Source organism: Ahaetulla prasina, chromosome 1, assembly GCF_028640845.1.
Source record: "Ahaetulla prasina isolate Xishuangbanna chromosome 1, ASM2864084v1, whole genome shotgun sequence".
NCBI classification, from domain to species: Eukaryota; Metazoa; Chordata; class Lepidosauria; order Squamata; family Colubridae; genus Ahaetulla; species Ahaetulla prasina.
In genome coordinates, this window is record NC_080539.1 from 301,707,098 (window position 1) to 302,283,813 (window position 576,716).

Below are 576,716 nucleotides of genomic sequence, written 5' to 3' on the forward strand. Positions count from 1 at the left end.
TTCCCATGACCTCTAAGAACCAAAATAGCATTTTTCTCTCCAGAAGGCTAATTCAAGTCCTGAACAAACATTCCCCTACATACATGGAATTTCATTTGGAACTAATCTGAATGTGGGTTGTTTTTCCATTGCCCATAATCTCCTTTAATATTTTGCTTTCTTGCCAAATAGTACATCTGCTTCAAAAAAAAGAAAGAAACTTGTGTTTATTCAGTTTTTTTGCATCTGTAAATTATCAGATAAAAGAATTTGCTCATTGCAGATAATAGACAGTTAACCCTATAGATATGAACTGGTGTAACTCTAATTCCATCTCCCCAGAGGCACTTTGGAAATGGTTCCACAGAAACATGCATTTTTTTATTAGCTACAGCCATGAACTTTGGACAGAGTTTATAATGGGCAAAACTTATTTCTACATTTTTATTATATAAATAGGAATTCTAGTAGCCTATGCACATTTCTTTCCACCTTTCCCAGCACTAGAGCCTTCTCCAGAGAGTCAGGTCTATTCATTATGTGTCCAAAGTAGGATAATTTGAGCCTGGTCAGTTGTGGATCAGATGATAACTCTTAAGTTGATTTATTTGATGTTCCATTGGTTTATTTTCTTGGCATTCTCAACAATTTTCTCCAACACCAAAGTTCAAAAGAATCAACACTCTTCCTACATTGCTGAAAGTCTAACTTTCAGTTCCATAGAGTGTGAAAGGGAATACCGTTAATTACACAATTCTGATCATTTTAGGTACAGGCGGATGATGCAATGACTTAATGGTTAATATGCTTGGCTAGAAATGTGACAGCCCGAGTTTAAAACCAAATGTCGGGCAACGGGGTGAGCGCCCATCTTCATCTAGTTCTCCCCACCTAGCAGTTTGAAAGCCTGCAAATGCAAGTAAATAAATAGGTACCACTTTATAGTGGTAGGGAGGAAACAGTGCTGTGATGTCATGCTGGCCACATGACCACGGAAATATCTTCAGGTAGCAGTGGCTCACAGCCTTGAAAGGGAGATGAGCAGTGGTCCCTATAGTCTGCAATGACTAGTGGAATAACATCCACAGGGATTCCTTTCCTTTCCTTCTTTAGGTATAGTCATATCATGGCATTTGCATATCATTTCCAAGGCATTTATGGGTTGCTCCACCAAGTGCAGCATATTTCTTGACTGCTTATTCCTTTATTCTTGATGGTTGAGCCTAAATTCAGATGTTATCTACCACTTCAACACCTTCATTTGTAAATGAACTGTAAGGCTGGTCAAATTCCCTGATGTCATTCGATTACTCTTCTTTATATTTGTTAGTTCCATGTTTTTTTTCACTGTGCTCCTTGATTTTTATTACTAGAACTATTACTCGCACATACGTGCTAGTCATTGCTGACTCTAGGGGGCGGTGCTCATCTCCGTTTCAAAGCCGAAGAGCCAGCGCTGTCCGAAGACGTCTCCGTGTCAATTGAATTGGACATCAAAGATATACTTTGGAAAGTGCAAAGCCAGAGGAATAGCATCATATGCTGAAAAATATTCCAAATTCACTGAAAGATGGAAAGAGTTTCTACATGCTGGGTAAAGAATGCAGATAACCATTTCATCAGAAGCCACTTCAGGAAGCAGAAGATAGACATCATTTGTCTGGAAGGGGAAAAGCTTTTGGCTTTATTATTCAGTGGGGATATTAAATGAAGCATCTTAGCTGTTTGGAAGAATTGGACATCAAAGATATACTTTGGAAAGTGCAAAGCCAGAGGAATAGCAAAAAGAAGTAAAGTACAATATTAAATACAATAAATCATCTGATGCCTAGGATATATATATTTAGCGTCTTCCCTGTATAGACAGGTCATGTGGCCGGCATGACTCAATGCCAAAGGCGCACGGAACGCTGTTACCTTCCCACCAAAGGTGGTCCCTATTTTTTCTACTTGCATTTTTTACGTGCTTTCAAAACTGCTAGGTTGGCAGAAGCTGGGACACGTAATGGGAGCTCACCCCGTTACACGGCAGCACTAGGGATTCGAACCGCTGAGCTGCCGACCTTTCGATCGACAAGCTCAACGTCCTAGCCCCTAGCACAGGTTATTGATATTTTTCCTCCAATTTTAAAACCACACTCATCTTGCATCAGCTGTCAGCATTCCAGAAAACCCCCTCTTCAAGTAAATAGAATAGAATAGAATAGAATAGAATTTTTATTGGCCAAGTGTGATTGGAAACACAAGGAATTTGTCTTGGTGCATATGCTCTCAGTGTACATAAAAGAAAAGATACGTTCATCAAGGTACAACATTTACAACACAATTGATGGTCAATATATCAATATAAATCATAAGGATTGCCAGCAACAAAGTTACAGTCATACAGTCATAAGTGGAAAGAGATTGGTGATGGGAACTATGAGAAGATTAATAGTAGTGCAGATTTAGTAAATAGTTTGACAGTGTTGAGGGAATTATTTGTTTAGTAGAGTGATGGCCTTCGGGAAAAAACTGTTCTTGTGTCTAGTTGTTCTGTTGTGCAGTGCACTATAGTGTCGTTTTGAGGGTAGGAGTTGAAACAGTTTATGTCCTGGATGTGAGGGAATCTGTAAATATTTTCACGGCCCTCTTCTTGATTCGTGCAGTATACAGGTCCTCAATGGAAGGCAGGTTGGTAGCAATTATTTTTTCTGCAGTTCTCCGAAGACTCCGAAGACTCCGAAGCAAGCATCTTTCAAAGTTCTTTTACTAGAATAGGTAAACTGGCACAATTGGGGAATATCCGGATCTGGGTGATCCGGGTCTTCCCTCAGAGAAACACACTCCAAAACCACCACCCCCTGATCCCTCTGCTGATCACATGCTCCAATCGCCAACCATCCCATCTCAAGACATCACTCGGACCACTCCTTCTCCAGATGCAGTCCTGGCCTGACCTTGACCGGCAGGAAGAATGTTGTTATGTCTAATAGCCCCTTCTACTAACACCTCTCCCCCACTTTCCCACACAGGAGAAAGTGGCAGTGCAGAAGACTTCGGCCTAGTATGGCTTCCAAAGCTGACATCAGCAATATTTTGTGTTACTAAGCTTTTTCTAAAGCCAGATTGAACATCTCCCATCTCTTTTCCCATGTAGGGCTCTAGTCTGTATTTCGTGATCTTAAGTATATTTTGCTAGCATGTGAAATTAAGGATATGATATTTTGCCACTATGTTGTGACTCCCCCTTTTTTGGAGGGATGGGTATTGGAATGTTGAGTAACCTCTTCCAATGTGTTAGCCACTGTGTCATTCTCTAAATTTGCTGGCATAACTTGGCAAGAGCCTTTACTGCTGCTTCTTTTGTTGCTTGCCATATTTCAGTGGGTATTCCATCTGTAGCCTTCTGACTTGGTAATGGCTAGAGCAGAGGTCTCCAAACTCGGTCCCTTTAAGACTTGTGGACTTCAACTCCCAGAGTTCCTCAGCCAGCTTTTCTGGCTGAGGGACTCTGGGAGTTGAAGTCCACAAGTCTTAAAGGGACCAAGGTTGGAGACCCCTGGGCTAGAGTGTTGATCTAACTTCATCTTCTAGCACTAGAGATTCTTCTAAGTAGGGAATATTTTCTATGGTATCTTGGATGTTAACATCTCTATTGTATGCTATTTTAATATACTTCTTCCATTTTTTACTCTTTTGAATCAGGTATTATCTGTCCAGCTTAAACCCTTCCCGTCCAAGTTGCAAATCTTCTCAGTGTTCCCTTCCCCTGTGGGAAAGAGAATATTCAGAAATAAAGCACCACTTGGCTGTGGTGGCATATGGGACAAGGGCCAATGTGAGGGAGATGGGAAGTTTCAATATTTGATAAATAAATAGTTCTCTACTACTAGGCCTTATACAGTATAAGCCAGGGGTCTCCAACCTTGGTCCCTTTAAGACTTGTGGACTTCAACTCCCAGAGTCTCTCAGCCAGCTTTGCTGGCTGAGGGACTCTGGGAGTTGAAGTCCACAAGTCTTAAAGGGACCAAGGTTGGAGACCCTGGTATAAGCCATTTCTTGGTTATTATTTCAACACACAGTTGGGGTAGGATTACCAAGAAGACCCAAATTGATATTTTATTAAATTCACAAATTCAGGCATTAGTGGGATAATCAATCCCATTCAAACAAAATGGTCACATTATTAGAATTTGCCCTATTCGAAGTTATATTTCTACTGAAAATATGGCTATTGGTTCCAGCTCAATGGAAATAAGCCGTGATCTTTTTAAAGCATAAATTGTTATATTAATGAATTGTTGCAGTAAAGGATAGAAAGAATATACTTATAGTTTAAACTTATTGTTAACAAAGTCAGTTATGGAAAGCAAAATAAAAACTAAAATGCTTAATATGATTCCTAAAGCTAAGGTTACTCTGACCTTAGCTTTAGGAAACATAAAAAAAAATTTTTTATTGTCTTTCAAAATATTTCAATGACACTGATGGAATGGTTTTCTCCTTCTTTAAATCTTCATACATATGCAGGTAGATGCACAGGGTTTTATCTACATCTTGGTGAATTTGCATGCTTCAGTTGAGGCCATAATGTCTGCTTCATGACTTTTACAGCTCACAAGGTATTTTCAAATTTCTTAAGAGAGAATTCCTTGGCTTGGATATTGCTGTTTTCCTGTGAAAGATTCCCCCCCCCCATTTTGTACACATGAAGATTAGCAGCATCTAAAACCTCCGCGGCAATTGCACATGTGTTAGCCTTACATTAACTGAATTTTGGTTCATGTTAACATGATCTGTTATCAATTTACAATTAGGAATAATTCAAATAGTGCATTGTTTGAACATGTACTAATCCTGACTTAAGTGTAAATAAATACAGACATTATCGGTTAAATATAACCCTGCATTTAAATGCCCATGTTTAATTTGGCCCAAGGTTTGGTAGGGCTAATCTATATGTTTAAATCTTTTTCTATCAATGCTATGAACAGGGGGAAAAAAGTATGAACCATATGTTTGAATACAGCATATGTCACCAGAGTATAGGTAGTCCTCAATTTACAACCATTTGTTTAGTGCAAGGGTCTCCAACCTTGGCAACTTTAAGACTTGTGGACTGCAACTCCCAGAATTTCCCAGCCAGCTTTGCTGGCTGAGGAATTCTGGGAGTTGAAATCCACAAGTCTTAAAGTTGCCAAGGTTGGAGACCCCTGGTTTAGTGACTGTTTGAAGTTACAATGGCACTGAAAAATGACTTACAATCAGCCGTTGAATTTACAATTGTTGCCACATCCCCATGATCCTGTGATCAAAATTTTATCACTTGGCAAACAGCTGAATTTGCTTCACAATCCCATGATTCAATTAACTGCAATGATTTGCTTAACAACTATGGTAAAAAAGGTCCTAAAATCAAGTCATGACTCATTTAGCAACCACCTTGCTAAGAATTCTGATCCCAATTGTCGAGGGCTACCTGTATCATGAAATTTCATGCTTTGTTTTTTTAATATGTTAAAACCTAAGCCGAAAAAGAGAACAAAATGGTATAGAAAAGATTATTGGTATTTCTTGGCATGACATTTGACTGCATTGTGTAAGAACAATCTTTATTCTGCTTGTAAAGTTTTCATCGTTACTAATCAATTCATTGCCTAAGCAGAGGTATTAAATATTTACAAAATAAGCAGACCTTCTGCAAAGAGGTTGAGGCATTTGAGGCTCTAAATTTATAGCACAATAACAAGTCCTGTGTTATCTGAACTGACATTTAAATGCAATTGACAATGTTATATAAAACGCTTTTAAAAGGTTCTCTAGATAAATACAAAAGATGATATGGTAGCTGGTCATTAAATGCTGTAATGTAACGTAACTTGATGGAATTAAAAATATATATCTGTAACCTTATTTCTATCACTTTCAACAGCAACTTTTCCTTGGCCAATGAAATATAGTTTTAGTCACAGGAAACAAATATTTAGAATGTTAAATGTGAGGGATTTTTTTAAGCAAGGAAGCAAGCGAATAAGCAAGCAACTTTAAATAAACAAGTTTATATTCCCACAAGCATCCTATATTTCCAAAATTATATTTTGGATCAGCAACAAATCATCATCCAACTTGTCAAACAGTCCCAAAAATTCATGCATTTTTTTTATATGGATACTGAATACTATAAAATGGTATAAAATGATTTAATGCTAAACAAAGGCAGTAAGTATGAAAGGCTTTGAATATACAGTTAGTCCTAGAGTTATGATGGTAATTAGGATTGGAATCTCTATCACTAAGTGATATGGTTGTAAAATATGACACAAGATTACATCGTTTAGCGACTACAATATTGGCACTGTTAGTTGCTGTCATTAACCAAATCCCCCATTTGTTAGGAGAGGACCCACCCAAGTCCAAGTTATCCCTGGCTTGGGCCCGCCCAGCCCCTACCAACTGGCTGGTCCTGCTGGCTTTGATAGGACAAATTAATTCAGACCCTGTCAGAAAACGGTAGGACAAATTAATTCATGCCCTTATTTCAACAAATTTATTTCACTCTTTGCATTTTATAGCCTTTTCTCCTTTACAGTCCTTCTCTTAAATCTCCAGGATATGTGCAGAAAAGCAGAAAATAAAATTGGATGCATGACTGCAAGGCTTAGAAACAGGTTATTATAAATGTGTTTTGAGCCTGTACAGTCTGTTTTAGGAAGAAGATATTACCTCCTTTTGCAGGTAATTTACCGATTTTTCTTTTTTTAAAAAAAAAACCATGTACAGTATATGACATTAAATTTTTCAAGAAAAATAAATCAAACTGGAATATTGCCAGAACTAATATGACACATTATCTTGCTGTATGATGGAAAGGTGAGGGCTTTTTTTTTTTAAACTATTATATCTGAGCAGTAAAGCCACTGCAGCTTGAAAGAATATAACAATTCTGCTGGGTTTTAATACAGGATGGATTTATTATGTACCATTATTTTGAGACTCTCATACAACTCATTCCTCTTTCTGTGTTAGTCTAGAGTAGACTCAGGTATCTGATATTGATGTGACTTTCGCAATATAGCAAAGGGACTTAATAAATTAGGAGTCTTTTAAAAATCAGATTAAAATGTGTCTCAGCAAATGGGTTTCTAAAGCTCTTTCCTGGGAACTTAATGGTACTATAGGGGTCAGGTGGGGAATTATATGGAATAAGGCTAGCAATTAGCCACACTGTAAGAAGTAATTTTTGCCTTGGGGTAGATGCAGTCTGAAGCTGGGGACCATTAAAGTCTTTCTTTTATTATAGTCAGGGCAGTTTATTACACCTGTGGAACAGCCCTCTACTACAGCATGGGACATGGATCTATTTGATTGAACCACTGCAGGAGTGTAATAATACAGCCTTTTGATTTTCAGAGATTACCTGGTGATTTTCCCGAGATCTGAAGAAATTTGTCACTTCCTCGAATTTAGGAGTGATCGGGGCCTTAAGTAGCATTGCGCTTAAGTGATTCTTTCTTGTTCATCAATTCAGGGAGGCCTCAGGCTCTGAGTGTATGTTTCCTTTCTTTTTATTCAAACAGAATTGAAAAATAATAAAAGCAAAACAACAATACTTATTTGTTAAATTTATCTGCTGCCCATCTCCCTGAAGTGGCTACTCTGTGTAGCTTCTCATATAGGCTTCCCATATAGGTATGACATGTCAATAAATGCTGTCAGGGCTCTGACTAAGGAATCCAAGCAAATCAGAACTCTGAGACTTGGCTTCTTCTCAAAGGCCTTCTTTAATGAGTACATCACATCAGCGCAGCTTGAATGGAAAACCAAATCTAAATCTTTCCTGCAGTTTTAGTAGAATTAAAGTAGAAAATAACTCCATCTCCAAATGTCACAGGTCACATTGGCCAATTGGGTTAATTGGCGGGCTCTTCAGGCACTCCTTCCCCAATCTTATCTGTTGCCAGTAAAGATGACCTTGGTTCTCATGAGAAAGTTCTTTGTTGTTTCCAGTAATTGCATTCCAATCTCCTTCCCCCCTTCCCTTTCTTTGTGGCAACTGAGGAACAGAAAGATGACTGTGGCCAGGTTCATTCTGAAGTTGACAAACGCTTTGTACAACTTTTGGAATGACCATATCTTGTTATAGCCCATACCTAATGTATATTTGTAAGGAACATCTTCATCCTCACCAGTAACCCCAGATCTTCAAACCATTGAGTAACTGGTCCATAAATTTATTGTCACAACATTGAAGGACCATGTCTCCTAGGAGAAAGAAGTATATGGAGAATTGATGTCACCCAGAAATAAATTTCCATGTAATAGGCATGTAGGATATGAATGTTCATATACATTAAACCCTGTCTTAAAATGAAATTAATATGTTTTACCTGTAATTCATTCTTGGCTTTTAGATTGTGAAGAATTTCTTTAAGCTATCTGATAATTTTAGCATCTATCAAGAAGAACCTTAATGTCCTTCTAAAATATCTGTCTTCACTTCCCAGGCTTGAGTGTTTTTCTTCCTCAAATAGATCTGCCCTAAAAAACAGATCCATTATTCAATCACCTTGAATCTACTTCTCTAAAACAAAAATGACTGTCAATCTTCAAGTCAGCCTGTTCATGATACCAGTGAAACAAATTGCCAGCTTTGCCTGCAGGATTTCTTCAAGGAAATTTATTTCTTCTGCAAATTCTTTCAAGAAGGGGACATTAAATGGCCCTCAAGTAAGGAAAGCACCCACAGTGCTTCTACCATCAAGACTCTTAGCACAATCAAAAGCAATTCCATCTTTTCCCCTTAACAGATTTGCTTAATCATGAAAAAGCCACATTCGGCTTCATTCAGTTCAGTGGATTGATAGATCATGGCCTACAGAGCTAGTGTGGAACTAGTGGTTAAGGCAGCAGGCTAGAAACTGGGACACTGGAAGTGCTAGTCCTACCTTAGGTATGAAAGTCAGTTGGGTGACTTTGGGCCAATCACACTCTCTCTCTCTCTGTCAGCCCAACCTACCATGTTTCCCTGAAAATAAGACTGTCTTATATTTTTTTGAACCCTGAAATAAAGGCTTGGCTTTATTGTCATGCGCTCAAAAGCCCAATTGGGCTTATTATCAGGGGATGTCTTATTTTGGGGGAAACAGGGTATCTCACAGGATTGTTGTTGCGGCAAATATTGGATTAAATATTGAACTTTCCACACTGATTAGTAAGCCTGGCTTGCTCTGATGGAAGTTCAAAGGCTGCCATCTTTGCACCTTCCCCAACTTCACCCCCTCCATGCATCTTAGACCAGGGGTCTCCAACCTTGGCAACTTTAAGCCTGGAGAACTTCAACTCTCAGAATTCCCCAGGTCAGCTTTGCTCAAGCTTTGCTGCCTGGGGAATTCTGGGAGTTGAAGTCCTCCAGGTTTAAAGTTGCCAAGGTTGGAGACCCCTGTCTTAGACTACGGTTCCATAACTCCCAGCTCACAAATTGCTAGGCCTGTAGGTTAGTGCAGCCACTGGCGAGAGCTTCAGCCTCCCCCCAGGCCAGCCATTTGCAGAACGCGAGCCCATCGGCTTCCTCCACACAGGCCAGCTGCGGAAATCTAAATGAACCAAGGACGCGACTACGGCGGAATCGCTGGCTAGGCGGTTCCTTATAAGGCCAAAGCGCTCGGCCGCTGAGCCGCTCGCCCCGTCAGTTTCCAGGTGGGAGCAAACAAGCGGCCGCAATCCCCGCCCGCGGCCTGCAGAGGGAGCTGCCGCTACTGCAGTCAAGCTGCTTCGCCAGGAGAGAAAGCTCGGACTTCGCTTCGCCTTCTGTGTCCGCCTCTCAATCCGCCCGAAGCCCCGAGTGCTTCCTCGTTGCGGCTCCCCCGAAGCGACGGGAGAGTTATGTGGCCGGGGTCGGAGTGACTGGGGAGAGAGAGAGAGAGAGAGAGAGACGGCGGGCAGGGGAAAGCCGTGAGCCCCCGGAGCATGTTCTTCTGGGTTTCTCCAATCCTTCAGGGTCCACCTTGGAGCGACGGAGCCCCCCGCCGCATCCCTGACTTACCTCGTTTGTCCGCCGGTAGGCGCGTCCAAGCAGACCGAGCGCGTCTTGAAGAGGCGGCGCGGGGTGGTGGGGAGAGAGCGACAGAGAGCCCCGCAGAAGCTACGAGGAGGTTCTTTGCATTCCGCCCGCTTTCTCCACGCTGGTTCCCCCCCACGCCACGCCACCCCAGCCCTCCCGGCCATGCGCCAGGCTGGACTCTACCGCCCAGCCGAAATCTAAAAGCAGAAGGGGACCCATCGCCGAGCCTCGGTTGCTAAGGTAATCGCAGTTGCCCTGCAACGGCATGCCTCGATATTGCATGGTCTCTCTCCCTCTCCTTCCCTCCCTCTCCCTCTTGCTCTCCCTCCCTCTCTCCTTCTCTCTCCCTCTCCCTCCCTCTCTCCTTCTCTCTCCCGTCTTTTGCTCTCCCTCCCTCCCTCCCTCTCCTTCCCCCTCTCTCGTCTTTTACGCTTTCTTTCTGGAGACCCGATGAGACGGTTTGGCCTGTCTTCTGAGCCTACCGTCGTTCCCGGGGTGTGTGCAAATTCCTTTCGGAAAAGATGGAAAAGAAGACGTCGCTCTAATCAAATCAAATCAAATAAAGGGTGGTTCGCCCCTGCGCCGCCTTCCCGTTTTGCCCTATTCATAGGCATCCTAAGATGGGAAGGCAAAAGTGCCTACCTGGCTTCATGAGCTCGGCTGAGGGGGGCGGTAGCAGCCCTGCCTGCCTGCTTGCCCGCTTGCCTGCTTGCCGGGGGTGGGTAGGGGCGGGTGGCTGCAGCCGAAACGGCGGAGAGAGTTTGTTTCTGGGTCCGGTGAAGAAACGCCTTCGGGGCTTGCCGGGGAAACCGGGCGCTGCGAGGCGAGGGCGGCGGCGAGCTCCGTAGGACAATCGCTAAGCAACCGGTCGGGCGAAGGGCGAGAGCAACGTTGCCGGGTGGCGGGGTTGTGATCCGTGACAGGCGAGCGGTGGAATAATAAAAAGAGCTGGATCGGTCGAAGTTGACGATCGACGGTCGTTCGAATGGAGGACGTTACTGCGGGGTTTAGTCCACGGTTGTTAATTGTGGCTTTCGAAAGCGGGGTGGGCAGTGGAAGAACCAGGTCACTTTTGTGGAGAGCCGGAGAACTGGCTTGCTTGTAAACTAGCTCCGCAACCAGAAGGAAAACGCAACGAAAAGCGATTGGGAACTGGCTCAGGGGCACTTTGCGATCTTCTGTAGCCCAGTGTGGGAACAGGGCTGGATCAATCATCAGCATTTTAGGCAACCAATTTAGCCAGGAAACAAAAGGAAATGGATGCAAGCTAATCATCTCTCTTACTTAGACTGCACTAAGAAATACACTTCCAACCATGTCCCTCTAAATTACCAACAGAACACTTCCGCTATATTTCACAGTAATAATGTTTTCACAAGTGTCTTCTAAGAAGGTCTTGGCAACGAAGGCGTTATGTTGTTTCAACAAGCAGTCAAAAAAGGAGAAAAATGTGTCCATAAAAATAGGATCCATATTTGCTTAAATGCAAGCTACAGGGCTGTGGATTAAGTTGCCTCTTATTTAGCTGCATGATATGTGCTCACAAAGGAGCCCATGAGTTGGAAAAGAAGATGGAATGTACAGGTTTTGTTCGTGTCCTTGTGTGTATATCTACAACTAGATGCTAAGAAAGTGTTCTTTCTTGTAGTAATGTGTGATTAGCTCATGAAAGCTTCTGTCAATTCATAAAAGCAGGTTCAGAGCAATTTCGGACAGCTCACATCTCTGAACATCTCTGGAGGTGCAAGTGTTAAAACAGTAGGAACTGGGATTGGAAAGGGAAGAACAAGTTGTTTTAATTGTTGCTTTAGACAGTTAAAATTCTTGTTGGAATTTTGTTACAGCCCTTCCCAGATAATAGCTACATTGATTCTTCCTAAACGCATTTATTCAGAAGAAGCCTTTGTCACTTATCAAGGTGACACGAATCCCTGGCTGTAATTGACAGGTGGAGTTGTTTCTGCTTCTTGAATAAAATCCAAAAAGGGGAAGGTTGTTACAGGTTTATTGATGAACCACAAATACATAGTTGCTGGGTAGACCCTCTTCAGTCTGGTGAATGCCGTCTGAAATTAAACAAGGGAAATTGAAATCTCTGTTTCCACTATATTTATCACAAAAGTGTTGTTTGGATTGCAGCTTCAGTGTTTTCTTTGCATATTTTCATCTCTGCTCTAGAAGGAATAGAAATATATGAGTCAATCACCTTGCTTACCAGGTTTTGTTTGGTTTTGTTTTGATTTGTACCCTATGACTATCATTAAGTGTTGTAAGTGTTGTACCTTGATGAAGGTATCTTTTCTTTTATGTACACTGAGAGCATATGCACCAAGACAAATTCCTTGTGTATCCAATCACACTTGGTCAATAAAAAATTCTGTTCTGTTCTGTTCTATTCTATTCTATGTATTGTCTTTACGGTTGTTTTTAACTTTAAATTTCCAGCCAGAGTCACTGTAAGTTGGGCAGCTATATAGGTTGAAGGAACAAATAAAAAAGTAATCATACTTAATGTCAAGGAGTTATGACCTTCTCTCTGTTGAATTTCTCTCAGAATCCTGAGAACTGGGGAAATGATTGATCTAATTTACAGGGAATTGATGGGTGAGATGGAGCAGAATAGTTGAGGAGAATAGTCTCTGCCTTGTTGCAAAGACTGGGAAATACTGGTTTCAGTGTATAAGAGATGGGGAGAGCTGAAACAGAAAGGGCTCAGTTGGGAGGAACCCAAGAGCCTCTCTTCAGTGTTTCTATTCACCTGCTTCCCTTTACCTGTTGAATTCAGTAGGTCTGCATAATATTTGAAATGACACTGAAAAAACGCCATGCAATTTCTACAGAATTTGCAGTTAATTTTTTTAATTAAATAGTATTTTCATTCCAATCAACTTCTTTTTTTAAAAAAAAAAAATCTTTTCCCCTTGCTTTTCTTCCATGTGAAAAAATAACAAGTGTGCAGCGATAATGCCAACACAGAAAAAGAAAACCCTTTGAGAGTCCCCTTCAGGACTCTGCCCTGCAAGGGCGACCCCTGATCCACTTCTCTTTTGTCTCCTATGGAACAACCCACTAAGTGTTGGATCTCTCTGCTGATTGCATTGCAAAAACCTGATCGCCAGCAGAACTCTTTGGATGGATGAGACATTCATTCATTCATTCATTCATTCATTCCTTTCTTTCTTTCTTATTTGTTTGTTTGTTTGTTTGTTTAAGCTTTGATGTGGAAAGCTTTTTATATAAGTGCAAGCAATTTCATGCTGGGTACCTCTGTTTTGGTTTTTCTGTTTTGGTTTTTCTCTGACTGATTTTTGCCAGCCGTGCCTTTTTTCCTTTTCACAAACTGCTCTGGGAGCAGCAGGAGGCTTCATCCTTGATGGAGTAGATGATACATTATTCTAATTTGATGGGTATGTTAAAGTAACTCTTGGCCCATTATTATGCTGCGGCTGAGAATAAAATCACCAACACAAGATGCACAGGCACAGCAAGGAATATAGGTGCCCAGTACTGCTCCATAGAGGCACCTAGGCCTACAAACATTTACTGTAACTCTGATTGATTGATTGATTTAGCGTATGGCAAAAATGTTGAAAGGCACACCACAATTAGAATAGAATAGAATAGAATAGAATAGAATAGAATAGAATAGAATAGAATTCTTTATATGGCCAAGTGTGATTGGCACACAGGAATTTGTCTTGGTGCATACATCTCGGAGTACATAAAAGAAAAGATACATTCGTCAACAATCATAAGGTACAACACTTAATGATAGTCATAGGGAAACAGTCAATATGAATCTTAAGGATACCAGCAACAAGGTTACAGTCATACAGTCAGAAGTGGGAGGAAATGGGTGATAGGATCGATGAGAAGATCAATAGTAGTGCAGACTTAGTAAATAATTTGACAGTGTTGAGGGAATTATTTGTTTAGCAGACTGATGGCTTTCGGGAAAAAACTGTTCTTGTGTCTAGTTGTTCTGGTGTGCAGTGCTCTATAGTGTCGTTTTGAGGGTAGGAGTTGAAATAGTTTATGTCCAGGATGTGAAGGGTCTGTAAATATTTTCACAGCCCTCTTTTTGACTCGTGCAGTATACAGATCCTCAATGGAAGGCAGTTTGGTAGTAATTGTTTTTTCTGCAATTCTAATTATCCTCTGAAGTTTTTACATACATTGAGAATTACATTCTCAATGACCAAATATGAAAAAAATTAACCCTGATTTTAAAATAAATACTATTGTTTGTCTGTTTTATTTAGATCTAAGCTTTCTTCTAGAAGCTCAAGACAAATAAAATTTCCCCCCTCAATTTTATCTTCACAACACTCCTGTGAGACAAACATGATTAAGAAATTGTTTGAAATGTAGTATTTATTTATTAAATGTACATCCTATCAATCTTAGTCTACAAGAGACTCTATAATAGTCCAAAAGCAGTAGAGTTCCATGGTTACATGGGGAATTGAATCACTATCTTCCAGGTCTTACTTTGACATCTAAGAATTACATGCCCAGAATGGGATGGGTGGGGGGCACTGTCACTTTAGACAGAAAACCAGGAAGAATAAGTAAGAATTGGAGCATAATAGTCTTGATTAGAGAAGACCACTGTTCTCTTCATCTTCACAAGTGGTCAATGTTTGGCAGTAGTTAGTGTACAATAATACCTGGATGGTTACATCTTGCCCATTCTTGATTGAAACATTTTGTTCTTCACAAGCTTTCTAAATTTAGGCTTTCTACATTTAGGCCAAAAAAACAAAATGCACCAGTACCGTATATGTGGTACCTTGCTCAATAGTAGTACCTGTGAGAGGGATCTTGGAGTCCTAGTGGATAACCATTTAGATATGAGCCAGCAGTGTGCAGCAGCTGCTAAAAAAGCCAACACAGTTCTGGGCTGCATAAACAGAGGGATAGAATCAAGATCACGTGAAGTGTTAGTACCACTTTATAATGCCTTGGTAAGGCCACACTTGGAATATTGCATCCAGTTTTGGTCGCCACGATGTAAAAAAGATGTTGAGACTCTGGAAAGAGTGCAGAGAAGAACAACAAAGATGATTAGGGGACTGGAGGCTAAAACATATGAAGAACGGTTGCAGGAACTGGGTATGTTTAGTTTAATAAAAAGAAGGACTAGGGGAGACATGATAGCTGTGTTCCAATATCTCAGGGGTTGCCACAAAGAAGAGGGAGTCGGGCTGTTCTCCAAAGCACCTGAGGGTAGAACAAGAAGCAATGGGTGGAAACTGATCAAAGAAAGAAGCAACTTAGAACTAAGGAGAAATTTCCTGACAGTTAGAACAATTAATAAGTGGAACGACTTGCCTTCAGAAGTTGTGAATGCTCCAACACTGGAAATTTTTAAGAAAATGTTGGATAACCATCTGACTGAGATGGTGTAGGGTTTCCTGCCTGGGCAGGGGGTTGGACTAGAAGGCCTCCAAGGTCCCTTCCAACTCTGTTGTTATGTTACTGTAAATCAGGCACAGATACTTGGAAACCTGATCAATATTGAAATAAAGTTGCCAACAAATCACATTTTAAAAAACATTGCCTGTTCATAAGAAGTGCAATTTGCAACAGTACAGTCACACTTTGGTACCTGACTGCTTTGAAACTCATTGAATTTGGTACTTGATGCATTTTGACGAGAAAACTTTGTCTCGGTACTCATCTTTTGTTCGGTACTCAGTGCACAAGATAGGACTTGTTGGTGTCAGTTACCGCATGATTTGTTATCCTTTCCAGCCGAAACAAAGGATCACGTGTTAGAAACGTGGTAACTCTTGCCCTGTGCACATCCCCTTGCAGTTTTGTCTTAGCTTTTGTGGCCATTTTGTGTATTTTTGCATGTTTTTTTCCCTTATCAATACAGGCAAAGTGAAGTTTTATTTTATTTAATCTGATGATTTATTAATGTTTAGGTTTATTTCTCATGTAAAGTAATGATATCTATCTTTTTATGTATTGGTTTAAAAATGTGCATAGTCTTTGGTTTGGCAACACATTACATTTATTTACATTATTCCTGATTGGTATTCATGCCCTCTCCCCCACACCATAAGCCGATTAACGATTAGTACTGAGGTACTACTATGTGGAAAACATTGTCATATCATCCAATATCTTATTCCTGTGTTTCTTTTATAAATATTGGGGTTGGTGAACAGCTGGAATCATAGAACTATAGCCTCTCCCTCAGTCTAGTGTTTTGGTTTTATGGAAAACATGGGTGAGGTTTAGATATTTATCAGTTTGCCAGAAAGTTGCCTTTAAATAATATCATCTAAAGCAAGTCCAAAATTTCAGGTGCATATTGCTTTATTTCTGAAAATAAAATAATGTTATTTTATTTGGACTAGACTAGAGGTGTTGTGGCTCCAGCCCCCGAACCTGGCCCCATGCCCAAAAGTGACTCTGAGAGTGAGAGGGAAGGGCCGGTAAGGCTTACCTCAGAAGCACCGATTCCTTTGGCCCGGCTCCAGGAGCCAGAACCAGGCCAGTCTTAGATGTAATGAGGCCGACATCCCCTGATTCCTCCCTTCCTCAGGCTACGCCTACAGACGCAGCTGATAACCATACCAATCAATCCTGGACCGACCCGCGCTTCAGAAGATCAGAGAGGCGGCGTCATCAAAGGGAAGGAGGATATATAAGGAGCATTGGGGCTGTTCTCACTTCTACAGGAAGCAAGTTAGCTGAACCGTCAAAGTGAGCTGAAGTCTTAATCTGTTTGAACTTCTTGGCAGGCAGCTGCGTTTTCTCGGCCAGGACTGATAGGAGCCGTGTAACCACTGGCTGTAGGCCAGCTCGTTACTCCAAAGTGAGGACGGAGACAGAACAAGAGGTCTTCAAACCCGCCTTTTTCTATTCGCTATGTTGTGTTCCAAAGTATCATGCAGCACACCTAGATCATTTAAGTCTTGCATGTGAAGGCATTCAGGTTTTCAAAGTGACCCAATGTGATTGAATTTTGAAATAAGGCTGAGAAGAGAATGAGGGGGTTGGCTAGATGAATTTCTGAGAGCATGTGGATGGGTGGTCTGTTAAAAAGGCAGCCAGGAGAGTCTTGCCTCTTTAAGAAGTAGGTGCTATGAATGTTATGCCTGGTTATAAAATTCTTGTTTATTAGAAGCAAATTGATAGAAGTCTCCTTTACTCTTTAATCCTCAGGAAATTTTCATTGCTCCACTTTTTTTGAACAGGTACAAACATTAATGAGCAAAGCTCTGGGCTGCAACCTTCCATCATTTTTTTTTATGCCTTAAGAGGCTACATCAATATGTTTGAGGCTGCTTCTTTCTTTGCAGCATACAATTTCTCACAATATTTTTAGGAACAAACACACACACACACACACAAATGAGGCTGCTTACTTCTGGATTAAGAATAGAGATCCTCAAGTTTATGATATTCAATAGTGATGTTGCATTATAAGCTAAACTACCCCACAGGATTTCTCTGAGGATACAGTGACAATAAGGAGGAAGGATAGAGCCGTATATGCTGCCTTTAAACTCCTTGGGGAAAAGGCAGGAGAATGTAAACAAGTCGCTCTGCTTGGAACTGAGAAAGGGGCTTTTTCAGAGATTAGTTAGCTTCAAGCCTCCATTATTATAGAATTTTTTATTATTATTATTGGCCAAGTGTGATTGGACACACAAGGAATTTGTCTTATCTAGTGTTGGTACTAAAGAATCAGATATTGGATGACGAGCGGTAGGAGAAGGAGAAGTCTAATAGCTGGGTTGGTTATTTTGTGGAAACTGTTGGCGAAAGATCGCTGACATGCGGACAGCTACTTTCTCAGTAACATTTCAAAACAGGAAAATGCAGGTTACATTTCAGTTCAAATTCACCAGATTCATCTGGATGCTAATTTGAGGAAGGAGAAAAGGGCCTGACAATCAGGTCAACTGCTTTAAAATAATTAAATGCTGGTTCGGCGGTGTCTCAGGAAGATAAGTTCAGATTTTGATGTTTGTGTTGTATAGCTGTAGTTTTATATAGGCCCGTGATGGTGAACCTATGGCACGCGTGCTGAAAGTGGCACACAGAGCCATCTCTCAGGGCACGCCAGCCGTCGCCTGTTACTCTTCCTGGTTCTGGCGCACACATGCATGCCAGCCAGCTGGACTTCATGCGCGTGGGAGCACCGAAAACCAGAAAAGCAGTTCCCTGGGGCGCATGTGCGAACCGGGAAGCTGAGCTTCTGGTTTCTGGTACATGCATGCACGTGCCAGAAACACATGGCCAGCTGGTCTTCGTGCATGCATGCATGCATGCCAGAAACCAGAAGACTAGGTGACAGGCGCACATGTGTACACTGGAAACCGGAAGCTCAGCTTCTCAATGCACGCATGCACGCCAGGGAGCTGCTCTTCCGGTTTTCGGTACTACCCCCCGCACACACATGCGTTCCTATTTCGGCACTCGGTGATGAAAAGGTTCGCCAACACTGATCTAGGCTGTTTGCCTCTGATATTGCTACAATCTCCAGAGTTCTACCAGCAATTTTACCTCCTGTCAAAGATATTTTTGTCTCCAGATTCTACCTGGACATGCATAGCAAAATCATGCTGATGTTTCTTTCTTGTCTCTCCCGACAACTAAAAATAGCAAGTATAATAAGTATTGGGTAAATATCCGGTGCGGCTGGACTACAAAAAGAACACATTCTTTCTCTTTGATCATGCCAGTTTTACAAATAACATGAAAGGTTAAAGAGGAGATGGAGATATTTTTTCTCTTTATTAATACTAGATGTTAAAGATTAATGAAAATGATAGGAAATATTTTCAAGTGAAGGTGATTTTGTTCTTTTATAGAGCACTGGATAGCTTCAGGTTAGCCAAAGATACTTTGATGTGGTGGCAAAACATTTCACAAGAGTCTTTTGCTTTCCATGAGTAGAAAAAAAATACAAGGATCAATAAAATTGCTGATATATGTACTGCTCTGTTGAGAGTGTTGACTAAATTCTTTGCGTAGTGTCACTTTATCATGGTTAGGGCATTAAAATTATAGGTCATTGAATGGATTTATCTCTAATGAATATATTAAAAGAAAACATTGTAAGAAGAAGCACTGACTTTATATTTCAAAATATTTTGCATCTCAACTTTGAGATTCCTTTATATATATTAACTTGTCTCCAAATATTAACCTGTTCTCCATGGATTTGGATTTGATTTTAATTTTGTGGAAAGCTGTCCCATCAAATCCTAGTTTTTACATATCAGGTCAAGATTCAATTGATTTCAGATTTCAAATGGTTTGTTTGTTTATTCATGTTAGATGCATTACAATTAAAATAAGGCATACTATAACAGTCTTATTAGTATGCCTTATTTCAAATGGTGGAGAAAAGGCTATCACAATTTACCAACAGCGTATCTCTATTGATAAATCAGTTCATTTTCTGAAACAGGAATGATTCCTCAAGGGAAGATGATTTCACACAAGAAATAAGGGACTGCAATTCTATTAGGCTAGAAACTGATACTGAAAATCTGGATAGAGTACAGGAAAGTAATATTCTCAGTCCTTTTTTCTTACAAATGTCAGAATCACAACATCAGCCAATCTTCAAGTCCTATTTTGAAATGACAAGTTGTCATGTCAAATAAAATCTGTAGCCAGGCTTGGGAGTTAGGTATGTTTCTTTCCAACTGAATATTTTATTTTATTCAGTTCAAAATAAGCATTCTTGCAGTTGGTTTTGTAACTGATGATCAAGCTTAGTTTTTGGAAACAACTTTGCTTCTGACTACTATATACAGTATGTATGTATGTTAGATAATTTTGAAGCATACAGATAATAGTGAATACACAAAAGGCAGGCATTTCTCTTGTTACCCAATGCTCTGCGTAAACATCACCTTAGCAACAGTATTTGAAGTCATAAATAGAAGATTAATGAATAAGATGACAAATAAACCATAGGTTTAATGCAGAATTGACTAGAGATGAAGCAATATAGTGACACAGCAATTCTTTAGTTGTATGAAAGAGAGAAAGAGGTTTCTTTTCTGTTAGAGAACACAACTGCTTAATTTAAATCTGGTTATTTGTTAGATTTTACAAAGTACTAGCATAAAATTAAAACAATCAAAATTAAAATACATATTTGTTTGGATAAATGGAACTGAAAAGTATTGGAAATTGAATTGGCTGAAAAATTAACACACTAACAAAGAAGCCTCTCATGAAGTGGTGTTTTACTTATGTTTGGTCTCCAGTCTTAGATATGTTAATAAAATAATTCCTATTGGAGTAAATGAAAATGACCATTTGGACACAAATATTAAAGATGGACACTTGAAAATCTCACCTGTTTCCTAAAGTTTACAAATTAATGTTTATATGCTCACAAATTAGGTTATATTTGCTCTTATATAATTTTGAGGTTTTTGCTCTTTTATTTATTTTGAGGTCTCTTTATTCGTCTTTAATTTTTTTTAACATTCTATTGGAGCACAGTTGGTTTAAATAAATACTTTAATAATTCAGGTAAATACAGCAATTCAGGTAAATGCAGCAATTGAAGACCTAACGGTTTTACCTTAAGCAGGACTAAGATAGATAGATGGACCCAGTTCTCTGACTTGGAGATAAAACATGGGAAGACAGAATAGCTGCAGAAAAAACAAGTAGGTGAAATCAATCCCATAGAGTCCCATGGTACTCAATTATAAATCCTAGTTAATATCACTTGGCCAAGCCATTCTTTCTGAAATATATCCCTTATAAATAATCGTCATTTCCCTCTTGTCCTTCAGAGATGGCTTAAAATTTTATTCAGGCAAATTGGAATAATCATTCCCTAAGGATTAATTTCCCTGTTAGAATCCTTGGTAGTTAGACCTTCGTGAGATTAATCGGAAGCATTCTAATCTCTCTTACTTAGGTTCTCCAGGTGAGTTGTGTAGAACTATAAAACTAGTCATCATAAGCTGTATTGATTAATTCATTTGAGATCACTAGCAATAAAAGGGGTTTTACTTGCTGATTTTTGTTTTTAGACCTGATGATGTCTAAAAGTAGGGTGTTTCAAATGGGATATATCTTGAATTGTTCATAATATCCTTTAGGATAAAGGATATTATGTGCCCAAAGCATGGCATTCATCCAATGAATAAACTTGGAGTAAGTTTCTGACTGGAGGAAAATAGATGTAGTTTAGTGATGAGAAAAGCAAGGACCTACATTTATGGAAGGAAAAATCAGATGCACAAGGACAGGATAAGCAGTATCTAGCTCAAAGTTGTGACATGGATCTAGGAGTTCTGATGGATACTGCTTAAGTATGAGTCAGCAATGTGCTGCAGCTGCCAAAAAAGCCAACATAGTCATAGGCTGCATCAACAGAGGGATAACATCAAGATCATGGGAAGTGATAGCACTGGTTCTATGCTGTACTGATGAGGCCACATTTTGAATACTATATTCAGTTCTGGTCACCACAATACAAGAAGACCTCCAATGTCCTTTCTAATTGTATGATTCTATGATACCTACCATGGCAGGTAAAGAAGATTTCCCCATAAAATACTGCTTTTAATAGTAATCCTTTGAATGTGAAAGTGAACTTTGAAAAACGGTCCTTCCCAATCTGTTGGGCACAAATGTGTACATTTATTTAATTGTATTGCCAGTGGCTATGCAACACTGGTGATTATTATCTGGTTAATACAGCGACAAATAACCCCACAAAAAAATTAAAACATATATGCCTGGGACAGCATATATATTTAGGACTCACCTAGCCCAGGGGTCTCCAACCTTGGTCCCTTTAAGACTTGTGGACTTTAACTCTCAGAGTCCTTCAGCTGGCGGAGGGACTCTGGGAGTTGAAGTCCACAAGTCTTAAAGGGACCAAGGTTGGAGACCCCTGGGCTAGCCTATTGGCCTATACCCAAGAGGAAAACCAAGTCTTCAGTCCCTTATGAAAAACTAGCAGGGCTGCAGTCATCTGGATCTTAGGACATATGCTCTTCTACAGGATCAGCACGGTTTTCCTTATTCTCCAGGCTTGCTAGGTGAAGATGACGAAGAATTGTCATCCAAACATACAGAGATAGTAACTTGGGGAAAACAACATTTGAAGCAGCTTTTACCCATGTATTGTTTTATGATGGGTTGTGGTAATTCCACAAAACAAAATGGTAGAGAATTTGAGCTGGAATAATCATTTGTTTCTTCTGTTTCTGATCTATAACACTTCTTTTATTTGGACAGGTTTGAATAATCTTCATATTACAGAAAGGGTCCATATCGAATGTTAATAATAGAAATGGAGCTTTAGTCCCAGTTTCCAAGACCTGTTGCTCAAGCAGGAAATGTCTTTGGGAGGAAAATATTTTATCAAATTACCCCAACTCTCCTGTCAATTTATCATATGTTTTGAGCATATTCCAAGCCACTCTACTTTTTTCACCTTAGTCCACATTTCCATGGATAGAAGCATATTTTACCCAGGGGTGGGTTCTACTTACCTTTACCGCCGTTTTGCAGCGGGATCGTGTGCAGAGGCTTCCTGATGATGTTGAGGTCAGTGGGTGGAGCCTCTCCATGGTTTTATGGTTCACAAGAACCGGTCCAAATCGGGGGCAACCCACCACTGATTTTACCTGATTGAATATATCATAATAAATGCAGTCCACTTATATTCTATCAGATATGCATCTTTCTGCATAATTCCATCCAGTTCTTAATGCAATTTGTTATGAGTTGCTATAGTTAGGGCAGTTTAATTTGAAGAGAAGAGTTTATATCTTCATTTGCAAGCTCATTTTTATGTCCTGTTTTTTAATTAAAGTGCTTCAGAGGATTGTGCTGAGATCTGGATTTGAAAGACATAATGAGAATTGGAGCATGTCTGGGTGTACATATAGTATCTGTTGGTAACACCTTAAGACAAATGCATATTTTTTGCAGTATTGTTTTCCATTTGCAAAACCCTACATGAGCACAGACTTACTTTAACTTCTTTCCAACCGTACATGTATGGCCAATGTCCACTTCAAATCTCTTTTTGCCTTTTGAATCTAAATCACTGCCCAGTGATAGTTTTCTGGGTGTTAAAAATAACCGAGTATAATTCTGTGTCTACTCAAAATTAAGTCTTACCGAGTTCATTAATTAGATATACTAAGCTATGAGAAAAGTCCCATTGAACACAGTGGAACAGTCTCATAAATATTCATGTATAAGATTGCATGAAAAAGTACTCTGATTTATTTAAACATCCTTATCTTCAGGCATAAAATAATAGATCTCATTTTTTGCATCTTCTACCGGTAGCTAAATGATGCAACAATTATTGGTTATGGTCTGATTTCTTTTTCTAAGGTTTTGCTTTTTAGCAAAAAATAATAAATGTTCCCTTTTACCTCCCACCCCTTCTTCTAATTAGGCATGCATGTAGTCATGACAGAGTTTAATACATGTTGCATTCTGATATTCTGGAATAGAAGTAATTTGCTGGTTTTATATTGCATGGGAATTAACATCTATTGCTAAATATTTAATTGGGCATTTTTGTTTTGTGCTTCTTCTCTATATAATTCAAATAGGACCTATTTCTGCCTAAGCAGTAATGTAATAGAAATGGCTCACTGGGAGCACGGCTCGTATAGTCACTTTTGCAAGATTTTTCCTTGAAAAAAAAATAAACCTGCTTTCCATCTTTTTCAGCAGCGACCAATATATTCGAGCATTTTGTACTGTCACTATGATATTTGCTTAAATCCAGGGCATATGGCAGTACTTTCCAACCTTTTTCCTTGGTTACCCCAAACCATTTTTGGAGTTCAGCAAACAGTCACATTTTGTTGCGAAGGCAAGAGTGAAAAAAATCCTACTTCACACACTGTGCAGGAATTTTGAAATGGCAATAATTGCATCATGGCCTCCCCAGCTACCACAGGACATTCATTGTGAATTGTTAACAGTAAAGACGTCAAATCTTCTTTTCTTCAAATAATGTTCTGCACTGACTGCATGACCTAAGCTCTGTCATTTTCTGTGCAAAACCATTAACAGGTTCATGCGTTGTTACCCAAAGAGAAACCACTTTTACTCAATTTGGGGTAATTTATCCAGGCCTGGGAAATGCTGGCACATAGCAACCTCCACAATGCCTCCTTCTGAAATGGTTCCCCCCCCATTTTATTGCCTGACTGCATGATGCCATGAAATAATTGTGAGTTCAGTGTGCTAAGAGATGAAGTATAGATTCACTGTTAAGATATTAGAGCTCTTATTGATTGGAGCACTAGAGGCTACATTTCTTCATTATTGAGTGGCACACTGTCCTATATGCTTGATTGCAGCTGATAGTATCTTCGGCCCAATTATCCACAATGCACATTAAAGGTATCACGTTTTAATTTTCTGAATCTCTTTTAAAAGATTGGTGTCTCATTGATTATGAAGGCAGATGCAAATTGTTACTAACTTTCTTAATTTTCTATCAATATGTCTTTATTTTCTTTATTTTATTTGTCATACATGGATGTAATCACCTGGCATATTTAAATATTTTTATTATTGGACTCATCACTATTAGTGATACAGTCTAGGAGAAAAAAATCTTTTTGGTGTCTCATTGTTTCATTGTAAGTTTAATACAGTTTAGCGCTCCTACATTTATGTCTTCTTTTTCTAGAAAAACTTCTGTTTTCTGAAGGATGTCTTCATCCTTTTACTTGTCAATCTCTGGATGACCTCTTGGACTTGGTGATACCTTTTTGGAACTATGGTATAAAATTGAAAAATCAGTCATAAAACTTGAGCTGGTGACCTGGCATCCTCACCCTTAATATTGTGTCACCATCCTCCCACCTCTGTGCTTCCTGAAAGACTAAAGGGGAACTGTAGACTTCTGACCAAAATGGTTAAATATTATTTTTTTATTTATTTTATTTATTTTTTTATTGGCCAAGTGTGATTGGACACACAAGGAATTTGTCTTGGTGCATATGCTGTCAATGTACATAAAAGAAAAGATACGTTCATCAAGGTACAACATTTACAACACAATTGATGATCAATATATCAATATAAATCATAAGGATTGCCAGCAACAAGTTATAGTCATACAGTCATAAGTGGAAAGAGATTGGTGATGGGAACTATGAAACGATTAATAGTAGTGCAGATTCAGTAAATAGTCTGACAGTGTTGAGGGAATTATTTGTTTAGCAGAGTGATGGCCTTCGGGGAAAAACTGTTCTTGTGTCTAGTTGTTCTGGTGTGCAGTGCTCTATAGCGTCGTTTTGAGGGTAGGAGTTGAAACAGTTTATGTCCAGGATGCGAGGGATCTGCAAATATTTTCACTCTTGATTCGTGCAGTATACAGGTCCTCAATGGAAGGCAGGTTGGTAGCAAATATTTTTTCTGCAGTTCTAATTATCCTCTGAAGTCTGTTTCTTTCTTGTTGGGTTGCAGAACCGAACCAGACAGTTATAGAGGTGCAAATGACAGACTCAATAATTCCTCTGTAGAAATTATGGCAAGCTGCATATAAGGAAAAGAGAAGTTCTTGGTTTTTTCCCCCAAGCTGCTTTCTAGAGGGCTTCCTTTTATCATTAATCAGCTCCTTTTGCTTTGATTTTATCTTGGAGAATAAAATAAATGCTAAAAAAGAGTTCGGATTAAGTGTCTTCTCCTTCCAAAAAGTTGACAGTCATGAGTCCCCACTGAGACCACTTCTTTGCCGTTCTTGCATTTTCTGTTCTTTCTATTGCTTTGATTTGTAGTTGACCATGGGATACAAAGATGTGGTGAGGCTTTGACTACATCCACAATTTATGCTGTTGACCAAATCAGCGTGCTTTGTCTGCCATTATAGGAGCAAGAGAGTATCCGAGAATATCCGCACAAGTTGCCACTGAGTAAATTTCTTTCTTTCTTTTTCTTTTTCTTTTTCTTTTTCTTTTTCTTTTTCTTTTTCTTTTTGTGTCTTTCATCAAGTTTCCATTGATCTTCACAGAGATCTGGTAGCATCCAAAATAGCAGAATTCTTACGAAAAATCCCCGGAAACACAGTGTGGATGTGGACTTGAGTTTCTTGTCACTAAAAGATGACTAAGAGTTTTAAAAAAGCAAAAGAAAAGAACTCTGTACTGTAACAAGAGTCCACAAACCTATTATTGCTTGGGTAGCATATAACAAAATGATTACAACTGGGTTGTCAATCAGAGCAATCAAATCCTTTCAAGCATCATATAATAGAATATGTTGACAGAGCACATATATTTCAGGAAGAAGGCAGGTGAGCAGATTTTATTTTGAAGAGCTTGCTATATCTGTGTATTTGGTTTTGGGATTCATTCTATAGGCTGCTTTTCTTACATTTTACTATTGCATACTGTTCTTGTCTTTGCAGCCTGGTTGAGAAGAATTGTGTTCATCATGGCCCAAGCATCCAGTGATATGGATACTGCGGAGCAAGAGGACAGTTCTCCAAATATGATTGTTTACCGAAAGGTAAGAAATTCATGCGCCATTTGTAACTTCTTCTGAACTAGATAATTAAGGAACCATTAACTCTTTTAAAGCCTGCATGTTAATACATGTAGCTCTCAAATTGTGACAACAATTGGGTCTGAGATTGCCGTTGCAAAGTGGTGCAGTTTTAAAGTGCGATGCGATGGCAGTCAAGATAGTCCCAGTTGTTGTTGTAACCCCAAGACACATGTGTCATTAAGCAGAAAGTGGAGGAGGTCCCATATATGGAGCATGGGGTAGAGGGGTGGTGGAAGTCCTATGAGGCCTGGTACAGACTGTGCATGAATTGGGTGTGTGTGCTACAGTGAGGCAAATACGCAAGGAGACTGGGAAAGTTGGGTCCTGGTGTGTGCATGAGTGTGAGCAGGAAGGCCCAAGGAAGGATGGTGCTGCTGGGTTCCTGCTAGTATGTTAGCCCAGGGAGACTGGGGAAGGAAGACACTGGTGGTCTATGTATGTGAATGAGGAAAGGCCACGGGAAGACTTACCCAAGCATCTAGTGCTTGGGTAGGACTAATAGGACGCTAATAGGACACTATTGGTATCCCCATTGACTCTGCTTGTGGGAAGCTGATGGAGAAGGTCAGCAATCACATGACCCAGGAGTTGCTGCATTGGCCAGAAATTTAAGGACTGGTTGTAAGTCCTTTTGAGTGCCATCATAATTTTAAGCAGTCCCTGGCTGTAACTGGAGTACATCTGTATTTTGTTTTGGTTTATTGACCAATCTTTATTTAGTCAGCTAAAGGATTTGTCGGAAAGTTAAAGTAGCCACCAACATTTAATCCATTAAAAAATACTCTAGCAACAACAGTCCCTTGCTCTGTTTTCAGGTGGGTAGTGAGTAAGAAAGGAAATATGTAAACCCTTTATTACTTATAAAGTAATAAAAGCAAAATTAAAAATCTAATAAATAAATAAACAAGCAAGCCAATAGAACAAATGATGCTTTTTTAGTGGATGCCAGGGGTGGGTTCCACTTACCTTTACTACTGGTTCGCAATGGGAGCACATGCGCAGATCACCCGTGATGATGTCGTGGCGGGTGGGCAGAGCCTCCCGCCGGTTTGACTATCAGTTCTATAGAACCGGACTGAACCAAGAATAACCCACCATTGGTGCATGCTCATCCAAATCATTGCAAATGGAAATTGTACTTGAATCCAATCAGTATTCAGTCCTATTTACATTGGGGAAGCACTGCTGAGTTTCACTAGTCTTTGGTTATTGCATTCAAATGTTAAATGTCAACTTAAAATTGATTCAAATGGTATTTACTTAAAATACAGTATGATTCCATATTTAAATAATTGGTTCCACCTTACCTTGAAAAATGAATTAATCATACCCTCCATAGATTACTGTAACAAACTTTGGTTTTGGTAAAAAAAAAAATGCATCAGGAGCAGTTTGGGAATTTCTTTTTCCCCTTTCCTTCTTTATCTGCCCCACATTTGCCCTTCCTGTAGAGATGAATATCTTGGTCAACTCTTCAAGGCCTGTATGTTAAACTTTGCATTCCCAATGTGACTCCTGGAGAGTCTGTTTAGTATTTGTTAGGTCCTATCAGTGGCGGGCTGCTGCCGGTTCTAGCAAACAGGTAGTTCCGACCATCAGCTGGCCATGCTCACCTGCCCATGTCCTATCCTGTCCTATTCCTTCTTTATGGCTCAGCTGATTCGCGCAGCACAGCTGATTTCTGCACCTCCGCTGTTCTTCTGGCCAGGGCTGCCTTAGAAGGTAAGCAGCTGAGTTTCAAATTACTTTATTTTGAATGCTGCAAGCAAGTGCTCACAGAACCGGTTGTTAAACCGGTTGCAGCCCACCACTGGGTCTTATGTCCTAGCATTTAAAATCCTTGCTTATACAAGAATATCTGTTCTGTTTCCCTTCCCCCAATACTCCCAGCAAAGAGTCAGTCAGAGGCCTCTTTTCTGATTTATTTACATATATATAAATGTCCTGGCTACGTCTACCCACGGGCCTGCCAAGTTTCTGGAGATAACAAGGAAATTACAGATAAGGCCAGAATTACTCACGAATATATTCTTCCCTCCGTTGATACAGATTGCCCGCGCAAATTCATTACTTTGTCCAAGACAAAAAACCAGGAAGTCCCGCCTCCTATTTATAGTCTCTGCAGATGTCACTGCATGACAATTATGACTTGGCTTTGTCCCAACTCTTCTGCTGCTGCGCGCGATCACGTCTTCGTAATCTTGCATCACTCCAAAACTGTTCTTGGGCGTTGCCAAATCAGAAGGAGGCTCCAGGGAATCAGGCTTTGCCGGCCTCCTCCTCCCTTTGAGTGGGTGCCAGGGAGGAAAGGGCTCACGAGAAGCAGGGCTGGCCAGGTCTTCTCCTCACTTTCTGAATCATCCGAGTCCAGGAGTCCGGGTCCAGGAACCTGGGTCACAACACTATCCTCACCGCAGGGCCCTTCCCCGGGCTGACGATCGGGATGCGGTCGGGCTGGGTTCTGCTCATGGAAGGCCTGCACCAGGTCAGGGCATGAACGCCGGAGGCATCTACCCAGGAGAAATCAGTCCCGTATCCCTTCCACGCGATCAAATATTGGAAACGACCCTTCAGCCAGCGGGAGTCTCGACGCTGTGGACTTCAGATTCCTCCGATCCATCCTCGGCGACAGTGACGGGTGCTGTTGGGCACGAAGGGGACTCGTGTGGCCTCAGGAACCAGAAGGGACCGTGAAAACGGGTGGATCCGCATGGATCGTGGCAGGGTCAGTCGGTAGGCTACCGGGTTGATGACTGCCTCGACAGGAACGGGCCGATGAATCGGTGGTCCAACTTCTTTACCGGTCGGTCGGACGGGAGGTGTTTGGTGGAGAGCCACACCGGTCTCCAACTGCCAGCGGGGCGTTGCCCGTCGGGAGTGGTCGGCGGACCGTTGTAGTTCTCCTTTGCCCGATTCAGCTGCTGGCGTACCAACTGTTGGACCGCATGCAATTCCGTCAGGAAGGTCTGCGTTCGGGAACAGGAGAGTCCGTGGTGCCAGAGGAAGAGCCGCGGATGGTACCCCACATTGGCAAAGAACGGGTCATCTGAGTAGAGGTGTGCTGAGAGTTGTTAAAAGCAAACTCCGCCAGGGACAGGTAGTCGGCCCAGTTGTCCTGTTGCTGGTTGATGAAGCAACGGAGATACTGTTCCAGGATACCGATGACCTTCTCTGTACTCCCGTCGGTCTCCGGATGGTGCGATGACGACAGACACACCTGCACCTCCAACGCGCCATCAGGCTCTTCCAGAAGCGGGCTGTGAACTGAACTCCAGCGGTCCGAAACCACCCTGTCCGGTAGACCATGGAGGCGGAAGATGTGCTGCAGAAAGGCGGGCGTTTTGCGGCTGTGGGCAGTCCGCGGCATGGGATGAAGTGTGCCATCTTGGTGAGCATGTCCACCACCACCAGCACCGTGGTGAACCCAGAGGACGGCAGCAGGTCTGTCAGGAAGTCCATAGAGATCGCTCCCCAGGGTCTGTCGGGTGTCGGCAAGGGCTGGAGGAGCCCAGGAGATGCCCCCATGGCGGTCTTGGCTTGCCGGCACGGTACGCAGGATGTCACGTAGGCATGTATATCATGCCACACTCGGGGCCACCAAAAGGTCCGTGTCACCAGGTGGAGGGTCTTGAAGAACCCAAAATGTCCTGCTGCAGGGTTGTCGTGGCCCTGGGTCATGACGAGGGCTCGGAGTGGTCCTGTGGGCACATGTAATCGCCCCCGAAACTTGAGTAAGTTGTCCTCCAAGGTCCAAGGAGACGTGGGGCCCACCTCCGCTCTCCTTTGCTGCGACCAGGCGTCCTGGCGCTGTGCCTCTCGCACCTGGGCCTGCAAGTCCACTGGCTCCCGTGCTGCGGCCAAGGCTTCTGCCGGCAGCACTGTCCGTGGAGGAAGGGGGTCCTTGGTGCAGAGGTACTCTGGCTTGCGGGACAGGGCATCCGCCCTCCGGTTGTGACCACTGGGAATGTAGGTCACGCGGAAGTTGAACCGGGCAAAAAACAATGACCACCGGATCTGCCGCTGGTTCAACTTCCGAGCTGTGGTGAGGTGCTCGAGATTCCGATGGTCCGTTCGGACCTCCACCTGATGTCGGGCCCCCTCCAGATGGTTTCACCAAGCCTCGAATGCAGCCTTGATAGCCAGCAACTCTTTTTCCCAGATAGTGTAGTTGCGCTCGGAAGGATTGAGTTTCCGGGAGTAGTAAGCACAGGGAAAAAGTGTGCCGCCATTTGTCGGAGCCTGTAGCAGCACCGCTCCCAGAGCCACATTGGACGCGTCCGTTTCCACCACAAAAGGCCGGAGCAGGTCGGGATGCCTCAGGACGGGTTCCGTGACGAAGGCTTTCTTGAGGGCTGTGAATGCTTCTTGCTGCGGGGGACCCCACCGGAACGCAACCTTCTTCCTGAGGAGCTGGGTAAGTGGAGCCGTCAGTGTGGCGAAGCCCGGGATGAAGGTCCGGTAGTAGTTGGCGAAGCCCAGCAAGCGCTGAACATCCTTCGCCCGACGAGGGGCTTCCCAGCTACACAAAGCTTCTACTTTACATGGGTCCATGGCTATGCCCTCGGGCGAGATGATATGCCCGAGGAATTCTATGGAAGTCCGGAAGAAGACGCATTTCTCCAGCTTCGCATTGAGTTGTTGCTCCCGCAAGCGTTGCAGAACCAGACCGACGTGTCGAAGGTGGCTTTCCCTGGACCGGGAGTAAATCAGGATGTCGTTCAGGTAGATAACCACGAACCGATCCAACATGTCTCGGAACACGTCGTTCATGAAGTGCTGGAAAACGGCGGGAGCGTTGGTCAACCCAAATGGCATGACAGTGTATTCGTAGTGTCCATATCGGGTGCTGAATGCCGTCTTCCATTTGTCTCCTTCTCGCATCCGCACCAGGTTGTAGGCCCCCCGGAGATCGAGCTTGGTGAAGATCGTGGCCTCCCGCAACCTCTCCAGTAGCTCCGGGATGAGCGGCAGGGGGTAGCGATTCCGCACCGTAATGGCGTTTAGCCGGCGGTAATCACAGCATAGGCGCAAGTCCCCTGTCTTCTTCTTCACGAAGAGGACCGGGGCCGAGAGAGGGGACTTTGAAGGCCGGATGAACCCTCGGGCCAGGTTTTTGTCCAGGAAGTCCCTGAGGGCGGCCAACTCGGGCTCCGACATGGAATACAGGCGTCCCACAGGCAGTGGTGCGTTGGGCAGAAGGTCCACGGGGCAATCGTAGGGCCGATGCGGGGGTAGTCGGTCCGCCTCCTTCTCGCTGAACACGTCGGCGAAGTCCGTCAGCTCAGGAGGCAAGGTGATGGCAGCGGTGGGGACGTTCTGGCCGGCACAGGTGTGGCGGATGTGATCGACGCACTGCAGACTCGGGAAAGAGATGGCGTTCCGCGACCAGGCCACCTGAGGATTGTGGGTCCGAAGCCAGGCCAACCCAAGGACCAAGGGAAAATGAAGGTCCGCCGTGACATAAAACTGGATCGCCTCCTCATGGTCCCCAATAGCCAGGCGCAAAGGCTGGGTGGCGAATTTAATGGGGCCGGACACCAGTTCTCGTCCATCAATTGTCTCTACCCGCATCGGAGGGTCCACCGGAACCACGGGGACCGCAAACTGGGTCACAAAGGCCTGGTCCATAAAGTTTGTTGTGGCCCCTGAGTCCACCAGCGCATGCGCCTGGAGCCCGTCCGACTGGTTCCCCAACCATATCCGTGTGTCCAGAATCAGATGCCGAGGGGGCCCAGAGTCTACTTCCGCAACATCCAGTGGGGGCTTAGTACGTGCCCGACCTAGGGTTTCCCCGAGGTCGGGCCTGCTCCGTTTCCCGATTGGTCACACTGTGATTCGGGGACCGGCGTGCGTGCCCCACTTCGCTTTCTGGGGCAAGAAGCGGCGAAGTGGCCGGGCTCCCCACAGTACAGGCACAATCCCCCTTGGCGCCTCCGGTTCCGCTCCTGGGCTGTCAGGCGAGGTCTGGCCGCTCCCAACTCCATGGGCTCTTCCGCAGCGGTTACAAAACGTGGGGCGACCCGGGGTGCTGGTGGTGCAGGAAGTGGGGGTGCAGATGTCGACGGCGGGTCCCGGGGGGTGCGACGGGACGGTCGCCGTTGCAGACGGGCATCGAGGCAGAGACAAAGGGGCACCAAGTTGTCGAGGGTCCGCGGCGCCTCCACCCGGGCCAGCTCGTCTTGCAATTCCTCTGAGAGTCCCTCCTGGAATGCGTCCACCAGCGCTGCATCATTCCAGTCAGAGTCCTGGCACAAAAGACGAAATTCGGCGATGTACTCCTGCAGGGGGCGTTTCCCTTGACGGAGTTCCTTAAGGCGCCTGGTTGCCGTCAGCATTCGAACGGGGTCCTCATACATGGTGCGCAGGTGCTGCCAAAAACGCTGTTGGTCCGCCAGCAGGGGGCTGTCCTGGAGCAAGAGGGGCGTCGCCCATCGAGCAGCCGAGCCGGAAAGAAGGTTAATCACGAAGGCCACCTTAGCCCGGTCGTCTGGGAAATCCTCTGGCCTCGTAGCCATGTAGAGCTGGCACTGTCCCAAGAAGGTCGGGAACATCTCAGGTTGCCCAGAAAACTTATCCGGCACGGTTATCGGGCACTTGCGACGAGGAGGAGGAGTGGGAGGATGGGGGGGGGGCTGCAGGCACATTCCTGGCAGCAAGTTGGCCTGCCAAGTGAGCCACTTGCTGCTGGAGCTGTTGATTAGCCGCTTGTAGCTGCTGTAATTGCTGCTGTACCTGCTGCTGGTCCATCTTTGGTGGAAGATGTTTTAGTCAGGTCTTGGACAAAATGTTCTGTTTCCCTTCCCCCAATACTCCCAGCAAAGAGTCAGTCAGAGGCCTCTTTTCTGATTTATTTACATATATATAAATGTCCTGGCTACGTCTACCCACGGGCCTGCCAAGTTTCTGGAGATAACAAGGAAATTACAGATAAGGCCAGAATTACTCACGAATATATTCTTCCCTCCGTTGATACAGATTGCCCGTGCAAATTCATTACTTTGTCCAAGACAAAAAACCAGGAAGTCCCGCCTCCTATTTATAGTCTCTGCAGATGTCACTGCATGACAATTATGACTTGGCTTTGTCCCAACTCTTCTGCTGCTGCGCAGGCCGGTCACGTCTTCGTAATCTTGCATCACTCCAAAACTGTTCTTGGGGCGTTGCCAAATCAGAAGGAGGCTCCAGGGAATCAGGCTTTGCCGGCCCCTCCTGCTCCCTTTGAGTGGGTGCCAGGGAGGGAAAGGGCTCACGAGAAGCAGGGCTGGCCAGGTCTTCTCCCTCACTTTCTGAATCATCCGAGTCCAGGAGTCCGGGTCCAGGAACTTGGGTCACAACAATATCTATGCCTCATAGTTGTTCTTAGAAAATAAAAAATGATTAATGGCTGATATCACAGGCTCTGTTTATATGATTACCTACCTAAGAAAAGCTGTAGATAAACTGGGGTGGGTGAATATTGCCAAAGGCTGTCATAGTTGCTAGGCACAACAACATACTGTATGTTTACTTTCTGCCTACACACTCATAGTAATCATTTTGGGAACAGTAAGTAAATATTTCAGACATACTGCCATCTATGAAAGACAAATCTCTTATATATTCCAGCAACCATGAAATGCCATGCTGGATTTCATCAATGATTTGAATTGAAATCTAGTGCATCTGGAAGGGAACAAATAGAAGAAGGATGAATAGAATATTTCATCCATCTTATTTGCAAGTGAGCGTATATTTGTTAGGAAAATTGAAGGCAGAGGAGTTTTAATGCGATTTCTTAGCCTGTTTAAGATCCCAGATCGTTTACCTCTCTTCCTTCGTTTACCTCTCTTCCTTCGCTTCCGTCACTTGGTTTTTTTAGTAATCCATGGCTCCGTGGGAATTGCCTTCTCCTTTGTTCGAATCTCCTCAGTGTTTGTAAAGACAGGCGGGGGTGAGATCAAAGAAAGATGCAAGATAAAGATAAAGTTGGATACAAAATAAAGAGAGGTTTATTGTACGTACCGGTAATTAATATCAGGCAACCTCAAAAGCTGAACATTTGGGTTACGTTCATATATTTAACTTTGGGTCTACCTCTAGAATTGTGATTCCATAAAGTTGCTGAATTGTTGTCAGACAATATATTAGTAAACTTTCAGGATAATAAATTATGCATTATGCTTGGATATTTATTCTGCTCTAGTTGTGGTGCTTCTCTCTCTCTCTCTCAAGACATATGCTGTTTTGGAACAAACTTTAACTTGTTCTTAGTAGAGGGAGGATGATTAGAGTATGTTTTGAAGGCAACAATATATAATTGTTTTGTTTTATTTTCTTATTTGCTACTTTTTAAAAGCCCCTTTAAAGCTGAATCCTGTAAAGTAAGGTAATATACATAAATAGAATAGAAAGAATAGAATAGAATAGAATAGAATAGAATAGAATAGAATAGAATAGAATAGAATAGAATAGAATTTTTTATTGGCCAAGTGTGATTGGACACACAAGGAATTTGTCTTGGTGCACATGCTCTCTGTACATAAAAGAAAAGATACGTTCATCAACAATTCTAAGGTACAACACTTAATGATAGTCATAGGGTACAAATAAGCAATCAGGAAACAATATCAATATAAACCATAATGATACAAGGAACAAAGTTACAGTCTTACAGTCATAATTGGAAGGAGATCGGTGATGGGAATGATGAGAAGATTAATAGTACTGCAGAGTTAGTAAATAGTTTGACAGTATTGAGGGAATTATTTGTTTAGCAGAGTGATGGCTTTCGGGAAGAAATCACTAACCTCAATATTATTAAAATGTTACTTTCTAATAGGGGTGAAAACAGCAGCACTTACTACAGCACAACAAACACTATAGTATCACATTTGATTATGATCTTAGCTCCACTAGGTAGACTAGACTAGAAAATCAATTCCGCAAAAAGGCTAAAACTATTTTTATTGAGACTGGCTACAACAACAGACGTTTGTTGCACGTTTGGTTAAACTATACCTCCCCCTAAGGTGAATGGAATAAAAACATCCTTAATGTTTATTTACTGTCTATCAATGGAGATACCTTCCTGTTCAAGGAATTATAAAGGTGTATGCCACAATTGAAAGGACCTGCTTTCCAGTACCCACATTACTTCCACAAGTCTGTCACAAGGCTAGCCTGTGAGCCCCACACTGAAAAAAAAGGTTGACCTAGGTAAAGTAGATTGCAAAAAAAATGAGAATATAAAATGTTGGGACAACCACAATGAGCTCTTAGAAATAACAGGTTAAGGAATCAGTCAGTTACTCCGTTGGGTGCAATAACTTGGCAGTAGCACAGTCAAAATCTAGCAAGAAATTAATCCTTGGTATCAGCCGGGTCAGAATTTGTCCTTTTAAGTGTCAGAATATGGTCTTAGTTTCAGGGACACTGACTTGCCTTGGATGGGTATTGCTGTTCCTTTTCCGGGAGTTCTAAAAACAGACATGCCGAGTAAAAGCCACTGACCTGTAAAATAAGCTTAAATTGAGATGCATTAGGTTGATGAGTGTCTCCAAGGGATTTCAAGCAGGAGTGTTTTCTGAGTGGAAAACGAAGGAAGTACAGAATATGTTTTTTATCCCCATTACTTATTCCATTTTAAATCCTTCCCCCCTGCCCCGCAACATTCACTGAATACTTTATAAGGCAGGCAAGCAATTCTCCTTTAAGTATCTATGGATTTGTCCATATGATTTGAAATAAGCACCGACAAGCAAAAATAATGGAAATGGCATTATTATAAAGGCTGTAAGTGGAGATACTGGTATAACTAGATTTTGCATTTGACTTCTTGCCTGAAATATTGAAAGAGAACAGGATATTACTATGGATCCAATGTGAAGGTCCACCTATAAATAGATCTCGCTGAATTCAACAGAAAAGAGGCAATCTCTGTTAAAGAGGTATAGGAAATCAGATAGCACAGCACACCTTCCTTGAAATTCATGAGATACCTGCAATTGCATCTTTGGGTTCCTCCTGAATTCCCCTCCCCTCAAGTTTTCTCTGGATAAACTGGAGGAATGATTTTATTTCATTTTTCTTCCCTCCATCTTTCCTCCCATGTTTTAAACAAACGTAATTTATATTGTTTTAATTTTAATTTTGTTCTTTTAACTACTTTTATTGTAAATCACACCCCTGTGCAACTGAGTAGGAAACATGGATTGTATTAAGGAAATAATTATTTACAACAAAGTATGTACGTTTTGGCTTGTGCTACCCAACAATTATTGTTGGAAATAGGCAGCTGAAGGGGAATTAGAGTAAGTGCTCAGGGAGATGCAATGAAAAAAAATTCTTGACTTTTCTCCCTAAAGCTATTTTAGTTTGTTTGTTTTTAAAAAATTGGGAAAATGAAAAAGAGGGAAAGAGGATGAAAACTTTAATTAATTATTTTCTTTTAGAATAATGAATGACACAGGGTGTTCATATATTTCAATATATTTTCTTTATATGCCTTCCATACTTGGGACTATTGAGTGTAAGAATAGAAAAGCTCACCTTAATTTGAGCAAACAATTTTCACAATCCAAAGCCTATCAATTAGATGAACATGAAGTTTCAGCTGCAGAAATTCAGAATTTGTTGTAGAGGCATTAATGTTCTTTTTAAAAAATTCCTAAAAGAGTTTGTAGTTGAAGGCAAAACATACTGTATCTGTAATAAATATTGTACCTGCTCTTGTTTTCTTAATTCTTTAAAAAAAAATTACCCTGGAAGGCCAGAACACATAACTCTGTATTTATGGAAAGAAAGCAGAAGTTCTGTTACCATCTGTGGGAAGCAGTATATTAAAGTATTTTTTAAAATTGATTCATTTAGTAAGGAAAATTATCTGAATAAATTATACGTGAACATTTAATAAGGGTAACAGCCATCATAACCTATTGGTAAATCAAGTATACACATTGGAATTTGTGTTCTTAAAGTAGCAAAGTCAACTTAGATGAAAGAAGAATGCAAAAGAAATGTTATACTATTTTAATTTCTTCAATTTGTTAGAAAAAAAAAGATCTGGTCTTAAAATTTCTAGAATTTTTACAACTTTAGGGGTAAGGAGCTGCAAATTATAGCAGATGACTGCACCTGTTGAACTCTGGCTAAACTGAAAAAGCTGGCTAGGATTTGGACTCCCAGGCCTATGGCTAGACTGGAAAATTAAGGGAGAAAATTTCTGAGAACAAGGAAATAGCAAAGCATTTCTGTATTGCTAAATTAAAGGACTGACTTTCCTTTGGTGTTTTTTTTTTAATGAATTAAAAAAATCACAGTATCAGAGCTTTGGAAGCTCTGTCATCTCCCCACAAGGAGCTTTGTAATAAAAAGAAAGTTTATCACTTCATTTATAATCCTTCTGATAGATAATATAACGAAAAGGAATTTGAGTTAAATGATAATTGGATGATACTGCTTAAAGCAATCTAGCCTTCAGGATTTCCAGCCAGCATGATTGGAAATTCTCGAAGCTGTTGATTAAAGATATCTGAAGAACATCAAGGTGAAGGTCAAATTCAGCAGTACATGGAATGCATTATTTTTATGCTTCCACCAAACTCTCAATATGACATTGTTCTGAATTCCATCCTGGCCCATTTTTATTTTAAAAATATTTTTAGTCTGCTGATTAATGGAGCTATAAGAGCAGGACACAACAGTAATAAAACTTCAGTTGGAATTATAGAAAAAACAGGACAGCATAAAAAATTCAGCACGCTGCAGCAAAATAAATTATAACATCATACGGTCAATTCAGCTATTCCATAATAAACAGCACGAGTGAATGATCATGTCTTCAGCTCTTAGCAGAATGAAATCAAAGTTGACAGTCTACTCTGTGCAGGATAGGAAAAATGTCATGATGGAAGAAGACATCTGTCTGGTCATTTCCACAAAGTCTTCAAAAACACTTTGGGTATATCAAGATGGAATATGAGAAAGGAAAATGGCCCAGACTTTGAAATGATGCATAACTATGAAAATATATGGAAATCATTATTCATTAGGAAATTGTATGATCATTTTCATAAATACTCTCATCTATAAATTGTGTTCTGCACTTTATGTTAATTTATACTAAAAAGCAAATAAATCAAAAGTGCTTTGAAAATCAACCAATTTCAGATTAGTTCAGTTTTAGCCAGAAGGCAAAATATCAGAAACATGTAATTAGGATACAAGGAACATAACATCTTTTCATATTGATGTGGTCTCATTTGGAAGTTGATCATGCTGACTTGGATAAGTTCCCACTACACTGCAGACATTGAGCATGAAGAAGTTCTTCCAACTTGCATAATAGTAGGAAATCTTTCAGAGAAAGTTATCTTGTGTTCAAAAGACTGCTGATATTTTTGAAAGGGTTTAAAATTTCAAGTTTTAAGATTTCCTGGACACAAGTTTTATTGTGCTTATTATTGTGCTTATTATTGGGCTAATAATTCCTAAATAGCTGTGGGGAGAGGAGATTAATAAGTGAGCTTTGCTGTGGAAGCCAAGGATGGATGATTAGGGCCATTTGATTAAACTATGCTTTGAAACATCTTTTTCCTAGGAATAGTTCTTTTCTCTGTCATTACATATTCTAATTAATCCTGGGATGCAGTCCAAAGTAATGCTTTTTAGTTTAGCTCAGCATTCTGTATATAAATCTCAAATTACTGCTGACAAAACTGATGTTAAATAAAAATCAATGAGCATTTTGTTCTTGTGTTTTTCAAGACGAACTCTTTAAAAGAAAACTAAGATACTTGATATGAAGAGGCTCAAATTAGTGTTTTGCCTAATGGTTTAAATGAGCAAATTGCCTCCAAGGGCAACTCATGGAAGGAGGGCATTTATTGATATTTCCCTCCTTTTCAGGTCCTTCCCAGAACCTCACCTGTATTGAAAGATCCAGATTTTAACTCAAACCAATTCATTCTGTACCTGCCTCCTCATATCTCAAACAAGGAGAGAACTGTGCAATAAATGTACCATTTAAAATCCTTTATTTGGATTAGCCAAACCAGTTCTATGACAAGTCTCTACTTTTCTGAGTAACACTGCACCATCCCCTAAAACAGGGGTCTCCAACCTTGGCAACTTTGAGTCTGGTGGATTTCAACTCCCAGAATTCCCCAGCCAGCTTTGGAGACCCCTGCCCTAAAACATTTAATAAGGTAATCCAATGTTGAGAGCCCTGAATGAATTAAAATCCAATTTAAAAAATATCCTCCATTGTATATTTTTAATATAGTAATGACAGTGGTATTAGGTAGTTTTTACCAGTTATTCCAGTACAGTACATAAATATATATATATGATATTAGATTCAACTTATAGATACTTTTCTGATTTGTTGACACATCAGCAGTAGAGTATTTTGCTTGATTAGCAAGGCAGCAGTCGATCTTCCCAAAGATGCTAGCTTTCAGTCATCCTCAACTTTCTATAGAACTAAGGGTGCCACTTAATAAGAAAGGAAGAAGAGTAAAAGGAAGCAGCAGCACAGCAGCAATGAGAACCTGGCTAACAGCAACCAAGTGGTAGGCCCACATTATCTTGTTCCATTGTGTGCAAAAAATCATGAGCTGTTCAAGTAAGTAACACGTAACTAAATAAACTAGGCTGACTGACTGTACTAAGTTTATTTGCAAAATTCTGCATTGCTTTTTTTTATTTCTTGAATTTTCCTCCCTCCCCCCAAGAATTTTTTCTGTGTCTAGAGATTGGACTTTAAAAAGGGAATTTCTCATTAAAGTCTTCTCCACATGCAAGATCTCACAATTACACAGTACTCATTCTGGTCCTGGATTTCTGCTTCAGAATATAGTTTGTTAAGTTGTGGACTTTAGGCAGGGAGATGCAATAAAAAACTCAAAAAAAAACCCCACACCCTTTTTTGTTTCATAGAGCTGTAGCTTCTCTATGTTTAATAGAGCCAGGGGTGGGATGCTGGGGGTTTGCAGATGTTTGGGAGAACCTCCAGCTAAGTTTCTGTGCAGTTCAGACAACTTCCAAATTCCATTCCTGGCTGGGCCCGCCTACCCCGTCCCACCCCTCCCAGGAGTCCCCATGCAGCCTGTTTTAGATGCAGGTAAATGCAGGGCACATGTGGAGGCTCGGGGAGGGTGAAAAATGGGCCTACCAGAAGTTTGGGCCCATTTCTGGCCTCCAGAGGGTCTCTGGAGCTTGGGGAGGTCATTTTCGCCCTCCCGGAGGTTCAAGAAAAGCCTCTGGAGCCCAGGGATGGTAAAAACGCCCCCCACCTTGGTGCAGGAGGCCAACTAGGCCACACCCACCATGGCCATGCCCACCTAGCAACCGGGCAGAGAACCCCTTGCTAAAATTTTTGAAGCTCACTCCTGCATAGAGCTGGAGAACTTTAATAGAAAATCTAAAAGCATCAGTTACACAGATGCATCAGGAGGTTGAATCAAACTAGTGATAATCTATTGTAAGAAAGCCAAAAAACAACACCGCCCCCAAAAGAGTCATTATGACCTTGACTGAATTATAGAAAGGCCTTTGATTGTGTCAGTCACATCAAGATCTAGATCCCTGGAGAAGGCTTTAATGCTGGGAATAGTAGAAGGAAAGAATAGAAGAGAATGACCAGCAGCAAGGCGGAAGAGCGATAAGTCCACCGTTGTAAGACCAGGTTAGGAACGGATCGTCATGGAGAAACTTTATCTACATGTCCACTAAGAGTCAACAGCAAAGTGATGGCATATAATAATACAATATTGACTTTTACAGTGTGAGAATATAAATAAATATCCTATCTAATTACTATATTCCTTGGGCTGGTTTCTATCTGTATAACAAAAATTATTTGTTATACTATAATTTGTTCTGATTTTTTTCATCTAGATACAGTGATTCAAGGCTATTCAATATTCCAGATCGTAAAATAGGGAATATGTAGTACTTAAAACACAAGTCTGCTCTTTTAATGAACTTCCTTGATCCTTTGGAGTTTCACTACTGAGTATTAAGTATTTATCTTATTATTATTTTTAAAAGCTTGTTGAGTATTGTAACTGTTGAAAATAACTTGTTTTTATTGTTTGGGGAATTTCTAAATAATGAAAAGTATGAGGAAAAGATTTGAGTGTGTAAAGTCCCAGAGGTTTCCCCGAGCCATTGAGATGCCAAAGAGAGTGAGACTCGAGACGAGACTTGCAAAATTAACAGCTTTTTATTTATGGCCAAAGTAAAAAGTCTGGGTGAATACTATATCCAAAACATACAGACAAAATGCATGTAAAAAATATCGTGTTTCCCCTGTCTTATATTTTTTTGAACCCTGAAATAAGTGCTTGGCCTTATTGCCATACTCTCAAAAGCCCGATTGGGCTTATTATGTGGGGATGTCTTATTTTGAGGGAAACAGAATAGCCACACCCCTGCGAGAGTGGCTCAGAGTATTATATACATTTTACACTGTTAGAAACAAAGTTTATCCAATCAGAGACAAAGGCTCATTACCAACATGATCTTTAAAGCATTCTTTGTTCAGGCCCCTGTCTCTGCCCACCTTATCTATGGAGAATTCCAGCAGAATGCTTTCAGGATTCAGAATTTATGTGGCAGGAAAACTCCTTACTCTGGTTTGTTTCTCTATGGGGCCTGATATTCCTGGGTAACAGTTTCTTCTATATTTTCAAGGATGTGCCTAGCTTTTGAAGCCAAGAACAGAAGCGAGACACAGAAGTGAGATAACAAACTTTGCACTAATGCCAACCAGTATCAAGGCTACAATTTACTAAGCTAGAATTAGTTCCTAACAATTATTTTTTGACAGTATACAATAATATAAGCAGAAGTCAATAATGAAGTTTAATTCCTAATAAATGATTTCTGGTAGTACATCATATCAGAAGCAAACAGCAAATATTGGTTAGATCACTATGCTCCTTCTAAGGGTAAGGGGTTGTTTTGACCAAGTAACTGTGATTTTTATTTGCCCAATCTGTTGGGAATGATGGGAGTTGAAGTCCAGGAGATTTAGAAGAGTTCAGATTAGGAATGAATGAAATAAAGAATTCACACCTGATGAACTCATGGATTGTGCAGCCTAGGTACGGTATCCATTTAACACAAAGACTAAAGAGGATAATCTTATTAAATGCCAACTATAAAGTCTCTGAGAGAAAAAGAGGAAATGACAAAAAATGGCTGGAATTAACTTCTTATTTAAAAGAAGAAGGCTGGTTCCTTTACATTCTATGTTGTTACTTGAAACAACATTTTTTTAAAAATAAAAGTTTCACATTTCATTTCCTTTTTTAAATTTTGGGGCCAAGTCAAGGATAAAGCAGATTTTTTTTTTTTAGTATTGTAGCAAACGTTGTCAAAATAAAAACTACTTGTTGGAAAAAAATTAATTATTGAGTGTTGCATGCTTTATAAGATATTTATATTTTCGCTTGTGTTCTGTCTCTTTCTTTATCTGGAGAGCAGCTGAAGTGAGAGAACCACTGGTTAGCCTCTCCTCTGAAGTATATCAAGCACAATTCCTAAAACTGAACAAGAGATGAACCATAGCAAATGGATTCATATTAAATTAGACCGGTTAGTTTGATGAAACTAACTGGTCTAATTTAATATTGAAAGTACGATGACCTGGATTTGCATATAAGGTCTTTTTCCAGCCGTCTATCTTTTCTCAATTTGTTTGTAGGAATTTATAGTGTTTCTTGATACATATTACCCAGGCGATATATATAAAAAAATATTTAAAAAACCGAAGAGTTATTAAATCAATGCTAAAAAACTCTGAGAACTCTGAGATTTATCATCATCATCGTCTTTTAATGACTCCATAATCCCTTGCGGGGTGGAGTCTGGGCAACTGAACGGAGCTAGCAGAGTGTTTTAATGGCCGGATGCCCTTCCTGTTGCCAATGCAGAGGTTTGTTCAGCAGATATAGTCCCTGTAGTATTCATGCAGTAGCTACCATGTGCCTTGAGAATATGAGGATGGATCAATTTGGGATCAGCTGTTCAAACTGCAAGATTCTGCCATGAGACAATTATAGCTTCCATTTTCTCCCTCGTTTTGTAAGGCATGTGTCATTCAACCCTCAATGGTGTTTTCTAAAAGATTAGACAAAGAATTGTAACTATGGTAGATTAGGAGTTCTTTAGGAAAGTCAGAAGCATGCACAACAGTGTGACCCACACGTAGTATAGAAATTTGAGAAATCTTCTGTAGAGGTAGTCCTCAACTTACAATTGAGCCCAAAATTTCTGTTGTTAAGGGAGATATTTGTTAAGTGAGCTTTGCCACATTTCTCTGACTCCCCAGCTAACTTAACCTCTCCTAACATTATAACAATGCTTTCTTGCCTAACCTTTGAATGTTGCTGCAGATGCTGATTCCACTGAATTACAAACCCTCTCTCTTAGTAAATCTTAGTGACTATAAATGGTTTATGCAGGATTTTATCTCTTGCAGTGCTATCTGAGATTTAGGTTACTAGACTGGTGTCATCTTTATTTAGACGAATGACTCTGTGATCAGCTAGGAAGCATTTTTAAAAGTTGAGAACCTGAGTATGAATTCACACTTATTATTAGCTTGGAAAATGAAAATGGAATCTTGTATACCTAATAATGTTTTTTCACATCCACATGCTCTCCAGGTGCAATGAAAACTACAATTTTCATTGCTCTCACTGGCTGGGAATATTGCTTTTGTGGAACCAGGTGGTCCTACAAAATAATATAATAAAGTATTTATTACATTTATAAGACTGCCCATCCCAAGTGCATGACCCTGGGAGGCTAACAATTAAAAAAAGAAATTAAAAACAGTAAACAAAATTATAAACAAAATAAATAGCACCCAAGAAACCAACTCTCAACAACCCCGATAATCTTCTCAGCTTAACCAAGAAACTGTCTCACCGACACCATCAAGGTTTCAGACTCAGTGGAAAAACTCAGTAAAACAAAATAAAATATATAACGGTACTAGGAAAAAGATTCCATAATTTAGTCTTATTCCTCTGATAGCCAAATATTTCATTCTTAAATTGAATTGAGAGTTCAGGTGCAGATTTAAATCTTAAACAGGTTTAAGCCTAACAGTGGTTAAAATATTACTACTTATTGTAGCATTAGCAATATAAGTTTAAGATTCAAGAACATTAGTAACCAGCTACTGTTACCTCAGTTACCTCAGGATTCCTACCTATATTTGCAATGCAGGAAAAGGGCACTGTTGAAATCAGCCAAAATCAATTCTAGCGTGTAATGGGTTTTATTATAATGGTTTGTTTTGAAAGATAATTCCTACTTTTCCAGTTTTGAAAATACCCTACTAAGTTCCCCTCTTTTACTATATCTTTTGTCTTCCAACTCCCTATCATGTTTTTACTTCCCATTACTGAGGCAACTGGATTTAGTTTATGTATGGAAGTGTATTGACTTAATTGTACTGACTTAGCAAAATTTCTGTAAATTGGTTAATCAAATGGCTGGTAAAATTTAGAACTACATAAGTAGGGATAGCCACCACTGTCTATCATATGGATAGACAAATGTTTATCTTCAGTTGTTTTTTGGCTGCCACGTTAAGTCTGTGCTCAGAAAGAAGATTTCAACAGAAAAAGTGCAAATGGAAATAAGGAAAAAATAATTAACATTTGAATTCCTAAGTATTAATTTTCTTCCTTACTATCCAATAATTTCTGAAAACCTTTCAATAAAATTTTGCTATCAAATGAAGAGGAACAACTGAGGATTTGGGAGGGGGTTTAGATGTTTCAGGACCATAACTTTTCTACTCTTTCTGTGGCATTGTTATCCCCCTTTCTTTTTGCTTTCTTCTTTTTTTAAAAGACTGATTCTGTTTTAATGGTATTTTTAAAGTATATTTCTAATTTTGATCATTTTTAAGTATATAAGAAGAAGAGAAGAGTCTATTATATTTATTATACAGAAGGCGTGCATGAATTATGGAAACATAAGGAGATTGTAGGGTTTAAGTAGAAATAGTTGAGATTAATGGTGTGTATCTGGGGTATTGTTACCAGCCATTTGAGTGAGCTCAGTAATTCTTAAATCACTGTTATTTGTGTGTCATTCTACATTAGTTGTACTTTGGTTTTCATGTCTTTTTAACAGTTTCAGTGCATTCCTTTGCAGCTGGACTCTTCCAGAAGAGTCAAACTGCTTGATTGCAATTATCCAAAATCCTACTCAGAATAGACGTTGGCTCTTTTGTTGCAACTGTAATTAATATGGAGTTTGTCAAATGCCTAAAAGAGGTAACATACTCTACTGTTATTTTTATATATGGGCTCAAAACCTTGTTGAATGTTCTCTTATCATTTAGTCACCAATTCGATCCAAAAACAGTGGATAGTATATTTGGGTATCTGTGTGTATGAGACCAATTCTATTCAAAAATTATCAGGGTTCCAAGGAACACCCCCATCGAAATAAAGTTCTGAGGCTTTTGAGGTTCCTCAAAGTTCCAATTTATTAGAGATGTCATATTGGCATATCTGGGAAAACCCGGATCTGAAAGCTTCCAGGTGGTGTGGTGTGTGTATTTGGGCATTTCTCTATGTGTGTGTGTGCGGGGTGGAAGAATGGTTGGGAAATATTAGAAATTAGATACATTTACTGTTTTCAGTCCACATATTAAAAGGATCATTAATATGTGCAAATTTAAAATGAGTTAGGGAAAGACTCATAAAATTTTTAAACAAATATGAAGGCAGTTTGTCAAAATGTATCTTTTAATTTAGAATGCAACTGTACCTTGAAAATCAACGAATATATCTGATAAACAATTTGAATAACAGACTTCCATTTGATGCATTTAATGTTATCATTCTCAGCAGAGATGAAGAAAGCATCTATTATGACATTGTGCAAATGCTTCTTGAAATGTTAAATAGTTCCTCCATTCCAATCACAGCAAAGAAGAGAACTTGGCAAAAAGATATTAATGGCTACATTAGTTAATTACATAATATACATGTGTAGTTTAAGAAACGGTGTCCTGAAACTTGTACTAGCAAGATACAACATAGTTGAGTGAGAATATTGTTTCAATCTCAGAGTACTTTTGAAATGATCAGAACAGCCTATTTGAAATGGCTGATGGGTGATTTGAATGGCTGATTTCGAATCTGAAATTGAATAGTTTAAATTCAAAATATTTTACGCATCAGTATTTGATACTTAATCAAATACTTAATTTAATCCTTTATTTGTTTTTGTAGCCTGAAAGTATTGTGCTCAGAAATTTAGATCCTAGAATTGCCCATCCTTCTAATGGTAGCGCTGCCCCCCCCCCATTATGAAAGTGATATGTTGGCAAAGTGGGGAGATCCCTTCCACATCTGTGTCCAGTCTTCATGTAATCAAAGGACCTGTCCATGTTCCACAAATTTTCCCCAGAGTAAAGGTAGCATGAGAAGGGTTGTGAGTATACCCAGCATTTACCTTATTTATCTTAATTACTTGAATTTCCTGAAGGTTTATTAATGCAGATCTTTAAACTGAAGGTGAGACGGAATTATGTAACCAACAGCATGTACTTCCTTTTCCATTATGCCTTCAAATTAGTAAATTCTGGTACTGCCTCAGTAGAATCAATAAAAGTAAATGGTGTTTGTGCCAGTAAGTTTTTTGTTTGCTAAATAGTTGCAGTTTTAATTTGGAGACTTCTTTTAGATGCATATGGCATGCAGTTTTCTTGGTTTTCTACGACTCTGCTGCATGGGTATTTAATGAAAAATAATGAAAGTGATTTGGGAACTGCACCAGAACCTATTGAAAAAAACAATTTGAACTTTTCTTTCCTTTGTGGCTTTCCATATATAAAATTGGTCTCTTGTCTGCTGCTTGCAAGAGTTAACAATAGAAACGCAGACCTTTAAGCTTACTTTTAACTGTTTGGTAAATGAAAGAAGCTTGCATCAAACATGCCTTGGTATTATATAAAAGATGGTACTAGATAGCATGGCAGAGGAATAGGTGGCACAGAAACTTGGGAGAAGAGTTTTCATAATTTTCTGGGTCATCACACTCATGTTACTGATACAGTTTCTCTCCAGCAGAGTGAAGAGGCGCCACTGCTGATTTAATAGTCGATAGACAATAGTTTAGCTGTGCTGAGCTTTCTAAACTTGGCTTTCTTCTTGTAGGCATTTCGTTACCAGACTAGATATCATTGTCAGTGCTCTAATATGGGGAAACAAGAATGATTTGCTGTTTTTATATAGCGGGTTGTCCTACCAGTTTTGTGTGGGTTTGAGTAGAATGTGTTGATTTAGGATATGGTGGTTGTTTTTTTTGTTTTATTTTTTATTTTTAAATTTTATTGACATACTATTGCCTGGCCCTTAGGGTAGTGACTATGTGCCATTTTCAGCTTTTCTGTGTATAATGTGCTCAGGGCTATTTTGCTCTTTCTTAAACCTTTGTTGTTCCTATTGAATGATTGATAACAGTGGTGGGATTCAAAAATTTTTACTGCCGGTTCTGTGGGCATGGCTTGGTGGGCGTGGCATGGCATGGCTGGGTGGGTGTGGCTTGGTGGGTGTGGCAAGGGAAGGATACTGTAAAATCTGCATTCCCTCCCCACTCCAGGGGAAGGTTACTGCAAAATCTCTATTTCCTCCCGATCAGTTGGGACTCGGGAGGCAGAGAATAGATGGGGATGGGGCCAGTCAGAGGTGGTATTTACCAGTTCTCCAAACTACTCAAAATTTCTGCTACTGGGAACTGAATAGTCTTGATGATCTCAGGACTATTCCCATATAGATGGATAGGTGTGATTGCACAACCACTCTAAGAAAGGGTGTTAAAAGACTGTCTTTAGATTTATATTAAAAGTTTTAAAAGATTTATGTAAAATATAAATGATAACAATTGAATTTTTAAGGATACTTTGGGGACCAATGGAAAGATTATAGAAAATTGTTTTTGACGATTTGAAATTTTAAAAGAAATATTATTATTTAGGATTTGCAATTATATTAGACAATTATCTCTAGAGACAGAGGAAGATAACAGGAACTGAATAGTTCTTGTTTCAGGATTATTCCCATGTAGATGGATAGGTTGGTGTGATTGCACGACCGCTTTAAGAAAGGATGTTAAAAGGCTGTCTTCAGATCTATATCCAAGGTTTTAAGAGATAATTGTAATTATGCAAAATATGAATGATAACTATAGAATTTTTAAGGATACTTTGGGAAATGAGGGAAAGACTACAGAAAACTATTTTTGAGTTGGAATTTTTAAAAGAAACATTGTTACTTATGATTTAATGATATTAGACAATGATTTCTAGAGCAGGAGAAAGATAGCAGGAACTGAATAGTCTCTATTTTAGGATTATTCCCATGTAGATGGATAGGTTGATGTGATTGCATGACTGCTCTAAGAAAGGATATTACTGACTGCCTTTAGATCTATACTAAACGTTTTAAAAAGAGAATTGTGAGCACAGGAGGAGGAGAGGGGGGCAAACAAGGAATTTAATAAGTTATGAAAATGTAAATTAGATTTGATTAAACATATTCCAGGATAAAGGGATGGAATGGCTTTAAAAGAAAAGGGCTATCACAAAATTTGAAAAGGGGAAAATATCTGATAAATGATATATTGAAATATACCGATGTATTTTTCAACAAAGATTTATATGTTTTATCTTGTTTTTTGTTTTGGTTTTTTTAAAAAACTTGTTTTAAAAAAATTCTGCTACCGGTTCTCCAGAACTGGTCAGAACCTGCTGAATACCACCTCTGGTTGATAAATGGGGTTTCTTTATTTATTTTTTAAAAAATATGTTTAATATGTTCCAGTATATATTACAAAGGCCACTGAAAAATGTTCTCCTGATTTGGGACCTAGAAGGAAAATTATATACTTTTTGTTTCAGAGGATTCAGAACAGAGGAGTTCTGAAGAAAGAAAAATAATCATAAATATGTGGGAGTATCTGGGAATGCCTATTTAGCACCATGGCGGCAAGTTTTTTCCCCCCCTTCCCTGATTTTCTGAATGATCTATTATTCTGAACAAGATGTCAGGAGAAAATGAAGTAAGGTTCTTAAACAGGCTGCAGCTCAATGATTAAACATGTCTTCCCCACTTGAAAGGCTCCTAAAACACGATTTCATATTTCACTCAGGTGATTGGTTTGCTCCACTCAAAGGCCACCAAACAGGAGGAATAGAGCAGTCATTTGGAATGCGAGCAAATAAATTAGCAGCAAAATCCAAGAGTTTGGAGTAAGGATAGAATATTTTATTTCTTCATGCAATTATACTTCAATTTCAGGAAGTTATTTACCCTGCCATAACGAAGCTACAGCTGCATCTATTAAAATGCTTTATTAAGCCATCTATCATATTTGAGAAGAAAAATGGTACACTGCTCAGATTACTAAAGAAGATTTCCATAAGTTAGATGAAGACTTTTTATCTGTTTTCCTACAGTGGAAACTCATTAAAAAGTTGGATTTTGATGGATCATCTGTAATTATTAAGTTCTGTCCTGAAGCAAGATTTTTCAGGAATATTTCACTTTAAATGAAGTAAATTTTCGAGTTTATGAATGCAATACTGGTGGCAGAAGTTGTATTTGATCCTGCACAACAGTGTTTTTCAACCTTGGCAGTTTAAAGTTGTACGGACTCCCAAGTCTCAGAACTTCCTAACCAGTCTTCATGCTGGGGAATTCTGGGAGTTGAAGACCGCACATCTTCAAGTTTCTAAACTTGAGAAACATCACTGTAGAGCAGAGGTCTTCAACCTTGGCAGCTTTAAGACTTGTGGACTTCAACTCCCAGAATTCTCCAGCCAGCATAGCTGGCATGGAGAATGGAGAATTCTGGGAGTTGAAGTCCACAAGTCTTAAAACTGCCAAGGTTGAAGACCTCTGCTGTAGAGGAATAAATCTCAGGTACTGGTAGATGAGAGACTTTTTCTGGAACAATTCTTTGGTATATTATGGCTCAGACAGTGTGTAGTGTTCATGCAGGAGCTGCCATGTGCCTTGAAAATATGAGGATGGATCAATTTGGGATCAGCTGTCCAAACTGCAAGTTTCTTGCTATGAGACAATTATAGCTTCCATTTTCTCCCTAATTTTATAAAGCGAGTGCCTCCTTGTTGGAGGGAGTCTTTCCGACCGCCTTGAAAGAGGCGGTGGTGAGGCCCCTCCTCAAGAAGCCCTCCCTGGACCCGGCTGTCTTAGGTAATTATCGTCCGGTCTCCAACCTTCGCTTCGCGGCGAAGGTTGTAGAGAGTATGGTGGCATATCAGTTTCCTCTGCACCTGGATGAAACTGTCTATCTAGACCGTTCCAGTCCGGTTTCCGGCCCGGTTACAGCACGGAGACGGCTTTGGTCGCGTTGGTGGATGATCTCTGGAGGGCCAGGGATAGGGGTTGTTCCTCTGCCCTGGTCCTATTAGACCTCTCAGCGGCTTTCGATACCATCGACCATGGTATCTTGCTGCGCCGGTTGGGGGGATTGGGAGTGGGAGGCACCGTTTATCGGTGGTTCTCCTCCTATCTCTCCGACCGTCGCAGACGGTGTTGACAGGGGCAGAGGTCGGCCCGGGCGCCTCACTTGTGGGGTGCCGCGGGGTCGATTCTCGCCTTCTGTTCAACATCTATATGAAGCCGCTGGGTGAGATCATCAGTGGCTTCGTGTGAGGTACCAGCTGTACGCTGATGACACCCAGCTGTACTTTTCACACCGGGCCACCCCAATGAAGCTATCAAGTGCTGTCCCGGTGTTTGGAGGCCGTCTGGTCTGGATGGGGAGAAACAGGCTCAAGCTCAATCCTCCAAGACTGAGTGGCTGTGGATGCGGCATCCCGGTACAGTCAGCTGAGTCCTCGGCTGACTGTTGGGGCGAGTCATTGGCCCCGATGGAGAGGGTGCGCAATCTGGGCGTTCTCCTGATTTGGGACCTAGAAGGAAAATTATATACTTTTTGTTTCAGAGGATTCAGAACAGAGGAGTTCTGAAGAAAGAAAAATAATCATAAATATGTGGGAGTATCTGGGAATGCCTATTTAGCACCATGGCGGCAAGTTTTTTCCCCCCCTTCCCTGATTTTCTGAATGATCTATTATTCTGAACAAGATGTCAGGAGAAAATGAAGTAAGGTTCTTAAACAGGCTGCAGCTCAATGATTAAACATGTCTTCCCCACTTGAAAGGCTCCTAAAACACGATTTCATATTTCACTCAGGTGATTGGTTTGCTCCACTCAAAGGCCACCAAACAGGAGGAATAGAGCAGTCATTTGGAATGCGAGCAAATAAATTAGCAGCAAAATCCAAGAGTTTGGAGTAAGGATAGAATATTTTATTTCTTCATGCAATTATACTTCAATTTCAGGAAGTTATTTACCCTGCCATAACGAAGCTACAGCTGCATCTATTAAAATGCTTTATTAAGCCATCTATCATATTTGAGAAGAAAAATGGTACACTGCTCAGATTACTAAAGAAGATTTCCATAAGTTAGATGAAGACTTTTTATCTGTTTTCCTACAGTGGAAACTCATTAAAAAGTTGGATTTTGATGGATCATCTGTAATTATTAGGTTCTGTCCTGAAGCAAGATTTTTCAGGAATATTTCACTTTAAATGAAGTAAATTTTCGAGTTTATGAATGCAATACTGGTGGCAGAAGTTGTATTTGATCCTGCACAACAGTGTTTTTCAACCTTGGCAGTTTAAAGTTGTACGGACTCCCAAGTCTCAGAACTTCCTAACCAGTCTTCATGCTGGGGAATTCTGGGAGTTGAAGACCGCACATCTTCAAGTTTCTAAACTTGAGAAACATCACTGTAGAGCAGAGGTCTTCAACCTTGGCAGCTTTAAGACTTGTGGACTTCAACTCCCAGAATTCTCCAGCCAGCATAGCTGGCATGGAGAATGGAGAATTCTGGGAGTTGAAGTCCACAAGTCTTAAAACTGCCAAGGTTGAAGACCTCTGCTGTAGAGGAATAAATCTCAGGTACTGGTAGATGAGAGACTTTTTCTGGAACAATTCTTTGGTATATTATGGCTCAGACAGTGTGTAGTGTTCATGCAGGAGCTGCCATGTGCCTTGAAAATATGAGGATGGATCAATTTGGGATCAGCTGTCCAAACTGCAAGTTTCTTGCTATGAGACAATTATAGCTTCCATTTTCTCCCTAATTTTATAAAGCGAGTGCCTCCTTGTTGGAGGGAGTCTTTCCGACCGCCTTGAAAGAGGCGGTGGTGAGGCCCCTCCTCAAGAAGCCCTCCCTGGACCCGGCTGTCTTAGGTAATTATCGTCCGGTCTCCAACCTTCGCTTCGCGGCGAAGGTTGTAGAGAGTATGGTGGCATATCAGTTTCCTCTGCACCTGGATGAAACTGTCTATCTAGACCCGTTCCAGTCCGGTTTCCGGCCCGGTTACAGCACGGAGACGGCTTTGGTCGCGTTGGTGGATGATCTCTGGAGGGCCAGGGATAGGGGTTGTTCCTCTGCCCTGGTCCTATTAGACCTCTCAGCGGCTTTCGATACCATCGACCATGGTATCTTGCTGCGCCGGTTGGGGGGATTGGGAGTGGGAGGCACCGTTTATCGGTGGTTCTCCTCCTATCTCTCCGACCGGTCGCAGGCGGTGTTGACAGGGGGGCAGGGGTCGGCCCCGGGGCGCCTCACTTGTGGGGTGCCGCGGGGTCGATTCTCGCCTTCTGTTCAACATCTATATGAAGCCGCTGGGTGAGATCATCAGTGGCTTCGGTGTGAGGTACCAGCTGTACGCTGATGACACCCAGCTGTACTTTTCCACACCGGGCCACCCCAATGAAGCTATCGAAGTGCTGTCCCGGTGTTTGGAGGCCGTACGGGTCTGGATGGGGAGAAACAGGCTCAAGCTCAATCCCTCCAAGACTGAGTGGCTGTGGATGCCGGCATCCCGGTACAGTCAGCTGAGTCCTCGGCTGACTGTTGGGGGCGAGTCATTGGCCCCGATGGAGAGGGTGCGCAATCTGGGCGTTCTCCTGGATGAACGGCTGTCTTTTGAAGACCATTTGACGGCCGTCTCCAGGAGAGCTTTTCACCAGGTTCGCCTGGTGCGCCAGTTGCGCCCCTTTCTAGACCGGGATGCCTTATGCACGGTCACTCACGCCCTCGTGACGTCTCGCCTGGATTACTGCAATGCTCTCTACATGGGGCTCCCCTTGAGGGGCATCCGGAGGCTTCAGTTGGTCCAGAACGCGGCTGCGCGGGTGATAGAGGGAGCCCCTCGGGGCTCCCGTGTTACACCTATCCTGCGCAGACTGCACTGGCTACCTGTGGCCTTCCGGGTGCGCTTCAAGGTGTTGGTGAACGTCTTTAAAGCGCTCCATGGCATAGGGCCGGGCTATTTACGGGACCGCCTACTGCTTCCAAATACCTCTCACCGACCCGTGCGCTCCCACAGAGAGGGACTCCTCAGGGTGCCGTCAGCTAGGCAGTGCCGTCTGGCGACACCCAGGGGAAGGGCCTTCTCTGTGGGGGCTCCCACCCTCTGGAACGAACTCCCCCCAGGACTTCGTCAACTTCCGGACCTCCGAACCTTTCGTCGCGAGCTTAAAACGCACTTATTCATCTGCGCGGGACTGGATTAGATTTTAAAGTTATTGGTTTTAAGGGGTTTTTTATTATTTATATTGTTTTTAAATTAGGCAATAGAATAAGTTTTTTAATTGTTGTTTTTTAATTTGTATTTATATGTATTTTAACTGCCTGTGAACCGCCCTGAGTCCTTAGGGAGATAGGGCGGTATATAAATTTGAAAAATAAATAAATAAATAAAAATAAATAAAGCAACCGTCATTTAGAAATACCTTTCTAAAAGGTATTTCTGCGCCAACTCAGTAAGCTCAAACTGCTCAAGGAGCTGCTGATCCAATTCTACAGAGGAATTATTGAGTCTGTCATTTGCACCTCTATAACTGTCTGGTTCGGTTCTGCAACCCAACAAGAAAAACACAGACTTCAGAGGATAATTAGAACTGCAGAAAAAATAATTGCTACCAACTTGCCTTCCATTGAGGACCTGTATACTGCACGAATCAAGAAGAGGGCCGTGAAAATATTTGCAGATCCCTCGCATCCTGGACATAAACTGTTTCAACTCCTACCCTCAAAACGACGCTATAGAGCACTGCACACCAGAACAACTAGACACAAGAACAGTTTTTTCCCGAAGGCCATCACTCTGCTAAACAAATAATTCCCTCAACACTGTCAGACTATTTACTGAATCTGCACTACTATTAATTGTTTCATAGTTCCCATCACCAATCTCTTTCCACTTATGACTGTATGACTATAACTTGTTGCTGGCAATCCTTATGATTTATATTGATATATTGACCATCAATTGTGTTGTAAATGTTGTACCTTGATGAACGTATCTTTTCTTTTATGTACACTGAGAGCGTATGCACCAAGACAAATTCCTTGTGTGTCCAATCACACTTGGCCAATAAAATTCTATTCTATTCTATTCTAAAAGATATTTTCAGTACGGTTAGACAAAGAAGTATAACTATGGTAGATTAGGAGTTCTTTATGAAAGTCAGAAGCACGCACAATGGCGTGACACACACATAGTACAGAAATTTGAGAAACCTTCTGTAGAGGTAGTCCTCGCCTTATGACCACAATTGAGCCCAAAATTTCTGTCATTTAGTGAGACATTTGTTAAGTGAGTTTTGCCCCATTTTATGATTTTTCTTGCCACAGTTATTAAGTGAATCACTGCAGTTGATAAGATAGTCACACGGTTGTTAAGTGAATCTGGCTTCCCCATTGACTTTGCTTGTCAGGAGGTTCTAAAAGGGACCATATGACCTTGGGACACTGCAACCGACGTAAGTATGAACCAGTTGCCAAGCATCTGAATTTTGATCACATGATCATAGGGCTGCTACAAAGATCATTTCCCACACTGTGGGAAAAATGGTCATAAGTAACTTTTTTCAGTGCCATTGTATCTTTGAACAATCACTAAGTGAACTGTTGTAAGTCGAGGACTACCTGTATATCATAATGATATCCAAAATAAATATATTCAAAATATAGAAATACTGTATATGGAACGGTTCCCAAGCATTGATCTAATCCCTAAAGCAAAACACAATACAGGTGGAAACTGCTTCCCTCATTTCCAGGCCTCATTCATTATTTAGATATGTTACTTAGTTTGAATTTGGGAAAATATTGTTCCCACAGTGCTAAAAATTGCTTTAGCCATATTACTAATACCTTGCTTTGTTGAATAGGCTAAGAGCAACACGCACATATACACGTACACAAAGAAAATTGTACAACACACAATTATTTCTGATTCTGACATGTCAACAGGATTTCATTATAAACTAAGTATGTGGTTTTAATTTTCCTATTGCTAAACATTAAAGGTAAACTTTTTGTATAGTTTTGAGAATGCTTCAAATGGAAGTTTAAAACGATCCGGTTTAGCTTCCCGTTATGCTGTCCTCCACAGCCTTGAAGACAGGATGATTCCTGGTCTTTTTTTGTTCTCTTTTGATTTTCTTCTGTAGGTTTATAATTTATAGCTTTGATCTTCTAGTATGTTCTGGTCTTTTATATGTGGCTTTTTTTTTTAATTGAAAGCAACCCAGAATTATCTAGGAGCCAGGTTGCCTCAAAATGTGACAAATAAATAAACAAATAAATATTTTTATGTAGAATGTTTCCTGGGATAATTAAAATTGTGGGTCTTTTCTTTTATTCCTTTGTCAGTTGTATACTTTCCGAGTGTGCCTGTTCAATTACTTCAGAAGGAGTGCTTACAATTGAATTTACTCAAGTGCAGCATTTTTATTTCAATTTTGCCTATCGATAGTAGATTTTCTGTTCACCTGTAACGTTGAAAAGTAAAATTAAATATGTGTTAAAAAGCACCAGAATGAAAATAAAACCCATAAAAAGATGTTCCCATATGTTAGGTTCTGGAAGTAACGAGGCTGGAGACCAGGGTAGTGACAACAGCTCTTTAATATAGGGTGAACCCAGCAACAGGCTGGGGGACAAACCTCTCCTTTTATACAGTTCTGCTGGAGGCTTCGACCAATCAGCAACGTGCTGATTTCCCGCTCAAATATTTAAAGGTACAAACATGAATACATAACACTCCTCCCCTCCCAGAAAACACTTTGCCTCTATTTACATACTTATTTACATGTTATTTTTCGACGTAGTCACGCAAATAACCTGGGCGTCTCCTAGTTCTTTCTGACCTGCGCGGTTCAGTTCTGGGTGGTGTTTTGAACTGGTCGGAGGGGCTGTTTTCTCCTCCCAGCTCTTTCTCTGGGCCAACGGGCTCCGGATTATTGGCCGACTCTTTTTCTTGGCCATCCGGCCTTGGATTAATTTTTGAACTTTCCCTGCTGTTTCCCTCGGGGACCTGATGGCGTCGCTGGAACTCTGGGACCTCAGCTAAGTCTTGCGCCTCCCCCGGGTCATTGTCAGCTGTGGATTCAAATTGGTATTGGTCATGATCGGTTTCCTTTGGTTCGGTTTGGTCAGTTATTCGCTTTCTTAACTGATCTATGTGGCGCCTCCACACTCGGTTGTCTGGTAGCTCTACCACGTACGATTTTGGGCCGGTTATCTTTATTATTCGTCCTGCGAACCAACTAGGGCCGTCCCCATAGTTTCGGGCCCACACCCGGTCGCCTATGCTCATTTCCCTTGTCTTTTCTAGTTCCCCCTTGTAACCCTCGGGTGTGTAATGGGGGTTCAAGCGGTCAAGTGGGCACGGAGTTTCCGTCCCATTAGCAATTCGGCTGGGCTTTTCCGGTGGCGTGCTTGGGGTTCTGTGCTGGACGGCTAGGAAAAGTCTATTTTGTTTGCCAGTCACCTGGCTTGAGCCTGGACAATGCCTCCTTAGCGCTCCGGACGGAACGCTCTGCAAGGCCATTCGACGCAGGGTGGAAAGGTGCAGAGAGGGCATGTCGGATGCCTTCCTCTGCCAGGTATTCTTCAAACTGGGCTGCCGTGAATTGGGGCCCATTGTCGGACACCAGAGTGTCCGGCAACCCGTGAGTTGCGAATAGGTGGTGCAGAGTTGCGATTACTGCTTCGGCCGTAGTGGATTTCATGATTATGATCTCCAACCATTTAGAAAATGCATCCACCACCACTAGGAATGTTTGGCCGTGGAAAGGGCCAGCAAAGTCAATGTGGATTCTTGACCAGGGCCCTTGGGGCTTTTCCCATTCTCTGACTGGGGCCGTTGGGGGTAGAGGTCTGGACTCTTGGCAAGCTTGGCATTTCCCTACCCTCTCAGCAATCTCTGCGTCCATGAGTGGCCACCATACATAGCTTCTAGCTAACCCCTTCATCCTTACGATCCCTGGGTGACCCTCGTGGAGGAGATCCAATACCTTTCCCCTTAGCTTATCAGGAATTATTACACGATCACCCCATAACAGGCACCCCCCTTGAGCCGAGAGCTCATCTCGTTTTTTAACAAATTCTTTGAACCGTTCGCCCGGCGCAGCGGGCCACCCTCTCTGTACCCAACCGAGTACAGTCCTTAACACAATGTATGATGCCCGAGCCACTTCCTTAGATGTGACTGGGCCAGAGTCCAACGAGTCAATAAGTAGGATGGGCGTCCCCGGAGTGGGGTCTTCGGTCGCCCCTGGTAGTGGGCATCGGCTTAACGCGTCTGCATGCCCCACTTCTTTTCCTGGTCGATGCTGCAGCTTGTACGAGTAAGCGGCTAAGAATATAGTCCAACGGGTCAAGCGTGGCGAAAGTGCCACAGGCGTTGGTGATCGCCAGCCAGTATCCCCAGTAGTGGTCTGTGGTCAGTCACGATTTCAAAATTCCGCCCAAAGACATACTCGTGGAATTTTTTGACCCCTGATACAATGGCTAGTGCTTCTTTGTCTAATTGGCTGTAGTTCCTCTCTGGGGAGGACATCGTTCTAGAGTAGAACGCTATGGGGGCTTCTGTGCCGTTTGAAGTCTATGGCTGAGTACAGCCCCACCCCATAAGGAGGCATCGCAAACCAGCACTAGGGGTAATGAGTCGTGATATTGGATGAGCAGGCTATCACTTGAGAGCAGGTTCTTTACTGCTTCAAAAGCCCTATTTTCTGACTTTCCCCAAGACCAAACAGTATTTTTTCCTAAGAGCCTATGCAGCGGTTCCGCGACAGTTGCTTTGTTCTTTAAAAAGACCGCGTAAAAATTAACCAATCCCAGGAATGCCTGCAGCTCTGCTTTGTTTTTGGGCGCTGGAGCCTTCCTAATTGCCTTAACCTTGCTTTCAGTAGGGTGAATTCCTTTCTTGTCTATCCGGTAGCCCAAGAAATCGACGGATTCGACCCCGATCTGACATTTGTTTGTCTTGACTTTTAATCCGGCTGTCCGGAAAATGCTCAAGACCTTTCTTAACCGCTCCCCCAATTCCTCCATGTTTTCCCCTGAAATTAGGACATCATCGAAGTAGGGAACTACCCCTGGGAGCCCCTGCAGTAGTCGTTCCATCAGGTTTTGGAACAGCCCTGGTGCCACACTGACCCCAAATTGCAATCGGGTGCACTTGAAGGCCCCCCTGTGCGTCACAATCGTTTGGGCTTCGGCTGTGCGGGCGTCTACTGGCAGTTGTTGGTAGGCTTGGGCCAAGTCTAACTTTGCAAAGACTTGCCCTTGCCCCAAAGAGTGCAATAAGTGTTGCACCACTGGAACCGGGTAAGCGCTTTTCTGTAAGGCTTTGTTAAGCGTCGCCTTGTAGTCAGCGCAAATTCTAATTGACCCGTCCGGTTTTATGGGGGTGACGATTGGCGTCTCCCACTTTGCGTGGTCGACTGGCACCAAAATCCCCTGATTAATGAGCTTATCCAGCTCCTTATCGATTTTCTGTTTTAGGGCAAAGGGGACTCTCCTCGCCTTAAGCCTAATGGGGGCTACCTGGGGGTCTAAGTTGAAGGAAATAGGGGTCCCCTTGTACTTGCCCAGGCAATCCTTGAAGACATCTTCGAACTCGTTAAAGAGAATGTCTTTCAGGTTACAGTCACTTCTGTAGATGCCAGTCACTCCCATGCCCAGGGCACGAAACCAGTCTAGTCCCAACAGACTGGGCAGAGTTCCTTCGACGATCGTGATGGGCAGGGTCTTTTTATGTGGACCGTACTCGACTCGGACGGAGGTGGTCCCTCGAACAGGGATGCGATTCCCCTGGTAGTCGTGCACTCGTAGCCGTTGTGCTTGCAGGTGGCGCTTCGCGACGGACGGCAGCGACTTCGCCAAAGTGTCCCAGGACATGATGGTGATCGCTGATCCCGTGTCTACTTCAAGCCGGCACCGTACTCCCTCTATTTTTGGCTTGGTGAAGATCTTCTTCTCCACTTTGGTCGAGGCGCGGCCTATGACCACAGTTGTTTGGTTGGAATCCGCGCCTTTTTTGTTTGAGCCAATCGCGGGTCGCCTTGACGATTCCGCGCTCTGATTGGCCGATTTGAATTTTCGGCGGGAAGGTTGGGCCGCTCGACAAACTTGAGCTAGGTGCCCTTTCTTCCCACACCGCCGACATGTCGCGTCTTTAAACTTGCATCGTTGTCGCTGGTGTTGACCCCCGCAGCTTCCGCATTCGTCTCGGTCCCCTTTGTCGCGTTTCTCGGTGCGGCAGACCCCTTCCTCGTCTTCGCCGTCGGATTCGGTCTGAACCTCCTCCTGGTGCACCGGAGTTGCCTTCGCGCTCGCCTTTTGTGGGACCGGCTTCTGCAGTGTCTCTGCCGCTTGGGATGACATTTCATGTGCTCTGGCTTCGTCCAGAGCGTTGGCTAGTGTTAGGTTGCTCTTTGCTAGCAGCCGTCGCCGCAAACGGATGTCTTTGACCCCTCGGATGAATTGCTCGAGGAGCACCTCGTCTAGGTCACGGTATCCGCAGTCCTTGGACGCTCTTCTTAGGGCGGCCATGTAGTCACCGATGGACTCGCCCTCCATCTGCCTTCGCTCTCCGAATTCAAACCGCCGCACGTATTTGGACGGCGTTGGTGCGAAGTGGTTTTTTAATAAAGTCTGTAAAGTTGGCCACGACACCGACTGCAACGGCGTTGGCTCTGCCAGGGCTTCCGCGATGTCGATGACCTCCGGACCGCAGTGGCTTAAGAAATAAGCCCTTTTACGGTTGTCTGGAACTCCGTGCAGTTCGTTGGCTTCTAGGAAACTTTCGAAACGGGTCATATACGTCCCCCATTTCTCCTTAGCCGGGTCGAACGGTGCGGGCGGAGTGTAACTGGCCATCTCCTCTTTTCTGCCCTGGATTTGCTGGGTTCGGGTCTATCGTGCTTCAGCTCGGTTCTGGTTCTCCTCAGCCTCGAGATCCCACCTTCGTCGCCAATGTTAGGTTCTGGAAGTAACGAGGCTGGAGACCAGGGTAGTGACAACAGCTCTTTAATATAGGGTGAACCCAGCAACAGGCTGGGGGACAAACCTCTCCTTTTATACAGTTCTGCTGGAGGCTTCGACCAATCAGCAACGTGCTGATTTCCCGCTCAAATATTTAAAGGTACAAACATGAATACATAACACCATATATTTAAAAAGTAGCAAGATACTCATTTTTAAATGGAAACATAAAATAAAAGCATGGTTTTTGGCAGGGAAAAGACTCAAAATACAATGGATGCCAAGGAAATGCCCAGGAAAGTCATTTATTTATTTTATTTTATTTTATTTTATTTTATTTATTTATTTTTGTCACAACATCATATAAAAAGGATTATATAGTATATAAACATATATATGAGTAAATATTAGGAGGTATAAGGTATATTTCACAGCTGGTGTATCTTCCTCATTGGCTCATTGGCAAGGGCGGTGTGGCTCAGGCTGTAAGATAGCCTGTTATTAAACACAGCTGCCTGCAATTACTGCAGGTTCTAGTCCCACCAGGCCCAAGGTTGACTCAGCCTTCCATCCTTTATAAGGTAGGTAAAATGAGGACCCAGATTGTTGGGGGGGCAATAAGTTGACTTTGTATATAAATATACAAATAGAATGAGACTATTGCCTTACACAATATAAGCCGCCCTGAGTCTTCGGAGAAGGGCGGGATATAAATGTAAAAAAAAAATAAAAAATTGAGCCATAATAGCACAGTGGTTAGAATAGAGTATTGTAGGCTAATTTTGCCAACTCCTAGCAGTTCTGTTCTGACCGGCTCAAAGTTGATTCAGCCTTCCATCTTTCCGAGGTCGGTAAAATGAGGACCCAGACTGTTGGGGGCAATATGCTGAAACTGCTTAGAGAGGGCTGTAAAGCAATGTGAAGCAGTATATAAGTCTAAGTGGTATTGCTAAGTGCTATTTGGCCCCTACATTTGGGCTTGATTGACTAATTGATTGCAGATCTTACTTTTGATTTAAAAGAGGTGAAATCAATGTATTCTTACAATGCATTCTTCCAAGCAAAGAAGCTTAGTAAAACTAATTGGATTGCCCTAAAACCCTTGGCAATCTGATCAATAGTATAATGCATAATAGTCTTTCCATTTGCCATTTTATAAACTTGCCTTATAGATATCCAGGCTATGCAGAAAAAAGACACTCAGAATAGATTGTAATAAATCACAGAAGTCCTTTGAAATCAGACCTCGTTCTTTGAATTTCAGTTTCTCTTAATGTCCGTCCTTCTTCAGTAAAATATTGAATATTTCCATATTGGAATCTAATTTGTCCTCTTTAGCAATAAAAGGGTTGGTGAAGCATTGTGCATTGCGGTGCCCCATCCAATACATGAGAGTACTCACTAAGGACAAGAGTACAATATTCTGTTTCAGTTACAGGAGAAGAACCAGAGTTGTGTGAAAGAGCTGAGAGATGTTTTTAATTTTAAAGTGAATTTGGTGTGTGTGAACAGGGGGGGGGGGGGGGGGAAGGTAATTACATTTTCCAGAACTGAGTTGACTTTGAGATTTGGTTATCTTGATGTAATTACACATGAAAGGTTATAAGCATCCACTGTTGCTAATGTTTCAGAGATTTGATTAAGGCAAGGTAATTAAAGAACTTGTGGTAGAAGCATAGACTGAATATGAAAAATGTGAAAATTAATCTCTTGAGTTTATTGGGGTTTGGGTCTTCTGCTTTTTATTGCTTGAAAGGCATCTTGAAGATAACTCCAAAATATTAGCATCATCAATACTTGGGTTTATTCTGCTACTTGATCCTGAGCTCCCCATTTACATTGTGTCTTGAGGGACACTGAAACAGTCTACTAAAGACAAAATTAGACAAAACATAAGTGGCATGTCATCTTGCTTTAGGTTTTGATGTTTAATTTTAAAAAGCATATAATCAAGACCAGGGGTGTCAAACTCATGGCGTCATGTTGTTGTCACATGACGTATTGCAACTTTTTCCCCTTTACTAAACTGGGGGTGGGCATGGCCAGTGCGTGATGCATATGGACTGTGGGCTGCGAGTTTGATACCCCTGATCAAGACTAATCTTGATGAGGACCACATGAAATAGTGAGGGGAGCTTTGTTTCTTTTCCATAATCCCAGTATAAATCTATTTTTATAGTCCTAGGGCAGGGTTGTCAAACTGGCGGCCCATGGGTTGTATGTGTCATGCGCAGGCCATGCCCACCCCAGCTCCGCAAAGGGGAGAAACATTGCAAAACACCACATGATGGCAACATGACACCATAACTTTGACCGCCGCGTGTCCTAGGGTGTGCATGCGTGTAAAAGTGCAATCAGTAGAGTCTCTCACATACACACACCAAAATCCCATTAATACTAAAGGCAGAGGAAAAAGATAATCCCTTTTACTGTGCTGTCCTCAGTCTCAGAAACTGAACTAGAAAGGTCTCATTTAACGTAAGTTGCCTATGAATTATGTATTTTCTGCTCTTGAAGATCTACTTTTCCATATCTGTGTATTTCTGCAGAAAATAACGTTCTTTAACGGTATGTACAGTGAAGATGAAAGACAAATATACATGTGTTATGTGTCTTGACTGTTATTTTATCTGGCTGTTAACCACCCTGAGTCCTTCGGGAGAAGGGCGGTATACAAATTAAAATATTATTATTATTATTATTATTATTATTATTATTATTATTATTATTATTATTATTATTATTATTATTATTATTATTATTGATTGCCTCCTGAAGCTCAGTCATTTTGAGTACTTTCGCCCATATGAAATATAATTTATTAAGCAAGTAGATTTCTTTTTTAAAATAAGATATTTTTGTTTTGGGTACTAAACATAAGTATAGGCTTATGTTAGCTTTTTATTTAAACTAAGATTAGACCACACCACGATATTATACTATTGATTCCTTACTTGCTTGGAATATGAATGGTAGTAGTGCTTCAAACTCTCTCAAATTTGAATCAAGATATAAAGCTGATATATCATGCTTTAGGTTGGTATACTAGTGCTTTACTACTCTCACATGACTGGAGTGTCCTGAATCTAGAATTCAGATTTTTTTTTCATTTTCTTATATGATAATAAATTAATTAAACCATATGTATGAAGTATTGCATGGATGTATCCTGGAAAATAAAAACAATGTTGTTATGCCATTGTTATGTCATAAGTGCCGCTTGTAAATACTTTATTTATTGATTTGTTAAAGCCACTCAACTTCCAAAAGCCTAGGTGGCTTAAAAAATTAAAATACAGTTAAAAATCTAATATAAGCAAAGTAACTGTCCAAACAAGACAACAACTAGAAAATTTAAAAATGACAGGGGCTCTGCAAGTACCCATTACCCAGACCTGGGAGGAGGCCAGGATATTGGGGTACATCCAGAGCCCTTGGAGAGTGGGAACTGTATATATCTCCAGAGATATGTATATTATTCCAGAGAGCAGGAAGCAGGAAAAGAAAGCGTATTTCCCTAGTTCCTCAAAATAACATTTATTTGAGGAGAATAAACTTTGCTTGAAGGGCTAGGGGTGGGGAGGAACAACTGGAGGTAGGCATTACCACAGAAAACTAGGCCCTATTCCATCCATGGCTTTATAGGTGACAACTTTGAATTGTACCTGGAATGTTTCCTTCTCTTTGCTATTAAATATAATGGCAAAGATATAAGTTCTAATACAATAAATAAATACAATAAATACATAGGAGAAGGTGTTGTTTGTTTTATAAACAGACATATACTACCATAATTATGTGAGTACATTAAAAAAAAGACCCAGTGCTGCGATGGATAATCTGCTGTGTCCAATATATAATCTTATAAATGTTTTTTTTATTTTTTATTTTATTTTTTGTCACAACAGTATACACAAACAAATGTCATAGATAAAACAGCATATCTTGAAGAATATATATATATATATATATATATATAATTAAAATTATGCATCAACTATATTAATTGGATATAATGAAGGGAACAATAGGACAGGAACGGTAGGCACATTTGTGCTCTTATGCACGCCCCTTATAGTCCTCTCAGGAATGGGGTGAGGTCAATAGTAGACAGCTTTTGGTTTAAGATTTTGGGATTTTGAGTAGAGACTATGGAGTCAGGTAATGAGTTCCAAGCATTAACAACTCTGTTACATAAGTCATATTTTCTGCAATCAAGTTTGAAGCGATTGACATTTAGCTTGAATCTATTTTTTGCTTTTTTTTATTTTATTTTTTTATTTTAATTTTTTTTTATGTTGTTTCCCTTGATCACAGGGAGGGTCTTACCACATATTCTGTGCATCTATTTTGCTGGAGTCAAAAATAAAAATGAAAAACATAATACTACGTAGGGGTCATTATGTCTTGTAGAAATCAAACACTGCATTTCACAATAGGAACGGTATGCTGGCTGTCAGACATGGAGGTATGAGTGTCATGGTTGGGAGATGCTTTGGTAATTGAAATAAGCATGAATTCTGTCCTGTGTCAGAGAATTCTACAGGAGAATATCAAGTATTTCACACAAGCCTGAATAGCAGGGATATCCAGCAAGACAAACCCAAACATAAAAGCAAGTCTACAAGAAACTGGACAAAGAACAACTTATTGTTTTAAAATGGCCAACCCAAGGTTCAAATGATGTTGGGGGAGCTGTTCAGCTTGTGATAGACAAAAGTTGAAGGAATTTGCATAGACCAGGGGTCTGCAAACTTTGCTCTTTTAAGACTTGTGGACTTCAACTCCCAGAGTTCTGAGGAACTCTGGGAGTTGAAGTCCACAAGTCTTAAAAGAGCAAAGTTTGCAGATCCCTGGCATAGAGGAATGGATCAGAATTCCTACACAGTGATATGTGAGACTGATCAAAAATTACAGAAGGATGCTCTTTGCAACTAAAAGTTGTGCAACCGGTTACTGCATCTAAAGGGACAGCAGTTACTTATTCATATTAATTTGTTGGATGTTTATGGAATAAATGAAACAAGCAACATTCAGACTTCGGTGTTATTTGTTTACTCAGATTTTGTTTATGCATTAGTACAACTTACATGAAGCTGTAATAACTTTCAGTGGCAAAAGGATGCATAAAAATCCATAACATCTGAAAGGGGAAGAATCCTTTTTTCCCCCCCTACCAAGAAGTATTTATGGAAAGAACCCAGCTGGAGAAAGATATTGCAATGCCTTAGGTGACATCAACATTTCCATGCTAGCTCCCTCCATTTGCATCAAGAAGGGAACTTCTCTTTTCTCAGAAAATTAGTTTCCTCGTTAGTCTATTAACTCTTGATATGAATGAATATTTGTATTGGCTTTTAATAAATCACTGTTTAATTTTTGGTACCCAGAGTAACCATAGATAGCAATAGTAATAGCACTTAGACTTTTATACTACTTCGTAGTGCTTTTACAGCCTCTCTAAGTGGTTTAGAGAGTCAGCTTATTTTCCCCAACAATCTGGGTCTTCATTTTACCCACCTTGGAAGGATGGAAGGCTGAGTCAACCTTGAGCTGGTGAGATTTGAACTGCTGAACTGCAACTAGCAGTCAGCTGAAGTAGTCTGCAGTACTGCACTTTAACCACTGTGCAACCTGGGCTCTTAATAGCCTTAATTATGCTTTTTACAATACATTCCTAGGAGCAATGGCTTATGAATGCTTAAGATAAGAAAAATTCAATGCTTGGGATAAGAAAAATCAGTGTTTCTAAAAGAACAGCTTGTATCTTATTCAGTGAACTACAGATCGGTTATGTCCTCTTTTTCCTTTGACATTGTACTTGGGTTCATTTTCTGTGGATTCTTCTGTTGGTTAAAAATCAACTTGCATTTTATCAAAGAGAAGCCTTGCTGACAACACAGAATTAATTGACCAAAATTAGAGGATATGTGACAGTGAAAAAATGGACTGTATACATTCACAGCGAAGGTCTAACTAAAATCAAGTAGGAATAACTCCCATATATATATACAACATATCACACAACAATGCAAGTTGAAACATTGGAACGTGATTTTTGGAAGAAAAAGAGAAACTGTTTAAAAAGAATTAGAATTTTAAAACAGAGCAATTGCAAAAGGATAAAAGCAGTTAGAAGTTAGAGGGGAGGAAATGAGGATGAAAAAGAACAAAAATGGGGTCTGAATGGTTTTTTGAATTTTTTTTACATTTAATTTGATTTTTTTTACTTAAAAATATCACATTACTAAATCTCATCTTTTGAATACTCACTTCAATCTTCACTTCAGTGTTGAGGTTATGCAACAGCAATATTTTTTTTACAAAAACAATGCAGACCAGTCAGGGATTAAATTGTGAGGTATGCAATTTAAACTGCCTTCTTTTTTTAGTTGATATGGAATATTCTTCATTCCCAGTTGTGTGGGGAATAGAGCAATGGAAGATGGGGTAAAGCAAAAGCAGAGAAGGAGAGAAAAAGTCAAGCACGTGTCATAGGATGGAAGAGAAAATGCAGACTCTTTGATTTAAGAGGTCTGTGACAAGGCAGAGCAAAATTTTTACTGGACTGTTAGCACCAGCAAGCCTGCTTTACAGATGAGTATAGACAGACAATCCAGATGCTGCAGCTTCTGTTTACGTGAGCAAATCAAGCCAAGTATCCCTTTACTGTGGAATTAGTCAACAGAATAATTGGGCCAGCAGCTTCTGACATCACCTTTATAAAATCCCAGTTGTATAATTTCCCAAGTTTTGCGATTTCTTATGAAAAATAATAGCAATTTCTCATCTCCTGTTGCATCATTCAAATCTACCTTCTGATGTGAACAAGTCTGAAACAGATGTTAGGAATCGTTGCCTGGCTGCCTCAAAGAGAATGGCTTTTTTTTATTTAATTACAGAGGGTTACCTGATTTTCATTATCTGCATAACCTGGGAGAGTTTAAAAGTATAGCTTCACAGCAACAGAATAAAGCCATGGAATTGCAGCGTCCTGAAGTGCAACATAATAATAAAATAATAAAAGCATATTAAATTTGGGAACAGGAAGGCACGAGACACAGCAACATAGATTTAATTAAAAGCTTGGGTAAACAGATGTCTTTTGAGCCGCTGGCCAGCCACAGTTGCACAAAGAAGGAATTCCATAGCTGGGTTGCCTCTAAAAACATTTACATTTCGTCCTTTGTGGATTTCTTGGTTATAGTACATACAGAAATGCTTTATGTACTTGCAATTCTTCATTCTTTTTTGAACTCACTCAATTTATGGACAAAATTCTTGGAAGAATAATACCAATCCTATTTACACTTATAGCCTTATACTTATTAAGACAACAAAGGGAGATCTGATAAGGGATCATAGATCTGATAAGGGATCATCTATACATAGAATGATAAATGTTTCTCTTTATCCCATTGTAATATAACTGTTGTGGAATCTCTGCTAAAGAAAATTAAACCCACCATGTTAGGTAATTACAGTTCAATTTCCAGTTTGCCACTTTTGAGAAAGATGTTTCAGGATATAGCATGTATCTCAGCTTCAGCTGTTCTTAGACACAGCAAATAGGCCCCATTCAGTTTAGTCATAGACCATAGTTTAAGATTTGAAATAGTTTTGGTTGCCCTGGAAGATTATCTATGCTGGGAGATAAAGAGAGGAAGAATACCCAATATGTTATTCTGCACCTCTCAACAGTTTTGATTCTAATTATAGCATCTTTGAGATTATTTGGCAGAAATAGGCTTGGGAGATTCCATTTCATAATAGTTTCAGTAATTCATTGTAGTCAGTCATGGAAGATAATGCTGAGGGACTTGTGTTCAATCATGTTCCCCATTTTATTTAAAAAGTAACATTGAATTTTGAAGTAAATGTATTTAATATGTGAAATTAGTTAATTGATTAAATGCCATTGAATTCTGACTCCTAGGAACTACTCAGATATAGTTGATTTCTCCATGATGATTTATTTATTTATTTATTTATTTATTTATTTATTTATTTATTTATTTATTTATTTATTTTGTCACAACAATATATGTAAGTATCATACAGAAAGATTATATAGTATATAAACATATATATGAGTAAATATTAGGAGGTATAAGCATATATATATATATAGGAAGAAGAAAAGAAAAACAATAGGACAGGAACGGTAGGAACGTTTGTGCGCCTATGCACACCCCTTATGGTCCTCTTAGGAATGGGGTGAGGTCAATAGTAGAAAGTTTTAGGATAAAGCTTTTAGGATTATGGGAAGAGACCACAGAGTCAGGTTAAGTATTCCAAACACTGATGATTCTGTTACAGAAGTCATATTTTCTGCAATCTAGATTAAAGTGGTTGACATTAAGTTTAAATCTATTGGTTGCTCTTGTATTATTGCAATTAAAGCTGAAGTGGTCTTTAACAGGAAGGACATTACAATAGATGATTCTATGAGTTAAACTTAGGTCTTGTCGAAGGCTACGGAGTTCCAAGTTTTCTAAGCCTCAGATTTCAAGTCTAGTGGGATAAGGTATTTTGTTGTTTACAGAGGAATGGAGAACTCTTCTTGTAAAATATTTCTGGACACGTTCAATTGTATTGATGTCAGAGATATGGTGAGGGTTCCAAACAGGTGAGCTGTATTCTAGAATTGGTCTAGCAAATGTTTTATATGCTCTGTAGTGTTTTTGGAAAAGAAGCTACGCAAGATTAGGTTTACAACTCTTAGAGCCTTTTTTGCTATGTAGTTGCAGTGGGCTTTGGCACTTAGATCATTTGACATGAAAACTCCAAGGTCTTTAACGGGCTGGGGGTCATCTGTAAGGTAATGTCTATCAAGTATGTACTTAGTGTTTGATATGTCCCTAACCTGGTCTTTCAGGTGAAACTATTAGGAGAGATCATGAATTAGGTTTGGATTGTATTGTTGATGTGCAGATGACAAGCAGGTATCTGCTTGCAGCTACCTTTCAGTCATTTTTTTTCTACTCATGTGGGTTTCTTGGTATAATATAGAAGTGGTTTATCATTGCCTTTCCTGCATAGTATGAAATGATTCCTTTGCTGTTTTCATATCATTGCTGTCCAATATATGCCTTTTTAAAAAAATGGCTACTACAACATGCCTTAAGCAAGTAAGGCTACTGCAGCATGCCTTGAGTCAGGGGTCTCCAACCTTGGCAACTTTAAGCCTGGAGGACTTCAACTCCCAGAATTGGAGACCCCTGACTTAAGTGACCCTGCTGGGACTATATAACTTTGGTGTAGTCTCCAGGTGTTCCTCCCTCATCCCTACCAAGAACATCTCCTGTCACTCTTGAGGGATGGAGGCACATGTCTAATTGTACTCAGTTTTGTTGATTGGAATATATCCTATTTAGAACTACCTTTAAATAATTTTTAGAAGATAGAACTAGCAAAGGATGCAGGTATGAGAAAATTGATAGGGCTAGATTACAATGACATTGCAAAGGTTCACACTTGAAGCTGTTAGATCTAGGACATTTCAGATAACAATCCTTTTATACAATCCTCTTTCTTTGCTAAGATCTGATGGAACCTCACCTTTCTGTATCCCAGCTGAAGATGTATTTCTCTGAAAAATAAAAATGGCCTTCCCATAAAACTCTGAAAATCCTGTGTTGTTTGTTTTACCAGAAAATCTGAAATATTGAGCACACATCCCTTGAAAGGTTTAAAAATGATGGCTTTGAAATGTACTGAAGGAAAGACTAACTCATTGCCTTCAATAAATGGAGATGTAATTATAATTTTGTAATTGGACAAATATTTAAAATTAAATAAGTCCAGTCAAAGGAACTTTAAGCATTAAGAAGATTTCTAGTTAATGAAAGAGGATGTTAATTAGTTCTGATTAGTATTTTCACTTTTGAAAGTGGATTTGACAGCCTGTACATCTCTTGCCATCTTAAACTATCTGGAGAAACTTGTAAAAATTCTACTCGAGGCAGGGATGAAATTCAGCAGGTTCTGACAGATTCTGGAGAATCGGTAGCAGAAATTCTGAGTAGTTCGGGGAACCAGCAAATACCACCTCTTCTTACCACCAGTAGGATGGGAATGGAGATTTTGTAATATCCTTCCCCCAGGAGTGGGGAGGGAATGAGGATTTTGCAGTATCCTTCCCCTGGAGTGGGGTGGGAATGGAGATTCTCTTTAAGAATATAAAGAGCAAATAAATGTCTTATTTGGCAAGTAATATAGACAATATTTGTAAAACAAACCAAAAGGACTTTTGAGGATATACAGTAATGTGCATGCAAATTCTATGAAAACAGATCAAAAAGAGAAAAAAGGAAATTGGCTGCAAAGTTACTAGTCCAATTAGTCTGTCAAATGCTGATAACTGCATGAGCAAAGTTGCAGTAAATGCATTAGTGATGTAAGAATAAACTTGTACAGAGGACAAGAAAGGAATCCATCTCATCAGGGGTGGGCTTCAAAAGAAGGGGTTCTCTGCCCAGTTGCTGGGTGGGTGTGGGCATGGTGGGCATGGCCTTGTCGGCCTCCTGCACCACGGTGTGGGGGGGAAGTTTTTGCCCTCCTTGAGCTCCAGAAGGGAGAAAACGGCCTTCCCAGGCTCCGGAGGCCGGAAACAGGCCTGTTTCCGGCCTTCCCAAACTTTCAGTAGGCCCGTTTTTGCCCCCCACAAGCTTCTGCGCGTACCCTGCACTTACCTGCATCCAAAATGGGCTGAATGGGGACTCCTGGTAAGGACGGGGTGGGGCGGGGCCAGCTAGGAGTGGGATTTGGGGATTCTCTGAACTGCACAGAACCTTAGCTAGAGGTTCTCCCGAACCCCTGCGAACCCCCAGCAGCTGACACCTGCATCTCATCCTTTTCCATTTTACATGTGTTTGCTTTGGGGTTTGCCCTTTCCTAATCCATGAAGATCCGTGGGAAAGCACTTGCCCTGCTGCCTGATTGAAGAATTAATTTGGATAATATGAACTGACTGAAGAGAAACAATTTTTGTTTTAATTATGAAAGAATTGTAGTTCATTTATAGAACACATGCTTGCATTTTCTGGCTGTTCCAGTCAAGGGAAAAGCCTCTGTTTGAAACCCTGGAGAGCAGCTGGCAGAACAGACCAGAAATTTCCCAAGAGAGTTAGACTCCAACTGTGCCTTGAGGATCTGCAGAAAGATGTGGCGTTCCAGAAGGGGGCATGATCTTACATTAACTCTCCTCCTTATCTCTGAAAACCTAGGTAAACTGTAAAATATTTTTCCAAGGGATTAGAAATGCCATATTAAGAATGTGTAAGGCATCGCCATACATTGCCCTCCGAAATGAAGGGTCAAATACAGCTGCTGGTTTATTAAAATGATGTTTTTTCTGTAAGTTGGGACAAATATCCTGTATTAATTCATCTTCTTGCCCTTATAGGATTCCGGCGCATGATTGTTTTAAATAAACTGTGCTGCAACATCATACACTAACCTTATATACTTGTATCCCAAGTATAACCCCAATACACAAATCACATTGCATATTTTTTATTTGCCTCCACTCCCTAGATCTCTTTGTTACCATTATTGAATTTTGTACCCCAGTTTATGTAAACATGGCAGAAAGCCATGAATATCTTCTAACAAATTATTCACAATGTTTCATTGCTTGAGGGTACCAAAGAGTGTTAACAGCTAATCTTAGGGGAATCTCTGTAAGAAACATTCTTTTTGCTTGAGATTGATAATTGTCAATGTTCCCTTGGGCTTTAAAGAAATATCCTTCTCATTTAATAAAATCAGTCTTTTACTGTTTGGTCTCCTGAATGAGCGCTACTGTAAAGGCACTTCTAAATAATACTTTCCATTGGAAATCAAGATTTTCCTTCAAAGACTCTGAATTACTTTGGAATATAATTAAATGAACATAGAGGTCAATGAGGCTGATATGAATTGATTGGATTACTCATCTTTATATGGTTCACAAATAATCACTGAACTGCAAATATGATGTTGATATTCATTAGTCTGTTCAATCTGTTCTTTGATGTTTTATTGTCGTAACAAAATCCTAAGGTACCTGCAAAGTGAGGCTTGGAATGGAGACATTTAGATATTGCAATCACCTGTGAGAATGAAGACAAAACATATTTATGGAAAAAGATGTATCTTTCTTTCTTTTTTTTTTTATTTGCATTTATATCCCGCCCTTCTCCGAAGACTCAGGGTGGCTTACACTATGTTAAGCAACAGTCTTCATCCATTTGTATATTATATACAAAGTCAACTTATTGCCCCCAACAATCTGGGTCCTCATTTTACCTACCTTATAAAGGATGGAAGGCTGAGTCAACCTTGGGCCTGGTTGAATAGAGTGTAGCAGTTGCCTTAAGAAGGAAGGAAGGTACCAACTCTTCAAATAATTGTGGAGGTATAAATTACCTCTACTGTGGTTACTGAACACCTGCCATTACTACTTTATAAGGCTAGGATTGACTAGCTTTCTGGGTAACCTTCGTCCAAACCCTCTCAGCCCTAGGAAGAAGACAGTAGAAACTGCTTCAAAAATCTCGCCAAGAAAAGTGTAGGGGCTCATCCAAGCAATTATATTTGGTTTTTCTGTACTTTCCATAAATATTGCTTTTCATAAAGGGGAATATCCTCATGAGGATCTATAACTATCATTAGAGAATCAAATATCTTCTCCCTTTTTCTTCTTCCCTATCTTCCAGTTTACTTTTCCATTACAGGGAGCTTGGGAATTTTAAACGGATGTCTTAAGAACTCTATTTTTTTTTTCAGGAGTCTTTCAGGATAGTAGACTAATTAGCTCTGGCTATTTCAGAGAAGTTTTGCTTACTCTCAGACATTGTCTGAATCACTGATGTCAAAGACAATCAGGATGATTTTTCTGGTCTGGACATTTATTAAATTCCTGAAATGTGTAGTTAAATTACTGAGAATGACTGAGGTTGGCTGAGTGTAAACTGTCATGAAGAAATGAAATAGGTCCAACAGGTTGCCTTGATGACCAGTCAGCAGCTGAGAACCAATTTTGGAACTTGTTCTGAGAGCATGCAGTACGGTGGCACAACTTCCTTGATCTGTGGTTCACCTTCTGCCACCGGCCTCTAATTTATCAGCTGCTGCTTTTGTAGTTTGACATGCTATGAAGCAATTTGGCAAGCTGAGTTGCTGAATTCCATTCAACTACTCGATAACACCAGCATTAGCTGCAGTGTATTCCATGTTGGGCTGTTTGACAAAACATTTCCATAATTAGGGGATTATTAATAATAATTTTAAAAATGAGTGAGGCAGAGGAACAGCTTTGGTTTTGGGATTTGTGTACTGTAGCTAGAAGTACGTTTCCTTCTTCCTTTTTATTAAATCTCTGTGAGATATAAATAGGTCATAATTACACCAAAGAATATTATTGACAATACTGCCTTGGATAAGATGGTATTACAGCTTACTTCAGTTTATTGTACTGTAGTTTTTGATGTAATCAGCTTGTTCTTAGAGCGATAAACACAGTAAAGCAAAGTTTGCCCCCATGGCTATCTTCATCTCTGGTTATTGTTTTACATGGAGGCTTAAGCAGAAGGTGCATATCTGCAGTTCTGACCACTGGAAGTCAAATCTTAAAGTGAAAATTACAGCAATTCACTCTTTTAGTATAGGATGCTATCTCCCATTTGCTTTCTTGCAGTATTGGCCATTTTGAACTTTAATTTTGTGTCTGAGGGTGTTCCTTTTGTGATAAAAGCATGAAATGTGATACCCAATACAATTATTCTTGATTTACACTGGTAAAACATTTTCATAAATAAAAAATAAAAAGCAATAATGCTGGTTTAAACTCAAGTTTTAGAATAAAATCTCCTTGCTTCAATTAGTACTAGTGTGTGCGTGTGTATGTAAAACATACACTGATTGTCTGGCAGCAGGATACATCTGGGGTCCTCCCCTCAGTCGGAACTCATCAGGTGTGCATAGCCACAGATCAAGGCCTCTACTGGGAATTGGACTCATAGACCATTCCATTTTAGTTGATTACATATAGTACTTCAGCTTGATATATTAGCAAAGTCCTGGTGCTCAGCAGTGTTTCAGGAAGGGATATGCAGAGGCTATCTTTAGAATGGCAAAATGAGGGAATGACAGAACATTCACAGCTCTCTGCCCGATTGCTTAAAAAAAGGAAGGTGGACTGTATATACCATTCTAAAGATAGCAGCGTTCTTATTTCAGTCTTGTAAGAACTATCAGCTTCATCTTAGAACAGTACCTTAGCTACTATCAGGATTATCAAGTAATTGCAAATTGAGTCTAACGATATTGATTTTAATGATCTTGTGAAAGATGTTTTATCTTGCTTATTTTTTCCAAATACTTGCTCTTGAAACATATTTATTTAATAGTTAAATAAATAACTTCAATGTGTTAGAGTTACATGTCTCTTTCTTAACTGGATATTTTGAACATTTTCTTTTTCTTTACCTGACATCTAAATGATGATTAGGGGATTGGAGGCTAAAACATATGAAGAACGGTTGCAGGAACTGGGTATGTCTAGTTTAATAAAAAGAAGGACTAGAGGAGACATGATAGCAGTGTTCCAATATCTCAGGGGTTGCCACAAAGAAGAGGGAGTCAGGCTGTTCTCCAAAGCACCTGAGGGTAGAACAAGAAGCAATGGGTGGAAACTGATCAAAGAAAGAAGCAACTTAGAACTAAAGAGAAATTTCCTGACAGTTAGAACAATTAATAAGTGGAACGACTTGCCTGCAGAAGTTGTGAATGCTCCAACACTGGAAATTTTTAAGAAAATGTTGGATAACCATCTGACTGAGATGGTGTAGGGTTTCCTGCCTGGGCAGGGGGTTGGACTAGAAGGCCTCCAAGGTCCCTTCCAACTCTGTTGTTATATTATATTATATTAAATAAGTATCATGTATAATGCTGGCGTGTGGATGGGTGTTTGTGTGGACATGCTTATTTTGAGATATGAGTTGATCAATTTTGTGTAAAGCTTGACTTGGTTGTGTTATCAAGCACCTTAATTTAAATCATAATAACAAAGAAGTTATTTTTGTCCAACTCAGTTTGTTTGCTTCAGCCACACATTTTGGGTCCTTTCTAGTGTGTCTCCTTTAACCCTATTAGTTAGTGTTGTTCGCTATTGCTTAGAAGAAGTTAAAGGCAAAACTGGAAAATTTTCCTTTTTTCAGCTCCAGACAAAGTTTCTACTGGCACAATCATGTGGTAGGCCGCTAATCTGTGGTATCATGATCAGTGTTCTGGATTATGTTTTAAACAATTTAATCGAGTTAAGAATACTTAAATTAAACTTAAATATCTGGAAAGACAGAGACATGGAGTACCATGTACAAAACAAGATTTTCTATCTGTTGGAAAATACAGTTTGTCTACCCATTTTAAAAAAATAGAGAATTCCTCAAAACAAGCACCTTAGGTAAATATTTGGTGGTCACATCATGACAAAATACTGTAATTTGTTTTCAGTCATGTTCTAAGCTACTTCAGAATAATTAAATATGAGATATTTGTGATCTCTGTTTCAAAAGTGCTTTGATATTACTGTGTGGAGCTTCCCAGAGCTAATGTTACATTATATATAACATTATATTATATATAACATTATATATATCCTACCCTCTGGAACGAGCTCCCTCTGGGGCTTCGTCAAACTCCCTGATCTCAGGTCCTTCCGCCGCGAGCTGAAGACGTTGCTGTTTCGAAGAGCAGGACTAGCTTGAACGTAGTTTTAAATTGGGGTTTTTAAATCAGGGGTTTAAATGGGTTTTAAATTTGTATTTAAAAGTTTTAAGGCATCAACTGAATTTAATTGTCTATTCTTTTTGCTGTTTTATATGTATTATATGTTTTCTGTTGTTTTATTGGCTGTGAACCGCCCTGAGTCCTTCGGGAGATGGGCGGTATATAAATATAATAAATAAATAAATAAATAAATATAGAGAGGGGTTAGTAAGTGGATGAGGAGGGACTGGGAAAAAAAGGAAGTTAGTAATTGATTGCTAGACAGAGAGCTCCATACTTACTTTAAAACAGATCAGTGAATTCCATATTGCTATAAAATAATATAGAAACCCCTGTTGTCCCCAGTTCAGGTCTGAGCCTGGTGCCGAAGCCAATGCTGGATGTCAGACATGAGGTGCAAGTTTTCTGTTTGCTTTTTATTGGAGTACTCCAAGGAAAAGGCTCCTGGCCAAAATGCCAAGAACCAAGAACCAAGGATTAAGAAAGCTTTATACATTTTCACTAAGAAGAAGGCGGGACAAGGCAGGATACTAAGAAATATCATTTAATAAATATTTTAGTAATAATTCTACAGTTTGTTCTATTGGTCTCTATCTGTCCCTATTTCTAAGCCTTGGCTAATGAATGCCCCAGGAGTTATCTAATACACATTTTATTGGCTGCAGGCCACCACTATTCCTAATTGTTAGCTGAGATCTGCAAGTTGTCTAACTCTTGTTACTTTTTTCAGCTTTTTAACTACCCAGAATTATTACAAGATTTACACATGCATATTTCCTGTAGATAAACATTCTTTGTTCTTGCCAGCCACACTCCACAATTACAGGCTTCCTGATTTACTTTGAAGTGTGTGGCGTGGCCTGGCTTTATTTTAGCATACAGCCCATTACCCCCACTGTAAACCAGAAATCGTCAGGCATAAGCCCAAAGACAATAAGATCCAATTAAGTCCAGTTCTTGATTTTTGCTTACATATAATAGGCAGAAACTTTCCAGACTAGAGATATTAACTTTCTAATCTAATAGCTATAACCTGGGAGATTCCAGGGTGTGGCTACCCTGAACCTTTCCTCCCTCCATTGTCCTGTTGAACTATGCAGTCTCTTGTTTTGGGGCCCTCTCTGGAATGTGACACCTCCTCCCTTGGAAGCCACAAAGGTATTGTTGACTTTCCCTCCACTCCTTCTTTAGCTGCAGTTTCCAACATAGATATTAAATTCAACAGAACTGGCTCACCTTTTGAATCTGTTTTTCAAAGGTAGCCATGATATATGGTTTCCTAGATATTGCTTATGTTTAAAAATACTAATTCACCATTCACGATGTGCTTGAGAAGATTCAGGTCCTTCAGAGTGAGTATTGATCTGTAAGAATGATTTTAATAGCAGCACAGTAAAAGTATTTTTTATAGTTTTATTTATTCTACTGATAGGTTTGCAGTCGTTTCATTTTGTCCATGACCCATGCATAAGTATCAAGATAGAAAAGAATAGAAGAGAGAGACAAATAGTGCCATCTGTCATCTCCATGGCAAAATCCACACCTCTCTGGATTAAATGTGAGTAGACACAGTTGTCTACAAAGGAGAAAGAATCTGCTAACATGGTGATTCTTTGTTAGCTTCTGCCAGTGCCTTCTATCAGTGAGAAAAACAAACATGGATTTTACTTTGAATCTTGACTTCTTTGATGCCGTTTCTGACTTGTATAAGCTTTATTTTTTAGATACGAGCCATTTATTTCTCAGCATGCATTCACTTCAGCATGCACAGGGTAGGAGAAATTACGGGCTCCTCTTTACAGACTGAATATCAAACATAAGAAACTGCTGAATCTCAAAAAGATTCGCTTTGGACCAAATCTTACTGCATTCCCATTCTGTAATGACTGGTAAAACATTTTGGGGGGGAAATATTTGTCCATTGCATTCTTATACAAATCCAACAAAGTGGATTTTTAAACCTCAGTTGTTCTCATGATTAATAACTAGTTCATCAGTGCTGAAATTGATTTGGCTACCTTTTTTTTTTTTTTTGCTGGGCATTCTTTAGCTGTAATTTCTATAGCTTCACAATCGCAGGATATCTTTCTCCCCACTGTTAAGATGCAAACTAGATGCAGAATCCAATGCTGGGGCTCAAAGGATGATTTGGTTTTTAACCACCATTTAGAAGGCCTCTTTAGTGTAATGAATCAAACAATACTGTTAGCAGTTGCAAACGTAATCGCTTATCTGTTTGTCAGTGGAAATGCGTCAGTTGGATGTTCCTGGAGACATAAAGATATAGTAACTGCACTGGCTAATCAAACAGAGCTCTGGAACTGATTATCCTTACCTTTCAGAAACGTAAGCATTGCCTAGCACTTTGTAGGATATAAACTTTACCAGCCCAAAATATTATATTCAGAAGTGTTTAAATTCTAACTGCTAAATGCAAAAGTGAGAGTGACTCACATATTACGAATGAAGCCTGTCTCACATGGTGTTCGGTACAAGTTGGTCTGCATAAATGAATTGTTCTTGCCTGTGATGGAGTTATTTCATCACTGGATATCCTTTGAGAAGCTAAATATCCAGTAAGATGACTTTGCTTTAGTGGGAATTCAATAACAGTTTCCTTCACATTCAGCAAAGTTCTCTTTGCAATATGTAATTTAATATATTAGCAATAGCAATAGTACTTAGACTTACATACTGCTTCATGGTGCTTTTACAGCCCTCTGTAAGCAGTTTACAGAGTCAGCATATTGCCCCCAACAATCTGGGTCCTCATTTTACCAACCTCAGAAGGATGGAAGGCTGAGTCAATCTTGACCCGGTCAGAATCGAACTCCTGGCAACGAGCAGTGTGTTAGCCTGCAATACTGCATTCTAACCACGACGCCATCATATTGATATAGTATTCGGATGTATTCCTTGTGTGTCCAATCACACTTGGCCAATAAAAAATTCTATTCTATTCTATTCTAATTTTTTTACAGATTTTTATCTCTTTTCTTCTTTTGTTTTTAGACAATAGATTTACTCTATAAAAATTGCATACTTCCAGAGCGGCTTTCTCTAACCTGATTCCTTCTAGAGGGGCTGAACGCAATGTATGGGTTGGGGATGCTATAAATTGCAATTCCAAGTTCTCTAGAAGGGAGCAGGCATGATTGCTCTGTGGTACATTTTATCAAAAAAGATTGGCTCTGGTTAAGATCGGCATTTTATATCATCCTAAAAAAAATTCAAGGCATACTTTTTATATGGGCCTTGTGTCTCTGTAGCTGCTTCCCTATTGAGCTTTATGCACATGTAATGTTTATGGTTTTTCATTTGAAATCACAATAGCAATAGCACTTATTATATTATAGCACTATAATAGCACTATATCATGGCACTATAATAGCGCTATAATAGCACTTTACAGTGCTTTACAGCCCTCTCTAAGTGGTTTACAGAGACCCCAAACAATTTGGGTCCTCATTTTACCCACTTCAGAAGGATGGAAGCGGGGATGGGCTTCAAAAATTTTAGCGAGGGGTTCTCTGCCTGGTTGCTGGGTGGGTGTGAGCATGGTGGGTGTGGCCGAGTTGGTCTCCTGAACCATGGTGAGGGGGGATTTTTGTCATCCCCAGGCTCTGGAGGCTTTCCTCGAGCTCCGAGAGGCTGAAAACAGGCCTTCTCAAACTTCCAGTAGGACCATTTTTCACCTTCCCCAAGCCTCTGCGTGCACCTTGCACTTACCTGCATCCAAAATGGGCTGCATGGGGATTCCTGGGAGGAATGGGGTGGGTGGGGCCAGGCAGGTGTGGGGTTTGGTGGTTCTCCAAACTGCACAGAATCTTAGCTAGAGGTTCTCCCAAACTACTGCGAACCCCCAGCAGCCCACCCCTGGATGGAAGGCTGAGTCAACCTTGAGCCTAGAGAGATTCGAACTGCCAAATTGCAGGCAGCCCTGCAGTCAGGAGAAGTAGCCTGCAGTACTGCACTCTAACCACTGCACCACCGAGGCTCAATGATGCATTATCTAAATATCCTTTGGAAGAAGCAGGTGGCAGACATGTTTGCAGAGGCTTAGCTTAAGTTGGGAGCAAAGGTAGATGCAAGCAGCAGTCATACTTCCAGAAGTAATGTTTCTTCATTCCAAATTGGAGAGGACATTATCATCCAGCAGCTATTTTTCTTCTACCATGGGAAAGAAGTATTTCTCAGGTTTTCATGTCAAACTGTTCCATGAAGATAAGACTCTACTACTGGCTCAAAAAGCAACCAAATTATTCCACAATTTTAAGATGCTTTTTAAAAAGCTGCTTAGAATACCATTAGCAACTCTATAGTGAGTTAAAGTTTATGTGTGATCTCAATCAGCCATATATCAGTCCTGAAACACAGGTAAACACAGGGCAGAAGTCTGCTTTGAATTGAGCTTGACTCTTGGATGACTTTATGGACACATCCCTGTAATTTACTTGGCTACAGTACAGAAGTGGTTTCCTGATGCCTTTCATAAGATGTTTTTCAACATTAGGATTTCCTGTTTAGATACTAACCCAGCCTGACTCTGCTTGTTTGCAAGGCGAGAGCAGGTAGACAACATGCTGCTTACAGTATGATTTATTCTTTATTTGGTAGTACTTGTGTACTACTCCAGTCTGAACAACTCAGGAGGGGGGTGCAATCCAAGCAGTGAATGTCTATCCACATTAAAGCAATATAATACCCGATGATAGGAGAAAAAGAATAACAAATGGTTTAAAAAGACATTTATTTTCATATTAGAGAGCTGGGATCCAGAGAATAGTTTAGTGATAATGTGTGAGGTAGCAGGCATTTCTGCATAATATATGGTTTATGTTATACCCTTGCATTGAAGGATGCATATCCCACCTGTATATAGTTGTTGTGGGAAGTGATGTCACCAATGGGAATATCTGCAGAAGCCATGGGCATCTGCACTATAAATTGGAAATCTTGTACAAATTAGATATCCTTCAATAAAGATTTTTTTTATGGGGGGATTTGACTGAGAGGATGTCAAGTAGGGGTGAAATGCTCCCGGTTCAGACCGGCTCGCCTGATCCGGTAGCAATGGTGGCGGGTGGTTCAGAGAACCAGTAGCAAAAGTACCTGGCCCCGCCCCCTGCCTCTGCTGAGCTGCACCATCATCAGAGGGTTTTTTTTACTTTTAAAAGTTTTTCTTCAGCTGAAAACATGCCTTTAGAAGTAAAAAAAAAAAAGCTTTGCGGATCCCGCGGCTCAGCTGAGATCTTCAGAACCCTTTAAACTCTTTTTTTTAAAACAACCTCTTTGACCGAAGAGTTTGTAAAAAAAAAAAAGTTTTAAAAGGCTCCTCTGGCGATCCCAGCTGAGTTCCTCATCACCAGAACCTTAAAAAACATGTTTTCTACAAGCTCTTCAGCCGAAGAGCTTGTAGAAAACCTCCTTTTAAGAGATTCTGGGCTGCAATGAAGCACTTACCTTATACTGCTCCTTTCCATGCTTTACATCAGTTGCATCAGTTAGCAATTAAAGCTGCCTGCCTGAAATCCATCTCAGTCAGCAATTCAATTTGCCTGCTTTGCTGGCTGAGGAACTCTGGGAATTGAAGTCCACAAACCTTAAAGTTACTAAGGTTTGATCTAACCTGATCTAAAAAATATAAATAAAATAAAATAATAAAATAAAATATTTGTGCAGCTTTCTGAGATTTGGTGTGTTTCTGTAGTGTTTCACTCTAACTACACAAGCACACAAAATCTCACAAAGCTATATGTGGCATTTTGTGTGTGTGTGTGTGTGTGTGTGAGTCGTGTTGTGTTGTGTTGTGTGTGTGTAAAGTTTTTGAGCTTTTTGTGGCTGTGTGAGGTTCCTGTTTGTTGCAGGGGCCATTCTGGGTGAAATACAGTTGCTTTTACATTGTGTGTGAATCAGTTGTGTTGTGTTGTGTTGTGTTTGTGTAAAGTGTGAAAGTTGGTTTTTGAGCTTTTTGTGGCTGTGGGAGGTTCCTGCTTCTTGCAGGGGCCATTTTGGGTGAAGTGCAGCTGCTTTTACATTGTGTGTGAGTCAGTTGTGTTGTGTGTGTGTAAAGTGTGAAAGTTGGTTTTTGGTACCTCTTATTGTTTTGTATACTTTGTTTATTATTTTTATTATTTATTATTATTGGCCACACCCACCCAGTCATCTGACCACCAAGCCATGCCGACCAATTAAGCCACGCCCACAGAACCGGTAGGGAAAATTTTTAGATTTCACTCCTGATGTCAAGTCTGGAAGCATGACAGCCTTTTTTTTCTGCAGTTCTCGTTGCACGCTTTTAAATAACTAACAGATTGAATAGCCCTAAAATATTTGATATTCTTCAACCTAGATAACCTAGTTAAGAATTCTTTTTTGTGCAACCACTAATTTTACTTACTCTGAGTTTTGTCTTTTGTTTTGTTTTCAAAACAGTTGAAGAATCAAGGTATCTATATATTTTCTCAAAAGCCAAAAAAAGTATCCGCATTTTCAAGTTAAGACACCTGCTCTATTTTGTTACAGAACTGGTCTGTTAAATCATTTCTTCTTTTACTCTCTGCCAAAGTTGTTGATTTCACCTCCTTTCCTGTCCGCAGTGGTCTTTCCAATTAAGCTGAGATTTGAATTGTTCTTTATAGTTGGGGCTGGATAAAGAGATCGGAATCCAAAGTAAACTGTGGCAGGAAGGTTGCTTGAGAAGCTGTGGAAAAAGAAACAAAACAATTGATTACCATTTGGCAGTTATTAGTAATTAACCCAAATCATATCCTGCACTGTACTTTCTCCTACCTGAAGCTTTGAGAAATTGAATAGGCTTTATTCTGTTGGATGCAGAGAATCAGATATTGCTGTCAGAAAGTAGCTCAGCAAGTTGATAATCTAGCTTTTAGATCTGAAAGCATGTTAAATTACAGAAAATGGTTATTATTGACTGTTCTGTAATTTAAGGTTTAATGTAACATCTGTCACGATAGCTGGCAGAGGTGCCCTAATTACTGATTATGCTAGTAGTCAGTTTACCACACAGATCAAATGAAAAAATAAACTTCTCTGTGTAGTAACATTACTTTCTGTGCCTGTGTTTTTATCATCATTCTTAAATTAGAGTGCGGTTGCCTTTGTATCGGAGTGAAATCCAGCAGATTCTGACAGATTCTGGAGAACCGGTAGCAGAAATTTTCAACAGTTCGGAGAACTGGCCGCAGAAATTTTGAGTAGTTCCGTGAAACAGCAAATACCACCTCTGGCTGGTTCCAGAGTGGGGTGGAAATGGAGATTTTGCAATATCCTTCCCCCAGAAGTGGGGAGGGAATGGGATTTTGCAGTATCCTTATCCTGCCACGTCCACCAAGCCACACCTACCAAGCCACACGTCCACCAAGCCACGCCCACAGAACCGGTAGTAAAAAAAATTAGATTTCACCACTGTGAATGTATGCGTGTGTATGGGCACAAGGGGAATGTTTGTTAGCTTCCTCAGATTATGATTCAAAGAGCCCTAGATTTTTTCATTCCTATGCCTCATTAACTACATGTGCTCAAAATCATTAAAGCAGGCAGTTAACTTGAAATACACTGAAATTAATCCCCGCAGAGCAAGAGGAAATTTTTACCCTGAAGGGTAATTATATTACTTTCATTATGGAAGGAAACTTATTTTCTTTTCGGTGCAGTGGCTGAGCTTTCTCCAGCTGATGCCTCTCAGATATGCAAAGGCTCTATTTTTAAAAAAATTACCACTATTTGCCCATCCTGATAGAGAATTTAGATGTTTTAATACTGTACATCTGGAAGACTAAAATAGCCGTTATGCTACAATCCCACACAGGTTCCCTAAAAATATAAAAAACAGTATGTTTAGTATGCCTTTTTCCCACTTATAAATTTGCTGCCTTTTGGGGGGGAAATCCATTATAGGGACCTTTATATTTTGGGTAACTTGTTCTTAGTTGCCACCAATATGGGAGAAGAATCCGTATTTTCCAATGTTGTTTATGAAACTGAAATTTGCTGACAGGTTTCTTGGAAAACCAAATGGCCTTGGTCTTTATTTCAAGGGTATACAGAGATTGTCTAAATAGGACTGTGGCCCAATCTGATTTGAGTCTATCCAACTTTGAAATACTAGGTATAATTGAGTTTTGACTCATGGATGTCCTTTCAGTATGTAAGTTTCAGGCTGAAACTATTTGAAGACTTTAAATCACATGGGAGCAGATTCAAATTTTGCTTATAGTTAAATAATAATTTGATTTTGAATAATCCTATTTTGTTTTGAGATCCAACCTTTGGCTTCATCAGATCTATATTTCTGAATTATTATTTTTTATCTTTTCTTTTTCTTTTAGTGACTTTACTTTTTAAAGATGATGACCTGCAGCCTATACACAGGCTGCACAGTCACACACACAGACACATGAATTGAGATAGACACGAGGGAAGCATGCAGTGGGGCTCCCCAAGGTTCTGTCTTAGACCCAATACTCTTCAATATCTTCATAAATGATTTAAATCAGGCAATAGAGGGGGAATTCATCTAATTTGCAGATGACACTTAAGCTGAGTGGAATTTATTTTATTTATTTATTTATTTATTTATAATTTAATTTCTATACCGCCCTTCTCCCAAAGGACTCAGGGCGGTTTACAGCCATATTAAAAACCAACACAAAGTACAAACAACAAATTTAAAAGCAAAATTAAAACCAAATATTTACAATAGGCCAAATCAAACTAAAACGGTCATAGACCAACATAAAACCCATTTAAAATTTTCATTTAAAATTTCACTTAGGCCAGTCCCGCATGATGAAATAATAAGATCTTAAGTTCGCGTTTGAAGGTCTGGAGGTCGGGGAGTTGGCGCAACCCTGGAGGCAGCTCATTCCAAAGGGCCGGTGCCGCCACAGAGAAGGCTCTCCCCCTGGGGGCCGCCAACTGACATTGTTTGGTCGACGGCACCCTGAGCAGGTCCACCCTGTGGGAGCGCACAGGTCGAATAGCCAACTTTTTAGAAGATAGGCTCAAGATCCATAAGGATCTTGAAACATGTGAACACTGGGCCCTATCCAACAAAATGCAATTCAGGTATGAGAAAAGCAAGGTTTTATACTTGTAAAATCTAAATGCACAGATATAGAATGGGTGGTACTTGGCTCAATAGCAGTAACTGTGAGAGGAATCCAGGAGTCCTAGTGGACAATCCATTAAATATGAGCCAGGAGTGTGCTGCAGTTACAAAAAAAAAGCCAATGCAGTCCTGGTCTGCATCAACCGAGGGATAATATCAAGATCATGTGAGGTGTTAGTGCTGCTTCATACTGCACTGGTGAGACCACACTTGGATAGTCCATCCAGTTTTAGTCACCATGATACAAAAAAAGATGTTGAGAGTCTAGAGCAACAAAAATGATATGGGCTAAAACATATGAAGAATGGTTGCAGGAATTGGGTATCTCTACTCTAATGAAGAAAATGACTTGGGATGATATGATAGCTGTCTTCCAAGGGGTTGTCACAAAGAAGAGCAATTCAATCTATTTTCCAAAACATTGAAAGCAGAACAAGAAGCAACAGATAGAAACTTATTAAAAAGAGATCCAACCTAAGGAGAATTTTCCTGACAGTGAGAAGAATTAACAAGTGGAAAGGCTTGTCTCCAGAAGTTGTGGGGGCTCCATCGCTAGAAGTTTTTAAGAAGAGATTAGGCAACCATTTGTCTGAAGTGATATAGGGTTTCCTGCTTGAGCAGGGAATTGGAGTAGAAGACCTCCAAGGAAGGTCCCTTCCAAATCTGTATTCTGTTAATGCTAGCTCAGATGCTGCTTGAATTTGGAAGACCTATGCCAGATGCTGGTGAACCAGGAAAATTTAGGCTACTGGAACAAACATACAATGGATGAGACAAGAGAACTTGGAAATTGATGGAATGCTACTATAGTAATAAACCTAATAAGTGGTGATATATGAAATGTTCATACATTTCATATATCACCACTTATTAGGTCTACTATGGATGGACAGAAAAAAACACAGAAGACTCAAAAAAAAAAACAACAACAACAACCCCAGAAGAACAACTGATGTGTCCCATTAGAAATTCTTAAAAGTAGCTCTTGCTTGTCAGCCAGGAAATAGATTAGTTTATGACTTGGCTTTGCAAACTTTGGTTCCATAGAATACAGAAGTTAAAGAGCTCAGATACTTTCCCCTGAGATGATGATTTTTGATCCAGGATAGTTTGGTTGTTGAAGTTGGAAAATGGTCAATTGCAACCAACCATGTCAAACTGCATATTGCTAATTGAAGAGTTATGTATTGCGAACCCATCCTGCCAGTGGAATTGCTGTTTATTTAAGCAAAGTTGGAAAATGAAGGGCTAGTATTTCTTCTCTGTTCGTTAAAATGCCAGGAACACTCAGGTTTTGTAATGGAAAGTTAATAAGTACAATGAATCTCATGAATACTTGAGTAAAACATTCACAATATGATGGTATATCCTCCGTAGACTGAATCTGATACAGAGAGCATCAAATAATATATTGTTTTACTACTGTTTTCCCTAGAACAATCAGACTTAATCTGGAATTGGTTATCCTAAATTGGCACGTATATTTTACAAGGCTTACTGCAGTTCTCTTATAAAAGGTTACACAATGTACGTGCCAACATTCCAAATGCATTAATCAGAGCCAGATGAATACTATTTCTGTAGTATTTTAATTCTCTCTTTTGAATCATTATTGAAAAGATACATTTTACCTAAGGCTGTTAAACTTCCTTTGATTTGAACATCGTTGTTTTGGAAACAAAGCAAAAAAATAGGAATGCGTATTTGCATCTGTATCTTTATGGAAATTTTGCAGTGAAACAAAGAGATTTATTATGGGTTTTGTAAAATAGAGGACGTGGGGTAAGCATATTTCATTTTAAGTCTCTTAAATCACCTGATGAATTATAGAGTTATCAGAAACAGGATTAGTCTCTGATGAATAATAAAGCAGAGGAATAATTCCAGCTTACTCTAAGCTTCAAGATTACATTCCTGAATTTTTGGCAGAAATGCATTTTAGTTTAATACCCATCGTGGGTGTGTGAACATGCATTTTGCTTTGTTGTGTATTTGCTCTTTCTGTTTGTTGATTTATTGCCACCTTCAAAAGCTGTGTAGAAGCAATCTTGTCAAAGAGATTTTTCAGAATTGGACCTAATATATAAATGCACCTGTCTACTTTCTGCTTTATTCATTTCGGAAGAGATGTGTCTCTGTGGCATTTTTAAGGCATCACAAAAAGAGGGTTTAGCCCAATCCTCAGGAGAATGAAATGCAGCAGAGTAAATTTAATGAAGAAAATTTGAGATGGTCTATGGCAGAAGACAGCAACTGTTGGGCCCAGGATATATGCAGCACTGGAGCCCCCTCATTGTTGTCTCTGGGCTTTCCTCTGGTCATGATTATAGAAACTGATGGCAACATTTTTGTCTTTTTTTTTTTAGTTGGCAAGGCAATTGAAAACTGTTATGTCATCTCTAAAATTTAAAAAGAACGTCCACCAGATTCGTCCTAAAACCCTACTGTGTAAAATGGACATACTGTTCACACATGCACACAAACACACCCCTTCAAAAAGGAAGTATAGCCTTCAGCCACCCAAGGTTGCCCACCTACAGTTTCTGATGAAGCAGAAACAATATCAGCAGGTGCCTTCAGGGAAATGAACTCCAGGACCTTGCCCGGATTGGCTGTTGCTTTCTGTTAAATTTACACGTTTATTTAAATTTATTTAAATTTCCCTGAGTTCCTTGGCAATTTAGTTTTAGAACTCTTAAGTATGGGAAGAAACAATGGATGGAATTTTCTTTGGCAAACACAGAAAAGGAAAATATGCTAGACCTCTAAGGCCTGCTCATTTTGTAATATATCTCTGAATAAATGTGCCCAAACCTACACAAAGTTCTCTCTTTTGAATAGACCATTGTAGGAATTAGCTTGTGGACTATTGGATCCACTGGAATGTTTTTCTGTAATATACCCAGCCTACACACAGATAGACAGACACACACACATGGATGCTTGGGAAAGCTTCATCTTCAAGAGTTTGGCAAAGAATACACACTAAGAGCCCCTGTAAGCTGCTTCTCAAGAGCAAATGCACCTCCATGAATATTCAGGCTAGCACGGAATAATTATTGGCAATTGAGGTATCCTTAGAAGGGTTTTCCTATAATATTTAGCATCCAGGCATACTTATCATGAGTCAAGAATTTTCTTTGGTATCCTGGCACTGTGACTGCATTTAGGGCGCTGAAGCCAAAAGCCAGTACCTTGAATTGCACTGGCAACCAATGAAGGCTTCCATGTACATGAAGCATGTGGCTTGCAGCAGAAAAATAATGGACAGGGTATATTAAGATGTCCCCAAATATTTTTTTTAATCAACAATCTTCCATTCATACTGGACTAATCACTTTCTGACCAATCTATCTCAGAAGATTGAAGTGAGATAAAATAAAGACAGGTAACCTCATGTAAGATGCATGGAGATCCTGGAGAAAAGATGGTATATAAATCTAAGAACGTCAGCCTCAAAATGTTTTATCCCAAGATTTTAGAATGCAGTTGTCATTTGAAAGGAGAATAATATGTTGCCATTTGAAATCTATTAAACTAGGAAACAAATTGTAGGAACGTTTTCTGTCCTCCTCCTTCTCCCTTCCTCTCATTAAAGTTATAAATCATCTTAAAAGACCATCCATGAATCCTTTAGAGGTTCTTTATGAACTATCTTTAAGGAGATGGTTTCTTAGGAAGCAGTCACCTTTCTCTCAAAAATGCCCACCACAATTTCCACTATGACAGTTCTTGATAGCATCTTTCTTCTTTGTACCATCTCCAGATCCATTTTCTGAAAATGGAATGTTTGGTGCCTAACAAATGAAATTTCACACAGTTCAGAAATAAGAGGTGCTTCGCTTCATGAAAATGAAAGATAAAAGAATAAGATTGACATTTGCAGTATATAGGAGAGATCAAAAGAAAGGGTTTCTGAAATCACAGTAGTTTTTCCCCAAAAATGTTCTCTGAAAAAGATCAGAAGGGTTACTTGCAAAAATTGTTTTGAAAATAGTACAGATGGAACTTGTCTTGTTAAACCATTAGCATTTCCTGCACCACATAATAAGTTTGACCCTTCCAGATCCGGTTCATCCCACTTCATTCAGCTCCAGGTAAAATTTCCAATAGTTAGGGATGATAGCAGTTTTCATCTGTATATATATTTATATATGTGTGTGTTTAGGTATAGGTACGTGTGAATCCCCCTATGGATTTTACTCCACTAGTCACTGCCGACTATAAGGGGCAGTGTCCATCTCTGTTTCAAGGCCAAAGTGGTACCTATTTATCTACTCGCATTTGCATGCTTTTGAACTGCTAGGTAGTCAGGAACTGGGGCGAGGGTGGGAGCTCACCCCATCACATGCCACTCAGGTCTCGAACCTGGACTGCCAGCTTTCCAGACCAAGAGCTCCATGTCTTAACCACTGATCTACATCAGAAAGAAGTTTAACTATCCAGTGATAGCAACTGTTAGAGTGATTTTTTTTAATGGCCAAATTTATAGGCTAGAGTTTTATCAACAAAAAGACTAATATGGAAAATTTCCCCATTTGGTTCTGTTTTCAAGAGAATAGACTTATTAACAATTGATCCTTCTATTACTGATGTGGTTCCTCTTTCTTTTCAAACAGTATTTAAAATGGTTTATGAAAAACAGTGTGGTGTCATGAATAAGGACTTGGACAAGGATTAGGTTCAAGTCCATTCCCAGTCCTTGCCAGTCATTATTTTTGAGCCCAATCTCTTACACAGCAGTGGTGATATTCCGCCGGTTCTATCCGGTTTGAGCAAACTGGTACTGGTGGCTGTGGGAGGCTCCACCCACCAACCCGGATGTAATCACCTCCCATTTATCCACGTTTTTGATGTTCTGTGCATGTGCGGAGGTGGTGTGCATGAGCAAAGTGCATGTGCATGCCAGTAGTTACCTTTGCTATCAGTTTGGAACCGGGAGCGCATGCATGTGCACTTTTCTTGCTCACAGTGCTTCTGCGCATGCATAGAAACTTCTGCACATGCACAGAGCATCCGTGATGATATCCGGGAGGATGGGCAGAGCCTCCTGCCGCTGCCGCTACTGGTTCACCTGAACCGGGGCAAACTGGTAGAAACCCACCACGGGCACGCACACTCACATTTGCGAACCAGTAGCGAAGGTAAGTAAATACCACCCCTGCTTCATAGGGTGTTGTAGGAGAGAGTTCTGTCCATCCATGACCTTGAATCACAAGAGGAAAAAAAGGAAGATATAATTGGTAACAATGAAATAAAAATGCACACCACATTTACAGTTAAAAAACCCATTAAAACTACAATGAGTTTTTTAAAACCCATTTTGCAACTTGCTTGAAACTTGAATATCTCCTTACCAAAATACAACACAAGAACTCTTCAACAATGCAACTCCAACAAGCTCATTTTGCATAGATCTTGCACGGCGTATTTTGAGAAGTACGACAATCAGCAATCTGAACTGCGCCCATCTGTTCTTGATTGAAAGATCCTTCTGGCAATGCCAAGACGTTTCCTGGCTTTTCCTTCTGTTTTCTTCTCATCTTTGCTAAGGCTTAACAAGATCTCTCTTCCACTTTTGCTTCTGTGGGCTTTTCCCCACCCCCTGTGGTTTGTTGCTGTTTCAGCTCACTGACATGCAGTCCCAGCTTGTTATTCTCCTTCTCTAAGGGTCAGGTCCCAAGTTACATTTTCCGAGAAACAGAACTGGGCTTGCCTGCAAATGAGTTTACCCAAATGTGGTGGAATAAAAGGGATATTCAGATCTACTGAGTTTCCTTTGATGGGAAAGCAGTTCTGGTATAGAAAACAATTGTATAATTGTCAATTGCCATCTAGTTGTCGGAAAATCACAATAGATCTCTGTGTTAATAATAAATAGAAGGTAGAAGGTGTAATATTCCTGAATTCTTGTATCTATAATAAAGATACCCAAATAGATGTAATATGGCACCAATAAAAGAGAAAGATGGTTTAAATTTAACCTTGGGCAAGTATTTTGGATGTCTGATTTTTCTCAATAAGAACACTCCATTTTTCCCCCGAGAAGAAATATCAGAGATGTGTTCAAGAACACAGCCATCAGTTTGCAATATGGGAAAATGCTGTTAGATTCACAAGGGAATGTTCAGTTTAATTGGTTGTCTATATCAGGGGTCTCCAACCTTGATCCCTTTAAGACTTGTGGACTTCAGCTCCCAGAGTTCCTCAGCCAGCTTCGCTGGCTGAGGGACTCTGGGAGTTGAAGTCCACAAGTCTTAAAGGGACCAAGGTTGAAGACTCCTGGTCTATATAATGTATACTTTTCAGGTATTTGTTACCCTGATGTGAAATACTTGTGACTTTGAATAAGGAACTGGATGAAAGGTTAAGCCAAATTGAAGACAATAAAATGTGTGTGATTTGCAGTAAGGATCTCTATGCCCATCCATATATTATCTGATTTAGTAGAGAGGAAGTCTACAAAAGTTAACAGAAAGTGACAATTTTCATGCATTTCACCTAATTACATTTATTAGAATAGAATAGAATAGAATAGAATAGAATAGAATAGAATAGAATAGAATAGAATAGAATAGAATAGAATAGAATGGCCAAGTGTGATTGGACACACAAGGAATTTGTCTTGGTGCATATGCTCTCAGTGTACATAAACGAAAAGATACGTTCATCAAGGTACAACATTTACAACACAATTGATGATCAATATATCAATATAAATCATAAGGATTGCCAGCAACAAGTTATAGTCATACAGTCATAAGTGGAAAGAGATGGGTGATGGGAACGATGAGACGATTAATAGTAGTGCAGATTCAGTAAATAGTTTGACAGTGTTGAGGGAATTATTTGTTTAGCAGAGCGATGGCCTTTGGGAAAAAACTGTTCTTGTGTCTAGTTGTTCTGGTGTGCAGTGCTCTATAGCGTCGTTTTGAGGGTAGGAGTTGAAACAGTTTATGTCCAGGATGTGAGGGATCTGTAAATATTTTCACGGCCCTCTTCTTGATTTGTGCAATATACAGGTCCTCAATGGAAGGCATTATTAATCTATGCTGTCAATACATGAACATTCTCTTCTCTCAAGACAGAATAGCTGAATATTCTTACTAGTTTGCTAGAAAGAAAAGCTCTTGGTAATGTAAATGTGCCAGTTGGAGGAATTCGTAGAACTTTCAAGCAAAAAGTTTTGCATTCCAGTTCACCATTAACTTTTGCCACTTCTCTAGCATATAAAGTATGACAGCGCCAAGTGGCCATCTGCTCTGAATAGCTAATAAGGAAATTGTCCACAAAAGTCTCACTGAGGCTATTAATGAGAAGGAAATAGAGTAATTTATTTAATTAACACTACATTAGCTAGACCTGGCTAATAAGCAGAATTGCACCTCATAGATGGCTGGGTGTTCTGTACTCCCTAATTGCTTATATCAACTATGAAAATACAGTGATAGGATCTTAACTTTAGAGTGGGGAGTGCAAAATAATAGGTAAAATAATTAGTCCTCTCTGTTTTCAGACCATCATTGAATACAGAACTTGGTTGTAATAGTTGATGAGATATTAGCATATCCTAAGATTTTTCCAACTTGTCACAGAACTGTGCTATGTGTTTGGTTTCTCAAAGTAAAAACTGGGGTTAAGATAGTGAACCTGAGATGAGAGGATCCTATAGTCTAGTAGACTTCCAAAACATAGCCTAAAGCAGACGTTCATAAGACTAATTTCTGTATTGCTGAAGAGTCTTATTCCTTTAAAAAAAGGTACAATATAACAGAATAGAATAGAATTTTTATTGGCCAAGTGTGATTGGACACACAAGGAATTTGTCTTGGTGCATATGCTCTCAGTGTACATAAAAGAAAAGATACGTTCATCAAGATAAAACATTTACAACACAATTGATGGTCAATATATCAATATAAATCATAAGGATTGCCAGCAACAAAGTTACAGTTAACTACATAATTAACTATATAGACCCAACAGTTAACTACATAGACCCAACCTATTAGATTAGGGAGGCAGGTATGTTACGGTTTCAAGACAGTCCACCTACTGAGACCAAGAAGAAGGTTGTTAGGAACATAATCCCTGTGGGATAAGATTGGCCTCCACCTTGATACTCTTCCAAAAGGCCCTGAAGACATGGTTTTAACATGGGGATTCCAGGTTGATATGGAACCCATCAAGTGATTTGTTTGAATGTTGTCACCAGGTGGAAGGCAGGGGTGAAATTCAACAGGTTCTGACAGGTTCTGGAGAACCGGTAGCGGAAATTTTAAGTAGTTCAGAGAACTGGCAAATACCACCTCTGGCTGGCCCCACAGTAGGTTGGGAATGGAGATTTTGCAATATCCTTCCCCCAGGAATGGGGAGGGAATGGGGATTTTGCTGTATCCTTCCTCTGGAGTAGGGTGGGAATGTAGATTTTGCGGTATCCCTGCCACACCCACAAAGCCACGCCCACAAAGTTATGCTCACAGAACTGGTAGTAAACAAATTTGAATTCCACCACTGGTGGAGGGGTAGTATTGAATTTTATATTTGGGGTTTTATTCCTGAAAGATGCCCAAAGTCACAGTGAGTGAGTTGGGTAGCCATATACAATAACTAACTAACTAACTAACTAAATAAATAAATAAATAAAAGCAAAAGTCATGTAACATGTCATCTAGTAAAATTTTGGTTCGTATTTTGCTTCAAAAAAATTTAGCAGATAGCTTTTAAAGAATAAAATATAGCTTAAGACAGGGGTCTCCAACCTTGGTCCCTTTAAGATGTGTGGACTTCAACTCCCAGAGTTCCTCAGCAAGCTTTGCTGGCTGAGGGACTCTGAGAGTTGAAGTCCACACGTCTTAAAGGGACCAAGGTTGGAGACCCTTGGCTTAAGACATTTCTGAAGCAAGATTTTGTCAAAATGATCTAATTGGTTGTATTCCATCGGCAATTTCTTCTCTGAGTTTTTTTTAGAAACTCTTAAAATATGCCAGGAAAATGAAGTGATTTGTTTGTTTCACTCTAGCAGTTAGGTCAAAAAGTTCATATTTTATAATTGCTCATAACGCTATCTTAAAATAGTACAATTCAGGTAGATGTCCTAGGTCCTCCTTAGATAGGAAAATATAAATAATTCATTTTGTTTCTTTGCAATTTCATTAAGTTTCTTTAACTCCTTTGGCACCCAATGGTTTACCTGCGTCATTTGCTGGTTTCTTCATTGCATTTGCAATTGTTGACCCTCAGGTTAAAAATGTTTCAAAATACTTTTGTGTGCCTCTTATTGTTTCCTTTCATATATTTTTTTGGTGCAAGTCTGTGCTTCTTTGTAGCCTCATTAAAAAGACCTAAATTCTGAGGGAAGATTTCTTTTCCCTAATAGCTTCTTTGACATTGCATATCAAATATATTTGACTTTGAGGTTTTTCCTGGGCTATGCTATAAATCTCACCTTATTTTTTTTAAATAATTTCCAGGTGTACTGTGGGAATTTTAGTCTTTTAATTTTTAATTTCAATTTTCCCCTTACTCATTTGCTCAGTCTGCTCATTTTTGACAGCGAAGTTTCTGTTTGATAGGTTTCCATTTATATATAAATTAAACCTGATAGTACTATTTATGACTGGCACAACAGCACATATATCTCACATATATATGTGCTTCTGATTTCTACTGACGTTATTACTTCTAAATTTCATTTAGAAATATTACAGGTCCATGCTTCATGACCATTTGAAGTTATGACAGATGTCCCCAGAACTAATGACTGCCCAGTTCCAAAATTCTGGCAGCTATAGCACCTCCCCTCCCTATTGGTATCTGCAATTTTCAGTGGTTTTTGCCATTTTTCAGTGTGTACTTCCATTTCTCTGGCAAATTGAAGAAAACTGGTTTACTTAACAACTGTGGCACTCACTTAACAACCACTGCTGAAAAAGTCATCAGATTGGGGAAGGTCACATGGTGACTCACCTAACAACTGTCACAACTTATGACCATCATTCCAGGCTCAATTACGTTCATAAGTTAAGGACTACTTGTATACATATAAATGAGAACATTCATTTATAGCAATAGCAATAGCAGTTAGACTTATATACCACTTCCCAGTGCCCTACAGCTTTTTACAGTGGCAACGTATTTTTTCCAACAACAATCTGGGTCCTCATTTTACTGAAGGATGGAAGGCTGAGTTACTGCCAAACTGCTGGCAGACAGCAGTCAGCAGAATTAGCTGCAGTACTGCATTCTAACCACTGTGCCAGTGCGGCTTCTAAATTATGTACCCTAAATTAATTTAAACTATAACACTCTGTCTCAAGATGATCCTGGTCATTTTGACTGAGGAAAGATATCAGGTCCTCAATAATAAGTTAATTTAGGGGTGTTAATAATATAACTTACTTTGATATTGCACTTTTGAAAGCCTTTGCTTCTATTTTTAGTTAAGCATACTCTGGCATTACACATACATTTTAAACCATGCTTAACTTTAACAATGATTTCTTGAAACAAATTAGTCAGTCAATGTTTGGAATTCATGTGTTTTAAATATTTTAGCTAAAAGTTAATCAGGGTTGATAGGAGTTTGAAGTAACAGTTTCCAAACTTCCCTTCAACCTTCTGCTGGAGGAAAGGGGCTGAATAGAAAAGGGAGAGCATGAACTTTGGTAGCTTCATCCACATAGCAGTATAAATTATAGCTTATTGTTAAAATGGAACCCAGCTTCTCCATTGTTGGTTTGCATTTCCAGAAAACACTTTAAAAAGTTCATATGATACAGTAGTAACAACAGTCATTCTAGTTAAATAGTCCTGTTCCCTCCCTTTATTCTCTCCCTCTCATCAGACCCAAGGATATAAGTTCAGTTGCTGGGATTGTATTATTTTAATGTCATATTCTAGTTTTGAAGCTGCCAAATTCCATAACAACTCGTGACAGCTAACAATGAAATATACAATAATAACTTAAATCAAAGAAAATAAGGTACAGCTGACTGGAAGAGCAACTCAAAACATTAACACACACACACACACCCCAAACCAAACAAAACCATACCAAACAAAACCAAATAAAACCAAACCAAACCAAACGAGCTCAACCACCATCCTAGCCCAAGGAGAGTAACCATATTTCATTGGTTTGTGAAGGTGGGAGCAGATCTCCAGAGAATTCCATTCGAAATTCTATCATTCAAATGGGTATCCTCCATCACTGAGAAGGCATGCTTCCTTTCTCTTATAAAATGGCTTAATGTCATATTGTAGTTTTGCAGCTGTCCAACTCCATAACAATTCTTAACAGTTTACAATGAAGTAAAGTTACAGGATGTGAACAGGATCTGAAGCATGCCCAATCCAGTTCCTCTCACCGGATAGATCAAAACATATGGAGACAGGTTTGCCAATATTGTGATTTGCTAGGGTTTGCATCTGCCTTTGGAAACTAAGGACGATCATTTGTTTTCCATCCCTCAGCGCTTTTGCTCAAAAGAATAAGAATAAGAATAATTTAATTTCTATACCCCCCTTCTCCCGAAGGACTCAGGGCAGTTTCCAGCCAGATAAAAACACAATAAAACATACAATATACAGTTAAAAACCCATTAAAAAACCTATTCAATTTGGCCCATTAGTTAAAATACACACTAAAAGCATAAAAAACCCAATTAAAATTACTAATAGTTTTATGCCAGTCCTGCACGGAAGAATAAGTACGTCTTCAGCTCGCGGCGAAAGGTCCGGAGGTCAGGAAGCTGTCGAAGTCCTGGGGGAAGCTCATTCCAGAGGGTAGGTGCCCCCACAGAGAAGGCTCTCCCCCTGGGGGTCACCAGCCAACATTGTTTAGCTGATGGCACCCTGAGGAGGCCCTCCCTATGGGAGCGCACAGGTCGATGGGAGGCAAATGGTAGCAGCAGGCGGTCCCGTAAATAACCCGGTCCTAAGCCGTGGAGTGCCATTGGGTTGGAAATTATCTCTATTTTTTAAAAAGTTCAGTCAAAGGATTCCATTTTAAGGGATCTTTAAAGTCTGTGTTGGGAATCGGTCTCAAACACTGTGTGTGTGTGTGTGTGTGTGTATGCAGCAGCTCCTACTGATAAATAATGTCTCTTTTTTCATTGCTCTGTTGTAGTTTGCTTAAGTGATACTGATTATATTCAGGGACCTTCATGACTCTTTGCCTTCTATCTTACATTCAGTGTCCATTCCAGGACAATTCACTGAGCTTTCAGGTCACCGGCTGTCTTCTCAGTCTTTATATGACATCTCTAGATGGCTTTGGGGGCTCTATGGACTACACTTTAAAACAACCAGAGCACGACTGAAAGCCTCTCAACTCAATTTAATTTTTGGTCCTCTTGTGTGCCTGAAAATATATGCTAGGAAATCAGTGATGCAAATGATCATACTTGTAGACTGCTTATTTAGCAAATGACATGTTTTGCTAAAGCATTAGCCTTTTCTTTAACCTGATTCTGCAAACAGAAAGCTGTAAGAGAAGAGAAGCCTATTTGTTGGCAAATACTATCAGCATGGCATCTTGTACATTTCTGTTTGACACTGCCAGCCTCCCTAAAAGGCAGCTCCTTCAAAGCAAGTTTTGGAGTCACTCCCTTGTATTAAAGAATACGTTAGACATTTTGTGATTTACAAATTCCATGCATATTCTATGATTTAAAAGCTGAATAAATAACCATTATTAATAAAGAATGGTAGAATCCATGCCACCTGCTATACAAAGATACATCTTCCTGAAAACACCTGGAGCTTTGTAATTGTAGATTAGGAAAGAAAGTGCAGTGCAAGGGAGTCCACTTGAAACTGAATAGGGAGATGTTCTTTTGATGCATTGGCTCAGCAAAAAAAAGGAGAGGAGAGGAGAGGAGAGGAGAGGAGAGGAGAGGAGAGGAGAGGAGAGGAGAGAAGAGAAGAGAAGAGAAGAGAAGAGAAGAGAAGAGAAGAGAAGAGAGGAGAGGGATGGGGAGAGGAGAGGAGAGGACAGGAGAGGAAATTGATATTAGAAATTCTTTTAAGTTGCGCTCTGATTAAAGCATCTGTAACTGCATATTTCTCGATGTCAGCCTTATATTTCAACACTATGCTGTTTAATGGAGGAGCAAGTTTTTTTTTTCCTGAACAGAGTCACATCTCTGCATTCAGTATCGGAACCTGCATGATGAATGGGGTTGAAGGAAGGAATAATAAGGACAGCCATTTTCTCTGATGCCTTTTTCTCTACCCATGAAGCAGAAGTCTGCAGGAAAGGAACAGATAGTCCCTGTCTTGATGTCTTCCAGAGAACATTTGAAATTAAGTCATGGAACCACAATTTATTATTTCTGGTATTTCTGTTGCTGTAGTTTCAATAGTGCCCAATTTATTGTTCCTGTTATTTTAATATAAACTTTCTGGTGCCTAGTGCCTATAAGGTTTGAGACAATGAATAAATTGCGTAACTGCAATTGCAAATTGCATAAAATTAATTTGAGCTGTGTGTAGCTCAAGGAAGGCAGATTTTCCGTCCCGTATGCTTATGAAACACACAAGCACACTAGTCTCTTATATTGCATATGTGTGTGAAGCATATCCATTGGTTTCTTTGTTAAGATGAGGCTGTAATTATTACTGCCTAAGGAGACCAAAACAGCAGGGTTGTTGAAACAAATTTAAAATAGTTAATGATTTATCTTTACATTTGGCAAACGTTATAGCTGTGAATGGTTCTCAAGTGATTTAGAAGAAATATTTTAGACCTCTCCATTATTCACTGAGAGAGGCTGACTTTTTTCAGGATTTTGTATGAGGCTGAAAAAAAAAAGATTCATTTAAATGCACACACACATATTTAAATTTATATTTAAACGTGCGCACACACGCACACGCACACACAGCAAACAAACAAACATTTTGCATAATAACTGCTTACCCTGAAATCCTAACAGACGTGTACAGAATTTTCCCCCCCCAAAGTACCCTCTTTCTATAAGAATAATACCAGCTCCTTTGGGTCTGTGGATGGTCGTCTTCCTTTTGAAATTCTGGAGCACGGAACATTTATGGAAACATACTTGACACCTTTCTTTTAAACGAAAAGCCAAAAAATTGAGTCCTCCTTTTATAGATGCTTATGAAATTCTAGTTCAAAGCCTCAACAGAGATTCAGGATGATGGCAGAGGTTCTATCAAAACAGAGAAAAGAAAGGCAAAAGTGAATTGCTTCCATTGTAATATCTCAAGGAGGCTGTACTGTAGCAGCCTGCAGAATGAGGTGAGTGGACCCTCCATCTTGCAATACTTCAAAAGCTATTTTTTCTTCTCTCTCTCTCTCTAGATGAGTTATGTTCATTTAATTTATTCTCAAGTTGCTTGAGAATTTTCCCCTCAATTATCTTGAGTGTTTCAGACTTTTTTTTGTTGTTATGATAGTGTGCATGTCGGGGGGGGGGGGGCTACTGTTGCTTTATTATTACATATCTTCCCCATCATGCTAGAGCCAGGGGGGCTCAACCTTCCAGAAAAAACCCAACTCCAAGTAAAAACTCTGAAGCAAGCATTTTGCAAAGTTCTATTTACTAGAATAGGTAAACAGGCACATCTAGGAAAACGTGAATCTGAGAGGTCCAGGTTTTCCCTCAGTAAAATCAAAACCCCCAAAACCATCCCCTCACTCCTCAGTTGATCACATGCTCCAATCACCATCCGTCCCATCTCGAGACAGCACTCTGACCACCCCTTCTCTAGATGCAGGATCAGCCTGACCTTAACCAACAGGAAGAATGCTATTATATCTAAAGACAACCCCTCTACTAAATCCCCCCTCCTACTTTCCCACACATGAAAAGGCAGCACAGAAGCTTCTGGCCTAATATGGCTTCCAAAGCTGACAGGCGTCCCTCCCACTTCCCTGCAGAAAAAAAACATACCCTGAAAAATAAAACAGATAAAACACAAAAGATGGGGTTAACATCTTGTACATAGCCTCTTAACCCCTGCTCCCACCTCCAGGAGGAGGATAGGAGAGGAAACCCCTTATAATATGTTTCTCTGGGACTTAATGAAAATGTAGTGGAAACTTCAAAGGTGCAAAAGGCTGGGGAATTTTTATGCATTAACAGCAGGCTACTAAAGCCACTGTCATAAAAGATATGGAGCCAGGTTTAGAAAGGCTCCTCGGTATCTCTAAAGCCTTTCTCCCTTTTGTAAGAAAAGAGAAGAATGTGTTGATCCAGTAAACTTCATGAAGTAGCTAGTCCTTAGAAAAGTGCATATTTACCTCATCCAGGTATTACAATAGGTAATTCCTCTGCTGAGTTTCTGAATTATAGCTAGTATTTAGTACTTTCCAAAAGTCCTGGTTTAGCTCTATTCTTCTTGATGTAGGAATCTGAATTTACTTGCTATTTTCATTTTATCATATTTATATCCTATCCTGGGAATGAATGCTCCTCTCCCCAGTAAAAATAAATATAATACTTTTAAAAAATCTCAGTACAGAAAAGGTGTCATTCACTTAATCCTTAAAATAGGGCTATTTGGGCCTGATTTAAATACCTGTAGAGTAGGGATATCCATATTTCTAAGAGCAGAAAGTTCCCTAAAATAGGGGCCACCACTAAGAAGGCCTTATGTCTGGCCCATGCTCCTGAACTTTTCAAAGAGGGAAATAAAAAAAAAAAACAACCAAAAATTTATAAGTCAGGTATATTTGATTTAACCCAAATTCTCCAGAGGGTGACATCTACATCTTTGCCAGTGTCAGAGTTGTCTAGGTCTAGGTGATCTTATGAGTGAAAAGATTCAAGGGTGTGAACATGCCTACTATTCCTGTCTCCTACTTTCTCCGCAACAACAACAACTCTGTGAGGTGACCTGGACTGGCAGCTGTCTGTTGCTCTGATATTGTCAGAGGTGAAAATAGTGTCGATACTAGGAATGGAGAGAGGATGGATTTCAGAAAGGAGTCTCCACAGTTCAGAAACAATCACAATTACAGTATAACTATTACAAATCAAGACTCTGTATCAGAACACACCTCAGTGTGTATTAACAAATACTTCGTGAATTCATGCTGCACGAATAACATATGCACAAAATTGGAAACAGGAAAAAACTCCAACAGATGAAGAAGTGATAGGGAAAATTTTAGAATGTGCCAAAATGGACAAGTGAACAAAAGAAATGAAGGAGAAAGAAGAGACAGATTATTATATAATCTGGAACAAGTGGTATGAATGGCTTGAGGCTAGAAATAAAGGGAAAAAATAAAGGGGAGAAATTAGAAATATACAATATGTAAATAATAAATATGTAAGAATGTAAAAAAGTAAAGCTATTAGTATTAGATAATTTAATGTAAATAAAGAAAATGGGATAAGAAAGAAAATAAAATAATAAATGAGATATGGCGGGAAAGGTACAAAAACGAAAGAAGACCACTAAGAAAAATTGTTTAAAAATAGGAGATATTTATATGTTGTATGTTTTTCAGACTGTGTATCACAATAAAACAATAAAAAAGTTTAAAAAAAACAAAAAACAAATCCTTCAGGTGTGCCCCAGTTATCCTTCACACATGTTTGAATCATTCTGTGCAACATCTAAACTTGTGTGGAAGGTAACATATGTAGCTGTTTGGTGCCTTCAAGGACCATGCAGAGACCTGCTATGACACAGAATCCCAGTTACATTATCAGGGTTTATGCCCAACTGGTATCATTTATGTGTGGAGTTAATTCTCTTCCCTTAACTTCTCCATAATAACTTTCATACTAACACCAGCAGAGTAACAACACAGTAGATTTCAGCAATTTCTTTCTAACTGGGTGCAGACTTTCACTCTGTAAAAGGCCTCCAAGGAATCAGTAAGCAATATCATCATATCAAGGGAACATGCTGTGCAAAATGGTTGACAAAATGATTGGCTGATGATGGAATGTGTGGGTAGAATATGGGATGGCTTGGATTTTGAGACATTGCTATGGGGACCATATCAATTGCTGAGGGGTGCATAAGGCTCAGCGATGATCAATTCCTGCCCTATAGAATTGGCTTGTGAATTCATAAATATTCTGGATCATTAGCTAGTGACTCCAGTTTTTAGTGCGGGCTTTTAGCTAATTGCTTGTATTACCTTCTTATGCATTCCATTAAATTATCAAAAACAATGCAATTCCCACTTTCTTCCACTATCATTTTTCATCAGAGAAGATACTTCCTCACAGAAGCCAAGGAAAGACATCAAACAGATTAGATGAAATGAATGTAATATGAATGAACTAGAGAAATGGCCCAGTTGAGCTTTTCTCTGCAGTTGAGCGAGCTAATTGCAAGCTGGTTGAATACAAATCAAGAGATGAAGAATTGCAAGAGGCAGCAGACTGGTTATTCTTGGCTGCCAGCAAATCATTTAAGGGGCAATTGGAGAAAATCCAATTCTTGTTCTGTGTTTCACCTCTTTAAAAAAAAAGATTGCCAATGTACTGGGAGTAGAGATGGGAAAAAGACCTAGAAAAGGAGGCTTGCGATTCTGAATTAAGCTAAATTCCTTTGAAGAATGTCTTAAGTGGTGGGAAAGTAGCACCCTTGTTAAGGATGAATTAAAAAATAGCCTTTCACATATCTTGTAGATATTAAAAGCTGAAAAGGGAATTAAGAACAAATTACATCGAATACATATGGCATTTGTCAAAACCTTTAAAACTATACCATTAAGAGATTTTTAAAATATGACCTATGCTTAAAGAGCATCTTTCACTGGGATAATTGAACCTCACTGTTGTATTTAGTCTGAAGATCTTAAAATTTGTCTACAATATCTAATATTGTCCGGCTTCACTCTGTGATAGAATTACACTAGAACCATCTTGAACTACACCAGTACCAGAAACTCGGTACTATCCAACCAGTACCAGAAACTCGGTACTATAGCCACTAAAGAAGTTGTACCAATCCTCTAATTTTACTTTCTTTACATGAACGTTTTCTGAAACATTTTAAAAAGTAAGTGCTGAAGAACCCACAACCCAATGGCTACTAGCTTTTTGTCACTCATTCTACTTATTTTGAGGCATATTTCACTCATACGCCACTCTTATTGCTTTCAGTAACTGACCTTTCACTCCATTCTATCACATTTCTGTAATTCAAGCCTATTTCTTTTAATATGGACTTTCTCAGAGTCAGCCCAGATGAAAGATACTACAAGTAGTTCTTTCAAATAATGACCATTCAGTTAAAAACCATTCCAAGTAACAATGGCACTGAAAAACATGACTTACAACCGATGCTCACTCTTATGGCCATTGCAGGGTCCCTATGGTCATGTGATCAACATGACCATGTGGGCCACCGACATGTATTTCCAAAAATTGCAGAGTTTGTGTGTGTGTGTGTGTGTGTGTGTGTGTGTGTGTGTGTCACATGATTGCCATTTACAACCTTCCCAAAGGGCTTCCAACAACCAAAGTCAATAGGGGAGACTAGATTTGCTTAACAACCATGGTGATTCACTCAATGACTGTGGCTTCCTAAACTTTGTTCACAGTTGCCTCTCTTACTCTTCAGTTAGAATCCTGGCAAATACTTTCCAAGGCAGAGGTAACAAACTCCTTCCCTGTAGTTTTTTGCATTCGTTTTTTTTAAGCATTTTCCTTTTTACAGGAACTGAATAACAGAATTACAGAAAATAGAATAACAGACTTGGAAGGGACACTGAAGTTTTTTTGTTTGTTTTTTGTCACAACAGTATACACAAACAAATGTCATAGATAAAACAGCATATCTTGAAGAATATATATATATATATATATATATATATATATATATATATATATATATATATATATATATATATAATTAAAATTATGCATCAACTATAGTAATTGGATATGATGAAGGGAACAATAAGACAGGAACGGCAGGCACATCTGTGCTCTTATGCACGCCCCTTATAGTCCTCTCAGGAATGGGGTGAGGTCAATAGTAGACAGTTTTTGGTTGAAGATTTTGGGATTATGAGTAGAGACTATGGAGTCAGGTAATGAGTTCCAAGCATTAACAACTCTGTTACAGAAGTCATATTTTCTGCAATCAAGTTTGAAGCGATTGACATTTAGCTTGAATCTATTTTTTGCTCTTGTAATATTGCGATTGAAGCTGAAGTAGTCTTTTATAGGAAGGATATTGCAATAGATGATTTTGTGTGTTAAACACAGGTCATGTCGAAGTCGACGGAGTTGTAAGTTTTCTAATCCCAGGATTTCAAGTCTGTCGGTATAAGGTATTTTGTTGTTTTCGGAGGAGTGAAGAACTCTTCTAGTAAAATATTTCTGGACTCGTTCTATTGTGTTTATGTCAGAGATGTGGTATGGGTTCCAGACGGATGAGCTGTATTCAAGAATAGGTCTGGCAAATGTTTTGTAAGCTCTAGTTAGTAGTGTAGAGTTTTTTGAAAAAAAGCTGCGTAAAATTAGGTTTACAACTCTTAGGGCCTTTTTTGCTATGAAGTTGCAGTGGGCTTTGGCATTAAGGTCATTAGATATGGGAACTCCAAGGTCTTTGACAGGGTGGGGGTCGTCAGTTAGGTAATGTCCATCCAGTTTGTACTTGATGTTGGGGTTCTTTTTTCCAATATGTAAGACTGAGCATTTGCTGGTTGAGATTTGGAGTTGCCAAGTTTTAGACCAAGTTCTTCTAGTCCAAACCCTTGCTCAAGTAAGAAGCACTATACCACGGGTCTCCAACCTTGGTCCCTTTAAAACAAAACTGGCTGAGGAACTCTGGGAGTTGAAGTCCACAAATCTTAAAGGGACCAAGGTTGGAGACCCCTGCACTATACCATTTCAGACAAATGGTTGTCCAATCTCTTAAAAACCTCCAGTGTTGGAACACCTACAACTTCTGGAGCAAGTCGTTCCACTGATTAATTGTCAGAAAATTTCTCCTTAGTTCTAGGTTGGTTCTCTTCTTGATTAGTTTCCATCCATTGCTTCTGGTTCTGTTTTTGGAGAATAGGTTGACTATTCTTTTCTTTCTGGCAGCCCCTTAAATATTGGAATGCTGCTATCATGTCATCCCTAATCAATCCTTTTCATTAAACCAAACATACCCAATTTCTGCATTTGTTCTTCATACGTTTTAGCTTTCAGTTTCCTAATCATCTTTGTTGCTCTTCTGTGCATCTTTCTAGAGTCTCAATATCTTTTTTATATTGTGGCAGCCAAAACCGGATGCAATATAATAGCAGTATTCCTCTAGTCACAAAGCACATACATCGAACAAGTTGCACGGATACTCCATAAATGAATCTGTTTCCATCTTTCTTCACTTACACCACTATACATGTTATTTTTCTGTTCACCATTTCTACAAAACTATATTATTCCCTTTTCATTCTTATTTCTTGCACACTTACATTTGTAACACCACTTTTCATTTCACTCTTTGACATATGACTGTCATTTTCACATAGGACTCTAAAATGTTTAAGCATTCCTTCACTTTGGTTTCATGCCAAATCGTTTGATAATTTTTATTCTTAATTCGAGACGCTCTGCTGATGGATCTCCATTTAGAACTTTACACACAGTTCCAAAATAATGTTTTTATTTCTATAACAATCATTCTGCATTTTCTTTGCCTTTTTAAAACACAACTGTTCTTTAGCCTTTGACAACTTCCTTTGCATTTATCCTTTTTTCATATATATATATATTTGTTTTCTGAGGTTTTCACGGGTGTTTGTATGTAGGTCTTTGGTTGTTCGGGTTTTCTCCCGTGTAAAATTGGAAGTGTCTTGGCGACGTTTTGACGAAGTCTCATTCGTAATCTTCAGGCTTCGTCTGGATGGGGTTTTTTTTGTGCTCCGATTGGCTGGGAGTGTGTCCTGTTTGGGTGGGGCTTGGTTGTGCTCAGTTTAGTCTGTGTTGCAGGGGGATTTGACCCCCAGCCAATCAGAGCACAAAAAAAACCCCATCCAATCAGAGCACAGCCAAGCTCCCACCCAATCAGTTCAAACCCCCACTAGCAGTTAAAAGGAAAAAACAGCTGCGATCACACATTGCTCCCAGAAGCACGAAGCTGAAGCCTGAAGATGACGAATGAGACTTCGTCGAAACATCGCCAAGACACTTCCAATTTTACACGGGAGAAAACCCGAACAACCAAAGACCTACATATATATAACACGAGGAATGACACCAGACCCACACTCACAAGGTCCACACAGGATGTCACCACCGCACATCCACCCAGAAAGCAGACCCAAACCCACACTGATCATGACGCACGACCAAGGACCAGAAGCCAGACCGCAGCTGCAACATTAGCCATTTCAAACCCCTCCAATCCATTCATGCAGCAGACTGACACCCACTATGAAGATGTAGCACGACCACAAAGCCAAACAACAGCTATGCAGCTCACCAGCTCAAATCCCCCTGCAGCACAGACTAGACTGAGCACAACCAAGCCCCCACCAACACATGACACACCCCCAGCCAATCAGAGCACAGAAAACCCCCATTCAATCAGAGCACAGCCAAGCTCCCACCCAATCAGTTCAACCCCCCACTAGCAGTTAAAAGGAAGAAACAGCTGTGATCACACATTGCTCTCAGAAGCACGAAGCTGAAGCCTGAAGATGACGAATGAGACTTCGTCGAAACGTCGCCAAGACACTTCCAATTTTACACAGGAGAAAACCCGAACAACCAAAGACCTACATACAAACACCCGTGAAAACCTCAGAAAACAAATACATATATATATATACATATATATATATATATATATATATATATATATATATATATATATATATATATATATATATATATATATATATATATATATATATATATATATATATATATATATATATAGAGAGAGAGAGAGAGAGAGAGAGAGAGAGAGTACAGTATCATTCTTGCAGCAATCATTCTCCTATATACAGGTTTTTTTCTTTCCCTTCATAATTGTACCAGGCAATTTTTTCATACTTATTTGCATAACTCTCTATAATTAAGTGGCACTTGATATTTTCACAATGTTCAGTGTAACACCTTCTTTCTTACGTATATACTCTTTTCATTATTTGGAGAGAAAAAGCTAATAATAATTTTTCATACATAACAAGGGCCTTATTTTCCGTAACATTTATTCTTGTTTCTCTTCCTTTTTTCGTTTCTTTTCCTTTCCTCTTTCTTTCTTAATTTTTTTCAAAATGCACTTTTGATACTAGGAGAAAATAGTCTGCCCTACATTCAGAACTGCTCCTCACTCTTATACCCTTCAGGTATACTCTTAATCTTTCATGGAAAAAAGTAAATCAATCATGCTTTGCAATTAAATCTCTTTTCCGTATATATGTTCAAGTAGATTTGTCCTAACTCCAATATTTGAAACATATATTTTTAAGCAGACTCTTTTTTAAAAAAGAAAAATTGTATTTATTTCAGAAAAGGATAAAATACAAAAAAGGGAAAAAACGGAGTTGTTAGGGAAAAGAAAGCTTATAGAAAAAGCAAAATCAAGAGAAAGAAAAAGAAAAAGAAGAAAAAAAGGAAAACACCAAAAAAAGAATAACTACTCTTTTCTTTAGTATAAATACAAATATAAAATAGATTGGCCTCTTACTGTAAAATCAGTAATGATATACATTACAGTCTGATCAAAAATATTCATGGCAATTATATTATGCTGCCCTCCCGATAGCTGGATTAATGCTTGGTAACACAAGCATCGGAAATAGAAAGAAGGAAGTGGGAACGTTTCCCTTTCTTTCCTTCTGCTACTGACATATCCTGGTGATTGAATGAACCACAAGCTATTTTTATCATAGTATTTTTTTTTTTTTAGTGAGCCATTAGGAATATCTAGCATTTTAGCAATGATATCCATCACTTGCTTAACACAAGTCCTCTAATGCAAGTGGTTTGCTTTAACCGTTTATCCATTTGCTCTTTGCTTTGCTATTTGGTTTAAAGCCAGTATCAAAAAATGTAATCTCTGGTTGCTGAGTAAATAGAAGATACATCTTTCTCCTAATCCTGTTTGCTGTGTGGTTAGGTGTAAATACAAGAAAGCTTTTATTTCCGTCTATTGGGAAGCCCGTGATGTTTTCCGGCACATTTGTATATGACAATAAATTAAGTCATCAAGCATGTACTTGAGGAAGTATAGCAGACACTTATTTTATAGCAGATACCTATTTAACTAGGAATTTATAAATTGTGTCCGAGCTTTGTAATCAGAAATTGCTTCTATTAATCCAGCAAAAATATAGCCTCTTTCCCTTTATTGCACATCTATAGGGTTAAGAAGTTCGTTCGCTCTGGAACGAACTTCCCCCTGGTTTACGTCAAGTGTCTGATCTTCGGACTTTTCGCCGTGAGCTGAAAACGCACCTATTTATTCAAGCGGGACTGGCTTAAAAGTTTTATTAAATTTTAATTGAGGTATTTATATTTTAAGGTTTGTTAATTGTTTTAAATTTTCGGCCACCCTATAATATGTCTTGTTTTAATCTTGTTTTTAATGTGTATATTGTGTATTTTAAATGGCTGTACACCGCCCTGAGTCCTTCGGGAGAAGGGCGGTATAAAAATCAAATTAAATAAATAAATAAATAAAATAAATAAGAGGAAAGCTAACCCTGCTGCATGATTCCAAAAGCCTCTGCATCTAAAACCAGGGATTAAAAATTAGAGAACAAACTTCTATCTTTTACAAATAAATTAATATTATTATTTTTTCTTTAATTACAATAGCTCCAATTTGAAGGCTGGTGCAACCAACTCTTTCTGGAAATATATTGTTCAAGTAAACAATCTGAACCGGGATTGTTTTGTACAGTGAGATCTGCAAATAGTGAAAAGAAAACCCTCAGTGTCAGCTGTGACAATGTTAATAATGGCGGCCATCTTGCCTTTTTTTGCCTACCTCCACAGATAGATACCCTTAGTTTTGCTTCATATTTTAATCTTGCTGCAGAGAACAGAGCAGATGATCATTAAAAATGAAATGACAGCAGCTCTTTTGCAATTGGAGGGACCGAGAAGAATTGAGAGAATTAAATGGAACTTACTTTTTGTCATCCATTTTCACTTATTCTATTTTAAAAAGCATATATTCTTCATTCTTTGTAGTAGATCTATCTGCAGCTGATACTTAGTATCCCAGAGACATGTTGATTTGGAAATATTTTGAAGGAATAGGGTTGCAGGATGATGAATTTCATGATACACACTTTGTAATGCAAGCTTTAAATTGTTTGCTTGAACAATATAGTCCCAAAAAGAGTTGATTGCATCATTTACAAACCACCACAGGTTAGACTTTGAGAGCCTGACTTCTTTGGGGGATGTGATTTTGAATATTTTTTTGGCACTGAGTTTTACAATCCAGTATTTTGTTTTCTGACGTGAAAAAATCCAGCCACTGAATGTGGAGATCGTCAGATTTATCTGTGGGCCAGACTTTGTTCTTTTCTCTTGGTCTATGTGGAAAAAAACCAAGGCCACTGATAAATTACCCCTCTCTGTCTCCGAGCAGTGCTCTTTGAACAACCTGTAAAGTTTCATTACTTATGTGAACCCAAGAGTGTTCTTAAAAGTTAATCAACTTGAGAGTCCCTGAGAATATACATTATTCATAGGCGAATATTTATTTTGATTATATTGATTTTTCCTCCACTAAAAGTTAAAAGTTAAGTATTTTTATCTGCAGGCCTTAGGATATGCTGATGTATGACCCCTTCTATACTGGTTTTTATTAGACTGGGGAAATCAATACATCCTGAGCTTAATGGTTTTAGAATGGAGCCGAAATCAGCAAATAGCTTCTTCGACTACAGTTGTAATATATGAAAGTTTGAACGTAGATAGCGTCATTCTGCAATTTGAGATTTGATTAGTATTTTCAGATGCTTAGAATTTTAAAAACTAGATGTTTTCAAAGTATGCAGATACACCTTCCTTTTTTATATATGCTCTCATACTAGATGTCAGGCCTGACACTAGAAAGTTTTGTAATTGTTGTTGGCCTGAACTTTATATTAGAGGCTAGACTAGGCCCCTAGATTGCATTCCCTTGAGGGAGGGTATTATATCAAGTAAGATGTTATAATAGCTATTGATCAATAGGAGGTAGTACACTACAGTAGTATGGAGCCCCAATAAGGATAAGTGCCCTCCTCCTGCTCAGTAGTTAAAGTAACATATTTTCAACAGGAATATCAAATAACAATACAGGTACTCCTCGACTTACAACAGTTTATTGTTATTCAAAGTTACAACAGCACCGAAAAAATGACTTATGACTGTTTTTCAGTTATGAACTTTCCAGCATCCTCATGAACATGTGATCAAAATTCAGACGCTTGACAACTGGTTCATACTTATGACCATTGCTGTGTCCCAAGATCATGTGATCCCCTTTTGCGACCTTCTGACAAGCAAAGTCAATGAGGAAGGCAAGATTCACTTAACAACCTAGTTACTAACTTATCAATTGCAGTAATTCACTTAACAACTGAGGCAAGAAAGGTTGTAAAATGGGACAAAGTTAACTTAATAAATGTCTCATTTGATAACAGCAATTTTGGGCTCAATTTTGGTCGTAAGTCAAGGACTACCTGTATATGTCACTCTTATGCAATTTAATGATCTTTAGGAATTTCTCCACAAATTTTGGGACTTGTGCTCCCCACATTTCTTGAAGCCCCAATTTGGGCACAGTTTATGTATCGTATTTTTCAGAGTATAAGGCGCACCGGAGTATAAGATGCGCCTTAGTTTTTGGGGAGGAAAATAGGGAAAAACAATTCTGCCTACCAGGTATTCATCTGGCTAGTGTCCTTAGTCTGGTCAGCTTCAGCACATTAGTTCACTGGTTTTGAGCACGCGCACACCCGTGCGCCAGGTTAAAGATGAAAAAACAGCTGATCATCGAAGAGAGAAGCAATGAGAAAAGCAGGCGAAGCGCAGAAGATCACTTCACTCGCTAGCGCCTTGTTAGGGCTGAAAATCAGCTTCTAAAGCACAGATGATCATGGGAGAGAGAAGCACTGAGAAAACCAGGTGAAGGATGGCAGATTGCTTCACTCGCTAGTGTCTCATTAGGGCTGAAAAAAAGCTTTGAAAAAGCTACAGTTGGAGTACAAGATGCACCCAAATTTTCAGCCTTTTTTAGGTGGGGGGAAGTGTGTCTTATACTCCGAAAAATACAGTAATTTATGTAATGAATGAATGAATGAATAATTTAATTTCTATACCGCCCTTCTCCCGAAGGACTCAGGGCGGTTTACAGCCAGGTAAAAGCACAATAAAAACATATAATATACAGCTAAAACCGATTTTTAAAAACCTATTCAATTTGGCCCATTAATTAAAATACACATTAAAACCATAAAAAACCCCATTAAAATTACTAATAGTTTTTAGTTTTATGCCAGTCCTGCATGGAAGAATAAGTACGTCTTCAGCTCGCGGTGAAAGGTCCGGAGGTCAGGGAGCTGTCGAAGTCCTGGGGGAAGCTCATTCCAGAGGGTAGGTGCCCCCACAGAGAAGGCTCTCCCCCTGGGGGTCACCAGCCGACATTGTTTGGCTGACGGCACCCTGAGGAGGCCCTCCCTATGGGAGCTCACGGGTCGATGGGAGGCAAATGGTGGCAGCAGGCGGTCCCGTAAATACCCCGGTCCTAAGCCATGGAGCGCTTTAAAGGTGGTGACCAACACCTTGAATTGCACCCGGAAGACCACAGGCAGCCAATGCAGCTTGTGCAGGAGAAGTGTTATATGGGAGCCACGAGTAGCTCCCTCTATCACCTGCGCAGCCGCATTCTGGACCAGCTGGAGCCTCCGGGTGCTCTTCAAGGGGAGCCCCATATAGAGAGCGTTACAGTAGTCCAGGCGAGAAATGACGAGGGCATGAGTGACCGTGCATAAGGAATCCTGGTCTAGAAAGGGGCGCAACTGGCGGATCAGGCGAACCTGATAAAAAGCTCTCCTGGAGACGGTCGTCAGATGTTCTTCAAAGGACAAACCGTCCATCCAGGAGAATGCCTAAGTTGCGGACCCTCTCCATTGGGGCCAATGACTCGGCCCCAACAGTCAGCAGCGGCTGCAGCTGACTGTACCGGGATGCCGGCATCCACAGCCACTCAGTCTTGGAGGGGTTGAGTTTAAGCCTGTTCTTCCCCATCCAGATCCGCACGGCCTCCAGACACCGGGACAACACTTCGACAGCTTCATTGGGGTGGTTAGGGGTGGAAATGTACAGCTCAGTATCATCAGCGTATAGCTGGTACCTCACCCCAGAACCACGGATGATCTCACCCAGCGGCTTCATATAGATGTTGAACAGGAGAGGCAAGAGAACCGACCCATGTGGCACCCCACACATGAGGCGCCTTACGGTTGATCTCTGCCCCCCTGCCAACACCGTCTGTGACCGGCCAGAGAGATAGGAGGAGAACCACCGAAAAACTCCCCAACCATCGCAGCAGGATACCATGGTCAATGGTATCAAAAGCCGCTGAGAGATCCAAAAGGACCAGGGCAGAGGAATAACCCCTGTCCCGAGCCCTCCAGAGATCATCAACCAACGCGACGAAAGCCGTCTCCGTGCTGTACCCAGGCCGGAATGTAATAATGTTGTCACTGATAACAATCCAGAGCACTTCACATGTTGTTCAAGCAGTTTTATTTGGTACTAATAGACAGACTGGTAATAAAATATGCATAGGAAAGCAAGCAAACATCAGTGAACATTGAGAACCCAATGAAAATAGAAATAAAATGAAAGAACAAGTGTAAAGGAAAAGTGCAAGTGCTTTATTAAAATGCATCAGAATATAAATTAATATTGACAGAATGAAATGGAAAGTTGATATAAGGTTGATATAAGGTTCTTGGAACAGAGTGAAAAGAAATATGTTACAAAGCGCCACCGTGCTAAAAGAAATTATGAGAAAGTTGGAATAATGTAATGATGAAATGAAGAGTGTTGTGGATGGAAATAAAGTATGCAAGATCATGACTGCGGCAAAAAAGCACTAAAGAAAGCTATAGTATAATGTGTATCTCCAAAAATATAGTTGCAGAAGATATTATCAAAAAAGGGGAGGAACAGTTAATCTTAAAAAATTGTGATTAATTGATGGAAATTTAAAAAAAAAAGTTTTGCAAGAGTGGTGTCCTTGGTGGTTTCTGAGATTAGTGGTTTTCTTGCAGATGTTTCATTCCCAAATTAGGAAGTATCATCAGTGCTGTTACCTAGTTTGAGAATGAAACATTTGCAAGAAAACCACCAAGCTCAGAGAACATCAAGAACCTCAGTTCATCCCTGAGCTACACATATTCTCTGCTATTACTTTTGTATGTGGCTAAAGACATAAGATAGATTAGTGGCCAGAAAATAAAAGGTTAAAAAGTTCTGCTGAAGAGGAGTCTTGAAATACAAACACACACACACACACACACACACACACACACACACACACACACACACACATATCAGTGGTGGGTTTCAATTTTTTTTACTACCGGTTCTGTGGGCGTAGCTTTGTGGGTGTGGCATGGCTTTGTGGGCGTGGCTTTGTGGGCATGGCAGGGGAAGGATATTGTAAAATATCCATTCCCACCCCACTCCGGGGGAAGCTTCCTGCAAAATCCCATTTCCTCTCGATCAGCTGGGACTTGGGAGGCAGAGAATAGATGGGGGTGGGAGAATTTTTACTACCGGTTCTCCGAACTACTCAAAATTTCCACTACTGATTCTCCAGAACTGGTCAGAACCTGCTGAAACCCACCTCTGATTGTATGTATGTATATATGTGTGTGTGTGTGTGTATGTATATATGTATGTATGTGTGTGTGTGTGTATGTATGTATGTATATATATATTTATTTATTTATTTATATTTGTTTTCTGAGGTTTTCGCGGGTGAATAACCCGAATAACCAAAGACATATATATATATATATATATATATATATATATATATTATATATATATATTTGTTTTCTGAGGTTTTCACGGGTGTTTGTATATAGGTCTTTGGTTGTTCGGGTTTTCTCCCGTGTAAGATTGGAAGTGTCTTGGCGACGTTTCGACGAAGTCTCATTCGTCATCTTCAGGCTTCAACCGTGCTTCTGGGAGCAATGTGTGATCGCAGCTGTTTCTTCCTTTTAACTGCTAGTGGGGTTTGAACTGATTGGGTGGGAGCTTGGCTGTGCTCTGATTGGATGGGGTTTTCTGTGCTCTGATTGGCTGGGGTGTGTCCTGTGTTGGTGGGGGCTTGGTTGTGCTCAGTCTAGTCTGTGCTGCAGGGGGATTTGAGCTGGTGAGCTGCATAGCTGTTGTTTGGCTTTGTGGTCGTGCTACATCTTCATAGTGGGTGTCAGTCTGCTGCATGAATGGATTGGAGGGGTTTGAAATGGCTAATGTTGCAGCTGCGGTCTGGCTTCTGGTCCTTGGTCGTGCTTCATGATCAGTGTGGGTTTGGGTCTGCTTTCTGGGTGGATGTGCGGTGGTGACATCCTGTGTGGACCTTGTGAGTGTGGGTCTGGTGTCATTCCTCGTGTTAGGGACTCGTTTGTCAATAAGGGCGGGTTTCCAAATGTATATATATATATAGGTCTTTGGTTGTTCGGGTTTTCTCCCGTGTAAGATTGGAAGTGTCTTGGCGACGTTTCGACGAAGTCTCATTCGTCATCTTCAGGCTTCAACCGTGCTTCTGGGAGCAATGTGTGATCGCAGCTGTTTCTTCCTTTTAACTGCTAGTGGGGTTTGAACTGATTGGGTGGGAGCTTGGCTGTGCTCTGATTGGATGGGGTTTTCTGTGCTCTGATTGGCTGGGGGTGTGTCCTGTGTTGGTGGGGGCTTGGTTGTGCTCAGTCTAGTCTGTGCTGCAGGGGGATTTGAGCTGGTGAGCTGCATAGCTGTTGTTTGGCTTTGTGGTCGTGCTACATCTTCATAGTGGGTGTCAGTCTGCTGCATGAATGGATTGGAGGGGTTTGAAATGGCTAATGTTGCAGCTGCGGTCTGGCTTCTGGTCCTTGGTCGTGCTTCGTGATCAGTGTGGGTTTGGGTCTGCTTTCTGGGTGGATGTGCGGTGGTGACATCCTGTGTGGACCTTGTGAGTGTGGGTCTGGTGTCATTCCTCGTGTTAGGGACATATATATATATATGTAGGTCTTTGGTTATTCGGGTTTTCTCCCGCGTAAAATTGGAAGTGTCTTGGCGACGTTTCAACGAAGTCTCATTCCTCATCTTCAGGCTTCAGCTTCGTGCTTCTGGGAGCAATGTGTGATCGCAGCTGTTTCTTCCTTTTAACTGCTAGTGGGGGTTGAACTGATTGGGTGGGAGCTTGGCTGTGCTCTGATTGGATGGGGTTTTTTTGTGCTCTGATTGGATGGGGGTGTGTCCTGTGTTGGTGGGGGCTTGGTTGTGCTCAGTCTAGTCTGTGCTGCAGGGGGATTTGAGCTGGTGAGCTGCATAGCTGTTGTTTGGCTTTGTGGTCGTGCTACATCTTCATAGTGGGTGTCAGTCTGCTGCATGAATGGATTGGAGGGGTTTGAAATGGCTAATGTTGCAGCTGCGGTCTGGCTTCTGGTCCTTGGTCGTGCTTCATGATCAGTGTGGGTTTGGGTCTGCTTTCTGGGTGGATGTGCGGTGGTGACATCCTGTGTGGACCTTGTGAGTGTGGGTCTGGTGTCATTCCTCGTGTTAGGGACTCGTTTGTCAATAAGGGCGGGTTTCCAAATGTATATATATATATAGGTCTTTGGTTGTTCGGGTTTTCTCCCGTGTAAGATTGGAAGTGTCTTGGCGACGTTTCGACGAAGTCTCATTCGTCATCTTCAGGCTTCAGCTTCGTGCTTCTGGGAGCAATGTGTGATCGCAGCTGTTTCTTCCTTTTAACTGCTAGTGGGGGTTTGAACTGATTGGGTGGGAGCTTGGCTGTGCTCTGATTGGATGGGGGTTTTTCTGTGCTCTGATTGGATGGGGGTGTGTCCTGTGTTGGTGGGGGCTTGGTTGTGCTCAGTCTAGTCTGTGCTGCAGGGGGATTTGAGCTACATCTTCATAGTGGGTGTCAGTCTGCTGCATGAATGGATTGGAGGGGTTTGAAATGGCTAATGTTGCAGCTGCGGTCTGGCTTCTGGTCCTTGGTCGTGCTTCATGATCCTGTGTGGACCTTGTGAGTGTGGGTCTGGTGTCATTCCTCGTGTTAGGGACTCGTTTGTCAATAAGGGCGGGTTTCCAAATGGCTGGTAGGCGGGAGGTGTCATCTCGTTTGTTCATGCTGTGTGGGCGTTTTTCTATCTCAATGGCTTCTCTGATTATTCTGTTGTTAAAGTGTTCAGTTTTGGCGATAGTTCTGGTCTTTTTAAAGTCAATATCATGTCATGTGACTTTAAAGTGTTGGACCAGGGAAGAAGTTGGTTCCTCTTTTTTGAATGAGTTCTTGTGTTCTTCAATGCGTGCACTTATTCTTCTGTTGGTTTGTCCAATGTATGTGGTGGGGCAGGCGGTGCATGGGATTTCATATACTCCTTGATTTTCTAACTCAATTTTGTCTTTGGGGTTTCTTAGGATGGTGGATATTTTTCTGTTTGTGCAGAATGCTGTCTTGATGTTGTGTTTGTGGAGGATCTTGCTGATTCTGTCTGTGGTGCCTTTTATATATGGGAGGAGGGCTGTGCCGTTTTCTTGTTCTCTGTCTTGGATTTTAGTGGGGGGTTCTTTTTGGATTAGCTTGGTAATCTTATTTGTTTGGAATCCTGGATGTCTTAGTCTACAGAAAACCCAATGGCTCCCTAGGACACACCATCTACCAGAAGAAAACACACACAAACCGCTATCTGCACGCACTCTCACACCACCACCCAGCACAGATCAACTCCGTAGCCAAGACACTCATCTCCAGAACAAAATGCTTAGCTGATGAACAACACCTAAAACCCGAACTGGACACTCTCACTAACGTACTAACATCCAATGGATTCCAAACAAATAAGACCCATCAATGAGTAAAACGAGCTTCATTTAATTTACATCTATCAGCTTGTGATTCTCCCGTCCCTCAATCGCTTTTGCCTATTTTGTTAAATGCAAGCAAGAGTTATAAAACTGATTTAGAAGATACTGTGCATGTGACTTGTGGAAGAAAACATGTAACATTTCAGTGGAAAAGTATTTATTTCTCATCTCCTTTCCTGAGAGGAGATAATTTATGTGAAATTGCGTACATCAAAGAAGTGCCTCTTACAGGGTCAATTTCCTGAAGGCCAGGCCTAATATTGAAGGAGTTATAAGAGTGAAAAACAGAGGCCTTGGTTCTGTTTTGTACTAACTTAAAACCCAAGGAAGAAAAAAGTACTTCTGCTCTATCCCCCTAGAAATAAAAAGAAAAATCCAGGCAACTGTTCTCTGATGAAGACTCAATAGTGAATATTTATGTGTTAGTGAGTGGTATGGTAGCCAATAAATTGGATGGGCAGCCAATAAATTTTACAAATAAACAAATTGGAATGAATATTTGTCAAAAGAAGCAAAAATAGCTGTATATAAAAAGCCATCATTCTTTACCACAAGAAGAGATAGGATCAGAGCAGAGAGATTGGAAAGAAAGGGATTACAAAACAGTAACCGGCTACACCAGTGGTAATCAACCTGGTCCCTACCACCCACTAGTGGGTGTTCCAGCTTTCAAGGTGGGCGGTAGAGGTTTTGTCCGATACTGAAACACTTTCCTTTTTTTTAATTTAATTGACTTTTTAAAAAATTTTCATAGCATTATTTAAAAACATTTTCATTAGGTTTTCATAAAATTTCCCGTGACAATTTAAATTTCTGAAAATATACTATTTGTATCGCCCGCATATAAGCTTAGTTTATCTTACGTAAGTAAAACAAAATGGCGCTATAGTGTGACTGCAAACAAAAGAGCCTTGTCCCAGAATAGCTTGTGCATTTCCCCCCACACCACCCAGCTGTAACAGAGAAGCAGAGCTGGTAGCCGGCGCCCCCCCCAAACCCAATCCACGATGCTCGAGAGGCATGCGCAGACGACGATACACGGCGCATTACTGTGGAACCGGTGGGCTGTTAGAAAATTTTACTACTAACAGAGATACAAAAGTGGGCAATAGGTATAAAAAGGTTGACTACCCCTGGGCTACACAGCTGGTGCCAGTGCATTGCTTTCAATGTGCATTGTGAGCCAGCTTGCTCTCCTGAAATCCCTTCCTCTCAAACATTAATCCCCTTCTTGTTAATTATCCTAGTCCTGGAATGGCCATTCCAAAGGGTGGGGGAAATGGGGAAAAGGAAAGAACAGTTATGATTGCATGATTTCTCACTTAGTGACTGCTTCACTTAGCAACAGAGTTTCTGGTCTCAATTGTTTCAGCTAAACAAGGACTATCTATATCTAGGAGTAGTACGTATGAGTAAGAGAAGTACCCTTTCCCTAAATTGTTTTGGATGAAGATAGGTGGGATGATTGTACTAATGCATTGCATGTGGTTTTTTTATTCCTTCACCCTTAAAAGCAGTTTGAGGCTAACTTTTTATAAGCTTCTTATTAAGAATTGCAGGTTTTTTAAAAGCAAAACTACTTTAGCTCATTTGGAATTGGGAGAAATAAGTTCGTAAATCTATTCAACACTGACAAAAAATGTTCTCCAAAATTATCATTTCCTCTTGATATGCAAACTTCTCATGGTGCACAAAAAGCCCTCATCTCTGCTATTGCAGTCAACATTCTCTAAAAATTCCCGAGTTCACTTAATTTAAGCATGCTAAAAACAGTAACTTGGTCACAGGAAGAAATGTGTTCTAATACATCAACATGATCTCCCATTAGTTAAAAAAATGCATGCATGGTTTTTAGGATTTTGATTCAGTGCTGTCTTATTTTGTTTTTTAGTAGGAAAAAAACCTGCACAGTGAAGACCATCTTTGAATGTATAAATTGATTACTGAAGATTTTGCAGCACAGATGTTAAGCATAAAAAGGTTTTAACAATTTAACCGTGAGAATGGAATCTTTTAAAACAGACTACTAATTAAAGCACAATGGAATTCCGAAATGGTGCTTGTTTTCTCAGCTTATTTGTTTCATGTTTACTAAAACATGCTAAATTCAAAAACAAGAAATACAGATATAAATAGTAACCCCCTACCCAAATGCCCAAAAGCATGCCTTCATGCGTAATCATAAGAAATCATAATTGAGCTCTTCGTTGAGCTTGTCGATCGAAAGGTCGGCAGCTCAGTGGTTCGAATCCCTAGTGCTGCCGTGTAATGCGGTGAGCTCCCGTTACTTGTCCCAGCTTCTGCCAACCTAGCAGTTTCGAAAGCAAGTAAAAATGCAAGTAGAAAAATAGGGACCACCTTTGGTGGGAAGGGAATAGTGTTCCGTGCACCTTTGGCGTTGAGTCATGTGGCCACATGACCACAGAGATGTCTTCGGACAGCGCTGGCTCTTCGGCTTTGAAACGGAGATGAGCACCGCCCCGTAGAGTTGGCAATGACTAGCACGTATGTGCGAGGGGAACCTTTACCTTTATAAATAATAACCAGAGGTCCCTAGCCAGCATTTGGCTGGTACTTCTAAAGTGGAAAGCCTTCCTCTAGCAATGAACTGTTGGAAAACCTCTCTTCTGTGTCTCTTCCTTTCCTGAAAATTGTGCATCTCCCTGTCTCCATACTTCTCTCTGGAATTGGATTGTCCCCTGATTGTATACCACTCTCCAGCCTTGTATTTTCTTTATGTGTTTTATTTTTGTCTCATGCTCCTTTGACACTGATTTCAGGGACATCCATAGATCTAATGCAAACACATGTCCGAAGGCATAAGAGCCAACAGTTAATACTTAAAAGAGCCATCAGAAGCACTTTCAAAGCCTGAGTAAATAAAAACAGATTTTGTCCAAGGTCTCAAAGCTGATATCAGGCAAATCGCCAGGCCTGGTATTTGTTTATTTGTGTCAGAAAGATCACAATTAACATAACATAACATAATAACAGATGGAAGGGACCTTGGAGGTCTTCTAGTCCAACCCCCTACCCAGGCAGGAAACCCTACACCATTTCAGACAAATGGCTATCCAACATTTTCTTAAAAATGTCCAGTGTTGGAGCATTTACAGCTTAAAATAAGGCACACAATACATTTAAAATATAAAATACAAGATTAAAATATGTACAAGTTAAGCAGAACTTGCCAGAAACTAGCAACATTAATTGTGCTCTGTCGAGCTGCCATGAAGTCCCTGATCAGGACTGAAAAGACAGATATACATATATATGTTGTGACCCAGGCCCAAGTAGGTAGTAGGAAACTCAGTCAGTGTAAAAACAAACAAACTTTATTCGAACAGCTGAGAATTACTTCATTCTCAGCGTAGTTCAACTAAATTAAAGCAAATTCCTCCCAACACAATTTCTCAGTCCTATCCCCAACCTTGGTCCAATTAGGCAAACTGCCAAAGGCCTTTCTTGGCAAAAGTTCAGGAGACACCGATAAAATTAAATGCAACAAGACCAAGCTATCAACATTGTTTTCTGGCAAAGAGCCCAAATGCCATTGCTTATCTGTTTTAAGCCTTATGGGAGGGGCCAATCATCTCTTGGCCCTACTCCCAAGTTGTCCTCTTTGCGTGAGCTGCTCTTGCCTTCTGGCAGCTCTTCTCATGCATGCATTAGGAACAAGCTCCTCCTGTTCCTCTGTCTCATTACTGTCAGTCTCTGGAGGTTCTGGAGTCTGCATGTCACTCCCCGATGGCCCTGGCCTCACCTCAGCCTCATCGCTGTCCGACTCCGTTGCCAGCTCGGCAGGCTGCTGGCGGACCACAACAAAGGGATCCTTCCAAACCTTTGTTTGTCCATTTGTTCATTCAAACAATTGATTAGCTACCTCAATCATATGAGCAACACACAACATATTAAAACAATAGAAGAAATGGAAAAACTGTGACAGCCAAATAGATAAACTGGAGAAGGGAAACAGCATGAACACCCAAGAATAATATCTTAGCATCACTGCAGGATTGCAACATGCTCCCAGACCTGCTGAAAAAACCAGTTTTGGGGCTTTCCTAAACCACAGAAAGTCAGAGCTCTGAAGGAAGGACACTGTTCCATAAAGTAGGAGCAGTTGCAGAAAAGGCAAATTTCTGAGGTTGCCCAATAGAATATACAGTGGGGTAAAAAAGTATTTAGTCAGCCACCAGTTGTGCAAGTTCTCCCACTGAAAAAGATGAGAGAGGCCTGTAATTGTCATCATAGGTATACCTCAACTAGGAGAGACAACATGAGAAAACACATCCAGAAAATCACATTGTCTGATTTGTAACGAATTTATTTGCAAATTATGGTGGAAAATAAGTATTTGGTCACCAACAAACAAGCAAGATTTCTGGCTCTCACAGACCTGTAACTTCTACTTTAAGAGGCTCCTCTGTTCTCCACTCATTACCTGTATTAATGGTACCTGTTTGAACTTGTTATCAGTATAAAAGACACCTGTCCACAACCTCAAACAGTCAACTCCAAACTCCACTATGGTGAAGACCAAAGAGCTGTCAAAGGACACCAGAAACAAAACTGTAGACCTGCACCAAGCTGGGAAGACTGAATCTGCAACAGGCAAGCAGCTTGGTGTGAAGAAATCAACTGTGGGAGGAATAATTGGAAAATGGAAGACATACAAGACCACTCATAATCTCCCTCGATCTGGGGCTCCATGCAAGATCTCACCCTGTGGGGTCAAAATGATCACAAGAACGGTGAGCAAATATCCCAGAACCACACAGGGGGACCTAGTGAATGACCTGCAGAGAGCTGGGACCAACGTAACAAAGGCTACCATCAGTAACACACTACACCGCCAGGGACTCAGATCCTGCAGTGCCAGACATGTCCCCCTGCTTAAGCCAGTATATGTCCGGGCCCGTCTGAAGTTTGCTAGAGAGCATTTGGATGATGCAGAAGAGGATTGGGAGAATGTCATATGGTCAGATGAAACCAAAGTAGAACTGTTTGGTAGAAACTCAACTCGTCATGTTTGGATGAGAGAGAATGCTGAGTTGCATCCAAAGAACACCATACCTACTGTGAAGCATGGGGGTGGCAACATCATGCTGTGGGGCTGTTTCTCTGCAAAGGGACCAGGACGACTGATCCGTGTAAAGGAAAGAATGAATGGGGCCATGTATCGTGAGATTTTGAGTGCAAACCTCCTTCCATCAGCAAGGGCATTGAAGATGAAACCTGGCTGGGTCTTTCAGCATGACAATGATCCCAAACACACCGCCCGGGCAACAAAGGAGTGGCTCCGTAAGAAGCATTTCAAGGTCCTGGAGTGGCCTAGCCAGTCACCAGATCTCAACCCCATAGAAAACCTTTGGAGGGAGTTGAAAGTCTGTGTTGCCCAGCGACAGCCCCAAAACATCACTGCTCTAGAGGAGATCTGCATGGAGGAATGGGCCAACATACCAGCAACAGTGTGTGAAAACCTTGTAAAGACGTACAGAAAACGTTTGACCTCTGTAATTGCCAACAAAGGATATATAACAAAGTATTGAGATGAACTTTTGATATTGACCAAATACTTATTTTCCACCATAATTTGCAAATAAATTCGTTACAAATCAGACAATGTGATTTTCTGGATGTGTTTTCTCATGTTGTCTCTCCTAGTTGAGGTATACCTATGATAACAATTACAGGCCCCTCTCATCTTTTTCAGTGGGAGAACTTGCACAACTGGTGGCTGACTAAATACTTTTTTACCCCACTGTAATTTTGACAATGGGACCTTGAACATGCTCGTTATGCTTGATCAAATAGGATTTTTTTGCTGAACTGTCCTTTTTAATGTAATAAATGGGCATGGGTACTAAATATATCTGGAGTTGTTTTTATTTAACTGGAAAGTAAATGAAATCTAGGGGCTTTATTTTTCCTGGTGTACTTCCTGATACCAGCTCCATCCTCTTTTGGAAGCACAGCATCAAATTCAGAATGGGGAAAAAAGAGTGAACTCTTGTGCTTAAATAGCAATAAATGGCCAGTTGCATCTTTGCCTTTCTCTTGTTATCCTTTCTCTCTGGTTCCCCTCCTTCCCAGCTTCCTTTGTTTCTCTCAAACTTTTTTTGCTTATTGTTAGTGCTATGACTGTAGATTTCCAATTCCATCTCAGAGAAGTTGTTGTCATAAGCTTAGAAGGTTTGCCTCATTTGACTGCTATTCTTAAGAAACTTGCAATAATTTCCAAATATGACATTTCTCAAATCCCTAAATCTAAATATGAATGTAAAAAATAATTTTAGAGAGAAAATCTTTCCATGGCTTCTATGAAAACTAAAGCTTTTTTTTAATTAATAGAGAATAGCTTTTTACAAAGCTTGCTTTTGAGAAAGCTGAGTCCACGAAGTACTCAGGCTGGGAAATGAATGTTAGATACTGAAGTACCAAAGGACAATTGGCTACAGTGATGGTTTTTTAAAATATAAAACAAGGAGAGGTCCTTTATTATTTTCCTACCTGTTTTTTTTTTTAGAAACTATAATTGAAGTATTTGTCAATTACTGAGCTATTTATGCTGCTATTCAGTGTTTTATCATTGCCTCATGCATTTCAAAGTGTGTGTGTGTGTGTGTGTGTGTGTGTGTGTGTATAAATATTAATATTAAATTATGTATATGAGTTAAATTGTGTGTGTGTATGTATATATATAATTTAACTCAATTCCTTGGATACGGAATTTCATTATTATTTGCATTTGTTTAGCATTAAAATTCAGCAATGCATCATTGAAACTATCTAACTTTTCTGCTGTTTCTTTTCATCAAAATAAAATTACATTTTAAGCAAATAATTTTGCATTAGGAAATTCTATTGAGGAGATAAAATCCGCGTTAAAATTGAATTTGAGAATTAACAGAGTTGTATTAAATCAGATACGTACCTTGGTCAGCAAAGATTGTCTAAATACCATAGATGTTCATACTCCTGTTTTTTAGTATCTTATATTAGCAATCTAATATAAAGCAATTTAATATAATTAGCAAAAGGACAGATTTAGAAGGATTCCTTGTCATATAGGGCCTCTGGTGGCTCAACAGACTAATGCAGTCTGTTATTGAACTTGCAATTACTGCAAGTTCAAGTCCCACCAGGCCCAAGGTTGACTCAGCCTTCCATCCTTTATAAGGTAGGTAAAATGAGGACCCAGATTGTTGGGGGCAATAAAAGTTGACTTTGTATATAATATACAAATGGATGAGACTATTACTTAACACAATGTAAGCCGCCCTGAGTCTTCGGAGAAGGGCGGGATATAAATTCAAATTAAAAAAAAAATTAGAATCTGACTTGTTGAACTGAAACAATTGAATTTTTGGGTCATATAAAAAATAACAGAATTGGAAGGGACCTTGGAGGTCTTCTAGTCCAACCCCCAACTCAGGCAGGAAATCCTATACCATTTCAGACAAACGGTTGTCCAGTCTCTTCTTAAAAACCTCCAGTGATTCAAGCAAGGCCTTGGGAGGAATGACTGCTAAGTAAGCAATGATCTTTTTACTGTTGTTTTTAACCCTACAGGCTGTTATACCGATCCACTTCATTTTATTTGATTGTTGCATTGTTCAGCAACTGTAACAGAGAACCGTACTGAGAAGCCTCTTAAGGCTTAGTGCACCTATTTTTAGTAAAAAAATAATTTCCAATCCCCAAAGAGCTAAAACAAAGTTATCCTGCTTTCAGAAGCCACCATGTTATTGTCCTGTCCCCTGCAGCAATCAGAAGAAAAGAACTGGCCTGAGAAAATGTCAGCTGAAGAAAGTTCATTTTTGTCCTCTGTTCTCATTTATATACTGTAATATACTGTATATTCTAACTGTCAACTCTTGAAACGACTCTAGCCAAAGCCATACTTTACTTTGCTTCGTTTCTAAGTTGCCATGCATTGGAGGTGGGGGTGGGGAGACCAAAGGGGATTTGAAGAATGTAGAATGTTTTCCTCTACCGTATCAGACCTAACAGCTCATGAGAACCAAGGTCAGCTCAACGTGCTCTAGCAATAGCAGGAGGGAGTGATGAGCAGCTCATCACCTGCTTGGTTGGTTAATGTGACCTGTGACACAAGGGTATGTGTGTGATCAATATCTATTTTTTAATTGTACCAAAGTGCGGGAATTATTCAGAGCTGGTTTCACATTTGAATGTGCCAATATGATGTACCGAAGAAAATGGATCTTTGAGGAAAAACCACAGCCTCAGTGTCTTGAATTGATTGGGCCCATTACTTGGAACCATGACCCTAACATTGAATCGTTGGATGTTTCCCTTCTAAAATTTCCTAAGCTTAACTCACCTCTTTAGCAAAAGAACTGTAGGATGTATTAACCAGCCTTCCCTAATTTGGCCTTTTCTAGTTATGCCAGGACTACAATTCCCAGAATTTCTTGACTACATAGCTTTTAGAGAGATTAATTATCATTCTTAGGGGAAATAATGCAATTTACTGCAGTATGATTATGATTTTTAAAATATCATTTTCAACATGTAGATAATGAGACAACTATCTGGTACCTTCTGATTTTAATACCTGCTCCTTCAACTTCTGGAATATTGGAATAGAGCCACCAGCCACCAGTTTGGTTTTGTCATCGTGATATTTTCTGATTTGCTGCCTATCAAAAGAAAGTCCTGGTCTTCTTCACACAAGGCCAGCCTTGGAAACCTGCCTGGGAGATCAGTCCTACTCTTGGATACTGTAGACAGATAGAATTGTTGCTTTAGTGATGAGGAGAGCTAAAATACTTGGACCACATTAGCACATTGGCCTCATTCCAGAATCTGTCTGAGAGTCCATATACGGTAGTGCCAGCAATACTTATTCCACATAACTTAGAAGCACAGTTCTAAGGGAGGAAAGGTTCAGAAGAATATCAAGAGCACCTCTGCTAGACTCCACTTAAGCAAAGAACAAGATCAACTAAGGTACCTGTAGTCTAAGCTAGTTTGAATGATTAACAACTTTTAAAATAACTCATTTTGTTTTAGTCTAGATTTATGAAAAGCTTGAGTAACTTTTTCTACTAAAAAGTGATGTACATGCACATTAAAGTATTAAATTAAAAATACAAACAGGCTCAATAAAGGAGCAAGCAATAAAATCTGTATAAGAAGGATAGAAATCAGATAAAAAGCTCCAGAGAATAAAAGGATCCCAGAGAGTGTCTAGGTGTTAATAATATCAGCATTGCAGAATGGCATGATAGCATTTTGTGCTTTGCCTCATGTAACATTATGTCTTGGAATTTATATATAGAGGAAAAATCTGGGAAGAGATTTTCCATCGTTTTCCAGATGAAAACAAAACAACCTCATTTTCATGCCAAAAATTACATTTGGAGTAATTTATAAAGGAGGTTTTTTTGCTCTTGGAAAAGAGGCAATTATTTTGCAGAAGCTTCCTTGCTTCTGGCTTGTAAAATTAAAATCTTAGCCAACCAAACTCATCTCCACTAGTCATAGATTTAGGAGCATGAGCAACTTTCCTTGGATTAGAAGGCCACAATTTATTATTGTAGCCAAGCAAAGATTTGAACATGCTGTTCCACTCAGAGGACTTCTATTCCTACTCCTATTGTGGAAAAGAAAGAGAAAGAAATCGTATTACCATAAATGAGTGACTTTTGGTGGCATGCTTTCAGGTTGCTGTGGGTAACTGTGAGACACAGGCTGCCTACCCCTGATTTTCTGAAAGCTGAATCTCAGAGCTTAATTTTTATCTAGAAGCTGTTTTCGTCAGCTAAATTCATTGAGATTATTTTATTTTATTTTGCTCATGATGGTGAGGCAGTGCAGCTAAATTCTTAGAGATTGGAAAGAGAGAGAGGCTAGAGACATTAAATCTCATTATTGACCCCACAATGTTGCCTTTGTGTAATGGACATCTATGAATAAGATATTCTTAAGTATCATTAAACTTAATTTTTCTTAAGGGTCGTTAAACTTTATTGATACAAAAATGTTATCCTCCCCTTATTCCAATACTATCCAACTGTACCTTCATAATATGTAAAATCTGATTATCCTTTCAAAGAAATTGCTGCAAATTGGTGACATGTGACAGATGACTCTGAGAGTCTGAGAGTCATAGTATGCTTCCTGCCCTCTGCTCATTAACCAACCTCCACCAAAGCCAGTCCTCTTCTAGCATTTGTTCTCTCCATTTTTAGTTCTTTGTTTCTTGAGTTAGGAAAGACAGTATGTTCCTCCATGTTTTACACTAACTTCTCTCCAAACTTCCAAAAATGTAGAAAAAAAGAAAGTATATACCTTCATTAATTAATTTGGTGGTGAATATGATACATTGCTAATGTACTTAACTAGATTTAGAAATGTATCTTTAATTTAAGATGCAGCAGTCATTTTTCCCTATTGCCTGCCTAAGAAAATGTTGCGTATTTGCCCAGTTCACTGCGTATCTCACAGTTTTAAGCAAGTGCATTGCATACATGTGCATGTGCACACACACAAGCCTGTGTGTGTGTCTGTGTGTCAGTGGTGGGATTCAAAATTTTTTACTACTGGTTCTGTGGGCGTGGTTTAATGGGTGTGGTGTGGCTTGGTGGGCATGGCAGGGGAAGGATACTGTAAAATCTCCATTCCCACCACACTCCAGGGAAAGGTTACTGAAAAATCCCCATTTCCTCCCGATCAGCTGGGACTTGGGAGGCAGAGAATAGATGGGGGCGGGGCCAATCAGAGATGGTATTTACCAGTTCTCCGAACTACTCAAAATTTCTTCTACCGGTTCTCCAGAACTGGTCAGAACCTACTGAATACCACCTCTGGTGTGTGTGCACATGCGCGCACGTGCGCACCCCCCCCATCCACCTACACACACACACACACACACACACACACACACACACACACACACACAGCAACATAAATTTTGGACTTAATTGTGGTCATAAGGACTACCTGTACTTGGAAACCACTTTTGGATGTTTTGCTTAAAAAAAAGAATTGAAAGGAATGAAATTTTAATTTGGATATTTGATGATTAGAACTGTTTATGTTTAAAAGATACTATGTACTATTGTTAATCTTAAAGTAGGAAGTTACTATATTTTATATTTGTATCTGTACTGAAGAAAGTCAGGAGTTATTTTTTCCCTTATCTATATTCTTAATCCTGCTTTTCCCCCAATTATTTAATCCCCCCCATTTTCTTATATTTAATACTTTGCTGAAATTTAATAAAGTTTATATAAAAAGATGAAATCTCAAGCTTCTACATGGAGATAACATATACAAGTATGCTGTTACCATATTTTACTATGTGTAATTTTGGTTAATGATTGTTCTATTAGTATTATCTGATCATATTTAATTTTTATATTGGATAATTATATTATAGTGGATGTTTCACACTAAGTAATGATCAGGAATTAAATTACCAGGAATCTCTAAAAGATTTATTGGTTTGTCAAATTGTCAGGACTTTGCGGTGGGCTTTGTCCAGACATAGGCACAACAGGAATTCTAGTAGTAGGAAGATAGAATAAGAATGGTAAATGCTTGTTCAAATTTCTTTGTGCCCCATCATAATAGTAAACAAAATCAAAGCACTGTTATCCTGTTTCTTTCTCACACTTGCCCTTTTTCTCAGGACTGTGTAATCTTTGAGTCCCCCTTAATGGTTCAGCCTCTCTTTCCCTAATGTGCTTTTTACATTGCTTTACAGGAACAAACATGCAAATAATTAAATGTGAAACCATTTTATACACTATGTTGTGGTAGAGGGATGCTCTCACAACTGGTTAGCAATACTGAAAGGGAATGCCAACGAAAGTCAGAGGAGCAAACCTCTCATCTTACTAATAGCAAATGGCACACTCACAGTTCCACCACAATTTGTGGTGCTTCACAACAGATGCAACAGAAACAGGATGGGATTGGCATTGGAGATAACTAGTGCTATGCCTGCATTGTTTTATGGCAGCTCAAGGATGGATAAATAGCACCTTGAGTCAGTTATGAAAAAAAACCCTCAGAATGAGGTGCCCAGTCTCTGTCCAGGGTACTGAAAAATCTGTTTTTCTCCTGTTTAGTATTAAAACTGCTTTTCAGTTTCTTTTCTTTTCTTTTTTAACATTCTCTCCACTGCCCTCAGATCACTGACTTCATTTCTTTCTTCCTGTCTTGTCTGTGAAACCCATTTCAGAAGAATCTGACAAATTTACAATTGATTTGATTGCTTTCGTTATGAATAACTACAACTTGAAATTTAGCAAGTTTACAACATTGATAAAACATCATGCTAGCTTTTATGCTTGTGTAGCTTTTTAGCAGGCATTTGTAAGATTGATTTTTTCAAAGATTACTCATCAGATGGTTTTATTTGTTCCATTAAAAAGTCCTGAATGATTCCTGTCCTTCATTATACCCTTTTTTAAAAAAATTGACCTTGAAACTGTGGAATGCAATTATATTCGGAGAATAGATTGAATAACAAAATATTGGCTCATATTCAGGTAAAAATGGAAGTAAGAAATATTTGCTGAAAAAGAATTGCAGAATGAATTAATGAATCATACTCTTTAACCTAACCTATAATGTACACTAGAGGAATGAAGCCCTAAAGTTTGGGGGTTTTTTGCTTGCTTGTTTTTTTGTTTTTTTGCAATTCCCAGAGCTGAATAATTAGTGTTGCTGAACTTAAGCGAAAGCAAGTCAAAGAGCAGCACCACTTAAAAAAAAAAGATGTGAAAGTGCTCTTTTAAGAGTTATCAAAAAAAAAACACTTTAAAAAGGGTGGGAGCGATTGTAACTCTTCAGTGACATTGCCTTAACTATGGCACACACTACAAATCTTCATATACCTTTTTTTCACCAAATTGAGAATCTACCATTTTTGGAGGGACAAAACTAATTTCCCCTCTAATTTCCAAGTATTCAAACCATTCTTATATGGCTGTTTAACCTGATTTCTTCCCCGTGGTGTATTTAGTTGAGACTTTTATTGGATTCCCCGCCCCCTCATTCAATCATATCCAATTCTCAGCAACTGCTTGGACAGGGTCCTGAAGTTTTCTTGGCAAGGTTTTTCAGATGTTGGTTTTCCAATGCTTTCTTCTTAGGACAGAGAAACATGACTAGGCCAAGGTCCGATAGGTACCCTTTGTGTCTAAGGCAGGACTATAACTCAGTCTCCTGATTTCTAACCTGATACCTTAACCACTGCGACAAATTTGGTTTGTCTGTGATTGTATAGTTTTGCCACCTAGAGTCGCTTTGGCAAGATGGGCAAGTTTGGTAAATAAGTATTTTAATAAACCAAACCAAACAATATCTAGTGAAATCATTAGTTTATCCAAAATGTATTTTTTTCTCCAGTTATAGAGAATGAAACAGGGCTTAAAACTGTCTTCTCTAAGAAAGAGCTTAGAGAAGAACAAATTTATTCAAACGATCATATGCATAATTAGCCAACTAGAATAATATTATCCTATGGTAGTTTTAGTCTGATACTCCTAAATTCTTAGGTGTATTGGAAATAGCTTTTACCTTTAACAGCATGATTTATGTGACATCCTGGCTTGAAAATTTCACACCCATCCCTACCCATTCTTCTTCCCACACATAAAGCAAACTAGGTTAATGAAGATGAATATCTGGCAAAGAATCGCTAAGAAGAATCAGAAGGTCAGGGAAACATGAAACTATTTTTATATTATAGATTTCAGGAGAGATATCTGTAAGCATGTGATATGCCCATGCTCTTTTCTTAGTGTATATATACAAGTATTGTAACAATAAAGGCTATTGTAGGTCCCAGTGGCTTCAGTGGTAAACAGTAAATGGAGGCATCTCAGCCTTCCTTCCAGTTGCATAAGCTTCAGTGCTCTTCTGGGTATCCAGTTGGCTCCAACTTGTTAGCTTCCTGCAAAGCCATTAAGACTTGGCCACTTCAATGAGCCTTGTAGGCTGAGGGAGGCATTTTTATGAAGAGTGTTTTGATAAAGGAGTGTTTTAGCGGTTCCTTGGCATGTAAGATATTTTTGACTGCACTTTTATTACATTCTTGTTTTATGATGTTATGTTTTTAATCTTAAGATTTAATGTTGCTACTCTTTGGGAATGTCTGTCAGTCACTCAATATGTTGGGTATGATTGGAGCTATGTATATGTCCAGTTAAATAAGCAAGTAAACAAACAATAAATTTCTCTGCTGCTTTGCCAGCATATAAAGGTACAATAGACTGGAGTAAATTGGATAAATGTTGATTTTTCCTATACTTCATGGAGAAACTTGATATGAAGATTAAAATCAGTATGTACGGTTAGCAAAATCTAGCTGTTCTTGCCCTTCTGTTATTACTGAGGATCCCCTACAGCTTTTTTAAATATATTTTTCAATTAAGCTTTCACTCAATGGAACTCTTAATTTTTTACAGTCATGCCTAATTTGAACTTTTCTTGGCAGCTTTATCTTTAATCAAGTATAGGATTATTAAAATGCATGTCAAGGAAAGGCCTGGTGATCATACCTCCTAGGCAACTCTTGTATTACAAGTGGCACTGTAGCTCATTTTGGGCCTGAATTGCATATTTATAGTCTGTGTAAATCTCTTTCTGTCCAATTAAGTAGGTAATTCGATATTCTCCAAAGCCTTTCCGTCAGTGTTCCAAATACATTACAATCTCATGTTTCAAGTATAATGAACTCAGAATTGTATTCCTTTCCCATCCCTTGACTTTTTAAGTCCCATAAATGGAAACATCTTATGCACAGCTTAATTCCTGTTCAAGGACTCTATTAGATTCATGGACTTTAGATTTCCAGGAAGGTTGTCACAACAGTGACCTATGTCCCAATGAGGAAGAGCCTGTTACCTAATTGATATGTACATATTAATCCTGGTTTCACCTTCAGTCCGTCAGAGAGACAACAACAAAAGAAGAATGCCTTTTTAGAAGATTTTTAAAATTGGGAATGTTGATAGTTCTAAATTCTGTCCCATTCTAAAGAAGGATGTTTCCCCCTTAATAAATGGGTTTGAAAAGAAATATTGGCTATTGTTCTCTCTCTTGTGACTGGATTTTGTTTTTTAATCTGATCGCACTGATTAATAAGCTTCCCAGATAATATGTGTTTCATTTTTAATTTTCCTCTGGTCTCATTATCTACAGTGCCCCTCATATATTGTACATTTCACTATGGTATATTAATTAATGAAATTCTGTGTTGAGTTGTTATAATACTACAAGACTTGGTTTTCCCAAAGACATCATTTTCACAGTATCGGCCTTGGCATTTGATGGTGAGAAAACAGGACTCTGTTCCATAGTCATAAGAAGGATTTCTTATTCAGTGCAAGAACCTGTAGACCAACCCAGGTGGAAGGCTGTTTGGTCTCTGTTTCAACATACTGAAAAAGTTCACTGCCTCCTTCAATAATTGGCTCCATTGGCAAATGCTTTTCTTATTATAAAACTCTTTCTAACATTCAGCTGGAACCTACTTTCCTGTAATTTAAGAAAGATCGTTATTCTGTGGGATGACAGGGAACAAGTCTTGGACTTCAGTGTAACATCCCTTCAAATGCCTGAAAAATACGATCATAGCCTCCTCTGACATCCTTTCGTCAGACTGGATCTACCCACTTCTAGACATATCAAAAGATTTTGAATTATAACCACCTCAAATATATAACCACCCTTCTCTAAATGAAAAATAGCTATTTTGTATGGAACAGAACTGCTTTGACCATTTGGAAATGTATTTGAAATGGTTTCATTCAAGATGTTTTTTACACCACTGTCCAGAACCCTGAATTTCTTCTCCATCCCTATCATTTTCATTGCTCTCCATCTCTCCTTTAGTTGATTTTTTTCTTAAAATTTGATTCCCAGAATTGGCCACGGTGAAGCTGTGGTTATTGGTCTTTGATCATTCTGACCAAGGCAGAATGAAGTGGAACTATAATTTCACATTATTTGGCAATTATGCTCATGTTGATGCTGCCTAAAGTTGCATTTGCCTTTTTAGCAATCACATTTATATTCAGTTGTGATTAACTATAACTCCAAAATCCTTTTCTCTTATGTTGTTGCTGTTATACATCCCGCATTTTATAGGAACACACTTGATTATTTTTCCCAAGTAAATAGTGCATTGTTTATATTAAGCAAGATGATGCCGCAAGTTTGACACCAGTGCTCAAAACCGTGCCTTCTATATCACTTGATATCTTGCTCCAAAAAATGATGAGGATCCATTGATAAGAACTATTTGAATGTGGGGTTTTCAAGCCAATTGTAGATTTATTTAACAGACATACTCTCAAGCCCCTGCTAATCAGAGTTTCAGACCCATTTCGTGGAATGTTCTGGTTAAATCAACACTGTATTTTCTGAGTTTCCACAACCTTCAGGTATTATTTAATAATAGTAGAATTAAAATAGAATTAATAATAATCACTGCATTGTTTACAAGTTGTTAGCAGATTGATGGACATTTTCCTAGTATATATCTATATCTATATCTATCTATCTATCTATCTATCTATCTATCTATCTATCTATCTATCTATCTATCTATCTATCTATCTATCTATCTATATTTATTAGGAAAAAGTCCTTCAAAAGTCTGTAGTTCCTTAGCCCCCTTTTCTTCTCTTTGAGGGAGGGGAAAAAAAGGGTTCTCAGATAAAATATCCTACAAGTCATTTCTTAGCTTTAAGAATCAGAAGTAGAAAAGTTATTTTAAACTTCTAGGATGCCGTCGATTGCAGAAAATATGACTTCAGCAACAGATTGGTCAATACCTGGAATTCATTACCTGACTCTGTGGTTTCATCCCAAAACCCCCAAAATTTTAACCTAAGACTGTCTACTGTTGACCTCACCCCATTCCTAAGAGGTCTGTAAGAGGGATGCATAAGAGCACCAGCGTGCCTACCGTCCCTGTCCCAATGTTTCCTCTATTTGTATCTATTTTATGTATTCAATTCATGCTTATACTTATATATATTACCTAATACATTCTTGTCAAATAAATAAATAAAATAAAATAAATGTATGGCTGTCTCCCTTCTGGCTGTCTTGTGTGAACCTATTTGGACTATTGTCCTTTTTGGATGGGTCGGTGGGGGATAATTGATACAGAATTTAGGATTTTAGAAGTAAAAACTTAGCAACACATTATGTTGAAAAAATGCCCATTGGAAAATCCTGAATATCATTACCACCCCACCATCAGCATATCTTGATATCAAAATGAAATAAAAATAATATTAAAACCTTTGTTAAAATCAAGAAGTTTAAATTGTAGGTCAGATTGTTAGATTTTATTCAACAGTGTTCTACAAAAAATGTTAAACTACCTTAAATGACAGACTTAAAAAAACACAGGTTTTTATTGTTATTTATAAAACTTCCTCATACAAAACTTTTGAACTGGGGCAAAAGCTAGTTTTAAAGTCTTGCCTTTAAGCAAGCCAGCTTAATGTTTTCAGGGAGTTATTTTTAACATGCAGTCTGGAAATGGAGTGATCTAGTAGAAACCACAATTCGCAATAGCTCTGCTTGCCTGCTTGTTTGCTTTTGCTCTTGGTTTTATTGGTTTGTTGTAAATAATTCATGAACTGTTATGTCTTTTTCCTCCCATTCCATTCAAAGTTAATTCAAGCAGTCCCTGTGGTCACAATTAATTCAATGAGTTCCCCCCACACCACACCAGCATACCTCATGGGATGTGTCTCATGGGCAAAATAGGTAGAAGGAGCACCCTTGAGGAACATACTCAAGCTATGTTGAGCCTCTGAGGATAAGTGGGACATAAAAACCAACCAATAAATCTTGTGTTGAGGGACTAAAGGATGATTGCGTGATCTTTGTAGTCTCCTCTAACTCTTGGAGAAATGGAATATTACCAGGTAATTGTAATATTAATTTACTTTAGTTACTGTCAACTTATAAATATTATCATAATTTAATAATATAAGGCAGAATTTTGTGTGAAGAAAAGAGCCACCGTGTTAAACTAATAGGCTGAGCTGTTTTCTGTAAGCCTCAGAAAGTCACACCTCTTATTCCTTGACATTTGATAGAAAAATAGAGTTTCTGTTCTTACTGCAACCTGAAGGAAATCAGTTCTCAGGTGAAATCCAGTAATGCTTTTTTGAATATAAACTTAAAGTTAGAAGAGGTTTCTGTGTTTCTCTGTTCCTTTGCATTATTGTTTTTTATTTTTCTCTCTCTCTCTTTCTTACTTTTTAAATTATGTATTAGTTTTTTATGTTTTTTAAACATTTTTAAATTTGTCTCTCTTGCCCCCTCATCCATCTATCTATCTATCTATCTATCTATCTATCTATCTATCTATCTATCTATCTATCTATCTATCTATCATCCACCCATCCATCCATCCATCTGTCATCTATCATCTATCCATCTATCCATCCATCCATTTTTATCTATCTATCTATCTATCTATCTATCTATCTATCTATCTATCTATCTATCTATCTATCTATCTATCTATCTATCTATCTATCTATCTATCTATCTATCATCCACCCATCCATCCATCCATCTGTCATCTATCATCTATCCATCTATCCATCCATCCATTTTTATCTATCTATCTATCTATCTATCTATCTATCTATCTATCTATCTATCTATCATCTATCATCTATCATCCACCCATCCATCCATCCATCTGTCATCTATCATCTATCCATCTATCCATCCATCCATTTTTATCTATCTATCTATCTATCTATCTATCTATCTATCTATCTATCTATCTATCTATCTATCTATCTATCTATCATGTCAATGATACATGAAATCTGAAATATAAAATAACCCCATTTGCCTCCTTGCTTGCTTACCAGTTTATGTGCCATTAAATCAATGTCAATTCTGTGGGAGACGACCAGATTGAGCTTGAGGGAGGGGTCAAGCACATCATCAATTTGGAGTCCTTTTGCGCCCATAAGAGATCCAAGTCCAGCCCTCCTTTGAATTCCATTGGTTCTTATCCACTGCCAATTTGCCTTAACTGTTAGTAGTTCAGATTCTTGTTTAAAGATAGCATGGAATAAATTTGTATTCAATTGAACAACTCTGCTTCCTGATTTCTTGCACCTGACAAATTCTTAGCAATCACATAGATAGAATTTCTCCTAGAGTTCCCTGCCTGGTCTTTTAGAAGTTTCCATGGTACACCCAAGTCCATCTACCTTGCTATGATTGCTGTTTTCAGCAAGCCACGTATGAGGTAGAGAATCTCTTTTTATCATCACAAAGAACGTTGTTTTTCCTTCACTGCTAGTTGACTTTTGCATAAGCAAGAGCAGTTTCAATATTTGAGGAAAAAATATTAGTGGTGGACTTCTGGGGGGAAACATGGTGGCCTTGCACCATGGATTCCATGCATGGAGACAATGAAGAGCCAAAGACCTGCAACTGAGGGATGCACCTCATAGAGCTAATAGAGCTTTTCTGAACAAGAAAAAAATGTAGAATTGCCTACTTGAGCTCTTTTTTCCCCTTCACTAAACTGGGGGTGGGTGTGGCCAGCACATGATGCATCTGGGCCGCAGGCCACAAGTTTGATACCCCTGATGTAGAGTATAAACTTTTGTTGAGATTTGAAACGGAAGAGGCAAGGTAAAAATTGCATGATACAATAGACTAGGATTTTTGGCTCAATACACAGATGGATCAATGGGGGAGAATGTTGATAAAAGGACTGAATGCACATTATATAAGAATTTAATTTTTTTTTTACATAAAATGGTGTATTGTTAGTTAATGATACCACAGAAATTATCTAGGATATATAATGGTAATTCTAATCAAAGTTGGAAATGTAAAAAAAAAAAAACATGAGTGGACAATTTATCATGTATAGTGGGCTTGTCTCTTTTCTTTATATATTTCTGCATTTGTCTTTTATCTAAATGAAAATTCTCAATTACTGTTTAAAAAGAAAAAAAGGATTAGTACTGATGCTAAAGTGGTTTCCTTGAGACGTGGCTATACCTCACTCTTGATCTAATATTGTTCTTGATTGTCATCTCATAAATTTAGCAAGAAATTATTGTACCACTTTGATTTGAAATTAAGTTGGAAAGTGTAGCCAGTTCTTCAAGATGAATAACTTTCTGTGACCTGGAAATAATGCAATTGTGTGGTAGCAAGACTCAGAGTTGCAGCATTACAGTTGCTCATTACACCAAGGCATGTAATGGATAAAATGATATTGAGAAATCCAGCTTTGAGAGTTTTCCTGGCTCATTTTCAGCTCACAGAGAAACTGAGACTGAATTGGATTAATCTTGGCCACTGCTACACTGAAAAAATTTCTGAAGAGAAATGTGCTAGGCATTATGGGTACAATATACCGCCAATTGCTCTAGCAACACAGGAACTCTTTCCTTAGCTTGAAAACACCAGCTGACAGATTAGCCTGGCCCTTCATTATTAGAAGCTGAGTATTTGTTCTGAAGTGATTTTCATTGGGATTATGTAGAGCTTATATTTACTTCAAGTAACTTCAGGCATATGAAAGGAAATGTGTAAACAGATGTCATGGGTTTTGGATGACTATACATGTGGTAAAGTCCTTTTTATTTTAATTACGGTTTTTGGAGTACAATCTCCTACTCAGCTTAAACTGGGTCAGCAGCAGCTTGAGAATGGTTACTAATGAATTCCAATAATACTTAGAGAAAGAAGATAAATGTGCTGCCATTACTGCCAGGGCAGTGAATTTGTTGTAAGGTCCCCATTAGCAAAAATACTTGAGAGATTATGTGGCTGTCAAACAATAATAGTATCAAGATGTCTAGGCAATATTGGGTATGGTTGATTATTTCTTATTCCTCTGGGATGATTCTTTAGAAGGCTTACTTCACATTTTTGTGAAATACAGACTTCTTAATGTATAAAGAAACACAATTTCACAGATCTACAATACAGTGATGTTAGCTCCCTCTCTGGTTCTCTTCCTTGCTTGATCAAGGAGGGAAGATTAAACAGCCAAGATTCATGCTCAGATCAGCTCACCGAGAATCAGATCGGAGGATCTACCAAAAGGAGAGAAAATGTGTAGCTCAGAGTTGAAACACAGAGTCCTTGGTGCTCTCTGAGCTTGGTTGTTTTCAAACTCAGAGAGCCTATATTTGAAATCAACCAAGTGTAGAGAGCACCAAGGACTCCACAGGATCAAATGCAAATACTTTATTTGTACTATAATTGGGGAGGTTTTTTCGAATCCAATTCATGAGAGTTACCTATCTTGCTAGTCCCAACACTGCTTGGGAAGACAATAAAGATAAGTGTACCCAAGTAAGTAACTCTCCCCTGGGTATGCTTATCATGGCAGGAGATTCAGGATGTGATGTAGTTTGGATTGAGTCTGAAAGAATGAAGGGGCCAAAGTTATTCAGTGAGCTTTCAATGGATGAAAATAGACTTCAGTATGCATCTCTGCAATCCTAATATAACCACTAATAAATGGAAAAGAGAGAACAGGAATGTCAGGCCAATTGATGTAATCTTCTCCTTCTCTCAAACCCTGTTAATCATGTAAGAATAAATATATATTTACTTATTTATTTTACTTATATTGTATGCTCCCACATTCTACTGCCATCTGGCCCTCTTCAAGATCTCACCCAAACATGGCGGTTCCTAACTTCTAATCTTGGTGCTACACCTGACATTCCTATGCTTGTCTATCCTGTGAAGGGCTTGTCCATCTGAAAAAATAATCATAATCTGATTTTGAATTCTTGATTCACTTTCCACAGGAAGTGAAGATTTCCCAGTTCTCAATTCCCAGTATTCTGCAAAATTGCTTTATGATCTGTTATTATTTACTGAAAATGATAAATGTGAGATTATCAAGCATTCATTTTAATATATGTCGTCTTCTGAGCTGGATTTTATGTCTTAAAAGCTGTTAACAATTTTTCAGTCTGCTTTTGATACATGTGCAGAAGTCAGAAATGTTCTACGTTGCGAGAAGGGCATCATGTACAGTATAACATTAGAAATTGCGAGCATGTATAATATATGTAGTATTTACTTTTCTTTGATTGAAAATGAGAAGTCTACTTTTCCCAAAGGTATTACATAGAAGTAATAGAAATTGTTTCGTAGTATTCTATATCCCTTAAAATACTCCACTGTATTTTATGTAGTCTAGATTTCCCCATGTATAGGAATGATTGTGACCTCTCATTTCACTATCATGTAGAACCCCAGGTCTCTTGCATCTAGCCATAATTGGATCTATCTGATTTTAGTTCCCATGGTGCTATGCATCTATCAGCTTTTCTGGGTTTCCAGACATGTTAAAGAAGTAATTGTAGGGATTAGGTGTCTGCTCAAGTAAAGCCACAGAATTTTTTAAAACCACATCTTCCATTATATATCTTGCAATTTACCCACCATTTCATATCTCACCTCCAAGTCCAATTACCAGAGAAATAGAAGCTCTGCAAAATTGCAGTGGAATTGCACAGTGATTGTCCTACCATTGGATTTTTCCTTAAGTAAATAAGATTTAAAAAACAAAGGAGAGAATTAAGCTGAAGTGCCTGATTTCCGATGTTAAAAAGAGATTCCAGGATTAAATGGTATGTATTTTTATGCATACATTTGCGTTCTGTATTCTGAATATTCTTCATTACAGGACAGATGGTTTCTCTTTTTAGGTACTTGAATCAGTGATCCATGGTATCTGGTGTGATAGTAACACTCATGTGCAATACCTAAAAAGGTACTTTGAAAGGAAGTTCCAGAAATGACATAGAAACAATAGAAATAAACTAAGAATATAAGAGGCTTACTATTTTTATTCATATTCCAAAAACTCTAGAAAATGCAACTAAAGTTAAGAAGCGTAAATTTTATCTAAGTTACAAAACTATAAGGACTGCATTGAGATCCACATATGATGGCTTATAAGTCAATTTCTGTGTGCCCAGATTTGCCTTGGTGTTCCCATCAGGCATCTGGCAGGTGAAGAATGCTTCCAGACTGACACTTAGCAAGGGCAGCTTACTCCATCGATTCACAGAATTAGCCTGCATTGAGGTATATGCTGCTCTTCCTGCTGTTCTTGTCTTATGACAAAACTCTACTGGAGTCCCATTGCTCTAGTGATAAGAAATTCCAATTTGCTCTTCCTTCTCATCATTCGCGCCCTCTCTCCACTTCTTTTCTCTGATGACTTTATTCTCCAGCAATAATTTATAAAGAGGAGATTATTTTAATCAAAAAATTTAAGCCTTGTGAGATAATAATTCTGCAATATCGTCGGTCTCCTGTTAAATTTGAACAGTGACGGGGTCTGAAAACAAAAGTGGCACATGTTGAGATAGCTGAAATGTAATTTTCCACCACCCTGGACTAAAATTTTTCCATCCAAGTTCATACTTTATTAATTTTTAGAAGTATCCTGTAGACTTCAATAAAAGAAAATACTGGCATCCTGATTTGAAGCTGTAATCCAAGAAAGAAGAGCAGTACACTGGGCTGGTATACTGAGTACAGATGTGACATGCAGAATTGTCAGTAAGGTAGGGTTGCACATAGCAACTGCTTGGTTACCAAGGGACAAACACTAAATTTCTACCTGACATTATAAAAATGCCATGATGTTAGAAATGCCAAGGGTCACACATTTAATTAACAGTTAAAACTAGTTCTCCACAATGAAATTAATCTGTACATTTTATAGAAATTGTAGTCATCCAGTCTTGCTGAGCTGCAGCTGTGAACCTTAAGTTACAGCATAGAGATCATGTCTCTCATGGTCAACATCTTCCAGTAATTGTTATCCTTTGTTCCATAAATCCTGCATATTATAAGTGCGTTAAGCAACCTGATAATTTTACTTGCTCTTGAATTGCTATATATTGGGAGCTCGTTGAATCCTACCCATGTTAAAAATTCCTGTTCCAGTCTACTTCAAGTCCAGCTAGGCCAATGTAGCATTATTGAACCAAATTTTCAAAACATGCACCTGCTATTTACTACACTCAATGAATAGAGAAGAGTAAGATCATGGCAGGAGACCACATTTCCTAATTTGCATTTTTAGTCATCACGCTGACCATTATGCATTTGATGGAATTTTGAAAATAGACTGCTTACATAAGGACAACCACAAACAGATGCATTCGTACATGTCCGGAGGCTGTTTTCACATTCTGTGTAACACTTCAATGCTTGAATCTTGCAATCTTACTTTGCATGGAAAGAACACAGCCAACATTTCCCAGGGGGAATCTTTACACATTCGTATATGCCTGAAATGAGGAAAGTGACAAATAATAGAGCCTGAAATAGAAAGGATAGTAAGGTATATTGCTGGTAGTGGGTTGAAAAGGAGAACAATGGAGCTGTGTTTCCGTTCTGCTAGTTAAGCTGAATGGATCACTCTGCTGCTTACTCCACTCCAGTTTTCTCTATTTCTGGGCTCCCTGGATTAAGATCCTCCTGACCACTTGGACAGCATGGAAAAGCAGAGTTTTAAAGAACAGCGCTTTCCCATAGAACTGACACTCTGCAGTAAAAACGGCTGCAGCATTGTGCATTCTTTATTATTATCCTGCTCATTGTTACTGATTCAAGGTTGAGCTGGCTACTCTTGGTTCTTAAAGCATCTCCATTAATTTGCATATTTGGTTTCCCCCATCAGGTTCCTCATCATTTGCATTAGACAGAAAAACATTAGTGATGTAGCATCAGGATCTCAGCAGAAATTTTCAGATATTCAGCAGTAGACACACCTCAGCTCAGGCGCTATGCTTGAATTCTGCTAGGACAGGGATTTCCAACCTTGGCAATTTTAAGACTTGTGGACTTCAACTCCCAGAATTCCTCAGCCAGCTTTGCTGGCTGAGGGATTCTGGGAGTTGAAGTCCACAAGTCTTAAAGTTGCCAAGGTTGGAGACCCCCCGTGCTAGGGGCTTTAGCATGGCTAGAGAAGAATCTATCTTGAATACTACAGTGAAGCCATGTGAATAGTTGATTGCCATATTATATCATCTTACACCCTTGGCTGATGCCTTTCTTCCTGCTGTGCCTTCAGATTCTGTGCTCCATTGCCTTGAAGCTGAGTGTTGTTGTTTTAAACTGGCATTCCTGCCTTGGGAACTGGTGGCTGTTAGCTTAACACTCACATTTACCAACCTTATTTGGAAGTTGCATCTTGCACTGAGCAACATATGAGACTGTTGGTGGTAGTGTTACTTATCAAAGTAACAATGAATGATATGTTCACCTTTGGTAGTTCGGTAATGCAGCACTGCTTTCTCCAATGAAGTATTTCACAGTGACAAGCAAAATTCTGTAAATATTTTTTTCTTTATTTTACCCTGTATTTAAGGTATGTAATTGTCATGCTAAAATGCAGTTATTTTTTAAAAAAAATAATTTAGTATTTATATCTCATCTTTTTGCTTCAAAGGCAGCTAACTATTTTTTTTTTTTGTTTACATTTATATCCCGCCCTTCTCCGAAGCCTTAGGGCGGCTATTAAAGAAATGAACACAAAATCAGTATTCCATTCCTAAAAACAATGATTAATTTATTTGATTTCTAACCCACCTTTCTTTTCTGCAGTTCATGGTAGTGTACAAAAATGCTTAATGCACAAACCATAAAGTGTGGTTGTGAAAAAAAATAAAGAGATGTAATTAAAGTACGTACATTAAGCTTGGCTAATAAAATAATCAAAGAATAACTGTAATGCCTAAAGAGCCCCATTTCTTTTTTTTAGAATTGGCCTATTCAGTGTACTTTCCTTGTTATATAATGAAGTAATTTATCTTTGGAGAAAAAATATTTTAATTTCTATATTTAACTCTTTATATCTTATGTAACTGAAATATCCTTACGTGGACAGTGCAGCCATGTGAATCTGCCTTTCTAGTTTCTGAGTACTTGGACCATTATATCATATCCAAAAGAGTATTATTTATCCCATTAGTTTTTCTTTCCCAATTCTTCCATAATTATCATCCGCAACTGGATTTCTTTTTTCTTGGACACAATTATCTAGGTAAATTGCTTATAATATCTATACATAATACTAAAGTACATAATAACTAATAAGTGTGTGTGTATGTATGTATGTGTGTGTGTGTATGCATGTGTGTACATACAGTATTGTTGAACCATGCGGAAATGTTATTTGGCCAAAGCTTTCAACTCCATTACTGGATTGTTGTCCTGGGTTCACAACTAAAGCTTAGATATGTAGGTGGCAGCTGTGAGAACAGTTTGTGAAGTTTTGATCACATAAAGGTGTTTATATATGTGTGTGTGTGTGTGTGTGTGTGTGTGTATTATAATATAATATATTTATTTATTTATTTATTTATTTATTTATTTATTTATTTATTTATTTATTATATTTGTATACCACCCTTCTCCCGAAGGACTCAGGGCGGCTCACAGCCAATAAAAACGGTACATACAATACAAATTTAAAAACTATATAAAAAACTGATTCAATAACGGCCTAAAAATTTAAATACAATTTAAAACCCCGTTTAAAACCCTAATTAAAACCCTAAAATTAAAACTATGTTCAAGCTAGTCCTGTACATCGAAACAACAGCGTCTTCAACTCATGGCGAAAAGTCCGGAGGTCGGGGAGTTGACGAAGCCCCGGAGGCAGCTCATTCCAGAGGGCGGGAGCCCCCACAGAGAAGGCTCTCCCCCTGGAGGTCACCAGCCGACATTGTTTGGCTGACGGTATCCGGAGGAGGCCCTCTCTTGAGAGCGCACTATATAATATAATGTAATGTAATGTAATGTAATGTAATGTTATCATATAATATAATATAATATAATATAATATAATATAATATAATATAATATAATATAATATAATATAATATAATATAATATAATATAATATAATATAATATAATATAATATAATATAATATAATATAATATATTATAATATAATATAATATAATATAATATAATATAATATAATATAATATAATATAATATCAGAGTTGGAAGGGACCTTGGAGGTTTCTAGTCCAACCCCCTGCCCAGGCAGGAAGCCCTACACCATTTCAGACAAATGGCTACCCAACATTTTCTTAAAAATTTCCAGTGTTGGAGCATTTACAACTTCTGCAAGCAAGTTGTTCCACTGATTAATTGCTCTAACTGTCAGGAAATTTCTCCGTAGTTCTAGGTTGCTTCTCTCCTTGATTAGTTTCCACCCATTGCTTCTTGTTCTACCCTCAGGTGCTTTGGAGAATAGTTTGACTCCCTCTTCTTTGTGGCAATCCCTGAGATATTGGAACATTAATATCATGTCTCCCCTAGTCCTTCTTTTCATTAAACTAGACATATCCAGTTCCTGCAACCGTTCTTCATATGTTTTAGCCTCCAGTCCCCTAATCATCTTTGTTGCTCTTCTCTGTACTCTTTCTAGAGTCTCAACATCCTTTTTACATTGTGGCGACCAAAACTGAATGCAATATTCCAAGTGTGGCTTTACCAAGGCATTATAAAGTAGTATTAACACTTCACGTGATCTTGATTCTATCCCTCTGTTTATGCAGCCCAGAACTGTGTTGGCTTTTTTGGCAGCTGCTGATTGGGGAATCGGTGTGGCCTTCTTTGGAGCAAAAGGCCCAGGCCAGTGTCTCATGCCTTTATTGCCTTTGTGTTTCACATGGATCTGGCTTTGAAAACTGCTCAAAATTGTGATTAGGACCAGCTACACAGCCTACCAGCTGATAACTATTTACAGCCATCTCAAAGGTGCTTTTTTCAAGAGGCAACTCAACTTTCTGGTTTTTCTTTGAAAACATTTCACTTCTCATCCAAGAAGCTTCTTCAGCTCTGAACGGATGGTGGGGAATGGAAGGATTTATATTGACAGCTGGTCATTTGCATTATTTTAGAGAGTCATTGAGGCCACCTGGAGGTTTATCTGTTTCTGGATCACCCAAGTAGTACAAATGGGTGTGGAGCCTTCTTGGAACTGTTGAAAGGACTGTGTTGTAGATGGGAGATAGATAGATAGATTTCATATCCCTCCCCTCCATTGAGAGAAGTCTGTTCAATTTTGACATTGATGGCCTCATAGATGATCTATTAGAATAGAATAGAATAGAATAGAATAGAATAGAATAGAATTTTTTATTGTCCAAGTGTGATTGGACACACAAGGAATTTGTCTTGGTGCATATGCTCTCAGTGTACATAAAAGAAAAGATATGTTCATCAAGGTACAACATTTACAACACAAATGATAGTCAATAAATCAATATAAATCATAAGGATTGCCAGCAACAAGTTATAGTCATACAGTTATAAGTGGAAAGAGATTGGTGATGGGAACTATGAGAAGATTAATAGTAGTGCAGATTCAGTAAATAGTTTGACAGTGTTGATGGAATTATTTGTTTAGCAGAGTGATGGCCTTCGGGAAAAAACTGTTCTTGTGTCTAGTTGTTCTGGTGTGCAGTGCTCTATAGCGTCGTTTTGAGGGTAGGAGTTGAAACAGTTTATGTCCAGGATGTGAGGGGTCTGTAAATATTTTCACGGCCCTCTTCTTGATTCGTGCAGTATACAGGTCCTCAATGGAAGGCAGGTTGGTAGCAATTATTTTTTCTGCAGTTCTAATTATCTTCTGAAGTCTGTGTTTTTCTTGTTGGGTTGCAGAACCGAACCAGACAGTTATAGAGGTGCAAATGACAGACTCAATAATTCCTCTGTAGAACTGAATCAGCAGCTCTTTGGGTAGTTTGAGCTTACTGAGTTGGCGCAGAAAGAACATTCTTTGTTGTCCTTTTTTACAGCCATATAGTATCATTTCCACAGCATTGCAGTAGCTTCCAATAGGTTTAGGACAGAGGTGGGCTTCAGCAGGTTCTGACCAGTCCTGGAGAACCGGTAGCAGAAATTTTGAGTAGTCTGGAGAACCGGTAAATACCACCTCTGGCTGGCCCCGCCCACATCTATTCTCTGCCTCCCAAAATGAGGATTTTACAGTAACCTTCCCCTGGAGTGGGGTGGGAATGGAGATTTTACAGTATCCTTCCCCTGCCACGCCCATCAAGCCATGCCCACAGAAACGGTAGTAAAAAAAATTAGGAGAACAGTTCATAAACCTAATTTTAACACACAAAGTTCTATTAGTTTTGGACCTCAAATATCTTATGGCAATCAACTTCATATTGAACTTGATCATTGGGGGTGGGGTTAATTATGGTTCCCTCCATGATTGAGGATGGTTGGCAGAGCCAAGTTATATTTTTTGTTGCTTTCTTTTTATTCCTCCCTGAAGGCTTCAGATGGTATCCTTCCTGCTAGCATTTAAGAAAACTGTCAAAATGGAAAATTTGAACCAAGACTTAGTTCTGGAAGAGCCAGTTGCCACTTATTATGGTCGTTGGGTTGATACTTTTATATGCTGTATATTAATTTTATGTTATCATATTCCAAACTGCCAGGCATAACTTTGTACAGTGAAAGTTGTGCATAACATGGAATACATTCCTAGGTTTCCTCCATTACCTAAAATGATAAGGGAAATAATTCATTTTCAAAAGAGTTATTTTGTTATAAAAATATTTGAAACCATATGGGGACCAAACTTTCTTTTTACTTTTTTTTTAATCATGTGAGCCTTTCTGGATTTCACAAAATTAATTGATTCCAATATTATCTGCAATAGTGGTTTGGTGGCCTAGTGGTAAAGACACAATCGCCTCCCACTCGGAAAGTTGACCGTTCAATCCTAGGCAGATATGCAAAGAAAAAATATCTGCTGTGAACTCCACGTGGCATCAGGAAGGGCATCCGGCCAATAATACTTGGCTCCATTCAGTAATCCGGACTCTATCCCAAATTAAGGGATTACAGGGTTGTAAAAAAGGGGTATTATCTGCAATATTAAAGATCTAGTTACAGATGAGCTTCAGAAATCTGTTGAATGTTTAGTCTATTTAGAGGGGAAAGTCTGCTCATCTAGTGTCTCCCACCTTAAAACTATAAAGACAAATACAGATCTCCAAAACTGAAAATTAATTCTTCCTGAATCATTACATATCATGTAGTCTCTAACTGTATTATACTATTTCGATTGTTGAAATCAAAGACATTGGGTTTTTTTTACTTTCTGTTTCAAAGGAGTCTGTTTAATATGGTTTTTATGGGCATTCCACTTCAGAGGCACATAATATAACAATCTCCAGTTTTACTGACATATAAACACTTTTAAGTATGTTTACTCACATACAAATGTGAAGTTTACTTAAAATATTTTCCAGGCTTCTGCAATATTTTCCCCCGTTTCCAAGAAATAAAGGTTTCAAAGCATCTCATATAGATCTCAATTTTGTTCAGTGTGCATGGAGGAGGGGAACCCTCTATTCAGGGGTGAAATGCTACCGGTTCCCACCGGTTTCGGTGAAGCAGTAGTAAAAAAAAGCTACTGGTTTGTCTGAACTGGTATTTCCAACGATCAGCTGTGCTGCGTAATTTATATTCACTAGAGAGCACGCGATTTAGCGAATCTAAATCGTGTGGCACAGCTGTTCTCCCCTCGCTGTTCTACTTACCTTGTTAAGCCTCCTTTTTTCGCACGAAGCGCGTGTTTCGTGCGCAATGTGCATGCGCGCACATGCAGTCTGCTTTTGGTATGCAGTGCACTATGCGCACGCAGCATGCTTTTGGTGTGCATTGTGCATGCTCATGCAGCGTGATTTTGGCATGCACTACACATGCTCGTGTAGAGTCCTTTTGGCGCACACTGTGCATGGTCGCACAGCACGCTTTTGGTGTGCAGTGCGCATGCATGTGCACAGGATGCGTTTGGCATGCACTGTGCATGCACAGGCAGCAAACCGGTGGCAATCTGCGGAGGATTTCATCACTGCCTCTATTGCTTATTTATTACTTTAGCTTATATGCTGCTGCATTTCCAGAGACTGAACAGCTTACAATTAGTAATATAACTTTAAAACAGGGGGAAAAAATCAATTATGTAACCATAACAACAAAAAGGTCATAATGTGTCACCATTCGGGCAGCAAAATCTTTGAGCCTCTCGATGTTTTCATGGCTCTTCAAAAGCATAACAGGGAGAGATCTGAGAGTAAGTTCTTTTAGAGGCATGGGGTCATCACTGAGTAGAGTTAAGCATGGATCCTTATGAAAAGCATTGTCTCAGATGTGAGGTCCTCAGCAAGCCAGCTTTATTAGATCTCATCGGATGACAGATTCAACTCATGTTAGAAATATTCAGGCCCTACAGTGGTGTTTCAACATTTGTCAACCCTTTTTAAATGTTCGATATTTCTGCATAAACCTGATCTAAAACCTGATCTGTTCTCATACAAGTCCTAAAACTAGATGAAGAGAACCCAATTAAATGTGGGTCAAAAACATCATACCCATTCGATTATTTATTGAGGAAAAATGATCCAAAGCTACATATCTGTCTATTGGTAGTACATATCAGGTCTGCACTTTTGTCCATTACCAACCTTTTAACAAACATAGGCTTATTCTGTGCAGATATAGAACTAGGTCCAGCGGTGGGTTTCACATATACTTTTTTTTTATTTATTTATTTGCATTTATATCCCGCCCTTCTCCGAAGACTCATGGCGGCTTACACTATGTCAAGCAATAGTCTTCATCCATTTGTATATTATATACAAAGTCAACTTATTGCCCCCAACAATCTGGGTCCTCATTTTACCTACCTTATAAAGGATGGAAGGCTGAGTCAACCTTGGGCCTGGTAGGACTTGAACCTGCAGTAATTGCAAGCAGGTGCTGTTAATAACAGACTGTCTTACCAGTCTGAGCCACCAGAGGCCCTAATTAATTAATTAATTAATACTTACCACCGGTTCACCGTCTGCACGCTTGCTTTGCATGCATGCGTGCCTTCCATGCATGCACCCGGCCTCGAAAATGTGGCTAAATAGGATGACATTACATCCATTACATTCGCCGCTACCGGTTTGCCCGAACCAGTCTGAACTGGCTGAATACCATCTCTGACTAGGGCCATGGCTGAAACTTGCCATGTCACGTTGCTGTCACATGATGTATCACAACATTTTTTCCCTTCGCGGAGCTGGGGTGGGCGTGGCCTGTGTATGACGCATCTGGCCCAGAGGCCACCAGTTTGACACCCCTTCTCGAGGCCAAGGACACTAACAACCCAGCTGAGGTATTGGGCATTGGACTGAGGTAATTGCATTGGAAGAGAAGATGAGTGCCACTTGCTCATATCTTTTTCTCTGGGAGAGGTTGATCTATCCTTTTCACCATACGTTACATATTCTGTCACTGTGTTGATCCATTCACTTTCAAATGCTCCTTGTCCTTTCCTTGTCCTCTCTTCCAGATCAGCAACCTTTGCTCGCCACCACAGAATTTACATTCATCTCTCTTCCTCTTTGCCATTCTCTACAGCAGGGGTCTCCAACCTTGGCCCCTTTAAGACTTGTGGACTTCAATTCCCAGAGTCCCTCAGCCAGCAAAACTGGCTGAGGAACTCTGGGAATTGAAGTCCACAAGTCTTAAAGGGACCAAGGTTGGAGACCCCTGCTCTACAGTACAGATCTGTACCCTTGCTTGAGGAACAGGGTCTTTCTTTTATTTAAATCTCAGCTCTTCTGTTATGAGAATAGCCTGAATAAAAATTCTTAAAACAGAGAAATTGCATTGTGCAGAGATGGACAAAATGACACTTGAATTGAAAGGACTGATGGATTCAGATTTTTGCATAATATGGGAGAAATGGTATAACTGGCTCAAAATTAGAAAAAAAGGAGAAATGACAGATAGCAGATTTAGTAAAATTGTATAGAGCATAGGAGAACACTAGTGTGATAATGCGTAAATGGTCCCTGTTATGTCTGTAGGGCTCCGACAAAGTCCTCAGGGTTATGACATGATTAAGCCTTAACAACAGCCAGGCGGTCTCTGATTAGACGCGCCTGGTAGAAAAACGGGAGTTTTAGAGTCCTGTCATTGGTGAAGCTTCTGAGGCAGCCAGTATTTAAGATCTGTCAACGGAATCTTCGTTGTTACTGTTCCTCACGTTTCTTGTTATTAGCCTCGGCAGAGTTGAATAAAGGTTGTGTTTGTTACAACCTCTGTGTGGACTCATTTTGTACCCACTAACGTCAGATCTAATAGTCCCGGTCATGCATAAGAGTTGAATAAGAATTGTTTAATTGTTAAAACGCAATAAAACTCAATTTTAAAAAACATTCTTAAACAGAATGTGGTGGGACAGTATTTTATTAATCTCCCAACCAACCTACAGCACAGCACACCTTGATTGTTTTTTGCTTGCTGCCACATAATTCTTCATAGGACCATTTTTCCTTTTTTTTCTCACCTTTTCCTATGGCATGCCAAATACAGACGAGACGTCCTTCAAGAAAAATGGAAAGTGTCCACTGCACCACACTGATTATTCAGCCTGACTTTGTATTGGGAAATAGACTGTTTACTCAGTTCTTTTTACATCTGCATTTCTCCAATTTTCAGATATAATTTTGGCAAGGGGTGTGTATGTGTGAAAATGCACAGCGTTAAATGATGCGTGAAATGACCTGTCACTGTGCATTATGTGGTGTCGAAAAATATACAAAAGAAAAATAACAGGAAGATAGACATTAACAATGCTACACCTGCAATTCATTGGGGGAAAATATATTCATACAATATGGCTTTGTATAAATTTAACCACAGCAACGTGAGAGGAAAGAATGATGCCTCTTCCATTTTCTCCCGTTTTCCTTATAATATTGCTAGGGAAGATGCTATTTTCAAAGGATCATTTGTTACAGACACGGTTCTGCCATACCTACGCTTCATGCTGGGGAAGTGGTGTGAGTTAGTGGAATAAACTTAATTAGAGTTTTCTCAGAATGAAAGTAACTCTGTAACTTATTAGATTTTGGAACTGCACTTACCCAAAGATTTGGAATGAATAACATCATAAAACTAAAACCCTTACATTACAAAACCACAATACTAGCTTGGCAGGTAGGACTGAAAGGATCAAAATGGGATTCAAAGAACCTGAGATCAGACAGATCCATTATGGTAACAATGCCCGGAAGTCAATTACCCCTCCCAGAAAGACGTGCCTAGCTCTTAGTCCATTCGAATGCACAGATGGATAAGGGGTGTCAGATCTGAACCTGAAAATGGATGAATGTAGAGACAGAGATGCTCTGCTTGAAGCACATAATTGGCACTTGCTGGACTTGGCTCTAATTAGTTTCCCTAGTTAGTATCTGTGAGAAAACTGTCTTAGCAAAGAGCTGTGTCCTTGAATCTCTGTCTTTAAGGTCATGAGCAGCCTGACATGGAGTTTTTGCCCATGAAGACATACCGGTAGATCCTATATGACCTCTAGTGCTTCCAGAAAAGACACATTGAATTGATCCAGATTTCTAAAACTGAAATAATGTAAAAATTCAACACCCTTTTAACTTAAATAAATGTTTCATAATATATTATTTTAGTGTAAGACAAAGTAAAGGACAGAAATATAGTACTGAAAATCCTGGCTGGTGTCCCTCATTATGTGATTTCTTTGTCTCAGAGTGTTATGTGAACTGAGCTAATGTGGCTTGCAGGTCTTGGTTTATAACTTGGCATGTTGTGTGATCCCAGTTCATTGTAGCTTGTGATTATACAGAGGTTTGGCTAGTGTGCAAATTAGAACCTTGTGTGATTGGGCAACCAAAAGCATAGTTTACATATCCAATTAAGAAGATGAAACTCTGGGCTAAAACTGAAATGCATGCTTTATTTTAAAGCCATTGCATAAATGTCATGGCAGACTTCAACATTAGATGCAAAACATTGGCTATTTCAGTTTTGTGTATCTTGCCTTTCTTACAGGTATCATTTTTGGTCCTGATAATTCCTCCCCTCCTTTCCATGTTTTTGGATCTTTTCTTTTGAGCACCTTTGGTCATTTCTTCTTACACATGTTCTTTGGTCCACATTTCCTCCAACACCTCTGCTTACTTTCAGATGCCCTTGCTTCTTCCATCCTTGGTTCCATATACCTTCAACCTGACTGGATCACAATAGCTCAATCTAGGGCTAGCACCATCTTCCCTGTGCTTTATTTTTCCTATGAAATAATGGCAACCCAGATGCTCAGTGCCAGAGACTTGTTCATTAGAACCGTCCTTTAATATCCTTTAGTATATGGAATAGATGAAAAAAAAAGGATGTCAACAGTTAATTACTTACCCTCATTGTTTCTTGAGGCAAAGCTAGTAGGATTAAACATTCTTGAACAGAGATTTGGAATCCTGCACAGTGGAAATCTTTCTAGGATGCTGTATGGCTCTTTGATGCCTTGTCAGCTTCATTTAAAATTAAAATCTGTGAAGGCAGAACTAGTAAAATATCAATCACTCAGCAGCTTGACAGTTAAACAATAAGTGGATTCTATTCTCTGTCATGGTTCCAATACAGAGTGAAAGAAGGCTAGAGGGAAGCTTTGTTGTGAAGTAGTATTAGATAGTTATGTCCATTTTTAATGCATTTCTTCTAAAATTCTTCCTCCAGAAGATAGAAGTCTGGTAGGTTGAGTACCAGACTTGGCTGGTACCTGGGCATCTCACCTTTATACTGTCACTGCCTGCACAAGTATGTTGTGTCTGCGTCCCCCGAGCAAGGGCCCCTGCCAGAAAGTGACTTGGAAAGTGAGGGGGAAGGGCCATCAGGACTTACCTCTGGAGCACCGGCTTTCCTGGCTCAGCTCCAGGAGCCAGAAGCAGGCCAGGTGGAGGAGATAACGAGGCCTCCGTCCCCTGACTCTTCCCCCCCCAGGCCACACCTCCAGACCCTGCTGATGGCAGTCAGGCCTGGCTGGACCCTAGGTTTCGTAGGCAGGAGAGGCGGGAACAACAGAAGCAGGGGTGGGGCAGACCTAGGAAGTGCTGAGTCATGGAGCCACACTCCACAGGATATGAAACCAGCGAGGGCTGCTATGCCTCTTCGTAGCAGGCAAATCAACTGCTTAACTAGAGCTGAAGTACTGTTTGTTCCTGGGTGACTCATCGGCATCAAAGGAGATAACAGAGTCACTTGGCAGACGCTCACTAGTTTGCTGCCAGAGCTGATAGTGCGGCTAATTAAGCCATCGCTCAGACGGAGGCGAGGGGGGACAGAACAAAGTATGTGTGCACGCACATGCACACACACTCAGATACAACATGCACATGCACTTGCCTGCAAACAAAAAAAAATTCTTCTCTTTTTCTCATAGTTCCCGTTATAAAACAGGAGTGAATTTCTCTTAATCCTTCTCCTGTCTCTACATCTCTCTCATCCACATTTTTACAGGTATATTTTTGCATTTCCTTTTGGGTGTGTAGCTCTGTAATAGTTTATTGATTGCCTTTTTCATTAGTTATCTATATTTCAGTGAGAAAATGTTTTTAGGAATTTGATAAATATGAATTAATAGAGCTATTGGTCAAAAAGACTACTCGGAAGCTACAACTGATCCAAAATGTGATTGTGTGTGCATTTATAGGTGCCCCTGGGTTTATCCATATACTCCTCTATTGTATGAGCTGCATTGGTTCCCTGTTCCTTTCTTATTGCAATTCAAATGGTTATTACCATTTAAAACCATTAAAAAAGGGCCAGATTATCTCCCAGACTGCCTCTCTTTAAGGATATCTATTTATCCGTCTTACCAAATCAGATAGGGTGGAGGTGCCACCAGTTGTCTGATGGTGAACCTGTGTGCCGGAAGTGGCACGCAGAACCATCTCTTTGGGCACGTGAGCCATCACTCATTGTTCTTCTGAGTTCCAGCGTGTCAGCCAGCTGGTCTTCACATGTGCAGGAGTGCTGGAAATTGGAAGAGCAGCCAGTGTGCATGTGCGTGCTGGGAAGATTATCTTCCTGTTTCTGGCGTGTGCATGAGCACTGGCCATCTGGTCTTCCGGTTTTGGCACACGCGCGCTCTGGTTTCGACACTCGATGCCGAAAAGGTTCGCCAACGCTGCCCTAGTCCCTTCCTTTAAACTTTGCCATCTGTTGAGAGAGAGTGTGTCTCTTCTGTGGCAGCTCCTGCTGTGTGGAAAACCCTTCAGCTGGTCTCTCCCCACCTAGCCTTCCAAAAACCACTTAAGACCTGGTTCCCCCTACCCTGGGATAGGGTGAGATGGATAAGAGGATTTAACAAGGGTATTGGAAGTTTAACTTTGGTGCCAACCTTTTAAGGTTTGTGGTTTTAATAGATATTATGCTATTTTTAAATTGATAAATTTATTTTAACTGTTTAAAATTGGGAGCCACCCAGATGGTGGCTATATAAGATGGATATAGGATATAAGTGTTTTAAATAAATTGATGAATAAAATTACTTAACAGAATAGCCAGTGTGGTGCCCATCAGATTTCCTTTCGCACTTGTTTTTATATGTTATAAAGCGAAGCAGAGTTCGCCTCTAGCAATATTTTAATTTTCAAGAATGCCTCCGGTCCCCATATAGACCTAGAGGCATTTTGAGAAAATTGAATGGGATGAGTATCTGTACTCCATTATTTGCTTGAGAAAGTGTCATTTGGGTCCTGATAAATGGATATTTTGTAACTGGGCATACTCACTAATGCACGCATTAGGGCAGGCTAGAATTTCCGATGCCTGTCAAATTGTGACAGCATCTACAACATGCAGTTAAAATTCCAAATATTCCCAATGGTTCAACCCCTTTTTTATGAATTACTGAGACAGCATGCTAGCCAGTGAAATAAAAGGAAGAATCTGTAGTATCGTAAAAAATATCAAATTTGGCATAAAGTTCTGGGAACTAGAGTATACTTTAAAACAAACATAAAATATTATCCTCCATTGATAGGTTGCAAAAGTACAACCTGTGATAGTGCAATTACTGCTTAAACCTAAGCAAAATAAAGACAGTGATCAACACACCAGTAACTGTTAATAATTTAGTAAATTTGCCTTTACTAAACAAATTAATACCTCTAGCAGGATAGATAGCCATTTCTCTTTTCAAAACAAACAGAATGAAACTTACTAATTCTTATTCCTTGATTTTAAACGATGACATTCCTATGTTGAAGAACAGAGGAGTAAATAAATGTAAAAGGATTTCTTTCATTGGCGCAGTTCTTTTTCTCTTTGGTTGAGATGCTCCTGATGAATAAGATTCATCTACTTAAAGTATGCACTCTAAATCTGCAGCAACGTGTTCAAGAATACATCAATCTGCAACAAGTTGAGCTGTCGGCTTATCTTTGGAAGCTCTGTTTGACTGCTTCCAGACCAAGGATTGTTAAGCAATCAGGAATGCCCCCTCCCAGGTTGCTGCTGCTGGTCCTCAGGCTCAGCTGTTTTGGTTTGCTTTGCATTTGCATATGAGATCAGCATTAAAATTTCATGTTGTTAGTTGCATAAGAGAAATGTAAATGTTCTTGAAAAAGAAACTCTCCTCTTCCTTTGAACTCGAGGTCAGCTTTCTTCTTTCGCTAAAAGTTATGCTTAGTTGAAGATGAGACACACATCTCTGTCTTCTTTAGATTAAGTGTTAGAAACTCAAGGTTATGTACAGGGGTGGGATTCAGAAATTTTAGCAATCGGTTCTCTGCCCGCTTGCTGGGTTTGAGTGGCCATGGTGAGCATGGCCTACTTGGCCTCCTGCACCATGGGGGGGGGCATGTTTTCACCCTGCACCCTGCACCATGGGGGGGCATGTTTTCACCCTCCCCATACTTTGGAGGCTTTCCTCGAGCCTCCGGGAGGGCAAAAATGGGGTCCCCCAGGCTCCAGAAATGAGCCCAATTCTGGACTTCCGTTACTTCTGGTAGGCCCATTTTTTGCCCTCCCAGAGCCTCTGCGTGGGCCCTGCACTTACCTGGCATCCAAAACAGGCTGCATGGAGACTCCTGGAAGGGGAGGGGTGGGTGGGATCAGCAAGTCCTTGCAACAACTGATTCGGCAAACCAGATTAAAATTAACATCTGGTTTGCCCGAACCGGTCCGAACCAGCTGAATCCTACCCCTGGTTGTGTACAAGATATCATGAGATTAGGAGTATGGGATTTCTTTTTGAGGTCTATAGTAATCAAGAAAAAGCAGATGGCAAAGGCCTTTTATAGTTCTTTACCTGAAAGCATTTTTATTTCATAGTGGCAAGTAGTAGAATTTCTAAATCCACATTTGCTTGTTCCTCTGGTTTCCCTTCCTTCAGAACTTACACAGACAAAGAGACAGACCGAAGGAACTTGGGTAGCATTAGCCACCTTCAATCTAAACATTCAACTTTTCCATTGATCCAATGATCACTATTAGGGATCAAATGATGTGTAATTTTATTAAATTTTTAAATTCTTATTAACTAATTTTAAATGGGGTTTTTAGTTCATTGTATACTTTTCAGGCCAATTTTAAAATAAGTTTTTTAATTGCATTTTAAATTGTATATTGTACTATCTGTTTTATTTTTGCCTGTACACCGCCCTGAGTCCTTCAGGAGAAGGGCGGTATAAAAATCAAATAAATAAATAAATAAATAATAAATAAATAAATAAATAAATAGATGAAAATATTTCATCTGAGGAGGGATAGAGTGTTAGGCATAAGAAGTGTTCTTGTTATAAGGGATTAGTGGGAGTGTCTAAAGCAGGGATGTCAAAGTCAATTACATTGAGGGCTGCAACAAGGTTGTATTTGACCTCGGGGGAGGACGGGGAGGGCGTGGCCTGGATGGGCATGGCCAGATCAACATCATTCAAGTCAGGGGCGCCTGTGGCAGTTCGAGCACTCTACCAGCGAAAACGGGCTCCCGAGCTCCATTTTTGGGTGCGATGGCCTCCTGCAACCTTCTGCCAATGAAAACAGAGCTTCAGAGGCCCTTGTGAGCTTTGTTTTCAGTCGTGACAGCCTCCTGAAACCCTCTGCCTCTAGTTTTCTTGAGCTCTGTTTTTCTGGCTGAGGGTTGCAGGAGGCCGTCGCAGCCAAAAACGGAGCTCGGGAGCCCATTTTTGCTGCCAGAGGCACTGTGGGCCAGTCCTTTGCTGTTTCCAGGGTAGCCCTGTGGGCCAGATCTAAGCACCCTGCAGGCCGAATCTGGCCTGCAGGCCTTGAGTTTGACACCCCTAATCTAAAGGAACTGGATGGCACTGGGTTCTTAAAATTCTGTGCATATTAAAACACATTACAAGAATCCATAATCTGGTCTCTGGCATCAGCCACCCAACCAGCAGCCAATAAGAGGCTGTGTTCCCTGCCTCCAAGGAATAAATTTGTGGAAATAAAAAACCAATTGGTCACTATCTAATAGCTAGAGACGTTTCTGTGCTTTATTCAAATATTTCCCTCTTCCTCCCCATTCCTTCATATTGGGTGTATTGGTTGTGAGACTGGAAATAGATTTTCTGCCGATAATAATATCCAATAATTATATTTGACATGATTATGTGTTATCATACATATCTACAGTATGATTATATGTAAAAAGACACAATCATGGTTATGCCACAGTTACTGAAAGTAATAAGGCTTGCACATGTTGTACTGTGGAGCAGTGAAATAATGAGTCATCTTCTCCCACATATCTCAAGAGAAAACATTTGGAGCAGAGCAATGACACTGTTTCAGTTATACGCTTACTAGAAGGCAGTGGTAAAATGTGATTACTGTGCGCTGAAATCATTACATAGAGACTGAGAAGTAATTGTGGAAACTCCTAGCAAAGTGCCAAATTAGGTTTTGTAGATAGAATATTTAGTGCTTTAGAGCAGTTTTCTTTGAGTACCCTGTACTTCTCCATATGCATTATTCTGCATTATTTAAAAACATTTTCATTAGGTTTTCATAAAATTCCCTGTGACAATTTAAATTTATGAAAATATACTATTTGTATCACCCACGCATAAATTTAGTTCACATTACGTAAGTGAAACTAAATGGTGCCATAGTGTGACCGCAAACAAAAGAGTCTCGTCCCAGAATAGCTCGCACATCTCCCCCTACATCACCCAGCTGTAACAGACAAGCAGAGCTGGTAGCCGGCGCCCCCTCCAACCCCAATCCATGATCTGCGAGCGGCATGTGCAGACAACGATACACAGTGCACTACTGTGGAACCAGTGGGCAGTTAGAAAATTTTACTACTAACAGAGATACAAAAGTGGGCAGTAGGTATAAAAAGATTGACTACCCCTGCTCTACATACTGCTGTGTTTGTGCATTTTCCTGATTTACTTATCTAGTATCTCTGCCAAAGGAGATGATGTGCTTTAGTTAGTTGAACTTTAATCACCACTCAACAGGACTATCGTAACATGCTATGTGTAGGTCTTTCCTTAGATACTCAGAAACTTCCATTAAGCCATCATTAAGTGTTGTACCTTATGATTCTTGATGAACATATCTTCTTTTATGTACACTGAGAGCATATGCAGCAAGACAAATTCCTTGTGTGTCCAATCACAGTTGGCCAATAAAAATTTCTATTCTATTCTATTCTATTCTATTCTATTCTATTCTATTCTTTCACAAAGCACAGTGGTTAAAAAGTTGGTAGGTCAATCTCACCAGTGCAGAATAACATCTAACAATAATAGGATACAGTGGTACCTTGTACTCAACTGCTTTGAAACTCATCAAATTGGTATTCAATGTATTTTTGACATAAAAAAATTGTCCTGGTACGCATCATTTAATATTCAACGCACAAGCTAGAACTTCTTAGTGTCAGGGTCTTGTGATTCACTATATTATTTTTTATGGGAAAATGTATTTGGTACACATTGTTTTTGGTACTTATCACACCTCCTGAAGCCAATTATCAATGTACCATGTATTTCTAGGCCTGAATCAAACTGCTGTTCATTACCTATAAAAACTTACACAGCATAATACATTTAATCAAGACAGTTTGTCCGTTTGTGTTGGTACGTATAAGAAGGCCAGCACACTGACCTTTTAAGGCACATGGGATGTAGATAAGGTGAGTAGCTGTTTCCCTTTTATGGAGATCAAAAAAGTCTCACTCTCTCATGCCCTTGGCTCAAACTAATTATGGTTTAATAAAAATGTGTTGTATTAGTTGGGGAATTGCTTTATTTGGATTTTTCTATAATTTTCAGCCTTTGTTTTGCTGTCCTTCAGGATTAAGGTAAACTAGACATGCTATAAGATGGGAAATAAATAAGATAAGATGGTGGACACAGAGAGCGATTGATAAGAAATGAAACTGAGTGAATTTAATGTTATTGCAACTTTTAAATATTTGACTACTAAGGTTTTATCTTCATAAAAGTCAACCGCTTGATTTGGAAGACTAACATACTATTTGTGTTTTATTTGCTAGATAGAAGATATCATTACAAGAATGCAGGATGACAAAACAGGTGGCGTGCCCATTCGTACTGTCAAGAGCTTTCTGTCAAAAATCCCCAGTGTTGTCACAGGTATGAACATAATTGAAAGTTAACACGTTGTTTATTTGCATCCCTTATTAACGTTGCAGCTTGTGCTCACACTGTGAAGGAAATTCAAAATCTTTATCAATGGTTCTCTCCAACATTTGCCTAATCGTTCTATCTCCTCTACGCTCCCATGTAATTCTAGCTTTAATGCTGATGCTTCAAGGCCAGAAGTAAATGACTTCACTCATCAGAATGAGCAGGAGGGTTAGGAAGCACAGGAGCCTAGTTTGAGTCATTTTGAAAGAAGTATTTTATGCATCACTATCTAAAAAACTGTGACCCTATAGAAAGGTCAGTGAATATGACTAAAATACCCAACTTCGCTAATAAGCACATATTCTTTCAATTGCTGGGCTCTGAGCAAAACTTCAAGGAAAGTGGCACAGGTAATTTTGGAGCTTCCAGGTAACTTTGAAGTAATGGACAAAATGTTTCAAATCAAAAATATTTTCAGCATAAAACAGCTTTTTCCCACCTTCCCAGAAGTGTTAGAATGCTGTTCCAAAAAGATGTTGTTTTGATCTCAAAAAGCTTCTGAAATAGTCAGAACAGCACTGAAGTGCTTCTAGTGAAGTCAAGACAGCTATTTCCTACTCAAAATAGTATGTTTCAAAGTCAAAACCTTTGTACCCCATTGACAAGGAGGGTTGGGAACCAGCGAGGCTGAGATAGTTTCCAAGGAGAATAATTTTTGCTTCAGCAGTTGTCGGCCTCCTGGCTGCTTCTTTGGACTTGATTTTGAAGAGCAGAGTGCTATGTACATCAATCTTCTACATAGTATGACCATTGGCACAGTTTCCTCTAGCTTCACCAACAATCACAGCCACTTGTTTTGTTTTTTCCCCCTCCTGCAATGAAAAATTGAGCTAATTATGCTGTCGACATAGTTTTAGAAGTGACATGGAGAAAAAAATGTTGAAGGTAGTGTGGGGAAATGGTGAGTGAGGAAAGAGTTAAGTATTTTATTTTATTTTATTTTATTTATTTTATTTATTTATTTGTCAAGCATATATAAGATAGCAGGTAAAACAGGGGTGAAATCTAATTTTTTTTGCTACCGGTTCTGTGGGCATGGCTTGGTGGAGGTGTCATGTGACTGGGTGGGCGTGGCTATGTAACCATGTGACTGGGGGCGTCAAAAGACAGAAACTAACAATGTCCTGCTGGAGCAGGGTTGGACTAGATGACCTCCAGGTCACTTCCAGCCCTGGATTATCCTCTGAAGCTGCATCTATTGCCAGGTTTGTAGTCTTTCCTTCCTCTCCTTTTTCCTCCCTCCCTCTTTCTTTCTTTCTTTCTTTCTTTCTTTCTTTCTTTCTTTCTTTCTTTCTTTTTCTCCTTCCTTCCTTCCTTCCTTCCTTCTCTCTCTTTTTTGCCTAGCAGGCTTCAGCTTTTTTACCTTTTAAAAAATGCTTTTAAAAGTAAAAAAAAAAGCCTCTGATGATCAGGCACATCAGCTGGGATCATCAGAGCCTTGTTTTAACCCTTTAAAAGCATTTTTAATAACCTCTTTAGCTGAACAGGTTGTTAAAAAAATGCTTTTAAAAGTAAAAAAAAAGGCTGTGACGATCGCATGGCTCAGCTGGGCATGGTGGGATCAGGGACCACCTGCCGCCATTGCTACCGGATTGGCCAATCCGGTCCAAACCGGGAGCATTTCACCCTTGCGGGAAAAGTATAAACATAATTTGAATATATGAAAAGAATAAGTAAAAAGGAATATTAGGACAAGGGCGGTAGGCACACTGGTGCACTTATGCATGCCCTCTTACAGACCTCTTAGGAATGGGGTGAGGTCATCAGTAGACAGTTTAAGATTAAAGTTTTGGGGGTTTCGGAAAGAAACTACAGAGTCAGGTAGTGCATTCCAGGCATTGACCACTCTGTTACTGAAGTCATATTTTCTGCAATCGAGTTTGTATTGCATGTTCGATGTCGTAATCCTGGGCTCTGTAACAAAGTAAGAATTGAAATGTGGTATTTAAGGACAGGTCTCAGGAAGAGCAAGTTCTCATGTAACTTCAATATTCTTTAGAGGTATGGACTTTTTGTAGAAGATAGCAACACCACCACTGAATCTAATTCATTGAATCCAATGGGAGAATCCAATTCTCCCATTGGATTCATTGGCAACCTTGCCTTTGCATTTCAGTTTTGCAAAGTAAAATCAGTGAAAGATTGGAAGACATGAAGATAATAGAAATGGAAACTGTAGCTTTGTCCCAAATAGCTAAGAATGGCTATCAAGTTTCAGAAAATCAAAGGGCTGCCCCATCCTCTTCCAGTACTCTGTTTGAGCACCTGTCTTGGAAATTGTTTTCTCTGATTTTATTGGGTGGCTTCCAGACACATCCTTTCCATTAGGCAAGAGCTGATGAGAGAATGAAAATCTCAAGGCATTGCCAAAAGTGCAGAACCATGTTGCTGTAGTATCATAGAACGTGATCTCCGTCAGATCCATTTCATTGAAAGAGGGAGCGCAGGGCAAGAACACAGGTTCCAGTATGGAAAGGAAAGGAAGGCAAAATGCAGTCACCCATGAATCAAGACAGAGGAAAGAAGGTAGGAGAAGTTTTTGTATTTTACAAAAATTCGTATTCCATGCGGAACACAGGATAGCTCTTTATCTACAGATACAGAAAAAGAAGATCCAGTCTAAAAGCTCGGAAAAGATCAAACTAAATTGAGCCTGAACTCAGTTGGGTGCCTAGTTCTATCTTTGCTTTAATGGCTGTCAGAGGGTTGGAATGGATAAGAACATGTCCGTTGGCATTTGTAGAGAGTTCCGTTTATTTCTGTACAAGCTTAGTACAAAGTACCGTATTTTTCGGATTATAAGATGCACCTGAGTACAAGACACACCTTAGTTTTTGGGTTGGAAAATAAGAAAAAAGCTGATTGGCAGGTGGATTACTCCCTGGAGTATTGCTCCAGAATACTCCCAATCAGCTGTTCCCAGAGGTGAATTTTAGTAACAGGTTCCTTGGTTGTGAGCTCTGTTCCTAGCTTTTTTTTTTTTCTGCCTCTGAAAGCCTCCGAAACAGCTTCAGAAAAAAAGCCTCTGAAGCTCTGTTTGAGGGCTTCTTTCCTGAAGCTTCATTTCTGATGCTTTTTTCAGCCTCTGAAACCTCCGTTTGAGAAACTGGGCGGGGCTACATTTGGAGTATAAGATTTTCACCCCCTTTTTTTGGGGGGGGGAAGGTGTGTCTTATACTCCGAAAAATACGATATATTTAGAACAGTTTTAGTGAATGTGTGTTTGTGCATGTATATGTATGTATATAGTGTATGCATGTGCGCAAACAAAAATTTCTTTCTCATCCCTATGGGTGGTATATGTCTTCCTCAATCTTTGGGAGTTTGAGGTTCTGCACAGTATCATAGCTGTTCCTACTACTGCACTCTTCTAGACAGAGAACTTTGATGTTGCCTGGGATCTGTTGGAACCATTTTCCCAGCTTAAGAGTCACAAATCCTCCTATCACCACTGAAACTACTTTGGCCTTTGTTTTCCCCATCTTCTCTAGTTCCTTCTTCAGACTCTGATCCTTCTCCAGTTTCTCATACTCCTTTTCCTGATATTGCTGTCACTTGGCACCACTACATCAATCATCACCATTGTCCTCTACTACCACAATGTCTGGTTGATTGGCCAGTACTTGCCTGCCTAGCCCATGTGCCGATATATACAATACAAGCTATGTGGTTGTGCCAGTCAGTGTATACTGTTCCTGTCTCTATCTTGCACCCTACCGCTATGTGTTGGGCTTGTTGTGACCTAGACCCAAGTAGTTATTACCAGACACAATCTGTCCTAAACAAACATATTTCATTAGAACAGCTGAGAATTACTTCATTCTCAGATTAGCCCAAATTAATTCCAAAACAAAATCCTTTAGAAAAAGTCCTTCGGCCTTATCACAAATCTTTGTCTTTTTTGGCACCCCGCCAAAGACTTTTCTTGGCAAGAACCCCATGAAGTTCAGAAACAGAAGGTGCCGACAAGAAACAATTGTAGCAATGTTGCTTTCCTACAAAGAACCCAAGAGCCATTGCTGCTCTTTTAAGCCTTATGGGAAGGGCCAATCATCTCCTGGCCTTATTCCCGAATCATCTTTTTTGCTTTAGCTGCTCTTGCCTTCTCGCAGCTCTTCGCATGCGTGCACTAAGAACAGGCTTCTCCTGTTCCTCTGCCTCTGCTGTCCGCCTCTGGAGGCTCTGGAATCCGCGCATCACTCCCAGATGGCCCTGGCCTCATATCTGCCTCCGACGCAGAGCCCTCGTCCGGGCCTTCCCTTGACTCCAGGACTGACCATTGTCCTCCCCATCCTCCTCACTGTCTGACTCCACTGCCAGCTCTGCAGGCTGCTGGCAGACCACAACAGGACTGTCTCTGAGGCCTCTCTGTACAATCTGCCCCTCTGGTCCTTTGTCATGTGGTAGATCCTTGTTCCTATGGATCTGGTGTTAATGCCTATTCTTGTGCTGTTATGATCCTCAGTGCTATCTTTTAGTCCAGCCCAGGGATGTCAAACTCAATTTGTCACGTCATCATCACGAGACGCATTGTAACTTTTTTCCCCTTTGCTAAACTGGAGGTGGGCATGGCCAGCGCATGATGCATCTGTCCTGCAGTCTGCAAGTTTGACACCCCTGGTCCAGCCCTTTACAGCCACTGATAGGAATGCTGTCAATATAATTTACTTGGACTTCAGTAAAGCATTTGATAAAGTAGACCATAACCTACTACTAGATAAAGTAGAAAAATGTGGGTTGGACAGCACCACCACCAGATGGATTTGTAACTGGCTGATCAACCATACTCAACTGTAGTCCTCAATGGAACTACATCCACATGGCGGGAAATATGCAGTGGAATACCCCAAGGCTCTGTTTTAGGCCCAGTACTCTTCAACATTTTCATGAATGACTTGGACAAGGGGATAGATGGGAAACTCATCAAATTTGCAGATGACACCAAGCTGGCAGGAATAGCCAACACTCCAGAAGATAGGCTCAAGTTACAGAAGAATCTTGACAGACTTGAACATTGGGTGCTATCTAACAAAATGAAATTCAACAGTGAAAAAAGTAAGGTTCTACATTTAGGCCAAAAAAACCAAAATGCACAGGTACCGTATATGTGATACCTTGCTCAATAGTAGGAACTGTGAGAGGGATCTTGGAGTCCTAGTGGACAACCATTTAGATATGAGCCAGCAGTGTGCAGCAGCTGCTAAAAAAGCCAACACAGTTCTGGGCTGCATAAACAGAGGGATAGAATCAAAATCACGTGAAGTGTTAGTGCCACTTTATAATGCCTTGGTAAGGCCACACTTGGAATACTGCATTCAGTTTTGGTCACCGCAATGTAAAAAAGATGCTGAGACTCTAGAAAGAGTGCAGAGAAGAGCAACAAAGATGATTAGGAGACTGGAGTCTAGAACATATGAAGAACGGTTGTAGGAATTGGGTATTTCTAGTTTAATAAAAAAAGAAGAACTAGGGGAGACATGATAGCAGTGTTCCAATATTTCAGGGGTTGCCACAAAGAAGAGGGAATCGGGCTGTTCTCCAAAGCACCTGAGGGTAGAACAAGAAGCAATGGTGGAAACTGATCAAGGAAAGAAGCAACTTAGAACTAAGGAGAAATTTCCTGACAGTTAGAAACAATTAATAAGTGGAACGACTTGCCTGCAGAAATTGTGAATGCTCCAACACTGGAAATTTTTAAAGAAAATGTTGGATAACCATCTGTCTGAGATGGTGTAGGGTTTCCTGCCTGGGCAGGGAAGGCCTCCAAGGTCCCTTCCAACTGTGTTGTTATATTATATTATATTATATTATATTATATTATATTATATTATATTATATTATATTATATTATATTATATTATATTATATTATATTATATTATATTATATTATATTATATTAATTATATTATATTATATTATATATATTATATTATATTATATTATATTATTATATTATATTATATTATATTATATTATATTATATTATATTATATTATATTATATTATATTATATTATATTATTATATTATATTATATTATATTATATTATATTATATTATATTATATTATATTATAGGCTGTTCAGACAAATGTTTAAAGGACTCATTAAATGCTTCCCAACAGCTAAAACAACAGCGATACAATCTTTTTTTTTTGCATTCACTGAAGATGCAGAACTCATAATCTTGGTTGTTTTGTGACCCAACCATTCAAGCAAACACTTTAAGAAAAACATGGAAGCTTAGTTTTTGTACTTATCAGTATCACTGTAACAATAAAGATTCCTAATTCTGTTATTACTATAGTCCTTAAAAGTGAACAAAAATGTTGGTTGGCCTGTTCTAGTTTAGTGTTCCTCGGATATGATACTAACATCACTCCTTGCTGTATGATCTAACCTGGAATGTTTATGCTGGTGGTTGGGAATGATTGGAATTGTAATCCAACTCCTTTGAAAGTCAAATTGTTTGAAAAGTCACAAAAAGAACGATGAGGTCAGGGCTCTCAAGAAGTGATATCTGAAAATGCGCAGGTCAAAATGAAACATTCTTATGTACATTTAGCCCCCCCCCCAAAAAAAGGGAGGGGGCTGATATTCTTTCTTAACAGCTTAGTCATCACAGTTTCTTGGGAGAAAATAAAAAAGACAATAAGGTGATGGTAAGTCCTTAACTGATTGTCTTGTCTTGATAGAGAATTTAGTTGTCTGAAAACTGAGCTGTTGCAATCATCAAAATGGTAGTTGGAATAAGACTTGCTCCCCTGTTTATAAGAAGAGTTTACAAATTACTGAATTAATCAATGTTGGCAGCCAACTCAACAAAATTTGATTAGTAACACATTTTCAAGGAGTAGCTATGTAGTCATCTGCTGCAAATGTCCTACTCTTGGATTTATTGCATTGAGCTTAAATAACCTCTGCTTCTTTCAACTGTAAATAGTTTTCTAATCACCCCTTGGATAGTCACCTGGAGGGTAGAATTTCCAATAGACTTGTTGATACAACAAAACACTTCACTCATGCAAATGTCCCATTGGGTTCAAAGAGCTCCTTCCATTGGATTCCTGCCTTGATACAGATTGTGTCTCCTTGAGATAACTTGAGTGCAAAGAAAGTGTTGTGCCTCTGAGTCTAAACTTATCAGTGAATAGCTATATATAGCAACAGAAAGGAAATGAGAAAGCAGGCAGCAATACCTCATTCAAGATTAGATCAGCTGCAATAGTGAAGGAGTTTCATGAAATCCTGGAAGTAGAATTTGTAATCTTTATAAAAAGGTAATAACCTGTATATGTGTGCACAAATAGTATGTGTATGAATATATGTTTATGTGATATATGTGTCCACATAGATTGTATTTATATTTGTGGGTATGAAAATGAGTGTATGAATTCATACAAACAGTTTTGCATATCCTGGCTCAGTGTGGAGACAAGGAGCCACAGTTTATGCAAAATTGTTGTTATCTTAGCTTATGAAGCCAGAAATGCATGAAAACTATAAGACAAAACAAACTGATAAACCATGGGTTGTTACTTTGGGACCATTCTCTCAGAAATGGGCTGGTGGGGGCTTACAAATGAGGAGCTATGGCGAGGTATCCTTCTGAGGGTTTCTATGAATCGGGACAGCAGCACAATGAAGATTGATGGACATGGAACATGGTTTGGTGAACAAATTCTCTCCTGTGCTCTGGATAGCTACTCCTTGTGAGAAGACTTAGGGAAATGGATTTCTTGTAGTCAATCATGGGTTGAATAGCTTGGAAGCCGAAGGATTACCAACATATTCAAAAACCACTGTGCAGCCTTTATAAACACTTCCCTAAACAAAAGCCTCACTTCCCTAAACTATTTTATTTATTTATTTATTTGTCAAGTATGTATTAGATAATATATATAAGTATAAGCATGAATTGAATCCATAAAATGAATACAATTAACGGGAACATTAGGACAGGCACGCTAGTGCTCTGATCCATGCCCCTTACAGACCTCTTAGGAATGGGGTGAGGTCAGCAGTAGCTAGTCTAAAGTTAAAATTTTGGGGGGTTTTGGAATAAAACCACAATCAGGTAGTGCATTCCAGGCATTGACCACTCTGTTGCTGAAGTCATATTTTCTGCAATGGAGTTTGGTGCTGTTTCAGAAATAATTACTTTACAACTTAACAGAGATCTTCTGATCAGCAGGAAACAATAAAGCCACTCGGTGAGTCATCTTTTTGGAATTAAAAAGAGGGAAAAATATGCTATTTTAAAAGTTTTTGTAATGGAATGGGGGGGTGACATGGGGGGGATGAGGGGAAGAGATTCTATCTACAAAATGACCAGACAAGAGGGAGAAGAGCCCCCAATGGATTAGTGGTCAGAGGAAAAAACTTTGTAAGGACCAATGTGTACTTATAGACTTGCAAAAGGGATGTCAGCCCTTATAGGTAAAACAGACATGAAACACGATTAGATGAACTAATTCCAGTTGATTGTAATGCCACATTAACAAAATCTAGCAAGTTTGAAAGTACAAGTCTTCCCACAATTACTATTAAGTGCTTCATCCATTAGGGCATCCTGGGTTATTTTCTCTTGACCACTAAGCCACTGTAGAGTCCTGACTCTCTTGCCTAATTGTTTCCTAGGCAGCATCATTTCCCCTCATTCTCCACAGTCATCCATCTCAGATTTTGACTTAAATGCAAAAAGTTTAACAAGATTGTGATTTTAAAAAGTTTAAATGGGTAAGGAGGCAGTAATTTTAGAAAACAGAAGAAAGTTTTCTTTTTCTTTGATGAAAGTGCCTTTGAAAATATAAAATTAGCTAAACAAACAGATTGGATATTCATGGGAATGTTAATTGTTTATTATTTTAAAATGTAGATAATTGGTAGATTTTACAAAACAATAAGATAAAAGGTAATATGAGCCAAGCTTCATGACAAAAGGGTTAGGGGGTGGGGTGGGTGAGGGGGCACACCCACAGGGGATTAGGCTAGTCCCTTCTATAGTTCACGATCTGGAGGTTCATAAAATGGAGGTCTTAGAGGAGGTTAAGGCTCAACCACATGTGGGCATTTCCATCTGCACGGTAAGTGGGAGGGGCAGGTATGGCGGAAGCAGGGGCTTGTATCATGTCCGGGGAGTGCATTCTCGCTGTCTGAAAGCGATACCGCACTCCGGGCCCCTTGGCTTTACTCAGGCCCCGAGTGGCTATATCCCTCGGAACCTGGACCTTCGGTTGATGTTATGTAATGCTAGGTCCGTCATGAATAAGGCCCCTCTCATATTCGATCTTATTCAAGAGGGGGGAGCGGACCTAATGGGCATCACGGAGACCTGGTTGGGCACGGAGGGGGGGTTCCCCTCACTGAGATGTGCCCACCGGGTTTCCGTGCGTTTCATCAGCCGAGGGCCCAGGGTAGGGGTGGGGGGGTAGCGGTTGTCATTAACGAGAGTCTCGATCCGAGGGAGGTTGCTGTCCCGCAGATAGCTGGTTGTGAAACCCTCTTCGTGAGGTGGGGCCGGGGGGTGCAGGTGGGCTTGCTGATCACGTACTTGGCTCCTTGCTATGTGACGGCAGCCCTGCCCGAGCTGCTGGAGATGATAGCCGGGACGGCAGTTGAGACCCCCAGACTTATGGTCATGGGGGATTTCAACCTGCCGTCAGCGGGCGATTCGTCAATGGTGGCTCGGGAGTTCATGGCTTCCATGATGGCCTTGGACCTGACCCAGGTAGTTGCGGTCCCCACCCACGTCGGGGGTAACACACTGGACCTGATTTTCGTCTTTGTTGGAGGGTGTCTTCCCCGCTGCTTTGAAAGAGGCGGTGGTGAGGCCCTCCTTAAGAAGCCCTCCCTGGACCCGGCTGTTTTAGCTAACTATCGTCCAGTCTCCAACCTTCGCTTTTTAGCGAAGGTTGTTGAGAGTGTGGTGGCAAATCAGCTTCCTCAACACCTGGAGGAAACTGTCTATCTGGACCCATTCCAGTCCGGCTTCAGACCCGGTTACAGCACGGAGACGGCTTTGGTCACGTTGGTGGATGACCTCTGGAGAGCCCGGGACAGGGGTTGTTCCTCTGTCCTGGTTCTATTAGATCTCTCGGCGCCTTTTGATACCATCGACCATGGTATCCTGCTGCGACGGTTGGGGGGATTGGGAGTGGGAGGCACCGTGTATCGGTGGTTCTCCTCCTATCTCTCTGACCATTCGCAGACGGTGTTGGCAGGGGGGCAGAGGTCGACCCCAAGGCGCCTCACTTGTGGGGTGCCTCAGGGGTCTGTCCTCTCGCCGCTCCTGTTCAACATCTATATGAAGCCGCTGGGTGAGGTTATCCGTGGTTTCGGGGTGGATTACCACCTGTACGCTGATGACACCCAGCTGTACATTTCCACCCCGAACCACCCCAATGAAGCCGTTGAGGTGATGGGCCGGTGTCTTGAAGCCATACGGGTCTGGATGGGGAGGAACAGGCTTCGACTCAACCCATCCAAGACAGAGTGGCTGTGGGTGCCGGCTTCCCGGTACAGTCAGCTTACACCATCGCTGACTGTGGGGGAGGAAGTACTGACCCCCAGGAAGGGAGTGAGCAACTTAGGCGTTCTCCTGGACGACCGGCTGTCCTTAGAGGATCATTTGACAGCCGTCGCCAGGGGAGCTTTTTATCAGGTCCATCTGATTCGCCAGTTGTGCCCTTTCCTTGACCGGGACGCCTTACGCACGGTCACTCATGCCCTCGTCACTTCCCGCCTGGACTATTGCAATGCTCTCTACATGGGGCTCCCCTTGAAGAGCACCCGGAGGCTCCAGTTAGTCCAGAAAGCGGCCGCGTGGGTGATAGAGGGAGCACCGCGTTGCTCCCATATAACACCTATCCTGCGCGGCCTGCACTGGCTACCGGTAGTCTTCCGGGTGCAATTCAAGGTTTTGGTTACCATCTTTAAAGCGCTCCATGGCTTAGGATCGGGATACCTTCGAGACCGCCTTCTGCCACCGATTGCCTCCCAACGACCCGTGCGCTCCCACAGAGTGGCACTCCTCAGGGTGCCGTCGACCAAACAATGCAGATTGGCGACCCCCAGGGGGAGGGCCTTCTCTGTGGCGGCACCAGCCTGTGGAATGAGCTTCCTCCTGGACTACGACAACTCCCTGACCTCCGGACCTTCAGACGTGAACTGAAGACTCTATTATTTCAGCGTGCGGGACTAGCCTAAGAACAAAAATGTTTTAAACAAATTTTAATGGGGGTTTTATTGGTTCTTATTGTTTTAGTGATCAGGCCTTGATAATGTTTAGTTTTAATCTGGGTTTTAAATGTCTATTTATTATATTGTTTTATATTGTTTTAATATGCCTGTAAACCGCCCTGAGTCCTATGGGAGATGGTGCGGTATATAAGTTTAATAAATAATAATAATAATAATAATACTGTATCTATAAAGCGTTCATTGGGACAAAGGTATTAAAGCAAAACATGAAAATAAAGGAAAAACTTGTCATATTTTATCACCCTGGTAATAGACATACTTTTACTTTGAGGCCATAAATATTAGAACACAAAAAGCAGAAATAAAAGAAGAACAATGTACAGAAAAGATCATCCGGTCAGATTTACTGCAGGAAATGTTTAAGGATTTTTGCAAGAAGATAACTGAAATATTTGCCAAAAGCTTGGATGCTTTTTAAAAAGGAAATGGAGGAAGGATTTGCAGGGCTAAAAAATATATGAAAGATGTATTGAGAATCTGTGGGACCATTGGCTATATATGTAAAACAAATTAGTGACAAAGTGAGTTTTTGGAAAGTCAGAAGTTATAAATAGACTGAGGGAAAAAAATAGATAACATGGCATTACAGGAACTGAGAGGAAAAGAATTTTGTTTAATAGTAAAAGCAATTACAGAAGACCATGGGGAACATAAAAAAAGGAAAGATTGTTAAGTCCCTATCTAACTTTTTGGATTAGAGTGAAGATGACATAAAGGCAGAGATTGATAAAGTTATAGGATTAATATATGATTTGCAAAACTAAGAAATGTTCTGAGAGATTTTCTTGTGCACACTGTAGGAAGAATACTAGAAATTAAGTTTGGCAGCAGCATTTTAATACTAAATTGAGGATTGATAGTACAGATGTAATTGTACTTAAAGAATTTCCAATTACAGGTAGTCCTTAATTTATGACCATTTGACCAGTGACTGTTTGAAATTATGACAGCACTGAATGGATTTATGACTCATAAAGATGTTGTAGACCCCCCCTGCAGTCACATGATCAAAATTTGGCAGCCTGCCCACAATTGCCAACTATTCCTTTTTCATCCCATCTTGACCTTGCTGGGCAGCACACAAAACCAAAGCTTTAGTCACATGTTATAAACAGTGGCAGGAGAAGCTGGGTCATAAAAGGAGTCAGACAAGCAGCAAAGGAACAAAAGGGAGAAAGTGGTTTATTGGAGCGGGGAGCAGGCTTACTTTTCAGCTCCTTGCAACTAGAACAGGAAAAGACACCAGTGCTGATGGAAAGCAGACAAAATGAAATGAAGCAAGCCAGAAAAAAAAAAAAAACAGCCCAGCGCAGGGGAAGAGCCCAGCTAGATTAGGAACCAGTGCAGTGTTTCAACGCTGAAGAGGCTTCCAAACAAGACTATGTACTTAGTGATGAGAAGCCCTGATGCTTTGAAACACCAGAGAGGAAGCTTGATGAGCCATCCATCTGTGACGTTTTTGCAAAAGAATGAATGAATGAGGGATAGGCCTCTGCCCCAATTAGCTGGGAGATTGCAGGCTTCGCTTAGTTCTTGCTAGGCTTTATTTTATTTATTTATTTAATTGTTTGTCAATCATAGATAAGATAACAGGTAAAAGTATAATCATAATTTGGATACATGAAAAGAGTAACTAAAAAAGGAATATTAGGACAGGGACGGTAGGCCCGCTGGTACACTTATGCACTCCCCTTACAGACCTCTTAGGAATGGGGTGAGGTCAACAGTAGACAGTTTAAACTTAAAGTTTTGGGGGTTTGGGGAAGAAACTACAGAGTCAGGTAGTGCATTCCAGGCATTGACTCTGTTGCTGAAGTCATGTTTTCTGCAATCGAGTTTGGAGAGGTTTACCTTGAGTTTGTATCTATTATTTGCTCGTGTATTGTTGTGATTGAAGCTGAAGTAGTCATTGACAGGTGGTAGATAATTATGATAGATAATTTTATGTACTATGCTTAGGTCAGATTGAAGTATGTGTAGTTCTAAGTTGTCTAAGCCCAAAATTTGGAGTCTGGTGGCATAAGGTATTTTATTGTGAGCAGAGGAATGGAGGATTCTTCTTGTGAAATATCTCTGGACTCTTTCGATTGTATTTCTGTCCAATATGCAGTGCGGGTTCCAGATAGATGAGCTGTATTCAAGGTCTGGTCCAGCAAATGTTTTGTATGCTCTAGCTAGTAGTACAATATTACCAGAGAAGAAGCTACGCAAGATTAGACTAACAACTCTTCGTGCCTTTTTGGCAATGTTGTTACAGTGGGCTCTGGCACTTAGATCAAAGGTGTCAAATCCAGGATGAGGTTTCCAAACAATTTCCTTTGATTAGCCCCCTCCCCCTCCCCCAAACAGACCTTTTTTAAATAAAGGAAAGAAAAAAAAGTTGGGGAGCACAGACTTATTAATTTTTCTCTCACCCAATATTAGGTGTTGAAACTAATCTCTCCATCTTTGCCCTGCAATCTTGATCCTCTGTAACAATTTAATTTGGTAAATTTACTGCACTGTGCAAATGACAAAATCTGTAAATTACTTACCTTGATGAGTGACTGGCAGGCTGAAGAATAGAGGGAAAAGGGTTTAATTTAAAAGAAGGGGGATGAAGAAAGTAAGTAAATCCATCTTTGGGGATTATTATGTGTGGATAGCTGAAGAAAATCTTTGCAAAGGGAGCTAGGCCCATGCAGAAAATTGAGAATGTGGAATAGATATAAACCCAAGCTGTGCCTGAAAACACCTCTCAGCCCAAAAAGCATTTTTATGGAAGAGAAACAACAGGCAAAGACAAATAGTTAATGTAGCAGGAATTATTGGAGGATCGTCAAGGGCAGGGGTGTTAAACTCAATTTCATTGAGGGCCGCATCAGGGTTGTGTTTGACTTTGGGGGCCCGTGATGGGCAGGGTGGGCATAGCCAGCTCGACGTCACTCATGTTGGAAGCACCTGTGGTGGGCCAAGTGCTCTGCCAGTGAAAATAGCTCTGTTTTCGGCTGCGATGGCTTCCTGCAAACCTCTGCCAGTGAAAACGGAGCTCGTGGGGAGTACGCATTGCCCTCACGAGCTCTGTTTCCAGCTGTGATGGACTCCTTAAACACTCTGGTGGCAAAAATGGAGTGGGGGGGCTGCATGTGACCCTCCTGTGTTCCATTTTCTCTGGCAGAAGCACCACAGGCCAGTCCTTGGCTGTTTCCGGGGCAACAGCAAAGTTCCCTGTGGGCCAGATCCAAGCACCCCATGGGCCAGATCTGGCCCCCGGGTCTTGAGTTTGACATCCCTGATCGAGGGGAATATAAAGTTAAATCAAGAAAACAAATAATGGCAGAAGGATATAGTCGTCAATGGTTTTTCCATTTACAATTATCAGTAAAAGAATTTAAAATGGATAAAAGGACTTAAACTATGAAGCAAAAATAATATAGAATTTGAAGTGCAATTGTGTAATGATCACATTGTAATTGCTAAAATATAAAAACTTCATTGAACTTCGAAATGGAAGGTAAAAGAATGCATGATAAAGTGGGCTAAGCATTTTGGTTGTAATATACAGATGGATTAATGGAAAATTAGGCTGTCAAAGGTTGAACTTTACTTTATGTTATGATCTTAAAGAGATTTTTTAATAAAATTACATACTATTGGTATATGGTACAGAGAAATTATCTTGAATGTATATTGGCATTCCAAATGTATTTTGGAAATCTAATCAACACGAAGAGCCATTCTACCATTTTAGTAGACATGTATTTTTTTTTTAAAAAAATGGATTCAAATATGAACATTGAATACAGAAGATTTTAAAGATTAATATTCAATTGAAGCCAGAACTTTTCCTTTTTGGACTAATGGATACATAATTAGAAAAAGCCAGAAAAATGTCATGGAAGATTATTTCAAAAGATGATTACTGCAGCAAGGCATGCAAAGATAGAAAGATTCAGCACCATCTACCATGAAATTGACAGAACTATCTGAGATGGCCAAACAGATGCTTTTAATTAGAGGAAGGTTGTTATTGGCATTCATCAATAACTAGAAGCCTCTTGTGGACTTTTTGGAGAGAAAGAGAGAGAGAGAGAGAGAGAGAGAGAGAGAGAGAGAAAGAAAGAAAGAAAGAAAGAAAGAAAAAGAAAGAAAGAAAGAAAGAAAGAAAGAAAGAAAGAAAGAAAGAAAGAAAGAAAGAAAGAAAAAGGATTTTGTGACTTATGGTTTTGATAATTAGAAAAAATAGTTTATAAAAAGAAGGGAATTATTGATGTAATCTTAAATAGAGAGGTTTCATTAGAACTGCGTATATGTATATATATGTGTGTATGTGTGTATATATGTGTGTGCATATTGTATATGTGTGCTGAAAGGAGGATCAGAAGCCATTTTTTAATATTTCAATTTTTTTCCTGATTCATATTTACTATATCTTTTTCTTTGAATGTATTTCTTATTATATAACTGAAATCTTTTAATAATTTTTTTTCAAAAAAAAATAGAAATGAGTTGGTGGGTTCATGACCTGAAATTTGAGTTAGGACTTCTTGCTTAGTACTCTTTACTAAAGTACTTGATCTGAAATAAAAGCAAGCTTCAATGTTTAGTTGCCTACCACAGCTTATTAAATTTAGAGAATAAGTTCTTTAGGCAGGAAGTTTCTATCAGCGAAGTAAATTGGTTTTTAATTAAAAGCTTGATATTCCCTTTTCTCATTCTTAATTGAGTAATTTTGGTAGTTATTGCAATATTCATTGATATTGGTCCCTAACATTTACCCAATGAATGACTGTCCACTTGTCCCCTCTTTTTGCCTTTTTTATATGTTTTTCTTTAAAGGTAATGGTTCCCCTTGCACATATGTGCTAGTCGTTCCCAACTCTAGGGGGTGGTGCTCATCTCTGTTTCAAAGCCGAAGAGCCAGTGCTGTCCAAAAGCATCTCCATGGCCATGTGGCTGGCATGACTAAACTCCAAAGGTGCATGGAATGTTGTTACCTTCCTAGGTTGACAGAAGCTGGGACAAGTAATGGGAGCTCACCCCGTTACGCGGCACTAAGGATTCGAACCACTGATCTGCCGACCTTTCGATCGACAAGCTCAGTGTCTTAGCCACTGAGCCACCACGTCCCCATGTTTTTCTTTATATGCGTGTAAAATTTAATGTGACACCTAAAGGCGATCTACAGCTGAGTGTAGCATATTAAACATACTGTATTTTTACAGTCCTTAGACAGCGATGGTTTTACAGAACGTACATATTTATTTAGATAAACAGCAGGCAGATTCATTAGGAATAGCTGTATAATCTAATAACAAAACACAGAGCTTGCAAAGCAGTTCATAATCCTTTGAAGAGTTCACTTCCCCCTGACATGCATCACAATTTACACAACGCTTCACCCACATTATTTTGGAAGACTTTCTTTCATTACCAGTAATAGCTGTGGATCAGAAGCAGGGAAATACAGCACGATGACATCAAACAATTGGGTCAATTTTGCAATGTTTTTGCTTTGCTCGGAAGTCAAATTCAATAAGAGGCTGCCATTTTCAAGGGCAATTCTGTTTTGTGTTTATTTTTTTAACACACAGCAAGTTTTTCCAAATTTCTTTTTCAAAAAAATATGTCAGTTTTCAGTTCTTACTGGGATCAGAGTTTTTTTTTTCTTCCCTGCACAGTAATTGATATATCTGGGAATATTCACTGACTCCTGAATGATGAATAGCCTAGCATACTGAGTTTAACAGACTATTTTATTTGAAATACATATAATTTCCCTGTAGGAAATTATAAAGTATGATGAGTTTATTCCTATTTAGAATTCTACCTGAAAACAGATTGTAGCTGAGACAAATAAAATGCTTTTGCTGCCCTTGAAGCAAATTATTTCCATATTTCTGAAAATAAGGTTTATGAAATATGTGATGGGATCATGCAGTCACAGTAGATTGCTAGCACCTGGCAAAATACTGAGTAAGGTCAGATCTGGTGCATCTTTTCTTTTCCTATGGCCATGCAAATATCTGTTTTGAAGAAATGTGTTTCTTCTTTCGTAATAGATGTATTTAATAGCCATGTATGTGGAGTGGCAAGCTCCTCCAGTTCCAACTATGTATCCTGTGTTAATTCCTCAAGCACAAGGGTATGTAGCAGCAGGAGCAATTGAATGAATCTAATACTGGTTATTAAAACAATAGCCCTTTAACTTGCATCAGAAATAAAATATGCCAAAAATGTCTTAAATGAATATGTCTGCATAAGAAAAATATTTTAAAATCTCTGAAAAATATTCTAGCATGGATTTTTCTTTATTTCAAAACAACTTCCAAAATGTTGGCATCTTAGCTGAAATGAAACTCTGAATTTATTGGAAGCTTTGCCACCATTTCACTGATATGGAGCTTCTAGAACGGGGGTCACCAACCTTTCAGGCCTCAGGGATCACTAAATTCATAATTTTAAAACTCGTGGACCACTAATATGATCTGTCTAATGACCAGCTGGGTGGGCGTGGCTAGGTGGTCATGTGACTGGGTGGGCGTGGCCAACTTGATGTCACATCGAGGGGCGCTTCACCAGTCTCTACTTGCCTCTCCCCTCCCAGCCACTCCTCACCTCCTGACCAAGCTCCTTAGGGCCCCAACAAGAAGCAGTTGTTTGAGCTAACCAGCCACCATGAGAAAGCATTGGCAAAACAGTTCAGTTCAAATTGGATCTGACTGAGAAAGAGGCTCAGTAGAAGCACCTCACTGAGGACTACAAGCATAGCCTTTCCAAACAGAGGAAAGACCTGTGGGAGTGCAAGGCCAGGTACTGGCACCTAGAGGCTCAGCGGGCGGAGATGGTCAGGCAGCTCCAGGCCATGATGCAATCCCACTGGAACAAGGCCCTCCGGCTCTTCACCACCAGCTGCACTTCCCTCTAGTCTTTGCCCAAAGCCCTGCACCAGGAGGCCGAAGTAGACCCCAAGCTGGAATTTCTGCCCCCCTCTGACCCACACAAAAAGACCCCGAAAGGGGAACACAACCGTTCATTGCACGTATCTGTCGGAGTGGCCGTAGTTTGAGGACCCCTGATTTAATGCAATAGAAAAAATGCAAATAATTTTTCTGTGGACCACCATAATTTTCTTGTGGACCACCAGTTGGTGACCGCTGATCTAGAATACAGGATTTTGGATTAGGCTCTTCAGTGCAGTGTATGTACACAAACTGATTTTCTTACATAATATGAAGCAGTGCCTGGATCAGTGAATTGTAACTCCAACCCACAATCTTTGAGAATCTTGGAGAGTTTGAAAATAAATAATTGAAATATTTCATCCTATTTGAAGAGCAACATGGTGGCTTTGTTGTGAAGAACTTGCCTTTCACTCAGAAGGTTGGGAGTTCGATCCTATGTAGTGACAGTTGTTTCTCTCTTAGGGTGCAAAGAAAAATTATTTGCTGTGAACTCTGAGTAGATGTCAGGAAGGGCATCTAGCTAGTAAATGCTCAACTTCATCCAGTCATCCTAACTCTACCCTGGATAGGGACTACAGAGACATAAAAAGGGAGGTTAACCTTCCTATTTCAAAGCCATCAACATCCTTTATAATTTTTGTCCTTGTGTATGACAGCCAATCTCATGTCAATTCTTTTTTCAGAAGTCCCACCTTCAGAAGTGGATGGTAGCCAATTTCACTACAGTCTTATTTTCAGCTCCATCTATCCCAGTTCAAATTACAGTGTAGTAAAAAGAAGATATAAAGCAGAAGTATGCAATCTGTGGGACTCCAGATGTTTCTATTCATTGTTCATGATACTGATAACATTCTATTTATATCTCAGCTTTTTCTCAAATTCCCATGGATTCTTAAATTATTTTTGTAACATATACATATATTCAGCCGAGTGAAGATTAATATACAACTGCTAAATCTACAAAATAATAAAGTAATGGAAAACCAGAAATGTGTTAAATAAACACATCTTTAAACAGAAAACGAGTTAATGCAGAGGGAGTTCTCATTTTGTAAGAGAAGTTGGCCAGCCAGGAGCTTAACAAAATTAATTTCTTTTCATATTTTGTAATAAATTTGTTAAATGTTTAAACAAGATAAGATAAAATCGATTAGATACTAATATTTAAGATAAGAAAAAGAAAGAAAGAACAAAGTGAGAAGTGTAGAAGAAAGAGGAAGGAAGGAAGGAAAAGGAATGACTTCCAATTTTCTTTTGCAATAGTTATAGGTATTAATTTAAATTAAGCTCTTGTTCTAGCTTTCCATTGCTTTACAGACCTGCAAATGTCATAAACACAAGGATTGGTTATAAAATTACTTTTTCATCACTGTCACAACTTCAAATGATTGCTAAACAAAGAAGTTGTTAAATGAAGATTATTTGTGCATGAGAGGAAGTTTCAGTGAGAGGTATATAGAAGAATAGTTGGAATTTGGGGATCTTTAAGGAAAAAAATATAAAATAAAAGTTTTTTTCTATAAACATGCACTTATTCACCTGCTGAGAAGTACTGCTTTTTTAAGAGAAATGAATAGGTATGGGGAAAGCTGTTTGAGAGGGATAAGCCAAACAACATCCAAATATATAACATCATAATATACTTCTTAATTTGGCCAGGATATTTAGGATTTTTTTTTGTAGCAAAACATTATAAAAAATGCTACTCTGCTCATTAGCCCACCCTGAAAATGCTGGAAAAGAAACAAAGTTTCATGTCTAATCTATACTTTTTATGCTTTTTATATTTATTTGGATAAAAGCTGCATTTCTTCAGTCTTTATGTATCTGCTTGAGTAGAATCTAGTTAAGCTCACCAGGGGGAGGGGGAGGGAAATGCATCCAGAATGCAAGTAGTACCTTTAAGCTTCTGTTTAAGCACCAGAACATTTAAAATGCATCTTACAGATAAAGATAAAGACTAGTACTGAAAGATTACTGTAGTGTATTTGAATTTCAGGAGGGAAATTTGGGCGGGAAAATGCACGTTGCTGATTGGCAATAAACTAAAGAGCTGTTGTCACTTGTATCGTCTCCTGCCTCTTCATTGCCCGAACTTAACATTGGCGATGAAGGTGGGATATTGAAGGCAGTGAGACTAGGAAAAGAGCTGAAGGAGCAACTTAGTTTCAAACCCAGCCAGTCATCCAGAGCGGATACATAGCGATGTCTAGCTATACACTGCCAGCGCCATTCGACCCAGCCAAGGAGAAATGGGGGTCGTACATGGCTCATTTCGAGTGTTTCCTCGAAGCTAACGAACTGCAAGGAGTATCGGATAATCAGAAGCGCGCTTACTTCCTGAGCCACTGTGGGCCAGAAGTCTTCGATACCGCTGAATCGCTGTCGGAACCAACGCCTGTACAGTCGGTGCCATGGCCAGTGCTACAGACGACGCTACGAGCACACTACGTGCTGGTGCCGTCGAAGTTTGTGCAACGGTTCGAGTTAAGGCAAAGAGTTCAGCGAGAGGGCGAATCGATAAGCGTGTACATGGCCGCATTAAGGAAAGCCACAACCCACTGTGAGTATAGAGACTTGGAGGACACTTTATTAGAACAACTCATTTGTGGGGTCAGGGACATCTGACTACAGAGGCAGCTGCTGTCAAAAAGCAACCTAACCCTAGCGATAGCCCTGGATGAGGCCAGGGCACACGAGATGTCCACCAAAGCGGCGGAAACCTTACAGAAGCTGAACGCACAAAGTCCCTCAGCGAAAGCAACGCCGGTCCACAGCGAAGAGATCCAGGCAGAATGGGAAGAGGAAGAAGAGGAAGAGGTTTTCCACACTGGGAGGCCGGAAAGAGGCGACCGTGACGAGTGCGTAAGTTGCGGAGGCCAACACCAATGACAGAATTGCAGGTTCAAGGACGCAATTTGTCGGCAGTGTGAAAAGAAAGGACATATAGTTCAGGCCTGCCGAGCCTCCCAACCTTCCCGCCAAAAATTCAAACCAAACCGGCCAATCAACAGGGCGCCAGTTCCGTGAAGCGGCCAGGGATTGGCCAGTTCAAAAAAGGCGCGAAGTTGAATCACACCACTGTGCGAGTGGGCCACACATTGACATGACTAGAAAAGAAAATATTCACTAAGACCTACATCGAAGGAGTGCAGTGTAAAATGGAGGTGGATACCAGCTCATCAATCACGATTATGTCCTGGGACACGATCGCACAAGACCTGCCAGAAGTCGCGAAACGACAGCTGCAACCCCAAAAGCTGAGAGTGCAAGACTACCAGGGAAACCGGATCCCTGTTAAAGGAGCCACAACGGTCAGAGTAAGATATGGACAATTCAAGAAAACCCTGCCGATCACCATCGTTGACGGAAGCCTGCCCAGCTTACTGGGACTGGACTGGTTTCGAGCCCTAGGAATGGGCATAACTGGGATCCACAGCAATGGAGTCAACCTGAAGGATGAATTGTTGAAGGAATTCGAGGATGTTTTTCAAGACAGCCTGGGCAAGTACACGGGGACCCCCATCTCATTCAATTTAGACCCCCAGGTAGCTCCCATTAGATTCAAAGCTAGGAGAGTTCCGTTTGCTCTCAAACCCAAGATAGACAGGGAATTAGACAAACTAGTAAATACTAGTATACGGGGAATACTAGTCCCCGTCGACCATGCAAAATGGGAGACACCAATAGTGACCCCAGTCAAACCGGACGGATCGGTCCGGATTTGTGCTGACTATAAGGCAACGCTTAACAAGACATTGCAGAAGAGTGCTTACCCCGTCCCCATAGTCCAACATTTGTTGCACTCGTTAGGACAGGGACAGGTTTTTGCCAAACTAGACCTGGCTCAAGCCTACCAACAACTACCAGTTGACAAAGAAACGGCCAAAGCACAGACGATTGACACACACCGGGGCACTTTTAAATGCACTCGACTTCAGTTCGGAGTTAGTGTAGCCCCCGGGTTATTCCAAAACCTAATGGAACGGCTCCTACAAGGTCTACTGGGAGTAGTTCCATATTTCAATGATGTACTGGTATCAGCAGAAAACTTGGAAGAATTAGGGGTCAAATTGCGGAAGGTTTTGGGCATTTTCAGGTCTGCGGGGCTTAAGGTTAAACTCAACAAATGTCAGATAGGAGTTGAATCTGTAGAATTCTTGGGTTACCAGATAGATAAGGAAGGCATCCACCCAACTGAGAGCAAAGTGCGAGCCATTAGAAAGGCCCCACCCCCAAAAAACAAAACAGAATTACAAGCATTTTTGGGGCTTGTAAACTTCTTTTTAAAAAATAAGGCAACGTTAGACGAACCGCTACATAAACTGCTAGCGAAAAAAGCTGTTTGGACGTGGGGCAGGGTTGAGGCTAAGGCATTTGAAGGCGTTAAGAATTTTCTGTCCAGCGATAGCCTTTTAATTCAGTACAATGGGACGTTGCCACTAGTACTAGTTTGTGATGCATCACCCTATGGGGTAGGGGCTGTCCTCAGCCACAGGTTACCAAACGGTTCAGAAGCCCCTATCGCATATTTTTCCCGCACGATGTCCACAGCGGAAAGGAACTATAGCCAACTAGACGGGGAAGCCCTTGCTATAGTTTCTGGGGTTAAAAAATTCCACGAGTACCTGTTTGGGCGGCAATTTGAAATAGTCACAGACCACAGACCGTTATTGGGACTATTGGCGGGGGACCGTCCAACACCGGTTGCATTATCACCCAGGCTGACCCGTTGGACTATTTTCCTGGCAGCATATTCGTACCAACTGTCTCACCGACCGGGCAAGGATTTGGGACATGCGGACGCTTTAAGTAGATGCCCATTGCCAGAGACTATTGAAGACCCGACCCCAGGGACGTCTGTCTTGTTAATTGACTCTTTGGACTCTGGCCCAGTCACATCCACGGAAGTCACATCCACGGAAGTGACTAGGGCATCTTACAAAGATATTATTGTGATCAGTTGGGTGCAGAACTGTGATCAGTTGGGTGCAGAGGGGATGGCCTGCTGCACCGGGGGATCGTTTCAAAGAGTTTACAAAGAAGCGTTCGGAACTGTCAGTACAAGGGGGTTGTCTGTTATGGGGGGATAGAGTGGTTATTCCGGAGAAATTACGAGGGCATGTGTTGGAGCTATTGTATGTGGGCCACCCAGGGATTGTGAGGATGAAAAGCCTAGCGAGAAGTTATGTGTGATGGCCACAAATGGATAAAGACATTAGCGACCGGGTAGGGAAATGCCAAGCTTGTCAGGAATCAAGGCCACTACCCCCAACAGCCCCCATCAGGAAATGGGAGAAATCAGAACAATGACAACAGGTGACCCGGTATGGGCACATAACTATAGTGAGGGGCCAGCGTGGCTAAGGGGAAAAATTGTAGGAGTGACGGGCCCAAAGTCATACTTAGTGGACATGGGGGATGGCAGAGTGTGGAGACGCCACATAGATCAATTACGAAAAAGAATACAAAACGATCCAGAAACCAAACAGCCAGACCCTGAACCAACAGCTAGCTCAACCCCGAGGCGATCGGAGGACTTAGCTGAGCCTGAAGAAGTCCAGCGACGCCAACTGGTTCCTCCAGAGGACAGCAGGGACGACTCTGCAAATAATCCAGGGCCGGAGGGCCCAGAGGAGGAGCTGGGACGAACAAACAGTCCCTCCAACCAGCTCGACTCACTCCCAGGGAATGAATTGCGCAGGTCAGAAAGAGTTAGGAGATGCCCTGTCTACCTGCGTGACTACGTGGAGAAATAACATGCAAATTTTATGCAAAAATTATGTAAATATGGTAAAATGTGTTCTGGGAGGGGAGGAGTGTAATGTATTTGAATTTCAGGAGGGAAATTTGGGCGGGAAAATGCACGTTGCTGATTGGCTGATGCCTCAGCCAAATTACTATTTAAAGAGGGGCTTTTGCCTGTTGGCTTTTGCTGGGATCACAATAAACTAAAGAGCTGTTGTCACTTGTATCGTCTCCTGCCTCTTCATTGCCTGAACTTAACAATTACCATTGGAAATAACAAGACAGTGACATTGTGCAAACGCTGTGGTTTTTAGGTGGAATGGGCAAAGAGAGTTCTTGCCAGCAAGAGACAACATTACTTCTCCTTTGTGCCCTAGCTGTACCAATAATTGATGTTCATCAGGACTCTAATATATCACTGTAAGAAGGTTAAGTCCATAAATAAGCCATAGAGAGGGGGAAACAAAGTATGCTTTGATTAAGAATCTCCAGTGTGTGATATGGTGAAGGGACAGTATCTTGAGTTTGATCAGACATCTCTCTGAGTGAAATTCTTTAAAAAAAAAAAAAAAAGGAATGAGGAAGATTTTTTTTTTTTTTTTGGTCTTTGATCTTTCTCCAATTGTGAAGCTTTAGGGTTACTTTTTCTCAAGTAAGATAAAAAAAGAAATGGGCCAGTTCATCTCTTGTCCAAAAATGCATGGAAGACAACGTGATCACTTAACGATATCTGCAGGAAATCTCAAAACATTTTGCATAGTTGCCAAACAAGGATGTCTCTCACATTTCCCCTTCCAGGACATTTTCCAAGTACTTATATATAGCATATTCTGCAGCTCTGAGGAACTTAAAGGAGGGTTTCCCACAAACATTTGGTAAATAGCAGAAATCTTTCAAAGTAGTTGAGTGCTTGAGAATATATATATATATATATTACAAAAATAGAGATAGAAGGCCCAGGCTTATATAAATGTAATTGTAAAAGGTTTTGTCAACACAGTTTGATGTGTTGATTGATGTGTTGCTAAACTGTCAGATTTGTGTATCAACACAAAGGCATATTGCCAAAATCATCTTACTGTGCTGTCTTGTCTTCCAATAACATACATGGAGAGCATAAATCAGTAGAGTGTTTTGAGATTCTGTGGTGAAGCATGTCTGTATTCCAGGGGAAAAGATTCAAGCACTTGATCTATAGCTGCCCAACATAAACATGGATCTTATTCCCATTAATCCAAGAGGTGTAGAACTCAAGTTGGATCCTATCAGAAAAAAAGAAGTGCTTTTTGCAAGTGGTTTGAAAAAAATGAGTGCATATCACAGACTGAAATAAGTTATAAGGAAGGCTGATTTCAGTGGTTCTGTCCCAAGCATTCCAATACCAGATTTGATTTGATTTGATTTGATTTGATTTGAGATATTTTATGGCTTAGAGTTTAGACAGTACTCATAAGTAAGGGAAAAGGGAATGAAAACATCATTTTTTTAAAACAATGGGTGCATAGGCAAATAATAGGTAGGTATTTAGGTGATCACCTATCAACATTTCTTAATGCCATCTCTTTATTAATAATAAATGCTGCAATCTTTTCTGCAGAGAGATGCACCTAATCCATTTTCCTGGCCTTCTACAAGTGACAGCAAAACAACCTCTATCTAGACCAGGTTTTAGTATCCTTATGGATCATTGCCTTGTTATGGCGAAGGGGCTTGCACAGTGCAATGAAGTTATGAGCTATGCCATGCAGGGCCACCCAAGATGGAAAAGTCATAGCAGAGAGCTCTGACAAAACGTGAGCCACTGGAGAAGTAAATGGCAACCCACACCAGTATCTTTGCCATGAAAACCACATGGACAATACAAAAAGATGTGAGGCTGAAAGATGAGCCCCTTAGATCAGAAAGTGTCCAATATGCTACTGGGGAAGAGCAGAGGGCTAGTACTAGCAGCACCAGAAAGAGTGAAGCGACTGGCCAAAGCTGAAAGGACGCTCAGCTGTGGATGTATCTGGTGGTGAAAGGAAAGTCCGATGCTGTAAAGATTTTTTCTCCATAGGAACCTGGAATGTAAGATCCATGAATCAAGGCAAGCTGTACATGATCAAACAAGAGATGACAAGACTGAACATCGATATCTTAGGAATCAGCGAACTAAAATGAACAGGAATGGGTAGATTTAATTCAGATGAACATCAGATATACTACTGCGGGCAAGAATCCTTCAGAAGAAATGGAGTAGCCTTTATAGTCAATAAAAGAATAGGAAAAGCAGTACTGGGATACAATCCCCAAAATGACAGAATGATCTCAGTTTGAATCCAAGGCAAACCATTCAATATCACAGTAGTCCAAGTCTATGCCCCAACCACTGGTGCTCAAGAGGCTGAAGTTGATCAGTTCAATGAAGACCTACAACACCTTCTAGAATTAACATCAAAAAATGATGTCCTTATAATCATAGGGGATTGGAATGCTAAAGCAGGAAGTCAAAAGATAACAGGAATAACAGGCAAGTTTGGTCTTGGAGTACAAAATGAGGCAGGGCACAGGCTGGTAGAATTCTGTCAAGATAATACAATGGTCATAGGAAACATTCTTTTCCAACAACCCAAAAGACATCACCATAATAGCTCAGGCCGTAATAGCTCAGGCTGTTAAGAAGCCTGTTATTAGAACACAGTAGCCTGCAATTACTGCAGGTTCAAGCCCGGCCTGAGGTTGACTCAGCCTTCCATCCTTTATAAGGTAGGTAAAATGAGGACCCAGATTGTTGGGGGGGCAATAAATTGACTTTGTAAATATACAGATAGAATGAGACTATTGCCTTATACATTGTAAGCCGCCCTGAGTCTTCGGAGAAGGGCGGGATATAAATGTAAATAAATTAAAAAAAAAAGATGGTCAACACAGTAATCAGATTGACTATGTATTCTGCAGCCAAAGATGAGCAGCTCTACACAGTCAGTAAAAACAAGACCAGGAGCAGACTGTGGCTCAGATCATGAGCTTCGTATGGCAAAATATAGGCTTAAATTGAAGAAAGTAGGGAAAAGCACCAGGCCATTCAGGTATGAACTAAATCATATCCCTATGAATATACAGTAGAGGTGACAAATAGATTTAAGGAATTAGATCTGATAGACAGAGTGCCTGAAGACCTATAGACGGAGGTTCGCAACATTGTATAAGAGGTAGCAACTAAAACCATCCCAAAGAAAAAGAAATGCAAGAAAGCAAAGGAAGCCTTACAAATGGCTGAGAAAAGAAGGGAAACGAAAGGCAAGGGAGAAAGAGAAAGATACACCCAACTGAATTCAGAATTCCAGATAATAGCTAGAAGCGATAAGAATGGCTTCTTAAATGAACAGTGCAAAGAAATAGAAGAAAGCAATAGAATATGGAGGACCAGAGATCTCTTCAAGAAAATTGGAGATATGAAGGGAACGTTTCATGCAAAGATGGGCATCATAAAGGACCAGAATGGCAGGGACCTAACAGAGGCAGAAGAGGTTAAAAAGAGATGGCAAAATTACACAGAAGAACTATACAAGAAGGAGCTTAACGTCCCTGATAACCACGATGGAGTGGCCACTGACCTCGAGCCAAACATCCTGGAATGTGAAGTCAAATGGGCCTTAGGAAGTCTGAGCAACAACAAAGCTAGTGGAGGTGACAGTATTCCAGCTGAGCTATTCGAAATCTTAAAAGATAACGCAGTAAAAGTGCTACACTCAATTTGCCAGCAAATTTGGAAAGCTCAACATTGGCCACAGGATTGGAAAAGGTCAGTTTACATTCCAATTCCAAAGAAGGGCAATGCCAAAGAATACTCAAACTACCATACCATTGCATTCATTTCACATGCTATCAAAGTTACGCTCAAAAATCCTACAAGCTGGCTCCAGCAGTATGTGAACCGAGAACTACCAGAAGTGCAGGCAGGATTTTGAAGAGGCAGAGGAACTAGAGATCAACTTGCCAACATATGCTGGATCATGGAGAAAGCTAGGGAGTTCCAGAAAAACATCTACTTCTGCTTCATTGACTATGCTAAAGCCTTTGATTGTGTGGATCACAATGAATTGTGGCAAGTTCTCAGAGAGATTGGAGTACCAGACCATTTTATTGGTCTTTTGAGAAACCTATATGCGGGTCAAGAAGCAACAGTGAGAACTGGATACGGAACTATTGATTGGTTCAAAATTGAGAAAGGAGTTCGGCAAGGCTGTATACTGTCACCCTGCCTATTTGACTTCTATGTAGAGCACATCATGAGAAAGGTGGGGCTAGGTGAATCAAAAGTTGGAATTAAGATTGCTGGGAGAAATATCAACAACCTCAGAAATGAAGATGATACCACTCTAATGGCAGAAAGTGAAGAGGAACTAAAGAGCCTTCTGATGTGGGTGAAGGAGTAGAGGGCAAAAGTTGGCTTGAAACTCAACCTTAAGAAAACTAAGATCATGGCTCCTGGGCCTCTCAATTCCTGGCAAATAGATGGAGAAGAAATAGAAGTAGTGACAGATTTTATTTTCCTGGGCTCACTAAGATCACTAAAGATGGGGGCTGCAGCCAAGAAATTAAAAGACACTTGCTCCTGGGGAGGAAAGCTATGGCAAAGTTAGACAGCATACTAAAAAGCAAAGACATCACCCTGCCAACAAAAGTGCATATAGTCAAGGCTATGGTTTTCCCAGTTGCAATGTATGGTTGTGAAAGTTGGACCATAAGGAAGGCTGAGCATCAAAGAATTGAGGCCTTTGAACTATGGTGCTGGAGAAGATTCCTGTGAGTCCCTTAGACTGCAAGGCGATCAAACCAGTCAATCCTAGAGATCAACGCTGACTGCTCTTTAGAAGGTCAGAACCTGAAGATGAAACTGAAATACTTTGGCCACTTAATGAGAAGGAAGGACTCACTGGAGAAGAGTTTAATGTTGGGAACGATTGAGGGTGAAAGAAGAAAGGGATGACAGAGAATGAGGTGGCTGGATGGAGTCACTGAAGCAGTTGGCATGAGCTTAAATGGTCTCCAGGGTATGGTAGAGGACAGGAAGGCCTGGAAGAAAGTTGTCCATGGGGTCGCAATGGGCCGGACACAACTTCGCAACTAACAACAACATGTCTTAGTAGTGATCTATCATCTATGGTACATATTCTAATTTCAAAATAGTTGTACTTATGCTCTGAATCCAAAATCTTCTGTTTCATTTCCTTGTTAAATAATATTAACAAGCAAAAATGTTATTTAAGGACTATTGCTCCAAAAAGCGCTGCACAAATGTTAATTACATCTATTATTTAAAATATTGGGGAACAGGAAAGAAAAGAGAAAAAAAACATTGAGTGTCCATTTGCCCCATATTTATTATTGTATTACATGTGATTCATTGTATTTATGCATTAATTTATTTATTCACTAGATGAACATAATTAATTAATCAACTGTGTAGAAATATAAAGAAGACAGACATAAAAATATTTAAAATATTAGGTTCAACTTGCCACATGTTTTTTTTTACATTCTCATACTTTCAATTAGATTACCGTATATACTCGAGTATAAGCCGAGTTTTTCAGCACGTTTTTTGTGCTGAAAAACGTCCCCTCGGCTTATACTCGAGTTCACGCCTCGGAACCCCGCACAGGAGGGGGTACCGAACGGACTCCCATGGGAGGGACGGGGAGCGGGCCCGCCGAGGTCTCGCGGGATTTGTCGCCCCCAGGCCGGCCCCCATTCCCGTGTCTGGTGGGCGGACGGCGCAAACTTGGCGGACTGTGCATTGGCGCTGGGAAGCCCTGGTGGTGCAGTGAGAGGGCTGGGCAGGAGCCGCCAGCCTTCTCGGCTGAGGAGGAGGTTTCCCGACGCGCGAAGCCGCCGCCGAGAGCCACCCCAAAGGCCAGAAGAAAAGGTCATTCCATCGGAGTAATGGAGCGAAGGCTCCTTCCTCTCCGCCACCCATGCTGTGCGAGCCCGGCTGGGCTGCAACCCCGCCGCCGCCCTTCCTCAGCCTCCCGGGCTCGCGCTCTAGCAGCCGCCAAGCTCAGGCCGGACTCGGCAGCTCCCCATCAGCACTCGCACGGCGCGATTCGGGCAGGAGGAGTCGGGCTCGCTCTGTGGCGGTGGCGCCCGCCGCCGCCGCCGCCGCCGCCGCCGCCGCCGCCACGGCCACGGAGCGAGCCCGACCTCCTGCCCGAATCGCGCCGCGAGTGCTGATGGGGAGCTGCCGAGTCCGCCTGAGCTTGGCGGCTGCTAGAGCGTGAGCCCCGGGAGGCTGAGGAAGGAGCGGCGGCGGGTTGCAGCCCAGCCGGGCTCGCATAGCATGGGTAAGGCAGCTCCCCATCAGCACTCGCACGGCGCGATTCGGGCAGGAGGAGTCGGGCTCGCTCTGTGGCGGTGGCGCCCGCCGCCGCCGCCGCCGCCGCCGCCGCCGCCGCCGCCACGGCCACGGAGCGAGCCCGACCTCCTGCCCGAATCGCGCCGCGAGTGCTGATGGGGAGCTGCCGAGTCCGCCTGAGCTTGGCGGCTGCTAGAGCGTGAGCCCCGGGAGGCTGAGGAAGGAGCGGCGGCGGCGGGTTGCAGCCCAGCCGGGCTCGCATAGCATGGGTAAGGCGGAGAGGAAGGAGCCTTCGCCCATTACTCCGATGGAATGACCTTTCTTCTGGCCTTTGGGTGGCTCTCGCGACGGCGAAGTTCGCGTCGGGAAACCCTCCTCCTCAGCCGAGAAGGACTGCACTGCCAGGGCTTCCCCGCCAATGCATAGCCTGGCGGGAGTTACTGCAGCTCACCTGCCCCGCCCCAACTGGTGGTGTTAGCAGCCGCCCGCTTAGCAAAAGGTCGCTCGCCCAAAACTCCTCGCCTTCTCCTGGGAAGGGCTGGATGGCTAGCCGGGAAGGGTTGAATAAGCAAGCCAACCTCCTCCCTCCCTCCCTCCTCTCCCCGCAAGCGAAAGAGCGTTTTCCGTTGGAAGAGAGAGAGAGAGAGAAAGGAGGGCCGTTCCTCCTTCTTTCATTCTTTCTTCTCCTCCGTGCTTCAGAAGCTGGGCGTGTGTGTGCGCCTGTGTGCTCTAGTCCTGTGTGCTCTAGTCTCTTCCGCGCTGGAAGAGAGAGAGAGAAAGGAGGGCCGTTCCTCCCTTCTTTCATTCTTTCTTCTCCTCCGTGCTTCAGAAGCTGGGCGTGTGTGTGCGCCTGTGTGCTCTAGTCCTGTGTGCTCTAGTCTCTTCCGCGCTGGAAGAGAGAGAGAGAGAAAGGAGGGCCGTTCCTCCCTTCTTTCATTCTTTCTTCTCCTCCGTGCTTCACCGTGCTGGGCGACCTGGAGCAGCTGCTCTTCAGCCAGATGCTCGTGAGTCAGCCCGTCCCCTTCCTTCCGTGGGGTCTGCCTTGCTGGTGAAGGTTATTGGGGCTTTTGAGCAAGGGAGGAGGAACGCGAGCACCGCCTTCGCTGGCATTCCGGGATTTCCCTTTGTTTAGAGCTGGGAATCCTCCTTCCCCTTTGCACTCCCTCCCTCCTCTCTCTCTCTCTCTCTCTCACACACACACACACAGACTTCTAAAGTCGATTGGCACAATGCTAAGCAAACACAGCAGTGGGTCAAGGGTGAAGGGCTAGGAACCTGGCAGGTGAAAGGTTGAGCGACATGAAGGCAAAGACCACAATTGTTTTAAGAAAGAAGCTTTAGCAGGGAGGGGGATGGGAGGGTGTTTTAAGTTTTGGCAAACAGCCAGGCCAACTGTATTGGAGAAGGTCACACAACTGGCCTTAACATTTTAGCTGCTGTCTTTTCCTCACACTTGGGTTTAATGATATTAGAGATCCTTATTGCCCTGCCAAAAAAAAAAAAAGAGCCACCCCAACGTCTATGAAAATTAACCTTCTCTGCCAAGAGACACTGTGCAGGGTATTTTCACTATTGGTGTGCATACAGGCTTAGATTTGTGCTGGGTTCTTAGTGCTTAGAGCACTGACCTTGAGCCAAACATCCTGGAATGTGAAGTCAAATGGGCCTTAGGAAGTCTGAGCAACAACAAAGCTAGTGGAGGTGACAGTATTCCAGCTGAGCTATTCGAAATCTTAAAAGATAACGCAGTAAAAGTGCTACACTCAATTTGCCAGCAAATTTGGAAGACTCAACATTGGCCACAGGATTGGAAAAGGTCAGTTTACATTCCAATTCCAAAGAAGGGCAATGCCAAAGAATGCTCAAACTACCAAACCATTGCACTCATTTCACATGCTAGTAAAGTTATGCTTAAAATCCTACAAGCTAGGCTCCAGCAGTATGTGGATCGAGAACTACCAGAAGTGCAGGCAGGATTTTGAAGAGGCAGAGGAACTAGAGACCAAATTGCCAACATATGCTAGATCATAGAGAAAGCTAGGGAATTCCAGAAAAACATCTACTTCTGGTTCATTGACCAGACTAAAGCCTTTGATTGTGTGGATCACAACAAATTGTGGCAAATTCTCAAAGAGATGGGAGTACCAGACCATCTTATTTGTCTTATTTGTCTCTTGAGAAATCTATATGCAGGTCAAGAAGCAACAGTGAGAACTGGACACGGAACCATTGATTGGTTCAAAATCTGGGAAAGGAATTCAGCAAGGCTGTATACTGTCACCTTGCCTATTTAACTTATATGCAGAGCACATTATGAGAAAGGCGGGGCTAGATGACTCACAAATTGGAATTAAGATTGCGGGGAGAAATATTAACAGCCTCAGATATGCTGATGATACCACTCTAATGGCAGAAAGTGAAGAGGAACTAAAGTGCTTTCTGATGTGGGTGAAGGAGTAGAGGGCAAAAGTTGGCTTGAAACTCAACTTTAAGAAAACTAAGATCATGGCTCCTGGGCCTCTCAATTCCTAGCAAATAGATGGAGAAGAAATAGAAGTAGTGACAGATTTTATTTTCCTGGGCTCCAAGATCACTAAAGATGGGAACTGCAGCCATGAAATTAAAAGATGCTTGCTCCTGGGGAGGAAAGCTATGGCAAAGTGAGAGAGCATATTAAAAAGCAGAGATATCACCCTGCCAACAAAAGTGCATATAGTCAAGGCTATGGTTTCCCCAGTTGCAATGTATGGTTATGGAAGTTGGACCATAAGGAAGGCTGAGCATCAAAGAATTGTGGTCTTTGAACTATGGTGCTGGAGAAGACTCCTGTGAGTCCCTTAGACTGCAAGGCGATCAAACCAGTCAATCCTAGAGATCAACGCTGACTGCTCTTTAGAAGGTCAGAACCTGAAGATGAAACTGAAATACTTTGGCCACTTAATGAGAAGGAAGGACTCACTGGAAAAGAGTTTAATGTTGGGAACGATTGAGGGTGAAAGAAGAAAGGGATGACAGAGAATGAGGTGGCTGGATGGAGTCACTGAAGCAGTTGGCGTGAGCTTAAATGGTCTCCAGGGTATGGAGAGGACAGGAAGGCCTGGAAGAAAGTTGTCCATGGGGTCACAATGGGCCGGACACAACTTCGCAACTAACAACAACATGGCTTAGTAGTGATCTATCATCTATGGTACATATTCTAATTTCAAAATAGTTGTACTTATGCTCTGAATCCAAAATCTTCTGTTTCATTTCCTTGTTAAATAATATTAACGGGCAAAAATGTTATTTAAGGACTATTGCTCCAAAAAGTGCTGCACAAATGTTAATTACATCTATTATTTAAAATATTGGGGAACAAGAAAGAAAAGAGAAAAAAACATACAATATTTATTATTGTATTACATGTGATTCATTGTATTTATGCATTAATTTATTTATTCACTAGATGAACATAATTAATTAATCAACTGTGTAGAAATATAAAGAAGACAGACATAAAAATATTTAAAATATTAGATTCAACTTGCCACATTTTTTTTAACATTCTCATACTTTCAATTAGATTATATTTAATTATGTATATTATATTCTCAGGCTAAGGATTAAAATAATCAGAACATTTGGTTACTGCCACAAATATCCACTTGATCTTGCCCATTGCAGACAGACTTCTCATAGCAGACTTCTGGGAATAAACATCATATCAATTTCAGATCAACTGTTTTCAGTCTAAAAGGTTAAGCAGCATTCTCAAGTGTTTAATGACTGCTAATCAACAAATCAATGGACCCATGAAAGCTGGCAGCCTGCTTTGCCAAAATATAATATACTTTTTAAAAATGTTATAACTGAAGCTTTAAGAACAAATAGCTATTTGGTTTTGGGATTTCTGTACAAGAGTACCATCTGCTGGTCAAGAGCCTGGATGTTCAGAAAATACCTTTTTTTCCCCAATACATAACATGCTAACTTTGCATAATAATAATTGAAGCCCACTGGAATGGATTATTGCAACTACTCAAACCTCGCTGGTAGTATCACACAATGTGTTTGTCCAAATTTCAAGAGGCTCATGAGTTGAAGAAGCTTCCTGGATGAGAAGCGAAACCTCTTCAAAGAAAAACCAGAAAATCCAGTTGCCCCTTGAAAAGGCACCTTTGGACAACCATGACCTAGATGTCTGAAAATCTCCATAGGTATTTGTCCAGATTGGTTTAAAGTATTGTGAACTCACTCAGTGGGCATGTAATCCTGGTTTCCCCCCAAATCTTCCCTTTATCTTCTTTCCATGCACTTCCTAACTAGTCACCACTTTCTTTCCAATTATGTGAAAACTGGTTCTCCCCTCCCACACACAATCTGAAGAAGTCCAGAGGTTCTTGTGCACAATCTACATCCAAATGTAGACAAGTAATAATGAACATCTGAGATATAAAAAGATATGAAATCTGTCTTGTGAGACAGATTTTTTGCTCAAAGTGGGGAAAAAAATCTTGTCTGGATCTCAGATGGTCCCAAAGCCTAACCTAATCCAAAGCATAGGTTTTGGCAAAAAAAAAATAAGTTACTAATACATGGCAAGTCATATTTAATTCACATTTAACTGAATTTAATTAATTGAACTGAATTTTAACCTGTGTTCATTTAATCACACTAAATTAGGTTTTCCCTTTCATCTCAACCCAGCCTTTCTTGTGGCCCCGAGTGCTTTTTTTGTGCAGTGATCCTGACATTCCACTCTCAGGCCAAACAGAGCCTTGGGCTAGAAAAGAACTTTCAATCAAAATAGTCAAATTTGCCATTTCAGCCATCAATTTCTGCAACCATTCATCTATGGTAGGAATTGAAGTGTACCTTCCATAGCCCATCAGACAAACTATTGATCCAATCTACTTGAGTCAGTGTTAGGTTTAGGGTTAGACAACCAGATGTTGGAAATGGACCAAACATTGAAAGGTGACGACTAGAAATAACAACAACAACAACAACAACAACAACAACAACAACAGAGTTGGAAGGGACCTTGGAGGCCTTCTAGTCCAACCCCCTGCCCAGGCAGGAAACCCTACACCATTTCAGACAGATGGTTATCCAACATTTTCTTAAAAATTTCCAGTGTTGGAGCATTCACAACTTCTGCAGACAAGTTGTTCCACTGGTTAATTGTTCTAACTGTCAGGAAATTTCTCCTTAGTTCTAAGTTGCTTCTCTCCTTGATCAGTTTCCACCCATTGCTTCTTGTTCTACCCTCAGGTGCTTTGGAGAATAGTTTGACTCCCTCTTCCTTGTGGCAACCCCTGAGATATTGGAACACTGCTGTCATGTCTCCCCTAGTCCTTTTTATTAAACTAGGCATACCGAGTTCCTGCAACCGTTCTTCATATGTTTTAGCCTCCAGTCCCCTAATCATCTTTGTTGCTCTTCTCTGCACTCTTTCTAGAGTCTCAGCATCTTTTTTACATCGCGGCGACCAAAACTGAATGCAGTATTCCAAGAGTGGCCTTACCAAGGCATTATAAAGTGGTATTAACACTTCACGTGATCTTGATTCTATCCCTCTGTTTATGCAGCCCAGAACTGTGTTGGCTTTTTTAGCAGCTGCTGCACACTGCTGGCTCATATCTAAATGGTTGTCCACTAGGACTCCAAGATCCCTCTCACAGTTACTACTATTGAGCAAGGTATCACATATACGGTACCTGTGCATTTTGTTTTTTTGGCCTAAATGTAGAACCTTACTTTTTTCACTGTTGAATTTCATTTTGTTAGATAGCACCCAATGTTCAAGTCTGTCAAGATTCTTCTGTAACTTGAGCCTATCTTCTGGAGTGTTGGCTATTCCTGCCAGCTTGGTGTCATCTGCAAATTTGATGAGTTTCCCATCTATCCCCTCGTCCAAGTCATTGATGAAGATGTTGAAGAGTACTAGGCCTAAAACAGAGCCTTGGGGTACTCCCCTGCATACTTATTTATTTATTTATTTATTTATTATTTAAATAATAAACTCCATTATTATTAATAAACTCTTTATTAATAATAAACCCCAGTTAAAATTTTAAAATATTAGAAATATTAAAAATATTATAAATATTAATATTATGCCAGTCCCGCTTGAATAAATAAATGCGTTTTCAGCTCAGCGATAAGATTAGTCTGGCATGATCTGTTTTTGACAAACCCATGTTGGCTTTTGGTTATTACTGTGTTTGCTTCTAGGTGTTCGGTGATTCGTTGCTTGGTTATCTTTTCCAGAATTTTCCCTGGTATTGAGGTTAGGCTGATAGGTCTGTAGTTTCCTGGATCTGTTTTTTTCCCCTTGTTGAAGATGGGAACTACATCAGCTCTTTTCCAGTCCTCTGACAGTTCCCCCGTGCTCTGGGATCTTTGAAAGATATAGTTCAGTGGTTCTGAGATCTCGTCTGCCAGTTCCTTCAGAACCCTGGGGTGTAATCCATCCGGTCCTGGTGATTTGAACTCATCTAGGGTAGACAGGTATTCACTTACCATTTTTTCCCCTATTTTTTGTTTTTTATGGTGCTGTTTTTGATAGATTGGATTGTTTTTTCCTTTTGTGTAAACTTCAGAGTTTACACTTCAGAGTTTAAAAGAAGATTGCTGCTACAGAAATTCATTGTCAATCAGAGACAAGCAGCAAGAAAAATATTCTTGTAAATTAAAATCCCCCAAAGCACAAAATATCTCTTTTCATTTCTTTTCTTTTTTCTTGAGTAGTTGATTGCTTCCACCAGAATGCTCTATACAGCAGGTGTGCAACATAATAAGGACTCCTAGCTAACTTCAAAGGTGTCTCAGCAGAGAGGAAACAAAGCAGGGAGCAAGAGTGTAAGAGAAAAACAAGGGAAAGGAAGTTCATGGGGCGGGCAGAAAAGGCTGGATGAATAAAACAAAGGGTAGTGCAGCTTATGTTTTGTGTCCTGTAAGTGTGGTTTCCTAAGGTTCAGATTTCTGCCAGAGCAACTTATGGAATGGCAGATTTGGAGCAAGGAATTAGGGTGGTAGATGCATCTAGAATGCATAGATATGCACAATACTGAAATAGGAATTTCTGAACACTTGCATCTGTCCACCAAAGTTCATGGTGGGATGCACAGATTAAGTTGGCTAGTTCAGTACAACACATCTCTTTAACTGAGATTAATACACAATGTGGTTGTACTCAATAGTCCATGTTCATACCCCATTTGACGAAAACAATTTAAGGATGGCAGAGTGGTGGCAGGATAGCATTCAATTCATATTTGGATCAAGGCATTTTGCTAATTCAAATCAGTGGTGGGTTGCCCTGGTTTGGACTGGTTCTATAGAACCAGTAGTAAAACCGGCGGGAGGCTCCGCCCACTGACCCAAACGCCATCAAAAGCTATCTGCGCGGGCACGATGTGAACCGGTAGTAAAGGTAAGTAGAACCTACCCCTGATTCAAATGTTACATATTGAATCAGGGGTGATTCAATATATAATATATATAATTTATATTTGCTGATAAAGAAATAAAGGGAAACTAGTAAAGATCTATTTTGAGCTATTTAGTTCTCATTGGCCAGCCATACCCTTACTTGGATTCAAACTTGGGCTGCCTGCATATTAGACAGTTACATTAACCTCTGAGCCACAAGTTCTCCTCCTTTTATCAGCTTGAGCCAGGGGAGAGATTAAGTGTTTTTCTATCAAAGCACCTGTGTCTACCCCAATATGGGAGGGAGCAGTATGCTTATGCATCTTGACTCACACCAGAGGTTCTTCCAAGCTTGACACTTTCATATATATTTCCACTCTAGGGCAGGACACAAAAAGAGTCTGATGCAACTGATTTCATTTATTTATTTATTATTTATTAATCAAACTTTTATACCGCACCATCTCCCGCAGGACTCAGGGCAGTTCACAACCATATTAAAATACAACAATATAATAAATAACAATATAAAACCAAATTAAAACTAAATATTTTAATGGCCAAATCACTAAAAACGGTAGAAACCGATTAAAAACCCCTTTAAAATTTAACTAAAATATTTCTTAGGCTATTCCAGCTCGCTGAAATAATAAAGTCTTCAGTTCACGTCTGAAGGCCCAGAGGTCGGGGAGTTGTCGTAACCCCGGAGGAAGCTCGTTCCACAGGGCCAGTGCTGCCACAGAGAAGGCCCTCCCCCTGGGGGTCGCCAACCTGCATTATTTGGTCGACGACACCCTGAGGAGGCCCACTCTGTGGGAGCGCACAGGTCGTTGGGAGACAATCGGCAGCAGAAGGCGGTCCCGTAGATATCCTGGTCCTAAGCCATGGAGCGCTTTAAAGGTGGTGACCAAAACCTTGAATTGCACCCGGAAGACCACCGGCAGCCAGTGTAGGCCACGCAGGATGGGTGTTATGTGGGAGCAACGCGGTGTTCCCTCTATCACCCGTGGGGCTGCATTCTGGACTAGCTGGAGCCTCCTGGTGCTCTTCAAGGAGAGCCCCATGTAGAGAGCATTGCAATAGTCCAGGCGGGAAGTGACGAGGGCATGAGTGACTGCGCGTAAGGCGTCCCGATCAAGGAAGGGGCGCAACTGACGAATCAGGTGGACCTGATAAAATGCTCCTCTGGCGACGGCTGTCAAATGTTCCTCTAAGGACAGCCGATCGTCCAGGAGAACGCCTAAGTTGAGCACTCTTCCTCCTTTACAGCCCACACAGTCCTGGGATAACAACCACTACCAGGTCTGTGGAATTGCTAAGCTATACAGAGAGCTGACTTCATACAGCATTATTTAGCAAAAGAAATGCTTACCATTGTAACTCAAGAACTATCTGTAGTATTTCCACTAATAAAAACCATCCTTTAAATGATTTTTAAAAACATTTGCAGTGTTTCTGCCATACATTAAAAAAAAAACCCTCTGAAAACCACCAGGGAATGTGTATATATACCTTGCAAAGGCCTTGTGTCTACCAATCATCCAAAACTTAAGATGATGCTGTGAGTGGGCATATCTTGGCATATTTGTATAGTTTCACACTTAAATAATCCAATACCAAATTGTTGATGATTTTGATTTGTTTAGTAACAAGAATCTGTCATTCAATATAGTATCATATCACTAGAATTAGCTGTCTCTGCTAAATCTAACAGTGTTATTGACATTTTGAGGTTGACAGAAGCGGCTTTTCTTCTTCAAATAAAAGACACTGGAGAGTGGGAGTAGATTTTTCTGTCGCATAAACTGTCTAAAAAACCAACTCCAATGAGATTGCATGGATTGCAATGCATCATGCAACACTGCTAGATCATAAGCATGCTTAATATGTCAATAATAAAAATAATCAAGTACACACAACAAAGCATAATGATCTAACTGGAAAGAAAATTGTTCAATGCAAATTTTAAAAGAGCTATACTTATTTTGAATCTTGCCCATTTGTACCAGAGGTGGGTTTCAGCAGGTTCTGACCAGGTCTGGAGAACCGGTAGCGGAAATTTTAAGTAGTTCTGAGAACCGGGTCTCCGAACTACTCAAAATTTCCGCTACCGGTTCTCCAGAACTGGTCAGAACCTGCTGAATCCCACTTCTGATCCTTCCCCTGGAGTGAGGTGGGAATGGAGATTTTACAGTATCCTTCCCCTTCCACACCCACCAAGCCATGCCACTAAGCCACACCCACAGAACCGGTAGTAAAAAAATTTGAAACCCACCACTGATCTCTGGGCTTATTTTTTTTAACTGGCTGATCTGATTCATTCTGCCAGGGGGGACTGACAGATTAGACTCTTTGTTTCTTGTCCTATAAGAAGTGTTAAGAAACAAAGGCTCAAGGTGGGTAGTTTTACATTCTGCTGTTTGTTTGGGCTGCTTTGGAGATTAATAATCAGCCTGCAATGCTTTCACTACAATAAGTAGCTAAAATGCTTCCACTTACATATACAATTCTGTATAGCTTGAGGCCCAGATCTTTGATGGATCCCCTCACTCTCATGTATCTGTCCAACAATTATGACAGAAGTGAGTTGCCCATCTGTAATGGCTACATTGCCCAAAATTTGCTATGTACAGCTCAAGAGAGAGAGCATTCTCAATATAGAGCTTTGGTTATAAAATTCTCTCTTTGCTCAGGGATGGAGGTTTATTTGATTTCAGCCGCTACCTGTTGTTTTGTCTGAATCCCTACAATGATTTTGCTCAATGTATCGCTGCAGCTGCTATTATGTTCTATTGTATAGATTTACCTATTCTTATTTTGCATGCTATCCTTGGTTAGGTTTCCCAATATTGGGAAATATCTCAATATGGGGTTAGTACAACCCAGTATCAGATTACTTTTGAGGAAAAAAAAGGAGCAGTTTTTTTTCTCTTTTTTCTAATACATAAACAGGTTGATCAACAATTGAGATGATGGTAAGTTTAGTCATTTTATTAATCTGAAAATGTGTATATCTTTTGATATTTATATCCCCTGTGTCTGGGCAATATGGGAGAAGCAAATGGATGGATTTTGTGTGAAAGAGAATAGAGGCAATAGACATGATTGTTACAAGAAAAGCTACTTTTCATCTGCATTATCATCTGTATAAAATAATTAGGGAATTATTTTTGTGCCAGAAACACTCATACATCCACAATTCTGGTTTGCCAAAAAGCTTTCCATTGTTTCTGTAGTAGATATTATTTTACTCATGATTGAAGAAGTGTCATACAATGAATGGCAACAGAGAAGTGATGCAGGCTCAATGCTTGGCCATTCGCATTTTGACAAGAATTGCCAACAGTGAAATTTCACAAGCGTAGGAGATTTCCAATTGCCCAAGGGTTGCATCCCATGGCAATCTACTCTTCAGTATCCAGATTCATGAATTCAGGGGAATTTTTAAAAACTGCAGAGCAGAGCTGGTTTAGTGTCATACAATACAAATGAAAGACTTGTAATTCCAGCCCTGGCATTTGATTGCATCATGAGCATTTAGATTACCAAAATCAAATACAGCTAGCCCTTATTTGATTGACCGTTCATTCAAGGACTGTTTTGAGTTATGGTTGCCTCTGAGCAAGAAAAACTTGTTCAACAAGTCTTTGTTGTGGCAGCCATTGTAGCATTCTGGTGGTCAAACAATGGTAATACAAGTGCTCGGAAGTCAGTTCACAAGTTTGACATTGCAGCATCCCATGATCATGTGATTGCCATTTGTGACTTTCACTGTCAACTTCCAACAAGCAAAGTCAATGGGGAAGTTGGCAGGAGGCTGCAAATGGCACTCATAGACTGCAGAATGCCACAACCCTGTGGGATTCACCTAACAACTGCAACAACTGGTGCATTTGTTTTTTATTTGCATTTATATTCCGCCCTTCTCCAAAGACTCAGGGCGGCTTACACTATGTCAAGCAATAGTCTTCATCCATTTGTATATTATATGCAAAGTCAACTTATTGCCCCCAACAATCTGGGTCCTCATTTTACCTACCTTATAAAGGATGGAAGGCTGAGTCAACCTTGGGCCTGGTGGGGCTTGAACCTGCAGTTAATAACAGGCTGCATTAGTCTGTTGAGCCACCAGAGGCCCTTAGCCACCAGAGGCCCTTAGGTAAGTATGATCACATGGTATCACACTTCACATCTCTTCATTTGGTGATGAAGCTGCCAATCCCAATTACCGTTGTTAAGCAAGGACTACTTCCACTTACATAACAAATCAGTGGGAGGGGTCATTCAGAAATATCACGCACATACCAGCTAGTCAAGGGAGTCTAGCACAAACAATGTTTTTTTAAAAAAATATTTTTAAACAAAGTTTTAGGTGTTTTATTTTATATTTATAGAGCAGCATGAAAGGTGGGGGATAAACAATTTTTAAAATATTAAAACAAAAATTACACAATTTTTTTAAAAAAAACATAAAAGGTATGTTTGATACTTATATAAAGGTTGTGAAAATTAGATAAACGCAAAAAAGCATGAATGTTAATAAATCTATCACAATCCAAAACATTCTTAACTAACAGTTTAAATACTCATTATGGTTAGTTTGAGACATTGTACAGAGTTTAAGTACTGCTGTGTAGAATCTGACAACATTGTATGTTGCGGCAGGATTGGTGTCTGCAAACAGCAGAGAAATATAAAATTGTCCTATGCATCCTATTTCTATAACAATGGTGAATGGAGACTGGCGCCAATGTAACACAGATACTGGAAAAAACACGTGTTCTGTTGTGTTTATGTGTCCAGTCATATGGGGATTGTCTCTCTGGGTAGTTTTTTTTTTTAAATTTTCTAGAAATAACGCTTGGGAGTTAGGAAACTGAGGTTGTAATACCGGACATATGACTTGCAAGTTGATGCCTAGATTCAATTCCTGTTCAGCCCTAGAACGTGAGCATATTTCTTAGTATTTCTTCCTCAAATGTCTGTTTTAATTAATTAATTTTATTTATTTGTCAATCATATATAAGATAAGTAAAAGTATAAACATGATTTGGATACGTGAAAAGAGTAAGTAAAAAGGAATATTATGACAGGGACGGTAGGCACTTATGCACGCCCCTTACAGACCTCTTAGGAATAGGGTGAGGTCAACAGTAGCCAATTTAAGGTTAAAGCAGCTGTTCTCAACCTGTGGGTCGAATTCGTTGGGGGTCGAATGATGATTTGCCAGGGGTCGCTTAAGATCATCAGAAATATGGGAAGTATACTTGCGAGTCGAAGAATCGCGCTCCAATGGTTGATTCCACAAGCCAGCTGCAGGCTTTTCAAATCGCTAGCCGAATTCGGCTTCAGGCGCGATGAATTAAAAAAGAGAGAAATCTTTGCTCTGATGTCTCCCTCTCAAGCCAGCTGCAATCACTCCCAATCGCTAGCCTAATCTGGCTTCAGGCGTGATAAACTTAATAGGGGAGGAGTCTCCACTTTAATGCCTCCGTCCTCAAGGCAATCGCAAGCAGTTCAGATCGCTAGCCAATACGGCTTCAGGTGCGATAAATTCAAAACAAAAATAATTTTATGGTTGGTGTCGCCACATCGTGGGGAATTGTATTAAAGGGGTCGCAGCACTATAAAGGTTGAGAACCACTGGGTTAAAGTTTTGGGGGGTTGGGGAAGAAAATACAGAGTCAAGTAGTGCATTCCAGGCATTGATCTCTCTGTTACTGAAGTCATATTTTCTGCAATCGAGTTTGGAGCGGTTTACCTTGAGTTTGTATCTATTATTTGCTCATGTGTTGCTGTGGTTGAAGCTGAAGTAGTCATTGACAGGTAGGAGATTGTGGTAGATAATTTTATGTACTATGCTTAGGTCAGATTGAAGTCGGCATAGTTCTAAGTTGTTCAGCTAATGTTCGGCTGCATACAGCAGTTCAAGATTTTTAAGACTGATGTTAACAAATATTGTATCCAGCAACAGATCAAGCAAGAGTCCTTTCTTCTTGGGAGAATGTGCTACAATTTCATTTCACTGTGACAGAAGCAGTTACAACTATTAATAAATAGAACGATGCTTGTGTTCAAACTGAAAGGTCATTTTATTAAAAGGAGATTAAAAGGAATTGGCTTTTAATCTTAGATTGTGATTTAAAACATAGAAGAGTGTTGCTTATTTTATTTTATTTTATTGTTGATATGTAATGGAAAGCATCTCTTCAGAATTGCATCCGCTCCTGCTGTATCTAGAAGGAAAATACATTGTATGTATGCACTGTATATTGCATGTATGTATTTGATTTGACACTCTCATTTTATGGAAGGAATTGATGATTTCCCCCTAGTATTCCTGCTTTAATCCATATATTTTTGCTGTTGTAATTATGAAGGGAAGGAAGAAGGGGATATCCCGAATCATAAAGGAGTCACAGAAATGTAATAAGCACAACATCAGCAACCAAACAAACAAAAAGTGCAAATAAACATGGTACAAAACATGTTTCATGGCACAAATATCTGATAAATCTGTTTGGAGGTAGGTCCTATTGAACTTAGCTTACTCAAAGATTAGTGGGTACTTTTCACAAGAGAAGGAAAACCATGTTAGCTGTAGATATATTGAATGAATTTGTTAGATGCTGACAGTTCCCTGTTAGATTTAGAAAAGAAATTCAAAAGTTCAGAGGAGTTGATAATTCATACATATATACAATTTTTACAGTATCAAACAACAAACCAGTTCTCCAAATTAGCAATATACCCACCTCCATTGAATGGCTTTATTTAGTTAGTTAACTGGCTGTTAATCAGTTAATATGCCATCTGACTCACATTAACTCTAGTCATCTCAAAAAAATATTAAAAACAAGAGGGGAAAGACAAAATTAGAAGAATAAAAGAATAAAAGACAGCAAGAATGACAAAAACCAGATGGGAAGTAAAAGAACCAAAGCCGCAGAGTCCAAAGGGGGTTTCGCCCTCCCTTTTCAAAAGCCTGGGCAAAGAGCCAGGCATTCAAGTCCTTCAAAATACCACCAGAGTGGGGGGTGGGTTATGATGACCCCATTCCAGAGGGCATACTAATGGTAGCATTAGAAAGCTACAATGCCTCCTTTGTCAGGGTTTCCATTTTATCTTCACACGTCTGTTGAACTTGCAGGCATGAATGGCAGTTGCAAGTGTTCTCTTTTCCAGTTCCTTCCTTAACAAGCTTTCTTTGTTGTCTCTCTGAAATAGACCCTTAAGGGTTTTATATCTTAATTACTCATGTAAAATATATTCCAACAATATCAAACTGGCTTTCCTTGTACTGTGAATTTGGACTCTTGGGTGTAAAGGAAGCCTTTACTGGACTTAAGAAAATTGTTCATCCACTGGCATTTAATAAGATTTTGGATACTGCATTTAATAAGATTTTCCCACTGGATACAGGTACCTTTTGAAGACATGGCAACAAGACCATATTTAAACAAAGGGATAAGCTCCCTTTGATCATTTTTTAAAAATTCAGATTATTTAAATTTTTTTGGATAAAACAGATCTTGGAGGACTTCTGGAAAGACAAGTCCAAGAGAACTAATTCCCAATCCCAATTTTTGCAGTCACCAAACTAATGCTAGCAATCAGTAGAGTTGCTAAAGAATTAAGTTCCTCAACAATCTTGAGCACACTGAGAACAAAGTAGAATCTGTGACTTAAATTTTTATAGTTTGATATCTATAGGAGAAAGGAGCATTAAGTTGTGTCTGTTGTCTTTAATTATGTAATACAGGTGGGATAAAAAACTAATAAACAAAATAAAACTATTAAGAATTGTAATTACAACAATAAACCTAATACAAACTGAAAAAAACTAAAATCATAGAAAGCAAAAAAGCAGAACGTGCAGAAAAGGGGGAAAAAAAGAAATAGAAAAAGAAAAATATAATAAATAGAAAGAAAAATATAAAAGTAATGACTTTGCACCTTCATCACAAGTATAAACAATTAATCCATACCAATAATGTTGTAGAATTTGATATCTTTTCATTTTTCCTTTATCCCTTTCTCACAAAATACTTCAAACTTTTAACAAGCCTCTTTTGTAAAATCAATATAGAAAAATTATTCAGATCATTTTCTTGGTTATATCCTTTTATAATTATTAAAACATCAGCCAATTTCTTTTGTGCGCCCAGTGAAATATCTTTTTCTATGTCAGCCTGATATTTTAAAATCTAGCTTCCATTCAGTCTCAATCAGATAGAGGTAGAACTTTTTTAAAAAATTAATTTTATTTATATGCACACATACACAATTTAAGGTGCCAAACATACCAATACTTCTTTCTCCCATTTTTTCTACCTCAACCCTGTCAGGTGAAAGAGGCTGAGTGCTCTGGTCAGCTTTCAGGCTATGATGGGACTAGAACACATAGTCTTCTGGTTTCTAGCCCAACACCTTAATCACTACACCAAAACTTGTTCCTCTTATTTATTTTATTTATCATTTATTTAAAATATTTAAATAGCTGCCCATCTTATCTTCTTCTTCTTGTTGTGCCATATCCATTATCAGACGTTGGCAATCATGCCTGGGCAGGGGGTTGGACTAGAAGGCCTCCAAGGTCCCTTCCAACTCTGATGTTATGTTATGTTATGTTGGTGATCATATTTTTATCAACAGCCGCACGAAACTGCTGTTGAGTTTTGCCCAAACCAGGCCCTTAGATTTTGAAGTATTGATGTTCTTCTTCTGCCTGGCCTCGTTTGCCTTCAGTCTTTCCTTGGAAGATTAAGTGAAGGATGCTGTATTTTTCTGGGTGTCGCATCACGTGACCAAAATATTCCACCTTTTGCTTTTTTATGGTTTTGATGATTTCCCTTGGCATTTTCCAGGTGGCTTATCACCTCCTCATTTCTGATTTTGTCAACCCAACTTATACATAACAGTCGCCTGTAAATCCACATTTCAAATGCTTCTAGTCTTTTCAAGTGGCTTTCTGTCAGAGACCAACTCTCCACTCCGTAGAGCAGAAAAGATGTAGCATCTGACAAGCCTGATCTTAGGCTTATGTCGTGACTGCAGAAGACCTTTTTCATTTTGAAGAATGCTGTTCCAGCTTTCTCTATCCTTGTTTTTACTTCAGTGCTTATGTTCCAGCTTTCATGTAAATTAGAATCAAGGTACATGATCCTTTCAACTTTTTCTGGTGCTATTCCTTCTGAAGTTATTGGTGATAAATTAACGGGTTGTTTGCTGACAGCCATGATCTTGGTTTTTGAGATGTTAAACTTCAAGCTGAATTTTTCAGATATTTCTGTGACCCTGTTGATGAGGAACTGAAGGTCTTCATGGTTACTGGCAAGCAGAACTGTATCATCAGCATATCTTAAATTATTGATCCGAACACCATTTACTTTGAAGCCAGCATTGATGTTTTCTAGTGCTTCATTGAAAATTGATTCAGAGTAGATATTAAACAACAGCAGAGACAGGATACAGCCCTGTCTCACCTCTCTTCGTATTTCTGCATCATCTGAGTATTTTCAGCCTAGTCTCACATTTGCTATCTGATGCCAATATAAATTCTTTATGATTCTGATGTCTTTGTCATCTACTCTCATTTGTTTCAGGATTTGTAGTAGTTTGATGTGCCTTATTTTATCAAATGCTTTTTCAAAATCAACGACGCATATGTAAACACTGTGATTGACATCTCTACAACGCTGTGTAAGAACTTAAATGCTGAATAGGACATCTTGGGTACCAAGATTGTTTCTGAAACCAAATTGTGTGTAACTTAGACGCTCCTCATTTTTTTGTATATTCTTCTGTGAATTATTATCAGGAATATTTTCAGGACATGACTCATTAAGGTTATTGTTCTGTATTCAGTAAACTTCTTTGCATTTATTTTGGCGGGGATTGTCACAAAATTTGACTTTATAACCAATCATTTGGTATCTTTCCTGTTTTATACATTAGATTGAAGAGCTGCAGTAAAAATTTCTTCCAATTGTCTTCCAGCAATTTTAAAATTTCTACTGGAATATCATTAGGACCTGTGGCTTTTCTTGTTTTCACTGTTTTTATTGTGTGCTCCATAATGATGTTTGGTCCAGTTGTTATGCTTCCTATATCAATATCATCCCTAGTATCCTCAAAAAGTTCTTCAATATATTCTTTCCATCTTATTAGATTTTCATCCTCATCCAAGATAATTTTCCCCTCCTTTTCAGCTAAGTTGTTGGTTTTCTTTTTGTAGAGGCCTGCTGCTTCTTTCACTTTTTTGTATAAATTGAAATTATAATGAATACGTTCTGTCTCTTCTATTTCTTTGCATCTCTTTGTAAACCACTTTTCTTTTGCCAGTCAATTTTTTCTTCTAATAGTTTTCTGCAATTCATTGTATTTTTATTTGTTTTTATTTTTATAATTTATATTTTGTTATAATTATATCAATTTATAGTTAAAATATTTAAATAGCTGCCCATCTTATAAGAGACTTAAACAGTTCCCAATAATCTCTTTTAGACACAGTGTATCTATAGATACAGACACTTAAAATTAATTTCTGGGTCTATTGTTCAAAAATATTCTTCAGTATGTCTGATGTTTAAATATTTTGCTTTATCCTCTAATTGGAAATTGAGCTTGGGGGAGGGTTCTTCTTCTTTAATTATAACCTTTGGTATAATCACCTCTAGTGTCCAATTTTTAAAGTCTTATCTTTTTTTTTTTTTACTTTTTAATTCCGAACAAAAGCATTTTTCCACAGGAAGAATTCTTTACAATTCCAAATCTTACTTCAAACACATAATCCAATTGTAACTTTCTAAAATCAAAGTTTTAATCACTCTTTTGCCATTTATTCCCCCAAAAAACCTTTTTTAAAATTCTTAAGCTAGTAATTAAAACCTATTTTACCTTGGAGTCTAGTAGATGATTACTTGAATATAAGTCAGCAGTGTGCAGCAGCAGCCAAAAAAGCTAATACAATCCTGGGTTGTAAAACAGAGGCATAGAATTGAGATTGCATGAAATATTAGTGCAGCTTTGTAAAAGTCTAGTAAGACCACACCTGGAATACTGCAACCGATTTTGGTCACCATACTACAAAAAAGATGTTAAGACTTTGGAAAAAGTTCATAGAAGAGCAACTACTTCAAAGGCTTGGAGGCTAAACCATATGAAGAACAGCTGCAGGTTTTGGGTTTGGCTAGTCTAAAGAAAAGAAGAATTAGGGATGACATAATAGCAGTATTCCAGTATTTGAGGGGCTGCCATAAAGAAGAGGGAGGTCAAATTATTCTCCAAAGCACCAGAGGGCAGGACAAGAAACAATGGTTGGAGGGCCTCTTGTGGCTCAGCAGACTAAGTCTGTCTGTTATTAACACAGCTGCTTGCAATTACTGCAAGTTCAAGTCCCACCAGGCCCAAGGTTGACTCAGCCTTCCATCCTTTATAAGGTAGGTAAAATGAGTACCCAGATTGTTGGGGGCAATAAAGTTGACTTTGTATACAATATACAAATGGATGAAGACTATTGCTTAACACAGTGTAAGCCGCCCTGAGTCTTTGGAGAAGGGCGGGATATAAATTCAAATTAAAAAAAAACTAACTAAAGAGAGAAGCAACCTGGAATTAAGGAGAAACTTCCTAACAGTGAGGACAATTAACCAGTGGAACAGCTTGCCTTCAGAAATTGTTTGCACTCCATCACTGGAGGTTTTTAACAAGAGATTAGACAGCCACTTATCTGAAATAGTATAGGTTGTCCTGCTTGTGCAGGGGGATGGCCTAGAAGACCTCCAAGGTCCGTTCCAGCTCTATTCTATTCTAAGAATTGAAAAAACTTACCTAGTTCTATAAAATCTGTCATTCCAAAGTTTCCTAATAAAAACACTAATAATAAAAAACACTAATAACTAAAAGCTTAACAAGAATTTCCAAAAGTGATTAGAAAGGAGTATATAAACTCGGTATTCTTTCAAAGCTACTGGCCACAGTTTTTTTTTTATTTATTTATTTACATTTATATCCCGCCCTTCTCCGAAGACTCAGGGTGGCTTACAGTGTATAAGGCAATAGTCTCATTCTATTTGTATATTTACAAAGTCAACTTATTGCCCCCTCAACAATCTGGGTCCTCATTTTACCTACCTTATAAAGGATAAAAGGCTGAGTCAACCTTGGGCCGGGCTCGAACCTGCAGTAATTGCAGGCTGCTGTGTTCTAATAACAGGCTTCTTACCAGCCTGAGCTATCACGGCCCATTTTAAGTTTTAGCAGGATGACTATTTCCTTGTCTCCCACAGCTCTAAACCAGTGGTGGGATTCAAATAATTTAACAACCGGTTCTCTGCCCTAATGATTTTTTCCAATAACCAGTTCACCAAATTGTTCAGAAAGTTAACAACTGGTTCTCCCGAAGTGGTGCAAACTGGCTGAATCCCACCACTGCTCTAAACTAATCAGAGACCACTGTTTCATGGACTCCCCACAAGGAGCAACTGTTTGGAGCACTTGTGGCCAATCTCAAATTCTATCTTCATCTGAAGAAGAATTACAAAGCTTTGGTCTGCTTCCCAGCTCTTCATTCCATCATGTCATTAGCTCTGCTTTTTGCAGAGATGTCTTCTGTCTACCATTTCTTTCTTGGAAATCAGAATCTCTAATCAGTTCTCTATTGTTAAATTCTTTATAGAACTTACAGTATCTTAAAATTCTAAATGCTAATGCTGTGACAACTAAAAATGTACCAAATTCCTGTTGGTATTATACAGACAGAGCTGGTACCATCTGCCCAAGAGGCATCTACGTAACATAAAAATTGTACTCTCATTGCTCACAAGTAATATTTACATCTTGATGCATCTTGTTGGAGCAATTACCGCATGCTGGTAACATTTACTGTACTTTCAAATGGAGGAGTTAGAATTTTTGATGCTGACATGAAAAACTTATTTACATATGAATTATAAGGAAAGTGTATAAAATTGATTTTGGGTGCCGTGGTTCAGCATGGTGTTACATGAAATTTCCTTCCTGCTGGAACTCTTAAATAACCATTAGCTGGGTCCTTACCTTTTGACATGCTGTTGCATATCAAATGTGGATTTTATATTTCATTTTTATGTTTTCTATGTTGTTTTATATTGCTTAAGAGTAGAGATGTTGAATTTCGATTCTTAGCTATGGCTTCTCAGCATGAAATACCTCTACAAGTAGGCCTTTGCCACTACTGATATTTTGAAGGGCAACAAACAAAGACATATTTACTCAAATTTGCAAGTTTATTGATTGTGGTTTGTTTCGCGTTTCTTCATTTGCTAGCGGAATTTCCATATTTGATAATGTTTGCAGCTGAATTGTCATAAAATTTATGGTTTCATGTTTAATTTGTTTGCATTAATTGCATTCTACCTGAAATTTGTTGGCATCAGGCAATGTAGATATATTTAAATAAGAAAATAAATAATGGGCAAATAAATGGTAGGTAGCCAACTTAAGGGAGAGACTGACAATGATAATTTAATTTGCCTGCTCTCTCAACAATATTTTATTCAGGGGAAAGTATGTTTTTAAAATGAACCATGAGGTGTTCATTTAAGCAAAACACTCATCATTTTAAAACAGTGGGAGTTAATGATGTCCTAGAAAAGACACAACTTATCTTTTCCCCAATATTTCTTCTGTGCATTTCTAATCTGATATATAATACATATATCTTTATGTATAGCTATATCTATATGCCAGGAGTCAGCCAGGTAGCTGACTCCTGGTGCTGCCTGGACTAGTTCTCTTACATATGTAAGAATAAATACCGCTGCTTATATTCTGATTAAAAGAATGGGTTGCATGGATGGAGTGCCATCTAATGGCCACTTGCTGATGGTTGCCTAAATGAAAAAGGATTTTTGTGAGGAAACTAGATGAGAGGCACATTAGTTTCTTTGCATGTCTTAAAAGATGCTTAATTGCCACAAGCATTTTAAAATAAATTTTATTTCTCATCTATTTTTACATGACAACTGTTTAGCCATCTGGACAAACAGTACACTGAATAATGTAGTAGTATTTTTTTGGCTTTTGTTATTTTCAAACTGTTTTTTTTTTTTGGTCACAACAATATATGTAGGTATCATACAAAAAGATTATATAGTAAATAAACACATATATGGGTAAATATAAGGAGGTATAAGCATATATATATATAGGAAGAAGAAAAGAAAAACAATAGGACAGGAACGGTAGGCACGTTTGTGCGCTTATGCACGCCCCTTATGGTCCTCTTAGGAATGGGGTGAGGTCAATAGTAGAAAGTTTTTGGATAAAACTTTTAGGATTATGGGAAGAGACCACAGAGTCAGGTAAAGTATTCCAAGCACTGATGATTCTGTTACAGAAGTCATATTTTCTGCAATCTAGATTAAAGCGGTTGACATTAAGTTTAAATCTATTAGTTGCTCTAGTATTATTGCAATTAAAGCTGAAGTAGTCTTTAACAGGAAGGACATTACAATAGATGATTCTGTGAGTTAAGCTTAGGTCTTGTCGAAGGCGACGGAGTTCCAAGTTTTCTAAGCCTAGGATTTCAAGTCTGGTGGGATAGGGTATTTTATTGTTTTCAGAGGAATGGAGAACTCTTCTTGTAAAATATTTCTGGACACGTTCAATTGTATTGATGTCAGAGATGTGGTGAGGGTTCCAAACAGGTGAGCTGTATTCTAGAATTGGTCTAGCAAATGTTTTATATGCTCTGGTTAGTAGTGTGGTGTTTTTGGAAAAGAAGCTATGCAAAATTAGGTTTACAACTCTTAGAGCTTTTTTTGCTATGTAGTTGCAGTGGGCTTTGGCACTTAGATCATTTGACATGAAAACTCCAAGGTCTTTAACGGGATGGGGGTCGTCTGTAAGGTAATGTCCATCTAGTATGTATTTAGTTTTTGGGTTCTTTTTTCCTATATGTAAGACTGAGCATTTGCTGGTTGAAATTTGGAGCTGCCAATTTTTAGACCAAGCGGATAGATGATCAAGGTTGTTTTGAATGATAGAAGTATTGTCTGTGGTGTTAAATAGTTTGACATCATCAGCAAAGAGAACACAATTACTTGAGATATGGTCACAAAGATCATTAATGTATAGTATAAAGAGTGTTGGTCCAAGGACGCTGCCTTGAGGAACGCCACTCTTGACAGGAACAGGATTTGATAAAGCATTGCCAATTTTGACCACTTGTTGTCTGTTAGACAGAAAAGCAGATATCCATTTGTGGAGGGGTCCTGAGATGCCATAGGATGTTAGTTTTAGGAGAAGTTTATCGTGTACTACTGAGTCAAAAGCTTTGCAGAAGTCTATGTAGATTGCATCTATTGATTTGCCTTGATCGAGATTTGAAGTCCATATGTTTTTGCAGTGGAGAAGTTGTAAGTTACATGATAATTTTTTCCTGAAACCAAATTGTTTGTTGGAGAGTAGGTTGTTAGTTTCTAAGTGTGAGGTAATGGATTGGTTGATGATAGATTCCATGACTTTGCAGGTGACGCAGCAAAGGGAGATCGGTCTACAGTTTGTTTTATTAGACTTCCTCAAATAATAATAGTTAAAACATAAGTTAAACATCGATGCTAAGTGCCACAGAATTTTGAAAGCTTCATTAAAATTGCTTTTGTAAAGATTGAGCTTCTATTGGCTGCCACAATGAAATTCTTTGGACAAAAGTGTCTCTAACCAGGGTTCTTTCACCACCATAGTTTCTCTAAAATTAATTATCATTGAGGTCTTACATTAGCTCCTTTAATGACAACACCATTGTTGTCATAGTTATGCATAGAGATGCAGATAGTCCTCGACTTACAACAGTTCATTGACAATTTGAACTTACAACAGCACAGAAAAAAAGTGACTTATGACTGCTTTCACACTTACAACCGTTGCAGCATCCCTATAGTCACATGATCAAAAGTCAGCCGCTTGGCAACTGACTCATATTTAGGACTGTTGCAGAGTCCCAGGGTCACGTGATCAGCTTTTGCGATCTTCTGATAAGCAAAGTCAATGGGGAAGCCAGATTCACTTAACAACCATGCTATTAATTTAACAACTGTGGTGATTCACTTAACAACTGTGGCAAGAAAGGTCATAAAATGGGGCAAAATTCACTTAATCGTTCACTTAATGACCAATTGTGGTCATAAGTCAATGACTACCTGCATGCAATCCTTTACATAAGCTAGTGCTAAGCAAGAAAGCCTGACTAGGTGGCTCAGTGGCTAAGACAGGGAGCTTGTCGATCAGAAAAGGTCGGCAGTTTGGCAGTTTGAATCCCTAGCACAGGTCTCCTGCATGAGCAGAGGGTTGGACAAGATGACCTCCAAGTTCCCTTCCAACTCTGTTACTGTTAGGTACTGTTAAGGGCCGCGGTGTGGCTCAGGCTGTAAGAAGCCTGTTATTAAAACACAGCTGCCTGCAATTACTGCAGGTTCTAGTCCCACCAGGTCCAAGGTTGACTCAACCTTCCATCCTTTATAAGGTAGGTAAAATGAGGACCCAGATTGTTGGGGGGGCAATAAGTTGACTTTGTAAAATATACAAATAGAATGAGACTATTGCCTTACACACTGTAAGCCGCCCTGAGTCTTCGGAGAAGGGCGGGATATAAATGTAAATAAATTTTTTTTAAAAAGGTTAATACTTGTATTTTTAAACCAGACTCAGAATGACTATTTGGCACAGCAGAGCTGTACCACTCTTATGTTGAATAACAATCTCAGATTATACAGTTGAAATAGGGTTGACAAGAAAGAGCCTGGGGAAAAAATATATTATAAAACCAGTTAGTAGGAGGAGAGATTCAAAAGAACTAACCTGCTGATTGGCTGAAACCAAAGGATGTCAAGGGGCAGCAAACTCATACTATTCCAGTGCCAGCTCCACCCTTTTGGAATGTGCGTTATGATGTTGCACACTTCTATAAAAACATGTTGCTTCCATCATGTTGCTGGTTTCATCATTTAAACAAAATTATCAGATTTCTTGTGGGAAACCCTAACTCTTACAAGATCTGATATGTTTCTTTCTTTTCTTTTCTTTTTACAAACTCACCCAAAAGCAACAGCCTGCATGTCCCTCCACTAAAAGCACGGGAGAAAGAAAGCTTAGATATTAATTGCTTTCAATCACACACACACATATGCAAACATGCATCAATGTCAAAGAACGTATATGTATTTGTCAATCCACTCTTAATCAGTATGGTGGGTTGTGGTCCATTATTTTCAGTTAGGAGGTCTACATCCTGCAGTGGATTGATACATATATAACATACTTAGAGACAGGGAAGGAGTGGGGGCAGGAGGAAGGGAGGGAGGGAGGGAGGGAGGGAGAGAGAGCTCGCTCGCACTGATTTGTCTGTTTGAAAACAAAAGAGTGACTCCACGGTGTTTTCTAAATAAATTTCATCAATTAGAATTCAGTAGGCTTGTTTTCTTGAACTTTCATTTCCGCTTTTGGTTTGTTGCAACAGACAAAGATAACGAGAAGAGGGAAAAGGAAAGAAAGGAGCAGAAAGGGGATGGGGAGATAAAGGCTGAAACTCAAAGCTCTTCATAGTTGTATCTGCTGGAAGATTTCATAAAGGCAAGATGGCAAAAAGGAAGCTGCTTAGGTTGTAACAACCATCTTGATATTTTTTTTTATCCTCTCTGTATACATCCCAGACTTTTCACATGGCATTTGTTGCAAGTTCCATTTGAATGAACCTAATTATTCATTTAAAAACTCTATTCTGTAATAGCTATAGTTTTCAAAACAACTTCAGAACTTACTCTAAACTTCTAGTTACTATAGCACATTCCTGAAATCTACCAATGCATAGCTAAATGAAGATAACAGAGCCCGGGTGATTAATAAAAGACACTTTGTGACAAAGGACTTATTGGCTTTGAGCCCCATGCTCAACTTTATCCTAAAGTATGCCTCAACCTTTGGGAACATCACGAAAGAAACTGCTGAGGGAGTCAGAGAAAATTGTCCCTGCTTCTAGCATGTTCATTTCTACTACCTGCAGGTTTCAATCTATAATTCATTTGATTTCTCAGATTTGAACACAAAATTGTATTGCCTGTTTCCTTGACTGCCTTGCTATTTGTCACTATGACAACTTCTGAAAATGCTTGGTATTATTTACATGGGTTTGTGATCCAATATATAAGAGGAAATAGTTGGAAATGAATAGTAATTTTTCTGCCTCTAGAGTATTTTGCTGGATGAATGGGCAGCGGTACCGTTTATGATCAGATTCATAGTTTTGTCAATGACGTATAACAGTGTAACTTCACTAGGTCCTACTGGAATGAACAAACAGTTGACAAACTGAGTCAACAAAAAGGAATAAAAAGGTCTTTATTGCTGTTTCCTTATGTGGTAACCCACAGAAATGGATCTGTACAATAAATAAGAATTGCTTAGATCAATTTACAGTATATAGAGCAGCATACTATACAAACAATATAGGGATTGCATGGGTGAAGCATTCTACTGTGATGGAATCGTTTTCAAGATAAAATGAAGTCTTACATTTGTTTTTGTGTTATATTGAGAATGCATGCTACTTCACTTTCCTTTCTTTCCTTGAATACTACTATTATGAAAAAAGAAAGCACATGTCTTTAGTCAGATTAAATACAAAACAAAGACATTTGTGTATATGATAATTTGGAATCCGCTTTATTGCAATATTGTTCCCACTATTCTACATTTTTCCATTCACTTTCCTAACTGGTGTTATATTTTCACCCTCCATATTTTAATCACGCAGCATCCTCATTCAGCTGTTCAGTATACAGGGAGTCCTTGACTTACAACCATTCATTTACTGACCGCTCAAAATTACAAGACACTGGAAAAGGTGACCATTTCTCACATGACGGTTGAAGAATCCCCAAGGTTATGTGATCAAAATTCGGGCACTTGGCAACTGGCATGTATTTGTGACAGTTGTGTTGTCCCAGGGTCATGTGATCACCATTTATAACCTTTGCTTCCAACAAGCGAAGTCGATGAGGTCTGCATAATTCACTTAACAGCTGTAATGATCCACTTAACAACTTTGTCAAAAGTGGAGCAAAACTCACTTAACAACTGCCATTAACATACATTTTGGGTTCAATTGTGGTCACAAGTTGAGGATTACCTGTACAGTACAGCAAAGGGTGGAAAACTCCTTAGTTCTACAGATGTGAGGAAGAGAGCGGGGTATCATAACATCTAAGCCACTAGATACCTCTTTCTTATGTACAGATAGTCCAATTTGAACTACAGCTGATATTCTGTACTTTACAGCATATATTATTGATGTTTTTGCTCTTCTGCACTTCTTTTGATATCCTTTTCTAGCTTGTCAGCAAATCCTTTAAGAAAGCAATAAGAAGAAGGCCCATAAAGGGAATTCCATCTAGTATGGTTCAGTATTTGAAGTCATTGGATGATTCTACTCAAGGCAATAAGACTAATCATTAAAATATAATCTCCCTGTGCATCAGATCTCTGATTCTTCTAAAAGATTGAAAAATAGGAGAGGGGAGGAGAGGAAGAGTCAGGAATTTGATGCAGGACATTGAAAGAAAAAATCCAGGATGGATGGCCAATATACATGGGAACAGAATGTTTAAAAAGCTCTATTTTGAAACCTAATGATTACTTATTTCCGTTGTGTTTATCCCTTATTTATTTCTCTGTGTCTTATCTCATTATTCCTGAAGTATATTGTAATTCTATAGTTCATTTTTCCTGACTTTTATTGGGAAATGTGTAAAATAAAATCTACTGTATTGTCTCATATTTTTCTGCTTGGTAAATAACTACATCTAAATTAATATATTGAAGATCATGTTTAGGAGAAAAAAGTAAACACCGATTCTGAGTTGTGGTAGTTCAGTAGTTAGAATGCAGTATTGCAAGATAATTCTGCTGACAGACTGTAGTTCAATTCTGACCAGCTCAAGTAAAGTAAAATCTAAATAATAAATAAATAAGTTTGACTCAGCTTTCCATCCTTCCAAAGTCAGTAAAATGAGGACCCAGATTATTGGGGGCAATAGGCTGACTCTTTAAATTGCTTAGAGAGGGCTCCTAAGCACTATGAAGTGGTATATAAGTCTAAGTGTTATTGCTATTTCTGGAAGGAATAATCATGAATAGATAAGGGTGTAGGTGTATATCCTATTTCTCTTTATAAAATACAATTAGAAGCAGAATTTCTGAAGGACTTTCTTTTAAAAAAACACATTGAAATTCTTTTTCTTTGTAAAATTCTTGTTTGAATTACTGACTGACTGAGGTAAGAAAGACAAGCAGGGAATGAGAGGATATGTCTGTCTGTCATCTTGATGAATGCTGATCAGACTGTTAGCAAGAACAGTAATTAACAGGGGAGGAAAAGCTTGTCATTATCCTAAGGGTGAGTAATTATTTTTGACAGGTGATAATTAATGGTCTGGCAAAATCAGCAAAAAATAATCCTTCAGTCTTGAGAAAACTGGGATGCCACTGGAAACATTTTCTATGTTCTTTTCTTAAGCATCCTTTAGGCTTTTAAGGTGCATGAAGAAATGATATTTGTGTATATGTATATTTTGGAGGTTATTTCTATCAAAACTTTGTGCATCTTTAATTTGCCAACTTCTTTGGGAAAAGAAAGAAGGCACTTCTTTTTCATGCTTAACAACCTCTATCGTTTGGTTGCTGCCAGTGACGGATGGAAAAAAATTGTAAACTACATTCCTTCCATTTTACTCAGAAAACTCCTGACTGCTAAGAAATAATATGGAAAAACAGAACGGATGGGAAGAGTTCACCTCTATAAGATGGGTAGCATGAGGTTTAATAAATAAATAAATAAGATAAGAAACACAGACCTATCACCATGGCAAGCCTTTGGAGCAGGGAACCAAGTCACCATTTAGCATAATGAATGGAATGGCCCACTGACAGCAACTCAGGCAGAGGGAGAATAGAAGTGCCTTCAAATTTGGAAATCTTATTTAAGTAGATCACAAAAACAGCCTTGTGGAATTAGACCAGCCTCACACACCATTATGTCTGTGCAGGTTCACTGGTATGGCATGTATATGGCAGCTCTTTTCCTATTGTCTCCAGACACTCTTGTCCTCAGTAGGATGTTGCCCGGCTGACCATGAATTTTTCCTTTTGCAAACTCTCAATAAATAATTCTTGATACATCTATTTAATGTTTTTTTTTTAATTCTTGCTGTGAATTGTTACCAAATCTTGCATCAGGACGTTATCATTAGGTACTCTGTGAACAAGTGTGGGAGCTTCATTGTTGGAATAATATTAAGTTTTGTTTTTGTCTTCCCTAAGCAATGATACATGGATTTTGTGTTTAAAGATCAGATTCCATCTGAGTTCCTATAACATGAAAAAAATAAATTAACAAACACAATTGCTATATAATTCATCACATTCACCCATCTCACTAAGTGACTCTCTTCACAGAGCATATGGAGATAGATCATTAATGTTTAAAAGAATGTGGAGATATATGATTGAGATATAAATGCATGTGTGTGTATGACTTGGACTCAATTTGGTGTAGAGATTAAGATGCTAAATTATAAACTGAGAGACTATTGAGTTCTAGTCCTTTGTACATGAAAGTTGGATGGGTGACTTTGAGCCAGTCACTCAGCCCAACTCACCCACAGGGAATACAGAAAGTAGAAAGCAAGATACATTCCCCCTCAAGTTTTACTAAATAAAGATGGGGGTCTAACAACCTTTACCACTAAAACAATAATAATGCTAAACCCAAATAAATTCAGTGGCCAGAGTCATATAATATCTTAAAACAAGCTCCACAAATCGAATAGTATAATCACTCTACTGTGTTATATGAACCTTTCTTCTGAGTCAAATGGCTTTGAGGAGTCCCTTGTTGGACGTGGCTACATATATTCACTGGAATTGAAACAGGGATATTATTTAAGAATCATTTAATTCCAATGATGAAACTGAGATGGACCTAGCAGAAGGCATTTTATGGATATTGACTACAGAAAATATGACAGCAACAACTTAGCTACAAGATGAGTTTTTTCCTGAAAATTACTTATCACTTACCTATGGTTTATGTTACGCTTTTTAACTCTCTCTCTCTCTCTCTCTCTCTCTCTCTCTCTCTCTCTCTCTCTCTCTCTCTCTCTCTCTCTCTCTCTCTCTCTCTTCAGGAGCTGACATAGTACAGTGGCTTATGAAGAATCTCAGTATTGAAGATCTAGGTAATATATTCATTAAACTCTTAAGGAACTCTTGACGCTTGTCATTATTAAATCCAATGGTAAATGTTGTGATCTAAAGCTGAAAAATCATTTTTTTTATTTAGAAGTTTTGATTGGAAAAGTGATTTCAAGCCAAAATTGATCTTGAAATGCTAAGTTAGATCCCAGAATACACTCTTCTGGATTGTTCTTCTTTTCCTAGACAGCAAAGCTAAGTGAAGAAAGAAAATACCAATCACATACTGCAGTACATTCTTAGTAACTTTGGAACGTTATTATTTCAAAATGTGAACTTTCTTTTAAAGATTAGGGGCAGAAGTTTCATTGTTTTCCAAGGTGCTGTTTGTTTTTCTTTTTACTTTATTCCTGTTTTGAAACAAAATAGAAACTTTATGGGAGAAGACTGGAGTTTTTAAATTACTTCTATAAAGCTGCACTTTAATAATGCATGTAGATGCATTATGAAATGATGTAGATGTAAAAATTTAGACTATATTTGCAAATGCAATAAAGCAGAAAATAGACTACATATAAAACATACAGAAAAAACTTTTCTCAATATTGAAAAAAACTTCAGTTTTCAGAATCCTTTAACAACAAAAATTTAAAAAGGATCTTAAAAAACAGAAATTACTGGTGATAATGTCTCAGATTCAGAAAACGATAGTCTATAGGCAACATGGCAAAACTTGTTGATCCTTGGTGTTTCCTAATTTTTCCTAGCTGTTTTCTCCCCTGAAAGGTATGGCTTTCTGTATATGTGTGACATATTATATACTGAAGTATTGCGGAGCCAATTGGCAAACAACAGCTCAAGACCATATTGGCTGGAAAGATGCAGAGGAGGCCTTCATCCTGCAGTGGATAAACAATGGCTAGAATGATGATATGTTTCATATAGCAGAGGCCAAAATTCAGACTACATCACTATCATTGTTTTATTAAAAGTGTTATGGCTTATTTTGCTATGAGCAGGTAATTATGGTAGCCTATTCCACTCAGTCAGGCAGGGAAGGTATGTTGCAGACCTGTCAGTAAACCCTGTCAGTTAAAGAATTCTGACTAGTAGTCTTGGAGGAGGAGGAGGAGGAGGAGAAGGAGAACTTCTCTGCCATCATCCCGCCCTGTTGAATTCCCCCCAGTGATGCAGGTCCACACCCTCCTGGCCTTCCATAAAGAAATGACTGCAGATAGGATGGAGTGACGGTTAATGTACAGGGATTATTGAAGATGTATAAATATAATTAATGTAGGGTCGGGTCTGCCCAGTTACCATTTTAGAACGGTGGGGAGGGAGAAAAGAGGAGAGAGTAGGAGGTAGGAAAGAGGAGAAAAGGAAGGAAGAGGGGTAGAAGAGGGAGAAGGAAGGTGGAGGGTGGAGGGAGGAGAGGATGTGAGAGGAAGGTCTGGAAAGTAGAAGAAGGTAGAAGAGGGAAGAGTGTTAAAAAGGGGGGTGGTGACTGGGCAAGCCCGACTAATTGTATATAACTGTACATTGGATGAGCTGTTTGATATGATTGTAAAAATAAAACTTTTTTATGAAAAAAAAAAGAAATGACTGCAGACTTGCATAGGAAGCCCATAAGAGCATGCCAGCCATGGGGCTGGTTAGCACCCTGAAAGCCCTCCCTTCACCTTTTAATCTTTATTAAAATTATTAAAATATTAATATTTATCCATTCATTCAACTTATATGTTGCCCATCTCACCTGGGGGCAATTCTAATAGTGTTTTAATCCTCCTTGTATCTTTTTAAATTTGTATCGTTTATATACTGTTTTTATCTTTTAATATATTTTATTGCATGCCACCATACATTCTGAATATATGCATTAATACCACTGCCATGAGAAGAGAAGTCTCTCACCTTGTAATCCAGAATGATAAACGTGCAGGTGAGATCTCAGTTGGATTGCAGAATTAAGGGCCTGAGTGACTTGGACTCTATTAAGTTTCCAGATGGTCCAGATTTTGCTCCATCTCATTCACCTGCAACAAATGGAGTCATTTGGCTTCCTAAGTAGTCTCTTGTGCATCCAGCCATGTGAACATTATAACATCCATTGGACAGAAATTGTTATTTGCCTTTGCAAAGATATCAAATGTGTCCTTTTTAACTGCATCATTGCTCCTCTTTCTTATTTCTGGTATAAAGGTCTTTCTATTAGAAATGTATCATCCAGATTCCCTTTTTGTTTGACAGCCTGTTAAGGGTGGCACGTATGTTATTCAAGTAAATAAATAATTAATATATTGTACTTGTAATGATTAACTGTTAATCCACCCCCAACACTAGGCTCAAAGCTGCATAAAGAGATTGCACTTCATTTCCTTGAGTTTACCACTGATATCATCATAGCTGGTCAAAAAAATTCTGCCACCCAACTTTTGCAAGTTGACTACTGAAAAGCATAATTGTCTAACAGAGCTTGTGTGTATGTGTGTGTGTGTTTCTGTGTTTGTTTGTGTGTTTGTTTGTTTGTTTTACAGCGGAATCAATCCATCTGGGAAGTCTTGTTGCAGCACAAGGATATATTTTTCCAATCTCTGATCATGTACTGACTTTAAAGGATGATGGGACTTTTTATCGGTTTCAGGTAAGAAATCTGTTTTCTCTACTTGAATTACAGACTGGAGAGGTATGTCTTTCCTTGCTGAAGTCCTCCAGTTTCCCTCTTTTGTGAAGGAACAAATCTAGAATAAAGTACACTGTTGTGTACCTACCTTACCCTGACTCTTGGCTGAATTCTTCCAGTTGTTCAACATCACCATAGAATTGTTTGCCTTTTAATGTAACTGATCTACCTTGCTCCAGATAGTAAGAGTTTTGTATATGTTGTTAACATTTGGGATATTATCATGAAAGTCCTGTTAGAGTAGAGTAGAATAGAGTAGTAGAATAGAATAGAACAGAACAGAACAGAACAGAACAGAACAGAATAGAACTTTTTATTGGCCAAGTGTGATTGGACACACAAGGAATTTGTCTTGGTGCATACGCTCTCAGTGTACATAAAAGAAAAGATATGTTCATCAACAATTCTAATGTATTCTTTTATTCTAAGATATATATATATTTAAATTAGAAATGCTGAGAATTGCACCTCAGACTTTCTCAAAGAAAAAGTATGTTTTATTTATTTATTTAAATCATTTTATTTTATTTATTCACTGATAATTACTATTTTTCTTCTTATATTCTAAATCAGGCTTCATTCCTTTTCCTACACTGTCCATCTAACATCTGACAACCCCAAACTATAGCAAGAGACTGCTTGTCAGTTTTGTTTTTGATCAGTATTAATGTTGTTATTAAGTTAATCAGTCATTTCCAATTCTTCATAACACAATGGACATGATTTCTTCAGGATTGCCTGTCAGTAGCTGCATCTTTGAATTTTGGCAAATGTATGCTTTTTATCTTTAGTAACAGAAGGTAACCATCTACTTTTCTAGGGATGTCAACCACTAGATAACAGCAAGAGACACACAATATACAGTATTCCCCAACTCTTGGCTGCCATCTAATATTCAGTGAAATTTCTGGTTGTCTTGTTCTCTTCTTAACCTAGATAATTTTTTTCATTTAAGACTGCATATCTTTTCCTCTCTTCCTAACATGGCTAAATATGGGAGTAGTAAGGGTGATACAGTACCAAGTGGGTTCTACATACCTTTACTACCGGTTCGCAATGGGGCTGCACACACACTTATGCTTCTCAACAGAAGCTTCCTGATGACGTCCACGTCAGTGGATAGAGCCTCCTGCCAGGTTTACTACTGGTTCTTGCAAACTGGTCCAAACTGGGGGCAACTCACCACTGAAGGAATATTAATATTCTAGCATTCTAATATATCCAGAATATTTTTTTCAGAAGAACCATGGCAGCTTTTTTAAAAAAACAAATACTGTACATGGAAAGCAATATTACGATCTTATATCCATTTTCTCTAGATCAGGTATTCACATAGCAGGTACAATGGATGAAAAGGTCATTTTGATGATTATTAATGAAATGATTATTTTCATTAGTACTTCACTTTATTAGTATAAAGGAAGGAAAAGACTGGGAAATTCAATTCTAGGATCTTTTTCAGAGAAACCATGGTGATTTGATTTGATTTATTTTATTTTATTTTTTATTTGATTAGATGTATGTGCTGTCCATCTCATCCAGAGGCGACACTGGTTGACTTACAAACATTAAAATCAGTAGACATTAAAATGATAAAACAATAAATAACAACAATAAGATAAGAACAGTTAAAAGGTGGGGAGGAAGGGAGCATGAAGTAAATGGGGAGAGGTAGAAGCTTTTCTTAATTGAATAGCCAGAATGGTGCAGCCCAACTGGCAGATCCAGGTCTTCAGGTTCTAATGGAAGGTCAGTAGGGTACAGATATCAGTTGGCGGGAGGTGCAGTGTTCCATGGCAGGAGTTATGGCAGAGAAGGCTCTTCTCCTGGACGTCAGCAGCCAAAATTCCTTGACTGATGGGATCTGCAGCATGTCCCTTCTGCTACCATGGGTGGGCAGGTCAATCCCACCCATGATAGCAGATCTTCAGATAATCCAAGCCATGAAGGGCTTTAAAGGTGAATTGCACCTGGAAACAAATCAGCAACTAATGCAATTCGTGGACCAGTGGTGTAACGTGAGCTACCCTAGGAGTCCCAAGAATGGAATTTATTTGCCCTTCTTGCTCTACGAAATGAATGAAGCGATAATCCTTTTTAAAAATGTTGTTGTTGCTGCTTGTGAAAACACTATCACATAGGAAATCAGGAGATAGAAACATAGTCAAACAAAGGCTTACTATGTCTTTCCATGATGGGCTTCTTAATTCATCAGAGAAGCTCAAATGGTAGCACTTCTTTTCAATTGCCTTTTTCTAATTTGCATTTCAGTTGGTAGAAAATCTGTTAAAATGTGTTAGGATTTATAATTGGAATTATATGCATAGGGCTGCAATCATACTGATCCTAACAAGTAGGATGTTTTGGTATAATCCCGTTCTCTGCTATTGCATGTATATGGGCAATCACACCCATACAAAATTATTTTGAGTTTTTTTATATGCATATAACATATGCATTAAACTAATTAAGAAGAGTTTGTTTATTTCATTGAAACTTAAGCTGCCTAAATACCTGAAGGAGAATATCTACATCTTTATGATAAATGTTTTATTTTCTGTTTTTCAGGCTCCGTATTTCTGGCCTTCAAATTGTTGGGAACCAGAAAACACAGACTATGGTGAGACTCTTTAGTCCATCTTTTGAAATGCCACTTGTATAAACCCCTTGTCTCCAATAATCATTTTCCTCTAAAAGAAATTATAGAACAATATAATTGTAGAATATTATGCTGACTGATAATCCAAGGAGTTGTAATGCCAACTACATATTGGAGAATGCTACTACATTTGGTTTCAGGATGTGAAAGACAATAATTTACATTTACACAGATGGTGAGCAGGAATAATGCAAGCAGAATACCCTAGCACTGTGATGGCAAACCTATAGCATGTGTACCACAGGTGGTACATGTAGCCATATCGGTGGGCATGTGAGCTCAGCTCCGGAAATGGCCAGAAACTGCCCGTTTGCCAACTTCCAGTGGAACCGGAAAGCCCATTTTTTTGCCCATTTCCGGCCTCCGGAGACGCTCCAGGGGGGCCATTTTTGCCCTCCCCAGGCTCTTAGAAAGGCTCTGGAGCCTGGGGAAGAGCAAAAAATGAGCATTCCGGTCCCACCAGAAATTTGCAAATGAGCTGTTTCCAGCCTCCGGAGGGCCTCTGGGGAGTGTTTTGGCCCTCCCCAAGTTCCTAGAAAGGCTTTGAAGGCTGGGGAGAGAAAAAAAACGGGCCTACCAGGCCCACCAGGCCATCGCGTGCCAGGAGCAAGGGGGGATCGCGCGTGCATGCGCAGGGGTGGGGCGCATAGAATTATGGGTGTGGGCACGGATGCATGCAACCCCTCTCCCCACCCCCGCTCCTAGCACATGATGGCAAAAAGGTTAGCCATCACTGCCCTAGCAGAACATATAAAAGGATTTCCTTTGAGGCTGCAATCTATTCTCTGTCATTCAATTTTTAAACAACAGCTGCTTGACTTGAAGAAGAGAAGGCCTTGTTATATGCTGGACTTGAGCTGTCTGATAGCTGTGCCCTGGGAGTATTTGCCATCCACCTGATGATGGCTGAGAGGGCTGCACTTAAGGGTTTTTTGCTCCTTTGGGGAATTATAAAGACCAGGGATTTGGCTTCTAGAACAATGGGTGAAGACTGAGAATCATCAAGTGTGACTATGAGCTTAAGTTGGCCTTGACTGGTGAGAGCTGAATTAAAGAACAGTGGCCTTCTGTCTTTAAATATTGAAACATTTTCCATCATTTTGGTGTATAGACTGGATTAGTGATTTTTGCAGCTCCCTGTGGAATTTTAATTATATTCCACTGCCCCTTGCAGTTTTAAAATATCTGTAGAAAGTGAGGGATGTCCCAAATTTGGAGATGCAGAGGAGACAGAGAGATAAAATCTAGATGGCTGCAAGTAATCACCCTCTCAGTTTTCATTCCCCATTTCAAATGCCTGGTTGCTTTGAGGCAAGCATCCAACCTGTGGATCTTAATGCAAATGCTAGCTCAATTCACCCTAAGACTTCATGGATAAAGTGACCAGATTTCAGCGATGGCAAAGCAGAACACCATTGACGGGGGGGGGGGGCTGCGCATGCGTGCTGAGTCTTGCCATCTGCCTGAAGGAGGAGGAGCGGCTGCTGCTTCTCCGCTCTTCCAGGCAGGCTCGGCTCTCCTCTCGGCTCTTCCAGGCAGGCTCGGCTCTCCTCTCGGCTCTTCTCTTCCTCTCGGGTGAAGTCAAGCGGCGTCTCTCCTCCCTCTCGCGCTCCCTTCTCTGCCACTCCCCCTTCTCCGCCTCCTCCTCTTGCATTGCCGCCTCCCATTTTCAGAATGGGAGTGAAACAAAAAAAAATTGGGACTTTTTGGAATTGCTGCGGGACGCGGGACAAATTATTAAAAAGCGGGACTGTCCTGCCAAAACCAGGACGTCTGGTCACTATATTCATGGATGGAAAAGTAACCTGCAGATTTGCAAAGTCCTTCAAGGGGAAAAAAATGACAACTTGATGCTGATATGAATGCTGCTTTTGATAAAATATTTATCAATCAAATTCATATAACCACACGTCTCACCAAAGGTGATTCTGGGAAGTGAATGAGAATCAGTACATAAAAACAATAAAATCAAAAGAAAAAAATGTACAATATAAAAACTTTATTAATAAATGAAAATATAATCCACAGGAGGGGGAGGATAAAAATAGCCACCTCAACAATGGCACCATCTGAGTAATTCCCCATCACCTAGGAACCCAAGGCTGTCAACAAAGCTAAGACGTGAGAGGTATATCAAGACTTGAAGGCTGATACATACTGTACCATAACCTAATTGTATAAGAGGACTTTCAATTTATGAGACCTAAGAAAAAGAACAAGACATTTACGGCTGTTTAGTCTATTACAGGGGTCTCCAACCTTGGCAACTTTAAGACTTGTGGACTTCAACTCCCAGAGTTGAACTCCACAAGTCTTAAAGTTGCCAAGGTTGGAGACCCCTGGTCTATTATATGCTCTCTGGACTTTTATTATTATAATATTTATATAATTATATAATATAATTATATAATTATATATATAATTATAATATATTTATTATATACTCTCTGGACCTTGGCTTACTCAAGCAAACAAAGGGGGAATGGTTTGGAGATTTCCAAAGATCAGTAAACATATTTTTCCCTTGATGAAATAGTATCTTTGGATTTTAAGGAAGTGGTCTGTCCATCTCTGAAGAAACCCTCCCTGCATTCAGATATTTTCTTTACTACCATCCTATCCAAAGCAACTTTTTTGCAGCCAAGGTGCATCTTATATTATTGTGGAAACAACAGTATTGATTGCCAATTAGCTACTGAACCTGTTCATTTGACTGTTGATATAATGCCCTAAACAAATGGAGCCCAGAATACCTGACAGACGGTCATTAGCTAAACCAGGCTAATTATTGCCTCAGGGTGTTTAGTTTTATAAATTGTATTCTGGGGTTGAGGTGGAGGTTAAACTCTCTGCGCCCTACCTAGAATCATGTTGGCAAAATTGCCTGAGGAATTTTTTCTATGTGCAAATTTTAAAAAACCCAGAATACCATTTTGTCAATATTTGTTAAGAGGCCTTCTCAATGGTGGCACCTTCATTCTGAAATGCTGCCCTTTCTGAAAATCATGAACACCTTTCAAAATAGCTCTCATGGAAGACCCACCATTTAACCCAGATCTTCACAAATATATTAAATAAGATTTGATATCATACCTTATATTTTCAGCTAGTAGTGTATTATTTCATTTAAAGTATGCATTGTTTTTTTATACAATGTTTCTTCATATAATGATAGCATGGAGAAAAGTTTCATAAGTATTGTCCCTTATTTCTGTCTCCATGCATTCATCAGAGCTCAGGACAGGACCTTATAAGCATATCACTTATATATAATGCTGTTGTGGAACCTGAAGTATCTTTATTCACGTAGATCACATGGATAATTCTTGTTTAGTCTGCCTTGTTTAGTGACTTGTTTGCAGTTGCAGTGGTGATGAAATGTAACTCTGTGATCAATCTTCACATCTGCAACCTTTGCAGGTCTGTAAAGCAAAAGAAAACTGAAGTAAGACCCTAAGAATAGTCATAGTTTCGCTCAGTGACTACTTCACTTAACAACTTAGTTGCCGGTCCCAAATGTGGTCACTAAACAAGTGGGCATATGAAACAGAGTGAGTGGAGACAACTTTACGCTGCAGGATTGCATGTTGTTATTTGTGTTCCTTGGGGTCCTTTTTGTATTGTCGTCATTTTATTGGGGTGCATATCTCCTAAAAAAAACCTTAACTGCCACTCCTGGCCAACAACAGTTTGCTCATACCTGGTCTAAGGGGCAAGTTTTTCACCCCTGATTTTATTTTATTCTGAACTGCGTGGAAAGAACTTAAGTAAAAAGTTTAATAATTTGTTGCTGGTCTATTACAATTATTTAAATAGTGCAGCACTGCCTACATATATATGTAGTTGATCAATAAACTATTATCTGACCCAAACCAGCAATCTTGATAATAGTAGTAAATGAAAATGGCGCTTCCCTGAAGGAGGGAGAAGAAGAACAGGTAGAATAGTGGATAGGATTTATTTTTTTTAGTAGAGGCTGAGGTCTGACACTGAGAAAGAAATAACCATGGTTTATGAGCTAATAAACCACAGGTTTTGTATTAAATGGCTGAACGACTTAGTAGTAAAGTATAAAGGTTATCTTTAGCTGTCTTTGTGTGTTATTAGTGTCTCTTCTACAGCTCTCCCCTCATACAGAAATGAGAAAATCATTTCTTTTTCAGTCAACTTGGTCCTTGGCAAAGGAAATAAAATGTACCAGTATTCATAATGTGAAAGATTTGGAAAGTGTTTCTTTTACAGGCATTCCTCGATTTACAACTAATTACGTGGTGACCATTCAAAATTATGATAGACCTACCTGGGGGCGGGAGGGGGGGACATATGGCCAAGATTTGAACACATTTTGCATTTGGTGTGTTTTATTTGTCATAGAATAAATAACCAGGCTTAAAATTATTGTTTATGGGACGCATTACACAAAAACCTAGCTAAGAAAAGAGAAGAGGACGACTAGCAGCAAGGTGGATGGACCTGATTACTGCAGTGAGGGCTATATATTTTATCACTGTTGGACGGTTCAAAGCTGAAGAGAAATTATCCTGCAGAAAATCTGTCTATATCTATGCCCCGCCATGTTGGCTGAGGAATTCTGGGAGATGATCCCCGCATCTTAAAGTTGCCAAGATTGAGAAACACTGCTCTATTTACTTCTGAATAGCCATGGGGGGAAAAAAGGCTTTTGCACAACTTCATAGTGTATGCTACTGTATTTTTTGGAGTATAAGATGTACTGGACTATAAGACGCACCTACCTTTTTTGGTGAGGAAAACAAGAAAAAGAAATCCGCCTCTGCCTCCCAGCAATTTTCCTCATTGCAGCAAACAGCCAACAGCCTGCTTTACTTTCATTTTCGTTTTCAGCATAGTTTGATTAGCACAAGAAAAAAAAATCTGCTCCCAGCAATTTACCTCCTTGCAGCAAGCAGCAGAGGCCCGCGCAGCAACAGGCAATGGCAATCCCTGCAGCCTGAAACAGCTGAGAGCCAGGGACAATCAGCTTGTGCTAATTAGGCTGTGCTGAAGCTGAAATGGGCTGTTTCTTTTTGCTGCTTGCTGCAAGGAGATAAATTGCTGGGAGGCAGAAGCCAAAGGGTGGGGGCCAGTGGGTAGGAGGGTCTACATTCAGTGTATAAGATGCACCCAAATTTTCACCCCCTTTTAGGTGGGAAAAAGGTGCATTTTATAATCTGAAAAATACAGTAATTCTGTACCCTTTCATGCTCTGGAAGGAAATTCAAATGGTCATTTATGAAATCACCATTGGCTGCACATCTGGGATTTTGCTTGTTGGAAGTCAGCAGGAAGCTGTGAGCTTAGTAACCAGTCGTTCTCACTTAATGACAGCAATAGGGACTGCTGGGATTGCTGTCGCTAAGCAATGCGGTTATCTCATATTGCACTTTACAGTCACATAATTTTGGTAATTGCAACTAGAATGTCCATTCCTTAATTAACTGTTAGTTAATTCTATCAAATTGATAGAAACCAAAGGTAGTCCCTTCAGTTAGAGAAACGTGCAGTTTTTTCAATGTTGCATCTATATGTATGAGAATGCCGTTGTCTTAATAGAAATAGTTCTTTCATAAGGAGTTGTTTGATTCTTTCTTTCTCTTCCTCTTTCCTTTCCTTCTCTCTCTCCTCCTCCTCTTCCTTCTTCACATATCTTTAATGGTCGTTTATTTGTTTATTTTGTTGTCGTTTGTTTTTCTCTATAGCCATCTATCTTTGCAAGAGGACCATGCAGAACAAAGCTAGACTGGAACTGGCAGATTATGAAGCAGTGGGTATATTGATTTTATAGTTCCAAAGTGTGATATCCTCAAAACTGAATGTCATCTGATGTTACATTGTCTTAAAGGACTGCTATTAGATTATATTTATCCAGAAATTATACAGATGTAGAGGCGATATCAGAAAGAAATCTGTTTTCCTTTTGACTTAGATTCGAAGGGGGCCAGGTATATGTTTTATTTATAATATGCCCGGGAGCTTAAGGAAGTTTACATGAAAGTCTACCCCTAATTTTATTCATGCACAACAATCCCTATGGAAATGGGGACAGGATGGGAAGAGTAAAAAAAAATACCAGTCAATTCTGTGCTTGAATATGGACTTGAACTTGGGTAATTTTCTATAAGCAAGTGCCAGGGCTTTTTACAATCCCGTATAATTTTTTAAGAGTCAGTTTTTTGTAGAATTTGACCTCCCTTAATTTCCACTCATTCTACTTCATTCCCCTTTAAAAATGGGGCCATTCAAGAAAAAAATAACTGTTATTTCCCTATAAACTAGGCTCAATTAACAGTTTTTAAGATACTCAGGATGTTCCACATACATAACTCTGGTTTTTTCACCGATTTCCATAAGTTCTGGGGAAAATAATGTGCACTAAATTATTTTAAGTTTTTTTTATTGGAGTGAGTAGTTCTATAATACTGCTTCGAAGGACTAAAGCAAGGGTCTCCAACCTTGGCAACTTTACGACTTGAGGACTTTAACTCCTAGAATTCCTCAGCCAGAGCATGCCAAGGTTGGAGACCCCTGAACTAAAGCATTATCATAGTATAATTTTTAATGCTACTTAAAATTTAAAAAAAACTGTTCAGTTGCTGCTTGCTAAAATGCTAGGAACTCTAAGAGTCCATTCTGCCCATTTTGCATTACATGAAAATGTATATATATAATGTAATATAGTTTTCATGGAGTATAATTATACTATTCAGTGTTGATTCAAGTGTATATGATGACTATAGATCACATTGACTGTTGGCATCACCACCTACCAATACAAAAATTTGGAAATAGTTGAAAAGAGGAGGAGCCTTAATGGTCCCTATGTTTTGATGCACTAGACCAGTGCCTCCTTGGCCTTGGCCAAAGCCAGTCATGATTATATTAATTATAGTGTATATAAATCTATACACCATTGTAATGTATAAGCCTACTCAGCACATAGAGATTATTAGGTAGATTCAAAATATGGTTATTAATTGCACGACACTTCTTTTAAGGTAGTCATTCATACTTCAAATATTTCTATATATCTGCAGCATAGGATGTATTATTTCTGCAGTGCATTGACTGTAAAGGTTGGAGACAGCACCATTCTTGGTGACTGCAACTAACATGTGGTTTGTCATGGCAAAAGGTTATGGTCCAAGTTGGTGCTTTCCAGATGAGTTAGATCATAAATCTCTCTAGATGAGAAGGATGGATGTTGTAGAACACCAGTTTGGGGAAGGCTCAGATAATCTTGCTCTATTCCCAAATAGTGACTGCTGAATCAGATTCAGTGTCTCCAAGCCAGAGTGATGAGTCCTGAGTCCTTCGGGAGAAGGGCGGTATACAAATTAAAATATTATTATTATTATTATGTTTTGAGACAACACCATCACCCCTCCAATCCAATCTCTCTCCTCAATACTTGTTTGCTTCCAAGTAACCTGTACTTAAACCATATCTGGACATCCTTTTAAATGTAAAATAATTAAAATGGAGAACAATCAATAACAAAGATGGCAATATCCATTAATCCTCAAACACCCTACAGAAAAACTCTATTTTAACTAATTTCCAGAAGAGTGTCTCAAAGGGAGCTAATCTAGGTTCCAAAGGGAGCTTTTTCCAAAGTGCAAAAGTCATTATCAAGAAATTCTCTTGGCTCAACTCCATCACTTCAAGAAAATCGGCCACCACTCACAGTTTCTACTGGGATAACCATATTGGATGAGTTTGCTATACTCTGATTGGCGAAGGCAGTTGTGCATCTACCTCTGTTTGCCAGCAATAACCTTTATAGGTTGAAACCTGCACTTCAAATTGCACCCAGAATCCTACTAGTAGTTAAACCTTGTAAAAATGCTTATACCAATGAGCACCAACCAGTAAGTGAGCTCCAGGTCCTAGTCCTCACAGCCATTCTAGAAGAATACTGTGGTTGAATGTATGACAGCCAGGCAAAAGGATCAAGAGAGGTATCCTATGCCATCCATGTCCTAACAGAAGTAATCAACCAATGCTACCTTAGATTCCATGACTAGCCCTAAACCCTGGCTGAAAGAGACACAGTAATCTGTTTCTTCTAGGGGACTCCAGAGCTAAATTCCTACCAAATTTGAAAATTTTCAGATGACTTTAAAAAAAGGGGGAGGTTGGATACTGAGTTAATTGTTGTCAAAAACAATTACATCCATGGAGGGGCTTTTAAGGAGGGGCTATATTACAGCTCCTTCAAAACTACAGATATCAACTTCTTCTGAAGCAAGGCTTCATGAATTCAGCTGACATGCACCCTCCAGTACCAGTCAGAAGAGGTGTGGGTCTAATCCATAGATGGCAGGGGTCATGCCAGAGCGTGCCCTATCCATTTCATCAGGGTCAATGGACCAAATAGAGCCCCAGATAACATGGCCAGACATTGGAGTCACTACATCAGATACCAGTGTGGAATTTTCAAGTGAATCTGAGCAATTTTGATAACAAAATTATTATAGTGACCAGGCAGTCCTCATGCTATGTGTATTAATCATAGGCTTTCCAACAACTGGCCCAAAGATCTCAGTGCGGTCTCCCGTCATCATTTCCAAATTATCTGGGGCCTTCTAAGCAGTATTTCAACCTTTAGAATCGAAATTACCCAAATTCTTTTGTTTTCCTATGCCTACAATTTAAGAGCCTAAAAATAAAGGAAGACCACACTGAGTATTAATATTCTTCACCTGCTTTCTCCTCTTGGGATTGTGACAACATTTCTTCTTCTGGACATTTCTTCTTCTTCTTGGAAATTTATAGCAGCAGAAAATAACTCCTTGGATACTGAAAAATTTGTAGCTTTTTTACTCACCTAGTGCCTGTTAAATGCAGTGGTGACTGATGCTTGCACGGCTTGACATGCATAGAGGTTTAAATTTACATTCCTTCCCACAACCTGGACAGAATTGCCAGTTGTTTTGAAATCAGCCATCCATTCTATATGGACAGTTTTGCACACCACATTGTAATTTCCTGAGTGTTTTTATTCTTCCACCCGTCTACCATCATTATTTCCACATCATCAGCTAGTGAATTATGCAACTATAATCATGAACGTTCTCGACAAATCAACAAAAGCCTTATTCAGCATCCACAGTCACATTATGGCATATCCACAAAGGAGGCATAGCACCAAATTCAGTTCTCTTGCAAGTGTTAAAGAGTCGGACTCATTAATTAACATTAGCTAATTAGATCTTTTCCCCAGCTCCACCCCAAACTGATTGCTGACATAACGAAGAACCATATCTGTACTGGGCTGTGTAAGTGCAGAGAAGAATGCCGTATCCGTTTTGCTATGGTTTGTTTTCAGAACACAAAAAAACTACTTTTAAAAGCATTGATTCTTATGGCTGGAATGGGACTGTTTTTGCTTCTTTCTGTGCCACACCCTTCCTCTCAGAGGAACTTTTACTTCCTCTCACACATGTTAACATTTTTGTGTAAATTTATTGCATCTCCATGTGAGTCAATTCAAAAGTGTTATGCAGTAGACCATGGATTTCACATTTTAATATTTAAGGTCTCGCTTCAGGTTGTTGAGCACCTGGATTCTTGTGGGAAATTGTACTAGCCTAAAATCTTCCTGCCAATAATTCAGAGCATTCAGTTTACACACTTTGCACATAATGGATTTATATCTTGAAAGGTAAATTCAATATTTCGCTATCCCACTGTGATGCCTGAATCAATTATTTTTACTCACCCGAGTCAACATATCACATTAGATAAGAGACTTCTGTTAAATGATGGTAGTTTATACATACTGCCATGGCTTAGATCATTGCAGCAGCAGAGTGTAGCCACCTTCCCCAACCTGGGGCCCTCCAAATGCTTTGCGACCACGTTTTACAGAATTTGTAAATACTTTTGAAAGGCACCAAGTATGAGAATGCCAATGTTTAGGAAAGCAATGAGCATTACAGAAAAGCGTGCACATATAATGATTATACAACATTGGAACAAAGCTTGGCACTTTTCAGATAGGTGCAAATCAGTTGAAAATTATGTACATTTAAAAGCCCGCTGAAGTTAGTAAGGACTTACTGGAATTTCTCCCATGGAATCAATGAGACAATAGAGGTACGAGATATATAATATAACATTTATATAATTATAAATTTATAAATAAATATATAAATTTATATATATATAAATTTAACAATATAAAAAGATGCCATTTTCATTGTATATAGTAATGCATGGGGATCACCCTAAGGATCATCGGAGTTATCCATGTGGGGGGCGGGAACCTAAAAGAATAAAACTGGTTCAAAAAGTTCAAAAAAAATCAAGAAATGGTATGAATACGATGTATATATATCTCATTAACTTATTCTCTTGCATTCAGTGCAAATTCTCTTCTTGGCATTTTCCCCATTACTTTAATTTTCAAGTTTAATATGATCTAGATAATAACCTGCTCTCCTAATGGTGAATCTTTTTATTGTTCGCTCTCCTTACTCTTATGTTGTTGTCCTTGGTTTTTTTGTTGTTATCGTCGTCATCGTTGTTTTCCTGTCTTCTTAGGAGAACTTAGCAAGACTTCAGAGAGCTTTTGCCAGAAAGTGGGAATTCATCTTTATGCAAGCTGAAGCACAAGTCAAGTAGGTATTTGGAGTAAAACACAACAAATGATTGAAAATTGTGGTGATACTGAATATATTGTAATGATGAAATATACTATTTCAAGTTTATACTTTCAGATTAAATTGTCCTCCCAGAACTGAATGTATTTCTATAATTTAAATTCCACTTGGTATTAGAAACTTTTTTAATCTCTTTGCCATCCAGGCAACCTCATTCATCACACCCATTTCCTCCAATCCCTTATGGTGAGAAATCATTGAGAAGACACAGCCACACCCTGACTGCCATATCAGAGAGGAAAGAAATCTGAACTCGAGACCTGAACACAGCATGACTTCATGATGTTAATGGCTGCACAATAGAATACATTAAATTTTACTTGGCACTGTTAGCAATAAGTTAAGCATGGAATAAGCATGGTATTGTGACCCAGGCCCAAGTAGGTATTAGGAAACTCAGTGAAAAAACAAACAAACTTTATTGGAACAGCTGAGAATTACTTCATTCTCAGCGTATTTCAACTAAATTAAATCAAATTCCTCCCAACACAAATTCCTCAGTCCTATCACAAACCTTGGTCCAATTAGGCAAACTGACAAAAGCCTTTCTTGGCAAATGTTCAGAAGACCCCGCTACAAAAAATAAATGCAAGAAGATGAAGCTACCAACGTTGTTTTCCAGCAAAGCCCAAATGCCATTGCTGATCTGTTTTAAGCCTTATGGGAGGAGCCAATCATCTCTTGGCCTTACTCCTGAGTCGTCCTTTTTGCTTGAGCTGCTCTTACCTTCTGGCAGCTCTTCTCATGCGTGCATTAGGAACAGGCTCCTCCTGTTCCTCTGCCTCACTATTATCAGTCTCTGGAGGCTCTGGAGTCCGCACCTCACTCCCCGATGGCCCTAGCCCCACCTCAGCCTCTGACACAGAGCCCTCATCCAGGCCTTCCCCAGCCTCATCACTGTCTGACTCTGTTGCCAGCTCCACAGGCTGCTGGTGGACCACAACACATGGAATATAGGTAGTGTTATGTTTGGGCAATGAAGAGACAGGAGACGATACAAGTGACAACAGCTCTTTGGTTTATTGTGATCCCAGCAAAAGCCAACAGGCAAAACCCCCTCTTTAAATAGTATTTTGGCTGAGGCTTCAGCCAATCAGCAACGTGCATTTTCCCGCCCAAATTTCCCTCCTAAAATTCAAATACATTACAGGTAGTCCTTGACTTATGACCATAATTGGAAAGGGAAAATTTGTTATTAAGTGGTGCCATCATTAAGAGAAGCATCACATGGCTCTACCCGATTTTACAACCTTTTTTCCGTGGCCATTAAGCAAGATCTCATAAGACCAAAACTTGAGACCTCCTGCTGGCTTCCTCACTGACTGTGCTTGTTCAGAATAGCTGGGAAGATTGCAAATGGCAATCAGGTGACTAACCCTAACCCTAACCGTCATAAATACCTTCCAGTTGCCAGGCACTCAAATTGCAATCAAGGTAACTATACCGATGCTACAATGGTCATAAGTGCACGGATTACAAAATATTACCCATGTTACCAAAAAAAAAAAAAAAAAGGAAATACTATTGAAATATTGAAAGGCATGTGGGATCATACCAAACCCATTCTCTGCCCTGAAAAATATGTATTTGGGCTTTGAATATCATTTTGTCAATTAAAACTGGAATCTTCTCTTTACTTCACTAAACTTTTAATGGCTTAATCCATTATGTCATGGATGACTGTATGACTACATGACTGTATGACTATAACTTGTTGCTGGCAATCCTTATGATTTATATTGATATATTGACCATCAATTGTGTTGTGAATGTTGTACCTTGATGAATGTATCTTTTCTTTTATGTACACTGAGAGCATATGCACCAAGACAAATTCCTTGTGTGTCCAATCACACTTGGCCAATAAAAATTCTATTCCTTTCTGCTTTAAAAAAAAATTCTATTCCTTTCTATCCACTGATTCAGCCATGCAGGACACTAATCACAAGTTAATGTTGTTGCTACAGATTATTTTATTAACATAAAAGTTAAAAAAGAATTAAATTTAATTTGAGTCTTGCTGTCCTCAATACAGTTTATTTTTAGAAATAAATATAAATGTTTATAAAGCAATAACATGGGAACACTGCGTGCCCATGTGCACACACATGTGGCATGTTTCCTCTGTTCATCATTCATGCCGTGGCCTTTCTCCTCTGACAGGTTTTCCCACTACTATCCACTGGGCATCCCTAAAGCCTCCGGCAAGATTAAATGAGCTGTATTTATCAATGTCAACCACATGGATAAGAGTGGATGCTGATTGTTAAAGTCTTTCTGCTAAAGCTATTCGATTTATGGACCTAATTTTAAGTTGGTTTAACTGTTGTGGCCATCACATAGTCTGTAATTCCTTTCTAGAAGTTGCCAACATGTGCAAATACAATATGATGGAGACAGAGATCTATTTTGAACTGTATAGCAGAATGCTCTGTATGCATGTTTTTATTAACTAAAAATTCATAATGAATACTAATACCAATTCTCATACAAATCAGGATTGCACCCAAAACTGATTTGGGTTCTCTTTTTTTTTCTTTTTTCTTTTTAGAATTGATAGAAAAAAGGATAAGACAGAAAGGAAGATTCTGGATAGTCAAGAAAGAGCTTTCTGGGATGTTCATAGGCCGGTGGTAAGATTCACAGACTTGTTATTCTTTTATAATCAGCTAATTATAAAATATCTAGAGGCACAATGGTGATGTGTCTATATTTTGGGCAATCTTTTCAATCTAATGGTCAGCAAGTGCAATAGATGTAAGTCAGAATTAGCTGTGGATTCCTCTTTGGCACAACCTAGCAAGCCTCTAATTCAGGGGTCCCCAACCCCCAGGTCACACCTTGTTTGAAACCAGGTCATGGGAGAGATGGGCAAGCATAGGTGCACGTGAAGCTCCCTTCGCACGATTAAGTAAGTTATTTGATGCTGGAAATAGACAAATTAAAAATATTTGATGCTGAAAATAGTCTAATGAAGGATATTCTTCCACTGTTGATTCTCCTTTCTATGAGTACATAATGTTTGACTATCCTGTCCTTTGTTACTGAAGTGATCATGCAGTTTGATTGTTTTTTTATAGAGCAATAAAAACACAAATCAGTAAAATGTGAACTGAAACTGCAATTGTTGGTTACCATCAAATCGAGCAACGTTGTGCAAGCTGGAAAGAAGCCCTGTTTATTCTCAAGGAATCAATTATTTTTTGTCCATCACAGAAATGATAGAAACTATGAGTGAATATCTAAGATGTTATTTACTGAACTATGACTTATGTAGGCTACCATATTTCAGCTGCACAATTCCAGATGATCTTTAAATGACAGCAAAAAGACTGGTAGTCCTCTGAATTTTGCAAACTACCTATGGTAGCCTAATAAGTCCCAGTTTGTTCAGAAAGCAAAAAATAAATGATGAAGGCTTAGCCCAGTATATGAACCTAGCTATTATATAAAAGTGCAGTTCAAACAAGTACTCCAAAAATTGAGTAGAGACGTCAAATGATTACGATCTCTATAGCCTTGAATTTTAGCAAAGTGCACCCAGTGACAATATATGTCCCGCAAATAGAAAATAGATAAACCCGCTCTTCCATTGAACTAAGCCTCACTGAAAGCTAATTTGTGCTGAATTAGCCTGCTGTGATTTCTAAATGAACTTCTAAATGTTAGATTAAAAATGCAATTCTAATTGCACCGCAAGTCAGAGTTTGAAATCATTGGTCTGTAGAAAATGAAAGGCAGTATAAACATAACAAAATTAATATTTTTGCATGTGGGTTTTTTCGCTAGCCGGGCTGTGTGAATACAACAGAGATGGACATCAGAAAGTGTCGGCGAATGAAGAATCCACAGAGGGTCAAAAAGGCAAGCCTCTTCTTTTCTCCAAAGAACCTAAAAAACACGCTAGATGAGATTTTTATGGGATACTTTTAGTGCTGATCTATATCAGGGGTCTCCAACCTTGGTCCCTTTAAGACAGGGGTGTCCAAACTTGGTCCCTTTAAGACTTTTGGACTTCAACTCCCAGAGTCCCTCAGCCAGCAAAGCTGGCTGAGGAACTCTGGGAGTTGAAGTCCACAAGTCTTAAAGCCTAAGTAAAAAATAACCTCAGTTCGGGCCAATGTTTCTGTAAAGTTTGTTTATATATCTTTATGGACTGACCTGAAATTATTATTATTTTGACATTATACAAAGGCTTTTGAGATAAACCTAATGTCTTTATGTATCCTCGATTACATCTAGAAAAAAATATGAATAATTGTGTTCAGTTCAAATATTATATATAATATCCATTTCAAATCTCCATTTTTAACGTTCATCGGTATACACTTTTATAAGTGAAGTAATTGAAATTGATAAAGGAAAAAGTTTAGTAATTTTATTCTGTACTTTACTATGCTGAAAAAGGTTGAAGTCCATTATTAACTTACTAAAATTTCTGTTTAAATATAAACATATATATCTGTTTTATGCAGAAAATAATGGATATTCATGATAATGGATATATATTCATGCTAACAGTTTATATTATATTGGTTATCCAGTCAATAGGATATAAGGCATTTAGTTATAACTACTAGTTTAGGTTACACAGATCCTGGTAACCATGAAGTAGCAAACAAAGAATTAGAGTTTTGAATCAGATCTTTGCAGTCCGAATCGACTAACCCTAGCTTTATATCATCCATTTTAGCAGCATGAGCTTTACCTGCTGCTGCTAAGTATTTCACCATGTGGAGATCCACCAACACTCTATCATATAAAAGAGAAGAAAGATACAAATATTTCTCTTTTCTACTGGTAGCCTTTAAGGGGAAGGCAGACACAAAAGTAAGAAGAAATGGGGGTTCTTAGCCTAAAACTGCTACAGGGTTTCCCCCCAATAATTACTGAACAGAATAAATTATTGAAAGGAAAAGGAAAGGAGTTCCTGTGGATTTTACTCCAGTAGTTCTATAAAGATTCTCAATCATCCAGGTCATGGTTGTCCCAAAGGTGTTTTTCAGGAGGCAACTGGACTTTCTTGTTTTTTCTTTCGTTTCTCATCCAAGAAGCTTCTTCAGCTCTGACTGGATGATGGGGAATGGAAGGATTTATCTTCTATTTATTTTATACTCCACCAGTTGTTACCAACTATAGGTGACAATGTTCATCTCCGCTTCAAGGCCATTGAGCCAATGCTATCAAAAGACATTTCCACGGTCATGTGGCCAGCATGACATCGTCGAGAGCTGTTTCCTCCCTACCAATGTAGTACTTGTTTATCTATGGTACTTGCATTTGCATGCTTTCAAACTGCTAGATGGGCAGGAGCTAGGCGAAGATGGGCACTCACCTCATTTTTATGATGCTAGGGTCTCAAATCCGAGCTGTCAGCTTTCTAGCTGACAAGCCAGATGTCTTAACCACTGAGCCATCACACTGCTCCATAAATGATTGAAAGCAAAATAAGATGCAAAGGACTGCAGCCATTTCTGCAAATAAATTTGGATATCATTAACTATTGCTAAATAGAGGCTACTTGTCTTTTGAATGTAACACCCATACAATATTTTTTTCCTATTCAATTACATTGTCCCTTTATTTAATTTGCATTCTCCTTTTTTTTTCTTACCTTCTTAGCTCAGTTTCCCTTTCTTCTTGCCTCAACATTGTTCCTATATTTATCCTCCTTTTTTGTTTGCGGTTTCTGCCAGAAGAAGGGAAGCATATGTGAATATTGTGCATTTCTGGATGAGCATGGTTTGTGTGAGAGGGAAAATGATTTATAGATGCAGATAAGAGATTAGTTAATTCTATGAATGAGGAAGCTTACTTGACAGACAATTTTAATCAACAATTTTAATTAGTTCTTAATTGTTTGTGACTTGAGAGCCAGTTTGGTCTAGTGACTAAGCACCAGGTAGAAACCAGGAGAAACCTCGAAAACCACCTGAGTGACATTGGGCCAGTCATTCTCTCTTAACCAACTGCATCAAGCCTGGGTGATAAGCCAGTGGGTCAATTCCTGTCACAACCAATGGATCAATACTCAGTTGATCCAAACAAAAAACACTTTCCTGCACTGCGGGAAAAAGCTAAGAAAAGAAATTGCTGCTCTTCAGTTCTTTATTTGGAATATGACTTCTAGCAAATACATACCCACACATGCATATCTGTGTAAGTATTACACATGTACATATTTATAGGGATGGAAAAAAACCTCCAGGATCAATGTCAATCAGAGTTTGCCATCCTGGGTTGGCAAGATGGGCATTGTACAGGATTTTTATATGAGTTTTCTATTATTATTATTATTTACTTTATTCATTAAATATGAAACTCAGTCAACTGAACATTCAAAAAGGCATCACAAATACCATTGACTGGTGCTAATGGTTGATACGGGTTGTTGCCAGCATCCTAGGTATCAACCAAGTACCTTCTTAAAATGTACCATGTTCCAAGTAGCACAGTTTTTTGCAGTTCCGCTCGTGTTATTGCAGGAAGCTGCAATTCATTGATGTATCTTATAAAATTCTTGGACATGGTACCAAGTGCCCTGATGACAATGGGTATCACTGTTACATGTTTCATCCATAGCCATCTAGTTTTGATGGCCATCTTGCAATATTTCATGATATTTTCCAAGGCTTTTTCAGTTTTTATTTACTCCTACTCCTACTCCTACTCCTACTCCTACTATTATTATTATTATTATTTTATTTACACAAAATCACAGTATACACAGCAAACAAGATGGATTTCGTATCACAGATCAGTAGTCGAACACTTCCCAAGCGTTTAGGACTGCGTGATGTATCGGCAAATTATGCGAGCAGATCCCAGTAAGGTGGCCTTCTGCAGCTGACCAATGGTGATCTTATCAGCACCAATTGCTTTTAAGTGCTTGCCTAGGTCTTTAGGCACAAATAATAATAATAATAATAATAATAATAATAATAATAATAATAATAATAATAATAATAATAATAATAATAATTATTGTTATTGTTATTGTTATTGTTATTGTTATTATTATTATTTTTCCTTCATTTTTGGCCACTCTTTTATTAGAGAATAGGTTGTTCAACTTCCTTTTGAATTAACGTGATCGTTAGCCATTTAAGGATGTGCAACCTCTCTCCACTGGGGATTACTCTTATGTAGCAAATTATTTTCAACTTTTTATTACAGTCAGTTTATGGAGTTATAGAAGATAGTCAGTCTCAAAGTCCTGCACATATACCTTCCCAACCAATTCGCAAGACAACAAAAGATGATGTCCAAAAGCAAGTAAGTGAAATGGCTTTGAAACTGTTTCTTTTGCATTTGAGAGATGGATTGGTTTTTTTAAAAAAATATTTCTGTACATGTGGGATATAATCTTCAGTAAATAAAATGTTAGAAATTTGTTCCTTTCAATAATTACAGTTATGTGCGGGGGATGTTCAACTAGTAAATCAGCTGAGCTCTATCCTTCATCCTTCTTGCCACCTTCCTTTTGGTTCTGCATGGTTTATATGAGGATAGCAAAGTTGGAAGGGCCTTGGAGGTCTTGGATATCTGCAACATAGAGAAGAGAACAAATTTACTTAAAGTTGATGGGGGAAATGCCCTCTAGATATAGAGCAGAATACTTGGATGCATTGGATTAGAGTCCATATCTTTCAATGTATTATGATGCGAATCATGTAAACTACCAAATAAAATCATTGGCATAACTGCCCGTCTATGCAGCTGCATTAAGTTGTTTCTTCAAGAGCTATTTTCTTTTCTTTTCTTCAGATATCGTTTCTGAATGTTCAAATAGACAGGCATTGTTTAAAAATGTCTAAAGTAGCAGAAAGGTAAGCACTCCAATCACGTTATTATCACTGTTGTTGCTATATTTTCCCCTCCAATATTTGCAAAAGCATGTTTTCAGACCCCAGGAATTAGTTGCCAATTTATGCATGCTTTCTCTCACTAATATGTGCTGACTTAATAGATTATTTCAACAGCTTGATCCTAATTTGCAAACAAATTGTTTTAGAGAGTTTGTTCAAACCAGGACTTTCTACAGTACTTCATGTCCAGTATATTTTATTGCAGCAGGTGTCTCTATTGCTGTTTCAAAACAACCATATAGATCAGAGCAACTGAGTTATTACATTCTCAAACAAAATTACCAGTTTCCCTTATTGCCTTCTTGAGATATAAGATTAATGAAAAGCTTCTACAAATAACAAAAATGCAATTTAGAGTGACAATCTAAAGCTGTTTTTGTACTTCACACGCACAACCCACACAACTCAACAGACTTTTCCATCATCTTGAAATAATCAGCCCATTACAACTAAGCTTTGATGAGAGAGAAAAACATACGATAAAATGAAAACCAAAAGTGCTTGAGATAAAATAAAGTTAGATGGAATACCAAACTATTGTTTACTGTCATGTGCATAAGCATCAGACTGGTTAAACTGGTTGTCCCCTCCCTTTTCCACACTTTCTCTTGTGGATACTTGTCCACTTGGAGATCTGGAGATCATCTAATCTAAGCAATGCTTTTTAAAAACATGACCTCAGCCATAAACCTGGCATATTTGTCCTTGCTTATTTGTCCGCCAAATAATCTCATCCTAGTTACACTATTTATGTATGTACTGCATCCTTGAATTGTTAGGTAGATATACAAGTATAGATAACTTGAACTGGAACAACCTCTAGTGACTGGTATGGAAAATGGCATGTTAAACTGCTCTGAATTCATTCCGTTAATTTGTAAATATAGTTAACCTACATTTCAGCATGTCAATATTGATATAACGTGGGCATGGTTTCCTGTGGTGTACTTTATTAATTCTGATAAACAGAAGATCAACATAAACTAATTATGTCTATGAACCAGCAATTGGAGCTCTGCAAAATGAGCTAGGGATCTCAAGAGTGCACGTTTCTGTATTTATTTATTCACTTACAACTATTCGATATGCACAATTAAGAAAACAAATGCAATTGCTGGCCTTTTGCCATAGTAAGAATCCATTCATTCAAACAGTAAATGTGAAAATGTGGCAGAATAACAAAGGAAATCATACACAAGCAAAAACAAATGACAACCACACCACACCCAAATGAATTAAGAAAACCACCAAGGAGGAAACTTTAATGTGGCGAAGTTAAATCAACACAATCAATGTTTAAATGGACTTTAAAGAGTCTTCAAACATCTGGTGGATTCAAAATGTTCTCGCCTGACACTGGAAAAAACACAAATCATTGAAATAAACCATTTGCATTGAAATACCAATTGCATTGTTCTTGCAGTTATTTTTGCGTTAGAAAGCATTCCATTCACAGTGGCATTGTTCATGCAATTCCAATAGCCTTTGCAACATTCCTTTTTCTTTCCCATTTTTCCCCATTGCTTCATTTGCTGCATGCCGTATATCCCAAAGTGAAAGCTTTTCCCTCTTCTGACTCCTAATCTGTAGTGCTCGTGAAATGCAGTTATAATGAAATGAGATCAGACAGTAAGGGCCAAAACACCCTGAAGTTCAATTGCTAGAACTTCTGTTAGTTATGAAACATTGTGTTTCTGGTGCCTGGTGATATGCGGTAACATCATCCTTTCCATGACAGATTCAAGAAAAAACAACTTCTCATTAGGAGCAATGGTTTTTTTCTTATTATTATTATTTGCATTATTATATGTATAGAGATACAGTGGATTTAAGGCATTTTAAAACTTTCCCAGTGTGCTTGTTTTTCTTTTTTATGTTGCAGTTTAATTGCTTATTCAGAGCAGTACACGGATTATGATCACTTTATAACTCCTGCGGAACCCTCTAATCCCTGGATAAATGATGACACTGTGTTTTGGGACTTAGAAACAAGGTAAAAAAAAAAACCAACCACTTTTTAAAGGGTACTTCATTCTGTTCTGTATTAAGAAGCAAGTTGTGTGTGACAAAAACTCAGTTGCATACTAGATGGCTTCAAGAAGTTGAAATGTTCTAGAGGACTTTATTGCTTCCAGAAACAATATTTGGTAAACCTACACCAAATCTCTTATGACATAACAATGGCAAGTTATATTAGAAGAGTTGGCATGACCAAACCAAATGGCATTTAACCCTATCCTTGCTAGAACGCGCTCTCTCTCTCTGTATGTGTGACCATTTTATCATGCTCTTATAACATTTGCCGTCATTTTATTCTGAACTTTTCAAAGACTGGTAAGGCATGACAATATTCATTTGCACAAAGTACTTTTTTTTTGTGAAGAAAATAAGCCCCACAACATTTATGACTTGTCATGTATTATGAGCTGTGGTTATGAAGAAGTGCTTTAAAAACAAACTATAACCTTGGTTTATCATACATTAGCTAATTTAGGTCTCTTCTGAATTAATGGTTAGTTTGTGCTTAAACAACTATTAGTCCTCCAGGTAAAGAGTGCAGGGAAGAAAAGTATCTGCATTGCTCCTATAGAGCAAGGGTGTCAAACTCAAGGCCTGGGGGCTGAATCCGGCCTGCAGGATACTTAGATCTGGCCCACAGGGCCATCCTGGAAACAGCGAAGGACTGGCTCGTGGTGCTTCTGCCAGCAGAATTGGGCTCCTTAGCTCCATTTTTGGCTGCCACGGCCTCCTGCAACCCTCTGCCAGTGAAAAAGGAGCTTAGGAGGGTCACGTCATGAGGCCATGGCAGCTGAAAATGGAACCCAGGAGTCTGTTTTCGCTGGCAGAGTGCTTGAGCCACCACAGGCGCCCCTTACAGGAATCACGTCAAGCTGGCCACGCCCACCCCAGCTCCCTGAGATCAAACACAACCCTGATGCGACCCTCAATGAAATTGAGTCCCCTGCTATAGAGGATACAGATGCCTTTAATTTGAAAACAAAGGTGACCAGAAATAAATCTGTTGGAATGCCAACCAAAATTATGACTAAAAGCTCTAACTGGCTGTGGTCTGTCATCTGTGAAACTTTGATGGCTGAATACTTTAACGATGGTTAACATTCAGTCATGTTTAGCATGTTGTGTGAGGGTGATTTATATAAGATTGAATCTAGATCAGGGGTCTCCAATCTTGGTCACTCTGAGACTTGTGGACTTCAACTCAGCCAGAGCTTTGCTGGCTGAGGAACTCTGGGGGTTGAAGTCCACAAGTCTCAAAGTGGCCAAGGTTGGAGACTCCTGATCTAGAGACCTTGAAGGCATGTTCGAGACACAGAGTGCTCATACTGCAAGAAAGTTTAATGTGGTCCCACACCTCCAGACCCTGAGAAGTCAGTAGAAGTTATTTCTCCACTTCCATGAGGAAGAACTACCACCGATCAAAGACTCCACAATCCATGGAAAAGCAATTCTGTATCCATGTAACATTGCATACTATACAGGTAGTCCTCAACCTACAACAGTTCATTTAGTGACTGTTCAAAGTTACAATGGCACTGGAAAAAAGTGACATGACTATTTTTCACACTTATGACCATTGCAGCATCCCCATGTTCACGTGATCAAAATTCAGCTGCTAGGCAACTGGCTCATATTTATGATATGTTGCTGTTTCCCAGGGTCATGCGATCATCTTTTGCCACCTTCTGACAAGCAAAGTCAATGGGGAAGCCAGATTCACTTAACAACCGTGTTACTAACTTAACAACTGCAATGATTCACTTAACAACTGTGGCAAGAAAAGTTGTAAAATGGGGCAAAACTCACTTAACAAATGTGTCACTTAGCAACATAAATTTCAGGCTCAGTTGTGGTTGTAAGTTCAGGACTACCTGTATTTATGACAGTTAATATCTACCTTTTATTCGTAAGTACTACCTAGTCAATGTGTCTCTTTTTTCAGGCGTTCTAAAAGGGAAATATATCTTCAGTTTTCATACAGATTCCTTTCCTCTCATAAATCAAACAGGTGTTTACAAGCATTTTTTCCAGTTTCATTAATTTAATGCTGCAAGAAGTTTTCAGTTGAGCCACTCCAAATGAAGATTTGAAGGTTTGACAAGGAAAAATATGCTGATGGTCGCAATAGTTTCCTCTCTGTCCTTTTACTTAGCAAAGAACCTTCCCAGCATCGAGTCAAGAGATGGGGCTTCTCTATAGATGAGGTATTGAAAGATCCTGTGGGCCGGGACCAGTTTCTTCGATTTTTGGAATCGGAATTCAGTTCTGAAAACCTCAGGTAAGAAGCTTGATATACAGCATTCTAGTGGTTGGGGGTGTTGTGGTCCGCCAGCGGCCAGCAGATTCAGACAGTGAGGAGGTTGGGGAGGAATGTGGGCCAGTCCTGGAGTCTGGGGAAGGCTCAGACGAGGGCTCTGCATCGGAGGCAGAGAGGGGGCCAGGGCCATCTGATAGGTATGTGCTGCCTCCAGAGTCTCCGGAATGTGACATCAACAAGGCAGAAGAACAGGGGGAGCCTGTTCTCAGTGCGTGCATGTGCAGAGCTGTCAGGAGGCAAGAACAGTTAAGACAAAAGGGGTAACTTGGGACTGAGGCTTGGAGATGATTGACTCCTCCCGTAAGACATAAGAGAGGAGCAAACGGACGTGAGCCTTTGTTCATTCTGGTCGGTTCAAACTCTGAGAAGCTCCGTTTGACTGTGCTCTGTTTGGCCTTGCATTTCAAGGGAGATAAAGGTGGGTGTTTATCAGCATTACCTTGAAAGACTGTGGCAGACATCTGTTGGACTCTTCACAGAATGTTCGTGAATTATTACAAGCTGTGAATGACCATTTAAATAAAAGAGGGTTTTTTGGGACAAAGCGTGTGATTTAAGCTTTCTCAGGGAGCCTAGGTCAGAACAGGGGGGTTTCACACCAGGGAAGCATTCACTGGCCTCAAAAATAAGGGCTGAAGGGGAGAACAACAGAGGGCTTCTCAAGAAAAAAATACTACCTTGGTCTATAGATTATTTAATTAACTTGAATGAATGAGTGTCATCAAGTCAGACTTGACTTCAGATAACCACATGGATGGTTGCTTCCCATTTGGATGTCTCTCCAGTAACACCCTACAGCACTTCAAAGGGCAGTTTGGAGAGCCATAGAGTCCAAATGACATTTGCAACCATCCTTATTCAAGGATATTTTGGTGGGATTTGGAAGGAAGGAAGGAAGGAAGGAAGGAAGGAAGGAAGGAAGGAAGGAAGGAAAGAAAGAAAGAAAGAAAGAAAGAAAGAAAGAAAGAAAGAAAGAAAGAAAGAACGAGCTTCCCAACCATGAGGAAATTTCTAATAGTTTTAAGATGACTAATCAGCATAAAGAAAATGATGAGAAAGTGAGGTTTGTGAACTTAGTGAGCAAGGTGGCTAATATCTTTGTCTCCCAGCTCTCAGACTCATAGAAAAGTGCTATCCTGTGGTCTCCTCGTGAAGAGCAGCTGTCCAGAGCACATGTGGTCAATCTCCCGTCCTCTCCTTATCTGGACCAGTTTATTCACCAGTTTCTTGGTCTTTGCTATGCTCTACTTTTGTAGAAGTATCTTCAGTTTGCCATATCTCCTCCAGAAGTTCCCGGCCACTAAAAGATTTCTGTAGATATTCACAAGAGGCGGTGTTTCGTGTAAAAATCTGATTTTTCACAGTCTCAATCATTTCTCCATTATGTGTTAGCTTTTAATGGTAAAAAGTACTTTTTCCTGATAAACTGGGTAACACATCAAAGCACTTGAATCCTCTCTGTAATGGCTATTGCCAGCGAAAGAGTTGGATGGTGCCCACATCTTTCAAGTATAAGGAAACATGGTCAAAAGAATTTAGAAGGCTAACATCCGATAGTGCCTTTTCAGCAAATAATTTGCAGAAGGAATGTTGATTCCTTGCCCTCAAAGAGAAAGCCCAATTGACATCTGTAACAGACGTCTTAAAATTGGAATCCCATCTGAGGTTTTCTTTAAGCCTCATTGAAATGCACTTTGTGCATATAGATCTAATCTGCAGTGTGACCATAGGAAGAAGCAGTGGAATTTTGTATACAGGTAGTCCTCAACTTACAACCATAATTGAGCCCAAAGTTTATGTTGTTAAGTGAAAAATCTGTTAAGTGAGTTTTTCCTCATTTTATGACTTCACTGCAGTTATTAAAAATAACATGGTTGTTAAGTGAATCTGGTTTCCCCATTGGCTTTGCTTGTCAGAAGACTGAAGTTCGCAAAAGGCGATTACATGACTTGTGAACACTGCAACTGTCATTAATGTGAGTCAGTTTTCAAGCATACAAATGTAAACCACCATGGGGATGCTACAACGGTTGTAAGTGTGAAAAATGTTCATAAGTCACTTTTTTCAGTGATGTTGTAACTTTGAACGGTCACTAAATGAACTATTTTAAGTCGAGGACTACCTCTACTAACAGCTGTATGCACACAACGTGTTAACCAAGTCAGTTACAAACCCAGTAGCTGCATTTATACAACATGCTAAGCTTGCTTAACTTAGCGTTTGTTAAATCTTTGGTAGCTTAGTATTTATTTATTTATTTATTTATTTATTTATATTTTTATCAAGCATGTATTAGATCAGGGGTCCCCAACCTTGGCAACTTTAAGCCTGGAGGACTTCAACTCCCAGAATACCCCAGCCAGCTTTGCTTTGCTGGCTGGGGAATTCTGGGAGTTGAAGTCAACCAGGCTTAAAATTGCCAAGGTTGGGGACCCCTGTATTAGATAACAGATATAAGTATAAACATGATTATGACTACATGAAATGGATACGAATAAAAGGAAACATTAAGACAGGGATGGTAGGCACGCTGGTGCGCTTATGCACGCCCCTTAAAGACCTCTTAGGAATGGAGTGAAGTTGACAGTAAACTAGTCTAAGGGTAAAGTTTTTGGAGTTTGGGGAAGAAACCACAGAGTCAGGTAGTGCATTCCAGGCATTAAGAACTCTGTTACTGAAGTCGTATTTTCTGCAATCAAGTTTGGCGTGGTTTACCATAAGTTTGAATCTATCATGTGCTCATGTATTGTTGTGGTTGAAGCTGAAGTATTTATTGACAGGTAGGACATTGTAGCAGATAATTTTATGTACTACACTTAGGTCAGACTGAAGACAGCGAAGTTCTAAGTTGTCTAAGCCCAAAATTTCAAGCCTGGTGGCATAAGGTATTTTGTTGTGAGCAGAGGAGTGGAGGACTCTTCTCGTGAAATATCTCTGGACTGATTGTATTACTGTTCAATATGCAGTGAGGGTTTCAGACAGATGAACTGTATTCAAGAATTGGTCTAGCAAAAGTTTTGTATGCCCTGGTTTGCAGTTCAATATTACTAGCGAAGAAGCTAAACAAGATTAGGTTAACAACTCTTCATGCCTTAATGGCAGTGCTGTTACAGTCAGCTCTGGCACTTAGATCATTTGAGATGAGTACTCCAAGGTCCTTGACAGAGTGAGAGTCGTCTATGAGGCCGTATCCACCCAGCTTGTATTTTGTGTTCTGATTTTTTTTTTGCCAATGTGTAAGACATAGAATTTGTTGGTTGAGATTTGGAGTTGCCAATTGTTTGACCATTCTGACAGATAGTCAATGTCTTTTTGTAGGGTAGCAGCATTATCGGTGGTGTTGAATAGTTTTCCATCATCAACGAAGACAATGCAGTTGCTTATAATATGATTGCAAAGGTCATTTATGTAAAGTATAAAGAGTGTGCTACAGTATATGAATGAAGGATATTCCATGAGTTGATAGTTTGGGGCGTAGACCTGAAAATGGAACATTTCAGTAACCATATTAATTTGTGCAAACACAGACTCTGAATCGAATTCTAATTCACAGACTAGACACAGGCCATTCCTCTATTGATTTCCTTGCAGGACTTGCTTTATTATTGTCAGCATTAGGCCGTAAGAGACTGACAACTCGGCTCTCTTGTTTAGCCAAGGCAGATGCTCTGAAGGCATCTGCACAAGCAGAATATAACCTGTGGATCTTCCAAACTTGTGTTTGGGATGCAGGAAGCTTAGTACAACTGACCATGAATCCATTTATCTCAAATTTGCCAGCACTGGCTGGCAGCAGCTTAGCAAGAGTCTTACCTGGAGATGTTGGCAATTGAACTGGGATCGTTTCCATGCAAGGGTCATGTTTGGTCACTGAGCCACAGCCTGGCAGGCCCTCTGTATATGGTACACAGGTAGTCCTCAACTTACGACCACAATTGAGCCCAAAGTTTCTGTTGCTGAGTGAAACATTTGCTAAGTCAGTTTTGCCCCATTTTAGGACCTTTCTTGCCACAGTTGTTAAGTGAATCATTGCAGTTGTTAAGTTAGGAATCACACTGTTGTTAAGTGAATACGGCTCCCCCTCCCCCCATTGACTTGGCTTGTCAGAAGGTTTGCAAAAGAGGGTCACATGACCCTGGGATATTGCAACCGTCATAAATATGAGTCAGTTGCTAAGTGTCTGAATTTCGTGACCACGGGGATGCTGCAACGGTCGTAAATGTGAAAAACGGTCATAAGTCACTTTTTTCAATGCCATTGTAATTTTGAATAATTACCAAACAAACTATTGTAAGGACTACATGTAATTGGGACATTGCAAACGTCATTTCCTCAAGTTCTTTCTATAGCTCTCCCTCATCTTGCTATGGTATTTACCCCTTTAGTTTAATTTTGGCTTTTAGCAACAGTGATGAGTGCTTTTTAAAGGCCGCCTATCTATGTAGTGAGAGTGTGAATACAGTTTTCTAAATAAAGAAACTGAGGACTGACGTAAGATTAGTTTTCTTCCCTTCAGTGCAGAATGGACCCAGTTTATACCTCCAACTTCTGTACCCAATGTGCATCCACTAGAATAGTCTTTCTCAAAATATGCTACAAGGACACTTGAGGATCCCCCAAGACCTGCCCCCCACTGGTCTGCAAAAATCAAAAATTTTGCTAGCTTTTGTTGAAAAATAAAGCAATATTAAATACCATCAAACACTCACGAGAAGTGATATTGACAGTGAATGTGCCCATTTTAACTTTGCATTATGCATTAACGCATTAACCTATGGAACAGGCCGTACGGGTCTGGATGGGGAGAAACAGGCTCAGGCTCAATCCCTCCAAGACGGAGTGGCTGTGGATGCCGGCACCCCAATACAGTCAGCTGCAGTCGCAGCTGACTGTTGGGGGTGAGTCATTGGCCCCAATGGAAAGGGTGCGCAACTAGGGTGTTCTCCTGGATGGACGGCTGTCGTTCGAAGATCATTTGACGGTCGTCTCCAGGAGAGCTTTCCACCAGGTTCGCCTGGTTTGCCAGTTGCGCCCCTTCCTTGATCGGGATGCCTTATGCACAGTCACTCATGCTCTTGTTACCTCTCGCTTGGATTATTGCAATGCTCTCTACATGGGGCTCCCCTTGAAGTGCACTCGGAGGTTTCAGTTAGTCCAGAATGCAGCTGCGCGGGTGATAGAGGGAGCCACACGCGGCTCCCATGTAACACCACTCCTGCGCAGGCTGCACTGGCTGCCTGTTGTCTTTCGGGTGCACTTTAAGGTTTTGGTCACTACCTTTAAAGCGCTCCATGGCTTGGGGCCTGGGTACTTACGGGACCGCCTACTGTTACCCCATGCCTCCCACCGACCCGTACACTCACACAGAGAAGGATTTCTCAGGGTGCCGTCCGCCAAGCAATGCCGGCTGGCGGCCCCCAGGGGAAGATCCTTCTCTGTGGGGGCTCCTACCCTCTGGAACGAACTTCCCCCTGGCTTGCGCCAAGTGCCTGATCTTCGGACCTTTCGCAGTGAGCTGAAAACGTATTTATTTACTCACGCGGGGCTGGCTTAAATTTCAAATTTTATATTTTTAAATTTTAAATTTCTAGATGAATTTTAAGGGTTTTTTAGATTTTAAATGTTTTTAAATTTTCGGCCAATTATATAATAAGTTTTTTAATTTTGTTTTAATTGTATATTGCTTGTGTTCTTATTTTTGGCTGTAAACCGCCCTGAGTCCTTCAGGAGAAGGGCGGTATAAAAATCTAATTAATAATAATAATAATAATAATAATAATAATAATAATAATAATAATAATAATAATAGTAGTAGTAGTAATAATAGTAATAATAGTAATAATAGTAATAACGGCTTGCCTTCAGAAGTTATGAGTTCTCCATCACTGGAGGCTTTTAAGAAGAGACTGGACAGCCACTTGTCTGGAATGGTATAGTTCTCCTGCTTGCAGGGGGTTGGACTAGAAGACCTCCAAGGTCCCTTCAAACTCTGTTATTCTGTTATCTTCTGTTAAATATTGATAAATATAACCCCATACAAACAAAAGCTTTTTTGATGTCCTTTAAAAGTTGCAACAGATCTTAAAAGAGAGAGAAAAAACTTTTAAGAAATACTGCACTAGAACAAATAAACAGAGAAATGAGCCTTCACAATGTATATTTTATGTATGATAAAATTTAGTGTGGTGGTTAAAACGTTAAACAATGCTACGCTTCAATGATTAATTGCCTAGACATTGAATATAGCTCTTTTTAACATTTATATTTTGTTTTACTAATATAGATGAACTGTTAGTATATATTTCTAGTTTATATATGATATGCCATACACTAAATAAATAAAAATCAGTTCAAGTGCCATTCTTTCTAAACTGGATTGATTCCATCCATCCAATCTGGTAAATTTCAACTATCATGATCACAGATAATTCTCAGAAATACCTTTCTTCTTGTGGCCTTTCTTCTGAGTTATTACCATTTCTTGAATTCATTCAGACTAAGAGAAAATTTAGAGAACAGCTCCTGCACATTATCTCAATGAAAGACGTCTTCTTCCAAAATTTTATCTCAGCGTGGTTTAATCATTGCAGGTGGAAACATGCTAATTATATCAATTCATTAATCTGCCCATCACAAAGTTCTTTTTTTAGGACTAGCTTCAGCCGCCTTCTTTCAGCACTTTAGTAGAACATAGAACCATGATGGCGAACCTATGGCATGCGTGCCCAAAGGGGCACGCAAAGCCATGTCACCCAGCACACGTAGCCTTGCCTGTTTTTCTTCCGGGTTTCTGGCATACAAGCGCACGTGACAATCAGCTGTCCGTGTGTGCAGCAGTGCCAAAAACCGATGTGCACATGTATGCTGGCCAGCTGATTGTTGGGTATGCATGTGTGCCAGAACCCAGAAGTTCAGCTTTCAGTGCCAAAACAAGCCTATGTGTGCCCACTGGCTTGATCGTTGGAACCCAGAAGTTTGGCTTTTCTGGAGTGCAGCCCCAACAAGGGCACAGGTGCGCATACGATGTTTCCACGCGACCTTTTCGGCACTCGGTGCTGACAAAATTCGCCATCACTGACATAGAACATAGAACACAGAGTTGGAAAGGGACCCTGAAGATTTTCTAGTCCAATTTCCTGCTTGAGCAGGATGACCCTATACCAGCTCAGATAAATGATTGTCCAGTCTCTTTTTAAAAGCTTCCAATTTTATTTTATTTATTTATTTATTTTTCTACTTTTATACCGCACCATCTCCCGTAGGACTCAGGGTGGTTCACAGGCATATTAAAAATACAACAATAATAAATAAGCAATTTAAAACCCAATTAAAACAAGATATTATAATCACCAAATCACTAAAACGGTAAAAAACCGGTTAAAACCCATTAAAATTGACTAAAATATTTTATTCTTAGGCTAGTCCAGCTCGTTGAAATAATAAAGTCTTCAGTTCACGCCTGAAGGTCCGGAGGTCAGGGAGTTGCCGTAACCCCGGAGGAAGTTCGTTCCACAGGGCCGGTGCTGCCACAGAGAAGGCCCTCCCCCTGGGGGTCGCCAACCTACATTGTTTGGTCGATGGCACCCGGAGGAGGCCCGCTCTGTGGGAGCGCACTGGTCGTTGGGAGGCTATCGGCGGCAGAAGGCGGTCTCGTAGATACCCCGGTCCTAAGCCATGGAGCGCTTTAAAGATGGTGACCAGAACCTTGAATTGCACCCGGAAGGCTACCGGCAGCCAGTGTAGGCCGCGCAGGATAGGTGCTATATGGGAGCAACGCGGTGCTCCCTCTATCACCCGCGCGGCCGTATTCTGGACTAACTGGAGCCTCCTGGTGCTCTTCAAGGGGAGCCCCATGTAGAGAGCATTGCAATAGTCCAGGCGGGAAGTGACGAGGGCATGAGTGACCGTGGAGCACCCACAAAATGATGGAGCACCCACAAAGACTGAAGGCAAGTTGTTCCATTTGTTGATGGCTCTCACTGTTAGGAAATTTCTCCTTAGGTTGCTTCTCTCCTTCTATCCATTGTTTCTTGTCTTGCCTTTTTGTGGTTTGGAAAATAGTTTGACCCCATCATATTTGTAGGAGCCCCTCCAATATTGGAACATTGCTATCATGCCTCCCCTAGTCCTTCTTTTCATTACATTCGATATAGCCAATTCCTGTAACCGTTCTTCATATGTTTTAGCTTTCAGTGCCCTAATCATTCTTGTTGCTCTTCTTTGCATTCTTTGAGATGGAAAGTCTTGGAGAGAAAAGGCATTAGAGATAGAAGGGAAAGGAGACAAGTTGGCTATGGAGCTTCAGCTTACATAGAATAGAATAGAATTTTATTGGCCAAGTGTGATTGGACACACAAGGAATTTGACTTGATGCATATGCTCTCAGTGTACATAAAAGAAAAGATACGTTCATCAAGGTACAACATTTACAACACAATTGATGATCAATATATCAATATAAATCATAAGGATTGCCAGCAACAAGTTATAGTCATACAGTCATAAGTGGAAAGAGATTGGTGATGGGAACTATGAAACGATTAATAGTAGTGCAGATTCGGTAAATAGTCTGACAGTGTTGAGGGAATTATTTGTTTAGCAGAGTGATGGCCTTCGGGAAAAAACTGTTCTTGTGTCTAGTTGTTCTGGTGTGCAGTGCTCTATAGCGTCGTTTTGAGGGTAGGAGTTGAAACAGTTTATGTCCAGGATGCGAGGGATCTGCAAATATTTTCACGGCCCTCTTCTTGATTCGTGCAGTATACAGGTCCTCAATGGAAGGCAAGTTGGTAGCAATTATTTTTCTGCAGTTCTAATTATCCTCTGAAGTCTGTTTTTCTTGTTGGGTTGCAGAACCGAACCAGACAGTTATAGAGGTGCAAATGACAGACTCAATAATTCCTCTGTAGAATTGGATCAGCAGCTCCTTGGGCAGTTTGAGCTTACTGAGTTGGCGCAGAAAGAACATTCTTTGCTGTCCTTTTTTAATGATGTTTTTGATGTTAGCTGTCCATTTTAGACCTTGCGATATGATAGAACCCAGAAATTTGAAGGTTTCTACTGTTGATACTGTGTTGTCAAGTATTGTGAGAGGTGGAAGTATGGAAGGGTTTTTCCTAAAGTCTACCACCATTTCTACGGTTTTGAGTGTGTTCAGTTCCAGATTGTTTTGGTTGCACCACAAGGCTAGTCGTTCGACCTCTCGTCTATATGCGGATTCGTCATTGTCTCGAATGAGACCAATCACTGTTGTGTCATCTGCGAACTTCAGTAGCTTAACAAATGGATCATTGGAGATGCAGTCATTGGTATACAGAGAGAGAAGTGGGAGAGCACACAGCCTTGGGGGCCCTGTGCTAATTGTACAGGTATTTGATGTGATCTTGCTTAGCTTCACCTGCTGCTTCCTGTTTGTTAGGAAGCTTGTGATCCACTTACAAGTCTGTTCCGGTACCTGTAGCTGGTTTAGCTTAGTTAGAAGAATGTCTGGAATGATGGTATTGAATGCTGAACTAAAGTCTACAAAAAGGACCCTTGCATAGGTCTTTGGAGACTCAAGATGTTGTAGGATGTAGTGCAGAGCCATATTAACAGCATCATCTGTTGATCTATTTGCTCGGTATGCAAATTGCAAGGGGTCTAACAGCGGATTCGTGATGGTTTTCAGGTAGGAAAGCACTAGCCTTTCAAAGGTTTTCATGACTACAGATGTTAGAGCAACTGGTCTGTAGTCATTCAGTTCCTTGATGGTGGGCTTCTTGGCACTGGGATGATGGTAGGCGTTTGAAGCAAGAAGGAACATAGCACATCTCTAGTGATTTATTGAAAATATGGGTGAAGATGGGGGCCAATTGGTCAGCACAGACTTTTAAGCAAGAAGGAGTTATCTTGTCTGGGCCTGGAGCTTTTCCTGGCTTTTGTCTGTGAAATAGGTCCTGCACTTCCTTTTCTGTGATCACTAGGGGTTGTGAACCCAATGAAATGGGGTCAGTTGTAGGAGGCTTGGCTGTTGTTGGTGTGTCTGAGATGGGGTTGTGGAGATAGGTGGCTGTAGTTTCCTTTCAAACCTGCAGTAAAACTCATTCAGGTCATCTGCCAGTTGTTGATTACCTTCAGCCTGGGAAGGAGGTTTGCCATAGCGGTGATATTTTAAGAGTTTTCCACATGTTTGCTGGTTCATTTGCTGAAAATTGATTCTTTAGCTTTTCAGAGTAGCTTCTTTTTGCTGCTCTTATCTCCCTTGTTAGTGCATTTCTGGCCTGATTGTACAGCATTTTATCACCTTTTCTGTAGGCTTCCTCTTTGGAATGTCGTAGCTGCTTAAGTTTAGGTGTAAACCAAGGTTTGTTATTACTGTGTATTCGCAAGTTCCTTGTAGGTACACATAGGTCTTCACAGAAGCTGACATATGATGTTACAGTATCTGTGAGTTCATCCAGGTCTGCAGAGGTATCTTTAAAAATATTCCAATCAGTGCAGTCAAAACATGCCTGTAGCTTTAATTCTGATTCCTCCGTCCAGGTTTTCACTGATTTAATTATTGGTTTTATGGCTTTAAGTCTTTGCCTGTAAGCAGGTACAAGGTGAATCATGCAATGATCAGAGTGTCCTACAGCTGCACGTGGTAACGACCGATAGGCATCTTTTAGTGTTGTGTAGCAGTGGTCTAGAGTATTCTTGCCTCTGGTGGGACAATTGACATGCTGAAAGTATTTTGGTAGTTCTTTCCTTAAGTTTGCCTTGTTTAGATCTCCCAAAACAATGGCCAGTGAATCAGGGTGTTTGGCTTCAGCCTCCATGATTTGGTCAGCTAGAGTTCGTAATGCCTTGTTTACACAGGCTTGTGGTGGGACATAAACAGCAATTAGAAGAAATGAGGAAAATTCACGAGGCGAATAGTAAGGTTTGCAGTTGATAATTAGAGTCTCTAAATTGTTGTCACAGAATTTGTAAATTATGTTAAAATCTTGACACCAGGTTGAATTAATATATAGGCATAAGCGTCCTCCTTTCTGTTTACCAGATGTTGCTGGAATCCTGTCTGATCGTTCAATTTGAAATCCTGGAATGTTCAGGCTGCTATTTTCAATTGATTCATTTAACCAGGTTTCAGAGAAGCATAGGACTGCTGAATTGCGAAAATCAGAATAGTATTTGTTTAAGAGGAGTATTTCATCCATCTTATTTGCAAGTGAGCGTATATTTGTTAGGAAAATTGAAGGCAGAGGAGTTTTAGTGCGAGTTCTTAGCTTGATTAAGATCCCAGATCGTTTACCTCGTTTCCTTCGTTTCCGTCGTTTGGTTTTTTTAGTAATCCATGGCTCCGTGGGAATTGCCTCCTCCTGTGTTAGAATCTCCTCCGTGTGTGTAAAGACAGGCGGGGGTGAGATTAAAGAAAGCTGCTCCTTAAAGAAATGTTCCTTAATTTTTAGCAGATGGTCTCGTGAGTAGGAAATCCGTAGTGAGTCACAGAGAACAATTAGAAATAATGAAACAATTAGAGAGCATTTCACCGAGGCAGCCTTCGTCGGCACCATCTTAGGAAATGTGAGGCAGATTACCAGTACCTTATCAATTAACAATTCTAATGTATTAAGAAAAATCATTATGTTTTCTGAGACCTTTTAAGATGACCTGCAAATCTTTTGGTGTGAGTCCAGCAACCTCTTGGTCAACAGTAGTGTTATAATTCAGTTTTCCAAAATAGACTTTTTGGGGTCTGTTACACAATATCCTGGAAGACTGAACTACTCCGATACAATTTTGTCCTTGTTTTGAGTCCTAAGGTCAAAACGGTGTCCTTTAATTATTTTGTACAACATTTGTCCTATTTGTCCTCATAGAATATTGAGAGACTTGAGGGGTCTTTGTTGCTCTCTGAGCTTGGTTGTTTTCTTGCAGATGTTTTGTTACCCAAAATAGGTAACATCATCAGTGCTAGTGCTAGAGAATGCTAGACCAGGGGTCTCCAACCTTGGTCCCTTTAAGACTTGTGGACTTCAACTCCCAGAGCAAAGCTGGCTGAGGGACTCTGGGAGTTGAAGTCCACAAGTCTTAAAGGGGCCAAGGTTGGAGACCCCTGTGCTAGACAGACTTTGCTGACAGATAATTAGAGAAATATCACCTCTAATCTTGAGTATGAACTTGTTGGGGCCTGTGATAGTACTGTTGGTGAGAATGGGAAAAATATCTGGGTTTGTTTCAGGGGCTGGTTCCCATTGTCCTGTTTTGTGTTTTTTGTCTTTTATTTTGCTAGTGAGAATCTGCTTTAATTTGGATGGTTGCCTAAGCTGCAGGTGACTACCCAGTATAGTTCTGGGTGTGTGTTTTTTTTTTCCATTTCTGTAGTGTGCCTTTTAATAGGTCTTTCTTGGGAATTGGCCTGGCTCTATTGATTTGTCTATTGATCTTGTTAGGTGGGTCTTTCTCTCCCCTGACTAGCTGATTTAATTCTATCAGTTGAGCATCTTTCTCAAATGGGTGAGAATAAATGCAGTTGTGGTGTTGAGCCCGGCTATAAATGATAGATTTATATATCTATCTGTCTGGAACCCATACCTCATTTCAGAAATTAATACAATTGAGCGTGTCCAGAAATATTTTACAAGAAGAGTTCTCCACTCCTCTGAATACAAGAAAATACCTTATGCCACCAGACTTGAAATCCTGGGTTTAGAAAACTTAGAACTCCGCCGCCTTTGACATGACCTGAGTTTAACTCATAGAATCATCTGTTACAATGTCCTTCCTGTTGAAGACTACTTCAGCTTCAATCGCAATAATACACGAGCACACAATAGATTTGAGCTTAATGTGAACCGCTCCAATCTTGATTGCAGAAAATATGACTACTCTGTTCAGTAACAGAATTGTTAATACCTGGAATGCACTACCAGACTCTGTGGTCTCTTCCCAAAATCCCCAAAGCTTTAACCAGAAACTATCTACTATTGACCTCACCCCATTCCTAAGAGGTCTGTAAGGGGCGTGCATGAGAGCACAAGCGTGCCTACCGTTCCTGTCCTAATGTTCCCTTTAATTGTATCCAATTTGTATAGTTATTACATATTTATGCTTATATATATGCTTGTATATCATATAGTTATTTCATGCTTATGTCTATATATACTGTTGTGTCAAATAAATAAATAAATAAAATAAATAAATTTGGTAGCTTGTTCTGGTTGAAGCTGGAGGGGAAAGATATGCGGTGATCTGTAGGTTTCCATATAATGTGATATTTATGTAACCATTGAATAGTTTTATGGTGATATCAAGGAAATGGACTTTCTGTAGATAGACTTAAGATTAATGTTGGATTGGATGTTGTTAATGTCATGATCATGTTTTATGAAAGATTCATTTCCATGGGTCCAGAGGATTTAAAAAAATGTCATAAATGAATATTAAGTAAAAGAGGTATACAGGTTAAATGTTGGTTTAAGTCAATCATGAAGTTATTGGCATCCGTTTGTAGATGAGACCTTTTATGAAGTGTCTTCAAAACAAGTTTAAATTAATTATTTAACTCCTCCCCACTCCTAAGGGGGAGTCAACACCAATTACAACTGTCCCTTACCTTTTCCCAAAACGAAAGTTGTAAAAGAATTGGAGAATTTTCAAGGCGCTCTTTAATTTTACTCTTTAATCCTGCTCTCTGCCCCTTTTCAAAAGGACAAGAATATTGGGCCTCCCAGTCCAGGAATGCTCTGGAGCCGGGGTCTCCAACCTTAGCAACTTTAAGACTTGTGGACTTCAACTCCCAGAGTTCCTCAGCTAGCTTTGCTGAAGTCCACAAATCTTAAAGTTGCCAAGGTTGGAAACCCCTGCTCTGGAGAATCAAAGCATAGTCTCAGCCATAAACAATGCAGAGTTTGCTACCCCTGAACTGGTAAATTGAAGTATCTTGGCATCAGTCAATACACCTCAGCAGCATTTGGAGAATTAAAAAATATACTTTACCGAGTGAAGGGCAGATGGGTGAACAGGAGCAGCATTAGTGAACAAAGTCCAAAGCTTACTGAGACAATAAAGCAGTAAGCGCAAGAGGGGAGCAATTATGGAAGCACAGTTTCAGGGACGAAAGATGGCCTCATCAAAATTCTGCAGCCAGGAGGACTAAGTGAGCAGTCGGCTGCGGGTTTTTGAACTTTCACAATCCTGTGGGAAAGATAAGCTATTTCAGTATTTTGCCTATAGCAACAAAATGCCCAAGGTCAATCTTGAGGGGAACCTTCACCATCTGTCTCTGGACTTTTATCTTCTTTTGTATATCACAAAAATCCATAGGTATGCCGCAATGATTAAAATTCTCCTTCCCTTTTCTTAATCTAGGAAGGAGCAATAATTTGACAATCTTGAAGCTAAGCAGAGGGACATTTGGGAATGTAAAAAAGGGAAAAACTTTTAAGGCCTAGCAATGAGAAAAGAGGTACACTTAAATGGAAAACTGGAATATAAAGGGAGTTTTATTTCTTCAAGCAATTTTCCTTAACTTAAAACAGATGGTTGTTTGTAGCATTCTTTATTCTAACTGCTAACTATATTCTGAAAACATTACGAGGTTTTAAATATAATAAATGTTTAAGAAATATAATAGATATAGAAATTGTTGGAAGAAATATCCAGACAATCTCCCGGACAATCTGGGAGAAAGGCACTAGAGACAAAAGGGAGGCTGGAGGTTGATTGGAAAAAGGGTCCATTTACTGATGAACAGAAGCACATATTTGTGGTTCTGATGCAGCTGGCCACATGGAGATGAGAGTAGGGGGTATTTATACTTTCTCTTGGGCTTTGAACTTGAGCTTCCTGTTCAAGAACATGGATTCTGTTGGCTGTTGTCAGACTCCCATGGTGCCATGTTACAAATCCTAGGAGTTTGTCTGAGCTACATTTGGTTGAAGTTTGGGCTGATGCAATGAAGGGACTTATTGGGCAATTCCTATTTTGGCTGAGGGCTAACCCTACCTTTGTCCAGACCTTGCTGCATGGAATTTGCTTATGAATAGAGCTATCTCTTTATCTCTTAAGTGCTGACATCTGCTGTGGGCTATTAAGAAAGCTGGGGGCTATTAAGAGTGAGTCTGCTTCCTGCCTCCAACAAATCATGTTTCTCCATTTCTCATCCAGGGAAATATAATATTCTGCCTTTTTTATATTTCCTAAAATATTTCATTCTTTTAGGAGAAAGGTGGGTGCTAACTTTTTACAATGTGCCCAGATAATATAGGTTTTCATTACTATTAAATTCTTTCTGCTCACTCAGTGTTATTTAAATCCTGTTTGCCCTTTTCTTATGTATTCTCAGCCTTTTCTTTCTCTTCTAGTCCCATAATTTTAGTTTCACAGTTTCACAAAAGTAGTTATTTTATCACACCCTGGTCCAAAATATTTGGTGTAGACCTAACTGATATTCCATCTTTCTCTACAGTAGCTATTAGAAAAAAAGAGGAAGCCATTTTGCTGGGAGGCTTAGGGGAGACAGTAGACCAAGCAGATCATCTCTCTTTCGGAGCTTCTTAATATCCCTCTGAATCGTGCTGTTAAAAGAGGAGATAAATGGAGGCATGTACCCCTGGCCATATATTCTTCAAGTTTATTCTTTCTCCAAAGAAATGTGTGATTGTTTTGTCTTCCCAATTTCCAGACTGAAGCCAAAGTAGATACAAGAAGTTTCATAAATGATTAATTTGTTGGAAGTGTAGAATGATGGAAAGAACATTTATGCATAAGATATGTGATTGTGTCAATTACAATACATAAGCTTCTTAATGTGGCTTGTGGGAAAGTAATACAGTTTGAGAATGTGAATGGGATTTTGAATTAAATTCCAGATTTTGGAAATTAACACTATATGAGGAATTATGGGTTTATCCAGCAAATGTACCAATAAGTTTATTAATTTATTTAAATTAGAAAGATAATGGTACTCCAGTTTTACAATCTTTAGTTAGATGCTCATTCTCTGCTTATGAACTCTTACTGTAACAGAAAGACTAGTAAATATTATTCCATGTTCTCAAGGCTTAATACTATGTTTGAAAACTGAGCTACTTTTATCTGTTTTATAATATGTCCTTATTTCTTTTATGTTTTTGTTTGCTTTGGGGTTGTTCTTTTGCTATCTTTTTCTGTAAATTCTAGCAATAACAATACTTTCAAAAAGGAAATTATTAATAATGATACAGGTTATGGGTTGCAGGTAAAATAAATCCATCATGGAGAACTCCGTATAAAACAGCCATTTTGTTTAAAACAAAGGTTTACTCCAAAACCATTAAGACATTCAGAAAAGAATATGGAATATTTAAATAGATAAAATATGTTGTTGTTAGTTGCGAAGTCATGTCCGACCCATCGCGACCCCATGGACAACGTCCAGGGCCTTTCTGCCTGCCTGCCCTCTACCATCCTCTGGAGTCCATTTTAGCTCAATAAAATATGTAGTTCCCTAAAAAAATTACCTCTGTCCATGAATATAATTTTAAGCAAGCGGCATAACCAGATATTATGCAGATTGGCCTCCCTCAATAGATTGGCCTCCAGATTTATTGGAATATAGTCCCTATCATCCACAGTCATTGGGTGATGGGTAATATATTCCAAATGAATGGGAAGACACAGAAGAAGAAAGATTTTTGCAAGAATAAATAAATCAGACAAACATTGCTATCAGGTTCCTGCAGTCTAAAATCTTCCATAATAGACAGTGTGGAATATACACTTACTTGTGTGCTTGATAAGCTTCGAGTTATTGGTGGGCAGGTGGAAGGATCAGAGTTGATTAAACATTCCAAAGTCTTTGGGTTCTTCGCCACTAGAGGGTGTACATGCTCCATGGGGACTTATGTCTGCCAAATAGCAGTGAAAACTGCATGATACTGAATGAGCGACATCATATCCCAAAGACTTGATGCCAGACAAAAACCAAGCATGGTGTTTGCAGAATTACCTGCAAGCATTCACAAATAGGATGGGAAAATGTTGCTCTTTAAAATTCCTAATGAAAAACATCCCGAGGCCCTCAGAATCCCTTGGCATTTGAATACTGAGCATGACTGGCCTTAAGGTTATTCTGCAGCTCCAGACCAGGTGGTGCCCTCTAGGTTGGCTAAGGATTATATGATTGAAGCCCATCTAGTTAGGGACAAACTCAAATAGGATGAAATGGCTGAATTTGCACATTGGGCTAAGCTTTATTGCTGAATTTCATATTGTTTTGGCTTTATACTATATGCAAAGTCAGACAACCGTACCTTGGTTGACACATCATCAATAAAAAAAACCAAGGCTTACTGCAACATGAAGTCTTCCCTCATGTTTAGCAGTTTAAAAGAAATACACCCAGTAGCTTAGAATCCTAATATCTTTATGTACATAATTTTTCCTTCTCACTGATAGCTACATCATGCTCCAAATGGCACCTTCGTTTCTTTGCAAAAATTTTTCACAAACTAAAAAGACTTTTTTTTGCCTCCAGGCATTTAATAAAACATTTAAAAAAAGATTACTTCTCTGCTTCCTGTGTTAACAGTATCCACAACTTAAATATTCCAAGAAGTACAGTATTTCATTTGTGACATCAGAAAATGCATATGCAGAAGTGGTCTATTCCCAGTGAATTGTAAGAAGGCCTAGTTTGGCTGCAAAAGGCCATCTGGGAGCCATATGTCAGATGTTCAGAGCTTCACCAATCAAGTGTAATAAATAAATACGTTTCACTGGAATTTTATGATATATAGCCCAGCCAGGTCACAGAAAGTGCATTATGTTAGGCTGCCCATTTGCAAAGACAGCATTGTTGGTAAAATAGTTTATGTCGCTCAATATAGTGTATCTGTGTTTGTGAGTGGTGTGTATGCGTGTGTGTGTGTGTGAGAGAGAGAGAATTTCAGTATATGTTTATGCATTCATATATGTACACATATATGCACACAAGACATAAGGAATAAGTACTACTTGATAGTTTGTGAAGTCAATGTGAAACTCAGATGGCTAATAAGCATTTCTGTGTTCCATAAATTCAGTCATAATTCACCCATGGAAAACAATGGAACTTTTAAACAAGCTTACTCTGGGCTGAGGTCAGCCAATTCTGTGAACATAGAAGGTATAGAATTTGATCCTTGGTGAATTTGCTCACCTGGGAAGGCAGAAATGGAAACAAGTCCTCCATTCTAAATATTTACATATTGCTTTCAAAAGGATAGAAATCATTCAAGGGAGTGATCAGCGCAGTAGAAAATGCAGCTCCTTCTGTTCATTTTGAAGAGGATTTCACAAATGCTTTGCTCTTTTTCTTCCCTTTCTTTGGTATCCCTGGCCCCAAACAAGTATTAAAACGAAGGCACTTCTAGGTGTACAAAGTTCCCTAGCACTCTTGTGAAGGTGCTAGTCGGGGATTATTTCAGAGGTGTTTTTTTTTTAAAAAACCCACATTTTTCACACTTCCAGACCTGTTGAGGGGTATTCTCAGAAAGCAGTGCTTTTCTCAGCCATTGCATTTGGGTGGTGCATATGAAGGAAATGCGCCACAGAGGCCAATCAGTGGCTTCATATATATCAAAACAGATGGCAGATATGCGCTAGGTAACCCACGTCTCCTATTGTGAAAATCACTTTCAGGGACAGGCAGCATGACAATGACCCACAAACAGCGAGTAAACTACAGATACTGTCATTTAACACTCATATTCTCTCCCCGGAACACTTGAAATGGCATTTATATTCTCCTTATTAGGTTTTGAAGCAGAACTGGATCCACTTTGGTTTGGTTCCTGTGATCCTCCAGTCCAGCAGACTTCGTTGTCTCTGGTTTATGTTATATCACGTATGTCCCTGAGATGACTTTGTAGATGACTGTTTTCTCCTGGCTTCCTCAGGTTGATATTTTAGCCATTGTAATAACAGCATAGCTTTGTTCTGGGTACTAAGGCTCCTTTCCTTCACCTGGTGCCCTCAGTTGTATTTAACTACAATTCCCAGAATTCCTAGTCAGAATGGTTGCCGGGGGCGGGGGAACCCAGTTAAGACAGGCTACACTAAACACTTTATCTGATACCATGCCAGGCTGTGCCCATGTTCTCTGTATTTCATTCTCTATATGCTGCCAAGAAAAGCTCCTACATACAGTAGTTTGTTCCAGAATCTTCCAGGTTTTTTTACAAATGTTTGCCAATCACATTCCTATGTTGCCGTTTATGGAGGGATTCCTACAACAGTATATTTAAGCTGATTAGGGGATTGGTTCAGAGGTGGTATTCAGCAGGTTCTGATCAGTTCTGGAGAACCGGTAGTGGAAATTTTGAGTAGTTCGGAGAACCGGTAAATACCACCTCTGGCTGGCCCTGCTCCCATCTAGTCTCTGCCTCCCAAGTCCCAGCTGATCGGGAGGAAATGGGGATTTTGCAGTAACCTTCCCCTGGAGTGGGAAGGGAATGGAGATTTTACAGTATCCTTCGCCTGCCATGCCCACCAAGCCATGCCATGCCCTGCCCATCAAGCCACGCCCACAGAACTGGTAGTAAAAAAAAATTAATCCCACCACTGGATGGTTGTCTGCTGGTTTCAAGTTTTTGTAAATAGACAATATAAAATATTTGGATCTCTAAAGTGAGATGCCTCATAATTGATCACCACCATTGACCTTTGTACTGTTTCTTAACTTGACTAGCTTATTCTGTGGGCTCTTGCTTTCTGGTTGCCATGGCATGAAGGAGAAGGGGGAGAACTGGACAGTTAAAACTATGGGCTGTTTTTAAAAGGCTATGGTAGCAGGTCTGCCTGAACTTTCGACCAATAGTTTTAATGCTGGTTTGAGAGATTGTTAAGAACAGGAAGTGGTAGCGTATAGACATTTTTCAAGTTTTTCTAGTGAAGAAAGCTCAGGCCAAGCTAGATCACTGGCAAACATTTTTTTCTCTTTGTGAATGAGGTCCATAGTTAAATTGGAGAGCGAGAAATCCTTAAGATTTTACTGGAGGAATAAAGAAAGAATCATCTGATGAAATGAAGTGACAAAACTTTTGGATAAGCATTGCCCCTGAGATGCATACAAAGTAGAAATCTCCCAAGATTTTCCAGGTCCAATTGCTGGTTTAATATACATGGATAGTCATCTAAGGGTTGTTATGTGCAAGTGATTAGTCTCAGATCTGATAGCCATATTTACCATATTCTTGTAACGCCTCTGACTGGGTTTGTATGACACACAATGTGGTTACTTTTATACAAAACTAACCAAATGGGCTGTCTTCACAAAATGCTGAGCTATTCCACCCTTTCTCCCCCCAAAAAAACTAATCAAACTCGAAACTAACCAAGCTTTCCATTGCAGCAAATGCATTTGCTGGACGTTTGACTACTTGCTGTGTGAATGCATCCACTGTTTTATCATAGAGCACGTTTGTATCTAGTTGCCAGGAAAGGTGTAATAAGAATTCATAAATAACTAGACAGACCCACAAAGAAATGGCAAGATAGAAGAAAGAGACAAAAAGATTAGGTGGATATACTCATGCTTGGCATGCCAAGGATATTGGGCCCAACTCCTACTCATCCAAGTAGTTAATGCCATTTCAGAAGGAGAAAATGCAAGTTGCCATAAATGGGGCAAAAGAACCAGTTGCTGTGAATGTCCACTAGGTGTCAATATGGCTTTGTCCATGCTCCCTTTAAAATACTTCCTCGGGAACCAAAAAAAGACATTATATCTAAAACTTTTGTGAGTAACGCATCCAACAAACGGTGAAAAACAACAATTATGTAGGATAATTATCTGAAAAAATCAACTTCTAGCAAACTCAGGGCAAAAATCTATATGGTCACTGAGTGTTGACAAATTGATGGCAGATAATCAATCAATCAATCAGTCAGTCAGAATCTCCTGGCTATGATATTGCTATGGTGATGAAGAGTTTTCCTTTCAAACTTCCTTTGCTTAAATAGAATAGCATAGGATTAAACCCAAGTGATCTTCAACATGTTTAACATGTAATGTTAAAAATATTAGACTGAATTTGAACCAGACCGACTTTTTATGCCTGAAAGAATTCCTTCTCTTCATTGATTACTCTGGGATTTGACACAAGATACTTGCTGGAAGGAGAAGGTGGGGAGACTATATTTCAGTTTGTTCTTAGTAAGCATATCAAAAGTATATTGTCGGCAAAATAGCTCTATTTTGTTTCTAATTTTATAGGGTCTCTGTACATGATTCTAAAAGCGATGGAGAGGCTGAAATGCATTACAAATGCATGGAGAGGCTCTAAAGTATGATTTTTCTCTCAGAATCACTCAGAAATTACAACATGCTAATGGGTCTGGCAGTGGCTATTTGGATATCAGTTGTCCCAAAGGTGCTTTTTCAAAAGGCAACTGGACTTTCTGTTTTTTCTTTGAAGACGTTTCTCTTCTTATCCGAGAATCTTCTTCAGCTCTGACTGGATGGTGGGGGAATGGAAGGATTTATACTCCTTGCAGAAAGTCCAGTTGCCTCTTGAAAAAGCACCTGGATGACTGAGAATCTCCATAGACATTTGGATATCAATTGGATATTGGCTGTAAAAAGATTGGGCTAAAATTAACCTGAATCTTGCTGGTGCAGGTGACTCACTTTTCTGGGATACATTTTCTTTCTTTGTTGACTCAATGCAGGTTTTGGTTGGCTGTCCAAGATCTCAAAAAACAACCCCTGCAAGATGTAGCGACCAGAGTAGAAGAGATCTGGCAAGAGTTCCTCGCTCCCGGGGCCCAGAGTGCCATCAACCTGGACTCTCACAGCTATGAAATAACAAGCCAAAACGTCAAAGACCCAGGGAGGTACACATATGAAGATGCACAGGTTCGGACTTGGATGTCATTTCTAATAGTGCAATAGTTCCCAAAAGAGGGAAATGCAGCTTTTAAACTGAAAAAGTCTCCCTGGAAAATGCATAACTTATTAATATGTAAAGTGGAGATGCTTCAGTCTCAATCAGGAGCAGAAGCAGGAATTGAATAAGAAAATTTATAAATTATTTTTTTAAAAAAAAAAGATGATAATGTTTGGTACTATCACCTATAGTTCCTTAGAGCAGCATTCCCCAATCTTTCTGGGTTGGCGGCCCCGGGGGGGGGAGGGGGAGTTAGGGAGGAGAGGATAGTTTTTGTGAGGGGCATGCATGCATACAGTTTTGCGAGGCTACGAGCACTCACCACTCATGCAAATGGGTCTGCATGTGCTGGCCCACCACTCACATCGCCCAGTTGCAAATAGGCCATGGGCCGGTAGTCAGTGGTGGAATTCAAATAATTTAACAACCGATTCTCTGCCCTAGTGATTGGCTGCGTAGGCATGGCCGTGTAGTCATGTGACTGGATGGGCGTGGCCAACTCAATGTCACTCATCAAACCCACCCCTGCCTCCCGGCCACTCACCTCAAAGGCCTCAACAAGATACAGTTTCCCTCTATTTGTATTTGCTACTACTGAACATCCAAAATACACTATTTAATCCTATGTATATATGCCATATGTATACATACACATTACATAGTATAGAGTGTGTATAGGCACACACTTAGGCACTATATATACTGTATGTATATGTACACAGAGAGAGAGAGAGAGAGAGAGAGCTCTTCTAAAACTATACACATTCAACCTCACACACCCAGTGTCCACTTTCTGCCATACATTTAATTATAACTTCTGTACATTACAACATTACACACATTTTCAGATTTACTTCCCTAGCCTTCACATGACCATTAGAGCCAGGAGATGTCATGGGCATTGCCAAGGAATTCTGTGCAACGAAGTGCAACACAAGTGTGCAACGAAGTGCAACAAAAACACATGGTTGGGGCATACACAGCCATCTTCCCCCTCACCTTAATGAAGCTGATGTCCTCAGCATACTAGGAGAAGCACTGGCAACACATGTTGAGGCCGTAGTTGCCATCCATGCCAGTTGGAGGATACTCAGCTGTGAGAGGAAGAGAGGCCGGATGAACCGGACTCAGACATTCCCTGGCTCCCCTCATCCCAGAAGCACCAACCTCACACTCTCCCCTCTCCGCTAGCAACCACCCCCTTCTCCATCTCTTTCCCGCTTCTGGACAATCCTGTGTTCCCTGCTGCTGCCATTCTGGAGGGTAGGAGGCGGCTGGGAGGCCAGGCACTCCCACAATTTGATTGGGCGAGTGTGTGGGAGAGGAGCGATCCAGGCAGCACAATCTTGCATTCCATCCCCCTCTGCTGGCAGCCGCGGCAGGCGAGTCTGGGCGGGGGCAAAATGTGAACAGGGTGAGGAGACCAAGCAGCAGCAGATCAACTTCATCTTCCTCTCTGCCACCAGCTGCAGCAGAAAGGGAAGGGCAGGCGGGGATTGAGGGGTGCGTCCAGCCAGGAAAGCTGATCTGCTGCCCAGCCTGGAGCTCTCGGCAGGGGTAGGCAAAGGCAAGGTGGGGCCTATGGGGGAAATCGGCCCAAAAAATGAGCATGGCAAGCAAGCAGCCAAAGCAGATAAGGCGAGAAAAGGAGTGGCTGTAAGAATCGGGGTGGGGCCAGCCAGTGGTGGGATTAGCTGGTTTGCCGAACTGCATAGAATTTTAACTACTGGTTTGCCCAAACCGGTCTGAACTGGCTGAATCCTACCCCTGCCGGTAGTGGGCTGAAGTCCACATGTTGGGGACCCCCGCCTTAGAGAATCTACAAGGTTATTATGAACATAAAAGGCTTTTATGGGCTTGCACCCCACTGATACCCTTCTCTACACCTTATATTTGAGAGAGAGACAGAGTTGCAAAGTCTTAGAAGGCCATCAAGCCCCAGCTAAGTACAGAAGTCCAAATTAAACATCTTTGACATGCTTGTTTAGCAATCACTGGTTCCTTTGATGTACTGATTTTTATTGTTAGGAAGTTTTTCACACTTTCAGATAGACACTGCCTTTCTATAACTTAAACAAATGATTCTGTGTTCTGCACTTCAAAACAGCAGAGAATAATTTGGGGCTCAGCTGAAACTACCAAATGTTGTATTTCCTGAATATGAACATTTACAATGAGAGCAGATATCAAGGGTAAAACCTAACATCCTCTGACTCAAATTGTGACCTGAGTTTACATGTGCGGGCATGTACACATGCAGCCCACATTCCTGTGGTATAAAGTGGGCAACATTACAAAAAGAAAGTATAGATAAACTAAGGAAGATAAGATTATCCAAGACTCTAAATAGAGTAAGCCAAAATCTTCCAACAAGATACATAAAAAATGTTTCATTGTTCGTGGATGGTTTTTTTCAAGGTGAGCCTCTACTTAAGCCACCACTTCCTTTGGTTCCTCCTCTTTTTCCTGCTCAATGCCCACCAATCTTTCCTGCTGCACTGGTCCAAGTGAGGAAATCAGTGATTGAAGCAAGCAGGTAGCAATTGGAGTAGGCAGGTGAGCAATTTACAGAGACTCTTTGCAATCACTTGCTCAGTTTTGGCTGCCAGGAGAAGAGAAAGGCTGAGTAATCATGAAAATGTGGTGGAGCAATTGCTGCCTCTCTTACCCACTCCCTTTTTTTTCCTGGATGGCATGGTGGAGGCTATTAGATTAATTGGATAGAATCACCATTACTGTGGCACCTGGAGGGAGATCTCAGATGAGTGAGTGGGAGGATGAAAAGGCTACGTCAGAGGTTCCCAATCTTTTTCGGTTTGCGGCTCCCATAACACTTCGGATTTTTTCCGCGGCTCCCTTAATAGGTACATCCGATTTTTTTTTTAATTTTTGTCTTTTTTTCTGAATTTTTTTCTGAAAGCTGAAATCTTTTCTGTTAACTTTAAAATGTGCATATTGCCTCCTTGTAAAGAGAGATTCAACACATTCAACTTTTCAAAGATATCACATAGGTATGTGAGTTTAATCAAAAAGTCTGTTTCTACAAAGTGTTTGGCATACTCATGTTTTGCTGATGGACGCGCCGTCTCCTTTGATGGGAGCGGCCTCTGTGGAACTTTCCCAGGCGTGGGGGTCCCTGCTTCGGTCTCGGAGTTTGGCCTCTCGCGATCCCCTTGTTCCCTCGGGTCTCCGCCTTGTGGAGGAGGTGGCTGTTCTCGCCTCCAGCCTGGCTCACCTGGGAGGAACTAACGGGGTGGTTTTGCTATTTTCTGCGCAGCCCCTCTTTCCCGATGCCGTCGAGCGTGGTGGCCGCGGCCGTGTTGGGCAGCGTGTCGGGTGGTCTGGGAGGCCAGTGGCGTCGCGGGCAGACTGGAGGGGAGGTGCGCCGTTGCTTCGTCAGGCGGCGGGTCTGGGCGGGCGCTGTGGTTCAGGCGGGCAGGCGGGGCCGGAGCTCGCGCTTCTCCTTTGGTCCGTCGTCGGCGTCTGCCGTCTTCCTGCCTGCTGTGGCCTGCCCCGCGGGGGGTGTGGGTGCGGCTGCGCGGGGGTCCCTTGGCTTTTGGAGTTGTCCCGAGTTGCGGTGTGCGAGTCCCGGTCGCTGCGGCCGTGTCTGGCTTTGTGCATCTGGGATCTCGCGGCACCGCGTGTGGAGCGGACGCTGCTTCTTCGCGGCTCCCTTGTGGCGGTGGCGCGGCTCCCTGGGGAGCCGCGGCTCACAGTTTGGGAATCACTGGGCTACGTCATCCAGTTCAACAGAACAAATGAATGGACACAGTTGCTCGCACACTCTCTTGGCAACATCTGCGGCCAGATTCACCGCAGTGCCCAGAGAGAATGCACTTGAGAAGAAATATTTGCAACTGCTGCCGCTGCGTTCTTCCCTGGTTAACTCCTCCTCCAGAAATAGCAATAGAATTTAGGCTTATATATTGGTTCCTAGTGCTTTACAGCCCTCTTTAAGCAGTTTACAGAGTCAGCATATTGCCTCCAACAGTCTGGGTCCTCATTTTATCAACTCGGAAGGATGGAAGGCTGAGTCAACCTTGAGCCAGTCAGGATCAAACTGCCGGCAGTGGCAGAGTTAGCCTACAATACTGCACTCTGGCCTCTATGCCACCACAGCTCTGAACTGTTGGAGAAAGATGGATAGGCAGTGCTGGAGAAGGTTCTAGGCGATATCTTCCCTGCTACCTTTGAGTTTTCCTGCAAGGAACTCTTTCATCCTGCCGTTTCCTTCAAAAAATGCTAGTATTATAAATTCTGATGTGTATTTAGTATCATGTGAGGTGAGGGCCACAGTTACTGGAACTATCCTATATTTTGCAGAAACTGAATCATGGAATCAACTTCTCAGGTGCATACATAGATGTGATACAGAGCCACAATTTCTGCTATATGGGTGCCAAAGGTGTATGAAGGAGCAATCAGGATAGGCAACCTGATAAATTTTGAAGAGTTCTTCTGACCCATTGGCAGGTGTAGGTATCAACAAAGTCTGTTTAATGCCCAGCTACTGCAATAGGTGGCTCTCCAACCGTGCCAGTAAAATTTCACCTCAATTTTCCCCCAAGGCAACCATCTACATTCAATGCAAACCAGTCCCACAAATCAGACCTGATCTATAAGACGAGGAGGAATTCCAAAGTTCACAAACAAGGTTCAAAGTCCACAAAGCCAAAACATGGTCAGAAGTCCATGAGAGCCAGAGAAGCAAACTGTTGTTCCCGGCAATCCCCCAGCATATGGCTAAATCACTCCAAGCCAGACGTTTGTTGTGAGGAGGGCTGGGACTGCTTCCTCATGAGGAGCCTCACAGACCTCCTCTATCCTTTCTTCCGCTCTACTCTCTGCATCCACAGATCAGGTAGGAGGGGCAGCTGTTCCTCTTCAGAGGGGATCTGTTGCCTTTCATCGCTGCTGGTAGTTGGCAATTGATCCTCCCCTGCTTTCATTGGGTCAAGTGACTTCCTGTTTAATTGACCTCTGCTCCCAATGCCAGATGGTTCTGGAACTATGTCATACTCCACCTGTTATGTATTTATGTTTGTACCTTTAAATATTTGAGCGGGAAATCAGCACGTTGCTGATTGGACGAAGCCTCCAGTAGAACTGTATAAAAGGAGAGGTTTTTCCCCCAGCCTGTTGCTGGGTTCACCCTATATTAAAGAGCTGTTGTCACTACCCTGGTCTCCAGCCTCGTTACTTCCAGAACATAACATTGGCGACGAGGATGGGATATCGAGGCTAAGGAGAACCAGAACCGAGCTGAAGCACGATAGACCCGAACCCAGCAAACCCAGGGCAGAAAAGCGGAGATGGCCAGTTACACTCCGCCCGCACCGTTTGACCCGGCTAAAGAGAAATGGGGGACGTATATGACCCGTTTCGAAAGCTTTCTAGAAGCCAACGAACTGCAAGGAGTTCCAGATAACCGAAAAGGGCTTATTTCTTAAGCCACTGTGGTCCGGAGGTCATTGATATCGCGGAAGCCCTGGCAGAGCCAACGCCCGTTGCAGTCGGTGTCGTGGCCAACTCTACAGACTTTACTAAAAACCACTGCACCAACGCCGTCCAAATACGTGCGGCGGTTTGAATTCGGAGGCGAAGGCAGATGGAGGCGAATCCATCGGTGACTACATGGCGCCCTAAGAAGCGTCCAAGGACTGCGGATACCGTGACCTGGGCGAGGTGCTCCTCGAGCAACTCATCCGAGGTCAAAGACATCCGTTTGCGGCGGCTGCTAGCAAAGAGCAACCTAACGCTGGCCACGCTCTGGGCGAAGCCAGAGCACATGAAATGTCCTCCCAAGCGGCAGAGACACTGCAGAAGCCGGTCCCACAAAAGGCGGCGAAGGCAACTCCGGTGCACCAGGAGGAGGTTCAGACCGAATCCGGCGGTGAAGATGAGGAAGGGTCTGCCGCACGAGAAACGCGACAAAGGGGACCGAGACGAATGCGGAAGCTGCGGTCAACACCAGCGCCAACGCTGCAAGTTTAAGGACGCCGACATGTCGGCGGTGTGGGAAGAAAGGGCACCTAGCTCAAGTTTGTCGAGCGGCCCAACCTTCCGCCGAAAATTCAAATCGGCCAATCAGGCGCGGAATCGGCAAGGCGACCCGCGATTGGCTCAAACAAAAAGCGCGATTCAACCAAACAACTGTGGTCATAGGCGCGCCTCCAAGTGGAGAAGAAGATCTTCACCAAGCCAAAAATAGAGAGTACGGTGCCGGCTTGAAGTAGACACGGGATCAGCGATCACCATCATGTCCTGGGACACTTTGGCGAAGTCGCTGCCGTCCGTCAAGCGCCACCTGCAAGCACAACGGCTACGAGTCCACGACTACCAGGGTTCTTCCTGGCTTGCCAGAAGTTTCAGGTTCTTGTTTGGACTGACAAAAAGATAACAAAAAAAAAGAAAAAGAAAAGAAAAGAAAAGTGAAAATTGTCCTGGGAGCAGTTAGGCTAGTGCCTTCTCATCCATCATCTAAGGTTGAATGAGAATTCGCCTATCTATTATCTAAGAGGGGAAAGGAGGAGGAAAGCCCATACTTGCACAGAAAAGAAAAATGAGGGATGCTTTTATTGTTGCTTTGCTAGGCTCCATTGACTACCCAATACAGCAGGCAGAGATAATGTTGTCTTATTTTAAAAGATCCAACTGTTTCCAGAATCCAGAGTCTAGAATTTCCAAGATGCTGGACTGTTGACTAAGTGCCCTTCTGTAACCTAGCCAGGATCATCATTGCAGCTTGCTGTAGGAGAGGGAAACTGGACTTCTTCTTACACCTACACTGACTTGAAGTAGTTACCCTATCATTATAGGTTCAGCTTTTGTATTATCTCCCCTATTCCTATTTAAGTCTTAGTGAAATTGATGGTGCAAACCTATGTATTCCTTTTGTTCCAAGAATTTTGCCGAGTGTGTTTCTCATTTTTTTTCCTAAAGACGTGGCTTGTATTGTATGCAGAAGGTGTTATATCTTAAGTAAGCTTGAACATACCACTTTTCTTATTGTTGCATTATCACTTTTCTTTTGCTCTCCAACAGCACTGCTTACAAATGAAGTCATTTTGTGATGCTAACCATACGGTCGGGAAAAAAAAATAGCATAGATTCTACAACTTATGAAACATCATTGTGCGAGGAGGCAATCATAGAAAGCTAGTGAGCACAATCGTCTGTAGGCTAGGAATAGTATATTTTTTTTCCTAGCCTCCTGAATGATCAAGTTCACTAGCCTTTTTAGACTAGGGAGCATGGAAAGCTAAAGAGTGCAGTTGTTTGGAAATTAGGGTGCAGTTTGGAAAAGCACATGCCTGCAGAATGGCACAAGACATCCACTCTCCGTAGAAAGCCGTGATGTGCATTGGTTGGGCATGACTGTTGGCAGCTATAGAAAAATGTGAGGGTAAGTGGAGCAATTTATGCTCACTTTTGGTCCCTGTAATCAAGGGAAGCCTCCCCAAGAATGGTGGGATGGAGAGACACTCAGATCTATTGCCTGTGGCAATTTCCATACACTGGGTCAGCCATGGAGCAGCACAAATTCTCCCGACCCATGGCAGATTTTGACATGTTAGTGGGCCCTGTTGCCTATACCTGACCTCTCCCACTCCCAATGCACCCCACTTTACTGAATAGAATAGAATAGAATAGAATAGAATAGAATAGAATAGAATAGAATAGAATAGAATAGAATAGAATAGAATAGAATAGAATTTTTTATTGGCCAAGTATGATTGGACACACAAGGAATTTGTCTTTGGTGCATATGCTCTCAGTGTACATAAAAGAAAAGATCATCAAGAATTCTAAGGTACAACACTTAATGATAGTCCTAGGGTACAAATAAGCAATCAGGAACCAATCAATATCAATATAAATCATAAGGATACAAGCAACCAAGTTACAGTCATACAGTCATAAGTGGAAGGAGATGGGTGATGATCTGCATACAACGGTTGGGCCCTGTAATCAATGGAGGCCTCCCAAAGAAATGTGGGGAGCCAGATGAGCTGGAAGTGAAGTGGTCACATGACATCTCGCTCAATTCCAGACCCCTTTATGGTGCTAAGCTGAGAACTATCAGGTCATTTTTTTTAGCTTTTTGTATAACTCAACACAAGCCATTTTTATGCAAAACTGTGTTGCCCTCATTTCTTTTAAAAAATGTAATTATTGAATTTTTTCATGTAATAACAAACAAAAAAGGAAAGGGGAAAAAAATCTGAAAAGTGCAAGAGAAGAAAAATAAATCAGAGTTAAGAAATATAGATTACTTCCGATCTTCTTCTTAACAGACAATTGTGGTGTTGTTGTCCCTCCTTCTTCTTAAATATTTGAAAAGTCCTTTCACCCCTTCATTTAATCAGCATCTTTCTTAGTCTTCAAATCCTTCTTTCAACAAAAGTCCATATAAGGCTTCCAATATTTTTTTAAAATTTTTTGTTTCTTTTCTGACCAGGTCAGTTTTGCCATTTCAGCAAATTTGGACATTTTCGTAATCCATTCTTCTCTTATGAGAATTTCATTATTCTTCCATTGTGGTGCATATAATAATCTTTCTGCAGTTACAATTTATAGTATCAATTTTACCATAAATCTTTTCTAATTCATTAACCATAGGTTCCAATAAAAAGTTCTGATTGCTTAGCAATATTCATCCTTCAAGTCCTAAATCCTAAATTCATCATTATGTGAATTTGAATCCAAAATTTCTTAGCTTTCTCACTAATTCACCATCCATGAAAAAAAAATGTCCCCTTATGCTTTTCACATTTTTATGCCTGGTTTGAAGTATTTTTATACTTTTTTAAATGATTTTCCTGGTGTCACATACTAATTGTCTATAGAAAATTTACTCTTAAATGACACAAAATGAATTTAACACCAATTACCCATATTGTCTCCAAATGTTCCTGTCTATGTTATATAGAATAGAATTTTTTATTGGCCAAGTGTGATTGGACACACAAGGAATTTGTCTTGGTGCATATGCTCTCAGTGTACATAAAAGAAAAGATATGTTCATCAAGGTACAACATTACAACACAATTGATGGTCAATATATCAATATAAATCATAAGGATTGCCAGCAACAAGTTATAGTCATACAGTCATAAGTGGAAAGAGTTTGGTGATGGGAACTATGAAACGATTAATAGTAGTGCAGATTCAGTAAATAATCTGACAGTTTAGGAATTATTTATTTAGCAGAGTGATGGCCTTCGGGAAAAAACTGTTCTTGTGTCTAGTTGTTCTGGTGTGCAGTGCTCTATAGCGTCGTTTTGAGGGTAGGAGTTGAACAGTTTATGTCCAGGATGCGAGGGATCTGCAAATATTTTCACGGCCCTCTTCTTGATTCGTGCAGTATACAGGTCCTCAATGGAAGGCAGGTTGGTAGCAATTATTTTTTCTGCAGTTCTAATTATCCTCTGTGTTTTTCTTGTTGGGTTGCAGAACCGAACCAGACAGTTATAGAGGTGCAAATGACAGACTCAATAATTCCTCTGTAGAACTGGATCAGCAGCTCCTTGGGCAGTTTGAGCTTACTGAGTTGGCGCAGAAAGAACATTCTTTGTTGTCCTTTTTTAATGATGTTTTTGATGTTAGCTGTCCATTTGAGATCTTGCGATATGATAGAACCTAGAAATTTGAAGGTTTCTACTGTTGATACTGTGTTGTCAAGTATTGTGAGAGGTGGAAGTATGGAAGGGTTTCTCCTAAAGTTTACCACCATTTCTACGGTTTTGAGTGTGTTCAGTTCCAGATTGTTTTGGTTGCACCACAAGGCTAGTCATTCGACCTCTTGTCTATATGCGGATTCGTCATTGTCTCGAATGAGACCAATCACTGTTGTGTCATCTGCGAAATATTCAAAATTAGCAGCTCTTTTTGTCATGCAGTCTTCATCATCTTCTATTTCAAATCTTAAATTTATATATTTTTGCTATTACATGCTCATCATTTGTACATAATTCCATTTCAACCTGTATATTGTTTTTTTCTCAATTCCATCTTTCCTTTTATCCATATTGAACCTTTCTTTCTTTTAACTGTGCATATGAAAACCATGAGACCCAAGCTATGTTCTTAATTTCTGATTCATACTGCATTTATAAAACTTCATAAAGTTTCTCTCTGCTGTCTCTCTTCTATAAAATGCTTCCCTGTGCTGAGGTCAATAAAAGTATCTTCAGGCACAGCCTCTATTTGTACTTACTTCATATTCTCAATATGGCACTTCTTCACTTAGTGATTTTTAAAATCCACAATAACTTTATCTTTGTCATGCTATAAAAACCCATGCCAGTTCATTGCCTTCTTTCTAATGTTGCCTTGTCTAGACTTATGACCTTCTACTTAGGACCTTTGATGCACAAAGGAAATCCAGACATTTTGTTTTCATCCTACACGCTTCAGGTTGGGGGTGGGGAGATGCAGGAGAGGTTACAATTTTCATTGGAAGCAATATCCTACCAGCCAATGAATACTTCAGCTTCAACCAAAACAATACAAGAGCACACAATAGATACAAACTCATGGTAAACCGATCCAAACCAGACTGCAGAAAATACCACTTCAGTAACAGAGTTGTCAACACCTGGAATGTACTACCTAACTGTGTAGTTTCTTCTCCAAATCCCCAAAACTTTAACTTTAGACTTTCTACTGTACACCTCACCCCATTCCTAAGAGGTCCGTAAGGGGCGTGCATAAGCGCACCAGCGTGCCTACTGTCCCTGTCCTAATGTTTTCTTTTATTCGTATCCTTTTCATGTATTTATAATTATGTTTACACTTGTATCTGTCATAAAATATATGCTTGACAAATAAATACAAATAACTTGGTAGCGCCTGATTTACTGGAAGGCTTGGATAGATTATTTATTTATTTATTTATTTATTTATTTATTTATTTATTTATTTAATCAAATTTTTATACCGCCCTTCTCCCGAAGGACTCAGGGCGGTTTACAGCCAAATAAAAACAGAACAAACATAATAAATACAGAATAAAATACTATTTAAAAAACTTATTCAATTTGGCCCAAGTTAAAATATCTTTAAAAGAATAAAACCCACTAAAATTAAAACCAGATAAAATCTAAACTCCTATGCCAGTCCTGCACGGATGAATAAATATGTCTTCAGCTCGCGGCGAAAGGTTCGAAGGTCCGGAAGTTGGCGAAGTCCTGGGGGAAGTTCATTCCAGAGGGTGGGAGCCCCCACAGAGGAGGCCCTACTCCTGGGGGCCACCAGCCGACATTGTTTGGCGGATGGCACCCTGAGGAGTCCCTCTCTGTGAGAGCACACGGGTCGGTGAGAGGCAATCAGTAGCAGTAGGCGGTCCCGTAAGTAACCCGATCCTAAGCCATGGAGCACTTTAAAAGTAGTAACCAGCACCTTGAAGTGCACCCAGAAGACCACAGGTAGCCAGTGCAGCCTGCGCAGGAGTGGTGTCACATGGGAGCAACGAGTGGCTCCCATGCATTCTGCTGCATTCTGAACCAACTGGAGCCTCCGGGTGCTCTTCAAGGGGAGCCCCATGTAGAGAGCATTGCAGTAATCCAAGCGAGAGGTAACAAGAGCATGAGTGACTGTGCATAGGGCATCCCAGTCAAGGAAGGGATGCAACTGGCGAATCAGGGAAACCTGATAAAAAGCTCTCATGGATACGGTCGTCAGATGGTCTTCGAAAGACAACCGCCCATCCAGGAGAAAGGCCAGGTTGTGCACCCTTTCCATCGGGGCCTCGCCCCCAACAGTCAGACGCAGCTGCAGCTGACTGTACCGGGGTGCCGGCATCCACAGCCACTCCGTCTTGGAGGGATTGAGCTTGAGCCTGTTTCTCCCCATCCAGACCCGTACGGCTTCCAGACACCGGGACAGTACCTTGATAGCTTCGTTGGGGTGGCCTGGGGTGGAAAAATACAGCTGCGTATCATCAGCGTACAGTTGGTACCTCACCCCAAAACCACTGATGATCTCACCCAACGGCTTCATATAGATGTTGAACAGGAGAGGCGAGAGAATCGACCCCTCCGGCACCCCACAAGTGAGGCGCCTCGGGGTCGATCTCTGCCCCCCTGCCAACACCGTCTGCGACCAGTCAGAGAGATAGGAGGAGAACCACCAATAAACGGTGCTTCCCACTCCCAAACACTCCAGCCGGTGCAGCAGGATACTATGGTCGATGGTATCAAAAGCCGCTGAGGACCAGGGCAGAGGACCTAATAGGACCAGGGCAGAGGAATAACCCCTATCCCTGGCCCTCCAGAAATCATCCACCAACGCGACCAAAGCCGTCTCCGTACTGTATCCGGGCCAAAAGCCGGACTGGAACGGGTCTAGATAGACAGTTTCATCCAGGTATTGGGGTAATTGACGTGCCACCACACTCTCTACAACCTTTGCCACAAAGCGAAGGTTGGAGACTGGACAATAATTACCTAAAACAGCTGGGTCCAGGGAAGTCTTCTTGAGGAGGAGTCTCACCACCGCCTCTTTTAAGGCAGCAGGAAAGACCCCCTCCAACAACGAAGCGTTAGTAATCCCCTGGAGCCAGCCTCATGTCACCTCCTGCGTGGCCAGTACCAGCCAGGAGCGGCACGGGTCCAGTAAACATGTGGTGGCATTCAACCTCCCCAACAACCTGTCCATGTCCTCGGGAGCCACAGTGTCAAATTCATCCCAAACAATCTCAACAAGACGAGTCTCCGACCTCTCACCTGGATCTACCCAATTTTGATCCAACTCATTCCGAAGCTGAACGATTTTATCGTATAGATAACCACTAAACTCCTCGGCACATCCCTGTAATGGGTCATCCCACTCCCCCTGTTGAAGAAGAGAGCGGGTCACCCAAAACAGGGCGGCCGGGCGGTTATCTGCTGACGCAATGAGGGAGGAGACGTAACAACGTCTCACTTCCCTCAATGCCACTAGGTAGGTCCTACTATATGACCTAACTAGTGTCCGATCAGCCTCCGAACGGCTGGACCTCCAGGAACTCTCTAGCTGTCTTCTCCGGCGTTTCATCTCCCTCAGCTCCTCGGAGAACCAAGGAGCTGGTTGAGACCTACGCCGGGTCAGAGGCCACAAAGGCACGACACGGTCTAGAGCCCCAGCCGCGGCCAGTTCCCAAGCCGCGACTAGTTCTTCAGCCGTGCCGTGAGCCAGACCCTCAGGGAACGGCCCAATCTGTCAGGAACCTCTCTGGGTCCATCAGGCGCCTGGGACGGAACCAACGTATTGGTCCCATCTCCCTGCGGTGTTGAGTGGCGGTCCGAAAGTCCAGACGAAGGAGAGAGTGATCTGACCATGACAAAGTTTCAATGACTAGATCTCTCAAGTCCAGATCCTTCAACCACTGTCCAGAGATGAAAATCAAATCCAGTGTGCCACCACCAATGTGAGTAGGGCCATCAACTACTTGTGTCAGGTCCAAGGCCGTCATGGAGGCCATGAACTCCCGAGCTGTCGTCGATGACGTGCTGGTCGATGGCAAGTTAAAGTCCCCCATGACCATAAGTCTGGGGGTCTCAACCGCCACCCCAACAAGCACCTCCAGCAGCTCGGGCAGGGATGTTGTCATGCAGCAAGGAGCCAGGTACGTGACCAACAACCCCATCTGACCCCTATGACCCCACTTCACAAAGAGGGATTCACAACCGGCAATCTGAGGTACAGTGGTCTCCCTCGGCTCTAGACTCTCCTTAATAACAACCGCCACCCCCCCACCCCTACCTTGGGTCTTCAGTTGATGGAATGCTCGGAAACCCGGTGGGCACATTTAAACAGGTTTCCGTAACGCCCATAAGGTCCGCGGATCCCCCCTGTATAAGATCACAGATTAGAGCGGGCTTGTTAACCACGGACCGTGCATTGCACAACATCAACCGAAGGCCCAAGCTCTGAGGGTCTTGGCCACCCGGGGAAGGGGAGAAGTCTAAGGGGTCGGGGCGTGCGATCGCCTTCAAACATCGAGCACGCGCCCCCAGAGATCGATACGACCCCTCACTTCCACCATATCTGCCCCTCCCACTTACCGTGCAAATGGAACCACCCTCACAAGTAGGAATGCAATGCTCCCCCATAACCTTCGAACCTATTGAACCATTGGATTAGAGTCCATGGGTGTCAAACTCCCGATGTTTTTTCCCTTCACGGAGCTGGGATGGGTGTGGCCTACAAGTAACGCATCTGGCCCGCAGGCCGCCAGTTCGACACCCCTGGTTCAAACACTTTCACTGCTTTGAGAGTGTCTTTATGTAGTTCAGGACTCTGTGATGTCCAACAGAAGAGAATGTCCGTGGCTCTGAGTTGAACTGAGTAGTCCTTCGTGCTCACTGAGTGAGGTTGTTTGCTTGCAAGCTTGCCGACAATCAAGCTCTGAGAGCAAGGACTCCACTCTGTGATATGCCTATTGAGCAAAAGCAAAAAGGAAGGACAAGAAAATCTCTTTTGTTTCATTCATGTTCATATTCAAGGCTTAATCATCTGTGGAACAGAGCAAAAGGCTGGAAGAGGAAGAAAGGGATGGGATGCTGTTTTCCCCTGCAGTAATTAATATTTTGTTAACATCTGTCAGCATTTGATAGCTATATTTTAAAATCTGCTTTTTAGTTTTAAACATATTTTAATTGGATAAAAACCATATGCTTTTAGTGTGGATTCAACCTATTATTTTCTGCAGGTGTTTTAATGTGTATTTGTATGTCAGTGTCTTTTTAAAAGGGTTGGAGAAAATACGTTCATGACCCACAGAAGTTGAATGAGAAAATGTTGGGAGGAAATCATGAAAAGGAGACCAGTTGCATTAAGCTCAGCTGAATTTTTTCTAGAGGCATCTGCCTAGCCAGTACTGGATGTGGTTCTCGGTGGCCCCTTGGCTGAACATAGTAAGAATTGCACACATGTGACAATTTTGAGATACAGAAATAGCTCAACATGATAGATAGACAGATTGAACTAGGTCTCCAAATATAGACAATCTTTATAATTTGTGGGTTCTATATTTGCAAATTTGCCTACATGCTACAATTTCTTTGTGACTCAAAAATCAATATTTGCAGTGCCTTTTTGTTATTCATGGTCATGCCTGTCTTCTCTCAGTAGTTTTGCTGGTTAAAAAATGGCCATCAAAACTAAGGTCTTTTTAGGACTTTTTTTTAAATTTTGTAAAAATTGTATAGATTAAACGATATGTCATTAAACATATTTTTAAAAGGTTATGTTAAACTGTTAAAAGATTAACAGTTGACAAAAATATTGTGACTAGAGCCCTATAAGAAGCTAACCCTGTATAACCTTAGGAGCAATGGCTCAGTACTACCGTAGTTGTAGATAGATAGATAGATAGATAGATAGATAGATAGATAGATAGATAGATAGATAGATAGATAGATAGATAGAGCGAGCCATTCAAATTGGAGACAGCAGATCCATCAGGTCCAGGAAAAGAAGCAATGCTGAGCCAGGGACAGCTGGCTGTCCTTCTCAGTGGGTTCCAAAGAAGATTGCTGCTACCCCCCTAAAACTGTATTCATGTGAAAACCATTACTGCCATACTTGCGTCAACATTTTGTCTAAAAAAGCGTCCCTGAAACTTTGCACTCTGAAACTGTCTCCAAGTCATTTGTTGATTTCCTTCTAGGCCTTTTCTTCATTAACATGCCAAGCTTAATAAAGTGGTAAGCAACGTAGAATAAATCCATTTTAAAATCTGTTTAAGAGAGTTGCTGTTTACCACTTCCCAGATGTACACATAATTAATATATAGGTCGGTGCATGTAGCTATTCATCGTATGACTCTACATGCACGAGCACACTAATGAACAAGGGGAGACATGTCAGAGAACTTGTCCAAACAACAAAGCTGAGGCCAGATTGGAACACCGATTAGAACTTTTGACTGGAACTAGGAAGACTGTGGTTAAGAAGGGCTTCAGTCTTAGGTACATAGAACTTCCATGGCAACTGCCTGCCTGTTATCTCTTAGGCCAACCTACTTATTAGGTTATTTAAATATTACTCTATATATTGCTCTTTAGACAGAAGGTTGGTTATAAAATCAATCAATCTGGCACAGCTGGATGGCTACAGCATCTTGTAAAGGCCTGTCCTGACTCTTCTTGAACAACTGCATTTAACCATCCTTTCAATTTCTCTTAATGCATCTACGTTCATGTCAAATTATAGCAGTAGGAAAAAGAAAAAGGTTGGGAAAGAGCCAGCATGGTTAGATTGCTGGTATCACATCAATGTAAATCCAGCAGAGTCTCTTTTCAGACCAAAAAATGCCATCCAAAATCACTTGCCTTTGAGCCTATTCTAAGCTAGAATGAGATTCAACGTAATAATGTGCATAGAGCAATTTTTCAGCTATAACATGATCACAACCTTCTCATCATGTTAGTTGGAACTCATATAAATTGTAATCTATAAATCTAGATTAAAGTACCAGATGGCCTATCCTTGCAATATCGTAGGAGATTGGTCAAACAGTTGTGCAAATTGTATTAAGTATATTATGATGCCTATATTATGAGTATTGTTATAGGACTATGAATAGTAGCATGGTAGACCAATGCTAGAGGGGATGCGGTGGCTTAGTGGCTAAGACCCTGAGCTTGTCGATTGAAAGGTCAACAGTTCAGCGGTTCGAATCCCTAGTGTTGTGTAAAGGGGTGAGCCCCTGTTACTTGTCCCAGCTTCTGCCAACCTAGCAGTTCGAAAGCATGTAAAAATGCAAGTAGAAAAAATAGGGAACACCTTTGGTGGGAAGGTAACTGTGTTCCGTGCACCTTTATTTATTTTATTTATTTTATTTTATTAAATTTTTATACCGCCTTTCTCCCAAAGGACTCAGCCGAAATAAAATACAGAGTATATACAATTAAAAGAAATTAAAATAAACTATTACTAAATGGCCGGTAATTAAAAGATTTAAAAATTTAAAATATTACTAAAACCCCAATTTAAAATCCACTATTTATGCCAGTCCTGCTTGAATGAATAAATATGTTTTTAGCTCACGACGAAAGGTCCGAAGATCAGGCACTTGACGTAAGCCAGGGGGGAGTTCGTTCCAGAGCGTCGGTGCTCCCACAGAGAAGGCCCTACTCCTGGGGGCCGCCAGCCGACATTGTTTGGCGGAAGGCACCCTGAGAAGGCCCTCTCTGTGGGAGCGTACGGGTCGATGGGCGGCATAAGGTAACAGCAGGCGGTCTCGTAAGTACCCAGGTCCTAAGCCATGGAGCGCTTTAAAGGTGGTAACCAGGATCTTGAAGCGCACCCGAAAGACTACAGGAAGCCAGTGCAGACTACGGAGCAGTGGTGTTACATGGGAGCCACGAGCGGCTCCCATTACCACTCGCGCAGCTGCATTCTGGACTAACTGCAGCCTCCGGGTGCACCTCAAGGGCAGCCTCATGTAGAGAGCATTGCAATAATCCAGCCGAGACGTAACCAGAGCGTGAGTGGCGTTTAGTCATGCCAGCCACGGAAACGTCTTCGGACGATGCTGGCTCTTCGACTTTGAAACGGAGATGAGCACCACCCCCTAGAATTGGGAATGACTAGCACATATGTGTGAGGGGAACCTTTACCTTAGACCAATGCTGATCTCAAATGCTATATGGCTCATGATGGTATCTCTTCAGCGCCATCCAACCATGACTTATTCAGTCTTTTCTTTCCTCTCAACACATTTACTTTTCATTCAAATGGCTTTGCAATACAGTCCCCATTAATTCTGTCTATATAACCAAACCACTTCAACATATTTCTTTTATACTGGACCCAAACTTTTGCATTCAGACCATAATCTTCCAGTATCCATTTCAGTTACAATCTTTGTAAATGCTCCATTCCAGTTCATTCAATCTCATTTCCAGATAACAAAAATGGCCAAACCCATTTTCTTATAGACAGGCATTTTAACTTCTTTCAACAAATATTTATTCACTGTATATTAAGGATATTATGATGCCTATATTATGAGTATTGTTATAGGACTATGAATAGTAGCATGGTAGACCAATGCTAGAGGGGATGCGGTGGCTTAGTGGCTAAGACCCTGAGCTTGTCGATTGAATACAGTACTAAACCACATACCCCGCCTTATTTTTCTATCAGCATTTGCATGCCTTAACATTTCTTGCTCCATTTCCCCCTCTTAAGTACACATATACATATATGTATATATATACACATACATAGTTAGGTTCTGCAAGCCAACAAGAAAAACACAGACTTCAGAGGATAATCAGAACTGCAGAAAAAATAATTGCTACCAACCTGCCTTCCATTGAGGACCTGTATACTGCACGAATCAAGAAGAGGGCCATGAAAATATTTACAGATCCCTCACATCCAGGACATAAACTGTTTCAACTCCTACCCTCAAAACGCCGCTATAGAGCACTGCACACCAGAACAACTAGACACAAGAACAGTTTTTCCCCGAATGCCATCACTCTGCTAAATAAATAATTCCATCAACACTGTCAAACTATTTACTAAATCTGCACTATTATTAATCTTCTCATCGTTCCCATCACCATTCTCTTTCCACTTATGACTGTATGACTATAACTTGTTGCTGGCAATCCTTATGATTTATATTGATATACTGACCATCAATTGTGTTGTAAATGTTGTACCTTGATGAACGTATCTTTTCTTTTATGTACACTGAGAGCATATGCACCAAGACAAATTCCTTGTGTGTCCAATCACACTTGGCCAATAAAAAATTCTATTCTATTCTATTCTAGTATACAGATCCACTTATTTGCTTTAGTTTTTTGCCTTTTAGCCATAACTTGCAAAAATTATTTCATTTTCACTGTCAAAACCAAATCCCTATTTCTTGTACGCCTTAACTAAGCCCCATATGGTTTTGTGCAGACCTCAGTGTGCACATGTGTCACCTCCACATGTGTGCACCTAATTTTTTTTTTAAATCACACAACCTCTCAAATGGTCTAATTCGGTAACCAGGACACATTTCTTGTATGAATACAGCTAGTCGAGAGCAAGAGGTTAGAATCCTACAATCTCACCTAAGATGAGTCTAACCTGCATTAGAATTTCTGAACACTAAAAATGAACATTTGAAAGGCAGTATTGTGCAAAAAAAAAAAGAAAAGCTTTTATTTAGTCCTTTGGCCTGAAAGATGGAAGAAACCTTCAATTACCTAAATAATCATTCCTTCCTTCCTGAAACAAAGCCATGCCAAAGTTTCTTTTCACCTGGCTGATAGTCCATTGTGGAACATCTATCACCATGTTTTAGAAATTTGGGGGGAACTGTTCACTTGTGCTTTGATATTTCACTTTTTTTTCCTCCTAGGTGCCTGGAGATTGTTGAACAGTATCCAAAAACAAATCTCACCCTGTCATTTCTTCCTTTCCCACAGGAACATATTTACAAGCTGATGAAGAGTGACAGCTATGCACGTTTCCTCCGTTCCAATGCTTACCAAGACTTGTTGCTGGCAAAGAAGAAGGTATCTATCGGGAAGGACATGCTTGCTTCTTCAAGTCCTTCTTGACTCCTGCCTGCTGCTGCTTGCTGCTGTGTGGACATGAATGTTCTGTTCTTTGTGGGGGGCCAAGGCTTGTTCCCCTTCCTCCTTCTGAGGATTGAGAACATGTCTTTCCCTCTTCCTAAAGCTCCATGTTTGGCATCTGAATAAACCACTTCAGTGTTCAATGGCCATCCTCTGATAGATAGGGAGATGAAATTTGAAGCAGAAGCAGCTCTAAGCTGGGTGACATGATTTGTCATGAAGCCTTGTGAAAGTCTGCTTTTCTTAGTAGATGTCCATAGATTTTCCCAATCTTGCTGTCAAGCATCTTAAGGTGTCCGGGATTGACATGGGTGCCCTCTATCACTGAACTATGGCTCTTCCACCATCTTTTAACATGAAGTAGCAAAATGCCATTCTAGGTATTTGCAGGGCACAAATACCATCCGGATTAATAACATTTAATCCGTATCCGTAGCAACCGTTGGGAAGAAGGGCAGCATCCCCTTCCGTTTAATCTCACGGTTGTTCTTGTGATGCCTTACCTGAAGCCTTCCTCTTGATTTTCTATCGGCTTTTGATTTTCTGTGAATGCCATTCCCTTCCACTGGCACTCTCTGTATAATTTTTGTTATTATTTTTGATTTTAAACAAATACTAAATGCTACTCTGACTATTCCTCTATCCAACCACATCTTATTATTTTATTTTCATGTCAGCATGCTGTGCTGTGCTCATTACTGTTTTCTGTCCTTACTATATAAACCAACAAAGGGCTTCTTGTATGGACTAGAATCCTAACTCAGGCATTTAGGAATAAAGGGCAGAGAGCCGATAATACTTTGATTTTCATTTGTGGCTAGGTTTAAATAATATATACCCCACTTCCCATATTCGATTTTGTATATAGGCTTTTGTACAGAGATTTAGAGATTGAGTCCTCTGCTTTTTTTCATTTGGCACTTTGCTTTCCTCTGTTAGTTGCTGCTTTCCCACGATCCCATAATTCAATCAACCTAATCAAATCTTTGTTGCAATTCCAATGGGATCAGAATTCTTAGAACCTCCTTCTGACAAGCTACTGGTTCCCTGTATGCACGGGAACTCTGAAGCAGAGTTGGTGATCATGAGCAAAGCTTTGATGCTGACTGGATAGGGTCACTCTCTCCTGAGCAGTGGAGGTGTGTGCATACAGCTCTTTTGGGCAGTGAAATAAAGATGTACGCATGGGGCTATTTTTGGTACAAGTTTTTGCAAGAAGTTTACCATCTGCATATTTCTATGGACTCATAAATAGAGAACTGCTAGGTTGGGTAGAATGTGTGAAATACTTCAGTGACACTCACTGAACCCTTCAGCAGTTCCTTTGCACCAAGAGTTTGCAAGTATTTCACAGAGTTACTGTATTTTTTGGAGTGTAAGGCACACTCTCCCGTCCCACAAAAGAGGGTGAAAATTTGGATGCGTCTTATATACTGAATGTAGCAAAAAAAATGCGAGGCACAGAGGAGGTGATGGTCTATGGCAATCCCTGCAGCCTGGAACAGCTGATTGGGGGCATTCTGGGTGACCAATCCACCCACCAATCAGCTGCTCATGCTGAATCAGGCTGCAATAATGTGTTGAAGCTGACCTGGCTGTTCACTATTTGCTGCAAGGACTGACAGAGTTTGCAGCAGCAAGCAAAACACAAGCAGAGGAGAGGAGTTTCAATTTCAACTTTAGTTTTGGAGATCAGCACAGCATGCAGCTTTAGAACAATTGACCTAAGCCACATCCTGGCTCCTTGCTGTCTGCTTCCTTGCTGCTCATGCAGCAAATACTGTTTCAGTTTCCCAACAGTCTCACACACTGACAGGATGCTAGCCAGATGAATACTGATGGTTGTTGGTAGGCAGAGGCAGAATTTTTTTTTCTTATTTTCCTCCCCCAAAACTAAGGTGCATCTTATACTCCAAAAATTATGGTATATTTTACATGCCAATTGCTCTTGTGAGAGCCATATAGAGGCTCTGAAACTGAAGACACATGTCACATATGAGAAACAGATTTCAGGGGGCTTTCAACAGCAGATGTATTATTAAATCTAGATGGAATGGGGAAACAGAATCCAGTGGCCATTAGACCATTTTTACTGAATCTAGTTTGGTGGTTCCTCTTTATACTGATGTTAAGCTCTTGTGTAGGCCTGCATAGCTGGTGGGCTTTTGGGTGTGGTTGAGATAGGATTGCTTCAGTGGGTATCTTGAATGCTAGATGATTGGTCATAAGTCCTGTTGACTTTCTCTGTTATAGTCCCATGACAAAAAAAAATCAGTTTTCATTCAATGAATTTAACATAGTTAAATTGGGTGTCAACATGTAGCCCAAAATCCTGACACTACACAATAAATAGCTATAGATAAGTATCTATAACACACTTGTCTTATGGTGGTTATGAGTAGATTGGATTCACCAGCTACTGTCTTTTTCAAAAATGGGATTATACATGCCACTTTTTATAGAGCAGCATAGTCTGAATGTTGAAAAAAGTCTTCATGAGAAGAGCAATTTATCAGTGGAGCACTTCTCCAGAGAAGACATAGCTCCCCTCTGGTGCAGAAGTTCAAGCTGAGATTGGAGGGCCATCAGCTAAAATGCCTTAACCTCCTGCATGGAGGGGATTAGATTTTAGATGGTCTAAATGGGCTCTTTCAACACTACAATTTTATGATTCTTAAAAAAGAGTAAGAGAAGGGATCGGGGAATGCTGCATTACATTTTATTTCCCAAATGGAGAAGGGCGCATGTGAGCATTATTACAGCAAAAGAAGATGTATTTAGTATCTTAAAAATGTTCAAAAGACTCAGGTCAAAGAAGAAAAAGAAACCAGTTCAGAAGATGTTCTAAGTTTGTCCCAGAGAAACCCAATCCCTGAATCCTGACTGCCAGGAAAAATGTTGACTTAGTTAAAATTGATGCCTCCCCCCCCCCATTGTTCTGAAAGCTAAATGGGCAAAAAGGTGATCTGCAAATATTTAACTTTCTTGACATAAGAGTCAAATAGGCCTCATCCAAGTTTGTCTCATCTATCAAAATGTGGAATTGAAGAATTTAGCAGTGATGAAAGAGACTTCACATGTAAACGCGGGCCTGTTGATGTGATGCAAATTAAGTCATTTGCATCATATATAAGATAACAACATTACACAAATAATGTAATGATGGCAGTGACATACTTGTACATGTGGGCAATGAACATTTATGAATAATAGTCAACTTCTCCAAGTTAGCCAATTAAAACAAAATTACATTGTATTTCAAACCATGTTATTTTAACATCATTTTTTTTCTTTGTATAGCATTCATTCATCATGACCCCTTTTTTTTCATATCTATACATGACTTCTGATAGTTATTCCTTAGATTAGTTCCAATTAATTGTTGGGGGTTTTTTTCATAGTGAGGTTTTATTGCTACTGCAAGCTCAATTTTAGCCCTAGGTAGTTTTAAATCCATGTATCTATTTCCCTTGCAAGAATGTCCATATGTGAGGTAATGACTCTGGCAATAAATGCTTTAAAGGACTCAGTGCTGGTAGATTGGAGCAAGAAGGAACAGAGAGCAGAGAAAAGAAAGGAAGACCAAACAGCTAAAAAAAGTAAACATATGGACCCACATATTCTCATCTAGTTTCCCACAGCTAACTAGAATGAAAGATTTCCTAATTATTTTAACTCTATGTAACCATGTCCAATGGTTAGTTGCAACGAACCATTGGACATGGTTACATAGAGTTAAAATAATTCCCTTACATTTTGTTATGTAATTCCCTTACATAAATTCCCTTACATTTTAAGGAGAAAGGTATGTTTGAAAACTACATGAGCTAATCCTTGTCTATTTATGTGTGTGGATTTTATATTTACAATAATTAAATATATTGCATCCAGGCTCCAATGGATACAATTGTTCTGTTTGTAAACTTTAGGATCTATAGTCTCTAGGATTAGTATAATGTTTAGGGAAACCCGCCGGGTGGGAGTTTTAATGGAAATTTTAAGGGGGGGAGGGAAACCGACGGGTTTGGGTTGGGGTGGGTGGGAGGGTTAGGGTGGGTGATGGGGTAGCCCGTCGAGGGAAACCAGTTCCAGCGCATGCTCGTGGCGACTATCAAATGGGTTCGGAGGTTATGGGAGTGTGTTCCTTTGTGTGAGGTGAGTCCATCTGCACGGTAAGTGGGAGGGGCAGATATGGCGGAAGGGGATCACATCGGTTTAGGGGGTCACACGTTCGATGTATACAGGCGATCGCATGCCCCGATCCCCCTGACTTCTCCCGGTCCCCGGGTGGGCAAGACCCTCAGAGCCTGGGCCTTCGTCTGATGTTATGCAACGCACGGTCCGTGGCCAATAAGGCCCCCCTAATACATGATCTGATTCAGGGGGGTGCCGCGGATATTATAGGCGTTACGGAGACCTGGTTGGGCACTGAAGGGGGTGTGCCCCTGGTTGAGATGTGCCCACGGGTTTCCGTGCATTCCATCAGCCGAGGCCCAGGGTAGGGGTGGGGGTGGCGGTTGTTATTAAAGAGAGTCTAGAGCCGAGGGAGACCACTGTACCTCAGATTGCCGGGTGTGAATCCCTCTTTGTGAGGTGGGGTCATAGATGTCAGATGGGCTTGCTGGTCGCGTACCTGGCTCCTTGCTGCGTGACAGCCGCCCTGCCCGAGCTCCTGGAGGTGCTTGCCGGGGTGGCAGTGGAGACCCCCAGACTTTTAGTCATGGGGGACTTTAACTTGCCATCTGCTGGCTCGTCATCGACAGTAGCTCGGGAGTTCATGGCCTCCATGACGGCCCTGGACCTGACTCAAGTAGTGGATGGCCCTACTCACATCGGGGGAGGCACACTGGACCTGATTTTTATCTCTGGTCAGTGGTTGAAGGATCTGGACTTGGGAGATATAGTCACAGAGCCTTTGTCATGGTCAGATCACTCTCTCCTTCGCCTGGACTTTCTGACCGCTACCCAACACCGCTGTTGTGACCCAGGTTCCTGGACCCAGACTCCTGGACTCGGATGATTCAGAAAATGAGGGAGAAGACCTGGCAAGCCCTGCTTCTCTTGAGCCCTCTCCCTCCCTGGCACCCACTCAGAGGGAGGGGCCGGCGGGGCCTGATTCTCCCGGGCTTTCTTCTGATTTGGCAACGCCCCAAGAACAGTTTTGGAGGGACGCAAGGTTACGAAGGCTTGATCGGCGTGCGCAGCAGCGGAAGAGTTGGGACAAAGCCAAGTCATAATTGTCATGCAGTGACATCTGCAGAGACTATAAATAGGAGGCGGGACTTCCTGGTTTTTGTCTCGGACAAAACAATGAATTTGGCGCAAGCTAATTCATGGAGGAAGAATATATTCGTGAGTAATTCTGGCCTTATCTATAATTTCCTCGTTATCTCCAGAAACTTGGCAGGCCCGTGGGTAGGCGTGGCCAGGACATGTATCTATGTAAATAAAAGGAAAAAAGGAAGGCCTCTGACGGACTCTTTGCTGGGAGTATTGGGGAAGGAAACAGAACATTTTGTCCAAGACCTGACTAAAACATCTTCCACCAAAGATGGATCAGCAGCAGGTACAGCAGCAGTTAGAGCAGCTACAGCGGCTAATCAACAGCTCCAGCAGCAAGTGGCTCACTTGGCAGGCCAACTTGCTGCCAGGAATGTGCCTGCAGCCCCCCCCCATCCTCCCACTCCTCCTCCTCGTCGCAAGTGCCCGATAACCGTGCCGGATAAGTTTTCTGGGCAGCCTGAGATGTTCCCGACCTTCTTGGGACAGTGCCAGCTCTACATGGCTATGAGGCCAGAGGATTTCCCAGATGACCGGGCTAAGGTGGCCTTCGTGATTAACCTTCTTTCCGGCTCGGCTGCTCGATGGGCCACGCCCCTCTTGCTCCAGGACAGCCCCCTGCTGGCGGACCAACAGCGTTTTGGCAGCACCTCGCACCATGTATGAGGACCCGTTCGAATGCTGGCGGCAACCAGGCGCCTTAAGGAACTCCGTCAAGGAAACGCCCCTGCAGGAGTACATCGCGAATTTCGTCTTTTGTGCCAGGACTCTGACTGGAATGATGCAGCGCTGGTGGGCGCGTTCAGGAGGGACTCTCAGAGGAATTGCAAGGCGAGCTGGCCCGCGTGGGCGCCGCGGACCCTCGACAACTTGGTGCCCTTTGTCTCCGCCTCGATGCCCGTCTGCAGCGGCGACCGTCCCGTCGCACCCCGGGACCCTCCGTCGACATCTGCACCCCACTTCCTGCACCACCAGCACCCAGGGTGCCCCGTTTTGTAACCGCTGCGGAAGAGCCCATGGGTTGGGGCGGCCAGACCTCGCCTAACAGCCCAGGAGGCGGAACCGGGCGCCAAGGGGATTGTGCCTGTACTGTGGGGAGCCCGGCCGCCGCGCTTCTTGCCCCAGAAAGCGAAGTGGGGCACGCACGCCGGTCCCCGAATCACAGCGTGACCAATCGGGAAACGGAGCAGGCCCGACCTCGGGGAAACCCTAGGTCGGGCACGTACTAAGCCCCCACTGGACGTTGCGGAAGTAGACTCTGGGCCCCCTCGGCATCTGGTTCTGGGCACACGGATATGGTTGGGGAACCAGTCGGACGGGCCCCAGGCGCATGCGCTGGTGGACTCAGGGGCCACAACAAACTTTATGGACCAGGCCTTTGTGACCCAGTTTGCGGTCCCCGTGGTTCCGGTGGACCCTCCGATGCGGGTAGAGACAATTGATGGACGAGAACTGGTGTCCGGCCCCATTAAATTCGCCACCCAGCCTTTGCGCCTGGCTATTGGGGACCATGAGGAGGCGATCCAGTTTTATGTCACGGCGGACCTTCATTTTCCCTTGGTCCTTGGGTTGGCCTGGCTTCGGACCCACGATCCTCAGGTGGCCTGGTCGCGGAACGCCATCTCTTTCCCGAGTCTGCAGTGCGTCGATCACATCCGCCACACCTGTGCCGGCCAGAACGTCCCCACCGCTGCCATCACCTTGCCTCCTGAGCTGACGGACTTCGCCCGGCGTGTTCAGCGAGAAGGAGGCGGACCGACTACCCGCGCCGGCCCTCGATTGCCCGTGGACCTTCTGCCCAACGCACCACTGCCTGTGGGACGCCTGTATTCCATGTCGGAGCCCGAGTTGGCCGCCCTCAGGGACTTCCTGGACAAAAACCTGGCCCGAGGTTCATCCGCCTTCAAAGTCCCTCTCTCGGCCCGGTCCTCTTTGTGAAGAAGAAGACAGGGGACTTGCGCCTATGCTGTGATTACCGCGGCTAAACGCCATTACGGTGCGGAATCGCTACCCCTGCCGCTCATCCCGGAGCTACTGGAAAGGTTGCGGAGGCCACGATCTTCACCAAGCTCGATCTCCGGGGCCTACAACCTGGTGCGGATCGAGAAGGAGGCGAATGGAAGGCGGCATTCGGCACCCGATCGGACACTACGAATACACTGTCATGCCATTTGGGTTGACCAATGCTCCGCCGTTTTCAGCACTTCATGAGCAGCGTGTTCGAGACATGTTGGATCGGTTCGTGGTTATCTACCTCGACGACATCCTGATTTACTCCCGGTCCAGGAAAGCCACCTTCGACACGTCAGTCTGGTTCTGCAACGCTTGGAGCAACAACTCAATGCGAAACTGGAGAAATGCGTCTTCTTCCGGACTTCCATAGAATTCCTCGGGCATATCATCTCGCCCGAGGGCATAGCCATGGACCCATGTAAAGTAGAAGCTTTGTGTAGCTGGGAAGCCCCTCGTCGGGTGAAGGATGTTCAGCGCCTACTGGGCTTCGCCAACTACTACCGGACCTTCATCCCGGGCTTCGCCACACTGACAGCTCCACTTACCCAGCTCCTCAGGAAGAAGGTTGCATTCCGGTGGGGTCCCCCGCAGCAAGAAGCATTCACAGCCCTCAAGAAAGCCTTCGTCACGGAACCCGTCCTGAGGCATCCCGACCCGCTCCGGCCTTTTGTGGTGGAAACGGACGCGTCCAATGTGGCTCTGGGAGCGGTGCTGCTACAGGCTCCGACGAATGGCGGCACACTTTTCCCTGCGCTTACTACTCCGGAAACTCAACCTTCCGAGCGCAACTACACTATCTGGGAAAAGAGTTGCTGGCTATCAAGGCTGCATTCGAGGCTTGGCGACACCATCTGGAGGGCCCGACATCAGGTGGAGGTCGAGCGGACCATCGGAATCTCGAGCACCTCACCACAGCTCGGAAGTTGAACCAGCGGCAGATCCGGTGGTCGTTGTTTTGCCGGTTCAACTTCGCGTGACCTACATTCCCAGCGGTCACAACCGGGCGGATGCCCTGTCCCGCAAGCCAGAGTACCTCTGCGCCAGGACCCCCTTCCTCCACGGACAGTGCTGCGGCAGAAGCCTTGGCCGCAGCACGGAGCCAGTGGACTTGCGGGCCCAGGTGCGAGGCGCAGCGCCAGGGCGCCTGGTCGCAGCAAAGGAGAGCGGAGGTGGGCCCCACGTCTCCTTGGACCTTGGAGGAGGACTTACTCAAGTTTGAGGCGATTATATGTGCCCACAGGACCACTCCGAGCCCTCGTCATGACCCAGTGCCACGACAACCCTGCAGCAGGACATTTTGGGTTCTTCAAGACCCTCCACCTGGTGACACGGACCTTTTGGTGGCCCAGTGCGGCATGATATACATGCCTACGTGACATCCTGCGTACCGTGCCGGCAAGCCAAGACCGCCACGGGGCCCCTCCGGGCTCCTCCAGCCCTTGCCGACACCCGACAGACCCTGGGGCGATCTCTATGGATTTCCTGACAGACCTGCCGCCGTCCTCTGGGTTCACCACGGTGCTGGTGGTGGTGGACATGCTCACCAAGATGGCACACTTCATCCCATGCCGCGGACTGCCCACAGCCGCAAAAAGCAGCCCGTCTCTTTCTGCAGCACATCTTCCGCCTCCATGGTCTACGGACAGGGTGGTTTCGGACCGGAGTTCAGTTCACAGCCCGCTTCTGGAAGAGCCTGATGGCGCGTTGGAGGTGCAGGTATGTCTGTCGTCATCGCACCATCCGGAGACCGGCGGGGTACAGAGAAGGTCATCGGTATACTGGAACAGTATCTCCGTTGCTTCATCAACCAGCAACAGGACAACTGGGCGACTACCTGTCCCTGGCGGAGTTTGCTTTTAACAACTCTCAGCACACCTCTACTCAGATGACCCGTTCTTTGCCAATGTGGGGTACCATCCGCGGCTCTTCCTCTGGCACCACGGACTCTCCTGTTCCCGAACGCAGACCTTCCTGGCGGAATTGCATGCGGTCCAACAGTTGGTACGTCAGCAGCTGAATCGGGCAAGGAGGACTACAAGCGGTCCGCCGACCGCTCCCGACGGGCAACGCCCCGCTGGCAGTTGGAGACCGGGTGTGGCTCTCACCAAACACCTCCCGTCCGACCGCCCGGTAAAGAAGTTGGACCACCGATTCATCGGCCCGTTCCCTGTCGAGGCAGTCATCAACCCGGTAGCCTACCGACTGACCCTGCCACGATCCATGCGGATCCACCCGTTTTCACGGTCCCTTCTGGTTCCTGAGGCCACACGAGTCCCCTTCGGTGCCCAACAGCACCCGTCACTGTCGCTGAGGGCGGATCTGAGGAATCTGAAGTCCACAGCGTCGAGACTCTCGCTGGCTAAAGGTCGTTTCCAATATTTGATCGCGTGGAAGGGATACGGGACTGATTTCTCCTGGGTAGATGCCTCCGGCGTTCATGCCCTGACCTGGTGCAGGCCTTCCATGAGCAGAACCCAGCCCGACCGCATCGATCGTCAGCCCGGGGAAGGGCCCTGCGGTGAGGATAGTGTTGTGACCCAGGTTCCTGGACCCAGACTCCTGGACTCGGATGATTCAGAAAATGAGGAGAAGACCTGGCAAGCCCTGCTTCTCTTGAGCCCTCTCCTCCCTGGCACCCACTCAGAGGAGGGGCGGCGGGCCTGATTCTCCGGGCCTTCTTCTGATTTGGCAACGCCCCAAGAACAGTTTTGGAGGGCCGCAAGGTTACGAAGGCTTGATCGGCGTGCGCAGCAGCGGAAGAGTTGGGACAAAGCCAAGTCATAATTGTCATGCAGTGACATCTGCAGAGACTATAAATAGGAGGCGGGACTTCCTGGTTTTTGTCTTGGACAAAGCAATGAATTTGGCGCAAGCTAATTCATGGAGGAAGAATATATTCGTGAGTAATTCTGGCCTTATCTATAATTTCCTCGTTATCTCCAGAAACTTGGCAGGCCCGTGGGTAGGCGTGGCCAGGACATGTATCTATGTAAATAAAAGGAAAAAAGGAAGGCCTCTGACGGACTCTTTGCTGGGAGTATTGGGGAAGGAAACAGAACAACCGCGGAGGCGGAACCATTACGTTGGTACCGTCCCAGGCGCCTGATGGACAGAGAGGTTCGGACGGAGCTTGGGCCATTTCCTGAGGTCTGGCTCACGGCACGGCAGAGGAACTAGCCGCAGCCTGGGAGCGGGCTGCGGCTGGGGCTGACCGTGTCGTGCCTCTGCGACCTCTGACCCGGCGCAGATCCCAACCGGCTCCTTGGTTCTCCGAGGCTGAGAGATAAGCGCGGAGAAAGGCGCCTAGAGAGTTCTTGGAGGTCCAGCCGTTCAGAGGCTGATCGGACACTAGTTAGATCCTATACTAGGACCTACCTAGTGGCACTGAGGGAAGCGGCGTTGCTCGCCTCCTCCCTCATTGCGTCGGCAGATAACCGCCCAGCTGCCCTGTTTGGGTGACCCGCTCCCTCCTTCACCAGGGGCGGGATGACCCGTTGCAGGGGCGTGCTGAGGAGTTTAACGGTTATCTATCGATAAAATCGTTCAGCTTGGACGGTCTGGACCAAAATTGTGGCGATTCGGACGGGCGTCTGAGGTGGTCTTGGTGATATTGTTTGGGATGAGTTTGACCCTGTGGCTCCGAGGACATGGACAGGTTGCTGGGTAGATTGAATGCCACCACGTGTTTACTGGACCCGTGCCCCTCCTGGCTGGTGCTGGCCACTCAGGAGGTGACACGAGGCTGGCTCAGGGATTCTGGCGCTTCTTTGGTGGAGGTCTTTCCGGCCGCCTTGAAAGAGGCGGTGGTGAGGCCCTCCTCAAGAAGCCTTCCCTGGACCCGGCTGTTTTAGGTAATTATCGTCCGGTCTCAACCTTCGCAGCGGCGAAGGTTGTAGAAATATGGTGGCATATCAGTTTCCCCTGCACCTGGAGGAAACTGTCTATCTAGACCGTTCAGTCCGGCTTCCGGCCCGGTTACAGCACTGAGGCGGCTTTGGTCGCGTTGGTGGATGATCTCTGGAGGGCCAGGGATGAGGGTTGCTCCTCTGCCCTGGTCCTATTAGACCTCTCAGCGGCTTTTGATACCATCGACCATGGTATCCTGCTGCGCCGGTTGGAGGGATTGGGAGTGAGAGGCACCGTTTATCGGTGGTTGTCCTCCTATCTCTCCAACCGGTCGCAGGCAGTGTTAGGCGGGGGCAGAGGTCGGCCGCGGCGCCTCACTTGTGGGGTGCCACAGGGGTCATTCTCTCGCCTTCTGTTCAACATCTACATGAAGCCGCTGGGTGAGATCATCAGTGGCTTGGTGTGAGGTACCAGCTGTCGCTGATGACACCCAGCTGTACTTTTCCACACGGGCCACCCCAATGAAGCTATCAGTGCTGTCCCGGTGTTTAGAAGCGGTAGGGGTCTGGATGGGGAGAAACAGGCCCAAGCCCAATCCCCCCAAGCCGGAGTGGCTGTGGATGCCGGCACCCCGGTACAGTCAGCTGAGTCCACGGCTGACTGTTGGGAGCGAGTCATTGGCCCGATGGAGAGGGTGCGCAACTTGGCGTTCTCCTGGATGAGCGGCTGTCTTTTGAAGACCACCTGACGGCCGTCTCCAGGAGAGCTTTCCACCAGGTTCGCCTGGTGCGCCAGTTCGCCCTTTCTGAACCGGGATGCCTTATGCACAGTCACTCACGCCCTTGTGGCGTCTCGTCTGGATTACTGCAATGCTCTCTACATGGGGCTCCCTTGAGGGGCATCCGGAGGCTTCAGTTAGTCAGAATGCAGCTGCGCGGGTGATAGAGGAGCCTCGTGGCTCCCGTGACACCTATCCTGCGCAGGCTGCACTGGCTACCTGTGGCCTTCGGGTGCGCTTCAAGGTGTTGGTGAAACGTCTTCAAAGCGCTCCATGGCATAGGGCCGGGATATCTGGGACCGCCTGCTGCTGAATACCTCTCACCGACCCGTGCGCTCTCACAGAGAGGGACTCCTCAGGGTGCCGTCGGCGCGACAGTGTCGTCTGGCGACGCCCAGGGGAAGGGCCTTCTCTGTGGGGGCTCCCGCCCTCTGGAATGAACTCCCCCCAGGACTCCGTCAACTTCCGGACCTCCGAACCTTTCGTCGCGAGCTTAAAACTCATCTATTTATCTGCGCTGGACTGGGTTAGTTTTTAAACTTATGGGTTTTTAATGGGTTTTTATTCTAAATTTTAATCGTGGCCAATTTAATAAGTTTTTTAATTATATTTTAATCGTATTTATATTGTATTATTTTGTATTTTTTATCAGGCTGTGAACCGCCCTGAGTCCTTCGGGAGAAGGGCGGTATAAAAATTTAAATAATAAATAAATAAATAATAAATAGGACTGTAAGCTCAAAACAACTATAGTAGATTTTCAAGATTCACAAAGTTTGATGTTCCTTCACTCAACGAGTCATCCATGGTAGGCCAATTCCAATGGTGTAATATGGCCTAGGGCAAAGAGTGTTAGTGGACAGCTTCCTGGTGTGTTGCATATCCTAGAATTTCCAACCAGTGCTGGAAAATTGGGGAAGACTAAAACAGCATTCAATCATATGAATATTGTGTGGTTTCACATGCAATTGACATTTAAACTGGCACCTTCTAATATCACAGTTGTTTCATTACATAAGTGTTTACAGAGTATGGCATCTAAGCAGATTTGATCTCAAACACACACAAACACACAGAGCTCCAATCTATTTCAAGTTCACACAGGTTTCAGTTCCCAAAAAACAAAAACCTGCAATGCTTCAGATGAGAATTCCATGTGCAAATATATGGAGGAATCACTTGAAAGTTTCTCCTGCTTCCATATTTTTTAACGGTTGCCGATTTGGAATCTTTTTTTTTTTCTTTCTACTTAAATGCTTTGCAAGAAGTGTTAGGAAAGGAAATATGAGTACACTGGCTTCTGGAAACAGAATTTCTGAAAGCTATGTTTATGCAGCTTTAGCCCCAGCAACTAAATGTCCTTTTATAGATAAAATTATATAATGATAATATGACAGAAAAGTTCAAAAATTCAATGATTTCACATTCCTCATAGTATCATATCTGAAAGTCCATAAATACTGCTTTGCATACCTCTTTTCTGGTTATGTCCATGCCAAATGAGCTCCACTGATTGGTTATATCATTCTAGGCAGTGGTGGGATTCAAATAATTTAACAACCGGTTCTCTGCCCTAATGATTTCTTCCAACAACCAGTTCACCAAGCTGCTCAGAAAGTTAACAACCGGTTCTCCCGAAGTGGTGAGAACTGGCTGAATCCCACCACTGATTCTAGGTATCAACAAAATTCCATTGTCCAGACAACTGGAGGTTTGATAAAAGTTCCCTAGAATTATTTCCCTAAAAGCTGTTGTGATGAAGCGTTTATGTTTCTTCCATCTCAGTCTTCCTCAATCTATGTCATACTACAATTCCCACATTTCCCAGCCACCATGATAACTGACCATGCTAACAACAAATTCAGGAAATTTTAATAGGTTACATCCAAGGTTCACTAGGCTAGGACAAGATATCCATTTAAGGCAGATCAGAGAATCAGTCTTCTATCTTCCTTTTCCACTCTTGTTCCACAAGAACCTAAATCAAAAGAAATATATACATCTCTGTCACTATATATACAGATAGATAGATAACATAACATAATAACAGAGGTGGAAGGGACCTTGGAGGTCTTCTAGTCCAACCCCCGGCCCAGGCAGGAAACCCTACACCATTTCAGACGAATGGCTATCCAACATTTTCTAAAAAATTTCCAGTGTTGGAGCATTCACAACTTCTGCAGGCAAGTTGTTCCACTTATTGATTGTTCTAACTGTCAGGAAATTTCTCCTTAGTTCTAAGTTGCTTCTTTCCTTAATTAGATTCCACCCATTGCTTCTTGTTCTACCCTCAGGTGCTTTGGAGATTAGTTTGACTTCCTCTTCTTTGTGGCAACCCCTGAGATATTGGAACACTGCTATCACGTCTCCCCTAGTCCTTCTTTTCATTAAACTAGACATACCCAGTTCCTGCAACCGTTCTTCATATGTTTTAGTCTCCAGTCCCCTAATCATCTTTGTTGTTCTTCTCTGCACTCTTTCTAGAGTCTCAGCATCTTTTTTACATCGTGGCAACCAAAACTGAATACAGTATTCCAAGTGTGGCCTTACCAAGGCATTAGAAAGATAGATGATAGATAGATAGATAGATAGATAGATAGATAGATAGATAGATAGATAGATAGATAGATAGATAGATAGATAGAGATAGAGATAGAGATAGAGATAGAGATAGAGATATATCTCTTTATACTTCTGCAACCAGGACGAGTTTAATAGTAGCCCTGGAAATCAAGAAAGACAATTTTCCGAAACACTTAACTTATACAGATAGTCCTTGGTTAATTATAGCAATTAGGACCAGAATTTCCATCATTAAGTGACATGATCATAAAACACAATGTTACATGACCGTTTCATAACAGAAATTCTGGCATTTCTGGTTGCCATCATTAAGTGAATCACCACAGGTTGTTAAACAAGGACATCACATTGGTGCCGTTTGTGACCTCCTGCCAACTTCTTTACTGACTTTGAATAGAATAGAATAGAATAGAATTTTTATTGGCCAAGTGTGATTGGACACACAAGGAATTTGTCTTCGTGCATATGCTCTCAGGGTACATAAAAGAAAAGATACGTTCAAAAGTAAAGTTGTGTTTTCTTTTGCTTCTTTAATTAGCACACAAAGTGAAGCTTTGCAGTTAGAGTCACCATGCTTTCCTCTACTATATACCATTGCAATTTTTTCTCCTGAAGAGGTAGGGAAAAGAGGCTTGATATCTTAAAGTCCTGGGAATCCAGCTTCGGTTTCACTCTCCACCATGAAAGCTGAGTAGGACTTTAAACCACTAACTTTCTTCAAGTTTAATATAATCTATTTTGAGTTTGGGGAAAATTGGAGGGCCTAGTAGGGAAAATGATATAATAATAAATATGACATGAACAGAAATTAGGAACTAAAACTGGATGCTTTATTTTTCTGTTCATTAAAAAAAAAATCTGTGCTGATTTAGTCATGATGCCAAATGTATGCACAAATCCATCTCTCACCCCTGAAACTTGTGAATTGACTTAGGCCATCTCTTGATGGGTTTGCTCCTGGACATTACAATTCCTTTATTCAACTAAATGGCCTGTTTGCTGGGAAATTACCCTTTCATTCATATTTAATAAGATTTGTTTTATGCCAGATGAGTTGAATCATGTTTCTCTGGAGAACAGTAATGCAGCTGTAGCGTTGGTGGATTTCTTATTATAGTAAAATTCCCGTATTTTATAGCTACAGCTTCCAAATAACAAAAATAGCAAATAATAGTAATTTGATTGTTTTGTATGTAGCCTGGCAAAACCTTATGCATAATTTCTTGGGAGTAAGTCTAACTGAGCACACGGTGGGGTTCATTTTGAGTAGAACACCACAGCATAGTGGTTCCAAAGGATCACGTTAAGCAAAAAGCAGATAACCCAATCAATTTTCATATAACATCCAGGACATTTATCAGAAAGGAGTATCATTTTATTTGTAAGCCTCCTGGATTTGTTTTTGTCATTGAAAGGTAGAATACAAATGTCCACATAAATACATTTGGAAAGGGGGAATAGGACAAGGCTCATCATATCCTCCCCTTATTCTGTTCTGTTCTACCTCGGGCTATTCTTGCGTACACACAGAGACAGAGAGTGTGGGTTATGAGCCATGGTGGCACAGTGGTTAGAGTGCACTACTGCAGGCTACTTCTTCTGACTGCTGGCTGACTGCAATTTGGCAGTTCAAATCTCACCAGGCTCAAGGTTGACTCAGCCTTCCATCCTTCCGAGGTCAGTAAAATGCAGGGGTGAAATGCTCTCAGTTCTTACTGGATCTTGCGATCCGGTAGCGATCATTGCCTGTGGTTTGGCGATCTGGTAGTGATGGCGGAGCAAAGCTCCACCCATCCTCCTGAGTGTCATTACTTCCTGGCTTTAACCAGGAAGTAATGTGTTTTTTTACCTTCTGCACATACGCAGAAGGTCTGCACGTGCATGTGCGTGCATGGGGGGTGGGTGTACTTCCAAGCTGCTAAGGAAGGTAAGTAGATTTCACCCCTGATAAAATGCGGAGCCAGATTGTTAGGTGCAATATGCTCTGTAAAACCACTTAGAGAGGGCTGTAAAGCACTGTGAAGTGGTATATAAGTCTAAGTGCTATTGCTACTCCATCATAAATCCAGACCGCTACCTTCTGACTGAAAAAGTGTTGGTTTTCTTCTGAAAGACTTACAGACACATGACAGATGCAGAAATCATCGCTATATCCCATTTTTCTTGGTATATGTAACTTTGGCTACATGTCCATAGCTATATTTAAAAAAAGGAGGGCAGCATTTCCCAAAAGAAAAGCAGCTACTGAATGATTGCACAAAGTTCTTGCTTTGCTCTTGCGAACAGCACTTTTCCTATGTTTGAGATGTTTAATTTTCTTTTGTTTTCTTTTCTTTTGCTAACACTTCTAAAGCCCAAGTAAGCTGAAGGGTTTTTTGTTTTGTTTTTTGGTTCTGATTTCTTTTTTGGTTTTGGCATTTTTCCCCCCTTCTTAACTTTTGTTTCCCCTTCTAAAGCCCGAGAATGAGCAAGGTCGTAGAACTTCCCTAGAAAAGTTCACTCGCAGTATGGTAAGTTCATTTGTTTTTGGTTATGTTCGTTCCTCTTCCCTCTTCTGTTTACCATTTACTTTTACTTTGGAAACTTTTATTTTATTTTATTTTTAGCTCCTCTATAGCAGGGGTCTCCAACCTTGGTCCCTTTAAGACTTGTGGACTTCAACTCCCAGAGTCCCTCAGCCAGCAAAGCTGGCTGAGGAACTCTGGGAGTTGAAGTCCACAAGTCTTAAAGGGACCAAGGTTGGAGACCCCTGCTCTATAGTATCCTTCGGTCATGGCAATGCAATAAAAAGAATTTCAAGATCCATATTTAAATTAAACAGCCAGTTCTCTGACCTGCAATAGAAAGCTCCCCACAAAACAGGATAGAATCTGGTTTTCTCCCTCCTTCCCCTGCTCAGAGAGTCCCATTCCCATCACATTTCTCCCCCTTTTCAAGTTATCCTTGATGGGAATAGGGAAGATGCAGACATAGCTTCTCTGTAATGTTATGTACAATGTTCGTAGCATGCACAATGCTTCCACGTACATTGCCCATATAGAAAAAATAGGTGGGATAGCTTGGTTCAGAAGAAGGTAGGGATCCTGCAAAGGATCAGATTTCTGTTTATTTCCATAGCATTGATACACGATATGTTGTGGATTCTTCTGCATATCAAGTAAGTATGTTATGGATGTTAGTTTATACAGAAGAATGATTTTAATGCCATGGATTAGGAAACACTCCTTTCTTGGTATCTCATTTTCAATGTGTTTTATCAATGGTTAATGAATTATTTCCAATCAGTCCCCCAAAAATGGTCAACTAAGCATTTATATTTGTTATCAACACAGAGTACAGTTGTGGCTTTAAAAACCTATTACAGTTCTGTTGACCAACAAATATTTCCATAGAAGGAAATCCAAAGGACTAAAGCATCAATACTATGACCTATTGTGGACAAAGGGGAAAAAAAGAGTTTCCACATATTTAATTAAAATACTTTTTTCTACTGCAATTGTTTCTAGAGCCCTTTGGCAAATTGTTTCAGAAAATGAGGTGAAATTCCACGAAAACAGGAGCTATGGGAAGCATATACTGAATTTACACATTATTCGTTTATCCAGTTTCTGTAGCCACCCATATCAATTCAGCTGACTCTGGGTGGCAAACAATACCACAACAATTAACTATAAAAACAGAAAACGTTATAAATAATACATGTAGGCAAATGAGAATTATCATAATAATAACATAAAAATTAACAGTGCAAGGAGGTAATGGATTCCCCTACAATTTCAGGTCTCTAGGGACATAGCTAGGTCTTTAGAATCTTATGAAAGGCTAACCAGGTCAGGGCCATCCTGAAGGAAGGATATTCCATAGGGCAGGGTCTACTGCTAAGAAGACAGAAATTTTGGTTTCCATCAGCCAACATTCCTTGGCTGATGGGGCTCATAACATCCCCGATCTGCTAGGCCAAATTGGACAGGTAAAAATTATTGGGAAATGATGGTCCCTTAGATAATCTGATCCTAAGCTATGTTATTTATTTATTCAGTTTCTATTAGACAGATGGGAGAGGGGCTAAAAATTGTGCTGTATTGGAGTAATTAAATTACTGTATGAATTTAGACAACCATAAGATTTGGGGGCAACTATTCAGTAAAATACTCTCCATTCATTAAAAACACAAGAAACTTGCTGGGCCAGGCACAGTCAGAAATGCATGCCTCTAATTCTAGAGATAGTATATGGTTCAGATTTTACCAGCTTTGTGATCTTGAAATATGTTGGACTTCAGTTCCCATCATTCCCCACAATGCTGAGGTGCTCTAAGGTAAATAGACATAGTAGAGATTTATAATCCTGCTCCTCCTTTAAAGAGGAAGCCATCTCTGACCTGTTGACAGTATATATCATGACAAAGTAATATATTCATTTTATCAACCCTGATTCTCCCTACATCTCACAGAACAGGGATGAGAAAACTTTCTCTCCATGGGACAGCTTTCAATTTCCAACATTTCTCATTGTTAGCAATGTGTCCATGTTTTGCTGAGTTATATTTCAACACCTGGAATGCCATACATTTTTCACCTATAGCTTGACAAAGTGATGTCTTTGTGTCTTTCACTACAACGCTATATATTTATCTCCTTTTTTCAATTGTTATAATTCATTCTGATTGTTCTGGATTACCAGTAGGGAAACTTTAAAATGCATAGTTAGGATTCTGAAATGGGAATTGCACTCAGGGAAGGTCAATGAATAACTTAGGGCCAGTTTTATGTCTTAGCCCAATTTACCCCATAGACCAGGGGTGTCCAAACTTGGTCCCTTTAAGACTTGTGGACTTCAACTCCCAGAGTTCCTCAGCCAGCTTTGCTGGCTGAGGGACTCTGGGAGTTGAAGTCCACAAGTCTTAAAGGGACCAAGTTTGGACACCCCTGCCATAGACTATTGTTGTAGGGTTAAAAAAAAAATCTGGAAATTGAAGGCAATTCACTACAGGTAGTCCTTGATTTACGACTATTTCCGTTGCTAAATGAAACATTTGTTAAGTGAATTTTGTCCCATTTTACGACTTCTCTTGCCACAGTTGTTAGGGGAATCATTGCATTTGTTAAATTAGTAGCATGACTTTGCTTGACAGAAGATCGCAAAAGGTGATCACATGATCCTGGGACTCCGCAACTGTCATAAATATGAGTCACTTGCCAAGCATCTGAATTTTGATCATGTGACCATGAGGATACTGCAGTCCTCATGGTTCACACCTTATAAGTGTGAAAATGGTCATAAATCACTTTTTTTCAGTGCCATTGTAATTTTGAACGGTCACTAAATGAACTGTTATAAGTTGAGGACTGTCTGTTTTCTGTTTTAAAGTGCACCTTCAAAGCACTAATTCGGTATGAAATTACACCTCTGGTGCTGAAAATATGATTGTTTAGAGGCCTTTTGAGACCCATGATACTGGGGCAGGGTAGTTTAATTTTTTCAAATACATCCATAGGTATTCTGTGCTATGGAAATAACTCACACACACATGCTCAATATTTGCGTACAACATTGCCTCCCAGGGAGCACATAAACAGATTTTTTTTTTTTACAATTATGCGGACATGTTTACATGTTTTACCACAGAAGCAGCTTATTGACTAAAATAACCCCTATGAATCACATAAAATAAATTACAGTTTTTGTAAGTGGGCGACAACTCTATATACACAGTGGAGACAAAATGTCTTGGATTCTGTCACAAACATTATACATGGTCATACTTTAGAAACACCAAACCTAACTGCAAGAGCCTTTAAGTGGCATTTCAAATTAAAGGTTTGTTGGGCCACCCTGCTGCCTTCTTTTGAAACCTAACCAACACCTGTATGGCTCTTAAAGTGAGCTGATAGTTAGACTACTGCAGTTAGAAAAATGGACATATTTTCTTTTAAAGTACTACTCAGTAAACAAGCTTTCGGTGTGTTTTGCTTTTGTTTTATGTATCTGTATATTTTAAATTTTGTCTGTCTTCTGTTGTCATCACTTCTTCTGTTTATACTAATTTAACACCTTTGATCTTTTTTATGTAAATGCATCTGTGCAGATTTTATGTTCTTTTGCCACTATTGTTGTTGTTGCTGTTATTTTGGTTTCTGCTTTAAAAATCTTCTGTTTGGCATTAAACTTTTTTTTCTGGTTTATATTACTCTTCATGTGTCTTCAACGTGTATCTTTTCTTTCTTTTCCTTCTAATTCTAATAAAAGACCGTTTTAAAAGGATATGGCCCTTAGTTTTGTATCAAAATCATATGTTAAAAACATATGGGGAATGTGGTCTGTTTCATTTCAATAGTATGTGTGTCATACTGCATTTAAGTTTTGTGTTAGTTTCTAAGAAGCCCAGTGTAGTATATGGCTGAATTAAGGAATATAATCCATAGCTTTTAACCCCAAAAAATATAATCTCTTGAAATTCTTAAGATATCATATTTTATCTTGATGCTCTCCTAAGTGGAAGCATGTCTTCTGGGATCTCATCCTCAAAAGAATAAACTTTAAAAATAAGAAATTTGAGGAGTGTCTCACCTGAAGAGACATTAAATAGAGTCTCAAATCTGAATTGAGAGAATACTTCCGAGAGGGGGTATACAGCTGTATCGGTATCTCTTTGGGCCATATGGAATGCAAGATTTGAAGCTGTACCTTCAGAAGATTCAGAATTTCTGGACTCCATTAGTAATAGCTGCTTTCTAAAAAAACTTTAAAATGAAGGCTTTTCCTTTTCCTTCACAGACGATCATAGATTCACCAAGATCTTTAAGGATTTCAAAGCTGACTATTAATGAATTGAAACCAGGGGTGAAATGCTCCTGGTTCGGACCGGATCGCCTGATCTGGTAGCATTCTTGTCTGTGGTTCGGAGAACCAGTAGCAATCGCAGTGCGAGGCTCCGCCCACCCGCCCGGCTGTCATTACTTTCTGGTTTTAGCCAGGAAGTAATGTGTTTTGTACCATCTGCACATGCGCAGAAAGGTTTTGCTTATGCGCAGAGGGTGTGCACATGCATTTGATGCACTTGTGTGAGCGAAGAGTGGTGCGTGCACTTCTGAACCAATAAGGAAGGTAAGTAAATTTCACCCCTGATCAAAATTAACAAGACCATTTTGAAAGCTTCCTTATTTGGGTCAAATTCCACTGCAAATAGTTCTCGACTTACAACTATTCATTTAGTGACTATTCAAAGATATAACAGCCCTGAAACAAGTGACTTATAACTGTTCGTCACACTGGTGACTGTCGCAACATCCCCATGGTCACATGATCAAAATTTGGGTGCTTGGCAACTAGCATGTATTTATGACTATCGCAGCATATGCAATCATCATTTACGACCTTTCTAGCTGGCTTCCGACAGAGTCAATAGGGGAAGCCAGATTTGCTTAACAACTGCATGATTAACTTAACAACTGCAGTGATGTGCAGCGATGTGCATCTGTGGCAAAAAAAAAAAAAATCAGCCGTAACTCACTTAACAACTGCCCTGCTTAGCAATGGAGATTCTGGTCCCAATTGCGATTGAAAGTCAAGGACTACCTGTACTTAAGCTACTAAGAAATTACAAAACATAGAGGAATAGGACTACTGAGATTAATTGTGGCATAGCTACAAAAATAGTCTTCTTTTAGCCAAATGTAAAGACAATTATGAAAGTTCTGTTTGAATTGCAAAGTGAATTTCTCTGCACTTTTAACCTTAACCTAAAATTGGTACAACACTAAACATCATTTGGGCCTACAGTATACAGAAGAATGTAAACGAAGACATTTTTCTTCTAATGGAATTCAGATTTTATTTGACTATCTGGGGATTAGGAAAAAGCCATTCTATGCACAAAACATCTAATTTTGGATGGTACATGCCCAAAATAAAACACATAGTTTGTTTCGGTCCATGCACAGAATGGCTGTTTAATGCTAGACAGAAATAGGAGGAGTGAAGAACTCAAGAAGTTTGGCAGCTAATGGAAGTCTGGGGAGGCTCTGAAAACATTGGATCGAGAGCAGGCTGGTGGATATACTACTCTAGGAATAGGAAAAAGTTACTGATAAATATCCACTTTGCCCTACTTACCTTGTTCAGTTCTGCACCCTGTGTGCTCAGTTGTGTATATTAAAAAAAATCATTTCCAAAATAATTACTGTACCACAATAAATGTATTTTTTAAGCTACTGCAACCTAGCTATATGTCGGTCTTCTGAATCTGCTCTTAAAGGAAGAAAGAAAAGATAAATTAATTGCTTATTTTGTTCTTTCTCCTGTTTCCTAAAACCCTGCCTAATCCATTCTGCTGGACAGTCAACAAATTTCTAGATACAAAGAATGAAAAAAAATAACAGCAGAAGGCATCAGAAAAAACTTGTCACACACAACCGCCATTCTTATTTTCCAAGAAGATTAGAGAAACAAAGGCCAACCTGAGTCTCACATACTTGACTGAGTCCATTTGTAAAATGTAAGAAATTCAGAAAGTGGATTTCTTCCTCTCTTTCATACAGTCACTAAGTGCAATATCTGGCACGTACATCTATTCTCTGGCTGGCTAACAGATCTTTAACATTCAATTGGCAAGCTGAGCTAATGATTGGGATCCAATTAAGAAAAGAAGGATGGATGTACACTGATTTGGAGGCAAGAAAACATTATCAAGGATAGATAATGTGACTTTCAGGTCTGTCTGAGGATAAAGCAATACATTCTTGGGTGCTGTGTTATTTTGCGAGCAGCACTAGTTGCATAAACTAAAATGGAAATATTGAAGGTGGAAAGAAATAGCCTTTACAGACCTCAGAGCAATCATTGGGGGCAGAATGCCTTGAAATGTTCTGCTTGAGTTTGCTCAAATTGAATTGGAGAGAGTCTCATCTCCTAGTCAAGGTAGGAACCATGGTAATTCTTGAAAGCAGAAGAATGGGGAAGAAGTGCCAAAGAATGCAGACCTTGCTGCTCCAAAGCCTGGATGGTTTTAAAAGTAGGGCTAATTACCTAGCTGATTTTATCCCTTTCTGTAATGCCTGAACAAAGCTTATGCCCATTTCATCCAGTTTTCCCCTTCTGTTTGATTGTATCTGCTGGAGGAGGGAGGTGGGTTCATGGGGGTGGTGTGTAGTAAATTAATTTTGTAAGTTTTACAGGCAATTTATTTTACTTAACTTTTATTCATTCCTTACCCGATCCTCCTGTCTTTTTTTAAGTGGGTTTTGGAAAGCATATACTCATATAAATGTGTCAAATATGAAAGTATTGGAGACAAAGAAGCTTCAGAATTGCCAATTGGCAGCTTAGGTTGACAATATGAGGGAGTCAGCCATTGCAAAGGATTTTTTTTTTCCTCTCACACTGTTTAATTCTTTTCCCTCTAGTTTGCCTTTGGAGAGTTGATATCTGAACATTGGGGGTTATTCCTTTGCAATGAATACAATGATAATGGCAGAATGGTAGATTCTACAATAACCAGTAGAATCTTTATCCCTTTATGTAACCAACTAAGCACTTGCAAATGTTTTAGTAAATATATAATATTTGCTGAGTATATAACATTTAGTTTTGTATGTCACCTGTAGTTCTAAATTAACCATTCTTGAGAATTTTGGGCGTTTATAAATGCCCTTGAGAAATTATGAATCTATCAATGGGTCTGAAAGAATTTGATGTAGTTATATCAATAAGCCAGGCCGATATCTCTGGATGTTGATTGCAACAACTGGAAAGGAAGGTGGGATGCAAATGCAATAGAGGCTGTGGGAAGGGAGGAATATGCTCCTCGCATCAAGGAAGATCCGGAGGGATGAAGCATGTAGGTAGGCATTTGCAGACTGGGAGGAAGAGTGCCCCAAAACCAATGTTCCCTAGGCTATTAATGAATATAATGGAGCTGCCCGTATGCCTAAGGGGAGTGAATATATACAAGACTTCCAAGTTGTCATTTTGGGACATATTTTTCCAGCAGTGCAAAGAGATAACTGGGTTCCCTTACATGTTTGGATAAAATCAAGGACTGCTTGATCATATTTGTAAATGCCATAAAATTGGTACAGAAAATAGTTCCACAGGACTTTGATTATCTTTCTCAGGCCCCAAGTAATGTTTATCTAGAAGAAATATAGGATAGTCCCACCTGTTTTATCCCACATGTGTCATCACAACTACCTTTCGTTCCATAATTGGTCCTTGCCCCCCAGCTTCCGAAAGTCACCGAGCAATCTGCCCTTTGTTACCAACTAATCACAAGATGAATTCATATCCTTGGCTTCTCCTTCCCTCCCCCGTCCCCATTTCCCCTTTGTTTGTTCCTCCAGGGAAAGTCACTGGCAGGCAAGCGTCTCACAGGCTTGATGCAATCTTCTTGACAACGTCGTCTGGGCTAGCCGTTGCTGACATCTCCGAAAGACCGCTGCACCCTACCACCTCCTCCTCGGCCAAGCAAAGACATTGGGGGGGGGCATACGGGCCACTGTGAGGGGCAGGGGGGTGTAGACGAGAGAGACCAAAGGAGAGAGAGCACATTCAGCCCAAGGAAGAAACATAGGGAGGGAAAAAGACGCCTGGATGGAGACTCTGACCCACTGGGGGTTCCTCTTTCTGTAGTTTACATCCTACACTTTTCTTATACTGCTTTGTAATGGCACTGAGGTCTCCAACTATAAGACTCTGTTTCTAATTTGATTCCAGAGGAACACCATTGCTGTCTAAAGGAAGCAGAGAAAGAAAGAGAGCGAGAAAGGGCTATCAGTGTTATTTTATGTTCGATCCTAAGAGAAATTTAAGGAAAGGACAGCTGGTTCAGATCAGTCTTCATAACGCAGGCGCTTTCTCCCACTCTTTGCTGCTACTGCTGCATGTGCACAAATGTCTCTATCAGCCTTTCAGATATCTAGGTAGGACCAACATTTCATTCTGCTGAGCAGTAGATTAATAGTAATCTCTAACTTCATACTAATGGCTCTGATTTGGCATCCTTCCCAAAGCCAGAAGATTTTCCTTTGTCTGCAGGAAGTGTCATGTGATGAAGGTTGCCACCCTAGAGCTTAAATGAAGATTTAAAAAATTTGTAATCTAAGTAATTGGAAGTTGCACCCGAATGATCTTTTCTCCACACCCACCTGCAAATTTACTGCCGATACACGAGTCATTTGTCTTCTAATTGTCTAGGTCCAATAAAATAATCACTAGAATCTGCTTAGACTTGAGAGAAAGAACCTGCCTTTAGGAGCAAATACGCATAGGAGTTTGTTTGGGTTTTTCTGTTTTGCTTTGTTTTTTGCCCTCATTCTTTGAAACACCTTTTCAAGAGATGTTTGCAAAAGTGGCTTTAGCTCTTCACTGATAACCTTAGCTGTCCCAAATATGTTTTGGGATACTGCCTGCATGCTACAGCCAATAGGATCAGACTCTGAGCTCCATATGAGCAATTGGATCCTACTAGAGTTGATTTGCATTTTATAAAGTATACGTGAAACAATCACATCCAGCAATATGGTCCAAATGTTATGCCAGGCATCCACCACTTACATGATCCAGCTGTGGTACTGCAGCCGGCCAGGACTGGCATCCCTTCTATTTATTTCACAACCCCAGGAAAGTGTTTCATAACCAAAAGAAAATTTTTTAACAGATTGATTAAATCTCTTGTTTGCAAGATACCACGGCTGGTGGTCAGCTGCTTTTAGCTTGGTGTATGACAAGTTGCACAGGTCTGTTTTATGCATCCTGGTTTAAAAAGGTGACATTTGATAGGAGTGGAATATTTACTGAATTCTGCCCTTTTTTTGTTTATTTTCCCACCAGACTTAGCCCACAATATTAGTCGTATAGAGTAAACATATTTGATTGAATATATAATACATGTTTACTGCATTGAGCACAATAAGCTAGAGTCAGTGGTCAATTAAGCTGTTAAAATCTTAAGTTCGGTCATTTAAAATTTAATTATCCAGGACTAAATCGAGGTTCAATTGCTTGAAGAAAGAACATATTCAGAGATTTTTTTTTAAAAAAACACAAGTCCATGTAAACACTTCAATCTGGCAATTCCAGAGCCTTGCGTGATATGAGTATCAGATTTCTTTTTTCACAATATGGCAAATGGGTGAAAACCTTGTGGGAAACTCAACCAGGAATGGAAATGATCCAACTAATTGCTCAAAATTGTGTCCAGTGGTTAGATCTGAGAGAAGGAAATTATTTAATCAATATATTATTTGTGTAACTCCCCCAAATAAACTAAAAGACCGAAAACCAGTTGCAATGGAAAGTGATCCATAGATTGTGTGGACAACTATTGGCTAGAATGTATATGGGGGCATACAGATGGCCTTAGCTGCCTTCTTTTGAATTAAAGTGAGAATTCCGATAAACACAGAGTATGCATTCTAAATACATCATTTGAATGCAACTATTTTTATTTATTTATTAATCACATTTAGAAAGCTGTCTAGTCAAGATGGTTAGCCATATAAATGTGATTAATAAATAAATAAAAATAAATAGTTGTACTGACATTTTTGGTCAACTTATTTTCCAAAGCACCAAGGGCAAGACAAGAAACAATGGATGGAAACTAATCAAGGAGAGAAACAACCTAGAACTAAGGAGAAACTTCCTAACAGTGAGGACAATTAACAGCTTGCTGTCAGAAGTTGTGGGTACTTTATCACTGGAGGTTTTTTAAGAAGAGACTGGACAGTCACTTATCTGACATGGTATAGGGTCTCCTGCTTGAGCAGGGGGCTGGACTAGAAGACCTCCAAGGTCCCTTCCAACTCTATTCTGATTGATTCTGACATATTTAGAATGCATATGGTTAATTCTCACTTAACTTTAAAAGAAAGCAACTTTTGAAAACTGTATTATGAGGTATATTTGCACAGTTCCAGCTACAGATATTTTATTGTGACATGGGGGGGTTCTTATTTATGTTTTGTTTCTTTATTGCTGCCTTCATTATCTATAAAATTCTACTATGCTGCCATTTGCCCTGTAAAAAGGCATTGTGATTATGATTTTTTAAAAAAAACACAAGTCCATGTAAACACTTCAATCTGGCAATTCCAGAGCCTTGCGTGATATGAGTATCAGATTTCTTTTTTCACAATATGGCAAATGGGTGAAAACCTTGTGGGAAACTCAACCAGGAATGGAAATGATCCAACTAATTGCTCAAAATTGTGTCCAGTGGTTAGATCTGAGAGAAGGAAATTATTTAATCAATATATTATTTGTGTAACTCCCCCAAATAAACTAAAAGATCGAAAACCAGTTGCAATGGAAAGTGATCCATAGATTGTGTGGACAAATATTGGCTAGAATGTATATGGGGGCATACAGATGGCCTTAGCTGCCTTCTTTTGAATTAAAGTGAGAATTCCGATAAACACAGAGTATGCATTCTAAATACATCATTTGAATGCAACTATTTTTATTTATTTATTAATCACATTTAGAAAGCTGTCCAGTCAAGATGGGTAGCCATATAAATGTGATTAATAAATAAATAAAAATAGATAGTTGTACTGACATTTTTGGTCAACTTATTTTCCAAAGCACCAAGGGCAAGACAAGAAACAATGGATGGAAACTAATCAAGGAGAGAAACAACCTAGAACTAAGGAGAAACTTCCTAACAGTGAGGACAATTAACAGCTTGTTGTCAGAAGTTGTGGGTACTTTATCACTGGAGGTTTTTTAAGAAGAGACTGGACAGTCACTTATCTGACATGGTATAGGTATAGGGTCTCCTGCTTGAGCAGCGGTTTGGACTAGAAGACCTCCAAGGTCCCTTCCAATTCTATTCTGATTGATTCTGACATATTTAGAATGCATATGGTTAATTCTCACTTAACTTTAAAAGAAAGCAACTTTTGAAAACTGTATTATGAGGTATATTTGCACAGTTCCAGCTACAGATATTTTATTGTGACATGGGGGGTTCTTATTTATGTTTTGTTTCTTTATTGCTGCCTTCATTATCTATAAAATTCTACTATGCTGCCATTTGCCCTGTAAAAAGGCATTGTGATTATGATTTTTTTTTTAATCATGTTAAGCTGTATTTCTCAACTCCTTCCATTCAGGACAAAATGGGATGACCTTTGTGCAGTTGGGGGCCATGTTTTATGCAGTCCAAAAAATTGAATTCCAAGGACCACATTGTTTCTCCACATAGTAGTAAAAATATCAGGCTTGCTGTTGACGGGGGGAAAGAATAACAGAAAATCGATATGCTAAATATAGTGGAGACTTGTATACTGATTTTTAGCCTTCAGAAAATCCAGTCAAAATATTAATAGTACGATCTTCAGAAGCTCTGGGGCACGTTACCCATTCCTGACCCAGATTCATCAAAAGGTGAATGATTTAGGTGCGATCAGAAATCAGAGATTTTTTTGTCCAAAAAGACTTCTAAAAAATTCACAGGGGAGGCTATAAAGAAAGGAAAATAGAATAGAAGCAAAAGTCAAACGATGAAAAATAAATATGTGGCCTAGTTCAACACATTTAAGGTCAGTTTGAGAAAGGAAAGGTCTGAAAAGCTTAAATAAAGGACTTCATGAACAATTTGGATTTAAGGACAGACCTGAAGAAAGAGAATGTTATTTCAATAATGAGATAATTATTCATTTATGGGCACAAAAACCTTGATCCTTTTCAATTAAATATTTCCCTGATAACATGAAAGTGTTGTACAAGTTCCCACCCTAAGCTGCCTGTCAATTACCGTAACAAACAAAATGTCCAGGCACAAGTTTATTGTTTGTCAGCCAGCTTTTTAATGGCCATTTATTTCACAATTTCTTTCTCTGTCTTCCTTCCTTCCTTCCTTCCTTCCTTCCTTCCTTCCTTCCTTCCTTCCTTCCTTCCTTCCTTCCTTCCTTCTTCTTTTTATGTACTTAACTAATTAAATATCTCTGTTTGTCCTGAAATGTCTAGTCCTAAATTCTACTATAGCATTAGAGATGCTATGGGTGTTAACCAGAAACAGATGTCAAATATGAAATTTAGATTTACAGTGAGATAATTAATAATTCTTAAACAAGTGACCTGATCCACTGGAAATATTTCATCAGGCTCACATGCCCCAACAGAACTGAATTGCCTTATGTAAGTCAAAACTTGTCAGGTAGGCACATACCCTGGGCTTCCAGGAAAAAAGAAGGAACCTCAAAGAACAGGAACTGCTAGGCTCTAAAGATAATGGACTTAATCCACATTTGAACGGATTAGGAAAAGATCTGTTATTATTGTTGTCAAAGATGTAGCAATGGTCTCACTATACTGAGTAACCTAATCATGGTTCTTCTGTCCCACAACTTGTACTAGCCCCACACACATACACACACAGTTTCTCTCCAACCTTCCTACCCATAATGTTATATTATTATACAATTAAAACAATATACGCTACCTCAGTTTAGATTCTTTCCTCAATTACAACCTTTTCCCATTTCCCTCTTCTTGTATAGATTATGTACTATCAATGCCAACTCATAGACAGCTTCCTCCAGGATGAGGACCAACCTGGTCCTTCAGATCAACAGTTTTATGTAGAACTTACATAAAAGGGGTAAGAGTGTCGAGGCTTAAGGCACCCCACAAGTGAGGTTCATGGTTTGATCACTTTCCCTCTATCAATACTGACTGGAACTGGCTACCACAAATGGGGGAGAACCTCTGAAGCATGGTATTCCCATTCCCATATTCCACAACTCTTTCAGAAGGACAATGTGGTCAGTGACATTGAAAGCCACTGAGAAATCAAGAGGCACTAAGATAAATGCACTTCACCCATAAATTGAAAAACAAAGTCTAGTGGACTTTTGAAAAAAAAACCACCTTTGAGACATCTCCATAAATCCATACAGGCTTTGACTCTCTGATATAACTTTCTAGAGTTATATTCTGACAATGGAGTTTCCATCTCAGGGCAATCTACTGCAAAGGCCTGATCAATGAGAGATGGGAGGATAGGGATACTTTTTCACCAAAACCACCGCAAACTTTCTACTAGGTGAACCTTCTTGAGCAGGGGTCTACAACCTTGGTCCCTTTAAGACTTGCAGGGGTGTCAAACTCATGTTGTCACATTGTCGTCACGTGACATATCATGACTTTTTTCACCTTCACTAAAGCATGGGTGAGTGCGGCCAGCGTGTGATGCATCCGGCCCACGGGCTGCGAGTTTAACACCCTTGTTCTAGAGCAGGGGTCTCCAACCTTGGTCCCTTTAAGACTTGTGGACTTCAACTCCCAGAGTTCCTCAGCCAGCAAAGCTGGCTGAGGGACTCTGGGAGTTGAAGTCCACAAGTCTTAAAGGGACTAAGGTTGGAGACCCCTGCTCTAGAGAAATTGCATGGGAGGTTGGTGATTTGCAAGGGTCCAATTTGCCTATTAAGGGCCCATACCCCCATCCTGCCATAGGTCTTTTTCTTGGGCAGGGGCCATTTTTCCTTTGGCTTACAGCACAAATAGAATTGATCAACCACCAAGGTTTACCTTCTCTGCTCTGTTAGGAAGAGTGACCTTGAGTCATATATTCCACAAAGTCACTATTCCTACTGGTAACTTCCTTTACCACATGCAATTCATTCTTTTCTTCTCTGGCCACTCTGCTCTGTGGCATCATCTGTACTGCTATTGTTACTCCTTGCTTTCTGGAGGACTCCATAGCTACAGGAGGCCTTCAGCAAAAGATCTGCATTTCCTGAGTGGAAGAAAACAGCAAGGAGAACTCCCTTCCCTTTCCCCTAACAGCTGCAACAGAAACTGTGCTGTTGCCACCCACCAACTCACTATGAGAGCAACAGCATTGCCAGTTTCATTTCTGAGGTGCACTAGTTTCTCAAATGGAAAGCTTTCATCCTGAGAGAATCTAACAGGAACCAAGAAACGTTTCCATAAACGAGTTTTTGTGACACGGCAGAGAAACAGTGAAATACAAGAGCGAAGCACCACCACCTTCTATGATTTCCTCTAGGATCGCAACACTTCAGGTAAATCCTAGCTGGGTGTAAAACTTGGGTTTCAGGTGTGGAACATTCTCAATTGTGGCAAGAATATTGTGAAACCCTTTCTAGAACATTTACTTCTTGAAAACTATGAACTACCTCTGCAGTAACTTGATCAGGTTTTATATACACACAGGGGGGAGGGGAAAGAGAAAGAGAGAGAGGGAGGGAGAATATAAAATATTCTGGGACAGAGCATTATTAAAAAATTAATTATTAAAATTTTACCAGTGATTAACCTTGACATTTGCTTTTAACGCAGCTCTGCTTTTTAAAAGGAAACTGGCTCAGTATATAGAAGAACAGTACATAATGTCTTCAGGCAAGGAGTTGAATACCCCAGTCACCAATAAATTCATAATCCTAAGAGTCAATAAGTATACTGAAATTTTAAAGGAAATTCTGTTTAAGAAAGCTGTCCAGGGGGCAACCTGGTCCTGAGCCAGTTGTTAGCTAACAAATATCTTGGTGAACCTGCATATCTTTTGTTGCTAAAGAAAGAATAGAATAAGTACAGCCTAGAAGAGAGTTTTATCAAAGAGGTACTGCCACTGAGAATACTTCTAGCCACAGTCTGGAAGTAAACCACTTGGTAGGACCTCAAGCTACACACACAAACACAAACATAAACACAAGCTATCATTGATGTACTGATTGGATGGTCTTGGAAGTAATATCAATTCCTTAAATTGGGCCTTGTAGCTCATAGTCAGTGAGGTATTTCAACAACAGAGTTGTAAAAATGCCACTTAGTAGCGGGCAAATTGGATAGCTACATTCTGCAGAGATTCCTGAAGAATAGCTCCAACAAGCAGCACATTTCATCCCCTCCTAAGTTTCTTCAGAGTGACAGAAACAGTATATGGACCCAATTGCACTTCTTGGAGAATGAAGTGGACTTTTATAAAACAGTATCATTTCTCAGAGTTGTTGATTTCAAAGGCATGTTTAAACTAAATTATTTGACATGATTTATCAAACAGGCATCTAGAGTGAAATAATAATAATGCAACTTCTAGTATTAGAAAATTTCAGATAGCATATATCCAAAGGTTTTCATTGTCTAAACCTCACTCTACAGCAAATTAGCACATCAAAGATACATTTACCAACTCAATCTCACCCAGATCCTTATCGGTATCTCTTCCCCTTTTCATGATCCCTTGCAACTTTAGGAACAGCTAGATAAAAACTTATGAATGTTACACATCAAGGAAGTAAATCATTGTACTATTTAGCTTATGATATGGCATAAACCATAAGCCACTCGGGTCTGAGGATCAGACACAACTGAATGGCTGATGATGACGACAACGGCTTAAACTGTGCCCTAATTAGAGTACATAAGGTGATGCAAAAAGGGACGCGGTGGTTCAGTGGCTAAGATGCTGAGCTTGTCGATCAAAAGGTCAGCAGTTCAGCAATTCGAATCCCTAGTGCCGCGTAACGGGGTGAGCTCCCGTTACTTGTCCCAACTTCTGCCAACCTAGCAGTTCGAAAGCGTGTAAAATATCTAAGTAGAAAAATAGGAACCACCTTTGGTGGAAAGGTAACAGCGTTCTGTGTGCCTTTGGCGTTGAGTCATGCCAGCCACATGACCACGGAGACATCTTCAGACAGCGCTGGCTCTTCGGCTTTGAAACAGAAATGAGCACCGCCCCCTAGAGTTGAGAACGAATAGCATATATGTGCGAGGGGAACCTTTACCTTTTTAAAGTGATGCAACTTGTAGCTTCTCTCACACACTGCAAAGCTCTAGGCAGAATTAAGAACCTGTGGACCAGGATTTGTTGAACTACAACTCCCATCATCATTGGTCCTGCTAGCTGCAGATGGTGGCCTCACAGTATTTACAAAGTCAGAGATTCCTCATTTCCAGTAAGTCACGGTTGGCTTTAGCAATTACATCTTTCTCCGTAGAAGTGGAAGCTCTCTCCTTAGGCAATGTGTATCTTCCTTATGTGCAAGCTGTTTATTATACATGTATTACTCCTTATTTTCCATTCAAGGTTATCTAGCTTTTCTCCAAATGCATCTCCTGTGGTTTTAATAGAAGGACAAGTTGCCCAACAGAGACCTTGTCCAGCCTCTGAATCCTGCAGTAGAGTAAAAGCAGCTGTTGGCCAGTGAGCAAATCTGGTTATCAGCAGACAGAGAAATATAGAGATGATTTACCCTTTGGCTCCTTTAGGTAGCGTATCCCCCAGGCCAGCTGGAATGCACCAATACACAGCTGTGCCTCCCAATCCAAGCAACTGGGTAGCAGACTGTCTGCTTTGGAGCTGCAGGAAGAATTGAATGCGTATAGCAACAGCACAGATCAACCATCTGAGCATCTGTGGTTTCCACCTTTCTTCTGCAGACAAATTGGCTCGCTGCCCTGAAATCTGGACATGTTGTTAATGATAAAAAAAGTGTATCACGTTGCAATAAAATAAAATATAAAAGTATAAGGCCTTGTACATGTTCTTTTCAAGGAGCTAAACTTGTGAGTGTTCCAATTTACTCCTTTTTCATCATCAGGGAGAGAGCTTCATTTTCATGCTTCCTCTTGCTCCCTGATTTTGTGCACATCCTTCAACACAAGCTGCTGTTTCTGCTGCCAGCAAGAAATGCTTACCTGTCTTCTTAAGTTAGAAAGCAGCAAACTCATACAGCCTTGAAATCTTTGAGATAAATCAAAATGGATCCAGAATTCTGAACGTACGTGACATTTCAGATTCCCATATTTTGCAGAGATCTAAGATTTGCTTTGTGCTTTCAAACAACTATCTCTGTACTGGTATCCTTAGGATAGAATGAAAATCCTGGCTGTTTTAGTGCCAACATGTTTAGCAGACATCAGACTGGAATAGACTGTTTTAAACTTAACCAACAAACCAGGGCAAGTGATGATGTGCTCGGTGCCATGTTTTTCAAACATCCATCTACTCTTTCTACAATATGTCTTTGCCTTGGCATGGCTTTTTTAAATATATACAAGGGAGCCTTGGGAATGCTCAGTTCTGCCTTTTTTTGTGTGCCTTTCTTCTTAATGCCCCGCTTACTGAGTTTCCTTTAAAGGAAATGGAGTAGGACGTTTTAGCACATCTGTCCCTAAATCAAGCAAAATCGTGCAAAAATGCACATGTGCCATATTCAGATGTGCCCCTGTGTCTTACAGGGAATAATTTTCTGCTCCAGGCTCTGAATCGCAACTCAGAACTGAAGTTGTTGACCCACTGTGTACAATAACTTTCAGCTCCATTAATCAAAAAGTGTTCTATATAAATACTAGCTCTGTCTAAACAATATGGGAAATGTGAGCAATTTTTACAAAGGTTGGGTTCTACTGCGGTTTTGGTGACTTGGTGTATTATGCAAACCCAGATAAGGCAATTATGTTATGTTTGGGTGGTGAGAATCCAATCACCAGGTAAATTCAATCAGCCAAGATTAAAAATTACCCACATTTAGCACAAATGTGATGGCCAGCTTGGTTCATCTTTCATTTTATCCAGGGAAACGTTCTCAAATTTCACTAGGCCATTCAAAGATCATGATGATGATGGTGTTATCCGTTTAGTTATGTACAACTCTTGATGATTCTGAGTTGGTCCAGGTCTCTCCATATCTTCTGATATTGCATTATTTATTTGAGGCACTTTTTTATGCTCTGGTTGATATCAACTTTGATAGTCCAGCCATAGTTTATTTTTTATTTATTTATTTATTTGTCAAGAATGTATTAGGTAATAAGTATAAACATGCATCGGACGCATAAAATAGATACAAATAGAGGAAACATTAGGACAGGGACAATAGGCATGCTCGTACTCTTATGCATGCCCCTTATAGACCTCTTAGGAATGGGGTGAGGTCAACAGTAGGCAGTCTTAGGTTAAAATTTTTGGGGTTTGGGGAAGAAACTACAGAGTCAGGTAGTGCATTCCAGGCATTGACCACTCTGTTGCTGAAGTCATATTTTCTGCAATCGAGTTTGGAGCGGTTCACTTTATTTATTGTGTATTGTTGTGGTTGAAGCTGAAGTAGTCATCGACAAGTAGGACATTGTAGCAGATAATTTTATGAGTTATGCTTAGGTCATACCGATGGCAGCGTAGTTCTAAGTTTTCTAAGCCTAGAATTTCAAGTCTTTGACAGCTTTCTTTGACAGCCTGTTTTCCTTTGACTGCTAACTTCCAAACATAAATGCTTTCTCCAGTGAATTCCCGCACATGACATGGTGAAAATAAGCAAGACCCAGTTTTGTGATTTTTTTTTTCCTTCGAGTGACATGCCTGGTGTTATGCACTCCAGTACTTGCTTGTTGGCCCCCTTTGCTGTCCAAGGAATATGCATGAGCCTTCTCCAGCATCACAACTCAAATGAGTCCATTTTCTTCCTTTCTTGCTTTTTCAAAATCCTCCCTTTAGAGAACATCAACATTTTAGTGACTGAAACATGCCTTATAATTGTAGAATTGTAAGCCGGCCAGAGTCATTTGGTTGAGTTGTGCAGCTATAGACATTGAATAAATAGAGAAATAAATAAATAATGATTCCATTCTCGATATTTCCTTACTTCTTTGTGGCAAGGGTATAATGGAAACAATCGTCTCCCCGGGACACATTAAATCAACAGCCACAAGCCAGAATGTCCTAATTCCTTTGCTTGAAAGTCAGTAACTTGCTGGAAAGCTTGTTCTTTGATTAAAATACTCCTGCAGTTTAGATTTTTCTTTTTACTTCTTCTGACTCCAAACATAAATCTAAGAGCCTTTAGCTTCAACTCACTTTTTTTCCCCTTTCCTATTCTAAACAGCATCCCTTTGGAATAATTATCGCCCTTCTTTTTGGCATCCTTTAAAATATATATATAAACAGCAAATCTGCTATTACTTTAAAAATCATCTTTCTGTTGGTTTTATGGAAGCAGTCTCTCCATCTTTGAATACTACTGCGGGCTACTCTCTGAGGTTAAATGAAGTATTATTATTCTTTCGGTCACAAAAACTGGATTTGTCTTTGATAGCTATGGCAAACAATTCTGCTAGAGAGAACTTGGAGGGTAGAGGGTGAATGAAGTTGTCAATTTTGGCTGTGTAATCAAGGCCCCACTTCCCTTTTATGTATATTAGTGCCCATAAGCAGCTGTTTTGTTGCCATGTTAGCTTTTTTTTTTTTTTTTTGCCCCTTCAGATAATCCTAGAACAAGAGTAAGAAAAAGATGAACGCTGCAATATCATGTGAGAGGAGAAATCATATGGGAAAGGTATTCCATTTACTATATAATCAAACAGAACTTTATTCCTATCCTGCCCAGCAAAGCTTGGTTCCTTTGATGGCTTGTATGGATATCACTTGTCGGACTACTTTCTCTAGATTTAGTTTGCTCATAAAGTTTTTTAATCACCTCAAACCTATTAAGTAATTGGTTCTTTCAGCTAAACCTTTGAACTAGTCAGCAGAAAATTGGCTACCTTGTCTAATTCTATTTAATATTTCAGTTGTTTTATCTGGAAACTCTATGTGTTAACAATATCAAAAATACAGATAATAGAGAAATATTGTTTGACGACACAGAGAGATATGCAGTTTTTTCGTTTTCTTTTTCCTGTCTACCAAAGTGGCAAATTATTCAGCCATTCATTTGCACAAACAGGATGATATTTAATAGCCGATCTGAATCCCTCCTTTCAATCTGGAAAAATATACTTGAGATCCATCCCACCACTAAAAGAATCTAACGGCAAAGACTATAATGATGAAACAGCTAAAGAAAACATCTTTAACACATTCTTTGGCTCAGTCTTTGTTAACAGTAATGGCTCATACCTGTCATTCCCCAATCGTACCAACAATGAGTACAATTACCTAACAGATACAGATTTCACAGAAGATAATGTTGAAAAAGCTCTTCAAAAACTGAAACCATCCCTATCTATTGGACCTGATGGACTATGTACATACTTCTTAAAAAAGCTTTCCACTAATATAGCAGAACCCCTAAGCATAATCTTTGAAAAAGCTTTCACGACCAGTTCCCTTCCCAAACTTTGGTCACTAGCCACGGTCATCCCTGTCTTCAAAAAAGGAGACCCCAGCCTAGTTGAAAATTACAGACCAATCTCTCTATGCTGCGTCATCTGCAAAGTAACGGAATCTATCATCAACCAATCCATTATCCTCCACCTAGAAACAAACAACCTACTCTCTAATAAACAATTTGGTTTCAGAAAAAAAATTATGTAATTTACAACTTCTTCACTGCAAAAACATATGGACTACAAATCTTGATCAAGGCAAAGCAATAGATGCAATTTACATAGACTTCTGTAAAGCTTTTGACTCAGTGGTACATGATAAACTTCTCCTAAAACTAAAATCCTATGGCATCTCAGGACCCCTCCACAATTGGATAACAGCTTTCCTGTCAAATAGACAACAAGAGTTCAAAATTGGCAGTGCTCTATCAAATCCTGTTCCTGTTAAAAGCGGTGTTCCCCAAGGCAGCGTTCTTGGACCAACACTCTTCACATTATACATTAATGATCTCTGTGACCATATTATAAGTAACACCACCAATACAGCTACCCTTCAAAAAGACCTTGACTTTGTGTCAGAATGGTCTAAAACTTGGCAACTCCAAATCTCAACCAGCAAATGCTCAGTCTTACACATTGGAAAAAAGAATCTAAACACTAATCTAAGTACAAGCTCAATGGACATTACCTTACCGATGACCCACACCCTGTTAAAGACCTTGGAGTTTTCATATCAAATGATCTAAGTGCCAAAGGCCACTGCAACTACATCACAAAAAAGGCTTTAAGAGTTGTAAACCTAATCTTGCATAGCGTCTTCTCCAGAAACACTACACTACTAACCAGAGCATATAAAACATTTGCTAGACCAATTCTTGAATACAGCTCACCTGTCTGGAACCCATACCACATTTCAGACATCAATACAATTGAACGTGTCCAGAAATATTTTACAAGAAGAATTCTCCACTCCTCTGAATACAACAAAATACCTTATGCCACCAGACTTGAAATCCTGGGTTTAGAAAACTTAGAACTCCACCACTTTCGACATGACCTGAGTTTAACTCATAGAATCATCTATTACAATGTCCTTCCTGTTGAAGACTACTTCAGCTTCAATTGCAACAATACACGAGCACACAATAGATTTAAGCTTAATGTGAACCGCTCCAATCTTGATTGCAGAAAATATGACTTCAGTAACAGAGTTGTTAATACTTGGAATACACTACCTGACTCTGTGGTCTCTTCCCAAAATCCCCCAAGCTTTAACCAAAAACTGTCTACTATTGACCTCTCCCCATTCCTAAGAGGTCTGTAAGGGGCGTGCATGAGAGCACAAGTGTGCCTTCCGTTCCTGTCCTATTGTTTCCTTTCATTATATCCAATTAATATAGTTATTACATACTTATATATATGCTTATATATTGTATAGTTATTTCATGCTTATGCTTATATATACTGTGTGACAAAATAAATAAATAAAATAAATAAATAAATAAATAAATAAATAAATATGAAGCTTCCACATCCAGCCCCTGCGTATCTTTACCCTTATTTCCTAGAAACTGTCACAAATCTCCAAATGTCACTTCGATTGCCACCCATCAGTAACCCAGCAAAGATCCTACTAAAATCAGGGCAAATATTTTTTTCCCCCTTCTGGAATGAAACCAATTATAGCTAAAGTAATAAATAGAGATCAGTTGCCTTCCATAACCCCAAAATCATTGGGCCTTGTGAATGGTTCTCCCTCCCACTGCTTATCCATTAACTTGACTCTTGAAATCTTGACTTTATCACAACTAGATATGAAAAGCAAGCGAAACAACAATAGGTTGTTTTCCATTATGAAACTAAATCAGAAATACATGATTGTACCGTGCCTTTATTAGAACAAACCAAAAGAATGGCCAAGCTTCAGTATTCTTCTTCAGAGCTTTATCAAGGAGATAGCAAAAGATGGGCAGGAGGAGCAAAGACATTTTATGGTAGGCGAGGTGTTTTAGTCATGAGATTTCATGTTTAGTGTTTAGACACTGCAGACAATGCAGACAATGCAGTTATGTCCAATTAATGTTACAAAAACAGTGATAGCTGTGTTGGTCTAAAAAAATCCAAAACATCAGTAGGGCAATAGGTCTGAAGAACCAACTAAAATGTGGCAAAAGTCCTGGGATATCTGCAATCTCAGGAGGCTGGATGGAGCTCTTTGGCTTCAGAGAACTAACTACCCCAGAAAAACTCACTGAGATCCAGGGAGCTAAGTAACCATCCACAATAAGAACTTGTGTGTGAAGTGGACAATTCTTCAGCACCTTCCTTCAATTCAGCAGTACAGAAGTTGTGTTTTTATCACAACCTTTGGAAAAAAATTCTTATCTATGCAGGTTGACTCAGCCTTCCACCCTTTATAAGGTAGGTAAAATGAGGACCCAGATTGTTGGGGGGGCAATAAGTTGACTTTGTAAAAAAAAAAAAATACAAATAGAATGAGACTATTGCCTTATACATTGTAAGCCGCCCTGAGTCTTCGGAGAAGGGCGGGGTATAAATGTAAACAAAAAAAAAAATCCTTGCCAGCTGGTTCATAATATTCCAGCCAACATTCATGTGCAAGCAAGTCAGAAAAGAATTGGCTGCCAATGGTGTCCAAGATTTGTTATTTGAAAGCAAAAGAGGCCTTGTGAAGAGATACATCAATGCGACAGACTGCTTATCTCGCATAATTGACAATGCAGTGCTTTGATATTCTATACAAGAAATTATTGCTTGCTGAGCTTCTCCCATATCCCCCTTTTGTTCTGCTACAGTGTTCATGTGCATCTTCTATTAGTAAGGAAACATTTTGGTATTGGTAGGTCTCTCATTAGGAAGCCATCTCTTAAAACACATTCTTGGTCTTTTAAAATCAAAGCAAACTAGTACAATGGCCTTACACTCCCTACCAAAGGAAGTACAGAGTAGCACTCCCATTTCTTCCCTTCCTTTCTTTATTTTCCAGAAAGGCAGCTGTGTTACTATATTAAGGTATTACACCACAGCTTTGTTACTAGGCAATCCTAAATCAAACTCTAAAGTCAGGGCAGAGCACCAGCCCCTCCCTTAAGCCTTTCCTCAGCTTTGGTCTGAAATTTAGCACTGGCAAACAGCCTTCTTCAGAAATTCCTCCAACTCCCAATATAATTCTGCCAGATCAGTAGGCTAACAGCTGGCCGTATCTCCCTTGCAGTCCTTCAAAACAGACAGCACAAAATTTCTAGAAAATGGCTTTCATTCCAAGCCAACCTTTGGAGCCTGAAAGTTTTCCATCAGTTTAAGCATTTCTCTTCTCAAAAGCCTAATATTTGGCTTACAGTCATGTAACAAACTCAACCTCAAACTCAACCCAGTAGCTGGGTTCTCATTATGTACGATGCTTGAATGAAACATAGCCACAACCATTTCAGCCTTTACATGGCTTATAACTCTTTTCAACACTCCTTATTTTTGCAAAATTATATCTAGAAATGACACCGAAAAAAATCCCTTCTCACCCCATGAATGGTAAGTGTCTTCCTCAATGTCAGGTCCTCTACCAGAGGCTCTTCTGGAAATACAATATTGCTCCTGGGATCTGTTGGAGCCATTTTCCCAGCTTGAGAGGCACAAGCCCAAGTGCTCCTACCACCACAGGGATCACTTTGATCTTTCCTTATCCTCTCCTCTTCTTCCTTCAGATCCTGGTACTGCTCTAGCTTCTCATACGTTTTCTTCGTGTGTGTGTGTGTGTGTATGTGTGTACACATATATACGAGGGGTGAAATTCAAAATTTTCCCCTACCGGTTCTGTGGGCGTGGCTTGGTGAGCATGGCAGGGGAAGGATATTGCAAAATCTCCATTCCCACCCCACTCTGAGGCCAGCCAGAGGTGGTATTTGCCGGTTCTCTGAACTACTCAAAATTTCCGCTACTGGTTCTCCAGAACCTGTTAGAACCTGCTGGATTTCACCCCTGATATATACACACATACATATACTGGTAGCTTTGTGAAAGAAGGTTGGATACTGGTAAAAACCAAGTTTCTCCAAAGACTTGGGGGAAGGGTTAAGGTAAGTGCCCCTTTCATCAAAAGCATGTTGATGGGAAATATTTTCCCCCCCAGATATGAGGAAATGGGAGGATCTAGGTGCTGGGATTTTTAGAACTTTATCAATCTCTTATGTAATTTTGGAGGCTAGCAAGGAAGACAGGAGGGAAACTCCAATGTCAGATTGCATATTCTGTGATCAAAGCCTTCCTTCAACTTCTTGAATCTTTTACCTTAATAGAATGGGAATTCTACATACTGAGATGTGGCATTCCTCCATATCTAAGTATGGTGCGGCAAGTTTTATAAAGGTCTGACAATGAAATTTAGGAGTTGAGATTTTATTCTTAAGTTGGACAAATACAATTCTTATCTTCTGTTGCTTCTCAGAAACCACTGCCAATGGAGAGAAATACAGCCTAAAATCCTAAATGTTCCTATTTTACCACCTTGTAGGGATGTGTGAAGATATTTTAAGGACTCTTCTTAAAGAATCTTGTTCTATGTTTCACAGATTTCCTTACAGAAATTTAGGATTCTAAAGAAGATTAATGATATAAGTAAGAGTGTATGCCAAATTTCATCCCCTTTCCCACTTTCTGTCCAGAATACAAACACATTTTTGGCAAGTGAAGTGAGAATCCTTGCAAGCAAAGCTGATGTTCCTGTTGAGGTCCAGATGGTGCATATTTGGAGGTTAGACATTCAGATCAGTGATAAAAAACAGAAAGCTGCCAGCCAAGAAATGTAATAACATCTCCTGTCTCAGGATTGGAGACCAGCTGGGCTCTCTGCTAGTAGCACAGGTGGAAGAAAGATAGCCAGGAGAAGATGACATTAAAATAATCGGAATTGGTCACAGCGATGTTTGGTGGAGAAAGGAGAGAAATCATTTTTACAGTTCTGTTCTAGCTGTTTTTAAAATGTCATTTGTTCATGGCAAAGGGAAACATTGCCACATCTTTTTTTTAAAAAAAAATTGTTTGCATTTGTTTATATTATCAACTCTAAGCTTCATTATGCACCATATCGTTGAAAGAAAATCTGAGGTCATATCAAATCAGCCACCAAGATTGTAGTTTGTTATTAAGCTCCTATACAAGATCATGGGGAAAGAATGTTTGAAATTATAATGGAGAAGACTCTCATATGGAAAAGGTCTCACTTCTGAGCCACATACACATAGCTGTCCCATTCTATGAGATGGCCATGTGCAAAGAAGGACCAGGAATATCTCCTGTTCTACTTTTCTCTCAGACTGTAGTCAGTAGTGGGATCCTCCCGATTTAACAACTGGTGATTCGGTGATTGTGTGCTTCGCTGCGCATGCGTGCGCAGTTTGAAGAAATCTTCACTTCGGAGGAGAAACACAGCTGAGGCACAGCAATTTGCTTTGCTGCGCAAATCAGCTGAGAAGATAAAGGTAGGAAAATAGCATGGGCGGATGGGTGGGCCCATCTGATCATCGGAGCGAACCGGTTCACTCTCAGCTGATCATCGGAATCAGCTGTCAGGGGTGGGATTTTACCAGTTCACCCAAACCAGTCTGAACCGGTAAAATCCCACCCCTGACAGTAGTGCTGAGATCATCTTATTTGCCCCTGTTTTCTCTCTCTAAGAATGCAGAAGGCAAGCCATATTAGCTTTGTCGCTCATATGATCTACCCTTGGCTTACAGTTCCAGGCAAAGCAGCTTTTGATATCACTGAAAGAAAGTGTAGAATCTTTCTAAGGGAGATTGCCTTGGTGGTTTTCAATCTACATAGAGTATATGAATGCTCCTGAGTTCAGGACTTTTCATCCTACCTATTCAGAATATTAAGGACTCTTAATTAGACTGTTAGTAATTTGTTTGTAGTCAAAGATCAAAGAAAAATAAAGAATTAAAAACATAATGCATCCAGTTAACAGTATTCAATAAAAGTGCACACTGAAATAAAATAATATAAATTATTGAATCGAAGGCCAAATTGAAACCCAGTGCTTCCTGAAAATGATTTCCAAAGACTAGACGAGAATTTAGCTCCTTTCATAGCGATAAAGATGGACTGATCCACTGTTAGAAAATATGCAACCTTCTTTTCAGGCTGACCTAAATACTAAGGAGGGGAGTTCATAGCTGAGTGCTATCAGGTGCCATGAAAAGGACAGCTCAGCAATAAATCAGCAACTGTGTCAAAAGCTTCATCTGGGCACGAACATTAATGATACACTGTTACATCTTGCCTCCAGCAATATAAACAATAGGACATCAAGCCTCATGAATAGAATAGAGTAGAGTAGAGTAGAATAGAGTAGAGTAGAGTAGGGTAGGGTAGGGTAGGTAGGGTAGGGTAGGGTAGGGTAGGGTAGGGTAGGGTAGGGTAGGGTAGAGTAGGGTAGGGTAGGGTAGGGTAGAGTAGGGTAGGGTAGGGTAGGGTAGGGTAGGGTAGGGCAGGGTAGATTAGAGTAGGGTATGGTAGGGTAGGGTAGGGTAGAGTAGAGTAGGGTAGGGTAGGGTAGGGTAGAGTAGAGTAGGGTAGGGTAGGGTAGGGTAGGGTAGAGTAGGGTAGGGTAGGGTAGGGTAGGGTAGAGTAGAGTAGGGTAGGGTAGGGTAGGGTAGAGTAGAGTAGGGTAGGGTAGGGTAGGGTAGGGTAGGGTAGGGTAGGGTAGGGTAGGGTAGAGTAGAGTAGGGTAGGGTAGGGTAGGGTAGGGTAGGGTAGAGTAGAGTAGAGTAGAATTTATTAATTTATTAGAATATTTGTTAGTGAGTTTTGCCCCATTTTATGACTTTTCTTGCCACATTTGTTAAGCGAATCACTGCTGTTGTTAAATTATTAATACGATTGTTAAGTGAATCTGGCTTCCCCATTGATTTTGCTTGTCAGAAGGTCACAAAATATGATCACATGACCCCGGGATACAGCAACTGTCATAAATATGAACCGGTTGTCAAGCATCTGAATGTAAATCATGTGACCAAATCATGTGCCGCAACAGTCATAAATGTGAAAAATGGTCATAAGTCACTTTTTTCAGTGCCATTGTTACTTCCAATGGCCACTAAGTGAACTGTTGTAAGTTGAGGACTGCCTGTAATCTTCCTTTGGCCTTTATAATGGTGTTTTCAGAGCCAAGCATGTTTTTGGATTCAGTTGAAAGCCTTATTTATAAATATATATTTTTTTATCTTGAATGTAAAAAATCTATTGATAAAGATATTTATCGATAGATTTTTATCAATAAATATCCATCCACTCCAAAAAATTAGTGTACCTAATGTTTTAAATGGCAGTTTCTCACACAAAATCAATAGAGGCAAAAACAAATTCCAAGCAGACAAATGCATTAGGGGACATGGAGAAGGTTCTTAAAATGTTGACTGTCTTGCTTTCCGCCTACTCAGGTCTTTCTAGAGACAGAGCCATGTTTCAAGCAATAGAAGGATCAGCACCTTTGCTCTAAACAGTTTGGCAGCAGATGGGATGTAATTATTACTGCTACATTGGCAAAATTCAGTACTTCGTTGGAAATCCACTTGGTACAGATTGAGAAAAGGACAGAACCTTTGTATAATCTTCATACAGTGGTTGATTGAACATAGATTTCGGCTATTGCCTGTTCTATCTGCATACCACTGATGTTCTACTTAGGCAATTTGCATGACAGTTAATAAAAGATCCACTTTTATTTTGGAATAGTTGGTACATCGCTACAACAGAACGTTGCAAGGATTCAAAAGACATCACTAAAGGCTGTTCTAGGTTAATTACTGCATCATCAGAATATAGTAAGATGAAAACATCTTACTCCGCTCCATGGCTAAGCGCTCCATGGCTTAGGACCTGGGTACTTACGGGACCGCCTGCTGCTACCACACACCTCCCACCGACCCGTACGCTCCCATAGAGAGGGACTTCTCAGGGTGCCGTCCGCCAAACAATGCCGGCTGGCGGCCCCCAGGGGAAGGGCCTTCTCTGTGGGGGCGCCCACACTCTGGAATGAGCTTCCCCCGGGTTTACGTCAAATACCTGACCTTCGGACATTTCGTCGCGAACTAAAAACACATCTTTTTATCCGCGCGGGGCTGGCTTAAATTAGTTTTAAGGGGAAAATTTATTAATTTTAAATGGGGTTTTTAGTATGGAAATTTTTAATCTTAGGCTAATTTAAATAAGTTTTTAAATGGTATTTTAATCTGTATATTGTATTGTTTTATTTTTGCCTGTACACCGCCCTGAGTCCTTCGGGAGAAGGGCGGTATAAAAATTAAATAAAATAAATAAATAAATAAATAAAACAGGGTTGTCATTCCTAGCTCTGTGGGATGAAACTCACTCAAGGTTTTTTATGATGGAGTCAGTATAAAATATAAATAGGAGAAGACTTCTCCTTTGCTTAAGGATGGGAATTGGAGCAAAGAGCTCTTGAAATGTGAAGGGAATCGATGCTCCTCATGCAGCATCATATTTAACCTTCTGTAAATTATGTAGATGTTAATATCCTCCATAAGAGGTGGTCAGAATCCTTCACAGCATCAGCATATCACAGCATCATTCAAAAACTACTTTTGAATCAATAATGGCAGCATAAAGTGCTCCTCCTGGGCAGCTGGAATATTTTTCCACCAAATGCTGCCATCTGATCAAATGGGGACTCTCCAGCTGAGAAACCAGCTTGTTTCTCAGTCAGCACCCTTCTCCGATGTTGACTAATCAATATTGCATAAGAAGAAAGGTATTATAGAGCTGCAAGCCATGCTCAGTGGACTGAATCAGCGGTACCTGATAAGGTTAAACTTGTCACCTTTCTTAAAACTGGAAGTTTTATTGATTTGACTGATTTTTAGGCAACTGCAAAAGTGTGGGTAAATAAGGGGACCAAGGGAGGAAGCCCAACAGTCTAGTCTGTATTTCAAGACTTCTTCTAGCATCAGATCCCCACCAAAACCTTTACTATTTTTAATTGTGCTATGGGCTTGGAGGCCTTTGAGATAGCAACAAGAGTCCAACCCGGAAAGAGGAGAGGTTGTCAAGGAGAAGCTAAGTGGTGGGTGCTACCATAGCCTTGTCCAACCAGATGCTCTCAAGACATGATGGAACTACATCTCTTAGGGTTCCAGTGTAAGTAGCTGAGTACCAGGATTTCACTTTGCTGTGGCAGTACTGAAGTTATTTTGTATGTGCTTAATTGGTGACTTATCATTGTTTTAAAATACACAAATGATCTGTTCTTCCCAGATCCCATTTCTTATCTATAAACAATTTTTAAAAAACTTGTCCCAAAGGTGCTTTTTCAAGAGGCAACTGTACTTTCTGATTTTTCTTTGAAGACATTTTGATTCTCATCCAAGAAGCTTCTTCAGGTTTTGAATGAGAAATGAAATGTCTTCAAAGAAAAACCACCTTTGCGACAATCATGACCTGGATGACTGAGAATCTCCAGAAACATTTTTAAAAACTTGCCATTTCAGTCCTGATCAGCAAAGTCCATTAGGACTTTCCAGAGATAACAACATATCTATTTTTAATCTGTATATTGTATTGTTTTATTTTTGCCTGTACACCGCCCTGAGTCCTTCGGGAGAAGGGCGGTATGAAAATTAAATAAAATAAATAAATAAATAAATAAAACAGGGTTGTCATTCCTAGCTCTGTGGGATGAAACTCACTCAAGGTTTTTTATGATGGAGTCAGTATAAAATATAAATAGGAGAAGACTTCTCCTTTGCTTAAGGATGGGAATTGGAGCAAAGAGCTCTTGAAATGTGAAGGGAATCGATGCTCCTCATGCAGCATCATATTTAACCTTCTGTAAATTATGTAAATGTTAATATCCTCCATAAGAGGTGGTCAGAATCCTTCACAGCATCAGCATATCACAGCATGATTCAAAAACTACTTTTGAATCAATAATGGCAGCATAAAGTGCTCCTCCTGGGCAGCTGGAATATTTTTCCACCAAATGCTGCCATCTGATCAAATGGGGACTCTCCAGCTGAGAAACCAGCTTGTTTCTCAGTCAGCACCCTTCTCCGATGTTGACTAATCAATATTGCATAAGAAGAAAGGTATTATAGAGCTGCAAGCCATGCTCAGTGGGCTGAATCAGCGGTACCTGATAAGGTTAAACTTGTCACCTTTCTTAAAACTGGAAGTTTTATTGATTTGACTGATTTTTAGGCAACTGCAAAAGTGTGGGTAAATAAGGGGACCAAGGGAGGAAGCCCAACAGTCTAGTCTGTATTTCAAGACTTCTTCTAGCATCAGATCCCCACCAAAACCTTTACTATTTTTAATTGTGCTATGGGCTTGGAGGCCTTTGAGATAGCAACAAGAGTCCAACCCGGAAAGAGGAGAGGTTGTCAAGGAGAAGCTAAGTGGTGGGTGCTACCATAGCCTTGTCCAACCAGGTGCTCTCAAGACATGATGGAACTACATCTCTTAGGGTTCCAGTGTAAGTAGCTGAGTACCAGGATTTCACTTTGCTGTGGCAGTACTGAAGTTATTTTGTATGTGCTTAATTGGTGACTTATCATTGTTTTAAAATACACAAATGATCTGTTCTTCCCAGATCCCATTTCTTATCTATAAACAATTTTTAAAAAAATTGTCCCAAAGGTGCTTTTTCAAGAGGCAACTGTACTTTCTGATTTTTCTTTGAAGACATTTTGATTCTCATCCAAGAAGCTTCTTCAGGTTTAGAATGAGAAATGAAATGTCTTCAAAGAAAAACCACCTTTGCGACAATCATGACCTGGATGACTGAGAATCTCCAGAAACATTTTTAAAAACTTGCCATTTCAGTCCTGATCAGCAAAGTCCATTAAGACTTTCCAGAGATAACAACATATCTATTTAAATCTTGATTAAGGAACAAACTTTATATTCCTTCATTTTACTTTAACAATCTTGATCTTTATTTCTTTCAAATAATATCCTAAAACTTGATTTCTTTTCATTTTTTTCTTTGTTCATTCTCTCAAACTTCTTCAAAGCTTTATCAAGCCTCTTTTGTAAATACAGTATGGGAAGATTATGCAGGTCATTCTTTTAACAAATTATTTTTGTATCCCTTTTAGTTATTAAGACATTAGATCAGCTGGTTTCTTTTGTATGTCCAATGTAACACTTTTTTGCGTATCATTCTTGTAGGTAATCATTTTGAAATCCAACTGTCTGGATCACTTATGGCTGATCTTAAATTCTCTCATTCTCTAAGAGCAATTATGAAAACATGTTCTACTTGCTGGCTCTTTATTTTTCCATCGTTTTCTTCAGTTTGCCATTTTTTCCAGGAAGCCCACCTATTGGTGGTTATCTTCACAATGGCTATTGTGAAGCTATTCAGGCATAGAACAGATGTAAGTGCCTATCACATCTATCATCCATCCATCCATCTATCCATCCATCCATCCATCCATCCATTTTCTATCTAGCTAGCTAGCTAGCTAGCTAGCTAGCTAGCTAGCTAGCTATCATCTATTTATCTATCTATTTACCAATCTACCTACCTACCTATCATCTATATCTCTCTGTCTATCATCTATCTGTCATCTATCTGTCATCTATCTATCTATCTATCTATCATCCATCCATCTATCTGTTTATTTATCTATCTATCTACCAATCTACCTACCTACCTATCTATCTATCATCTATATCTCTCTGTCTATCATCTATCTGTCATCTATCTGTCATTCATCTATCTATCTATCATCCATCCATCTATCTGTTTTCCTATCTATCTATCTATCTATCTATCTATCTATCTATCTATCTATCTATCTATCTATCTATCTATCTATCTATCTATCTATCTATCTATCTAATCTCTCTGTCTATCAGCTATCTGTCATCTATCTATCTATCTATCTATCTATCTATCTATCTATCTATCTATCTATCTATCTATCTATCTAATCTCTCTATTCATCTATCTGTCATCTATCTAATCTATCTATCTATCTATCTATCTATCTATCTATCATCTATCTATCTATCTATCTATCTATCTATCTATCTATCTATCTATCTATCTATCTAGTTTAGTTTAGTTTTATTAGATTTTATACCTTCTCCAAGACTCATGTACAGCCGAAATAAAATACAGAGTATATACAATTAAAAGAGCAAATTTTAAAGGCCGATTATTAAAATTTAAATTAAAAGTTAAAAATATTAAAACCCCAATTAAAATACATCACTAATTATGCCAGTCCGCTTTAATGAATAAATATGTTTTGAGCTCACGACGGAAGGTCCGAAGATCGGGCACTTGCGCGGGCCGGGGAAGTTCATTCCAGGCGTCACTGCCCCCACAGAAGGCCCTACTCCTGGGGCCGCCAGCCGACACTGTTTGGCGGGCGGCACCCTGAGAGACCCTCTCTGTGAGCGTCTGGTCGGTGGGAGGCAAAAGGTAACAGCAAGCGGTCTCGTAAGTACCGGGTCCTAAGCCATGGGCGCTTTAAAGATAGTTACCAAAATCTTGAGCGCACCGAAGACCACAGGAAGCCAGTGCAAGCTACAGACAGCGATGTCACGTGGGAGCCACAGCGGCTCCGTTACTACTCGCGCGGCCGCATTCTGGACTAACTGCAGCCTCGGGTGCACCTCAAGGCAGCCCATGTGAAACATTGCAATAATCCAGCCTAGGCGTAACCAGGCGTGGTGCTCCCACAGAGAAGGCCCTACTCCTGGGGCCGCCAGCCGACACTGTTTGGCGGGCGGCACCCTGAGAGACCCTCTCTGTGAGCGTCTGGTCGGTGGGAGGCAAAAGGTAACAGCAAGCGGTCTCGTAAGTAAAACTAAACTAAACTAAACTAAACTATCTATCTATCTATCTAATCTCTCTCTCTCTCAACTATCTGTCATCTATCTATCTATCTATCTATCTATCTATCTATCTATCTATCTATCTATCTATCTATCTATCTGTCATCTATCTATCTAGTTTAAAACTACCTATCTCCCTCACGATTCCCTTTCAGGATAAGCAGCTTAAGCTAAATAGAGCACAGGGTAACTTTTCATAAGCTGAAACTGCTTTGAATAAATAATTCACCCATGCAGTTATATCAGCACGGCCCATTAGATCTGGCAGAAAGAGATCAGCTAGAGGTTGACATTTGGGAGGTCCCAGGAGGTGTGCCTTCTCTGGGGTGGCATCCTCTTTATGGAACATTCTTGTTCCTGAAATTAGATTCATCTCCTCAGTTTTGACTTACAGAAGGAATGTCCTCAAGAACTGGTGACATTATCAGGCTGGGGGGTGGAAGTGGCTACTATTGTGATGGAATGATTACAATTTGTCCAAAGAATACAAGAGTTCAAAGAATCTATAGAAACATCTGTAAATACACATCAAAATTGAGATAAATCACATAGGTATTGGAGACTTAGTAGCAGATATGTTTCAAAATCAGGTGATAGAAAAAGACATTCACCAAACTGTATATGATAAATATCTGTGGCAAGAAGATTTAACATTGGATAAAAAAGTTTTCATTGGCAGATTATATGACAGGGCTCACGAAGAAAATCACCTAATGGCAGTCATCGATTCTGTCTCTCTAAACATTTCCATTCACCAGCAAAATGTGTTGAAAAGGCCACTATAATAAAATCAAAAGGTGTCTGGGGACACAGTATACTAGGACTCAAGTCAGTCACAGGCAGAAATGCCTTGTTATCACTATGGATGCAGTGCATCAAATAATCACAGAAAAAAAATGACATTTCACTTGAGTTGGAACAAGCAAGCCAGAGCCGTTTTTATAACCACACACAAGGAGCATTAGAAGTATTAAGACAAGAGAAAATGAGGAGGAGGAAAAGTTTGGTTGTTTTGTGGATTTTTAAGAAAAAGAAAAATGTGATTTGTTTCTGAGAAGCAGCTAGACATGGTAAACATTTGCAGCAATGGTGTCATGAAATAATTGCAACCCAAGAGTTGAATTTGTCAGCAAAAAAGGAGGAGTTGCTTACGACCAGCCTCACACTCTCCTAAGTTTGAATTACTTTACAGCTTTGGACAATAAGTTTATTGCTGATTTTGTATATGCTATCAAAAGAGATCTAAAGCCTCTACTTGACCAAATAAAAAAAATCCCCCATTTATCCTTCATATTCTACAGAAAGAAGGCTCTATAGTGTTTCTTAATCTTACCAACCTTAAGATGCCTGGATTTCAACTCCCTTGCTTGCTGGGGAATTCTGGGAGTTGAAGTCCAGGCATATTAAAGTTGCCAAAGTTGGAAAACACAACTTTTTTTTTTTTTTTTTTTTTTAAATTTTTATACCGCCCTTCTCCCGAAGGACTCAGGGCGTGTAAATAAAATACAGAGTATATACAATTAAAAGAAATTAAAAGAAACTATTAATAAATGGCCGATAATTTAAAAATTAAAAAATTTACAAATGTTTAAAATCTCTAAAACCCCAATTTAAAATCACTATTTATGCCAGTCCTGCTTGAATAAATAAGTATGTTTTTAGCTCACGACGGAAGGTCCGAAGATCAGGAACAAGCCAGAGTTCGTTCCAGGCGTGGTGCTCCCACAGAGAAGGCCCTACCCCTGGGAGCCGCCAGCCGACATTGTTTGGCGGACGGCACCCTGAGAAGGCCCTCTCTGTGAGAGCGTACGGGTCGATGGGAGGCATACGGTAACAGCAGGCGGTCTCGTAAGTAAAACTAAAACTAAACTAAACTAAACTATCTATCTATCTATCTAATCTCTCTGTCTATCAGCTATCTGTCATCTATCTATCTATCTATCTATCTATCTATCTATCTATCTATCTATCTATCTATCTATCTATCTTCAATCTATCTAGTTTAAAAACTACCTATCTCCCTCACGATTCCCTTTCAGGATAAGCAGCTTAAGCTAAATAGAGCACAGGGTAACTTTTCATAAGCTGAAACTGCTTTGAATAAATAATTCACCCCATGCAGTTATATCAGCACGGCCCATTAGATCTGGCAGAAAGAGATCAGCTAGAGGTTGACATTTGGGAGGTCCCAGGAGGTGTGCCTTCTCTGGGGTGGCATCCTCTTTATGGAACATTCTTGTTCCTGAAATTAGATTCATCTCCTCAGTTTTGACTTACAGAAGGAATGTCCTCAAGAACTGGTGACATTATCAGGCTGGGGGGTGGAAGTGGCTACTATTGTGATGGAATGATTACAATTTGTCCAAAGAATACAAGAGTTCAAAGAATCTATAGAAACATCTGTAAATACACATCAAAATTGAGATAAATCACATAGGTATTGGAGACTTAGTAGCAGATATGTTTCAAAATCAGGTGATAGAAAAAGACATTCACCAAACTGTATATGATAAATATCTGTGGCAAGAAGATTTAACATTGGATAAAAAAGTTTTCATTGGCAGATTATATGACAGGGCTCACGAAGAAAATCACCTAATGGCAGTCATCGATTCTGTCTCTCTAAACATTTCCATTCACCAGCAAAATGTGTTGAAAAGGCCACTATAATAAAATCAAAAGGTGTCTGGGGACACAGTATACTAGGACTCAAGTCAGTCACAGGCAGAAATGCCTTGTTATCACTATGGATGCAGTGCATCAAATAATCACAGAAAAAAAATGACATTTCACTTGAGTTGGAACAAGCAAGCCAGAGCCGTTTTTATAACCACACTCAAGGAGCATTAGAAGTATTAAGACAAGAGAAAATGAGGAGGAGGAAAAGTTTGGTTGTTTTGTGGATTTTTAAGAAAAAGAAAAATGTGATTTGTTTCTGAGAAGCAGCTAGACATGGTAAACATTTGCAGCAATGGTGTCATGAAATAATTGCAACCCAAGAGTTGAATTTGTCAGCAAAAAAGGAGGAGTTGCTTACGACCAGCCTCACACTCTCCTAAGTTTGAATTACTTTACAGCTTTGGACAATAAGTTTATTGCTGATTTTGTATATGCTATCAAAAGAGATCTAAAGCCTCTACTTGACCAAATAAAAAAAATCCCCCATTTATCCTTCATATTCTACAGAAAGAAGGCTCTATAGTGTTTCTTAATCTTACCAACCTTAAGATGCCTGGATTTCAACTCCCTTGCTTGCTGGGGAATTCTGGGAGTTGAAGTCCAGGCATATTAAAGTTGCCAAAGTTGGAAAACACAACTTTTTTTTTTTTTTTTTTTTTTAAATTTTTATACCGCCCTTCTCCCGAAGGACTCAGGGCGGTGTACAGCCAAAGTAAAAACAAAGATATATACAGTTTAAAACAACAATTAAAAAGAGCAAATTTTAAAGGCCGATTATTAAAATTTAAATTAAAAAGTTAAAAAATATTAAAACCCCAATTAAAATACATCACTAAATTATGCCAGTCCCGCTTTAATGAATAAATATGTTTTGAGCTCACGACGGAAGGTCCGAAGATCGGGCACTTGACGAGACCGGGGAAGTTCATTCCAGGCGTCACTGCCCCCACAGAGAAGGCCCTACTCCTGGGGCCGCCAGCCGACACTGTTTGGCGGGCGGCACCCTGAGGAGACCCTCTGTGCGAGCGCACGGGTCGGTGGGAGGCAAAGGTAACAGCAGGCGGTCTCGTAAGTACCGGGTCCTAAGCCATGGGCGCTTTAAAGATAGTTACCAAAATCTTGAAGCGCACCGAAAGACCACAGGAAGCCAGTGCAAGCTACGGAGCAGCGATGTCACGTGGGAGCCACAAGCGGCTCCCGTTACTACTCGCGCAGCCACATTCTGGACTAACTGCAGCCTCCGGGTGCACCTCAAGGGCAGCCCCATGTAGAGAGCATTGCAATAATCCCGCCCAGGCGTAACCAGGCGTGGTGACCGTGCATAAGGCATCCCGATCAAGGAAGGGCGCAACTGGCGAACCAGGCGAACCTGGTAAAGGCCCTCCTGGCGACGGCCGCCAGGTGTTCATCAAAGACAGCCGTCCGTCCAGGAGGACCCCCAAGCAGCGACCCCCCGCCTTTGGGGCCCCTACCTCCCCCCCAACAGCCAGCTGCGGATGCAGCTGACTGTACCGGGATGCCGGCATCCACAGCCACTCCGTCTTGGAGGGATTGAGCTTGAGTCTGTTTCTCCCCATCCAGACCCGTACAGCTTCCAGGCACGGGACAGCACTTGACCGCTTCGTTGGGGTGGTCCGGGGTGGAAAAATACAGCTGAGTATCATCAGCGTACAGATGATAACTCACCCGAAACCACTGATGACCTCACCCAGCGGCTTCATATAGATGTTGAACAGGGTGGGCGAGAGAATCGACCCTGAGGCACCCCACAAGTGAGGCGCCTCGGGGCGACCTCTGCCCCCTGTCAACACCGTCTGCGACCGGTCAGAGAGATAGGAGGAGAACCACCGATAAGCGGTGCCCCCACTCCCAATCCCTCCAACCGGGCGCAGCAGGATACCATGGTCGATGGTATCGAAAGCCGCTGAGAGATCTAATAGGACCAAGGCAGAGGAGCAACCTGTCCCTGGCCCTCAGAGGTCATCCACCAACGCGACCAAAGCCGTCTCCGTGCTATAACGGGTCGGAAGCGGACTGGAGCAGGTCCAGATAGACAGTTTCCTCCAGGTGCGGGGAGCTGCCATGCAACCACACTCTCAACAACCTTCGCCACAAAGCGAAGGTTGGAACTGGGCGATAATTACTCAAAATAGCTGGGTCCAGGAAGGCTTCTTGAGGAGAGGTCTCACCACCGCCTCCTTCAAGGCGTGGGAAAACCCTTCCATCAAAGAAGCATTTATAATTCCCTGGAGCCAGCCTCGTGTCACTTCCTGAGCAGCCAGCACTAACCAGTAAGGGCACGGGTCCAGCAAACATGTAGTTGCATGTAAACTCCCAGCAACCTGTCCATGTCCTCGGGGGCCAAAAAATCAAACTCATCCCAAATAATCTCAACAAGGCGTGTCTCTGTCGTCCCGGCTGGATCATCCCAATCTTGGTCCAAACTATCCCGAAGCTGAACGATTTTATCGTATAGATAACCGTTAAACTCCTCAGCTCGTCCCTGAGGTCATCCCGTCCCTCTTGATGGAGGAGGGGCAGGTCACCCAGGCTGGGGCGGCGGGCGGTTATCTGCCGATGCAATGAGGGTGGAAGCGTGAGGCGCGCCTCCTCATTGCCACTAGGTAGGTCCTAGTAAAGGACCTCACTAGTGTCCGATCAGCCTCGGAACAGCTAGACCTCCAAACACTCTCTAGGCGTCTTCTCCGGCGTTTCATCTCTCTCAGCTCCTCGGAAAACCAGGGAGCCAATTGAGATCTACGCCGGGTCAGAGGCCGCAAAGGCGCGACACGGTTCAAAGCCCCAGCCGCAGCCCGTTCCCAGGCCGCAACCAGTTCTTCAGTCGTGCCGTGGGTAAGATCCTCAGGAAGCGGCCCAAGCTCCGTCAGGAACCTCTCCGGGTCCATCAGGCGCCTGGGACGGAACCAACGCATTGGCTCCGTCTCCCTGCGGTGGTGAGCGGCGGTCTGAAAGTCTAGGCGAAGAAGAAAATGATCTGACCATGACACCGGTTCTTTCACTAAATCTCCTAAATCCAGATCATTTATGTTGTGTTCGGCGAGCCGCCATGTTAAATGAGAGACGGTATCCTATTGGTTAAGACGCATGGCAACCCAATGGGTGGAATTCTTAGTGTGTTGATTGGCTCTCCTGTTTGACAGCAGGTTTATATAAGAGCTGTCAAACGCAGGGTGCCAGCCATTATTGTTTTGAAGTTGGCTTTCATTAAAGGTTGCTTGTTTACTACGCTCGTAGTCGCCTCAGTAATTCCTCGAACCCAATACACAATACTGGCGGCGAAGGTGGGATTCTGAGGTGATTAGCGTTGGACCGTCCAGAATTTCCCTCTTCCGATTCGAACCGGCCGTTCGATGGCTCCGCCTGTGTTTGCCCGTTCCTTGTCAGCGGAGCGTGGGAAGCATCTGAAGATCGTTTTGAATGCTACTTGGAAGCCCACGATTACACGGTCTGTCCAGCAACCGTGGCGGGCGCATTTCTTAAACGCGCGTGCGGTCCTGAAGTGTTGCCACTGCCGGGCTCTGGTGGCCCCTCTGTCCGTTCATGATGTTCCATGGGATACCTTGAGGGAGAAGTTAAAGGCACATTACGCGCCAACCCCGTCCCGAATTGCTCGACGGTTTAAATTCCGGCATCGCTTACAAGAAGAAGGGGAGCCCCTGAATCTATATATAGCCTCCCTCCGAACCGCTGCCCTGGAATGCGAATTCCAGGACCTAGATGACGCCCTGTTGGAGCAGTTAGTCTGTGGCGTGAGGGATCTTCGACTGCAGCGGCGTCTGTTAGCGATGAAAGATTTAACTCTCGATGGCATTAGCCGAACCCCGACCTGCGGAGATGTCGGAAAGGCCTACCGCTGACATCCGGCGCTTCCAAAATTCTACCAGTCAGTCCACGGGGGTGCATCACGAAGACGACGATCCTGCTGACACCTCGGATGAGGAGACAGAAGTGGACCGCCTGAAGACCTCACCGCCCGGAAAGAAAAGGCTGCAAAAGAAGAAAGTAGCTGCCTGCCTCAGCTGTGGGGAGTTTCATCCTCGTGCATCCTGCCGTTTCCGTTCCGCTATTTGCCGCCGCTGTGGCAAGTCGGGGCATATTGCCAAAGTTTGCCATTCTGCTGGGCAGCCGCCAGATGAGTTAAAGTATCGCGCCCCAGGGAAGCCCCCTATGGGTGAGAACCGTTGTGATGTTGCCCAGGGGCATGGGCCCACAGAGGTCGTATTCCATCAGCATAGTTCAGCTGATTCTAAGAAACTGTCATTGACTGTAAAACTGGAGGGGGTGGCATGTCCCATGGAAATAGACACGGGCTCTTCACGGTCCATTATTTCTTGGGCTATCCTCAAGCGGGTAGTTCCTTCTTTTCTCTCATGCCGGTTGCAACCCTGCCCCGTCCGCCTTCGGGACTATCAGGGCAAGACAATTCCTGTCATTTTATTTATTTATTTATTTATTTTTCAAATTTATATACCGCCCTATCTCCCTAAGGACTCAGGGCGGTTCACAGGCAGTTAAAATACATATAAATACAAATTAAAAAACAACAATTAAAAAACTTATTCTATTGCCTAATTTAAAAACAATATAAATAATAAAAAACCCCTTAAAACCAATAACTTTAAAATCTAATCCAGTCCCGCGCAGATGAATAAGTGCGTTTAAGCTCATGACGAAAGGTTCGGAGGTCCGGAAGTTGGAAGTCCTGGGGGAGTTCGTTCCAGAGGTGGGAGCCCCACAGAAGGCCCTTCCCTGGGTGTCGCCAGGCAGCACTGCCTAGCTGGCGGCACCCTGAGGTCCCTCTCTGTGGGGCGCCTGGTCGGTGAGAGGTATTTGGAAGCAGTAGGCGGTCCCGTAAATAGCCCGGCCCTATGCCATGGGCGCTTTAAAGATTGTCACCAACACCTTGAGCGCACCGGAAGGCCACAGGTAGCCAGTGCAGTCTGCGCAGGATAGGTGTAACACAGGAGCCCCGAGGGCTCCCTCTATCACCAGCGCAGCAGCGTTCTGGACCAACTGAAGCCTCCGGATGCCCCTCAAGGGAGCCCCATGTAGAGAGCATTGCAGTAATCCAGGCGAGGCGTCACGAGGCGTGGTGACCGTGCATAAGGCATCCCGGTCTAGAAAGGCGCAACTGGCGCACCAGGCGAACCTGGTGAAAAGCTCTCCTGGAGCGGCCGTCAAATGGTCTTCAAAGACAGCCGTTCATCAGGAGCGCCCAGATTGCGCACCCTCTCCGCCGGGGCCAATGACTCGCCCCCAACAGTCAGCCGAGGACTCAGCTGACTGTGCGGGATACCGGCATCCACAGCCACTCAGTCTTGGAGGATTGAGCTTGAGCCTGTTTCTCCCCATCCAGACCCGTCGGCCTCCAAACACCGGGACAGCACTTGATAGCTTCATTGGGGTGGCCGGTGTGGAAAAGTACAGCTGGGTGTCATCAGCGTACAGCTGGTACCTCACACGAAGCCACTGATGATCTCACCCAGCGGCTTCATATAGATGTTGAACAGAAGGCGAGAGAATCGACCCTGCGGCACCACAAGTGAGGCGCCTCGGGGCCGACCTCTGCCCCTGTCAACACCGTCTGCGACGGTCGGAGAGATAGGAGGAGAACCACCGATGCGGTGCCTCCACTCCCAATCCCCCAACCCGGCGCAGCAGATACCATAGTCGATGGTATCGAAAGCCGCTGAGAGGTCTAATAGGACCAGGGCAGAGGAACAACCCCTATCCCTGGCCCTCAGAGATCATCCATCCACCAACGCGACCAAAGCCGTCTCCGTGCTGTAACCGGGCCGGAAACCGGACTGGAACGGGTCTAGATAGACAGTTTCATCCAGGTGCAGAGGAAACTGATATGCCACCATACTCTCTACAACCTTCGCCGCGAAGTCATGGGCCAAGGTCGTTTCCATGTGGAGACAAAAAACTTCAAAGGGTCCCTTCCCCTAATTGTTGTTAAGGGCTCCCTCCCAACACTATTGGGGTTGGACTGGTTTAGTGCTCTGGGCATGGGTATCTCGGGCATCCATTCTGTCTCTGGGGATAGTTATGACTTCCTTTTTACGGAGTTCAGCTCTGTTTTTGACGGCTCCTTGGGGAGGTATACGGGGTCCCCAATTTCATTGAATTTGGATCCACAGGTCGCTCCCATTCGATTGAAGCCCCGGAGAGTTCCACTGGCCCTCCGTCCCAAAGTTGAAGCAGAGCTAGATAAACTAATTCGGCAAGGGGTGTTGGAGCCCACGGATCATTCTAGTTGGGAGACACCCATAGTAGTTCCCATAAAGCCTGATGGCTCTATTCGCATATGTGCTGACTTCAAATGCACGCTGAATAAGGCTTTACAGGCTCATCCTTACCCTGTCCCAGTGGTCCAACATTTACTTCATTCCTTGGGCCCTGGCACCGTTTTGCCAAACTAGATTTGGCTCAGGCATACCAGCAGCTTCCGTGGATGATGCATCTGCAGAAGCACAGACCATTGTCACCCACCGAGCTTTCAAATGCGGCGCCTGCAGTTTGGCATCAGCATTGCTCGGGTCTATTCCAAAATTTGATGGAGCGGTTACTTCAGGGATTGCCTGGGGTCGTCCCTATTTCGGACGACGTCCTAGTCTCCGCTGGTGGTCAGGCCGAACTCGTCGAGAGGGTGAGGGCTGTGTTATCCGCTTCAAGCAGGCTGGTCTCAAGTTGAAACGCTCCAAATGTGTCATAGGGGTCCCTCAAGTAGAGTTCTTGGGGTATCTCGTGGATGCTAAAGGCATCCACCCTGCCCCTAAGGTGGCCGCCATTAAATCTGCCCCTATTCCGACCTCAAGGACGGAACTGCAGGCATTCTTGGCCTCCTTAATTTTACAGTGTGTTCTTGCCTCACAAGGCTTCGTGGCTGAACCTCTCCACCGCCTGTTGGACAAGAACACACCGTGGTCCTGAGCCCCTGGAGACTTCTGCCTTTCAAGCTGTCAAGGAGTTGCTCACTTCTTGCCGTATTGGTCCAATACAATGCTGACCTGCCACTTGTTTTAACGGCAGATGCTTCCCCTTCGGTATTGGGGCTGTGTTAAGCCACCGTTTTCCCTGCGGCTTGGAGGCCCTCTCGCATTTTACTGAGGACTCTCTCTCCAGCTGAACGTAATTATAGCCAGCTGGATCGAGAGGCCTTGGCCTTGGTGGCCTCAGTTAAGAGGTTCCACGACTATGTGTATGGCCGCCGGTTCGAGCTTGTCACAGATCACAAGCCGCTATTAGGCTTTATCCGGAGACCGGCAGACACCAATTATTCTGTCGCCCGTTTGTCCCGGTGGGCGGTATTTCTGGCCGCTTATAACTACTCCTGACATACCGGCCCGGCAAGCTGATCGCACACGCTGATGCGCTCAGTCGTTGCCCGTGCCTGGACAAGTCCACGATCCGGCACCGGTTCTCCGGTTCTCCTCATTGAGGACTGGGAGTCCCCGTAACGGCCGTTGACATTGCGGCTGCCTCTGCTGCCGATCCCATTTTTCGCAGGTGCTGGACTGGGTGGGCAGGGGTTGGCCGTTGAACCCGCGGCCACTGCGGCCGCGACATTCAGGCCGTTCCTCGCCAGACAGCACGAGTTGTCATCTCAGCGAGGCTGCTTGCTGTGGGGACATAGGGTCGTTGTTCCCCGCACTTCAAGTTCCGTGCTTTCCGGTTGCATGAAAGTCATCCGGCATCGTCCGGATGAAGGGGTTAGCCCGAGCTATGTCTGGTGGCCGTCATTAGATAAGGACATAGCTAACTGGGTTTCCCAATGCCAAGCATGCCAGATGGCCAGGCCGGCGGGTCCAGTCGCCGGCCCCAGGGGGAGGGGAAAACCCCGGGGCCCGTGGTCGCGGGTTCATTTGGATTTCGGGCCCATTCAAGGGTCGCACCTTCCTAATTGTGGTGGATGCCTATTCAAGTGGGTTGAGATAGCACTCATGGCATCCACCACTTCAGAGGCAGTGATACAGGTCTTGTCCAAGTTGTTTGCCACCCATGGGCTCCCTGATGTTCTAGTAACAGACAATGGACCGCAACTAGCTTCTGCCACCTTCTTGTCCTACCTGGCATCCCAGGGCATCCGTCACGCCCCAATTGCGCCATATCACCCGGCTAGTAATGGCCTTGCTGAAAGGGCGTGCGATCGGCCAAGGAAGCCCTGGCCAGGTTGGACACGGGACACTGGTATGAGAGGGTATCGGCCTATCTGTTGGCCCAGCACACGACACCCTGCCCCAGTACTAACAGAAGCCCCTCTGAGTTATTAATGGGCGCCGCCTAAGGACCACGTTGGACCGACTCCACCCGGTTATTCACCCAGACCACCCCTGACCTGCTCCGGCCGCCCGGTCCTTCGCAGAGGGGACCACGTCTATGTGCAAAATTTTGGGGTGAACGCGTTGGCTACCTGGCATTATTTCGGGCATAACTGGTCCCTGCTCTTATAGGGTCCGCCTCGAAGATGGCCGGACGTGGCGGCGCCACGTGGACCAACTACGAGGGCGACCGTTAGCCATTCCCCTACGTGGCAAGAGGGAACCCCCGGAGCCCGCCTGGTGTCGTTCCTCTAATTCTGTTCCGGGTTCCAGCCCTCCACATGATGCCGTCAGCGACAACCGACCGCCCGACCTACCAGGGGGTGGAACTTCTCCCATCGTTGTGGCTCCACCTTCTGGGGCCTCTGCAGCGCTGCAGGTCCAACCTCCTTCCATTCGTGTCCAGCCGCCGTCCGTTCCTGAGTTACGGCGATCCACCAGACCGCGTCGGCCCCCGGCATACTTACAGGACTACGCATGCGCGATCCGGGGGGGAAGGAGTGTTGTGTTCGGCGAGCCGCCATGTTAAATGAGAGACGGTATCCTATTGGTTAAGACGCATGGCAACCCAATGGGCGGAATTCTTAGTGTGTTGATTGGCTCTCCTGTTTGACAGCAGGTTTATATAAGAGCTGTCAAACGCAGGGTGCCAGCCATTATTGTTTTGAAGTTGGCTTTCATTAAAGGTTGCTTGTTTACTACGCTCGTAGTCGCCTCAGTAATTCCTCGAACCCAATACACAATAATTTACCCACTGACCAGAGATAAAAATCAAGTCTAGCGCGCCTCCCCCAATGTGTGTAGGGCCATCAGTTACTTGAATCAGGTCCAAGGCCGTCATGGAGGCCTGGAACTCCTGAACCACCGTCGACGACAAGCCGGCAGATGGCAGGTTGAAATCCCCCAAGACCAGTAGTCTGGGGATCTCCACCGCCACGCCAGCGAGCACCTCTAGCAGTTCAGGTAGGGCTGTAGTCACGCAGCAAGGAGCCAGGTACGTGATCAACAGCCCCATCTGATTCCGGTGGCCCCACTTCACAAGGAGGGATTCACAGCCAGCTATCTGAGGAACAGTGGACTCCCTCGGCTCCAGACTTTCTTTAATCACAACCGCCACCCCCCCACCCCTAACTTTAAAGCCTATTGCAACTGCTGTTCCTCATTCTCAGAGTGAACTGGATCAACTGGTAGAACAACATAATGTTTTGTTTCAAAGGCTTGGACAAATTACTGAACGTTCTCAAGGGATAAATCCATTGTGCCTATTCCACCAAAACATAGACGTTTACTATATGCTAAGGAAGAAGCTGTGAATACTGAATTGCACAAAATGTTGAAGAATAATATTATAAAAAAGGGTATATGAAGATGCAAACTAGGTAATCAATATAATAATTTATCCATCTGAGAAAAGTAAACAAAGCAGTGGTTTGGGAGTGCTGTACTGTATCAACAAATACAATATTATTTGTACGCTATGCAAGATAAACTGAGTTTTGCTAAATTAGATGCCACAAAGGTTTTTGAAAAAATTGTCAAAATTTGAATTTTACTATTTAATACTCTCAAATGGTACAGAGTTGAAGAAATTTCTTGGATGAGAAGCTAAATGTTTTCATGGGGAAAAATCAAAAGGTGTCTGGGGACACAGTATACTAGGACTCAAGTCAGTCACAGGCAGAAATGCCTTGTTATCACTATGGATGCAGTGCATCAAATAATCACAGAAAAAAAATGACATTTCACTTGAGTTGGAACAAGCAAGCCAGAGCGGTTTTTATAACCACACACAAGGAGCATTAGAAGTATTAAGACAAGAGAAAATGAGGAGGAGGAAAAGTTTGGTTGTTTTGTGGATTTTTAAGAAAAAGAAAAATGTGATTTGTTTGTGAGAAGCAGCTAGACATGGTAAACTTATTTGCAGCAATGGTGTCATGAAATAATTGCAACCCAAGAGTTGAATTTGTCAGCAAAAAAGGAGGAGTTGCTTACGACCAGCCTCACACTCTCCTAAGTTTGAATTACTTTACAGCTTTGGACAATAAGTTTATTGCTGATTTTGTATATGCTATCAAAAGAGATCTAAAGCCTCTACTTGACCAAATAAAAAAAATCCCCCATTTATCCTTCATATTCTACAGAAAGAAGGCTCTATAGTGTTTCTTAATCTTACCAACCTTAAGATGCCTGGATTTCAACTCCCTTGCTTGCTGGGGAATTCTGGGAGTTGAAGTCCAGGCATATTAAAGTTGCCAAAGTTGGAAAACACAACTTTAAAGCCTATTGCAACTGCTGTTCCTCATTCTCAGAGTGAACTGGATCAACTGGTAGAACAACATAATGTTTTGTTTCAAAGGCTTGGACAAATTACTGAACGTTCTCAGGGGATAAATCCATTGTGCCTATTCCACCAAAACATAGACGTTTACTATATGCTAAGGAAGAAGCTGTGAATACTGAATTGCACAAAATGTTGAAGAATAATATTATAAAAAAGGGTATATGAAGATGCAAACTAGGTAATCAATATAATAATTTATCCATCTGAGAAAAGTAAACAAAGCAGTGGTTTGGGAGTGCTGTACTGTATCAACAAATACAATATTATTTGTACGCTATGCAAGATAAACTGAGTTTTGCTAAATTAGATGCCACAAAGGTTTTTGAAAAAATTGTCAAAATTTGAATTTTACTATTTAATACTCTCAAATGGTACAGAGTTGAAGAAATTTCTTGGATGAGAAGCTAAATGTTTTCATGGGGGGAAAAAATCAAGAAAGCCAAATGTGGTGTATTTGTGGACTACCAAATATTTTTATTTGTGGGAGTGTCCATTTGTGCTGTAAATGGATCATACATCGCTCATGCTTATTTCAACCTCATAAAAACCTACAGTTTTGTCAGGGTTTTTCACATCAGCTTGTCATTTGGCGATTGCAACCTTGCTGCTTTGTTGTTTGACACATTTCTGGGAAAATGAATATAGTTGTTTCCTTTTCACATTTTCCAATATTGACTCAAGATTAAACTCACCGGTGAAAGAATATGTTGATTTACCTGTGCTGGATATTGAGGCTTTATCATTAAAGCTGTTTCTACTTCCTAGTAAAATGATTTGTTACAGGATTTTGATATATTATTCAATCCATAAATGTCCACAAATATTCCCTGCTTCACTGTGACCATTTCAGCACATTACTCCAAAATTTTGGTTGTATTATGATCTTTTACTGAGAAGTCAGCTGATTGCTGTACGTAAAGTGTACATATTGTTAAAGTTAGTTCTTGCTATGTGCCAAAGCATGGTGCAAACCAGAGACTAGGGATTGTGTTTTACTGTCCTAAAAAAACCACAGGTGTGGAACATTTTATTAAATATTGTCCTTTTTCTGTGCAAACTCACCTCTTACATGATGATCAGATGCTATGCTCTTTTGCACTATTATCACATTTTTGAATGAAATTGGACATTGATGTTGCTGAAACTATTTTGTATGCACTCATCTAGGAATATCATATTTGGCTTTGCTGAAGGAAACGTGTTTACCAGGAGCCTAGATTCACAATTCAGTCAGTGGTGATAGTTGGACAACACCATGAATTTCAAATCAGATCAGGTCATTTTTCAGCTGCCACTCTAAAACAGGGATGGGCCTGAATGTTAAACATGTAAAATATAACAAATGCACTTAAAATATGTTGTGGACGGGAGGGAAGTAACATACATTTGCATTTTGCAGTGAGTTCTTGAAATGGCAAGCCTGCGTCCAAAATCTGATAAGATTTGTCTTGTTGAAATTAACAGTTTAACCATGTTAGTGAAGACATCTGAGTTCATTTTTTAAATCTGGCCTACGAAATATGACATATTAAGGATAATGAAAGTATTTAACTAGGAATAAAAGCAAGGATTGCTATAGCATATAAGGCTTGGTGGATATCCATTTGTCTGAAGTGGTGTAAGGTTTCCTGCCTAAGCAGGGGGTTGGACTAGAAGACCTCCAAGGTCCCTTCCAACTCTGTTATTCTATTCTATTCTATTCTATTCTATTCTATTCTATTCTATTCTATTCTATTCTATTCTATTCTATTGCATCTGAGCATCTTACCTTTCTCTCAGCAGTGCTCTGAAGGACTAGAGTTACTTCTTCCCTGGCTCCTAGATGGCTTATTTTTTTATTTGTTCAATTATTTATGGACTGCTCACTTCCAAAAGGAATCAAGGTGGTATACAGTGTAATGGAAAGCAATAATTTAAAACTATCCAGTCTGTGTCAACTATCCAGTCTGTGTCAACATCTATCCAGTCGGAAAGATGTTGGCGATAGCTTGGAAAGGAATGGAAGGGTTCCATTCCTCAGTTTATCTCATAAATTGCTATTCAGCCTAGGTGGGAAGACAAATTTAGGAAGAAGCATCTCACAGTTTTCAAAGTGACTTTGCCTTAATTAGAAATCTTATAAGTGAGACTAGAAGAGGCCTATTGAAGTTTTAAGATTCTGTATTTAATTAATTAATTAAATTTATATACCACCAATCTCACTGTCAAGTGACTCTGGGTGGCTTGCAAACATAAAAACAAAGATACATTAAAACATAAAATATTACAATGAACAAGAGATTAAATTAGTTAAGTGTTAACTGAAGATGCTGAATGTTAACTGAATGAAACCTCTGAAGCTTCTGCTTCCTAGCTGCATGCAGCTATACTTTTGGTATTTGAATCTGAAGTATTGCACAGCTCTCGTTTCAAAATGCACACAACCAGAAAAGGGTTTGCTCCAAATGTAAAGAAACCCAGGACAGAGAGTTCTTTCATAGGTCCTTTCCTGCATGTCATGGTCCAGAGGTTCTACCAGGCTGTTTGCTGCTATCTACTGATCAGAATTTTGCAACAAGATATAGTTGCCCTAATAAGCACACATGTACCAGGTTCTGCAAACTGGGTCTGAAGAAGCTAGTACTTTCAGTCTTTGAAATCCAGAGTGTCTCAGCAATATGGGAGGAGCAACTAATGCTACCAGTGTTGGAGGTGATATGAAAGGAGGTGCTAAGGATTGCAGCCAAATCATAGAAGAATGGCCTACAAGCAACCCAAGGACTATTGGTGGCACATCTGTGATTCAGAAATGAAAGTTAATGGGTGTGGTTCACAGGCCACTCGCAATTCTGCTTCCTTTGCAAAGGGCTTGGGAAAGTTTGGAAACCTCAAACATTCTTTGTCACCACAAACCACTATTTCCTTACTAAAAACTATTTATACAGTAGCTTGCCCTGCCAGTGTTGGACTTAACTGGGTGTTGGTTGCACCCAGACAACCAGGGATTAACACAGCAAACAATCAAGCAGAAAATAATATCCTAACCAAGAAACTACCAAGGAGAAAGCCATACCCCCACCAACACTGGCATGGTAAGCACTGATGATGTTACCTAGTCAGGTAATGAAATGTCTACAAGCAAACAACCAAACTCAAAGAGCATCAAACACTCCACAATCAGGAACCATTTCCAAAGTATTTCCTGACAGAGGAATGTATGCAATGTATCCGTAGGAGATGTAATTCCTGAAAATCTGAGCAATGATTAACTCAAATCTCTCTTAAATTAATGAATCAAAGGGATTGTTAATTCAAAAAGCACAAGCTTTCACAATTGATAGAAAATGATGCAGTCAGACAAGGATTAAAATTCAAAGAGATCCACAAGTTTATTGTAGCTACACAAACACACATGGAAAGCAATAACTTACATTGCAGAAAAAAATATATTAGTTAGCATGCCTACCCTAGTATGTAGGTTGGCACACTTATTATAATTATACTGACTTAAAAATAGAAAAGACAGAAAGGGGGAAAATAGTGTATCCCAAATATGGAGTGGAAAGAGGCACTAGAGAAAAATGGGAAATAGCTGCTACATCAGTCAACGGAAACTTAGTTGCTGGTGAAAATAGGGAGCTGCAGAGACAAAACTGACAAAGAAAACAGGACAAAAACAGTTTATAATTACCAGGTTTAGAGATAGGGGAACACAAGTATACACACTTCTGAGTTATTCACAAAGAATTAAGGAGAAGCTGCCTATGCTCTAGCATCTCTTAAGTTGCATCCCAACCAAAATAAGGACAAAGGCCTTGATTCATAACAGTGAAGAGTCCAACACATGACTATTCTGAACTATATTGAAATTTTAATAGCAGTGATCAGAATACCAAATGGGCAAAGCTGCTGATTGGCATCTCAGCTACAACCAGCTTGCTAAATTAGCCAATACTCAGTAAATACAGTACTTAATGTTTCAAATAACATTTCTTGCTTGGCCACCAAGATCATTGACCTCAAGATTCCAAGATATGGTTTTCTACTGGCACCATATGTAGCATTAAGTAGATGCCTTGTTGACTGATACAAAGCCCAAAAAACAAATGGTTTTGTCTGACTTGGTCAACCAGTTGTTCTGGTCCCAGCATCATGTTAACATTGGCTCTGTTCTGGTTCCTAAGGCTCATGAGTGGACTATGTGTATTCAATCAATCATACTAAAACACTTATAAGAGAGCCAGTTCTGTGTAGTGATTAAGGCATCAGACTAGAAACTGGGCCACTGTAAGATCTAGTCCTGTCTTGGGCACTAACCAGCTGGTGATCTTGAGCCGATCACTTTTATCTCAGCCCTAAGAAGAAGGCAAGGGCAAACCACTTCTGAAAAACCTTGCTAGGAAACTGCTGGGACAGTCACCAGGAGTCCAAAAAAAAAAAAAAACCTGAGTCAAAGGTCTTCCGCCCCACCCCACCCCTCCAAAAAAAGCCTAAATTAAGCCAGAAGAAGAGAGCACAGCATTAACTACTGACCTGGCTGAAAAATAGTTCTGAGCAAAAGCAATAAAGAATTATACTTCCACATCCATGCCTAGGATGAGTCATAACAAAAGGAAAAATGAATGCATCTGCTACAGTCAAAAAAGGCTTATTTGATTACTTATTGCCTTTTGCTTAAAAGACAAGAAGTCCTAGAAACAGAAGGCATAATTGGAGGCAATAAGGGTTTTCAAAAGTGACCCTTGTGAGCTTATACGTGCATATATAGACTTACAACAGTTCCTTTAGTGACTGTTCAAAGCTACAATGGCACTAAAAAAGTGACTTATGACCATTTTTCACCCTTAAAACGTTTGCAGCATCTCTATGGTATCAGGAACAAAATTTGGATGCTTCATGATGGTTGCAGTATCCCAGGATCATGTGAACACTTTTTGCAACCTCCTGACAACCAAAGACAATGGGGAAGCCAGAGCCACTTAACAACCATGGTCCTTACTTAACAACTGCCATGATTCACTTTACAAATGTGGCAATAAAGGTTGTAAAATTCACTTAACAAATGTTTCACTTAGCAACAGAAATGTTGCGGTCAATTGTGGTCGTAAATCGAAGACTACCTGTATAGCTAAATTCTAGATTAAAAGATTTTGTTTAATTGAATCAGTGGAGGAAGCACACATCCCTTAATTTAACAAATGAAGGATACAGAGGAAATAATCATCTAAAAACTATTCCTATGCCTGTTCCCTGCAGACTTGAAATTTTGTTGTTTTGATATCTTTTGACACAGAAGCTGAGAGTCAAGTTATTCAGCTAATGTCTGAAGCAAAGCACCAGGGGAAGTATATCAATTAAGAGTGAGTGCATCAGTGGTCGGCTGCTACCGGTTTGCCCTGGTTCGGGCGAACCCGTAGCAGCGGCGGCGGGAGGCTCTGCCCACCTGCCCAGATGTAATCAAATACGATCTGCGCATGCGGAGAAACTTCTGTGCATGTGCAGAAGTGGTGCGCATGCAAGCGAACTGGTAGCAAAGGTAAGTGAAACCCACCCCTGGAGTGCATACAATTTTCTCCTAACCTGGTCCTGAGTCACATGCCTAATAATCCGAATGTTACACTTCTACTTTTCCCTTCAGCCTATGGGATTGGGATGAAGCTGACTTCCAGACCCTAGATTGCCCTCAAGTACTGTTGTGTGAGATTAGAAGGGGATTTTGCACCAAAATGAATCCTCACATAGGCCTACCAAACTTCTGCGCAGTATAAAATGAACCTCTTTCTAATGAGCATGCAATACCTTTTCTTGGAATAGGTTTTCAGATGGTTGCCATGCTACCTCAGTCTCTCCTGGATACGGTTACTGGGAAACATTTCAAATTAATCACCAAAATGCCAAAAGAAAGATAGGGGTGCACAGCCTTGCTACGTCTCCCAGAACCTTGAGATGCTTTCAGCAGCATCGATCATGGTGTCCTTCTGAACAAGCTGTCTGGAATGAGAACAGTGGGTCCTTCATGTTGTAGTTCAGGGATAAAGCCCATGGCTGTCATGAAGGAATTTCCCAGTTCCATTTCTGGCACCTCCAGAGTAGGACTTTTGTCACAAACATGACAGAACTGATGCCTACTGCATTACTATTACTGTGCTAGAAAAGCTAATGATCTGCAATGCTCTCTGTGTGTTGATGTCCATTGAAGTCTCCTGGCTCCATTTTCTCTTGATGGGCACAATATAAGTACTAAGAAACTGTCACCGGGCATCAACAGTTATGGCATAAAGTAGTTCATTATTGTGCCATCACCTTAACAACACAGGTGAGCCGAGATGAAAAAGGTGCTATAGGGTCTTTGACTTAAAGATTTTATCCTGGATCAATTAAAATATATATATATACTTTCTACCTAAGGCCCAGGGACAGGTTTGATCTCCTACCTACAATGTATATTTTTTTTACTTGTATAGCTTTGTATTGAATTTGTGAGATCCTGATTACTGAAATACAAATTTTAAAGAATTTATCCACTTTCCCCCAGTTTATTAGGCACCTGTTATTCCACAAGGTGTCATTCCTGACACACTGCCACTAGCCAGCCGGGGGGGGGGGGATAAAATATGTATATTTTTCATGTTTTGCCCTGCAAGATATTTAAGCACATGCATCTTTCATTATATCAGGTGGGCATTTTTTTTTTTTAATAGGAAAGAAAGTTGGTACCTTAATCTCTGCCTTCTCCCCCTCCCCCACCCTGGAGAATATTTTAATGAGACTTTCACAGCTGTACTATCTCAGAGTAAACATTAACAATGCTAATTGCTTAAAGTTTAGCCTTTGATTTCTCCGTCAGGCACCCCTCTGAGACTCACTCGCTTTTTCGGGGGGCTTGGATCAGCTACCCAAATTTTGAAATGCAAGACCTGGCTTGTGGAGAAACCCTGGGCATGTTAGCATAGAAAGCGAGCCTTTTCCTCTGAAAGAGAGTATTCTGACTTTTGTCTGAGCTGCTACCTCTGGAAAAAAAAAAAAGGGGGGGGGGAGGTTGCGATTTGCCCAAATCCATGGAGGAAATTGCGTTGCCAGGCACCTTCACACTTCGGCTTAAGAAGGCCTGAATGAAACAAGCGGGAGGGAAGCGAAGGCTCGGAAGGAATTAATTCTGCCAGAGAACTGCAGCTGTTAAGTCCTAAGCTTTGGAATCAGCTGGGAGATGCAAAGAAACAACACGGGCATGCGGGCGCACGTACATGCACACGTGCACACCACCACCTAGCTGCCTTGCTGGATTAATTCCAGTGCTTCTTTCTTACACACCGTAAGCGCATCCATTCTGTAAATGAAAGTCACTACAGAATGGGAAATTGAAGGGCTTTCCTGCCTGAGCTGGCCAGAGCCAAGGAAGCGCCCATCGCAGGGGCTTAGTCTTGGAAATAGAAAACAGCATGCTGCAGAAAGTCAGCTTGCAGCATGGTTTGTGGCTGAGCTATTTTATTTCTCTGCCTGGGCATTTTCTCCACATTGTCTATCGCCATTACAAGATCCAATACGAAAAGAGCACTCTATAACCTGTCTTTCATCTGGCTGGTTGTTGTTTTTTTCCCCGTTAAAAAGGAACCTCTTGTTATACAGGCCCTTGTTTTAGCAAGCTGGGCCGCTGCGTCCCTTTGCTGTGATCACTGGCAAGGCGAGATTTCATACGGCGTGTTTAAATTACTTATTCACCGAAGGGGATTTTGACATTTTCTCTATTTGTTGGAAGAGAAAACTCGAGATGAAAATGACTCTGCCAGTTGCCAGTCTCTCCCCTTCTCCCTGGCACAAACATTGAAGGTACTAAATTAAAGACCTTTTCTAAATAATAAATTCTGTGAATATCACCATAATTGCATCTTGCATCTCTCTGGGATGCCATCCTTTCTCCAGTTGCTCCTTTTTCCATATAAGGACGTAATTTTGCGATGACTTTTCTTAGAAGCAACACTTTTACCAATTTGAACCTTGGTTATTTCACTGATAAGCTACAGGAGGAGAATCTTAAACATGCATTTGAACTATTCTTATATTTTCTATCCTGGATCAGTTTGTCTGGAAGAACTTGGGTGGTTGTGTGCATGCACATGAGTAGGTGTGTTTTGTGCCACCACTATTGCACGTTCAGAGTTTTAGGTTGGCGTGTGTCCTGAAAAATAATTCGATGATTGGCTTTGAGGTCATTATTAGTAATTAATTCTCTAAATAAAGCAGATTTAGCCAGTCTTAAATTCAATTTATAATCCTGCTCTCACCCAGAACAAAGGAAAAAAAGCAACCCCATCAATTTGATTAGATTGACCTACAGGATTTGGTTCCCTTGAAAAAACATTGAATGTTTACCATGAAATATTTAAAACTGCACCTCCCTCAAGATACCTTACATCTAAGAACCAATTCTCACGAAGCAGAGTTTTTTCGTATGTAGAAGCAGCAGTTTAAATCCAACAAACGCAAACATTTTAATCCCAAAATCTGCGCTTGTTTGTGAAAGACTTTCTCTCAGGACTTAGAATTCTAATGCAAAAAATGAAGAGACATTCAGTTCTGCAGATGGCTTTGACCTTGTATGACCAGCTTACAGAAGACTATTGTGATATATTGGCAATGCACTGTAGCATTGTAATTTTGAAATGCTGGTCTAAGAGCCAATAACATTGTTCATAGTCTAAGCACTTCTATTCTGGCTTGAATTGACTGCAGTCCTATTAAAATCAATGGAGCTCACACATGAGTGTATATAGAGTATCACAACCCTAATTTTGGCAAGCTAACTGTGCTTGGGCTTTTAATAGATAATAATAATTTATGTGTTCTGCTTGCGGTGCTTTCACTAAAGACTCAAGCAGCTTTCAGAGACAGAGTATGTATAACAACACATGGTCTTATTATCGAACACTAGTCACAACTTTGAAATAATTGTGTCATTTTATAAACATACTCAGAATGAAAATGCAAAATGTACACTTTCTCTGGGAACATTTACAACTGAAATCAACCTAATATAAAGGTGTTTAACGTTAGATGGAATGTATCTTCATTTTTTGAAGTGGGGAAATTATTGCACTTTCAAAATGTATTTTATGTTGTATATTATAGGTTGGAGTTGCTATCAATACTTTCTGCTTTAACTAGCCATTCCTTTTTATGATTTCAGTTTCGGCCTGACTCAACACCTTGTTAATCTACATTTGTGTATCATACACTGTTGACTGGTTTTCTCATTCATCTAGCAATCTTTTTATTTTTTTAAGCCTTGGGGTTGGAACCATTATGGACAGGGTCAGGCGTCTATACCCCTCTTTCCCTCCCTTTTTATCCACTGTGCAACCTCAGAAAATAAAAACCAAAATGGTCATAGAGGGCCTCTCTAAGACCCTTCCTCAATCATGTACATGACAAGGGACATTTCAACCTCAAATAAATAGTTTATGCAGCACTGGGGGAGAGGGGTGAAGGAGAGTTAATTTAGTTCCAAACTTACTGCAATTTGTTGAATAAACCACTTAACACATTCCCACTTAACACTAAGCTATGATAATTTTGTATATCGCACTACTTCAAGCCAAAACCAAATCAACCACTTTATGATAGGGCCTCTGGTGGCTCAGCAGACTAAGTCTACTGTTATTAACACAGCTGCTTGCAATTACTGCAAGTTCAAGTCCCACCAGGCCCAAGGTTGACTCAGCCTTCCATCCTTTATAAGGTAGGTAAAATGAGGACCCAGATTGTTGGGGGCAATAAAGTTGACTTTATATATAATATACAAATGGATTGATATAAATTGTGTTGTAAATGTTGTACCTTGATGAACGTATCTTTTCTTTTATGTACACTGAGAGCATATGCACCAAGACAAATTCCTTGTGTGTCCAATCACACTTGGCCAATAAAATTCTATTCTATTCTATTCTATTCTATTCTATTCTATTCTATTCTATTCTATTATTGCTTAACACAGTGTAAGCCGCCCTGAGTCTTTGGAGAAGGGCGGGATATAAATTCAAATAAAATAAGATAAATAAAATAAATAAATGATATTGTGTGTGTGTATCAGAGTGGGTGTGATTAAGTGCTGCAGCAATATAACAAGTCAACCAATAAGGCTGTAGGGGCAAAAATCCCATTCACTGAAGCCAATCTGCTGCATGCCAATTATGAACATTTTAGACTGCACCTTAAAATCTCACGTTAAGCCTAAACAACAGAGCTGGGAGTGGAGGAAACAGCCTCTGCAACAACAGAAGAGCACGGCAGCTGAACCATTGTTCATCCCTAGCTTAGAGAAGTAGTATGGGCTTAATTTGCCCAATAAAGTCACTGACCCTTTGTACTAGAAGGCCTGCTGCTTGGTGTAACAGTCTCAAATTCAATCTTTGGCATTCCATATAGAACTGGAAAAAAAATTGTATTGAAGCCTGAAAAATTGCCAGTCAGGGATCTGCAACATAATTGTATTACACAGGATACATGTGTTCCGTGCATCCCATGCTCTCCTTTAAAGTATTAGTATCAGGCTCGAAGCAGATAATATACTTCGGGTCAAAATATTGTGATTTGTCTAGATTCCATGTAAAGCATGGGATGATGCAGGAGTGAAATGCTCCCGGTTCAGACGATGGTGGCGGGTGGTTCGTGGCGGGTGGTTCGGAGAACTGGTAGCAAAAATCCCTGCCCACCCCCACCCCATGTCCAGCTGAGCCACGTGATCATCAGAGGGTTTTTTTTTTTACTTTTAAAAGCATTTTTTCTTCGGCCGAAAAAATTCTTTTAAAAGTAAAAAAAAAAAGCCTCTGATGATTGCATGGCTCAGCTGGGATTGTCAGAGCCTTTTAAAACCTCTTTGGCTGAAGAGGCTGTAGAAAAAAATCTTTTAAAAGGCTCCTCTGACGATCCCAGCTGAGTTGCCTGATCATCAGAGGCATATTTTCTTTTAAAGGCAAAAAAAAATGCTTTTAAAAGTAAAAAAAAAAGTTGGTCATGCCCACGCAGTCATATTACCCCCCCCACCAAGCCACGCCCACAGAATTGGTAGTAACAAATTTTACTTTTCACCCCTGGGGTGATATCAACAGTCTCTGTGGTTTCCAATCAGATCTTCAAAGCATCCTCCTACATACATTTTTAACCATCTAAGAGGTGTCATTACTATCAGAGGTCAGCTGGACATAAAAAGTCTGAAGATATGGACCAAAGGAAGGTAAATCACAGACAAGATTTTACATTCACTATTGCAATGCTCCTTCTATTGTTAACAATTTACGGTATACATTTTTCTTCTAAATGATTTTTTCCCTAAACGATTCTTACATTTAAGGACATTGTCACATTCAGATTGTACCTGAAATCCAAACATATTGAGTGCTGTATTGTTTATGAGCAACTCTTCCAAGGAATGTATAATTTGAAAGAGTTTGACTTTATGCAGTATGCAAAGCAGTAATCTGATTGGTTTGGTTTTAGTTTGGCTAACCCAGCCATCATGATTCATTCAGTAATCCATGATTTAACAAACTATCGTTTAGCATGTTTGAATCCAATCATAATTTTGGCACCCTCAAATGACCAGGTCTTGGTTGCATAGCATGCTCGTCTGAAAGGAGAGGAAAATCAAGATTTCCAGGAGAAAATGGCTGACTGAAGACAGTGCTGCAGACAGGTTAGAGCTGTACAAAGTAGCCAAAGCAGATCAACTACCTTTGATCTTCTCTGGATCAAGGTGAACGAGATTGGCCAAGCTGTTTTTCCTTTTCCTGTCATTCCTTTTTCTTATGAAGAGACAGCAATCTTGGGCGGGGGGCAGGACAAGGAGATGGGAGAATTCATCATTTTGCTTCAACTGCAATTTGGAGCCTTCGGAGGACACTATGTTCCCTTTTTAATGATCTTCAGAAATTGTCTTTTATGGATTTAAGGAAAGTAGACACTTTTAAGAATAACAAGATTGGAAGCACCAGGTTAGTGGATGCCGTTAATCCTCAATATAAGAATATGAAGATTTAATTGTATAATTTTTAAGAATTTAAAATTAAGAAATTTAGATCACATTTTGGCTACAGGAAGTTCTAAGGGTTCAAAAAATTCAGAGTTTGGAGCTTTCAATATTAATACTTTGAAACTATTTTTTGAAAACAATATATGTATAAATGGAAAAGAAAGAATGTTTTTGAGTTTTGGAGGTATAAGACAAGCAATTTATAATGGTATTTAGAGACATATTTGAAGAACTGTGTAGGGATCTGCACCAAGAAATGAAAACTATGTTCTGTCTTCTAGAGAACATTGTGTTATCAAAGATATCACAGAACAATTTGTCCAACAAAATTTACTTGAAGAGAATGTGAACACTTTGAAGAAAAATCTGTCACCAAATACACCTGATGAGGTAATAAAAATCAAAAAAGAAAAATGAGAATTCCAGGAAATAATGCAATAATTTCCCGTTGTTGGATTTATAAGAAAGACTGTTTAAGGCACTAAAGAAATTTGTATTAGGATCAACAACCACCTGGGTGGATTGCAGAGAAACACTTTCTTATATAAAAGAAAATTAAAAAATTATAAAGTTGGCTTATTCTAGCAGAGATAAATAGGTTACATTGTTATACAGGATGATTCTTTCTGAATTAGTGATGTTGTACTGGATTTGCCTAAAGCAGATATTATGTAAAAAGTTCTTCCCAAACAGTTATTTTATGTAATTATGATTTTATAATATTGGTTTTACATTTAATTGTTTTTCTTTAGTTAAAGTAAGAAAGTTTGGAGGGTTTTTTTTTAAATAAGGAGAAATTATTTATCTTTGCTATATCTAATTTTAGTTGGGGTTTTTTGTCTCTATTAGAATATTGAGGTTATTATATACTTGTGAAATGTGGATGCGGCTACAGGGTGGACATGAGGAAAATGTAATATGTTATTTGGAATATTTTGCATTGGAACTTGTCGTTTCTAAAGGGGATTTTTTTTTGGTCATGTTTAAATTTGGTGTTTTGTAAATGTTGTTTGCAATAGAATGTTGAGACTATTTCATGACATAAATTAGGTGTGAAATGTTGAGTTTTATATGTGTTAATTAATGTTAAAATCTTAGAGCCCTGCATGGATCTTTTGCTACTAACTGGATTGAAGTAGATGTCACTTATTTGATTTGCCTGTTGTTAAGAAAAGGGTTACGAGATGAAGAGTTTACCGTTGTTAGCTAAGAAGAAGTGAAGAGCTGAGGGAATTATTTACACCGGCTATGAAGGGGGTGGAGTTCTTTTCTTCTCTTTCTGCATTTCTTTTTCTTGTAATTCTTTTCTTCCTTTCCTTTAGTCTCCATGATCTTTTATTTTTTTATTTAAACCTTTAATAGGATTATTTGGGGGGCCGGGGGGGGGGGAAATGAAAGGAAGGACAGGCAGAATACACCGTAAACTAAAAATAAAATGAGAGCTGCTGCATTTAGCGAGGATTAGTTGAAACCCAAGTCAGACCTGGATTTGTTTTTGATTAAACTAATGACCCCAAGTCAGCTATGTCACCCAAATATGGAAATGAGGGCCGACATAGCTGCCAATCTTCTGTTGCCAGAGACAAGAGCCTTGAGTGACCCTGCACAAAACAGGCTTCTCGGTTGTTCGTGTGAGTGTAGTGCAGGGAAAGAGAAGTTGAGGAGATGATCTTTTGTCTGCTGGCAACTCTAATCCCAGTTATGACATAAGGAATTTTTCTTTAAAGTTTTCACCCTTAAAGAAAGAGAAGGCAGCCATTGTAAAGAAAGATATAATGTTCCCAAATGAATTTGGGATAGCTTTGCTTTTTGCTTGAGAGTCTGGCACTCCTTCACTGGGCTGTCATTTATCTAGGCAGAGCAATAGACTGGATGTGCTATGTCAGGGAATCTAAACTAGCTGTGGGATACATTAAAGTAATGAAGTCATATCACCGTTTTATCTCTATATTATTAGGGCAATGGAGACGCTTCAAGGTAGATATTGTGTATACGCTCCCTTATGAATGGTTATTTTGGGTTTTTTATAGAACCATAAACAGCCAGATACTATTATCTGACATATTTACTTATAAACAGCAATTTTCCATTAGAACTTTTTCTGATAAGTAAGGTTTAATATCCCACTACAGCAGGGGTGGTATTCACTTACTGGTTCACAAATGTGAGTGCAGGCACCACCTCCGTACATGCGAAGAACCTTCCATGCATGCGCAGAGTGTCAAAAACGGCACAGGTTTACATTCGGGTAGGTGAGCGGAGCCTCCCACTACTGATTCGCAAGAACTGGATAGAACCGGCTGAATACCACCACTGGACTACAACCCTAGATCACAAACAATCACCAAGCACTCTAATACTAATCTAATGTTCTCTGGATATGCTGAGAATCTAACTCCCATTGTTTTCAGCTGTTGCCCATGTTAGTTAGGAATTAGGGGACATGACTGTTTGAGGGATGGCGAATACTGATTTATCTGAAGGAAAGAGAAGATAAATCAAATCAGAATCACAATCCACACAGTTTAAATGCCTAAATATCAACAGTTACAACAGCTCCCCTTTATGCTATAATCATAACACATATGAATCTATTACAACAGACCTGCAATCATGCACTGCAGGGGAAAATGATCCATTTGGAACATAGAATCCTCCCCCTTGCCTCAAAGATGTGCTCCTTCTAGTAGAACCCAGGAGGTCAATTCTTGGTGAAATGTAACCCTGGAGAAGCAAATGCTATGGATGCTTCTTTGAGTGTTCATCCTTTCATGAGGGCAAGAGTGTGTTTATGGTTACACATAGCCTATGTGACGGATGATCATGGTGTGCTGGTGCTACAGATTCAAGAATAAGCCCAATCCTTTATTCTCATCTAGGGCTGGTAGCAGAAAGCTGATGCTCTCTCTTGGAGTAGTTCTTGACACAAGTGACAACTCCAGCTTCCTATAAATAAAGATAGGGAAAAGGTTACATGTTGAAAAGACATTCTAAATCAGGGGTGTCAAACTCAAGGGCTGGGAGCCAGATCTGGTCCATGGGGTACTGAGATCTGGCCCACAGGGCCGCCCTGGAAACAGCAAAGGACCGGTCCACTGTGCTTCTGCCAGCGAAAACAGGCTCCCGAGCTCTGTTTTTGGCTGCTATGGCCTCCTGCAACTCTCTGCCAGTGAAAATGGAGCTCTTTTCACTGGCAGAGGATTGCAGGAGGCCGTGGCAGCCGAAAACAGAGAACACTTGGGCCACCACAGGTGCCCCTGACATGAGTGATGTCGAGCTGGCCATGCCCACCCTGGCCACGCCCACCCTGGCCCGAGGTCAAACACAACCCTGAAGCCGCCCTCAATGAAATTGAGTTTGACACCCCTGTTCTAAATTATATCCAGGTCTGCAGATAAACGTGCCTGGTTCAGTTTACGTGCAGTTTGAACAATAGCAGGTGCTTTGTTTCTTATTTTATTTTCCAACCAAGTGCTAGCCAGACTTGACTCTGTTAGCTTTTAGGGATCAGCCAAGGTTAGTTCCTCTTGCCCCTGCTGTAGGCAACTTCTGTCAAGAGATAAGTTATTTTTGTATATATGTTATATTTGTAATTTTCCTTTAGCAGCCATTGTGGACACTGTATTGACTGGGTCAATATACTTTTTACACAATGCTAACAATAATAATACAATTAAATATACAATAATCATAGTCTTCCAACTTCTAACCTTAACATGCACATTGTAATTATAATAAATTCTATCATATATCAGTGTGTGTAATACTATTTTCCCAATTTGTACTTATCTTCCCCCCACATTTGTTGGGGTATTATTTAAAGAAAAAGATGCGAATGTAGAAGAGAGAAGTTATTTTGAAGGGCATCAGAAGCTGCGCAAGTATTTGGAGGGAGGTTCCTGTAGATGTTTTTCATATCTCCTATAACAGTGATGACTAACCTTTTTGCCGTCGCGTGCCAAAAGTGGAAGTCGCGCGGGTGTGTGTGTGTGTTGCACGCATGTGTGCCCACACCTATAATTTAATGTGCTCTGCCCCCGCACATGCGCATGTGACCCTCCTCCACTCCTCCCACGTTTGGCACCGATGGCACAGTGAGCCTGATAGGCCTATTTTTTGCCCTCCCCAGGCTCCAGAGGCTTTCTTGGAGCCTGGGGAGGGCAAAAACGGCCTTCTCCACCACTCTCCAGAGGCCCTCCGGAGGCTGGGAATGGCCTGACTTCCTGACTTCCGGTGGGTCCAGAAAGCCCATTTTTCACCCTCCCCAGGCTCCAGAGGCTTTCTAGGAACCATGGGGGCCGAAAACAGCCCGTTTCCCGACTTCCAGTGGGCTCGAAAATCAGCTGGCTGGCATGCACATGCATGCTGGAGCTGAGCTAGGGTAACACTCGCGTGCCCACAGATATGGCTCCGTGTGCCACCTGTGGGACTCTTGCCATAGGTTCGCCATCATGGTCCTATAGTATGTCCTTCTGTTTTCATTAACTGCTGTGACTACACAGTGACTCACAACTTGTGAGCTAGGATACCTTCACTGCCCTTAAACTAACAGCAATTTATTTCAGAGGCAGCCATGATGGGTTAAATCCATATCCATTTCAGGGTTTAAAAGAGGCTCGTAATCTTCATCAACTGAGTTCTCCCCATCCTTTCCTCTGCAAGCAGAATGGAACCAACCAAGAGCACAAAAATGGCTACAGAAGGAATTCATGAAATGAAGCGACATGGTAAGGACATGAGGAATTTCTCACTTGTCTTGTGAGAAATTTTCCCACGTTTCATTGCTGCTTTGGCTTAAGCAAAGGGGCTTGCCTTTACAACTTCAAGTGTTACTGGCTGTCATAGGAAAAATACTTACCTCATTCCCAAGATCTTATAAAAGGTTTATTTTTAAAATGTATATGACTACACAATTTGGATTATGCAAAATAAGTCACAATTCTGTCCATGAGCAGAACAACAATTGAAGGAATACTATAGATTATGGCATCTCCACATTGAGGACTCAATGAATAATCACATCATCCAAGGAAAGAAGCCACTGGAATTACCCACTCAAACGAGTAAAGACTGTTAGAAGGAGTAAAATCTTTCATAGAATTGGCAAGCAGCCTCCATTCACTATGGCTGGAAACATTGGCCCCATAGAAGAATTGCATGATTTAATCAATTCATTTCCCCAAGGTCTGCTTGTGAGTCTCATCATACGGTTCCGAGAATTATTGCCCTAACTTCAACTGAAGAGGCCTATAAACTATTAGATTTTTTTTCTCTAATCAAATTAACCTTTCCAATCAATAATAATTACTAGTGAGGAAGAGAAAGAAGTGTTTTCTGAACACTGCAGTGAGACTGGATTTCCATTAGCTTATTATTGTTTTGTTCACTGCTGGTATTTCAATATTAACATTGATCATTCAATATTGATCATTTCAATATTTGGACGGACACTATAGCTAAATGTGACCTAAGGAGATCCTTAGATTTGTTGCTATGAAATGAACAAGGTAGAACCACTGTAAAAAAGCAGTTTAACTACTTTAAACAGCTTTTTTTTTTGCCATGATTTGCATTGTTTAAGCTACTTTGACTATAATGTCACATGGGAAGTATGATATTGCAAGACAAACCCCACATGGGACAATTTCCCTGTATCTTTCCCCTCCGGGTTTCAAAAATCTGCTTCAGCAATATGGGAAAAGAACAATTCCGCCAAAACACATACATGAATATTTAAATGATATTGATTGTGCTATAGTAAAATGATTGGTACAGATATTCCAAACAATTGTACCTTCTGGGGGTTCAGAGACTGGTGGGTTTAAGCAATACATATGGTAACCACGGTCACAGTCATCACAGAAGAGCAACTGGTCCTGATCCAGAATTGTTGAGAAAAAAGAAATATATATATATTTATATTATTCAATCTAGCTAAAAACATGTAACCCTGCCCATTGTTGTACTAAAAAGTTAACATGTAAAATCATAAGGAACCAAAGAGCACATCAGTAACTATAGATAAAGAGGCTATTTCCTACGCTCATTTTGTGCTATATTGTCATCTTCTTACAACTTGCACATTGCAACATGCATTTGAAACAGAAAAAATATCTCATTTAGAGAGGTTACTCTGAACCTGAGTGGCCAAGAAGAATGCAAGTTGGAATTAGGGAGGGAATGTTACCGAACTGCTGATAACATTCAATCTAAAGTTCCTGTGCATGGAGATGTTATGATTTTCCTTCGCATTCTCAAATGCCTTCCAGAAGAGACACATTTTCTGAACAAGTCTGAATAAGAAGTGGGTGGGCCAAATATCCAAGAGGAGACTATTCCAAAGGAGGAATACTCTAGACCACCCAGAAGAGGTCATGGGAGAGGATATTCCCTTGGTGGAGAGTCTTCCCTCCCTGATCTCACCAGATGGGCAGATTCAACTCAAATCCTAAATCACACAGTGTTTTACAAGTGACAACTATTACCTTGAATTGCAGCCCAACTCATTGGCAATTAATAAAAGCTTCCTCAGCCGTATTTTTCTATGAGAAAAATTCGGTTTGCATAGACTGTAACTGCACAGTTTTCTGCTTGTAAAACTAACTTTCAAATGCTCTTCAAGGGGTGCTTTGAATAAAGCAAGCTTCTTGTTTCATGAAGTACCACGGCTGGCACATAAATATAATTATGCAAAGGCCATTTTGACCATTGTTGTAGAATTTGCCTGGACCTTTAAATTCTTTCTGGGAGAGTGCAACCCATTCTAGAAATAATGATGGACTATCTCTGGAATCCACAGTCACTCCATCTTGTTCGGATTAAGCCTGATCCTAGTTTTCCCCATCTAGATTCAAATAGCCTCCAGGGACCTCTGCAACATTTCCTGCTCAGCCCAAAGTAAAGATATACAATTGGATCTCACTGGCATATTGATCAGAGGTGGGTTTCAGCAGGTTCTGACCAGTTCTGGAGAATTGGTAGCAGAAATTTTGAGTAGTTCAGAGAACCGGTAGTAAAAATTCTGACTGGTCCTGCCCCCATCTATTCTCTGCCTCCCAAGTCCCAGCTGATGGGGAGGAAATGGGGATTTTGCAGTAACCTTTCCCTGGATTGGGGAGGGAATGGAGATTTTACATTATCCTTCCCCTGCCACACCCACTAAGCTACACCCACCAATCCATGCCACGCCCACTAACCCACGCCCACAGAACCAGTAATAAAACATTTTGAAACCCATCACTGATAATGATGATATCTCATCCCATGCTGAGAGATTATTTCTCCCAATCTCTGCATGTATATATTGCTCAGAGCACTACTTAGGATAGAACTACATATGCATGCCGATTAGAAAAAGTTTCTTTTAGATAATGCATAAAAATGCATAGTATTTCTAAAGGTTATCCAAAGGTGCTTTTTTTTTTTTCAAGAAGCAACTGGACTTTCTGGTTTTTCTTTGAGGACGTTTTGCTTCTCATCCAAGAAGCTTTTTCTGCTCTGATTGGATGGTGGGGAATGGAAGGATTTATAGTCCTTGCAGACAGCTGGTCATTTGCATTCTTTTAGCAGGTCATTAAGATCACCAGGAGGTTTATCTGTGTAATCAGAGTCACCTGAGTGGTGCAAATGGGCGTGGAGCCTTCTTGGAACTGTTGAAAGGACTATGTTGTAGATGGGAGACGGATGATGTCATAACCCTCCCCCTCTGTTGAGAGAGGGCTGTTCAATTTTGACATAGATGGGATCCTAAAGCTTCATCTTTTACTTGAGACTCTATGGGTCATCACTGTTCAAATCCAATATACCCTGTAGCAAAACTATCATTTTGTAAGAGCCTACCATCAATTGGCACCCATCACAACAGCCCTGAGCTCCAGAACTGACTGGATGCAGTTGCCATTAGATGGACATTTGCAAGATTTGAAAAGAGACAACCTCTGAATAGGATTGAGAATTTTGCTCCTGATATATTGTTAGAACAGCACCTCTTCAAATTTGTTTGGCTTATTGCAAGCTCTGTAGTAAAAATGACTTGACTGGGGCAAATAATGTCTAATAAAGGCCTTTTGAATTATATCATTTGAACCAGCACACAATCCTTCTGGGGAAGGAAGTATTGCTCTTAAAGATGAATTGTTTTCTTAGTTGCTAAGATTCAGTCTATATGGATCGGACTGTGTATTGCCACAAAACAGACAGGTTTGGTCCCATAAGTAATCCCAAGTGAGAACCAGGAAGCAATTTTGAAGGGGACAAAAGGAAGAAAGAATGAGCAAGTATATTGTAACTGAGTGTGCATGTAGAATTTAGAAGAGCTCCCTTCTGCCACTTGGATGTCTTGAGCTCAATGAATGAACCCTGGGGATCGTGTACATTAGTTTGCAAGTCATTATTACAAATGACTAATTTAGGTGTTGATAACAAAGACAAGCTTACGTCATTCTCAGAAGTCCCACAGAGGCTACAGGATTTGCATTCGATGCATTGCCACTGGTAGGTTTTGACAGCCTCTGTCATGTTTGCTGTGAACTGCAGGCACGTTGGGTGACCTGGAGGAATGGGAAACACCTCTGCTGAGTAGGCTGTACTTTGAATGGTTCTTTGAATCAAAGTCATACAGTTCAGGAACAAAACAGACATGGACATGGACCAATCACAACATGGGTTCCAAACTAATGGATATCAAAGAGGAAAGCAAGCATTAACCCTTTTGCTGCCGGGCACAAGAAAAATAAGTCATTCCTTCCCACTGCCCCATTGGCAAAGCAATTTTATTCAGAGCTCTTAAAAACTTTGTGGTTGTTATTTTTCCTTTTAATTAAAAAAAACCAAGACAACTGAGTCGAAGGAAGAAAGAATAGGCTTTTCCTCTTCCTTTATAAATGAAAGATTTGGAGGGAGAGTTTTTTTCATTGAAGATTTATTTGAACTGATTGAAACATAACTTACAATGCAAATTCATACATCAGAAGGACAATGGGGCAAACTTATATTTTTAAGAGCTCTGCACTACTAAGGTTAGCCTACACAGAAGAAATCAAACTGCACAACTAAGCTTTCAGGATCAACTGAAAAAATCCCCCCACCAATCCAAAACAATTTATAAAAGGAAGAGAAGTAGGAGAGCTAGCAACAGGGGAAGGATAACTACTACTGAAACTCTAGACCTTCCCTACATGCGTGTGGATGGTTTTGCCAAACAGCAGGACTACTATAGCAGGACCAGCAATGGGGAGTTCTGGAAGAAGGGTGATACAAACAAACAAACAAACATAAGGTAGGTTCAGCGTTCTTTCTTTATAACAGGAAAACAATAAGGAAACAGCCCATTTTGTTTCTCCACAACCCTTTGCCCTATCTTCTGTCATAAGTGAATGGCATCTTTCTTCAGAAAAAAATATTTTTATCCCATGTTCCCCTCCTCCCCCCCTCCACAAATTTTAACACATAGCAAAATATCCATGTGCAGACGCAGAGAAGGATACAAGAGCCGTGTGTACCTGTGTACTAAATGAAGCATTTTATATTTGTGGTATTCAACAAGCCTTGGGTGGAAAGTCATTAGCAAAGGAACTTTGCTCACAACAAAGGCAGTTATAAGGAACAGCAACTAAGAATGTGTGATGAAAATTCCCAGATAACCTATTCTCCCTCCGTTATTTTTTTTCCTCATCAATGTAGGTAGGCAATGTTCACCTTTCTTTCTCCTAGTCTATAAAAGAATTCCTACAACCAACAAAGAAATAATGTCTCGGCTCTGAAACCTTTCAGTCTCAAACTACATGTTTGCTTTAATGGGTATATGAGGGTGGAGAAAATGGATAGTAGGAAAAAAGATAAACTCAATCTTCCTATCAATCATTTCTCCGTTTTGACTAACAATTGTCAAAGTCTTCTGCATTTGACATCCAGGCCTGGCCTGGAAAAAGAAGTTTCATTCCTACATGAAAGAGCAAAATACTAAGAATTCCTACACTATTCTTAGTATTCTTAGAAGATAGAGAGGCTATAACTCAAGATAGACCTGTGCAAAAGACACGAGGTCTTCACCTCTATCAGGCTGTCAGACTAAATCCTTTGATCTCTTTGCTTTCCTTGGATATGGCTTACAAAATTGCAGGCAAATTTTGTCATATACCTCTTATCATTTTTTTAAACTTTCCTACTTGACCCATGAGAAAGAAGAGATATGTTTTTTTAAAAATAAATAAATAGACAAATTATTCTTAAGCCTTTAAGTCATTCCACACTTTTTGAGAAACTTTTGGTGATCAGGCTATGACCAATGTTTGAGTTTTAATTATTAAATTTGGGATTGGGAGTTTACAAGTAGCAATGGTGGGAAAATCAGCTTACTCTCCCCATTCCTCTCTTTTACCAAGTTTAATGTGCTTTACTGGCTACCTTTTATTCTTCCCTTCCCCAGGTAGAATTTACTTCTCAATCGCCTTTCTATTCAAAGATCTCAACTTTTCATTTCAATGTATTCTTTACACACTAACATATTGCTTCAATTTCCACTTGTAAATATCTCTCTTTTGTTCATTTCCTGTCTCCAGACCATTTCATCTTCCCATTCTCATACACTATGCTACACATTGCTTTCAGTGGTTCTCCTTTAATAGTGCTACTCTGCAGCTGAAGAATTTAGAGATAAAAATGTCGGAAGGAACTCCTGGATTTCTTAGGATGCTCAGCTTTCCTTCCTCCATAGAGGTTATGATGCCATGACAGGAGTCCACACTTTGGCCCCTCTTTTTTAGTAGTGGGGAGTCGTTTTGCACTTCCTGTGTACAAGCTGCTTCTGTATTTTAATCAGTGCAGAAACAGATGCAGGACTATAGTGAGGTAAGGAATGAGACACAGATAAGCTGCCAGTTTTGCATCATTATTTTGGTCAGTTGAAAGGACTGCTCTTCAACAGACAAGTTGTAGTATTGCAAGAAAATATCAATGAGGACAATTGCAGGATGCTTCGAACTGGTTTGAGAGAGTTTGGGGAGTGAAAACAGAGAGCCCTACGGCCATTTCAATGACACCGAGTTGTCCTTTTAGATCTTGTGTATCCTCTGTTGCATGTGCACATCTGTTTCCTTCTCTTGAATCTGGGCAGATCCATTGATTTGTATATTTTACATCTTGCATATAACAGTTCTTCTGGTCACATAACTTAGAGAAAGTAATTTTAGAAAAATGGAAGATCTGCAGGCCAGAAAGAGCCTTAAGTAGAAAAATCCATGGTTTATATTTTCTGCTTTTTTTCTCTCCTAAAAACGATTGTAAAAGGGAAAACAGGCATCTGAGCAGTGGCCTCAGCCCAGAGGACATGCCTCTCCATATAGTAGTCCTGCTCCAAATAGCCAATTCCCAAAACTGTGGTTAGACAAAATTGTTTCACTTACAATTGAGAAGTTTTGTTGAACACCTTTTCACCCATACCTTAACTCATTAGCCCCATCAGAAAATTACACTCCAATGTTGGGCAGTATTCCTAAATTTCATACAACAGCGAACAATGCCTTATCTTGTGGCATTTGGCCCGCCATACTGCCTTCCACATTTTCATTTTGTAATGCATTTAATGCACTTTAATCATCATATAGATATTTTTTCACAAAAGCAAGGAAGATCCCGGGGTACCACAAGCAAATATACAATGAATTGTAGGATGTTCCCCTGTTGGAGCACTGCATTTGTGCCCATCAAAAATAGACAACACACTGTAAAAAAAATAAAAATCTACACCTATTTAGAACAGTCTAAGGAGAGTGAGAAAGAAGGAGCTTCAAGAATTTAAACAAATTCTTAAAACAATATGCAGTGAAGAGTGACAGTGGCCATGTGAGCTTGGCAAAGTACTTTTGCTGATTAGCCAATTAGTGATTAAAGTGCTAGAATAAGACTGGAGAAACATCTATTTGCTTTTGCTGAGCCCAACCCACTCCAGAAGGTGGTGGTTGTAGAAATAAATTGGGAAGTAGAGAGCTAACAATACCATCTTCTGCTCCTGGCAGAAAGATGAGATAGTAATCTAATAAATAAATCATGTTTGGGATTATGAGATCATGGAATGTGGATTGATGTAATTAAAGTGACATGACTAAAAATGATACAGTTTTGAACTGTTAGCTGGAAAAGGATATTTGTTAACTCAACCCCTTTCTGGGCTATAATTCTCTGCTAAGAGTCCAGTTAGCTAGCTAGCAAACAGCAACTAACCTTTCTAATCTAAGAAATGAAACACAAATATGAACCAAATTTGAACATGGTGAAGTAGTGAAGTTTGGGAATAATGAGGTCTCTAGTTGTCTGTTGCTGGAAGCCACAGAGATGATTGTGGAGAAATTATTCTGAGATGGTTTTAGTCATCTTGGGGAGTCTGTTTCCTGATTTGCTAAATCTCAACTGACTGACATTTTGTAACGCCAGAAACTCCCTGAGTGACTTTGGGTTAAGCATAATCTCTTAGACCACCAAGATCACCTACAGATTTGTTTCTTAGGGAAAAGAAATCCCCTTTGCTTTGAAGCTGCTTTTATGTGAAAAGTCAATAGTTTCTCTCAGTTGTAGATAGCTAACACACTTAGCTATGTTTAATTTAACTTTGATTTAATCAATTAACCCAACTTCCACAGTACAATGAAATCTAAACTGATCAGATAGCATTCACAACACTATAAACATAGTTTATTAGTGAATATAGTAGACACAGTCCTTTTTAACTGTTTTTTCAGTATAAACCACATAAACCCTGTTATTAGCCAGGATTGGATAAAAGGCAATGCCTAGGACCACTTTCCACCAAAATATTATTCTCTTTTGCCATATGCTCCCTATTTCCATTTCCAGTTGCAAATATCCTATAACAATAAGGGCATCCTAAAAGCAAGAATTTGAAGTTCCACTCTGCAGTTCTTATCAACTCCCATAATTCCCAGCCAACATAACCACAGTGGCATGCAGTAGATAGATCCAGAGTATCAGTTCTCCTCTAACTAACTAAAAATGGAAATAGTAATGTCCTTATAGTTGAGTTTGACTCTTTGAGTTTGGTATCAGGGACACATTTCTAAATATACCTATTTTTGGAAAGCAGTAAGGAAGTAGTGTGCTACTTTATCATTGGTGTATCTTTTAACTTTAACAATAAAAGTGATCTACCTGTGGAAAGAACAAGCATTTAGGGTGGGGGCTATTGAATAGATTATGCTATTCCGGGGCATTTGTGGAATTATTTTACTACTTTGTATGGAAGCCAATGAATGTCACTTTCCTAATAAATGTCCATACATTCCTAATAAGTTCAGAATAGTTTTGACATCTGCTTACTCTTGCTACACTGATGCCTTAGACCTGGTCTGTCAAACTCATAGCCTGCAGGTTGGATACATCATATGCTGGCCACACCCAGTTTATCAAAGGGGGGAAAAGTCATGATATGTCATGTGACGACGCAAATTTGACATCCCTGCCTTAGACTGACCAGTTACATGAATTTAATTTTTTGGCCCTTGGCTCCTGTTTTTAGGATTATGATTTATAAAACAACAATTGCGAAGGCATTTAATTTCCTTAAGAATTTTTCAAGCAATGGGTTTAGAGATGATAGTTTCCATTGATATATGAAGCTTACTATTTTATAAAAAAAAATCGGGCTAAAAATTAAATTCTTATTTAATGTATAAGTGACTTAACCAGTTCACAGATCATTAGATGTACCATCTTGAAAACATTTTTTTTAAATAACTAAGTTATATGTTTATGAGGAGCTCACTGTTTTTTCATTTAAAAAAATATTTTTTTTTGCAGTTCTCCTTTTAAAATTTGTACACTACTGCTGTGTCTGAAAGATTAGTCCTTAGGAAGATTATGGAAATTATCATGTTGCATTATTGATATAATCCACCACAAATGAACAGAAGACATTAGCTTGTATATTCAATTGTCACCTATAATTAAAAGGTGCTCCTTATGCCAATGGAGAATCTCCATTGCAGAAAGAGGGAGGTCATTTCCATCAACCCCATCCCTTGTACTGAAGCGCTGCTGGAACAATTCCAAGTCCAGAATGTGTCCTAAAGATTTTCAGGTAGAGCAGAAAGAATTGAGCAAAGCTCTTTCCTTAAGTCCAATTCCTGCTGATTTAAGCATTCTATGTGGAAAATGCTACTTATAAGAGGCCTACATCAGCAGCCAGGAACTCAACACTGTAGCTATTGATTACTTTGCAAGAAGATGATTCCTCATCATTATCACAGTAGAAGAGAAAAAGCAGAGCTATTGCAATACTAGAAGCTCCTGGTTATATTACGAAGATCAATAGACAGTTTTGGACCTGTTCCTGCCAGCACTCACCACCAACTTGATCCTGTGAGGACTGCTCACAACCAGTCTTTGTAAAATACCTATCCCAGGGTGTAGCATTTAAATCCCATCTGCTGGCTCACTATGAAGAGGGGAAAGGATATTACATATCTGAAGGAAAAAAAGAACAGACTTTTCAAAGGCTTGTTAGCATCTAAGTTTAAGCTAATCCATTTATATTAAATAAGAAAGTTGTTTCATATGTATCTAGTTATGTACAATTCTACTACAAAACTTAGAAATCAAGTACTTACCTCACTATAGAATTCACCCTACTTCATTACAATTTTTTCTTCAATATCACCACAGTTCTACCTTCTTCGCTACTCTGAACATCAATATAATCTGATCAAATATCAAGAGGGCATTTTATTTGGTATCTGAAGGGATCCCACAAAAACTAATTGTTTGTTTAAAGATTTTTAGAGGATAAAGTACTATTAGATGGTATTAGTCTCTGTTTCAAGTGTTAACTCTAATTTGTCTTTGAGAATTGTGGATTGGCCTGAATAACTGAATACAATTTACAGATCTATACATACTATACAATATTTAAAATGGAGGAATGGATGGCCATTCTACTGAATTCCCTGGCGTTACAGGTATATTTCACTTCTAGTCCAGCAAAGTCAAGCCTCCTTCAAGTCAAGCTAAACGTCTGGTGGCTTTGCAGGCACATCCATACGCTCATCTTGACAGGTGTATGGAAGTCATTTGTGCTTGTCTTCTTCCAGGGTGTTTTGCTTAGTCTTCCCAGTCTAGCCTAGGTTTCCTATTCTCATACTTTTTAATGCTGTGCCTGCTTAGTTTTCAAATCAACCAAGGAACTCGGAATGAGGAACTCGGAAGTCAGAAGTCAGAACTCGGGGACCTTGTTAATGACCATAAAGGAAAGATCCAGGGACAAAAAGGTTTTGTGTGGAAAGGCAGATCACATCACACCAAAGATGTACACTGGAGCAAAAATAGAACAGCTCACTTTGAGAGCTGTCCCACAGCTCACCACACCAGCAGGCCCTGCTCAAAAGATTCTTCAGGATCAGCTATTTAGAAAACACCTTTCTTGACCCAGATAGCAGAAAGCTTAAAAGTTTCAATAGGGGTCCCAGATTTGTATCACCATTCAGTGAGCTGATTCTGGGTCATCCTTTGTGAAAAGAATGCCACATAAGCAGTTCCAATTCCAAATCTGATATGAATGCTGCCCTCCCTATCGTTAGTTCCAATAGTGCAAGTGGAACTGAATCTAGGTCATGTTCTGAATTACATACTCCATAAAATAAGAGCTTTTTTTTTGGGCCTGGAAACGGTTGGGATTGGTCAGTCACCTGGTGGCTCATAAGGATTTTTTTTTTTTAATCTTGCACAGGCAGCAAGAGTATGTGGTGCATTTACTGTTATGATCATTTTTTCAGCGTTGCATAGAAAACATTTTGTTTCGGACGGAGAAACACCTAATCTTTATCCCCATCTCAATGTTTTCTGGCAGTGAAATGTTTTTATGACAAATTGTAACGTTTTGGTACATGGTTTATATAATACTAGTTTTTAGAGGACCCTTCTAGGTGAAGAGCTCTTGTTCTCAATTTTAGAGAACTGGCCGTACTCTTCTCTAGATTATTTTATTCCACTCACTCCACCTCCCTTTTTCTTTTCTTTCCTAATGACATCCTGAATATTTTGTGGCTATTAAATGTTAATGCTGTACAGTGTTTGGATTTAGTATAGTACTTCAGACTATAGAAGGATAGTGAACAAGAATATGCCAAGTCTGCTTTTATTTTAAAACAGTTCCTCAACCTCAGCATCTTTAAGACATGTGGACTTCAATTCTCAGAATTCCCCAACCAGCATGCTGGATGAGGAATTCTGGGAATTTGTGTCCAGATACCTCACAGTTGCTGGGGTTAAGAAATATTGCTTTAAAACATTGATCCAGGGTAAAAGAGGCAGCTGCTTTGAATTGCAGACAGGCACAAATGTTTATACTCCCATATACTCCAAAATGTGTTTTAGAGATCACAGCTGAAGCACTACACAATCCTTGCAGCTGAAAGATGTATATACTGTATATTTAAATCGTAAGTATCTCTAAGGGTACCAAATGAAAGAACTATATTCAAAGGAGGATTCCGTCTGTAAAACAAGGTGTCGGTGGCAGAATAGTGAAGCAGCAAAACTAGTTATTCACTGTTTGTCTATCTGATGTGCGTCGGGTGGGCAATGCAGGACCAGGAAAATTCCCAGAGTAAAAAATAAAATAAAATTGGGTTTTCTGCCAAGTACCAGGACAGCAGAGGTAAACAAATAAATGAAGAGAAAAAAGGTGAATGTGCAAATAAAAATATTTTTTAAAAAACCTTGCATACTTATTCATAATAGAAATTTTCATAACCTAGGACGTATCATCAGGCAGCACACAGATTCACTGTCTAGTCAGCCTAAGGACTGAGGCATCCCTTCCTCCACCTTCCAACATTTGAGTTCCTGATAAGGAAGCACCTTTATCAATATAAATGAGGGGCTCTGATCTTCCCATTAAAAAGGATCATCTTTGATTCCCCTCCCCCCCACATCCATGTACACAGTATTATAGACAAAAATCTTAACCTGAAAACTACCAGGGGGCTACTTACAGTCTCCTAGTTAGGATAAAAAGCTAATTCTCTGTTTCACCTTGTTGGTTCTGAAACTACTAGCTGCTAGGCAAGCTACTTGCTCTTTGTTCATGAAGTCTTCTGAGAAAGAATTGTATTCATGCATCAGCCTGACACCATATGGGAACAAAATAGGTCACTGCAACCTCCAGAGAAGCACACCATTATGTCTCATAAACAAACACTATGGGTTATAAAGACCCATTGCCAAAAGTAGCTAACAGGAAGGAAATCTGTCTTTGTATATTCTATCGATTTGCAATACAGGGAAATTAAGGGTAGGAATATTTATCTGAACAGCTGGAATCTAATGTAATAGTGTGAAGTGCTCTTAAAAATAAAACAATCTCTTCAACTTTATAATAAGAGCAATGGAAAATGCAAAGATTTTACCTATTGATGGTAAAAGCAGTCATTAGATATTATACCTCAACACGGGGCATTTCAATGTTTACTTCTCAAGCAAAAAATTAATAGAACACACTTGAAATTGAAAATCAAATGACTAGGCAGAATAACACAAAAGTTAGAGATACTGTATCTGCACCCATTTTTGTTTTCATGGCATCTTCAAACAAGTTTATCCTAGAAGAAAATTTCTGCAGGGCTCAGAAATTTATGATTGGTTTGCCACAGGCTTTCCACCCAGACAGGTTCATGTGCCACAAAGTATTCAGTTAATTGACAAGCTCACTAACCTTTTGAAAATGTGCAACCAAGCAAAAAAAAAAACAACAAAAAACCAAACCCACCCCCCCAAAAAAACACAAGGATATAGATGCAAAAATGCAGAATGTCTGACTGGATAAAAAAAAAACATACCTTAACATTTCCCATAAACACACAGGTACCTTTAAAGTGCTAGTATAATGCCCTTTTTGACCTTGTTTCTCTTAACACAAATAGTATTGTGATTGTATGACTTGTGAAACTGTTTAGCATATAAAAGAGTGTAAATTCATACTTAAAATAAATGAATCTATATGCCTCTGTACTACAGTATCATCTCTTACTAGGAAATGGAAAAAGTTTCAAATGTATCTTTTATGACAATGTTTATCAACCTCAGCAATTTTAGGATGTATGGACTTTGACTCTCAGGATTCTGGGAATTGAAGAGCACAGATATTAAAAGTAGTTGAGGTTGAGAAACACTGCTTTGTGATGACAGCCTCACCTGTACCTACCTACCCCAGTAACTTTTTCAAACTGAAAGATTATCCAAACATGTAATGATCCCTCTTTTGAAACAGCTTTATCTTGTTGCATACCATACATCATTTTGGTTATATTATACCCTCCTTTCTCCAACTTTTCTGAAATAGATTATACTGGTATATTTGAAGTAAAATATGTGAATAGCTTTTAGAATCGAGAAATTACAGTCTGAGAAATCTAATGCAGCCTTTGTATAATACACCATGGAATGTAGGATCCTGATTCAATCAGTTCAGTCAGACTTAAGCGTGGTTGGCTGAATAAGCTACATCATTGTTCAGTTACAATGCTAAGTCATAAACCCATAAACTCTAAAAATATGTAGACCCAAATTTCCACAGGTTTCAGCAACATCAACACTAGCAGAAGAATTCTCAGAATTGGAATCCAACATATGGAAAGCATCCAAATTAGGAAGAACTGCCATAAAGTAGGGTTTACAAACCATAATGACTAGTCTGACAGAACAGGCTATGTTGCATTAATAGCAACAGTACTTAGACTTATATACTGCTTCATATTGCTTTAAGCACTGTCTGAGCACTTTACAAATGTCACCATATTTTCCCCAATAATCTGGATCCTCATTTTACCACCCTCGGAAGGATGGAAGGTTGAGCCAATCTTGACCCAGTTAGGGTCAAACTCCTGGTTGTGGGCAGAGTTGGCCTGCAGTACTGCCTTCTAACCACTGTGCCACCAGGGCTTTTCTTATGGTTTGTTTGGTTTCAGCTTTCAACACAGACAGCGTTACTCTCTTGAGGAACAGAAAGGGAATATATAGTACATTCCCTTTATATATATATATAAATATGCAGTATGGTAGTGAATTAATATCTATGGTCCTGTGATCTTAAACATACTTCCTTCAGAAGGTGGTATTTTGCATGCACCAGAAGATAATTTCTAGCTTGTGTAGATTAAGCTTTCCTAATTTATAGACATATTTGTAACCATGTTACTTAAAATCTTGATCAAAACACCTCCAGTATCAAAACACTATTGAATTGGCATGCACACAGGATCTTTTCTGCAGATTTCCCCAATGTAATGTATTCCAAATTTTATATTTCTCTTGGTCCACAAGCTATTGTAATTATCCTGTCAAAACTATATAAATTTTATAGTTAACTAAATAAGACTTAAGGTACACATTATGTAAATTACATTTAAAAAACAAGTTTACAAAATCTACTTTTAGTTTGCTTCTAAAACTCAGCACTATCCTATGTGAATCTGAGAGAACTCATTTTTGCTTCTATGACTAATTTTCATATGGCCAAATGACTCTTTAGCTTGTGATGATTGCATCTGTAGCTTTTCCGTAGAAGATGATTGTGTCTTCTGGATTATATCAGGGTTTAATCCAGGTCAGGGTTCCAGACCGCTATTTTTCTTCAACATAAAAAAGGCAATTTAAAAAGTCCTTAAGTCTTCTTTTATACATCCTACAGTTTGTAGAAACCATTTCAGTCTCCCTGAAAGTTGGGTTCGATAATATTATGATTGTAACTATCAAAAGTTCAGATAACATGACCTTCCTAGAGCTGGAAGTATCAGAACTGGGAAATGCTTTGGGTTATGCAAGGCCAGGGATGTGAAACTTCTTATTCGCCTGTTGATGTTGGACACCAACTCAAACAGACCCAGCCAATGACAAGTATAACTCCCAGGGAAGATGGATGTTAGATTAGGCAGTGGAATCTTACAAATTGAAAGAGATTATTTAGACCAGTAAGATCAATTTGCTGCTCAAAGAGCAAAGGAATAGGTTACATAAAGTCTGCTTTAAATCAGCTGTTTTTGTATGTCCTGTTCTCTTTTGCTACAAAGTGAAAGCAATAGGGAAAAATTTAAAAATACTTTCATAAAAAGCATTTAAGCAACCAAGTAATAATGTATCCATTGGAAAAAAAACCAAAAATAATTAGAGAAGGAAGTTTTATTTGCAGACTTGAGGACAGCATTGTAAACAATGAGGACCTTCAAAAATTATATACAGCAATTGCAATTTCACAAGTTTTTCTTTTAAAAAAAGGTGGACAAATAAATATTTACAGAAAAGTGTACAAGATATGTCTTGGAAGTCAATTGTATGTGAACACAAAAGCTCTTCAATATGGATGCACATTTTTTTAACCTAATGAAATATTTATAAAAAATGTCAGCATAATTGTAATTTATGGGTTATAATTGATGTAATTTTTAGGAGTCTTTTTTCTCTCCTATTAATCCTAACAGGAATTTCATTATTTTTAGTATGCAATATCCTGGGACATTAACTTCTCATATTGGATTCCATGACTAGAATGTATGTAGTGCTTCTTCTGGACTTAATTCTGCGTTGCCCTAATATCCAGCATCCCTGAGAGACAACAGGATATGCAAAATTTATAGCACCACTGCCATGCAACTTAAATTTACTTAACTGTGGATTCACATTCTTGGACTCCTGAAAAAGCCTAAAAGAATTATATAGTGATTGTGCAGCAGCGAACTGAAGATTGCTCCCAGAAATTCAGAGAATAGATGTCACATTTACACCCTAAAAGAATAAATGACATTAAGTATTTAAGTCTAATTTAAGTCTAATGTGAGGAATGAGGGTCTGTTATACCTGAATGTCTGTTATTAGCTAATAGGATTTGATGCATATATAAAAGAGAGTTGTGCATGCATACAGTGATGACTGAGGTTTTAAAAATGCATATAATTTTTTTACCTGTATTTTATGGCAAACAGATTTTATCCAAGGATTACTGTATTTAACACACCAGATTAAACACTTCTATGCACACTTATTAGGGAATAAATCATACTAAAACTCTGTAAAATCTGCTTCCAGGCAAGCACGCATACAATTCCTTTGCACTATCCAGTTCCAAGGTATTGCTGGTCCACACACACAATGGATTATTTTACATCATCTGGCATAATTAATTTAGAGGGAAACTTTATCCAAATAACTTCTTCCAGGATCATTTATTGCTCTGTTATTTACATGCACCTTCAAGCAAAATGATTAGAATAATCCTATTCTCGTGTTACTTTTAAATAGGGAGTCTCCTACAAAATTTCTGACACATACTTTATAAGCACCAATTGTCCATGGATCATACCTTGGTCCTAAAAAAAACTTTAGTAGAGAACAGCTACTGTCTGTGACTAGATCCCATTTTATAATTTCTAGAAAAAGAAAATTAATATTCTAAATGTCCCCAAATGTTCTTTCAAATGCTTCATATAATACTATTAGAGGTATAGGCTTTTCTCCAAATATACTATTCCAGTAATTAAATATTGAGTTGTTCACGTTTTGTTGATTTCTTTCACAAGGAGCTGTTAGCATGAGGTGAACATTTTACAGAAAACAGCATTTCTTTTCCTTAAAAACACCTAGCTTCAGTAGCATTATTGCTAATGTCTACATTTTTGTTATTCTATGGTTTAAACACCTGCAGTGTTTAATGCAGTCAGCATTTGCTTTTCAAAATATTTTGTTTAGACTAGGGTTTTTGTCTAATTTAGTACAGCTAAGTAGAAAACATTAGCAGACATTCAAAAAATAATCCAGAATAATTTAAACTTACCACATCCACTTTGAAAAATGAAAACCCCAGCATGGTCTATGAATGGCTTATTTAAAGTATAAGAGAGAGCAAAGTTTATCTTTATTTTCGTAACTTTAAAAAATTATCCTGCAAGTAAACAGCCTTTATCTTGCATTAAGCGCTTTGCAAAAGTCCCACCTTCACAAAAAAAAAGCCTTTAAATGCTGAAGTAAAATCATTTTAAACAAAAATACTGTGCACTATCAGCACTACTTTTCTCTCTTAAATATTGAAATAAATAAAATAACTTGTTCTAGTTTATGTCAAGTTTTTTTTCATTAGTTTGTTGTTTTCAGTCATTTCTGCTGCTGAACAGTTCCAGTTTGACCTGGATTTAGATATACACGCATACACACACACAAACTCGCACAACACTTTAAAAGATTTTTTTTTTAAATGTAAGGTTTTTTTGTATTGCACAAGCTTAGGGAACCCCCAAAACTTCTCTGAGCAAGTGCCAGCAGGCATTCCACAGTCCAAACTCCCGTGTGGGAACAAGACACAGGTGAGACAGGATCGGGCAATGTGAGAAAGATCAGAGCATTTTGAACACTCTTAGTTGGTTGGTTTCTTCCATAGATTCCATGAAGGTTTCAGATTCCAAGTAAGCACAGGGGTGTTATCTGTAGAAGAAAAGCAAAGAAAGAAAAAAAAACCTCAAAGATATTTCAAACACCAAGCGGACTTTCTTTTTTAAAAACATAGCAATAACTGATATAACAAGAAATCCCATCTCCAAGTTTGGATGAGCCAAAACACACGAAGTCTTTCTTTGGAACATGCTTTGTGTCACTGCATCATCTCACAGCTCTGGAGTAATCAAGACAAAGTATATTCAGAATGTAAGCCTGTCATTACTGAGTAGGGGCTAGCTTCCAGATGGAAACATATTTTTTTTAAAAAGCTCAACCATCTTTTCCCTATGTTTTTCATTTCTGATCACTATTCTTCTAGAAAAATGGCTCCATTTATGTTATATGATTAAAAACCTATGATTTAGTAACTGCATTTACTTCACACTAAAGCAATAATAGTCAGAGGCCCTGTCACTTGAAACATTTTAGATTTTTAATGCAAATACAATAAGCCTACATTAATAAGAGCAGAATCATGGCAATATCCTCTATATCCTCTATGCTCCAGGCCTCGGTTGCAGAATCCCTCCCCAGTGTGTTATTTAATGTACCCCTATTACTTTAAACTAGTTATACAGATACATGAATTTAGCTAGTACATATGTCACAATAACACTCAGAAAATCTGCTGGAATTCTGGCTTCTGCAAAACTTTTAAAAAGATATAAGTTCTCTCTACTGTATATAACATCTCATCACCCTTCTAGAAGTATGGATGTAATCCAGGACCATACACTTCACTACAACAAGAACTGGCACTGTAAATTCATAATACAGTAGTTTAAAGCTAAGTAGAATTATGTGACAAGTCTAAGAATAATAGACCATAAAAGGGAATGATAGCTGCCTGCTTTTAATGCTGGAACTAAATGAAAAGATTTCAGTTTATTCTTCACCTAAACTATCTGCTACGGGTTTAAGATGACATACCAATCCTTCACCTTCTGAGCTGCTAAAAATAGCAACAATGATAAGTCTTACAAAAGTGCACTAATATAATCACCAACCTCTTGATAAATTTTCAGAAGGATTTATTCAGCGAATGTTCAGACTATACCTGAATCAAATTCAGAAGTTTTACAAATTAACTCACATTTCTGCTAAAAATCAGACCAAACAACATATAAGTACTCTGATTTATATACTGCTTCACAGTGCTTTACAGCCCTCTCTAAGCGGTTTACAGAGTCAGCATATTGCCCCGAACAATCTGGGTCCTCATTTTACCCACCTCGGAAGGATGGAAGGCTGAGTCAACCTTGAGGATGGTGAGATTCAATCTGCCAAATTGCAGGCAGCCGCAGTCTGCAGAAGTAGCCTGCAGTACTGCACTCTAACCACTGTGCCACATCAGCAAACAAAGATGCTCACTAAGAATGCATTTGATTTGTGCATTTTATTACTCAGTTTCTGATTTAATTTTTTTAAAAAAAAAGAATGCATGGTGATAAGAAATCTATGATTAAGTGACAAATGAGTAGTGCCTATCAATAAAATATATAATATAGATACATTTGATTCCTTTATTTAACCATTCCATTCTTTCTCCACTCTCTGGCAGCCAGCTTTTTATGCCATTTAAATACGTTCAGTTCTCAATGGTCTATTGTGATTCTTTATTGACTATATATAGACAATGAGACAATTCACTACTCACTGAGTTATTATATATTCTTATATATAAACACTGTTAATGGTATATCCTGTCCCTATCCTATGAGATATTGTGCTACTCGGTTTGATTAATTTTTTTCTTTTTCTGTTAAGTGCATGTTTCTTTTTATTTAAGAGACTAGTACCATCATACTATTACCTTGGGGAAAGATCCTCCAAGTGTTCATATCATCCAGATTCTGATGAAGATAAAATGGTGTTCTGCAATCAGATCACATTATTCAGGTCTGTCAGTATGTGGCAGCTTTAAAATTAAGGGCCAAGCTCTCTGAAGGCCATAAATATTGATTGAAAAGAGGGTCCCTTGGTTAACATAGTGAATATACCATAACAATGTAGTGAAGATTAATTTCATTGTTGTAATGTTATATGAGAATGACCTTGGGAGTGGGTACCAAATGCTGCTTGGGGAAGCCCGGAGCTGCATAAAGGCTAGAGAAAGAACTAAGAAAGGAGTCCCCATAACTTCTCAGGCTGTAAAAGGGATGGCAGGAGATTTGTACTATATCAGACTTGCAAGATTCTGTTAATGTGGCCCTATGGTAAAATAAAATTAGCTCATCTGATCTGGTCTATTGGGAAGGCTGACAATTGTTTTGTACTTTATGTAGGGGACTACAATTAAACTGAAGGGTTATCATACAAATATGCCCTCTTCCCCACACCATCCCTCTGGCTATAATCCATACAGATAAAAGAAAAAAAATATCCCAAATTATGCAGATATTTTTTGAAAAAATAGTGATGGATTGAAGCAAATACTGATGAAAACTGGGGAGTAATTGGTGCAGCATTCAAAAAGGACATAAAGATAATACTTCTTAGCTATAATTTCTGGGAAAGAGCTGATTATGCTGTTCCCTGAGTGATGTTAGAATGAGGTAGAAGTAAAAACCAATCAACATAGAAATAGTGTTCTGCAACAGAAAAATCAAAAGCCAGAAATTGATTTGGGGCATATGTGAGAGTGCGCATGGCACCTGTCAAGAATATATTAAAAGCAGAGGCATCTTCATTTATGGTCTACCACTTCGATTATAGGTCCATATGTACTAGCTAATACTGAATGCATTGGACATAAATACACCAAACTATTTGTTGGATTATGGCCATAAGAAAGTCTTTTCAAATATATCTGTTCAATCATTGGAAATTTTACTGAAGAACAGCTACATTTTTGGGAAATGTATATATCAATTACAAATTATCATACTATGCAAAATTCCATGAATGTTTAATTATACAAACTGCTTTATGTTTTAAGCCTAAAATTGGGGAACTATAAATCTAATGAAACGAAGTACTATTGAAATTCTAACATTAAAAAATGGGATTTTTACTTTTCTTTTGTACAATTCATAATGTGCTGTACAGAGTTCTCTAGAACTTTTTATCCTGCTTTCCTTTAAGTAAATCTTTATTTAAAAAGAGAGCTTTCATTTTAAACCTGATTTTGGTATTTTCATGATCAATGACAACATTAGACACAGAACAGAATGGGGTTTATCATACAGTTTACTGTATAATAGAACAGCCAGACTGTGGATGCTATAGAAGCAAACCAAATTATACTTGGGAGTAATTCAAATTTTGGACAACTAATTTTGTTTTTGTTTCTGACCACGACAATAATAAAAATGATTTTCCAGATTATAATTTGACAGCAGGCACAGAAGGCATTTATCACAGATGGTGTCCCTTGCACAGGCTGTGTGTATTTGCTATCTGATCTGCTTCAGGCATTCACGGGAATGATTTGCTCCATCTTTGAAACGACAGCCATAAGTTGAAAAAATAGCAAATTTGGGCAACCACTAACAATGAACAATACTTATGGGTATTTATCGAGGGAGAAAGGATTAAGGATGAAATAAATCAATATGTTACTTTGTGCTTATGCTGTATAGAAGCTAGACAGCATTATTTTTAGGTATTTTGGATTACAGTAGGTAACAATGAGATGATTTCAGATACTAGCTTTTATCAAATCTAGTTTGTACACTTCATTAGGCAACATGATGATTAAATTTGTATCCATGTGCTATTAGAGTTCATGGCATATTAAAAGGTGTTCCTCTGAAAACTCATTGTTTTCAAACAACCACTCATTTCCTTATATTGGCCTTAAGCGTAGACAGAGATTATATGGGGGAAGGACAAATTATTATATCACTAACTTTGCTATCCTCCTGGACAACTGTTCTGAAATTCTGATGGTGGGAGAACAAATGTTTACTTTTACTTAATATCTACTGGGTTGTCTATCATTTCAGAGGCTACTGCAACATTGTATTTTGCTTTCCTTATAATTGTGGAGATGTATGGCACTAAAATGAATAAGTCTAATAATGGGTAGTGCCTAGATAGCCCAAGCCCACATTTCCAATACTTAGGACCAAGCTCCTAAATTCCAACTTTTTCACTCCTAGTAGTACTACTTTCAACTGATGATGAAATCTATCCAAAAGGAGACAAGAGCATCTTGTTTTGCTGTGACGATGAATAATAATTATATAATTATATATTCCCATTGTTTATTTTAAATAAAATTAGGTTACCTACCCATGGAAAGACAGATATGGTTAATTAACAAGGAAATAAGGAATCTAATTTATTATATAAGTTCATTATTGAAGACTATGAGCCCCAAACAACAATCTGTTTCCCGTTGCTGTTAGCCTCTTCTTCTGGAACTACTGTTATCTGTAGCCAAGTAACTCTTGAAAATGTTTTGACTGTCTGAGTAAAATTCAGAAAACAAGAATGTTATATTCTCTTTGGACTAACATATTATTAGCTGCCTTGCTGTTGAGATGTTGTGCATTTAAATCTATTTGGGCAGATCTTCTGCTTTTTATAATTATAGGTCTAAATAAACTTATTTTCTTCTATTTGCATCCTGAGTATGTTTTATATTAACTAAGTCCCACAGAATCTTTACAGAAAAAGCTTTTGACTATAGAATGGCCACTTATTTATCATTTTAAAAAAAGCACAAAGAAAAACATTGGCTTAGGTATAAGTAAATACAGATTTAGAAGGTTTATTTGTAATATATTATTAGTTGTAAATATAAACTATATGGAGATGTAGTTCTGTGGGGAGAGAATACAATGCTAAGATGTTATTAAGTTAAAAAAGAATAGAAAATGTATTGAGCAAGAAGTTTTTCTACTAATAATAGAATTTAAATTAAGCCAATGAAACTAAATGTGAGGAAATTCAGGACTGATCAACAGAATTCTGTATCATCAAATAAGTTATGGTATCATTTAGATAAGTTTAAAAGGAACTATGTATTCATAAAATTAACAAATAGGAATTACTATTTCTACTGATAGCTCTGTTTCCTCAATCAAAAGTACCATATTTAAATCAGAGGGCTATTGTATTAATGTCCCACTTCTGACATTCAGCATGCATCTGTTTGACTAATGTAAGGTACAGAGACACTATGTAGAATAAATTATAGAATATTAAATATATAAATAAAATAAAATAAATAACTTAAATAAATAAGGCATATAAATAAAATAAGATACAGAATGCTGAATTCAATCCTGTTCTTATTCCCCAGCTTTTCAAATGTATTTGTTATGTGATACGAGATGGTACAATTACTGATATCTCTACTTATAGTTGCCTATCAAAACATACATACAAAGGCATAAATGTATATATAGACACATAGAAAACAGGACATAATTCAGTTAACTAGATTGCATTTTCATTTTAAATTTGTATCTTAACCACAGTTACGTATGAAATATTATTAATGTGATATGATGAACTATTGAACTAATAAACTAAGATACTTATGAACAATAATTTTGCCTATCCTTTATTAATCTCTTTACAGAATTTACAAAGTAGGAAGTCTCACATTAACTACCATTCTGTCTGAACCAAGAAACTGATTTTCAATTTTGGAATCCAGGTAATTAAATTTAAATAATATCCTGGATTGTTCTGAAGTTGGTGGCCATCATTTCCCTATTTAAAAGCAATGGATATTAATATTGATTAGACACTTCCCAATTTGATTAGTTGTATCACAAAGAGACATCTCTTATCTCATTCATATCTTGGCTTATTTGTATCTCTAGCTTGAGTTTCACTAGCCACAGTGATTATTTGCAACAAATTTAAAGAACAAGCATTTCACGAAGAACAAAACATGCTTATTTTGCAACTTACCTTTTTAATCCTGCTGTTCAAATTTATGTTGCTGGAATAGCAAATCAGTTTCGGTATTCTCTGCTGCCCTTTGAAAATTAGTGAGTATTGCTTTGGTTTATTTCAAGAAAAATATCAAAAATAAGACTAAATGGGTTTTTAATATTATTTTTAAAAAATAAAATAAGGAACATGAGGTATATTTTTTCTTTTCTTTTCTTTCAAGATTCACATTATTTATTTCATCCATAGAATTAATGGGTGTATTCCACAGATGTGCTTAGAAAGTCCTTTCTAAAATGGTGATGGAAAAAACAAACAAAACCGATCCAAAAAAGCAGTATCTGGTAAAAAAATGCCAAGCTTGGAGAGATGAAGACATAAAAATGTGTCCAAATGAAGATGGCAGGAAATTTGCGTTTGTGATTTTGTCAGTCATCTTTGTGTTTGGTATATGCTTAAAGGTGAACATAGCAGTAGTACAGAAGGGAATAGGAAAAAAAACTCCAGTGTGCTACAATAAATGCAATCTTTTTGCAGTGCAAAATTCACACTTGCAAACATTTGGATTTCCTTTTCATCTTGAACTATTCATACTATCATTGTTTCTCTTTTTTTAATATTAGATTACCGCATAGATTTCATGCTTTTTTTTTTGCCTTAATCTCAAAAGTCTTTCTTCTAATAATATATAGAATATAGAAATAAATATTTAAAACACTATTTGAGATAGGTACCTGCTGGTGTCCAATCCTTCTGATTTTGTGTTGTACCTGTGTATAATATATGTATCTATATCTATACCTATACATATCTTAAAAGCTGAGAAAATTAGCGCTCTTCTATTTAATTGTTTACTTATTACTTTAAAAAAAAAGGATATCCACATTTCACATTTGCACTGTTAAGGAAATATTGAAAATAAACTTGTCAAAAAAAGATTTCAGGTTTTCTTTTTTAAAAAATTAATTTGTTGTGCTTTCAGTGTATTCGCCCCAAAGTGAAAACAGGTGGCTCTAAAAAAAACAAAAAAACGCAGTAACAACAGTAAGAGTTAAAAGTAGCAGAAAGGGCAGAAAAGTCATTCATAGAGTTTGTGTGCTTTAGTTATTTTAGCAACTGCCCTTTTTCTTTGCAGAGTGGGAGCTGCTGCTCCAGTTTGAGACAGGCTCTTCCGAATCATCCTCATCAAAACCATGAAAAGTTGAAGTGTCGCTTTCCGAAGTGGAACCGAACAAGTCCTCCGTGGGAAATGCTGCAGCCGCTTCTTCCTTCCTGCTTTCTCTTCCCAAATGAGCTGACATGTATGATGAATATATCAGCACATGGGTTAAGTAACAGGCATTACGATTTATTTCATTAACATTACTTTAATCATTATTAGAAATTTCAGATAAAAGAGTTATCTCAGTCATAAATATATATGTATATATGCCTGTGTATACCTGCACACATGCACACACACACATATATTCAGGACAATAATGCAAAGAGATAAAAACAAAACATAAATAGTAAGGAAATTATAAACAACTGATATATTTTTTTAAAAAAATAATATTTATACCACTCCAGATGCCCCATATCTAAGGCAGCAAAAGGGTTAACCCTGTTTTCCTCTCTTTTGAAACACACAGAAAGTATTTTTTGTAATTATATGAGTAACTTTATCTTGAGCCCAGAGTTTATATTATGTATCCATTAAAAATGCAGGGTACAATGATTGTCTTTCATTTATTATCAACCACTCTATTTTAGCATAATAACCCATTTCATAAGTTTTCCATGTTTTTTAACCTCATTGAGTTCTCTTTCTGTACCAGTTCTCCTAAGCAGTGTGATTTCTTTGCAAATTAAAATGGAAAATATTTTTAACAATAAATACATATTGCAATAAATGTCTTTGTAAAAATATCTTATGAATATAAGTAAAAAGTAAACATTTCAAAGCAGGAGGAGAGAGAGGGAGGAAGACTTCTAATACAGTATATAATTTTTAATATATATCAGAAACATTATGTTACAGAATCCATTCCTTAAAGTGTGAAATATTTCCTTCCCCCATTCTTTGTTGATCAGTAGTTCTAATAAGCATACAATATAACTATATATATAGAAAATAAGTTTTGGTATAAGTGTGTGTGTATACACACATACAAATACACTCACATATACATATATATGTTTATATATACACTAAACTCTATCATTAGAAAGCCGTATATAAAATCAAACTGCTATGGCATATTTTGAAGATGGTTTACAAATATGAGAACAAGAAGATAAGAAAAACTTTTTTATATAAAAGCATGAAAAGTAAAGTATGTTGAAATTTTGCCTCAGGCCTCAGGAGAGCTTTTCACCAGACAATGAATATGGTCAGAATTAATTATTGTTGATAAAAATATCCAGAGGGAAGCTATGCTTTCCTGGTGTAGCAATTTAAAACACTTTGTGGTGTTTTAAAGATAAAGTGAGCCAAGCTTTCATGGACTTTCCTAAGATAAATGCATGTATCACACAGATATATGGATATAGATATAAAGAAATAGAGGGAGGAGCCCTCTAAATATTGGAGTCAACTGGCCATGGAACAAAAGGGATATGTTTGTGTGACATAGCACAAAAACCATTTTTTAAAACTTTCAGGACCAACATGAAACTAAAATCACTCGCTTAATTTTTGACATTACTTGCCACTACTTTTAATGTTGGCAGCAGCAAAGATAGTACCATATTCCTTTCATTGGCTGCCAGCATATGGTTACTATACTTTCCCTAACACCCACAAAATCCTCAGAATGATGTCATATCAAGGATGTTCATAGCAAGGGATAAAAAAAGTCATTTTTTTTACAGCAGCACAAATTTCTGCTTTTTTTATATATATCCACTGCAATTTTGCCTTTTGCATAGATATACCTTTTTATTCTATTAGATAGCAGATGGTACTGTAGGACAACCATCTATATCAGTAAATACTACTTACGTTTATATAGTATCAATGGATACCAAAAATATGCCTATATTGTATTAGTCATATGACTGACATTTGAGGGATTTATTACACCAACATCCTCGTTTGGGGCTTTCCATTTGCATCTGCTTGGCTATTATTGTGGGCTAGAGTGCTAGATTAGATGGATCTTTACCCGGAACCAGGATGTCTCTTTGGCAGGTTTTTATGTCTCTTTGGCAGGTTTTCCTCACATATTGAGGAATTGTAGATCCTGCAATACCGTTCTGTAAATATATGCATGAATAAAATTGATGGTTGGGTTGACAAAGTCTCAAATTTGCAAGTTTTTGTCCTTTGGTTTCTATGCCTAATAAGCAGCCTGCTTTTATATGCCAATACTTCTTTCAGATGAGGGAAATCCCACAATGCTCAAGGACAGGCCTAGTTCAAGGTCTAGGAGAACAAAGTAACATTGTTCAAGTATGGCTTTATATAATTGATCATGTTTAAATGATGCTAATTGGAACAACAAAGGGCTTTTTTCCCCTCCACTCTAGGATTAATCTGACATTATCTGTCTCCAATATTGTTGTGTTTTGTCTGTTTTTCCACCTGCATGGGCTATGTGTAGTTTAAGGATGGCCCAATAGAAATCTGTACTTTGCTGAGTTTAATTAATTGCAGCAGGGTATAAATCCTGTTAATAAATAATATTGCAACCAAAATCCTGAAATCAGTGTAGCTAGAGAATGTATAATATGATTTATTCTGTGGAGAACAAGAAACATGTATATAAGGTGTATATATAAGATCAGAGATAAAAGATAAAGGTAAAGGTCTCCCCTGTCCAGTCATGTTAGAGGCCATGTAACACATAGAAATCCCTTTCTTGCATTTTGTGTCTGAAAAATGCATTCTGTACCCATGTTGTACGCTGATGACACGCAGCTGTACTTCTCCACCCCGGGCCACCCCAACGAAGCTGTTGAAGTGCTGTCCCGGTGCTTGGAAGCCGTACGGGTCTGGATGGGGAGAAACAGGCTCAAGCTCAATCCTTCCAAGACGGAGTGGCTGTGGATGCCGGCACCCCGATACAGTCAGCTGCAGCCGCAGCTGACTGTTGGGGGCAAGTCATTGGCCCCAATGGAAAGGGTGCGCAACTTGGGTGTTCTCCTGGATGGATGGCTGTCGTTTGAAGATCATTTGACGGCCGTCTCCAGGAGAGCTTTTCACCAGGTTCGCCTGGTTCGCCAGTTGCGCCCCTTCCTTGATCAGGATGCCTTATGCACGGTCACTCATGCTCTTGTTACCTCTCGCTTGGATTATTACAATGCTCTCTACATGGGGCTCCCCTTGAAGTGCACTCAGAGGCTTCAGTTAATTCAGAATGCAGCTGCGCGGGTGATAGAGGGAGCCGCACGCGGCTCCCATGTAACACCACTCCTGCGCAGGCTGCACTGGCTGCCTGTGGTCTTTCGGGTGCACTTTAAGGTTTTGGTTACTACCTTTAAAGCGCTCCATGGCTTGGGGCCTGGGTACTTACGGGACCGCCTACTGTTACCTCATGCCTCCCACCGACCCGTACGCTCACACAGAGAGGGACTTCTCAGGGTGCCATCTGCCAAGCAATGTCGGCTGGCGGCCCCCAGGGGAAGATCCTTCTCTGTGGGGGCTCCTACCCTCTGGAACGAACTTCCCCCTGGCTTGCGCCAAGTGCCTGATCTTCGGACCTTTCGCCGTGAGCTGAAAACGTATTTATTTACTCGCGCGGGGCTGGCTTAAATTTTAAATTTTAAATTTTTAAATTTTAAATTTCTAGATGAATTTTAAGGGGTTTTTAGATTTTAAATGTTTTAAATTTTCGGCCAATTATATAATAAGTTTTTTAATTTTGTTTTAATTGTATATTGCTTGTGTTCTTATTTTTGGCTGTAAACCGTCCTGAGTCCTTCGGGAGAAGGGCGGTATAAAAATCTAATAAATAATAATAATAATAATAATGTTTTTATAGTTATAGGTCCATATATGCATGTGTGACACATACGCATAGTTTGCTTACTTTGAATAAGTTTATTTAGCTTTAATTTTATTAAAATGTATTATGGTCACTCATTCCAAAAGATTGGGTGACTAAAGTTTGAATTAATTTTATGAAGCTGATTCTTTAAAGTGCTACACAATTCTTTGTTGTCCGTTTAATAAGTATGAAGCTCCAGAAAAATACAAAAGCACTCTGCTGCTGACAAAACATATTTAGTGAAGCAAGGGAAATTACTTTCAAAAAAAAGTTTTGGCATTGTTTTAACAATAGTCTCAAGTTAACAATTTTTAGAAGGACAAACAACAAATTCAATTTTATATTGTGGATATGCAGTGCATAATTTGGATATTATTCCCATCTATATACATATTTAAGACAAAAAATAGTTCCTGTCATAAATAACATCTCTGGAAACTTAAGAAATAAAATATGAAATAAAAACCTTGTCACAGAAGGGCTACATGTATACTTTAAAAAAATAGGTTTTAAATTTAAGTCTTAAAGTAGGTTTTTTAAAAATTATTTTTAAAACATATACATCATAGTCAATGCTTTTACAAACTTCAGCTTCTTTCTTTGTTAAAATAATATTCAATTTACTCATAAATTAATAAATTGGGATAAATTCTAATAAATAAATAAAAATATCCAAACACAACTTCTAAGAAATAAAAAGTACTTATGATGGAACAAGTAATTTATATAAAGCACACACTTATAAATACATACACAGGCATATATATTAAATGGAGAAATAAAAAACTCCCTAAAAGTTACATTCTAAAAAATAATATTAGACGGTTGTCTTCAATCTTACCCCATAATCTGAGGTGTGCTTGTTTGTGTGCTTGTATGAGAAAGAGAAAGAGAGGCAGAGACAGAAAGAATGACCCATTGTATCGGTCATAATCCAGCCTGTAGAAAATTTGAGTGGCACATTATTGAATACCAAATGTAACATGTGAAGAGAAAAACTCTCCTTCAATCTTGTCTTCATCTAAATGAGAACAAATGTCTTTCTACAAGACTTTCCACTTTTGTGTTCGTCCATTAGTTTTAAAATATACATTCAAACATATATTGTAAAACATAATCCCTTAATCTTATCTCTATAAACATCAAGATATGAAAAGAGTGCTGTTGTTGCTTAATGCTCACAGATAGCTACAATAACATATCACCTACCAGAACGCCCACAGTCCGAACATGAAACAAGCTCCTCTGGTCGTCCACTTTTTTTATTCATATTAGATCCTCCAAGGCAGAAATCACAGTAGTTATTGGAAATGATGGCCCCATCTGGTCCTTTTTGGGCTGCAGGTAGAAGTATAATATTTTAAATTGAGAGAAATTCCATGTGTATCTTTATTCTTATTAACTTAGGATAGTGTCCTTATTAACTTAGGACAATGTCAACTGAAAATTTAAACTGGCCAAAACCAAAGGATCAAAGTTGGGCTTTGATTCTTTGGCTCTCTAAAAGAAATTAAAGTAGTTGGATCCCAGTTAAGTTTTAAAATGTAATACAACGCAAAAGCAGTAATAAATGTGACAAAAATAATTGTGAGACACAATGTGTTTTATCTTTGGCTTAGTATGATATATGAACTCATTTACCATGGCTTATGAGCACCATTTCTTTCTTGTGATGGGTTCTAAGCCAGAAAAAATAAATAAATTTCATTGTTTAGCATGAAAGTGCATTCCACATGAATGCAAAACCACCTGTTTTTCCCGAAAACCTTGGGTACAGCATGGCTTCAAAAGATGTAATTTTTAATGTGACCGAGGAAGACAATTATTAAATATCTACACAATATATACAAATGGAATACATAATATCACATTAACATTATTTAATAATGTTATTACATAATTATTTAATTACACTATTTATATATTAAATTACACCAAATTTCATTTTTGTCCTGGACTAATTCACTTCTTTTTTTCTGAATCCATTCCATGGCCCTGAAAAGATCAACATGGTTCTCAGCCTTCACGCAATTGTAAGTCTTACTGTAGTACTACTTGTGAATGAAGGGTGATCTAAGTTCAACCAACTTAGTAGGAATACAATTCAATTTCTTTCTTGTCAGAAGTTAGGAATAGTGAACAACCATCTTTCTTTCCTGACCCTATGGCCCTTTATCTTTACGGCAACATCTGGGAGGGAGATGGAAGACATAGCAGATCCATCCTCATTCTTTGCCACTATCACAAGTTTTCTGACCCTCAGCTGTGTTGGGTGCAGCTGCTATGGAGCCAAAGATTATTGGTTCTAGTAAACAGTACCACATCATTAATAGATATTTTCCAAGATAAGGAACTAACTAATCTATATAGCTCCTATGAATTGCTACTCAAAAATCAGCTATGGCTGTTTGTTTTATTCTTTTAATTTAAAAAGAAGCTTTGGATCACCACCCCTTTTAAATGAGGCCTTCTAGAAATCTAGAAAGGCAAGGGTTTCTTTTCTGCTTGCCTTCTTTCTTCCCTTTCTGTTCCCATCATTATCATCATCATCATTGTTGATGTCGTCATCATTTTAGCCATTTTCTATTTACTGCAAGATGAAGGCCTCTTCCGCATGTTTCAAACCAATACTGTCCTGGACTTTCTTTTGCCAATTGGGCATGGAATACTTGCTGATGTTGTCAATCCATCTTCTTTTACATCTCGTTCGTGAATGCTTTTAATCAAGTGGGATCCCTTCTGTGACTGCCTTGGTCCACCTGCAATCAGTTTTTCTTCCTATGTGAACAGCCAATTTCCATTTATATTCATTTACTCCAGTGGAGGGTTTCAAAAATTTTTTACTACCGGTTCTGTGGGTGTGGCTTGGTGGGTGTGGCTTGGTGGGCAGGGAAGGTTACTGCAAAATCCCCATTTCCTCCCGATTAGCTGGGACTTGGGAGGCAGAGAATAGATGGGGGCGGGGCCAGTCAGAATTTTTACTACCGGTTCTCCGAATTACTCAAAATTTCCACTACTGGTTCTCCAGAACTGGTCAGAACCTGCTGAAACCCACCTCTTGATGATACCATACACCCATAATGGCGAACCTAGGGCATGTGTGCCACAGGTGGCACGCAGAGTCCTGTCTGTTGGCGCGCACACCATTGCCCCAGGTCAGATCTCTGTGGCGTTTCTTTCGTGAGCTTCTGTTTCTCTCACAAAAGAAAAAAATGTCATGCTGCCAGTGTTGGGATGCCCCACCTCCTGCCGTCCAGCTGATCTTTGGGTCTCCGCTGTGCATATGCGCCTGTCTGTGCATGATCGCTCGCACACACTTTTCAGTTTGGCCATGCGTGTGCACACAGTTTGGGCACTCGGTGTCTAAAAGGTTTGCCATCACTGCCATATACTTTTGCCTGTTTTCTAATCCATTCTGTTCTCATGCCAGACAATAAATGCTAAACTGTGCTAATTCCTGAAGATGTCCTCCACCTTTACCCAGGACTTTAAAATAGATTTTCTTAAGGGTGGGTTTTGGGGTGGGGTAGGGCTACAGAAACACACAAACACAAACACATCCTCTAGCATTGAGCATTATAACACTCTTGAATTTAATACTCTGGGTAGCATTTCACCAGAAAACCAGAAAACCTGCTATCAACGACATGAAGAAACTATACGCTAGAACTTGCAAAATAAAGGCAGGGAAGCATTTTACAGTTTAATGGCATCCGCAAACGTGAAATCTGTTATTTGCTTCTGGTGCGACTCGTCTACCTGCCAGCAGAGCCTTTTCTCTTGGCACGAAGACCAAACGGCACACAACACAATGGGTAATAGGGTTGGGGTGTTTTCTTTGCAAAAAGAAAAAACAAAAAGCTTTTGTTTGATGGCTTAAGCTGTGCAGGAACCCGGTTTTGAACGGTTCCAATCTGTGGGCAGGATTTGGCTTCCCCATTTTCATATCTTTCCAGCCTTCATCCCTCGGAGGGACGGCTGACATACAATCTGAACCTACAGGGTAAATGGCATTGAGTTTCCCCTCGTGTGCCTTTTCCCCCCCTACTGCTGACAGAGCTCATCTCTCCGCAGGCTGACATGTTTCCATGACAACCAAAATTCCAGGCTCTGGCTGCCTCTGATCTTGCCACCTGTTATTACTCCATTTCTCAAGTGTAAAGAACTGATTTGTGACCTTTCCCCCCCTCCTCCTCTTCCCTCTCCCCACCTCTCTCTTTTCAAAAGGCATAGATGGGTTTGAGAAATTAAAACTACCACCATCACCACATCAAATAAACAGGAAGAGGAGAACAACACCGGCAGCTGAGAGCAGGCACGTTCCTGGAAGCACCATGTGCATAGAGAAGAAGCGATTGAATCCCTGTTGGATTCAATCCACTTCCGGCTGGCTTTCTCCCAACGTTTAATGAGAAATGAAGAAAGTCATTGGGGTGGGATTCAAAAGGAATGGCTCACTGCACAGACTGCACATTGTTTTGCCTAGGACAGAGGTGGGGACGGAAGCAAAATACAGCAGGCAGCATAAATCTCCCAGAATGCTAAAGGACAAGCCAGATGGAGTGTAAATTAAAAAAAAACAAACTTCAGACATTTCCTCTTTATTCAAAGGGATTTTTGTACTGTCCTTGTTTCCACTGTTGCATTTCTCTACTCCTGTTTCTTAGCCTTTTTGATAGCCTGATTTTGTATGTGATAGGAAAATGCTAATATCACTACCACCTCAACCAAGATGCCTTATCAAAAGCACACTTCTAAAGCCAGGTGTCTTGTCTGTCACTAAAGGGGAAAGCCTTTCTCTGCCCCGCTTAATGCAGAAAAAAAAAATACTTTCCATTTATGGAGCAAATTGGAAACTACACAGCTCTGGGTATTGTGGGGGGAGGGGAATATACAGTAACACAAACTGCAATTTGCAGGAGGAAGATAGTACTTGCAATGTTCCTTTTTTTCTAAAGAGAAAAAGAGAATTTTATGCAAGTAAAAAAACCTAGCATATCAGGGGAAATATTCCAGATCTATTCACCATTTTCTTCAAAAGTTATTCAATGATTTGCATTTGTTTCTAAACAAGGGCTTCAAACCACAAGGCAGTGCAAATGTAGAACCTGTTTGTAACTCTTTGAAGCAGTCGTGTCATCACTATGCAACACTGAGAAAAGTTGAGGCTGGTTAGACTAGTTGCTAAATTTTATTTACTTACTCAGCTCACTTATATACTATCTAATTGACTATGGACCTATGGCATTTTACAAGAACAATTAACAATGGATAATTTAATTTGCAACATTAATTTGAGCATTCCCCCAAGCATCTTTCTGGAACCAGGCCTAAACCTTTATACAGCCCTAAATTGTTCTGTTTGCAGGGAATTTTAGCACATGCCTCATCAGTGCTGCGAGTAGGTCAGCAGGGCTCTACCTTAGTAAAACATTGGGTGTAATTTTCAGAACCTGACCTATAGCCTGTGTTTTAAATATGACAGAAGAGGGAATTTAATAAGAATATGTGAGGTACAATCTCAGTCTTTTTAAACTCTGGCCACCCCCATGCCATTCAAGTATTGATCTTAGGCCTGTTTGCCACTACCTTGAGCACTTATCACCTTCTAGTTAGTATACTAGTTGTGGATAATTGGAATAGCAGTCTCCAATTATCCCCAATCTTGTTTGGATAGTACTAAATTGAGAAATATTGCTGTTCATCTGACAATACTAGACTAAATTAACATAACAATCTAAATCTCAAAATTGTTCTACAGGTTCTATTACAAAATCTCATCCTGTTCTGATAGTATCAGGAACATTTGGTTTAAAAAAAAAGTATTAAAATGGTATGAGATATCTAGTGGCTAAGGCACCAGGCTAGAAATCAAGAGATTGTGAGTTCTAATCCCATTTTAAAGCATGAAGGCTAGGTGGGTGACTTTGGTCTGTCACTCTCCCTCAGCCTGTGATGTCAGCTCAAATGACAAGGCTGGTGGAGCAGGAGGAGGAGGAGGAGGAGGAGGCTAGTTCTGATAAGGACAGAAAAATTTGTGAAGGGAAAGAAAAAGAAGAGAGCCAAACAGTGCAACAAATCAGGAAAAGAAAAGACTTTAGTGGGTTCAAAAATAGGGCAACTCTACAATTCCAGGTGCCTGAACTGAAAAAGATTATGTTCCACTTGTAGACAAAATATTAGTATCTATTCTACCATATCAAAACTCTGTTATCTCATTCTTCTGTCTGTGCTTAAAATACACTTTGAATCATTGGGAGGAAAGAGGCAGAAGATATTTGAAAAGGAGAAGATTTCAGAAGAGTGTATTCTTCTAATATTATGGTAAGGATTATGATAGCCAAAAATGCAAATGACTTGGAAATTCCACTAATGAAAGTCACGGAGCATAGTGAATATTAAGAAGACTAAACTAATGATAATAGATACAATTGCTAGCTTGAAATTATTGAATTAATGGATAGCTTCTGCCCTTTAGGATTGACTATAAGCAATAAAGAAACCAACAGTAAAGAAATATGCCACAGACATATTGGCTATACTTGGTAGAATAACCATTAAGGCCTTTTGTAAAGGCTGTGAGAATAACCTTGGGAGACAAAAGACAACGATCAGGCAAAAGGTATCTCAGCCCTGAGGTTATCTCAGAAGGGACTTCCTCTAGTTCTCTTAAAGGCAAGGGAGGGGAGAAATTCTTTCAGGCTTGCAAGATTGATACCAGCCCTTTGAGGTAGAGTAGACAAGAAATGAAAACCATGAGTACTAATACTAACTTTATTGTAAGATTACAATAATAGAACAATTGGGCAGGAAGATTGGTTTATTTATTTATTTATTTATTTTATTAATTAAACTTTTATACCGCCCTTCTCCCGAAGGACTCAGGGCGGTGTACAGCCAAGATAAAAAACAATAAATATACAAAGTTAAAAATCAATTTAAAAAACTTATTCAATGGTGGCCGAATTAAAACCGTCAAATTGACAAATCTAAAATACCCCATATAAAATTACAGAAGATTTAAAAATTTAAAATTTAAATTTAAAAATTTAAAAAACTAAAAATCAGTCCAGTCCTGCTTGAATAAATAAGTGAGTTTTTAATTCCCGACGAAAGGTCCGAAGGTCAGATATTTGGCGCAAACCGGGGGGAAGGTCGTTCCAGAGAGTAGGTGCTCCAACAGAGAAGGCCCTTCCCCTGGGGGCCGCCAGCCGGCATTGCTTGGCGGACGGCACCCTGAGGAGACCCTCTCTGTGGGAGCGTACGGGTCAGTGGGAGGCATAGGGTAACAGCAGGCGGTCCCGTAAGTACCCAGGCCCTAAGCCATGGAGCGCTTTAAAGGTGGTAACCAAAACCTTGAAGCACACCCGAAAGACCACAGGTAGCCAGTGCAGACTGCGCAGGAGTGGTGTTACCCGGGAGCAACGTGGAGCTCCCTCAATCACCCGCGCAGCTGCATTCTGGACTAGCTGAAGTCTCCGAGTGCACTTCAGGGGTAGCCCCATGTAGAGAGCATTGCAATAATCCAGGCGAGAAGTGACGAGAGCATGAGTGACCGTGCATAAGGCATCCCGGTCCAGAAAGGGGCGCAACTGGCGAACCAGGCGGACCTGGTAAAAAGCTCTCCTGGAGACGGCCGCCACATGCTCTACAACCGCCAGCCGCCCACCCAGGAGACCGCCCAAGTTGCCCCCCCCTCCCGCCGGGGCCAATGCCCCCCCCCCAACAGTCAGCTGCGGTTGCAGCTGACTGTACCGAGATGCCGGCATCCACAGCCACTCCGTCTTGGATGGATTGAGTCTGAGTCTGTTTCTCCCCATCCAGACCCGTACGGCCTCCAGACAATGGGACAGCACTTGACAGCTTCGCTGGGGTGGCCTGGGGTGGAAAAGTACAGCTGAGTATCATCAGCGTACAGATGATAGCTCACCCCAAAGCCACTGATGACCTCGCCCAACCGCTTCATATAGATGTTGAACAGGAGGCGAGAGAATCGACCCTGCGGCACCCCACAAGTGAAGTGCCTCGCGGTCGATCTCTGCCCTCCTGTCAACACCGTCTGCGACCGGTCAGAGAGGTAGGAGGAGAACCACCGATAAACGGTGCCTCCCACTCCCAACCCCTCCAACCGGCGCAGCAAGATACCATGGTCGATGGTATCAAAAGCCGATGAGAGATCTAACAGGACCAAGGCAGAGGAGCAACCCCTGTCCCTGGCCCTCCAGAGGTCATCCACCAACGCGACCAAAGCTGTCTCCGTGCTATGCCCGGGCCGGAAGCCGGGCTGGGGTCTAGATAGACAGCTTCCTCCAGGTACTGAGGAAACTGCCACGCCACCACACTCTCTACAACCTTCGCGATAAAAGGTTGGAGACTGGACGGTAATTACCCAAAATAGCTGGGTCCAGGGAAGGCTTCTTGAGGAGGGATCTCACCACCGCCTCTTTCAAGGCGGCGGGGAAGATCCCCTCCATCAAAGAAGCATTTATAATCCCTGAGCCAGCCTCGTGTCACCTCCTGAGTGGCCAGCACCAGCCAGGAGGGGCACGGGTCCAGTAAACATGTAGTGGCATGCAGCCTCCCCAGCAGCCTGTCCACGTCCTCGGGAGTCACAGAATCGAACTCATCCCAAACGATATCAACAAGACGCGCCTCAGTCATCTCATCCGGATCATCGCAATCTTGGTCCAAGCTATCCCGGAGCTGAGCGATTTTATCGTATAGATAACTGTTAAACTCCTCGGCACGTCCCTGTAAGGGGTCATCCCGCTCCCCCTGGTGAAGGAGGGAACGGGTCACCCGAAACAGGGCGGCCGGGCGGTTATCTGCCGACGCAATGAGGGAGGAAGCGTAGGAGCGCCTCGCCACCCTCAGTGCCACTAGGTAGGTCTTTGAAAAAGACCTAACTAGTGTCCGATCAGCTTCGGAACGGCTGGACCTCCACACACTCTCTAGGCGTCTTCTCCGGCTGTGTTCTAAAGTATCCTTATGAAAGACATTAATGCCAATGTGGAAAGTAGCCAAGTGATCTGAACTATGTGTGATTAAAATATGCATATGGACTGTAATTTTGCAACTATCCCGCAAAAATGGTTTTCATATACATTAAAATATCTAATTTCTGATTTGGTTGTAAATCAATATTTGGATTACGCTTTGCACCTTTAGAAGGATGGGTCTTTGCAGATGAAGTATCAATATTTGTATATAGAAACTGAGATTAAGGTAAGGTTTTACTTTGCAACTAAGCACATTCATTAAAACTACAAGAGTGCTCTATGCTTATATAATCGTTTGGAATTTGAAAAGGATGTGCATAAGTAATGGTTGGAGTCTATAATACCTCACCTTCTATCTTCTAGAAGGAATTTGAATTTGGGCAAGGGGATTGCATTATTTCTGTTCACAAACATGCGCCAATAAAGAGACAATTGTATTTAATGATAGTTGTCATTATTAGGAAACACCATGCATCAGAATGCCTAGCACAGGGGTGTCAAACTGGTGGCCTGTGGGCTGGATGCGTCACACACAGGCCACGCCCACCCCAGGTCAGCGAATGGAAAAAACGTCATGAAACATCATGTGACGGCAATGTGATGCCACGAGTTTGACATCCATGGTCTAGCAAATAAGATATTCACTCAAAAGCCATCTCCCAGGCTCACTGATCTAGCTCTAAACAGAAATGCATAAAGACACACATTTAGTTCATGCAATTTCTGCAAGCACGTTGCTAGTCTGCACATTTCCTCAGATGTATGTATGTATGTTTGTGTTTGTGACACACACACACACACACACACACACACACACACACACACAGAGTCTGTGTCTCTCTATGTATTTGTGTGTGAGACTGTATGTGTGCATGTATGTACACACATGCACAAACATATATTACATTACACTGCCTTGCCTTACCTTACTTTATATTACATTAGATTAAATACTTTCTCCCTCATATTTGTCATTTATACTGCTGAGAACCTCCTTAAAAAAGGAAAGAAAAAAATACTTTACATTCAAATACATTCCATATGACTGACCAAGGGGAAAAATACTACTGAGAGAAAGTAAAAAAAGAAAAGAAAAGAAAAGGGGAAGTCCTTAATGTAACATTGATAAAACTGCTGCTCAGGGTAAGGACAATTTCTTTCCATCAGAGAAGTTGCTTTTATTTATTTCTCTATCCATAGACTTATGCTTAGATATTAAAAATGTTCCTAAATGATGCTATAGAGCATTGCACATCAGAACAACTAGACACAAGAACAGTTTTTTTCCATCGCTCTCCTAAACAAACAATTCCCTCAACACTGTCAAACTATTTACTAAATCTGCACTACTATTAATCTTCTCATCGTTCCCATCACCCATCTCTTATGACTGTATGACTGTAACTTTGTTGCTTGTATCCTTACGATTTATATTGATATTGTTTCCTGATTGCTTATTTGTACCCTATGACTATCATTAAGTGTTGTATCATTAAGTGTTAAATTTGTACCCTATGACTATCATTAAGTATTGTAAGTATTGTATCTTGATGAAGGTATCTTTTCTTTTATGTACACTGAGAGCCTATGCACCAAGACAAATTCCTTGTGTGTCCAATCACACTCGGCCAATAAAAAAATTCTATTCTATTCTATTCTATTCTATTCTATTCTATTCTATTCTATTCTATTCTATTCTAAGAAGCTTTCCTTGGGAAATGGGGGAAATAGTTTGGAACCCACTAGGATAATGACATCATTTTTTTCCTAATCTCTGGAGATAGTAGATCAAATCAAGGTTCAGCTGCAAGACTTGCCTCAGATGATTTCTCCAGCAGAGTGGCTGTAAACTATAATGTTTGCCCATAGCTTGAAGGTTGAATTAACCCCACAATGTTAAGTAATTTAAAATATAGTGTCTAGTCAGCTTTCCAACTTTAGGTGGAACACAATGGCTGTCCCCATTTATCTTTCTTTATCTGCACTTCTGCATGATGAACCTGAAGACCCGCTTGCCAGACCAGATAAGAGAAAAGAACAAATGACAAGATTGTGAAAGAAACCAGGGAAAAGAACCATAAGTGTCTTGGATTTCAGGTCCAATGCCTGAGATAAAATGAATCAAGCCTAGCCTTCAGTGAAACCTTTATTTTGAACTTATTAAATGGCATTTTTCTAGGGAGAATGTGTTTACTTTGCTTCATAACTGAGTTTCCCTATGTAAGTTTTCTATCTCAGAAATTTGCACATTCACGTTTTCTGCCTAATGAAGTTCAGGTGAATATTTGGTGATTCAGAAATATTCACAAACAGCATGTAAAAGGGTAGATCTGCAACCACAAAAGCAAAAAGTAGCAGTAATGAAGTACTTTTTATGACTATGCAATTGAAGTATTCATTATTCCAATTTTATATACTTGCATAAAACAATTATTTGAAATTGTGCAAAAAAGATATGATTTCCAATTTTAAAATACGAAGGTTCTAATGAAACATTGTATTACATTTGTTTATAAATTGTCCAGTTTATGATTTATGAATGGATTTCTGGTGCAATTAAATAAGGTAGACTCCTATTTATACTATCACAGAATGGCTGCTTTGGTTATATAAGTAGTCTTCATTTAGCGACTGCCTCATACAGCATCACTCAAAGTTATATGATGATGAAACAGTAAATCTGTAACAAAACCTTGTACTTAGGACCTTCAGTTATGTAAAGCAAAGGAAAGCTGATCATAAGCACAGTTGCAATTTCATATAGTGACTGCTTTGCTTAACAACTGAGATGCTGATTGTGGTTGCTAAACCAAGACTAGCTGTAGTTGCTATGAAAAGGAGACTTCAAATGAAATGGCTTTCAAAAATATTTAGCAGATAGTAAAATAAGTACAAGAAATCATGTAATCAATACTGGCCAATACATTTATATTGTTAGGCAAAAATATGTAAGAACATGAATGATCAAAAAGATCTGGCTAGTGTTTTAAAATTAGAAAAGTTTAGCAGGAACTTAGTCTGTTTTCTATAACTAGAGTTTACCACTTCGTCAGAGGCTCTGGAAGGCTTTTTTTTTAATGATTCCACAGCCTGAAACAGTTTGAAAACTTCTGAAATATGAAGCAAGAAGTAGAGGAGGCAAGGAGAAAAGGAAATAAATGTTGGTCTGGGAAAGCAAAACTAAGTTTCAATTAGATCAGGGGTGTCAAACTCAAGGCCCATAGGCCGCCTCTGGCCCACGGGGTGCTTAGATCTGGCCCACGGGACTGACCTGGAAATAGCAAAGGACAGGCCTGTGATGCCTCTATTAGCAAAAATTGGCACTGGTGGGGGGCACCAGTTTTGGCTACCAGAGTGCTGCAGGAGGACTTTCAGGCCCAAAACGGGCCCTCCGGAGTGCTGTAGGAGGCCGTCCTTGACTCAGAAAGCTATAAAAGGGAGGAAAGGTAAAATATTTTACCTTTCAGGCTTGCAGGATTCTGCTACTGTAGACTATGTCAATAATTTATAGTTCTAGTCTTCCTATGGAGTCAGTTTCTTGATCTGATCTCTCTCTCATAAGGTGATCAAGTAGATCAAGTAAATATTAAAAAGACAAAATCACAGAAATGTACGCCTCTCTATTTTTATAAATATATAAAACCATGTGTATGAAGGTGAAGCCCTGTGTCATGCCCACCATGGCCACACCAACCCCCACCCCAGCCCTCTAAAGTCAAACACAACCCTGATGCGGCCCCCAGTGAAATTGAGTTTGACAACCCTGAATTAGATGGACACTTTTTGTCTTTTTAAAGTGAATTCTCCCAAAAGAAATACAACAAAGACTGGAAAATACAAATATCCTCATGGATCCTCTGTTGCTTTATCATACTGACTCACTACAGATCTGAGTCAGCTTCAATAATTTTCTGGATAATCTGCTTGTGATCCATTCCAAACAATTTAAAAAATGCTAGAAAAAGGAACAGGGCTGGAGTTAAAAGAGGAACAAATGCTATTAGCTGTTTAACTGGCATCAGGCAGCAAATCAATATCTGTTTTTGACAGATTCAGCATCAGTAGGCCTGTTACTACAACAGATATTGCCTCAAGGTGATGCTTGATTGGAAGAAATGGAAGAACCTGAGGGGAAGGGAATATGTAAGGAAGCCAGTGCAGAAATAAGATGTCTGTTACCTTCTCACCCCCATTATATTTCAATGTGGTTTTGTTTGCCTTCATTTAATTGGTTTGCTTAATTTGCTTTCAATGCAGCTAGGGGAATAAACAGTGGATTGCTCTTTACGGTATTTCTGCCCTTTCTATCCGTTTCAGAAAGCTGAAGTTTAGAATATGAATTTATGTCCTCCCAAAAAGCTAGGCAGAGACATTTCACAAAATCCAGGCTTATGACATTGTAGGTTTGTCAAATCTGATTCACAAATGCTCCCAGAAGTAGTTGGATCTGGCATTCTCTGCCTCATCCCTTGGCGCAAAAGAACCAGTTAACAATTGTGTTTTAGGTATATGAACAGCACATTCACATGGAAGATAGATGACACCATAAATGAAACCCTGCCATGTGAAAAAGAGAGAGTGAGTGAATTGAACGCCAAGCTGTAAACAATTATCCAAACAGAAGCAGAAGAGTGTGTGTGTGTGTGTGTAAGGGCAGGGTCAGATGAGTGCATTTGTCAGTTCTAATTGATTGTATACAGCATAAAATGGAGATGCTGACCAGTCGCTACCGGTTTGCTTGTGGGCGTGTGCACACTTATGTGTGCACGTGACACTTCTGCGCATGTCCGGGCGGGTGGGCGGAGCCATTACCTGTTTGCCTGATCCACTAATGCTGACTATGGGACTTCCGGTAAGGAATTATGACAGGCTGACTTCTCCAAAGAAACTAAGAGATACAATGGCTGAAAATGCCAACTGGAAGATGGGTGCTCACTGTAGTAATCTCCTTGGATCAAAGGGAGATCATGAGATAACTCTTGTTCACTTTGAATAGTGAATCCTTACGAGTAAACTACAGAAATGGAAGTTTTTGCAGTCAGCTCAGAAGTTGAACTGCAGGGAGTCCCAGGATTCCATGTATGCTTGCAATTGCAATGTGGCTTACACAAACAGCAACCCTTGCTAGTCTAATTTCTTAACCACTTTTGGAAATAATTAATCTACAGATATGGAGAGATTTCCTTTGCCGCATAGATAGGATTCTTTTATCTTAAAACTTTTTCAAGATTACAAAATGAAAAGAGATTCTAAGGATTTAAAGACTTAAGAAAATTTTGCGGAAAGCTTAACAAAGAGGTTTAAGAAAGTTTTAAAATGGATAAAAGGAACAGTTATTTTCCTATTTTTTAGTATTTTTGTTTTTGAGGAAAGTGCTTTGGCATGAACTTAGCTACTTAAAGAAATCAGACCTTTGTGGGAACACTTTTTGTTTATCATTAACATATGCATTTAACTGGGGGACTCTACACATCAAAAGATAAGGTACTGAACTAGACAGTGATGTTTTTGATGCAATTGTGATGTGGGTTGAAGTTCTGGGGAGAGGGAAGCCTTCTTTTTCCTCTTGTTTGAGATACTTTCAGTTTTGGTTTTAATATACAATGACAACTACTAGAAAAATTGCAACAGATAGTAGGAGGAGATTGCTAGAGTAGCCTTGATAGTAAACAGTTACCAGATTTGCCTCAGAATCATTTGAAGAAAGGGCTCTAAGATAGAAACTTATGAAAACTTTTAAGGATAAAAAGGAACTTGAAAAAATATAATTTAAAAATTGGATAGTTCTATAAACCAAATATATGGAGAGGTAAAACAAATCAATGATAAAGTGGGAATTTTAGAGAGTAAGACAGAAGTGCTTGATAAAGATCTGGAATTTTTTTTAGATAATTTGGCTTTATTGGAACTGGGAGACTTGTCTATTCCAGAAGCTTATGATGAAACATATTAGACAAAACATTATTAAAGTCTTGGCAATTTTTTGGGATTGGAAAGAGGAAAATATAAAGTCAAAAACTGATAAAGTTTTAAAAAACAAATTCCAGATTGATAGAACAAGAAAAAAGCCAAGGAATATTCTGGTGTATTTTGTTAGGAAGAAGACGACAAGCAATCAAGATTGAAAATTAATAAGATATAATTGTTTTGAAAGACATTTCTATCAGAGAAATGAATACCCCTTTTAAAACAGTTTGAAATTTATATCATGTTCTAATTTTAAAGGAATTTTTATAAAATGCTATATTGTTGATATATGTCACCAGAGAAATTGTCTAAAATGGATAAAGATTTATGCTGGAAATGTCAATAGCAATAGCAATAGCTCTTAGTCTTATGTACTACTTCACAGTGCTTTACAACCCTCTCTAAGCAGTTAAAGAGACAGCATATTGCCCCCAACAGTCTGGGTCCTCATTTTACCAACCTCGGAAGGATGAGAGGCTGAGTCAACCTTGAACCTGGTGAGATTCGAACTGCCAAATTAATCTTCTTTTTCTCCTAGAAGAACAAGTTTTTAAAAAGCAGGTGGTGATAGAAATTATCTTAATATGTGGCTCTCCAAGGCTAGTCCTTCCATTGCACATAGTTGTAGCCCATCTGGAACACCAGATTTGGGCTATTTTTTTTAAAGGGCAGTAAATGTCTACTTATATCACACTCTCCACGAGAATTTAACCATTTGAAAAGGTTCAAAACACAGCTGCAGAAATGTTGGTAAGAGTTGTTCTATGTGGACAAGAGCTGGTTTTTGGGCACATGTTACTCAGACTTTATACCAATGTCACTAGCAGTCACGCCACTGATGAAACTGAAGATATTTCTAGTTCCTATTACCACAAAAATCATTTGAGACAATTACCTTAAAGGGACAACATCTCCATTAAATCATCAAGAGATGTTCTATTCAGTCTCCCATCAGATCACCTTGTATTCATGCTAACGAGAAGATTCTTCAAGTCCAGTCTTCAGTGATTTTCTCTTTAATGATTTATGGCATCTCACAGCATCATCCAGCCATTGTTGGCCAAGATAATAGTAATGGGGACATGTTCAATATTGCCTTGACAGTGGCTGGGTGATACTAGATGATGCTATAAATAAATCACAAGTGAGGAAATGGCCTATGTAACAATGCAGCTCTGTCAAATCTAAATTCGACAGCCTCCCACCCTAGCAAGACTCGAGGAACTGGCACTCTTTCCTTGCTTTATTCCATGTACAAGGAAATCAACTATGGAACAGCAAGATTAACAATTACATGTACAGCAGCATTACATATATCACAGCATACTTTAAATCTGACCCATGAAATTGAAATGACTGTGTTTGAAACCCCTCCCCCACCTCCAAGACATCAATAATAGTCTCAAAATAAATAAAGGTATCTTTCACATCTATGAGAATGGAGCACTTCTTGTTGCAGTCTCCAGTACAAGGATTATTTCTTACATTTAGGTTCTCTTTATTTATTTGTCATGATTGGTTTGAGGCCACTATGTTTTTTTTAACATTATGTTTGTTCTAACATAATTTGTTAGAAATTTTTGTTTCCTTTGGAAAATAGTTCATCTTCAAGCATATGTGTTTGTTTCCTTTCTACTCCATTTTGTTAATCATGGAATGCTATATATTTTGTCAACCTCTTTGAGTACTCTGTTCAGAAGAAACTTTAATATATCTAAAATAAAATATACAAAATTATGCAGAAACCACTTGGACTTTCTTGTTTAGGTATCAAATGCTATAAGAAGCCTTATCATAGAATAACAGATGATCTCTTCCAATGTCTAATTTATATGACAGTTTAATAAAATGAGTAGGGAAGGCCTGTTAGTTTAGCTATTCCATTAGCCTGAAAAAATACCTAAATTCAGAAATGGGGAGCACCAAGCTTGCATTTAAAGTGACTTATTTAAAGAACACACAGAGAAATCATATCATCTTCATTTTTTGCTGTGATTACCTCAGTAACAGGGAATTTTCTTAATAACCCCAAATCAGGTGCATGATCCAAGTTCTATGGAATTGCAGACAAGAAACAGGAATGTGGATGGGATACACAACCTCATTTAAGCAAGTTCATATAAAAAGCAATTTGTGCCTCTTGTGATGGCAAAGAAAATGCCATCACAACTGACTGCCTGAAAATGTTTGGGGATTAGCTACCAAAATCTCAAAATTCAAAGAAATAGCTGAATATTATTTCCAGCAGTTAGAATAAAGTTATGATATGCAATATGCCACAAACCCATAAAGATAAAAGTGTCTTCTCTTTCAGATTTTAAAAAATAGGTGTTGGTGGGAGGGGGATTGGTAAATGGATGGAGAGATGAATGGAGAGATAGATACATCCCCTGTAGATACATGCAGTGAGGGATTTCAAAGTAGGCATCTTGTCAGAACCAGGACAGTTTATGGCTAACAAAATACATCTTTTCACAAAGTTCATTTCCTGATTTGGCAGGCCCTGACTGTAAATATCTGGTAAAATTACAAGGAAGAATATATAGACAACAGATTTTCCTTTTAAAAAAAATGTTTTTATTAAAAAAAATAACTACAATAATAAAAGATAATATAAAGAATGAGAATAAAGGTGCAAGAAATCAAAAAGGAAAGAAAAATAGAAGAAAGGGAGAAAAACCAAGACCAACTTCCCACCCTCTACATAAGTAGAAACAGTTTCATTGCCACTTCACCTCTTTTTTATTAACCCTTCTCCTTATTAACAGATATAAAATTATTCGCCCCATAAGTCAACTCTTATCTATAAGCAGTTCCAGTTAGCAATGTTTTTCCCTCTCAATTCAAGTCTCTGGGATTGGTATTTTTATTTCCTTCTTTATTTTAAAAGCCTCATCTGGTTTTTTAATTATTATTACTTTTTATATCCACTAACAAATTCTAGTTTATGTTGTTGTCTACAATCATGTCAGACAGGTTGTCAGCTTTGAAATGGATCGGGCTGGTCATAGCCAATTTTCTCCATTTCTCAGCTTGACATACTTTGCGGGAAGGAGGGAGCTTTGGAATGCCAGACCAGACATCAACAACTTCCTATCTCATGGGAATCAAGGTCATCCCAACAGATGCTGGCCAGAGGCTGGAAGAGGTTACCAAGAAGACACCAGAACACCTAATTGGACAATGTGACTTGTGACAAGGAGGGAGGGAGCTTTACAATCTTTAATTGTACTGAAAGCGCGGGAAATAACCAGAGCTGGTTTTAAGAGCATCTGTGCTGAAATGATGTACTCAATAAAGCAGTTCTGTGCGGAAACTGAAAATCTCAGAGTGCTGATTCATTTGGGTTTGCCAGTCGGAACCTTGACATAGGTTTTATTCAGAATTTTTTTTTCTGTCACGGTTTCTTCTAGGAATGGACTGTTCATAATAATGCACAACAAAGCTGGCATTGTTGATTCAAAGTCTTCATGCAATACTTCAAAATTATCTCTGAACACCATTATAAGATACTGTACTTATCTTATTATGTCTCCAAAATCAAAAATAATCTTGCTTAAGGTATTAATTTTGAAGTCTTACTATGCAAAATCAAATATTCTAATGCTTTCTTAATTCATTTAAAACTTTCTAGAGATAAAACTTTTTATTGTTTATTTCTTTATTAAATTCTTAAAGCTTATATTTTTCATTTTCTTTTATGAAGAATTGAAGGCGTTCACCTGCAGTTTTCAATCTTGTCATTTTGAAGATGTCTAAACTACTTCTTTAAAGTAGTTAATAGGCAATTTCTGAAAGCAGTTAGCAAAGGAAATGCAAACTCAATACTTTTTTTTTTAAAGCTGTTGGAGCAAGAATGGCAAATTCTCTCATCTCCTAGTTCCCATCTTCTGGAGACTGCTGCCTTGCAGTCTTCTTTTGAGGAATAACCATATGGAGCACAACATGGGCAATATCTTCTCCTCTTTTTCTCCAGAGAGGGTCAAAGAAGATTGGTTCTTTGACTTTAGCCACAGTCATTAGCTCCACTTGTCATGTGAAACAATCCGGGAACCACTATGGTTGGCACAGACTATGTAATTTGGTCAGTCAAAAAGTCAAATAATGTGTTCTTAGACAATCAGATTACAAATGTCTATGGAGATTCTCAATCATCTAGATCATGGTTGCCCCAAAGGTGCTTTTCAATAGGCAAATGACTGAGATGAAGAAGCTTCTTGGTTGAGAAGCGAAACATTTTCAAGAAATGGGGGAAAAAAAAAAACCAAGGAAGTCCAGTTTCCTTTTGAAAAGCACCTTTGGGACAATCCGATTACATCTTTCTACAATGCCAAGATGTGTGAATCCATTCACATCAGGGATGGGTTCTACTTACCTTCACTAATGGTTCGCAATGGGAGCATTTTTTGGCTACAACATCTGTTTACTTAATTCACTGCATATACGTTTTAAGAGATTTTATCATGTCAGGCAATCCATTTAAATGTATTTTGACTGTTTCTCCAATACTGAAAATATTCTGCATCCTCTGCCATAAAACAGATCTGGTGAAAGGGAGGTCCTATCAGTGACATCACATTTGCCAGAAACCCAAAAGTGGATTTAATTTGAAACTTTCTCTATCCTGAGTTATGGTTTGTGAACAACTGAAGATTGAGTAATTGACTTAAGATACATGATGACTTGGGGCTGTTTATTTATTGATGTAATTATTTTATTAGAAATATTTTTATAACAGCTATTTTAATCTGACCCTCGGCAGTAACATATGAAACAATATAAATAAACACAATGAATACAGATGGCTACCCACTGCTTCTTTTATTTCTTGTTATTGGTAATCTTGTGGGATGATCATTCTAAAGACATATGAAATTATATTCTGGATTTTTTTTTCAAAAGAAGGAAAATTGACAATGTACTTTATGAAATACATAAAATAATTATCTAATTGAGTCACTGAATCATTTAGGGATTTTTTTCTTGTATATATTTGCAGTTTTATTTTTTAAATAACTAGATACATATACTGTATCTATCATGTTTTAAAAGAAATAGCATATATGCTCCAGACTATCAATTTTTTTCTTAATTCAATGAGATTTAATATTTTCATAAGTTTACATTTTATCTCAATCACATAGATACATATACTGTATCTATCATGTTTTAAAAGAAATAGCATATATGCTCCAGACTATCAATTTTTTTTTCTTAATTCAATGAGATTTAATATTTTCATAAGTTTACATTTTATCTCAATCACATGGGAGTTGACTTCTGGACAAAAAAAAGATTTACAATCAAAAGTTGAATTATTCAGCATTAGAAACGTCCAACTATTCTGTGGTTTACAGAATTGATTAATATAGAAAACCATGGATGGTTGTAATGAATCATGGCTTCAAGTTATTGATATGTATTGCTATACATTATTTTTTCAAGATTTCCTCTCTTCTTTTATAATTTTTGTATTTAGTTATTAAAAATAAAAAATAAAAGAAGCACTTTATGTTATACCACAAAATGTAACAAAATAACAGTTTATATTAATTTAGAATTAGAGAGACTTTTTTCTTTAGAAAAGAAACTAAAAGCCAGTCTACAGCTATACTTTCATCTGATAAAAAGCCATTATTATTTAGGCTACTTTGACAGGAATGCATCTCAACATTTTCCCATTTATTCTTATCAATAAAAAGTTACATCTTAGCACCAATTTTATTTTACTTTCAATACCACATTTGTATTATAAAATACATTTTAGGGAAGCAATATGTTCCTACAGCCGTTTCCTCTCTTGGAAAGGTGCAATGCTTTATAAAAATTTATAAAGTGTACACTTTTCAATCCAACATCCAGCCTTCTGTCATAAAAAATAAGGCAAATGGAGCTTCAATACATTTTTGATAATGTCCAAAAGATTCGGGAGCAAAAAATATTGTTGGACCTATAGCCAATGGTAAATATTTTTATTTAACCAAGACCTTTGTCTCTAATTTGGTCTCTTATTTGGTCTCTTAATAGGGAATTTTACAAAGCTTGGGAATTTTGTCCAGTAACAAGAAGAAAAAAGACAGAAACAAAAAGGGAACGTATATGTGGTTCTCAAAATGAACCACTAGAAAAGTGCTTGACTTGTCTCTTCTCCACATGTTCATCCCAGAGGAACAGCGATGGAAAGCGACCCACTGCTGAGCTAATGGGAGGTCTGAGACAAATTTTGGATTAGCTGAGCTCAGCATCTGGAAAAGCTGCTGGTGATTAGCTCCATTAAAAAGCCTGGTCCTAAAAATTCACAGAGGAGCAAAGTAAGCGTAGCCACAACTGTAATGCAAAGATAGATACAGCAGTGGGAGGGTAAAATAGGGACTGGAGCTTTACATTATAAAATATAAAGGACACATATATCTTACTCACGTTTATGATTTTCATTTCTGTGGACAGGTGGTGAACGTGTCTCCTGTTCCCGAGCATCATCCCCTTCCTCGCTAGCAAGGTGAGTGTGAGCATAGTGATAGCTCAGGCCTGGTCGATTCTTATAGCGCTTGCCACAAACTGCAAACACAGAAGGTGCAGAGAACAATAAACAGGATCATCAAATGATACATCAGGAATACAGAACTCATCTTGCATACTTCTACACAAGTTGTCTGCCTATGTCAGTCAACAAAAATTCTATTTCTATTTCTTGACATAAAATTTTGCATCCCAAAGAAATGTTATGCTCCAGGAAGTTGTGCATGCTTCAAAAATTACGCAGAAGAATTGCTTGAACCAGTGGTTATATCCAGTTTGGGTGAACAGGTAGCGGCAGCAGTGGGAGGCTCCGCCCACCCGCCCAGACATAATCGTGTCCCATTTTTGACACTCTGCACATGCGCAGAAGGTCCTGCACATGCACTGAGGTGGTGCGTGCGCTCACATTTGGGAACCGGTAGCGAAGGTAAGTGAATACCACCCCTGCTTGGAACCATATACAAGTGTGAGTACAGAGCATATGTGACATTCATTAAAGTCATCTGATATTTTTCAGGTTTCTGAGCAGCTCTGAAAGAAAAGTACTGCTGCTTTAAGCATTCCATACATTAAAAGTCACATTGTTATTTGGGAAAGATCAAGTCCACACGTGAAAGTCTTATTAAACTGATTTATTGCTAAAAATCTATGCACAGGAATCTTCTCAACTAATGGTCAGCATCTGCTTGGAGTTAGATAAAGGTCAACCAAATTCAAGGAGGGGGTGGACTTAGTCCATTTGTGGCTATGTAGAGATTCTAGGCTAGTTCTTCTCCCACAAATATGCTTGTTCAAGTATGGCTGTATGACACATATAAAAAAAAAAGTCAGTGCTTCAATTGTGCATGGGAGCCTGGTGGTATAGTGGTTAGAATGTAATACTGCAGGCTAACTCTGCCTATAGCCAGGACTGGTTCAAGGTTGACTCAGCCTTCCATCCTTCTGAGGTTGGTAAAATGTCAACTCAGATTGTTGGGGGCAATATGCTGACTCAGAGAGTGCTGTACAGTATATAAATCTAAGTGCTATTGCTATATGTCAGTGGTGGCGAACCTTTTCGGCACCGAGTGCCCAAACCAGAAGGCGTGTGCATGCAGTGCCTAAAAATGGCCCAAAAAATGGCCTGTTGTTTGGCCATTTTTCAGGGTGTTTTCTGGTGCTCCGACACCCACGAAGATCAGCTGGCTGTCATGCATATGTGCACTGGAAACCAGAAGAGCAGCTGGCGACGGCGCGCATGCTCACAGAGAGGGTTCTGTGTGCAACCTCTGGTACACGTGCCATAGGTTCACCATCACGGCTATATATGGTTCCCCGATTGCTATCCCACCCATCTTAACTCTTATCATCTAGAAATGACCACCGTTTGGAGAATTGGGTCCTGCATCTGAGGCACATGCTAAATATACATGCAACATCTAAATACTATATGTGCTGTCTCGTAAAAAAGTCTATTCCATATCTGAATATAAAGACAAGGTGAGACTTTGCTTTAAATTAGTTGAGTTGAAATCAGCTGCTGAGCCCTAGTGATCAAAGCTGAATTCACTGCTACACTAGTTATCTGCATATCTCATGTTGTTAAACAAAAGCTGTCCTCTCATAGTCTTTACTCAATACAGTAGATTGGTTTGAATCTACTTGCTGTGAATTATATAGTAAATTAGAATAAAAATAACAGATTAACAGAATAACAGAGTTAGAAGGGACCTTAAAGCCCAACCCCCTGCTTAATCAGGAAATCCTATAACATTTCAGACAAATGGTTGTCCAATCTCTTCTTAAAAACCTCCAGTGTTGGAACTCCTATAACTTCCAGAGGTAAGTTATTCCACTGATTAATTGTTCTGTCAGGAAATTTCTCCTTAGTTCTAGGATGGTTCTCTCCTTGATTAGTTTCTATCCATTGCTTCTTATCCTGCTTTCAAGTGCTTTGGAGAATAGGTTGATCCCCTCTTTGTTGTGACAGCCCCTTAAACATTGGAACACTGCCATCAATATCACCCCTAGTCCTTCTTTTCATTAAACTGAACGTACCCAATTCCGTTCAACTATTCTTCATATGTTTTAGTCTCCAGTTCAGAGGTGGTATTCAGCTTGTTCTGACCAGTTCTGGAGAACTGGTAGTGGAATTTTGAGTAGTTCGGAGAACCGGTAAATATCACCTCTGACTGGCCCTGCCCCCATCTAGTCTCTGTCTCTCAAGTTCCAGCTGATTGGGAGGAAATGGGGATTTTGCAGTAACCTTCCCCTGGAGTGGTGAGGGAATGGAGATTTTACAGTATCCTTCCCCTGCCACGCCCACAGAACCAATAGTAAAAAAAATTGAATCCCACCACTGCTCCAGTCCCCTAATCATCTTTGTTGCTCTTCTCTGCACTATCTGAACTAAAATGAACTTCTCTGCACTCTTGGCTGCACTAAAATGCATTATCCAAGCACAGATAAAGTGTAATATTTGATTCATGATGACAGCATGATTTTCATTTGCATTAGATATTTGTGAATTTGCTTATAGTATTTATATCTTTGTGGTCTTTAGTGTGTGTTTCTGGATAAGTTTTTCTCAAGGCAAACACATAATATAGATGCCCCCAATGAAACTTACAATGAAACTGCAGAAACTTCTACAGGAGGGGGTTTTCTGGAGTCTAAGTGAGTGTTAGGTCTCTAGAAGAAGAAAATCAGCCATTTAGCTGCCAACCCTCATTTCAGAGAGCTGGAAAATCAGAAATGCAATGTTTGGGAATCACAGTTGCAATGTCTGGGATAATAGCAATAGCATTTAGACTTAAATACCGCTTTACGTATCCTTAGAATTATATACCGCTTCACAGTGCTTTACAGCCCTCTCTAAGTGGTTTACAGAATCAGCATAATGAATACATCTTAATTGCTTTATCAACACATGAACATAATTATGATATGATATAGATACATTGTACTGACAAGTGTGCAATGAATAACCAATATTTAAACTGAACATATTTTAGCCATCCCATCTCTGTAAGACAGAAACCAAACTAATGTGAAAAATTCAGAATATTACTTCCACTGTTAGCTATTACGTTCAAACTGAAATGAGTTCATGCAAGAAAAATGCCTAAAAGCAACAGAAGTTAGGGGTACAAGGCAACTGCCTTGAAACTTGGGAAGAAAAAACCCACACTAATTTGTATTAGTCATCAGGAACAAAACAATGTTTCTTATGCAACACAGGCATTTCAACACTGTTATTAACCAAGAACATTAATTAAAAGGCAAAAGGCAAGAATGACACGGTCATTGCTGAGCAGACTTTAAGATTATAGTCAATGCCTTTTCATCTAAAAAAATAGTAAGAAGAATATAGTCCACAATTAATCAGAAAGTATGCTATCTATTTGCATGGAACACCTGTCACCTTGCACTCTACATTTAGTTTGGCAGAAAAGTGTTCAGCTTGATGGAACAAAATTCTCTAAAGTGAGTTATCAGAGATAAAGACCTAAAACTGAAGGGAATGTTGGAAATTCTATATTGTTTTTGAACTGAATTTTCTATAAACAAAAATATTCTTTATACATATGATGGAGACAAAAGGTAATCCAAATAAATTCTAGATTAGTATAATAGATACTATTAGAAATAGTAACACAGTCTATGGGTCAAGGTACTTGTTGATATGTAGATGATGAATGTTAACATGCATTTTGTACCCGTGGAGAAAAACCCAAAATATAGTGATTATTTGATTCAATTATTGATTATGTGGTATCTAGACAATTTTAGCAACCATGTACTATAGATGGATTTTCTCCAGGACATCAGTAGAGTAGAGCAAGAAATATGCATGATTTTTCCAAAAAGAACATTAATGAAATTCTTATAAAAAGCAACCTTATTTAGAGTATCTTGTTTCCATTACATTCTGTAGATACTCTTTCAAAAAATGGATCCAAGGTGAACAGAAATTATTCAACTGAGTACACCGATATTGCTTGGATGTATAATATAAGTGACACTTACATTTAGGGAAGTATAGAACTTTTAATAATATACAAAAATCATTTGGAACAATGTGCAGACAAACATAAAATACAGAATAATTTTACATAATGGATATTAATGAAATAACAAAAATATTAATAATACAGGTAGTCCTTGACTTAGAACCAGTGACAGGATTCAAGTAATTTAACAACCGGTTCTCTGCCCTAATGATTTCTTCCAACAACCAGTTTGCCAAACTACTCAGAAAGTTAACAACCGGTTCTCCCAAAGTGGTGGGAACTGGCTGAATCCCACCACTGCTTAGAACCCACAATTGGGACCAAAATTTTCATTACTAAGCAGGGCGGTGGTGGAGTTAAATGATTGGTAAGCAATTGTTAAGTGAATTCTGCTTGCCCCATTGACTTTGCTTGTCGGAATCTGGCTGGGAAAGTTGCAAATGGTGATCAAACGATGCCAGGATGTTGCAACTAATGTAAATACATGCTGGTTGCCAAGCACGTGAATGTTGATCATGTGACCACGGAGATACTGAGACATTGTAAGTGCGAGGACTGATCATAAGTCACTTTTTCCAGCGCTGTTGTAACTGGAGCAGTCACTAAACCACTGGGTGTAAGTTGAGGCCTGCCTGTAATGCATCGTGCAATGAAAGTTATATAAAACTAATAGTGATACTAAAAAGAATGCAGCACATTTTCAAAAATGGAGCCAAAACAAAACAATACAAACATGTCTTCAACAAAGAAAAGTCCAAGCTATTCATCTTCAATTTTATCTCAAACCTCCTCCAGCAAGGGAACATGGATTCCACTAGGCAGAATGAAGTGGCTGATAAGAACAAGGCTAGGCAACAACTATTCACTTGGAACAAGTTTAAATCTTCAGGGTGAAAATAACTACATCCCCAGGAACAGATGGCCTTGCTGGACCTTTATTCAACTGTTATAATGCTTAAAAAATCCTGGAGAAAAGAGGAATTGCCAGATGGTTATCAGAGGGCAATGACCATATCTTCACAAGAAAAAAAAAAAGTTTGAGAGAACTATAGTAAACTCTATGTAATACTAAAACCTGGAGAAAATATAGAATTTGATATGTAAATACCTTGAAAATAATAGGGCGATTGGCAGAAATTAACATGGAATAGTCAAGAATAAATATTGCCGAACTAAATTTATTTCAGTTTTTTGACGTAGAACTTCCTTAGTAGATTATGGGAATCATCATCCTCTTTTAACAACCCCATAATCCCTTGTGGGATGGAGTCTGGGCAACTGAATGGAGCCGAGTGTTTACTGGCTGGATGCCCTTCCTGTCGCCAATGCGGAGATTTACGCAGCAGATATAATCTCAGTGTGCCCAGAGAGAGAAATATCTGCCTCTACTTAGGATCAAAGCCTCCTGATTGTGAGGCGAGAATTCCACCTCTAGACCACTGCATCACTCTTAGTAGATTATGAGAATGCTGTAAATGTAATGCTTAGATTTCAGCATTTGGCAAAACATGCCATCATATTCTGAGAAGCAAGCTATTACTATGTCAAATGTTATGGCATGGAAATTAAATGGATACATAGTTACACTCAAAAAGGGCTCATCAATCATTTCTTATCAAATAGGAATGAGGTACTGAGGGGGGGAAATGACAGTGTTTTGTCCTGGACCTTGTGTTTTTAAACATTTTTTTATTAATGACATAGATGTAAAGGTGAGGGCATATTAATGAAAATCTATAGGTGACACAATATTTGTATGCTACTAATACCCTAAGGACAGAAATAAAATTCCAAAGGATTTCTATAAGCTAGATAAAGGATTTGAAAATAAAAATTGAACATGGAGCAAATGCAAATTTCACTTGCATCAACAAGAATGTAAATTCTAAATCATAGTAAGAAAACAAGTAAACTTCCAAGAAGAAATGATAGACTGAAGATGGCTCCATGAAAAACAGAGGCAGCAACTTTGGCAAAATGAAGAAATAGGGCGTAGACCAGCTCTTTCATAATTCCTTTGTAGACAAAGGGAGGACTTCTTATCTCTCATAAATGCTCCAGACAGTTGCAAGGATACCTCAAGACAGTGCTTTCCCATGGGTATAGGGGTCTCGGAGACAAGCCATGTAGCTCAAACAATGGTTTGTGCCTTTGAAACTACACTAGATTTATGTATTTTGTTTTCTAGTTACTTTCAGCTTGTTAATGGCTTATTAATGGCTTTTCAGGTTATTAAGAACCTTTGGACTGACAAGTTTTAAAGCACCATTTTCTTCAATCCTTAAGAAGTTTTAAATACAAGTTTAAGGACCTAAAAAATAAGGGAAGACAAAAGAGGGATTTAGATTTAGAATGTTACAAACAAACTAAGGATTCAGATAAATTTGAAATAAGATTTTTTAAATATTTTTTTTTCATTATAAAGAATCCTTCCCATAGGATCCAGAAGTTAATTTTATTGGTAGAGTATGTTTAAAGATGTTGTGAAAGAGGAACAAGTTTTATCTAAAAAGATTGAGTCTGTTCTGGATTTACAAATGACAGGCTGCAAGAATGATATGGAAAAAGATGCTATACTGGATATACAATAGAAAATGGTGGATGTCTTAATTATTAAAAGGGATATACAAATAACAAATTAAGAGAATGACTTGGAGAATCTTCCTACATTGGATTTACAAGTTTTACAGACTTGTTAAAACTTTAAAGAATTTTGTGAGAAGAGACAAAGAAAAAATGAAAATAAATCTAGGACATTATTTAAAGGGATCAAAGGACCAGAAGCAAGATTGTTAGAAGCAAGGAATATAAGATGAGTTTATTTAGGTTATAATAGAACATTTTAGGTAATTCATAATGGACTTTTGCTGAAATCAGGACTGAAATGATGAGTCTTTACAGATTTATTTATTGATAAGAGATGGGATATGGGAAGAAGAGGTAGCCTGTATATAAAGAAAAGGTGAAAAGTTACTGAATTTACTTCTACTGGTTGTAATAAAGGATGGAGTTCACTTCTTTATATATATTTATTTTTCTTTATTTTTCTTTTTCTGCACTTTTTATTCTTTTTTCTATTCTCTTCTTTTTCTCTAAATGTAGATTGTATTGGTATTTTACTACTGTAATCAAATTATCAGTAGAATTTATATTTGAAAAAGATGAGTGAAAGTCTGGAGATTACTTACTGTCACAAACATAAGGTTTATCATGGTCATCCATAGAAGAAACATCATTCCTTCGCCTACCACCACCAGAGCCTCGAGCCTAAAATGAAACCAAGGAATTAATGCAAAAACTACACTTTACAGCTATCCCAAAACATTAAACTCAAAATAATTTCATTTATCATACAATGAACTTTCTGCTTTGTCATATTATTATTACACTTTCATGAGAAAAGCTGCCCTTGAGCAGATTAACAAATTAACACTAGCTTCGAAAATGTGTAGTTACTTCTGATATTGAGTTGAAGAGCTGCTTGAGTTGAAGAGCTGCAGCAGAAGCAGCATACATCTATTCTAGTCATTGACTGTCAAGAAAATGTAGCAATTAGGTCCACATAAATTGATAGAATAATATGCTTAGGTACTGCTAGGGTCCTCAAATAACATTAGCACTACTGTGGTACTCTTCTCCTTCTCTAAGTTGCAGCTGCTGGAAATTGGGAAGTTTCCATTTCATTGTTCCACATTGCCTTGGACCATGTGGGAATTGCAACATACCAACAAGTTCACTCTTTCATATCCTATATGAATTCTCAAAAGAACTACAAAGAATGAGTTAAATGAGGCTTATTGAAATTAAATTAAAATATGTGTTGCTAGAATTAAGAGAAGCAAAAAAATAAAATACCTAGTCCCATGTTTGTACCTTGATTTCTAAATGTCTCCCTTTTTCAAAGTCGTGGTTGATGGGGTGTGTACATTATATTACTACTGAGTAATTTTACTATTAGTGTTATGCATACCGTTTTGCATAATAATTTGCAACTGCACCTAATCTTCATTGAAGTGTGTAAAATATCAAGTATACAAAATAAGCATGAAAACATCCATGTTATCTATATAATCTGTGCTTTAGAGTCTCAGATTTTGGTGTTCCACCACTTTATAAATCCAAGTCCTTAAATTGCTTTCTGTGGATTCGCATGTCTTTGGCCTTCAAATCTCTTTATCAACATTCTGATAATTTTATACCTGGCCTCAGGGGGTTGGCAAAGAGACAACTACCCTTGAAGCACAAACTGAGAGCTTCATGCATGCTCTCATTGCTTCAATCTGTGGCATTTAGTCATCTACAGCTGCCTTCAGCTTCTGCCATCGTATAGCAAGAAGCGATGTATACAGCTGAAAAGCTTCAGCAGAGCAGCCTTGGAGCACTCAAATGCAGCCAAATGGGAATGCTTGCCAGGAGGACAGATGAAGGCACCCAGGATTAAAAATGAAATCATGCTGTGGAAAGAAAGGGACCTGCACAAATTCGGAATATTCATTCCTCTGTATTATTTCTGCCTTGGAACCTTTCTTATTAGTTCTCTGAAACAATTAATTAGGAATCTACATTCTAGATATAATTTAGAAGAACCAGATTGCTTCAGAAAATCTATTGCAAATGGCAGCTTAGCGCAGAGGAGAAAGTCCCATTTATTTTAGAAAAAAAATCTGGGGTACATAAGTCAGTCTCATGTACTGGAAGTATTCCAAGGAGAGAGAATGTTCGAAGCAAATTACAGTACATCTTGGGAATGGATGTGAAAGAATTAGAATACATTAAAGCAAGGGTGGGCAAGCTGATAAGATTTACTTTATGCTTTACTTTTTTACAAGCTGCAAAAAATAAAGGTAAAGGTTTCCTTGTCCAGTTGTGTTCAACTTTAGGGCACGGTGCTCATCTCCGTTTCATGATCAAAGGAGCCAGCATTTTCTGAAGACATTTTCCATGGTCATGTGGCCAGCATAGCTCTATAACACTGTTACCTTGCCACCAAAGTGGTACCTATTAATCTATTCACATTTGCACGCTTTTGAACTGCTAGGTGGGCAGGAGCTGAGGCATTGCATAGCACTCAGATCTCAAACCCAGGCTGTCAGTTTTCCAGTGACAAACTCAGTGTCTTTAACCACTGAGCCATTGTGCCCCCTTTTAGAGGTGCAAGATCCATCAATTAACGCTAGGTGCAAAACAGTGTCTCAATAATAGTCCTTGATTTACAACCATCCATGGTCCCGAAAACTTTGGAATGAATGCTATATGGCCAGTAAAGCATTTCCAGGCATTGTAAAATATTGTACTGACCTGCCCAACTCACATGACTGCATTTCAGGAACTTGGTAACCTGTTTGCATTCACGACAGGTTGCAAAATGCCCTACAATCATGTGATCACCATTTGCAATTATTACTGCTGGTTTCCCCAGAAAGTCAGTGGGGAAGGCATGTGGAGTGGATATTGCATTTGAGATCTATTCTCCCATGCACTGAGGATTTCCCCTCTCTTCCATGACGGGTGGGGAAATTCCCCTGTGTGCTGAAGGAATATATTTTCCACAATTGAGATTACATTAGAACAGGGGTCTCCAACCTTGGCAACTTTAAGACTTGCGGACTTCAACTCCCAGAGTCCCTCAGCCAGCAAAACTCTGGGAATTGAAGTCGACAAGTCTTAAAGTTGTCACAGTTGGAGACCCCTGCATTAGAAAATGGAGTTCTACCAGTCTGCACTGTTTTAATTGTTATCTGATTAAAATGATGAAGGACTAAATAGATCCTGGTGAATGTAAAAGAGTTCTCTGCTGGAAAGCTACTCCTGGGACTTTGTAGGGCTGGGCTTCACTCAGTTCTGAGAGCCTGCAAGAGTTCACCCCAGTGGGCTGAGACAGCCAAGCAGCAGGAAGAGTAGGAGGTGAGGTGAGCTGCCTGCCTACTGCGTGGGTTTCTTGCCAGGGGACCTGATTAGTGAGAGCCTGCAGCTGGAGCATCATGTGGAGAAGACTGATCAATAGCCAGCTCGTCCCTGCCCTGAAACTGCCAAGGGAAATACACACACACATACACACACACACTCTTTCAGTTGATCTACAGAGAGAAAACAGGCAGCAAATAGTACACGTTATGTGCCATAACTATATACGGGTGCTTTCTACATCATTTCACTTCGTGATGGCTTTATACTAAAGATCAGCGAGCGAAAACAAAAATACCAGTGAGCCCACCCACAGAGAATTTGCAGGTGTGAATTAACTACCACACATGATTAATTGATCATTCTACAGTTTTAGAACATACCACATACCACTGTGCGTCATTAAACTTTGTGTCTCTGTATGCATATATATAAATGTGTAAAAATGAGAATTGGGATTACTCTGGTCGCCTCCTCCTCCTCCTCCTCCTCCTCCTCCTCCTCCCCTCAAGGCTAAAGCAGCTTACCCGTCCTCGGGGTCTGTTTTTTCGTTTTGGAATATCTTCTTCTATCTCTTCCTCTTCGTTCACTTCATCTGCATTCTCATCGTTTTCCAAAACCCGCTGGAGTTGAAATAATAAACAATAATTAAAAACAAATCCCAGTGCAACGGAAGACCTTTTTTAGCAGAATTGCAAAGAAAATACATCACAGAGAGAGAGAGAGAGACGGGAGAAGCCACTTAGATCATCAAGTCCGACCTTCTGTTCTGCAGGGATCCAAATTAAATCACCCCTAACCTGATGAAGGGGAGCTCACCACTTTTCTAGGAGATCGGTTAGACTCTCAAATTGCTTTTACTGTTCTAGAAACCATTTTGACATTCAGCTGAAATCTGCCTTTCTGTACATTGTATCTGTCTTTGTATCTATTAAATTTAACTTAAACCCATCCTTTAAAATGACAGAGAATAGAGACCGTTATCTCTTTCTGTACTTCATCCTTTTAAGTTTTGAAGAGTACTATCATACATCCACTTCAGTGGTGGGATTCATATAAATTAACAATGGGTTCTCTGCCCTTATAACTGGCTGGGTGGGCGTGGCCATGATGGGCATGGCCAGGGGGTGTGACAGGCAGCACTTGGCCTCCTACACCCTTCTGAGAGCAAAAACAGGCTGTGGAACGCCTGTTTTTCACCTCCCTGGGCTATGGAGGCTTTCTGGAGGCAGGAAATAAGCCCCGTTTTTGCCCTCCAAGAGTCTCTGGGAGGCCCCTTTTCCACCTCCCCGGGCTCCACACGCCCCTTACACTTACCTGGAATCCAAAATGGGCCCTTTGGGGGTTCCTGGGAAGGGAGGGGCAGGGTGGGGTGGGGTGGAGCCAGGCGGTCATCGGAACTACCGGTTCACCGAACCGGGCACAAAATTAACATCCGGTTAGCCTGAAGCAGTCCAAACCGGCTGAATACCACCTCTGATCCCCTTTTGTCAAGGAAAAACATTATCTGTCCCTTCAACCTCTCTAGAAAAGATTTAATTTCTGGTCCCCTGATCAAGCTTAATTGCTTTCCCAAAACCTGGTTCAGTTTGTCTGACTCCTTCTTAAAGTGGAACCCAAAGGTGATACAGTACTTGAGGCCAGGCTCAAACATTTTATAGCTGGCAATTCCAGAAGAATCTAAAGGATTCTTTTTACACGAACCTCTCTGAATCAGGGTTTCAAGTAGGATATAGGGTAGCCTAGACTTAATTGTTTTGTTGGATAATTTATACTAGAAACTGGATGTAGGAAAGAGAATTTACAGGCATTATAGCTCTGTTCATTCCTTTGAACTTTTAGTTTTTGATATTATTAACCTACATTACTTCCCCACCCCTCTTGTCTCCCCCCAGTATGGTGAGAACACACAGTGATATTATTCCTTATCATCCAAGTCCTCCAAAATGTTTACTAGCTGGAATGCCTAATTTCAAGAAGATGAGTAAGAGTACAAGATTAACTTTGGGCAAAGATAGAGGTATTGTTGGTTAATAGGTAAACTGCCATAGAGATCACTGTTCAGATTGTTTTAGATAAGAATATTAGTCTGTTAAAACAAAACAGGTCCACAATGTAGGAATGCTATTTTATCCTTAGATGACACTGGATTCTCAGGAAGTTGAGTTATACAACTACAGTTGGAATACTAGTGATTAACAATTCTAATGGCTTAGGAACAATTCATCTTGATTATTGCATTTTACTTAGGGCTGTCCTTAGAAACTCTTTTTAAGGCCTTCATTCTATGCCTTTAGAAAATCTGGGGGGGTGGAGGGGAATCTTTAGCCAATCTTTTAATATGCATTGATATTACTAGGTATTTTCATTTCCTTATTTTATTTCATTTTGTAAAAAAAAAATATGTCTTTTAAATGATAAACCACCTTAAATAATCCATTTGACTGAGCAGAAAAATATAAATCAAGTACATTTAAATAAGTATTTTTCCAAAAAATATTGATATTATTTTATGGCCAATATGATTATATCAGGAATGCACACTTTTTCTCTTTGGATGGTCATTAAGTAGAATGCAAAAATTTGTGCTCTAAAAAGTATTTGGGTAAATTCTTTGAAGGATAATTACAGTCAATTAATATAATTACTCCTCATCCATGTAATCATTTTTCTTTTGCTGCATTTTCCATACTAGATGATATGGCAAAATGGATGAATGAATGGTGACTACAATTTGTTGGCAATTTTTGTAGTGCCACCTGCAGCTGTGTTCAATGCTTCTGAGGACCTCATGCAGTCTTAGGACCTCAAGTTGTGAGCTTTTTTGGTCCCAGATGGAAGAAAGATGCTTTAGAAAAGCTAATTTGGAAATAAAAAGACATCAGAGTAACAGCTAAATAAGGTGGCAAAGAAGCTGTAAGCTGACAATGGAAGCCTCCCTGTGCTAAAGATATTTCTTGCACCTCCCATCTAGAAGGAATCTGTTTTACAAGTGCTTATTGGTAACACGAATATTTATCTCCAAAATGACATTTTCAGTTCCCGTCGCTTTTTATGCAATGGATATACAAAATTCTGAACTTATTGAATTTATTCAATCCATCTGGATGCCAGACAATCTTTTTTTTTAATTTATTTACATTTATATCCCGCCCTTCTCCGAAGACTCAGGGAGGCTTACAGTGTATAAGGCAATAGTCTCATTCTATTTGTATATTTACAAAGTCAACTTATTGCCCCCCCAACAATCTGGGTCCTCATTTTACCTGCCTTATAAAGGATGGAAGGCTGAGTCAATCTTCTTACAGGCAATACGTACAATCTGGAAATAGTGATTAAATAGCCCATTTACCCATGCACATACAGTTTATGAACTGAAAATGTGAGGCGATTACCTGGATTTCTTGTAGAGTATCCTCCTCTTTAGTATCTATCTTCTTTTCAAGCCCTTCTCCACGCAACAAGGCTTCCAGTGTGGTCCCTTCTGATGTGAAGCCATCCTTCTTCAGAGGCAGGTCAACTTCTGAGAAATCAAATAACAATGACTACTATTATTTCCTTAGAGTAAGCAACCAGAAGGATGGCTAGAATAGGTATACAGTTTTCAGTTTATTCACAAGAAAGAGCAAATGTCTTTAAAACATACAATTATTATTTTGACATGTTGATGTTAATATATACAAAAGTCGAATTTGACTTCTATGAACTAGACTCCCTAGTAAAATATAGCCATCTCTTACCAATACTGAATTTTTTTCAAAGAAACATCAATGTAAATATTTGTCTAGTTAATAATGTGAAGAGAGCTTTGATGTGGAAACAGCTCTTCGCTGATGTGGCATCGGGTCATTTTGTCTAGTCTACAAATGAAACAGCTTAACCTGGTTAGTAGTTGGAGGTGAAAGCTCCAGAAACACTAAGAAATATACACTATATTCAAAAGTTGAAAAAGATTCTGGGAAATGGAAATGGCAAATCACTTTGGTTATTGCTGACAAAAAAACTGAGTAGTCATGGCCATGAAGTCACAAGAAATTGAGCTCATCGCAAAGAAACTTTTTTTATATTGTCAGTAAAAAATACAGCATTCCTTTTGATATGCAGCCTAGATGATCAGAAGATCCCATCACTTTTCTTTTGCAGACTGTCTCTTACCCAAATAATACCCAAATGCATCACCTAATCAGCCTTATCCTTGAGACCTTTGGTGCCGCGCACCAAATAAATACCACACTGGGAATCAATATTAAACAATTCTTTGAGTTGCATGGCTCTCTTTTGCAAATGTTTATGTGCAGCTTGAAGAACTGAATAAGCCCATCCACCATTTATCCAAACTTTGCAGAAAAATACTATATACCTATGACATCAACTGTAACACATGAAGAAACAGTAGCATAGACTATGCACACAGTAGCATAGTCGAGCGAAAGTCACCACCAACCATGGTGGTAATCTTGGTTGTGGTGGTAGTGATGCATTCTTCTAGTCAGTTTAAAGTGCCATAATTGGGATAAAATTCAACAGCCTGCAGCTGGATTCCTATTGTGCAAAGGAGTTTTCTCTCCCCATGCCTCCCCTTCATGTTTCCCAAAACTGCTCTGGAGAGTCACAATGTTTTGCAAGTAGAGTCTGAGGACATTTATGGACTTCTGTCAGTGGGAAGGAGTTAACTGGATAAAAAAAGGCCTCCTTTGAGTCAAGCTTGAATTTGGTAACTTTACAGACACAAAAATGGTGTCTTCTTCTAAAATACTTTTTCATGTCCCAGTCTACTCTCCAACCCTGGGAATTCCCACAGCTGTCCCACCCAATTATTAACCAGCCCAGGTGCTACTTACCATATTTTTCAGAGTATCAGGCACTCCAGAGTATAAGACGCACACTAGTTTTGGGGGAGGAAAACAAGAAAAAAAAATCTGCCTCTGCCTCCCATCATCTATTGGTATTCATCTGCCTAGCATCCTTGCAGCAAACAGCAAGCAGCTTGGTCAGCTTCAGAGTGTTATTACAGCCTGATTAAGCACCAGCAGCTGATTGGTGGTTGGATCAGCCTCCCAGAATACTGCCAATCAGATGTTCCAGGCTGCAGGGATCGCCACAACTCATCGCTGCCTCCGCACGTCACATTTTTTGCCTCCACACATTGTGTTTTTGGGCCTCTGCATGTCCTGTTTTCAGCCTCTGTGTGCTCCGTTTTAGACCCGTTCCAGGTTGCGGGGATCGCCACAGCACATCGCCACCGATCGCTGCCTCCACGCATCACATTTTCGGCATCGCATGTTGCATTTTTGGCCTCCGCACATTGCATTTTCGGCTTCCGTGCATCACATTTTTGGCCCATTCCAGGAGGTGGGGATCTCCACCACCTGGAACCAGCTGAAAACATGATGAGCAGAGGCCAAAAACTTGATGTGCAGAGGCCAAAAATGCAGTGCGCGGATGTGGCGACCCGCAGCGATGTGCTGTGGCAATCCCCACAGCCTGGAACGGGTCTAAAATGGAGTATGTGGAATCCGAAAACACAACGTGCAGAGGCCGAAAATGGCCTAAGGGTGGGGACCGGTGAGTAGGCAGGGCTTCAAGAACATTTGCTGTATAAGGCGCACAGACATTTCCATCCACTTTTAGGGGAGGAAGTGCATCTTATACTCTGAAAAATACAGTAGCTACTGAGCACAGATTCAATTAGGCAGGTGCCACAATCTGAGTTAAACCAGGTAATGGGATGTCATCTTTTATGGCCGAGCACCAATTTGTTTTGTATGTTGGTAATATATCATTAAGTGTTACCAATTTTCCATTCAAATATTGGTGTATTAAAACAAAAAAATCTGTTTCTATGTATTTTTATAGCTATTCAGCTAATCTCACTCTGCTTTGAGAACGAACACCTGATCACATTCCCCTCAAAAATAAAAGAAATGCTGTTTCACACACAATGTCATTTCAACCCTGGATGCTTCCTGCCAAAATTCAGAGGATACCGGTAAATAACTTTTCCTGTTCTCTTCTCCAGGGTCAAGGGTTAAAAAAAAAAGAATAAATCCCTCCTACAAACAGTATTGTTTTGAAAAAAGGAGTGTATCATTTCAGCATCCTAAAAACTTCCCCTTATATTGTTCTGTTACAAATATAGAATTAGGGAAGAGAACTTATATTATATTATATATTATTATTAACTTTACATGCTTTCTTATTGTGCAGGAGAAGGTGCTTGTTTGATTGATGTCTCTTTTTTCCCCCTATGCTTTGCCCATAAAATGTTCCTTCTCTTTTTGACTGTTTTTGTTAATACAGTCTAAAAGGGTAAAAGACAAGAGATCAACAACAACCTCTGTTTCTATATGACTGGTGTGAAGTTAAAATGGATGAAGATCAATGCCAAATACTGTAGATGACAGCATCTAGGCTTCAGAGAGTTAGGATCAGGCCCAGTGGTGGGTTTCAAATTTTTTTACTACCAGTTCTGTGGGCGTGGCTTGGTGGGTATGGCAGGGGAAGGATACTGTAAAATATCCATTTCCACCCCACTCCAGGGGAAGGTTGCTACAAAATCCCCATTTCCTCCCAATCAGCTGGGACTCGGGAGACAGAGAATAGATGGGGGTGGGGCCAGTCAGAGGTGGTATTTGCCGGTTCTACTCAAAATTTCCACCACCAATTCTCCGGAACTGGTCAGAACCTGCTGAAACCCACCTCTGATCAGGCCCCAACCCTGTCAAAGTCACCTTCAAAAGAGTGCCCCTTACTTGAGGAAGACAAGGACTCCATGGAGGACTGGTAATAGCCAACATCTCTCAAACGAATATGTCATGACAATAGACTAATATCCATTTGAAGCAATCATTTCACCTTTATAATTTTCTATATAAGGCATATAACTTTATAATATTTTACTGCATAAGAAAAGAATACATCCAATACAGCATTTTTAGTGGATGGAGGGCAGGAGGGGGTGCCTTCAAATCAATGTTGATTCCTGGTGATTGTCTGGTCCCTACAGTTTTGGGGCAAGATTTCAGACGTGGTTTGCCACTGACTGTTTTCCAGGGTTGAGAAAGAGTGACTCAGGATCACTCAACTGGCTTCATTTCTAAAGCAGGACTAATCTCCCAATTTCAAGCCTAATGCCTTAACCACTACATCCAACTGGCTCACAAAGAAATGCTTTACACAATGCGCATATCGTTAGTTTGTCACTTGGATTCCTTGGACCAGTTTATTTTCATAAGCTCTACACTGTAGCTGATTCTGATAGATACCATTTAACATGGCAGACCTCTTAACAATTTTTTAAAAATTGAAATGCATGAAATGCCTGGCACATCAGAGATCTACTGCTGGGTGAATGTAACCACACAGCTCATTAACAAAACAAGGCAGAAAGTGCCTTAAAGGGCAACTGAGTGGCTCAATGAGCAATTACATCTCATGTCAGTTTCAAATTAGAATCTATCAACATCACAAGAGTATGAAATACCAGCTCCATTTCTGCTTCCTATTCTTCCCATTTTTATTTTGTGGAAAGTATTTATGGCATTTATTCAAAACAACTAAAGTCAGAAAGACAATCATGAGGTATGCCAGGGGAAGGGGAAAAACAGATTAAGCTTACTCTGCTGGGAAATACAGAGAGAGAGAGAGAGAGAGAGAGAGAGGGAGAGGGAGGGAGGGAGGGAGGGAGGGAGGGAGAGAGAGAGAGAGAGATTGTCTGCTAGCTCTTGAGTTTGCAAAAGATACCATCTTTTGGGATGGTGCTCTCTGCCAGCAGCTGGAGGGCCCCAAGGGAAATGGTGGTAGAGAATCCAGGCAAGCTGCATCCATCCATCATATTGCTCATTTCCACATCTCCAAGGCATAAATGCAACATTAGAATGCAAAGGCAGGGATAGAGTTTTAGAGATGGGGGGATGGGGGGGGGAGAAAGTAGTATAAACATTCTTCCTTGAGTAGTTGATAGTTTAGATAAATGATGATGTCATATCAATATAATATTGTGGAGTCTTTTTGTTTTAGCACTATGCAAACTCCATATAGAAAGGGATTTTTATTGACTTTTATTAGCTTCAGAAGCCCCTAAAATCAAACTAAAAGTCTCCACATTGTCTTGTAACACTCATTCAATGCATTTGTCTCCCGATGTTAACCAAGCTTGATTTCATCCAAACTCGCCACTCTAGATTTCTGCAAGTTATTCTTGGAACATACATGTCCTACCCAATCTCCTGTCCACAAACAATAATATTGCCCTCTGCTTATCCTATGTGAGCAACAATGTTTTTGCTTTGATCAAGGAGAGCTCTTCTTTGGTTAATGACATCTTAATCAAATGTCTAAAGAGTCATTATGCTCATTTTTTTTAATATTTCAGAAAATAAGGGACCTGGGGAGGGTTTTTTTTCACAAAAAAGATAGGTAGTGTCATAAGATGAAAAAAAGCAAGACACAGTTTGCAACTTTATAGTTCCATGCTACTCTAGCATTAGAAATTATAGCAAAAAAAGCAGATGGTCTTTAATCTCCTAACTAATTCTATATTTGACCTAAGGAAGCTCTACTCCTCACATTATTTTCCTGCCTCACTGTCACCTTCATTTTTCAAGTCTCCACTTTTTAAAGACCATGCTTCTCCTTAAAGGGCCTCTTTCCAAAGGTTAATAATAATATAAAAAGTCTGGAGGTTTTATCCCATTCTTAGAGAAAAATGGTAGATCTTTTATAAAATGAATAATGCTCAAGGATAGTTAAAATTTGCCCTCATCCTTATAGATCTTTTTACCATAGAACAATTATTCAAATAAGCAGTTCTTGCAATTTTGGATATTATTGAAATAAATAAGATTTAGGAATGAGAGAATCTATACAAGGAAGGATTGTTGTCCATCTGAAATTCTATTTACCCATTGTATATTCTGGATGAGAGGAAAAAAGCATACTTGTTTCTGTCTCAGATTTAATGATGAGAGATCTCTTTGAGGTTTTGTATTCATTATGAGTTTCATAAATTCTACTTATCAAGAAAAAGGCCAACTACAAAACCACAAAACACACAAGGGAGAATCATCCAGACAAAGTAAATGGCAACCTCTAAGCGATATTAGATTAAAGGTTTTAGATTAACTTTGGTTTAAGGCCTCATTTTTTAAAAAATGCTTTCTTTGAACAGTGACAAACTGGGTATCAGCTGACTGGCGGGAGGTATGCACACATGTGGGGTAGAGCTGAGCTGTGCGACAGCTCGTGTGCCCACAAAGAGAGCTCTGCGTGCCGCCTGTGGCACACGTGCCATAGGTTCACCATCACGGTCCTAGGCCCTTCTTGAAGTGATACCTTGGCAAAAGATAGTCTTAAACTTCGAGTCAGCCCCATAAAGACATTAAGGAAATTCCTGCACAAATACTGTTGCTTTCTAAGAGTGTCAACAGCAGACACTACAGTAGTGAAGAAATCTTCATTGACTGAAGGATGAAACCCAGACTGGCTTATGGTAGCAAAAACATCTGGAGTTTATACAAGGCATAATCCTCACAGCATAAGATTTTAAAAAAGTGATGGCTTTATTTTTGTATAGTAATAACAAAGAAAAAAGTAATTAGTTATATAAAGATGTGGACGATCCATGTGTATCTACAAGAAACTATTATTTATGTGGTCACTAAGAATCAACTTGACTTGGAAACACATAGTTAATTAATCTCCAAGAAAACTACAAATTAGTTATACATTTGCTCAAAATGGGTTCTACCAGAAATTCCTTTCACTGAGCATACAAGGACGATCGTTTTTCAAGAACTATGTAAACAAAATTCTACCTTAACACATCATATATACCGTATATACTCGAATATAAGCCGATCCGAGTATAAGCCGAGGTCCCCAATTTTACCCCAAAAACTGGGGTAAACTGGGGACTCGAGTATAAGCCGAGGGTGGGAAATGAGGCACCTACGGTTGGGAAACCTCCTCCCTCAGCTGAGAAGGCTGGCGGCTCCCCCGCCCCGCCCTCTCACTGCACCGGCAGGGCTTCCGTCCGGTAAAATGTGAAAAAAAGAAAAGAAAAAAACTCGAGTATAAGCCGTATATACTCGAGTATAAGCCGAGGGGCTTTAAAAAAAAACAAACTCGAGTATAAGCCGTATAGACCCGAGTATAAGCCGAGGGGAAGTTTTTCAGCACAAAAAACGTGCTGAAAAACTCGGCTTATACTCGAGTATATACGGTAATTGCCTTATTTGTAGAACCTTATACTATATATACAAAGGCATTAACAGGTGGAAATGTTTACCTTTCTCCTATCAGAAAAATGCCTGAAACAATTTTGATAACCATTAAGCATACTTTTCCACAAATCCTTGTCTCAATTCAGAATAATACAATGAATTAAATTACAGAGATAATTATAGTTTTTAAGCATTACATATTAAATCTTGTTTGGTAAAAAATTCTAAATTCTGCATTAGCATTCTTTGAATATAACTATATAATTATTTTTCAGCAATTGTTCAACTATGCTATGCTTTTATATTAAAGCTGAAGAATAGTCTACACACACACACACACACACACACACACACCGTGTTTCCCCAAAAATAAGACCCTGTCTTACATTTTTGAACCCTGAAATAAGTGCTTGGCCTTGGGGGCGTGGCCATGACCGTGGTGGGGTAAGGACCTTTCCTTCACTTCACAGGGCTTAATAATGAAGATTTATGAGGATTAATGCTGTTTGGAATGCACCGTTATGGATGAAAGTTAATAAATCATGAAGTGGAAGTGTTAATAGCCCAGCAGACTGAATTTAAAACTGGTAGGTCATCTGAAACTGCTTGAATTAAGGAGTTTTTACTGCGTGGGATGACCGAACTGGCAGATACAATGAGTTTGGAATAAACTGCTGTCTTTTGCTTTCCTTATTATAATTATCGTGTTCTGTGTTAAATGCTGAGGCTAAGGAATATCAAAGACTGAATTTGCTAATGAGAAGAATTTTAATTGAAGAGATCGATCTTTTGTGCTGGACTGACTGGCTGACTGGCTGAAGAAGCTTTTATTAGGTGGATAATTTTTTTTTAATTATTTTTCTTTTGAGAGGAAATTAATAGCTTGTTTATATTACAGAAAACAAAAAAAGGACTTTGTTTTGAAGTTCAAGCTGGTTTGTTGTTTTTTTTCTCTGCCGACGTGGAGAAAAAATGGCGCTGATTAAGCTGTGAGGTAATTGTGTTTCTTTGTGGAGTGAATATGACTCATAAGTTACTGATAAGCTACTAACGAGTGCAAATAAGCCGTTCGCTCAATTAAAGATTGTCGTCCCTTGATCTTCATCAAGACCCTCTGTAAAATTGGTTTGACTGCTGTCCTTTGATCTTCACTAAGACTCTTTGAAAATTGGAATCCCAGTTTGAGAAATTTTTGGTTTTTTTTTTTCAAAATGACTCAACAACTTTCAGAAAGCAGCAAATTGCTGCAGCTTTAAATAAAATTGGGGAAAAAATAGCAGCACTATCAGAGCGTATAGATAATTTGACATTTAAACTGACATCCGAAGTGCAAAATTTAAAGCAAGATATGAATGATAACTTTGGTAAACAAAAAGAGGAAATGACAATGATTAAAGATGAAATGGAGCAGCTGCATGTGCATGAGGCAAAAGTAGATCGGCAAATTGGCAAAATATTTTATAAAATGAGCAGCAAGATAAGAGAATTTGTCTTTTGGAAGAAGAGATGAGGAAATATAATTTTGTTATCAGAGGAATCTCGGAAGAAAGGAAGATAAATTGAAACAGCGGGTTTTGAAATGGATTAATGATTTGGATACGCAACTTACGTTCACAATAGCAGACCTGGCAAGCGTTTTAGAATTGGATATAGAAGGCAAAATGGTTCTAACAGGAATGTGCTTGTCAGGTTCGCAAATCTTGGTGATAAGTTGGAAGTTATGGCCAAGTTAAGAGAGTTGGGAGATGCTTTGAAGTTTGAAGGAAGACTATTCAAGTCTTCCCGGATATATCAAGAGAAGAAAGGGCATGGAGATTTTTTAAAACCAATTACAAAAGTTTTGAGAGATAATGGAATTAAATACAATTGGAGGCCACCACAACAATTGAAATTTTTTATAAAGGAAGGATGCGTACAATCACCCCAGATATAGATGCATTATTATATTTACGGAGCTTGGACTGATTGAGATGGAGGATTTAATGGAGATAAAAGATCAAATGCTTCAGATGGGTGGAACATACGTGGAAACATCAATTTCACAACAACAAAAAGCCGCTATTGCAGTGCAACACTCTAAAGGGTTAAAGAGGAAAGAAATATCACCTGTGTTGGTTGAACAGAAGAAGAGTCGTGAGGATACAGTAGGAGAAGAAGCAGATAAGAGTCTTGGAAAATATGAAGCTGAATGCGGTCATCGCTATCTTTTTTTTTGAGTGATGAATTTAAATAGACAGCCCGAAAGAAGTGCCCCGGGCATTGGCACGTCCCCTCTCCCCCATTCTCTTTATAGAGGCGAAACCGATGAGGATGTGGGGGAAGAAGATTGTCTGTATTTTATTGTTTGTTTTGTTTTTTTTCTGTTTTCTTATTGTTGTTTATATGGTAGTTTAATGTCGGGTGGTGGGGGGCACAGAAAGGAAGATGCGGGGATAGGATTAAAAAATTTATATTTTAAATGGGAGTTATAAAAATAATGTCATGGAATGTGAAGGGTACAGGGAATCAGATTAAAAGAAGAAGATTGGAGCTTAAGATTAAAAGGGATTTACCAGACATTTTATTTTTACAAGAAACCCATCAGAAATCTGAAGATTCAAATAGAATGTATATAAAAGGTATGCAAATATATGAAAAAGCATTTGGAACTTCAAAAGCTAGAGGAGTTGCAACACTGATATCAGATAGGGTGTACTTTGAAAAACATAAGGTAATTTTGGATGAAGATGGAAGATATGTAATAATTGTTGGAAATCTTAATGAGGAAAAAGTGACACTTGTTAATTTATATTTACCGAATGAAAAACAAAGAGAATTTCTTGAAAAAATAACAAAAATTTTGGAGAATGAAAGTGTAGGGAAAGTAATTGTGGCTGGGGATTTTAATTTAATCAGAGATAAAATAGACAGTACTAATCCCACCGCTGTGGAGGAGCAAATAAAATGGGGATTTTAAATATGTGGATGCTTCAAAGCGTGGTTGATGTGTGAGAGAGGTTAAAGGAATTGAGAGAGTATACACTTTTTTTTCTAAGATATATAATACATATTCTAGAATTGATTATATTTTTCTTTCTAAAGATTTGTTGAATAATGTGGATAAGGTAGATGTGGGAATTTTTAAAGATTCTGATCATGCAGAAGTTATGGTGGACTTAGATTTTAATTTTGAGAAAAAAAGAAGCTATTGGAGATATGACGAGAAATTGTATAAAAATGAAAAGGATAAAAAATGGATACTTAAAAAATTGGAGGAAAGTTGGAGATTAAATGATAACGGGGAGGTTAAATTTGAAATTGTTTGGGATGCGATGAAAGCGGTGTTTAGAGGGGAGAGTATCAAATTATCAAGTAGGAAATATAAAAATTATAAAATTAAAATGGAAAGAGATAAAAATAAGATTAAAGAATTGGAAAATCAATTTTTGCTTACTAAAGAAAAAAAAATTCTTCAGGAGCTTAATATGTTAAGAAATAAAATGATAGAAGAAGATACAGAGTTAGTAAAAAGAAATTTGAGATTTTAAATAGGAATTTTTGAATTTAGTAATAGAAATTCTAAATTATTGGCAAAGATGGCGAAAGATAAAAGAGAGAAGAGAGAAATTGGAGTTTTGATAGATGATAGAGGTATAAGATGTTATAAAAAATTAGAGAAATGTGAAGTGGTTAGAAACTTTTTTCAGAATCTATATTCAAAGAAACCAATTAATCGGGGAAAATTGCAAAGCTATTTAGAAAAGTATGTGGTGAAAATTGATCAAACATATAAGGAATTGATGGAAGAAGATATAACACAAGATGAGATTAATGGAATAATACAAAAATTAAAATTAGGGAAAGCTCCAGGTGAGGATGGATTACCTGTTGAGTTTTATAAAGAATTTAAAGAATTAATAATACCAAGACTGCAAAAATTATTCAATGGAATATTACATGGTGGGGAAGTACCTTCGTCATGGAATAGAACGGTGATATCCTAATTCCTAAACCAGATAAAGATTTAGAAAGGATTGAGTCCTATCGGCCCATTTCTTTAATTAATCAGGATGCAAAGATATTTACTGCTATTATAAGTAATAGATTAAATAGATTTATAGATAGATATATAAGTTATAATCAAGTAGGCTTTGTGAAGGGTAGATACATGAGTGATATTGTTAGAAGAGTATTAAATATTATAGATGTAGCTGAATATAATGGTGATAAAATTGGTATAGTATCATTGGATATTTTTAAAGCTTTTGATTCTGTACAATGGGAAACAATTAAAGTAATTGTGGAGGCTTTAGGCTTTGGTAATAAGTTTATACATGTTATTTCAAAATTGTACCAAAAGAGCAGTGCAAGAGTGAAGGTGAATGGAATATTAACTGAAGAGATAAAATTAGAAGCTGGAACGAGACAAGGATGTCCCTGTCCCCAACATTATTTTTATTGGCTATGGAAATATTGACAAAATGATAGAAAAGATGAAGAATTAGAAGGATATAAGGGTATAAGATAAATTTGTATGGATGATACTTTAATTATTTTGAAAAATGTAGAAAGATTTGAAAAGATATATAAGCATTTGATAGAATTTGAAGAAATGACAGGATTGAAAGTAAATTGGTCAAAGTCAGAATTATTGATGGATAGTAATGGTAATGAGTCTGAGAATATGCAAGAGCAATTTGGGATAAGGATTAAAAACACATTGAAATATTTGGGTATAGTGCTTTCACTTAAGGTTAAAGAATTGAAAAAACTTAATTATGATGTGGTGATTAACAAAATTGAGAAGAAGATAGATAAATATAAAATTTTAAAGTTGTCTTGGTTTGGTAGAATTGCAATGTGTAAGATGATGTTGCTGCCCAAGTTCAACTTTTTATTCGAGATGCTACCACTAAATCTGACAGAGAAAGATATTGAAGGATATCAGAAAAACTGGATAAATTTTGCAATGGTGGCAAAAGACCCAGATTAGTGAAGAAAATGTGGTATCAAAATCAAAAGGAAGGTGGATTAGGAATCCCCAAATTATTTAATTATTACTGTGCGTATGGTATCCGGATAGTGGTAAAAATACTTAAAGGTGAAGATAATTATTGGAGAGATTTAGAGTTAAGGGATATAGAAATTTGGATCAAGGTGGTTTTAGATAAAGCAAATTTAAAATGTGTAAGTAGAAGTTATTGGTTAAAGGATTAAGTAAAATGTGGAACAAATTTGTTAAAATTTTAATTCGGATATAATCTTTTGGGGAGACAACTGGAATTTGGCCGATTAAAATAATATAAAAATTAAAATTAAAATTAAAATTAAAAAAAAAAAAAATAATAAAAATTAAAATTAAAATTAAAATTAAAATTAAAATTAAAATTAAAATTAAAATTAAAATTAGAAGCTGGTACGAGACAAGGATGTCCCTGTCCCCAACATTATTTTTATTGGCTATGGAAATATTGACAAAATGATAGAAAAGATGAAGAATTAGAAGGATATAAGGGTATAAGATAAATTTGTATGGATGATACTTTAATTATTTTGAAAAATGTAGAAAGATTTGAAAAGATATATAAGCATTTGATAGAATTTGAAGAAATGACAGGATTGAAAGTAAATTGGTCAAAGTCAGAATTATTGATGGATAGTAATGGTAATGAGTCTGAGAATATGCAAGAGCAATTTGGGATAAGGATTAAAACACATTGAAATATTTGGGTATAGTGCTTTCACTTAAGGTTAAAAGTTTTGGCAACAATTGGAGAAAATGATATTTGAAATGATGGGAAAGTAATAACATTGAGAGTGGAAACTATATTATTGTTGGTAATTAAGGAAATAGAATTAACAAAATATGAAAAGAATTGATTAGAATTATGATTATAATAGGTAGAATTATAATAGCTAGATATTGGAAACTAGATGTGATTTTTAGAATAGAAGAGTGGAATTCTGAAATGTGGAAATTAGCTTTAAATGATAAAATGACATGTGATATTAAAATTAAAAAAAAAAATAATAAAAATTAAAATTAAAATTAGGAAAGCTCCAGGTGAGGATGGATTACCTGTTGAGTTTTATAAAGAATTTAAAGAATTAATAATACCAAGACTGCAAAATTATTCAATGGAATATTACATGGTGGGAAGTACCTTCGTCATGGAATAGAACGGTGATATCCCTAATTCCTAAACCAGATAAAGATTTAGAAAGGATTGAGTCCTATCGGCCCATTTCTTTAATTAATCAGGATGCAAAGATATTTACTGCTATTATAAGTAATAGATTAAATAGATTTATAGATAGATATATAAGTTATAATCAAGTAGGCTTTGTGAAGGGTAGATACATGAGTGATATTGTTAGAAGAGTATTAAATATTATAGATGTAGCTGAATATAATGGTGATAAAATTGGTATAGTATCATTGGATATTTTTAAAGCTTTTGATTCTGTACAATGGGAAACAATTAAAGTAATTGTGGAGGCTTTAGGCTTTGGTAATAAGTTTATACATGTTATTTCAAAATTGTACCAAAAGAGCAGTGCAAGAGTGAAGGTGAATGGAATATTAACTGAAGAGATAAAATTAGAAGCTGGTACGAGACAAGGATGTCCCTGTCCCCAACATTATTTTTATTGGCTATGGAAATATTGACAAAATGATAGAAAAGATGAAGAATTAGAAGGATATAAGGGTATAAGATAAATTTGTATGGATGATACTTTAATTATTTTGAAAAATGTAGAAAGATTTGAAAAGATATATAAGCATTTGATAGAATTTGAAGAAATGACAGGATTGAAAGTAAATTGGTCAAAGTCAGAATTATTGATGGATAGTAATGGTAATGAGTCTGAGAATATGCAAGAGCAATTTGGGATAAGGATTAAAACACATTGAAATATTTGGGTATAGTGCTTTCACTTAAGGTTAAAGAATTGAAAAAACTTAATTATGATGTGGTGATTAACGAAATTGAGAAGAAGATAGATAAATATAAAATTTTAAAGTTGTCTTGGTTTGGTAGAATTGCAATGTGTAAGATGATGTTGCTGCCCAAGTTCAACTTTTTATTCGAGATGCTACCACTAAATCTGACAGAGAAAGATATTGAAGGATATCAGAAAAAACTGGATAAATTTTGCAATGGTGGCAAAAGACCCAGATTAGTGAAGAAAATGTGGTATCAAAATCAAAAGGAAGGCGGATTAGGAATCCCCAAATTATTTAATTATTACTGTGCGTATGGTATCCGGATAGTGGTAAAAATACTTAAAGGTGAAGATAATTATTGGAGAGATTTAGAGTTAAGGGATATAGAAATTTGGATCAAGGTGGTTTTAGATAAAGCAAATTTAAAATGTGTAAGTAGAAGTTATTGGTTAAAGGATTAAGTAAAATGTGGAACAAATTTGTTAAAATTTTAATTCGGATATAATCTTTTGGGGAGACAACTGGAATTTGGCGATTAAAATAATATAAAACGTAATGAAGTGATTAAAGAGGAAAATATAGAAATTATTAAAGATTGGATAAAAGTTATGGGAAATGAAAGGAGGAATAAAGAAATTATTGAAAAATTAGGGTTAAGTTGGTTTGAAAAATACAGATAGAAAAATGGACAAAAAACTAAAGGAAAATTATTCGATAAATAGATGTGAAACTGAATTTGAATATTTAGTATCTCGGATTATGAAAGATGAAATTGGGCTAAAGGGACTCGTTAGTAGGGTTTATAAGATTATAAATTCTGATGAAAAATTACAAAGAGTGATGAGGACAAATTGGGAAAAAGATCTTAATATTGAAATACCAGAATCAGATTGGAATGTGAATTGGAAGAGTAGAATTATGAGAACTTTATCTATAAGGATTAAAGAGCACAATTATAAAGTTGTTTGGAAATGGTATTTGACTCCAGTAAGATTCTCACAAATGGATAAAAAACTAGTAAAAATGTTGGAGATGTGAGATGGAATTGGGGACTTATGAACATATGTGGTATAATTGTGATAAGGTTAGAAAGTTTTGGCAACAATTGGAGAAAATGATATTTGAAATGATGGGGAAAGTAATAACATTGAGAGTGGAAACTATATTATTGTTGGTAATTAAGGAAATAGAATTAACAAAATATGAAAAAGAATTGATTAGAATTATGTTTATAATAGGTAGAATTATAATAGCTAGATATTGGAAACTAGATGTGATTTTTAGAATAGAAGAGTGGAATTCTGAAATGTGGAAATTAGCTTTAAATGATAAAATGACATGTGATATTAAAATTAGAAGTGGTGTGTATAAAGAAGATATTTTCTGGAAGACTTGGAAACCATTTGTGGACTTTGCGCTTGGAACATTGGACGCTTCAGTACCTGTACCTCGAGAACGTGGATTTTGGCAATCATGAGGATATATCCGAAGACCCAAATCTTCCTTTTATGTATAGCACAAGGGTGTAATAATGTATTTTCTTTTTGTTTGTTTGTTGCAAAAAAAAATAATAAAAAAATTAAAAATTAAAAAAAAAAAAATAAGTGCTTGGCCTTATTACCATGTGCTCGAGAAGCCCGATTGGGCTTATTATCAGGAGATGTCTTATTTTTCATTAAAGTATTTTTAATGAAAAGAAAAAAAGAATCCATTCATCTTTCATAGTAACTTTTTTGATTTTTTTTTTCTTAACTGAATGCAGAAGTGGTCAAATGATATAATCTACAATAAATCTATGTAAATCTTTCATCTATGGAAGCAGGTTTTTTTAAAGACATGTTAAAATCTGAACTCTTAAAAAATAATTTGGAAAAACTAACCAGTATTTAAAGGCCTGCTTTTAAACATTTCATCATTGCTAGAAATTTATTGGTAAGAAGATCATTTTGTTATACTATTAAAATTAAAATAGTTTATAAAAATAAACTGTTTTAGACATCTAATATTAACTAGAGAACAAAGCCATCCATTTTTAAAGAACAATAGCATAGTGCTTTGCATTTGTACTTAGATATAAATGAGGGACACGGTGGCTCAGGGGCTAGGACATTGAGCTTGTCGATCGAAAGGTCGGCAGCTCAGTGGTTCGAATCCTTAGTGCTGCCGTATAATGGGGTGAGCTCCTGTTACTTGTCCCAGCTTCTGCCAACCTAGCAGTTTCGAAAGCACGTAAAAATGCAAGTAGAAAAAATAGGGACCACCTTTGATGGGAAGGTAACAGCGTTCCATGCGCCTTTGGCATTGAGTCATGCCGGCCACATGACCACGGAGACATCTTCGGACAGCGCTGGCTCTTTGGCTTTGAAACGGAGATGAGCACTGCCCCCTAGAGTCGGCAACGACTAGCACGTATGTGCGAGGGGAACCTTTACCTTTATAAATGATAATATATTCATCAGGGCTTATGTCCAATTAAGTATTTGTAAGGCTGCTGGTCTATGTATGGCAATTAACCTACCAAAGTTATGGAGCAAACATGGTGCACATAGCCAGACATGGTGTTCTTGCACCATAGCCATCAGGATCCAAACCCTCTCTTAGCTACCAAAGGTACTTGGTGACCTTGGATGAGTCACTAATTCTGAAATAAAAGGAAACATATGACTGATATATACCTCCCTAATCCTAGAGAAAACAAGGGGAAGAAAATGTAATGAACAATAAAGGGATAAACAATAAATGATCTTTCTTTAATTATTAAAGTTTAGAAGCAGGCAATACCTGATGACTTTTATTTCAATATTCTCCCTATAAACTTCTGAGTGACTAATGCTGGGGTCCAAGGGTGGTATCGCTACTGGTGCGCAAATGTGAGCGTGCGAGGAGCTTCTGCACATGCGCAGAGCGTCAAAAATGGGACGTGATGACATCCAGGTGGGTGGGCGGAGCCTCCTGCAGCTGCCACTACCAGTTCTCCCAAACTGGATAGAACCAGCTGAATACTGCTGGAGGCAGAGGACAGGGATAGGATGGGATTGGTCAGTCTGATTTTGGAAGGTAGCCAGCCGATTTTTAGATAAAATCAGCCTTGAGTAGATTTGAAAGCCAAAACATGGGAATAATTACCCATCACTATTCATCCTTGTGTTAGCAAGAGAATTGGGAAGTGGAACTAAATCCCTACATTCAATCAATTGTTTTCACTCCACCCTCATTTCCCAACCAAAATGTCTAAATCTTAAGAAAGAAAAAGAAATCTCTCCATAAGAAAAAAAAAAAAAAGCAAATTATAATGAAGAGGGTGAAGCGCTAGTGACTTTGGAATTTCCTTCATGTGATTAACAATGAGCCCAGAAGCTGTGGCTTTGGCTAAAAGATGGATGGCTGCAGAGAGGTGCTGGATTGCAAAGATGAATGACTGTTCATCTGTCCTTGATGTGTACAGAAATGTCTCTTCTGAACAGCCAGGCCAAACCCAGGCATGTCATGTCCCTGTTTCAAAGTCAGATAAACAGAAGGCAGATGGAGCTCCTAGGATGCATAACCCTTTGGATTTGTTTAATTCTTTAGCTCAGAACAGCAGACAACCTTGGGCTCCCACACAAGGTCAGTGTGTCCATTCATTAACATCTGTCCCTGAGATTGGTTAAACAACTTTTATTCCTCTGGACATTCATCAGTCTGAAGAACATAAGCAAGGCTTATGTTACTAGGTAAAGAAAAGACTGCAGAAACTGAAAAGGTAATAAAGCCAATCAATCTGCGGATCTGTTTTGCTGCTGAGCATCCTGCAAGCTGCTTTTAGCGAGAGAGAATTGGCAGTGATGGTGAAAGATGGAACAGCAGCAATGGCACAGTGGGCTGGAAGACATCTTAGCTCCACTAATGTGTTTCTCTCATGTATCAAAGCAGTAGGAGACCTATTAAAATTCAAGGAATGAAGAGCTAGCCAAAAGAGTTGGAAGATTTGGCTTCAGCCATCTTAATGATAGTTTAGATTCCTTTCAGGCATCATTCCTAAGAGAAAACTGATTGATTTTTGCCTGTTAGATTATGAAAAGCAGGAATCGCCAGAGTATATAATTAGAGATATATGAGCCTATCCATTCCAAAAGAAATTTCACTTTTAAAAAGTCTTACATTTCCCCAAAAGGACCTACAAGATTTACATTTATAAGAATGTAGAAGGAGATTTACAAATTTCCTTACATTAAATCCAATGATGAGTGTCTTTAAAATATAATTATAAAATTATAATTATTTACAGTTACAACTATAATTTTCATTAGCTCTATGTTCTGTAACTAAGAGTACAGGTATTTCACTTAGGCAGCTACTTACAATTTGGATGTTTGTGATATATATATATATATATATATATAGGTCTTTGGTTGTTCGGGTTTTCTCCCGTGTAAAATTGGAAGTGTCTTGGCGACGTTTCGACGAAGTCTCATTCGTCATCTTCAGGCTTCAGCTTCGTGCTTCTGGGAGCAATGTGTGATCGCAGCTGTTTCTTCCTTTTAACTGCTAGTGGGGGTTTGAACTGATTGGGTGGGAGCTTGGCTGTGCTCTATAAAAGTGACGAAAAAGTGACGCCAAGATATATATATATATATATATATATATATATATATATATATATATATATATATATATATATATATATATATATATGTCTTTGGTTGTTCGGGTTTTCTCCCGTAAAATTGGAAGTGTCTTGGCGACGTTTGACGAAGTCTCATTCGTCATCTTCAGGCTTCAGCTTGCTTCTGGGAGCAATGTGTGATCGCAGCTGTTTCTTCCTTTTAACTGCTAGTGGGGGTTTGAACTGATTGGGTGGGAGCTTGGCTGTGCTCTATAAAAGTGACGAAAAAGTGACGCCAAGACACTTCCAATTTTACACGGGAGAAAACCCGAACAACCAAAGACCTATATACAAACACCCGTGAAAACCTCAGAAAACAAATATATATATATATATATATATATATATATATATATATATATATATATATATATATATATATATATATATATATATATATATATATATATATGTCTTTGGTTGTTCGGTTTTCTCCGTGTAAAATTGGAAGTGTCTTGGCGACGTTTGACGAAGTCTCATTCGTCATCTTCAGGCTTCAGCGTGCTTCTGGGAGCAATGTGTGATCGCAGCTGTTTCTTCCTTTTAACTGCTAGTGGAGGTTTGAACTGATTGGGTGGGAGCTTGGCTGTGCTCTGATTGGATGGGGGTTTTTCTGTGCTCTGATTGGCTGGGGGTGTGTCCTGTGTTGGTGGGGGCTTGGTTGTGCTCAGTCTAGTCTGTGCTGCAGGGGGATTTGAGCTGGTGAGCTGCATAGCTGTTGTTTGGCTTTGTGGTCATGCTACATCTTCATAGTGGGTGTCAGTCTGCTGCATGAATGGATTGGAGGAGTTGAAATGGCTAATGTTGCAGCTGCGGTCTGGCTTCTGGTCCTTGGTCGTGCTTCATGATCAGTGTGGGTTTGGGTCTGCTTTCTGGGTGGATGTGCAGTGGTGACATCCTGTGTGGACCTTGTGAGTGTGGGTCTGGTGTCATTCCTCGTGTTAGGAACTCGTTTGTCAATAAGGGCGGGTTTCCAAATGGCTGGTAGGCGGGAGGTGTCATCTCGTTTGTTCATGCTGTGTGGGCGTTTTTCTATCTCAATGGCTTCTCTGATTATTCTGTTGTTAAAGTGTTCAGTTTTGGCGATAGTTCTGGTCTTTTTAAAGTCAATATCGTGTCCTGTGACTTTAAAGTGTTGGACCAGGGAAGAAGTTGGTTCCTCTTTTTTGAATGAGTTCTTGTGTTCTTCAATGCGTGCACTTATTCTTCTGTTGGTTTGTCCAATGTATGTGGTGGGGCAGGCGGTGCATGGGATTTCATATACTCCTTGATTTTCTAACTCAATTTTGTCTTTGGGGTTTCTTAGGATGGTGGATATTTTTCGGTTTGTGCAGAATGCTGTCTTGATGTTGTGTTTGTGGAGGATCTTGCTGATTCTGTCTGTGGTGCCTTTTATAGCTCCCACCCAATCAGTTCAAACCCCCACTAGCAGTTAAAAGGAAGAAACAGCTGCGATCACACATTGCTCCCAGAAGCACGAAGCTGAAGCCTGAAGATGACGAATGAGACTTCGTCGAAACGTCGCCAAGACACTTCCAATTTTACACGGGAGAAAACCCGAACAACCAAAGACCTATATACAAACACCCGTGAAAACCTCAGAAAACAAATATATATATATCTGGTTTCCCCATTGACTTTACTTGTGAAAAGTTTGAAAAAGTTAATCACATGACCTTGGGACACAGCAATGGTCATAAGTAGGAACTAGTTGCCAAGCATCTGAATTTTGATCACATAACCATGGGAATGCTGCAAAGGTTACTGTGAAAAATGGTTATAAGTCACTTTTTCAGTGCCATTGTAACTTTGAACAGTCACTAAATGAACTGTTGTAAGTTGAGAACTACCTGTATAGGCTAAACAAAAAACATGGATTCATAGATTAATGCTCCATCATATTTTTGATTCCTATTGTTGTAGAACTCCATAGCACAAGTAGAAGTTAATGAAGTCTTCTGCCTCCTTTGGATTAGTTCCAGCATCAAATACTTAAAACCTCTCGCTAGCTTCATCCTTCCCCTTGTAAGACTAATGGCAGCAGTCAACTCAAGTTTAATTTGCCTTTACAGCCTTCACTTGAACTAACCTCTGAATATAGACCTAATTAATTGCTCTGCTTACACACTGTCAAACAATCAAGTTTGTATTGTGTTTCCTGCTAAAATAGAGTGCTAAATGAGGCTTTAAAAGCCTAGCCTCTTTTGCTATTTTTATTACTTCGAATGTTTTGAGATGGATTTTCTGAATTATATAAAAATTATAAAATTCTTAGTTCACTGAATGCATTTTGCAAATTCATACTCTCTAAAAATCTTTGAGATGATTGGTTATTTATTTATATATCAGTTTGCTCCAAATAACTGTTCTAAAAATCAGATCATTCAGTCAAAAATAGATGGTAAAGAACAGTAAGGCAGATGTAATTATACAAACTAAATATAATATTAATTAAAAATAACATAATAACAACAGTGACATTTTAGCAATCTTTCAATCTTGCATCCATAGCATCCATCACTGAAAAGCCAAGGATTTATATGCATTCAGAAGGCTTTGGGAGTAGATATCACCTTTGCCCCAGGGTAGCTTCAGAAGAGGGAAACCTGGAAAGTAATATTCATTTTGCTCATTCTATCCCCTTTCTTGATAGATGGGGACCCTCACCAGTTATGTTCAAATCACCTGGATTAGACGGGCAGAATCTATTTGCAAAAAAGTAACCTTGTAGATACCTAGACCCCAGAAGAGGCCTCATAGAGAATAAATAATAATCAGCACCATAAAATGGACTTGGAAATGCTGGCTGGGGAGTTCTATGAGTTGAAGTCCACACTTGTTAAAGTTTATTTATTTATTTATTTTATTTAATTTAATTAATTAAACACAACAATATATATGTATAAGCATGAAATAACCACACAAATTGAATACAACCAAAGGGAACATTAGGACAGGCACGGTAGGCACGCTGGTGTTCTTATGCACACCCCTTACAGACCTCTTAGGAATGGGATGAGGTCAACAGTAGACAGTCTTTGATTAAAGTTTTGGGGATTTTGGGATGAGACTACAGAGTCAGGTAGTACATTCCAGGCATTAACAACTCTGTTACTGAAGTCATATTAAGATGACTTCAATTAAGATTGGAGTCAATTAAGTCAAAGATTAAGTCAATTAAGATTGGAGCGGTTCACTTTAAGTTTAAATCTATTGTGTGCTTGTGTATTGTTGTGGTTGAAGCTGAAGTAGTCTTCGACAGGAAGGACAGCAGATGATTTTATGAGTTATGCTCAGGTCATGCTGAAGGCGGCGTAGTTGCCAAGGTTGAAAAATACTAATCATTTCTGCAAGCTTCCCTTAATAGCTGGCCTATTCTTTCTCTTCCCCAAGGTCAAATCCAAATTTCTCTACAAGTAAGCATATCAGCTGGCGCTGGTTTCCACATGACTTCAAGGATGTCCCTGTGTAAAGCAAATTATGGCAATCCAGATGACAGAGGGTTAGTGGAAGGACAACCAAGGGACAAGTCACCTCTCCCTGATGTAACTCTTCAAATTGTCTAGGCAAGTTTGACCACATTACATTCCTCAGGGAGGAAGGAAGAGGCCCACATTCCATCTCTGAGGACCCTCACCATCTATTTAGTGTCTGTAATAGGACAGCAATTACCAGGCTAAATGCTCAGGTGATTGGACCTATTCCAGCAGTCTCATTTCTCAGCTGCAGATACCAAAGGTTATATGGAGATCATTTAGGCAAGTAGTTCTTGCCTAAATGGTCTCCATGTACCAAAGGCATTGTGGTGTAGCTTACAACTGCAGGCACAGAAGCTCAAGTCATGCCCTGTGCCATTAACATGATCATTATTTGCTGACAGGTTTGCGATCCATAACAATTATTAGTTCTCTTGCAGCACTTGCACTCTGCAGAATGAAGGGAACTGGGTTACAGTGACAGGTGTACTTGTAGCTGAATACAGCATTACTTTCTACCCCCAGTTATTGAGGACTTCATTTTAGTTTCAGGAATCTTTTACCATTTGGGCAGGTTTGGGGAATAGCATTTTAAATTTTGGCTTATGGAACCAAACTTTAAGAACTGCGGTTCTGATTATTATTATTTTTGCTTGCTTTTGTTTTTGTTTTTAATAATAGCAGATGTTGGATTGAAACTACCATGCTGTGATGCAACAGGAATTGCACAGGGTATCGTTGAGTTGTTTTTTAGTTTAATGTCAAGGTAGGAGCATTTATCCCAAGTCATACCAAGACATACAATCATACAATCCTGAATGCATCATACAATCCTGAATGCACAGAAGCTGTGAGTTGAAGCCAAAAGTCCACCATAGGGCAGAGGATGTAATGCATGGGTGTCAAACTCGCCATGTCACGTTGCTGTCATGTTTTGTGACATTTTTCCCATTCGTGGAGCTGGGGTGGGCAAGGCCTGCGTGTGACACATCTAGCCCGCGGACTGCCAGTTTGACACCCCTGATGTAATGGAATGTGTGGATGACCTTGGGGGATGAAGGAAAGAGATGCTGCCTAGGAAACTATCACATAAGAGAGGAAGGAGCCCCCAATGGATTAATGGTCAGAGCAAGAAACATAGGAAGGACTCACCCAGTTTAAAAGTTTAAAAGTGGCAGTGGGAAGTTTGTGCCTTTAGATCTGCAAGATTCTGTTACTGTAGGCTTACAATAAAGCACAACAGTGTTTCTCAACCTTGGGAGTTGAAATCCACGCATCTTCAGTTTGCCAAAACTGACAAACACTGACGTGGAATTAGCTCATCTAGTTGCGTTTCCTATCTGGTTTACCAGGGAGAGCTGAAAGAGGATTACACTTTGGAAGGTACATAAAGACAAGGGAAATGCTAGATATAATTTAAAGTTAATTTGCATTTTAAATAATTACTTTGTTAATGATTAATAAGTAACACAAAGGCTATTGGAAGCTGTACATCCAGGTGCCTGCATCTGACAGCCCTTGTGTACTGATAGGAGCTAAACAAGGTTGGCCTGTGGTTGGACTATAAATTAGACAGGAAAATAAGAAAACAACCTGGGAGAAGGTCATGGGTGCTACGTTGCTGCCAAGAACTTCAGGAACATGTTTACGAAGTTTCCAGAATTCCAATTTTATTTCCAGACTTAAAAAAAAAACTTTTTATGCCTGGTTGTAGCACCGCAGGAGTGGGATTATTGTTTCTACTAGTAGTGGGCGTATAAGTAAGAAATCACCTTTTTTCCAGGAGGAGATAAATCTAACTGAAGACTACTACATGTGAGCTAGATAGAAACAGATACAGAAATATCTATACTTTGGCTGTCACATACTTGTCTGGATGTTTGCGTGCAGTCTCCTAAACTGTCTTACTCCCATCCATTTGGAGCACAGCTTAATAAAGAACTATTTTCTGATATTAACATGTCATGTTCCATAGAAGACAGGATATCTGTTCCAACAAATCATACAATCCTGCTTTAATGAATATGCCATCACCTGTCCTCCTTTATCTGATCCTACAATATTGGCACAAACATATCTAATGATTGAATTCATCAGATACAGTATTTGGCAGGCCTATTATTTTAGCATAAAATGCTTAAATTTTATTAGGATATCAAGTACAAGTTGCAAGGAGATATTAAAGTGAATTGGAAACCAGTAGAAAATTATTTACTATCCGTCAAAAGTAAAATGATTATTACACTATAAAAAGTTACCCAGGAGAAGAATAAAGATAAGAGATTGAAAATACTCACTACAACAAATGAGGACAATGGAAAATTATCTACATTTCTATGGCACATTTCTCTGTGGCTTACAACATGGCTTACAACATTTCACATAAGAGTTTAATATCATTTATTACTTATCCCTTCATGCTGTGCACTGGAGAAAGGGGGAGGAGACCTTATTTAAATATTAGGTTATGGGGCCTCTGTGGCTCAGACTGGTAAGACAGTCTGTTATTAACACAGCTGCCTGCAAATACTGCAGGTTCTAGTCCCACCAGGCCCAAGGTTGACTCAGCCTTCCATCCTTTATAAGGTAGGTAAAATGAGGACCCAGATTGTTGGGGGGGCAATAAGTTGACTTTGTATATAATATACAAATGGATGAAGACTATTGCTTGACATAGTGTAAGCCGCCCTGAGTCTTTGGAGAAGGGCGGGATATAAATGCAAATTATTATTATTATTATTATTATTATTATTATTATTATTATTATTATTATTATTATTATTATTATTATTATTTCAACCCCCTGAACAGTTTTATCTACAAGCCTACAGTGAATTTGAACAGAAAAAATATGAAACTTTAATTAAGTATTATTCCAGAGTTCTGTAACACATAAAGCAGGGGTGTCAAACTTGGCCTTGAAGAGTGGTGGACTTCAACTCCCAGAATTCCCCAGCCAGCATGAGCTATAAATATGAGCAAGTTGCTGGCTGGGGAATTCTGGGAGTTGAAGTCCACCACTCTTCAAGGGGCCAAGTTTGGACATCCCTGACATAAAGTATATGAAACTTTATTCCGCTTTCTATCACACTGATCACTATTTCAGCTGTATAGATTTTGTCCTTAAACCAGTGGCCCCCAACCTTTTGGGCACCAGGGACTGTTTCCATGGAGAGTGGTTTTTCCACAGACCCAGAAGGGCAGAGGTGGGTTTCAGCAGGTTCTGACCAGTTCTGGAGAACTGGTAGTGAAAATTTTGAGTAGCTCAGAGAATCAGTAGTAAAAATTCTGATTGGCCCTGCCCCCATCTATTCTCTGCCTCCCGAGTCCCAGCTGATCGGGAGGAAATGGGGATTTTGCAGTAACTTTCTCCTGGAGTGGGGTGGGAATAGAGATTTTACAGTATCCTTCTTTTGCCACACCCACCAAGCCACACCACCAAGCCACACCCACAGAACCAGCAGTAAAAAATTTTTTGAAACCCACAACTGTGGAAGGGGCTTACTTTCATGCCCTGCTTGCCTCCCACACATGCGCAGATGGGGCTTGTTTATACAGCCCGATTTCTGGCATGCCACAGACCGTTGCTGATCTGCAAACCAGGGCTGGGAATCCCTGCTTTAAACAGATATTAAATGGAATATGTGATTCACAGACACATATAGAAAAAAGCTGCTAGTTAAATGTTGGAATGATTTTGCTATTCTTCTAAAGCAGGGGTCTCCAACCTTGGCAACTTTAAGACTTGTGGACTTAAACTTCCAGAGTTCCTCAGCCAGCTTTGCTGGCTGAGGAACTCTGGGAGTTGAAGTCCACAAGTCTTAAAGTTGCCAAGGTTGAAGACCCCTGTTCTAAAGAATGATCATGATCCTTGACACTGTCATCTGCCACTATCTGATCCAACTTCATGACATACTCTAGCCTGATCATTTAAGGTATTCGAAGTCCCAACTTTTTCACCATAAAGTACTTCCTTCAATTCAATTCTAAGGGAAAAAAATAGTTGGGTTTTCCTGGGCAATGATCAGAAATGCAGAACTTAACAAATTTTGTGAAGGGAGAAGAGAACTGAACAAAGGAGATGAGCTATACAAACATGCAATGTTTTTACCTGTACTATTAATTTCATTTGTGATGCGTTTATAACTAACTGCAATTCCAGCATAGAAAAAACAGTAATATACAGTAATATGTTTGACTCAGTCATAACATCATAATATAAGATGTTTCTAAACTAAAAGTTCCATGACATGTAATATTATTGACCTCTGGACATTTCAAAGTGACAGGTATTTATTTAATGTATTGATTTTAAAGCAACTTCACAGAGGCCAGTGAAAAAGAAATGTGCTTTTTCAAACTTGAAGCAACCTGATTCCAAGTGTAATTCTGGTGGAAGTCTAATTCCTGGTGAAGAAACTGGAGCCTGGTGAGAAAAGGCTCATAGCTATGATGAGATTCTTCTAGTGCACAGGAGAACTAAATGACCCTTGGGTAATAATCAGGTCAACAGTACAGGTCCATGAGCACCAGCAGCTTCATCCAATAACTGGGTGTTCATATGCAAATCTTGATATGTCAATACTCTCAATTTGTACTGATATGTCTCTTATTATTCCCAACCAGTGTAACAACTGGATAAGATCAAGAGATAGCAGCAAAAGAAGGAACAGTACTCTAGACATCAGTCAAAGGGAGCAAGTTCTCAGGTAACTCAGACATAAACTGCTCTAATAATCCAAGTATGACACAACCAGGGCATGAACAAAAAGCTTAGCCATCTCAGTAGTAAGCAACCGATATCTTCTTTCAACATTTATTATTAAATGGAAATAATATATTTTAATATTTTTTTCAGTGAAAGAATTTGGATTCCTAGGTTCACACAACTGGGGAGCACCACATAGTAAAACTTTGTACTGGAAAGGATGGGCACAAAAATATATCATTACATTAGACCAATATTGTTCCATTATTACTTTAAATCTAGAATTTAAAGCAATTAAAAATAGAATTTTCTTTACCATCAATGCAACAATGGAAAGACATCCAGATAAAACATTTTAATAGTTCAATACGGTCCTAGTGCTTTAGCATCTCCTAAAATACCTAATATGTTATTAATATTATATAATTCAGTTTCAGAATCCAAACCCTGTTTCTTCTATCATTCATTTTTATTTTCTGCTTGAACATGGATTAATTTAAAAAAAGTTTGTTTGTTTGCTTCAGTTTAGGTGCCCAACTCCAGATTGATGCTAGGCAGCTCACAGAATAAGAATTTGAAAACAAATATACCATTATGGGGGGGGGGATCTTAAACATAAGATGTAGAACCTTGCCAACAATACCAACCAGTAAGAATATTTTATTCATCTGGTAACAAAAGGTAAGAAAGAAGGGAGGGGCAATACTTAAATGAAAAGAGAAAGGGAGATCAGAATGATTAGTAGGATAAGGAGCCTCAGTGATCCGATAAGCAAATACCAGTCAATAATTACAAATGAATATATTATTTACTTGAATAGGATTTGAGTTTAAGAGCATACCAGAATTAACTGCAAAATGGATTGTTTAAAATAGAGAATATCCTGATTTTCTAATTAAATTTTATTAGCTGGGTGGCCCTTTCTTTCAATTGTTGCCTTTGAGAGAAATACTTTTACAGCTTTGTAGAAAGCAGAGATAAGGAAAAGCCAATCTCTATGGGGAGGCCAATTGTTTTTTCACTTCCGATATCCCTATCCATTCTGATGTCAGACATCCAATCAGAAAACAGTACTGAGTACCTGAACCTACTCTGTTAATAACTTGCTAACATAGTGTAAGCCGCCCTGAGTCTTCGGAGAAGGGCGGGGTATAAATGCGAATAAAAAAAAAAACTTTAAGAACCTCTACTCTAAGAGGTCCATCTAGTAGGACCAAGAAGAACGGCCTTCTCCATGGTGGCTCCCACCCGGTGGAACTTCATCCCCACAGAGATACCACTGAGCCCTATTCTGACACTCTTTTGGAAGGCCCTGAAGACCTTGTTGTCAAGGCTCCGACTAATGAACCCAAGGAAATCAGAACTCTAAGACTTGGCTCCTTCTCAAAGGTCCTGTTTATTGAGTACATCAGATTGGCATAGCTTCAATGGAAAACCAATTATAAATCTTTCCTGTGGTTTCAGTATAATTAAACTAAGAAATAACCCTATCCCCAAGTGTCACAGATCACATTGGCCAATTGGGTTAACTGATGGGTTAATTCAGGCACTCCTTCCCCAGCCTTATCGGTTGCCAGTAAAGATGACCTTGGTTCTCACTAGAAAACTCTTTGTTGTGTCTAGTAAAGTATTCCAACCTCCTTCCCCCCTTCCCCCTCTGTGTGGCAACTGAGGAATAGAAAGAAAGAAATAGAAATGTTGACACTGGTTTTGCCAACAGGCCTGGGGATTTCAGAATAAAATGGAGCCGATAAATGGCTCATTGACCGGGGGGGAGAGGAGGTGGGGGGTTATTGCTTTTAATTGCTTTTGTTTGTGGGGTTTTATCCTTGAAAACTGCTTGGAGTCTCTGAGCATGAGTTGGGCAGTCGTATAAATTTTCTTAACTAAATAAATAAACTTTAGAGTTCAAGACAAAGTAACTGGGCAGCTCCAACTAGTTACAATATCATAGAATCATAGGACTGGAAGGGACCTTGGAGGTCTTCTAGTCCAACCCCCACCCCCAAGGCAGGGGTCTTTGTATCTTCTCGGACAAATGGTTGTCCAATCTTTTCTTGAAAACCTCCAGCGATGGAGCACCCACAAATCCAGGAGGCAAGCTATTCCATTGATTCTACGATTTCATGGTTCTATATTTAAAATCCAAATGTTTAAATCATATGTTCATAAACCCTATGCTTATGAAACAAGTTTAAGGGCTTACCACATGGGCAGGTGAACCACACCAGTACATATCAGCAAACATTTCTGGAGGGCAAGCAAGACTTTTGTAAATCTGCCAGTTTCACTGTAGTATACAGGATCGAAGTGGGGCTATTCTCTTGCTCTCTCTTTTTCTAGAGCAAGGATCTCCAATCTTGGCAACTTTAAGACTTCAACTCCAAGAATTCCTCAGCCAGCAAATGCAGTTGTCAAGATTGGAGATCCCTGCTCTAGAGCCACATTGTCAATTGTGCTCTGATTTGTTATCTCTGAATAGCTCTGCTAATGGTTCCTGCATTCCTTCACCAACTTTATCACCGAGTTCCTCTACAACAGTGATTCCCAAACTGTGAGCCGCGGCTCCCCAGGGAGCCGCGCTATGATGCATGGGGCGCCATGAATATCTGCCCGCTGGTCCGCGCTGATGCGCCATTTCTGGGGCGTCTGGTGCGCATGCGCAGTTGCAGGTCGGATTTCCGGGGAGCCGCGGGCGCGTCTGGTGCGCATGCGCAGTTGCAGGTCGGATTTCCGGGGGAGCCGCGGGCGAAAAAGATTGGGAATCTCTGCTCTACAACCTTTTTCCCAAGAATGCCTATGCATATTGCATGGAGGTCTGCCAGAAGGAAACTTTCACACATAAAATGATTTGCACAGTAGCTTCCATATGAGTAAAAGAACTCTGCTGCTTTTGGTTTCATGCTACTGTATTGCTCTTTAACTGGCTGATTACTTTTCTATCTTCCACTTCATTTGATTTTCCTGGCTCTGATTAGTTTTGTTCTTCAGTATTAGTCTGCTTTGCTGAGTCTAGCTTAAAAAGACGGCTCCCTTTCAAAATAAACTCCATGTTTTGAGCATTGCTTGTGTAATTTTGCCATGACATCACATAAGGCAACAGTTCAATCCCTGATCAGCCTGATAGCTAGAAAATTCAGCACCCCAGATTGCATGTTGTGCAGGATGCCCCTTATCATGTGAGTCCAAAGTTAAAGTAGACAGGTTTTCAGAACGGGAAAGTCACATCAAGTTGTAAATCACTGACCTATAAACATTGACTTGAAGATTAGCTAAAAAACACCCTAAAAGTCCCAACCCCATGCATAATTATTTAGAAAACCAAAGAACAAAAATACAGCTTGAGAGTAACCACTGGGATATATACTATATCCAGAGGTGGGTTTCAGCAGGTTTTGACCAGTTCTGAAGAACCGGTAGCAGAAATTTTGAGTAGCTCGGAGAACCGGTAGTAAAAATTCTGACTGGCCCCACCCCCATCTATTCTCTGCCTCCCGAGTCCCAGTTGATTGGGAGGAAATGGGGACTTTGCAGTAACTTTCCCCTGGAGTGGGGTGGGAATGGATCTTTCCTCTGCCACACCTACCAAGCCACACCCACAGAACCGGTAATAAATTTTTTTGAAACCCACCACTGACTATATCCCCATGTACCACCTTTCTGATATAAAAATAATTGCTACCAACCTGCCTTCCATTGAGGACCTGTATACTGCACGAATCAAGAAGAGGGCCGTGAAAATATTTGCAGATCCCTCGCATCCTGGACATAAACTGTTTCAACTACTACCCTCAAAACGACGCTATAGAGCACTGCACACTAGACACAAGAACAGTTTTTTCCCAAGAATGCCTATGCATATTGCATGGAGGTCTGCCAGAAGGAAACTTTCACACATAAAATGATTTGCACAGTAGCTTCCATATGAGTAAAAGAACTCTGCTGCTTTTGGTTTCATGCTACTGTATTGCTCTTTAACTGGCTGATTACTTTTCTATCTTCCACTTCATTTGATTTTCCTGGCTCTGATTAGTTTTGTTCTTCAGTATTAGTCTGCTTTGCTGAGTCTAGCTTAAAAAGACGGCTCCCTTTCAAAATAAACTCCATGTTTTGAGCATTGCTTGTGTAATTTTGCCATGACATCACATAAGGCAACAGTTCAATCCCTGATCAGCCTGATAGCTAGAAAATTCAGCACCCCAGATTGCATGTTGTGCAGGATGCCCCTTATCATGTGAGTCCAAAGTTAAAGTAGACAGGTTTTCAGAACGGGAAAGTCACATCAAGTTGTAAATCACTGACCTATAAACATTGACTTGAAGATTAGCTAAAAAACACCCTAAAAGTCCCAACCCCATGCATAATTATTTAGAAAACCAAAGAACAAAAATACAGCTTGAGAGTAACCACTGGGATATATACTATATCCAGAGGTGGGTTTCAGCAGGTTTTGACCAGTTCTGAAGAACCGGTAGTAAAAATTCTGACTGGCCCCACCCCCATCTATTCTCTGCCTCCCGAGTCCCAGTTGATTGGGAGGAAATGGGGACTTTGCAGTAACTTTCCCCTGGAGTGGGGTGGGAATGGAGATTTTGCAGTATCCTTCCCCTGGAGTGGGGTGGGAATGGATCTTTCCTCTGCCACACCTACCAAGCCACACCCACAGAACCGGTAATAAAATTTTTTGAAACCCACCACTGACTATATCCCCATGTACCACCTTTCTGATATAAAAATAATTGCTACCAACCTGCCTTCCATTGAGGACCTGTATACTGCACGAATCAAGAAGAGGGCCGTGAAAATATTTGCAGATCCCTCGCATCCTGGACATAAACTGTTTCAACTACTACCCTCAAAACGACGCTATAGAGCACTGCACACCAGAATAACTAGACACAAGAACAGTTTTTTCCCGAAGGCCATCACTCTGCTAAACAAATAATTCCATCAACACTGTCAGATTATTTACTGAATCTGCACTACTATTAATCGTCTCATAGTTCCCATCACCAATCTCTTTCCACTTATGACTGTATGACTATAACTTGTTGCTGGCAATCCTTATGATTTATATTGATATATTGACCATCAATTGTGTTGTAAATGTTGTACCTTGATGAACGTATCTTTTCTTTTATGTACACTGAGAGCATATGCACCAAGACAAATTCCTTGTGTGTCCAATCACACTTGGCCAATAAAATTCTATTCTATTCTATTCTATTCTATTCTATTCTATTCTATTCTATTCTATTCTATTCTATTCTATTCTATTCTATTCTAAAAGTCTGCACTGGATTCATACAAACATATCAAAAGCTAAAGATTTCTCTGTCCGGATCTGGGCACAACGTTAATCTCTGATTCTGGGCCAAAAGAGCCAACACTGCCAAAGATATTTTCTGTGATCATGTGGCCAGCATGGCTACACACCATACTAGTAGATGAAAATTCAGAACTTGCAAGTACTTAACAGCTGCTAATGACGGAGCAGAATAGGCAAAGTCCTTTTTCCATGTAGGTTTATTCAACTGATAGTCATACCCTAATCAAAACTTTCAAAACTGGAACTGCATTTTTTTTCCTCAGTGAGTAAAAGGTTAAGTTTACAATATTATGTTTATTCCATGAATCACTTGATTTAAATATGTAGCATTTGTAATGTAAGCAGAATCAAACCCCTTATACAAGTAGTCCTGTAATATTACTCCCTCTGCTGGTCCTGAGATAGTAGTTTTTCTGTATCGATTCAAAGAAATAAAGCCTTTATGAATTATGTATTGACAAGAAAGAGCGAGAGATTTTGTGTTGCTATTTGTTAAAAGAAAAAGAAAATTGTACCTTTCTTAGAAAATTCTAAAATAAACCTCTGAACTCTGTAAAGCCATGAGGGGTGTTTTTTTTAAATAGACATTTCAAATAATAGAAACTGAAAAAGTCAATATCAGACAGTTATAGGGCTTTTTAACTTGTCAATTGTCATTAGTTTTACTTTCATACCCCACTGAGTCCAGAGCACAATGTCTAGGTTTCTAGGTGGAAAAAATAAGTCATGAGAAACTTCTTCATTTTTTTAATATGAGCAAAGCTGCAGACAAGTTTAGATTATGTTTACCATATTTTTTGCAAGAGTGAAATCCAGCAGGTTCTGACAAGTTCTGGGGAACTGGCAGCGGAAATTTTGAGCAGTTCAGAGAACCAGTAGTGGAAATTTTGAGTAGTTTGGAGAACTGGCAAATACCACCTCTGGCTGGCCCCAGAGTGGGGTGGGAATGGAGATTTTGCAATATCCTTCCCCCCAGGAGTGGGGAGGAAATGGGGATTTTGCAGTATCCTTCCCCTACCACGCCCACCCAAGCCATACCCACCAAGCCACACTATGCCCACCAAGCCACGCCCATAGAACCGGTAGTAAAAAAAATTGGATTTCACCACTGGTATTTTTCTCTTTCCAACAGTCAGTACTGCAGCTTCCCTGAATTTTCATCTTTCAGTTAAGTTTTAAGGAAGGAGACCATAAGTAGCCCTTTTCTATGAGGATTTTCCAAAAGTTGTAGCCACCACCCTTTAAAAATTTCTGGAGAATTAATTTCACCTTTCTCTGGAAAAAATGGGGAAATCATCCATCAAACTATTTTGTCCACAAGGCTAGTGGGTAATCATGAATGGTCATTCATGCTCAATTCCAGGACAGGCATAAAATCTGTAGAAGAACCAAATTCTACATTTTCAAAAATGGGGGCTCAGTATATACTGTTTTGATTTTTCTTCATCTAAGAGAATTGAAAGAAAGAAAATAAAATCAAAAGAAAGAAAATCCTAAAAAGAACTCTTTACTATTGCAGTTGAACTGGTTTAAACGCCTCATTCCTGACATTTTTCTCTGTGAGATTTGCTAACTATTTTATTCTCCCCCCTTCCCACTCATTCCAGGTATATACCAACCAATTCCTAATGACTCTGGGCAGTTTGCAATAATATGAAAAACTATCAAGCAATGAAGCAATACAGCAAAAGAACAAGAAGCAAAGATGGCAAACTGAGCAGCAATACGTATCCATCCTAGGCAAAGAAAGGCCAGGTTTTCAAGGCCCTTTGAAAGACCAATAAGTAGGGTAGGATCCCCCTGGATTTTAGGGACAGCCTCATTCCGGAGAGACCTCAATAGATGAAATTGTCTAATTGGGATGACCCAGAGCGCTCTAACCCTATTGGGCTGAAGTGGCTAAGCAGCTATTAGTGAAGACAATTGCATATGAAAAAGAAAATCATGGGACTCCATTATCCCCACAACAGTTTCTAAGATACAGTGGAGTTATTCTGTTTGAGCTGGTAAAAGGCATTTATGCTGTTCCTGCGTATGCCTTCATCTCTATCTAAGATTTGCGCTACACATGCACTAAAATGGAATGCCTGCTATGTAATTGCTGCCATGAACCAAAGGCCAGCTACTCAATTTCTATTCCACTCCTTCAGATGAGATTCTTACATCAGTCTATTTCTTTTTGGCTGGCTCTTTAGAAGATAGATAAAAATATAAAAGTCCAGAGTAATCTCTTCATTGTATTCATAAGAAAATGTACCTGAAGACTGGATGGACCTTCATATACTTACAAATAATATCTAACAGAAGTAAAGGAATATGAGCAGAAGCAAGAATTTTCTTATATGCTAGTATTTGCTCTAATCCTTACAAGGCCAGATGAAATCCCACAGGACCTTTTACACCCAGTAATGTACACACACCTACAAATGCCTGATAAAATGGACAAGGTTGTTAACTTGGAGTAGTCGTGTTTTACAAGTTGTCTCAGTGATAACAAAAAACTTAGCAGCCCCCCCCCTTTTTTTTTTTTTTTGCTTTCAAAGACTCCTCCTAAGTCAACAAGCCATCCAAAAAAGACCTTTTGCTCACTAAAACAGATGTGATAACAGAAGCTGAGCTAAGTAAGCCTCGGAATGCAAACAAAGAACTGTGTGGAGGCAGACCACGGAAGTAATCCTTACATGCATTAATGCTAACCTAACTAGCAATTGAAAGAACAGAGCAGAGTCCATTGTCTACCTTGTCCCCATTATATGGTGTTGTGGTTCCAAGTGTGGTTTGAAAGTAGTTGAGCGCAATAACATGGTAGAAAAATGTTTCAGTTAAGCAGTTAGAAACCACACAAAAATATGTTGGTTCTTCGAATTAGACTCTCTCTCTTTTTTGAAGGCCACCTGCTATCTTTCAAGGATAAGCCAAGTCACAGGCAGTTCAAATTCCAGCAATGATATATGAAGGCCTCAGAAGCACAGAAAAAAATAGATAAGCAGTTCCTCATTTTCACTTATACTACTCCATTGCTTATGGAGGAGTACATGATCTTTAGCTCTCCCTAGTTCTGGTTCTCCTTTAGCAGTTCAGATTTACGACCTCAGATTTCCACACTATAAATCAGGAATCGAAGAATGCAGCAATTAGAAAATAAAATAAATATGAATTATTAGACATGCAATTTAGTTAAAATCAGGAAATCATCATCGCTTCTCACCTTGCTAGTTCTATGATACTAGAAATAGTCATGCTTTTCATCTAAATAGCACAGGTAGTAGAGACGTAAGGTTTTGCTAATTTTCATTTATATCTTAGCGTATCTCAGTGAAGGACTTCATATAGTCTATAATACAAGACCTCCCTGTGGAGATAGATTTCCTCTAGCTGTTGGAATTGCTTAGAATTGACAGATGAACAATGTGAAAGTTACTTCCCACTACACCTTTCTTGTGTGCTCATTTGCAAATGGCAGTATCCAATTATGCTAGTATGGTAATAGATGAATGGAACTTTAGGGCACTTTCATAACGAAATCTTTCTACCACTTCAAAATCAAGTCCAAAGATGTGCATTCTCACACCTTTAGAAGCTAAACCAATCAATTTCTATCGTAGCCAAACGAAATTACACAAATAAATTATCTTTCTGTAAGCAACAGTAAAGCTCCACAGAACATGTGGGCTCTTTCATCACAGATATTATCTCCTGGCTTCATTTGACTTAGCATTCTAATTCTGAGGGAAAGATGGTTTGACAGCTTCACAGATTCCATTTCACAGCAATTCCTCAGATTAGCAAATCGCACTGCTGATCCCACTTTAAGCAGAAGCCAGAACTGATCTCAGCTCTTCAGATCCTTTATGTCAGGGGTTCCAACCCCCCCAGTCCATGGACCAGCACCAGTCTGTGGCATGCCAGAAACAGGGCCACGCAAATAAGTGAAGCCCCATTCACAGGACCCAGGCAGCATACGAAACCAGCCCCCTCAGTCCATGGGAAAACCTTTCTCCACCGGTCCCTGATGCCCAAAAGGTTGAGGGGGGTGTCATTGCTTTATCTGTTTCTGCCATACAGTAGCCCAAAGGTCAAGTGCTGAAACTGATGTGAGGGTTGTCTCCTTTTCCCTTCTCCTTGGCAGGAGATCAGCCCACTGCAAAACATCAGACTTCTGTCTGGCATCTTTTCAAGCAACTGTCTCATAAGGGAGGATTGTTGATTTTGTATGGAGTGGGGATGACTGGAGTTTTATTGCGCCACTTGCTGGTATCCCCAGCTCCCACAGCAACCTTCAGGAACCCCATTCAAAGTATCTCTCTTCTTAGGATGTACCTGCCCCCCCACCATCTCCTCTGCTTCAGTCACTCTAGCAACTTGCACCCAAGGTTAGAGCTATTGGGGAGAGCACTGGATTGCCAAATTGCCTTCTAGCAAAAGGCTTTTTAAGTAACAGAGGAAAGGAAGCCTAGAAGTTGCCTCTTGGAGAAACTAATGATTGAATGGTCGGTGAAGATTCTCAGTCATCCAGGTAAAATTACTTGTGGGGTGCCTCAGGGATCAATTCTCTCGCCTCTCCTGTTCAACATCTATATGAAGCCGTTGGACGAGGTCATCAGTGGCTTTGGGGTGAGTTACCAGCTGTAAGCTGACAATACGCAGCTGTACTTTTCCACCCCGGGCCACCCCAACGAAGCTGTCAAAGTGCTATCCCGGTGCCTGGAAGCCGTACGGGTCTGGATGGGGAGAAACAGACTCAAGCTCAATCCCTCCAAGACGGAGTGGCTGTGGATGCCGGCACCCCGGTACAGTCAGCTGCAACCGCAACTGACTGTTGGGGGCGAGTCATTGGCCCCAACAGAAAGGGTGCGCAACTTGGGCATTCTCCTGGATGGACGGCTGTCGTTTGAAGATCATTTGGCGGCCGTCTCCAGGAGAGTTTTTTACCAGGTCCGCCTGGTTCGCCAGTTGCGCCCCTTCCTTGATGCCTTATGCACGGTCACTCACGCTCTTGTCACTTCTCGTCTGGATTATTGCAATGCTCTCTACATGGGGTTACCCCTGAAGTGCACTCGGAGGCTTCAGTTAGTTCAGAATGCAGCTGCGCGGGTGATTGAGGGAGCCACACGTTGCTCCCGTGTAACACCGCTCCTGCGCAGTCTGCACTGGCTACCTGTGGTCTTTCGGGTGCGCTTCAAGGTGTTGGTTACCACCTTTAAAGCGCTCCATGGCTTAGGGCCCGGGTACTTACGGGACCGCCTGCTGTTACCTTATGCCTCCCACCGACCCGTACGCTCACACAGAGAGGGTCTTCTCAGGGTGCCATCCGCCAAGCAATGTCGGCTGGCGGCCCCCAGGGGAAGGGCCTTCTCTGTTGGAGCACCTACCCTCTGGAACGAACTTCCCCCTGGTTTGCGTCAATTACCTGACCTTCGGACCTTTCGCTGTGAATTGAAAACGCACTTGTTTATCCAAGCGGGACTGGCTTAATTTTTTAAACTTTTGAATTTTAATAATTTTAATTGGGGTATTTTATGGGTCAAATTTGACCGTTTTAAATTTTCGGCCATTTATAGAATATGTTATTTTAATCTTTGTTTTAATTTGTATATTGTACTGTTTTTTAATCTGGCTGTACACCGCCCTGAGTCCTTCGGGAGAAGGGCGGTATAAAAATCTAAATAATAAATAAATAAAATAAATAAAATTGCCAGGAAGCTGAGTCATGGCAACTGATTTTCTTGTCGGTCTGAGATATTTCGCTCCCCATCTAAGCAGCTTCTCAACATCTCAAACCAACGAGAAAACCACACGCTTTGCAGAAGAAACCCTGAGGTTGATGCAGGAATAACCCTAAGAATTTTAGGAAGTTGGTACATTCCAGCGACTTTCTGCCTGTTCAGATTCCCCTAACCCAGGGGTCGGCAAACGTAGCTCTTTTAAGACTTGTGGACTTCAATTTCAACAAGTCTTAAAAGAGCCAAGTTTGAAGATCCCTGCCCTAATCAACTTGTTCAGACTGAAAAAGCTGCTTGGATGGGCAGTGAAACATCTCAAACCAACAAGAAAATAAGTCCAGTTGCCATGACTCACTTCCTGATAATAACCGCATGGTTTTCTTGCATGTTCCTCCTGATCAGAAGGAGAGAGAGAGTGCACTAATTGGTTTATGCTGTTCCCTTCCAGCTCTCTACCTTCTGAGGTCTGTAGGAGTGAAAGCAACTTCAAACATAACTTCAAAATGGTCTGGAGGATTGTGGAGTGAAAAGAGCACCAAGTAGCAATGCCCTTAGAAGGATTTATTGAACCCACCACAGCAGAGGTGGATTTCAGCAGGTTCTAACCAGTTCTGGAGAACCGGTAGTGGAAATTTTGAGTAGTTCAGAGAACCGGTAGTAAAAATTCTGATTGGCCCCACCCCCATCCATTCTTTGCCTCCCAAGTCCCAGCTGATCGGGAGGAAATGGGGATTTTGCAGTAACCTTCCCCTGGAGTGGGGTGGGAATGCAGATTTTATAGTATCCTTCCCCTGCCACACCCACCAAGCCATGCTCACCAAGCCACACCCACAGAACCGGTAGTAAAAAAAATTGAAACCCATCACCGTACCACAGTAATGCCTTCTGTAATACCCAAGAGATTTCCTTCCATTCCAAATGTCAGGTTCTTAAAAGGTGGTAGAAAACAAAGTCCTTGCATACGTACTGTAGTTCCCACATCCATACCTGAATTTGGAATGGGCTTTTTAAATTCTGTTGCACATTGCCAGTGGAACAAAAGACAGGTAAAGCTAGACGAGAAGCAGAAAATACACTGAAGTTTGCATTGTAGATTTTTCTTTAGTGGCAGTAGCTAATGCTCTAGTCTACTCCAACAGTAACTTAAAGACACTTAAGGCCTTTTTTTCTTGCATTTTTCAAAGGAAAAGGAAGGGTCCCAGCAACAGGTTGTTATTTTTTTCCCCTGCCTTGTCCATGAATGAGACAGCATTAAATCATGCTTCACTGAAGCAATGTTAAATTGCTATATTCCTTCTTATTCCACCTGGTCCAAGGATACTGTCACCTTCTAACCCTGGAGGAAATTCATGTGACTTAAGGGATTTAAAAGAGAGGCAACAGAAGAGATCAGTAATGAGGACAGCCCATTTCATGCTAATATAGTTTTTTTCCAATTCAAGGATGAACAGATACGATTCACTGGTGGGCAAAGGCAAGCATGGGGAAGAAAAAGAAATGAGCAGGAAGAGCACTTACCAGGTTTAATCTCCAGCAACTTCAGCCTGGAGTCTTCAGGGGGATGCAAACGTCTCTTCTTGCGCCAGCACCGAGCAGGATATGTATAGAGCTGCCCTGGAGCTAGTCCTGAGGGTCAAAAAGAAACAAAAATAAGAGAGTCACAAAGAATAGATGATGGATAGATAAGATAGATAAATAGACAGACAGACAGGCAGACAGACAGACTCTTTTTAAAAAGAGAACAAAAATACAGGTAGCCCTTGACTTACGACCCCAAGCAAACTCAAAATTTTTGTTGCTAAGTGAGACATTTGTTGAGTTTTGCCCTATTTTGTTTCTGACCCACGTTAAGTGAATCATTGCAGTTGCTAAGTTAGTAACACGGTCCTTAACTGAATCAGGCTTCCCGATTAACTTTGTTTGTCAAAAGGTTGCAAAAGGGGAGAGGGTCACATGACCCGGGGACACTGCAACCGTCATAAACATGAACCAGTTGTCAAGCACCTGGGGAAGCGGCAATGGTCGTAATTGTGAAAAAGTTTTTCGGCACTTTTTTTAGTGCCACTGTAACTTTGAACAGTCATTAAAGGAACTGTTGTAAGTCAAGGACTACCAGTATATATATCTTTATATAATGTTTTTCATTTAATATTTAAGTCAGTTTATTTAACAAGGGGGAGGAGCTTTGAGCATATAATCTAGTATACATATGCCCTAATTTCCCACAGTGGTAAACGGCTTGTTCAGATATAGAAAGAGAAATTAGTTCTTCAGACCGCATGTAACTGATGAAGAATACTTCCCGTATCTGTCTTTCTTGCACTCAGAACGGTGTTCCATATCTATTTTCACTGTCCTCCTATTTGTTTCAAAATGACTCATAGAGAATTCAAAAATCAAAATTCAAAAATGACTTTGTTTAGAACAATTCTGGCTCAGTTAGGGTCACAGCTGCATATAGATAGCTGCGTATCATACATAGCTGCATATACGTTCAGGATATGTAGAATAGAATAGAATAGAATTTTTTATTGGCCAAGTGTGATTGGACACACAAGGAATTTGTCTTGGTGCATATGCTCTCAGGGTACATAAAAGAAAAGATACGTTCATCAAGGTACAACATTTACAACACAATTGATGATCAATATATCAATATAAATCATAAGGATTGCCAGCAACAAGTTATAGTCATACAGTCATAAGTGGAAAGAGATTGGTGATGGGAACTATGAAACGATTAATAGTAGTGCAGATTCAGTAAATAGTCTGACAGTGTTGAGGGAATTATTTGTTTAGCAGAGTGATGGCCTTGGAAAAACTGTTCTTGTGTCTAGTTGTTCTGGTGTGCAGTGCTCTATAGCGTCGTTTTGAGGGTAGGAGTTGAAACAGTTTATGTCCAGGATGCGAGGGATCTGCAAATATTTTCACGGCCCTCTTCTTGATTCGTGCAGTATACAGGTCCTCAATGGAAGGCAAGTTGGTAGCAATTATTTTTTCTGCAGTTCTAATTATCTAATTATCCTCTGAAGTCTGTGTTTTTCTTGTTGGGTTGCAGAACCGAACCAGAACCGAACCAGAGGTGCAAATGACAGACTCAATAATTCCTCTGTAGAATTAGATCAGCAGCTCCTTGGGCAGTTTGAGCTTACTGAGTTGGCGCAGAAAGAACATTCTTTGTTGTCCTTTTTTAATGATGTTTTTGATGTTAGCTGTCCATTTGAGATCTTGCGATATGATAGGGTTAGGGTTAGGGGTAGGGGTAGGGTTAGGGTTATACAAGGTATAACGATCACATTAGACCAATGATGGACTTGCAGCACAAATTCCTATACATGATACTATATAGCATAATGCTATGCTATGTGTTGAGAGCATAATCCATCTCTCTCACTTGGCGAATATCAACATGCAGTGAATATGGCCTGGTACCAAAGACTGCAAGTACTGCATTCCATTATGAGGAGATAGAGTCAGTGGCTTAGTCATGGACTCTGAAGCTTAAAAAAGAGCTCAGGTTTTGTATTCTTCTGAAAATAAGCTTCTTTTTTATTTTATTTTTCTCAGCATCTTTGGAAAATCACAGTATAATAACATGACTCAGATTAAAGAAGAGATATGAACAGGTGACACAGAAAAATTCAACCTGGAATTTTTGATCTTTCTGCCTGATAACCCCTGAACAAGCGATAAAGAGTCTAGCTAGATGCTGGCAATGAATCGGTTAATTGTGGCACAGTCTTTATGGATGCAAAAAAACTATTTTCTTCTGTACTGTACAGAAAGTACACAAAGACTACACAAAGTAAAAACATTATCCGCAAATAAGTATTTGGAAGGCAAAAGTAGGCTAACAAGTACGATTTAAAGATTGGGAAGTGGACGCTGGGAACAAATAGTCCTGTTTGCAGGGATTTCTATTTACCAGAACATCAAAGAATACACCACTATAACCGACACCGCGTGGGGACAATAATTTTGCATAGCGCTTCTTTAGTGCAAGAAATAAATAGTAGTAAAATTGATAATGAACTCTACTCACACACCATTCATTCTAATTCTTTAATTCTCATGCTAATGCTCTTAAATATCCAAAATATGAGGCTAGAGGCAGGGAGTCTCAAAAGTGCTTCAGTGCTATGTTTCTATTTTTATATTCCAATTTATAAAGTCCTTTAATTCCCTTACTTAGAGCTGACCTATTTGGCTTATAGAAATAACATATCCTTGCTAGCAGGTAAAATGATCACTTAACTTGGTAGAAATTACATACAATAGCATCTACTAAAAACGGTGCTGAAAATAGGATTAGTTTAACCGATTAAAGCATTTTAACATGTAAGGGGTAATGCCTTCTTTCATGGAAAACAGAACACTGGGAGACAGTTCCACAGAGGAGGGAAGCCATAACCAAAAAGATATCTCTAGCACTTACTACTCACCTTATTTCTCATAGCACTCAGGGAAAAATCTTAGTATACTCTGTACTGTAGGAATTTAGCACCCACCCCCTCCTAGAAGAATGAAATATTTTAGAAAATATTTAAAAGGCAGAATATATTTCCCTGGATGAGAAATGGAGAAACATGTTTTAAAGACGAAGCAACTCCCCCCCCCACCTTTGTCAATGGGCCATTAAGGCCTGAGCCAGTCCATTGTCTACATGACAAAGATAGGATTAGCCCCTACCCATCTAGCAACAGAATCTTACCACATGGCAAGGCTCAAGCAAGCTTGAGAGACAACCTACAACATTAGCTAAGACCCCCACCCCCTGGGAGTCTGACAACCAATCAGGATACTCTTCCTGTGCCCCAGAAAGTTCAAAGCTCAGAAAAAGCATAAAACCAGGGAGCACACAGGATCTTGCCTTTTTTTCTGTTCAGGATCTCAAGCCATGTGATCCTGGCCACCATTAAACCATCTTTCCAAGCAGCCTCCATGTTTCCAGTGTCTTTGTCCCCACTTGGAACTGAACCCAGATGGATATTTCTTCCAACAGTACTAAACGGGAAGGCAGATTTGGAAGCAGATATTCCATTGAGCACCTAAACCACAAATCTTGTAGGAACCCATAAATAGCAACAGCTCTTAGACTTATATACCAGCCCATAGTGCTTTACAGCACTCTCTGGGCAGTTTATAATGAGCACATTTTCTCCAACAATCTGGATTCTCATTTTATCAGCCTCAGAAGGATAAAAGGTTGAGTCAACCTTGAGTCCGGCAGGATCGAATTTCAGGCTGTGGGCAGAGTTAGCCTGCAATACTGCATTCTAACCACTACGCCACCAGGGGTCTTATTAGGGTACATAAATATAGAGCATTGAGCTGTAACTGATCTTCGGACTGTCCAGAAGTCTATGAAGCATTTTCATTGACTTCACCATAAGATTTTCCCAGCAATTGATCTTACTTATGTCTAACCGTAACCTTAAGCCAAGAACAGTACAATATGCAAGAGACTGTACATCATGGGCTTCAAGTAATCCATCTAGGCCTAGGAAAACTCCTGAACTGTGAAGTAAGTTGGTTCTTCAGAAAGGAGGCAACTCTATGCTGAACGTCATTTTCTAGAATAACCAAATACTAAATCTGCAAAACTGCTGCTATCAGCACTGAGAATTACTTTATTTTAATTTTAAACTTTACAAATGAACTAGTTTAACCTGGTAATAGCCCGCCTGAGCGTCTTGTTCAGGTAAGGAAACTATTTTTTTATTTTTTAAAATTTCATTTTGTCACAACATCGACATAAAAAAAACAACACATCATAAAAGAAAAAAACATATATATAAGTAAAAGTATGCAACAGCTATGTTAATTTGATATAATGAAGGGGACAATAGGACAGGAACGGTAGGCACTTTTGTGCTCTTATGCACGCTCCTTATAGTCCTCTTAGGAATGGGGTGAGGTCAATAGACAGTTTTTGGTTGAAGATTTTGGGATTTTGAGTAGAGACTATGGAGTCAGGTAATGAGTTCCAAGCATTAACAACTCTGTTACGGAAGTCATATTTTCTGCAATCAAGTTTGAAGCTGTTGACATTAAGTTTGAATCTATTGTTTGCTCTTGTATTATTGCGATTGAAGCTGAAGTAGTCTTTTGCAGGAAGTTAAGTGATATTGCAATAGATGATTTTGTGTGTTAAACACAGGTCATGTCGAAGTCGGTGGAGTTCTAAGTTTTCTAATCCCAGGATTTCAAGCCTGGTGGTATAAGATATTTTGTTGTTTTTGGAGGAGCGAAGAACTCTTCTAGTAAAATATTTCTGGATGCGTTCGATTGTATTAATGTCAGAGATGTGGTATGGGTTGCATTGGTGATATTGCTAAAAATATACATACATATACTGTATCTCATAAAATTCCCTTTGAAGGTAAGCAATTTATGTAAGTGAAGAAAAAGAGTAATAATTGGTAACAAAAAAAACCCAACTAAAAAACATGACATAACCAAAAAAAAAAAAAGAAGCGACATTGCAAAGACTTTTTTTCCAGAAAATCACTCTCCATTTTACTTGCCTCTTTTAATTTTAAATATTCTGTATTATTTGACACAACAGTGATCAGTCTCATTCGAGACAATGATGAATCCACATACAGATGGGAGATTGAACAACTAGCCTCGTGGTGCAACCAGAACAATCTGGAACTGAACACCCTCAAAACCGTAGAAATGGTGGTAGACTTTAGGAGAAACCCTTCCATATTTCTACCTGTTACAATACTAGACAACACAAGTGTCAACAGTAGAGACCTTCAAATTTCTAGGTTCTACCATATCGCAAGATATAAAATCAAAAACGTCATCAGAAAAGCACAACAAAGAATGTTATTTCTGCGCCAACTCAGAATGCTCAAACTGCCCAAGGAGCTGCTGATATAGTTCTACAGAGGAATTATTGAGTCTGTCATTTGCACCTCTATAACTGTCTGGTTTGGTTCTGCAGCCCAACAAGACAGACACAGATTTCAGAGGATAATTAGAACTGCAGAAAAAACAATTGCTACCAACCTGCCTTCCATTGAGGACCTGTATACTGCAGGAGTCAAAAAGCGGGCTGTGAAAATATTTACAGATCCCTCACATCCAGGACATAAACTGTTTCAACTCCTACCCTCAAAACGACACTATAGAGCACTGCACACCAGAACAACTAGACACAAGAACAGTTTTCCCCTGAACGCCATCACTCTGCTAAACAAATAATTCCATCAACACTGTCAAACTATTTACTAAATCTGCACTACTATTAATCTTCTCATCGTTCCCATCACCTATCTCCTTCCACTTACGACTGTATGACTGTAACTTTGTTGCTTGTATCCTTACGATTTATATTGCTATTGTTTCCTGATTGCTTATTTGTACCCTATGACTATCATTAAGTTTTGTACCTTAGAATTCTTGATGAACATATATTTTCTTTTATGTACACTGAGAGCATATGCACCAAGACAAATTCCTTGTGTGTCCAATCACACTTGGCCAATAAAAAAATCTATTCTATTCTATTCTATTCTTTGTATTTTTTGTAACTATCTTTTTTACTACATACTGTACAGTAGAACCTCTGGTCATGGCCATAATTTGTTCCATAACTTTGGTTGCAACCTGATTTGGTTGTGACTTGAACCTAATTTTGGAAATTTGGCACTTACAAAAAAAATGGCATGGAAGGGAAAATTGGTCACAAAAGAAAAAGTCAATTTTTTGGTTGGAACCTAATTTGGTTGTGGTCAGAAGTGTTCGTGACCAGAGATTCTACTGTATATGGTACAATAAATGGTACAATATCTTGTGTTCAGCATTTTTTCAATCAATCGTTTTTTCACACTCACTTTTTTCCTTATCCACCACCTTTCATCATCCCACCAAACACTTTTTTCCAGAACTTTCCATGCGCATAACTTAAAATTCACACACTTCCCGACAGACTAGAACATAATTATTTTTACCCCATTCAAGAAAATTTCCACATCCTTTTATGTCACCTTTCAATTCATTGTGTTGGTATATTAATCTATTTGTTTTTATTTATTTAGTTGATCAAATTTATTTGTATATATATATATATATGTGTGTGTGTGTGTGTGTGTGTGTATATATATATATATTTGTTTTCTGAGGTTTTCACGGGTATTTGTATGTAGGTCTTTGGTTATTCGGGTTTTCTCCCGCGTAAAATTTTACGCGGAGAAAACCCAATAACCAAAGACCTACATATATATATATATATATTTTGCTCCCAGAAGCACGAAGCTGAAGCCTGAAGATGACGAATGAGACTTGATGAAACGTCGCCAAGACACTTCCAATTTTACACGGAGAAAACCCGAACAACCAAAGACCTATATACAAACACCGTGAAAACCTCAGAAAACAAATATATATATATATATATATATATATATATATATATATATATATATATATATATATATATATATATATATATATATATAATGTATAGAATAATGTATATATATATATATATATAAAATGTATAGAAGTCATTCTGAGGGGTCCTTGGTGCTCTCTAAGCTTGGTTGTTTCTTAGAGAAGTTTCATTACTGTTTCTTGCAGAAGTTTCATTACCCAAACTAGGTCATCATGCACAAAAACAACCAAGCTCAGAGAGCACCAAGAACTGCTCATTCAACCCTGAGCTACAAATATTCTACTTTAGAGGTCATTCTGCTCTCACTCTCTCATTTTGGGCTACTAAATAATGCTTTGCTCATTCTGCCACTTTTTTGTTTATTTCAGGGTGTGATCCTGAATCCCAGAACCTGACTGGACTTGGTGAAACTTCCAAAAAACAGTTGAAGGACTACTTCAACTACTAATTCACTATTTCTAAGCCATTTGATTTGTCCAACAACATGGCTCACATCTCTCTCTCTCTCTCTCTCTCTCTGTGAACTTCTGCAATTATACATCATACTAGAACTAAACTTTTTCCACATCCCCATAGTCTGTCCCCCTTCTGGCTAGAAACTAGAGGAAGTTTCAAGGTTTTGCAAGTGAGACCAGAAGTACATGCAGCACCAATTCTTCTGGGGGTATTGATAGGCTGCTGTCTTTTCTCTCCAAAATTACAGTGGAACCATCCTTGTTTTTTTCTTCTTTGCCAACTAAGTTTATCTGAATCCCTTGATTCACTCTAAGGAGAATGTAGTATGAGATATACATATAGTGATAGACACATACACACTGCATTCAAAAGAAGCATGATTTCCAGAAAACAAAATAGTTAATCACTGAATGGCAGAGCAATTAGAATAATTAGGTGACTTACTGCTTTTACTGTATTTTTTTTACGGAAGTTAAGCCAGGAGATCAAAGGAAGAATCTAAAGATCTCTTTAATATGCTTCAGATGCATGTTACTTCCCCAGCTATCTAGCCACAAAGGTAAAACGCTCAGAGAAACCAATGTTTTTTATATTATAGTGTCACAAATGTGTAACACATGAATGTATTCAGTGATAGTTGTTCTCAAAAACTATGTCAGCAGCATAAGGTTTTGGTCACTACCTTTAAAGCGCTCCATGGCTTAGGGCCTGGGTACTTACGGGACCACCTACTGTTACCGCATGCCTCCCACCGACCCGTACGCTCACACAGAGAGGGACTTCTCAGGGTGCCGTCCGCCAAACAATGTCAGCTGGCGGCCCCCAGGGGAAGATCCTTCTCTGTGGGGGCTCCTACCCTCTGGAACGAACTTCCCCCTGGTTTACGCCAAATACCTGACCTTCGGACCTTTCGCCGCGAATTGAAAACACATCTATTTATTCGCGCGGGGCTGGCTTAAATTTTATTGGGTTTTTATTGGTTTTTTTAAATTTTTATTATGAATTTTAATGGGTTTTTTAGTTTTATATGTTTTAAAGTCTTAGGCCAATGGTGTAATAAGTTTTTTTAATTCGGGTTTTAATTGTATATTGTATTGTTTGTTTTATTTTGGCTGTACACCGCCCTGAGTCCTTCGGGAGAAGGGCGGTATAAAAATCGAATAAATAAAATAAATAAAGAAATAAATAATAACAATTCTCTTGAGAGCCTGGATTTATTAATTTATCTTCTAATATGCTCTCATCCTTCAAGATAACAATACACACACACATGTACATGCCCAAATACACACATGTGCGCGTGCACACACACATACACACACTCCACTACCGGAAGCTTAAAATACCAGAGGCTCATAGGTAGAGTCGTCACCCAAAACTCAAGTTTTAAACTGACCAATCTGAGCATAGCTTAGATTGACTACAGGATAACCTATGGCTCAATACCCCACAGACACATCTGCGGATCCCTGGCACTATATAAATGAAATGGGATTGTGGAAGATAACACCTGAAGTCAACTAATGACAGCTTGCACAAGATTCAGGCCATCAACATGCCCTGGCAGTCGTTAGAAACCCTGCTGGCATAGTGAGCTGGTCAAGGAAGGCATGGAGGCTGTTGATATGAAAACCTGGAAGTTCCTTTCAATGTACAGAGGTTTCCACTCCAAGTCCCACACCCAGAGACTATACAACAACCAGAAAGAGGGTGGGTGGCATCTAATAAGACTCAAAGCCACTGTCCTGGATGAAACACAGAGCATCCAAAAGTACATCAGCAAGATGCCACCTAAAGATAATCTGATGAGAGAATGTCTGAAGCAATAGCAATAGCACTTAAAATTTATATACCACTCCATAGTGCTTTACAGCACTTTCTGAGCAGTTTACACATTTCAGCATATTTCCCCCAACAATGTGGGTCCTCATTTTACTGATCTCAGAAGGATGGAAGACTGAGTCAACCTTGAGTTGGTCACAGGGGTGAAATGCTCCCGGTTCAGACAGGATCGACCAATCCGGGAGTGATGGTGGCGGGTGGTTCGGAGAACCAATAGCAAAAATCCCTGCCCCCCCGTCCGCTGCCAATGCCCAGCTGAGCCACGCGATCATCAGAGTCTTTTTTTTTTACTTTTAAAAGCATTTTTTACAACCTCTTCAGCCGAATAGGTTGTTTAAAAAATGCTTTTAAAAATTATGAAAATGTTGGAATGTGCAGAAATGAGTAAATTGACATTAGAAATTAGAGAACAGGAAGATAAACAATTCTATAAAATATGGGTTCTCTTTTATCAGTGGTTAGAGAGAGATGTTAAAGAGATTTAAGTAAGATTGTATAATGAAAATGTCAAATTATATGATGGAGTTTGGGGAATGAGATTGGAGATGCTTAACATTAAATTAAGAAAGCTGATTAGAATAGAGAGAATGAAATGTTATTCTTAATTGAGATTAATTGATTAAAATGTTGAGAGATATATTATATTGATTAAAAAAAATAAGATTGATAAATTAGTTGTAATGAACAGGGTGATCTGCACAAAGACTGATGACCAACTCACCGACGCAACGTATTTGGATTGAAGATTGTTTTATGTATGTGTGTTTGTAAAAAATAAAAAAGTTTTTTTTAAAAAAAAGGGAAAAAAAGGCTCTGACAATCCCAGCTGAGCAGAGGCTTTTTTTTTTACTTTTAAAAGCATTTTTTTACAACCTCTTCGGCCGAATAGGTTGTAAAAAAATACTTTTAAAAGTAAAAAAAAAGATCACCCCCCCTCCATGCTGTTCTACTTACCCCATGCCTCCTTTTGCCGTACACTGCACACACACACCTTGCATTTAGTGCATGGTGTGCAGTGTGCATGCGCGCACAGTGCGTATGTGCAGTGAAACCGGTAGTAAACCGGTTCAGATTTCACCACTGGTCGGTCAGGATTGAATTCCTGGCTGTGAGCAGATTTAGCCTGCAATGCTGCATTCTAACCACTGTGCCTTTGTGGCTCAGAGGCAGACATGGGAGGAAGAGCAAGTGAAGGAAATGCTATGGCAAAATAAGACCTTGCATGGGGTGTTCCTTCAACTGACAGCTGAGGTGGCAGACATTGGGAATTCTACTAGTGGCTGAAAAGAGCTGGACTAAAAAAAAAAGAACAGGCACTGATCATAGCAGCACAATAACAGGCACAAAGTACAGATCCATAGAAGCAGGGGTCCACCACCCTAGACAGGACTCAGGGTATAGGCTATATAGAGGGACATCAGAGACAGTCCAACATGGTAGATTGCAAATGCAGGCAGGAATAGCATATACTGAATGGCACAACCAAGTACAGGAATATTTGCACAGTGTATGGGCTACACTCTCCGACGTCCAGATGGGAGATTCTACAGAAGACCATGGAGAATAAGAGGGCTAAGATCCTGTGGGACTTCCAGATCCAGACAGACAGGCATGTGCTGGTAAACTAACCAGATTTCGTGAGAATAGACAAGGATTAAAAGACAGCAGCAGTGATAAGATGTAGTGGTATCATGTGTGTATGTGTTTGTGAGTCTGTGTGTGTGTGTAAATACACATGTGTATACACAGAAATACATATCATTGGCACTGCTACATCTATCACACATACAAACATGCATGTACAGTATATAACAATGGTGGCGAACGTTTTACTCACTGAGTGCCGAACAGGTCTGTGCTTCACGTGCTTTGCGCACACGGGTGCCATCCGTGCTAATGCACGGTTCCTCCCCCATGCCCTGTGCATGCAACCGCACCATCTGCCGATGCGCCCAGCTTTTGTGCACGCCCCCAACCATGTGCTGGGCGCACAACCACAACATTTGTGCATGCACACAGCCTTCATGTGTGCACCCCACCATGTGCTGCATGCACTATCTGTGCATATGTGTGGTTTTTGCACACATAATGCATGTGCAAGAATGCTATCTGTACATGTGCGCGCTGTGCACCAATATTCTTGTGCACATGCGCAAATGTGCGCGGGAGCTCCGAAGACCAGCTGGGTCTCCTGAACGTCATGCATGCACACCGCAGGCCCAAACACCAGTTGGGCAACAGCTTGCGTGTCCAGAAAAATGGCTGTGCATGCCACTTCTGGCATGCGTGCCATAGGTTCGCCATCATGGGTATATAATATCAGCCTATGGAAAAATCTACGCGACGTTTTATCCTTTAAGAATAAAGTCTGCCTTACCTACAGAAAATGTGAAAAAACTTCTCCTGAAACTGTTTTCTCCCCCCCCCCACCAACCCCTCTACACCTCTCTCCTTTTTCTTAATGCTTTTATTATAGGTCTTCAGGCAAGTGCGATGCCTATGTACTACCAAATACAGTCTGGGCTATCAATTTTACTGCTGGGGAAAGTGTACCTTCCTTATATAAACAAGGAAAATCAATTCAGGAGTTTTCTGTCTGACTGCAAAACTGATTAAATCAGGTTCTCTAATAAGATCAGATTGAGAAATTGACTAGAGAATGGAAGGCAGGGAGCATTTCCTATCTGTCCTTTCCCCCACAGACTTGGCAGACAGGAAAAGATTAGTTTGGTTTAAGGTATTTTTTTAAAGCCACATCAAGTGCACATGGATGAAATTTTTTGGAGGGGGGGAAATAAAAAAAAAACAAACACTCCACAGGTGAATAGCTATTATATAGCTATAGCTATATAATAGCTATTATATGAAACTTTTTTTTTTTACTACAGCCTTCTTTAGAAGCTACATATGCTGTGCTCATATTCTAAAACCTGGGCACTTAAACATGGGGTCATTGCACCACTCCAGAATCAGCTCCACAACTCTGTAATCATTGCCTGTGTTTGGAGCTACTTGATTTATTTCTGGCTCAGCACTGAAATCCTGTCAAATGACTGGGCAATCTGTTGTTGTTGTTTTTCTCCCTGGGGCAGAACTCAGGCCTCGCTCCACCTCCAAAACACAGGCTTCAGCTGATGTCACCATTTCTGGATGCTTTTTCTGAATGTCTCTGTTTCTGGGTGGCCCTGAGAGATATCAGCACAAGTAGCCATACTTCCTGACAAAGTCTTTAATTTGTACTGTTTGTGAGCTTTGTCCAGTGACATTGGTAATCATCTATGCCCTATCATCTGCTGCTGCACTGAGCAAATTTGCACAAACTTTAGGAGAGGATTGTTGCTTTTCTTAGCTCAGCAAAAGAGACACGGAAGGACCCAAGCTGGTAATAAAGTGAAAAAGAGTTTAAAAGAAATGATAAACAGAATTGGACAGGGACAGCAAAAATGTCTTCATTGTTTCCAGGTAGGTAGGTAGGTAGGTAGGTAGGTAGGTAGGTAGGTAGGTAGGTAGGTAGGTAGATAGATAGATAGATAGATAGATAGATAGATAGATAGATAGATAGATAGATAGATAGATAGATAGATAGATAGATCGTAGATGATAAATGGATGGATGGATGGATGGATCATAGACAGACTAGATAGCTAGATAGCTAGATAGCTAGATAGCTAGATAGCTAGCTAGATAGCTAGCTAGATAGCTAGATAGCTAGATAGCTAGATAGCTAGATAGCTAGATAGATAGATAGATAGATAGATAGATAGATAGATAGATAGATAGATAGATAGATAGATAGATAGATAGATAGATAGATAGATAGATAGATAGATAGATAGATCGTAGATGATAAATGGATGGATGGATGGATGGATCATAGACAGACTAGATAGCTAGATAGCTAGATAGCTAGATAGCTAGATAGCTAGCTAGATAGCTAGATAGCTAGATAGCTAGATAGCTAGATAGCTAGATAGCTAGATAGATAGATAGATAGATAGATAGATAGATAGATAGATAGATAGATAGATAGATAGATAGATAGATAGATAGATAGATAGATAGATAGATAGAAGACAGACAATGATGGATGGATACATTATTCCTTTAGTTCAGTGGTTCCCAACCTTTCCGGCTTGGCAGACTAGCACAGGGGGTTGGAGGAGGGAGAGTTAATAGTAATAATATTATTAATAATAATAACCAGGCGAGTGGTAGGCACATGTACACAGTTCCATTTGTGCAAGCAACAGATATACATGCCTACTGCTCATGCAAATGGAGCCTTGTGCACTTGCATGAGCCCCCACAACTCCTGTGAGTGGAGCAGCATATGCAAGCATCTGCCACCCGTGTGAGTGAAGCTGCACAAGCAAACCCACTCCCCCGTTGCTCTCATGGCCCAGTTCTGAATAGGTCACAGTGCAGTAGAGGACCACAGCCTGAGGGTTGTGGACCCCTGCTTTAGTTGAAGTATGTTTTTTTTTTGTTTTTTTTTAAAAAGTAGACTTTTAGGTAATACAAAACACTCATATAAAAGTTTCTTCAAGGATATCACGGCTTTTCTTCAAAATATTCATTCAGAACTATATCACATGTTGATACAGCTTCCAATCATATAAATAAGACCCAGTGCTGAATAGACTAAAATCCTTTACTTCCTGGGAAAGTAAAAGCTAAACAACATCACTAAGCAGAAGCAGAGATTCCAACTTTCTCTCCTATATAGAGATCACTATGGGCAGATGTCTTCTCCACCAAGATGCAGCAGCATGGGAATGGGAGATAAGACCACTATCTCCAAATATCATTGCATCTAAGAGGCTGAAAAAACATAAAATATATAAAGTCCAAGGTGGAAATTACTTCAGTATGTTGGAGTCTGGCAATGATTCAAATTGTGACAATGCTTGGCTAGTAATGTTAAACTGCAGCATAAAGAAATGACCAAGACCTTTGAGACAAGTTTTAAAAAAGCAGAGCACAAGAAGAATCACATTATATTTCTTTTTCCAGCAAAAAAAAAAACCAGGGAACTTAATAATGGGTGAAAGTATTTCACCTTCCCCTTTTCTTAAAAAAAAAAAAAACCTAAACAAACTGGATTGAATTTTGCAAATATAACTGTAGGGTTTTGCTTTATTTTCATTGTGAATTATCCAGACTTGTTGGCAGTAAGAGTTGGAATGAAATTAGTCTGATCCACCCTTCCTCCCCTTGAGGCTAACAAATTATCGGATGATTCATAAATAAATTAGAAAATACAGACTCAGTGAAGTCAATTTTGTTAGGCTAGTGTAAAAGCAAGAGATCCTTGAATTCCTCCTATTTAGGACCAGGAAATGCTGGTTTTCTATACCCTGCTATAATCATTTCTTCACCAATATTCATCAGTTTTGCCTTTGCTTACTCTGCAGAAGCTTAAAAAGTATTATAGGAATTTAGTAAGAGCAAATGATAACTGTGACAATATCAGTAGATTGAATACTGGTTTCCATTCAGAGTTAGAAAAATAAGTAGTTTTACATGTGTTTTTCAGTCTAGAAATCAGAGCGAGGCCCAAAAGGTTTATGGCAGGAGAAATCTAAATACAAATAACCAAGTCTCTTACATGTAAAATTACCTGTAAGAATCTCTCTTGAATATGTAGTTTAGTAAAAAAAGAAATATGTTTAAAGTTCAGAATAATTAAAAAATAATGTTTTGGAAAGGGAGTACAAGATAAATCATTCTAGCAGAGAAAGCACATATTGAAAATTGCAGTGCCCAGCTCAATACAAAACAGTTTTCCATTCTCCATTATTTCTTGGAAAGGTTTTATCCATAAATGTTGCTCTATATTATAATATTTCAGTTTTGATGAGTTCACAGAGGTACTCTTTACAGCAGCTTCACAAATAGGATCTTCTGGACTTTTTAATTAGCGGCATTAAAAAACCCTAGTTTTCCCCCCCAATAACCATCTTTTAAAGTTTCTTTGCTAGATAATGTGAAGATCTTCTGATTTAAATATAAACTATCATGGCTCCTGGCAAAGCAGGACCTCTTATCCAAGATGCTGCCAAGATGCAATTATTGCCAAAAACAGCTGAGATTCAGCAAAATCTCCACCTACAAGATTTTTTTTAGATGGGTTAATACAAATAATATTCAGGTAATCCTTACTTAACAACTGCCTTGTTTAGTAACTGCTCAAACTTAAAAGAGGACTGAAAAAGTAACTTTATGACTAGTTAACATAACATAATATAATAACAGAGTTGGAAGGGACCTTGGAGGTCTTCTAGTCCAACCCCCTGCCAAGGCAAGAAACCCTACATCATTTCAGACAAATGGCTATCCAACATTTTCTTAAAAATTTCCAGTGTTGGAGCATTCACAACTTCTGCAGGCAAGTCGTTCCACTTATCAATTGTTCTAACTGTCAGGAAATTTCTCCTTAGTTCTAAGTTGCTTCTCTCCTTGATCAGTTTCCACCCATTGCTTCTTGTTCTACCCTCAGGTGCTTTGGAGAATAGTTTGACTCCCTCTTCTTTGTGACAACCCCTGAGATATTGGAACACTGCTATCATGTCTCCCCTAGTCCTTCTTTTCATTAAACTAGCATACCGAGTTCCTGCAACCGTTCTTCATATGTTTTAGCCTCCAGTCCCCTAATCATCTTTGTTGCTCTTCTCTGTACTTTCTAGAGTCTCAACATTTTTTTTTGCATCGTTGTCACAGTTGTGACCATCATAGCCCACAGTCATGTTATTGCCATTTATGTTCTTCACAGTCAGCTTCTAACAAGCCATGTCAGTGGAGAAGATGGGAATAAAATTGAAATTGCAGTCACATGATGAAAATGTTGAACAACCATGGCACTTACTGATGGAGCTGCCAGTTTTAATTGTAGTTGTTAACTGAGTACTACCTGAATATTATATATTTCTCTGGAAGTTAAAGGTGGGAGGGAGGGTGGGAAGAAGATCAGAGAATGCTGCTCAATGTTAACATATTAGAAAAGAAAGGGCCAATATCAGTATCTTGTTTTAAATAAAAGATTGTGCGTTTAAATACTTGGCATTTACAAAGTCCATAGGGGAGCTCTGGAGAATCACTGGCAGTAGACAGTATTGAGAAACAAATATTTGGACTTTCTTTTTTATTATTATTATTATTAAAAAGTTTTACAAAAATTTTTTATCCATACATCCCCTTCTCCTCCCACCAACCCTCACCCTTGCCCTTGCCCTCTCCCACCTTCACCCAATCCCCCCACACACACCCCAGACTTCCCAGAGCAATATACAGGGTATAATATCTAAAATCATAAGCTAGAATACACAAACTATCCATTGATTCCCATCCATCCTCTAGAACCTTAACTCCCCTTCTCCGTAGTAAGAAAAAAGAAAGAAAAAAAAGGAAAAAAGAAAATATTTATTTATTTTATTTATTTATTTTATTTGATTTTTATACCGCCCTTCTCCCGAAGGACTCAGGGCGGTGTACAGGCATAATAAAAAACCGGCAATACAATATACAGATTTAAAATACGATTTAAAAAACTTATTTAAATTAGCCCAATGATTAAAATTTACCCTACTAAAACCCCGTTTAAAATTAATAAATTTAAGATTAAAATCCCAATTTAAGCCAGCCCGCTGGATAAAAGGTGAGTCTTGAGTTCGCGACGAAATGTCCGAAGGTCAGGTATTTGGCGTAAACCGGGGGGAAGCTCGTTCCAGAGTGTGGGAGCCCCCACAGAGAAGGCCCTTCCCCTGGGGGCCGCCAGCCGACATTGTTTGGCGGACGGCACCCTGAGAAGTCCCTCTCTGTGGGAGCGTACGGGTCGGTGGGAGGCGTATGGTAACAGCAGGCGGTCCCGTAAGTACCGTAAGTAAATATACAGTACATTCTATTCATTCATAAGCTATTCAGTAGTTCTTAATCCAATATATGTTTTAAAAATAGTCGATCCATCTTCTCCTTTCCAATATACATTTTTCTTGTGGATAGTCTTTCTGGTACGCTGAGATTTCTGCCTTCTCCAGTAAGTTCACTGCTTTTAGCGTCCAGTCTTCAATGATAGGCAAATGTTCCATCTTCCAAAATTGCACTGCCGGTTATCTAGCTACTAATATTAAATTTAAAATCAATTTACGCCCTTAAACGTTATCTTCTTCTTCAAAATATTTTGTATAATCCACCAAATTTATATATCTACCATATATAATATTACATAGTATCAGCCCAACCAAATCTCCAACATTTAAATTATAATTTCAAATACATACACACTAGTATTTAAAATCTAGATATCATCTCTAAGACATTTTACAAAATTTTCCTCTTAAATTTTTAACTTATATAAATTTAACATTTAGCCCAATTTCCCCTTTTATCATATAATCCTTGACTAATTCCATTTCTTAATCTATTTTTATCAACACTTTATATAACCCCTAAACTATTTTTATCCAGAATAACTTAGTTTTTAACAAATACGCCATATATGATCAAATAACATTGCATTTAAATTCCAGATCATCTACAAACATTTTATAAAACTTAACTAATTCCATTCCTTATTCTATTTTTATCAACACCTTATATTCCCAAATCAAATAACATTACTACAAGTACTTCTTCAAAATTGAAACACATACACAATACTTTTTAAATATATTCAAAAATTTCAGTTATGATTTACCCTTTCCCATAAAAAGAAACTCTTTTCGCTTGATATTGCTGCTTCTTTACTCTTTGTTCTTTTCGTTTAATATCTATTTGAATCAATCTTTGCTCATTTAAATCCCCTACTTTTTCCATTGTTTCTTCTTCAGCAATTGCCATCCCAACTTTAAATTGTGTGCGCTTTACTTCCTTCTCCCACTTTTTTCCAATCTCTACTTCGCTTCCCATCTTAGCTTCTAGCAGTGGTGGACTTCCAGCCTTTAATACATTAGTATAAAAATCTCTTGCTTTAAAAACTGTATTAAGACGATATTTTCCTCCTTTATAATTTACTGTTAGTCCAGCTGGAACATCCCATCTATACTGCATCTTACGATTTCTAAGTTCATCAACCAAAAAAGTAAACTCCTTTCTAGATCTTAACATTTTAGGAGGAATTTCTTTGAGCACTAATATCTCTTGTCCTGATATTTGAATTTTATTTTTATAAAATACTTGTAAAATTTCATTCCGAATCCTCCTAGTTGTAAAATAGATAACAACATCTCTTGGTAACTGTCTCTGTCTGGCAACCCAGGAATTAACACAAAAATTTTTTTCGATTTGATTTACAAATTCTGCTGGTTGTTCTCCAAATGTATGTGCAAAAGCTCTGCAAAAATATCTTTTAGATTCTCGTATTTATTTTCTTTGAGACCTCTCACTTTCAGGGCAAACTCAATCGATCTATATTGCAGCAAAACCAACTCTTCGTCTGCCCTGTTCATCTTTGTCTGGACCTCCTCTATTTTATTTTCCAAATTCACATTAGCTTGATTAATTTCTTCCACTCTTCCATCCAACTGAACTGTGTAATCAAACAATCTTTGAAATACTGCCACCACATCTTCCCTTATATCCTTATTCCTAGTTGCAATAATGTCTTTTATTTGAGATATTTCCTCTTCAAGCTGCGTAAATTTTTGATCTTTAACGGAGGTTTGAAAGTTTAAAGCTTCTTCTAAAAGACCTTTTAAAAAACCCTTCAAATCTTCTTGTAGCTTTTGCATTTGAAAACATCCTTAATAACACCAAGCTTTGTTTGCTTAGAAGCCATTTTTCACTTTAATTTTATACCTTACAACTGTCTCAGTAAATTCAGTAAATCTTCAAATCTTTTCATAAACTCTGTATTTGGGTTAGGTAAATCAATTATATAGTCCTTCCACTTTTCACTTTAAAATCTCTTCATGTAAATGTAAAATCTGGTGAAATATTTGGACTTTCTATGAACCAAGATTTGAGGGGGAAGTGTTTTTAAAGCAATGTCCTTTGCCCCTTGCTTCATCATAGCAATTTTGTGCATTTTAATTAATCCAGCTTCTATCTATCAAATATTATGGATGTCTGTACATCTGGGGGAAACGTTTTCCCCATAGGATTCCAGCTGGTCAAATTTGAAAGCTTATCATATATTTTCAGAAGCAAGGAAAGTATGGTAAAATGGAAGCAATCAATCAGAGAATGTCTAAAAATTTTCATTTATTCTATAACCCCACACAGAAATGTGGGGGAACACATTTTGTTGTATCTCAGTTAGATTTTGTGGAACAAAAATATAAGATGCTATGCTACTTTAATCCAAATCAGATTTTAGAACTTGGACTTTCAGATTAATTTGCAGGTGTTAAAATGCTGGTACCATCTTGACCTGCATATTTCTATAGTACTGCAATGACCTTTCTAGAAGGTCAGCTCAATTCTGCCTTTCCACTAGGAAAGTCCACTGATGAACAATTTGCTTGACACCATCATGCACCATTTCAAGTCACTTTGTTTCACTGGAAAAGGCTGCAGTGATACAATTTGCACGAGAGTGTAAGATTTCCTACTTTTAAAATTATGTATTCATTTGTTCATTAATTTTAGTTGTCAAATGTCTAGGCAGCCCAACTCCAAAATGACAATGGGTGGGTTTACAACATTAAAAGACAACAGTATCCATACATACAACACATACACGGAATTATATAAAATTAAATTGAACATATGAGGGGAACAACAAAATGTGTCTTATCATCACCCTCATCTAAAAGGAACCTGCTCAAACAACCTAAAGCCTGGGGAAGAATATTTCTTTAAAAACTACTTGAAGGCAGGCAAGGTGGGAACAGTATGTATATCAAGGGAGAGGGAGGGTGTTTTTCCAAAAAATAGGTCTAGCAAAAGAGAAAAGTTATTTCTTGGATCCTGCTACATGACCCTGACATTGTTAAGTCATAGCCCAGAAGAAAGTCAAATGGTAAAGGTAAATGTTCCCCTCGCACATATGTGCTAGTCGTTCCCGACTGTGGGGGGCGGTGCTCATCTCCGTTTCTAAGCCAAGGAGCAAGCGCTGTCCAAAGACATCTCCATGGTCATGTAGCCAACACTGTTACCTTCCCACCAAAGGTGGTCCCTATTTTTCTACTTGAATTTTTTACATGCTTTCAAACTGCTAGGTTGGCAGAAGCTGGGACAAGTAACGGGAGCTCACCCCCGTTACGTGGCACTAGGGATTCGAACCACTGAACTGCTGACCTTTCAATCAACAAGCTCAGTGTCTTAGCCACTGAGCCACCTTGAAGCCCTTTAATTAGGCCTTAAAGCCAAATGACAGGTGATCAGTTTGGGAGACAGGTGGTCTCACAAAATTAGTAAGGCCATATGCCATGTAGAGCTGTACAGGTTCAATGACTATGTGTCCTTTATTATAAATGAGAGTCCTTTATTCTAGAAAGCTGCACTTTAGATTTTTTTATTTTTTCAAAAAGTCACATTGGACTTTTTTTTTTTTTTGTTTACATTTATACCCCGCCCTTCTCCGAAGACTCAGGGCAGCTTACAGTGTATAAGGCAATAGTCTCATTCTATTTGTATATATTTTTTTTTTTTTACAAAGTCAACTTATTGCCCCCCCAACAATCTGGGTCCTCATTTTACCTACCTTATAAAGGATGGAAGGCTGAGTCAACCTTGGGCCGGGCTCGAACCTGCAGTAATTGCAGGCTTTGTGTTCTTAATAACAGGCTGTTCTTAATAACAGGCCTTACCAGCCTGCGCCATTCACCGGCTTAAACTTTTATACCATATAAATTGTTGCATTTAATGCGCAGTTTTTCACATTCATGTGGAAAATATAGAAACTGAGTTTTCTTTTAAAATATATTTACATATACTGTTTGATTTTGGACAATTTTATTAGAAAATACATTTTTGTAGGAAGTGGGTTTTTTTTAATTCTTGAATTTTCCTTTGTAAAGCAAAGTTATAAACATAAACAAGCCCCAAGATATGGGACTAAATTTTTCCTTCTTCCTCCCAAGAAATCCTCTCAAATACCTTATTTCTGTCCTGTGCTTAACATGATGGAAAAATTGGGGATCTCTATAAAATCTATATTTATTGCTTCACAGAGCAAAAAAAAAAAAAGGACATTCAGCCTGAAGTGTTACTCCTAAAATTGTATCGGGGAGAAAGATTTTTAAATGATTTTAATTAATTAATTATGATGTCCAACAGTACAACTAATACATTTAACGAATAATTCCATCAATGCTGTCAAACTACTTACTAAGTCTGCATTATTATTAATCTTCTCATCATTCCTATCACCCATCTCCTCCCACTTATGACTGTATGACTGTAACCTTTTTGCTGATATCCTTAAGATTTATATTGACTGTTTCCCTATGACTATCATTAAGTGTTGCACCTTATGATTCTTGATGAATGTATCTTTTCTTTTATGTACACTGAGAGCATATGCCCCAAGACAAATTCCTTGTGTGTCCAATCACATTTGGCCAATAAAGAATTCTATTCTATTCTATTCTATTCTATTCTATTCTATTCTATTCTATTCTATTCTATTCTATTCTATTCTATTCTATTCTAATACATTTAAAAGTGTGGAGATCCTAGGCACCTCATCTAATTTCACATTTACCAACCTGATACATGGATCCAAATATGAAGGTGGCAAAGCATCTTCATATATGTCACTATGTAACCTCAGGCTAGGCTTTCCCACTGAATATGTTCAATGGTTTCATCGGTTCAACATCATCTCAAGTTTTGTTTGTTTCTATTAAATTAATTGATTTAAACTGCATTCCATGCTATTGGCTTATTAAGCCTTTTTAACATTCTAATCTCCAGAGGGGTCTAAATTTCCCTAAAGTTTCCACAACAATATGCATTAGGTGTGTGCAGCCATCTAGATTTGAAGGGCAAAATGTTTACTGGAGCACAACGGTTGTCAAGGGTTGCCTAGAATCTGCTAGGAGCAACAGTTTGTGTTCTAACCTCAAAAAAAGTCACATAGGTAGGCCTCGGGTTACGACCACTCATTCAGCAACCATTCAAAATTACAATAGTCCTGAACAAGAAGAACTTACAACTGGTTTTTAAAGTTGCAGCCATGGCATTCGTGTGGTCACTTGATCATGATCTGGACAATTGGCTTGCATTCACAATAGTTGCAGCATCTCGCATCACATGATCTGCATTTTTTTACTTTCCCTGCCAGCTTCCCACAAACAAAATCAATAGGGCAGGAGGTTGCAGGTCATTCCGGTAAGTTTTTCCTGCTCCTGCCAGTTTTTCTCCCAAAAAGCCACCAGGCTGCAAGGAGAGGGTGGATCCCGGGTGACTGCCTTCCCACACTCACACCATCATGCCTCATTTGCCTGCACTCACACCTGCCATAGCACTCCCTCCCAACCATCATGTTGCACTGCAGTACCCCATCTGTATGCACTTATATCATGTAGCAGCATCCACTCCTTGCCTGCACATATGCTGTAGCACTCACCTGCCCGCCAACCTGCTTGCAAGTTGATTAACTAACCTAGTTGCGTCTGGAACTTGCAATTTCCTGCCATTTTCCCATTTTACTTTGCTTGTTGGAAGCTGGCAGGAAGTCACAAGTCATACTGACATGAAGTCCACACTTAATGGCCTAGGATCCTTGCTTAATGTTGGCAACAGGGACTGCCAGGATTGTTGTTGCTAAAGTCACAGGATGTTGTGCGTTATGACTGCATCACTTAGCAACAGAAATTCCAGCCCCGATTATTGTCATAATCCATCTACTTTGTTCCCAACAGAATCTACAGGAAGCACCCAAAAATGCCCAAATCCTATTTGCCTTCAGACTTGACTAGTAAGACTGCAGTTTTCTAGGCAATCTTTTCAAGATTGGGTTTCAAGGACTAAGAAAGAGTGATTGGCCCAATGTCACACAGTTGATAGAATTAAACTCATTTTTCCCTGTTCCTGGTCCAATAATGTAAGTAGCAAACTGGCCTTAATATACATACCCTTAATCTTTTTTTAAAAAAGTCTTCCAAATATGACTTTTGTAATATGACTTTTGTAACAGAGTTGTTAACGCTTGGAACACACTACCTGATTCTGTGGTCTCTTCTCAAAATCCCAAAAACTTCAACCAAAAACTGTCTACTATTGACCTTACCCCATTCCTAAGAGGACTATAAGGGGCATGCATAAGAGCACAAAAGTGCCTACCATTCCTGTCCTATTGTTTCCTTTCATTATATCAAATTAATATAGTTATTGCATACTTTTGCTTATATATATGCTTATATGATGTGTTGTTTTATGCTGATGCTTGTGTATACTGTTGTGACAAAAAAATCTGTGATTAAAAGAGTATTAAACAGTTTTCAGAGAACAGTTTTCTAAAAGAGAGATTTTAGAAATTCTCATGCTAAATAAAGCAATATTTGATACTTTGATGTTTGATTCACTTGAAGTGACATATAATAAAGTGGAACCCTAATGTGTGAATTGCAAACCCAGAGTTACTCCTGCCTTCTACCTGTGAGATCAGGAGTTCAGATATGCATACAGAGTTATGATAGATAAGTCTGTACAGTGTTATGAGGTGGCTAAAACCAGGAACAAGGAACAAGCATGATGTATTATAATATAATATGAGCCTTAGTAAAAGACAGGATGTCTTCAAAGTAAGTGACATTTGGCAGTCTGCTTCTCATGTTGAAAGTACCATTTACTGTATGCAACCTTCCATCACAGAATCCGATTCAACTGCAAAATAATCCATCTGTGACAAACTAGGTCACCCAAACTGAAAGAACGATTTTTTTTAAAGGTGGGGAATGATCAGGTCAGTACAGCAGCTTCAATTTGTACCGTGGCTTGAAAACATCAAGTGAGAGAGACACAAAGCAAAACAAAATTGAAAGATCAAACTCAGGCAAAGCACATGGTAAAAAGTGAGATGCAAAGATGCTTTCTTGCCTGGTAAGTATAACAAACAATTGTCCCAGTTAATTTAAATAGAAGAAGCTGCAGATGGGTGGACATTTTTTGTGTGTTTTGTTTTGTGTTGTACATTTTTATTCCTGCAGAGCAATTGTACTTCCTAAGAAAAATGCAAGTGGAAACAAATCTCTGCCAGTCGCTCTATTTTCCAAGTGACAAAAACCTTTCCAACTCAGAAAAAGAGCAGATAACCCCAAGAAGCCCAGATCAAAAGAGGCACAACAAAGCTGGAAACTATCCTACATAAAAATCTGGTTTTCCTTTACTAATTGACAAGGTTCCACGCTAACAAGCAAGCAGGGCAATTTCGGCCTAATTCATCTGAGAAGAATTCTTTGTATGACCATCAATCTTAAAAGTAGAAGCTATTGACTATAGGGTGAGAAGAAGTCCCTGCAAGGTAATTTCCTAGGGGAAAAAACCTCTCTCTTTTTCTCTTTTTTCTACGGTCTTCCTCTTTCCATCTTTCTCTCCTTCTCCTTCTCTTTCTCTCCTCTACCCAAAAGATCCCAAGCAAGGCAAAAGTAGGGGAAACATCAAGAAAGAGAGATGTTCCTGCCTATGCATACGTCTAACCAGGTCTGCCTGAATAGAAAAGGGGAGCATAGGTTGGTTTTGTTTTAGGCTGGGTTTGGCTTGGGGTATTGTCTTCCCTTCTCCTGAGCTGCCTTGCCTTTCAGTGTTTTTTACCAAAAATTCTTAACAGTTTGATTATAGAGGAAATATACACATCCACCATGAATTACGATGCTCATCTCATTAGTGTGGAAGAGCTGTAACTCAAAGCTAGTGAAAAAGCTACAGGGGGAGGAAGACAAAGAAAGAGAGGGATGTGCACTCTATTGTTTAAGATTAACCCTGAATTGTTTATTTTTTATTTATTTATTTATTTTTGTCACACAGTATATATAAGCATAAGCATGAAATAACTATACAGTATATAAGCATATGTATAAGCATGAGTATGTAATAACTATATTAATTGGATATAACGAAAGGAAACAATAGGACAGGAACGGTAGGCATGCTTGTGCTCTTATGCACACCCCTTACATGTTATCTTATACATCTTATGCACGCCCCTTACCTGTTCAACATGAAATGCAGCCTTTATTTGAAGAATCAGACTGGTGCAAAAGAGAAGTGATTTAAAAGTAAAAGTTGGTTTTGCTTCTTATTGTAAATAAGCAGCAATGCCATGAACTGTACATTAGTCAAAGAGAAAGGGAATGGGGGACAAATACATCAGTGTCAATTTGTGTGTTTATTTTTATTAATTTGTTAACCCAGCCATATGGTTGATTCAGCATCGTCCCAAGCCTGGATCAATGGGAAAGGTTAGAGAAAGCAATGGTGAACTACTTTGTAAAAAAAATGATCAAGAATTTGCTGATACACAATTTTCTTTAGAAAGGGGTGTGGTTCTTGAGATCACTTTGCCAATGGATTATGGAAAAGGCACACAAATATCAAAAGGGTCTATATACATGTGTTTTATCTATTACAGAAAAACTTTTGACTATATAAAACACAATAAGCTATGGATGGCTTTGTGTGATCTTGGTGTCCAACTAAGGCAGGCAATAGTGAGAACACTCTATGAAGACACAGATTCGTTCAGGATCAGTAAGCAAAATCAGACAGGGATATATTTTATCACCATTTTTGTTCAATCTGTATGCTGAGGTCCATGGAGATTCTTAGTCATCCAAGTCATGATCGACCCAAGGGTACTTTTTCAAGAGGCAACTGGACTTTCTGGTCAGCATTAAAGAAGCTTCTTAGATGAGAAGCTAAACGTCTTCAAAGAAAAACAAGAAAGTCCAGTTGCCTCTTGAAAAAGCAACTTTGGGACGTGTGTGCTAACGTGATTGTGCAGAAATTAGACCTAGAATTGCCTGGTTTGAAAGTGAAGATTGGAGGAAGAACCATAGATAATCTGAGGTACACAGATGGTACAATATTATTGGTTGAAAATAAAGAAGAACAAATGATCTGGAAAATCAAGCATGAAAATGAAAAAGTAGGATTGAGTCTTAACTTAAAGAAAATAAAGATAACGAAAACAGCTGCAGATGGACATGAGAGGTTTAAAATCAAGAAAGAAGAAATTGAAATTGTTTGACAATTTATCTTCCTTGGATGAAAAATTGTTCACAATGGCAGTTTTACACCTGAAATCAAATGCAGGATAATCTTAGATTGCACTGCAAGGTTTAACATGAATAAGATGGAAAAGCAGAGATACTGATATAAATACAAAAAGCAGGCTAGTTAGAGCAATAGTCTTCCCTATAATGATGTATGGGTGTGAGAGTTATACACTAAGAACTGCTGATTGAAGAAGAATTAACACCTTTGAACTGTGATGCTGGCGTAAATTATTGAATAAACCATGGACAGCCAGAACAACCAACAGAGAGGTGCTGAATCATATAAAACCAGAAACACCATTAGAAACCAAAATTACAAGACTAAATTTGATTTACTTTGGCCAAGTCATGCGTGCAAATTCATCAGAGAAGTCAATGATGCTAGGAATGGTTAGTTGATCAAGAAAAAGAGGCTAGCAAAGAACTCATTGGCTTGATACCATCATATCTGATACAGAGATGAAATTCAATCACTAAAAGAAGTTGTGCTTGACAAGCTAGCATGAAGAACACTTGCCTATAAAGTCACCAAGAGTTGGACACAAGTAAACAGTTAAAACTACTACTAACAATTTATATAATTTTGCTGCAAGGTGACTCTGGGAGGCTTACACCATCAAATTGTCAATGCTACTTATATGTGTGTTTTTTAAAGCCTAAATCCAATCTATCTGAAGTATGCAGGTATGTAGAAGATGATCTGTAGTTAGAAAATATTCAACATCCCAGGATAAGACTAAGTTAGAACCTAAGCCTTAGAGCCCTAAACCATGATGCTAAATATTTAATCATTCAGTGACCTATCAGAGAAATTGAATTTTTACAGGAAAGACCCATGTCTTTGAGTATATACATCAATCCTTACATAAAAATTGTCAATAGGGCCTAGATATTGTTTTGCAAGAAAAAAGTGAAGGGATCCTCAAATGAAGTAGCAGAAGTAAAAAATTTCTGTATCTATCATTATTTTAGGGAGCTCCCATAACTGATTTTTTTAAACTTCCCACATGCTAACTTTTCTCTCAGTAAAATTTATGAGAGCAATTATGGATTGAATATCATTTCTTTACTTCCAGTAATTTATTGACTTATTCTTCAGTCTAATAATAATAATAATAATAATAATAATAATAATAATAATAATAATAATAATAATAATAATAATAATATCAGAGTTGGAAGGGACCTTGGAGGTCTTCTAGTCCAACCCCCTGCCCAGGCAGGAAACCCTACACCATTTCAGACAAATGGCTATCCAACATTTTCTTAAAAATTTCCAGTGTTGGAGCATTCACAACTTCTGCAGGCAAGTTGTTCCACTGATTAATTGTTCTAACTGTCAGGAAATTTCTCCTTAGTTCTAGGTTGCTTCTCTCCTTGATTAGTTTCCACCCATTGCTTCTTGTTCTACCCTCAGGTGCTTTGGAGAATAGTTTGACTCCCTCTTCTTTGTGGCAACCCCTGAGATATTGGAACACTGCTATCATGTCTCCCCTAGTCCTTCTTTTCATTAAACTAGGCATACCGAGTCCTTGCAACCGTTCTTCATATGTTTTAGCCTCCAGTCTCCTAATCTTCTTTGTTGCTCTTCTCTGCACTCTTTCTGGAGTCTCAACATCCTTTTTATATCGTGGCGACCAAAACTGAATGCAATATTCCAAGTGTGGCCTTACCAAGGCATTATAAAGTAGTATTAACACTTCACGTGATCTTGATTCTATCCCTCTGTTTATGCAGCCCAGAACTGTGTTGGCTTTTTTGGCAGCTGCTGCACACTGCTGGCTCATATCTAAATGGTTGTCCACTAGGACTCCAAGATCCCTCTCACAGTTACTACAATTGAGCAAGGTACCACATATCCGGTACCTGTGCATTTTGGTTTTTTTGGCCTAAATGTAGAACCTTACTTTTTTCACTGTTGAATTTCATTTTTCATTTTTCATCTTGTCTCAAAGCCCTTCCTAGCTTTCTTCAGATTGTAGTCAAGAGGCTCATTCTGACTCGCAAAGATAGATTTGATGCCACTAGATTACCAGAACACATTGTTAGGTCATAACTGCAGAATTAACCTTTCTAGATTCAACATACAAAAGCAAAATGTTCAAGAGAAAAAAGGAATATATGAACAAAAATATAAAAATATTCTAAAACCGTTTCCTTAAAAGATAACAGATGAAAAAAAGGAAGATAATAAATGCCTCATAATACTTGACTAAAGAATGGAGCAATTATTCCAACGTAAGTACCTATATTCTGCTTTCTCATGTGCCCACACACAGAGTGTCAATTGTTCCTCATCAATTGGCCTGCTCAGCTGGGAAATGAGCCTTGGTAACCCAAGCTGTCCATAGTTACATCTCAACAGTAATGAGAAAAGAAACTCATGCTGTACCAAAAAAAAAATAATGATTTGATCCCACATTTATCATAATCTTGAGAATGAAGAGAAAATTGTATGATGTTTCTTTCTGTATATATCAGTACCTAACCCTCAAGATTTATCAGTTAGATATCATTTTTTACATTCTGTATAAGATAATGGAAGAAATAGTGATTATTAATTTAATTTTGGAATTTTGTGCAACAAGAATCCAGGGGCTTTTGACTCAACTAATGTTTACACATCCTGAAGTGACCACATTTAATCTTGAATCAGAGAAGGTAAAAGGTTTGGCATAATTGTTTATCAACTGACCATAATATTGTCATGCATTTGACTAACAGACTGTTGTTCTTTTTCTATATTATTGCCCCTAATTCGATCCAATATTGGGAGTACAATGGCAGAATTTTTCATCTAGAACTGGAATCTCCAACCCATGACCCAAAGGCCACATGCAGCCCTGGTCAGCTAGTAATGCGGCCCCACAAGATCATAATAAAAAATATCAAATAAAGGGAGTTTTTATTTATATACATGAAATATATTATATATTTTATAAATGGCCCAAGAAAAATCCTCTTCGCTCAAGTAAGCTAAAAGGTTAGACATGCCTGATCTACAATGAATGAACACTCATAGATAACACTACAATGACCCTCTGAACAACTGAAATCTGTCATTTCCTTTGCAGCTATCTTCCTTCTTCTCTTTTCTCCATATTTCTTAATTTTCTTGCGGAATGGAAGAAAGGGAAACACAAATGTAGACAAATATTGTTTAATTTTGTATTCTTCAGTTTAAAATCACCTACTATAAGTTTTTATTATTATTATCTATTCAGGTAACCCACTAAACCAAGACCTCTGTGTCTTCACTGGATGCTTCTTTCAGCAATTAAAAAGCTATGCAGAGAATGGAAAATGTGGATTGATTATATTCAAAATAAGTATCAGATAAAAAAATATCGAATAGCATATGAGTAAATTTAGGAAATATTTTGTATTAGATATATTTCTGAAGGAGAGGGGGAATTGAGAGTGTGATTAAGTGTGGAGAGACTAGAGATTATAATTTAGGAATTATTTTAGATTATGATTGTTAGTTTTGATACCCTGCATTTTGTTCTGGGAAGTCGGGGTGGGGGGTAAGGGGGAGGGGAGTTGGGGGGTTGAGGCTAGAGATGGAGTGATGATTAATGTACAGGGATTATTGAAGATGTATAAATATAATTAATGTAGGGTCGGGTCTGCCTAGTTACCATTTTAGAACGGTGGGGAGGGAGAAAAGAGAGAGTAGGAGGTAGGAAAGAGGAGAAGAGGAAGGAAGAGGGGTAGAAAAGGGAGAAGGAAGGTGTAGGGTGGAAGGAGGAGAGGATGTAGATAAGAGAAGGAGAGGAAGGTTAGGAAAGTAAAAGAAGGTAGAAGAGGGAAGAGTGTTAAAAAGGGGGGGGTGACTGGGCAAGCCCGACTAATTGTATATACCGTATATACTCGAATATAAGCCGATCCGAGTATAAGCCGAGGTCCCCAATTTTACCCCAAAAAATTGGGGTAAACTGGGGACTCGAGTATAAGCCGAGGGTGGGAAATGAGGCAGCTACCGGTCGGCGAAACCCTCCCTCCCTCGGCCGAGAAGGCTGGCGGCTCCCCCGCCCCGCCCTCTCACTGCACCGGCAGGGCTTCCCCGCGCTAAAGCAAAAGCCCGCCAAGTTCGCGCCGGCCGGTATAATGTGAAAAAAAGAAAAAAAAACAAAACTCGAGTATAAGCCGTATATACTCGAGTATAAGCCGAGGGGACGTTTTTCAGCACAAAAAACGTGCTGAAAAACTCGGCTTATACTCGAGTATATACGGTAACTGTACATTGGATGAGTTGTTTGACATGATTGTAAAAATAAAACTTTTTAATGAAAAAAAAAAAGCTATGCAGAAAAGGCCATATTGCAACTTCTTTTTAAAATAGAGGGGGGAAAGTTAAGGGTATATACCTCATTGTCTCCCAGTCAGAAACAGTTTACATTGCTTGCACGCACACGCACGCATACACGCGCATACACATACACGCAAAATAGAAGGAGGAAACCACAGAAATCCATATAATACATCACTTTATTTTTACATTATAGTTGCAAGTCAAGCTCTTTCTCAAATTGAATATCTTTCAAAATAGTTAGTGAATTTGTGGATTAGTGGATGTGGTGGTCATTTGTAGATCTTTCTTTTGAAAAATAATGTACATTATTCTCAGGTGACTCAAAAATTGTTTCCCCTGAGCTCTATTTAACACAGTTAAACTTTTGATTTAAGGAACTAAATGAGGAAAGGTGTCCATTATATCTGAATGTCTATTAAATATGAAAATATCCCTTTCATCAATATATAATGTTGATGCAATGATATCATTACACAAATCATGTAAACTGTTGGTGTAATGACATCACTATACTGACAATATGAATTGCTCGTTAAAATAAATGAAAATAAACTGAACTGTTTCATCCAAACTTCCTCTGATGCAGCAAAATTGTATGTGATTTGGGGGGGATGTCCAGAGTTAAAATTTGTCTATTGCATCCAAAGTCTGCTAAATATGGGTTTGTTCAATAAACGTTTTACTGAATTGTCAGTTCTGTTAAGTACTGCTTTTCCATTGAATAGAAATAAAGAAGCTGGAGTGATATAAGAAGAGGTGGGCTGCTGCTGGTTCAGGCTGGTTTGGGCAAACCGGTAGTTCCGCCCACCAGCTGGGCCTGCTCACCCACCCTGGTACTTGTCCTATTTATCTCACTCTCTAGCTTTATTCCCCACCCATGAAGTCCAGCTGATTGCCATGCCTCACCTGCTCTACGCACCATGGCTGCCTGAGAAGATTTTCTGTGTGTTTGAAGCCGCACAAAAGTGAGGAAGCAAAGCGTGTGTGTGTGCATGCGCGAGCTCACATTTCCGGCAAACCGGTTGTTAACTCTGGATATAAGTTGAGGATGGAGCAAAATTTATCTGTACACTGACAGAGAATGCAGCTGGGAGAATAACCGAGACTTACTCATCTCCTGTGGTTACCAAGTCAGCCATTTTAGACTGGTTCTTCAAAAAGTGGCTGCTCAGAACTTTAACATTCCTAGTAAAGGAAGCCACATGGCTTCCCATAGGTCATATTTGTACCTGGTCCTCGATGCCTCTTTTCCATCCATATGTAACAGTTATTCTGAGCAACACCAGTCTGCGAGTCCAGGAACGGAAGACGAACACTGCGCTCGGCACAGAGACGGGAATTGTAACTGCGGCAGTGCTCTATGGCTTCTTTGTAGAACTGATCCCCAAGACTGCAGAGGAGAGAGAAAAGACATAGCACCCATAAAGTAACTCCATCTACCCCAAGAATGAGCTAACACAAATAGGGGGAAATGTATGGAGTAACACACAAGGGATAAAGATAAATGAAAATGTATGTGCATAGTGGATTGTTGACTTACAAAGGTGGGGTTATTTATTTTTCAGCTTAGGACCAACCCAAAACTTGACATGAGTAATATCGCCCAGAATAGCCTACAAAGGACTTGTTCCATTTATTTAATACTCTAAATTTTGCAGGTCACTGCAAAAGTCTATATGCTGAATGTGAGAAAAGAAAAAAAAAAGGGAGATTCAGTCCTTTGATAAGTCAACTCTCTCTGTCACTTCTTGCCTGAAGATGCTTTAGAGTTATCAGATGACAGACAGTATTACAGAGATTTTAAAATCACCAAATTCTCCTTCAATATAATCTGCTGGACTCTTATCACTTGGGCATTCTGCAATCACTCCTCCCTTCTTAGCTGTCTCCATTTCTAACAAAGGCTCTCACACCTGAACTACAAAAATCAGGGCAATCTCTAATAATTTAAAGAAGTATGTTCATCCATGAACATGTTTTTGCAGCTCGGATTGGTATCCTTGGCATTAACAGCCACTGGACCTTTAAACTGAGTAAGAGTAGACAAAAACATATAAACAAATAAAGTGTAAACAAAATAATCTGCCTTGTAGCTGATTTCTCCCTCATCCCCCCTCCCTACCCCAAAAAGATACTGCACCCTCTTTATCCAGAACCTTGTTTCATTTCTCTATCTTCAATTTTGCATCTCTTCTCCAAAACCTCTGAAAATCTTGTTTCCTGGAAAGTTTGGAAATTTGCCAGTTTAGGATCAGCCAAAGTCTAAGTCATAAGGAGAGGAAGGAAGGAAGGAAGGAAGGAAGGAAGGAAGGAAGGAAGGAAGGAAGGAAGGAAGGAAAGAAGATCCCTCTCTCATCTCCCCTATTTTTCTTATCTCTTTGATTGGTAAACTGATAGAGAGGCAAGGTATAAATCCAATAAACAAACCAAATGGGTTGGGGTTGACTTTGACAGAAGTCTAGAGTATTGTTCGTATATTGTCTATCATATAACCACAGTGAACCATTAAGATTATAAAATATGATTTAGCACAAGATCAGCTGACATTTTTAACAGCTTTCAAAACTGGGCATTGTTGTACTAAATGAAAATGCATCCCAAACCTCCCTGCTGTTTCACCGAGGATTCAGTGGTCCAGGTGGCACAGAAGGCAGCCATGCCAATTGACGCACAAGAAGGAAAAAACAGCAGTGGTCCAAACTGCCTCAATCCGGAGCTGGCACAAAAGAAGATGCTGCCTGAAATGATGGATTATATACCACCCTCTCCAGTTTCATATGCAAAGCTGACAGCACTTGTGGCTGAATTTTATTCTGAAGCAGATGACAGTATAGCCAAGATCTACCAGCTACTGGAAGGCTGTATGACACACATGAGTCTCCCACTCCCCCACTTTTCTATATTTCTCCACCCCACCACCCTCACTGCTTCCAGCACATGCAATCTGATGCACCTCTCTCTGTTCAGTACAGCTGTCCTTGAGAGGGCTCCTGCATGAATTACATCTAAAAAAATGCATGTTCAGAACCTTTTTAGGGAAAAGAGGAGAAGAAACAAAACTGGGTTTAAACATCAGTGCCCATTTCATCATTATCTCTTATTCCTTTAACAATTTCCACCTGACAAGCAATTATATAATTTAGCTGAAGACAAGTACACTTCTTTGTGGACAATTGTTTATGCTGACACAGGCATCAGCCAGCAAACTGAAAGCTTGTCATTTGAACTAATGGCTATCTTATGCATTCCTTCAAAGGGTGCATTCCTCTCCAGAAGGGAAGGAGGGAGGGAGGAAGCAAGGAAGGGAGAAAGGAAGGGAGGGAGGGAGGGAGGGAGGAAGGGAGAGAGGGATGGAGGGAGGAAGGGAGAGAGGAAGAGAGGGAGGGAGGAAGGGAGGGAGAGAGAGAGGGAGGAAGGAAGGAAGGGAGAGAGGAAGGGAGGGAGGGAGGAAGGAAGGGAGAGAGGAAGGAAGGGAGGAAAGGAGAGAGGAGGGAGGGAGGGAGAGAGGAAGGAGGGAGGAGGAAGGAGGAGAGAGAGGAGGAAGGAGAGGAGAGAGAAGGAGGAGGAGGGAGGGAGAGAGAGGAGGGAGGGAGAGAGAGGAGGAGGGAGGGAGGGAGGAGGAGAGGAGAGAGGAAGAGAGGGAGGAAGGAGAGAGGAAGGAAAGAAGGAAGGAAGGCAGGAGGGAGAGAGAAGGAAGGAAGGAGAGAGGAAGGATGGGAGGAGGAAGGGAGAGGAAGAGAGGAGGAGGAAGGAGGGAGAGAGAGAGAGGAAGGAAGGAAGGAGAGAGGAAGGAGGGAGGAGGAAGGAAGGAAGGAGGAAGGAGGAGGGAGGAGAGGAAGGAGGAGGAGGAGGAAGGAGGGAGGAGGAAGGAGGGAGAGGAGGGAGAGAGGAGAGGAGAGGAGGGAGGGAGGAAGGAAGGAGAGAGGAAGGAAGGAGGAAGGAGAGAGGAAGGAAAGAAGGAAGGAAGGCAGGGAGGGAGAGAGAAGGAAGGAAGGGAGAGAGGAAGGATGGGAGGGAGGGAAGGAAGGAGGGAAGGAAGGAGGAAGAAAGGGAGGGAGAGAGGAAGAAGGAAGGGAGAGAGGAGGAGGGGAGGGGAAAGGAAAGGAAAGGAATTTCTTTCTGAACAAGCTGCTTCAAGTTGAGTTTATACTCCGTCTTTCCTGAAACTAGAATATTAACATAATAACAGCTCCAGACCTATTAAATTTCAGGGCTCACAATTTCCATTCAGTAAGTCTTTCCCATTAAATCTGTTAGGAATCAGAGGTGGATATATGCTGCAAAATAATGTAGCTTGCATGATTTTTTTAAATTTTCAAGCTATACATAAGTTTCAAACTAGGTAGACCTAGAATCCCTGCAATGTTATGCTGCGTCTGCTCTCCTTTTTGCAAATAATGAAAAGAAGAAGTATATGATGCACTTGGATTATTAAAAAGCAAGGGACTCTAACATGGAGAAGGAACAAGTAAGAGAAAGTTCCATCAGGGCTTGGGAACTGAATCAAGACTGAAGGTCTTAGGGAGAGAAATCCACACTAACATCAATTGTATTCTATTCTCCATGGAGGAAAGAGGAAATAATGTTTACTACCTTTCCTTCTACAATGGTAACAAATCTCTGAATCCAAAAAGAAGAGTTGCAAGGGATCCTCCTGCTGCCATCTTGTCTGAGGCAATTCTCTTCACCGGATGAAAGCCAGAAAGTCACCCTCGAAATGGAAAGCATGGCTGAAGGAGAGACTCTCAGACAAAATATCTCAAGAGCCTTTCTTATCGAAGTCAGCCACATTTGTCACCTGTGCTTTCTCTGATGAATGTGGGAGATGGTTGAAACAGAGCCACGTACGTTACACTCTAGCTGAAACCCGTGAGCACTGCAGTAGCCAACTTCTGCCAGGCCTTGCTTCCCTTTTCCAAAAAGAAAAGGTGAGGGTCTGATTTGATCCAGCTGGGGCATGGTAAACTCTCAGCATTGTCTAGTAGAAAAAGAAGGGTTCGGTGAAATCTTGTGACCCTAACCTCAGCCCTGAAGTGGAATTAGACTAATTTATTACTCAGAATGAGACGGTCGCCAGCAGATACCTCTACCCTGATGCCTTTAATAGTGGTGAAAAACCTCTCAACTGAATAGAACAAGTTATGTAGGAATGGCCTTGGGAGAGAGGGGGAAGAGCCACAGAGTAGCCAACCACCATGTAAAAGTTATCTCAGCCCAAGATAAGCAAAAGGAGGGCAGAGGAAGCATCTCAGAACGGACCGTCCCTAGTTTTCTGGACAGTAAAAGTACAAGAGGGGACTTAATTTCCAACATGCAAGGTTTTGTTACTTACAATAAAGGCAGTGGTGGGGTTCCAAATTTTTTACTACTGGTTCTGTGGGTGTGGCTTGGTGGGCGTGGCATGGCTTGGTGGGCGTGGCTTGGTGGGCGTGGCAGGGGAAGAATACTGTAAAATCTCCATTCCCACCCCACTCCAGGGGAAGGATACTGCAAAATCCCTATTTCCTCCTGATCAGCTGGGAACTGGGAGGCAGAGAATAGATGGGGGTGGGGCCAGTCAGAATTTTTACTACCGGTTCTCTGAACTACTCAAAATATATGCTACCGGTTCTCCAGAACTGGTCAGAACTTGCTGAAACCCACCTCTGAATAAAGGTAGTATTAGTATTCATGGTTAGTGCTTCTTGTCTGGACTAATTCAAAGGGCTGACAGATACCTGGCTCTCTTGTCTCATAATATTTACCAGTGAGAAGCTCAGAGAAGGGAACTAAGTAGAGATATACTTTACCTACATCAGTCTCGTTGTCAAGAAAACTGTTGGACTGGGCAACCCAACCATGCCTTGGAGGAAGATGGAAAATGAGTTACATGCAGCCCCTTGAGCTCTTGGAGGACTGGATATAATTCTAACAAACAAATGAGAGGAAAAGGTGAAACTGAAAGAGAAAGGGGGTTGTATGGGGAAAGATGTGTTGACTGTGGAAAGCGGTGATGAAAAGATGCACTAGGAGAAAGCAAAAGATGAGGAACTACAATTTAGCCTTGCCTGGGAGATGCCATTGTCAGCATCAATAAGAAGCTCTCTGTCTAAACAGACAGGCTGTGTACAATGAAACAAAGAACAAAAAATCCATACGCTGTCAGGACATTCTAGAAAAGAAAAGTGACTAGTTAGCACTTTAACAGACTGTGTAGGAACAAAGGAAGGACACACTGAGAAGGAAGGACTCACTGGAGAAGAGCCTAATGCTGGGAACGATTGAGGGCAAAAGAAGAATGGGACAGCAGAGAATGAGGTGGCTGGATGGAGTCACTGAAGCAGTTGGCGTGAGCCTAAATGGACTCCAGGGGATGGTAGAGGACAGGAAGGCCTGGAGGAACGTTGTCCATGGGGTTGTGATGGGTCGGACACAACTTCACAACTAAGAACAAGGGACAACACTAACACTAGGGACAAAGAGTCTTTGTATGTGTGAAAATGTAAAGTTTAATTATATAACACAAAAGCACACGTTAAACCAATAAGAAAGAGACTCATAATGCTATGTGTCTTTATAAGCATTGTGAGCATCCTGATGCTACATCTGCTCTTGGAGTACAGATCCAATTATCATTACGCACTAAATATTTTTCTCTTTACCTATGAGCCATGGTGGCACAGTGTAGTATTGCAGGCTAATTCAGCTCACTGCCAGGAGTTCGATCCTGACTGGGTTCAAGGTTGACCCAGCCTTCCATCCTTCAAGGTCAGTTAAATGAGAACCCAGATTGTTGGGGGCAATACACTGACTGTGTAAACCATTTACCATAGTGTAAAGCACTATGAAGTGGTATATAAGTCTAAGTGCTATTGCTATTTACTCATGAAGCACAGATTTGATTTCGAGCACAATACAGGTCGGATGATCTGTACAAATAAGATTGGTCCACCTTTTCCAAGTCAGAAACATAGCACCATATATATGAAAATGCAGATGCAATTCTAATTTTTTCAGCCGCTGGGAAATGAATTACCAATTCTATTTTCTAAAGGCCACAGAGCAATCACACATAAATACACCCTTGTTCTCCTTTTCTTTCCCCCCACCTCCCTGCTTAAACTAAGACCACCATTTGTGGCAAGTTCCCTCAAAAACTGCATGATAAACCAACGAAAGAGAGGATTCAGAATACTTTAAGATATGGGATCAATTTTACCATTGGTTAGAAAAAAGATATAGATGAGCAATTGATAGTTATGTAAGAAAATGGTATAATGGTACTTGTGAAAAAATTGTAATAGATCAAATTGAAATGAAGAAAGAAGAAACAACAAAAAGATGGAGCCATGAAGAAAACACCGAGATGTCACACGGAAGGAATGACTGATGTATTAAATGTTTGTTTGTTTATAAAATAAAAAAAATATTTAAAAAAACCTGCATGATAAACAAGATACCTAACTACCAGGAGTTTACTGTTAACTAAAGCCAAGGGGCAGGGAAGATTAAAGATTAATACCTACAGTTGAATTTGTCTGTGGCATAAACAATAAAAGCACACAAAATGTCACCAGAAATTGTGGTAATAATTCTTGGGTTTTTCCCGCAATCAAAGAGTACAGGAAAACTGGTCCTACAAAATGGACTCAATTCCTAGTGACACTACAAGCAAAGCAGGATAGGATAGTAAAGGAGAGGGACAGCATGAAGGAAATGCAAGCTGTGTAAGGCAATGCCAGCCTCCCAAGACAGTACGCTACACAGAACTCCCAGGGTGCTTCTTTAACCCCCTGTTTTCAATTAAAAACTTGTGGTGGGGAGTGGGAGAAAAGGAAAGCAATAAAACTCAAGCCCGACTACAAAGCCATGACTCCGAATCAAAGCTATAATTAAAGATGGAAAATATGCACATTTTAAATTTAATTCAGAAGGAAACCGAACATTTTATTTCCCGTCTCCCCCTTCATAGTACATTCCATTTATCAGTATTATCTCAAATTTCTTTCCCTGCTGAAATGAAGATGCACAATAAAACTCCAAAGAGAGCACACTGAATGAAAACAAAATAAACGCTCCCCTTTGCTTAAAGTTCCTCCCCCCCCCACCGAGCATTCCTTCCAATAATGAAATATGAGCAGTGCCCGTCACTTTGTATTAACAGAACCAATGAAATGATAAACTACAGCACTCCCTTCAAGGGATTATTTTTAGTTGAATGCCTAAAAATAAAACTAAGTTTTTGAAACTAAATGTTTTCTTTAAACTGGCAGCGTCGAGGATTGTTTAAAGTCCAGTTTTGCTCTAGGCAGAAAAAAAATGTTGCAGAAAAATTGAAAGGCCTGGCAGTTATCAACCGATGGCTGAAAAAGTTATTTGTAGGTCAGCAAATAATTTCAAGCAATTTTAAAATAATGTATTTGAAAAATCATCTGCTCAATTGTCTCCCTGTTAGAACGGTAAGCAAAGTTCAAAGAAAGCCACAAAAAAAGAACCTGCTGCTTGAAGCCTAACAGAACAATCAGAGAAGCACGCTAGCAGTGAGTGTGCCAAGCAGAAATGCTTGTGCATGCACACTTGCACAAGCAAATGGAGAGGACTGCCTTTGAAGCAGCTATGCAAGCCATCCAAAGGACTGTCTGGTGTCCTCAGTGAAGCATCTCTCTCAAATGTCTTGCACAGCCTTGGAGTGACCATGTTTTCAGTTCTGCTAATTGAAAAATAGCTGAGGAATGTCAACAAATTAGGACAGTATTTCTCAATCTTGGCACGTTTAAGATGGATGGACTGCAACATAATTCTCCTTGCTGGTTGGGGGATTCTGGGAGCTGAAGTCCCCTCATCTTAAGGTTGCCAAGTTTAAGAAACATTGCTATAGACAATGTCAGGTGGTTGAACTGGGCTGGCATTCTGTTGAAGCCACACTGGGACCATTGTTATGGGTCCCAGGTTGCCTTATCTGTTTTCCAAACTAATCAGAACTATTTTAAAAAATCCCCACAAAAATGCTTGCCCTCATGATTATTTACTGACGTCACGAAAGAATATTTACAGAGCAAGCAGCAAAATAGATAATTGTGAAATAACTGATTTATTTGATAAGTGCTCAGGGTTTACAGGCTGCAAACAGCAAATATAATTTATTTAGGCTAATATGCAGCTATTGCTTAAATGCTTGCTAGACTAATGCTTTTTACTCAACCAGACTGAACAAACCAAATGAACTAAAGTTATTTAGTATATACTACAAAGACAGAAGTTTTAACACGAACTTTAACAGAGTTTGCTGTTAATTACAGGACTTTTTGATAAATGCCATTCCTATAGCTGTTCTTCCCCTTATTTTTTTTTCTATTCCTGATATTTATTATTACGGCAAAGTTTCAAGTACACTGTATAATAATATTAGCATCTTGGTGGGGCGGCCACAAAAGATAAGAGGCTCAAATCTTTCTCATGGACTTACTATCCGACCTTAAGCAAAAAAACAATATTTTAGCTTCACATTTTGGTCAGCAAAGCAACAGGAACGCTAATTAGAAGAATTGCCAGCAGTGCAGTTTACCAGGGCAGGTCAAAATGGTGATTGCAACTGCGCAGCCAAAGATATATCTCTTTTTGTAAGCATTACATGCGCAAGATTTGTGGGGGAAAAGAGAGTAAAGGTTCAATTATGCATTCACAGCGTCCATCTTGACTTTTAGAAACCCCTTCTTATGGATGTTCCTGACTGAACATTTATCTGCAAATCCACTACTAGGGTGTTCTCTCTCTCTCTCTCTCTCTCTCTCTCTCTCTCCATCCCTCCCTCCTCCCTCCCTCCCTCCCTCCCTCTCTCTCTCTCCCCCTCTCTCTCCATTAATTTACAGGCAGGGCAAAATGACTTCAACTCCTTCAACAAATGATTCATTCCTCTACTTCCAACTTTAATCTACTGCAGAAATTTGTTGAGAGTGCGCAGAGGATGAACACACAAAAGCTTTAGTCTTTTTAAAATGTTCCATATAACACGAATCCTGTAACTATACAATCAAATGGATCAAGAATTCAGTCCCTCAGCCATTAACTGAGTTTCAAAATTCCTTCTTTAGCAGACAAATCAGATAAGGTTGGCAAGCTAAATCAAGTGCAACATCATCTAGCTTTCCTCATACATTTCATATCCAGAAGCAAACAGCAGTGACACATTCTACAGAAGGAAAGCCAACCAAACTGCTGCTATGTGTTAACAGCCATGTAGCAGGGCCAAAGTAGAGAGATGCTGCCAATATAGTCAATGCAGGAAAAATGGTAACACTTATTCCTTTCTAAGAAACACCAAAATACTCTTAAAAACCAAGGTGGCGCAGTGATTAGAATGCAGTACGGCAAGCTACTTCTGCTGACTGCCGGCTGACTGCAGTTTAGCAGTTCGATTCCCACCGACTCAAGGTTGACTCAGCCTTCCATCCTTCCAAGGTCGGTAAAATGAGGACCCAAATTATTCAGGGCAATATGCTGACTCTGTAAACCTCTTAGAGAAGGCTATAAAGCTCTGTGAAGTGGTATATAAGTCTAAGTGCTATTGCTATTAATGGATAGCTGCTTTTCCTCTTCCAGTAGCTTTCGTGTGTTAAGAAAAAGAACAGTGGGGTTCGGTCCCACCAAAGTTCTGATTGGAATAAACCTCCAGTTTATTCACATATAATCATATACATTAATTAAATTAAATTAAATTAAATTAAGTCAAGATTAAAAGGATTTCCACCAGAAGGCATATACCTTAAATAATATGAAAACTACAACCTTTATTGGCCAACTTTGAAGTCATGGAAAAATGGCAAAGATATAATATTACCAGTAGACTAGAGAAAGAAATTGAAATCATAGCATGCAAGAGTTAATGTAAAAAGCTGTGCATTCTTCTCACATCTAGCTATAGAGGTAGCAAGGGAGCCTAGTTCCTTCCCCTTTCCTTTTCTCTCCTTTTCAACAGTAATCTGTTTTTTGTAAAATCTATTTTGAAGAAAACTGAAAATTCAAAAGCTGGCACTTTTTTGTAATCGTTGTTGAATCTATGAACTGGAACAAAGGAACTGAATTAATATGGATGCTTAAACAGGATTATTCCATGCCTTTGGAGGTGATAGATCACCCATTGACAAGTGAAAGCATTACTGACAAGACAGTTCAATAAAAACAATCTTTAAGGACATCTATTCTAGTAAAGGGAAAATATCACACTTTGTATACAGAGTTCTTCCTGTTTAATAGACAGCTTGTCATGATTATAGGTATAATGTCATTATTATACGATTATACTGATTTGTTGGACTGCCAGGCAAGGTTTGGTGGACTAAAGATATCTCTGTGAAAGAAGAGTTAATGAAGATGACAAAAACCAAGGAATTGAAGACTTTCCTGAAACCTCTTTGGATAAGGGAGAGGATGGGAGATTGCCCATATGTGCTCCAGAGAGCTGCTGTTCACTAGGAGACCACAGGACAGTGGTTTTCGGCACTTTGGTTCAAGCACTTGAGAACAATGGGATTAGTCCAGCATACCAACTCCCCTTCTGTGGGCATCATATCTCACATTAGAAGCAGTGTGATAAAGATGTTGGATTAACAATATTAGGTTAAAATGTTGGATTAAGATTAAGGACTCTTAAATTCAAGTCCATTTTCAACCATGGATGACTTAACTCAACCTGAGAGGAGAGAGTCCTTAAGCTCCTGTTGAAGGTAATAGGAAATTAATCTAGCAAATAATGAATACCAAATGCTGGATATATATATATTTCATTACTGATTTACAGAACCTTTATAATGGCCCCAGTGGCATCTGTACCAAGGACATCAAAAGACAGTGTAATTGTCATGATGGTACAATTAAATGGTGCAATTTAATTATGTTAAGTGGTGTAAGGACATCATGATATCTAGTGCAAGGACATAATTCATGTCATTTACATGCTGACATTATAATGCATATTTCATCATTTCCCTTTCCCCACTTGCTCACCCCCACAGATGCCAGTATATGGTAGACAATGTGCAAAATGGATTATGGTAATTCATTGCTTTTCTTTGGATTTGTCTAGCATACCTGAATTTAAGGCATAATCCAGTCCCATAATTTTATAATTTGTCTGTCACACTGCAAGTTTGCGAAACTGAAAAGAAATTCGTTTAAACTATGTAATACTGTCCTCAAATGACTAGCTTCATGCAGTGAAATAATTTTGGCTTTGCAATATGATTCTCGTAAGCTACAATTATATTTAACAACTCTATAATAAATAAATTTGCATTAGTGTAATAATTAGATTTTATTTTGCTCCGGAGTCTGGCCTTCAACAAAACAAATACAAAGATATATTTAAACATCTACCTCCCTTGAATAGATTTTCAGTAATAGAATTTGATAATGCATAAGAAATACAATCAGCATACATAATGAAAGGCTAAAACCAATTTTAGCAGTCTCATCCAATACATTATTATCACTTAAAAAAATACAAAAGACTGAAAATTAACATTTCTGCTCTTTTAAGGAGATTCCCTTTAGCGAGAAAACGTTATTTTAAATTCACCTCTCTCTTTTGTCTATCAAACTAACATCGTTGAATTACACTACACTAATAATATCTGCCCACAAATATAAGGCCATCTCAAATCCTATAATAATACAATAAAAAGCATCCCGGTTATTTCTATTCATTAGCCACATCTGTATCTGTGAAAAGTAAACACTGGGCTCACCTGTGGGAAAATTTCATGGAAAAGGACCAATATTTTCATTCAAGATATTAGCCTTATTTAGAACTCTCTAAAAGGATGGTTGTAAACTCCTTGGAAGATAAGTGCATGGAATGTTAATAGGTCAGAAAGTTAATAGGTCAGAAGTTCCAGGAAAATGTGTGCGGGTAGGACTAGACTTGAGGAACAGATTTGTACGAAGTCTAACCCAAAGTGTACGAACCTGCTTTGGTATGTTTTTTACTTCCACTTCTTGTTGAAGAAATTTGACAGGTGCAAAAAAAGGATTAAAGAGCTATATGCTGTTCAGAAACCCTGGCTAATAACACTACTATCTCTGCCAATGGTCTGAAATCAGGTTATCTCCAGAAGCATTTGTTTCCGAAACCATCCACCATAAGCATAGATCAGCCTTACGAGCCTAATGTCTTTAGTCTGTCAACTGAGGAAAGCTGACATTCTGCTTTCACAGATATCTACAAATGAACTGGGTGACCAAAATATTCCCAATGGTGGCATCTGTACTCCTTTTACTCCCTCCCTCCATTGAGAAGTCTAATGCTGAGATGTAGACAAGAATATAAGAATTCCATCAGGCTGGGTGTAGCATTGCTAACATTTTACACAACTTTAGTTTTTAATTATTCATTAAAATTACTGTTGTTGTAGCATATTATTTTTGCTGCATTGTGGTATGCATCAGAAATGAAATGCATGCAGATAGTCCTCAACTTACAACAGTTCATTTAGTGACTGTTCAAAGTTACAATGGCCCTGAAAAAAGTGACTTACAGTATGACCGTTTTTCACACTTACGACTGTTATTGTGGCCTTCTGATAAGCAAAGTCAATGGGGAATCCAGATTTTCTTAACAACCATGTTACTAACTTAACAACTGCGGTGATTCATTTAACAACTGTGGCAAAAAAAAGTCATAAAATGGGGCAAAATTCACTTAACACATATCTCACTTAGCAACAGAAATTTTGGGCTCAGTTGTGGTTGTAAGTCGAGGACTACCTGTACTAGAAACTGAAAAAATAAATTAAAAATACGCACTTTGACTCAAATGAGTCAATTGTATTTTTTATATATATATATTGGCTTATATGAGAAAAATCATGCAATCCTATTATGGTTTGATGAGGAAAACCCATATGGATGATAAACTTGGCTCTTGAAGTTATACATACCTAACCTTGGTATGTTGGCTAAGCAGAAAGGAAGATTACATGAGCTCGTGCGAGTATAACATTGTTGTTTCAAGTACTGTAACTATTTCCAAATTAATGGACAGTCACTTGTCTGAGATTGTATAGGTTCTCCTGCCTGAGCAGGGGGCTGGACTAGAAGACCTACAAGGTCCCTTCTAGATTCTATTCTATTTTATTTATTCGCTTTAAAATTAACAAGTGCTAATTTTATGCCACTTCATGACACCTTTTGAGGTATGTGTGCTTTGTTTCTTTTTCTTTTTTGTTTGTTTGTTTGTTTGGCAACGTGCAGTGATAATCTAGTGAACTAATTAGAATTACTTAATATGACTATATATTAATAAATATGTATTGAACTCCAAGCTTAAATGTATACTGAAACCTTGATTTAACTGAACACATGGGTAAAAGTTTGTCTGTTCTCCTGAATGTCTGTCAACCTGGAAATTACATATTTGTCAATTGTTTATGTGATTTATGTAGCCTCTGGACAGTGTCAAGCCTTGTACTACTGGGTACAAATCAAGAAAGTCAGAATCTCACAAACTTCAAAGAGGAATTTTAATGAAAGAATTAAAGGTAGGGAAGTACAGAATCTTGAATACTGTAAAGGGAGCCTCAACCTTATTTTTTCAGTTAAGGGCGGGCAGTGGGACCAATTTATTTCCATCTCAATCACAATTCAAAATGCAACCAGGTTAGAGCTTCTGGGACAGGAATCTCAAACGAAATGATGGGCAGGATGTGCATAACATCTTAGTCTACAATAGGGTTGGCTAGGTTGTGAATCACACTGTTGTACAAACAGAGCCAATACATCAGGTAGTGGAAGATATAGTTCATGAACTGGCAGTTTCCACGTTTTCAGAACATGGGCATCCAGATGCTAAGAAACACCTCCTAAAATTCTCTAACTTTATCTCACTTCCTAATAAATATAGTTTCTGAAGAAAGACTGCAGTTTCCATAAACCTCCAGGCTGCCTCCTTGCTAGAAACATCTGTCTATAGCAAGGCTTTCAAACTCCCGGCCTGTAGGGGGTAAAAATCCCAATACGTCATGTGATACCGCCATGATGACGTAAGTTTGACACCTCTGGTCAATAGTCTTTGGATGCTGTCTCCTTTCTTAGACCAGGATCAGAAACCCCAGCAACTCCAACAAAGCAGGAACATTTCTCCCCTTGGGTTGCTATGCTCAGTTTGAAACCGCCACTGTAATCCTAATCATCTGTATTATGAAAATCACAGTTTAGGAAAACAAAGGTGGGATGTCCCAGATAACATACGTCCACTTGAGGTCCATTGTAATTTCAATTGGCCACTAAGTGACTGCTTGTAAGTCAAGGACTACTAGTAGACACATCTACTAGCTACTAGATGTGAAGGCATTGTTAACTCTATGTGCCTGAAAGTGCATATTGCACTTCACATGTTTTTGTGTCTCTTTCTCCTCTCCTCATGCAGCAGCTGGGAGAAAATGGAACACTGACCAAAATTCCCAGTAAAATTCAATTTAATTTAAGCTATTTTTTATGAGCTACCCAAGACCACAATTACCAATTGATCCAGTTTCTTTCAACCATAGTTAACTTTAATGAAAATCCCCCTCAATGGAAAGTCCATTATTCATTTTTTTGTTTGTTTAAAAATATATCTTTAACTATTACCTTCAAACTTGAGTAACAACCAGAATATTTTTGGAAAAATAAAAAATCCACGCTATCTCCAAACTCCTAAGTGCGGCTTCCACTCACTAAGACTATATGGTTTTGCTTTCCAAATACGTTTATTCTAACATATAAAATTAAATTACAAAAGAATGGGAAATTGTAAAATTCTATGCATCATTACTGCTGCGTAAAGTGGAACTTATTTTCATTATTCTCTTATTCTCTCTTAAAGCTTCTGTTCATTGGACACCAAATATTTTAATAACAAGGAGATCACATCTGATTTTCTATTCCAAAACACATAGAAAGCAAATATATTCGGATAATTGTCTCCCTGGTATGCATGTGTGCTTAGTGCAAAAATTATGTTAAAAATACTTATTTCTACCGTGCAGGACAGTGGCATGACAAATTGTCGTACAAGTCTTTCGACTTTTGATAAACCAACTGCCACACAGCTATCCCTGTAGAATAAAAAAAATCACAATTTAACAGTGGATCAGAAGAAAGGAAGTGTGAGGACTATTTTAATTGTCAGCTGTATAGTAATTTACTATACGTGGGAGGGAGGGAGGGAGGGAGGGAGAGAAAGCCCACTTGAACATGTTATCTGACAATTTATTCCATTGCTTACATTTGTTATAGACAGAATATTGTGAGCAGTTCGCAATCACTTTTGTTCCCCTTGCATTCAAGGAGGACAATTTCATAGCCTGCTGATATCACGTGAAACTATGGCCCAAGCTGGAATATATTTTCTTTGTCTCTTCTCCAATCTGACATCTTCCAGGAGTGTCAGGGCTGCAGTTCCTGTGCAAGCTGGGAATTCTGGGAACTGCAGACTTAACACAGCCAGGGGGTGGGGGTGGGGAAACAGATGGTGGAAGGCTCTCCTAGACTGAATGGATTAAGTTAACCGTAAGTTAACCTGACAAGATAAGGGCAAAGGTGGTTTGCCAAGATGCCAATACTATACCACTAACTCCCTGTTAGAGTTGACAATGTCAAAATTTTATCATAGCAAGGGACAAACATTCTTTATCTGGGGGATTGGAGTAGCTAGAAAATAACTGTAGAAATGAAAGTGAAAAAGAGAAGCCTTCTTGGATTGTGATTTATCTTGCAGAGATGGCACAGGTTTAAAGTCTACTTGTTCATTTTGCACAGTAGAAGAAAAATAATAAGTAAATGGTTAGGTGCATTGTGGGGGTCATTTCTTTACCTTGACTAGTTTACCTATCAAGTCATTTAGTTTCCGAAACTATGACAAAAGGAACAGACTGGGGTAGTAGAAAATGTTTATATACTATTAGTAATAGTCTTCTAACAAATATCTGTGTTTGCAATGCCAGTGGTATAGGCAAAGAAAGTAAAAAAATTAATGATTAAACTGTAGTGAATTGCTATAATTTCTCTAAAATAAGTCAGTGGGGAAAAATATTCTAATAGCTGATGTTCCAAATGTGATGTCACTGTCTCTAAAGTTCCTAGAAAGCCTTACATGATATTCCAAAGAAAATCAAAAATAGTTAAAAAGGTAAAGGTTCCCCTCGCACATACGTGCTAGTCGTTGCCGACTCTAGGGGGCGGTGCTCATCTCCGTTTCAAAGCCGAAGAGCCAATGCTGTCCAAAGACATCTCCGTGGTCATGTGGCCAGCATGACTCAACGCCAAAGGCGCACGGAACACTGTTACCTTCCCGCCAAAGGTGGTCCCTATTTTTTCTACTTGCATTTTTATGTGCTTTCGAAACTGCTAGGTTGGCAGAAGCTGGGACAAGTAACGGGAGCTCACCCCGTTACACAGCAGCACTAGGGATTCGAACCGCTGAGCTGCCAACCTTTTGATCGACAAGCTCAACGTCCTAGCTCCTGAGCCACCGCGTCCCTCCTCAAAAATAGTTATCAACTTGCATATTTTAATATGGCAAGAAAGAGAAAATATTAAATGATATATAGGTAGAATGGTAGTTATAACCATTTTGATTAAATATAAATGAAATAATAACCATTTAGTTCTCGTCCTCTGTCAGTCTTGGGGGCCAGCCCTGCTATGCTGCTAACAAGCCAGATAAGGTGTCCCTTAGCTTCTAAAGAAGTAGCAAACTATTTCTTTGCTGAAATACCACCACAAGTTATTTCTGGAGATTATCCTTCAGAAAAGCTGTCATTGGATCTTCAATCTCAGCTAATTAGCTGGAAATGGTTGTACAGTAATTCTCATTCTTTAATGCCAGATCAGTTGTGACAGGCTCTTGACAAACTCCAGCTTTTATTTATTTTATTCATTAGATTTTTTGTTTTAGCCACTCATCTCCCCTGCAAGGTGACTCTGATCAGCTTTAATTAAAAAAAAACCCTAATGCCAAAAAGTAACTTAGAATCAAAGAACAACGTAAAGGGATGGCTAAGAAACAAGAGACTACAGCAACCATCATTCTTTACCATACTGAAGGAAAGAGAAAAGCTGAGAAGAACTCACGTTGTTGAATATCTGAATGGTAACGAAGAGAACATTCTTTTTAAAATGAGAAGATCAAAGCTAAAACCTGAGGCATCCATATGTGGGAATGAAATACAGAAAGGGAAGTGTCAAGACAATAATAAACTGCAGTATGCAAAGACAAAGGGAAAATGTTCTGGAATTGCTCCAGCTGAAACTATCCAGTTTTGCCTGGAATGCATCTGTGAATTTCTGCTCTGTCTAGGTCATAGAGGGAAAAAAGCTAGAACAATGAAAGGCAGGCTGCAAGTTTTTTTGAAGGAAGATAGCCATGTACAAAGCAATCAGCACAAGTTTTTGACCTGACACATAAGTGCATGGGCATGTATTAATTATCCAGAAACCAAGTATTCAAAATTCTTTAGGAATTCCAAATAACTTTTCTCCTAAAAAAGTTTACACCACTGAAATAACATTAAGAGTTTTAATATTTATTGCCTGTCTTGAAGCTTTTGCATCTGTTTCTTTTCTTTTATTTCCATTACACATCCAGAAATAATCTTTATGAGGAATAAAAAAAGGCTTCTAAAGTTCTCCGTTGCCAAGATGCATAGTTACTAAACAAGGTGCAAAATAAGATATTCCGCCCAGTGCCTTCATCTTGTATGACAAATTACCACAACACCAGTAATTAACAGGGATATCATATTTGTTATGAAAGTCAGTTTGGTGTATTGGCTAAGGCACAGGCTACAAACGGGGAGACTGTGCGTTCTAGTCCTGTTTTAGGCATGAAGTCAACTGGGGGAACTTTAAGCTAGTCACTCTCTTTTGACCCTACGAAAGAGGCAATGACCAACCACTTCTTAAAATGTTGCCAAGAAAACTACAGGGATTTGTCAGAGCGGTTGCCATGAGTCAGCCCTGACTTGTAGACAAAGTAAAAAATAAATGTATTTGTCAGCTATCATAAAAAAGATGGCAGACGGATCTGATTTTTATACCAAGTATAGGAAAAATTTGATTGTTTAATGTACTATAAGTTAGACCATGATCATTAATTTTACATTCAGTTCCTAAAGTCATTCAGCCTCATGTATTTTCATCTGAACAGCATATGTTTGGTTTGGTTCTACATATGAAACCAAAATGCAGATTAGAGAGGGATGAATAAGGAGGTGATGGAAAGGCACACACACCCACAAACTGGGGGTGCCCAACCTTGGCAACTTTGATTTGTGGACTTTAACTCCCAGAATTCCCCAGCTGGTTGAGGAATTCTGGGAGTTGAAGTCCACAGGTTTTAAAGTTGCCGAGGTTGGACACCCCTCTTATAGATTGTACCTGAACTTATGTCTCTGAATGCTTCTCTACATAAATGTGTGTGTGTGTGTGTGTGTGTGTGTGTGTGTGTGTGTGTGTGTGTGTGTGTGTGTGTCTTTGGTTATTTGGGTTTTCTCCCGCGTAAAATTGGAAGTGTCTTGGCAACGTTTCGACGAAGTCTCATTCGTCATCTTCAGGCTTCAGCTTCGTGCTTCTGGGAGCAATGTGGGATTGCAGCTGTTTCTTCCTTTTTAACTGCTAGTGGGGGTTTCAACTGATTGGGTGGGAGCTTGGCTGTGCTCTGATTGGATGGGGGTTTTTTTGTGCTCTGATTGGATGGGGGGGTGTCCTGTTTGGGTGGGGGCTTGGTTGTGCTCAAATTAGTCTGAGTTGCAGGGGGATTTGAGCTGGTGAGCTGCATTGCTGTTGTTTGGCTTCGTGTTCGTGGCCGTGTTACATCTTCATAGTGGGTGTCAGTCTGCTGCATGTATGGATTGGAGGGGTTTGAAATGGCTAATGTTGCAGCTGTGGTCTGGCTTCTGGTCCTTGGTCGTGCTTCCTGATCAGTGTGGGTTTGGGTCTGCTTTCTGGGTGGATGTGTGGTGGTGACATCCTGTGTGGACCTCGTGAGTGTGGGTCTGGTGTCATTCCTCGTGTTAGGGACTCGTTTGTCAATAAGGGCGGGTTTCCAAATGGCTGGTAGGCGGGAGGTATCATCTCGTTTGTTCATGCTGTGTGGGCGTTTTTCTATCTCGATGGCTTCTCTGATTATTCTGTTGTTAAAGTGTTCAGTTTTGGCGATAGTTCTGGTCTTTTTAAAGTCAATATCGTGTCCTGTGGCTTTAAGGTGTTGGACCAGGGAAGAAGTTGGTTCCTCTTTTTTGACTGAGTTCTTGTGTTCTTCAATGCGTGCACTTATTCTTCTGTTGGTTTGTCCAATGTATGTGGTGGGGCAGGCGGTGCATGGGATTTCATATACTCCTTGATTTTCTAACTCAATTTTGTCTTTGGGGTTTCTTAGGATGGTGGATATTTTTCGGTTTGTGCAGAATGCTGTCTTGATGTTGTGTTTGTGGAGGATCTTGCTGATTCTGTCTGTGGTGCCTTTTATATATGGGAGGAGGGCTGTGCCATTTTCTTGTTCTCTGTCTTGGATTTTAGTGGGGGGTTCTTTTTGGATTAGTTTGGTAATCTTATTTCTCTGGAATCCATTGGATGTTAGTACGTTAGTGAGAGTGTGTAGTTTGGTTTTTAGGTGTTGTTCATCAGCTAAGCGTTTTGTTCTAGAGATGAGTGTCTTGGCTACGGAGTTGATCTGTGCTGGGCGGTGGTGTGAGAGTGCATGCAGATAGCGGTTTGTGTGTGTTTTCTTCTGGTAGATGGTATGTCCTAGGGAGCCATTGGGTTTCCTGTAGACTAAGACATCTAAGAAGGGAAGTTGGTTGTTAACTTCTGTTTCCATGGTGAACTGTATTTTGGGGTGTAGGCTATTGAGGTGTGTGAGGAAGTTGTCAAGTTTTTCTTTCCCGTGTGGCCAGATTATGAAGGTGTCATCTACGTATCTGAGCCAGAGTTTGGATTTGTGATCAGATTTTTCTAGAGCTTGGATTTCAAAGTGTTCCATGTAGAGGTTGGCAATGACAGGTGAGAGGGGTGATCCCATGGGTGCTCCTTCTATTTGTTTATATTTTTGTTCGTTATAGATGAAGTAAGTGTTGGATAGGCAGTGGTTGGTCAGATCTAGGATGTGCTTGGGGGGTTTATATTTGTTTTGGATAGCTGTCAAGGCGTCTTTGATTGGCACTTGGATGAAGAGGGATATGACATCAAAGCTCACGAGTAGGTCGCTGGGCTGTAAGTTTAGTTTCTTTATGATCTTATGAACTGGAATGAGTTTTTTACGTGTGAGGCGATGGATTCTGCATAGGGCTGTAGTTGTTTGGCGAGAAATTTGGCTAGGTTTTGTAGAGGTGAGCCTATGTAGCTGACTATGGGTCTGAGTGGGGTTCCTTCTTTGTGTATCTTGGGGAGACCATAGAGCTTAGGGCATCTGGATGATTTCTCTCTGGGGATGATTCTTTGTTGGATTTCTTCGCTGATGGGGGAGGCTTTTATTTTGGATCTAGGGGTTTTTTCTAGGTAGGTGGTGGGGTCTGTTTTTAGGAGCTTGTATACAGGGTTTTGGAGTAGGTTGGTTAATTTGGTTTGGTAGTCAGATGTGTTCATAACCACCGTGGCGTTGCCCTTTTCTTCTGGTAGGATTATTATGCTGGTGTCTTTTTTCAGGTTAAGTAGTGCTGTCTGTTCCTCTTTGGGTAAGTTGCTTTTGGGTAGCTTGCTGCTGCAGAGGATGTTGGTGATTTCGAGCCTGATTTTGTTAGCGTCATCTAATCCCAGAAGCACGAAGCTGAAGCCTGAAGATGACGAATGAGACTTCATCGAAACGTTGCCAAGACACTTCCAATTTACACGGGAGAAAACCGGAACAACCAAAGACATATATACAAACACCCGTGAAAACCTCAGAAAACAAATATATATATATATATATATATATATATATATATATATATATATATATGTGTGTGTGTGTGTGTGTGTGTGTGTGTGTGTGTGTGTGTGTGTGTGTGTGTGTGTGTGTGTGTGTGTGTGTTTTCTGAGGTTTTCGCGGGTGTTTGTATGTAGGTCTTTGGTTATTCGGGTTTTCTCCCGCGTAAGCCAAGACACTTCCAATTTTACGCGGGAGAAAACCCAAATAACCAAAGACCTACATATACACACACATACACACACATATATATATGCAATTGGGAAAACAGCATAACAATGGACACATTTTGTCTTATTCCGTATGGGCCTCTTTTTTGGTTTGTTTGTTTTTATGCACACAATATCTAAATAAATGAACACGATTTATCTAGATCTGAAATATTTTAAAGAACATTTCCTCAGATTGGTTTCAGAGAGCTGGGCAAGAGAGCTTCTGGTATAATGAAAGCCACATACATTATTTGTTACAGCGGCATTTGATTCTCCTCCAAAACACTCAAAATAGAATTTTAGTGTTGTAATATCTTGGTGATGTAGGTCAAGCTGAGAGATTGCCATTTGTCAGAGGCAATTACTTCTCTGTTTCAGCTTCAGAGATTTTGTCACAAAGGACATTGGAAAACTGGCTATTTCTTTCCTTAAGCCACCTCACAGCTTCATTTGCTTAGAGCAGCTTTTGACAATTCCCAGCAAGAGACATGCAGGCCAAGGAATCTTGCAAGTTGCAACTCACACATTTGGAGGCCTTCCAGACTGGAGAGGGTGGCTAAGGGAGATCCAGTTGCCTTGCACTCTTGGAAAAGGAGTTTTACTCTCTGTAGAAGCACCATTGTGTCCTAAATCTAATCCCATTGGCAAAGCTATCAAACTTTGGAATATTTGTTGGAATGATGAACATGGGCCAAAAGCCAACTATGGTGACCAGAGCTTGTTTAGCAAGGACTATTTGGAGGTAAAACTAAGCAAAACGTACCACCATTTTTAAATCCATTATATCAAACTTATAAAACCATTTGATTTATATCAAATCAGGAACCATAATACCATCTAAGCTTCAGTTCAATCTCTGTCATAACTTGTTGAACAGAACTTCAATTTTTGTGTCTTTTGCCTTATTTAAATGAATAGGTTCATAATAAAAATGGAAAACTATAAATTGCCCATCTTCATATTATTTTTTAAAAATACATAGGACCAACACAGAATCAGCCAGTCAATTAAGAAATTATATTGGTTTTGTTCACTTTACTCTGGCATATGTAATCGTAACTATTTATACTCGCTCTTTGTTACCATTTTCACTATCAATTTTGGCCTATAACTTACTATTTCTACCAGTGCTCAGGCTTATTGAGGTGAAGAGCAACTCACATCTTGCCATTTCTACAGCATATCCTTCAATTTCTCATTTGGTCTAAATTTAGGAAATATTTTGTATTAGATATATTTTTGAAGGAGAGGGGAATTGAGAGTGTGACTAAGTGTGGTGTGACTAGAGATTATAATTTAGGATTTATTTTAGATTATGATTGTTAGTTTTGATACCCTGCATTTTGTTCTGGGAAGTCGGGGTGGGGGGTGGGGGGTAAGGGGAGGGAATTGGGGGTTTTGGTAGAGATGGAGTGATGGTTAATGTACAGGGTTTATTGAAGATGTATAAATATAATTAATGCAGGGTCGGGTCTGCCCAGTTACCATTTTAGAACGGTGGGGAGGGAGAAAAGAGAGAGTAGGAGGTAGGAAAGAGGAGAAGAGGAAGAATGAGGGGTAGAAGAGGGAGAAGGAAGGTGTAGGGTGGAGGGAGGAGAGGATATAGATAAGAGAAGGAGAGGAAGGTCTGGAAAGTAGAAGAAGGTAGAAGAGGGAAGAGTGTTAAAAAGGGGGGTGGTGACTGGGCAAGCCCGACTAATTGTATATAACTGTACATTGGATGAACTATTTGATATGATTGTAAAAATAAAACTTTAAAAAAAAAAATTCTCATTTGGTCAATATCATTTTTACTGATCTTCATCTTTTTCAACCTCCTTTAGGATGAGTAGAAAGCTATCACTCATGTTTCAGTGGTTCATTATAGAAGCACTTTTCCTTTTTCCTTCATTTGTACTATGCATGCCTGCTGTTCTGTGTATGTCTTTGTTCATATATTTTAAATGAATTTTTAAGCTAGTATTTTTTTTTTAATTTCAGTGATTGCTTTAGTTAATTATTCCTGGTTTTGAAATGGTTATTCGTCTACTAGGGAAACATATTAGAATATAACAGTTGCCTGTTTCAGTTGATGGAACTCCATGGGTAAATCCATATATACATGTGAATGAAGGACTCCTTGCAAGAATTTTTAACTATATTAGAAATCTTGACAGCTTGCCAATACTTCTTTTCTATATTTATTATGAAAGTATATGCTGAATCTGGACTTCAAAGTCATATAAGTTTGGCCAATACATTTTGAGTTCTTCTTCAGCCTAAGACAGCTTTCTCCCACAAAACTCTATTTGAATGGAAATTGCTGTACAGTATGGCCATCCTGGCTGAAGAAGATGGAAGTTGATCACCATCTGTTAGTAATTTAGACATTAATGAAGAAAATCCTCTTTCATTAAAGTGCTTAATACAAAGGGGGGAAAATTAAAGAAATCATTGTTATGTTCAATCTTGAAAGGCTGAGTTCACATAATGTATTTAAACTCAGGTTAACAGGACCTACCTGCTATGTTCATCTCAACTACTGCAGCAAGAGAAATAATCTATAGTTAGCAAGATGATCTGGTTCTAAGAGCTCTCTAAAGCACAAAGAATTCAGCTTTATTTAGCCCTGTTCAAATTGCAATCAATGTAATTCTTGCTTTGACTCTTCTTGCTCCTCTACGTCTGACCACTGTTGAAATGCTTTGGGGTTATTTTCAATATGATGAGCCCCCCCTTGATCTCCCATTGAAAAAAAAACCTAAGCAGATTGAATGAATTTGCTGTTCCAAAAAGCAAGTCCAGCTTCAGAGCATCTGTGGGAGTACTGACAGCTATCCAAGGGCAGGATATTTGGAAACAAGATGCTCCTTCCATGTATGAACCTTCAATTGCCTTGTAAGTCTGTTACAAAGACAACCACATCCTACACCCTGACTTACCTGTATATAGTGAGTGAATCAATGTAGTTCTAAGAACAAGTTGTCAAGAAGGCTGCCTGACGCATCTGCAGTGGTACCACACAAGAGCCAATAAGCAAGAATAAACAGGCCAGGAAAAGGGTAGAATTTGGCCTCTCAAAGAGGAAACCCTAAGAAGGAAGAGGCAAAAACAGCATGCTAATTAGCAGCACAGCGTGGCTGCAAGAGGCATAGAGAGATGCTCTCATCTCGGTACCACAGCCATCTAGATGACAGCAAGGCTTTGTGGAACAGAACAATAGGTACATTATAAAAACCTATAATTATCTCAAGAAGAGTGATAGCTAATTCAAGGCTTTACATGAGGGGTGGAATATTGGATACAGTCCTGCAAGAAGCAAGCCACGAAGGTTGTGGAGGGGAGGGGAGGAGCGGTCAGAGGGACAAAAGTCTTAAGGAAAGACAGAAAGCTGCCTGGCACAAAACGCAAGAGTCACTTCTAGTTAGATAGGGAACTATATAAGTTTGATAAACAAATAAAATATCAAAGATGTTTCAGGTTTCTATCACATTTAGGTTGACTCAGCCTTCCAACCTTCCGAGGTGGGTAAAATGAGGACCCAGATTGTTGGGGGCAAAATGCTGATACTGTAAACTGCTTAGAGAGGGCTGTAAAGCACCATGAAGTGGTATATAAGTCTAAGTGCTATTGCCATTTGCTTGAATTCCTCTCCATAACCCCAATCCCTACTGAAACATAATGATTTAAAACACAGTTTCTTCTTTCATGAATTTCTTGGCCAGTATGGAAGAGTCCGTTTTTTTTTTTAAAAAAATTGTAAGTTTTCATTGCAGGGCTATATATGATGAAAATCTCATAAAAATATCTTGATCTTTGTTTGACATTTGGGGAAAAAAAACCTGCAGAAAACAAAAGGCAGGGGGACAAAAACACAAAGGATTTACAGGATCATATCAGATCCCCAAAAACAAATTAGGAAAATCCTCTGAACCTTCAATCTCCTTTCACTCATATGGAACGACCTGCCACCAAACTCAGGGAGGAGAAAAAGAATTAAATACGAATGGAATATCCATGGTTACCTAAAACAAGACTTTTGCCCCTTAATATATTAATTAACTTGCAGAATAATTCATGAGGGCAAGAATGTTCTTTCAAACAGAGTTAGACAGATGGCTTATTCTCTTTGTAGCAAATGCTTATTGCTTTATCATAATTTGCCACAAGAACTTGCCTTGATCTCTCAGTAGCATTCTAATTAAGAACCATGAGAAATTGTCTCATTAAGCTTAATCAGATGGTTAATCTGTCCTGCGCAAGTCATTGACACCATTGATAGACAACCTGTGGCCTTTTAGATGGTGACAATGGAAGTCAAAAAACATCTAGAATGCAAAAGATTGCCCGCCTGTGATTTATCCTAGTGTTTCTCAACAATTGGCCATTTTAACTTTCATCAAGGTTGAGAAACATTAGTCTACATATTGATTGGCAACTCATTTCCATGATTTCAGTCAGTTGCAGGCATCTTTTTTCTGGAGACAACAAGGACTAAATCCCAAATTTTCTGCATGCACTGCAATCCTTTCATAGACGAGAGGTCGAACAACTAGCCTTGTGGTGCAACCAAAACAATCTGGAACTGAACACACTCAAAACAGTAGAAATGGTAGTAGACTTTAGGAGAAACACTTCCATACTTCCACCTCTCACAATACTAGACAACACAGTATCAACAATAGAAACCTTTAAATTTCTAGGTTCTATCATATCACAAGATCTAAAATGGACAGCTAACATCAAAAACATCATCAAAAAAGGACAACAAAGAATGTTCTTCCTGCGCCAACTCAGTAAGCTCAAACTGCCCAAGGAGCTACTGATTCAGTTCTACCGAGGAATTATTGAGTCTGTCATTTGCACCTCTATAACTGTCTGGTTCGGTTCTGCAACCCAACAAGAAAGACTCAGACTTCAGAGGATAATTAGAACTGCAGAAAAAATAATTGCTACCAACCTGCCTTCCATTGAGGACCTGTATACTGCATGAATCAAGAAGAGGGCCGTGAAAATATTTACAGATCCCTCACATCCTGGACACAAACAGTTTCAACTCCTACCCTCAAAACGACGCTATAGAGCATTGCACAACAAACAACTAGACACAAGAATAGTTTTTTCCCGAAGGCCATCACTCTGCTAAACAAATAATTCCCTAAGCACTGTCAAACTATTTACTAAATCTGCACTACTATTAATCTTCTCATCGTTCCCATCACCCATCTCCTTCCACTTCTGACTGTATGACTGTAACTTTGTTGCTGGCAATCCTTATGATTTATATTGATATATTGACCATCAATTGTGTTGTAAATGTTGTACCTTGATGAACGTATCTTTTCTTTTATGTACACTGAGAGCATATGCACCAAGACAAATTCCTTGTGTGTCCAATCACACTTGGCCAATAAAAATTCTGTTCTATTCTATTCTATTCTAATCCTTTCATAGTTAATATCTAAAGTTTTATATATACTAAACAGAGAAAGCTAAATCTGTCAATGTATAAGAATTTATGAACTGGAATAGCTATAGCAACAAGTCACCCAATAAGAACTGTTTGGTGACTGAGGCATAGGATTTGTTGTGAGCCATGTGAGACGGCTTGGAGCCTGGGTGTGGCTTAGCTTAACTGTTCTGTGTATATAAGAGTTTGTTTGTCTTTGCTTGATTGCTTCTCCTTGCTTCTACTTCTTGTCCTTGCACTTGCTACTTCTTCTTCTCTCTACCATGTTGCAAGAGCTGCATGGCAGTGGTGGGTTCTAACCGGTGTTACCACCGGTTCGCTTCACACACCCACTTTGCGTGTGATCGCTTTGCACAAGTGCATTGACTGGCTGAACAGCTGAGGGATTGCAATCCACTCTGCCACGCCTTTCAGCTGGGCTAAAAATGGTGGAATAAAGGTAGGTGCAGGGGCAGGCAGGAGGGCCCAGATGATGGGTGGAGCGAACCGGTTTGCTGTCAGTTCAACATCTCCGCTACCGGCTCTCCCGAACTGGGGAGAACCGGTAGCAACCCACCACTGCTGCATGGGTATTGTATACATGCAACATGTTTTATGTTATTGTATATAAAGACGTTTCTTCTATAAATGAATCTTGCTGAATTATTTACTTGTATGCTGGCTGGATAGCTACAGACTCTGACAAAATCCCATTGAAAGCAATGGGCCTTAAAAACCTGCTTGCCCTTTTTAAAAATGGAACTGCCTTATTGGTGTACTTTTCACTGAACTATACATACAACAGCTGAACCTGCACAACTCTTTTCAATCTGATTAATCTGCTTTTCCACCATATGATCCCTATTACATGTAACCTTATCCAAATACCATTTCCATTTATCCAACTAACTGCATTTCTTGAAGGTCTTTCATGTACCCTCAGTCCAATTTGATTCATATGGATAAGTAAAATAGGGTTTCTGCATGAAATAAAACCCATGCAAAACTGGGGGGGAGGGGCACTGGAAAACTCACAGAACTAAAACAACTGACTCACAGCCAGACACAGATTGATATAACATCAGTTTTGTTTCTTCCATTCGCTTGTGTCCAATTCTCAGAGACTGCTTGGACAAGTCTCTGCAGTTCTCTGACAAAGTTTTTCAGAAGTGTTTGTGACTGGCCCAAGATTACACAGCTGGCTTTGTGTCCAAGCAAGGACTAGAACTCACCGTCTTCTGATTACTAGCCAGTGTCTTGACCACTACACCAAATTAGCTCTCAAAGTCAACTGCATTTATGCCAATTATGAAAATCTTTGTCCTGGGGTACTTCTTACTATGGTAATAGAACCTAATCACTTCAGGGAAGAACAGTACCATCTAATGGTAGCCTGCGGAGGTCTTGGGATTGCTGTTAATCCTGACTAGGGTTCTCAGAGTTGCAATTTAACCTGGGGTGGAAGGGATCAGGTTGGAGAATACTAATATATTGTGTTTCAGGTTGAAGAATCTGCTATCAACCTTAAGACTAGAACTGATCAGGCTATAAACCTAATAATCATACAGAACAGATGTATTTCCTCCCTAAAGCTTTGTTTAAAGCAGGGGTCTCCAACCTTGGCAACTTTAAGACTTGTGGACTTCAACTCTCAGAATTCCTCAGCCAGCTGAGGTATTCTGGGAGTTGAAGTCCACAAGTCTTAAAGTTACCAAGGTTGGAGACCCCTGCTTTAAAGCACTTAACACAGTTATCTTAGCGGAGAGTCCTCTCCCCTCTACCTTACGTATCAATAAATATTTCCATAATAAAACTTTTCCAGAAGAGAAAACAAATGATTGCTGTTAAGTAAAATTATTTTGCTAAAGTTAATATGCAGAAGCGTAGTAATACCTGGTCAAAGTAATACCTGGTCAAATACCTGGTCTACAGAAAAGGTGATAAAATGCTGTACAATCAGGCCAGAAATGCACTAACAAGGGAGATCAGAGCAGCAAAAAGAAGCTACTCTGAAAAACTAAAGAATCAGTTTTCAGCAAATGAACCAGCAAACATGTGGAAAACTCTTAAAAATATCACCGGCTATGGCAAACCTCCTTCCCAGGCTGAAGGTAATCAACAACTGGCAGATGATCTGAATGAGTTTTACTGCAGGTTTGAAAGAAAACTACAGCCACCTATCTCCACAACCCCCATCTCAGACACACCAACAACAGCCAAGCCTCCTACAACTGACCCCATTTCATTGGGTTCACAACCCCTAGTGATCACAGAAAAGGAAGTGCAGGACCTATTTCACAGACAAAAGCCAGGAAAAGCTCCAGGCCCAGACAAGATAACTCCTTCTTGCTTAAAAGTCTGTGCTGACCAATTGGCCCCCATCTTCACCCATATTTTCAATAAATCACTAGAGATGTGTTATGTTCCTTCTTGCTTCAAACGCTCTACCATCATCCCAGTGCCGAAGAAGCCCACCATCAAGGAACTGAATGACTACAGACCAGTTGCTTTAACATCTGTAGTCATGAAAACCTTTGAAAGGCTAGTGCTTTCCTACCTGAAAACCATCACGGATCCGCTGTTAGACCCCTTGCAATTTGCATACCGAGCAAATAGATCAACAGATGATGCTGTTAATATGGCTCTGCACTACATCCTACAACATCTTGAGTCTCCAAAGACCTATGCAAGGGTCCTTTTTGTAGACTTTAGTTCAGCATTCAATACCATCATTCCAGACATTCTTCTAACTAAGCTAAACCAGCTACAGGTACCGGAACAGGCTTGTAAGTGGATCACAAGCTTCCTAACAAACAGGAAGCAGCAGGTGAAGCTAAGCAAGATCACATCAAATACCTGTACAATTAGCACAGGGCCCCCCCAAGGCTGTGTGCTCTCCCCACTTCTCTTCTCTCTGTATACCAATGACTGCATCTCCAATGATCCATCTGTTAAGCTACTGAAGTTCGCAGATGACACAACAGTGATTGGTCTCATTCGAGACAATGACGAATCCGCATATAGACGAGAGGTCGAGCGACTAGCCTTGTGGTGCAACCAAAACAATCTGGAACTGAACACACTCAAAACCGTAGAAATGGTGGTAGACTTTAGGAAAAACCCTTCCATACTTCCACCTCTCACAATACTTGACAACACAGTATCAACAGTAGAAACCTTCAAATTTCTGGGTTCTATCATATCGCAAGATCTCAAATGGACAGCTAACATCAAAAACATCATTAAAAAAGGACAACAAAGAATGTTCTTTCTGCGCCAACTCAGTAAGCTCAAACTGCCCAAGGAGCTGCTGATCCAATTCTACAGAGGAATTATTGAGTCTGTCATTTGCACCTCTATAACTGTCTGGTTCGGTTCTGCAACCCAACAAGAAAAACACAGACTTCAGAGGATAATTAGAACTGCAGAAAAAATAATTGCTACCAACTTGCCTTCCATTGAGGACCTGTATACTGCACGAATCAAGAAGAGGCCGTGAAAATATTTGCAGATCCTCGCATCCTGGACATAAACTGTTTCAACTCCTACCCTCAAAACGACGCTATAGAGCACTGCACACCAGAACAACTAGACACAAGAACAGTTTTTTCCCGAAGGCCATCACTCTGCTAAACAAATAATTCCCTCAACACTGTCAAACTATTTACTGAATCTGCACTACTATTAATCGTTTCATAGTTCCCATCACCAATCTCTTTCCACTTATGACTGTATGACTATAACTTGTTGCTGGCAATCCTTATGATTTACATTGATATATTGATCATCAATTGTGTTGTAAATGTTGTACCTTGATGAAGGTATCTTTTCTTTTATGTACACTGAGAGCATATGCACCAAGACAAATTCCTTGTGTGTCCAATCACACTTGGCCAATAAAAATTATATTCTATTCTATTCTATTCTAAATTGTATATTTCACTGAATCCATAAGGACACCGATGCAGTTACAACCGGAATAATATTAAACATGAGATCTTTCTGTAAATTAGAATGCGTGTTTATTATTTATGTACAATTCTTTATAGATGCAAAAAAGAAAAAAAGCAAGAAAGCTATGAGTATGGCAAGTATGCACTTTTCGGTCAGTACTCTGTGACATCTCGTTTCCATAGCCAGCTAAGAGTCTGTCTGTTCTTGCTTTGGGAATGTTTTCACCACTCTTCCTTGCAGAAGAAGTTGAAGAATACTTTTAGGTATCCTTATATGTGTTGCTTGCCTGAAATTTTCCCACAAATATTCAATAATGTTCAAATCTGAAAATTGTGAAAGCATCCCAAAACTTCATTATTATTTTTTTGTTTTTGAATGTATTGCATGGTTTATTTGCAGGTATATTTCATATTGCACTTTGCTGCAATAGGCAAACATTTTTATTTTGTAGTGTTGGTTTCTTCAATGCATCTGGCAGGTATCAAAACCAGGAAGGATGCCCTTTCCTGTTACAGTCAGTAACTAGTTTAAAAATGCCATTTTATATGTGTTTTATTAAAATCATATCCCTGTTATGTTGTGGGGGTGGGGAGATGCTCACCTATCTCCCCACCCCTCCACCTATGGCCTTTTGGACTCCTACCATCCTGAGCTCCATAGGCCCAGCTTCCCTTTAGCAATAGCACTTAGACTTATATACCGCTTCACAGTGCTTTACAGCCCGTTCTAAGCAACTTACGGAGTCAGCATATTCAAAGTCCTCATTTTACCGACCTTGGAAGGATGGAAGGCTGAGTCAACCTTGAGCCTGGTGAGATTCGAATTGCAAAATTGCAAGCAGTCAGCAGAAGTAGCCTGCAGTACTGCATTCTAATCACAACTCCCCACAGCTCCACCTTTGCCATCTTCTTGCTCCTGCTGCTGACAAGGTGTGCCCATTGGGGCTGGCTTTGCACTGCAGAAAAAGTGGGGAGAGACTAGCTTTGGCTTTCTGGGGTGTATGTGTGGGCATTGTGTTGTTGTCTTGTATTTTGTTTTGTTTTGTTTTTGGCAATATAAAGCCAGACATGCTTCACCAATAGCAGAAGCAAGAAAGCAGCAAAGGTGAGCTGGGGTGGCAGAGTGCAGCCTCAGAGCCGTGCACTTCACATGACGTAGGGTGCAAGGCAGGGGTGAAATCCAGCCGATTCTATCCGGCTCGGGCGAACCGATAGCAGCGGCTGTGGGAGAGTCCACCCACCCGTGCAGATGTTATGATGGCGCTTTTTTGTGACATTTTAAGCATCTGTGCATGCGCAGAAGGCTTTACACGTGTGCAGACAACGGCATGTGCGAGCGGAGTGAGCATGCCTGCAGCATGTGCACATTGCAAACTGGTAGGGAAGGTAAGTAAATTTCATGCCGGTGCAAGGCAGTGGTGGGTTGCCCCAGGTTTAGACCAGTTCTATAGAACCGGTAGTAAAACTGGCAGGAGGCTCCGCCCACTGACCTGAATGTCATCAAAAGAGATCTGCGCATGTGCAGAAGAGTGCGTGCATGCCCGAACGGAGGTCACACGCGCGCACGGGCACAATGTGAACCGGTAGTAAAGGTAAGTAGAACCCATCCCTGGTGCAAGGTGTTAAAAAGGGCTGAAATGAGAGGGAGATAGGCAGGTGAGGGGAACTGGAGGCAGTCCTTTACCTTACTGAGGATTGGGGTTGGGAGAGACCAAGCCCAGAATGGCTTGGATTGGAGTGGGTTCTGAGGTAATGTTCCCAGTATATTTCACTTAAGGACAGCAACGATGAGTGCTGGGATTGCAATAGGGTCCCATGGTGTCTCACTTTTCCACCCTATTGCTTAGTGATCAGAATTCCAGTCCCAATTGTGAACTAACTGTCCATGCAAAACTTGAAGCTAACAGCTTTACATCTGTTCTTTTTCTATGTGGCAACTATCCTAGGCTGAAGCATACTCATCTTCAGCATTTGCTCCTCATAAGGAGGAAGCACTGAAAGAAAAGACCTGGAACAGACTCACTTCAGTTATTTAGGAAGCGTTGTGCGCTCTCTGAGCAGCAGTGTTTTGAGCTCTCGGCATCAAGCCCATTTCTACACTGAGTTGCAACGGTTGTAAAGGCAGAGAACTGAACTGAGAAGAACCCACTAGGATGAAACTTTTACCCATGGGAGACCAGATCACAGAGTCTGAATGAGAAGCAATTTCAATAATGTGGAGGATCACTTAGAGCATTATCCTGAGCATCTGGGATGACAAGGCTTAAATATTTCACATGAAGGCACAAAAAAAGTACAGGCTCAACAAAAATGCTCATCTTCAAGCGCATAGAAACCACAGTAATGACCTTTTTTCTCTCTCTCTTTACTGAGCAGTAAACAGGGGAAACCTTAGCCAGCCAGATCACATTTCCCTCACCCCCAACATAGTCAAACTGATCTTATAATCTTCTCTGTGCTCCTGCAGACTTAGGTCATCCCATCCTCCCCATGTAAGAGTGGCAGTAACTCATATTTCACCTGAAATGGATGCTTCCTGCATTTGTAATTCTGCCATTGAGTACAATTTTAAAAAAAAAACACCATCTGGAAAGCATCCTAGAAAGAAATCTATGTCCTTCTTCAGTCTTCAAAACAATGCAAGTGGACTGGGATAAGTAAACCCACTAATGTGCTAAGCATTTCTGGCCAACTCAGTATGTTGTGTCGGTGTTTTAGGAGCCGGTGAAGTTTGAAATAAGACACATATTACTTAGACCAAGTTCCTATCTATTACAGAAAACTATATCAATGTACCCCAGGTTTGTGAAATAAGATAATGAGGATAGTTAGTGATGTCATGTTCTTCACCCTTCTTTTTCTTGATATACTTACTAATGTTAAATCATATACTTTCCTGTGTCTTGAAGATGTTCCCTGCTTCAAGGGCAGCAGAAAAACAAGAAGAAACTTCTTGTCCTATAGCTGTCCAATATATTGTAAGTTTCTGCCTATGGTGCCTCATTTTAGGATTTGCCTTCTAAACCTTTTCCCACTCAAGCTACAGCTGAACTACTACTCCCAGCATCCCTCACCGCTGATCAAGATGGCTTTGGGTTACCAAATATGACCAGGGATTGATTACAGGAAGCCCAAAGTCACAAAAACACTTGGAGATGTGCCCAGTCTGAAAACTCTGCTCCTTTTCCTTAACACGCATTTTGTTATGTCATTGTTTCACTGTGGTTTATTTTCAAAAGTCAACATAACAACAAATTTTGTTTTAATCCCATATTTGTTATTTTTATAAATAACTCCAGGCAGTGAATATACTTAATGCTCTTCCTATATTTACTACAACAACCTTAAGATGTGGATTGAGCTGAGAGTGAATGAATGGCTCATAGTCATTAGTGCCTAGGGCAGGACTAGAACTCATAGTCTCCTGCTTTCTAGCCTGGTGCTAGACGAAACCAACCTATATAGTAACAAACTGTGAATCCAGCCAATAACCCAGAAATGAGGATTTGTCTGCCTGTCTGCCTATTTCTTTCTATCTATCTATCTATCTATCTATCTATCTATCTATCTATCTATCTATCTATCTATCTATCTAATTTAGGTATTGTCCGTTTGGATGAAGAATGGATGGAGAAGCCTAGGGAAGACAATGATAAGGAAATGATATTAATGCTGTTGATGATCCTGTTTAATGAAACTATAGGTCAATGTTAACTCTGACATGTGCAGAAAGATCAACATTCAGTTGGCATTTCTATTTTAAACAAAGAATCAGGCCACACAAAAGTAGGAAAGACCACAGCCACAGATCATGGTAAGTCTGCAGCCTGAGACAATAACCAGCGCTAAGCTAACATGGACAATTGAACTGATCTGATATAATACGCTCTTTTAATTATCCTACTCTTTTGCCCTTGCAATTTTTCCACTGGGCAACAACCATGTTTATTCTTTCAGGAAAAATCTAAGGAAATATCTGTCCCAATTTCATCCGTGCCCGATTGTTGTGTCTCGTCCGATCTCACCACAGCCGGGGCCTTCTTATCTGCTTCCGAACACGGAGGAATGTCCTAGTATGCCTCCCGGCCCCAGCCCTGGCTCCATGCCCAGACAGGCTGAAGAGGAGGAAGTATCTCCAGCCCCCAGCTCTGGCTCCATGCCCAGGCAAATGGAGCAACTAGACCCCTCCCCCTCCTCCACAGCATGTGAGCCTGAGGGAGGTCAATTGCCAACAGCTGCAGACTGGAGTGACCCTCGCGTCAGAAGACTTGATAGACGGAGGCAACAGAAGGAAGGGAGGGGCAGGCCTGGATAAGTGCTGAGTCATGGAGCCACACCCCATGGCCTATATAAAGGACCTGCTTTCTGGCATTCTCTGAGTCAGGCAAAGTCTAAACATATCTTGCTGAAGTCACTTTCTGGTCTCCTGCCTGCCCTGAGGACTTTGCTAGGACTTTGGCAGAGCTGCAGAGGCACGCCTGATTCGGATTTCCCTGACCCGGCCGTCAGCGGAGGAGTGGGACATGACACCGATGATCAGCTGGCTGGTGCGCATGCATCAGCCAGTTTTCAGGACTGCCGCGCACAAAGGGATTGCATTCCGGAAAAGCCGAACTTCCGGGTTCTGGTGTGCATGCACACCTGACAATCAGCTGGTCGGCGTGAATGCGTACACTGGTTTTCAGCACTGCCGCAAGCGCAAAGAACAGCTGATCATTGCGCGTACATGCGTGCCAGAAGCCCGGAAGACAAACAGGAAAGGCTGTACGTGCCAGGCAACATGGGCACTTTGGGCACATGTGCCATCATGGACCTATGACAAAGATTGTTATAAATTGGTACATCTTACACTTTATATGTTTAAATATCAGTGCTATGGCTAGAGAAAGAAAATCAGCAACAATGGGGTTTTTTTTACACCTGATTATTCATAAAGTACTTTTTAGCAGTCTCATAATATTTTGCGTATTGTTCTGCTAACATGATCGAGTGCAGAGTAGTTCCACAAAAGAAAATCCATCAGTCCCAAATTCCCAGGTGCTATAAATACAACTATTTAATAAGGAAGTTTTTGACATGGATCTTAGATTTGGTTTCTCGGCAGCCTTTTTAACATAGCAGAATGTCAAACCAGTGATTCCAAAAAAAAAAAAAAAACAACCCCTAGCTCAACCATTTTTTCACAACACAAAAGATTTCAAAAGATGTAACACAGGTAAGCACGGGGATGGTTAAATCACTTTCCCCCCTTATTTTAATGAAAAGCCTCTCGTTTCTATACAGTACAAAACTGGATCTGGTCTAAAGAGATTGAAGATCAGGTTCGAGAGGGGAATTAAACAGTAAACCATGCTGTGAAGTAAAGCATATTCATACTGCACCCTTAAGCTTCACTTATCTTGTGCTTAGGTCAACTTGACTCTGAGTTATCTTCAGAAAATCTGTCTGGTCTTCGACACTTCGGTAACAAGCTAAAAAATATTCAGCCTGAATATCAGGCTACCACTTCCTCCCTTCAGCTGCTGTGCTCTTCCAATTTCTGTCCCGGGAAAACGGTTGCCAGCTTTGGGTGGGTCTTACTGGACATGTATGTATTTTTAGATCTGTGTGTTTTACACATATGCGCAAATACACAGTCACGCATGCATACTTGAATTGAATTTATATACCCAAGATTAAAGCATTCAAAAGTACGTATGCGCAATCTCAAAAACCAGATTTCTTTCAGCCCCTGTAATTGCTAACACATTCTAAACTTAACCAGAAATGCTAGAACAGTTCAATGGTTACAGCTATTGCTGTGCAAATAGAAGATTGCTAATTCAAAACCTGGCAGATTTTTTATTACTATTCTCCTTTCCCTATGCTAGCTACTTTTTCTTTGGCTTTTTTTTTAGAGTAAAAGGGTAATTAAGTCCAGTGGTACATCTTTTCATCCTTTTTTTTTTCCACTAAAACCTTCTACATCAAATGACTGCAAAAATCCCTTTAAAAGCAACACGTTTCTGGCAGGTTTCAAATCACCAAACATCTGCTTGCTTGCTAGGCAAGCATTTCAACTATTGTGCAACTGTAGTTTTACTGATAAAAGTAAAACAGGGGGTCCTTAATTTATAACCAGCCATTTAACAATTGTTTGAACACCCTGTTTGAAGGGTGTTTTACAGTTCATAAAACACTTCTGGCCATTGTAAAATGTCTCTCCCCCCCCCGCCGCCCCTGTGGTCACATGATCATGTTCTGGGTGCTAGGTAACTGTTTCCACTTATGACCACTTACTAAGCTCATTGCAGTCATGTGATTGCCATTTGCAATCTCTACCGGCTCCTCCAGAAACCAAAGAATTTTCTCTCCCTTCAAATGCATTGAGGACAGGGAGCCTTTTGTTGGGCTGCAGGAATGGAGCTCAGATCTTGGGGATCTAAGCTTTGTTTTCTGCAGCACAACAAAGGAGTTCCCTTCCGTGCACAGAGAAGTGGGAAAATCCTAGCACAGCAGAGCACAGAAACAAAGCTCAGATCTTCAGGATCTGAGCACTTTTTTTATGCAGCCCCCTGCAGGAGTTTCCTTTTGCAGATAGAAGGAAGGGGAAATTCTTCATCAGGCTGCAGAAGCGAAGTCTGGATCCCTAAAATTTGAAGTGTGTTCCTGCATAGGAGCTCCCTACTGTTCCTGGGCAGCAGCTCTTTCTCTCCATTCATTTAACAACTCACACAATCACTTAATGACTGCAACGGAGAAAGTCAAGTTTGCTGTCATTGAGGAAAGTAATCACGTAGGCATTTTGCTTAACCATTGATTTGCTTAATTAAGATTCCAGTGTGAAATATATTCAAGATCATGGTAACCACCAATTCAGGCATTTTTTTCCCCTCCATGAAGTAGACAATGAACTACTGGGGTCAGCCTACAACAAAGTAAAATTGACAAATAAAAATTGACAGGAATGTTCCAAGCAATGGAAGAACTGTATAGCAGGAAGGTAACATTTGCAATGTCTAATCTTGGCCTCTAAAAATGGCCACTGGCCTGTTTTGTTGACAGAGCAAGTAAGCAATGTGATAAACCCTAAAACTCCCATTCTTCTGTATACCTCCTTATTCTATAGTAATCAATATCAATAAAGGCCTAATTCTGTGCCTTTGTCAAGAAGCAAAGGGATTAGGAATCCAGCCTTTATCTAGCATCCTGACTTTCATCCGAGAATGGTCTATGATGGAGCCCATAATAGCCTATGGTTGCTGTAACTATCATCAACTTTTAAATTTCAAAAGTATCCACAAACACCTGAGCAGAACTTCCTCTTTTGGTCCATAAGGAACATACTGTACCAGTTTATTAGCTTTGTAGTCTGATGACAACTAGAGTGTGACTTAATTAGTAGGCTTGCTTTAGCGATGTTAGAAATACTTTCTCTCTACTTTCATCCATGTTAAAGAAAGCTAACAGAATTTCTGCTTATTTTTAAGACCCAAAATGAAGTCTTTGTGAGGAAAAAGTGAAGTGTGAGGAGGGAAAAATCCTAGCCAGAATTAGAGTAGAGCTACTGAGAGTGTTTGTCTACTTAATAGGGCCAAGAGTGAAACTTCTCCTCACCAATCAACACTGACTAGATTCAGCTCTGAAGAAAGGAAGTGAACCAAAACACCATGCCACCCACCCAGAATCCTTCAAGCCAATCCAAAAGGAGGCCGTGGGCTGATGATGTTGAAAGCCACTTGAGAGTCAAGTAGGGTAAGGATGGATGCACTAACCCCATCCCACCTATGCTGGAATCCTCCAGAAGTACGACCAATGCCATTTCTATCCTACAGTCAGGTCTGAATCCTGACTGAAAAGGGACCAGATAATCTATGTCCTCCGAGGCCCTCTGAAGTGTTCCTTGACCACTTCCCCACTACCTTTCCCCCAAAAGACTGGTGGGATCTAGCAATGCCTTCTTGAGAAGAACCAATGCTTCTTTAAAAAGTAGAGGAACAAATCCCTCATTCAGAGAAGAATCAGGGATCACAGAACCCATTCACATGACACCCACAGGCCCCATTAAAAGGTCAGAAGGAGCATGAAACTAAAGAGCAGGTAGATGAAGTGCAGTCCTTCCTCAGGTCCAACGAGTTTATTCCCAGATAACCGGACAAGATTCTTCACTGAGTATCTCTTCTAGACCTGTGATGAGGCCAGCAAATCAACTGAGAATAAATCCAAGCAATTGTATCTGACAGATGCCACACAAATTTCTCCGTATGCCTTTATAAGCGCTTCTCAGAGCCCTCCTTACCCAGACGGGTCCTTGTCACCTAAAAGAAAGCTTCAGGGCAACATTCTGCAGATGAAATAAATACAAAAAAATTATTTGGATATTTAAACCTAGCAATTGTTTTTAGAAAGGTGCATATTCTTTAAGTGTATGCATTGCAATAATTTAAATGGTTGGCCATATTTATATATGTGGGAGCAATGTGTGATTGCAATGTGTGAGTGCTCCCAGAAGCACGAAGCTGAAGCCTGAAGATGACGAATGAGACTTCGTCGAAACGTCCCCAAGACACTTCCAATTTTACGCGGGAGAAAACCCGAATAACCAAAGACCTACATACAAACACCCGCGAAAACCTCAGAAAATAAATAAATAAATACACACACACACACACACACTTTATCCAGGAACAAACAACAACATATCTACCAATCCCTCTTCTGGTTTTACCCCATTTTAAGAAGTGCAAAATACAGGATAGAATTATTTTGCAAATCAGAATGGTTCTTATCAGAATGATCAAGACTAAATTCTTCGGGCAGCTCTATCATGTGGGCCTGGTAAATCCTTTATCTGAATTAATCCCATCAAAATCTATTTACTGAGCATAGAAAAAAAAAAGATTGTACCCGTGACCTAAAATTATGAATTATGTTTTTGACAGGCAAAAACTGCTGGTGTAACCCTAACGTTTTGTCTTTATTCCCAGTAAAGCTTAATATATATTTTATGACTCTGAGATTAAAGGGAGGAGGATGAAAAGATGATAGTGTCCCGATTTAGGAGTTATACTCACCTATTTTAAAGGTACCACACTACCACAACTTTGTAAATTTATCAACCCAAGATTCAATTATGGCAACCAAACATTAAAACAAATCCTAATAAAAGCTTGGCAGTCAAGTCACAAAGGCGCTTCTCTTCTGTAGGTGACATTTAGTGCTAAATCAGACCGACTGAGAAGTAAGGCCTAATAAAATAATTGGGACCTACCTCCAGGTAAACATACTTAAGATTTATGGCGCAAGATAAAAGTTGACCCTCCAGAATGAACTACAGTATCAAAAGCCAAAAGGAAAGAAATGAAAGTACTTTCATTCCAATTTCAGAATAAAAATATTTTTAAATTATTTTGACTGCCATATTGCAATACTTTTTTTAAAATCCGATATAAATAGAATAGTGGAAGGGATGTACAAAAAAGCTGTCCTAAGTAGTCTACAGTGGAAGAAATATTATAAAAGAACAGCAATGAACAAAGGTACAAATGCAGACTAAAGTGAAAGGTTACATTCCTTTTATAAGAAAGATAATCCTAGTAGGATCTCTACTTTCCTAAACAGAAGATAATAATGCTAAGCATTCTCTTCTCAAAAGGCAAGAGGGAGTTTCTACAGTATAGGAATGGCCCAGGTAATGCGGCCTCAAATGGATCCCAATCTCACAATGGGAATAATCATCATCTCCTATACAACTGCAGGAAAATTGAGAGAGAAGGGGTGGGAGGAGAATACAGTAAATGCAGAATCTCAGATTCCAAGAAGGAATTGCTTTAGGGTGCTGAATAAACATTCTGAGTAAAGCTCCAGAGTTTTCTGAACCAAAGAATTCTTCCACCTTTTTTTTTCTCCCTAGCCATTCAGGTGCAGAACTAGGTCAACTCAATATAGCGTCGCCAGCTTTGAAGCCATTTCCTGTAGCTGTCCTTTCACAATAAATTGATAGTGACAAGACCTCCTGCGATAAATGTTAGACATCAAATCTCAATTACAGTCGCAAGATCCAGTCAGCTCTTCTACCAAGTGACAACTCTAATTCAAGATGTAATAGTGCTGTAAGATTAGGAGTCACACATTCATATACGTACCTCAGCAACTAACCGGCACATAATTAGTGTGGGTGCGTACTACGAATGAGTTGCCATTCAAAATCCAGGGAGATATTAAAGGCCACAGGTTCCCATCATGAATAGCCAGGCTCAAGGGCACATGCCATTTTGAGGATATATCATTAAGGGAAGTGGCAAGGAAGGGGATAGAGGCAATTTTATGAAAGGGCCCAATCTTTGTTTTCATAAAGCCCCCTGCTCTGAAAAGATTGCTCAGCCTTGCTTTGAGATGAAGTCTATGAGACTACAATAGATAAAGAACATCAACAAGCATCTACCAATAGCCAGGAAGATACCACAGATAGTTCTGCAGAGTTTTTCATCAATGATGCAATTGAGTCAGATTAGATCTAAAGGTAAAGGTTTCCCCTGTCCAGTCATTTCCAAATCTCGGGGACAGCACTCATCTCGGTTTCCTAACCAAGGGAGCCAGCATTATCTGATGACAGTTCTGTGATCACATGTGGTCAACTATACACCGAGGCGCAAAGAACACTGTTATCTTCCCATTGAAGTGGCATCTATTTATCTACTCACATTTGCATGCTTTCGAACTGCTAGGTTTGCAGAAGCTGGTGCAAGTAATCGAAGCTCACCCTATCATGTGGTACTTGAGTCTCAAACTGCCAACATCTTGATTGACAGCCCAGCATCTTAACCACCATGCCCCTTCTACAATAGTTCTAGTGATATTCTTATAGATGGAAAAAGATCACATTTACTGCCAGACTGTAAAATCATAGAAATCAAGAAATTGTGTCCTATTGTGGTTTAAAAATGAGATAAAGAAAGAGACTAAATGACATTTCCTTACACAGACCTGTAAATTGAAGCTATTGGCAGACACAATTTCTTAGGAGAGATTAAAATGGAAAGCCAAGGGTGGTGATATGTATAGTAAATGCTAGCCTTTCTCAGCTTGGGGTCTTCCAATGTGCCCAACCATCCTGGGAATTTAGGAGTTACAATTCAACCCCTAAGACCATTTGTGGAAGGCTGATGTACATATGCATGGGGATCGTGATAATTACTTCTCCCACTGTAGTTTGTGATCCCTGTTGTTTTGAACTCCACAAAATCTTGAGTATTAGCTCAGACAACAAGCTGAAATAACAACAAGGAGAATGGCGCCTCTGTAATTTTGCGATCAACATTCTGAAGTCTGGATCATTTATGGGAAACACTGAATCAGGACTATTTCACAGAAAAAAAATGTTTTCCTTTGTAAACAGAAAACAAATCACTTCAGATAACCTGTCTGACATACCACGATGATCCTTGACAATTTAAGCATTAATAAAATCATCCCTCTCCCATTTCACACAGAACAAGATTAGTTCAACACATTCAAATCACCAGCAATAGGTAATATTAAAAAGTCTCTATCAGAGGTGGGTTTCAGCAGGTTCTGACCAGTTCTGGAGAATCGTTAGCGGAAATTTTGAGTAGTTTGGAGAACCAGTAGTAAAAATTCTGACTGGCCCCGCCCCCATCTATTCCCTGCCTCCCAGGTCCCAGCTGATCGGGAGGAAATGGGGATTTTGCAGTAACCTTCCCCTGGATTGGGGAGGGAATGGAGATTTTACATTATCCTTCCCCTGCCATGCCCACCAAGCCAAGCCACGCCCACCAAGCCATGCCACACCCACCAAGCCACACCTACAGAACTGGTAGTAAAAAAATTTGAAACCCACCACTGGTCTCTATGTACTACATGTAAAGATTGGTGACCAAGGAACTGAGCAGAAGATAGAACTCCAAAAAAAGAGAAGCCTATTTTAACTGCTGACAACTTAACAATTGATTAATAAAGTATCAAACTAATTGAAAGATCTTAAAATATGAAATATAATCAGATGTAGTAAAAGAACAAGATTGCCATTTTTCTTTTCTTTTTTTCTCCTGTAAAAGTTTCTAAACTATTTGAAAGTGCAGCTCTTTCTGCAAAAAGAAAATAATACCACTAATTGATGACATGGGGGTTGTTGTCTTGGACTTTAAGGCAAACCAATGAAACAAATGTTCACTCCCAACTGAATAGTAGCTCAAAGTCTATCTTTGCCTCCATCAAACTGAAAATTATTTGCCTGATTTCAGTGCAGTAAACAAGTGAAACAGGATGTGGCCAAACGAGCAGAATAAATTTTATTCTGAATCTGAACTGTGCCCACACTCACATCCAAGACAGTGTGTTTCCTTTGCAGGTGCAAGAGGACTTTGGAGGACCTACCTACAAAGGATAGCCATTAAAAGCTTCAGTGGCAGTTTCCTGAAGGCACAGTTCCACAAAACAATGTGAGCAAAGTCAGATGGAGAAAACTGGGTAACTGCTATTTACATCAGAGAACATATCCAGTAAGTCCCTGCAATATTGGCATAATTCCACTGCACTGGACAATTACAATGTCAGTCCACATATGTAGGTTAAAAGTTAGAGGAAATGTTAATTTTTTTAAAAGTAAACTATTCCACATGCAGAGCTTGGAATTCAAGGACTATGTTTTAATGACAACAAGCCAGCTTTCTATAACATAGATTAATTGTACAGGTAGTCCTCAATTTACAACTATAATTGGGACCAGAATTTTCATTGCTAAGCAAGATGGTTCTTAAGTGATTTTATGATCTTTTTTCTCACAGTTGTTAAGCAAATCACTTATTAAGTAAATGACACAGTCATTAAGCAATTCCAGCCTCTCCCGTTGATTTTGATTGTTAGAAGCTAGCTAGGAAGATCACAAATGGTGATCACATGACCCCAGGATGCCGCAACCATTGTGAATACTGTACATGCCAGTTGCCAAGCGCTCAAATTTTGATCACATGACATGGGGATGCTGCGACAAACATTTACTATTTAGCACTTCCATGTTTTGCCATTCTGTTTGTAATTAGTTGTACAAGGAGGCTGGAGATCTCATAGAAAATGATTCCTCCAAGCTAATTTCCTTGAGGAAGTGCTACAACAATTGAACTCTTACATAACATAATGTTACTATGACATGAACCTATAACTGAAACATCATAATCTGGTGATGGATTAGTAAATCCTAATCTGGTCAACCATTAGAAAAAGAATTAGTCAGTCCTAAGCTGGTCAACCATAAACCAGAGTTGCTTGACTTTGCACAAAAGCAAAACCATGCAAACATCATTATGGCTTAGGAATTTTCTAACTGGAGCAATTCCAGCATAAAAAGAAGCTCTACCATGGATTCCATCCACCAAGTCCATGACTTCTGTTATTACCAAAGAAGTACAGGCAGATCTTGATATACTACCACAGTTGAGCCCAAACTTTATGTTACTAAGTGAAACATTTGTTAAGGGATTTTTGTCCCATTTTATGTCCTTTCTTGCCCTAGTTGTTAAATGAATCATTGCAGTTAGGTTAACAATATGGTTGTTAAGTGAATCTGGCTTCCCCATTGACTTTGCTTGTCAGAAGATCGCAAAAGGGGATCACATGATTCCAAGACACTGCAACCGCCATAAATATGAGTCAGTGACCAAGCATCTGAATTTGATGACATGACCATGGGGATGCTACAACAGTCGTAAGTGTGAAAAATGGACATAAGTCACTTTTCTCAGTGCCATTGCAACACAATAACCGAATGAACTGTTGTAAGTCGAGAACTTAACTGCATAACACTGTCATGGAAAAAGGAGGAGTTATGGACTAAAAATAGTAGGTGGAAATAGGAAAGGAGCAATCCAGTGGTGAAATATGAACCGGTTTGCCACCAGTTCGCTGGCTGCGCATGCATGCTGTATGCCAAATATGCACTGTGTGCACATGTACAGTGTGCATCAAATGTGTGCTGTATGCACACACATGCATGCTGTATGCCAAATTTGCACTGTGTGCGCATGCACAGTACACACCAAATGCACACTGTGCACGCACGCATACTGTCGCACCAAAAGGAGGCTTGGGAAGGTAAGTAGAGCAGTGAGGGGGGGATCAGCTGTGCCGCGTGACTTAGATTCATTAGAAAGTATGATTTCCTGCAAAGCTGGTTGTCGGAAATACCGGTTTGGAAGAACCGGTAGCTTTTTTTTACCACCGTTCTCCCGAACTAGTAGTTTTTATCACTACCGATTGACCCAAACTGGTGCATTTCACCACTAGAGCAATCTGATGGCAGGAAAAGTAACATTTACTGCAATTTAAGAATATTTTCACAGTATAGAGTGGCCTTCGTGAAATAGGAAGTTGCTTACTGAAGACTATTCCAGGTAGTGCAACAGAAGAAGCAACTATATGCAGCAGATAGCACCAGGAAATTTAACTTACAGTGACCTGAAAGAGAAATATTTCTCTTTCAGAATATTCTTGGCAAATGCTTGCTTGCAAGAAATTACGGTACAATATACCTATTTTTAGAAAAGAATTGCCAAAGCAGTGCTACCCATCCAGTGGCCAGATAAAACGTTTATATGAGCATGTCAGGACATCCTTAACTAACTTTGACAGCTGGTACTATATAAAGTTTTAATAAATGAGTACTCATTGGGTGATAATTTTGTCACATTGTAACGCTTTGATCCTAAATAGAAAGGAAGGTAAGAATGACCCTGAGGTTTGCCTGTCCGATGCAGGAGCTATTCTTTCTCTCCTCAACTATTGTATATATTGGGTAACCCAAAAAAATGCTAATTGTTTCTTTTGAATAATGTTTTTGAATATTCAGATCTTACAGGGGCCCACTCTTCCATGTGTGAAGCATTGCAATGTTGGCATATAACAGGCAGAAGAAAAAGAATTAGTCAGTCCTAAGCTGGTCAACCATAAACCAGAGTTGCTTGACTTTGCACAAAAGCAAAACCATGCAAACATCATTATGGCTTAGGAATTTTCTAACTGGAGCAATTCCAGCATAAAAAGAAGCTCTACCATGGATTCCATCCACCAAGTCCATGACTTCTGTTATTACCAAAGAAGTACAGGCAGATCTTGATATACTACCACAGTTGAGCCCAAACTTTATGTTACTAAGTGAAACATTTGTTAAGGGATTTTTGTCCCATTTTATGTCCTTTCTTGCCCTAGTTGTTAAATGAATCATTGCAGTTAGGTTAACAATATGGTTGTTAAGTGAATCTGGCTAACCCATTGACTTTGCTTATCACAAGATCGCAAAAGCTGGTCACATGACCCCAGGACACTGCAATCATCATAAATATGAACCAGCTGTCAAGTATCTGACTTTTGATCACGTGACCATGGGGATGCTACAACAGTCGTAAGTGTGAAAAATGGTCATAAGTCACTTTTCTCAGTGCCATTGCAACTCAATAACCGAATGAACTGTTGTAAGTCGAGAACTTAACTGCATAACACTGTCATGGAAAAAGGAGGAGTTATGGACTAAAAAATAGTAGGTGGAAATAGGGAAAGGGAGCAATCCAGTGGTGAAATCTGAACCGGTTTGCCACTAGTTCGCTGGCTGTGCATGCATGCTGCGGCCAAGCGCACACTGTGTGCGCACATGTATAGTGTGCACCAAATGTGTGCTGTATGCACACACATGCATGCTGTATGCCAAATTTGCACTGTGTGCGCATGCACAGTACACACCAAATGCACACTGTGCACGCACGCATGCACAATACGCACCAAAAGGAGGCTTGGGAAGGTAAGTAGAGCAGTGAGGGGGGGATCAGCTGTGCCGCGTGACTTAGATTCATTAGAAAGTATGATTTCCTGCATAGCTGGTTGTCGGAAATACCGGTTTGGAAGAACCGGTAGCTTTTTTTTACCACCGTTTCTCCCGAACTAGTAGTTTTTATCACTACCGATTGACCCAAACTGGTGCATTTCACCACTAGAGCAATCTGATGGCAGGAAAAGTAACATTTACTGCAATTTAAGAATATTTTCACAGTATAGAGTGGCCTTCGTGAAATAGGAAGTTGCTTACTGAAGACTATTCCAGGTAGTGCAACAGAAGAAGCAACTATATGCAGCAGATAGCACCAGGAAATTTAACTTACAGTGACCTGAAAGAGAAATATTTCTCTTTCAGAATATTCTTGGCAAATGCTTGCTTGCAAGAAATTACGGTACAATATACCTATTTTTAGAAAAGAATTGCCAAAGCAGTGCTACCCATCCAGTGGCCAGATAAAACGTTTATATGAGCATGTCAGGACATCCTTAACTAACTTTGACAGCTGGTACTATATAAAGTTTTAATAAATGAGTACTCATTGGGTGATAATTTTGTCACATTGTAACGCTTTGATCCTAAATAGAAAGGAAGGTAAGAATGACCCTGAGGTTTGCCTGTCCGATGCAGGAGCTATTCTTTCTCTCCTCAACTATTGTATATATTGGGTAACCCAAAAAAATGCTAATTGTTTCTTTTGAATAATGTTTTTGAATATTCAGATCTTACAGGGGCCCACTCTTCCATGTGTGAAGCATTGCAATGTTGGCATATAACAGGCAGAAGAAAAAGAATGCCACACAAATACCTGTGTCTTTAGAAGGTGAGCCTATATCATATACCACCTAATGATGGAATGGAAGGAGCCAGAAAATGCTATAAAGACCTCCTCTTTACTGGGAGCTCCAGTTGCTGCTATGTTCATTTCTTTCTGTATACTGTATACTGCACGAATCAAGAAGAGGGCCATGAAAATATTTACAGATCCCTCACATCCTGGACACAAACAGTTTCAACTCCTACCCTCAAAACAACGCTATAGAGCACTGCACACCAGAACAACTAGACACAAGAACAGTTTTTTCCCGAATGCCATCAGTCTGCTAAACAAATAATTCCCTCAACATTGTCAAACTATTTACTAAATCTGCACTACTATTAAACTTCTCATCATTCCCATCACCCATCTCGTTCCACTTATGACTGTAACTTTGTTGCTGGTAATCCTTATGATTTATATTGATATTGATTGTTTCCTGATTGCTTATTCGTACCCTATGATTATCATTAAGTGTTGTATCATTAAGTGTTAAATTTGTACCCTATGACCATCACTAAGTGTTGTAAGTGTTGTCCCTTGATGAAGGTATCTTTTCTTTTATGTACACTGAGAGCATATGCACCAAGACAAATTCCTTGTGTGTCCAATCACACTTGGCCAATAAAAAATTCTATTCTATTCTATTTCTTGGTCCAATTTTCTACCTATCCACCATTTTATTTATTCTTCTGCATTTAACACAGGGTTGTCCTTTCTTGCCTACCAAGCTTGTGAGGATGACATTAGAGGTGCTTCTTCTCTTTCATTCTCATCCTCAGTCAGTTTCATTCATTCATTAATAGTCAAACCTGAACCAACAAGCAGATTGTATCTAGTTGTCTTCATTAGTCCTCCCTTCTCACTTTCACAACTCTAGAAAACTGTCTTGCTTGATTTGTGCTATTTATTTACCTAAGTAACACGTAGCACAAATAAGTGTTGGAGGCACTTACAAGAGCAAGAATTTCATCATGAATGATGGGATGCTTAAGAGATTTCCCCTTTCTTTTTTGCCACAGCTCAACCAGTTTAGATTTTCTCGGTCACTTCTTTAGTGGGGAACTCAGAGCTGTTGAAGAAATGGCCAAGGAAATTTTATACGATTCCCCCCCGCCCCGTCAGACTGATGTAGGAAACAACCCTTAGAAGTAGCAAACAAGAACAGAAAAGGTCTCTGATTTTATGTAAATTAAATAGAAGTTGCTTGGAATATTCAAATATCCCAACTAGTCTTCAGAGTGCTCCAAAATGATACATACTAAATATTGCTTAGGTTGTTTTTTCCATTGCCTTAATTGATTTACATTGCTTTACTAGAATGTGTTTGCTTTATTGTCCTTGAGTATTCTACGAATATGAAAATAGGGTACATTGTTGTTGTTAGTTGCGAAGTCATGCCCAACCCATCGCAACCCCATGGACAACGTTCCTCCAGGCCTTCCTGTCCTCTACTATCCTCTGGATTCCATTTAAGATCACCCCAACAGCTTCAATGACTCCATCCAGCCACCTCATTCTCTGCCATTCCTTTCTTCTTTTGTCCTCAATCAATCAAGACTTCAGAGGATAATTAGAACTGCAGAAAAAATAATTGCTACCAACCTGCCTTCCATTGAGGACCTGTATACTGCACGAATCAAGAAGAGGGCCATGAAAATATTTACAGACCCCTCGCATCCTGGACATAAACTGTTTCAACTCCTACCCTCAAAACGACACTATAGAGCACTGCACAACAGAACAACTAGACACAAGAACAGTTTTTTCCCGAAGGCCATCACTCTGCTAAACAAATAATTCCATCAACACTGTCAAACTATGTACTGAATCTGCACTACTATTAATCATCTCATAGTTCCCATCACCAATCTCTTTCCACTTATGACTGTATGACTATAACTTGTTGCTGGCAATCCTTATGATTTATATTGATATATTGACCATCAATTGTGTTGTAAATGTTGTACCTTGATGAACGTATCTTTTCTTTTATGTACACTGAGTGCATATGCACCAAGACAAATTCCTTGTGTGTCCAATCACACTTGGCCAATAAAAATTATATTCTATTCTATTCTAATCGTTCCCAGAATTAGGCTCTTCTCCAGTGAGTCCTTCCTTCTCCTTAAGTGGCCAAAGTATTTGAGTTTCATCTTCAGGATCTGGTCTTCTAAAGAGCAGTCAGGGTTGATCTCCTCTAGGACTGACCAGTTTGATCGCCTTGCAGTCCAAGGGACTCGCAGGAGTCTTCTCCACCCTCCATAGGTAGGGTACATAAGGAGCCACTAAACAAACTAATAAATGCAATGAAATCCAGATTACATTAAATTTACCTTAGACTTATTGAAATTAGTTCCATAAATTAGTTCCCATTACACAACAATGACCCTAACCTTGCTGGCATTTCATTAGACTTTTAAAACCTGGCTGTGTATTGAGCCTGGGGCTCTGAATGTGCTACGGGCCCCAGTTTGGGGCTTTGCTGTTAATTGATTAATTGTCTCAGCTGCTATATGTATTTATTTTGGATGTTTCTTTTGTTTTTATAGTTTTAGACTTATAAAGCGCCCATAGTCATTGGTTGGGATTGATGACTATAGAAAATGAATGAATGAATGAATGAATGAATGAATGAATGAATGAATGAATGAGAGAGATTTACAGTTTTTCCCAAAGTAGTGTTTTCCAGGTGTGTTAGGATTATAGCTTCCAGAATTCCCAGAAGCTTGATTAATGAATTCTAAGAACCATATTCCCAACACATCTGGAGGGCATCAGGCTGCTGAAAGATGGATTAAAATGTGGCTTAGTCTGGATTTCAGCTGGTTTGTCTGACCTGTATACGTACTTACCTAACACATCTGTTTCTGATCTTTGTTCTGTTCAGGGTGTTTCTGCATTGCAGATGTGCTGATTTAATAATCATTCCCTTTCCCTGGAGAACGGTAGATATATGAGCACAGGGACGTTCAGAAGTTACATTGGAAGAAGCCATGGCAATTGTTAAGCAGTACATCTGAATATAGTCTTGATATATCCTTTGGCTTCTATACCATCTCACCGATTCATGAACCATTTGTTCAGTTGTGCTTTCACAATGTGCTTAGAATTTGTGAACAATGGGATGGAAGAGAAATACAGGCCAAAGTTAAATGGCATAGACCAAAAAAACCCCAACAATTTGCATAAAATGTTTACAGCAAAATCTTATGCATGTTTATTCAAAAATAATTTCAAATTGTATAAAGTTAGCACCCACCCCTCTCCTAGAAGAATAAAATATTCTAGGAAATATTAAAAAGGCAGAATATTTCCTCTAAAAGAGAAATAGAAATGTTAACATAGAAACTCAGCCCCAGAAGATATTTTGGGGCCAGCTTATCTACAAGACAAAAGACTGGGCTATCTTATCTACAAGACAAAAGACTTTCAGCTCCAGAGGGATAGGATTAGCCCTCAATCAAGATCTAAACCAGGAAAAAGCCATTAAGCCATAATCGGAATTGCGCAAAGCCCCTTTATTACATTACCCAGCAAGATTCAACCAAGCCTGGGACTCAAGACAACCTACAAAGTTACCCTGCATGGTCCTATGGGAGTCTGACAACCAATCAGAATACATTTCTTTCACAGGAACAGGAAGCAAGTTCAAAATCCAAGAGAGGATATCTTCTCTCTCTCTCTCTCTCTCTCTCTCTCTCTCTCTCTCTCTCTCTCTCTCTCTCTCTCTCTCTCTCTCCCATGTGCTTGATTGCCCAGGACCTCAAACCATGTGGTCCTGTCCACCATTAAACCATCTTTCCAAACAGCTTCCATGTTTCCAGTGTCTTTCTCCCCACTTGGAACTGAACCCACATGGACATTTCCTCCAGCAAACTATAATACATTAGGCAAACATACACTAACTGCTGTTGCTAAGATGCTTTTTAAAAGTAATTTGGATGTATCAACTAGAATTATTTCCTAATATAGTCTTCAGCCAGTGAAATTTCTAAGTGACATTAGGATATTTGTGAATTCCTAGAGAGGCTCTGGAGGCTGGGGACAGCAAAAAATGTCACTTCCTGTCCAACCATAAGTTGATAAATGGGCTGTTTCTGGCCTCCGGAAGGGCTCTGGAGGGGTAAGGAACACCATTTTCGCTGTCCCAGACTCATAGAGAGGCTCTGGAGCCAGGTGAGAGAAAAAAACGGCCCTTCACCACCACTCCCAGGCCCTCCGGAGGCAGGAAACAACCTGTTTCCCTACTTCTAGTGGGCCCAGAAGGCCCGTAAATCAGCTGGCCAGCATGCACATGTGCGCCGGAGCTGAGCTCGCATGCCCACTGATATGGCTAAGTGTGCCACCTGTGGTACGCGTGCCATAGGTTCGCCATCACAGGAATAGAGTATAGCCAGTGAAAGAGTTCTAACAAAGTGAATATATTGGTTGGTCTCGCTAACCTTGTATAAATTGAGTCCTGGACCTTTATAAGTGTTACTGCTTGCAGTACGCATGAAAACTTTGTGTGGGTACAGTACTAAGAGAGTAAAGTTTTGCACCAATTTCAAGCTAAGCATTTTTGAGCACGCATTTTAAAAAGAAGAAATGCAAAATAGTTATATCATTGTTACTAATCAAATATACTATAGTTCAAGCTTATATAATGACTTCCTGCAGTACAGTTGAGTTCTTGCTGCCCCTATTTATTTATTTATTTATTTATTTAATCATATTTATATACCGCCCTATCTCCCAAGGGACTCAGGTTCATATAGTTTCCTTGGAAATACAACTGATAAATCAAGATAATGACCCATATAATGACTTTTTATTGGATTTACAAAAGATATATACTAAAGCTTCAAAGAAAGGGAAAGAAAAATTGAAAAGAGACTAAAAATCTTAGGACAACATCTGATGGAATTAAGGATCAAGATTGTTAGATGTAACAGGAAAGAATACAAAGTTGGATTGTTTGATCAAGGTTAAAATATGTTTCTATAAAATTCTTGCAGCGCTTTATGGACTTTTTGTTGACACCAGGACTAAAAAGTTGATGAAGTACGGATTGCAATCTTCTAGGGACTGAAGCGTTATTAAATTTGTTTACAGTAGTTGTGATGAAGATCAGGAGTAACTTCTTTATATTTTTTTAATATTTATCTTACCTTCTTTTTATTTTTTCGTTTCCTAGTACTTGTTTCTATTTTTCTTTCTTTGAATTTTCTTTGTATTTGCTTTTACTATTGAAATCAAAATTTTCAATAAAATACTTTTTTAAAAAAAAGTGGCTGTCATTATCTTATTCTGGAAATGTTTACAATTTCTTAAACTAACTTACTGCTCTAGAATTATCTTACAACCTCCCATCCAAATACTAACCAGGTCCAAAACTGAGTAGCTTCTCAAAATCATCCAGTCACACTGCCACTTGTAGGCACTACATAGAAAATTACAGGGCCACAGAATATATTCAAATGTTCAATTAAACAATATCCCACTTGCTACACTGATCATTGTGCATCTGATCTCTCACAAACTTCTTTTAATATTATTCATTGTCATACAATCCAAGCATTTTAGTAACTATTAGCAATAGCACTTGATTTATATACCACTTTACAGTGCTTTACAGCCCTCTCTAAGCAGTTTACAGAGTCATCATATTGCCCCCAACAATTTGGGTCCTCATTTTACCCACCTCGGAAGGATGGAAGGATGAGTCAACCTTGTGCCTGGTGGGATTTGAACTGCCAAATTGCAGTCAGCCGACAGTCAGCAGAAGTAGCCTGCAGTACTGCACTCTAACCACTGTGCCATCAAGGATCATAACTCCTAAACTACTCCTGAACTAGGAGCTTTTCCAGTACCTTTCTCATTCAGTTTTTGCAACACAGAGAATTATGATTCTAGCATTTTGCACAAAAATTGGTCAATTTTCTTTGCAACCCTTTAAAGATTCCTTAGATATATTTTTTCCCTAGAGAGTGCATTCAGGACTTTCGGTCTAAGCAACATTTCTCACTCTACATTTGTGGCCTGCCCTTGGCTCTCAGACCTGAAAACTGAACAACAAGGAATTTGATTCTGAAACCACCACTATGTTTTCAATCCTGGGTGCGAAAGGTATGAAAATGGTAGCATGGAGGGGAGAATCCTTTGTTCTTTTTGTTCATATTCAGCACACACAAATGGTTGGAATTTATTTTTTCAGTAGAAACATTTCACAGTAGGATTTCTCTAGTTCACACACACCCCCACACACACCCTGAAAACGGATCAAAGAATATCTGGAGTCCTGCTCATGAAAGCCCTTGGATAAAGGACTAAGACATGAAATGATTGTATTGTGCTATTCCTTCCATCATCCATCACACTGAAGAATTTAAAAACATAAACATGGTCTCCACATGGTAAACTGACATCTCTAAATCCAAGCACGACTGCATAATAATTTTGTGACTCATCTTTGTCTACCCCTATAATACAAAGACAAAGCCGCTTGTGAGAAGAACTTGGTGACCCAAATGTTTGTGGGTGTTACTATGAAGGAGGTCAGGTTGGATTATTACAAGAGTCTTCTATGCACTCTTTCATCAACTGAGCTGGGGCAATTTAAGGATTTCCTAAGCCAGGAACTAAGATAGCCAGTAACATTCATTCGCTCATAGGGGACCTATAACCTACTTTATTGCTCCTCCCCCTCAACTAGGGCTGGCATATTTGGGGTGCAAACCTCCAGAGATGGAGAGATACTGGGGTTTTCTGTCCACTATGTCTCTTTGCTGGCGTTTAGGATTATTCCAACCCAGGTATGGTAGGCCTACCTTCCCATTCATCTGTTCTTCTAAGCAAGCAGGAAGAGAAGAATAGAGGGAAATGCAGCGGAAACATGTTGTGCTTTCTCGTTTTTTTGGTGTGTTTTTTTTCGAGTGTCAAATTGACCCAGAAGCAGAGCCAAGCAAAACAGCAGCATCAAGGAAGAGGATTACTTCAACATCCTGTCTAAACTCCCCCTTACTCCCTTTCTGTGAAAAAAAGTCTGAAAGCCACAGTAATGAACAACAAAGAAACTCCCAACCAATCCACAACACTTTCTTTCCCTTAGCTAAACCCTATGTGCATTGTTTAAATTCATCAATGTTATTATAGGTGCCTTCTCAGGTATAGAACCCAAAGCAGTGAGATGAGGTGTCTTCTTTGTCTTTTCAACACCAAGCGAAGTTGATTTTATTCTCCCAGGCCCTTTATGACAGTAGCGTGTTAATATTTTACACAGCAACTTTTAAAACAATATTTCTGCTGTTATTCTTTTACCAAATGCGTATTATGTTTTTGGTAATTATTTTAGATATTTATGCATACAGGTGGGTGTCGATATTAGTGATTGTATGTGTACAAGATAAACTGTTCTGGGTTTTATGATCAAGTTTAGTTAAATTAATAAATAAAATATTATTAAATAAATAATAAGTAAAATACTAACTCATGTCTAAACCTTTTAAAGCAGGGGTCTCCAACCTTGGCAACTTTCAGACTTGTGGACTTCAACTCCCAGAATTCCTCAGCCAGCTTTGCTGGGCTGCCTGTACCAGCACTTTGTGGAATTAATTAATCATTATGAAGTAGGATAGTGATAAACCTACCAAAGTGTGCAGTCACACATGCTTGTACACACCTTGCACAAACACATTATGATTTTATTTCAGGTACACGTCAGAAAACAGTAGAATGAAGTAAGGGAGCGAGTTCCTAAATACTGTAAGTGTACATTGAACTTCAGGGTACAAATCTTCAACAAAATTCAGATGCTTAAAGGTAACACTTTAATTTGGCTTCAGCTCATAATGGCTGGTGGATCAGCCAAGGCCCTAAATCTGTAGAAAATAAGCCTTTTCAGTAGAACATATCCCTGCAGAGCCATGCAAGTTATTTAGCAATGTCAGTTGTTGAGTAGATATTTGCATTTCCTTATTCATAGAATTATAGAATCATAGAGTTGGAAAATAGATGAAAATAGAAATTAGATGGTTGCAAATAGTTGGGGTAGAAATGGAGGTAATGACAGATTTTATTTTCCTGGGCTCCAAGATCACCGCAGATGGGGACTGCAGCCAAGAAATTAAAAGATGCTTGCTCCTGGGGTGGAAAGCTATGGCAAATCTAGACAGCATACTAAAAAGCAGAGACATCACCCTGCCAAGAAAAGTGCGTATAGTAAAGGCTACTGTTTTCCCAGTTGCAATGTATGGCTGTGAAAGTTGGACCATAAGAAAGGCTGAGCACCAAAGAATTGAGGCCTTTGAACTCTGGTGCTGGAGAAGACTCCTGCGAGTCCCTTGGTTGCAAGGCGATCAAATCGGTCAGTCCTAGAGGAGATCAACCCTGACTGCTCTTTAGAAGGCCAGATTCTGAAGATGAAACTCAAATACTTTGGCCACCTAATGAGAAGGAAGGACTCACTGGAGAAGAGCCTAATGCTGGGAAAGATTGAGGGCAAAAGAAGACGGGGATGTCAAAGAACGAGGTGGCTGGATGGAGTCACTGAAGCAGTTGGTGTGAGCTTAAATGGACTCCAGAGGATGGTAGATGACAGGAAGGCCTGGAGGAATGTTGTCCATGGGGTCGCGATGGGTTGGACACGACTTTGCAACTAACAACAACAGCAACAAAGAGTTGGAAATCCTCTAGTCCAAGTCTCTGCTTGTTGCAGGATCCGTCTCTAGAGATGACCATCCAGCTCTTCCTGCAGAAGAGAACTCTCACATCAATCTATTCTACTGGCTGACAGCTCATACAGTCAGGAAGTTCTTCCTGATGTTTATCCAGACTCTACTTCCTCTAAAAAATTTTTTTCCAATATGGTGCTTTCCAGTGGAGTCAAAAGCCACTCTGAGAAAAAATTGCTTTAAAAAAAGCACACAATTTTTTAAAAAATCTATTGTCAACAACCACTCCCTGCTGCCTTTGGATTCTAGGATCTTTAGATGAGGCGTATGGAGAGAACCTAAATTGGGAGAATGTCTTAAATCATATAACTATAAGTTCTTTTAAAAGTTATTTATTCCTTGGCTTTAGTTTTAATAAACTACATCTACCTACAGTAATCTAACTTCCAGAAAACTCATCCAATAAATTTTAAAGTACATCTATAGATCCTTAACATTTTAATGGCTTGCCTTTTCCTTTTCCTTGTCTTTTTCTTTGTCTTTTTCCTTGTCTTTTCACTATTTGACAACTAAAAATTGTCATTATGGTGGATCTTTTTTTCCCCCTCCGAGAAGCAGGAGCAGCCCTGCAAAAGGGATCTTCTTACAGCACTGCCAAGTGTCTACTGATAAGCTAAGGGGATCATGTCATCCACCTTCCCTGTCTTAGGTATCAGGTCAATGGGTCAGATCCTTATTTAGTTTAAAAGCTTCGCCTTCCTGAGAAGGGTCTATAACGAGCAGCTGCATAATGAGGGGCCACAGAATTTGGCAAAAGGGGGGAAGTCCCAAGAGAATGTAACCCTTTTCAAAATCTATAGGAGATTCTGACTGCTATGCATTCAGCTGAACAACTCTTGATGTGCGTCTATGGAGATTCTCAGTCATCCAGGTCATAGTTGTCCCAAAAGTGCTTTTTCAAGAGGCAGCTGGACTTTCTTGCTTTTTCTTTGAAGATTTGAAGACCCATTTCATTGGGTTCACAACCCCTAGTGATTACAGAAAAAGAAGTGCAGGACCTATTTCACAGACAAAAGCCAGGAAAAGCTCCAGGCCCAGACAAGATAACTCCTTCTTGCTTAAAAGTCTGTGCTGACTAATTGGCCCCCATCTTCACCCATATTTTCAATAAATCACTAGAGATGTGTTATGTTCCTTCTTGCTTCAAATGCTCTACCATCATCCCAGTGCCGAAGAAGCCCACCATCAAGGAACTGAATGACTACAGACCAGTTGCTTTAACATCTGTAGTCATGAAAACCTTTGAAAGGCTAGTGCTTTCCCACCTGAAAACCATCACGGATCCGCTGTTAGACCCCTTGCAATTTGCATACCGAGCAAATAGATCAACAGATGATGCTGTTAATATGGCTCTGCACTACATCCTACAACATCTTGAGTCTCCAAAGACCTATGCAAGGGTCCTTTTTGTAGACTTTAGTTCAGCATTCAATACCATCATTCCAGACATTCTTCTAACTAAGCTAAACCAGCTACAGGTACCGGAACAGACTTGTAAGTGGATCACAAGCTTCCTAACAAACAGGAAGCAGCAGGTGAAGCTAAGCAAGATCACATCAAATACCTGTACAATTAGCACAGGGGCCCCCCAAGACTGTGTGCTCTCCCCACTTCTCTTCTCTCTGTATACCAATGACTGCATCTCCAATGATCCATCTGTTAAGCTACTGAAGTTCGCAGATGACACAACAGTGATTGGTCTCATTCGAGACAATGACAAATCCGCATATAGACGAGAGGTCGAACGACTAGCCTTGTGGTGCAACCAAAACAATCTGGAACTGAACACACTCAAAACCGTAGAAATGGTGGTAGATTTTAGGAGAACCCTTCCATACTTCCACCTCTCACAATACTAGACAACACAGTATCAACAGTAGAAACCTTCAAATTTCTAGGTTCTATCATATCGCAAGATCTAAAATGGACAGCTAACATCAAAAATATCATTAAAAAAGGACAGCAAAGAATGTTCTTTCTGCGCCAACTCAGTAAGCTCAAACTGCCCAAGGAGCTGCTGATTCAGTTCTACAGAGGAATTATTGAGTCTGTCATTTGCACCTCTAGAACTGTCTGGTTCGGTTCTGCAACTCAGCAAGAAAAACACAGACTTCAGAGGATAATTAGAACTGCAGAAAAAATAATTGCTACCAACCTGCCTTCCATTGAGGACCTGTATACTGCACGAATCAAGAAGAGGGCCGTGAAAATATTTACAGACTCCTCGCATCCAGGACATAAACTGTTTCAACTCCTACCCTCAAAGCAGCTATAGAGCACTGCACACCAGAACAACTAGACACAAGAACAGTTTTTTCCCGAAGGCCATCACTCTGCTAAACAAATAATTCCCTCAACACTGTCAGACTATTTACTGAATCTGCACTACTATTAATCTTCTCATAGTTCCCATCACCAATCTCTTTCCACTTATGACTGTATGACTATAACTTGTTGCTGGCAATCCTTATGATTTATATTGATATATTGACCATCAATTGTGTTGTAAATGTTGTACCTTGATGAACGTATCTTTTCTTTTATGTACACTGAGAGCATATGCACCAAGACAAATTCCTTATGTGTCCAATCACACTTGGCCAATAAAAAAATTCTATTCTATTCTATTCTAGATGTTTAGCTTCTCATCCAAGAAGCTCAGAGCTGAAGAAGCTTCATGGATGAGAAACAAAAGGTCTTCAAAGAAAAAACAAGAAAGTCCAGTTGCCTCTTGAAAAAGCACCTGTGGGACAACTACACTGTGCCTTTCTCATACCCTTTGATCCTAACTTCTGTTCTTTCAGTTTATCTCTCCTGTCAAGTATATGCTATTTCTGAAGACATCCCCACAGCTACACTTGTACAGGGGAACACGTAGATGCAATGTATTGTGATTGCCTCCATAGCTCCATTCCCCAAATGGGCCGCAGTGTGGCTCAGGCTGCAAGAAGCCTGTTATTAAACACAGCTGCCTGCAATTACTGCAGGTTCAAGCCCCACCAGGTCTAAGGTTGACTCAGCCTTCCATCCTTTATAAGGTAGGTAAAATGAGGACCCAGCTTGTTGGGGGGGCAATAAGTTGACTTTGTAAATATACAAATAGAATGAGACTATTGCCTTACATACTGTAAGCCGCCCTGAGTCTTCGGAGAAGGGCGGGATATAAATGTAAACAAAAAAAAAATGATCCTGTATATGTACATTCTTAGGGCAAGCAAGAATTATGTTGCCAGTGTTGCATTCTAGTAGATGTCAGCAGCATTCTTGGTTGCTCTGTTAACACAGCCGGGGTTTTAAAGACTCCAGGGTAGGTTGGAAAAGAGTGGGAAGAGATTTAATCCTGTTTTGATGGAATAGGGTTTATTCTGCCTTGCCAGGAAAATGGTTTTGCTTTGGGCAAGCTAACAAACACTTCAAAGTCCATCAGGTTGCAGGCCTCCTGCACTTTTAATTTACTGCGCCAGACTTGGATCACAAGCAGAGAAAGCTGTCAGCCAGAAGACATTAGCTCCGATTTAATATATGTATTGCATTGTTCAGAAATAAGTTGTCATATTTCATGACGCTAATATTCATAATTCAAGGATCAGCATCTTAGCGCTCTTCAGATGTTTGGACTTCCCACCAGCTCTCCTAGCATGGTTATTGACTTAACTAAGAAAGATTTTCTCTGCTCCTTTGTTTATCAGGCACATTAATTTGTCTTCCCTTTAATAATATGTGATGAAATTAAGAGTTACAAACATTTCCAATAAGGGAATTGAGGAGGAATACTATTAGGAGTACTGCTAATAATAGTAGTAGACTGGAAGGCAAAATTAAGAAAGAAAAATATTTGCCACAATATTTTATTATAGAGTTCATAATAGATGCTTGGCTCCTCACTAATCGCATCATGAAATTGTGTACACAGCGGATAAAATGTTTTCAACTCTACCATTTCCTCTGTCTGGCCTTGTATCTTGCCAATTAAGAGAAGAAGAATTCAGGATCTCTTTTTAACCAGAAAGGTAACATAACAACAAGACAAGCTTCTGATGCCTTAAGCAGATACTTTGACGTCCCATAAAATCACATACCTTTGATAGCAGATGGCAGTCCAATTGGGGGAATGTTATTGCACCATATCGGTTAGTGAGATATATAAAGATTGCTTGAAAACAACCTTGCCATGTAAAAAGGAGCAGAGCCCCCATTCCAACTGCCACAAAAGCACTGGCATGCAGGCTTCTTACAGCTATGTGCCAGTATAGCATCTAGGCTAATAAATATATCAAAATGACAAAACATACTACAAACTCAAATTGACCCAAGAGTGATGGGTCTACCATAATAAACCAGCAGTGCTCTAGAGTAAGGGTTATCACACTTTGATAGAGGGACAGTCTGAGAAAAACACACCACAAATAACATCAGAAAATGCCAGTCAAGCTTTGAAACAGGAGATCAGAAATACAAAAGAAACAAGCTAAATCCAAATGATCCCACAGATTTCAAGGGGAAGGAGAAGCTGAATCTGATGAACTAAACCACTAAAACAGGGAGGGGAATGTACCGATCCCCTGTACCCTAACCCAGATAGCCTAAGGACTACAGTAGCCAGATGGAAAGTTAACCTGTTGAATACCTGGACCAAAAAGCGAGTTACCTGGACTGTGGATAGATCACTATTTTTTTTAAAGGCATAATAATGTGTAATTAACCAAGAACCAGCCATGATCATCTAGAACAGACTTTTGTTCCAGAAGGACTGGATCTATAGTTCCAGCAGTTCAAAGCGTCAAGGCTTATTAAGGCATCAGGAAATCATCATGGGGAATACTGACCTAGGAATAGCTGAGAGGAGCTAAAAAAATATGACGCATGAAATCTCAAATCTAACCCTTTCAAAATTCTGCCTATGATTTCAGCCCAAGAACAACAGCCCAAGGTAATGCCATTTTGCTGTCTCACAAAGGCGTTATCATAATTTTGCACAGATCTAAACAATTATTCTAGGCTCCTAAATCTGAAGCAGTAAAACATTGTAATGAAACCTGATAAGCTTTTTCTGGCATGGTTTCATTGGGACTACATCGCACTAATTTGGCAAAATTTTGCCTAAGAGGAGAACTTTGGAAGGGTTTTCCTAGGTCAAGGTGATCAAAAAGCCAATAGGAATCATGAATCAGGTCTTCCTCCCACCATATAAATTGTAAAATCAAAAGTATACAGAAGCTCCTGTAAACAACAAGGGACAGAAAACTTGTGGGTGGAGGACAAACACAGAGGAGGAGGAGGAGGAGGACATCTAAGGCTGTCTTGGCAACAGAAGGTTAGCATTCATGCCTGTCTAGTCTGCACTTTTGTGCCTAAAATAGTAACAAGAAAACCAGAATATTTCAAAAAATAACAGCTGTGAACGAAGATCCCCTGTTCACGGCTTAGGTTAATCACAAACAGTGCCCTCCACATATCATGGAATTAGTATACGACAGCACAAAAGTTAAAGAAATAATTTGAGAAAAGCAGTAATATTTAAATAGTTTAAATAGCTTTAGATTGGGCATCCATGCTTAGCAGAACATTTTTATCTGTTCTCTCACCCTTTAAAGGAAACAGTTAAATAGCCTTCCTCATAGGATGGATGAGAGATATTCTAAATAATATACTGTAATCCTATTTCAGTGCTTAAGAGATGTATTTACCGAAAGGATTATAGAAATACTTTGATTGTTCTGAATCTACTTCTAGTCAATTTCAGAAAATGGATACAAACAATGATATTATGTTTGAATACTATTTTATAGGCTTATTAATCTACATCATATAAAAATAATTTTGTAACTCTATAATTTATTCTATCATAAGCTATGATTTATCAAACATGTAATTTCCCCCTTTTTTAGATTAACAGTCTAAGCTACTGATAAATTTGAATGTCCAATTCAGTACCTTTGTTTTAACTCTTATGAGGTCCTTTTGAAATGAGAGAATTCTATCCCTTCACACTCTAGACATGCCCATAATAGCAGTTTTAGTTCCAGTCCTTTCCTTGTTATTGTATGCTTATGAAATGCAAACTGTGCATTTAGTGTAACAGAATTATTATAAGTATCTTTCTGGGAGATGGCAAACATATGGTTGGCACGAGTACATAACACAAATTTGCAAAGGAAAAAAATACAACTTTAACTCTGGAAGAATGGGAAATGGAATTAAGAATCAATTATTTAATGAAAAAAACCTCTACAGAAAGAGAAGCAGTTCCAGCAGAAATTGAGTAGTTATGTTTTTCATAATATGACTTCCGTTTCATTCCTGGTGTACTATGTCATCTACAAAACTTATTCTATATTAAGAACAAGTATTAAATGTTAGCATCTCTGACAACACAAGCTGCCTTTTGTTCTTTTAAAATATAGTGTACAGCACTGTCTAAAGGCTTTATCTCTTGAGTGTGCTTAATCATTCATCTCTTAGGGCTTTAGAAAGAAAACAAAAAGAAATTTTAAAAGAACATATGGGGGGAAAGGAAAATATTGATTCTCAAAACTGAGCAAGGTTAAAGTGTGTGTTCACACTTATCTGGGCACATTATGCTGGATTTATACCTGATGCAACATGAACCCTGATCAGAATGGTAAAACTTTCAAGACATAGCCATAAATTAAAAAAATAACTTCACTATTTTACCATTCTTGGGCTCCATCACATTGCTGTCCCAAAGTTTCTTCATACTATTACTGTTGTAATTAATAGAACAGACAATGTCTTGGAAATGGGGCTAAACGGGTAAAATTACTATGCATGACATAGGGGCTCAAGTACATTTCCTCTGTTTCATTGCACTTGCTACACTCCGTCTTTCCATCATCCCTGCAGAACAAATGAGAGTATATTAGTATTTTGTTAGGTAGGTGAGCAAGGAACTGACAAATAATTCTACAGCCGTAATTCTGAATCCACTTAGGCTGCATACTAATAATCCTTCCTGTACAATTTCAACATCCAACTATTACACATGGGATAGTGAGCCTTTTCTTGCCCAAGGTGCTATGAGTGAGGGGACCCAAGGGAGAGGCAGTGGGTCTCTTCCTGTTAATAAAGGTAAAGGTTCCCCTTGCACATACGTGCTAGTCGTTGCCGACTCTAAGGGGCGGTGCTCATCTCCGTTTCAAAGCCGAAGAGCCAGCGCTGTCCAAAGACGTCTCCGTGGTCATGTGGCTGGCATGACTCAACGCCAAAGGCGCACGGAACACTGTTACCTTGCCACCAAAGGTGGTCCCTATTTTTTCTACTTGCATTTTTATGTGCTTTCGAAACTGCTAGGTTGGCAGAAGCTGGGACAAGTCATGGGAGCTCACCCCGTTACACGGCAGCACTAGGGATTCGAACCGCTGAGCTGCCGACCTTTCGATCGACAAGCTCAACGTCCTAACCCCTGAGCCACTGCGTTCCTGTTAATAGCTTGGCTAAATTCTTGCTAGCAACAAAGGCACATAGACAGACAGACAGACAGACAGTGTTTTTTTCCTCAAAATAGGACTACCACACATTTTTTTTGATAATAGTTTTGCCTTCTGTAGAGTTGGCTTTGCTTCAGTGGTGAGACCGGCCACATAATATGAAGTCTGCAAATAATGGAATCCAGCAGAGTAAGAGAAAGTTTTCCTTGATTGTGTTTCAGGAATGTCCACAGGGTGTGGTCAGAAAAGGCAAAATGGTAGCCACAACTGTGCCACAAAGCTCATCCTGGTTGTTTTTTTAATGTGCACATATATCGAGCACATAAAGAGGCCTGCATATTTTGTCTACTTGCTTCACAGCAAAATTAGAAAGAGAGCGCCACAAGACTTGAGACAAAGACATTACATTTTAGAGTTTTGTCTTTCCATTTGTACAGTGTTAACAGATATCCTGCAGCAATTATGTAATCTCCCACTTCCTCTCTTTTCCCAGTATAAAAAATATAGCAGAATAAGAAAATGCTGACTAATCTTATGATTTCAGAGTTAGATATCAGTAATGATTGGGTAAATGGAACTTTGCCAAACTATCACATGCACAGAACACAATTCTTATCAGTGTATAGGGGCTATATTTATCCATCATGAATATATTGTATTCACATTGAAATTAAGCAAAAAGAATAGGTTAAATTAAGACATTTAAGGTACTTTGTGGCAGGGGAGAGGAGAAGCCCAAGAGTTAAAAATCTTGCCAACATTTTATTAGTATTGCCTCAATCTTAAAATTCTGTGTTCTAGCTCAGGGGTCTCCAACCTTGGCAAAGCTTTGCTGGCTGAGGAATTCTGAGAGTTGAAGTCCACAAGTCTTAAAGTTGCCAAGGTTGGAGACCCTTGAGCTAGCTATTCTACTGCATTATGTTCATCCTTCACATTGGTTGGTTGGTTTATTCTTCAGGTAAACAATTTTTAGTTTGTTTAGTATGAGATTTTTAAAAAAAAAAAATAGTAAAATACACATTAAGATATAAAGAAATAGTACAAGCAAGATGTAAGCAGTGCATACATACAACTCCGTTCTACTGCTGGGGGAACTGCAGTGGCCTTTAATTCAGGATGCCTGTAAAGTTACTTCATGGACAGCGAATTAGCAACTGTGTTAGGCAATGCCTGTCCCTGACTTTGATAACCACATCTATTGAGCAGGTTGTCGAAGCTAGAAACAGTTTACTCATAAAGTATTATTTTGCTATGCGCAGTCCTGAAACCATTTATAACCAAAGATGATTTGCAAAAGAGTGGAATAGGAGGTTTCAACTCCTAGGAAAAAAAGAAGCAGCACTTCTAGTTACCTTGAAGTAGAGTTTAATAAGGTAAGATTCCAAGGCTGCATGCAGACCTTCCAAGTTGCCACTGAATTTTATGTTTTATGTGGAACAAGGGAAAAATTATTACCTACACAGGAGATGATAGATAGATAGACAGATAGATAGATAGATAGATAGACAGACAGACAGAGAGACAGACAGACAAAGACAAACAGACAGATAGATACAGAGACTGTAATTAGTCTAATATGAATTTAAAGATAAATCAAATCAAATTTATCTACTCCACACATTTTTCTGACCCACCTTACTTAGTGCAGGCTTGGCTTAAATTAAGGCAACTTGGTTGTTCAACAACAGTGGCAACAGTCCTCCATTAAATATGCACAAGACTTTTCACTATTTCAATGTAAGACAGCTTTACCTAAAATAACATAAACAAATGCTGTAATCTTCCTCAACCTGATGCCCACTAGATGCACTTGTCTTGCTGCTTAGGCATACTATTTGGGTCTACCTCAGGGGCCAACAGGTTGAGGAATATTGAACTGATCAATCACTTGGAATGAACAAACTCTAGATGAGGTCACCTTGACCAAGGCAATTTCTCTCTCGACATTCCTTGCTCAATTTCATTTAATTTATTCAATTTAGGTACCATCTAACTCCAAACTGACTCTGGGTAGTGTGCAATAAAACCACCCAAAATATAAAATATAAGGAATACAACATAATAACAAAGGATAGAAAAGGGAATAAAGAGCAAGAACAGATGGCAACTCCAGCTATCAGCACCTACTCCCTCAAACATCGCTCAAACATTCCCCCTTCCATCTCACCCAAGGTCTTGGAGAACATTCAGGTCTTTGGAGCGTTTCAGAACACTATCAGCGTAGGAGCAGGTACTATTACAGAGAAGGCATGCTTCCTGGATCCCAACAGATGACACTGTTTAATTGTCACTGCCAACCCTGTCAGCTCATACCAGCTGGATAAACAGTTCTTCAGATAATTAGGACCTATGCCATGTAGGTCATAATCTCACACTTTTTATCGCATTCAGAAGCATACTAGTAACTAATGTAATTTGCAAAGGAGAGGTGTTGCATGAGACTATTGTGCCACTGCATTCTGCACCAGTTGAAGTTTCTGAGTGGTCTTCAAAGGCAACTCAATGTAGAGCACATTGCAAAAGTCGAGTTCCAAGGTCACTAAGGCATGAGTGATTATCTGAAACGCATCCTGGCCCAGGAAAGAACACAACTGGCATACCAAATGGAGGCATGCAAAATCCTTCCTGGCCACAGCTGCCACTTGCTTATTGAGGAAGATTTCCAGAATGCTCACCGTTCTGGAAATGCATCCCTGTACAAGGTTAGATAATGTAATTTTTCCCATATCCATGTGGTCCACACATCCACTTGGTCTTGGTAGGATTGAGCGGGAATCAGTTCCTCTCTATCCAGGCCCACATAGCCTCGAAGCACCAAAGCAAAATTTCAACTATTTCATTTGGTTGGCCTGGAGTCAACAGATATAATCAGATACTATCAGTATATTGATGATATGGCATCCGAAATCTGTGGATGACTTCACCCAGAGGTTTCATGTAGTTGAACCAGAAAGGAAACAAGCCTTGTAGAACCCCATCAATAGAATTCCTTGTGGAACCCCATGACTAGAGAGCATCCTCTCCCCACAAGCCAACTATGACTGAAACCAGCCCCAAAGAAAGGATAGTAACCGCCATGAAATAGTGACACCAGATCCCAACTTCCAGAATTGATATAGAACAATACCATGGTTAATGGTATCAGAAACGGCTGAAACCTCAAATAACACAAAATCCATCCCTTCCCTAGGGTCTTAGCTATTGCAGAACACAAAATCCAAATGGGGATAATCCTAGGGAAATAGGCCCCTTCTAGACCTACACAGGTCTCATGTAAGCATGCCAGGTTAGCATCCTCAGCCATGATAAGACCGTGAATGAAGTCAGCCTTATAATAATAATAATAATAACAGAGTTGGAAGGGACCTTGGAGGTCTTCTAGTCCAACCCCCTGCCCAGGCAGGAAACCCTACACCATTTCAGACAAATGGTTATCCAACATTTTCTTTAAAATTTCCAGTGTTGGAGCATTTACAACTTTTGCAGGCAAGTTGTTCCACTGATTAATTGTTCTAACTGTCAGGAAATTTCTCCTTAGTTCTAAGTTGCTTCTCTCCTTGATTAGTTTCCACCCATTGCTTCTTGTTCTACCCCCAGGTGCTTTGGAGAATAGTTTGACTCCCTCTTCTTTGTGGCAACCCCTGAGATATTGGAACACTGCTATCATGTCTCCCCTAGTCCTTCTTTTTATTAAACTAGACATACCCAGTTCCTGCAACCGTTCTTCATATGTTCTAGCCTCCTGTCCCCTAATCATCTTTGTTGCTCTTCTCTGCACTCTTTCTAGAGTCTCAACATCTTTTTTACATCGTGGCTCCCGAGGACGTGGACAGGCTGCTGGGGAGGTTACATGCAACTACATGTTCACTGGACCCGTTCCCTTCCTGGCTAGTGCTGGCTGCTCAGGAAGTGACACAAGGCTGGCTCCAGGGGATTATAAATGCTTCTTTGGTGGAAGGGGTTTTCCCTGCCGCCTTGAAAGAGGCGGTGGTGAGACCTCTCCTTAAGAAGCCTTCCCTGGACCCAGCTATTTTGGGGAATTACCGTCCAGTCTCCAACCTTCGCTTTGTGGCGAAGGTTGTAGAGAGTGTGGTTGCATGGCAGCTTCCCCGGCACCTGGATGAAGCTGTCTATCTAGACCCGTTCCAGTCCGGCTTCCGACCCGGTTATAGCACGGAGACGGCTTTGGTCGCGTTGGTGGATGACCTCTGGAGGGAAAGGGACATGGGTTGCTCCTCTGCCCTGGTCCTATTAGATCTCTCAGCGGCTTTTGATACCATCGACCATGGTATCCTGCTGCGGCGGTTGGAGGGATTGGGAGTGGGAGGCACCGTTTATCGGTGGTTCTCCTCCTAGCTCTCTGACCGGTCGCAGACGGTGTTGACAGGGGGGCAGAGGTCATCCGCGAGGCGCCTCACTTGTGGGGTGCCTCGGGGGTCGATTCTCTCGCCAACCTGTTCAACATCTATATGAAGCCGCTGGGCGAGGTCATCAGTGGTTTCGGGGTGAGTTATCATCTGTATGCTGATGATACTCAGCTGTACTTTTCCACCCCAGACCACCCCAACAAAGCGGTTGAAGTGCTGTCCCGGTGCCTGGAAGCCGTACGGGTCTGGATGGGGAGAAACAGACTCAGGCTCAATCCCTCCAAGACGGAGTGGCTGTGGATGCCGGCACCCCAGTACAGTCAGCTGCAGCCGCAGCTGACTGTTGGGGGCGAGTTAGTGGCCCCAAAGGAGGTGGTTCGCAACTTGAGTGTCCTCCTGGACAGATGGCTGTCTTTTGATGAACATCTGGCGGCCGTCTCCAAGAGGGCTTTCTACCAAGTTCGCTTGGTCCACCAGTTGCATCCCTTCCTTGACCGGGATGCCTTATGCACAGTCACTCACGCTCTGGTCACGTCTCGGTTGGATTACTGCAATGCTCTCTACATGGGGCTGCCCTTGAGGTGCACCCGGAGGCTACAGTTAGTCCAGAATGCGGCTGCGCGAGTAGTAACAGGAGCCGCTCGCGGCTCCCATGTAACATCACTGAGTAGTCTGCACTGGCTTCCTGTGGTCTTTTGGGTGCGCTTCAAGATTCTGGTTACCACCTTTAAAGCGCTCCATGGCTTAGGACCCGGGTACTTACGAGACCGCCTGCTGTTACCCTATGCCTCCCACCGACCCATACGCTCTCACAGAGAAGGTCTACTCAGGGTGCCGTCCGCCAAACAGTGTCAGTTGGCGGCCCCCAGGAGTAGGGCCTTCTCTGTTGGAGCATCGACGCTCTGGAATGAACTTCCCCCTGGCCTACGTCAAGTGCCTGCTCTTCGGACCTTCCGTCGTGAGCTAAAAACATATTTATTTATTCAAGCGGGACTGGCATAATGTTTTAATAGTTTTAATCTTAAACTGGGTTTTTATTGGGTTTTTTAAAATCTTTTATAATTTTAAATTTAAACTTTTAATTATCAGCCTTTTGTAATTTGCTAGGTTTTAATTGTTGGTTTTAATTGTATTTGTATTGTGTTTTATTTTTGGCTGTACACCGCCCTGAGTCCTTCGGGAGAAGGGCGGTATAAAAATTTAATAAATAATAAATAATAATAATAATAATTTAATAAATAATAAAACTGAATGCAATATTCCAAGTGTGGCCTTACCAAGGCATTATAAAGTGGTATTAACACTTCACGTGATCTTGATTCTATCCCTCTGTTTATGCAGCCCAGAACTGTGTTGGCTTTTTTGGCAGCTGCTGCACACTGCTGGCTCATATCTAAATGGGTGTCCACTAAGACTCCAAGATCCCTCTCACAGTTACTACTATTGAGCAAGGTACCACATATACAGTACCTGTGTATTTTGGGATTTTTTGACCTAAATGTAGAACCTTACTTTTTTCACTGTTGAATTTCATTTTGTTAGATAGGGCTCAATGTTCTAGTCTGTCAAGATCTTTCTGTATCTTGAGCCTATCTTCTGGAGTGTTGGCTATTCCTGCCAGCTTGGTGTCATCTGCAAATTTGATGAGTTCCCCATCTATTCCCTCGTCCAAGTCATTGATGAAGATGTTAAAGAGTACTGGGCCTAAAACAGAGCCTTGGGGTACTCCACTGCATACTTCCCTCCATGTGGATGTAGTTCCGTTGAGGACTACACGTTGAGTGCGGTTGGTCAGCCAGTTACGAATCCATCTGGTGGTGGTGCTGTCTAACCCACATTTTTCTACTTTATCTAGTAGTAGGTTATGGTCTACTTTATCAAATGCTTGAAGTCCAAGTAAATTATATCGACAGCATTCCTCTGGTCTACTAATTTTGTCATTTTGTCAAAGAATGCAATAATATTGGTCTGGCATGATCTGTTTTTGACAAACCATGTTGGCTTTTGGTTATTACTTTGTTTGCTTCTAGGTGTTTGGTGATTCGTTGCTTGATTATCTTTTCCAGAATCTTCCCCGGTATTGAGGTCAGGCTGATGTATGACATGTATAGAAGTCATTCTGAGGGGTCCTTGGTGCTCTTTGTCTTGTTAGACACCAACCTGGCATTTAATAAGGATCCAATGGCTAGGCATCCGTTCAGTAATGGTGGTAGATATGACTCACAAAAGAAAGAAAATATTTACCAAAAGTACACAGATATGAACTACTCCAAGCATTGCTTTCTATCGTTCATTAGCTTCTCTTATTCTATTGAGGGAGGCCATCTTTATCTCCATTCGAAGCTGACAGTTTATAGGTCCAAGTATATGGTTCCTTTATTCACCTTTATATTCCCTGTTAAACTTTGTATTTCAAGATTCTAAAAAAGCTCCTCCTACATTATGATACCTATCCAGGAGAATTTCTACCAGAAATAATTTCCCCACAAAACCTGAATGTAACCACCTGACCAGTCCACTGCAACTTTTTTCTTTTACCAAAATTAGGGGACTGACTGAACACTAGTTAGGTCATTTATTCAGGAGACTAATCGGTCAGATTAGGGGACTGACCGAACACTAGTTAGGTCATTTATTCAGACCTACCTAGTGGCATTGAGGGAGGCTAAGCGTATGTATGTTACCTCCCTTATTGCATCGGCAGATAAAGGCCCGGCCGCCTTGTTCCGGGTGACCCATTCCCTCCTACATCAGGAGGTTCGGGATGACCTGTTACAGGGGCGGGCCGAGGCTTTTAGTAAGTATCTGCACGATAAAATCGCTCAGCTTCGGGACGGACTGGACCAAAATTGGGTAGATCCAGGCGAGATGGCGGAGACAAGTCTTGTGGAGAACATCTGGGTTGAGTTTGATACTGTGGCTCCTGAGGATGTGGACAGGTTGCTGGGAAGGCTGAATGCCACCACATGTTTATTGGACCCGTGTCCCTCCTGGTTGGTACTGGCCACACAGGAGGTTACGGGAGGCTGGCTTCAGGAGATTATTAACGCTTCTTTGATGGAGGGTGTTGTTCCTACCGCCTTGAAAGAGGCGATGGTGAGGCCCCTCCTCAAGAAGCCTTCCCTGGACCCAGCTGTTTTGGGAAACTATCGTCCCGTCTCCAACCTTCGCTTTGTTGCGAAGGTTGTTGAGAATGTGGTGGCACGTCAGTTACCCCAGTACCTGGATGAAATGGTCTATCTAGACCCGTTCCAGTCCAGCTTTCAACCTGGGTATAGCACAGAGACAGCTTTGGTCGTGTTGGTTGATGACCTCTGGAGGGCTCGGGACAGAGGTTATTCCTCTGCCCTGGTCCTTTTAGATCTCTCAGCGGCTTTTGATACCATCGACCATGGTATTCTGCTGCGCCGGCTGGGGAGTTTGGGAGTGGGAAGCACCGTTTTACGATGGTTCTCCTCCTATCTCTCCGACCGGACGTAGACGGTGTTGGCAGGTGGGCAGAGATTGACCACGAAGCACCTCATGTGTGGAGTGCCGCAGGGGTCGATTCTCTCACCCATCCTGTTCAACATCTACATGAAGCCGCTGGGTGAGGTCATCAGTGGTTTTGGGGTGAATTACCAACTGTACGCTGATGATACTCAGCTGTACTTTTCCACCCCAGACCACCCCAATGAAGCTGTTGAAGTGCTGTCCCGGTGTCTGGAGGCCGTGCGGGTCTGGATGGGGAGAAACAGGCTCAAGCTCAACCCCTCCAAGACTGAGTGGCTGTGGATGCCGGAATCCCGGTACAGCCAGCTGCAGCCGCGGCTGACTATTGGGGGCGAGTTATTGGCCCCGATGGAGAGGGTGCGCAACTTGGGCGTTCTCCTGGATGGGCGGCTGTCCTTCGAGGATCATCTGACGGCCGTCTCCAGGAGAGCTTTTTATCAGGTACGCCTGATTCGCCAGTTGCGCCCCTTTCTAGACCGGGATTCCCTATGCACGGTCACTCATGCCCTCGTCACTTCTCGCCTGGACTACTGCAATGCTCTCTACATGGGGCTCCCCTTGAAGAGTACCCGGAGGCTTCAGTTGGTCCAGAATGCGGCTGCGCGGGTGATAGAGGGAGCCACTTGTGGCTCCCATATAACACCTATCCTGCGCAGGCTGCACTGGCTGCCTGTGGTCTTCCGGGTGCACTTCAAGGTGCTGGTTACCACCTTTAAA

General features: G+C 39.9%; 2 protein-coding genes and 2 long non-coding RNA genes across 16 annotated transcripts in view; 1 reads left to right on the forward strand and 3 right to left on the reverse strand.

The window, feature by feature from the left end:
* The first annotated feature begins 9,553 nt into the window (after window positions 1-9,553).
* Window positions 9,554-317,523, forward strand: RGS6 (regulator of G protein signaling 6). 2 transcript variants are annotated; one of them, XR_009152572.1, is made up of 18 exons: window positions 9,554-10,261; window positions 26,424-26,524; window positions 160,339-160,438; window positions 220,422-220,472; window positions 222,963-223,069; window positions 225,677-225,728; window positions 231,485-231,549; window positions 236,331-236,407; window positions 239,001-239,082; window positions 240,239-240,313; window positions 243,626-243,724; window positions 244,217-244,278; window positions 246,200-246,310; window positions 248,489-248,614; window positions 270,308-270,472; window positions 289,950-290,039; window positions 307,059-307,112; window positions 314,943-315,023. XR_009152572.1 is itself a non-coding variant. In XM_058161946.1 (18 exons), exons 2-18 carry the CDS (start codon window positions 26,450-26,452, stop codon window positions 314,991-314,993), a joined length of 1,464 nt encoding a protein of 487 aa, XP_058017929.1. In that variant the 5' UTR covers window positions 9,554-10,261; window positions 26,424-26,449; the 3' UTR covers window positions 314,994-317,523. The 2 variants fall into 2 exon arrangements, 1 of the variants encoding a protein (XP_058017929.1); XM_058161946.1 differs by having other exon boundaries at window positions 270,308-270,494; window positions 314,943-317,523.
* On the reverse strand, window positions 83,326-91,481 carry LOC131187559 (uncharacterized). The gene is made up of 3 exons (XR_009152583.1): window positions 91,237-91,481; window positions 91,003-91,085; window positions 83,326-83,449 (listed from the first exon to the last, which is right to left on the reverse strand). It is a non-coding gene; the product is annotated as an uncharacterized LOC131187559 (long non-coding RNA).
* Window positions 243,873-271,777, reverse strand: LOC131187560 (uncharacterized). The gene is made up of 3 exons (XR_009152584.1): window positions 271,525-271,777; window positions 262,613-262,810; window positions 243,873-243,994 (listed from the first exon to the last, which is right to left on the reverse strand). It is a non-coding gene; the product is annotated as an uncharacterized LOC131187560 (long non-coding RNA).
* A 39,742-nt stretch (window positions 317,524-357,265) lies between the features above and the next one.
* The window catches only part of DPF3 (double PHD fingers 3), a 274,774-nt gene continuing 55,323 nt past the window's right edge, over window positions 357,266-576,716 (reverse strand). The window contains exons 2-12 of one of the 12 annotated variants that reach the window (XR_009152573.1): window positions 505,059-505,219; window positions 473,169-473,276; window positions 434,014-434,141; window positions 431,146-431,241; window positions 427,903-427,981; window positions 420,624-420,761; window positions 400,447-400,575; window positions 374,363-374,475; window positions 371,721-371,802; window positions 368,532-368,872; window positions 357,266-368,403 (exon numbers count right to left, since the gene is read on the reverse strand). Coding sequence is in view for 3 of the 12 variants with exons in the window: in XM_058161947.1 (XP_058017930.1) it covers window positions 368,802-368,872; window positions 371,721-371,802; window positions 374,363-374,475; window positions 400,447-400,575; window positions 420,624-420,761; window positions 427,903-427,981; window positions 431,146-431,241; window positions 434,014-434,141; window positions 473,169-473,276; window positions 505,059-505,219 (1,105 nt within the window). In the remaining 9 variants the exon portion in view is untranslated. Of the gene's footprint in view, window positions 368,873-369,330; window positions 369,476-371,720; window positions 371,803-374,362; window positions 374,476-386,092; window positions 388,400-389,418; window positions 389,469-390,224; window positions 395,559-395,625; window positions 400,177-400,446; window positions 400,576-420,623; window positions 420,762-427,902; window positions 427,982-431,145; window positions 431,242-434,013; window positions 434,142-473,168; window positions 473,277-505,058; window positions 505,220-576,716 lie in introns of those variants that run through there. The other 11 variants (XR_009152574.1, XR_009152581.1, XR_009152580.1 and 8 more) reach the window with 11 other exon arrangements.

What these genes read in the sequence shown, in the direction of transcription:
- RGS6 (XM_058161946.1), top strand. Translation starts at nt 26,450, where the DNA reads ATGGCCCAAGCATCCAGTGATATGGATACTGCGGAGCAAGAGGACAGT. An exon ending in GGACTTTTTATCGGTTTCAG is followed by an intron (nt 223,070 to 225,676) that starts GTAAGAAATCTG and finishes TCTGTTTTTCAG; the next exon opens with GCTCCGTATTTCTGGCCTTC. An exon ending in TTCAGTTCTGAAAACCTCAG is followed by an intron (nt 248,615 to 270,307) that starts GTAAGAAGCTTG and finishes GACTCAATGCAG; the next exon opens with GTTTTGGTTGGCTGTCCAAG.